Consider the following 519,580-nt stretch of genomic DNA (forward strand, 5'->3'; position numbering starts at 1 on the left):
TTTTTTAATTTATTATTTCTAGGAGAGAGAGAGAGAGACAGCGTGAGCAGGGGAGGGTCAGAGAGAGAGGGAGTCACAGACTGAAACAGGCTCCAGGCTCCGAGCTGGCAGTCAGCACAGAGCCCGATGCGGGGCTCGAACCCACGAATGTGAGATCATGACCTAAGCAAAAGTCGGACGCTTAACCGACTAAGCCACCCAGGCGCCCCTATAAGATAGTATTGTAATGTTAGTTAGAGCTGATAAGAAATCATGCAAGATAAAAAGCTACTACAAATTCATGAATGCTTTTAAATGAGTATGGATTGTACTAATAACAACGGGTCCTATGTGGGTTTGCACAAGGACAGTACTATACTCACGTGTGTATCAGTCAACACCCATAATGTGTATACGGACGCACAGACTTCTTGCTCCCTGGGTTAGAGACACCACGCACCAAGTGAATGGCTCAAGATCTGCTCTCAGCCCACTTCCTTATCTGGCTGGGCACACTCGCCGCGGGGCACTCACGTCTAGGCACCAGGAGGACTATTCACTTGGGTCTAAACGCCTCCAGGGACCAAAGCGCTGCCTACTTACTCTTTCTCTGCCAAGCTCTCCTTGGACTCTGCTTCACCTCACCACCTACTGCTCTCAGCCCTGGACAGAATCAGCCCCTGTGCTCTCTCTTCTGCAAGTCAACGGATTATTACGAAATGCCTACCATCTGCCAGGCTCTATGGTAAGGTCTCGGGCGTGCCATGGTGAATACCACCACCCACAGGTTTCAGTTCTTAAGGAACTCCTGGTCTACAAGCGGAGAGGACTTTAAGAAAATAATTGCACAGAAACATGTCATTACAAAGTATGGCAAACACTGAAGAAAAAGCACATCAGAGTACAGCAGGGAGACCTAATTTAGATGGGGAGTATCAGCGCTTGTGTCTTTAGTGGGTATCTAGGTTTGTACAGAGACTTTTCTAGAACTTAATACAATCCACTGGAGTTGTCTGTTTACATGCTGTTTCTCTTACTTCTGCAACCCCCCACATCCGCTCCCCAACCCAACTTGGGAGCCTCCGGACAGCTGGGAATACATCATTTCTTTGTATTCTTTGTGCTTCGGCAGAACTTGTATGGACTGAGTTCTCAATAAATACAGACTGAATAGTCATTGAATTAAACTGAATGTGTCAAATTGTATTTCTTAAAATAGCAATCAGATAATTTTAAAACTACAAGGGCTGGTAGACCTCCCTAGTCAGTATCCAGGTTCATTTTAATATTTAAAAAGGGAAAGGGGACTGAGAAGTTAAGTGAATTAAGGCCACTGACTGGTAAAGCCAAGATTAGAAGCTTAATATTCTTTTTTTCTGTTAAAATTCCCAAGCTAAAGCCAGACCAAAGTATGAACACCTAAGGTGTGTCAGCAAAGTCCTATGTTCCTGTTTATGAAGATTTGCCTAACTAATCACAATTGTTTAGGGTCTGGACCCATTAGAAACATACAACCAGCATTAGTTTTTCAACATTCTTTAAGTTGCTATGCCTTGAGTTAAACAAACGCTAACAGCAGTTCACCACAATACACGGCTTTAATAATGTCAGTAAGCTGTAGCTGATTGATCATGTCTCTAACTGAAGCTATTACTTTTTCCAGTAAACATTTTTCAATGCCTGAAAACCTTAATCGTAAAAGTCTGTTTAATTACACCCCTGAGGGAAATAAGAAGTTAGCTATAACCTCATATTTATCCCCAGGGTGTGATCTTTGGTAATCATTCCTTTTTTTCTGCCTGATGGAAAATTCATCACAAGTGACTTAAACGCCTCAAGTCTAAGGATAACCTTTCGCCTCTCCACTGTAGCAGTAGGAGGGCTGGGAGAATTTACATCCTGTCCCCTTGGATGTCATCCGTATTCTGTGTGCCTGTGCAAGGAAGGACCTGGTAGAAGGTTAATGTGACAGCTGAAGTCCCCACACTTCAACAAGCTCAAAACGTATCTGGTAGATTACTTTCCCCTTTTCTAAATGATCAGTTATAGAATTATGATGAATGCAACCACTTTTAACTTAAACAATTATTGACGGGGTGAGCAAATCAAGTCCAGTCACAGAACTCCAGATAAATTATTGTGAATAATTTCTTATGCTACAAACACCGACAACTTGAGAACCCTGACATCTTCATTTCTTCCAAGACATCCAGCCTAAAATACCACACTGGTCCGAAGTCAACCATGTCGCTAGAATGAAATTTATAGTGATACAGCTCCTCAGGATCATAGTAATCATTAATGTCCCTATATATGTTATAATTTTATCCATTTTTTAGCCTATTACAAAACCATCCATGCACCAAAACTTTATGCATTTTTTAGCCCATTACAAAACCATCTATGCACCAAATACAAAAAAAATCTTTATGATGTATTAAGGATTTTTCATATTTTCATGCCTGATCCGAAAGTGTTATTTAGAACTCAATTTTATTTTATTGTTTTCAATTTTTTGTGTGTGTTTATTCACTTTTGAAAAAGAGGGAGAGACAGAGCACAGGTGAGGGAGGGGCAGAGAGAGAGGGAAACACAGAATCTAAAGCAGGCCCCAGGCTCTGAGCTGTCAGCACAGAGCCGGATGTGGGGCTCAAACCTATGAACCATGAGATCATGACCTGAGCCGAAGTTGGACACTTAACCGACTGAGCCATCCAGGCGCCCCTAGAACTCAATTTTCAAATATATGCATATAAAAGCAAAGTATTCAATGGTTAACCATTAAAAAAAAGTTCCCCTAAGATGGCATCTGTCTTTCACTTTATACAAAAAAATACATTATCCTAAAATTTTTAAGGAGCCAATCATCACCTTTCTATCCAGTAACATTTGGTATAATCAAAACAGTATAATCATCTTGTCAGTTTACTGTGTCAGAACTCTCTGGGAATAGTATAAATAAAAATTAAAGCTGAAATCTACAACTTCCAGATGTGGGAAAGTACAATTTTGACAAGTTACTATTAGAGCCTGAAATCATGGAATCAGCATAGGTTTGAGCCTGGAAGTGTGAAGCTCTGAGGATGTTCAGAAGCCATCAATCCACAGGCAGACTGGAGGCTTCTGGGGACGCAGCACCTGAGTAACACAACGTGGAACACAGCACAGACTCCAGCAATGAGTCTTCTGTATCAGTAAGTGCTGACAGGTCTAAAAATACATAAGGTGTTTCAATCCACCACAGTTATCCTTTCTGATGTTCAAACTGGCCATAGTTGGGCCAGTAGGAGTCAACTTCAGTTGGCCCCTGAGAACTTCTGGTAGAACTCTAGTTGCTAATGCTAACTTCCATGCCCAATAATTTCATTTCATCCTCACGTAGATTGTTTATTCAAGCTTTTACTATCCTCAGACGTCACTGTGTATTTCTGGGCTATAGATTTGACAATCTATTACTAAATGAATTAAGTTTTTATCCAATTATTTAATTGCAGTTTTGGGAAATAGTATAGTCTCTGAGTTTCCTTCCCATAATAACAGCATTCATTACAAGATGAATGCAAGAATACAAGAATTTGCATTCATTACAAGATGAATGCAAAAAATCACACAAGACAGAATTAAATGTAATCTTTCCAAAGCACTTTTAGTAAAATATCTACCCTTAACTGAAAGGCATATAAAAAACGTCCCCAAACTAAAACAAATGCATTAAGGGAAAAGGAAATTGATTATATTTTCAGATCAAATTTGGGTAAAAGAACTAAATAAATTTTTTTCTATAAAACTTGAAGTCACTAGTTTTTAGTAAAAATTATGTCTACATATATAATTAAATTGGTATTACTAAAAACTATAACAATAAGCTAATACTTACTGAATGGGCACTGTGGGCAGGGCACTATACCCACCGCCCTACGCGCACTGCCTCATTAATCCTTACAATCATCCTATAAAGAGTAGTGATTATTATTCCCATTTTACAGATAGAGACATTGAGGCTTAGAAAGTTGGTACACGCAAAAAGGCATGTAACCAAGATTTGAACTTAGCTCTTGGTCTTTGGAACCTTGACCTTAACTCTGCTTTCTCCTAATGAAATGGTAATTAATGTTTAAGTTCTATTTAAAAATATATTTATAGTCCAACTTTCAATAGTTATTTCATTAACCAAATGCATACATGCAAATATTTGTTTGCAAACAAATGGAATTATGGAATATGTTTTAAAAATTCTACTGTTCTGGAGCACCTCGGAAACTCAGTCAGTTAAGCATCCGACCTCGGCTCAGGTCATGCATGATCTTATGGTTCGTGAGTTCAAGCCCCGCATGGGGTACTCTGCTGTCAGCACAGACCCGCTTCAGATCCTCTGTAACCCCCCTTCCTGCCATTTCCCAACTCGTGTGCACATGCACTCTCTCTTTCAAAAAATAAATAAATATTTTTTAAGAATTACAAAACTAACCCCTACTGGTCATAGGAGATTGTGAAAGAGGCTCTGCCCCTGGGTCAAAGGTTGCGGGCACAGGGTATCCAAGCGTCTACAACCCCACCGATTACTCACGAACAGCAAAGGGGAAAAAGCAGTCCCATGACAGATGGACCTGTGACGCCCTGAGACTGGCCCAGCACCCCCTCAGCAGTGCTGTGACTAAACAGCTTTACCTGAATAGAATTATAAGAAATAATCACAGATTCAAATTAAGAGACATTTATGAGACACTGAAATCTTCAAAAATGTCAGGGCTGTGAAAACAGCAACAACAAAAAAAGCAAAGTTACAGTTCTAGATTGAACGATGCTTAAAAAAAACCCAGGGGCGCTGGGGTGGCTGGGTCGGTTAAGCATCCGACTCTTGGTTTCAGCTCAGGTTTGGGAGTCTGAGTCCCACATCGGGCTCTGTGGCTTTTAATTTTCTCCCTCTCTCTCTCTTTGCCCCTCCCCTGCTCACCCATGCACACACGTGGGTGTGCGTGCGCGCGCTCTCTCTCTCTCTCTAATAAATAAATAAAACTAAAAAAAAAAAAAACCCATAAAACTAAATGAAATCTAGAATCTTTAATAAGATCCCAGACTGAGGGAAAGAAAATAAAGAGTATTATTGGGACAACTGGGAAATGTGAATATTAATTTCACATCTGATTGTATTGTTGTAAGAATATTAAATTTCTTGAGCATGATCACAGCACATGGTTTGCTATAAGAGCATCGTCGTCCTTAGGAAACCCCTGCTGAAATGCTTAGGATTAATGTCATGATCTCGGAAACTAACTTTAACACAGCTTAGCAGAAAAATACACTCACAGGAAAAATTATATATGAATACATACAAAGAGATGAATGTGGTAAGATGTTGATCACTGGTGGCTCTAGGTAAAGGTGTATGGGTGTTTACTGTACTACTTATCTGTGCACACTCCCACAGTATTCTGTCCCTTTCTTTTAGAACCAGCCACATTTGATCATGCAGGCTCATTTTTGCAAGTGTTTATTCTATCAAAAAGCTCTGTGCAGAAGGGGCCTAGATCTACTTCATCAGGGTCAGCGGAGCGACTTACTCACTGAAGACCCTCAAAGCGTGTCTAGTAAACATAGGCTGAATTAAATACTTGTTGGATACTACCATGTGGGTGATGATACGTGGCTTTCTACAACATTAAAAACGACTCACAACAGAAGAATTTCATGACTGATAAATTACACTATATAATCCCTTAAACTTAGAATCATTTGAAAACATATATTTGAAAAGCTAAATTAAAAAAAAAGTACACAAAGGTAATCAACCACCACTGTTTAGTACATAAACCACTATGGAATAACTCGTGGTTATTATGTCATATAGTGTACTTTTAAAATTATACAGGTAAATTATGCAGAGATTTAAAAATCTGTACCCCAAGTTATGGCACCAGGGTAAATTCATCGTTGAACTTCATGTGGAAAACTGTCCTGACAACTGGGTTTTGTGATGACAGAAAACTGTCCTGACAACTGGGTTTTGTGATGACAGAATAGCTATCAGGTGCTAGATGATGAGGATGACATGATGTGCACTCAGATGTGTGCAGACTGGATGATCAGGGCCATAAAATAGAAGTAGGGTAGTGGCATACTGCAAAGTAGGGGTCAGCAAACTACAGCCATGGGCCCAAAGTGGCCTGCTGCTCATTTACATATGGCCACAACCTAAGAATGGTTTTCACATTTTTTAGTGGTTGAAAATAAATCAAAAGAAAAATACTACTTTATGACAGATGAAAATTATATGACATCTGACTTTCAGTGTCCATAAATTAAGTTTTACTAGAGCACAGCCATGCCCATTTGTTTACATATTTTTTATGGCTGCTTTTGCTACAAAGGCAGACCATCTGGCCTGTAAACCTAAAATATTTACTATCTGGCCCTTTACAGAATAAATGCCAAAGACAGAAGTTTCAATATCCAGTAGACTACGAGGACCCAGGAGTATGTTTATCTTGTGATACTCATGGAGTGCTACACTTTTGTGCCCTTTTCTATATATGTCATATGCCTTAACAAAAAGGCTTCTTAAAAAATTCTGTTGTAGTGAATTTAAGGGTGTAGGAAAGAGATAACATTCTCATTTTTCCAAAACTAAACATATAGTGACTTTCTAAAGGTGCTATCAGAACCAAGGTTTGATCTGCGACAGAGTCTGGACTAGGGAGGGCCAGAGATGGAAACTACAGAGACTGACCTGAGCAGGTCATTTAAAGACAGTTCCAGAAACTAAAAGCAACCTAGGCAAGGAGGCAGTAACAGCAGGACCCGACTCCGGGAAGAGACACACGGACACAGGCTGGGGTCTAACAGGGAGGCCCCAGGACCAGCAGGACTAGAAGAGGGAGGAGAATCAATACGGCTCCGATTTAACGCCAGCACGGCCGCCATGGGCGTGCACAAGCCCACGCCATACCCCGCTGCTCTCTAATCCTACGCATTCGCCCAGATCGAAGGCTTGTGACCTCTATGGCAATACTCACTGGTTACACCTATTTAATCAGTCTGCTTCAGTTTCTTCAACTATAGACAGTATAGAATAATTTACGGTAAAAGCCACCGCCCCGAAGTGAACAGGACTAGTGGAGGGTTAACTGCAAACGCCCTCACAGTGTGTATGGAGGGAAGTGCATATAAACGCGCATACCTTCAACGCCGTACTCCATACATCAGCCATTCTTTGACTTAGGACCAAGCGCTTTCTTTGGGGAGGCATCACTGTGACTTTCAGTTACTGGTTCTTTAAAATACAGTGAGAACTTAGGGGCTTAGGGAAGTGGAGAATCTTTTCAGATTTTTATGGATTTTTTCACAGGAAACACTTTTAGTTATCCACAACTAATCTGGCAGTACTTCTTTTTTTTAATCATTCATCATTGAATCTCTCTAAAGCACTCAAATTAAGCTTAATGCAAATAACTACTTTTTAAAACATCATTCATTGGCTTAATTAGCATTCAATTAAATCATATCATTACAATAACAAGTAAAATTGGCATAAAAAACTGATGAAAATAGACGTGTGTGTATACTGAAGTGTAGCACGCCAGCCATAAGCATTAGAGTGCCCCGGGGTTCACAGGGTAAGTTTTGCGGAGGGAATGGAAGGCATCAACAGATAAAACGAAAAACATAACTCACAGATTTAAGGCCCTGGGCAGGGAGAAGCAACAAGACAGAGACGAGGCTATTAAACCAGGGCACAACACGAAAAACAAACAACCCAGTGAAGAAATGGGCAGAAGACATGAACAGACACTTCTCCAAAGAGGACATCCAGATGGCCAACAGACACATGAAACGATGCTCAGCATCCCTCCTCATCAGGGAAATACAAATCAAAACCACACTGAGATACCACCTCACGCCAGTCAGAGTGGCTAAAATGAGCAAATCAGAGAACTCTAGATGCTGGCGAGGATGTGGAGAAACGGGCACCCTCCCGCACTGTTGGTGGGAATGTAAACTGGTACAGCCCCTCTGGAAAACAGTGTGGAGATTCCTCAAAAGTTAACAATAGAACTCCCCTATGACCCAGCAATAGCACTGCTAGGAATTTACCCAAGGGATACAGAAATGCTGAGGCATAGGAGCACATGTACCCCAATGTTCATAGCAGCACTCTCCACAATAGCTAAAACATGGAAAGAGCCTAAGTGTCCATCAACAGACGAATGGATCAAGAAGATGTGGTTTATCTATACCATGGAATACTACATGGCAATGAGAAACAATGAAATCTGGCCATGTGTAGCAACATGGATGGACCTTGAGGGTGTTATGCTGAGCGAAATAAGTCAGGCAGAGAAGGACAAATACCATATGTTTGCACGTATAGGAGGATTAGGAGGAACTTGACGGAGGACCAAGGGGGAGAAGAAGGGCGGAAATGGTGGGGGAAAGGGAGAGAGGCAAACCATGAGAGACTCTTGAATGCTGACAAAAACTGAGGACTGATGGATGTGGGGGGGAGGGGGGGATGGGCATGAAGGAGGGCACTTTGGGGATGAGCACTGAGTGTTATGTAGAAACTAATTTGACAATAAACTATTTGTAAAAAAAAAAAAAAAAAAAAAAAAATAAACCAGGGCACAACACTGTCTTAGACACACATGTTCTTAGGTTCGGTGGGCAGAGGGTGACAGTTGAAAAGGTGCATCTGTAGAGGCGCCTGGGTGTCTCAGTCAGTTAAGCAACTGACTTCGGCTCAGGTCATGATCTCACGGTTCGGGAGTTCGAGCCCCAGGTTGGGCTCGCACTGACTGCTCAGAGCCTGGAGCCCGTTTCGGATTCTGTGTCTCCCTCTCTTTCTGCCCTTCCCCTGCTCATGTTCTATCTCTCTTTCTTTCAAAAATAAACATTTTTAAAAAGTTAAAGAAAAGGTGCATCTGCAGGAAGATTCGGTGACCCTACTTAGGGGTTGAAAGGAACAAGTGGAACAAAGCCGGACAGAGCCCATGCCGCCCTGTAGATGCCTGAGAGGATATAGTTGAAGAAGGGAAAAAAGGAACAAAAATGGCAAAAGACAATTATCTATTTTCATATTGTTTGATGTGTTCCTCATTTTCCCTGCCAGACTGTTCTCCTAAGAGAAATAAATTTTAAAAGAGAACTTTTATTTGCCTTATTACAAAGAGGCTGACATCACTGAGCTATTCCATTTTCCTTATAATCATCTCGAGAACTTGCAGACTAAGGCCAGGAAGTACTGAAAGAACAAAAGCCACCTGTAGTGCTTGAACTTGAGATTAAAATAGCCGCCAGAGATCGGTACTACTGACTCCTAAAAGGTAGTACAAAATGTACTAAGTGCCTAAATAGACCCAGAGAATGGTGGGAATGGGAAGACTAACTTACAATAAGTCTCACAAAAAGAACTGACAGCAATCAAATCAAATACATTTTTAGTGTAAAAATTTAAGAAACAGAAAAGATTAAAACTGAAAATCAACTGGTTTATTTCTCCTGAAACAGCAAGTATCCTTTGTTAGATGCCTGTGTGTGTTTACAAATCTAATTTTAAGCAGCTTCTCGTATATGACATTCTTCTGCTCTTCACGGAGGAAAATTTCCCCAATGAAGAGACACACAATATGGGTGGATTCCTTACATTTAGCAGGGATGTGCAGAACAACTAATTCTGCAATGATGTCCCAAAAGGAAATACACAAAATGATGTCTGCTGTGCATTATTTATAACAAAAAAAGTGGGATGAACTTAAATGTACGCTCAGTAAATTATGGTCCATTATTATGACACTTGCAGTCACCTAAAATCAGGGGTATACAAAAGATTTAAGGAGAATGGGAAAATGCTCATGAAACAAGTGGGAAAAAGGTAGAAAAGAAAATGGTGTATATCATCTAACAATCATGGGGGAGAAAGCAAGCCTGCATACTTACTGAAGCCTGAGGACACACAGCAAAATGTCACCGGTGACTAGCTCTGGGTGAGAGGACCACAAGCAACTTTTATTTCTAATTCTCCCTTTCGTCTCTTTTCCACAAGAGGAATAATTTTTAAAATTAAAAAGAAAGAAAGAAAGGAAGGAAGGAAGGGAGGGAGGGAGGGAGGGAATAGAAAGGGGAAGGGCACACGGAAGGAAGCAGGAAGTAATCATTTCAAGCAAGGGGATTCTGGAACTGCACGAGCCGCTCCACTCAGTCACCTTTATAATCCTCACAGTGAGAACAAATGCCAACAGTTAAAGGAGAGTGGAGAGGTCCTCTCAGAAACATTTACATATTTTACCTGGGAAAGCATGTCTGGACTTCAAGCAAGTCCACAATATTAAATAAAATGCAGGAACCCCTCCACCTCTTGGAGCTGGTAATACAGATCATTTTCCCTTTCAAGAGGGAAATAGAAGACACACACATGCACACACACGTGCACACACACGCACACCCCAGCGGCCTACACTGATAGTGTTGAGAGGCTTCAGCTGGCCAAGCACACCGTCAAAAATAAGCATGAGGGGCGCCTGGGTGGCTCAGTCGGTTAAGCGCCCGACTTCAGCTCAGGTCATGATCTCACGGTTCGTGGGATCAAGCCCTGCGTCGGACTCTGTGCTGACAGCTAGCTCAGAGCCTGGAGCCTGTTTCAGAGTCTGTGTCTCCCTCTTCTCTCTGCCTCTCCCCTGCTCACACTGTCTCTCTCCCTCTCAGAAATAAAACATTAAAAAAAAACACAAAGTCTGCACACACAGGTATAGGACAACGACTACATCACCATCCGCTGTAAGACACACACCGAAGATTTTAAAATAAAAATGAGAAAAAAAATGCACATCTTAGGAGGGTTGAGATATGGTCTCAGAGGGCCTGTGACAACTCAGAGCACTTTCAACCCTACACGGAAGTCGTCACATTGGAAATGTGCTGCAAGGGCAGCAGCAGAGCACAGCAGGGCGTGGCTCTGGCCTGCGTGTACGCGCGTGAGTTCTCCGGCACTAACTAGCTGCCTGCCCGCGGGCCCTTCTGTGTCCCAGGCTTCTCGTCTGTAAGATGGTGGCACTGCTAACACCTGTGTCTTGGACTGTGTCTAGGAAGTACCTGTATGAGTAACTATATGGTACTTATTTATATAGGGGCGCCTGGGTGGCTCTGTCAGTCGAATGTCCAACTTCGGCTCAGATGGCTCAGATCATGATCTCACAGTTCGAGCCCCGCATCGGGCTTGCTGCTGTTCGTGCAGAGCCTGCTTCTGATCCTCCGTCTCTCTTTCTCTGCCCCTCCCTCACTTACATTCTCTCTTTCAAAAATAAATAAATTATTTAAAATAAAATTTTTTTAAATTAAATTTTTTTAAATAAATAAATTAATAAAAGTACTTAGAATCTCTCTAGATCCTTCTTTCCAGGATTGTATATCTAAAAATACGAAAAAAATGTATCATTCTCATGTTTCTCCCTTGTGAGCCAAGAGCAGTGCAACTACATGGTGCTAAACTAGAATACGGAACCTTGAATACAGAGAAGCCAGAAATTTCCCTTCTATGAGCCTAATTCCAAATTTTTAACTGAAATACGTAGCTACCATCTATGTGATGCCATCATAATGCCAGAGGCATACAAGCACCCAGGATGTCCTCTGTAAGTTTTCCTCAGTTCACCCAAAACTGATGGGAAGAAAATTAAAAGGGAAGAGAAAATCAATAAATGATAAGGAGGGGAAAAGGGGGGGCACCTGGGTGGCTGAGTCGGTTAAGCATCTGACTTTCGCTTAGGTCATGACCTTGTGGTTCGTGGGTTCGAGCCCCGCGTCGGGCTCTGTGTTGCCAGCTCAGAGCCTGGAGCCAATTTGAGTCTGTGTCTCCCTCTCTCTCTGGCCCTCCCCTGCTCACACTGTCTCTCTCTCTCTCCTAGAAATAAATAAAAAATATAAAAAAAAAAAGGGGGGGTAAAAGGGATCCATTATTTTGCAGAGCCTCCTTCTAATACTTCTGATTACCTGGCTTATCGAAGTGGTCGTGAGGTCCTTTAAAACTTTTTCCACCTCAAAATTTGAAGAAATGCAGCTGGTTAGTTTAAATGAGTTATACAGTTCTGATTTTCTTTATTTCAACTTATTATTTTGTTCCCTAGGAATATTACTGAAAAGCTTCGTTGGGGAATTAGTGAAAAAAGAAAATACACATTCTTTACTGTTTGATTTTTTCTATGCCAATGCCCTCTCCCTCACTTCAATCCTTCACTGTAAGTTGGTTTGAAAACCAAATTCAAAACTTTGCCTGGCTTGGCCATGCACACAGTAAGCGGCAATAAGTCACTGCTTTAATTAAGTTACACTTGGTAGTTCCAGGTTTTAAAGGCAACCATTACATAACCCAGGAAAAACTATAAATTCCTTAGTACCACCTCACTCTCAGTGTTCATAGAGTTCGGCCAGAAGAGTCAAGATGGCCCTCTGTCTCTGAGGGATAAAGGTCCTTTATCTTTTGTGACAGCAAAGATCTGTTTCGTCATTTTGTTTTTCAAGATCCTCTGGGGAAAAAATTCTCAAACTTAGTGATCTGTTTCAGTATTTTAAAACTTCAGATAATATAACATTCTTTACCATCTGCTGGCATTTGTCTTCAAGTCTTTTTTTTCTTCTTCTTCTTTTTTTTAATGTAGGATTTATCTCACTAGATACTACATCAAGCCCAGGCACTAAAGTGGTTAAATAACTACTCGTTTGAACGCCTCCTTCACAATCCTACAGACAACCTCTCGGAAACTGGATAAAATGTTTCTCTGATGGGAAAGATTAAAGACTATTCACGACATGGGTTTTATCTGGTCCTGTTTATACAGAATAATTTACCAGCTTTTCCTCATCTTATTCTCCATCTCAAACGTGGCTGGGCACATGGTTTCTGTGGACACGCCTGTTAGGTACCGGCCACAGCACTGAGCACCTAAGGAAATAGCACAGCTGTTGGCCTCTTGAAAGCATCTGTGCTGCTGGAAGACACGTTTATTAGTTTGGCACTTGGCCTTGAAGAAACAAAGACATTCGCTCAGGTGATCCAGTAAGTGGCTGGTACTAATGGTGGAGGGGGCACAACATTTCAGGGAGGCACCTAAGAAAACGAGGCAGAAATATTACACCTGTAGGGTCAGGCTCCAGACGATGCCAGGACCTCCAGGAAAAAGAGGAAATCCAGGCCAGACGAAGGCCTCACGGATAACATCGTAATTCAAGAACTGACAAGCAAGTCTAAAAAGAGGTTATCTATGTCCCCTCAGTGGCAGGAGGTCCCAGTCTGTATTTTCATCTGCTACTGGCCAACTCTGCTTCTGCTCCCCCTAATCTCACTGCCCTCTCATCTTGGTATCTGTTGATTCAAGATCCCTTTGAAAACCAGATGAAAGAAATCTCAGGACTCTATCCTCAACATAAATGTGCACGTAGACAAAAGTCTGCCCACAATCCAAACTTTAAGGACCCGTGTTTATGTAGCCTTAAACTCACTCTGAGCTTTTGTCTCGGTTTCTCTAGGTGGCGCTGTGTGTGCCTGCCCCTGCTAAGTACTGATCCCCCCCCCATAATCTCAATCCAAACTTCCTTCTAAGAGAGCATCTCATTGATTTGGTCTCCCACTACTCAGTGCGCAAAACTGTAATGCCAAGTCCTACATGATGCTAATCCACCCGAGACCAACCACCTCTGCGTCAGGCACCCACGCCCAGTCCAAAAGTGATTACGATGGTAGTGCTGAAGTCACTAGGCATAGCGGTCTAAACTCAAAAGCTGCATTTCTTTTGGTAGAGTCTATAGGAAAATCAAGTTCCCTCAGAAAAGGGGGATGGCCATAGCAGACATCTGAGTGCAATGGACTTCTCCATGCAGAACAAATGTGATAGGAAAAAAATGGAGGAGATTAAAGTGCAAACCACCACAGATTAAATTATAAAATTTAAGGTTATAAAATTAAAATTATAAAAATTACATGTACATATATATATATATATGTGACTAATGGCTGAAGGGACACCAAAAAAGAAAGGTTAAGGTGGTATAAGGCAGACACTGGAGTTTTACATTTACAATGTATTTTAAGAAAGAAGAGGAATGAGCTGGCAGGAAGAATGAAAGAAGCACACCCCGCTGGACAAAGATAGGTCTAAAGGCCAATGGTGAGGACTCAGGGAGAGAACCCCTGAAGCCCGAGCCAAGGAATCTGGATTTAAGAGACTGTGGGAGACACCACAGATTTTCTAGCAAAACAGACTCATGCGCAGTATAAACCATCTTCAACAGCTCTGTGGGGGACACTGGCACAGGGTGGAAGGGTGTGGAGCAGTCCACCAGGAGTGGACATGGAACTTCCTCTGCCAATAACTATGGTCATTTTATTTTTAACTTTTAAAAATGTTTATTTTTGAGAGAGATACAGACAGAGCCCAAGTTGGGGGATGGGCAGAGAGAGACACGGAATCCAAAGCAGGTGCCATGCTCTGAGCTGTCAACACAGAGCCTGACATGGGGCTTGAACTCATGAACTGCAAGATCATGACCTGGGCTGAAGTTGGATGCTTAACCAATTGAGCCACCCAGGCACCCCTCGGTGTGGTCATTTTCAATGCACTGTTCTATATCCAAGATAATTATGCTACTCAAACTTGCCTCCCTTTAGCTAATACACAAACTCAGACTGCAAGGCTTTTCAAAGTGTCACATATGAAAATCTTAGCAATGCCTTATTTTTACATATGAAGTCCTAAGAACCAAGAGAACACCTATAGGTACAAGAAGGAAAGAAGAGAGGCGCCTGGGTGGCTCAGTCAGTTAAGCGTCTGACTTCGGCTCAGGTCATGAGCTCATGGTTCGTGGATTCAAGCCCTGAATCAGGCTCTGGGTTGACCGCCTGGAGCCTGGAGCCTGCTTTGGATTCTGTGTTTCCCTTTCTCTCTGTCCCTCCGCTGCTCGCACTCTGTCTCTGTCTCTCAAAAATAAGTAAACACTTAAAAAATTTAAAAAGAAAAAAAAAAAAAGAAGGAAAGAAGATCTGTGCCATGATGTAGAGTCCTGGAAAGAGCGGAGGGGAACTGGTCTCATTCCAGCATCAACACCGAGACAGAATACTCAGCAAGATAAACAGCAGTTGAACACATAATACAGAAGTGCGTCTCTAAACCAGCTCAGTTCCAAACATGCTAGGCTGAAGCACATGAACACAGAATGTGCCAAACCTCTATCCCAGCAAAACTGAAAATGAGCACAGACTCCTATCTTAAAATGTATATGGCAACACTGTGCTCTCCACGCTAAAAAAGATGAACTGGACTTAGCTGCTAGGGTAAGTTCACTTGGCTATTACGCTATCAAGTTTTGTTTTTTTTTTTTTCTACAAAGCAAGGAAAACAGAATGATTTATAAATACTAAAGACAGACCCTACCATTCACATAAGAACTAGAAAAAGAAAGCATTGCACTTTGGAATTTTTGACCTTATTTGTTGTTGCTGTTGCTTCTTCTGAGAGACCTCAAGATTTGGCAGATACACCTCATTATACAAAAACATTAAATTACCTTTAAGATGACATGAAGACCACCCGTAAACTGCAGAGAAAATTTAAGACAGTCCTGGAGCCATCAGTGAGTATATGGCCACAGGGTTAGGAACTGGAGATAAGAAACTTCTCTCTGGTGTGTCACACAGAATAGTTTCAAGACCATTATGGTGGACCCCAAATTAATCCTTCTGACAGTTCCTTTTTGACAGCAATAGTCAAATTACCCGGGGTAATCTGGCAACAAGTGCTATATAGACTTTAATGGCAAGTGGGTGACCTTTACCCAGGGATTCCAAACCCTGGTGTGACTGACAATTCTTTGCTGCTAGAGGCTGTCATGTGTCCTGTAGAACGTGTCCCAGCATCCTGGGCATCCACCCGCTAGACGCCACTAGGACACACACCCCTCCCCCACTGTCCCAATCAAAAGGGCCTCTAGAGATGGGGCGGGGGTCGGTGCAAAACTGCTCAACAGAGAACCACTTTAAGGGTACAGGGCAACAGGGACTCCCGAGTGGGAAGCCCTTCACTGCCCCACTCTAGCTACTGTGTTAGGTCATGAAATGAATTAATGTGAGTTAAAAATAGTGATTAGACTATAAATTTACATAACACAATTATCAAGGCTAGGAAAGACTATACTGTATTATTTCAAGGGCGATACAATGAACTTTTTTCAATGAGATACATTTCTAAATCAACCTGTTTAAAAATAAACTTTTTATTTCAAATATAACCCATATATAATATTATACAGGACTATCATTTCAGAATTACAAATGTCACAAAGTATTTGCAATGCTTTTCCAATTTGAATATCCAACAGAAGAGTATCTTCACTGCTCAGCTGACAATTCAAACACAACTTTCTCATTACCTTAAAAGAAAATAATCTTTTAATAAACTTACCTTTAACAAGTATTGCTGAAATCATAAAGAGATCCTACAGAAAAGCCAAATGATACCACTTTACTTGGCCCAGATGTGCACTTTCCCTCTAACCAATAATCCAATTAGTCATTATTCTCACATTGCCATCTATCCATCTGTCCAAAGATTTACTGAACATTTACTATAAATCAGGGATTGCTGCTAAAACTGAATGATAAATGATCTTAAACTCCACCTCTTGAGACATAGAGTCTAAAGAAACAGACAGATGGGAAACCAGGGATTTACCATGCAGTCCAGCAAGGTTTCTGAGCAGAAGCAAACCTGAGATGAGTCTTGTAAGGTGAAAGGAGTAAAGAGAGGACATCACTGTTTTAATATGTTGGCACAGAGAAGGTCTTTCAAAAGCATGACACGGAAACCAGAATCATAGAGGAAAAGTATCAATACACTGGGTGACACAAAAAATATTAACTTCAGTATAATGAATTCTATGGTATAAGCAATGATATAAGGCAAATGACAAAATGGGATGTGACTGGCCAACGCTAAATATCTGAGAGAATAACTGCTAACACACAATGAACTTTTCATTGTGTTTTAATCATTCTAGTCACTGAATTTTCATAAAATATATCATCCTGTTTCAATGAAAGAGGTCCTCTGCATCTCCACACCTTTTATTTTTTAAGTTATTTGGAAGAAATGTACAAGAGTAAATAGCTTACTTTTTTCGCCTGTAGAAAAGGCCGGCCTGTATCACTCTACAGGGAGAAACCTAAAGTTAAATGAGGTATTTGCTCATTTAATGGAATCAAGGCTAAGTCTGAAAAAGGGAAAGCCGTCACATTTTATCACAATACAAATATAATGACACAGAAGTAATTTAACTGAATTACTTATTAAGCTGGTTGTGTGTAGGGCAGTGTCCTTAAGAAACTAAGAGTCATTGGGGCGCCTGGGTGGCTCAGTCGGTTAAACGCCCAACTTCGGCTCAGGTCATGATCTCGCGGTCCGTGGGTTCAAGCCCCACATCGAGCTCTGTGCTGACGCTAGCTCAGAGCCTGGAGCCTGTTTCAGATTCTGTGTCTCCCTCTCTCTCTGCCCCTCCCCAGCTCGTGCTCTGTCTCAAAAAAATAAATAGATGTTAAAAAACTTAAAACAAAACAAAAAACTAAGTCATTTATCCATCTGGGAGGAGAAAAATTCAGTCTTGACCCTTAGCACCACCATACACAAAAAATGTCAGATTAAAGTGTGAAAGGTAAAACTGATATTCTCAGAAGAAAAAACTTCCACGGCCACAGGGAAGGCAAAATTTTCTTGAACCCAACACAAAAGCCCTAAAGATAAACTGGACATTAAAATTAGCAATTTCTACTCATCAAAAGATACCATTAAGAGAAAAAAATAAAAAAGGCAAGCAGTGAGTGGAAGAAGGTATCTGTAAAACATGTATGCAACAAAGGATTTTCGTCTGGAATGCTGAAAGGACTTGTACAAATAAGAGACCGACAAGAGGTAAGTGGGCCAAAGACTTGAAGAGACAACTCACAAATGGCCAGGAGACACATGATAAGACATTCAATTTTGTCAGTCAATGTCAAAATGCAAATCAACACCGCGATGCTCCCCCTGCCGCCCACATTACACTATCAGGATGGCAAGCACCTGGAACTTTCCTCTGTTGTTAAGTAAGAGTGTAAATTAATAGAATCACTTAAATGATGGGCAGGAGATAAACCTATGATCTAGCAATTCCATACCTAGTCAATGCCCATCAAAAGTACATACACGTGTCCACTCAAAGACAGCTGTTCACAGTTGCACTTATGTAAGCCAAACCTAGGAACTGTCCATCCCTAGGAGAAAGGGTGTACAGGCAATGAGAATAAACCACCTACTGTTACACACAGTCGCATCAATAAATCTCTCAAATATACTGTTGAGTGGAACAAGTTAGTCACAGAATAAATACACTGGGTGATGCCATTTATGTAAAATATAAAAACAGGCAAGATGAACCTACTGTGGTTATCTGTGAGGTGGGACAATAATCAACAGAGGCATGTAAGAGGCTTGTGGGGGTCTGGAATATTCTGCTTCTTGATCTTGGTGCTGGGTGGAGACTGGAAATTTATCAAGCTGTGCAGTTAAAGAGTGCACATTTCTGTAGACACATCACATTTCCATAACCAGTTAAAAACGACGACGACCACAGAGAGGTGGCAGAAACCATCCTTGGACAATCTGAACTGGACCACTGAGATAGGACTTTACATCTCTCCTAAGCTCAGTGCTCCAACTAGAGGGTCTGTGAAGAAGCCAGTTCCCAGCATGCTTCAATGTACCGCTCTCCTTCACTTCCCAGTTACATTCCTTCAGACAGATGCCTGCCTTCCGCGTGCAATGCATGTCAATAAAGTCACTAAGCACCTTATCTGTGCCAATTACTGCGCTGGGCACTAAGGACAGCGACAGATCAGCCACGGTCTGCTCGAGGACCTGACAGGCACGAACCATGTCTGACCACCTTCCTCCTGCCTTGGCACCTGGCACCGTGTGTGTACAGAGCAGACCCTCCATGAACACCGACTGACCACGTGTACTGACAAGCACCGGAGCACGAGAGGGTACAGATAACACACTGAGAAACGCCACGAGCTCCCAGGACCCAGGACCCGGCCTCACTGAGCCCACGGGCAGGGGAGCGGAGGGGGCAGCCGGGAGGAGACCCGGGGAATGGCTTCCCTGAAGAAGTGGCGCAGGCATGTGGTCTGGAAAGGAAGCTCCAGTGGGCACCCACAGGGAGAAGTGCGGGAGGTGAGAGACAGAGAGACGAGAGACAGCACAGAGAGACGAGAGACAGCACAGAGAGACAGCACAAGGCATGGAGGGAGGGAGCCCCAGGGCATGGGAAGCAGTGGCAGCGCTGAGGAGCTGACTGCTGGGGAACGGGGTGTGGGAAGGAGAAAAGCAAACTTTCTTTTTCAGGAGGTCAGGGCGGAGCTCGGTGGTAGTATTTTCCCAAAGCTCCAAGGACAACTGCTGTTTTGCAGGGATTAGGAATCTCGCACTGTACCAAGCTTTCTATTGCACTGTGGACAGACAGGAAGAGGATGGGAAAAGACACACGATTATATGCGCTTTTATTCCCCAGTGAACATTTACTTTTAATTAGTATGTACGTATTTTAGGGTAACTTCAAAATTAAAAGTTGGAATTCATCATAAACCTGAGAAACAAATCCATTTATGAATTTCACTTCAAACTCCCCCTTATTTTGCTAAAATTAAAGTGTGAGGAGAGCCTGGCGGGCTCACTTGCTAGAGCATGTGACTCTCGGTCTCAGGGCTGTAAGCTGAAGGCCCACGCTGGATGCACAATTTACTTTAAAAGATAAATATTTTCTAAAAAACACACGAGTTAATTCAAACTCTGGGCAAGTTAAGCACACGGAGCTTCCATTTTCTCATTTGTAATGAGAAACTTAAAACAAATGACTCATAAGGAATCGCTTTTTGACTCCGACATGGCAAATTTCCACCTGTGACAATTTTAGGAACAAGAATTTGTGATGAGCATGTGAATTCTTTTACCTCCCACTGCCTGCAGGAGGCATCAAAAATCCCTTACTGAAAGCATTCTGTGGCTACTTTTTCTACTGACTATGTCTAATTCACTGGACATTTAACATCCAGAAAAAGAGATGCTGAGTCAAAAACCCCAGAGTTTTGCTCTGTGCTGTGGGTAACTGATGAGATCATCTGTATTTCTTTCAGACCAACAGTAGCAAAGTCACTACCATGTGTACCCAAACGCATCGTCCCTGGCTACAATGCTGTAGTAAAATAACACAAGCTAATTTGTCTGGTCAGGAAACTGAAAAGCATGGGAGCTTGAGGGAGCTTGTGGATTTCAACAGCCCGTTGATTCTGCAGATGCAGCTTTGTAAATAAACCCCAATTTTCTCCTATAGCACTTTTTATAACAGCAGTGCCAACTACCTTCCTTTGGCAAGCTCCTGCAGAATTCCAGAGGTGCTGTCTGACCACAATCAGGCTGAGGCACCGAGTTGAGGAACGATTAATCACAGATGAATTCGCTTTTTGTTTCTTTTCTGACATTTCCGAACCCTTTCTGATGTTTCAACTATCTGATGTCTGGCCATGTCACGCTACCAGAGCAGACTGCCTGAAGTCACTGTTTACTTTGGCCCACAGACAAGTCTGGATAAGAATTTAGTCAAAACGCCTCTTTGGGATCACAGAATGGTCTTACGGCAGCACTCCAAGAAACAACACGGAGAAGGAATTTTAAAACCTACACGTACCATCATTTCTATTTACTCCAATTTTTATTTTTAAGGAAATTAAACAGTTTTAAAACGTATGGGAAGGGGTCAAACTGGAAGAAGATAAACTAAGCTTTACATGTAAATATTAAACATTTTGGAAACACAGGAAAATTCATTTAAAAATACTTAGAAAACAAACCAGATTTAAACCAACAGCTCAATTTTGTAAAGTATATAAAATAATACTATATGGCTGTACACGTATATAAACCATATAGCATATGTATACAAACTACATAATGCATGCATAAAATACATAAACACAAAGCAGCAGCCCAGGCCCTAGTCGTTAGGCAGGAGGGAGAGAAAGCCTTCTCCCGCGTTCACCCTCTGCAAGGCCCTGTGCGCCAGGAAGCGACTCCTCCCATCTCCAAGCAGAGTTGCGCGCGGTCCCGTTCCCTGCCCCTCGCCAGTGGCGGGCAGGGGCACAGACAAGAGGCACGACCAACAAGCAGAGTGAGTGAGGTGAGCCCGGAGGTTTCCTGGTAAGAGATACAGACAACCTCACGCACGTCGGGAGCGCTACTGTCAAACAAAACCAGAAAGTAACAAGTGTGGGCGAGAATGTGGGGAAATCAGAACCTGTGTGCACAGTCACTATGGAAACCAGCATGGTGGGTCTTCAAAAAATCAAACATAAAATTACCATATCATCCAGCAATTCCACTTCTGGGAAGATACAGCAAAGAACTGAAAGCGGAAACCGACCAAATATTTGCACACTCGTGTTGCTAGCAGCATTACTCACAATTGCCAAAAGGTGGGAGTATCCCAGTGTCCGTCAGCAGACTGACGCGTGAACAAAACGTGGCGTATGTGTACACGGAATATTATTTGCCTTAAAAAGGAATGAAATTCTTACACTTGCTACAACATGGATGAACCCTGAGGACATGACGCTAAGTTACTAAGCCGGTCACGGAAAGATAGATACTGCATGACTCCAGTGACAGGAGGCACCTCGCAGAGTCAAATTCAGAGACAAAAGTAGCATGTGGTCACCAGGGGCGGGGGGCGGAGAGGGAGCCGGAGCTATTGTTTAAGAGACACAGAGTGTCTGTTTTGCAAGCTGAAAGTTCTGGAGATGGAACTGGGTAGTGGCTGCACAGCCATATGAACAGGTACTTCAAAGCCCTAAATCCTACCCTTCAGAATGGTTAAGATGGTCAATTTTGTTACATATATTTTACCACAATTAAAAATATTTGTGAAGAAAAAGAAAGGCACATGAGAGGACATTGCTCTTTTCTGATTCTAGCCACCGCTAACGGCCTGTGATGCCCAAAGGGGAAGCAGCTACCTTGGCACCTGGAAGACAAGCGTCACTGAGTTTGGCAGCCAGAAAGCTGCACCCTCCCCGCCCGCTGTGGCAGGAGAACTCCTCCAGGGAGACACTCTTCTAGGTTGAAAACAAAATTTCTATTTACATCAGCCAGCTCCTGAGTCCCCAAACTGGTACTAATTTATACTACAACTGTACCGAATCCCATGAACATGGCTGTGATTACAACAGTTTATATGAACAATAATAACATATCAAGAAATTTCCTTTCATTAATGACTATTTTCAGCTCTCATCCAATTCATCTGTGACTATCCTGTGCCTCACCTCTAAGACTACAGGCACAGACAAAATACATCCTACATGGGGCACCTGGGTGGCTCAGTTGGTTGAGTGCCCGACTTTGGCTCAGGTCACAATCTCGCGGTTCTGGAGTTCAAGCTGTGCATTGGGCTCACTGCTGTCAGCGCAGAGCCTGCTTCAGATCCTCTGTCCCCCTCTCTTTGCATTCCTTCCCCAGTTGTGCTGTCTCTCAAAAATAAATAAACATTAAAAAAAACCAAACAAACCCATATGGGAGCACCTGGGTGGCTCAGTCAGTTAAGCGTCATGATCTTGCAGTTTTTGAGTTGGAGCCCTGCGCTGGTCTCTGTGCTGACAGCTCGGAGCTTGGAGCCTGCTTCAGATTCTGTGTCTCCCACTCTCTCTGCCCCTCCCCTGGTCACACTCTGTCTCTCTATATCTCTCAAATAAACAGTAAAAAAAAAATTTTTTTAACATTATCTTACTATGGAATGTTTTTGTAAATCAATCTTTACACACCCACACAAATAGAAAATCAAAACAATTCATTAAAAATGCAATTTAGGGAATGTGATGCACAAAAATATAAGTGCCATAAACTAGCTAACCACGCACACTCTGAGAGGAGAACTTACGGCAATGTGTGCCATCTACATAACTATGAAGATACCACACGGTGATTTTCACCTTGCGGTGTTCAGTGCCAGCAGCACAAGCAAAATCAACACTCATCATCATGTCAAGAAATGCACTGTAGGCTTGAGTCGGGGTAGTAAGTGAAATGCCTTACAAAGATGACTTCTCCGAAGCCAACTGGGCACATCTCTAGGTATGACCACATATGGAAATGAAGTGACTTTGCAAAAACTCTCCCACACTGAGCCATCACAAACTTCTCAGATTAGTTCAGCTCAATTCAGCGTCAATTCTGAGTCTGCACAGCTCAACACAGAATGATTTCTATCTACATGGACATCCCCACCTCTATCTAAGTGATCTCCATCCTGTAACATGTGGTTCAGTCATCTGTTGCTGAGTAATAAACCATTCCAAATCTTAGAGGCTGAAAACCACATTACTTTATTATTCTCATGATCCTGTGAGTTGGCTTCAGCTCAGTTAGGTGGTTCTTCTGCCGAGATCTCTTAGGCTCAATCAGGGTGGCTGCATTCAGCCAGAAGCTCGGCTGGGGCTAAAACCCCCATGACGCCCCTGGCTGGCCTCTCTCTCTCTAGCAGCAGTTGGCCCTTTTACATGATGATGGCTGGCCCCCACAGCACAGGAAGGGGTAGCGGCCGGCCCTCTGAAGGCCTGGGCCAGAAGCTCTGGACAGTTAATGTTCCATGTACCCCGTTAGTTAGTGCACGTCACAAGGCCAGTCCAATCCAGGGAAACAGAATCTACTTCTGATGGACGGAACTGCACGCACACACCGGGTGAGGGGAGCTGATGATGACACCCTTGGAAACCATCTGCCGAGCTGTGGTCCTCCCTACACATGACGATAAACTCGTCACCTCAGCATGCCTTCGTGAAAACTCATTACTCAATAAAAAGGGAGCAGGTAAAGCCCACTCTTCTGTGTCTCCTGGACCTGCTGTTAAATGCTTGCATCTGTTCTACTTCATATACTAAGTGTACTGTATGGGAAAGGCTGTAACTGGACATGTCCAAATCGACACAAGAAAATCTAACTGAAACAGGACTCTGGTTTTAGGTACAGGGCAGTACCACTGGGCACCATGTCACATGCCATGCAATTATTATCTACCTGCCCCTTGGCTGTGACCTCCATCAGGGCAGAGGCATCCACACTGTTTCCAGCTGTATTCCCATTGTCTAGAGGATTCCAGGCATCTAAGACACTGCTCCTTCTCAGTTACTAAAAATATTCCTCTTTGAAAATATATTCCTTCTTTTTTAAAAAAAATGTTTATTTATTTTTGAGAAACAGAGAGATAGCATGTGCAGGGGAAGGGCAGAGAAAGGGGGAGACACAGAATCTGAAGCAGGCCCCAGGCTCTGAGCTGTCAGCACAGAGCCTGATGTGGGGCTTGAACCCACAAACCAGGAGATCATGGCCTGAGCTGAAGTCGGATGCTTAACTGACTGAGCCACCCAGGTGGCCTTCCTTCTTTCTTTAATACCAGATTGAAAAATCTACAGAAGCGTTTTCTATGTGGCAAAAACATGCCATTACTAATGCTTTAAACACTTAGCTATGGTCCAAGTAAGAAGATATACTTTTAACTATTATTGTAGTTAGATGCTAAATTTACCCTCACTAAATCTTGAAAACCAGAGACTGTGTTAATAGTGTGAAATTCATTTTCTGTGAATTATCTTTTGTTGGAGTCTAGTTCTGGACCTTCAAATTGCAACATGAAACATTCATGCCAGAGCCAACATCTACCTTCCAATTCTGAACAGCATGTTTCCAACTGAGAATTCCCACTTTTATAAGCAGCTGTGCTATTCCTTCATAACTGAGAGTTCTCATTTGCTGAAAATATAATAAAATATCCTCTGTGAAATGAAAATATCTATAAATGGAACAAAACAGCCCTGTTACTGTGCCCACAAACATCTGAGCTCAGACTTTTTCGGCACCAAATGGACAAGACCAAAACGAAGAGACACCCTGTGGCACAACACGGGATGGGCTCCTGAGACATGCACCGCTCTGTAGCACCAACCCCAACAGAGTTCAGTCCCACTTTCCTCCAGACCAAAGGCAAGTGTCCACAATTCTACAAATTTCCATAAAGGGAGGCAGAACTGGTATACACTAGCATAGGCCTCTGCTTTTCCCCAGCATCTGAACTAAACTAAGAAGTCTGGCTAATAGCGCAAGCAGGCCACTTAAAAATGTGGGTACCATTTATCAGCATATAAACACCCTTGACAGGTCTCAACCAAAGCACAGGTAATGATTTTGTGCATGCTACCCAACTGGGTAGGTGCTATCAGTGCGAGAAGCTTCTGTACTCAAGTTGGGATAAAAACACAATATATCTTGGGATGTCTGGCTAGCTGTTGGTAGAGCATACAACTCTTAATCTCAGAGTTGTGAGTTCAAGCCCCATATTGGGTTTAGAGCTTACTTAACAACAACAACATAGCTCATTTCTATATCATCCCATTTTATAGCTGCAAAAACCAAGGCCAGCTACAGTTAAGCAACTTCTCCAAAGTGTTACACACTCCTGTACCACCACCTCCCTTTGATATTAGAGTGCTTATCATTACTCCATGATATCCAGTCATATTCCATTAGAACTGCCTGGGTGTCTTTACTAAGATCCAACCTACCTGCAAAGCAGAAGCTGTCCTAGTCACACTCAGTAAATATTTGTTAAACAAATGAAGGAGCTTCTCACTATTCTACATGCTTCTTGACCCTCAGCACTAGTATTTCTTCTCATTAATTCAACAAATGTCTATTAAAAGTTAACCATCTCCTGTGTGGCAGGCACAATGCTACATACTAGGCATACACGATGAAAATAAACATCATGAGAGTCTCACAAACATACGCACATGAGATAGACAGGAATTTTTGGAAGAACTCCTCCCCATTTCTCCCCCACACTGGGGCATACACACACACACACACACACACACACACACACACACTCTCTCTCTCTCTCTCTCTCTCTCTCCTCTCAAAAAAAAAAAAGTTCCACAGGTAATCCTAAAATATAGCCAAGACGGATGACAACACCAACTCCAAAGCAAAGCAGCAGTGCACCTTGATCTGGCCTTGAAATGGTCCCTCATCTTGGCTGACTTCCTATCAATCAAATCTCAGCCTAAATATTACTCCTCAGAGTGGCTCTCCCTGACTCTACTCTAAAGGAGCCACACACACCTAGTATTTGCCGCATAACTCAGTGCTTATTCCTGACATTTGTCTTTTTAACCTGTTGTAGGTCTTCCAATAGAATGGAAGTTCCTTGAGACTAGGGATCTTGCTACATTTCCAGTAGGAACTCAGGTAAGTATTGTAAGAATGAACAAAAAAAGTAAGCCAGAGGACAGGTAAGCATGGGAGTATCTCTTATGGAAATGGAATTTTAAAACATAATATCCTGAAGCTGTAATTCTGACAAATTTCAGTTGGGTATGATTAAGCCAGACTGACTGAATGACCTAGAGAACAGTTTTTAATTCTTAACTAAAAACTAGATACAAGCCAGATGTCTATTTCCAAGCAGAGATCTACCTCAGAAGGAGAATGAAGAATACAGTATTTATTCTGGACTGGATTCAACAAAGGTGGGATTCAAAGTCTTCATGCAGAGGAAAGGGGGGGGGGGTGATGAAAATATGGTCACCATTTCCATAAATAACAAAACAACAAAAAACGAAATAGGTTAAAATATGGAGCAATTAAGATCTGAGCTCAGGCATAAAGGAATACTCGCTGAGGGAAATCCTGTGACACTAGAGTAGCCATTACAAATGAGAAGTCAAAGTGAAATTTCTGTAGGTTCCTAAGACTGGCATAAAAATACTTCTGTTTAGAAGGGTCATGCACAAGTACACAAAGGAAGATGACTATACAAGATGGCTAGAATTTTCTTCTGATTGTTATTATTGCACTACAATATCTACAGTAACTGAGTTTCCTACGCTGAGCTTATTTAGATCTGGACACAAAAATGAGCTAGAAGGAAAAGACACTAGTAAAAACAGTACCAAGTTAAGTATTTTTGGAAAGAGAAATATGTCTTTTCCTTCTTCATAGAATATATGCTTAGTGGTGCCTGGGTGGCTCAGTCAGTTAAACATCCAATTTCGACTCAGGTTATGATCTCAAGGTTCGTGGGTTAGAGCTCCGCGTCGGGCTCTGTGCTGATGGCTCAGAACCTGGAGCTGCTTCACATTCTGTATCTCCCCCTCTCTCTCTCTGTCCCTCCCCTGCTTGTGCTCTGTCTTTCCCTCTCATAAAATAGACATTACAAAAAAAATTTTTAAAGAATATATCAACTAAATTATATTTATTTACAAATTAAAAAAAATTTTAAAACAATGTATCAACTAAATTAATCATTGAGGCATAAAAGAAATACTTGAGTATTAAATTCACAAGTTACCTATGATGTACACTGAAATATGAGATGAAATGCCAGCAGGGTGCCTTGACCAGACTGCCTGGGCTGTCAGCATAAAACCAGCAAGGGAATGGGTATCACCCTCCTTTCAAAGCCAGTTCTACTTTTAGAAGCCACAGCTTCTAACAATGCAAGCATCCCTTCCCTGTACGTTCCATACTTAACCTCAACACTCTGGCACCACTTTTGTTCATTCCCACATATAGTTAATCACCAAGTTTTATAGAATATTCCTTTGTATAGGGGAAAAAAAAAAAGAAACAGAGGGAGGGGAAATTTACAGATTAAAAAGATTTAAGAGACCTATCAAGCAACTGAATGGGCTTTGTTTAGGTTCTAAGTCAAACTGCAAAAAATATGAGACAGTATCAGGAAATAGAACACCAACTAGATACAGAAAGGTACTTAGAAACATTGTTAATACTTTAGAGGTGTGATGATGAGACTGGGAGTATATTTTCAAAATGTTCTTGTCTTTTAGAAAGACACACCACACCATGAACAGATGAAATGATATTCTGGATTTGTTCCAAAATAATTCAAAAGATGATGGAGGTAGGAATGGGGATGAAAGAAGAGATGAAACAAGAGGCACTGATTGGCTGAAGCTGGATAATGGTACATAGGGGTTCAATTACACTTTTCAATTTGGTCCTTCAGCATCCTCTGGTTACCCTTTTTTAAATTTTTTTAATGGGCCTACCCCCCACACAAGCCCTTACTTACTTGCTCCTTCTCTTTGCTCTGTGCTTCCCATCAGGCCTACTCTACACCAGGCCACTTATTGAACCACTGGCCTGACCTGTTCTCATGTAAAATACTCCCAAACTTCATGTAGATTACAAATTTTAAGAGGAAGATTCATGTTTACATCTTTTTGCCTCTTCAGAGCTTAAAGCAGTGTTCTAAGTAGAGCAAAGGTGTTTGGTTACTGCTTTTAAGGTGGGCGGGATGTAGGCAGTTTGCTCCTTCACACTGTTCTGTGCTTCCCGGAGTTTTTATACACAGTGGGCTACTAATCTTTGGGAAACATCAAAGAGTTTCATTAAAGAGAATATAAAAGGTAAAACTATTTTAAAAGGGAAATTCTGAAATACAGTTAAATCTCGCAATAGTGCAATGAATTACAAACTCAGAGCAGTAATCGCCGTGGTTCTCCCTATAGAAAGCTTCATTTCTGAGGCAGCAAAGCATTATCCTTAATTAACCCATTTGTCTCCCATTCAAATTCTGTGCCCTGAGACAAAAATCGTATTAAAGACTCATTTTTCTACAGTGAAAACCTTATAAATATGTGCATTACTATTATTATTTTTAGCTGAAAACACCTCACTGCTTACATCGAGCTCCAATTTTTCTGGACTGTGACGGGGTCCAAAGGAAACAAAGCTAAAACAGCAGGGAGGGAAAAAATAAATGGAGGGTGGGGGAAGGGTTAGGATACACCCAGAAATGGTAGATTCCTAGTGGGCGTGCAGTGCTACCCCAAGTAGCAGGGCCCTGCTGAATGTTCCAGAAGAGCTGAGATTTTTATTATTTTGGTTATTTTCTACAGATTAACCTGTATTAGGCAAATATTAAGCACCTATGTGCCCAGCAGTGTTCTAAGTCTAAGCCATAAACAAGCTAGAGTCCGTGAAAAGTTCATGGAATAATTCATGACATACCTTAGAAATATACAACCAAGTTAACCTAAAATGAGGAGAAACCATGAAAGCACTCATTTTCATGAAATGTATCTATAGCAGACACACGTGAAAATCAGCCTTACCTTATATTTCATCTTGGGACATGAATGAATGTAGAAACCCATATAATAATAGCTGAGTTGAGATGTTTTCTGATGAAGCTGCCTCGTAAAAGCAATTTCTCTGCCAAAAGAAGAATAAAGAGGAAGGTACAGTTAAATCTAGTTCCTATACTCCAAGTACTATGTAATTTGATATCAAATATCTGATGAGATCTGAAATTCTGATACTAGGCTATTAAGAAACTCCAAGTGCTGAAAGAAAAACAATTTCAAAAATATTGTAAGATAACTTTTACTAAAGAAACATATAACAACACTAAATTAGTTGGAGCAAATGCATTTAAGTTCATGTTTTACACTTTACTGAGCATATTAATTGACCAAAAATTCAAACAGCATAAAAATAAATACATCTATTTAATACATTACTCATTATCCCTTGGAGTTCTCAAAAGACTGGGTTTATCAAGTTAAAAACAGTGTAACGAATTTTATAAAACTCAAAACTAACACATTTCCGGGAAAATGACACTGATTACAACCATTTACATGTACATCTTTGCAAGGGTGTCAGTTGTAGAACTCTCTCCTACATGTACATGCTACTCTCTAATATTTATTTTCCCTGAAACTAAAGAGTGGAAATAAACTATGCTAGCTCACCACTTCTGTTCTGCTGGCCTACGCAAGGATTAACTGAACAAAGAAGCTGTCAGCAGTGACCATGCTTGGAGTGGTTTTCATTTGCATCTGGGTAAATCTGGCCACAAAACTTCATCCTACTTGCCCAAGTGAATGACTGGCTGCACTTAAGAGTTTTAAGCAAAACTTCAGTACATTTCTGAACTAAGACAAAGTTGTTTGTTTTGTTTTTATGTTTGTTTCTTGAAGATTTTCTTTTCCTCCCTCCCCCTCTCTCTCCCTTCCTTCCTCTTTTGTAGCAATGAATGCTTGAAATTGAAGTGAATAGTCTGTGCATTTTGCAAGTTCAAATTCAAAGCACTGAAAGGTTGTGACCCTACAAATTCATCTACAAAATAAAAGTATTTCTAAATCCAAGCAGATGAAACAGTATTAGGCTACAACAGAATAAATCCTACCATTCCTAGAGCTATCCACTCCGAGGTTCAAAGTGAGGAAGAACGCACCGACGCGGCCACCGCAGGACCGCCGGTGCGGACAAGGACGGCCCAGCCACCACGGCATTCTGTCTGGTCCTGCGCTGCCCCTCCGCTCCCACAGCTGTTCAGGCCCAAACCTACAGCATCCTCAGCTGTTCTCTCACCCCCACGTCCGACCTCGACATCCAGCTGGCTCTGTCTCCAAAATGTACCGTTGAGTCTGACCGCTTCTCACGATGTCCACCTCAGCCGTGTGGTCCAAGCCAGCATTACAGCTCTGCTGGCTTGACTGCAAGAGTCTCCTGACTGGCTGACTTCCCTGGGTCCCCTTTCGCCCCCTATAAACCCCGCAGACTGGTTCAGGTCGTTTTTGTACAATATTCAGGTCAGGTAACCTCCCTGTATCTTACCCTCAGACTTTTGTACAGCTGTCACTTGACAGGTCTTTCCTGACCACCCTATTCAAAAATGACCTCACCCCAGCACTGTGACTATTTTTGTCACAGCATAACGGAGTACCTCAATTCATGTTGTTGCTATTCTAATTTATGGACTGCTTTGACAAAGCTGGAAACCCTGTCTTACTACTTCTATGACTCGTGCCCAGGACACATAGATTCTTCTCAAATAAATATGTTAAACAAATTAACTCATTTCTAAAATTCACCTTGCTAATAACAAAACATAAATTAATGCCACATTCGTGATCCCCAATCCAAACATGTTTTAAATCTACAGACCAGGTTATATAAAATCCATACTGATTATACATTAAAATACAAACACTATCACTGTAAATTGCCTTAAGAAATTGAAGGAATGGGAGGAAACTAAACGGGTTTCCCTGAAATACACTATAATCAATAATAGGATTGGCAATTTACAACCTACTCTCCCCAATTCTGCTTCGAAATGTCAATCTCCTGGCTGCCTTTCCTCTTCCATAAACTCAGCAACTCGCATTCCCCAGACCGCCACACACAAGCGACAAGGCTGTAATCCAGCGCCAACTTCCCCACTCTCCGGTGGCAGCAGTGCTCCTGCTCTCAGGCTCCCTCGCTTCCTCCTCAAAGTCTCCAGCTCTAGCACTTCTAGAGATCGACCAAACAGTAAACAGAACTCTTTACGAGGTTGCTGGGAACTGATTATTTACCATCTCGGATGCAGCAGGACTTCTGTATCTCCTAGTTTACTGGGGCATGAAATGATATTTCATACATAGGCTGGGATCACTATGTGGGAATAAATATTCATAATGTTTACCTGAGAAGTCTAAACAAATCCATAAGCTTCATGCTGTAAAGTGGTAGATACAAAAATAAAATAAGAAGGAAAATGGCAATGACTGTACAAAGCGTTGACTGATCTGGGTACAAGGAAAAAGTAGCTTTTCTGAAATAAATATACCCTTCTAAGGTTATAATATGTAAATGCTTTAAATTATCAATTTCAATTTCACTGATGCCATCAGGAGTCATAAATATTGTTAATTAGCCCATACAAAAATGCAATTAAATACATAAGAAAAATGAAGAAATATTACAGGGATCAGTTGTAAACACTGTATAATTGTGAATCTGCTATAACTTAGCATTAAGAGATGGATCAGGTTGAAAATACCAAGATGGAAATTTTTCTTTATATTATGGCCCACTGAAACACACAAAATCTATTATGGGCCAGATTTTTCATAAAAAACAAATAGTAATTAAAGAAAAATACCAACTCTTCCAATTATATAATTTAGAAAGAAGTACATACATAATTAATAAAAGAAATAATCTCAAAATGTATCTTCCCATGATGTGGGATTGTGACCATCAGATAAGAGACTGGGAAACGAGAAAATACTGACACAATGAGAAAGAGACTCAAGTTCCCACATAAGCAACAGAAAAATAATTTTCAATCCTCCTTCCCTTCTGTACCACACATACACACAGATAAAAAGGAATAAAAATAGAACAAGTATTTTCATGGAATAAGATCCCAATCTTTTTACCATTATGGTAATGCGAAATATCTGAGCTATGCTGCATGTATTTGGAGTCATGGACAGGCAAGGGAAATAATCTTTTGATGAGGGCCACAGAATTAAGTGGACAGTCAGGGACTTTCCAGTCCTGTTCTTTCTATAACTATATACTCTTTCCAACAGACTCACATTGTTTTAATTTAGATGAGGTTCATTTAACCTGTAATTATGAAAAAATATACATAATAATGATGACAAAAACATGTAAATACTATAATATTTAAGGGTCATTAAGTGGCTCTTGATAGGGAAGCTTAAATAAATACATAAACCAAAACAGCACCCCACGAATACAATGACTTCTTCCTTTTTTCTTTTTAACAAATAGTTTATTGTCAAATTAGTTTCCACATACAATGACTTCTCATACACTAGATGAGATGGATATCTTATAAAGCTAGGGAATTACCATCAGACACTGGCCTCAAATCTAAAAGTTGTTATTTCTAAATACTGATAAATGAGAGACTACTACAGCAACAAAACTGTTATGAACTATCAGACAGGATTTCTGCTGCTCTATGATGAAATATAATCAAATGAGGAATTATCTGAAGTTCCATGTGACTCATTAGAGCTGCCAAAAGTAATCTTACCGTAGTGCAGAGTAGACACCCAAAGACAGAAATGAATAGTCAGGATCGTAGTACAAATAGACAGACGACACACAGTACGGAAGGACATCAATCACGCCCACAGCAATGATTCTCCCGTCAAGCCAGTACTGCTGGTGAAAGGAGCCGTAACCACAATCTGGTCCGTTAGGGGGATTCTCTGCCTGTGAGAAAGCAGACATGCATGTGAACAGTTTCTCATCTTTTTCCTGTCTTTCATTTTTTTTAATTAAAAAATTTATAGTTTTTTAATTTATTTTTGAAACAGAGCATGAGTGGGGGAGGGGCAGAGAGAGGGAGACAGAATCTGAAATAGGCTCCAGGCTCTGAGCTGCCAGCACAGAACCCGATGAGGGGCTCGAACCTATGAACCGCGAGATCATGACCTTAGACGAAGTAGGAAACTTGACCTACTGAGCCACCCAGGTTCCCCTTTCCTGTATTTTAATATTTATTTATTTTGGGGAAAGTGCAAGCAAGGGAGGGGACAGAGGATCCAAAGTGGGCTCTGTGCTGACAGGCTGATAGCAGTGACCTCAACATAGGGCTGAAACTCACAAATCATGACCTGAGCCAAACTTGTAGACTCAACCAACTGAGCCACCTAGGTGCTCCTTTTTTTTTTTTTTTTTTTTTTTTTTAAAGATTTTATTTTTAACTAATCTCTACAATTAGGGCTCGAGCCCATAACCCAGGATCAAGAGTCACAAGCTCCACCGAATGAGCCAGCCAGGCGCCCCTGTCATCTTTTTCTTTATATTAAAATCTTAATAATTGTCCTATCATACTTTTATTTTACTTTGTAATTCCTAAAATTTCCTGCTGTCATCATCCTCTGCAGTCACACCCTGCAAAACTTTTTACTTGTAGAAACACTAACCAAACTTTAGAAAAAGAAATAAACTTAAGGGCTTTTTTTTTTTTTTTAAATATTTTTATTTCTAGGAGAGAGAGGGAGAGAGAGAGAGAGACAGCGTGAGCAGGGGAGGGTCAGAGAGAGAGGGAGATACAGACTCTGAAATAGGCTCCAGGCTCTGAGCTGGCAGTCAGCACACAGCCCGACGTGGGGCTTGAACCCATGAACCGCGAGATCATGACCTAAGTGAAAGTCGGATGCTTAACCGACTAAGCCACCCAGGCGTCCCAAGCGTGTTTTTTTCTTTACCTTGTTTAAAAATTTAACAGTAGGAAATATAAATTTTACAGGATAAGTAAATATTAAAGTATATTTTTCTGTTCCAACAAAAGCTGAGACAGAAATGATGCATGAGAGAAAGATGGAGAACATACAAGGACTGTCCCCATACTGAGGAGCAAGGTGGGAGAGAACAGGACTGTCCCCAGACTGCCAGCCAGGCCTCATCTGCGATGACCCCTGCACTGACAAGGCATATGATCCCATTATTTTTTTCTAGGTGACAGTTTCTGTGTAAATACAAAATGGCTGTGACACTTCCCTTTATTAGCCAAAGGAAAATAATTTCCTTACCATTATCCTAATGTAACTATAACCCCACAAAATAAATTTAGGGATTTCAGAGTATAACCTTTTATCTGTAAACGAGTGACATCTTTCACTTTGAAATTCAATTATTTTAAATGTTTATTTATTTTGAGAGAGCAAGCGAGCAAGGGAGGGACAGAGAAAGAGGGAGAGAGAGAGTGTCCCAAGCAGGCTCCATGCTATCAGCACTGAGCCCTATGTGGAGCTTGATCTCATGAACCATAAGATCACGACCGGAGCCAAAATCAAGAGTCAGACGCTTAACTGACTGACCCACTGAGGAGCCCCAAAATTCTATATGATTTTAAATATAACTGTTGCTAAATGAAAATTATGGTGCAACATAAAAAATGCTTTGGTAGAGACTAAATGGATGTTAGAGATTAACAATTTAAGTGAACAAATACGATAACATGTGTATATCATTTTCACAGAACTAAAACCACAGATAACATGTACGCATAAAAGCACCACAGATAACATGTACGCATAAAAGCAAGAAGGGGGTGGCTGGTGGCTCAGTGGGTTCAGCATCTGACTTTGGCTCAGGTCATGACCTCACTGTTTAAGAGTCTGAGCCCTGCATCTGGCTCTGTGCTGTCAGCATGGAGCCCACTTTGGATCCTGTCCCCTTCTCTCTGCCCTTCTCCTGCTTGTGTGCACACACTCTCTCATCTCTCTCAAAAATAAAAATAAACATTAAAAAAAAAGCTAGAAGAGAATGAAGAAAAATGAAAAAGTCAGTTTACTAATATTAAAACCAGAAAAAAAGGCATTACAAGATAGGAAATCTACAGATCAGTTACCTCTCATAACAGAGATGCAAAAATCCTCACCAAAATCTTAGCAAATAAAATCCAACAATGTATAAAGCGAATTACACACCATGACAAAGTGGGATTTATTCCAGGTATGGAAAGCTGGTTCAACATTTAAAAAGTAATTTGACAAAATCCAACATCAATTTATGACTAAAACTCAACAAACTAGGAAGAGAAAGGAACTTCATCAATGTGATAAACAGACAACAAATCTACAGCCAACACCATACTTAATGGTAAGAAATGGATGCTTTCCCCAGTAAGATTTCCCTATTCAACATCATACAGAAATCCTAGCTAGTGTAATAAAACAAGAAAAGGAAATAAAGGGTATTAAAATTGGGAAAGAAAAAAATAAAACTCTCTTTATTCACAAATGACATGATTTACAATATAGGAAATCTCAAAGAATCGATAACAAAAAATGGAAATAAGCCGTTATAGCAAGGTCACAGGATACAAAGCAAACAATAAAGTCATTTGCTTTACTACATACCAGCTATAACTGAAATAGGAAATTAACAACCCAATAAAGCCAAAAAAATTTACATGGCTAAATATAAATCAAACAAAATATGTATAGGGTATATATGCAGAAAACTCTGACAAAAGGAAACAAAGAGGTGGTAAATAAATGCAAAATATTTTATGTTAATAGACTGAGACTCAATATTGTTAAGATCTCCATTTCCCCAAGTTGGTTTGCAGATTTAATGCAATTCCAATCCAAATCTCAGCAAACTACTTTACAGATATCAACAAATTTGTTCTAATGTTTATATAAAAAGGCAGAAGACCTAGAATAGCTAACATAATACTGAAGAAACAAGTTGAATGTCTGACACTGCCTATATCCAGACTTACTCTGAAGCTACAATAATCAAGATAGGGTCATACTGGCCAAAGAAGAGAAGAGGAGAACAATGTAACAGAACCGAGAGCCCAGAAATAAGCCAACGTAAATATGGCGGACTGCCCTCTGACAAAGGAGCAAAGACAGTCCAACAGAGAATAGTCTAACATTTGCTGGAACAACCAGACATCCAAATGCAAGAAAGTCCCAATCTAGACAAAGACCTTAGACCTTTCAAAAAATAAATAAAAAGTTCAAAATGTATCACAGACCTAAATATAAAATGCAAAAACTATAAAACTTCTAGATGATAACACAGGAGAAAATCTGGGTGACCTTGGGTTTCACGATGAGTTTTTAGATGCAATGCCAGAAGCGCAAACCACGAAAGAAATAACTGATAAGCTGGACTTCATTAAATTTAAAAACTGCTCTCTTTACGAACACAGTTAGAAAAATAAAAAGTTAAACCACTGACTGGAGAAAATCACAACACATGTATGGGATAAAGGACTGGTATTCAAAAATAGAAAGACTTAAAATTCAACAGTAAGAAACCAAACAGCCCAATTAAAAACTGGGCAAAGTATCTGAGCAAACACCTCAGCAAAGAAGATGTACAGGTGGCAAATAAGCATATGAAAAGATGCTCATCATTTAATGAGGGAGCTGAAATTAAAAAAACAAAACAAAAAAATCCTTAACAGTGAGATAGTACTACTCAACTATTACAGTGACTGAAATCCAAAAACCTGAATATCAAAATGCTGGCAAGGATACTGAACAGCAGGAACTCTGATGACGATGGAATGTAAAATGATACAAATACTTCAGAGGACAGTTTGGGACTTTCTGATAAAGCAAAACATTGTGTGACCATATAAAACAGTAATCATGCTTCTAGGTACTTATCCAATTTGTCTGACAACTTAGGTCACACAAAAACCCAAAGGCCTGCATTTGTAAGTTTATTCATAAGTGCCCCAAACTGTAAGCAACCAATACATCCTTCAATAGGTGATAAATAAACCATGATCAAGGAATATTACTGATCACTCAAAATAAGTAAACTATCAAGCCACAAACACACAGAATGAAGCAACCTCACATGCATACTGCTAAGTGAAAGAAGCTAGTCTGAAAATACTCCAAACATACATTCCAAATACATTCAGTAAAAGACAAAAACTATAGAGACAGTGAAAAGATCAGCGGCTGCCAAGAATTTGGGGGATTTGGAGGCAGAGGACTTTTAGGATAAAACTATTCTCTATTGTTCTGTACTAGTGGATACATGACATTATACACTTAGCAAAACTCAGAACTTTACAACACAAAGTTGAGCCTTAATGGATGCAAACTAAAAGACAATCATTTAGGAAATTAAGAGACCCCAGGAAGGGCGGAGATAGGACAAGAGACAGGACAAGAGACTCTAACTGCATTACAAGGGTGACAAACAACCTCCCTGGAAGACGTTGGGAGAGGAAAGGTGCTGACCTCTGTAACCTTTGAAGTCTTTAAGAAGGAAGGCAAAAGGAAATCTGTACACCAGCACTCTATTCTACCTGATAAAGTTGTTTTCCATGAGACTATAGGTTGACAGTTCTGGCACTGATACACATGTCTACTGTAGATTCATGGAGGTGATAGGAACCAAGTTTCTCAGTGCTAGAGTGGTAATTTACAGATAAGCAAGGGGAAGAGGCTAGAATGATCCAAAGGGTAATGGATTAGAACTGGCGACAGGAGTAACAACTCATGTTTAGCTTCATACAGACAAGACTGTTACATACAAAAATAGTTATAGATCTATATATGTCATAGATATGTTCATACAAGGGTTAGTATGCACACATGCATTTCTTTACTCTGCCAGATGAGAAGGCCTACAGAAAGGACACCCAGGCACATCTAGCACCCAGATCTTGGTTTCTCCATTCTGTAAGAAAAAGGAACAAGGCTCTTTGGAAAAATGGCCAATTCCAGGACCGGGACAGGAAGAGCCTACTTTAAGATGAGTCTACTTCATCACGTAGTGCCAAAAAGTAAGAAAGTACTTGAAAAACAAAAAGAAACATGCACTGGTGGAGTTATATCAAAGAGGCACAGAAGTCGACTGAAAAAGCTCCCAATGGCCAAAGCCGGAACAATTAGGGCAAAAAAAAATAAAGTTAGTATCAGATTACAACCCAAAGTATAAAATTAATATCCCAAAGTCCATACTGATATATATTACTGAAAAAATTAGTACATAAGAGAAAGACAAATCTCCCGTGCAGAAGAATTCAAAAAGTTCAGGTAGATAGTCTGCCCTAAAGGTAGAGGAGCCTCAGTCCCTACTGAAGTGTGGGCTACACACAGGACATCTCTTCCAAAGTATGGTATGGGAAGGGGGGTTGAAAGAGTAATGGCACAGGTGAGCAAGTCTACAAGAGCAAATGAGACAGCTAAGGTGCTAGCACTCTCCATGATTTCTAAACCTTCCACTGCTATGGTTAAAATGTTGTTTGGATAATAAATACATCTTTAAACTTTAAAGAGCTTCCCCCAGTAATAATAATAAATGATGTCAAACCCCAATTTTAGTATTCACCATCACATATACCTTTACTCTTTAAAAAGACATTATTATTTCCCTGGAAATCGATCCAGCTTATAGAGTAGAACAGGCAACAAGCAGAAGCATTAAACAGAGAAGAAGGGGAAAAAAAAAAAAAAGGACGTTAACCCATTAAAACTACAACACCTGAACTGAACTGACACCCATATTCTCAACTGGTAATGGACTTGAAGTCAAATCACCTGTCTCAGAAGCTAGGCGGCTCCAAACATGTAATAAGAAATACACAAATTCCCATACAACACTGAATTTTATGAAAACCATCTTTTAGATGTAAGTCAGACCTGAGGCTCTTAGGAATGAAGCTCCTGGTCTTTAAAAATAATCGTGTAGGAGAACAACCCTGTAGCAATACGGTGACAGAGACAAGCTGTCAGTTCGTGGCACATGAGGCAGGGAGCTTGTCAAATGTCAGGAAGCCTCAAGTCAGAAGCTAATGGGATGACTTTGAAATGAACCTAAATTCTTCCATAATTTCAGTTTAGTGCATCACCCTAAATCATTAAATCCAATGTGTGCATTCATTCATTTAAAAATGTATTTATCACAGACATAATACGTATGGACTTCACAGGCATGTTCTCAGTAAGTAAAAAACCAAAAGACCATGTTAACCCTAAATATAAATCAGTCCTGCTTGTTGTACAAACTTGAAATCTTTTTCCAAACTGCAACTACTTTCTGAGTTTCCAATTTTAATCATTTCATTCATTCCTGGGACCTTCCATTTAGTAACTTGTTTCCATTTACTTAACTCATTTGTTCTCCTGAGTCCACTCATGATCAACGTGCCCTACCAGAGGCATTATTCCCATGCCTCAATGCACGTGAGTCACAAGTCTTCTCCCTCTGTAAAATCCCTATCTACTTATAGAGGTATGGACTGCCTTATAATTAGTGAGGAAAGAGTAAGTCATAGAACTACCTACTGTGACCCCCCAATACATCACAAACAAAGAAACAAGAAATCCAGGAGACAGTTAAGTAATAAAATGATTATGAAGCCACAGAGTTTTAAACTGACTCCCGTACTATCTTCCAATGATTATGAAGCCACAGAGTTTTAAACTGACTCCCGTACTATCTTCCTGGCCCCTAGGTCAATGATATTTTTATGCTATCATAAGAAAATCAGTGAATCATGTAATTAATCATTTAAATATCCTCACTTTCGAATCTCCCTAGGATACTCAAGTCAGTAAATAAGGCAGTAAAAAAAAAAAAAAACAAAGTATTTCAATGCACGGTTTTCAGCAACTTTTTAAAAACCTGTTTTGCTGCATTCTTTTTCTTTCCAACATGCTTTCTGACAATTAAAATATGAATGATTTCCTTTTCTCCCTTGTGGGAGCTTCACTGGCCTAATTTTGTTAAAAAAGCAGATTTGATAAATGGAAAACAACCTAAGTAAAGGCAGATAAGAAGCTATCTTCCAAAAAGTACATCTGGGCATTTCCACACTACTGATTAATAATGATTTACTATCCCCAAATGGTAACTCCATCAATACTTTCAAGTTTTTCAACAGGTTAAGTGGCAGCTGCAGAAAATGGGCTGATGGTGAACCTGAATTATTGACTCCCTTGGCCCTCCGTGGAGATGGGGCAGCTGGAACCCCTAGATCACTCACTTCTGGCTGGGAAATCTGGAAAAAATTCTGGGCCAGGCGCCTGGGTGGTTCAGTAGGTTAAGCATCTGGCTTCAGCTCAGGAGTCCCAGTTGGGTGAGCTCGAGCCCTGCTTCAGGTGAGCCTCTCTGTCTCCCTCTCCCTCTCTCTCTCTCTCTGTCCCTTGTGGGATTCTCTCTCTCCCTTCCTCTCTCTCCGTCCTTGCTCACGTGGGCCCTCTCTCAAAACAAAACAAAAACGAAAACCAACAACAACAACAAAATTCTGGGCCTACCATGTGTCCGGCACCATAAGCTGAACTGATGTGACTAAGCTTCTTCATGCCTGTCTTTGAACACAGACACATCTGCGGAATCAGTTTTATCCTTCCGCCTGACATAAAACCACCATAATAGGCTTCCCTCAAATGCGATCCCTTAGCTCAAATTATTTAACACTAAAATATGGGAAGAACACAGAAATTTGAGGGATAGAGTAAGGCGATAAAAACAGAAAGAACAAAGAGCAAATCTGTGAAATGAGAATCAGAACTCCTGGTTATGACTCCCCGGTCATCCAGCAACATCCTTGAAATCCAGAATCATGGGTTTATCATGCCCGCTGTTTCCATATGCTATGATTTGGATACCTGTTGGTTTTTATGAATAGCAACCAGAAATTATCTTTATTGCAAATGTATTTATTTTCAGCAAACGTAGACTTGTCACCGTCAGCCCGGCTAGGTCAGAAAGATCCACATCTTACAATGGCCCCTTCACTTAATTCTCCAAGGGGCTCAGTCCCTCAGCATCAGAGAGGCCTCTCCAAGTCCGTGACCATTCTCTGTTTTTACTTCCTTGAGAATCTCATTTCAATACTTGGGGACTGTCCCATTTCTTCAACCTCTTACTTAAAACCTATTAATTGTTAAAAGTCTTCAACTGCTATGTAAAAACACAGAAGGTGATACAATTACAGATTGTAATTATGACAGGAAAATACATGCTATTTGAGAAGGAACAGAGGTGCAATGACACGGGTATCACAAAATAAACAGCTCTCAAACTTCTTGGTCTCAAAAACGCTTGAGCTTACAAATCTTACTGAAGACCAGGAGATTCTGCTGACAGGAGATAAGGAGTTTAGGAGATATTTATTGTAGTAGATATTAAACCTGGTATTTTTAAAAATATGTATTTGTTATTGATTTTAAAATGCCAACAAATCTAGTACATGTTAACATTGTTTTTTAAACTACTGTATTTCCCCCCAAAACAAAATTTAGTGAGAAAAATGGCCCTGATTTACATTTCTGGAAATCTCTTTTAAAGTCTGGCTTGGCAGAGGAGAGCTGAATCTCATGTCTGCTTCTGCATTTGCTGTCATCACACAGCCTCTGGAAAACATCCCCATATACTCGTAAGAGATGGAGTAAATACAGAAGAGAACAATGCTAATAGAATAGAATTCTGACCTCAAGGATCCTTTGCTAAGGCTTCAGGGACTACCAGGGATTGTAGAACACTTCTGAGAAGCACTTACAGAAATGAATTCTTAAAATCTATAGGCAGCAGGGAAGGCTATAAACTCTAAGCTATAAACAGAAAGGGAGGAGGGTGGAGTGACTTGAGTCCGGGATTCAGAATCAAAGTATCTGGATTTGAGCCCTAACTCCACAGTACACTTTCTGGCTATTTTACCTTAGTAAGGCAATAACTACTTTTAAAAGTACCCATTTCTGCAATTGTTTTAAAGTAGGCTCATGCCCAACGTTGGCTTGAACTCACGACCCGGAGACCGAGAGTCGCATGTTCTACTACCTGAGCCAGCCAGGCGCCCCTGTTTCTGCATTTTAAAAACAGGAATCAAACTACTGCTCACCCTCAAAGGGCACTGTGAAAAACAAATGATAATGTAAAAATAAAAGCACCTTGCAGGCTGTGAGCAAACTTGGGTGGGTTTTGCTTTGAGTTTTAAGGCGTCTGAATGGCATGTCCTAAAAGATTATGTCTATGAAATTACATCAGTAGCTCATTTAACAGCAGTTACTTAAAACTAATAGCAGCAATCTTTAATTTTGTCATAAATAAGTCAGTGATGTGATTAACAATATTTCAGTTTATCTTTCTCATGCCTGCAGTTTGTGCAGTTCTGCATACGTGAAAGAATAAGCAGTTATTTTTCAGAAGTTCCTCCATTTCAAGGATTTAGCTGATAACAGGAAAAAATATAATAAAGCTCACCACTAGCTACAGAAAAGAAAAACCGTCTTAAACACTGGGGAAGAGTGGCAAGGTTTATGGATACATGAGCTATGCAGTATGATACCAAAGGCTCTATGTAGAAATGACATCAATATTAATAGGCCAATTCAGTCTTCTGGTTAAACTGCTCTCCAAATAGGTATATTTACTCTGATGAAGTACACCTGTCTCCTTACCCACCTGCCTCTACATCTCTCAGTTATGCTTTAAACAAACACCATTAAAACTCAAAGGAACAGACAAAGGGGGAGTCATTCATCAGGCACCAGAGGCAGCACGGCAGCACGGTTGGGGAGACTTAATGTCGGGTTCAAAGACAGTAACTGTGAGAGTGTTCACAGGCTTTAGGAGAGCAGCACCTGCACTGTCCTCCCATGGCACCCCCATGCACCTCTGCCAAATCACACCTGCTCACATAAAAATCTACAATTAGACAACATGTGTCCTGAATTTTTTTAAACAACAAGTTTATGGAGGCCCCTGAAGGTAATTATTTTAAGTATCTGATTAAAGTCTGCATTGTTTAAAAATTATTCTTCCAATTGCTTTTGCCTTTGTTAACTGTTTCTGAAACACTGCACTGAAGTTCAGATCCATTTTAAAAATAAAAACCCAAAGGCATGCTAAGCCATTATATCAGAATCTACCTGGTTTCTTGAAAAGAACACCTAAAACTAAATTTGAAAATCTGAAATATTATGCTCTATAATTAAGAAATGAAAATAAATGAATTTAAGTATGAAAATACATATAGGAATACTCTTGGTTACTATGTACCACACAGTTTTGTGTGAATTAAAAACCAAAAGTAACTGGGGAGCCTGGGTGGCTCAGTCAGTTGAGCATCTGACCTCAGCTCAGGTCATGATCTCGCAGTCTGTGAGTTCAAGTTCTGCGTCAGGCTCTATGCTGACAGCTCAGAGCCTGGAGCCTGCTTCAGATTCTGTGTGTCTCTCTCTGCCCCTCCCCTGTTTGCACGCGCTCTCTCTCAAAATAAATAAACATTTAAAAAAATTTTAAAACCAAACATAACCAATTCCTAATTTGCTGGCAATCAGTACACTAAAGATGGCCACTCAATTAAACATAATTATATTTATCACCACCTATATTCCAATTCCAATTGTCCAAAGACAATTACATTTAAATGATGCTAATAAAAAAGAGCATGTAAAAGTATTTTCTGTTATTCTATTTTCTTTTTTAATTTTTTAATGTTTATTTTTTAGAGAAAGAGAGAGAGAGAGACAGAGCAGGGGAGGGGCAGAGAGAGAGAGGTGGGGGGGGGGGACACAATCCGAAGCAGGCTCCAGGCTTTGAGCTGTCAGCATGAAGGAGCTGGGCCTTAACTCACGAAGCACTAGATCATGACCTGAGCTGAAGCTGGACACTTAAGGGACTGAGCTACCCAGGTGCCTCATTCTATTTTTGAGACAGAGAAAGTGAATATGAGAAGGGGAGAGGGACAAAGGGAGGAAGGGAGGAGAGGGACAGAGGGACAGAGAGAGCGAGCGAGCGAGAGAGCGCATCTCAAGCAGGCTCCATGCTCAGAACAGAACCTAATGTGGGGTTCAACCCCACCATCATGAGATCATGACCTGAGCCAAAATCAAGAGTTAGATGCGTAACTGACTGAGTCACCCAGGCTCCCCGTTATTCTGTTTTAAGCAACATTTTCTCTGCTCATAAAGAAAGCATATAAAAGTTAATTTTACTAAGTAATATAAATGACATAATTTTTATAGCCTTACACTGAGGAAGAATTCTTTTGATGTTCCTATTCACACAATTCTTTCAAGTTCTATACACTACTTTATATACTGGGTAATCCTCCAAATGCCTCAATTTCATCAGGATCCCTGAGTTAATAAAGATTATCTAGTCGTTAGAAAGGAACAAACTATACCAACTGCCTCAATTTCCGTTGATAATCTCAATAAACAACTAAATATGACTCTAACTTCAAAATTGTAATCAGCTCATACTGAATTAAGACCATGACACCGACACCATGACAACGCTGTTCACTTTCAAATTGGGAGAAAAAGCCAAATTAAGCAAAACTGTAAAATAAAAGAAGATAATTACAGTACATTCATATGAGGAACTACTAAGTAGTAGTTAAAAACTATTCTTACGGAGACTTTTTAGTAACATTATAAACAATTTCTCCAAGTAAAAACTTAATATAAAGCAGCAAGTATGATCCCAATCATATGAAAAACTTCCTTCTCTATACATGTACATATAACCCACACACAAACTTACAAAGATGGGAAAAAACATCGAGCGCTGTCACCACAGGGTTCAAGAAGGATACACTTCTTAGTCTTCTCCACTTTCCATATTTTTTAATGAAAATGCATTAATGTATAATCAAGAGTTTTAAAAACCAATGTTGAAGAACTACTAGTGTTTAAAAAAAAAAAAAACACAAAAAAACAGGTGGTGGCTGCAATGTGATAAAGGCCAAAGAAATTACTGGGCGTTCTTTAAGTGCAGCTCTGGGCTTGATTTTCTACTGATTGAGTTATTTTACAATCTGGTTGAGGCAGAGGTTAACTTACAGATTTCTGTCCAGTGGAACAAATAACCCAAAAGGTTACAGTTTAACGCCCTGTAAGTCAGTAATCAGTTGTTTTTATCTAATTTAGCAATCTCATCTCAATCTCTTATTAAATTGTGTACGTGTATATATGGTATATGTATATCAGCATTCATATTTTCACAAATGCTCCTTGCACTACTTTTAATACGCTACTGGTTCTTGCACTAATTAATGAGTCAAATAAAACATGTGTTCATGCTCTATTTGCATGAAGATCATGATTTTACCTTTCTGAAAATTTAGTTTAACAATTTTGGCGGTCAGCCACCAAAAAGCTCAAGTGAACTCACTTGGTAGAGATAAGAAATGCAGAAGGGCCCTCAGAGTCTGTGAGGCGTAGTCTTTTCTGGACACTCAAAAACATTACCACAAAGCAACAGAGCTTCAACTTTGCTGTGTTTCTCTTTTTTTCTCTCTCTCCAAAGTTTGTGCTTTTGTTTTTGTTTCTGGTTCTCCTACAACCAGTGAGCTACCCCCTTAGTGGCAGTAACAGTTGGATTTGATTTGGTTTATGGTCTGTTGGATGGATGATGTAGATCTATTCTCTGTTGAAGAAGAGGAGACAGAGACTCTGGTTTATTAGTGTCTGTGTATTCTGTGAGTTCAATCAACTAAGAACAGTTCTTTGAGATCTGACCCCATGAGTTTGTGCTGACTCATGGCCTGTAGCTCTCAAGCTGCAGAACTGAAGGTCAGAGCTCTACATGTTTGTGAATTTGTGATTCAGAAAAGTCTTCATTTCTCATTGTATATGAAATATTTTCCTACCTTCACAGGGTATTAATGCATCATACTACCACATCTCCTTATTAGAGGAGCTCTGTTAAATTGATTTATAGACAGAAGTAAACACTTACATAAATCAAATATTCTCCAAATTCACAGAAAATAAGCTCCTTACAGAAACTACTAGCTCAGAAACATTTTTAAGATAAATCTAACTGGGTTTAAGAAAGAAAAAAGGTAGGTCTTTTCTAAGATTTATTAAGTATAATACATGAATAGGGGCGCCTGGGTGGCTTAGTCGGTTAAGCGTCCGACTTTCGCTTAGGTCATGATCTCACGGTTCGTGGGTTCGAGCCCCGCGTCGGGCTCTGTGCTGACTGCCAGCTCGGAGGCTGGAGCCTGTTTCAGTCTGTGACTCCCTCTCTCTCTGACCCTCCCCTGCTCATGCTGTCTCTCTCTCTCTCCTAGAAATAAATAAAAAAAAAAAAAACATAAAAAAAAAAGTATAATACATGAATAGATTTTAAAATACTCTCCAGAGTTTGTTTTCTAATGAAGACAATAGTCTATAAACTTCCAAAACTACTCTCTGGTTTACTAATCAAAAAAGTTAACATCATTCCTACATAATGCTCATGACGTGAAGTTTTAAATTTGTGTTCAACTGAATTAAATTGTAATTCTGACATTGAAAAATTTTTAATTGTGGTAAAATACACATAACATTTACCATCATAACCATTTTTTAGCGTACAATTCAGTGGCACTGAGTGTACATTCACACTGCTGTACGGCCATCACCATCGTTGTCATCATCCCAAGCCGAAACTCCGCATCCACTAAGCAATAACACCGCCCCCATGCCCCCTCCCCAGCCCCTGGTAACCTCTGTTCTACTCTCGGTCTCTCTGAATGTGCCTACTCGGTACTTAAGATAAATGGAATCACATAGTATTTGCCTGTTTTTGAGAGGCTTACTTCACTTCGCATAATATCCTCAAGGCCCATCCATGTTGCAGCCTGTGTCAGAATCTCCTTTTCTAAGGCTGAATAGGGGTGCCTGGGGGGCTCAGTCGGTTAAACGTTTGACTTCAACTCAGGTCATGATCTCGCAGTTTGTGGGTTCAAGCTCCACACTGGGGTCTGTGCTGACAGTTCTGTGCTGGAGCCTGCTTTGGATTCTGTGTCCCCCCTTCTTAATGCCCCTCCCCTGCTCATGCTCTGTCTCTCTCTGTTTCTCAATCATAAATAAATGTTAAAAAAAAATTTAAGGCTGAATACTATTCCATGTTATGCACACACAACATTTTGTTTCTCTCTTCATCAGTCCTCAGACACATGGGTTGCTTCTACTTTCTGGCTACTATGAATAATGTCTCTATAAACACTGGTTTATAAAGTCTGTTTGAGTCCCTATTTTTAATTTTTTTGTGTATATACCTAGAAAAGAAAATTGCTGGAACGTGTGGTAAATAGATTTTTAATTTTTTAGGGAACTGTTTCTGGTTTCCCATAGAGGCTGCACCATATATGCCTACCAGGAGTGCACAAGGGTTTCAATTCTCCACATCCATGCCAACTTTTATTGTTTGCTGTATTTTTGGTAAGAGCAACCCTAATTGGTGTGAAGGTGGTTTCTTATTGTGGTTTTAATTTGCAGTTCCCTAATGATTAGTAATGTTGAGGAAATGACAAACATTCTTATGTGTTAGGTTTCGTGGTGGCTTAAACAGAACTTCTAAGATTCTTATAGAATTTTGTGGATTAATAAGGGCGCCTGGGTGGCTCAGTTGGTTAAATGTCTGACTTCGGCTCAGGTCACAGCCTCACAGTTCGTGAGTTTGAGCCCCACGCTGGGCTCTGTGCTGACAGCTCCGAGCCTAGAACCTGCTTCAGATTCTGTGTCTTCCTTTCTCTCTGTCCTCCCCCACTCATAAGCTGTTTCTCTCTCACACAAATTAGTAAAGTAAAAAACATTAAAATAATACTACTAATAGCCTACTAATGACAGGAAGCCTAACTGATAACAGAAACAATTATTTTGTGTTATACATACTAGATACTGTGTTCTTATAATAAAGCTAGAGAAAACAAAATGTTATGAATAAACCATAGTAAAGAGAAATACATTTGCAGTATTATACTGTAAAAAAAAAAAAAGGCCATGTATAAATGGATCCACACAGTTCAAACCTGTGTTGTTCAAGAGTTAACTGGGGGCGCCTGGGTGGCTCAGTCGGTTGAGCGTCCGACTTCAGCTCAGGTCATGATCTCACGGTTCGTGGGTTCGAGCCCCATGTTGGGCTGTGTGCTGACAGCTAGCTCAGAGCCTGGAGCCTGCTTCAGATTCTGTGTCTCCCTCTCTCTCTGACCCGTCCCTGCTCACACTGTCTCTGTCTGTCTCTCTCAGAAATAAATAAAACATTAAAAAAAAAAAGAGTTAGCTGTATAAAATATGTTAAAATGTTGGCTAAGTTCACTCAGTTTTGAAGGAGCTCCTTATTTGAGATACTCTTACTCTATAAATGAGAAAGTGAGGGTCGGGGTGATGAAGGGGCTTGTTCAAGGTCACAGGACCCATTTACAGGAACGAGAAGGATGGAAACCTGGAATTCTCAACTTTCAGTTTGGTGTTTTTCTGACTGGCCACTGCTTCTGTGGGAGCCCGTATCAAAACACAATCATATTTTAACATGTTCTGGTCAATGTAATAAATTATGGTATTTTCAGCAACTTTCTAAGCCAAAGGATGAATCAAGAAATATATTTCTCAATGACATAATTCTTAGGAAATGAAATGCTTCAAAGCAAGCAAAAAAGTTTACCCTAACATTTATAACCGAAAACTAGAAGTACTGTAATGACAAAAATTTGAACTTTACAGAGCTGAGGAATGATTGATGGTAAATGTGCTTAACAAGCGTGACAGGAATAAGAAAGGAATTTATTTTTGTGTTTTTTCCGCAGCACACATAAAAATTAAGATGTTAATATGTTAATAGTTTCCTTTCCCTTGACATTTCCTTATATTTTTAAATCCTAGCTATCCACCAAAAAGACTTAGTGAGACACCACAAAGCACTTACAAGGAAAAGTAATAGAACCCCAAACTTCACAATTCTACAAATGAGTCAGCATTTATTAAACTCCACAACGAACATCTTAGACTCGAGGGTCACCATCTTAATGAAGGGTCTTCCTCAACACCAGTTCAGTCTAAGACTCCTGCTTCTCCAGTCTTTCTCACAGAGGGGAAAGGCATCCCCCAGTGACAACCCAAACTGATATTTTTGTTTAGAAGTGAATGACTGCAAACATCAAACAAGACTGACATCCCCATGGAAACTAATCCACCCCAGGATTTTCCATTGAAACATTTTCTGAAGCATTCATGCGCACTTAATGGGTAACAAACACTGTCAAGGCAGGTGACCCTCATTTCGAACACAGTTGAGAGATCCCTGGAGTCATAACGAAAACCACTACTTGCTAAAGAAGACTGACCTGGCAAAACGATATCTTGAACGAACTTTGATTTTAAGATGCCTAAACTGATCTAAGTCCCATGCCAGAAAACTCTTCAACAAGGAAATGTATGGCATTTTTCTATTTAATGTCTGGTTTCCTATTCTGGTACGCTTTTATTCTCAGAATAGATTTTGATATATATATATTTTTTAATCATAGGAGATCGGTTTCCCTAAAAAGGCTTCTAGATAATATAATTTCACTATAAAATAATGTAAGGATGTAAGGTTTCAAATAACACTGGATCAACTATCATGTGATGTCCAGAAACAAGTCGGAAGTAAGTGTGTCTACTCCACAACATTTATTGAGTGCCCATGCAAGCCAGGGAACACTATTCTGACTGCCACACGGAAGATGTTCAAGCTCTACCTACTAAAGCCAACAGAGAGCAAGAAGGCAGGTCTTCAGTTCAACAGAGTCTTTGTCCGTGGCCTCAGAAGCAGTCCCGCCCCAGCCACAACTGCCCGATAGCCTCCTGACCTAACCCAATGGGAGGGCAATCAAATGATGACCCCAGTGAACGGGGGATCTGGCTCCAGAATTCTAACTGGTGCTTGTGCCCAACACCACTCAACCTGATACTACAGTATGCGGGACTCAGCCTGAAAACATGACTCACTCCCAACCCACAGAACTAGAAAAAAATAGCACTTGTATCTCACTTTTGGCCAGTGGATCAAGCCACAGCCTAGCTTTCCTTTTCTAATTATTCAGTACCAACAGCAGCCTGACAACCATTCTCCAAGATCTAGCCCCCATTCAGACACCTCAGCCTGCCCTGGTCCTGGCCCTTGAAACACAGCTGGTGCTCCCAGACACCACACCAGAGAGCAGGTGAAAGCTCCCCCCCAGGTCCCCAGCTCGACCCTCTTCCTAGCCCTCTCTCCACAGCTCTCCAGTTCAGGCCAGCTCTCTGGATATCTCAGCATCCCTCTTATTCAGTGAAATTGTTTTAACTCCCTCCCTAAGTTTAGGGGCTCAACCTTCTCCACCTCACCCTCCACTACTACCTCTGTAAGCTCCCTTCAATGCTAGAGTACGCAGTTTGGGAACAACCATTCCCTCTTCCAAAATCTGGCCACTGGAGAGATCCGAACATCTACCAGAGCCACCCTCAGCAATGATACTTCATTTGCTGACAGACTGAAGAGACAGTTAGGTTCTCTTGGTCTTTTATTTTCTTGACAGCAAAATGAATGCTACCAGCCAATAACTCTGGTAGATCCCCACCCCCCGGCTACCTACACCTTGCAATCAGTGCACACCCACTGTCCACATTATCCCAGTTTACCACAGAGCTCCAAGTGAGAAGGAAAGGAGCTCTCAGCTTCAAAAAAAAAAAAAAGCTTGGGGGTTGGGGGGGTGGGGCGCCTGGGTGGCCAAGTTGGTTAAGCGTCTGTCTTCGCCTCAGGTCACGATCTCACAGTTCGTGAGTTAGAGCCCAGAGCTGGGCTCTGTGCTGACAGCTCAGAGTGTGATGCCTGCTTCAGATTCTGTGTCTCCCTCCCTCCCTCCCTTTCTCTCTATCTGCCCCTCCCCCACTCGCACTTTGTGTGTATGTCTCTCTCAAAAATAAAAAGGAAAAAAAAAAAGCTTGGAAAGATGGTCTTATAAGCAATCAAAAAATACTAATGGCTAGCATTTAAAATTGAGAGTATTGACTACATAGTTAATATTTAAATATTACTTAAAACACACCTATTTCAATATAGAACACTATCTTGCTGAATACTGAAAGGGTGCACCCGTCTACGCCCCAACTAGGGGCACAGTAAAGAAGCAAGATGTTATGCTGAATCAGATCTTTTCTATACATTTCAGAAAACTAAAGGATAAAGAAATGATGTGTGCTTTTTTCCCCCCAGCTTTATTTACACATGACAAAACTCACCCATTTTAAGTTTAGAATTCTGTAGAATTTTTAGTAAATTTATAGAATTGTGAAACCATCACCACAATCCATCACCCTCCAAAACTCCTGTGAGCCCCCTTTGCAGCCAGTCCTCCCTCTAATCCCACTGATAAATGCTTTCTGATGCTCTAAATTTCCCTTTTCTAGGTAATTCATTTAAATGGAAACACATAATACGCAGCCTCCTGTGTCTGGCTTCTTCCACCTGGCACAAAGTTTTGAAGGTTCCCCCATGTTGTAGCCTGGATCAGAATTTGTGCCTGTTATTGCTGAAGAGTATTCTACTCGATTGCATGGACATTTATCCATTCACCATTTGATGGACATTTGAATTGTTTCTAGCTTTTGGCCATTATGAATAATGCTACTATGAACTTTCACATCCAAGTCTTTGTTTGGATATACATTTTCATTTTATTTGGGTATAGTCCTGTATTTTGGGGTCATATAGTATCTCCATCTTTAATATTTTGAGGAAATGTGAAACCACTGCTATACCATTTTAACAATCGCGCCACAATGTAGAAGGCTGCTAACTTATCCACATCTTGCTAACAACTGTTATGATTTCCTGATTGTAGCCATTGTAGTGGGTTTGTGGTGGTATCTCATTGTGGTTTTAATCTGCCTTTCCCTAATGGCTGGTGAGCATCTTTTCATATGCTTATTGTTTGTATGCTTTTTCTGGTGAAAGATATAATCAAGTCTTTTGCCTATTTTTTCAAATGTTTATTTGAGAGAGTGAGCGAGTGGGGGGAGAATCCCAAGCAGGCTCCACACTGCCAGCACGGACCTGATGTGGCACTCAATCCCACAAACAGTGAGATGAATACCTTAGCCAAAATCAAGAGTCCGATGCTTAACCAACTGAGCCACCTGGCACGCCTGCCCATTTTTTAACTACACTGTTTATCTTATTATTATTGAACTATGAGTTCTTTCTGTTACTGAATCTAAGTTAATTCCATTTTGTTAATTCCATTTCTTTAATGCTTATTTATTTTTGAGAGAGAGAAAGACGGAGCACGAGTGCAGGAAGAAGCAGAGTGAGGGTGACACAGATTCTGAAGCAGGCTCCAGGCTCTGAGCTGTCAGCACAGAGCCTGACGTGGGGCTTGAACCCATGAACCATGAGATCATGACCTGAGCCAAAGTTGGACGCATAACCGACTGAGCAACCCAGGTGCCCCAATTCCTTTTTGATCAGAGATGATTTCAATCCTTTTCAATTATTGAGATGCATATAATGATACAAATTTGTATAATGGTATGGATTATAATCCATAATATATAATCGTCTCATCTTAGTTCCCTGTGTATCTGAAAAAATTATGTAGCTAGTCATTCCTGGGTATAGTGTTCAACAGAGCTTCATACCTACATACAAGCCCTAGCTACATATGAGCTTTGGACAGTGCAGATACAGAACATGGGAATATAGTGGAGCTCTGGTTCAGATCATTTCTATTTAGAGTCATCAACAGGGCTTGGATTTAAGTGGACATCTTGCTATTTGTTTTCGGTTCATCTCACTTGTTCTTTGTTCACCTTTCCTTCTTTTTCTGCCTTTCATAAGACTGAAAACACGTTCTCATGGCAATTATCTCCACTATCGGCTTTTCAACTGTGTCCTGTTTTTAAGGCTGCTCTAAGGCAGCAGTCCTCAACAGGGAGCCAATTTACCCCTCTGGGACATTTGGCAAAGTCTGGAGACATTTTGTTTCAACTCAGGGGGAGGGTGCTACTGGCACCTACTGGGTAGAAGACAGAGATGTTGCTAAGCAGAACACAATGCACAAGACAGTGCCCACAAAAAAGATTTAACCCATCCAAAATGCCAATAGCGCCAAGCTTGAGAAATCATGCTCTTGGGTTTACAAAACACATCTCGAACTTATCACTGTCTTCTTTCAAATAGTATGTCACTTCAGGTGGTGTAAGAATCTTACAGCATTACCAGAGGAGAGGGGGCATGGGGGAAATAGGTGATGGGGACTGAGGACACTTGTCATGATGAACACTGGGTGATATATGAACTGTTGAATCACTACATTGTATGCCAGAAACTAATATGACACTGTACGTTAACAGATTGGAATTAAAATCAAACCTTTTTTAAAAAGAATATTAGGGCAGTATTATTCCATTTTCTCCTTTCTATCTTGTTACGGTTGCGACAACCAACAGCTGTGACGTTGGGCTCAACCAATCTACCTCTCTGGGCTCAATTTTCCCTAGAACAAAACTGGGAACATCTACATCACAGACACTCTGTGAGAATTAAACAGTGTAAGCCAAGAGCTTAGCATGGTAGCCCTACCCACTATCCGTACTAAGGTCTCGCTGAATTATGATGATATCTGTTGAATGAAGATCTTAACTGATGGGAAATTAAAGAACATAAGGACACACCTGAACATAAACCTACCCGCGCTACAGGCACACAGGGTGAAACGTCCCGTAGCTCCTCACCTCCAACAGGCCGACGAGACTGCACCCTACAGGCCTGGCGAGCAAACTCTGGTTCAGAAGAGAATTTCAAGAATCTTTCAGCCTCTGATATATAATCCCCTTTATTTACCTACATTTAATTGAAGACATCTGTAGGTGGTGCCACACAAAATGTAATTCAGACTTAGAAATGTCAATAAAAAGGTCTGTAAGGGAGCGGTCCGATGTAAACCTAGCAGGGGAGCACACATCGGGAGCCACAGAGCCACATGAAATTAGGAATATAATGGAAATATGTTGCCTGACTTGACGAGGTGATAAAAGCTCTTTTCCCATAAAGCTTAATGAGCTCTATTAGTCTTCAGCTTACAGGAATGTAAAAGGGTCAGCCCCACAGAGGGAAGTAACTGACTCCCCACACATGGCTCCATTCAAATGACAGCAGATCAAATTACTGATGTAATTACTATAACCTGACAATTTCGGTAGATTCATGTGGCAGTTAACTGTTTAGGACTTACAAAGGGACATGGTTCATTCACAGTAGTTCTGTGGACAAAGTGAAGTTTAATGTCTGCTTCATTTTCAACTTCAAGGCTCATGTGTTTTAGTCTCTCCCAGAATTATTTTTCTTTCAATCAAAATTATGGAAGGTGTTTAGGTATTTACCATACATGTAATTTGCCTTCTTCAGCTAAAACATAAGCTCAATGGCAAAAGTAAACACTGACTCCTAACACTCTCCTGCTTTGGCTTGCTGTGGCGCTGTGGCTCTGGGTAGTGGCAAAGGAACAGAATCCTGAGTTCAGTGCTATTGGGAATCTGGGGGTAGCAGCCACTAACTATGCCATTAGGCAGTCCCCGTGAAATTCCAGGCAGGAAAAATTTCAACAGAAAGCCCTCAAAGTATCTCCCAAACACTTCAAGCAAAGAAAAACACATTGGTCGCCTCTAATTTTGACTTTTCCCCCCTTTCCATTGTCCATAGGCTCAGGTAGAAATCAGATATTTAACCAAGTAAAATACAACTCCAGATAAATGGAAAAAGCAGATCAGCCAGAAAATGACAGAAACTACCACTAAAATTTCATCATACCTTCCCTCATTTTTCACAAAGATTAAAGCTTCCACACATAGGGATTCCCAACATTTAGCCAGATGTGACTCTAAAAAATATTTGGTACAACTCTAGGCATACAGTTGGTAAACTCCAAGCCCTATTTATCCCTGAGAGCATCCAATGATGGAAAAGACAAGGATCCTGATCTTAAGCAGCTACAATCTTGCCAGGAAGACCTTTCACCGTACTGAAACATAAATATTAGGCCTTGTATATTTTTAGCTGACTCCGGCCAAATTACAGATAAAAAGCCTGCTACTTGCGGCCTCAGCCCCACCTTGCTTATTCATTCATCCATCCATTCAACAAATTTTCATCCAGTGCCTCCGATGTACTGCTTACTATACTAAAATTAGAAACAGAAGGAAGCAAGAAAAACTGGGTCCTTTTTCTTTGGGCTTGCATTTGAGAGAAGTCTATAGGTGAGGTCCATTCAGAAGTCTCTTTGCCACTGTTTAGTAATATTGCCCCAATGCAGTGGACATCAAGCCCCAGCCTCCTTAGTCACTCCACGTCCAGGTAAAGCCAATCCAGCCTAAACACCTTCTGCTCAAAACCATTCTTCCCAATTACTCCTCGGAAGCTCTTGGTGAAATCAAGAGTCCAGCCTTAAACCTTACTGGCATTCTCTCTTCACCTGAGCTCCTGCAATTTCCTCACCCGCCTTTTCTCCCCCAAGACTAGACCCTGTATGCACATCGATCAGAGACTTCCCTGATGTACCTCTCAAACACTGACTACAAGAGCCACCACTAAAAACCTACCAAGGTATTTTTTTTTTTTTTTTATCCCACTGTGGCTCCTTCATGGAAAAGCAAAGGGTAAAACAATTTAACATGTTGTGTTTCTCCTTCCTAGCTAACTTCTGTATGCTTATTTTTCAATTGGAATCTGCATTATAATTTTGCATCCTACCTCTATCTCAACATAGCAAAAGTATCTTACGCTGTTTTGTTCATTAATATGTACTCATGAACATATATATGCATAATCCCATTTTAATAGCTGTAGAATGTTCTATCAATAATATAGCTGGCTGTATCACGGTTTACTTGACCTTCTCCTACTACTCCACATTTAGTCTGTTTATAGATTTTTCACCATAATGCTGTTTATTAATAAACACTGATACAAGTTTTGTCCCCATCTTTATTTCTCTGGCAGTGATTCTTAGACAAGAATCATTCAAGCACAACCACAAGGTATGAATTCACAGGTCGCCTGTGAATGTAGGTGACCACACTGATTTCTGTAAAGGGTAAAGTTTAAAAACATTCCATCTACTCACCAAACTACACTCCCGAAAAACAAACAACCCAGTGAAGAAATGGGCAGAAGATATAAACAAACACTTCTCAAAAGAGGACATCCAGATGGCCAACAGACACATGAAACGATGCTCAGAATCCCTCCTCATCAGGGAAATACAAATCAAAACCACACTGAGATACCACCTCACGCCAGTCAGAGTGGCTAAAATGAGCAAATCGGAGAACTCTAGATGCTGGCGAGGATGTGGAGAAACGGGCACCCTCCTACACTGTTGGTGGGAATGTAAACTGGTACAGCCCCTCTGGAAAACAGTGTGGAGGTTCCTCAGGAAACTAACAATAGAACTCCCCTATGACCCAGCAATAACACTGCTAGGAATTGACCCAAGGGATACAGAAATGCTGAGGCATAGGAGCACGTGTACCCCAATGTTCATAGCAGCACTCCCAACAATAGCTAAAACATGGAAAGAGCCTAAGTGTCCATCAACGGACGAATGGATCAAGAAGATGTGGTTTATCTATACCATGGAATACTACATGGCAATGAGAAACAATGAAATCTGGCCATGGGTAGCAACATGGATGGACCTTGCGGGTGTTATGCTGAGCGAAATAAGTCAGGCAGAGAAGGACAAATATCATATGTTTGCACGTATAGGAGGATTAGGAGGAACTTGACGGAGGAACAAGGGGGAGAAGAAGGGCGGAAATGGTGGGGGAAAGGGAGAGAGGCAAACCATGAGAGACTCTTGAATGCTGACAAAAACTGAGGACTGATGGATGTGGGGGGGAGAGGGAGGGGCATGGAGGAGGACACTTGTGGGGATGAGCACTGAGTGTTATGAGGAAGCTAATTTGACAATAAACTATTTGTAAAAAAAAAAACAAAAAAATAAAATAAAAACATTCCATCTCATTGCATCTTCACAAGTATTCATTAAAAAAAAAGAAGATATCTTGATAGGTAAAAAAACATTTATCACTGTTGTTTTAAACTACATTTCTTTGATTACTTACAAGGTTAAACTTTTAAAACATTCATTACCATCTGTATTTCACATAAGCTATCTCATAAAATCTAACCAAAAATGCAAAAGAAAATAGTACATTTATACTAAGTATAATAATCTTCTTACCACACTTTCCCCAAACTGCCTTTTAACTATACATGTTTTCATGAAGAAAATTAAGGATTTTTAACAGAAGCAAATCTTCTTTTACCATCCTTTCCTTTGTGATACTTCCCATTCTGCTAGGTTTAAAGAATGCTTCATCAACTAAAGAGTATATTATATAATTTATACTGTCTTCAAGTTTCTTATGGTTTGGCTTTTTAATTTTTGCACTAAATTTACTTAAAATTCTATGTGACAGGCATTGTGCCCAATGTTTGCCATACACTGTTTCATTTTAATATGCGTAAAGTCTTACTGTTTCCACTTTTAGATTAACCAAAACATGAAACAACTTGCTCATGGGCCAAACCAAGCCTCCATGGCTCCCAAGCCTAGGGTCTTTCCATACATAGCTTGGTTTCTTCCTTGATCCTGGATATTTAGAAAACATAACCACACCTGGATGGTACTCTCTGGCCTGGTCATTTTCCCCTGGCAATTACCAAACTGGTCTCCAAGGATAGTTATTGTGCCAGGCTGGGCCACACGCACATACCTACAATGTTCAGTAATCACACGCCCACAGGGCCACAGAAGTGGAAAAGGAAACAACTGCCTGCAGGGGGAGAGGTGCGGGAGGGACTGACGGTGGACAAGGCACCAAGGCTCAAGCTGAAGAGGGACAGGAACTGAACAAGCTGGGAATGGGGGAAGGGAATAGAAAGTGAAACAAACAACAGAAGCCAAAGGAAGGACAAGGGAAAAGGCAGAAAACAGAGTCTCCCTGTGTGGGCTGCAGTACAGCCCAAGAGGGAAATACCAAATACCACTAAGGTTTGAGGAGCACTTTCAAAACCGCTGCCATGTCCACTGCTTCACTGGAGAGGCAGGAATTATCACCTGCATTCGAAGATAAGGAAAGCCAGGCTCAGGGAAGTTGCGATTTGCCCAGCGTGGCTAGTAAGGGAAGGCAGGCTCTGAAATCGAGCTTTGGTTCTGAGTGCAAGCATTTCTCCACACTCTCCTCTGCTTTCTCTTTCCTCCTCCTTCCTTAAAGCCTCGCCCATCTTCTACAAGTTACCTGGATAACCGGATACGCGGTTGTCTGCGTCAACTCATAGGACAGCTGCTTCCCTGAATACCTTTATCTCACAAAGTTACTACCACTGCAGTCTCAGCGCCACACTACAGAATCAAGATTATGACTGAATGTGAAAGTGAGCAAAGCAATGAGAGGGAGAGGGAGGGGAGGGGCACAAAGAGCAGGGAGGGGAGGGAGAGGGAAAAGGGGGAAAACAGGGAGGAGGAGGAGGGAGAGAGGATGGAAAAAGCACACCTGTGTTTAAGAGAAGCTCAGTAAGTGCTTTACTCTCCCCTCATCAATTAGGTGGTTTGAAATAATGCTCTCAAACCAACAGACCTGACCACGGGCTCCCAACCATGACCCCTCTAGCTCTCTTTTAACGCCAGCACACTTAAGACAGAGTAAAGCCAGGGGCGCCTGGGGGGCTCAGTCGGTTAAACATATGACTTCAGCTCAGGTCATGATCTCACGGTTCATGAGTTCAAGCCCTATATCCAGCTCTGTGTTGACAGCTCAGAGCCTGGAGCCTGCTTCACATTCTGTGTCTCCCTCTCTCTCTGCCCCTCCCCAGCTCACAGTCTGTCTCTCTCTCTTAAAAATAAATAAACATTAAAAAAAAAAAACAGAGTAAGGCTAGTGTCTAACAGTGGTATCTGTGGAAGCAGATACCACAAGGCTCTTTACAATGAAAGACTGATTTCATTTTACTTAAAAAAAGAAAATGTAATTTCCTTTGCTTTGTAAAAAAGCAATGACCTGTTATAAAGGTGAATAATTCTGTAACTTATTAGAATCCTTATTTTAAAAAAGTCTGTATTCATCTCATTACTATTCTTGAAGAATATGTGTTAAAACAAAATGATCACCTCTAAATTATCAAATCAATGTCTAACAAAACATACCAATAGTGACATCCAATTAGTGATTCTAATAGAAAGGTCGGTGAATAAAGGCTTACCTCCAAAGGTGAGCTGCAAAGGAATCTTGTGAACTGCAGAGTCACATTTGAACAGAATCAGTTTCATCCAATAAATGGGCAGCAAGACAACAAAAAAAGGAAAAATTATTATTACATATTTTTTCAATAACAGCATCTAAAGTAAACCTTAAAGTCTATAAAATTAATGTTTTTGATACATTGTAGAAATTCATCCACAGGGAGAGAAAAGTTCAATCTAGCCCATAGTTGGTACCAAGCTATCTGTTTAGTTTAAATAAACATTTTATTTTTTAAGTTTTTTTAATTTTTAATAGTTTATTGTCAAGTTGGTTTCCATAACACCCAGTGCTCATCCCAACAAGTGCCCTCCTCCATGCCCATCACCCCCTTCCCCTGTACCCCACTCCCTAAATAAGCATGTTAAAAAAATTTGTACAAAAAAACAAATTAAAACACAACAAATTAATCCTAAAAGCTTTCATTTTTTAAAGTTTCATCTCACAGCCCTTCCAAAGGATGAGTAATCTTCCTGACCATGAAAGCCACTAGCAAACTTAAGTAAAGGCCAAGAGAAGGAAAAGACAGAAACTAAAGGGGAACCAAGAAGAGAAATAAAAACCCAAGACCAGGAGAGGAGGCTGGGTGAGTGAGAGTGAAAAGGGAGTCGCCCCCACCCAGGTGCCTGGCTGCAGCGACACCCCATTCCACCTTCCCTTCTCTGTGCAGCCTACGTGCACAGCTGTTCTCTCTGCTGTCTGACACACATGCAGGCTTACAGAACTTCAGCCCAAATGTTAAACATGCTAGGTGTTGTACATATGTGGTTCTCAGCATTTAAATGAAAAATCACAGGGGCGCCTGGGTGGCTCAGTGGGTTAGGCGTCCGACTTTGGCTCAGGTCATGATCTCACAGTTTGTGGGTTCAAGCCCTGTGTCAGGCTCTGTGCTGACAGCTCAGAGCCTGGAGCCTGCTTCAGATTCTGTGCTTCCCTCTCTCTCTGACCCTACCCTGCTCACGCTGTCTCTCTGTCTCTCTCTCAGAAATAAATAAAACATTAAAAAAATTTTAAATGAAGAAACATAAATTTTGAAGGGGCCGGGGGAACCATGGGCAGACCACAAAGCAAACTGCAGGTCAGCTCAGAAATGAAGACTGTCACATAATTTCATACATATTCATGATGATAATTCATAATGTTTTTTAGGTATCATTTATAAAATCAACATTTCAAATCCTTTGAGAGTTACTTGAGAGTTGCTGTAATAATAAAATGCCCAAGTAGTATAAACTCTTGATCTTTCTAAATGCAAAATAACCACAATAAAATGCAATAGCAGGCCTGTTTCCAAGCACTGTTGAACTGCCTCGCCACAACAAAGCTAGCTAGTACTCACAGGGAATACAGAGAATTTGATGCTCTTTTAGAGATACACACTGAAATATTTCTCAGTGAAATTACATGATGTCTGGGATTTCCTTCAGAATCACGCGGGTCAGGAGGGAACTGCTGTAGGGAAGTGTATAGATAGAACAAGACTGGCCGTTATATTAAACTGGCGAGGACAGCAGATGAATATATGCAGATTCATTATATGACTCCTACTTTGTAAATATTTCCATTTTTCTGCGATAAAGTTTAAAAAAGTATTATCAGACACTTCCTCTCCGCAACACTAAAGCAAATATATTTGTGAAATGTTACTAATGCACCCCAAAGCCATGTAATTAACTAGTATCATCTAGGCCCTAGGTGGCAGGGTGTACTTGAGTATTTTCTTAATTTAAACATCAATATGCAATTAGATTATATTAACTGTTAAGAGAACATTCTGAAAGTGCAAGATATACCAAAACTTTTTTTTTTTGAGTAAGCTCTATGCCCAATGTGGGGCTTGAACTCACAACCCCAAGATCAAAGTCACACACTCTACCAACTGAGCCACCTATGTGCCCCTAAGATATACCAAAACTCTCAGTTTTCATAATGTTGGTATGAAACAGTTTAATGCTTTTGAAATTTTAAATGCAACCTTGTGGTCTTGGAATCTTTTCACGGTCGCCCAACAAGAGACAACTGCTCCCACCCTGCCCCCCAGGAATAAAACGTGGGAACTGAAAGGCCAGCCAGCAGCAACAGTGGAGAAAAATGAGGTACCGAGAATCTGTATTTTAGAATGAGAAATGTGCTACTGCACGGTTTCTGTACTTTTCTCCACTATGTGCATGCTAACTATATTGCACACAATTAACTTCAGAACTTAGGAGTAGCTCTGGCTCAGAAGCAATTGATGTTTCAGTTAGAATGGAGGTTACTTTAAATAACAATAAAGAAGCATGTAAATTACTCTTCAGGAAAACTAAGGTCTCCTTGCAGCTCCAATAACATACATACACCCTTGTCGCAGGTGTATATAGTATTCCTGTCACAGCTTTTTCAAAACAGACCTAAAACTTCTCATCCTGTTTGAAGCTGCCAAAACATGACGTACTAATAAGTAAAAGTTCTCAATTCCCAAAGCCGTAAAAACAGGATAACAAATCACGAGGCGCACATTCACTCTCCTATCCAAAGTGACATGAGAAAGGTCCAAAAATGCTGCTTCTTCATCAGCACACCAGAAAACCCACTGCTAGTGCCCTTCATTTAATTAGTAAATTCTTTCATTGTGAAATTATACATTATATTCAATACAGATGGCAGTACTTTGGAAAAGAACTATAATAAAGCAAATATAACTGCAAAATCTGTTGCGTACATACACATACACTGTACCTGACAGTAGAAATAGATACGTATTATCTAGAAGTAGAGGCCTTCTAACAAAGAGCATCACAGTGTCTGATCAGTATCAAAACAGCTTAGTGTTACCTTTAAAACAACAGATTATGGCCACAGTCAGCAGCCCACATTAATATGACTTTTCTAACATAGTTACAATCATGTGGCTATTTTAGAAATATTACGTTACGGGCACAGTTAGCTAGTAAGTTTAAGGGAAAGATTTTATTTTAGATATTTAGGCAAAATGTTGAAAAACAAATAATATGTTTATAAAGTATCTTACTGATTTTACAGACGGGAATGTACTTCATCATTGCAGAAACAACTGAACGTACATATAGCCTTAGTCTTTATCTTTCTATTTTAAAGACTACTTCTAAGAAATGTCAACTTAATATCACTGAAAATAGAATAATCTGCCCGATACTTGGCTTGTCAAAAGCAAACAGGTAAGGTTTTCCATAACAATACTAATAACATTATTACTTGGGACTCACTTGCTAAAATTCACAAAAATGCTGTCAATTATTCTGTCTACTCTTGATTTTTTTTTTTTAAATAAGGATTATGTTCTATATTTAGCATCCTTGAATAAAGGGCATCAGTACCAGTTAAAAAATCTTCCAGGCCTCTAAAAAGGGGAAAAGGATAGACCGAGAACAGTTCTCATGTTCCACAGCTACTTAACTGACCTTGCTTCTCTTCTAAGCGTTCTTACTAACTTACCACTTCCAGCCATCTCGGTAGCCACGTCGTAACATGTCATTCCTTCCAGAGAAGCACTTAATGCTTACCAAAGTTTTCTCAACAGTTTTCCAAGCACACAAAATTGTAGTTCAGCTTCCTGTCAGTTATGATTAGCAAGTTCTTTCTTTTCCCAAGACTTGCTATTAACCCTGCCAGTTATGCTGGTGGAGGGGTGGGGGCAGGTCAGGCAACAAAAGGGAATGTCCACTACCGGTTTTGTCAAAATATCCCTGTAAAACTATAACCATCTATTCATCTTCATAGTATAGGACACTCAACACATACGTAATTTAAACTCCTATGTTCCTGAAATGCCTTTTCGGTTTAATCAGGAACCATGTTAAATTCCTATATGTTAACAAAAAAGGAACACTAAACAGCAATTTTTACAAGATAAGCCACAATTTTTTTCCTAAATCTAAGAACATCAGTGAGTTCTACCTATTTGTCAAAGTGCAATTCAAATCTTTCTCATAACTACTCATAAAGATTACTCAAAGTGTCCTTGCATTAATAAAATATTTCTGCCTGTTTTCCTGGCCTATCACCCTCACACAGGCTACTTACTATCTTACAGACTGTCAGGGGAGAAGTCTAACTATTTTAGGGTATAAGCTAATAAAACCTTTATTTAAAATCTAAATCAAACCTCAATGTAAAATACTAAGTTTTTCTATCATAAATTTGGAAGTTTTAGTTCCAAAACTAACTCTATTCAGTTAACACATTAACTATATTATATATTAACTACCTACCTATATTCAGTTAATATATTCAGTACACAAAGTGTTAGACTCCCTTCCCATTCTCCCACAGCTGCTGGTACATATCTGTACTATTGTAAGTGGACTATTTTAAGGCAGTGCAAAAACTACGTTTGATGTTAAGAATGTGTTTCTTGTAAATCTATAATTCTTAGAAATTAATTTGATTCCACAAAAAGTTTCATTATTTCATTTCACTGCCAGAAAACAAAACCTTCAAAAGCAGCCTATAGAGCTAATACCCATTTAAAAAGTCATCCAGGGAATGAAAATTAAATCTGTACTTAGCAGGGAGTCACAACACAGTTTGAGAGCCAAAAACCTGTTTACCCTAATTTTAGTGAGGAGTAAAAAGAACAGATTCGGGAAACCCTGAAATTCATTTCTATAGCCATTCTCTCTCTCCCACCTGTTAGCAGAGGGAGGGGGAGCAGAAAGGACTAACTACTTGCACTGCCTTGTTTCGTTAGACCTGAGTGAGACCTTTGGGACTAGTTACTGAGCTTCAACAAATCTTAAAAGATGACAAGGAAAATCATATTTACATCCTAACATTTAAACCTATGTCTTCTGAGCCACTAAATGAACTTTTTTTGCTGATGGGAAGAACAGTCGAAGAGCTGGTCTGGAACCCCACTGGGTCTACCTACTTGAGTGACTTTAGTTATCTGGGCTCCAGCTTTCTCTCTGTAAGATGATTTTCAGCCTAACCAGTTTCACCGGCTGCTACCCTGTGGCACACCAAGTTTCCATGGCCAAATAAGTTTGGGAAATGTTGCCTGTCACTGCTGTCTCACTGTCCCTTCCTCATCTTAGAGAATTATAAGGTATACTGTTAAATGAAAGGCTTTGAGAATTCCTGTCCTTAAAAATGATAAATTAGTTCTGGGGACTGAAGGCACAGCATTGTGATCATAGGGAACAACACTGTACTGGACACTGGAAAGTTGCTCAGAAAGTAGATGTTAAGTGTTTTCATTACAGAAGAGAAATGGTAACTCTGCGATATGCTAAAGGTATTAACTAGCACTATGATGGTCATCTCACTGTAATATACGTGTATCAAATCTATAGGTTGTATACCTTTAAGTTACACAATGCAACGTGTCAGTTATACTTCAATAAAGTTAGCAAAACAAAAACTCCTCAACTTCATTTAATCTGGTGGTTTCTGAAGTTCACGATCAGAAAATTTTGCTTCTTTTTGGTTTGTTTTAAATTTCATGTAACATTTATTAACATTCTACAGAACTAAGATTCTGCAAAACCCATTTTGGGAAACACTGCCAGCTAGGACTTATTTTACCCAACCTGTACTTAGTAAAAATGCTCAATGAAATACTCAGTGTGGCTGTTCACAGTATGAGAAAAATCTAACACAAACTTCATCAATGAATTAATGACCCCTTTTCCCCCTCTTTTAAGAGTCATGGTTCCTGCCCAAAATTTTCCCTACAGCACAAGATTCAGCACTTTAGACTGGTGAATGGCTAATACTCAAGCCAACACCAAGGAAGGAACAATAATAAAATGTCTCTTGAAAGATTCTAAGGTCTGCCCAGAATCACAAAAGCCCACAACACTAATACACAAAGCTATCAGATTTGCTGTGTTGAGTCCATTTGCTAATGCATGTCCCAATTAGTGGGCTACTACTTCAATACATACTAGCCACTCTCCAGTTTCTAAGAACAACAGAAATTTGGGGTATAACTAAGTCATTCATTACCGCCTAACTCATTGCATGTATTCACTACAATAACAGTTATAGGTCTTATAAACAGTGACTTTGTATCTATTACCACAAATAGTATATATTTGAACTTATTAAAAGTCCAGTCCAGCTCCACTAGCTTACATCCAGATGAACTGAGGTCCACAACATGTTACACTTGATAGTCAGCAGCAAAACTAGGGTTAGAACCTACAAGCCTTTCCAATCCATAGTTCCCTCCATTAAACCAAAGACTGAACACCACCATGAATCAGAACTTATCACGAAGGCAATAAAACCCAGAGCTACCAAATCTCAGTGTTACAAATTAATACTAAAATACAGTGATAAATAAACATTCAGGTAGCAAGGAAGGAAAGCAATTAAGTCTACAACAAAATGCATAATGTTTACAATAATGACAAATTCAGCCAACAAATGGCAAAAAGGGAGGATTTTAAAAATACATTCATGGGGCACGTGGGTTAAGCGTCCAACTTCAGCTCAGGTCATGATCTCGCAGTCCGTGGGTTCGAGCCCAGCGTCAGGCTCTGTGCTGACAGCTCAGAGCCTGGAGCCTACCTCAGATTCTGTGTCTCCCTCTCTGTCTGCCCTTCCCCTGATCGTGCTCTGTCTTTAAAAAATAAATAAATGTGAAAAAAAATTTTTTTAATAAAATTTTTAAAAAAGGTCCAACTCTTGATTTGGGTTCAGGTCCTGATATCAAGGTCACGGGATTGAGTCTCACGTCGGGCTCTGTGCTGACATCTGTAACCTGCTTGGGATTCTCTGTCTGCCTCTCTCTGCCCCTCCCCCACTTGTGCTCACTTTCTCTCTCTCAAAATAAACTTAAAAAAAAAAAAAAAAAAAGAAGGGGCGCCTAGTGGCTCAGTCAGTTAAGCGTCTGACTCTTGGTTTTGGCTCAGGTCATGATCTTACAGTACGTAAGTTCAAGCCCCACGTCAGGATCCGCGCTAACAGTGCAAAGCCTGCTTGGGATTCTGTCTCTTCCTCTGTCTGTCTCCCTTTCTCTCTGCCCCTCTGCAACTTACACTGCCTCTGTCTCTCTCAAAATAAAAAAAAAAAAAAAAAAAAACTTTAAAAAAGCGATGTTAAAAGAAAAAAGAAAAAAATACATTCGCAAGCAACATAAATGAGGAAGATGTCCCATGCTCTGTTCCCAGCCTCATCCCATGTCCCGGCCCCCGTGTGAGCATCTCCTGCCTCTCCCGCAGACTGAAACACACCTCCTGACAAAATACACAGGCACGTGCTCTTCACTCAGGTGTATGCAAGGGGCCTGTCTCCTCAGGGCCTCTTCCCAATGGCCTTAGGTGACTCCATCACCATCTGTATCCCTCCCCTCTTCTTCATGAACTGTTAGCACATATTGCCCTGACACTATCCTACATACTTTTTATCTTTCTCACTAGCATATAATCGGAGGGTAAGAAATTGTCTGTCTTTGCTCACTATGCTGCATCCCTACAGTCGAAAATAATGCCTGGCACAAAGCAGGAACTCAATATTTGCTGCTTAAATGCCGCCACGCATTCATTCGTTCACGACTTAATCAACTCATAAACGCATAAGTGAATATTCGTGGTCTTTCTTTTGCCCCTATGTTTCTTCACAGCCCCTGGATACTCTGTAGAATCAGATCATATCAGTCAAGGCGAGACGTCATAACCTGACAGCAGCAACCACCAGTGAGTGCCCAAGAACTTCTATCACTGTGGAAACTGCCTGCGCCCTTCTCGTTTGATCTTCTCAGGAGGACCAGTGTACTCCAGCAACACCTTTCATTTCCTGCAGGGAAACTTCCAGTAATGTTTTTTTAAAGTTTATTTATCTCGAGAGAGACAGAGAGAGTGCAAGCAGGGGAGGGGCAGAGGGAACAGAGAATCCCAAGCAGTCTCCCTGCCCAGCACAGAGCCCAACGTGGGGCTCAATCCCACGACCCTGGGATCATGACCTGAGCCAAAATCAAGAGCTGGACACTTAACAGACTGAGCCCCTCCAGTAAGTATTTTTCAGGGGCAACTACTCAAGAGACTGAGGGCAAAACCAGGTACCATTTTAAATGACACTAAGTTGGGTAAAAGATTCAAATTGACTTTGAAAACCTGGGGGTCTTCCAAGAAATCTGAATGACAAGAATTAGGGATAAGCAGAAAATACAAACAAATAAAAATTAGCAGGAAACAACAATCAAAACAAAATTTATTGGGGTGCCTGGGTGGCTCAGTCCATTGAGCATCCGACTTCGGCTCAGGTCACGATCGCACGATTCGTGGGTTAGAGCTCTGAGTTGTGCTCTGTGCTAACAGCTAGCTCAGGGCCTGGAGCCTGTTTCAGATTCTGTGTCTCCCTCTCTCTCTGACCCTCCCCTGCTCATGCTCATGCTCTCTCTCTCTCAGAAATAAATAAAGCATTAAAAAATATTTTTAAATTTATTTTAAAAGCCCTCTGGCCAGGGTTGCCTAGGTGGCTCAACTGGTTAAGTGTCGGGCTCTTGATATCAGCTCAGGGGATGGTCTCACGGTTCTTGGGATCGAGTCCCATGTCATGCTCTGTGCTGACAGCACCAGGCCTGCCTGGAATTCTCTCTCTCCCTCTCTTTCTCTCTGCATCCCCCGCCCCATGCAAGCATATGCACTCTCCCTCTCACTCTAAAAATAAATAAAAGTAGGGACACCTAGGTGGTTCTGCCGGTTAAGTGTCTGACTTCTGCTCAGGTCATGATCTCACAGTTCATGAGTTCAAGCCCCACATGAGGCTCTGTGCTGATGGCTCAGAGCCTGGACCTTGCTTCAGATTCTGTGTCTTCCTCTCTCTCTGCCCCTTTCCTGCTTGTGCTCTTTCTCTGTCACTCAAAAATAAACATTAAAAATTTTTAAAAATAAAAATAATAAAACTTTAAAATAATAAAATAAAAGCCCTCTGGTTAAAATACTAATAAAACATATTATCACTAATCATTTAAGTGTATACTTTTATTTGTAAGTATATTTATAAGTATTTAAGTATTATTTAAATATTATTAAAAGCTGGGGCGCCTAGGTGGCTCAGTCGGTTGGGCATCTGACTTTGGCTCAATCATGATCTCGCAGTCCGGGCTCTGTGCTGACAGCTCAGAGCCTGGAGCCTATTTCAGAGTCTCTCCCTCTCTCTCTGCCCCTCCCCAGCTTGTGCTCTATCTCTGTCTCAAAAATAAACATTAAAAAAAAATTTTTTAAAGCTAACACTTAACTTTATTAACATTAATAATGGTTATAGGGTACTACTTACACACTTATCAAATCAACTTATTTCATGCAAGATCAAATATCTCCACATCACACACCAGGTACATACATTTCCAACAATTTTTAATATTATTAGTATTTTAACACTTCAATATTAATGCAAACCTATGAAAAGGTGTTTTTTTAAAGTATTTTAAAATTCATCTTATTTGAGCTAAAATGAACAAAGGACCATGTCTTATTCACCTCTGCATCCCCAGAACCTGCCACAGTGACTAGAACACGGTAAGAATGAAATGTTTACATGATTGGTTGAAGAGAAAAATAACACTTCTCCACACTTCCTCCAAAGGAACATGGAGCCATGCTAAGTACAAAATTTTGACCAATTTCTAGAATGACTGTCATAAAAACATATATACACAAATATATAGAGACATACGCACATGCCAATGTTTACAGACCTATACAAATATATCCCCTATTTCCCTTAAAGGCAAAATTATGCTCTGCATAATCAGGTATATAAACCATACTTTTTACTTTTACAACTAACTACTGACTAAAATAAAATCAACTACTTTTTAATCATGCGAGCAGTTGCCTAAAATTATTTGGCATATCAAATGAATTACCACAGCAAAAACACACACCTTCATTGTTTAGACTACTTATCAATAGGCAGTATTGTTTGCTTGTTAAGTCATTACCAGGGGGTCATAAAACTTGAAGTTCCGCAGATTTAATGGAAAAAGCAGAGCTAACATACAAGAGGTAAAGACAAACTGTGCTCACGACAAGATGAGTCCTATCAGCTGAGCTTTACACTCAATAACACGTGCTTAACTCATCGTGGGTGAATTTCTCAGCACTCTGTCAGGAAATTCAAAACAGCTTTTACTTATTATAGAAGGACAACTGTCAAGAGCTTTTGACATCATCTCAATTCTCCATTTGCTTCACGTCACCAGTTCCTTTCTGAGTAGTTTTCCACGTGGCACCAAGTGCGCTCTCTCTCCAGCTGTTCCTTACAAACAGGCGGGGCAGCTGCTCGCGCGCGCGAGCTCCATGCCGGGCACTTGGCTGAGCATTGCGGGTTTCTTCCAGTTCCGGGACCAGATTTTTAGAAGCAGGCGCAACAACACAGAGGATGCTACGGATTACCATAGACTAATGAGCTAATTTTTCAAAAGGAGAGATATACTCTAAGAATGGGCAAGAAGCTCTATCACAAGAATAAAAAACCAAAAAACAACCCCCAGAAACATCCATAGCTCCTTTTTCTCCCACTGTAAGTAAAGCAATTAAATATATGTATAGGGGCACCTGGGTGGCTCAGTCGGTTAGGCGTCCGACTTCGGCTCAGATCATGATCTCATGGTTCCTGAGTTGGAGACCCGCATCGGGCTCTGCTGACAGCTCAGCCTGGAGCCTGCTTCGGATTCTGTGTCTCCCTCGCTCTCTCTGCCCCTCCCCCACTCGTACTTTGTCTCTCTTTCAAAAATAAACATTACCAAAAAAATTTTTTAAAGAAATATATGTATAAATCCTCACCAAGTAATACCACATAAAACTTATAAAAGGTATAACAGAATTTTAAAGACTAAAATTACATACTGATGAACCAAACTGGTTTTGAATATTACTTTTTTCCTTTGAAATAACTAATTCTAATATTAAAATTTCAAACACGTGATCTTTTAATTTGAACAAATACTTGAAATGCAATGGAAAAACAAAGAAAAATACAATTTCATTTGCAAATCCCAGTGGGATGGGCCAACTGTATTCCTTACTCGCCCTTGACCTCAGTATCTCTGATGAGTCCTAGCTGTTTATTATCTGCATTCTAGCAACTGAAGTGTAGTCAGTGATGATATGACCGAGCACCTTCACCTTTATTTAACCCTGATGAGAAACCCCACTGCACTATTTCCCCCCATGTTTACAAATGAGGAACCTGAAATGAATAAAGCTGAAATGAATGAACCTGAAATGAATAAATCAGAAAACTTGCCCAAAGCCACACAGACACAGTTAAGACTGAAAGCAGGAATGCAGTGTCAGGTTAATCAAGAATCAACGTCCATTGGATGCCAAACACTCGATCTGACACCAAACACTGCATTTCACTGTGGCCTCCCTCGGCTTTCAGGAAACAACGGAGGCATGCATATGTTACCTAGGATAGCTGTTATACTACTGTAATGGGCAGTTATCGAGCTACTCCAGAATTTCAGATACTAAATCTCAAGACAAAACCCCCAGAAGAGAGCAATAAAGGTCAAAATGAGGATGCCAAACAGCGTGCTTATGTCCATGACCCACAGAAAATCCCTCAAGTGCCATTTCCCATTTTCCTCTCGACAACTACCTGATTAACAGTACACCTGGCAATCTAGTTTCCAAGCCAATAAGTAATATTTCGACTCCTCCTTTACACCTGCTCTACTTCTCCCTAATGCTTCTCCCCTGCTAACCTACTAGATAATTGACTAATTGCTGATGCTTCCTGTTTAAGTGACCACTTCTGACCACCTTCTCCCACCCTGGACTGTGAGCTCTACAACAGCAAGGGATGTTCACCTTGTTCACTCATCTGTGAGGCTGTGCTGAGCGCCTCACGAAGAGTACATGGTGCACGGTTAAGTGCTCAATACATATTTTAAGGAAAACACTAATAAACCACAGATTAGAGAGGAAAAGAATGCTCTAACCAGACAAGCTGCGACAGTTAAGAACTGACAGCAAAAAAGGAAAAAAGATTAAAATAGAGAAACACTTTGGAGGAAAAAGCAGTCATCTGAGGGCATGTGTCACAGCAGAATCCAGCAAGAACAGAGCGCTCCTGAGGCACTAGGAGAGCCGTCAGCAGCAGACAAGTCCTGCACAGGGTGTGAGAAGACAGGGAACGACATACACTTGGGGAAAACGGTCATTTTAAATGAGTACATAAAGCCTAATGTTCCAATTATTGGAGAATCTGCTAAGGTTGATCATTTACTGATGTCAGTTATTCTGTGTTCATTATTTAGGCCCACTTCCACTTTTCCGTACTTGGGCACCATGGCCCAGCGGAAATAACATGGGAATATACAGACATCGCTCTGCCACTAACCATCACCTTATCTTGGACAACCTACTTTAACTCTCTAAGTAAGAAATGTGCACAATCGCTAAGGTCCTTTCATGTCTAATGTTGTAGAATGCTATGATCTTATGATCTGAGACAAGTTTTAGAAACTGTTGACAAAGGAAATTTTAAGGAAAAATGTTCGCATAGCTATAACTCCACCTCTCTGCATCTCCCCCCAAATTAACATTATGCTGGAGATATAATCGTGCCTCGGCTCTAATATATTTAGGTAAGTGATTCAAACACTTCAGTAATCAGAGTGCCTGGGGGGGCTCAGTCTGTTAAGCGTCCAATTTCGGCTCAGGTCATATCGCTCGGTTCGTGGGGTTCAAACCCCACATCCGGCTCTGTGCTGACAGCTCAGAGCCTGGAGCCTGCCTCGGATTCTATGCCTCCCTCTCTCTCCGCCCTTCCCCCGCACGCTTTCTCAAGAATAAACAAACATTAAGATATTTTTAAAAAGTTCTAGTAACTTAACTACTATTACTGACAAATGTCTCACAGCATACCTTAAGACATACTACAATACAAAAGTCCCTGGACTCAGGGGCTGTTCAGGAAAAGAGGCTTTTTCGACTGAAGTATACAACTAATTGTCAAAGCCCTCTACTCTAGTCAAGTAAGTTATCCCTAGCCTTAAAAATAAATAAAAAATATTTCAAAATGCTGAGAGCTTGCCATCATCATACAAGATGTTAGTTATATAACAGAGTTAGATGTTTATAAAATAGTACATGCCTACACACGACTGCCTGATTTCTCCACATGACTTAAGAAAAATGTCAGTCTAATACAATGAATACTTTTGTAAATATATGTTTTCTTCTCATATATGTAGAGTAAGATCATTAAGAAAACAATGAAGCTAAAGAACATAAGCTTCCTTAGGTTAAGTTCCCGAAAATATTTAAATCTTTAAGAAGCAAAGACTCATTTATAACGATCATATTCAATGCCTCAATGCAAACTGCCTCTAAGAAACAGCAGAAGAAAAGCATTTATCCAGACTTCACAGGCTGTGAACACACAACCTGCACACCAGGCTCAGGGGCAGAGCTGAGCCAGGGTGGAGGCGCGTCTGGTCTAGAGCTAGAGCACCACCTAGTGTCGGGAGTGAGAAAACAACCCAGAGGTCCACCACTTCCGGTCATAATGGACTCACAGGAACCTTCTCCCCTTTCCTTCACCATTCTGTCTGATCCTGTATGCCTGAATGTAAGAAAACTTTTCCCCCAAACAAGTATTCTTCAGAAGAGGAGGGCTCCTTACATTCAAGACTCTCTTCGGAAGTTTTCTGAATTTAGAAAACGATTTCCTAAAAAAGCACAGTAGTTCGAACTAACCTCAGTCACTGTAAGTTTTGAATTAATACAAGATCCAATGTAATCAGCAAACAAAGTATTTACAGGCAAAAGAGCATAGTTTCAGGGGCCTGTTTTTGGAAAACCCAAAAGACAAAACGCAGCAAGGGGAAATAAGGCTGCGCTGACAATGCTGAAGCTCCGAGATGGGCACAGCGGGGTGCACTATATGCTATCGTTAGTTAGCCTATGAATGCTTAAAACTTTCAACTGTACAGTTTTTTATTCTTTTTAATTATATTTATTTTGAGACAGAGAGCAAGTGGGGAAAGGAAAGAGAGAGGGACAGAGAGACTCCCAAGCAGGCTCCAGGCTGTCAGCACAGAGCCCGATGCAGGACTTGATCCCACGAAATGTGAGATCATGACCTAAGTGAAGATCCAAGTCGGTCACTTAACTGACTAAGCCACCCAGGTGCCCCATCATAAAGTCTTTTAAAAATTAAAAATATACTATTCAGATTTACTTCCTAATCCTAGGGGATAGGTCTTTCAAGTAATAGGTGAACTTCTTTCCAAAAGAAAAAAAAAAAATCTTTTAACCTAAAACTCCAAAAACAAAATAATAAAGTTTATTAATCTTTTTTAAGCCTTTTAAAGATTCCCTTAAGGGGCGTGCGGGTGGTTCAATTGGTTAAGCGTCCGATTTGGTTTCTGCTCAGGTCATGATCTCATGATTCATGGGATCAAGTCTCACGACTGGGCTCTGCACTGCCTGGGATTCTCTCTCCCACGCTCTCTGCCCCTCCCTCGCTTATGTGCAACTGTGCATGCTTTCATTCAAAATAAAGAGATAAACATTTTAAAATAAATACATTTAACAATAGATACTGTTTTCCTTAAAAAACAGTAAACGGTAACACTGCGAATATCATGTTACCTGAAGCCAAATAGGAAAAAACTCTCCTGATATTATTAAATCGAGTGCTTGTGGCCTAACATAACATCCATTAGTTTCCTCCATGGATTCAGAGGTCAACAATCTGGACAGAAGCGAAGATTATGTGCCGGGTGATCCATGCCGCAGGAGTGACTCTAGGTGCCACACCGACACCCAGCAGGGGTGAAGCTGTTTCCCTTCCACTGTGCCTTCCTGTGACTAATTTGTGAACATGCAACGTAGAAGGAAGGAGGGAAATGCGGGACACGGTGACCATGATGCCTGAGGACCTTATCTTGTTTAATCAGATAGAGAACGGCACACTCTAGCCTAACTATACCTCAGGTAAAAGACTCAACCTTACCAAAAAGAGGGAGGGATAGGAGTAGAGATTTCTCTTAAAATTTAAATAAAAATTCCCTTACTTCTGTAAAAATGCAACTATGAGATTATGTACATAACCACATACGCACAAAATCGCACATTCCTTCCACAGTGAGGGAAAAGGGACAAAGTTTATAAGCCTACCTGTTTAGTGCAAACAGAACATTTCTTACGGACCAGTTAGACTAGGTACTTCAATATTTTATTAAGGCAATAAGCTGGATTCAGTCACTAAATCTAACAGAGCAGGTTCATATTCTTACTGAGAAAAAAATGTTAGAGGAGTCATTCAAGATGCTATTTGTGAGCAAGACAGTTTTTCCACCTTACAGTTTCCATTGCTAAGAACACTCCTACTACTGCAGGGCAATGGCAGCGCCACCGTCTGTCACCCCCTCGACTGCTCACCCCCTTTCGTTTTCCTGTCACCCGTTGGCATCAGTCTGTCACTTGTTTCTCAAAGCGGTATAGAGCAAAAACACAAAACACGACTCTCTCTAAACATTTCAGCCTATGAGCATAGAAGTTAACCAAAATAAGACGCTTCCTCTAACATCTTCCTAAGAATTTAAAAATTAATCAGGGATAGGTTTCTCACCCGCTGTCAAAAACCCAAAAGTCCGCAACCACACTCTGCAGGAAAGGCTGTGGAGGAAGGCAGTCCCGCCCCCCGGAGGGCAAAAGGGACCATCTGGGAGGGGAACTGGGCGACAGCTAGCAACATTATGTGAGCTTCTGCCCTTTGATGCACCCTGTGAAATCAATCATAAAAGTATATACTTTTACACACACACACCCCCCCAACAACAAAACCGCCCTCCCTGCAGCACTACAAGATTAGAAATCACCCAAACGACGTGCCCTGGCAAGAGGCTGCTTCGATAAGCGACGGCACATCCTTTCAGGACACAGCATGGGGCTGAGTAACAAAGAGGCAGGGTTCTTGAGGATATGCTAGGGCTGTGACCGTGGGCATGTTTTTAGGGAAAAAAGAAAGGTGCCAAAAAGTGTACACAGGATGTTTCTCTTCATGAAAGGCAGAAAAATAAGATCATGCATTTGTATTTGTTCATTTTTGCAAAACCAAACAAAACACCAGAAGGACAGACACTAATCAAGAGGGTTATTACTGCAGGGCAGGGAGCAGCCAGAGAAGATGTGGAAAGACGACCCCTCTAAGTGGATCTCTTTGGTTGACTTTGGAATCACATAAATGTATCACCTATTAAAAAACTAAAATTAAGAAGCAAACCCTCAAATTCAAAACAAACTATAAATTAAAGTAAGTCAATCTGGTAACATAACCACATAAGAGAATAAAATTACTCCATGTGATTTCCGAACACTGTATTCTGATGAACATCTGATGTTCAAAAAAGAATCACAAAAGAATCGTAAACCTCACTTATCAGCTGTCATTAGTACAGTTACTGATACCATAACGTTGAATCTGTTTTATGTATATCATAATACAAAGCGGGTCCTGAAATATGCTAATGTAATCAAGAAACACAAAACAGAGAAACAAATATAAAATTAGAAAAGTTAAGACAATACCACATGTTAAATCTGAATTGGAACTATCAACATAAACTCGTTGGTACCCAATTCTTCCCGGTCTCTAAATTCAATCTCCATTAAAAAGAACCCCAGCTTCTTGGAAGACTGGTTATTCCCAAGACTGGGTTGGGAAATGTGTAAAATGAGCCGGGGGGATTTTTCTGTTCCAGAAAGCAGGAAGGCTCTCAATACTAAAAGGGGCCTATCAAAAGGACAGAGGAGATATTCTGATGGAGTGTCCTGTAAGCAAACTTTGGACAGGTTTAGCATCGAAAAGAATAATGACTGTGATTATAAAGTACTGAATAAAAAAATATCCAGGAGGTCTGCAATGAAAAAACAGGAGAGAAACTTCTGTCACCAGCTCCTTTCTCTAAAATTTGTAACTAAGGTGAAAGCATTTGGCATTTGCCTTGCCTTCTTAGGAGAAACTATAGGTTATCTTCTGTTGATTAGGAAAATCTCCTCAAGCCTTTTTAACAAAGAATGGCTACTAATACACGTATTAAACAAAGAAAAAGGAAAAACTGTTCTACCAAAAACAGAAAATCTCTTTTCCACCAACAACAGTGAAATGACTGATCCAAAGATCATCGAAGGACGTTACAGCCACTACATGAAAGGCTTTTGAGGAAAAAGTATCTATTCATCTGTGCTGAAATACTGCTCTCCAGGTTACTTGCTAATCTGTAACAAAGAGATCTGGAGGTCGCCGCTATAACGTGGTATTCAAAAGTAGCATCATCAACTCGGAGACCACCTATCATTATGTATCTTCTGACATAATATGAAGCACACAAAATCATCTAATGAAGTACATATGCCAAAATTGTTAAATGAGACCAAGAAGAAAGATTCAGATAAATACAGAACGTGGGACATTACGTAAGACAACGGGCTCGGACGTGTCATGTACCGCTGTGGGAATGAACATAACTGGCGCCCTGATTTAGGTACAAGAGTACGATTCTCCCCTAAAGAGAACTGGAGCTCCTTGGGAAAAAAGCAGATTCCAAATGTGGAAGGAAAAACTACAACATTGTTCTGGAACATCTTGTTGTCCCAGATAAAAAGGAAACTCTTGACTAATGGGGTCATAACAAAAGGTCATAGGAGTTTGCTTAAGGGGAATCCTAGTGGCCCAATTTGGGATGACTTAAGCATTAAAAAATGATAGCAAAGGATTATAATATTCCAAAAAATGTTTAAATCCATAAGGCCACAGTGATGTCAAAAGGAAAAAAGATGGTGGGTGGGGTGAATGGAGAATTCATGTTCTTCTTTGCAGTAACTATTCTGTGTCAGGTCATAAATGTGAGAGAAAGTAACACAATTTGATAAATCCCCGTTCTGCAGCCTGCACCACCTTCCCATAACTGACTCAGGCAAGGGAGATCAAAGGGCATTAAAACGACTGGCTAATACGCTGTTGGGAAAGAGGTTATTCAAAATATTTGAAAAACACCATCCCACAGATTACTCTAGGGTATAAGGTACATTGCAATGGAAAGATCTAATCGCAATGGAAAGATCTAATCACAATGGGGAAAACGGCACTCAACGATAGAGATCTGATGGCTTTCATCCAACCATGGGGGCAGACCTAGCATCACAAATAAGGGACAACCTGACATTGTGTGCTACCAGGTATAATGCAGCAGAGCAAAACCAGTGGCACAACCTCGAGAGAAAGCGGGCAGTATCTGGAAGGTGAGCTTCTGCAGAGCCCAGGACAGGGCAGCTCCGTTCTGGGTATACCCCCGACAGAAGCACTCCCCTGTTTACGAGATCATCCAGTTTACCAGGATGCCCGCGTACAGCACTGTTCACAGTAGCCCCAATCCGGGAACCACTCAAATTCCCATCAACAGCAGAAATGGTCAACTATGGTATATTCACCAGGAGGATGCTATCCAATGAGGCTGCACATCCTACAGCACACGGTAACACAGATGAATCGCACAAACAAAACGCTGAGTGCAAGAAACCATGAGCGAAGGAGTACACGTGTAGGACTCTACTGACATAAAGCACGAAACAGGCAAGCGACTCAGCAGTCTTGCAAGTCAAAAGAGTATGGATAGTGACCGCAAAAGGACGAAAGGGGACTGTGGAAGGGCTGGGAGTAGTCAATTTCTTGATCCGAGAACTGTTACACAAATAAGCTCAATTCACGAAAATTCATCTATCTGAACGCTTATGTGCTTTTTTCTCCATTTTACATTCTTCTCCACTAAACAAGGTTTTTTTCCAAGTACACATCACCTACACCTAAAAACACTTAAGCTAAATCCAATCACTAGAAAACACTCAAATCCTGAATACAGGACATTTTATAGCAATTAGGCTAAGCTCTTTAAAAATGTGTCACAAGAACGACAAAAATCGAAAGACTAAAGAAACAACAGCCACTTTATAAACATAGTACAGACATAAATGAGCCTTGACTGGATCCTGAATTACAAAAAAGAAGCTATAAAAGAGATTTTGGGTATAACTGGGAACACTTAAACATAGATTGTGATGCCACAAAATTTAAGAATGGTAAATATTACGGTTATGTAGGAGAACAGACTTATTCTCGGCAGGAGCATGTTTGGGATTTCCAGGCAAAGCGTTCTCATATCCACAGCTTTGCTCAGACAGTTCAGGTGAAAAAGGAAGAAGAAAGATAAAGCAAATCTGACAAAGTTATTAACAACCATGGGCCGTGGTGAACAGTATATGGGTGTTCACTGTACTCTTTCAACTGCTCTGTTCATAAATTTCAAAGTTTCAAAGTAAAAAGTTGGGCAAAGAAACAGCAATATTCCCCAAAATATTTAAAAGATAGCTGTTCTAGAATAAAAAAATTAATAAACTATAAAAACCTAATTTGGATGCTTACGTTAAAAAATGGGAAAATGTTGGGGCACCTGGGTGGCTCAGTCGGTTAAGCGTCCGACTTCAGCTCAGGTCATGATCTCACAGTTCGTGGGTTTGAGCCCCATGTCGGGCTCTGTGCAGACAGCTCAGAGCCTGGAGCCTCTTTCAGATTCTGTGTCTCCCTTTCTCTCTTATCCTCCCCTGCTCATGCTGTCTGTCTGTCTGTCTCTCTCTCTCTCAGAAATAAAACATTAAAAAAAGTTTTTTAATGGGAAAATGTAAATGAATACGAGATTAGATATTAGACGGCATTTGTAAAGAAGTCATTGTTAATTTTCTCATGAGTAATAATGAGGCTAAGTTTGAACAGCACACCTTATTTTTCAGAGATGCGCACTAAAGAACCTAGCAGTAAAATGTCATGGAACACGATGGAAGTTAAAACGATTCTCACACACACACAAAAGATGAAGCAAATGTGGAAAAAATAACTGTTGTTGAATCCAGGTGATGAGTTTATAGGTGGTCGGTATACATTCTTCCAATTTTCCTTTCTGTTTGAAAAGTCCGTAATGAAATTTAAAATTTAGTCAATATCTGAGTCAAAGACCACTGGGACAAAGAGTATAGTCTGTTTTTCAAACAGTTGAGAAGAGTTGAGATCAATTTCAATTATTTTAAGGAACCAGTGGGCCTTAATAAATAGTATTAGATAATGGTATTTTCGATAATACCATATCAACAGAATTCCAGCTAAGATCCCATGTTTATATGATATGGAATTAGTGGTATTCTGACAAACGATTCATAAATGCTGGTTGTGTATTGTATTATACAAAAAATAGGTCACAAATTACACCCATTTTATTTTATTTATATTCTATTATTCTCTCTCTCTACCTGAGGGATTGAAAACAGGAATGGAAGCAAAACTGCTGGAGTAATTCATCAAGTCCTTTACAATCTCACTATCTACAATTATGTGCTACTTCTCTAAGGATGTTTCTAAAAAGAGCTGCCTTGCTTTTTTAAATATCAAAGCAATCTATACTTACTTAACTTCTCAGCAAATCTCTGAAAACAATAATCTACTTTTCTGGGGTGACGAAATGATTATTTTACAGTTACCGACAGAGTTAAAATGGATTTTATGCACTGATACGGTTGCTCAAAGTCTCCAAGTTAGTAGGCTGACTTTTATTTACTTTAAATGCTTTACAACCATAAGGGCAAAAAACATCTTTTCTTGAAAGCAAGTAAATTAGTTTCACCTATTATATTAACGAAACCACACCAGAGAGCAGCTGCACAGAGGCCCTAGAGCAAGTCAGGAGGACACTTAAACTTTTCAGAGGAGAACTTTTTTGGCTTCTCTTCCTGCATCCCAGCACGGGAACGCGGGCCACGCAACCATGCAGGAAAGTAGTTGTGTAGGAGGGGAAAGGACTGCGCTCCAGAACCAGTGAAATGGGTTCCTTCAAAACGAAACGCCACTCTTCCAGACTGGGAAGAGAGTATACATCAATCAGTTTCTCGAAGCAGCCAACCTCCTGATAGAGTGTGCTTACACTAGATCCGTAAGCAAGGTGAGAATTTCTAGGATGACAACCCAGCAGGGTGAAGGACCTCATTTGCAGCAGCATCCCTTTCCTTAAAGGAAACCATCTCCCAGGCACTTCACAGCCTTGAAATTCCCAATTAATCATTGCCACAGTCAGTGATCTTACCTAGAGGAGACCAGAGATGCTGCTCCTGACCACTGCTCTGCTTCTAAAGCAGGGGTGTCACTCGAAGAGAAATGACCATTTTCACCCCCACTCCAGAGCAGTGGAGCAATGAGGCAGGGCACGAGAACAGAGAATGACTCACCAACTCCCAAGGGAAATAATTATATTTGGAACAGTACATGGGAAAGTTCGAGCTAAGGGCATTCTTAAAAGTTGAGATTTGGGGGATGAGCAAGGATGCTAGTAATTTCATGAGGGCAATAAGCTAAATCACAAGCTCAGATGATGTATCAGGGAGAAACAGGAAAAGAGACCACTAGGAAGAGCCCTCTTGGGGTCAGAGCAAACTGGAAAAGACTGCCTTCAAAACCTGCCCCAGCAAAGTGCCCAAATTTATGCCCGGGGGCACTGCGCAATCAGCCAGCAATCAGTGAGCCTAAGGGCTGGGTGTGATACCAAATGACACAAACACCTTAACAAAAAAAATCAAAAAAATCAAAAAATCAAAGTGATGGGGTGAGAGACAAAACAGAATACTGGGAAGACCACGGCCATCCCAGGGTGACTGCACTGCTCAAGGCTGAGCCCCCTATGGAGTGACATCAAGACTTCTCATATTTTATATAGATGTATATTCTCCTTTCTTCTACTGATGTTAGACCAATTGTATAAAAGCATAATTATGTTATTGGAACCATGACATAAAGGGAAGTAAGATATCTGACATCATATAGAAGGTGGATGGAACAAAGCTGTAACACAGTATGGAAATTATACTAGATGGTAACTCAAATCCACTCCTAGATCTATCCCAAAGTGAACTGAGTATGCCCACATAAAACAGTACATGAATGTACCGAATGTACCAAAATTTTCACAAAAGCCAAAAAATGAAAACCAACCAAATGTCCATCAACAGTATATCCATATAATGAAATATTATTCAGCCATAAAAAGAAGTACTGATACGTGCTAAAACATGGATGAACCCTGCAAACAACAGAGAGCACATACTGTATAATTCCACTTACAGGAAATGCCCAGATTAGGTAAATACAGAGACAGAAAATGGAACAGTCATTGCCTAGAGCTAGGGAGTTCAGGAAAAACTGAGGAGTGATTGCTGATAGGTATGCGGTTTCTTTCTGGGATGAGGGAAGGTTCTGATGTTAGTGATGACGGTTGCAGAACTGTGAACATACTAAAAAATCACTGAACTGTACAGTTTAAATGGGCAAATTATGATATGTGAATTGTATCTCAATAAAGCTATTAAAAAAAAACAAAACAAACTACGGTGCAGGGGCACCTGGGTGGCTCAGTTAAGCGTCCGACCCTTGATTTTGGTTCAGGTCATGATTTCACAGTTCATGAGATTGAGCCTTGCGTCACGCTCTGCACTGATAGCCTGGAGCCTGCTTGGGATTTTCTCTCTCCCTCTCTCTCTGCCCCTCCCCAGCTTGCTCACCCGCTCCCACTCACTCTCTCTCTCTCTCTCTCTCTCTCAAAATAAACAGATAAACATTTTTAAAAAGGCAAAAAAAAAACTTTTAAAAAAGTGCAGTACAAAGTCTTGACTTGCAACATATTATTTCATGTTATTCCTCAGCAACCGTTCTCAAAGAGATGACAGACAGATGAGCTCATAAGAAAAACACCACTTCATAGGTCTCTGAAAACTCTGTACGAATTCAGTTAGATCTCAGGTAAATAAAATGCTATGGATGATCTCAAAGTCAAAGGATTTATCAAACCCAATACAATACTTATCAAGCCATACTTGTGTGAAATCAAAAAGTACTATACTGTCAAAAACATTTTCCCCAGTACAAACTTGCTGTGAACATGTGACCTATAAAACATTTCACTAAGGCAAAACTATTTGGCCATAATAAAGAAATCCAGGGGCGCCTGGGTGGCTTAGTCGGTTAAGCGTCCAACTTTCGCTTAGGTCATGATCTCGCGGTTCGTGGGTTCGGGCCCCGCGTCAGGCTCTGTGCTGACTGCCAGCTCAGAGCCTGGAGCCTGTTTCAGAGTCTGTGACTCCCTCTCTCTCTGACCCTCCCCTGCTCACGCTGTCTCTCTCTCTCTTTCCTAGAAATAAATAAAACATTAAAAAAAAAGAAATCATTACATATTTGTTTAAACACAAGATCAAATCACATACCCAGAATTCAGTACTACTGATGGCAGTGAATGTAAACTAAAAATGTACAGAAACTGCGTACAAAAGGAAATACAGATCTGAATGACTCAAATTAAAATACACTATGAAAGGATTTTAAATGCCATGTTCATCTTTCTTAAATATACACCACTTTCAGAGTATGGGTTACTACCCTGTAATATGCATCATTTGCGTTATACGTTAGAACTATCCCATAATATGTAATAAAACTGAAAGAGTGTACCCTAGCACTCAAATTAGTACAAAGTCTTTTTCAAAAAGCCTCATTCACACCTTAAGTCTAAACACAGAACACCGCCCTGGAGCCTCTCCAGACAGGAAGTGACAGATGCTCCTTTCAGATTAGCATCTTGCCACAGTTAGCTGTCCCACAGGCCTCTCAAACTCACCCTAGCACTCATTTTCTGCCCCAAAGCCCACAAATTCTTCCTCCTCTTGTATTTCTGATCTCTGATAAGGTCACCACGATCTACCCAATCATGCAAGCCAGAAACCTGAAAGAGCAATCTAGATTTGTCCCTCTCCTCTACTTCCAACTCCTCAACATCCTTCAAGTCAAACGCCAAGTCCTCATCAACTCTCCCTCCGAAGCATCTGCCGTACCCTCACCATCCGCTTGCTAGACTGCACACTTCAAGCCCATCACCCCTCACTGGCTCTGCCTCTCGGACACAACTCCTGCATAAGCCTGCCACCAAAGGGGCTGTCAGTACCAGACAGGAATTCGTAACGTCCAACATTATTTTGGTTTACATTCCTTCACTCTTTTTTAAACATGTGGTTCAAATAAGGACCCTCCTCCATCTCAGCTCTTGGGTAACGGATGGCATGCATGTGATCCAGACATGACCACAATTCTCCGCCCCCCAGTCACAGTGACGGACTCAGGGATAAGGATGCATCTCAGGTTGAGCCAGTAAGCACCTTCCTCAAGACTTCTTACTGAAATAAGTTAAAAAACACACATTGTTGCTGAGATCACTCATTGTGAGAGTAACATACCTCACACTGGCAGTACTCATCTCTGCCACCATGTGCCTGCTTGAGATTCAACCCCTGCAGGGAAAGGGAGCAAGGAGACCACAAGCAGGAGACCTGATGGTATTTTCCCCAAACCTCTTTGTTACATAAGCAAATACAGTAAAACTTTGGATTTCCAGGAACTTGTTCTGCGAGTGTTCTGCAAGACAGGCAAACATTTCTGATAAATTGTAACTTGATAAACGAGTGATGTCTTGCAATATGAGTAGTACATGACGTTGAACATCACATGATCAATGGTTCTTCTCTCTCTCTCTCTCTCTCTCTCACTGTGAGCCAATGGTTCTTCTCTCTCTCACTGTGAGATTATGGGTGATCATCTCCCATGCTTGGAGCTCAGGTCTCAGGCTGCAATGTTTGGCAGAAATCAGTGATTTTTCAGAACATTGGAAGGTGCCCACAACTGGCACTAGTGTATTTTTTGTCACTTTAAAGCACCTACGGACAGTCCTTTGCTTTTCCAGACAAGAGTAAGCTTAGGAATGCTTTGTTTCATTCTAGGTCAGGCTGCCTGCAGATATATACCTTTCCTCTGCTGCCTTATTGCCAGTTACATTAAATACAGCATATGACAAATTTATCAATACTGTACTGGAGTCAACATCCACGCAAGCATATTCAACAGCCCCCACGCAAAAAAGATTCCATTGAACCAACAGATAGCAGTGATTCCGGTGGTGATAGTGAAAGTCGTCCTACATAATAACCCTCCTCTCTCTTGTCTCCCTCACACCAGCCACAAAGGTTTTCAAAAGGTTAAGTGCAGGTTAATTTGTTCATTTTTCTTTGTATTTCATATTTCATATTTTATTCTTTTGTATTCTACTGTAGTATTGTAATCACTTTTATAGGAATATTTTTGGGTTGTAGAATGAATCATCTGAGTTTCCATTACTTCTTATGGGGAAATTCACTTTGATATACAAATACTTTGGGTTACAAACATGTTTCCAGAACGAATTACGCTCACAAACCAAGGTTTTACTGTAAATCTCTTCTTTAAAAAAAAAAAATCAACTTTGGTTTTTGTTGCCTGTCAAGTCTTACCACTTTTCCTTTTTGTTTGTTTTTGGGGTTTTTTTTAATGTTTTATTTATTTCTGAGAGAGAGAGAGAGACAGTGTGAGCAGGGGAGGGTCAGAGAGAGAGGGAGACACAGATTCTGAAGCAGGCTCTAGGCTCTGAGCTAGCTGTCAGCACAGAGCCCAACACGGAGCTTGACTTCACGAACCGTGAGACCATGGCCTGAGCCGAAGTCGGACGCTCAACCGACAGAGCCACCCAGGCGCCCGCTACCACATTTCTTAACAACAAAATGGGAATTCTCTAGCTCCACTCTGTGTACGTACTGGTATGTTATAAAACCGTGAGTACAGAGATACATATGTATACACACACATCACGTATACAAGAAGGTCACACATATAGATACCACATATATATTTGCTTACATTTTCAAAAAGTATCAACAAAAAAAGCAAAATTAATTCTAAGATAAACAACCCTGTTTCATGGGACGCCGAGGTGGCTCAGTCGGTGAAGCATCCAACTTTGGCTCAGGTCATGATCTTACAGTTTGTGGGTTCGAGCTCCACGTCGGGCTGTGTGCTGGCAGTGCAGAGCCTGCTTGGGATTCTCTGTCTCCTTCTCTCTCTGCCCCTCCCCCACTTGCAAAACAGTACACTCTCTCTAAAAATAAATAAATAAACTTAAAAAAAAGAATAAAAAAATATATTTGTAAAATGCTATTAAAAACAAGAGGTGGACTTATTTTGAATTAAAAGACGTTAAGAGAGTTATCAACCAAACGTGACGTCTAGATCTTGCAAGGATCCTGATCCAACCACAGCAGCCACGCAGACATTTCTGAGACAACTGAAAAACAGTGAACATCTACTGGGGATTAGATGACCTGATTATTAATTTTGCTGGGTGATTACGGTATTAGTTATATATTTTAAAGCTTATAACTTTTAATCTAGAGATTTTCCTATTTTTTTTTTAAGTTTATTTATTTTGAGAGAGAGAAAGAGACACGAGAGACAGAGAGAGAAATCCCAAGCAGGCTCCATTCTGCCAGCACAGAGCCAAATATGAGGCTTGAACCCATGAACTGCAAGACCATGACCTGAGCTGAAGTCAAGAATTGGATGCTCAAACAACTTACCCAGGTGCCCCCTCCCTCTTTTGCTAAAACACTTTATTTATATATTTGTTTCGTAGAAGTACCCAGGTGTCCTTTTATCTCTTGTATTTTTTTATGTGTGTGACCTGGTTATTACCACTAGAAGCTCGTAATTCAGGGTCAGTATCTTTAGCAAGAATATCCCATAGGTGGCACTTTACACTTCTTACGTACAGTTCTGTTGCCGAGAGCGCCCTTCTCCCTTTTGGCCTGACACGCATTTACTTACCTTGTAAGACTTGGCTCAGACGTCACTTCCCTCAGGGAAACCTCTGTAACCCCCAGCCCCACACCAGGCTGGCTCTCCCGGCTGAGCCAAGAGCTAGCCCTGATGGCACCGGACCTGCTTCCGCGCCTGTTGCCCTACCCGGACTGTGAACACCTTTAACGGACTAGTCTGCAGGACTGGACTCCCCAGAGGCCTGAAGCCTAAGCGGGGGAAGTCCCAGGAAAGTAGTCTTCGGCAAGTGAACACATGGGACCACGTCCTGGTGTTACGGCCCAGCCACCCGTCCCTGGCAGGCAGGCAGGCAGGCACAAAGTCAGGATCCCCAGGGTAAGAGGAAGTCATGTTCACAAGACACCCTGAGAACATCAAAGGGAGCGTCCTGGCACCTGGCACACTCCTTCAGGCCTCGGCAGGGAACCACGCATGGCATCTGGAAGGTGCATACGAAGCACCCGGAGGCCGGATTCAAAATGCGGACTCTGATTCAGCAGGGCCACAGTGGGACCCAGATTCTGCCTTCCTCCCAGGGGGATGCTGTTGTCTGCAGACTCCACTTCAAAACTAAGGTGCCAGGAGACCTGGAAGCCAGCCCTCTCTGAGGGATCATACAGCATTAACCCCTGTCTTACTAATCATCTCTGTTAGGCTAACAGTCTACGCCATTAAAAAGCAAACGAAAATAAAAAAATCAAAACTTGAATTCTTCTGCATCTGTTGGCATCTTTCTTCCAATGTAACCACTTCCCTGCAACAATTACACAATCTCTCATTCATCTAAAGATCCCCAGCCTGGAAGCTTACAGGCCCTCAATAAATGCTTTAAATGGTGTTCCATATAATCTCAACATGTTTCACTGTTTCCCCCTGGCTTGTTTAGATAGGTGTGTCCACTGGCCCATCTTCCCCATTTGATTATTGACTCCTCAAAAGGCAGAGACTCTCCCCTTTGTGCCACGGCACCTGCTTGGGCACCGAACCGGCACTCAGTGATGTTTGCCGACTTAGCCTGAGGACTGAACACAGGAACACGCTACACCAGGTTCTCAGAGAGAATTTTCACAAAAGTTTAGTAACATACACTGAAAAGGATGAGTGGCTCTACTTAAATAAGAAAAGAGCCAAAGAAAGTTCTCTGTTATGCTTCTTCAGACAGCCTCATCAAGACAGGAAAAAATGTGTAACAAAAGGTACCTCAGTCTTCCCACACTCATCGGGCGGGTCCTGGTGTATGGCCATTTGATACTTGACATACAGAGAAAATGACCGGCTGAAGGACGACTTGAACTCTGGGTCCTCAAAGGAGACAGGTACTAACCTCACCTTCAGAGCAAGGAAGATACAAGCAAATGCTATTGAAACACCTCTACCTGATGACATGCTTCTGAAGGTGAGGCCAGAGTAAGATCTCCGCAAATCCACTTCCAAAGCTCAGTGCTGGGATTTTTCATGAAATGAATGAACCCTGGAACGTGCTGACTGGCACAGAGCCTCAAACGCTAACTTTATACTAGCACTTAGGAAATTTTTAACTCACAGGGACCAGGACAATTTATTTTTCTTTTACTATGTTTTTTACTCTTTCTACCTGTTGTCACAATGTTGATCATGGTAACGGTCACTACTTTTGTCCCCTCTACTCGCATTAAGTGTTTTAAGATTTTTCCCCTTCCAGATTTTTCTTGGGTAATATGATTTATAAAATTACAAGCATATGTGAACTTCTATTAAAATATTCCATGATCTCAAAAAAATTCTACTATCTTACTTTTCTAGTTCCACACTGTTCTGTATGGGTAGTACATCAACAAAGAATAATTTAACTGTTATGAACTCTGTCAATACATGACGTTTACATGGAGATAAAGCATATTAATGATGTTGTTCAAAGTACACCTATGATAAAAATGTAAAGGCTTTTTGCCTTTTTCCCCTCATATTTTATCTTAGAGTTCTATTTATTACTAGTTTTTAGATAAATACATCTAGACATCATTACTTGAAATAAAGATAACTCATTCTGTGTGTTACTCTCCACTCTGAAATTATACATGACTGGCACTTAACATGTGCTAGGTAAAATTTGCACTTTCAGAATGTCCTTTAATCCACGGTCCTATCATGTTGCAGATATGCTGCAAACTGAATATAAATCAAATGCACCACAAATAAACCAAGTTTTCATACAATGATATCAAATGGAGGGGGAAGTTCTATTTGCACAAAAAAATTACACTCGGCCTGCTGACCTGGCTCACAGTTGGTTTATCAGGTGGGTCCTTGTGAATAACCATCTGGTAACGTTTATAGACCTGGTAAGACTCCTGAAATGTGGCTTTGAACTGAGAACTTGCTGGAGATGATCTCACCACCCTCACCTTCAGAAGGAGTTAAAAAACAATGTTCATTAATTTATGTATTTATTCCACAGAATATGCATTAAAACAATCACTCCCACCCAAAAAAAAAAAATGTTTCCACACAAATATTAAAACATAAACCATGATAATATTTTAACATTAAGAATCAACCAGATAGTAAATCATTTGAAAAAGTTATTTCTACAACTTACAGATTCATTTAAAAGGCAGAGGATTCTGTCTAAGACTGAGACCTACGACTGAATTACAGAAGACAAGACTTTATGGCAAAATGGCAAAGTGCTTCTGGCATTCCAGGAACAACACAAATAAATACTCTTTTCGTTGCATGCAACCCACCTTCAGTGAATCAGTCAGAAAGACTAAAAATGTGAATATATGTTTTAGACACTCTTCATGCTTCACTGCTAACTCTAAACTTACAAGTTTCTTTTTTTTGTAAGTGTCAAAGGCAACCCTCACAAGTATGTGTACCTCATGGCAGTGTTAAGAATGAAGAGTCTAAAGTCAGATTTCTTTTACTCAAATTTTAACGTCACCGTCTTGGGTCAAGTAAATAAATTTATTCTCTGTGGCTTAGTTTCCTCATACGTAAAATTGAGGAGTGAAAAACCGTAATTACACAGTAAAGTTGATGTGTTTTTACATTGACTATTTACTAGCCAGTTAAAATGTGTTAGCAAAACAGAATAGTAAAACAGAAAATCGAGTACAATATAATAAAAAGGCTAAGTAGAAAATTTTCATGTGTGCCCTAAGAAGTAATTCTCCAAAAAGAGGGACATACAGTGGACATAAATTCTCTGCCCATCCTAGCTATCATTAAAAAAGTAAAGCTGCTTACTTACAACACACTAGATGGGGCTGGTGCCCTGACACACTATCACTTATGGTCACAAGATAACAGACGCCTCATAAAATACGTTAAGTAGTGGGTTCAATTCTTTTTAATTTGGGAAGGAGAAAGTGTCAATACCAAAATCAGAACAGCCTAAGGAATTATAACAAAGTTGTTACCACAAAAGTCTAATAACATATATCATCCTAAGGTTGAGACTGCATTAAAATTAATTTTTTAATAACAGGTCCTTAGTGATACTCTTAGACAAAATTTCAAAGGCTACCCAGTTACTAATGAGATATGAGCATAAAATCATTATCGTTAATGTTTTAAGGGGAAAAAATGTATAAATACCAAATACTAAAAAAATGTAGAATTAATTTGGAATGTAAATCAAAAATAACAGGAATACTCTAGAAGTATTCATAGTATGCCTACACTGGTTTGAGCAAATTACTGAGAAAGGACTGCAATAGGACAACTTCGTACTATTTAGTTCATTCCTAGTTGCTGTCTTGCGTATATAATACCATCTGTTGCCTTGGTCAAGTTCAGAATATTAGAATGGATAAAAAACAATTATTTGCCTACTGTGATCTTTTCTCCTGCACTATCTAACCAAAACTGCCAAAGATGAAATTTTAAATAGTATATTTTATCTCTTTCACTACTAAATATCAGTCAAGGGATACAAAAAGCCAGAGTCCCTTGCAGAGTAACATGCTAAAACTGGAATGGTTTTCACAACTTTCTGCCGAAAATATTTCCTTTAAATCTTAAAAAAGAAAAAGGGTTTTCTCAAGTAGCAATAAACTTAGTAAATACAAACGCTACTCCATCCCAATTCACTTTCATTTCCCGTAATCTAAACAACAAAACATCAACTGGTAGTATAACCTCAAATGAAAATAAAGTACCCAACAACAACAAAATAAAATAAAACGCCCTCCGAAGTACCTCCAGCTTATGTGAAGCATTCTCTGGTAAAGATTCAAAAATTAAATCTTCAAGTGATTTGGGCTGGTTGGATTTATTGGCCTTTGGTGGGAACAACGATGGTGATTCACCCTGAGCCTGGAAACCCTCAGGCTGTCCAGCAGGGTTCTGCTGCATGAGTTTTAACCTTTTCCTTTCTTTCCGGATTTCCTTTGCTTTTCGACAGGGAGGCTTACTCAAATCTGCTCCTTTGCCTAAAAACAATTTCAAAATATTAGACCACTTACATTTGACTCAAGAAATGTGGTCAAAAGTCTCAAAGAGTCTACAAAATTAGGTCCAAAGAATTCCAACAGTTAGGTTAGTTTTGTGGGTAGATACTTCAGAAGATTCTGATGTAGAGCTCTAAGTCAATCCTAAAATTCTATCTTAGGGACACCTGGGTGGCTCAGTCGGTTGAGTGTCCGACTTCGGCTCAGGTCATGATCTCACAGTTTGTGAGTTTGAGCCCTGTGTCAGGCTCCGTGCTGACAGCTCAGGGCCTGGAGCCTGTTTGGGATTCTGTAGCTCCCTCTCGCTCTGCCCCTTCCCTGCTCAAGCTATCTCTCTCTCACTCTCTCCCTCAAAACAAATAAACATTTAAAAAATTTTTTTAAAAATCTATCTTAGAAGCAGGAACTGTCAAAGAAAATAAATAGTCACAGAAACTTTTCAGGTAGCTTTTACTGGGGAAATTTAAAAAAACAAATTTTAATATTCATCCATTTCTCTGCCTTTATAAGTAGGAAAAAACATAATCAATTATCTTCTGCTTCAGGACATGAATGTTTCCAGCAGATTTCTGAGGGACATTTCTCTCAAATCATTTTTGACATCAATAAATGCTTAGGACCTGGACATACACGAATACTGATTCCAGGAAACACTCTGGCAGTTTTTTAATAAAAAAATACTTCTGCTTCATTGAAGATATCCGTGTCTCTCCATCTAACTAAAAGGCCTCATTAGTTCAGCTCAGTTAATGAGAGTTTTTGCTTGTATTAAAAGAGCAAATATCAAACTGAAAGGCCTTTAAGATACAAAAATTTTAACTACAATAGGGGCGGCTCAGTCAGCTAAGTATCTGACTCTTGATTTCGACTCAGGTCATGATCTCATGGTTTGTGAGTTCAAGCCCTGCATCAGGCTCTCTGATGTCCGTGCAGAGCCTCTGTCTCCATCTTTGCCCTTCCCCCACTTGCGCGCACACGCGTGCGCTCTCTCTCTCTCTCAAAAATGAATGTTTTTAAAAAAATGCAAACCAAAGCTTTCTGTGCATTAATAAGATTTAGACAAGAAAAACTATCACAGTAATAAAAATCTCTCCTTTGGATCATTTTGTATAAATAAATGTAAAAATAAATTAAGGAACTGAAACATAAACATCCAAATTGACATTTTATGAAATAATTTTTTTAAAAATCATACAGGGGTGTCTGGGAGGCTCAGTTGGTTAGGCATCTGACTCTTGATTTCGGCTCAGGTCATGATCTCACGGTTTGTGAGACTGAGCCCCACATAGGTCTCTGTACGGACAGTGCGGAACCGGCTTGGGATTCTCTCTCTTCCTCTCTCTGCCCCTCCCCCCGCCGAATAAATAAATAAATGAACACTTTAAAAAATAAACATTTTGAAAAGATAAAAGAAAAATTTTTAAATCATACAAACACATGCATGCACACACATATATATAACAAACCCATTTAAAATTAGATTTTTTTTTTTTTTTCTGAGACAGACAGTGTGAGCAGGGGAGGGTCAGAGAGAGAGGGAGACACAGAATCCAAAACAGGCTCCAGGCTCTGAACTAGCTGTCAGCACAGAGCCCGACATGGGGCTCGAACCCACAAACCGCAGACCATGACCTGAGCCCAAGTCGGAGGCTCAACTGACTGAGCCACCCAGGTGCCCCTAAAAATTGGATAAAATTTTAAAACCTAAGTATTTTAAAGAGAAAACATAGGAAAAAAATCTGACCTTATTAAATGTAATGAAATATCAAAATCTGGGAATTTTTAAACTAAAATTCATTAACATTACATAAAGAAATCTAATGACAAACTAAACTTTATAATGTCTGTACTTTGAACATAATAATATGAAATAAAACATAAAATTTACTTTGTCTCACTTCGCACCAAAAATAAAAATGTTTCACACCATATCCATACACAAATAAAAATGTGATTCTCAAACTCTAAGGTCCTAGGGTAGTAAGAAATGGCACTCTTTAAAAATATCTGTATTGGAGGATAATAAAACTATTATTTCAGGCTTTTTAAAAAATAGCAGTTTTTAAAAGATGTGATTTGTCCATCTAAATCTAGGCAATAATAAGTTGTACAAAACAGGGATTTTATAGACTTCACATAACTCCTGTTTTTAGCTGATGAGAGCGCCCAGGGGCGACAACATCTCAAGCACAAAGAAAATCACGAGGACTGTATAAAGGTCACAGAGTAAACTCGCACTACCTGGCTTAGGAACCGAGGGTACTTTCACTGGATGCGACGGCTCACCAGAGCCTAGCTTCTCCTCCATAGCTTGTGACTGAATTAATTCACTGGATTCTTCTTCCTTTGGGCTTTTTCCTTTCTTTTTTTCTTCACTCTCGAAGCGCTCTGTGAGGTCATCACTGAACGTTTTAAGGTCACACTGTATATCCAATTTATTTATTAATCCAAAGTCGCCAGCAACAGTGTCCTCCATGGTGGGCTCCATGGGCTCATCTACAAATCAGAAAAAATCAAAGTCCATCAGCCAGGCCATCTGATGCAACTACACACACATAGTTTAAAAAAAAAAAAAAAAAAGCACCTTTTCTCCAATGTGGTAGACTACTGTGTGTGCATCAGATCCATTCTCCCACCTTCCAAAGTAACAGAGCTGTAGTTAAAACTGTGGCACCCAAGCAGGGGAATGTGCCCCGGTCCCTCCACAAGTTGTGACCAAGCTCCTACCAGTGGATCAGAACCAAACGGATAGGTCCAATCTGGCCTCACTTGTTTTTATTTTTTTTTTTTTTAAATTTTTAATGTTTTATTTATTTCTAGGAGAGAGAGAGAGAGAGAGAGAGAGAGCAGGGGAGGGTCAGAGAGAGAGGGAGTCACAGACTGAAACAGGCTCCAGGCTCTGAGCAGGCAGTCAGCACAGAGCCCGACGCGGGGCTCGAACCCACAAACCACGAGATCATGACCCAAGCGAAAGCCGGACGCTTAACCGACTAAGCCACCCAGGCGCCCCTGGCCTCACTTGTTTTTAAAGGAAATTTGTAACCCTGAACTTTCACCCTCTCCCCTCCCCACTGACTGGATGAGTAAAAACCAGTGTGAGCTTGGAAATTACATGTTGAAGAGAATCCCAGAATGGCTGGGGTCAGAGCAGACCATAGGCTAACATGAAACCCCCACACTGGGCTGTCACACTAGGCAAGAAACAGACTTCTATCATTTGTTAGTCATTGCATGTTGGGGTCCTTTTCTCATAGCTATTTACCCTTCTACTTTAACAAGTATATCACTCCTATGAGTTAACTTGCAAAGATAAATAATTTATAAGTCTATAGCAAGTCAAACAAAGAACCAAATGGAAAAGCTACGCATAAAGACAGGCAATCATCAACGGAAGGCACCTCAACGCTCATCTGAATATTAAGTTTTGAAACTCGGAAAATGATTCCCAGCCACTGAAAAAAATTTTTGACCAACCAACAAAATGTATTTGGTCTTTAAGACTATGTGGACGATACTAATCAGAGTTGTACCAAAATTCTGATGTTCCCAATGCCCAATTGCCCCTGAACCTCTGGACCCCACAAGACATTCCAGGCTTGTTGGTGCCCACATCTCTGCCAAGTCTGTTCCATGATGTCCTGAATCCTAATCCTTTAAGGGCAGTGCCTGAGAGCAACGAAGTTACGTGGCCTGCTGGTCACTGTATCACCAGGGCTTAAAAGAGGGACTGGCACATTGTGGGCACTGAAAACATACTTGGGGAATGTATTAACTAGTTAAAGTGGATGGAAGGCTCCCAGGGTTGGGCACTTCCTAGGACAGATGTGAGAAAGAGCTCTAACAACACCTGGCATTCCCAATTATTATGCCCATGGATTAGACATGGCCTAGAGGAAAACTTTTAAAAAGAAAAGACACTGAAAAAACTGAAAAAGAAAGTACCTGTAAACCAAAGTTAATTACGGGTTACTAATTATCTTTTAGGAAACTGACTCACAATTCAAAATTTGTCACACAAGTGAGAAAATTTCAGGCAATATGATGATTTACTGAAGTAATGGCTTCCTCGAACAAAGAAAACCTGGGCTTCACTCAGCATTCAATGTGGTTGTATAATCTTGCGTAAGGTGCACCTAAACATCTGTTTCTCAGACATTCTACTACTTTCTATTTATTCCACATGGTGTTATAAGGACCAAGTAACAGTTGTCAAAATACTGTGAAAACTTAAGTTCCAATAAACTCCAGGAAATCACAAGAGCTGTAAAACTGTCCTACATTTTCCCTTTCCCTGACAGACATTCCCCATACCGTCGACCTTCGGGCCAGTGGCAACAGTACCAGCAACACTAACAGTAATCACCATCCTCAGATTAACAGAAGTGCCTGACTATAGCGAGGACCCTCTACACCTGCTTTAGAAATACCCAAAAATGAAAACCTTGGAAACCTAAAATCTACATCACGGTAAAAAGTTTTTAGGCCCAATCTCATCTTACCCTCATAATTTCCTTTGGAAATTTCCCCTTTGGCCAAAAATTTCAACATTTTCTTCAAAACTTTTTTGTGAGATTTCGATGGCTGAAACTGTAAAGGTCGGCACCTAGGAAAACAAAACAAATATTTAAAAAGTGAACTCAAACCATGAAGAAATAAAATGAGTTCTGGATAGTATCTAGTACAGTGAGGCAAACCTCATGCCTGGGATTTCTGGGTAAAGACAGGGCTTTACCTAGCTTCTAGTCTCATCCCAAATCTCACTAAAACTACATTAAAGAATTAGAAAAAAAAAAAAAAGAGAAAGACATGAATCACTGGGAAAAGGAGAATAAGAGAAATGTTGGAAGCTGGCTAGCACAGGTGTTAAGTGGTAACTTGACTTCACAGACCAAAGAATGCTGAATCCTAAACCAACACTGTTGAAAAGCCAGAGAGACAACCAATCTCTCTACATTAACTCTAAAAGTTTTAGGGACTGGTGATACCTGATACCTCAGGAGATAAGTGTGAAAGTGGGTCTAAAAGTAGAAACATATCTTGAAAGTCTGTTTTGGAAGCAGTTAGATGTCTGATGCCCTCCCCCACCACACACACACACACACACACACACACACACACACACACACGACTCCCTACACAACCCAGCAGAAAGCTACAAACTTAGGAAAGGGTTAAAAAAAAAAAAAAAGAGGGCCTCCTACATGAGGATACAGGCACAATGGAAAGCAATGGAACTGGACTAGAAAAAGGAAGCCTAAAGGTAAGTCTACATCCTGAATGTTGAGACTTTCAAACCATTTCTCCAACCTAGCCACAAAAACTGGCACTTTCTCTCCAGAATGTGATCAGACCCCAAGATACTGTCCTCAGGCATCTCCACTGGAAAGGGAGAATCACCAGATACTTGGGGGGAAGCTCTACAAAGCTAAGTTGCCAAAAACACTGGAGAATACAGAGTACAGAGGAACGAGAGAGCCTAAAAAAATACAAATAAAAATATCCTCAGAACACTTTTATTTCTCTTTGGCTACTACAGTCACACAAGATACAGTCACACAAGAATGAGAGGTTACCAAAAAAAAAAAAAGAGTGCAAAAAGAACTCTACCAGAAGAAAAAGTGTAACAGAATAAAAAAATTAAACAAAATTTTGAAAGTTGAGGAAATCTCCCAAAAGATAAAGCAAAGTGATGGAAAAATGAAGAGAAAAATAGAGGATCACCCTAATTTTTAATTAATTTTTAAGTTCAATAACTGAATAAAAACATTATAAGCAGTTATAATGGAATCGAAGAAAGAATCTGGAGGGAAGAAGACCAACAAAATAAAAAAAGATTTCCGTGAAGGATAATGGTGGGAGGAGGTCCCAGGTAAGAAGGACCACGTAAGTCCATATGCAATGGATGCAAAGACACCACCGAACAGAAAACTGGGGACAAAAAAAACTTCCCCAAAGAAAGAACAATCTGCACAAAGAAACAGGGATCAGAATACTACCTGACTTAATACCAGTAAGGCAATGGAGCAAAGCCTTCAAAATTCTAAAGCGAAAGTATTTCCAATCTACACTTCTATATCTCAGCCAAACAAGAAGTTTGAGTAAAGAATTAAATCCTTTTCGGAGCGCCAGGGTGGCTCAGTCGGTTAAGCGTCCGACTTTGGCTCAGGTCATGATCTCAAGGTTTGTGGGTTCAAGCCCTGCATCAGGCTCTGTGCTGACAGCCTGGAGCCTGCTTCAGAGTCTGTGTCTCCCTCTCTCTCCACCCCTCCCCTGCTTGCTCGCACTCAATCGCTCTCTCTCTCTCAAAAATAAATAATAAAAACATTTTCAATGTACAAAGTCTAAAAAGAACTTCTCAGGCACTCTTACTCAGAAAACTATTAAATGTGCTTCATGAAAATGAGGAAAAACTCCAAGAAAAAGAGGTCAGAGGAGACAGGAGACACGGATCTAACAAGAAATCCAAAGAAAATCCCCAGATAGCAGTAAAGAGCGATCTCAGAGTGACAGCGACGCAGGAGCCAGAAGACAATCTGCCCAGATGAGAGCAGGTCGGAAGAGGACACACAGGTACTCTACTCATCAGGAAGATGAAAGTGACAGAGTACCGGAAGTTGTCTCAAAGTACCAAGACAGGGGCACCTGGGTGGCTTAGTCAGTTAAGCGTCTGACTTTCGCTTAGGTCATGATCTCGTGGTTCATGGGTTCGAGCCCCGCATCGGGCTCTGTGCTGACTGCCAGCTCAGAGCCTGGAGCCTGTTTCAGTCTGTGACTCCCTCTCTCTCTGACCCTCCCCTGCTCACGCTGTCTCTCTCCTAGAAATAAATAAAACATTTAAAAAAAAAAAAAAAAAAAAAAAAGTACCAAGACAAAATGTACACTACTGTGGAAGTATTTCTAATTGGTGACGGGTACATAGGAGACAATTATCAATTCCGTGGAAGGCACAAACTTGTGCAGGAAAGAAAGATCAGAGGACTCTACGTGACTCAACTGTAAGGCATATTTATAGGTCACAATAAAGAGATTACACCTATTTAACATTACAATACTTCTAAGCTGGGAAGTTGACAATGAGGAAAAAATGGAGCTTAAATGTGACAAGGAAATAGGGATGCAATAAAGTTAAGTCCTTATCTTTTAGAGAGAGAAACCCAGAAATAGTAAGAAAAAATAAAGTTGAATCCATATCTTTCAAAGAGAGAAATACAGAGATAATGAGAAAAACCCAAAGATAATGATATATAATTATATGAGCATCTCACTTAAAGGTAGGAAAAAGGAAAAACAAAAGAATCCATTAAAAAAAACTGAGTGTCCTGGACTGGGAAACTGGGAAAGAGGAAACAAGAAGGTTCAGGGGACTGCAATTTTGCCCAATACATTTTATGGAATGTTTGATTTTTTTTAAATTATTAGCATAGAATTCTACATAAAAAATAAAAACCAAAAAAAAAAATCATAGTCAAGGAAGCTCATCCCCAGTTAAACTCACACACCAGGCAGCCCCTGAAATCTAACAGGAAGCTAGGTTGTAGCTTATAAGCACCTTGCCTTTACATTAGGTCTCATTATTACTGTAATAAAGTAAAAAAAACAAAAACAAAAAAACCCCAGCAGAGTAAGCATGCAAAATGACTCCACAGCATCAATACATATAATGAAGTTGTACAGAAGATAACTCAGGAAATGTCTGATTTCATGCAAAAAAATCACATTTTATAATTACTCTGTCTTGCAATGTTAGTTGAATCCCTTTTCATAAAAGCAATATACCTGGAACAGTGCTTTGCCTTGAGAGGCACCCAATAAATTATAGAAGCTTTGTCTTTTTTCTTTAACCCACTGGAATTGACGTTTTCTGATTAGACTCTCTGGGTTCAAGCCGATCAGCTCCAAACTTACTTAAACTGAATCCTGGCCATAATCCAATAATAAACTGCTATTTGTAGGAAAATGACTTCTGCCTTTGATGATGTCACTGCTTCATAACCACTAAAACTGAAAGAGGGTAGCACAATTCTGTCATTTTATTCCTTGTATGAGAAGTGAGGTGGTGTCAGCAAATCAGACGGCCATCTCTTTATTGTCCAAGTCCTAGGACCAGTTAGACAGAATGGATTCTTAACCACGAATCAGTGGAACTGATTCTATGGTCAGTTCCTAGGTCTAGGAGTCTATGGTCATCCTAAAATTCATCGGCAAAACGTGACATATTCTTGCCTAGAGGCTCCTCTCTCTCTTTTGTTTTGTTGCAGAGAGTGTCTACAACTTTTCATCAGATTGTCAAAACAGTCTTCAACCCCCAAAACAAATTAAGAGACGGGAGAGAGGTGTGAAGACCAGCCAAAACACGATGGATACAACCGTGTTTGTTTTACCTAGAGAATGTATTTACAGTGAAACTGTACTCAAGTGCTTAACAATGCTAACATCTTTCCCTATTTTCTACCAGAAGAGGAAGGCAAGGAAGACAACAAGAGAGAAGAGGAGGAGGACCTTTACAATCTGAGAAGGTTAAATCCTTCCACGTTAGGCTGGGGTTTGCTGGTTAAGCAATCACTTTGTAGGAAAATAGGCTTCTTAGCTGAAGTTTTGCAGTGAAGAAAAATGGACTCCGAATCCATGTGGCAGATTAAGTGTCAGCCCCGCCCCTCTCTACAGATCCTATCGTACCACGGGAATGTGAGCACTGTGTCTGGTTAACACACTAGAATGTGGAAACTCCTAAGCTAAATTCTATAAAAGTTTTGATGTCTAAAAAAATTTGAATACTTTCTGATATTTTCATAATATGTTAGAATATCACTGACTGGAATACTAAGTAGTATGCTTTTTTATATCATACTTACACCCAAACCATTACAGAGTATTATAAATAGCTATGAATGACATATAAATGTAGCATCACTATGTAAACAAGATACAATTTGCTTGCTTTTCTTTATAAAGGAGGTCTACCTAGAACAAAAGTTACCAGGTAAAAAAAAGCAACATGCCACTAAGAAATTAGATGACATCTTCACATTACAGAGATAGACCCTCTTTCTTACCTTATCGTGTACTGAGGACAACAGGTTTGATTCATGACAGGCTTGTACACATATTTTCCGCTTCTAAAATTGAAAAATGTTTTGTTAATATCTCATATGTTTCTCACAGGTGCCAAAGTAGACTAGTACATGGACACAAAATTAATTACGGGAAAAATCTAATCGATAACGTAAAGACATTTAGATTTAGCTATTCCTCATAACCCAAGCAATCTTGCAACACGGGCACAGCAAGCACAGAACCCAGCATTTTCTTTCCTAAACCCTGACATACTTTACCCCTAAACCCTGACATACTTTACCCCAGGCCTCTTCACCTCCGCTCCCCTCGGAGCATCACCTGCAGTTCCAGGCCTCAGCCCACCACCCATCCTCAATGCCATGAAAGCAAGAAGAGAAAACTGCCTGGCATGCGGGGAGGCTGATGTGTGCCACAGCCTACGCTATCCACACTCGAGGGCTCCATGTGCACGAGCACAACGAAGCCCAAAATTAACCTGATCCTTCCAGTGCTTTCTGGATCTCGGTTAATGGCAGAACCATGACATTACAGAATGAACTGTCCCCTCAGAATTCGCATTTCGAAGCCCGAGCCCCCACGACCTCAGAATGGGACTACTTTTGGAGAGGAGGCCTTTAAGGAGGGGATTAAGTTAAAATGACAGTTAACATGGGCCCTAACCCAATCTGCATGGTGTGCGTATAAGAAAAAGGAAGCGGGCATACAAAGAGATACCAGGCACAAGAACGATACATGCAAAGGGAAAGGACCCCATGAGGCCACAGCAAGAAGATAACAATGTACAAGCCAAGGAAGGGCCTTGAGAAAAAAAATACAGCTGAAAACACCTGGATTTTGGAAATTTCAACCTCCAGTACCGTGAGAATATAGACACAAGACACCCAGTCGGTGGCATTTAGTTATGGCCATCCAGGCAAACACACACGAGTTCAGTTCCCGAGCCAAACCTGGGAGTCATCTCAGACTCCTCCCTTTAAGGCACTTCTATATCCCATCAGTAAGCTTTCTACTTCTGAAATGTACCTTACATCCATCTGCTTTCATCTGTCTTCTAACCTATAGCCACTGATGACGACGGCATCGCCATGAGATGACTATTTCATATCTGGACCCTGCAGTGATCTTTGGAACGGGTCTTCCTGCCTTCAGAATCACCCCCCCCGCCCCGCCGCCCCAAACACAGCTCTACTATCTGAATGGTCCTTTCCAAAGCACAAATTCCATCACACTTCTGACATAAAGGCTTTCAAAGGCTCCCCCTCCACCTTTAAAAAAAAAAAAAAAGCTCCTCATCTTGGCATACAAAATCCTTCAACATCTGACCTTCTGATCATCCTTTTGGGTCTCATGGTTAAGTTTAAGGAAAGCTATGAAGTTTCATTTGTCGTGCTCAATCTCGTGTCTTTCGGGGAGTATTGGCACAAGGCACTTAAACACTGCTTACGTTTACATAAAGAACTTTATCTACTCTAAAATTATCAATATAAAAATAATTACCAAAAAAATCTTAGCCATCAAAGGCAATGTGTAAACCTTCAGGGAATCCTGGTTCAAATAAACCAACTATTAAAAAAGGACAATTTTGGGGCACCTGGGTGGCTCAGTCAACTTCGGCTCAGGTCATTATCTCATGGTTCGTGGGTTCGAGCCCCGTATCAGGCTCTGTGCTAACAGCTAGCTCAGAGCCTAGAGCCTGTCTTTGGATTCTGTATCTCCCTCTCTCTCTCTGACCCTCCACTGCTCACGCTGTCTCTCTCTCTCTCTCAGAAATAAATAAAACAGTAAAAAAAAAAAAAAAAAGGACAATTTTGAGACTAGCAAAAATCTCATCAAAACTAAGTAACAGATGACATCAAAGAATTATTTTGTAAAGTATAATGGTATTGTAGAGACTTAAAAAGGAAACAAGAATACTCTCTTAGAAACATGTATCTATTACAGATGTATTGACAGAACACCTAAAATTGTTTTAAATTATTTTGTGGGGGAGGGGGGGAGCATCTTCAAGCTGCTCTAATCATACGCCACAGATGGAGTTGCTTATAAACAACACAATGTATTCCTCATAGGTTCTGGAGGCTGGGAATTCCAAGATCAAGGTGCTGGCATATTTAGTGTCTGATGAAGACAAACTTCCTGATTCATATTTCTGTTGTAACCTCACGTGGCAGAAGGGGCAAGGGAACTCTCTGGGGTCTCTTTTACAAGGATACAAATCTTATTCATGAGAGTTTCACCCTCTGACCTAATCACCTCCCCAAGGCCCACTTCCCAATACTGTCATTGAGGGTTAGGATTGAAAATACGTACCTAGGGGTTGTGGGGGATGACACAGAAACCTACACACCCTTGCAGGAAGCAAGGAGAATTGATGAAACAAGATGGGCAAAATGTTAACAGCTGTCGAAGCCTGCTGTCACCTATATGAGGTTCATTATAAAGCAGTCTCTACACTTATGTAGGCTTGAAGTTCTCCTAATGAACATCTTTCTTTAATATTTATGGAGGGGGGAGAGAGAGAGGGAAAAGGAGAGAGGGCACATGCACAAGGGGGAGGGGTAGAGAGAGAGAGAGAATTCCAAGGAGGATCCTCACTGACAGTGCAAAGCCTGACACAGGGCTCAATCCCACAACCATACGATCATGACCAGAGCCTAAATCAAGAGTCTGATGCTTAACAGACTGAACCACCCAGGCGCCCCTCCTAATAAACACCTTTAAAAGGACAGAGGGGCGCCTGGGTGGCTTAGTCGGTTAAGCGTCCGACTTTCGCTTGGGTCATGATCTCGCGGTTTGTGGGTTCGAGCCCCGCGTTGGGCTCTGTGCTGACTGCCAGCTCAGAGCCTGGAGCCTGTTTCAGTCTGTGACTCCCTCTTTCTCTGACCCTCCCCTGCTCACGCTGTCTCTCTCTCTCTCCTAGAAATAAATAAAAAATATTTAAAAAAAATAAAAAAATAAAAAAAAAGGACAGAGAATGGAATCACTACATAATATAATGTAAAAGTGTCTTAAACCTTTTTCCAACAACAGGAAAACATTTCAAAGGCAAATAACATTTTGCCGCGGTAAGAAGAGCCTGAGCAGTAAGAGAAGCATTTTTGTATTAAGGAGCTTTACCTTCGCCATCCTCGGTCTATGAGATCCTGATAATCCTGTACTGTCATGGAATGTGCCCACATGCCTGAAAAAATAAGTGCAATGTCCCAAGTTAATTAGAGCAGGTTGAATTTTTTTTTTTTTTGACACTCAAAGCATTTTCTAAATGTGAAGACTGAAGCAAAAAAAAAAAAAAAAAAAAAAATAGCTCCCACTGGAGAAATTAAAGTTTGCACATACTTCCTACTTGTGTGACATGATACACAACACCAATGAAAAAGATATTTACCTTAATCTTAAAAATCAAACACATCAAAGTGGTTATATTTAATTCAGAATTACTCACTAGTCTCTTGGACATTGTAAATTTAAGGTCCTCAAGGACACATTTCACCTTTAACCATCATAATATCCCTAATAATTTAATAAGCTGGTCTCCTCAGAAAAACTGGAAAGCAAATGTTTTCTTATGCATTTAATTCTGATTTTTATGATTTTAGCATAGCCTTGGATATCGAAAATAGAACAAAAGTACAGCAATATTCCTTTTAAGTATAAAAACTGAAAGCAATTCAAAATGCCCAGGAATAGTCATTACAGAGATTAGGATGTTATCAATTATGATGAAATAATTAATTACGTAACCATGAAAAAAAACATGAAGACGATGAGAAAACATTAAAAGGTATATCTGAATTAATGTTAATTGGAAAATACATTTTCCTCTTGTAAACAGCAAACTGTATCAGAAGTATGTAAAGACAGAGGTAGGCTTGATAGCACAGGCTGTATTCGGAAACAGAAAAGTCCAGAAGCCTTGCAGGCGCTCGTTAACGCTGAATTACTTTACGAGCCTCCATTTCATCATCTGTAGAATAGGAAAAATAAAACCTACTTACTGAATAGGTGCTGTGCCCTGTAGTAAAGATTATCGTCAGAACTAAAATAAATATGATGGAAATTTACAGTTGTCTCTTTAGGTGAAAAGGTTGAAAACCGATTTCTTCCACAGAACTTTAAACAAAGGACATTTATATTAATTAATTTCCTCTTACTAAATTTAACGGGAAAATAATTCAGGATCTCGGACTATATTAATTTTAAACACACAATATAAAGTGCTTATTACACACATACTATAGTCACAATACCGATTTCTGAAAAAGGGCGGCCGGTCATCTCTGGTACCCTAAGGCAATCACTGCCACCATTTGCTGTGTTTCCCCTGGGTTTTTATCCTCCAAAGATCTGCCACTTGTGTTATTTGCATCCTGTTTTCCTCCGTGTAACCCTACACGCTCAACATTTTTTTGCTTAGCTCCTCTTCATAACCATCACTCCTAACGAGTGCATTATATTACATTCTATTCCCTCTTACCCACAAGCATCTATAAACAATTTTAACTAATGGGTAAATGGACACACCATAATCGTCTAAATCATTCCCCTGCTGTAGGACATTTACATATTTTTTAACTGCCTAAATTTATATCTTCATGGTTATCCCATTTTCCACAATGCTGGACAATTCCTTAAAATACAAGAGTCTATATCTGCCACTGCATGACACAGCAGGTAATATAAACACGATGCTTCGTTTACAAACAACAAATCTTCTAGAAGGAACCCGACCCAGGACGGGGCGGGGGGGGGGGGGGGAGGCGGAGAAAAAAAACAAAACAAAACTGTAAACTGGCTTTGTGGTCATTCTGGGGGCGGGCGGGGGAACGAGAAAGCATATAAATCAGGTAAAATGTTCCAACACATTAATAACAACCAGGCTCCCCTGCCAGCAGCGTCTACGGCGCGTCGCCAGCGTCTCGTATACTCTTCGAGAGACACTGTACCCCGATGCCCACGCCCACGTATGCACACGCGCCTCTCGGTACACGAACAGCCCACCGGACACGCCGCATTCTGCGCTTGAAACGGGGGACGACCCCACATCAGCATCAGCGCTCGGAGGCCCGCCCGGCGGAACTGACCACTGCGGGGCTGCCCGGCCCGCTGTCACATACTGAACCGGGTCCTACCGATGGAGGGCGGACCCCTGTTTCCACACTTCGGGCCACCGCGAGACCGTCGTTACCCCGCACTTCCGACCACCTGTGTGAAGAATAAGCCCCTAGACGCTTCCCTGACGAGTCCAGAGCCCAGGTCCGTTTTTAATTGTGACGGCTACGGCCCTCCCCGGCGAGCCGCGGTCCGCACACCCTCCTCGGGACAGGATCTGGCCGGGGGCTCCCGCCGTCGCGCGTCCCGGGGCCGGAGCGCCGAGACCCCCCCCCAACCCCCCGAGGACGCCGGCCGGCCGCGGAGCCCCCGACGCCCTCCCCCGCCCGCCGGCCCGCTCACCATTGGAGCGACTGCCCGACTCATTCTTGCAATAGCCGCAGCGGTAGGAGTCTTCGCCGTCGAAATACTCCACGATGCTGGGCGAAAGAGCTGCCCAGGAAGCCATGGCCCCGGCCCTCCGAGCGCGACGCCGCTCGGCCCAGCCCCGCCGCCGCCACCCCACAATGCCGTGCGCCGCCCGGGAGTCCCCGAGGCGCGCGCGAAGCTGCTCGGGCGCCCGCAGGCCGGGTTCCTCAGGAACCTCGCACGCTGACGCCGCCCGCGCCATCTTGACCGAGGGCAGCCGGCCGCTATTTCCGTTCCTTCTCCGAAACGGGACCGCCATCTTCGATGAGGGTGAGGAGAAGAGAGGAGCGCGAAGGGAAACAGTCTGGGAAGAAGCGAGCGGGAGAGGGATGCGGGAATTGGGGAGCCGGGCCTGTGCGCTCCTGGGCCCGGGGCTGGGGAGGGGCGCGGCGGGGATCGGGCGCCAGGCGGCCACGCCAGCCCGGTCCGTGGGGACACTCACCGCAGGACACCTTGCCCTCCTCGGCGTCGCAGTAGCCGCAGTGGTAGCCGGCCTTGAGCCCCTTGTACTCCACCACCGAGGCCATGGCCGCCTCCAGGGTCCGCCGGGGCCGGCCACGCCTCTCGGCGTCCCGGGGCCGACCTCTGCGGAGCGCGGGGGCCCGCGGCGGGGAGGAGTGGAGGAAGAGGTCTAGCGGGTGTGGCTCCGCGCCCCTGCCCCGCGCCCCTAGCGCCTCCTCGGGGTCCCGGTCCGTGTTGGGGCCGTGGCCTCCGGAGACGTTAGCGAGGCTAGCGGTCGTGCCCCTCGAGTCCCGAGTTAGGGCCGGACCTTTGCATAATTCCTCGCCCAACATTCCTACAACAGCGCATCTTCAGCTCCGTTTTACAGATGGGGAAACTGAGGCACGAACGTTGTGACTCAGTCATTTCCTGCAGGTCTCAGTTTAAAAGGTACTGTCTCGGACCGCCCTGACCACCATGTGGGTAGCCAATTCCAGTTCCTTCCAAAGCAGCACGTACTCACTTAAATGCCAGAATGCAGGTATATACGCAGGTGTTCTGTGAATAGCTGGCGTCGGTGATTTAAAGACCCTTAATGCTTTTAAAGCAACAGTTGTCAGAGCCAGTAGCTGCCTTGTGCTCAGCCTATTGCCACCACAGCCAGAACTTTTAAAGCGAAACTGAAAAATCTAAATTATTTTAACGTACAATTTTTAAATGTTATTTTAAAAGTTGTTTTTAACTGTGCAGGCCAAACAAAACATTTGTGTAGATTGAATTCAGCCCGTGGACTTCCAATTTGCAGCCCCTATTTTAAGAAGATGTTTTAAGAGAGTAACAGTCCGGGACAGAGTATAAAAATGAGTACCTCTAACAAGGTAACATTCCTTAATATTTATGTGCACAGATAATTTAAGCCTGCCTGTACATTTTTCCTAGTCAGCAGTAAAACTGTCTTTTTGTAGGGTTTTGGAAAGTGAAATCATGGGCACCTCGGTGGCTCAGTCGGCTAAGGGTTAAGTGTTGGACTTCCCTGCAGGTCATGATCTCCCGGTTCTTGACCTGTGAGCTGGACCCAAGTGATTGGAGGTGCCTCACCTCTTCTGCTTGGGTCTCACTTGCCTTTCACACCTCCAGAGGCTGCTGCAAGGATAGTGCCTTGAGATATACTTGACTGAACCCAATTCAAGCCTCTCTATAGAAACTCTTTAAGATTTGGTAGGTGGGTGTGTGGATCCATTCTTTTCACTGCTGCCCAAGACAAACCATATGTAAGTTCCCTTTGCTTATTAAAATATTTTTAACATTTACTTATTTTTGAGAGAGAGAGCGTGAGTCGGGGAGGGGCAGAGAGAGGAAGTCACAATCTGATGCAGGCTCCAGGCCTGAGCTGTCAGCACAAGGCCCAACACTGGGCTTGAACCCACAAACAATGAGATATTGACCTCAGCCAGAGTCAGAAGCTTAACCGACTTAGCCACCCAGGTACCCCACCCCCACCCCTTTGCTTATTAAAACTTCCGCCTGTCAACCTGGAACTGCCTACGTCTTCCTTTGGTCTCCCCCTGCCCTCCACATACACCCTCTTATGTATCTTATTAGTTGTGTGATCTTGAGCAGGCTATTTACCCTGGTCTCCATTTCCTATGTTGTGAAGTTACTGGAAGGATTAAGAGTTAACCCACGTGGGGCGCCTGGGTGGCTCAATCGGTTAACTGTCTGACTTCGGCTCAGTTCGTGATCTCATGGTTCGTGGGTTCGAACCCCACATTGGGCTGTGTGCTGACAGCTCAGAGCCTGGATCCTGTTTCAGATTCTGTGTCTCCTTCTCTCTCTGACCCTCTCCTGCTCACACTGTCTCTATCTCTCTCTCAAAAATAAAACATTAAAAAAAAATGTTTAAAAAATAAAAAAATAAAGGTGTGTGCCTAGGACATTGGTATTGTAGCTTGAGGCTGGCATTCCCTGCTGGGGATAAGGTTGGGACAAAGGGACAGAAGTCAATCGGTACAGGGCTAGAGAAGCCAAAAGCTTCCTAGCTTCCACTCTGAGCATGGCGTTCTGCTCCCTGTGTTGTCCACAGGCCTTTCCTTCAAAATGAGAGCCCAGCTGGGAATGGCCCAGGAATAGAGTCACATCTGCCATCATGGACAAAATGAATGAGGTCTGTCTTAATGGGTACTGATAGGTAGCAAGAGACCTTCAAGTTTAGGGAGTTGGAGGAACTAGAGAAAGCCAGAGGGGCTCTGAGAACCTCCTGCATGCTACACAGCTGTCCCTTAGGTTGTTCCCCTTTGTGTAGGCACAAGTGATGCTTAGTAATATAGCAGGTCACTGGGCTACCAAGAAACATCTTCACAAGCAGGTGCATATCCAGCACAGTGGACCTTAGGTTCAAGAATGCAGAAACTGACCTCCAAAGTTTACCTGTTTCTCCAAGCCATTCACTTTTTTTTTAATGTTTATTTATTTTTGAGAGAGAGAGAGAGATCGCAAGCAGAGGAGGGGCAGAGGGAGAGGGAGACCCAGAACCTGAAGCAATTCTGGGTTTTCAATGTCTTATCGATGACCTTCTGCAACAGTGGGAGGAAGGTGATAAAAATAAAATTGTGAGAAAGGGATCAGGAAAGACTGTAGGCAGTGGTTCCTGGATGTCTTTATTGTGCTGAAAGAGAAAATGGGTTTTCGCCTTTCAGGTCCAAGTGAGAAAAATAACACAAAGCTTCAGTTACACCCCCCCCCACCCATTTTTTTAATGTTTATTTTAAGAGAGAAAAAGCACGAGTGAGTGAGAGAGAGGGGCAGAGAGAGAACCCCAAGCAGGCTCCATGATGACAGCACAGAGCCCAACGAGGGGCTTCATCTCATGAATCGTGAGATCATGACCTGAGCTGAAATCAGGAGTTGGATGTTTAACAAATGAGCCACCCAGGCGCTCCCAGCTCCCCCTTTTTGTGGGGAGATATGGGAAGGAGACATTATTGGGATGTTCCTTCATTTATGAAATTGCAAGCAATAGATGGTTGTCTTTTAGTTTTCTTAATGGAATGAAATGCTGGCAACACTAGCATGTGTGGGCCCATTAATGTTTTTTATGTCACTGAGTCTGCAAAGTGGAAGCGGGAGGCTCAGTCCAAGGCCCTGATGATGTAAAGGAACCTGCATGGTTAGACCCAATTCATGTTTCTGGAATTGTGGAACACATTCCTCTTCTGAAAAAAGTGAGTTGATGGGGCCTAACTTAAGTCGGGGGAAGAAGAGTAAAATGCAGATAACCCGAGGCAGAGAAGAGAGGCCCTCTAGGAGCGGTGGCTCAGTGCTGGCGACGGTAGCCGCCTAGAAGATGCTTTCCTCTGTGGGCCACTCACTGCCAAGAGGCCTCAGATTGGACATTTCCCTCCACTGTAGCGACATGTGGCCTCTAATTTGGTGGTGTGAAAATTAATAAACTATTTAGAATAGGGTTGGGGGAGGGGTGCCTGGGTGCTCAGTCAGGTAAGCATCTGACTTTGGCTCAGGTCATGATCTTACTGTTCAGGAGTTTGAACCCTGCGTCGAGCTCTATGCTGACAGCTGGGCCTGGAGCCTGCTTCGGATTCTGTCTCCCTCTTTCTCTGTCTCTGTCTCAAAAATAAACTTGGGAAAAAAAAAATAAAAGAACAGGGTCGGGGAGCTCTGCGCCCTACTATTTATCATTAAATGCAGATCCAACAGGAAAATCTTGCAGGGTGGATACTACATCACTACCCAGCAGGAGGAAGAAAGTTCTTGCCCCTCCCCTGGCAATAGCCCAGCCAATGAAAAGCCACTAGACTTCAAAACTCTGGTGGACTTTGTGTTTATAACAGCCCTCCCAAGTTCGTCCTTTCCTCTATAAAAAAAAGTATTCCTCCCGTTTGTTTTCTGGACTGGCTTGTGGTTTTGCTGTAGCTGGCTTATTTATCACAGATTCAGTTCCCTGCTATCCTCAAATAAACCTGTTTTTGCTGGTAAAATGACTGTCAGTTTTCTTTTTAAGGTTAACAGTAGCTACTCGTCACTCATGGCCATTGAGCACCTAAAACGTGGCTAGTGCAGCAGGGGAACTGAACTTTTTACTTTATTTAAATTTATTTGAATTTTTAAATTATCCACTAGTCTGAATAAATGCCAAAAATCTACTTGTAAGCATAATCATATTCAAAATACAGAAAATTAGGGGCGCCTGGGTTCAGTTGGTTAAATGTCCTCCTTTAGCTCAGGTCATGATCTCACAGTTCGTGGGTTCGAGCCCTGCGTTGTGCTCTGTGCTGATGGCTCAGAGCCTGGAGTCTGCTTCTGATTCTGTCTCCCTCTCTCTCTGCTCCTCCCCCACTCACACACTCTTTCTCTCACTCTCAAAAATAAACAAACATAAAAAAAAAATTTTAATGCAGAAAATCAAAGACAAAACTCTCAAAAAAGCCAGAAGAAAGAAAACCTTTACTAATAGAGGAGCAAAAATAAGAATTACATCAGAATTTTATTTCGAATGCATGTAATGAGAAGAGAGGGAAGTGAAGTATTTAAAGTGTTGGCGGGGGGGGGGGGGGGGCGGGGAACACCAGCCGACAGTTCTATGTCCGGTGAAATTATTCTGCAAAAGTGAAAGAGAAATACAGGCATACCTTGGAGATATTGCAGTTCAGATCCAGACCACTGCAATAAAGCAAATATCGGGATAAAGCAAGCCAAATGGATGTTTTTGGCACATAAAAGTTAGTGTGCAATGCCATTGTGTCTAAAAAAAAGTACATATGTTAATTTAAAATATTTTTATTACTAAAAAAAGCTAACCATCATCTGAGCTCTCAGCCAGTCCATAACAAATATAATAATGAAAAATTTGAAACATCACAAGAATTACCAAAATGTGACACAGAGACATGAAGTAAGCAGTTTTTATTGGAAAAGTATTGCCAACAAATTTGCATTATGCAGGATTGCCACAAACCGTCAATGGGTAAAACACAGTATCAACAAAGCACAGTAAGGTGAAGCACAGTAAAATGAAATATTCCTGTAAAGGTTCTCAAACAAAAATGGAGGGTGTTTGTCACCAATAAACCTGATTTGCAAGAAATGTTAATTTCTTCTAAAAGAAGAAAAATAATGTAATTCAGAAACCAATCGACATTAATAAAAAAGGAAAAACGTTTAGAGAAGGAATAAATGGAGATAAGTAATGTTTCGTCTTTAAAAATTTAATTGCTCATGGGGCACCTGGGTGCCTCAGTTGGTTGAGCACCCGACTTTGGTTCAGGTCGTGATCTCACAGTTCATGGGTTCGAGCCCTGCATCCGGCACTGTGCTGACAGCTCAGAGCCTGGAGCCTGCTTTGGATTCTGTGTCTCCTTTTCTGCCCCTCCCCTTCTCACACTCTGTCAATCTCTCTCTCAAAAATAAACATTAAAAATTTTTTTATTTAATTAACAGATAATAGGCAGTTCAAAGTAATAATAGCAACTTGTATAGGGTGAGTTTATGAGTAAGTTGAGTGAATGACAGCAATGTTACAATGGATGGGAGGGAGGAATTAGAAATACTCGTATAAGATACTTGCAGTGCCTATGAAGTGGTGTGTTCTTTGAAAGAGAAGTTGGATTATTTGTCAATGTATAACGCAAACTCAAGGACAAACATTTAGGAAAGAAAAAAAGTGCTATGCTGAGAGAAGAGAAAAAAATAGAATCATGAAATGCATAATTTAAACAGAGAAGGCAGGAAAAGACTGGAAGACAAAAAAAAAAAAAAAAAAAGAAACCAAGAACAAGAGCAATGAATAGAAAACAATAACAAATATAGTAGATATTAATCCAGTTGTATTAATAATTACTTTAAATGTCAGTGGCCTAAATATACCACTTAAAAGACAGACTCTCAGCCTGGATAAAAAAATAAGATCCAACTATATGTTATCTACCCAAAACACCACTTTAAATGTAAAAACAAAGATAGATTAAAAGTAATGGGATGAATAAAGATATACTATTGTTAACACTAGTCAAAAAAAAACTGGAGTAGCTACATTAGTTTCATACAAAGTAAACTTCGGAGCAAGGAAAGTCAGGGATAAAGAGGGCCATTACACAATAATAAAGTGGGCAATTCTCCAAGAAGACAATTTTTGACATGTATACAGTTAGCACAGAGGGACAAACTATGTGAAGCAAAAACAGAATTGCAAGGAGAAATAGATGAATCCATTATGATAGAGACTTTAGCACCCTATATCGGTAATTGACAGATCTAACAGGCAGAAAATCAATAAGGACATGATTGAACTCAACACCACCATCAATTGACTGTATCTGACATCTATAGAATACTTAATCCAACAGCAGCAGAATACACACTCAAGCTCCCATGGAACATTCATGGAAATAGACCACCTGCTGTGCGATTAAAAAAACAAACACCTCAACAAATTTAAAAGAATAGAAATTGTACAAAATATGCTTTCAGGCCAAAATGGAATTAAACTAGAAATCAACAACAGAAAAGTAGTTGGCAAATTTCAAAATACTCAAAAGATTAAACAACACACTTCTAAACACTTGGGTAAAAAGAAGTTTGAAAAGAAATTTAGAAATATTTTGAACTGAATGAAAATACAATTGACTCTTGAACAATGCTGGGGTTAGGGGTGCCGAACCCCACACAGGCAGAAATCCACATATAAAGTTTGACTTCCCAAAAACATAGCTACTAATAGCCTACTCTTGACTTGAAGTCTTATCAGTAACATACAGCTGATTAACATATTTTTGGTGTTATATGTATTAATATACTATATTCTTATATATATATAGTTTATTTTTGAGACAGCATGAGTAGGGGAGGAGCAGAGAGAGAGGGAGACACAGAATCCGAAGCAGGCTCCAGGCTCTGAGCTATTAGCACAGAACCCGATGTTAGGCTTGAACCCATGAACTGTGAGATCATGACCTGAGCCAAAGTTGGATGCTTGACCGACTGAGTCACCCAGGTGCCCCTATTATATACTATATTCTTACAAATAAAGCAAGCCAGGGAAAGATACTATTAAGAGAGTCATAAGGAAGAGAAAATACATTTACAGCACATGTTTCTCAAAATCCACAAATAAGTGGACCTGTGTGTATTATTCAAGAATCAACTGTACAACTTACCAAATTTGTGAGATGCAGTAAAAGCAGTGCTTAGAGGATATTCATAGCATCGAATGCATATATTAGAAAAAGAAATCTAAAGCTTCTAGTTTCTCAGGGAACTAGAAAAAGAAGAGAAAATTAAATCCAAAATAATTAGAAAAACAAATAAAAAGCAAACATGAATGAGATTGAATACAAGAAATCAATAGAGAAATTCCAACAAAACCAAAAACTTAGTTCTTTGAAAAGGTTGGTAAAATGGATACACCTCTAGTAATAAGGAACAAAATGAGAATACAAGTTACCAATATCAAAATGAAAGAAGGACCATTGCTACTGATCCCATGGACTTTAAAAGTATTACAAAGGAATATTATGAACAACTCTATGTCCATATATATGATAAACTAGAGGAAATAAAAGATGCAATCTACTAAAACACAAAAATAGAAAATTTGATTAGGCCTATATCAAAAGAAATGGAATTAGTAATTTAAAACATTTGAAAATAGAAAACCTTAGGGTTGGGTTGGGTTCATTGGTGAGTTCTACCAAACATTTAAGGAAGAAATTATACCACCTCTCCATAGTCTCTTCTAGAAAATAGAAGCAAAGGGAATTTTCTAACTCATTCTGTGAGGCCAGCATTACCTTAATACCAAAACCAGACAAAGACATTACAAGAAAACTACAGACCAGGATCTCTAACAAACATAGATGTGAAAATCCTCAACAAAATATTAGTAAATCAAATTCAACTATATAAAGAAGTATAAACTCATACCTTTCAGAAGCAATGTAATCCATGTCATTAACATGTTAAAGAAGCAAAACGATATGATCATATCAATATTGCAGAAAAGGTGTCTGACAAAACCCAACATTATTCATGATAAAAATTCTAGCACTAGGAATAAAGAGAAACTTCCTCACCTTGATAAAGAACATCTACAAAAAACCCCATACAACTATATTTAATATTTCTATATTTCATGTTTAATAGTGAGAAACCTGATGCTTTCTCAATAAGATCAGGAACAAGGCAAAGATATCCCTACTCACTACAGGTATTCAACATCATGCTGGAAGTCCTAGCTAATGCAATAAGCAAGGAAAGGAATAAAAGGATGATGGGGAAGAAAGGAATAAAACTGTCTTTGTGCACAGATGATATGATTGGCCAAATGGAAAATTCCAACGAATCAACAACAACAAAAATCTCCTGGAACTAATAACCAATTATAGTAAGGTTGCAGGACACAGGATTAAGATACAAGAACCAATCACTTTTCTCTATATCAGAAAAGAACACTTGGAATTTGAAATTAAAAACAAAACACATAAATAAATTAATCGAGTGATTAACTAATTAATTAATTAGTTTTAAAAAGGGGCGCCTGGGTTTCTCAGTCATTTGATCATCCGACTTTAGATTTCAGCTCAGGTCACAATCCCAGGATCATGGGATTGAGCCTTGGGTTGGGTTCCATGCTGAGTGTGGAGCCTACTTGGGATTCTCTATCTCTCTCCCTCTGCCCTTCTCAACAGCTCACATGCTATCTTGCTTTCTCTCTCTAAAAAATAAATACACAATATGATTTATATTACATCAGAAAAAAAAGAAATACTTAGGTATAAATCTAAGACTTATAAGAGGAAAATTACAAACTTCAGACAGAACAAATCAAAGAGGATCTAAGTAAATGGAGAGATGATACATGTTGAACGACAGGAATATGAATATTGTTAAGATGTCATTTCTTCCCAGCTTGATCTTTAGGTTCAGTGTAATCCCAGTAAAAGTCCCAGGAAGTTATTTTGTGGTTATTGACCATCTGACTCCAAAATTCATATGCAGAGGCAAAGGACTCAGAATAACCCAAATAATGTTAGAGGAGAAAACAAAATCAGAGAACTGACTCTACCAGACTTCAAGACTTATTATAAAGCTACAGTAATCAAGACAGTGTGGTATTGGTGAAAGAACACACAAACTCTGATCAATAGAACAGAGTAGAAAGCCCAGAAATAGACCCACACAACTCCTGATCTTTGACAAATGAGCAAAGGCAACTCAGTGGAGAAAGGATACTCTTTTCAACAAATGGTGCTTGAACTGGGCATCCGCATGCAAAAATAAATAATCTAGACACAGACCTTATACTTTCAACAAAAATTAACTCAAAATGGATCCTAAGCCTAAATGTAAACTAAAAACCCCTAGGAAATAACATAGGAGAAAATCGAGGCAACCTTAATGTTAATAATGACTAGATAGGACACTAAAACATGGCCCATGAAAAAAAAGTTAAGTTGCACTTCATTAAAATTAAAAACTTGTACTCAGCAAAGGACACTGGTAAAAGAATGAAAAGACAAGGCATCTACTAGGAGAAAATCATAGTCTCTGCTCAAGAACTGGTATCTAAAACATGAAAAAAAAATCTTAAAATTCTCAGCAAGGAAACAACCCAATAAAAAATGGGCAAAAGATCTGAACAGACACCTCCCAAAGATGAACAGATGGCAACTAAGCTTATAGTAAGACACTCAGCATCATATTTTATCAGCAAATTGCAAATTAAAATCATAACAAGAGAGCATTCACACCTCCTAGAATGACTAAAATTCAGAACACTGACAACAACACACAACAGGAACTCCCATTCATTGCTGGTGGGGACACAGAATGTACAGCAACATTGGAACATGCCTTGGCAGTTTCTTATAAAACTAAACATACTCTTACTATATGATCCAGTAATCACAGGTATATAACTAAATGAATTGAGAGCTTCTACCCACACAAAAACCTGCACAGGGGGCGCCTGGGTGGCTCAGTCGTTAAGCAACCGACTTCGGCTCAGGTCATGATCTTGAGGTTCGTGGATTCGAGCTCCGCATCAGGTTCTGTGCTGGCAGCTCAGAGCCTGGAGCCTGTTTCAGATTTTGTGTCTCTCTCTTGCTCTCTGCCCCTCCCCCGCTCATGCTGTGTCTCTCTGTGTCTCAAAAATAAAAACTGTAAGAAATTTTTTTTAAAAACCTGCACATAAATGTTTATAGTAGCTTTATTCATAATTGTCAAAACCCTAAGCCAGCAAGATATCCTTGATTAGGTGAAGGATAAACCAACAATAGACTATTGTTCAGCAATAAGAAGAAATGGACTACTGGGGCGCCTGGGTGGCTCAGTCGGTTAAGTGTCCAACTTTGGCTCAGGTCATGATCTCATGGTTGGTGGGTTCGAGCCCCATATCGCGCTTTGTGCTACTTGCTTGCTCAGAGCCTGGAGCCTGCTTTAGATTCTGTGTCTCCCTCTCTCTCTGCCCCTCTCTCGTTCACACACTGTCTCTCTCTCAAAAATAAATAAATGTAAAAAAAAAATTAAAAGAAAAAAGAAACAGGCTATTGAGCCATGAAAAGACATGGAGGAAGATTAGAAGTATATTGCTAAGTGAAGTAAGCCAATCTGAAAAAGCCTTTTCAGCATGAAAAAGCCATACTGTATGATACCACCTATATAGCATTCTGGAAATGGGAACACGGTGAGACAGTACAAAGATCAGTGGTTGCTGATGAGAGGGAGGGCCAAATAGCTGGGAACATAAGGGATTTTTAGGGCAAGGATCCAGTTCTGTACAATGCAGTGATGATGGACACCTGTCATTGTACATTTGTTAAAATCCATGGAGCATACAACACAAAGAGTGAAACTCAGGGTAAGCTATGGACTTTAGCTACTAATAATGTGGCAATACTGGTCATCAGTTATAATAAGTGTACCACACTAATACAAAATATATATTATAGGGGGAACTTGAAGAGAGTACTTTTTAATCAGTATTTCTGTAAACCTATAGGTGCTCTTAAAAATTGTTTATTAATGAAAAACAGAACAGCAGTGTAAAAAATTTTTAATTGACATGTTGAGATGATAATATTTTGGATATCATGAGTTAAAATATATCACTAAAATTAATCTCAGTTGCTTCTTTTTTTTAACTTTTTAAATATTTTTTTAAAGTTTATTTTGAGAGAGAGAACAAGAGGGGAGGGGCAGAGAGAGAGGGAGACAAAGGATCTGAAGCAAGCTCTGTGCTGACAGCCTAGAGCTCGAAGCAGGGCTCGAATTCACAAACCGTGAGATCATGACCTGAGCCAAAGTCAGATGCTTAACCAACTGAGCCACCCAGGCGCCCCTCTTTTTACTTTTTTTGTTTTTAAACGTAGCTCCTACAAAAGTTTAAATTACATCTGTGACTCACATTCTATTTTTGTAGAACAATGCTGGTCTAGAACCAAGTTCTACTGGACTGGCCCAGTTCTCCACTTGTCTGCTTCTAGGCCCTATGGTTTTGGGATCTTTTCTCTGGTGCCACATCTTTTTAACCATCTTCTTCTTCTTTTTTTTTTTTTTAATGTTTTATTTATTTCTAGGAGAGAAGGAGAGAGAGAGAGTGTGAGCAGGGGAGGGTCAGAGAGAGAGGGAGTCACAGACTCTGAAACAGGCTCCAGGCTCTAAGCTGGCAATCAGCACAGAGCCCGATGCGGGGCTCGAACCCACGAACCGTGAGATCATGACCTAAGAGAAAGTCGGACGCTTAACCGACTAAGCCACCCAGGCGCCCCTTAATCATCTTCTTCTTAACCATATTTCATAGTTCTCTGTTTGGGGAAGTCATTGTAATTCCTCTACGCCATACTCCGGCTCCAGTGTGGCCTGCCCGTGCAACTTCCTCTAACATCTGCTGACAGAGTCACTCTTGATAGGTTGGTCTCAGGAGTGTCCCCCACATTTCTGCCATGCTCCCTTCCAGATGACCTGTATGCAGTCTCACTTCACATTAATGCCTCCTGCTCTGTGTTTTTGCTCCGCACGAATGCATCCCATTTGTACCGCTACACCATAGGTATGCACCTGTGTACATTTCTTGCCTCCCTCATTGGGTCGTGAGCTTCACAAAGGTGAGGGCCTCATTTACCACTCCTTCCATTTTCCAAGGTCAGATGGAGTAGGTGGAGCTTTGCTTGTACACATCCATGTTCAAGTTTCAGTCCCCCTCTGGGCAACTGTGTGGCCTCAAACACATCACATTTCCTCATACTGAACTTGGGCAGAATAATAACATTACGGAATAGGGTGGTTGGAGTATCAGTGTTATGTGTAGGTACTAGAAGGGGCACTTTTATTTTTTATTTGAGTCTCTTTTGAAATTCCTGAAAGATGAAGTCAGTGGGCGGGGTGCGGTTTCCGATGCCAGAAGTCAGTCTGTGGTGAAGTTTGTTTCAAGTTCAGGGTCATGAGAAGTGGTTAACAGTAATTTCAGGTCAGGAACCACTGTCACCCCAGCGAGGACTTCTCATTAACTATTCAAACACATTTCATGATTATTGACAAAAGATTAAAATTTAGGCATATGATAAAATACTCGTTAGTCCTTTCCTTTTTGTATTTCTCACAGAAAAGCCACAACTCAGGCTACCTTTTGTCTATGTCAGGGCCAAGGCTAGTGGTGCTGATAGTTTGTTCCAACCTGATTTGCTGTTTCAAAAAGGTTCTTTATCTCCCTGCTTTGTAGTCTTCACCCCATTTCTCTTATCAGGAAAGAGAAACAATTCACAACATAATACTTAAATGAAGAGTACTTTTAGGTCCACATGTTTGCTTTTATATGTTTTATTTTAATTAAGTGGATTCTGTAGTTAACAAGAGACTTATATTAGGAATTACATATTTTTCTTTTTCAGAAAGGAGGCTATATTCGGTTTTCGCAAAAGGGTAAATAAGGTATTACCTTTTAGCACTTCCCACAGAGTGGGGCTCACAGTGAATACGAGGAACTTGTGGAGGAGTCAAGGCTGTCAGGCACAGGCATGTACAAATTTTGGCTGAATTAATATCACATGAGTTTGACATCGGAGTGACATGCATGACATTTTATCAGTGTTAAGATGATATCTTTTGAATATTAAAATGCTGATTGACATTTAATCCAGGGTTTTGGCATGAAAAGAGAAATTACAGTCATGACTTGCTGTTGGAAATTCTTTTATTTTTTAAGCATTAAATACCTGCATTCACTTTCCTAAGTGTTTTATTTCTTTAAAAAAAAATTTTAGGCTTCCCTGGGGAATTCTACCAGACATTTAAAACAGAATTAATCCCAATTCTTCTCAAGCTATTCCAAAAAATAGAAATCGAAGGAAAACTCCCAGACTCATTTTATGAAGCCAGCATCACTCTGATTCCCAAGCCAGACAGAGATCCAGCAAAAAAAGAGAACTACAGGCCAACATCCTTGATGAATACGGATGCAAAAATCCTCAACAAGATCCTTGCAAATCGAATCCAGCAGCATATCAAAAGAATCATCCACCAAGATCAAGTGGGATTCATTCCTGGGTTACAGGGCTGGTTCAACATTCGCAAATCAATCAATGTGATACATCACATCAATAAAAGAAAAGATAAAAACCATATGATCCTGTCAATAGATGCAGAAAAAGCATTTGACAAAATACAGCATCCCTTCTTAATAAAGACTCTCGAGAAAGTTGGGATAGAAGGAACCTACTTAAACATCATCAAAGCCATCTATGAGAAGCCTTCAGCTAACATCATCCTCAACGGGGAAAAACTGAGAGCTTTCCCCCTGAGATCAGGAACACGACAGGGATGCCCACTCTCACCACTGTTGTTTAACATAGTGCTGGAAGTCCTAGCATCAGCCATCAGACAACAAAAGGAAATCAAAGGCATCAGAATTGGCAAAGAGGAAGTCAAACTTTCACTCTTCGCAGATGACATGATACTCTACATCGAAAACCCGACAGACTCCACCAGAAGCCTACTAGAACTGATCCAAGAATTCAGCCAAGTTGCAGGGTACAAAATCAACGTACAGAAATCGGTTGCATTTTTATACACCAACGATGAAGCAACAGAAAGAGAAATCAAGAAACTGATCCCATTCACAATTGCACAAAAAACCATAAAATACCTCGGAATAAACCTAACCAAGGATACAAGAGATCTGTATGATGAAAACTATAGAAAACTTATGAAGGAAATTGAAGAAGTCACAAAGAAATGGAAAAACATTCCATACTCATGGATAGGAAGAATATAGTTAAGATGTCATTACTACCTAAAGCACTCTACACATTCAATGCAATTCCCATCAAAATTGCACCAGCATACTTCTCAAAACTAGAACAAACTATCCAAAAATTTGTATGGAACCACAAAAGACCTGGAATAGCCAAAGTAATCCTGAAAAATAAAACCAAAACGGGAGGGATCACCATCCCAGACTTTAGCCTCTACTACAAAGCTGTCATCATCAAGACAGTATGGTATTGGCACAAAAACAGACACATAGACCAATGGAACAGAATTGAGAACTCAGAAGTGGACCCAAAAGTATACAGCCAACTGATCTTTGACAAAGCAGGAAAGAATATCCAATGGAAAAAAGACAGCCTTTTTAACAGATGGTGTTGGGAGAACTGGATAGCAACATGCAGAAGAATGAAACTAGATCATTTTCTCACACCATGCACAAAAATAAACTCAAAAGGGATAAAGGACCTGAACGTGAGACAGGAAACTATCAACACCCTAGAGGAGAAAGCAGGAAACAACCTCCTTGACCTCCACCGCAGCAACTTCTTACTTGACACATCCCCAAAAGCAAGGGAATCAAGAGCAAAAATAAATTGTTGGGACCTCATCAAGATTAAAAGCTTCTGCACAGCCAAGGAAACAACCCAGAAAATTAATAGGCAACCAACGGAATGGGAAAAGATAGTTGCAAATGACATATCAGATAAAGGGTTAATATCCAGAATCTATAAGGAACTCACCAAACTACACGCCCGAAAAACAAACAACCCAGTGAAGAAATGGGCAGAAGATATGAACAGACACTTCTCCAAAGAGGACATCCAGATGGCCAACAGACACATGAAACGATGCTCAGCATCGCTCCTCATCAGGGAAATACAAATCAAAACCACACTGAGATACCACCTCACGCCAGTCAGAGTGGCTAAAATGAGCAAATCAGAGAACTCTAGATGCTGGCGAGGATGTGGAGAAACGGGCACCCTCCTACACTGTTGGTGGGAATGTAAACTGGTACAGCCCCTCTGAAACAGTGTGGAGGTTCCTCAGGAAACTAACAATAGAACTCCCCTATGACCCAGCAATAGCACTGCTAGGAATTTACCCAAGGGATACAGAAATGTTGAGGCATAGGAGCACATGTACCCCAATGTTCATAGCAGCACTCTCCACAATAGCTAAAACATGGAAAGAGCCTAAGTGTCCATCAACAGATGAATGGATCAAGAAGATGTGGTTTATCTATACCATGGAATACTACATGGCAATGAGAAACAATGAAATCTGGCCATGTGTAGCTACATGGATGGACCTTGAGGGTGTTATGCTGAGCGAAATAAGTCAGGCAGAGAAGGACAAATATCATATGTGTGCACGTATAGGAGGACTAGGAGGAACTTAACAGAGGACCAATCGGGAGAAGAAGGGGGAAAATGGTGGGGGAAAGGGAGAGAGGCAAACCATGAGAGACTCTTGAATGCTGACAAAAACTGAGGACTGATGGATGTGGGGGGGAGGGGGGATGGGCATGGAGGAGGGCACTTGTGGGGATGAGCACTGGGTGTTATGTGGAAACTAATTTGACAATAAAGTATTTGTAAAAAAAAAATGTTAATGTTTATTTATTTTTGAGAGAGGGAGAGACAAAGTGCAAGCAGGGTTGGGGCAGAGAAACAGAGACACAGAATCCAAAGCAGGCTCCAGGCTCAGAGCTGTTAGCACAGAGCTTGATGAGGGGCTCAGACCCTACAAACCGTGAGATCGTGACCTGAGCCTAAGTCGGAAGAATAACTGACTAAGCCACCCAGACGCCCCATAACCATTTCATTTCTGAATGAGTTCAGGGCTGCAGTTTCAAGCACATCTCTATAAAGAGCACATTGGGGGAGGGATAGATTTTATTCTTAATAAGTCAGAAGCCAGGCTGTAATTAATCACTGTATTTTCTCCTTTCACATTTTAAGTAGAGACATCTCAATGGTAAAAGCATAAAAAATGGGGACTTTATTTGGACATCTGCAGCTTAAATATATGGTGAAGAGTATCTTGAAGTGAATATGCAGAATCATTGATTTTTATTTTAACATTTGTGTATCTCCTGACTACAAGTAGATTAAAGAGTAGTAGTGCCTGGGGCGCATGGGTGGCTCAGTCAGTTGAGTGTTGGTTCAATGTCTGGCTCAATGTTGGTTGAGCGTCTGACTCTGGATTTTGGCCCAGGTCATGATCCCAGGGTTGTGGGATCGACACCGCCCCCCCCCCCCCCCCCCCCCCCCCGGCATTGGGATCCATGCTGGGCGTGGAGCATGCTTAAGATCCTCTCTCTCTCTCTCTCTCTCTCTCTTTCTCCCCCCCCCCCGCCCGTACCCCCCATGGGTGCACCCTCTCTCTTAAAAAAAAAAAAAGGGTACGAGAACTCACAACCTCCACAGCAGCAGCAGCGTTTAGGCGAGTGACACACCTGCTAAGGGATGGTGAGACCACGTGACCAGGCCTCCCGCTCACTCCAGCCCCTGCCGCTCACCGTGTGCGAGGAGTGTCCGCCCCCGGCTCTCCGCAGACTCCACTTCCAGGGAGGATACCCAGTATACACTATCCCGCCGAAACACCAACCGAACAAAAATGACAAAGATGCTCCCGTGGTCTTAGAAGGTGCTTCCTCCAGCGGCGAGAAGGCCGCCCGTGTCTCTGAAACCCACGGCCCCTTCCCCTTTGCGGCCGTTCGGCCCAGCTCACACTGCAGCTCATTCCCTGCCGGCCAGCTGATGCCTCCACCTACCACCTCACAGTAGCCTCAATCTAGGCTGGTGATGACACACACAAAAGCCTGTGACCGCCTCTGGTTGCCCTAGAAATCCACCCCCGGCATCCTGAAGGATCAACAGTAAGGGGGCTGGAAGAGCTGGAAATCAGTACTTCGCAGACTGGAGAATGAGAGGTTGGAGACCAGCGCTGGGAAAAGCAGCCGCTGGGAGGAAGGGCGTGAAGGGCAAGCATGTTGTTTGTAAAGCTGGCGCTAGATCGGGCTCTGGCGAGAAGAAAGGACACGGGAGATAAACAGCACGAGGCTTCTGGAGTGGGGACCACAGGCGCCAGGCGAGGAGGGTCCCCGGGGAACGTAAGGGAGGACCAAGTGTCAGCGCAGACGGCACCCTCAGGCCCTCCTCTGGTGACAGACTCAGAATGGTTGGACCTGAGCGCAGAAGAACAGTAGGTATTCCTTCCTTCCACTTGGAGCACTGAGCTGGGAATGGTGTGACGCAGGAACGAAAGTGCTGCGCTCGGAGTTGTGCAGCCCTGCTTCCTGCCTCTGAAACTGACCTGGGACCTGGGACGAGTCACTGGACCCCCCTCGGCCTCAGTGGTCTTTGGGGTGAGATGTGATGAGTGCCTCCCACACATACCGTTTGGGAGGCAAAGTAAAAAGACCCATTTAAGGTCCCAGGACATCCCTATGTACAGTAAGCTCAGTAAAGGCTGCTTTGCACCTAATATGTGAGAACCTCTTAGGAAAGAAAAACACGAAGGCAGAAATAGGCAAACTTCTCGTTAAGAAGTTAACTTTACTTGCACAGTAATTACAGTTTTATTTTTTACCGGTCAATGTTATAAAATCCTTCTCTTTTGCTACAAAGAGAAATCAGAGAAACAGAATATTTACAACCTATTCATGAACTAAGCAGGGTAGGAAGTAAGAGTTCTCAGAGCACCTGGGTGGCTCAGTCGGTGAAGTGTCCAACTTTGGCTCAGGTCATGATCTCACAGTTCCTAAGTTCAAGCCCCCATCCGGCTCTGTGCTGACAGCTCAGAGCTTGGAGCCTGTTTCGAATTCTGTGTCTCCTTCTCTCTCTGCCCCTCCCCTGCCTCCTGTCTTTCTGTCTTTCTCAAAAATAAACATTTAAAAAAAAAAAAAGGAAATGAATTCTCCAGAATAAGCTGATGTCACTATGCAAATTTCTCAACTGTATTTTTCTTCAATTTTGTTTAACGTTTACTTATTTTTGAGTGAGAGAAAGCTAATGGGGGAGCGGCAGAGAGGGGAAGAGAGAGAGAAACCCCAAGTAGGCCCTGCACTGTCAGTGCAGAGCCTGATGCAGGGCTTGAACCCACAAACCGGGAAATCATGACCTGAGCCGAAATCAAGAGTTGGACACTCAACCAACCCTTAAGGCGCCCTGTCTCGGCTGTTAATTTTTCTGTAATTAAATTTAAAAACAAACTTTCTTACCATCAAACTGTTGTATTATCTACCTAAAATAAAACCCTTTGACAAGAATCCTGAACCATGTTTCAGCCAGCAGCTGTTGGAAATTAATGACAGCTTATAAATTATACCATTTATAGTTTTATGCATAACTGAAAAGGGACTTAAAGCTTTGAAAACTTATTTTCTGATCAAAGTTAAGTTCTTTGTCCTGCCAACAATTATACCAACAGCAGTTTGTGGAATTTGAAATCGCAACTCGGCCTCCCATCTTTAGTTATAAAGGTATTTCTGTTGGTCTCAACCTCAGACTCAGTATGGGTCTTTGTTCATACTTTTATCAGAGAGCATTCCTACCTTGCTTCAAGGAAAGACAAAAGTTAGCCACAGTCCTGCCTATCGGCACAGAGAAACAACTCGTGCTACATGTGAAAATTGAGTCCCAAATCACCTCCCTGCCTCAGTTCACACCTGGGCCGTGTTTCCTGAAGCCTTTCTCCAAATCCTAGTGCGATTTCTCTTTTTAATCTTCCAGATTGGCCTGGGCCAAAAACACTCAGGACCCTCGGATTGCAGTGGGTTCCCAGTCCCCACTAGAAAAGAAGATTAAGGTGAGGAAATACGTTTACCATGAACTTTGGAGTCGGTAATACCATCATAAAAAGTTTCTCTCCAAGGTAGAAAGGATCTGTTTCAAGCAAGAGTGCTTTGTTAGGTTCTATTCAGCACCCGCAGTGCTGGCTGGACACAGTGAACCAAACAAAGGTCGCTTGTGCCCTCCAGGGGCCTCAGCGAGTGAGGGACATGGACATTAAACAGAGAGTTAGACACAAATTGTGATAAGGGTCATGAAAGACAGGGTTTTATCTGGAGGAATATGTGCAGGGTTGAGGAAGTGACATTTAAGCTAAAACCTAAAAGTGATATATGTACGTAAGTACCGTGGTCAGAGCAGCTGTGTTGTGTGTTCGGGAGATTATGAGAATATATGAAAATACTCAGATAGCAAAGAGAATATGCCTTGAGGAACAGAAGCCAAGGCGGCTGTAACGAGCAAGCGAGCAGGCAGTCGAGCTAAGAGGCAGGCAGGAGCCAGATTATGAATAGGACTTTCTCCTAAAATCGATAGGACGCTATCCCAGGTTTCTGTGCAGGACAGTGGCGTGCTCAGATTTGTGTGACACAAAGATCAATCCGGTTGCTGTGTGAGTGATCTGGTGGGGCTGGGGGATTCAGGAACTCTCGTCAGGCTGATACCCGAGGGTGGGGGCATCTTGAAGCCAGTGGGGACAGGACGGGGAAGGGGGGAAATGAAGGAAGCACTTTGGAGTTAGAGCCAAGTGGAGGTGTTAAGTAGACAGTATCCAGGTCTGAAGTTGAGAGGCGAGTGCTGGGCCATGTCATGGGCGACTGGCCAGCATGGAGCAGTCCCTGGCCTGTGGCAGGTCACCTTGTTGAGTGATTGAGACTGTCCACGTCCAAGAAAGCCCAGATGAGACTATGCTCATCTTAAGTGATAATTTCTGTTGTATTTTCTTACACTACATTTAAAAGACAGAACCAGCAAAGCAGTGGAGGGCGCGGCCAGGAGGTAAGAAGAGAATTAAGGGCTATTCAGTCACCTGGGGATATTCAGCTAATGGCTGGAATACTCTAAGGGGTCTAGGGATAGCCTTGGTCACATGCCCTTGGCCACCGCCTGGAAGCCAGAGGAAAGTAAAGTATTTCACGGAGGAAAGAGCAGTCAACTCTAAAATGGTACTGAAGTCACATATGACCAGGACAGAGATGGGACCCCTGAATTTGTCACTGTGGAGATCCCTCATGACCTAGACAAGAGCAGTCTAGGTGGAGTGGGGAGATGGAAGCCCAAGTGAGAAGGGTCAAGGGCAAACTATGGGTTTGGGGCAGTGGGGAGGGGTGATAAGTTTCTGCTTCATGGCACACTACGAAGCGAAGCCAAGGGGGACATGTAGTAAAGGAAGAGCCTCCCCTTTCTGTTGAAAGATGATACAAATACTGGAACATATTTTTATGTGGACAGAGTGATCCCGTAAAGGGGAAATTTGGATGAAGCTGGAAAGGGAGTTTGGTAATTGCAAACTGAAGTTCTTGAAGCTTCACAAGGGCACGTGAAAGACTTGGCTTTTGAGAGACACGGGGGCAACGTTTCCATTATAAAAGCAGAATCCGGGATGGACACGTGGTAGTTGTGGGGGAATTGAAGAGGGTTTCTGACCGCCTGCTTCTGTTTTCTCAAGGACATCTAAGGCAAAATCTTCAACCAGGAGGCAACCCTGCTTGAGGGATGTGTGGGAGGTTTGGAGAGAAAGCCAGGGAACACAGCTAGGAGACCCCAACGGGGACACGGTGTCAGAGTGCCAGGCAGAGCTACTAGCCCCCTGTGCACTGTGTCATGGCCGGTAACCAAGGGCATCCGACTTAAGAAACTTCTAACGCTTCCCTCTGACAAGAGTCTAGGTGGCATCCATTCTTCCAAAGTGAGGACACTGCTGCTCCAAAAGGCTCAACAGGAGAACGAAACTCTTCGTCAACAAAAAGCTATGTCTTTTGACTTCCGGTTTGCCAAAGCAGAGGCATATTACTATCGACGACACCAAGAAATGATGCTGGGAGAAAGATGCTGGAAATGCAGAATGGTTCCAAGGTGGAAAATGAAAATACAGAGAGAGAGACCACATAGTGAAAAACCAGGAGATACTAAAAAATGGGACTATTTAGTGCCTGAGAGGGAGCTGGGCCAGATAGAGAGGCACATATACCGAGCCGAACAGGCCAGAGGCCTCAGAGACAGCAACTATCAGCTCCTCCCTCAAAAGACTCCCAGCGTAACGGTCTTCCCCAAAATATTAACCCCAGGGAAGGATGAAAAGATGGACGCTCTACAGAAAACACACAAAACGAAGACCAAAAAACACAGGGTGGCCTGGGCCAAGGAACAGATCAAGGAGCATCAAGACCGAATGACCCGGGGAAGAGAGCTCTCGGAGCAGAGAAGTAAGAGCCGAGGTCAAGGGCTCTCTGGCCCGGCTCCCCCCCTCCCCAGGCCTCGGGTGCACAAGGAAGAAATGAAAGAATTCGAGCGGGTCACAGCCTATCCGATCGCCCAGCCTTACCAGGAAACGCTCTTAGAAGTGACCATCCTCATGGAAAAGTCCAAAAAGGAGGAGGACGTCAAAAAGCCGCTCCAAAGAGAGCTCTTAAGTATGCCACCATTTTTGAGAAGTCAGCTAGAGAAAAGTAAAGTTTAAGTTATTTTCTGGATCATTGTATTTCTTTTTCAGGCTAGCACACTTTCATAGTTGTTAGTGCGATAAAATCCCATACCCCTGAACTTTGTTTCTACGTGCATCAAACTTGCGGGGGGTGAGGGAGGGTAGTTAGACCAAGCATTTCAGCTGTCTGCAGAAGTGTCCCCAAAATTTGTGACTTAAAACCCCACCATCTTATTATAGCTCCTAATTCTGTATCAGGAATTCAGGCAGAGCCTGGCAGGGCGATCTGTCCTACATGTCACCATTAGAGCAGCTTGGGGATATTCAGGTGACAGCTGGACTAGTCTGGAGGGCACAGACCGCACACCCTTGGGGACAGCTAAAAGGCTGGGCTTGTTGGTCTCGGTCCAGGTCGCCCTTCTCCCATATAGTTTCTGGCCACAGGATAGCTGGCCTTACTCCACGGTGACTCAGCTCCAGTGACTTATCAGACACCACAAGGTTTCTTTTAACCTAGCCTCCAAAGCCCCAGAACATCACTTCTGCCGTATGCTGTTGCTCAGACAAGTCACCAAGACCAGCCCAGATTCAAGGGGAGAAGAAACAGACTCTTCCTCTCTAAGGAATTTGCAAACATCTTTTAGTCTGCCACTCAAGGCTCTGAAAAGTCCATCACACACATCTGTTCTCCACTGTTCTTCCCATTATCTTTTATGTTAAGGCTCCTTATAAAAACGAAATAAGTAATCTTATACAGAGACGCCTATAACTGCACGGCTCCTGAGCTGATCCAGACTAGAGAGACCTGGTCTCTCTCTGCAGAAGTCACTGGAGACGGAGGGTTAAAAAGCCTGCCGTAGCTATTACGCAGACGACACGCTGGCTTGTATTCTCCAATGCACCTAAAATTTTTTTTTTTTTTTAATATTTTTATTTTATTTCTAGGAGAGAGAGAGAGAGACAGCGTGAGCAGGGGAGGGTCAGAGAGAGAGGGAGTCACAGACTCTGAAATGGGCTCCAGGCTCTGAGCTGGCAGTCAGCACAGAGCCCGACGCGGGGCTCGAACCCATGAACCGCGAGATCATGACCTAAGCGAAAGTCGGACGCTCAACCGACTAAGCCACCCAGGCGCCCCTCCAATGCACCTAAAATTTTGTGGGATGTCGGAAACCTAAGCCTAAGCCCCAGTCCTGCAAGAGACCCAACCAAGACTCTAGGATTTAGCCTAACGGGCTTACAATCTCTGCGGAGAGAACAGAAGTCAGAGCAGCGCACGCCCAGTTCTGTGTTAGGAAGCACTGTATGGAGAACGCGGACTACTGAGCAGGACAGCTTATGCGCAACGGGAACCCAAGAATATGCACCCTGGTGCGTGTATAGTCCTTGGGGGGCAGGGCAGTTAGGACCGCAAGGCCCTGACCCAACATTGGTGCCACCTTCTGCCTGCGCCGCCGTTAGCCCAGAAATAAGGCACAGCCGGGCCCCGGGGAGCCCCCATAAGCGCATACAACAACGGGACAAGCACAGACAGGGGACTGAGGAACAAACGAGGTGCTATTAGAACACAAAGCTCTGGAGGAAAAGAAAAGACTTTTGGGAATGTTACAGGTGTTAGATATTTAAATAAGAATATGGATTAGCATGTTACACGTGTTAAGATATTTAAATATACCATGTATATTTAAATGATAACATGTATTTCCCCATTCAGATTACAGGTTTTTTTTAAGTAGGCTCCATATCCAACATGGGGTTTGAACTCATGACCCCGAGATCGAGAGTCACATGGTCTCCCGACCGAGATAACCAGGTGCCCCTCCTCTTCAGGAGTTTAAAGAAGAAAAAAGTGGCCCATAATCTCCCTGTCCAGATAAATTCCATTGATACTTTTTAAAAATAATGAAAAAGTGCAGTTAGAAAACTCCAATAATTACAGGAAGGTTCAAAGTGACAGCATGGCCACTTTGGTTTATCAAAAGTAACCACGTTTATGTTTCTTACATGAGGAGAGTTTGAAGCAAGTAGAAGGCAGGCCAACAAGAGGGAAGGAGGAAGGCAACTCTAGCATGTGTGCTTGAAAAACTGTCATGTTAGGACCACATATGTGATTCCATTTATGTGAAGTGCCCAGAATAGGCAAATTTTGATGGAAAATAGGTTATCGGTTGGTGATAACCTCGGGGTGAGGAGGTGGCTGAGGAAGGGTGATGGCCACCGGGTATGGGGTTGGGGACAAGAGTGTTCTATATCAGACCGTGGTGATGGTTACAGAGCCCTGTGAAGAGACTGATGAATGTTTACCACGAATGAGTGAATAGCACAGAGTATGAAGTAAACCTCTGCAAAGCCGTTCAACAGAAATGGAAGAGAGAGCTGGAGTCTGGAGCAGGAGGTGAGCCGGGGTGTAGGCAAGGAGCCTGATCATGTGAGGCCTTGGACAGCTCTGAGAGCTCAGGTTTTTCAAGTGTCAGAGGCAGCAGGAAGTCACAGAGGCTGACAAGCGGTTCTGAAGATGTGCAGGAGATGTGAAGGGCGGACAGGAAGCGGGGGCCAGCAGACGGAGGCTTCTGTGGCGGAAACCTGGGCAGGATGGACACAATCAGGACACCAGATGGGGAAGCGTGACTGATTGAGGTAGAGGGAAAAGAGAAGAGAAACCCTGGGTTTCTTTTGAGGAAACAAAGTAGTAGAAGGACCAGTATAGGGAAGACAGATTTAGGTGCTAGTTTACATATATGTTTAAAACGGCCCCTATGCTGCCAGTAAGCCATTGCACATACAGCTAGAGCTTTTCAGAGCTGAAAATTACTCTTAATTCATGAGACCAAATGGGGACGGGGAAGCAGGGAAAGCACCAGAATTTTAAGTGCCAAATGTGCGTTTAACCCTGGGATCTATTTGGGAAGGAATCACCAGTTTGGTCTAAAACAGCCCCCTGGCGGATGCAGGGAAAGGAGGTGCCCTCCGTGCAGATCCGGGACAGCCAGGAGGGGAGAGTGGAAGAGATCCTTGTTTGAAGAGGAAACAGGACAGTAACTGAGGGTCCCGAGAGTGGTTTTAATTAAGGTGAGAGATAAGCAAGCACGGCTGAAGGGAAAGTGTGCTCAGTATTAGGAGAGGCTAACATGCCTGAGGACCAGGAAGGGCTGGGACCCAGAGCCTGCCAGAGAAGCAACACCCTACGCGGACACCAGACCGGAGGGAGGAGAGAGGGCGGATGTAGAAAGCTGTGGAACCGGAAAGGGAACCAACAAGGGTTCCTAGAAAACATCAAGGACAGGCCTGAAGGCCCAGCCAAGATCAGAGGCTCGGGAGTCGCACTCCTGCAGCCTGGAGGCCGTCTGTTTGTCCTCTGTGTGCACACAAGGGACCGCTGGTGGGCGCTGTGCGGACAGTCGTCCAGCCTGGCCTGGTGGAGGATGAAAAGTTTCTTGTGTGTAAATCACACGCTGAATCATAGAACATGGCTGATATTTGACCGTGTTTTACCTACAAAAAAAACAATTTCATACAGTTCGATCCAGTATTTGTTGATTTGACCGGCTAACTTTACATTTAGCTAAAGAGATATAAAAAGAACCATAATGATCTGTAGACCATTAACACCCTAACTAAAGCGTTTTTGGGGGGACAGGACTGGAGAAAGACCCAACTCTGGCATGATCAGAAAATAAAGAGTAACTACAAATATTTGTGAATATGGCAGTGAATTTCCTTTAATCAAAGACAACCATGACAAATTCATTAGCTATCAAAAGCTACATTTTACTAAAAACAATGTCTTTAAAAATGTTTAATCATACAATATATACAATACATGCTCCTTTCCTGTTTGAATGTCACTATCCAGTTGAGTCCTAAGAAAGAGGGGAAAAAAATAGCTGGTCAACAGTTTATAAATGATAAAATGAATCCAAAGTCCACTAGATATACATAAATAGAACCCAACAGCCAGTCCTTTCTTGGTGAGGAGGGCCCTGGTTCATCCATGTTATAGATCTTATATCTGCTCTCTTTCCCTTAGTTATCTTGGAACAAAAGCAGCAATAAGTATTCAAAGTTAATTTTAACTCTCAAAATTATAGAAAATTTGAGTTAGGAAAAAAAAAAAACCTTAACAATGATCTAATACAAAGTCTCCCCCCATTTTACAGATTGGATTTATAGACAAAATGAGGCTGAGTGAGAGGAAGTCATCTGCTCAGTGATTTTAAAGTAAGGGGCAGGGCCAAAAGAATCCAGGTCTCCCGAATCCCACCCACAGCCAATGCCCGATTGTCACTAAGATTTCCTTCTAGCATGTTCTCCTTCATAAAAAATGAAGAAGTATTGCACAGCATTACTCAGACTTAAGAAATGCCCATTTACAGACATCATCCTAAGGCAATTCTGTCCCAATCCTCCCTTCTCTACTTCATAGCTGTAAAATAACCAAGTCGAATTGGATAGTGAACACGACTGATGGGGGGGCTCAGTATTCCATTTATCTAGTTTATCAAACTATCGGGGGGGGGGGCAAGCCTCAAACAAGCTCCTGCTCCCCCCGCTTCAGAACCCCGAAGTAATCCAAAGAAGGGGACTTGCAGCCACTAGGCGGCGCGCTGCCTTTCTCATCAGGGCGCACAGTTCTAGGAATGCGGCACTAGAGGGAGGCAAATCCCGGTTTCACCAGAATGCAAAAAAGGAAGATGGTCTGGAATGCTAAGTAACATGTAATAACATGGGAAATGTTACCTTTGCTGGCGTCAAGCGCTTAGCCTCTGCTGGCTCTGGCCTGAGGCAATCACAGGCTCTGAGATCTCAAAGGTCTTCACAATCTCCTGGCAGAGAACAGAGAACATGTTGGGCACTGGGTTTCCAGCAAATGACACGGCAGACAAAACTACCCTCGGGCAAGGGGCAAGGTTTTACCTCCCAGTCACGGTAACTCAAAGCTATAATTCCTTGATTCCTAATTTGGGTGTTCTGGTCAATTCCCTCATTTTCTTCATTAATATTAACGGGCTCTGTTTGAAAGACAAAGTTTTCAGGGGTTATCGACTCTGAACGGAAACTGTTCAATCGGAATGAAACCTGTACCTAAATGACACTGATAATATGACATACTTATTAGAATTCCATGCATCATCGACTCGTTACAGTGTTACTACAGTAGCAAGTAATACATTTGCTTCCATTAAAAAAAACCCCACAAGGTAAAGTTACAAGTTGCAATCATTTGAAAACCTCTGCAGATCTATGGACTAATCACACTGCTGAGCCCTATTGAATCCAAAGAAATTGAGAACTTTTAAAGTAACAATAAAGGCAATGAAAGTACTTGATTCTCTGCAGGAGACCTTAAGATAGAAAGGACTCATGGAGACAGGTGAAATTATTTAACTAAGAAAGATTCTCCTAAACAGAGGAGGGAAGTGGCTTCAGGGAAAAATAGGAGGAAGGAAAGTACAACAGTAACTGCAATTACAAACATTCTAGATGAAAATTGGGAGGGACTTTCTTGTTAATCTTTATTTTTTCTTGTCAATCTTGAAGACAGTAAATGTTGAGTCAATGTTACAGATGAACCCACTGGCTTTAAACGATGGTGATATTTTCAGTATTTCGGTTAGTTGGGCAAGATACAGCAACATAAAAGCCTATTATCTAAAATGCAAACTCATTCATATTTAGAAAACTGCATTTCATGAACGCTGATAACACATATAGTTTCCCCAAAATGAATCTTTCTTAACATAGTATTGTTTACCTATTATTGGCAGTCGGTCTTGGTCAAGCTTTATTCTTGCAAAACCATCCTAAAACACAAACGTGATTTTAGATTTGGATTCAAAAACCAATTTAAAAAATTAGGTCCAAAACCTGTAACCACTGAATGAAAACCATTACCTAATTAGAAAACTCCATATCCCAGACAATCAAGATGTACCATAACGATTATGAGATTCTGTGGCCAAGACGTTACACGGGACTTCCCTCGGGTTTCTGATCAGCCCCCACCCTGAGGATCTCCTAAATAAAACTGAAACTGGCTTGGCTCTTTATCAGATTCATGCCTATTTCTGAACACTCCATATGTTATGAGAGTTAGCTCATCATTTACTGTTGGCAAAATATGCCTTTGTTATCATTTCTAGGAAGATGCTCTGTTTGATACAAGACTTTTGTTTAAGGTTAAAATCAAAGGGGCGCCTGGGTGGCTCAGTGGGTTAAGCGTCCGACTTCAGCTCAGGTCATGATCTCAGTTTGTGGGTTCAAGCCTCGTGTCGGGCTCTGTGCTGACAGCTCAGAGCCTGGAGCCTGTTTCAGATTCTGTGTCTCCCTCTCTCTCTCTGACCCACCCCTGCTCACGCTGTCTCTCAGAAATAAAACAATAAAAAATAATTTTTTTAAAAATCAAATTCATCTTAACATATGCAGCAGTGCAACCTGGTACAAGACTAAAGATAGGTCTGAAGTATACTTTTCTTCTAGTTCAGTATATTTCTCAGTAGGGTTTTTATTTTTGAACCTTCTATTTTGAAATAACTTCAAACTGAAAGAGCTACAAGGCTACTATAAAGATATTTGTATATGTATTTTTTAAATTTAGTTATTTTGAGAGAGAGAGAGAGAGCGCATGCGAGTGCACACCCACATATGCAAGCGGGGGAGGGGCAGAAAGTATCCCAAGCAGGTTCCACACTGCTCCATAATGTCACCCACGAACAGTGACATTATGACCTGAACTGAGATCAAGAGTGGATGCTTAACTGACAACCACCCAGGCACCCCTCCCCCCATGTATGCTTTTACCAAGCTTCATGAAGTTTTTCACTAAGTTTCTTCAAACTCCACTGTTCAAGATTTGCCACATGATTTCACTCTCTCTATATATGCATTAGTAATTTTTTTTGAAGAGAATGTCTTTTTGAGAAAGAGACAGGAAGTGGGGGAGGGGTAGAGAGAGAGAATGAAAGAGAATCCCAAGCAGGCTCCACACTGTAAGCATGGAGCCTGATGCAGAACCCATGAACCTTGAGATCATAACCTGAGCTGAAGTCGAACACTTAACTGACTGACCCCCACTGAGACACCACTGTACTAGTAGTTTAAAAAAAAATCTTTTTAATGTTAATTTACTTTTGATAGAGACAGAGCATGAGTGAGGGAGGGGCAGAGAGAGAGAGGGAGACACAGAATCCTTAGCAGGCTCCAGGCTCTGAGCTGTCAGCACAGAGCCCAATGTGGGGCTCGAACCCACGAACCGTGAGATCATGTGACCTGAGCTGAAGTTGGACGCTTAACCAACTGAGCCACCCAGGCGCCCCAATTTTTGTTAAGTTTATTTATTTTTGAGAAAGACAGAGACAGTGCAAGTGGGGGAGGGGCAGAGAGGGAGAGAGAGAATTCCAAGCAGGCTCCATGCCGCCAACATAGAGCCCGATACAGGGCTTGAACTCATGAAACCAGGAGGTCATGACCTGAGCCAAAACTAAGAGTCTGATGCTTAACCGGCTGGGCCACCCATGCACCCCTCCTGTATTAGGAAGTTTTATGAGATAACAAATGTAGACAACCTGCTCCCTTTCCTTAGTACTTTCAGGATATGGTTCTTGAGGAGAACAGGATATTTTCTTACATAAAATGACAACTATCAAATGTGGGAAATTTAAATTTTGGAAATTTAATATTTATACCACACTGTTCTCTAATGCATAGTTCCATACTCAACCTCTGCCAATTCTTTTTATAAACAATTTCTAAAATGTAAAAGCAAACTCACAATTTTAAGTTTAGGTATTATGTTGTGTAATCTCTGTACCCAACGTGGGGCTCGAAGTCATGACCCTGAGATCAAGAGTCATATGCACCACTGACTGAGCCGGCCAGGTGCCCCTCGCACACAAATTTTCAGCGGGTTTCTTCTGCCCGTGTGCCAGTGTTTTGCTACAATGCGCCCACCATACGTATTGGCTAGTACAAACACCTCTGCCCGCTCCCATCCATAGCTTTTGTTATATACCCTCTTAAAAGCTATAAAAGATAATAAAGAGAAATAATCTTAAATCTTACCCTTATAATGAAGGAAACATGAAAGATGTTCTCCACTGTTCGGGGAAAAGAATGTGGATCAACCACAAAGTCAAAGAAGGACATCGGAGTATCAGCTATAGACAAAAAGGAAAAAAAGAATTCTTCAAAACAGGAAAGATGAATTTTGCTAATCAGTAAGACCCATAGTCTCTCGTGTTCACAGAGAAAGGCACTGGGCCCTCAACCTGTTGTTGGGAGCATAAAGTGATACAGCCCGTCTGGAGCGCCTTTTGGCCTATCTGTTAAAAATATGGACACCCACTGATCTGGCAACCCCCTCTGGCCTAAAGAAATATCAGCAGGTGCGCGCAAAGCTGTGTACCATGATTCTCCGCTACAGCGGCTTTCCCAAGAGCCAAATGCTACAAAGAACTTACACTCGTCCACTCTCGGGGGGCTTGTTCAATGTATTTACGATACAGCCCTACAATGGGAATCACTGAAAAAAGGGGGGTCTACGTGCATCGACACAGAAGAATGTCCACATGGAAAACTTGGGTTGCAGAAGAATGTGTATATTATGATTAGCTTTAAAAAAAGCCAAACCAACAGATTCCCAACTTACTTATGTGCACAGTTGCATAACTGACACTAAGCTAAGGCGATCTGAGTACGCGAGGCACACTGTACATGTGGCTGCCTCTGGGAGACAGAAGAGATGGAACGGGTACTTGACTCTGATTTTAGAACAGAAAAAATACCCCATCTTTTAAAAACAAAAATGGAAAGTTACTTCCCCATCATTCTCACATGGGATTTAAAAAAAACTTTTTTTATGTTTTATTTATTTCTGAGAGAGAGAGACAGCATGAGCAGGGGGGAGTCAGAGAGAGGGGGAGACACAGAATCCGAAGCAGGCTCCAGGCTCTGAGCTGTCAGCACAGAGCCCGATGCTGGGCTCAAACCCATGAACCGTGAGATCATGACCTGAGCCGAAGTCAGACGCTTAACCGACTGAGCCACCCAGGCACCCCTCTCACATGGGATTTTAAAAGAGAGAAGTTGCGTTAACTATATGCCGTAAAACAATCAAAATGATCCAAATGTTGTACAGAACCAAAAATGCATTTCAAAAACTAACTTCTCATCGAAAGGGACACGTGTCTAATCGATAAATACACATTGCTGTACTTGAACTTGTTATCATACTTACGATCTTCTCGGAAATAGGTCTGCAATAATCCCAAAATTCTTTCCACTTCCTTTTCTGTTGCTTCCTGATGAGATTCTTCCATTTCACTTAACTGAAAATATAAAGTCGTCACCAGACTGACCTACTTGCCTGCCTATTAATTAATGTCTTCTGCCCTCTTCCGTATCCATACTTCTCTAAATGTCTTTTATTAGGGATTGCTAACAGTTTTGATCCCTGTCTTACAATTTATAGTTAAAAAAAAAAGACTTTCTTCTTTCAGTAACATTTTTATATTCTTTTTTTTATAGTTAAAAAAAAGACTTCTTCTTTCAGTAGCATTTTTATATTCATTTTTTTTAATAGAGGACTGATATCCACCATGTTCAGGGTGAACACAAATAGCACGAAACAAAAAGCACAGTTGAGAACTGGGATTCTCCCCTGGGGGTGATTTTTGCCTTTTGGGGACATGTGCCAATACCTGGAGATGTTTTTGGGTGTCATGACTGGGGGGGGGGGCGTTACTGGCATCCAGCGGGAAGAGGTCGAGGAAGCTCTAGAGCCCCCTGAATCCCACAGGACAGCCAATCACAACAGAGAATGCTCCTGCCCTGGATGCTGACTGAGCTGAGGCTGAGCCCCCTGAGCCCAGGATTAAAACTAAGCCAAGGGTTAATCCAGTAAAATGTTTAAAAGCTTAAATTCTTGAAGTGATTGTGTTAAGTAAGTGACCAAACCTGACTCCAGACCCTGAGGCTTGGGAAAGACGACCCCACAGCATGGTATGTTATATTCGTAGCTACACACCTGGTCCGGCATGGTCTTCTTCTCTTCTATCGAGGGCCCTTTTCTGGGACGATCGCTGCGTGGCTTTGGCACAGGGAACTCTCCTTGTATTGAACCCAACCTAATGAAAAATATGCTTTCATGTCCTTTTTGGTTTGTTTTCTGAACAAATTTCACTAACTGGAAGCAGCGCCCACGGAACGGTCGCATTCAGACCAGGCCTCAGTGACACGTGAGCCAACATGAGACAGAAACTCTGGTCCGGTCTGTCACATCCTTTTCTGCTCCCTGTGTGTTTCTCAACTCCTAGGGGCGTCCCTCAGTCACAGATACCCACTCAGGTACCTGCAGGTATTGCTCTCAACAGAAAACAGGTCAACAGGCCTGTGGTCTTCCCAACCAGCCTCCTGTGTGTTTGGCAAAGCCAACTTCAGATCAGAGAAGGAAGAACATGTGGGGAAGGGACAAAAACAGCTCCCCTTGGGGTTAAAAGCCTTTGGACTAGGGGTGCCAATGCCAAGGCTCCCAGCCTGGGACCACAGAACATACCTGCCTCAGGGTAACAGTTCAAACAGAAGCCATGGGATTCTTTTTCCCTCTGGACTCCCTGCACCCCCTAAAAAAAGCCCAAATGCAGACTGAAGCTACAGTAATAGATGTTCCACGCAGAGATCACGGCCTCGAGAACACAGACCCACGTGGTCCCTCTGCCTGAGGAGAACAAAGGGTGCAGTGTAGATGGACAGATCCAAGTCCACATGCACGTGTCCATTTCAACGTAGTGGCGTAGACCCCACAGCATCATGCTAGAGTAATACTCTGGTGCTGGCGGGGCGGGGGGGGGGCGCATGGGGGCAGAGGTCTACCCAGACATGGGAGTGACCCGGCTGTGATCTCTGATCTTGCCTTCGTGTCTGTCTGGAGAAGTTACTGGAGGCTTCCAAGTTAGGGTCTGGGACATCAGCAAACATTCCCAGGTGGAAAAGACGGGGAAAGACACCGTAGGCCAAAGAAACAGCCCATGCAAGGGCACAAGGCTGTAAACGATTCACTGTGGGTGCAAATTCGGCAGGATGACGAGACAAAGTTTAAGGCACGGCACCAAAGGCTCCCTTTAGCTCCTGGGATTTGGGACAGAGCCGAGAAAACCACAGCAAAAAAAACAGAGACTCGGACTTTATCCTGTAACGAAGGAATGTGACCTTCATGCTGTAATGGGTGCAGTGGTTCTGGTCACCTGCACTAACTTGAAAGCTTCTTACACATCGATGCGTCGCCCCACGTGTGTGCGTCGTCTGCAAAGCCTTCGCGCTGAGGGGCTACCACTCTCGGGAGCTTTGCGAGGGTGACTCAGAACGGACAACTGCCCACGAGCTATGGGGCACTTAAGGAAGAAACAGCTGACTGGTCACCCTACAGAAACACTCTGCTGGGGGACACAGCCAAAGCATTTGAAGGTGGTCTTCCAGAAGAACCCGGGAGCACCACTGTTAGTTTCTCCAAAAGGCCCGAACTAGGAAATGAAGACAGAAGCTACTCTGAGTCATAAAGAAAAACCTGCCAAAACCAGAGTTGTGGCCAAATAATCAACTGGGGAGTTTATGTGACCAAGGCTTAAGCAGCCTTCAAGTATACGTCAGTGGTCATCCGACAGGGAATGACAGTAAGTGGCACTTCACGTACGTTGGTAGAATGTTAAGATACTCTCCCTACGAGGTATCATCCTCCTACAGGGTAAGGACTCAAGATGACAAAACGAAGCCAGACATTTTGCCCCAGACCAGAAGTGTCACACAAAGGAGCCGGGAGGGCACCTAGTAGGAAGCTGCGGCCCACAGCCTTTCCTGATTAAATTAAGCAGGATAAGGATCCATCCACATCGAGATTTTATGGGGCTTTTCAATCAAAGTTTACAAAGTCCCCAAACAGTGGCCTCAAGACTGTCATCTGCACAATACCAAATGACGTTTGTTCCTATAGCGAAGAAACAACTTAAGGTTTACAAATGGCTGTTCTATCAGATTTTTAAAATAATCTTACAGAAAGTGGAATGTATGGGTTTTATTAAAGGTGTTTTCTGCTGTTTTGCCTGATATTTTCCAGGAGTCATAGACTATGAATTCAAAATCAGAACTATCTTCATCACGGATGAGTTCTTCAGCTTCTAGCGGATTTACACCCATATGTGTCAGCTACAAAAATGAAGGGAAACAAAAAACCCCAGTTAAGCCGCAAGCAATCATTCACTGCATCCAATAATCTGCATCACTAAACTTTAAGAGGCCAGAGGCAAAGCCTGTTTTCAGGGCCCTAACACGCTGGCTAAATTTCTCATTATACAGATAGTTTCATACATAAATCCCAACTTTCAAAGGCAGAAATACTAACATGAATGAATATTAGTCCGTCAAAGTATTAGGAAAGTGGTTCCGGCATACAAATCGGCAATCACATCGCAAATCAAAGCCTCCAACGCAGAACAGCCCGGTTTGGCTGCCTTTTGGATTTTCATTTTTAGCCAATCTCCTAGAGACCATTATTCAGCTTGCGTCTCGATATAACCAGAGAGCAGCAGCCTAGCGTCAGAGAATCATTCATCCTAAAACTGTCTTCCTGGGAAGAGTTGCCAGAAGTCTAATAATTATTCTCTTATCCCCAAGTATCTTACAGAGAATGAAAGCACTTTGATTGCATTAGGGAATTGTAAAATGCCTCCGAGTTATCAAATTAAAACAGTAATATCAAATATGAACAATCGAAACGCTCTCAAGGAGCGGACCCCTGTTAAAGGCAATCAAACCGTAAAGAAAAAGGCTGCAAGAACCCGACCAGAGACGGAAGCTCAGTGGGCCTCCGTCACACCCCCCCGCCCCCCTGCCACCTTGTCTCCCCACCACACGTGTGGCAGGACAGGTCCACTTCTGTCTGGTCAAGTCTACCCATCTTTTCTTTATAGAACCTAGATTTGATGGGCTCCGAAGGGTCTTCCCCACCCAGCGATCACACAGCTATTGATTTAGGGTTTTACTCTGAACGCCTTAAAGACTTCTGGAATTTATTTTGATTTGTTCAAATACACAGCTCACCTGGATAAATACCAGTAATTTTAAAAAAGATAACCCCGTATATGGTCACTTTATTTGTTTAGCTGTACGTTAGTGTACAGTTCCAAAATGCATGATGCCCCACAACAAAAAAAAAAAGTTAAAAGAGAGGATTTTTAGGGTTTTAAATGTAAGTTAAATTTTAATCTTAAACCACTTAAGGTTTTGAAAACAACAGAAGACTCATCCGCCTCCTGCCTCTACAGAAGGATTAATGTATCTGGTCCGATCTCACAGTACTAAATCATTTTAATGACCATCTGACAAACTTTCGGCCAGAAATGCTAGAACAGAGTGGGACCAAAAAAAAAAAAAAAAAAATCAACAACAGGGTAAAATGCAAGGTCAGCTTTACCATGGAAAAATTCTTAAATTTTAGGTAACAACCATTCAAAAGAAAGGTAAATAAAACAACAATGAAAAGACCCACAAAAAAAGCAAAACCCTAAGCATACTCATGTGGTTACCAGATATTCTCAAGACAGAGGAGAACCTGGCCCCTCTCCCCACATCGGGCCTAACTCCTTCCCAGCTGCGTTCTGCCACCTGTGGCATGGGTTTTGTCCAGCCAGCACAAAGGGTCCTGGGTCACTGAGAATGAGCTAGAATACTTATGAACTAAAAGTTTGGGGGAAAAAATGGCCATCTGTAAATAAACGTAGCACCCAGAGTCTTACTTAGAGTGCTAAGAGGTTTCTAAATCTCTAAGCTGCAGCCGGCCGGCCGTCTATTAACTTGGTGAGATGAGATCTCTTAGGAGGAATCTGAGACTCGCGCCCCACACCCCCAAAAAAGGAAGTGAAGCCATCTGCACACAGATCTAATCAAAGTAGATAATTAATCTGTGACATGGGAAACAGTTTTTGGTTAAGATTCTGTAGCTTTGAACTTACTAGAGTTTCAACATATCTCAACATATCAAACGAGTTCAGATCAGAACGCAGCTGCTTTGCCTTCTCTTTGCCCAAATCTGAAGCCAAAACCAGAAAATGGGCGTCCAGGACTGCTTCTCTTGCTCGGGACACTATTCAAAAAAGAAGGAAAATACATATTACTAAATACACATGATTCGCAGGGATTTCCCCGAAATTTCCACCTACTTACTTGACATTTCCCACTGGACCAACAACAACAAAGGGCAAACACATCCATCTCCCTCTAAAACCTGGCTCTCCGACCCAACCCACCAAAATCTGGAGTCAAAGCCGCTCTCCCTCCGGGGTCGTCGTCCTGTGAACTGAACCACTACCTCTTCATAGCTTGGGTTCAACAAACCCTCTCTCCTCTCTGACACCGGCTTCCTGCCGACCCCAGCAGCCCCTCCTCGTCCTGAGCAGAGATGAAGTCAAAAGGCAGGCCCGCTCCATGTAAGGTGCCTTGTTGAGCGGCCACGGTAAACGGTCAAGGGACATCAACAGAAATAACGGGGCCGCTGGGCAGTCAGCCTGAGACTCACGCCCCGAGTGCCAGCACAGGTCACCATGTGGACAGTGACATGCAGCAGGGCAGCCACCCTGAGGATGGAGGACTCCAAAAGTTTGACGGAGGACCCGGGATTTAGGACAAGCTATGTAGAGGGGCACCTGGGTGGCTCCGTCGGTTAAGCATCCGACTTCAGCTCAGGTCATGATCTCATGGCTCGGGAGTTCGAGCCCCGTGTCGGGCTCTATGCTGACAGCTCAGAGCCTGGAGCCTGTTTCGGATCCTGTGTCTCCCTCTTCTCTCTGCCCCTCCCCTACTAGCACTGTGTCTTTCCCTCCCAAAAATAAAATAAAAATAACAACAAAAAAGACAAGCTATATAGAGAAAAAGATTTAAACAGAAGGAGTCAAGAAGGGAATAGAGGAGGGGTGCCTGGGTGACTTAGTCGGTTAAGCGTCCGACTTTTGCTTAGGTCATGAACTCGCGGTTCGTGGGTTTGAGCCCCTCGTCGGGCTCTATGCTGACTGCCAGCTTGGAGCCTGGCGCCTGTTTCAGTCTGTGACTCCCTCTCTCTCTGGCCCTCCCCTGCTCATGCTGTCTCTTTCTCTCTCTCCTAGAAATAAATAAAACATAAAAAAATATAAAAAAAAAAAAAAAAAGAAGGGAATAGGGGATGAAGTGTGGAGAGGGACCGGCCCTTTGGAGGAGACAGTGGGGCTGACAGGGCGGGGAGGGTGAAGAGTGCCCTGGGAACACCTGGAAAGGCAAACCGGAAAGGGAGCCAAGAAGAGGCGAAGGCGGCAAAGTTCAAGTACAGAAACACCTGTCCCCGGCTTGCTCCTGGAGATGACGCGAGTGCCCCACTTCCTGAACACACCTCAGGTGGCTGAACTTGGCTGACTCCAGTGTTTGTTTATTTACATCATTTTCCCATTTTATTTCGGGGTACCACCGCAGAAGTGACCATGTGTGAGAGGGAAGCAGGGGCCGGGCTGGAGGCTGGCTCCTGGGCGGCTCCGGGTGCCCCGGCCCGCTGGCCTCATAGCACAGTCGGCAAGAAAAGCGCAGACTTCTCTGCCACAGCTGCCTTTGAGGCTTCCACCAAGGGAAAACCACGAATGCCAAGGATCTAGAATTCTGCGTTTGCTGAGGGACTCCCAGAGCCCAGCTGAGTGAATAACTCTGCCTTAAAGAGGTGACCCAGTCAGCACAGTGGCATCAGCCAAGAGGGAGGTGATGTGTGGCTCAAGAACTAGTAAGATGCACAGTAAAAAAGCAAGGGAGTGAATGAGTCAAGAGCACACAGCGCTAACCGGGGGTGGGAGGGTGGATTTAAGCAGGTGAAAGGGAAACGCTCAGTTCTGGAAGCTTCTAATGAAATTTAACAAATGCGGGAGACCAAGATGGGGAAGGGCATGGAAGCTGTGACCAGAGCTAGAAAGAAACTCATTTGAGAACATGCAGACAGGAATGTTAAAAAGCGAGCAACAGTTAAGCCATTAGTCATACTAGGAAATTACTAGAAATAAAGGTTCTGGTCCTCGAGGAACATGAAGAATTGTGGTGTCTGGGCAGGACCAGTTGACTCTTCCTTACCACCGATTTGTCTACATTCTGCCTTTCTGCTGCCACAGAACTGGTAGGGGCCTGGTGGGAACAATGGTCTGGGGTCTTGCTCTAGGGTCCTGGGACCCAGTGGCTATATCAGGGGGTGCCCAACCTGTCTTCTGTCTTTGAACAGACTGCTGCCGCCACAAACACTTTTAATTCAAACCCAGATTTTTTTTTTTTAATTATTTTCAGAGAGAGGGAGAGAGAGAGCACATGTGCGGTGCCCATCGGGGAGGGGCAGAAAGAGAATCCCCAGCAGGCTCCACGCTGCCAGTGAGGAGCCCTACACCGGGCTCGAACTCACCAAACTGAGACCATGACTTGAGTCGAAATCAAAGGTCGCATGTTTCACCGACTGAGCCATGCAGGCGCCCAAACCAAGACTGTTTTGTAAACTCCCCTCTCCCCATGGTCAGGACTCAGTGCTCTAAGATCTCTCTCCATCTCTCTCTCACCACCCCCTACTAGGGACCAGCAGCTCCCCTGGTGGATATGGCCACCCCTCCCAACCCCCCACTATAGGCAGACCAATAGCAAGGAGCTGGGAGGAGGGCAGGAAAAGAAATAGAATGTCAGAGCCCAGCTCAGTTCTTCTTGAATTCATCCATTCAACAAAACTATCCTGGGGATACAGCAGTCAAGACCACAGAAAGATAAAAGATAATACATGCAAAGTTCTCAACCTTGAACCACCTGGGGGGGTTGCTAAAACAGGCTGCTGGCGGGGGGCCCCCAGCATTTCACATAAAGCCTTCAGAACACCTTAGGGAACAGGTAAGCGCAATGAAAGCAATAGGAGAAAGCTTCCAAAACTAGCAAAGCACTATTATATTATGTGGGAATTGCTTGATGTCAATATCGCTCTTATATAAAACTAATTAAAATTATCCTAACACTTACAATAAAAAGCTCCCATATATAAAACAATGAATTACCTCCATTAAACAGAGTGTTGGCCTCTTCAAGGACCTCTGTTAATTTGTCACTGGCGTTCAGTATATCCTCTCGGTTTTCTATGTAAAGAAATACAAGGTTTGGCAAATGTGCTCATCATTCACTAATAAGTCCTTAACAGAGTGATCACCTGCGGTACTGAGAAGCCCTGGCCCTGCTCCCTGGGGAATTATTTCACACACCTCTATCTTTTTAACCAAAGTGTCTCCGAAAGAGAAAGGTGACTGTACCTTTAAGTAGCATGAACTTTGAAAGGAGCCAGGCTGCCTTTATCCTTCACCCAAAGGGTGAAGCGCTCCTCGCAGTGGTTCCCAAACTTTGCAAGCCACAGAGGCCCCTGGGGGGCCACCCGACAGACGGACGGGTCATCCCGAGTTTCGGGGCGGGTGGGTCCGGGTGCTGGCCATTTCTGACAGCTCCCTGGTGGCGCCGCCCGCGCCGGGCGGGCGACCACGCGCGGGACCCACCGACTTCCAGAAACGACACCCGGGGCCCGAGCACCGCCGCCGCCCCTTCCCGGGCTGTCTGGGCTCGGGCGGGGCCGTCCGGCCCCTCGGGGCCCGCGCGCCCCCGCCAAGGTCGCGCGGCTCGCTCCACGCGACGGCGCGGGGCCACCCGGCGAGCCAGTCGAGGCGCGGCCGGGCGGCGCGGGCGCCGATGACCAGCCGGGCCGCGCGGGCCTGCGTCCGCCACCTGTCCCCGCCAGCGCCCCGCCTTACGTTGGACCGAGTTGATGAGCGCCCGGTACTGATGGCGGATCTGGCGGCACAGGCCGTGGTCGGTCTCCGCCTCCAAGCTCGCGGGGTCCACCATCTCGTCTCCGGAATCCGACGGCTCTGCGTCCTCCAGGCTCGGGCGCTCCGGGGCCTCCCTGCGCTCGGGCGCGGCGCCGCGGCGGGACACGGGCGACAGCGGGGACCGCGAGCGGGAGCGGGAGCGGGTTCGATCCCGGTGCGGGTCGCGGCCCCGGCCCCGGCCCTCGGACCGGCGGCCGCTGCTGTCCCCGGACATCGCGCCAATTCGCCGTGCAACTTCGGAACGGCGGAAGTTCGCGCCAGAAACTGAAACCCCTGCTCGGAGCGAGCGCCCGCTCCCCGCGGAACGCGGCTCCCGGGCCGGCGCCAGCGCACAGCGACGCCTCTGGCGGGAGGCCGGCGGCGGGCGCGGCGCGGGGCGCTCCCGGGGCGCCGCGGGGCGCGGCCCCGGCCCCCCGCCCCCCGCTCCCTGGCCATGTGCCGCACCCGGGGCCCACTCACTCCACGCTGCGCCGGGGTTCCGGCCTCGGCTTGCCGGGCGCCCCAGCAGGCCTGCATCTTGCGGGTCTCTGGTTCCCCAGGACACAGGCACAGCCTGGCGACGTCAGGGCGCGCGGTGCCTGTGTGTCATGGAGGCCGCCGCGGTTGACGCTGGGCTTGGAGACAGAGATGTGGCCTCGTGACCTTAGTTTCTCTGAGCCATCGCGGGGCGGATGCACGGAGGTTCATGGGCAGCTGACAATCCCACTCCTTGTGAAGACAGGACAACAAATATTAACGGCGGAGACTGACTTTCTCCTAGTAAACTCTGTTAACCGGCCCTCCGGAGTATCCGCAGCATGGCAGCTTATGTTCACAATTGCTTCTCAAACTAAAATATTCCCAAATATCTTCAAAAACGGTCCAAGACAGATGGAATTATGTTCATAAAAAGTCTGAATTTCATGCTACGTATTTTGGATTGAATTGCAAATGTTCCTCAAAAGTTCTCTTTGGTGCTGAGAATACATTCTATTTTCTCACACAATAATGGAAGTTGAGTTTCTACTTAACTCTACAAAAATACCATTTTGTGCATCTTGTACAGTCAGCTGGAGTTATAAGCGTTGTTTGTTCCCGCACAAAAGCTGATAAAGCAGCCCAGCCCTACTTACCTGGGTTTCTGGGAAGATATACTCTGACACCTGCTTCATTGAATGAAGTATATTTGGCCTAAGTGAGCCGTGGCCATCTTAACCCTCCTTCCTCAATTACTGGACTAAGGACAGGCATGTGACCTAGTTCTGCCCAGTGATACATGAGAGGGCTTTCCATCTGGATGAAACACAAAGCCTCCAGAAAAGAGAGCCTTTATCCCCACACTCACTCCTTCTTCAAGATGCTGGTGTGATGACCTGGTACCTGGCATGATGGCAGCCACCTATTACTGATGAAATGACAAACATGAGGAAAGACCAGGATGCTTGGGACCGTGGGGAAGGAGGTACATAACAGAGTTGTTGAGTAACTGCCTACCTCCAGACTCCTCGTTAAGTGAGCTCTAAATATCCTGGGCTAATTGTTTTGCAGTTATCACTTGCAGCTAAGTGGGTTGGAACTGAAACAAGTAGTTAGCATTCCAAGCTCCAGATAGAAACACCTGGATGGATGCAATGGAGCATGTCATTCAATCCAACAAGCTTTTGGTGGGTGCTAATGAGTCAGACACCCTACAAACACAGTAGGTCACGAGGATGGCTCAGAGACTTGTCTTTGCCTTCCATGGTCTCACGAGGAGACAGACATGAAACTGATCCTAAAATTCATATGAAAATACAAGGGATCCAGGAGCCAAAACAATCTTGAAAACGAAGAACAACGTTGGCAGGATTAGCATTCCTCAATTCCAAGACTTACTACAGAGCCGTAGCCATCAAGCCTGTGTGGGGTTGGCATAGACAGAGAGATCAATGGGATAAAGTGAAAAGTCCAGAAATAAACCTTTTCATCCATGGTCGATTGATTTTTTTACAACGGTGCCAAGACAATTCAATGGGGACAGAACAGTCCTGGCTACAAATTGTGCCGGGACAATAGGATACCACCATGCAAAAGAATGAAGTTGGGCCTCTCCCTCTTGCTGTACATAAAAATTAATTCAAAATGGATTGGATCTACAAGTAAGAGTTAATATGATAAAAATCTTAGAAGAAAACATAGGTACAAATCTCTGTGACCTTGGATTAGGTGATGGTTTCTTAGATATACCCCCAAAACACAAGCAACCAAAGAAAAAATATATAAATAGGAGACCAGGTTAGTGGTCATTTGTTAAAGCAGTAAGAGGAAGCTAATACTGGTACCTAGGATGAGCACTAGTGGGAAGAAATTATTCTTCGGGGGCCTGAAGTGTCAGAGAGAAGAAGCAGTGGTACTGGAACACGGGAAGGGCTGAAGCCATGGAGGAGGAGCCACCAGACAGGAGCCGTGGTCCCAGAGGCTTGCAGATGTACCAAAAACAGAGGAGGTGCTAAGAAAAGAGGAAATGGGGGTGAAATACCTTGGTCTCTTCCTCGGAACATCTCTTCACATGATGTTACCTCCCATTGGCTGAGGCCAACATGAAGCCAGAGAGCAAGAGAACCTGTGTGGTACAGTCCACACATCAGTCTCTGGGCAGAGTGAGGCTAAGAAAGGTGGAGATTCATTTTTTAAAATATTTTTTAAGGCTTATTTATTGATTTTGAGAGAGATCACAAGCAGGAGAGGGGCAGAGAGAGAAGGAGAGATAGAGAATCCCAAGCAGGCACCACACCATCAGCATAAAGCCCGATGTGAGGCTCAAACTCACAAACCATGAGATCATGACCTAAGCCAAAGTCAGGAGTCAGACGCTTAACTGACCAAGCCACCCAGGTGCTCTAAGAAAGGTGGAGATTAATTTGAGATAAAGGTGGGGACAAATGGAGAATAACCCACATGATGGATAAAAAGTTTATCAGGGTTTATTTAGCTAGGTATAATAGAAACTCCACTACAAGACCTTGGCCAAAATTGTTACAATTTTCCTTGTGACACTAAAAATCTAGAAGTAGACAGTCCAGGATTAGTACGTTGGCTTAATTGCCTCAACCCAAATGGGTTCGTCTCACTGCAGCTCCCATCTGGTCACATGGCCTCAACCCAACTGCAGGGGAGGCTGGGAGACATGTCTTCTCTTTCTCTGTTTCCTTATCCCTTCTTCTTTACTGTCAAAGCCCACTTTCCAACATAGAAGCCAAACAAACAAACAAAACAAAAAACAAACAAGTAAAAAAAAAACCCAGATACCCTCCCAGCTTCCCTTGTACCTGTGGTGTGGAATGTGGTCATTCTTAACCAATGGAATTAAAGAGACGTCTGTGGAAGATCTACTCAGAAATGTTTTCTCCACAATAGAATAGACACTGCGAGGAAATGTTCCTCTTTAGCCAAACGTTGTCATGTCCACACGTATTGCTCAAAATGAGGCAGCCATCTTGTGACCACATGAGGACAGATTAACAAATTCACATTACCAGTCAGAGTCAGAGTCCTCGATGACACAATGAAGCTGCTGGACCAAAGCCATAACTGCCCTTCCCCTGGATATCTTGTTACCAGAGGTAATAAATGTCCTTGTTGCTTAAACCACTTTTTACCGATGTTCTGTTATTCGCACGCAAAACAGACCAAATGATGCATTTCTTCCTTAAGCCAATTTGGTTTAGATTTTCTAGCACCAAGATATAAAGAATCCTAATTTGTGCAACCAGATGCATCCAGAAAAGTAGGAACTGTGCCTGAAACAGGAAAGACTGATTAGCATGGTGGTCACACACAGTATCAGGAACAGAGCATTGCGAGATGATGGAGAAGAGACCAGTTGGCGGGGAGGGGACGACTGGGTGGACTCCCTCCTCCCTTCCTGGGAGATGAGCCTCTGGGTCACTCTCCTGATTAACATGACATGACAATGAAGAACTGGCAAGGAGTTACCCAGAGGGCGACATCTAGTAAGCAGGCCTTAATGAAGACCAGGCAGAGACGAGAGAGGCAGGAGGGTTAGGGGTGGGCTGGGGGGGGGCGCAGAGATAGAGGGAGTGAATCCCTTGGGGCACAGAGTCTCCATCAGGCTGTGGCTGGATACCAGCTATCTTGCAAATCAAGTGGGAAAACATGTACACTCTGGGGTGGAAAACAAAGTTTATAATAGTTTGGCACTGAGGAAGACAGCTGGCCACTGGGGGGTCCTTCTGATCAGATCTGACTTGGTGTTTGGGATGCTGGATGTGGGGTCTATATATGTCCAGCCAGGGCTGAGTTAGATCATCCACGATGCGTTTATGGTGGCTAGTGTCATACACACGTCACTTGGTGTAATTTTGATTCTCAGTATATTTCTTGGGGAGATCCTGGCACTCCTCATCAGCCAGGCAGCCAGGAGAAGGCAGTACTTAGTAAAAACTCAACACCCTAGTCCTCCGGTAGTTCCTGCTATGCTAGCAACTGCGTGAGTGTGTGATGAAAATCTGCCCCCTTTTCTGGGTGCTTCATTTATAAAATGCACGTGGGTCCACTATGTGCTAAGCCACAGGCTGGGTGCTGGAGATGCAATATTAAAGACCACAAACAAGTCCCCTCCCTCCTGGAGCTTACAGTCTTTGGAGAGAGACAGACATCAAATAAATGAAATAAACAAGGAATACCTGCTGTGTTAAATGCTTGGAAGGAAAGGATTTGGAGCCAGGCAAGAATTTCACCTGGATAGCAGAGTCAAGGCCATTAAGCTAAGATAAGAAGGAGCCCTGGATGGAAGTCGGGGTGCAGGCGGGGAGGAGAGCCGAGCATGAGGCAGCCGGGGCCATTAGTTGGTGTCTGGGAACTGCTTTGTTCCAAGGTGGAAAATCATCACAAATGCGTCAGACTCTTCAGACCCTCTGAAGAGTCTCCTGCAATAAGGCAACTCAATCCTGTATATGCCATAATTTGTATGGCACTCCTGGGCTCGTGGAAAAGAAAGGAAATTTCTACAGAAACACAAAGGCGAGCCCAGGACTCAAACAGTGGTGGGGGGAGGGGGGAAGGGGGCAGAGGGCCTGCGCATCAACAGGACTGCTATACACACTGTCCGGCTTAAGGGCATCATGTGCCCATTAGATGCCAGGTTCTGTGAGCAAGATAGACAAGATCGCTGCTCTCACAAGTGGAAGCCAGCTGTCTTATCAGGGAGAAAGACAACAAACAAGGAAGAGATAAGTAATTTCAGAGAGTGACAATATGAGGAAATCAAAAGGCAGCTTATTGTGGCAAGGAATTACCTACCAGGTGGTGAGGAGTGTGGGTGGGTTACTTTAGCTGGGGTGGTCTGGGAAGCCCCCGCTGAAAAGCTGACATTTCAGTTAAGAACAGGAGTCAGCCATGTAAATTTGGGAGGGGCACGCAGGTGTAGAACTTTCCAGATCTGGAGACTTCTTTTTCCCAAGTGTCTACCTTAAGTCTAGACACTGATCCAAAAGCTTCTGGGAGGAAATAAAGCCCAGGACTGGGACGTGCCTGCCTTCACAGTCAAGACCTCCGGGCCCAGTGCCCAAAGCACCCCAAGTGCGAGATGGAAGCATGTGTACAACCCCGAGCCCTTCTCACCTGGACACAGACAGGAGAGGAATCACCTGCGGTGAGGTTTGGCCAGAGAGCGAAGGGGCTGTTCGTAGTCAGATGTACAGCACGAAGCCAGAGAGAGAAAGGTGTACACACCGTGAATGACTGCTCCCCTGGGGTGGGAATGGGGCACAGAGAGAGCGGGACATTATTAAATCTGTGCTTTTTCAGCGAGGTGTTAATCGTACCATTTCCGAGAGAAATTTAATGTTAATTTTTAATTGGTATGGTCAAACAATGAGTGCAAATTCTCAATGAAAACATGCAAATAAATATTTTCCAGGCTCTCGAGGCTGAAAGGTCTAAATGATCTAGAAAGGATCATTCATCTCCCCACCACAGCCACCTCCCTCTTTTTATGCAAGAGACCCACAGCCGTAGTAGATGCCAGCAACGAATGGGTGAAACGTCTGTTCCTAGAGTAATTTCCAGCTGGCAAAACAAACAGCCGCTATTAGCTTGGGGACATTTCAGAACATGCTTAAGCCCTGTGTGTTCCTCATACCATCTTCCAAGACACTGCCTCCATTTGCTTTTCTTTCATTTTGTTAACATTAAATAGGACCAGTAAATTAAAAAATTTTTTCTAACCTCTCTCATGTCAATGAAATAGTGTCTTAATATGGCCACACCTGCTATGTATTTGTCATCCCCAAACTCGATTACATGGCCTCAGTAACTCTTTAGACCAGTGCTTCCCAAAGTTAGTGAGCATTTGAATCACTGGAGATGGTTATTAAAAACACAGATCCTGGGGGCACCTGGGTGGCTCAGTCGGTTGAGTGTTCAGCTCTTGATTACGCTCAGGTCATGATCCCAGGGTCATGAGACTGAGCCCCCCATCAGGCTCCATAATGAGCGTGGAGCCTGCTTAAGATTCTCTCTTCCCCTCTACCCCTCCCCGACCTACACTGCCCCTCTCTCATAAAGAAATGAATAAATAAATAAATAAAATTAATTTTAAAAATACAGATTCTGATATAGTAGGTTTGGGAGGGGGGCCTCTGATTGTCCATTTCTAATTCCCAGGCACTGTCCCTGCTGCTGATCAGGGATCATACTTAGACCCGCCAGGTGAATGGAGATGCAGAATGATTTACTCACCTCTGAAGGCCAGAGTGAGATGTTTTTTATTATTGAGATATAATTCGCCTACTGTAAAATTCACACTTTTTAAAGTATACGATCCAATGATTTTTATTATATTCACGAGAGTTGTGCAACCATCACCAGAATTAATTTTAGAACATTTTCATCACCTCAGGAAAAAAACAACAACAACCCATATCCATTGGCAGTTACTCTCCATTCTCCCAGCGCTCTCGCAGGCCCTAGTAAACACAAGCCTATTCTCTGTTTCCACAGATTTGTCTATTCTGGACCTTTCATATAAATGGAATCATGCAACACGTTGTCTTCTGTGTCTGGCTTCTTTCATTTAGCGTCATGTTTCAAGGTGTATCCGTGTGGGCACGTGGATCAGCATTTCGTTCCTTTCGTTGGCTGAATAATATTCCCTTGGATGGATATGTTTGTTCATCCGTTGGTGGACATTTGGATGGCTTTCACCATTTTGCTGTCATTTATGATACCTTGGGATTCTTCAGTCATTTGGATATTCTTTATTTTTTTAAATGTTTATTTATTTTTGAGACAGAGAGAGATAACATGAGCAGGGGAGGGACTGAGAGAAGGAGACACAGAATCCAAAGCAGGCTCCAGGCTCTGAGCTGTCAGCACAGAGACCGACACAGGGCTCAAAGCCACAAACTGTGAGATCATGACCTGAGCCGAAGTCGGACGCCCAACCGACTGAGCCACCCAAGCGCCCCGAATATTCTTTATTTTTAAGTTTATTTGAGAGATAGAGAGAGCATGAGCAGGGGAGGGGCAGAGAGAGAATCCCAAGCAGGCTCTACACTGTCAGCACAAAGCCCAACACGGGGTTCAATCTCACAAACTATGAGATCATGACCTGAGCCGAAGTTGGACTCTCAACCGACTGAGCCCCTCCAGGCACCCCAGTCATGTGAATATTAGTGTGTCACACTCTCTGGTTCAGCCAAGAGGAGTTACTGTTGTCCAGCCTAGAGTGTTTGCTTTCGGCAGAGCTGAGGGCTGTCGTGGGGCAAGGTGGTGGGGGGCTGAGAAGTGGTCCAGTGAAGCCATTAGACTTTAGGGGGTTTAGTACAGTTTGGTCAGGTGGTCAGAAAGCACAGTTCTCACCATTCGAAAAAAATAATTTATTTTGAAATTTCAAATTTATAGAAGCTGCACCAAGAACACGAAGACCTTGGGGCACCTGGGCGGCTCAGTTGGTTAAATGTCCGACTTCAGCTCAGGTCATGATCTCACAGTTCCTGAGTTCGAGCCTCACGTCTGGCTCCGTGCTGACAGCTCAGAGCCCGGAGCCTGCTTCGGATCCTGTGTCTCCCCTGCCTCGCCTCCCGCGTCTGCCCCTCTCCCACTTGCACTCTGTCTCTCTCTCAAAAATAAATAAACATTTAAAAAATTTTTAACAAAGAGAATACAAAGACCTCCCATATCCCCAGTCGTTATGCCCTCCTCCTCCTCTCCACGTGGGTACTCATTGTTACTATTCTTTATTTGGGGTCAAATTGTAGGCTTGACACCCCTCTTTCGTCGGTGTGACCCCTGCCACCCCATCAGGAAGTCAACACTTGCCAACACCGGCACCCATCATCACACCCCACACCGACATCTCCTTTTGTCCCAACGGGTCCTGACATTTCCTGTCCAAGATTCCATCCAGGGTCACACAATGTCTCTCCTTGTCACCTCCTGCAGGCTGGAGCAGCTCCCTGGTCTTTTGTTACTTTCATACTCTTGACAGGTCTGCCCGGTGTTTCCTCATGTCCAGGTTCAGGCCATGTCTCCTTGGCAGGCATACCACCAAAACGAAGTGATGTTCTCCGTGCTTCACCTCAGGGGCACGTGAGGTCTACCTGCCCCACTGGTGATGTGAATCTTGATCACGTGGTCATGCTAGTGCCCGCCAGGTTTCTTCACCATAAAGGAGTCCTTTCTCCTTCTGTAGCTGATAAATATTTTGTGGGGAGATAAGCCGGGACTACGGTAATATCTCCTGCTTTCATGTGCTGGTGGATCATGGCTTCTAGACCCCCTCAAGAAATACAGATAGGGGCACCTGGGTGGCTCAGTCAGTTAAGCACCTGACTTCAGTTCAGGTCATGACTTTGCGGTTTTTAGGTTCGAGCCCTGCATCAGGCTCTATGCAGACAGCTCAGAGCCTGGAGCCTGCTTCAGATTCTTTCTCTCCTTCTCCCTCTGCCCCTCCCCTGCTTGCACTCTGTCTCTCAAAAATAAATGTTGAAAAAAACAAAAGCATCCTCTTCATGAAATCTGTTCTGATCATTGAACTTGAAGGTGACCTCTAAAAAAATATATCAAACAGAGCTAGAAAATATATGTATGTATTTACCTGCTTATACATGATAAACACATCCTATTCATCTTTTATCTTTATCTATAGATAGACACATAAATAGATTTAAAATGTGTGTTCAAATAAAAAAGGAGGGGAAAAGTAAAACACGCATTCACACCAACCTCTAATTCCAATACAGCACCTCTGGGTTTTTTCCTAGGCTTCTCTGTCCACATTATAAATCACTTCTCAACAGTGGGAAACCTGGTGACCATTATCCTAAGTAAGCACATTTACTTATTTGCCTAGTTCTTCTGTTTTTAACCAAACTTCACATGTGTTGGCTGCATGCTTGGCCCTCTGGCCTTCACTTTAGCTCTCGCTGCTGGCGAATCCTTCTCCCCTATACGCTATCGTGTCCCCAAGTGCTCATGTTGGCCATGGCCTTATGGCCTCTACTCCTTTCATGTCACTAACACCTGATAATGCATTTCTTTCACTGAGGGACCATCTAAGCTCACCTCCAGCCGCAATTTTAACAACTGTACTGCCACTTGGCACCAGGGACAGTGTGCCACTTGCCACCCGTGATGGTGTCCTCCTTGCCAGCGAGGTAGCAGGTGAAACCACTCCCAAATCCTACCCTACTGTCCATTTTCTTGGACCACCCTGCTTCTGGCACCAGCGGTCACGGATTGGCCTGCAGGAATTTTTTTTTTAATGTTTTATTTATTTCTGAGAGAGAGAGAGAGAGCAGGGGAGGGTCAGAGAGAGAGGGAGACACAGAGTCTGAAACAGGCTCCAGGCTCTGAGCTGGCAGTCAGTACAGAGCCTGACGCGGGGCTCGAACCCACAAACTGTGAGATCATGACCTGAGCCGAAGTTGGACGCTTAAGCGACTAAGCCACCCAGGCGCCCCTGGCCTGCAGGAATTTTGCTAGGGGCACAGCCATGGAAGGGAAGGACGCAGGCCGGGCAGGAGGTGAAGCTGAGTTTCCTTTCACACATCTCTCTTCAGCCAACACCATCCACAAAAAGACAGAAAGCGAGGCCCATCTGGCCACAGACTTCCGGCAGCAGGGGTAATAAAGAATTTCTTTTTTTTTTTTTTTTTTTTTTTCTAGAGGGGGCTCTGGACAGCACAGCACAAGGTCAGCCACGAAATTGTCCAGGCTGTTCTGTAACATCAGTAGGCGCTTTGTGCTTTGTCTACAGGAGGATTCTCAAATCTGAAAATTAACGGACTTGTTTTTATTATTGGATTTCTGTGAATAGCATTTATTACAGAGCTAGAGATCAATAGGTTTACTGATTACATTTTCTTTCTTAAACTTTTGCTTTCCTCTGTAGTTTCTTGTTGCTTTGAGTGCACCTTTGAAGAAATACACTGTCCGCTGTTTCCAACTTCTTAACCCAGTCCACTATCTATTGAAATTCTCCTATTTTTTCTGGAGATCTCTGTCCCAGGGCCCTGTCTGCCCTCCTTGATATGGATGAGCTGTGAGCCCAGTCTTGATGGACATTTGTCCCCATGGGGCCTCCGTTTCCTGCTTTCTTCTGCTACATTCCATATTTAAAACCTTTCTTAGTTTAGGGGCGCCTGGGTGGCTTAGTTGGTTGAGCATCTGACTTTGGCTCAGGTCATGATCTCATGGTTCATGAGTTCCATTCCACATTGGGCTCGTTGATCTCAGCATGGGGTCCACTTCAGATCCTCTGTCCCCCTCTCTCTGCCCCTCCCCTCGTGCACTCTCTCTCTTTCTCTCAAAAATAAATAAACGTTAAAAAACAAAACCTTTCTTAGTTTATGTCCCGGTTTTACTGAGGCAAATTTTATGAATCTGAAAAATGTCTCATTCTAGTCTTCCATTTGCTTCATAATTTGCCTGGATATAGAATTTTGAATTGAAAATATATTTTTATCATCAGGAATTTGGAGATATTGTTTCCTTGTCTGCTTGAAATGGATTCTGATGAAACAACCTTTTGAGATCACTGGTCTTGGTGCTGGAGATAGAACATGGAATGTGACAAATTCCCTGCTCTTAGAGAACAGACCGATAATAAACAAAAGCAACACCAAAAAATAACATTTGGTAACGATTAGTGCTATGAAGAATTTAGCTAAGAGTATAAACGCTGATTGCGACTTATTTTCAATATGCTGGGTAAGCACATCTCAGAGGTGGCATTTGAAATGAGACTTGAATCGTGAGAAGTAATGAGTCACACAAAGATACAGAGAGATTGTATTCTGGTCAGAGGCAATGGCAAAGAGAAGTCTTTGAGGATTCAATGAGTCTGACATATTTGAAACGTCCGGAAGACACGTGTAGCTGGAGTGTGGTATCCAAGGGAGAGGGTTCTGGGAAATGAGTCTGGTTCTGATTCTCATTACTGGTAAGTGACCTATGTTGCTTTGTTTCTAGAAACATTTAAGATTGGTGGTGGATGGGAGATGGCCATGAAGCTCCTCCCACTGAGAGAGGGGATTTATGTCTTTCTCCCCTTTAACGTGGGCCCCACGACCGTCTGACCAAAGGATATAGAAATGACACGGTGCCTCTTTCTGGATCCGCGCCTTCAGAGACTGGCAGCTTCCACATTCTGTTTAGCGGGCCATTTACTCTTGGAACCTGTCCCCTGTACTGTGAGGAAGCCCAAGACACATGGAAAGGCCATGTGTAGGTGACAAAGCCTGTGACACCAGCCAGCTAGGTGAGTGACCCTTTTGGGTGTCCAACCGCCCTCCCCGCCCCCCACCCCGAGCCTTCAGTTGACTCTGATTCTAGCTCCTGTCTGACTATAGTTTCATGAGTTCCCTCCCTCAACACAAGAACCACCTGGCAGAGCCTAGGAAACACCCAGAACCACGAGACATGTAAGTTACTGTGCCAGGCACCTGCTGGGCCCTTTCTATCTGGAGATTCACCTCCTTCAACTGTGGGAAATGTTCTTCCATGAATTCCTTGATAATTGCTCCCTTCTACTTTTTTGTCCCACATCTGCCATCTCTGTTAATGAGATGCAGGACCTCATGGATTGATTCTCTAAGCCTGTAATATTTTTTCATATTTAAAATCTTTCTTTAATTCTAATCTTGACATCTTTTTTGTTTGCCTTCAGCCTGCTCTTCAATTTTTTATTTCAGACTATGTGGGAGGTTTGATTTCTGTTGGATTTTGCTTTTGGCTGGTCGACGGGCATCACAGGAGGGTAGGACACAGTGCAGAGATAGACTCCACTTATACCAATTTTTAATTTTCAAATTTTGAACCACAGTTTCCCCTCCTCCCCTCCCCCCTCCGTTCCTGGTGTTTCAGAGCCTCTCCTGGGTCTGCAGTGCAGACTGGGGTCTTGTTCGGGTCGAAACTCCACCACCCTCTCTTACCCCAACTCTAGGCGGTGGCCTGATACCTCCATTACCAGATGTCAATCCTCTTCCCAATGTCCACAAACACGGAGCAATCTCTTGGCCGATGTTCTGTCCCAGTTTGCTTTATTACAGTCCCAACAAACTTAAAAAAAAATTCCTTTGCTATCACTTCAATGAATTCTCAAAGGAGAGGAGCTCTGTCTGCTTCATTAATGAGAATTTCTTTTGCACTGTGTAGGGAGATAATGGGCCATAAACAGTATCTTCTTATTTTCATAAATCCACCTGTTTACTGTCATAACATAACTTTGAATTATTTTCCCCTCAGAATTTTAAATGAATCAGCAGCTCTAAGCATTGCCTGCAAAATGTTTTGTTCTTCTCGTGTTTTCTGCCATATGCCAGTAATTTTCAGCAAGGCTGCATTTATTTGAATTTGAATTGGGCAAGTTAGGAATATAGCAATAAAAATATTAATGAGGGGCGCCTGGGTGGCTCAGTCCGTTGAGCCTCCCACTTCACCTCAGGTCATGAACTCGCGGTTCATGGGTTCAAAGCCCGCATTGGGTTCTGTGCTGACAGCTCAGAGCCTGGAGCCTGCTTCGGATTCAGGGTCTCCAGCTCTCTCTACCCCTCCCCCACTCGCAGTCTGTCTGTCTGCCTCTCTTCCTCAAAACTGAATAAACATTTAAAAAAATTAATGAGACCTCGCTTTATGAGCAAATTTGAAAAGATTTCAAATCTCACCAAATTAAAACCATGTTTTGTCTTTGTTAACGAATTCTTGTTTTGGGTGAGTAACATTTCAAAGCTGACGGGTCCAAGGAATGGCAAATGCTGCACCCACATGTGGCCACACGGTGGCGCCACTTCAGCCGGCCCGCGGTTGTCTGCGGTTTCTCCTGGGATTGGGGGAGCCACCCTGTTCCTAGGCCCGGGGACTTTGACTTGTGATTTTAGTGCAATAAAAACAAAACAAACAAACAAAACTTTTTTACATCTCAAGGCATTTTCAACTAGGCATTATGCATTGGTACTAACGCAGGGACTAAAAAATGCTCCTGGTTTAATAAAGCGGGAACGGGAGGTGGACGTAGAAGAAAGCCCTGAACCGGCTGCTGGGACGCGCCAGGAGGTCGCGGACAGGAAGGCACCCCGCGCAGTGTCAGAAATTAAAAGCCGGCCTAAGGAGTGACGGTGGATACTGGCCCTCTGGAAGTATCCCCTTTTCCTTTAAGCTTGTTCTCAAGGGGGATTTGCCTTACATGATCTGGGTGTTGGATTCTGCAAGAACTTCAGAAAAATCTTACAAAATGTGATTGCTGTGAACGACTCTGTTCCTGAATAAAGGCTTTCTGTTTTCAGAGGCTTTTATGTACCTCGTCTTGTTGAGGTGCATAGAACTGCCCCCACGCTGGGCCCGTGGAGACGGCGGGCTATGGGGCTGCTTTACACAGGATGAGGGGCCAGGGCCCCTGCAATAAGTCATGGCTACAAGGAGATGAATCAGGGCCAGACGTCCAGCCCTCAGGCTCCTCGTTTGGAACTCATGGCTGGGTCCTGCGTATGCCAGGATTTTTGTTATTTCACGACTCTTTCTTGTTTCATTTGTTTTAATGTTTATTTTTGAGAGAGAGAGAGAGAGAGCATGGGCAAGAGAGGGACAGAGAGAGAGGGAGACACAGAATCCAAAGCTCCAGACTCAGAGCTCGACGCGGGGCTTGAACCCGCAGACCATGAGATCATGACTTGAGCCGAAGCTGGATGCTTAACCGACTAAGCCACCCAGGTGCCCCCCAAATTCTGTCTTTTTAAGGAATTTCTATTTCAACCTAATCAAAGAAGTTAAATATGTAAAAAAAAAAAAAAGGGGGGGGGGGGCGGAGGGGTTATTATGCTATGGTTAGTTGAACTCAGTGCCCTGAAGAGCAATTTTGAAAATTAAGTATTTCTAATGGAAATGAGATTACTTTGAAATTTTTCTTTGAAAAATGACTCTATACATGAGGTCACATTCCCAGGATAGGAAAAGAAATATGTGAAGAGACCATCTTGCCCTTTCCCTGTCCCCTAGTTCCTGCCCCTCACTGGTGACAACTGCTCAGTGTCGCGAGTCGCTTGTGTGAATTTTCAGAGTCATTAAATTTATATAAGAGTGTAGTGTTTTTTCAGAGCATAGAATTAATATACCACGTAAGCTTACATTTATACCTTCTTTTTTACACCAACGCTAGCATATTACACATACCATCCTGTGCCTTGTTTTTTCTCCCACTTACCTTCGTATCTTGGGGCATTCTCAGTTTTGGTACAAAAAGAACCCCACGTTCTTTCCAATGGTTGCTTTGTTTTCCGTTGTATGGTTGTGCATTTAATCCATGAAATAGTGACGGAACCTTAGACAGCCTTGGCATTTAGAAATGGCCTAAGACTGGTTGTTCATTCTCCCTTTCTCAAGGGAGCACAGTGACATTTCCAAAAACGACAACTTGATTTGATGAGGTCTGTTGGAACTGAGCCAGAAGCACTTCTAATTTTATAGGGTTGTTTTTGTTTTTGTTTTTGTTTTTGTTTTCTGTTTTGTTTTGTTTTTTATTAAGGCTGCTGTGTTTTGGAAAGTGGCTGGTTCCGGCCACAGTATAGAACTGACCCCAAATAAATTAAACTGCAACCCAAGGCAGTTGAGACAGGATTCGGATCCCAAGCAAACTCAGAGTGAGGAAAAGAGAGAGCTGCAGGCTCTCGGTACCTGCAAGCACCCTGGGCCCCGCTACCCTCCCTCAGGGCTGCATAGCCTTCTGGAAAGCTGCCGCCTAGCCTGGGTCAGATTGCTTCCACGCTGCTGCTTCCCAGGCCAGTGTTCCCAACCTTAAGCCAATGCACATTTATAGAACACTTCCATGTGATCCTGGGGGAAGACAGACCATGGGCAGAGGGCAGTGCCGAAAAGTCCTCACATCAGGAAGAGAGGGCCTGTTCCCAGCTCTCTGCTCCTCATGCTAAGAGGATCCTGGGTAAGTAAGTCTCAGACGGACGGCTTTATTCCTTTGAACGATGTGGGGCTTTAAACTGGTTTGGCTACTGAGATTAGAGGGATAGATGCATTTCTTTCTCTTCTTTCCTTATAAAGGGAAATTAAAGGCACATTTGTGCTTCCTATTTCCACGCCCCACCCCCACCCCCTTGTCTCCTAAGCTGCATGAACTGTATTCTCTTCTTTCTCGTAAGTTACTGTTTCCTTTTGGTAGGATAAGTCCCCATTGATCTTGGTCTCCTCATTCGTAAAGTAAGGGTTAGGCTGGATGAAATTTCATTCTTCTGGCCTCTGTTATGACTCTCCCCATTGCAAATTGGATTTTCAAGTATTTACAGTGCTGTGGAATGATGATTTAAGAGGCCCCCTGAGGCCGTAAAACACCACGACTTTATGGGGAAAAGTTATTTTAAAAGCCTTGATGGCGTGGACTCGGACACGTCTGCCAGTGTTCCTCTAGGCTCACACAAGCCCCTTTTCAGGCCGGTTTCGGTGCTCTGGCTGCCAACTCCGAGTTGCCGTGTGATTTCGACAAAAACTGTGTGTTTCAGAGCCTGACTTGGTGTCAGTTATAACTGAACCATCGGGCCACATTCAAGTAAGGCAGAGCGCTAAGCCTCATTCGAAAATCCTGCAGTTTAGTAAAACACAGGGGAGCGGGAGCGTGTATGTGCGCGTGTGGGTCCGGTTCATGGCGCGTTCCGTGAGAGGGACATGTGCGGACTTCCGTTCCTTAGCCCACTCACGCCATGTACACGCTAGCGCGTGAGGTGCACGTATGTGTGTGTAGAGGGGGCAGGACCCCTCCAGTGTTAGCTGCTGCTTCCGGACGGACCCACTGTCCTTCCCAGTGAGTGCCCGTCGGTGACCTGGGGACTGCCCTGCGCCGGGGTCCAGCCGCCAGCGCCCTGAGGCTTCCCTCCACATCCCCTGTGCAGACACCACCACCGGGTGGCTCTGGTGGCTGCTGGTGGCTGACGTTCGGGAGAAGTCTTCTTGTCCAGTTTGGTTTTAAAAGCCCCTAGGTTTCGGTTTTCCTGTCGTGCTGCTCTGTTTGTACAGGGAGATTTGGGAAGAGCCCAAAACCCTGCCGCCACCGTCATCTCAGGATGCCACTTGTCAGCTTTCTCATCGCAAGGAGGAGACCAGCTTGCTTCTGCAGTAGCTCTAATGGGTAGTGATGAGGGTCTGACCCAGAAGCAAATAGAATGGAGAGGAAAGGGGCCATGAAAGATACACTGGGAAGAATCCGGAGTTCTTGGTGAATGTGCACTGGGGTGACAAGAGGAATGAAAAAGAGGGAAAATTAAAACACAATCAATCATCCATTCATCCATTAGGTTCTTTCCGTAAACACTCACGTGACCCCACGTACGCGGTCCTGGGAATGAGGATATAGGTGTAGGCTACACTCGCATAACCACAGCGCCTGGGCTGGAGGTGGGGACGGGTACCAAGCACCAACCATGGTGCGGAATTACCACGAAGGTCCCAGGGAATGTGACTGAGAGAGCGTGGTCTTGTCGGTGGAAAAGTCCAGACAGAGGCTGGCCTGACAAAGATATAAATTTACATTTCAAGAGGCTGAGTGACTGTGAGTCATATAAGAAGAAACCTCCACCGGAGTTAAAAGCGAGGTGGGTACAGGAGGAAGTGAGCACCGGTGGCCTAGATTTGGAGCCTTCTGCCCGGACACAGCAAACGAAGTTACAGAAACCAATGGAATCTTCTGAGGACACCAGGCTGGAAGACCAAATTGTGGGTCTTATTTTTTTTCTTAATGTTTATTTAATTATTTTGAAAGAGAGAGAGAAAGAGTGGGGGAGGGGCAGAGAGAGAGGGGGGGAGAGAGAGAATCCCAAGCAGGCTCTGTACTGTCAGTGCACAGCCCGACATGGGGCTCGATCTCACAAGCCATGAGATCATGACCTGAGCCAAAACCAAGAGTCGGACGCTTAACCAACCGAGCCACCTGGGCACCCCAAATCCTGGATCTTATTAAATGTTTCCCTGAGGTGGGGGAGGGGCAAGTGGAGAAGGCCAAGGAACGCCGGATTTCGTGACACCTGCGTAAGTGGACAGAACCACTTGGGGAAAGCGGCGCGACAATGTCAGATGCTGCAGAGATACTAAAGCAGCAGGATGAGCCTTGCGGGGGGCGAGGGGGGGGGTCCTGGGCAACTTCCGAGTGTGGTGTCAATCAGGGAGCGTTGATTGACAGAAACAGAATCTCTCTGGCAAAGATTTCGGGGATCCGTTGAGAAGACGTAGCTGTGGGCTGTTGCAACTTCTTATCTCCCCGCTTCTCCGCCAGCACCTGCTTCCTTCTGGTCTAAGGGTGGGCGGGGGTCTGCTGGGCCCCTAAACTTGCTCCTCCCTCGGGTCATCAAGCACAGTCTCCGGGTCTGTCTTGCACCAATGCCAGCCTCCTTTCCTCATTGCCTTGTGACTTACGGTCCCCCCTTGACTGACTCCCAGGGCCCCTGTTACATATCAAGAGAGAAAATCTGCTTGGCCCACCTTAAGCCAGAATCGATCCCTAGTGCCATCAGCAGTGTCTAGGAGGTGGCTTTGTGTTGGGGGCAGGATGCTCCGTTGGTGGTGTGCGCATGGGAGGGGCAGAGACAGGGAGACACGGAATCTGAAGCAGGCTCCAGGCTGTCGGCCCACAACCCAATGCGGGGCCAGACCTCGCGAACTGTGAGATCATGACCTTAGCTGAAGTCAGAGGCTCAACCAACTAAGTACCCCAGGGGCCCCCATGGGAGTGGACGTTACTGCTGGTTGCGACGATGGGAGCCACCAACTGCATGCTAGAGTGCGTGCTGAATGGGCCCGGGGGGGCATGGGGCGCCGGGACAGATGCAATTCACCAGATTGCAGAGTATGGGCTAGTAGAGAACACAGTTCACTGTGATGCAACCCTGCTCCCTACCTCTGATTCCCGAGGTGGTCCATCCCCACACAAGAGGTGGGGCAGAGGGTGGGAGAGTCCGGACCACAAGACTACAGGGAAGTAGCCAACGCTGCCCAAGATACGAACACAGGAAGACGACGCTTTGCGGGCTCGTCTGACCACTTTGGGAGCCACCAGAGGGGACACAGCCTCGCTCCTACGGCTCTTGGTTCAGCTGTGCTTAGAAGAGGTGGACATCGATGTTCATAGCCCCAGCCTGCTGTGGCAGCTCCGTGCGCGTGCTTCATTCAGTCTTGTGAAATGGCTGTAGAGAGCAGGAGCCCCTTAAATGTGAAGGAGGGTGTTTAAAATTGACCCGGTGCAGAGCGGCGCTGGGACGAGAGAGTGCTCTGAGTTTGTGACCTAAAAAGGGGAAATTCTGCTCCACGCTCAAGTCCGGGAACAGCCTCAGCAGAGCCTTGTGCCAGAATTGGTGCCAAAGAATTATAAAGAGATTAAACCCAGCGACACAGGCCCATGTTGTTCTAGCGAAGGGGGCTAACTTTCCATAGTCAAAAGCTACTCCCGTCGTTCAGGTACGACTAAAGTCGGTTGTGGGTCGGAATTCCAGGGCCCCAGGGAAATTCCCTGCCCCCCACCAAAGGACCGCTTCTCCCCAGAGTAGTTGCCTTTCAGGCTTATCAAATCCGGGATGGCAGGGCTTCAACCATGGAAGATTCTCTCGTGCTCATTATGTGTGAAGGGACAGTAAAGCGTATGGATGTGGGTACGGCTGGAGTGATCTTTTTTAAAAAGTTTATTTATTTATTTTGAGAGAGAGAAAGTTGAGAAAGAGAAAGAGTAGGGGAGGGGTAGAGAGAGAGGGAGAGAGAGAATCCCAAGCAGGCTGTGTGCTGTCAACACAGGGCCCGATGCAGTGCTCGAACCCATGAACTCTGAGATCATGGTCTGAGCTGAAGTCAAAAGTCAGACACTTAATGGAGCCAAGCAGGCTACATGTTGTCAGCACAGAGCCCGATGCAGGGCTTGAACTCACAAACTGTGAGATCATGGTCTAAGTTGGAGTCAAGAGTCAGACGTTTAACATGCTGTGCCACCCAGGCACCTCTGGAGGGATCATTTTTAAGTGGGGCCAAGGTTTTCCATTTTGAGGGGACATAATTTTGTTGGTCATTCTGGAGGCTTACAAAGCATGGACTTGTGTTCACTTTGGGTGTTTAGAAAACAGCTCCTGTGTCTATGCTTCTGCCAGAAGCTGATGATGAGGCTCCAGTTGGGATCTGACAGAGTTATTTTTGCGTCTCATATTTCACAGCAAACAGATGAGATGACCAAGCCCTGAGTCCCGGTCAGTCACAAGACCATCCTCTCATGTGCTTCAGTTCTTTGAAGAACATTCAGTGATGTTATGGTCCGCATAACCTGGGGGAAGTTTTGCTCTCTGGCATTTGGTGGGTGTGTTTCCCTCACCCCCAGGGCCAGCCTGTCTTCCTGCTCTGGGACTGGTGATGCTTTTGCAAATGCCTCTCCCTCATTTAGCACAAACAAGGAGATTCAGGTTGGCTTGTCTTAGTTAACAGGTGGGGTGGGGTGGGGGGCAAGGAAATGACCTAGACATCAACCTTGGAGAAGCCACTAGATGGAGAAGGAACCATGGGCAGTCAGCCATTAGTACCAGACCTTCTTATCAGATGGGCAGAGCCTACTGGTGGGGAATTCAGGAAGTTATCTTTTTGGAGCTGTGTTCATACATGGCAAGATCCATCCTCAGGCGCATGTTCTAGAAGCCAGGTAGTGCTCAGACAGATAATTGTAGGAACCGAAGCAACAAGGGGGAGAGAGAGGGGCTGTGCTGGGGCTTGGTAAGCAATGCTTGGACTGAGGTCCACTGGACGGGCCCTCGCCTCCGAAGCTCAAAGAGGAAACTTAATCATTTTGATAATAGTTGTATATCAACCAAGGCTCCATTCATTAGCTTCCTTCTATCTTTTCTGCCATTTTTCATTTTCTTTTTTTTTCTTTTAAGTTTATTTATTTATTCTGAGAGAGAGAGAAAGTGAGAGAATCCCAAGCAGGTTCTGTGCTGTAAACACAGAGCCCAGCTCGGGGTTCTGAACTCACAAAACTGTGAGATCATGACCTGAGCCGAAATAGTCAGGCACTTGGGGCACCTGGGTGGCTCAGTCGGTTAAGCATCCGACTTCAGCTCAGGTCATGAGCTCACAGTTCATGAGTTCAAGCCCCGCATCAATCTCTGTGCTGACGGCTCAGAGCCTGGAGCCTGTTTTGGATTCTGTGTCTCCCCCTCTCTCTGCCCTTCCCCTGCTCATATTCTGTCTCTCTCTCAAACATAAATAAACATTAAAAAAAATTTTTTTAAAAGAGTCAGGCACTTAACTGACTGAGCCACCCAGGCACCCCAGTCACAGTTTTTCTACATAACAAGGTCTGCCCGTGCTTTCCACAAAGATTCATGGAGGGCGGAGGATGGGTGCATGAGAAATTGCGCTCGGGGTTGTCTGACTTTCCTCTTGTTATTCAGTTATTCTGAAGTGTGCTTATCTGTCTCTGTTTTTTTCCTGTCTTCAAGTGGGCCTGGTTGTTGCACACATTTACTTTCTCTCTCACTGCTTTATATCTTTTTGGGAGGAAATATTGGGAGGCAGGTCACTACTGCAAAAGGTAATTAAAAAAAAAACACAGGAAAATAGGATTAAGATGGCCCTTTTGTTCTTGCTGGAAAGAACTATGGTTTGAGCAAATGGGACTTAACAAAGCCTCATTTGCAAGGACTTTTAAATTATATAGCAATTATTATTTTGTTAAATTTTGAAGGTAAGTTTACAATAAACTTGTCTGAAGGACCAGAGATTGCCTGATGGTAGCTGAAACCCTCTCCAAGGCCCAGTAATTGCATTTGCAAAACTTTATTATGTCGTGTAGAAGGCAAACATCTTCAGCATGCTTTAGCTTTCCGATTCAACCAATGTCTGAACATTTGTGGGTTTCAACAGCTTGTTTCCATAAGAAATATGGTCTTGCTAATATCCAGTCTGCAAAGGACCATAAGCAGATTGTGAGGAGGGGGAACCTTGTATTTAAACGTGTCGTCAAATATCTGTTTTAGCAGGAAGGAAAGAGAAAGGGAAAAGACCTCTTACTGCAAACGGTATGTGGCTTCATGTTTCCATTTTAGGCCAAGGGGCCATGCAATGTTCATAATGTAGGGTGCTCAGAACATCGTCCTCAGAGAGCTCTAGTGCAGTGATGGTCTGGCAGAGGCCAAGATGACACTAGCGGCCACCAGTCAAGGGGCCGTGCTTGTAAATTGCCATTTTACCCCCGGAGAGGAATTTGATCCATCCAGCGGTCCTTTGTCACATGACATCCCCTGTGCTCCAGTGCACAGGTCTTCAGGGTGGACTGCCGCAGCTGGCTGTAGGCTGGCATGAAGGAAAGTTAAATGGACCCTCCGGGGGAAATCTCATCAGCTAGCTTTTGCCATGTAACAAATCACCCCAATATTTAGGGGTTTAAAATACTAGCTTTTTAGAATCTGATCCCATGGACTGGCATTTGGGCCGGGCTCAGCTGCTCCTCTGGGTTTTTCTCTTGGTCTCGGCTGGGATCCTTCAAGTGTTGGTGGCCAGTTGTGGGCTGGCTAGTTCTCAGCAACTACTTCTTGGCCATGAAGCTGAAAGTGTGCAGACTTGGGGTAGTTCCAGAAGAAACTAAATTTAGTTTGGCCCTTGAGGAAAGGCCTAGGGCCCTGTCTAAGATGGCGGTCCATAAGGTCACCCAGATTGTCCCTCTTTGTCCTCAGGCCTCACCACTGACCACTGTGCAGCCCAGGCCTAGTGCTGTCATGACTGTCCAGACCCCTGGGCTACTAGCTCGTGGAATCACAGGTGGGACCTAGATTATGGAGCAAAAGAAAAGACTTTCCAGTGATCCAGTGTAACTCTTTCCAGAGGCGATGCCTCAGGACATAGTGAGTTTCCCATCATTGGAGGTATGCAAGCACACCCAGAGTTTCCATGATTATTCCCATGTTCTGGTTTCGAAGTACAAAACTTAAGGGCTCCTGGGTGGTTCAGTTGGTTAAGCATCTGGCTTCTGCTAAGGTCGTGGTCTCATGGCTTGTGAGTTTGAGCCCCACATTGGGCTCTGTCTGTGCTGACAGCCTGGAGCCTGCTTTGGTTTTGTGTCTCCCTCTCTCCCTGCCCCTCCCTGGCCTATTCTCTCTCTCTCTCTCTCTCTCTCTCAAAAATAAACAAACATTTAAAAAAATTTAGAAGTGCAAAACTTAGGAAGCATCATCATGAAAAGTCCTGGCCTCTGTCTCTCAAAGAACCATATTCCAGCTGATGAGCTAGACCCTTCAAGACCTATATCAAATACCCTAGGACGTGATTGCCAGTGGAGACCCTGCGTGTCCCCGAAGCCTCTGGCCTTCCTTCTGGAAATGCCCTCCATCCCCTTTTGGTGGTAGCCCTTCCACGGCCTTCAGCCACACTGTGTCTTCCTCCCCGAGCCCTCTACCTGCTCCCCACCCGGACAGTCCTGACCTGCGTTTTCTGATCCTGCCAACCTGCTTGCGCTCCCAAGTCCAGCCCCCAGTCACAGTTCTCTCGTTTCAGTACCTTCCCACTTGATCTAACCTAGGGCAGGTCTAGGCTTGCCTCCGCCCCCCTCACCCTGCCTGCCGCCTCCTCGCCTCCCCGATCATCCTGGCAGAGACAGCTGTACAAAAGGAGTGTTTTTAAACAGCTATCACTTGGAAACAACATGGTATCCACTGCAGTTATTAAATCAGATGTTATAGGCACGAGGAAATATGTATGATAGGCCACTGTGAAATGGAAAATCAAAAGCAGTTTCAAAAAGAATACAAACAGGGGCGGGTGGCTGGCTCAGTTGCTAGAGCATGTGACTCTTGATCTCACGGTTGTAGGTTTGAGCCCCATGCTGGGTGTGGAGATTACTTTAAAAAAAAAATCTTAAAAACAACCACAAAAAAACAAAAAGAGTGCAAACAGTATACATGATCCCCAATTGGGGGGGGGGGTGAGGATTTTATTTAAGTTTATAAATCTATGCTCACCCAGATGTCGGTTGGTGTTTCCCAGGTAGACTCCAGCTCAAGGTGGTGCCTAATGGATCCCCAAGGTCCACCTCATGATATCTCTGAATCCCCAGGGGCGTATACACTTTGGTTTCCTCAGCTGTCAGGTTCCTACTGGATTATTGTATTGACCCAAATATGAATAAAAGACAGCTCCTTCTTCAAATCCCAGTCCCCCACCCCCAGCCCAAAGTAAAACAAAGCAGAACAAAGAGCTCCCAAAGCATTTGCGAACGTAGTGTGAAGATCTGGCGGGGAGAGGTGGGCTGTGCACTGAGATAAAAGGAAAGCAACATTGGGCTTGCTTCTTATTCTGATGTCATAGTCACCCATTGAAGAGAAGTTGCGAGACCCTCCTCTGTCGTCTCTATCTCACACCAATGCCCAGGTCCTTTCCCCACTCACCCCCAGTCCTTCCTCTGCCCCCTTCCTCCACCTTCACCTCGGGAACCAAGCCTCATTTTCTCTTCTTTCCCATGGAGAACCCCGTGCCCATCTGAGCTTCAGAACTTGCCAACCTTTGCCACCTACACAGACTGAATTCGGTTCTTTTCCCGAAGGGCGTTCCTTCCCAAGGGGAATTCTGGTGTCGAGCTGTGACTCAGCCGGGCGAGGCTGCTGCAGGGTGGAGGAGAGCTGAGGTTTAAATTCAGGCAAGCTACTGAAAGTCCCTGGCTTTGGTTTGTCATCTATAAAATGGGGCCATTAGATTAGGTCAGTGCTTCTCCACATAGACCAGGATGCACTGGTGTGCAGACAGGCCACAGCTGTGCCGGGATTCCAATCCCCTCAACTCTTAGCGTGGTCGGGTGGGGGCCGGGCAGTAGATGAGGCCCCAAGCAGCCTTGCCCATGTCCCCAAGTCAGGGGTTGTATACAGGTCTTCGTAGTACGTGACGTGAGCTAAGACGTGAAAGGTCAGGAAGCCCCGGGGTGACCTAGAGCTATAGTGGCCCCCGATTCTAATAGCTGGTGGTGGAGACTGATGGTTGGCATGACAAGAGGTCTAGGCTGTGATTGGGTGGGCATGGTTGCCAGGGCTGCTGGGGAATCCTCACCGCATCTTACTAAAGTCAGAACCGATGAATGGAGGGAACTCATCTTGTCGTTTGTTGAATGGAACACACGTTCATTGGGGTCCGAAGCAGGGAATCCTGAGCCGGGAGAAAGAAGGTCGGAGTTGGAATCCTAACTGCCAGCGGATCAGTCAGTCAAGTCAGGAGACAGGAACGTCCCCATTATTTTATCGGAGAGAATTCGACACAAAGGATGGTTATCTAAGTAAATGCCAAGGCAGAAAAGCAAGCTCTGAGTTCTGACAGAAGGTGGTGGACTCAGGAGGCACGTATCACACTTAGGGCTTGAGGGGCAGAAAGAAGCTGGAATTATTAAAATGTAGACGCTCGAAGGGAACCTCAGACCCCTGTGGAGGGAGGCCCCGCCGTGAGGCGAGCCCTGCGGGCATCAGGACAACGGCAGACTGGACCTGAGTGCTGCTCCCAGGATGGGAAACAGACGGAGACGGAGCATCTGTCTCCCCTTCCTCCTTCCATGCCTGGCCTCTGCCTCCCCTGCAGGGCCTCATAGGAGCTGCTGGTAAAGCAGATGTGGCTTTGCAGGGTCCCCACCACCGGGGTACAGTAGAGTTGAGGCTGGGAAGCCATGACTGAGTCCTGGCCCGGCCTCTCCCCAGGAGCAGGGCTGGGGACAGTGGGCTGTAGTCTCGGGGGCGTGAGAGATGCCTGAGTGCCTCCCGTTCTACGAGGCTGGACTTTCCCCAGCGAAATTTCTCGGTGGCCTCAGAGATGGGCGAGGGAAGAAGACAGGAGGCCAGGGGACAGCGGCAAGACAGAGCCCTCACATCCCTCAAACCCCGCAGAGCTGCCAGGTCCCAGCCAGAGCAGAAAGCAGGTGAGGTCTCTCGACAAATCCCCTTCCCAGGCTACGGCTGTTTGTTTGTGTTCAAACAGGAACATGATAACGGAGCTATAAGTAGCGCCACGCTCAGCTGTGCAACGTAGGGAGTCAGAGCAGCTGCCCGCAGCCACTGCGGGGGGAAGATGAGGTCCCCCGCCTGCTGGGGGCCGTCTGTGGGAACGAGCAGCTGGCTGAGGTCCCTGGGTGTGGCAAGCAGCCCAAGTCGCTGCCAGTCAGGGGCACCTGAGCTCACCTTCAAGAAGCAAACATAACCCAGACTCCTCCAGTCGATGCCTCCCACACCCTCAGCTGGCACAGCACCTGACAGGCTGGAGGCCGTTTGGTCAGAGGGCAATCAATGCCACAGCGGGAGGGTGGGTCTTTTCTGACCTTGCTGGTCTGGTCCGGACGTGACTGCAGAGCCCACAGAGGCCTGCTGAGGTGGGGGGTAGGGGGATCTGCCTGCTAGAAGCATGCCTATCCGAGTGTGGATCTGGCCCCCGCCCCTGCTTGCTGGGAGACAAGGGCAGATCATTTCCTACCCGTTCAGCCTCAGCTTTCCCATCTGTGAAATGGGTGTGGGTGGAGATGATCTCCAAGTTTCTTCTATCACTAACAACCCAACATGCTCCACACAAAAGGAAAATCAAAACTTCTTAAGCCTTTAAAACAGATACATTTCTATCACATACAAAAAGGAGTTTGGTCTTTTATTTATTTATTTATTTATTTATTTTTAATTTTTTTAATAGTTTATTTATTTTTGAGACAGAGAGAGACAGAGCACAAGCGGGGAAGGGGCAGAGAGAGAGAGGGAGACACAGAAGTCGAAGCAGGCTCCAGGCTCTGAGCAGTCAGCACAGAGCCCAATGCGGGGCTCGAACCCACGAACTGTGAGATCATGACTTGAGCTGAAGTCGGACGCTTAACCGACTGAGCCGCCCAGCGCCTCAGTTGTTGTTGTTTAAATAAGAGAATAAAAAACCCTGAATAGAAAATTTGGTACAACTGTCGGATGTATCAACAAATTCCAACAGGCTCTTCTCACAGGACGGTGGAGGTTAGTTGCAAAACCTCTCTGAGTCTCTGTGTCATCGTGGACGACACGGGGGTGGCATGATCTTGTCTCTGCTTTCCCAGCTCCCTGCAGCTCCCCACCCTGCACGCAGCATGTGAAACAGGGCATCAGCCCAACCTGGACGTCGCGATCCGGTTCTGAGCAGTGTCCTCCGCCCACATGCTGCTTCTGCACCCCTCAGCTGTGCCGGTTCTCACGTTTCCATCTCCCCTCCTCCACACTTGGCCCCAGCTCCATCTCCCCGCTTATGCTCTTGGCTCCTCTCAGCAACGCTCCGGCTACCCAGCCCTGCTAGGCTGTCTCAGCCACGGCACTAAGTCACCTTCCCAAACCTGGCCCTGTTCACAGATCAGTGAGGGCTGGTCCAATCAGCTGGGACCCACCCAACCGGCTCCAGTCGCCAACAGCTAAAAACTCCACGGTGCAGGAAAAGTAAATGATCAGAAAGAGACATGAGACAAAAAGGCTGTCAGTTACCTTTGAATTGCAGAGAGAAGTCTTCCAAGCTGGTAGCATCACATCCTTATGAACGCAGGGTCTGGGGCCAACCAGACTCCGTCCTTCCTCTTCCTCTGTGCTGCTCTTTGACCATGTGACTTGATCCCTCTGGGGTTCAGTTGTTCACCCATAAGAAAAGAAAATACCTACCCCATAGCTCCGCTGTGAGGATTAAAGAGAACGTGGACACCTCAGTGCTTGGTACACAAAACAGCTCTGTATTTATAGAATGTGTGGAGAAATGAATTAATGAATCAAAGGCGGTCCTATCTTATGTTTGGGGTCTGTGATGATGGGACACCAATATACCAGCTAAAAACCAAAAATCCTCCCAAACAATTATTTTTTAAAATGAATTTTATGGGGGGCCTGGGTGGCTCAGTTGGTTAAGCCTCCGATTTCAGCTCAGGTCACGATCTCACAGTTAGTGGGTCCAAGCCCAGCATTGGGCTCTGTGCTGACAGCTCAGAGCCTGGAGCCCGCTTTGGATTCTGTCTCCTTCTCTCTCTGCTCCTCCCCTGTTCATGCTCTCTCTGTCTCTCAAAAATAAATAAATGTTAAAAAAATTTTTTAAATAAATAAAATGAATTTTATATTTAATCTATAAGAGAATAAGTTGAAGGTTCGCTGGCTGCTTAGGCTCCACACAAAAACAAGGGGGTGGAAGAAACTTCATGGATTCGTTCACCTGAGGACATAGGATACTCTAGCTGAACTAACACCTGATACCCAGCAATGGCCACATAGAGGGGGACAGGATTGGAATGGTGTGTCATCAGCCAGAATACAATCCATTATAAATGGCTTATTTAGAGGATTTCTTTTTTTTTTTTAATTTGTTTAAATATTTATTTTCGAGAGAGACAGAGAGCAAGCAGGGGAGGGTCAGAGAGAGAGGGAGGGAGACAGAAATGGAAGCAGGCTCCAGGCTCTGAGCTGTCAGTAGAGCTTGACATAGAGCTCGAACTCACAGACTGGGAGATCATGACCTGAGCTGAAATCGATCGCTTAACCGACTGATCCACCCAGGCACCCCCATAAATGGCTTGTTTAAAAATTCTTGAAACCATTACTTTCTTCTCATTGAGCCTATGTCGTAAATGATCTTAGTCACCATTTGTTTCTTCTAGCGCACAAGTCAGTTTAGCCGAGCTTTTATTGTAGATGTACCGATTTCTAAGGAGAAGCACCCAAAGTCATGTTTTAGTGAAGGGATAAAAAAAAGGCAATATAAACCTCATGCCACTGAGGCATTTGCCTATTGAGACTCCACAGAAACCCACTGCCAATAAGAATACAAGAGGCAGCAGTTTAGTGCTTAATCTATTCTGAGAGCTTTGCTGAAATTAACTCATCACAGCCATGATGATGGTAGGTATTGTTATGATAGGTAGGTATTGTTATGATTCCCATTTTAGAGATGACAAAACTAAGGATACACAAGTTAAGTAACTCGCCAGTGTTTATACACCAAGTGAGTGGTCTGGCAGCAGGGTCTGGTTCATAATCCCAACCCCTGCCTCCAGAGGGAGATTATCCCGGAGATGGATGCCTGAACCTGCACACACCTGTGTTGAGCCATGTGTGCTGGGAAGTGGAAATCTGGTTGGGTCTGTTGCTTAGTGCCCTGCTCAGAAGAAGACAGCATAAGGAGGAAAGCTGATCTGATCAGCCATGGTCATGTGTAGACAGTGGCCAGTCAAGGAGACTGATACTGAGGTCCCAGTAGAGTACTGCCTTAGGGACACGTAGTCATGGCCAAGGAATGTGGACACTCTGCATTCCATAGTGCCTGACATCTAAACACGTCCTCTGTGCCTGGGCAATTTATTATAAGAGACAATTATAAGACGTTGTAAGAGCACCAGCTTCTGGGATGGAAGCTGAAATGTTGGTGTATTTATTTGCTCTCGTTCCCACTGATACTGGAAGCCTCTGGAGCCCAGAGGTGGCCAAGACAGCGGTGGGGGGACAGGGATCAGAGACGATGCCCAGTATCCAGCAGTCGTGATGGCGGTGGCCCAGGGACCAATGGTAGCAGCAGCAGTTACATCAGCAGCCACCCAGGAAGCTCCAGAGTTGACAGAAGTGATGGTTCATGGAGGGAATTTGCACTGCTGAATGTACACAAGTGAAAACTGAATACTGAACATGCCCCACCTTCAACCTGGGTTGGATGACTCCGCCATTTTGGTCGGCCATCCTCTCTTCTCCTCCTCCCCCTCTCCTCAGGAGTGTGTCCCCAGTTCTCTCCTCCCCCCTTTCACTATGTTTACCCCCCTGTTGAAGAGACTTCTCTTCATTTCCAATTAGTCCATCCAAGATATTACACTTAAAAAGATTCTCTTCCCTAGAGAAATTCTCCTGTGATTTGAGTGGGGATGGGGAAGGAGAAGGCAAACATTCTTGTTTCTCATCCCACCAATCCTTAATTGTACAGAAACCTGGTGTTAATAAACATAGAAATAACAGTTTTCAAATGCCGCCTCTCTCCAGGTGGAATTCTTTTTTCAAACAATAGTTTGTGCGGAACCCCAAGATGTGAAACACATATACTTTTAAAACATGAGGTGAGGGGCGTCTGGTGGCTTAGTCGGTTAAGCGTCCGACTTTCGCTTAGGTCATGATCTCGCGGTTCGTGGGTTTGAGCCCCGCGTCGGGCTCTGTGCTGACTGCCAGCTCAGAGCCTGGAGCCTGTTTCAGTCTGTGACTCCCTCTCTCTCTGACCCTCCCCTGCTCATGCTGTCTCTCTCTCTCCTAGAAATAAATAAAAAAACATTAAAAAAAAAAACATGAGGTGAAATTCGTATAAGGTAAAACTAACCATTTTAAAGTGAACTGTTGTGTTTCACACATTCACACTGCTGTGCAACCGCCTCTACTAAAAATATTTTCATCACACCAAAATAAAACCCTGAACCCATCAAGAAGTCACTCACCCTTCCCCCCAGCCCTTGCCAACCAGCCGTCTGCTTTCTGTCCCTCTGGATTTGGCTGTTCTGGACTTTTCATATCAATGGACTCACACAATAGGTGACCTTGTGTGTCCGACTTTTTTCACTTGGTAAATTTCTGAAGTTCATCTGAATTGTTATCTGTGTCAGAACTCCATTCCTTTTTATGGCTGATTAATATTCCGCTGTATGGACGTACCACAATTTGATTGTGCATTCATTTGTGGAAACACACACACTTCCGCTCTGTTTCAACCAGAGTCGGGAGATTCCCTGATCTCCCCCAACTTTCCCCTCGGGGAAGCTCCTGACACTCTTCTGAGCTTGGTAAGACACCTGGTCTCCAGGAGGCCTTTGAGGACATGCCAACTTGTTTCCCCGGAGGGGTTGCATCTTGTGACAGGCGTAAGGGGCTTCTGCAGAATGAAAGGTTTCGCTGCTAGAAAAAAAACAAAACCGAAACTGCATTCGTACAATAGAGTGGCCGCCTGGGGATAACTGGCGGGACCCTGGGAGGTGGGAGGCTGCTGGGCCAAAGGGTCCCTGGGCAACCGCCCATGCCCATCGGTCCCACCCAAGGGCCTCAGGCCTCTTCCGCCCTGATGGGCAGGTCTGCCTCTCAGGGACCCGGCCAAGCCTGCGGCCTTTTATGACTTCACTTGTTGAAAGTCAAGCCACGCCTCGGTAAGTACACTCTCCACACAACACACTATAAACCGGTGCCAGACTGCTGGCGTCATCGTTTTCCACAGTTTTCTTTGTGTTTCCACGTTATTTAGGGTGGAAAATCTCCAGGTGTAAACAGGAAGCCCTGTGAGCATTTTCCTCCGTTTTGGAATGAAAGGGTTGTCCCTGCCCCACTGCGTAAAGGGCGAGCGAGTGATCCGTGGCTCCCTGCTTGCCGGGCAGGCCAGTTCTGATCGCTTAGGTGCAGCCAATCAGGTCACAGGGCCAGTTTTAGTCTGGATAAGCCTTCTCTGAAAGGAGCCCAGCTACTGTAATAACGGGGAAAATCCTCTACGTGAAAGGCCGTGGCCTCGATGGGCTCAGAAACGCTGATTCCACGTTTGTGTGATCGCAGTGGCTCCGCTCGGCCGCCGCTCAGGTATGAGGCGCAGCTGGTTTGTGTCAGTGTCAGGGGTGGGGACGGGTTGTTTGTTCAACTGGATGAGGTGGGTCGATGCCTCGGCTTGGGCCTCACCTGCTTCTGAGTGGAGGAGGAGAAAGTCCAATTGCTGAACGGCAGACTTTCCGTGGGCCCGCGGCCTCCCAAGGCACACAGACCTTTCCCGAATGTAAGTAGATGGCGTAGCTGTACCCGCCTTCCTTTCTGGTCTTGGGGGCGCCCGAGGGGCTGGCGCTTCTACAGCTCAGGGAGGAGAGCGTTCCCGGAACAGCCAAACCCTCCCTCTGTGGTTTTGAAATGCACACTGAGCCAGAAGTAGTTCTGCCCTTGTCTTTGGTCTGTTTACCTGCATAAAAAGCTGGTTCGAGTGCTCTGATTTGTAATACAATGATTGAATTTGGTCCGCTGAATGAGTTTCAAAAATTCATATTACATTGAACCATATGAAATTCCAGCTGCATGTGTGTTACGCCGGTGGGCATAAGAAGCGATGGTAATAGATAAGGGCGTAATGATTGTAGCAGTCAGCACTGTTTGCGAATGAAGCATCATTTTCCAAATGAACACCCCAAAAAACCCTGAAGTGATCAATTTTAAATACATGACAATGTTTACATTGTATAAGTGAGCATATGGTTTATAAGACAGAGCCCTGTCTTATAAACAGTGAAGGTCAAGAAAGGGTTAAGGAATTGTATCCTTTTGGCTCAAGGGTTAGGAGGGATAGAATTGATCACTACAGTGATGTTACTCACAGTTTTCTTAGTTTGGGGACATTTTATTTGTGCTGCTCAAAATACTTAAATTTTCTTTTCCAGTGACTGATCAGTATGCATAGCATACGATAGCTACCCAATCAGTGTTGGTTGAATGGATAAGCAAATCAATGGACAAATTTCGGGGCGCCTGGGTGGCTTAGTCGGTTGAGCGTCCGACTTTCGCTTAGGTCATGATCTCGCGGTTCGTGGGTTCGAGCCCCGCGTCGGGCTCTGTGCTGACTGCCAGCTCAGAGCCTGGAGCCTGTTTCAGTCTGTGACTCCCTCTCTCTCTGACCCTCCCCTGCTCACGCTCTCTCTCTCTCTCTCTCTTTCCTAGAAATAAATAAAACATTAAAAAAATTTTTTTTAAAAATCAATGGACAAATTTTATTAGAAGCAAGTCAATCACTGAAGTTTTCTGAGCAAATACGATGATAGCACACTGCTGAGGAAGGAATCTTGAATTCGAAGGCAGGACACTGAGTTCTGTTTCCAGCTTTGACTTGTCCAAGCTGGGTCTTTGGCAAACCCCCTTGCCTTCTCCAGTTTCAGTACCTCCCTCCCCTCAAACGAATAGGCTGGTAATCTCTAAGGTTCCAGTTCTGAAAGTTTGATCATTTTTACAAGTTTTTAGTGGCTTAGTTTCTCCATCTAGAAAAAGCGAAGGTGACTCCCTGTCCTGCTGATGTTAGGGGGTCTCCTGGAACTCAGCCGATGTGGTGCTGTCCTGGGCTTCTCTGTGGGCCGTGTGGGAAGCATCCTCATGATGACGGTGATTAACAATGTCGCTAAGTGAGCCTGACGGAATGGATATAGAGTTGTCCTGTTAGCCCATCGCTTTACATGATTATTTATTCCTTGTCTGGGCTCTGTTCCCCGGTCTCCTCCCCAAGAAAACCATTCTGCCTTCATAAAACATGTGCAGAAGCAAAGCTGATTTGATGAAATAAGTGCTTTGAGTAAAAAGTGTAAAAACCACATGTTATTGGGGCGCCTGGGTGGCTCAGTCGATTAAGCGTCGGACTGCCGCTGGGTCCCGATCTCACACTTCGTGAGATCCATCCCCGAGCTGGGCTGCCTGCTGTCAGTGCAGAGCCCACTTTGGGTCCTCAGTCTGCCTCTCTCTGTCCTCCCCAAATCTCAAAAATAAATACTTAAAAATAAATAAATAAAAAACATATGTTATTGAATGAAGTGGATTTCGATGCCAGGCTCTGCGGGCACTTGATGGGGGAATCGTTGGTCTGGATTTCCAAAGCGAGCACAATTAGAGACAGGAAACACTCCGGCAGTGACACTCCTCAAGCCCTCTTTGGCAACTAGGCCCCTTCTGTCACTTCATTTGTAGATACACCTCTGTTTATACATTGGCGTTAAGTTGGAGACTCGGTAAAAACTTAAGTTTTCTGACGTATCTGCCAGCCGCAGGGGTGGGGAGTAAGAAGAGCAGCATGGAAGGGGAAAGACATCTGGGTGGTGTATCGCAAAAGAAAGCCCTTCAAAAGCAAGTTTCCGTGATGTGGCTGCAGAGATCAACATTTCCCATCATCTGGCTTTTGAGTTTGAGGTGACAGGCAGACCAAAAAAAGCCTCCCATCTTCAGTTTTATGGATGTGTGTACCTTTTTATTTCTTCCAGTTGTTTCTGGTAAAATCCAGAGGGACGCTGGCACCCTGAATCACCATGGGCAATGAGAACAGCACCTCGGAAAACCAGGTGGGTGTCAGGGAGCTGCCCCCTCAACCTACACAGATCCCTTGACTGACCTTGACTAGATTTCCTTTTTTTTCCCCCCGGCATCGCCTCTCCATCCAGGAAGGAGCAAGCTACAACATAGATTGGTGTACCTGGGTAGCTCTGTCGGTTAAGCATCCGACTTAACATTTCCCCCACCTGAAGGATTCCTCTCGCTTTCCTGAGATCCGCACCCCCTGCCCTCCTGTCCCCTACTTCCAATCCCTGGCAATTCCTAATGTGCTCTCTCTGTCTGTGTCTGGCTTTCTGAGAATGTTATATAAATGGAACTGAACGGTATGGGAGCCTTTGGGATTGGCTTTTTACACTCGGCACAATTTCCTTGAGATTCATCTGGACTGTTGCTTGTGTTGGTAGTTCACTCCTTTTGCTTGCTGAGTTGTGCTCCACGGTATGGAAATGTCTACTGTTGTTTCCAGTTTGGGTGATTAGGAACAAAGCTGCTAGAAATATTTGTATACGGGTTTTGTGTGTGTGTGAACATAAGCTTTCATCTCTCTGACACAATTGCCCAGAAGCACAATTGCTGGGTCATGTGTAGTTGCAAGTTTAGTTTCTGTTTCTGCTTTGGTTTTGTTTTGTTTTAAAGTTTATTTATTTATTTTGAGAGAGACAGAGACAACGCAAGTGGGGGAGGGGTAGAGAGAGAGGGAGAGAGAGAGAATCCCAAGTAGGCTCTCCACTGCCAGCACAGAGCCTGATGTGGGCCTCAAGCCTGCAAAGCCTTGAGATCATGACCTGAGCAGAAACCAAGAATCATATGCTTAAACAACTGAGCTACCCAAGTGCCCCATTTTTTTAAAAAAAATTAATATTTATTTTTATTTTTGAGAGAGGGACAGAGCACAAGCAGTAAGAAGGACAGAGAGCAAGGGAGACGCAGAATCTAAAGCAGACTCCAGGCTCCAAGCTGTCAGTGCAGAGCCCGATGCGAGGCTTGAACTCACGAGCTGTGAGATCAGGACCTGAGCCAAAGTTGGACACTGAACTGGCTGAGCCACCCTGCATGTTTAGTTTTATAAAGAACAGCCAAACAGTTAGATAGAATCTTTGTACCATTTTACATCTCCACCAGTGACGAGTAATATATGAGTGATCCAGTTTTTCCATACCCTGGCCATCATTTGGTGTCTGTGACACCATTCCAATATGTGTGCTGCGATATGTGGTTGATGTCACTATGTTTTAATTTGCATTTCCCTGGTAGTCGGCAACGCTGAACATCTTTTGTGAGCTTGTTGCTGTCCCTGGGTTCTCTTTGGTGAGATATGTGTTCATGTCTTCTATCCATTTCCTAATAGGATTTTTAAAAAACTGTTGAGCGTTGAGTCGTTGTATAGTCTAAAAACTAATCCTTTGTCAGATTGTGGTTTGCCAATAGTGTCTCCCACTCATAGCTTGTCTTTTCATCCCCTTAACAAGCTCTTTTACAGAACAAAAGTTTTTATGAAGTACAATCGATCAGTTTTTCCTTTTCCTTTTCTGCCAGATCGAGTGCTTTGTGTGTCAAATCTAACAATTCTTTTTCTACCCTGGCATCCTGAAGATGTTCTCCTATATTATCTTTTCCAAAACTGTTATAGTTTTACATTTTATATTCAAATCCATGATCTATTTTGCATCCATTTTTGTGTAAGTCCTGAGATTTAGGTTGAAGTTCATTTTCTGTTTTTGTTCTGTTTTGTTTTGCCCATGAATGTCCGTCTCTCCGGGACCATGTGTTGAAAACACTTTTTTTTGTCCATTAAACTGCTTTTGCAGCTTTGTCAAAAACCAGTTGGTTATATTTGTGGGGGTCTATTTCTGGGCCCTCTTTTCTATTCCATTGATCTCCATGTCTACTCTTCTGCTGATACTACACTGTCTTGATTACTGCTGCTATATAATAAGTCCTGTTCCACTTCACTATTTTTCAAGACTGTTTTAGCTATTCAAGCTCAAAGCTTTCCATATAAATTTTAGAATAAGGTTGTCTAGGTCTAAGAATACCTTACTGGGATTTTGATATGGATTACATTAAACCTATAGATATACTGGAGAAATTGATATCTTTACTCTGATGAATCTTCCAGTCTGTGAACACACACAGTGCTTCTCTATTTATATAGGGCCTTATTGATTTCTTTATCATCATTTCATAAATTTCAGCATATAGATCCTGTATATGTGTTCAGTTTATGCCTAAGTATTTTATTTTGTTTGCAGTGGTTATAAATAGTATTTTAATTTTGGTTTCCATGCTTTCATTGTCAGTGTATTGATCTTTTTGTGTGTTGATCTTGTATCCTGTGACTTTGCTGAATTCACTTATTATTTCCAAAAGGTTTTTCATAGAGTCCTTGGGATTTTCTATGTAGGCAATCATGGTATTTGCAAGTAGGGAAAGTTGCCTTTCTTCTTTTCAATTCTGTATGCTTTTTATTTCTTTTTCTTGACTTATTACTATGGCTCAGAATTCCAAAACTATGTTAACTGGAAATGGTCTGAGTGGACATTCTCACCTAATTCCCAATTGTAGGGGAAGGTATTTAATCTTTCCCTGTTAAGTAAGATATTAGCTGCAGGTTTTTATAAATTTTCTCATTTTAAAAAGCTTCATCTTTCTATCTACCTATCTACCCATCTATCTATTAAGTAAGCCCCAATGCAGGGTTTGAACTCAAGAATTGCATGCTCTACTGACTAAGTCAGCCAGGGCCCCCTATAAATTCTCTTTATCAAGTTAAGGAAGCTCCCTTCTATTCCGAATTTGCGGGGAAACTTCTGCTGGCTGGAGTTAGCTCACGTTCTACCTCTTTGTAGTCTCTAACTTAAAGAAATGTTCCATCTTGCATTTTATTTATTTATTTTTAGAATGTTTACTTATTTATTTTTGAGAGAGAGTGAGAGTGGGTGTGAAATTGGGGGAGGGGCAGAGAGAGAGAGGGAGAGAATCCTAAGCAGGCTCTGCACTGCCAGCTCAGGGCCTGATGTGGGGCTTGATCCCACAGACTGTGAGATCATGACTTGAGCTGAAATCAAGAGTCAGATGCTCAACTGAGGCATGCACCCAGGCGCCCCAAACCCCAGAACATTTGTCAATGTCTGAAGGCAGGTTTGGTATCTCATCTCCAGTGTGGAGGTGCTACTGTTATCTAGCAGAGGTCAGGGATGCTGCTAAATGCTCTCAATGCACAGGGACAGCCCCCACAACAGAGAATTATTCTTCTCAAAATGTCAAAGGTGCCAAGGTTGAGAAAACCTAGAATAGAAGAATATTTGTCTTACCTGCTTTAAGAGAAGTCCTTGGGGGGGAGGGGGAGCACCTGGGTGGCTCAGTCGGTTAAGCATCCGGCTTCAGCTCAGGCCATGATCTCACAGTTTGTGGGTTCGAGCCCCACATCAGGCTCTGTGCTGATGGCTCAGAGCCTGTTTCAGATTCTGTGTCTCCCTCTCTCTCTGCCCCTTCCCCACTCATTCTCTGTCTCTCAAAACTGAATAAATGCTAAAAGTTTTTTTTTTTTTAATATTTTTGTTTATTTCTAGGAGAGGGAGAGAGACAGCGTGAGCAGGGGAGGGTCAGAGAGAGAGGGAGACACAGACTCTGAAACAGGCTCCAAGCTCTGAGCTCGCAGTCAGCACAGAGCCCGATGCAGAGCTCGAACCCACGAACCGCAAGATCATGACCTAAGCGAAAGTCGGACGCTTAACCGACTAAGCCACCCAGGCGCCCCAATGCTAAAAGTTATTTTTAAAAAAATAAGAGAAGTCCTTGGGGCAGTGGCTGAACGTCTCTAATCCAAGATGCATTTCTACATGAATAGAGGCAAATTTGCCTTTACTAAACTACACTGTCCCGAATTGAAGGCTGGTTTACTGAGAATAGACTCATAGAAATGGAATTTCTCGGTCAAAAAAAGGGTGCTTTCAAAACTCTTGCTCTAGATCTGGATCTATCTATATCTATATCCAATATACTTTCCAGAAAGGTGATGCCAATTTATACTTTTCTCATCAGGCTATGAGGGGGTCTATCTCATTACATCCTTGCAAGTGATGAGTTTATTTCAGTGTTTCAGATCTTACCTCCTGCTAGCCCCAAACCCTGTTCTTCCTCCTCAGTTCCTTCCTGGGTCACATCTCCTACCTCAGCCACACATGACCCAGTGGGGGTGATGGAGTTGCCTTTAGGATTCCAGGGTCAGAACAAGGTTTGCTTTCCACAGAGAAACAAGTGGAAATAAAGTACAAGTGTATTTGGTTCCAGGAATGGGGGGGTCCCCCGTGGAGGTGGTGTTCCAGACTCATCTTTCCCCAGTCTCCTGGTGTCTGTCTCTGAGTGATCCATGGTCACCCCATGGTGACCTGAATTAAGTTCCCCCTCCCCGATCCTCTTCTCCTTCTGACTCCTCCCTCCTCGGGTACCATGACCTTCCCTACCATCCAAGACAGAAATCTGGGGGTCACCACTGACTCCACTCACCCTCCTTCTCCACATTTAATAAATCACTCTATGGTTAATAATTAATAAATCAATGGTCTGGCCATTTAGCCTTTTAAATTTCTGTCTAATGAGGACTTGTTTTGGTTGCGAGAGCCAGAAACCCATCTCCATCAGTGATAGGTGAAAAAGGATTATTTGGGGGCGCCTGGGTGGCTTAGTCGGTTAAGCGTCCGACTTTCGCTTAGGTCATGATCTCGCGGTTCGTGGGTTCGAGCCCCGCGTCGGGCTCTGTGCTGACAGCCAGCTTGGAGCCTGGAGCCTGTTTCAGTCTGTGACTCCCTCTCTCTCTGACCCTCCCCTGCTCACGCTGTCTCTCTCTCTCTCCTAGAAATAAATAAAACCATTAAAAAAAAAATTAAAAAAAAAAAAAAAAAGAAAAAGGATTATTTGGCTCATAGGATTAGGAAGTCCAGACAGGGGCTAGCTGCAGTAGTCACTGAGTCCAGAAATTCGAAAGAGGACGCTGGAGATCTCCCTTTTCTGGATCTTGCTCTGCTTTCCTCAGTGGTGCCCGAGTGCTTAGGGATGTCCCCTCAGCCTGCAGAAACAAAACAAAACAAAACAAAATGCGCCACTGGCTGCTCTAGGCATCCAGGCTTCTTCTTGTTAGTGGTCCAGCCTCTCGATCAGCACCAAGGACTGACGCTGATGGGGTCATGTGCCCTGTCTGGGATCAATCCGAACACCACCAAATATGGACGCTCTGATTAGCCAGCCTGAGCCATGCACCGCGCCCCTGCAGGGGAAAGGTGAGCCCAGGCTGAGGACGGATCCATCATTACCACTTAGAGCACTTCCTCAAAAGACAAAAACATACCACGTGTCCAAGATGTGCTTTTAGTTTTTCCCCTCCACCCCCACCATCATGCCCTATTACCTCACACCTGGATCAGTCCAGGCAGCTCCAGACTAGTTTCTCTGCCTCCACACTCCCCTCCTCCCCCCATCCCATCTGTGGCCCCAGGCCTCTCCCCGAGGCTCTTTCTCTGTGAAGATGCACTTCTGCTTACAAGTGACCTTTTAGAAGGAATGACCCGGGTCTGAAGGCATCTCCTGTTTTCCCAGATTAAAGACCTGGCGTTGAGGACCAGCCAAGTCACCAGGGCAAAGGATGAGAACAGGCCTGCCCAATCCTAACCCTTGCCTCCTCCCTACACCCTCAGGCTGCAGGTGCCTTTCCCTCTGTTGACGAATGTCCCTGGAGCCACTGGCACGGCCCGGGAATAGAGACCAGCCGCGAACGGCCCTGTGGTGCTGGGGGGGAGGGGGGGGTCTTGTTCCCTGTGGCCCATCCTAATGGCGGGACTCCTTTGCTTTCAGCAAGAGAACTCCGGCTTGAGTAACGTCATCCTGTGGCCGCCAAACCCGGAGCCCGCGCAGGTACCGGGAAGTGTGCTGTGCGTGGTCTGCTTCTCAGCCCCCTTCTGACGTCTAGGTGTTTGCAGACTTTGTGTGTGACGTGTTCCTTTACATTTTTAGCTTTTCTCCTCCTCCTCCTCCCATCGCTTCCTTTCATCTACCTCAAGTGGGTTGTAAAACACAGTAGAATCTGCAATACATGTTTAACTTTTTTTAAATGTTTATTTATTTTTGCAAAAGAGAGAAAGAATGAGTGGGGGAGGGGAGCGAGCAAGAGGGAGACAGAATCTGAAGCAGGCTCTAGCTGTCAGCACAGAGCCTGATGCAGGGCTCGAACCCACAACCCTCGAGATCATTCCCTGAGCTGACATCAGACGCTTAACTGACTAAGCCACCCGGGCGCCCCTGCAATATGTGTTTAGATATTTTAAATAGCAGTGTGGTGTGCTATGCCGTGAGATGCTGAATGAGGCTTCTGTTCCCCGCGTAGGGCAGATGCTGGGGGCCAACACTAGCCTTCCATGCTCATCGGCTTTGCGTTCCCTTGCCCTGGAGTGTGGCTTTTGTGGAGTGGTGGTCCCATTGTCGCCACCAGTGGGCAAAACTCATGTGTCGTAAAAAACAAGAAGGTTGCCTTCTGAATCAGTTGTCAGTGTCGTTGTGCATGTGGCTGAGTCTCAGAATTTTAGCCCCGGCTGAAGCGTTTGACATCCATGGGGGAAGCGGGCAAATTAGGGGCTCTGTGTCCGTGTCAAGGAGATTTTTCCTGGAGAGACTATCAGGCAAGGTTGGTGTGTGCCTGTGGGCGTGCTCAGGGTGAGGCAATAAAATGCCACCTGCTCTGAAATCCTATCACACGTAGGGAGGAGTGTCAGGCACGTAGGGGGCGGGTTCCTGGCTTTCAGAAAACAGCGGCTACGCCCCCACTCCCAAGGGAGGCTGGCAGTTAGGTGGGCGTGGTGGGCTTGCTCCCGTGTATGTCCCACCAAACAGGGATGCTGTTGTCACAAACCGACCTCTGTGCTCTGGAGCCGAAATATAACACGAAGACAGGGTTTGGGGATAAAAAGGAATGAAAGTTTTTATTGCTTTGTCAGGTAAAAGAGGCTGCTGCAAAGCTAATGCCTTCAAGACTGCAGACCCGCCCGGAATAAAGGGCTGAGAGGGTTTGTAGGAAAATAGAGGATCTGGAGAGTTTCGATAGGAATGTGGTACATACTGCCAGCCGCATTGGCCATGTCCTGGGGGGGACAGCGGCCACCCGAGTCTCATTACTGAGCATACACTGAGGTTGCCAGATGCCAACATGGATACCGAGTTCCTGGAACAAAGGATTCTACACAAAAACAAGCGAAGGAGATGGGAGGCTTCAAGAATGAGGAAGAGAAAGATTTGCTGGGTTTAAAGTCAAGTCCTGCTGGAGCACTACTGGCGTGTCCACCTTCATTTCCATTCATCTTTACGTTTCTATAGCAGTTTCAGTGTGACTGAGGTTGTGACATAACGTGACCGTTTGTGTAGAGCACGGTGGAGCCTTGCCCACGTGTGATTTCACCTGGTCTCATCCAAATCCCGTGAGGTGGGCGGCCCCAGGCTGCTCACTCTTGCTTTATGGACGAAGAAGCAGGCTCCAAGGTTAATCGTTGCAAGTCATCTGGGTGAGTGCAGAGCAGGGATTAGAACCCCGTTGGCCAGGGCATCACAAAGAACGGTGGATCAGAGGTTTTCGCACTGGGTTCTAATGTCCAGCTCGGGGCTTTCCACAGTACCTTGCTACCGAGCTCAAGATCCCAGGGACAGGCTCCCTGATGCGGACATGATTTTTCATTCACTCAGGGAAAAGTTTTGAACCCTCTGCTGGGTGGCAGGTACTGGTGTAGGTGCTGTGCATCAGAAAAACCACGCCCCTGCCTCCTGTGACTGACATCCAGACGGGAGTTAGAAAATAAGCAAGTGAGCAAACAGACAAGCCAACAAGTAAACAAAACTTGTTTTTTTTTTAAAAAGACTTTATCAAGTGCCTATTGTTTCCCAGGCACTATTCTAGCACTTGAGATCAGCAGTGAATATTCAGTCATAATGGATTCTGGTGCAGCTTCCTTTCCACAGGGAAAACCAGACAATGAGCCAGCAGGCAAATAAACTCCTAATAAATGTTCCAGTGGTAACGAGTCAGGAGCTAATTTTTTTTTTTTTTTTACTGTGGTCAAATATACATATATAAAATTTACCATCTCAATCATTTAAAATTTTTTTTTAACTAATTAAGTTTTTTAAGAAAGAGAGCAAGAGCATGAGCAGGGAGAGGGCAGAGGGAAAGAGAGAGAATCGTAAGCAGGCTCCATGGCCAGCACAGAGCCGGATGTGGGGCTTGAGCCCATGACCTTGGCATCATGACCTGAGCTGAAACCAAGAATAGGACACTGGACTGACTGAGCCACCCAAGGGGTCCATCCATCCCAACCATTGTGAAGTGGACAGCAGACAGTTCGGTGGTATTAAGCACATCACATTGCTGTGCAGCCATCCCCACCATCCATCTCCAGAAAGTTTTTATCTTTACAAACAGAAATTCTGTTAAACAAGAACTCCACATTCCCCTCCCCACTCCCAGCCCTTGGCAACCACCATTTTACTTTCTATCTCTATCAACTTGACTACACTCGGTACCTCATATAAGAGGAATCGTACAGTATCTGTCCTTTAATGACTGATTTATTTCACTGTATCACAATACCTTCAAGGTTCATCCACGTTGCAGCCTGTGTGAGAATTTCCTTTCTCTTTAGGGTCGAATAGTATTCCATTATATATATTCTACATTTTATTTATCCATATGTCTATTGATGGACGCTTGGATAATGCTGCTATAAACATGGGTGTACAAATGTGTTTGACTCCGTGTTTTCAATTCTTTGGGATATGTATCCAAAAGCTGAATTTTTGGATCGTATGCTATAGCTGTGTTTAATTTTTGGAAAACCACCAAACTTTGCCAGAGCGGCTGCACCATTTTACATTCCCACCAACAGTGCACGTGGACTCCAATTTCCCCACAGCCTTGCCACCTCTTGCTATTCTTTTTGGTTTTTGCTTTCACAGTGGCCACCCTAGTTGGCATGAGTGGTGTCTCATTGTGATTCGAGGCTCTTTTTGAAAAGTGGTCAGAGGAGCCCTCTCTGCAGAGTCCTGATGTGCCGAGAAGGAGGCAGCCACATAAAGTTCTGGAAAAAGAACATTCTGGAAAAGGGATAGCAATTACGACATGTCTGGGAGGGATGAGCCTGTTGTATTTTGAGGTCAGCAAAGAAGGTCCACGTGGCTGGAGGAGAGTGGGTGAGGTAAATCTCGTAGCTCGTTATCAGCTTTCTAACTGGGAGGCAAACCACCAGATTTCAACAGAGGAGTGACAGGACCTGATTTGAGATTTTAAAAAATGTTTGTTTATTTATTTTGAGAAAGAGAGAGAGAGAGAGAGTACGTGAGCACACATGGGGGGGGAGGGGCAGAAAGAGAGAGGGAGAGAGAGAATCCCAAGCAGGCTCCACCTTGCTAGCGTAGAGCCCAATGCGGGGCTCCGTCCCATGAACCATGAGATCATGACCTGAGCCAAAATCAAGAGTCAGACCCTTAACTGACTGAGCCACCCAGGCACCCCTGATCTGAGATTTAAAAAAGAGCTTTGTGGTTGCTATGGAGAGAATGGTCTTTCAAGGGGCAGAGGGCAGAAAAGGAGCTAGTTAGGAGGCCACTGGGGAAAGGGACTCAGGACTAATCCCCAAGATGTCCTTTAGTACTTAGATGTGAGCCCAAGGGGAAAAGGGAGGAGTCTGTGAAGGAATTGTAGCCAAAGACAGGACAATGAGGGGCCTGGGAGGCCATCAGATACTCCTGAGAAATCAAGGCGCAGACACCCGCCCACTGACCTGGCAATATGTGTCCACAGACGCGAGGGAAACCTCACATTGCCCTGAAGATCCTTGATAAGCACTTGCAGCGGAACGACGGGGATGCAGTTTGGGTGGGAGAGGGCTGAAGCGGGGACTGAAGACCAGGAAGAAGAGGAGGGGAGAGGGGCATACATAGTGCGGTCAGCTTTTCTAGCAAAGGGAGCAGAGAACTGGGATGGTAGCTTGTGGAGAGCATCGTACGAAGGTTGAAAGACTGAAGGTCCTAAATGGCTACATGCTGGTGGGCATGAGAGAGAGAGGCAGAGGCGGATGGAGGACAGGTGACAGGTGGGCGGACCAAAGGAAGTTTGACCTTGACTGTTGAGAGGCAATGGGATTGGAGCAGATGTGGGCTTACATCAGGGTTCCCTCCGCCATTGTGGATAGTGGGGAGGAGATGGAAGATGAGAATGTTAAGGATGGGGGAGGGGAGGGCAGGCGGCTCTCCTCTGATGGCCGATTGGTGTGCACACGCAGTGGAGGGTGGGGTCAGATGCGGCAGGGGGTGTTCTGAACTGCATGGGAGTTGGGGGCTGGCAGGTGCCTGGGGAGACCCGACCTTCGCGCTGTCACTGAGATAAGCAGTGATGTGAAGCATGAAAGGACCTCACTTCATAGTTCTTGGCAGTGGGCCAGCCGGTTATCTTAATGACTTTTGCTTTCGAAATTTTTTGGCAACAACTGATTGCTGAACTGGTTAGTGACCTTTTCATCTCAACTCAAGAAGTCAAGTTTCATAACATCACCATGTTCCTATATCTGGATCCCGCCGACCGGTCAGTTATTTCTTCTTTGATTCACACAAACCCTATTTAAACTCTGAAATTTAGGAATGTGGCCTGGGGATCCCCCACCCCCAAACCGTGGTCCCAAGAGAGGAGAAGCCATTGGTGGGGAAAGTTCACACACGCAGGCTGGACTGACTACCCATATATTGAAGGTTCCTCCTCATGAACCAAGGCCTCTCGGCTCCAGGCCAGGCCCTGGTGGCTGCCCGCTGCTGCCCGCCGGGTCCTAGTTGTCACTGCTGCTCTCTCCCTCCCGTGACTGCCTCACTGAGGCCTCGGGGCAGGCAGGTTGATCTCAGAAAGCACAGGGCAGCTGGGTCCCTAACATGCACAGCTGTGACCCACACCCAGACCCCAGGCCTCCCTTTCCCACAGAAGGGCTGGTTGGGAATAAAGAGAAACCACACATATAACCACAGCTATGGAGGGTGACTTGCATGGGGGTAGAGGGCACAGTCCAGCCAGAGGTCAGCAGAATGTCGAACACTGAGCCACGCCGAGCCACGCCGAGCCACACCGAGCCACGCCAAGCCTGCGCTGTCCCTGGGAGTGTCAGCGTCCTAGTTTGTGCGTCCCTCTTTGGGACAGAGGTGGAGATGGCACTGTGACAACAGTAGCTTTGCTGGCTTTCCTGCGTCAGGACCTGCATGGAGGGATTGACGGTGAAACTGGAATGTCTGTGGAAGGGGAGCCCCAGAGTCGTTCAGCATCTGCACTCAAGTGTTCGCTTCTGGGAGCCCCGCAGAAGACCTCTGAGCTCCGAGCGTGTGGGTTCCAGAGGGGAAGGGTGGCATTCAACCCCCCTGCATGACCACCTTTTGGATTCTTCTTGGGCTCATCATGATACCCGTTAATGGCCCTGACACTGAGAGGAGGGAGAGGAGAGCATGTAATTCTATTGTTGTAATGGTCTCGCTTAAAAATATATGATCATTTAAAAAACCCTTTCTGTTGAGAGAAACAGAAAGAGAGAGACAGAGAGAGAGTGGGGGAGGGGCAGAGAGAGAGGGACACAGAGAGAACCCCAAGCAGGCTCCTCACTGTCAGCACAGAACCTGATGTGTGGCTCAAACTCATGAACCATGAGACCGTGACCTGAGCCGAAGCCAAGAGTTGGACACTTAACTGACTGAACCTCTCAGGTGCCCCTAAAATACCCTTTCATTTTTTTTTAAGGTTTATTTATTTTTGAGAGAGAGAGCCTGAGCATGAGCACGAGCGGGGGAGGGGCAGAGACAGAGAGGGAGACACAATATGAAGCAGGCTCCAGGCCCCGAGCTGTGAGCGCAGAGCCTGACCCGGAGCTCGAACTCAGGAACAGTGAGATCATGACTTGAGCCGAAGTTGGATGCTTCACCGACTGAGCCACCCAGGCTCCCCAGACTAAGAAACACTTTTTTTAAAAAAATTTTTTAATATTTATTCACTTTTTGAGAGAGGGAGACGGAGCACAAGGGAGGGGAGCAGCAGAGAGGGAGGGAGACACAGAATCCGAAGCAGGCTCTGGGCTCTGAGTTGTCAGCACAGAGCCCGTCACGGGGCTCAAACCCACCAACTGAGAGATCCTGAACCAGGCTGAAGTCGGCCGCTTAACCGACAGAGCCACCCAGGCGCCTCAGCCTAAAAAACCCTTTTAAAGCAATTTCCCCATCTGGATGTCTCCAGAGTTTGAGTCCCAGAGAAAAATGATTTTCAACTATAGAAGCTGAGATCAATGTTATGAAGCAAGAAGACAGGTGCAGAGCCACCTGACCTGACCCTGGGCGTCAGGGGAGGTCTCCCCAGGGCGCTGCTGTTGGAGCTCAGAGCTGAAGGAGGAGCAGGAACTAGACAGGACTCAGAGGGCTCAGAGCGGGTCACTGCACGCCGCCCCCAGCCCAGGCCTCGCTGGGGCTCGTCCCCCCGATTCCTGGCTCAGTGAGCAAGAGGCAGCCCGGGCCTGAAGTTCAGTTGGCTCCTGAAGGAGACCTCGGCCCTGTGGCCTCGGTCCTGGAATTCCCCCATATCCAAGCGACAGAGGACCAGGAGGCCGGGAGACCCCGTGCTGCGTGAGCTGACCCTGGGGCCTGGGGCCACCCAGAAACGTGGCTGAGCATGTCCCTGCGGCCTGAGGTTAGCTGCGGCTCAGCCACTGTGTGATGATTGTTTTGCTTGATAGATAAATGACCCGTAAGGATGTGCATGTATTGTTTAAAGCGACAGATGCTTGGGGCCCCAAGTTTAACTTGGGGAAGTAGTTTCTCTCTCTCCTGCGGGAGCCCCAGGAACCCAACTTCCTGACAGCCTTAAATTAGCCCAAAAGAAACAGCATCCTCTGATAGTCTACAGGCAGCAGGTGGGCATCTGGGACAATTTCCCTGCATTAAACGAGAAAGAAGTGGAAGGAAGAGACAATGAACCAGGGTGAACTCAAGTTCATAACAACGGATTGCACCTCCACTGTGACTGTCTGCTGCTCCTGTCTCTTCTCCCAGGGACCTAATTCTAGGCTGGGGGCTAATTCTCGCTGCAGCCGTCATTGAAGTTTGTGAACGGCATGGGTCCAGGTTTGGGCCAGGTGCATCTTCTGAAGAATCGGATTAACTGCTTTAGCTCCAAGCTGCGATAGCCCCTGGGGCTCTTAGTTAATGAGATTTGAGTCAGTTTCTTCTTTGTAAAAATAATAACTAGCATCTATGAGTGTCTTCTATGGTCTAGCTTTATATAAAGTGCTTCTCGTGTATTATGCTATTTAACCTTGAAAACCTGGTAATTATGATCCCCATTTTCTAGATATGATACCAGAGGCATAGGGCCCAAAGGCTAACAGCTAAAGAAGCAGTAAAGCTTGGCTTTTAACCACTACGCATGGCTTTCTGAGCCCTTGGGTCCCCGACACACCCCACTCTTTGCATGCAGAGACTCTCCTCCATTTGTGCGGCTTTTTGTCATAGCAACAAAGTTCTCCCATAAGCCACTGTGGCAGGCAGGCCAGGGATCATGGTTGGTCCCCATTTTATAGGAGAAACAGACCCCAAGAGGGGCAATGGTTTGGGTTTTCTAAGCCGGTCTAGGCTTCTGTAAATTATATTGCTCCTAAAGTATTAAACCCACACAAGGCATCACTATTGTGCCGTGTTTTTGAAACCTCAAAGGTTTTTCTTTCTCCACAGACTAAAGATGTCAGAATATGTCAGCTCGAGCATCTTGGAGGCTCCTAGGGTGGTTTTCGCTTTTGCTTTCGTTTTTGTTTTTGTTTTAGGGTAGCTCTTACCATGTTGACCCAGTTGCTTGTTGCGTCAGGGAAGGGAAGATAGATATTGTTCACTGACTGTGTATCTCTCATTCGCTGTGTGGACAGGGGCCACGTGTTTTTTGTCTTCCTAATTCAACTTTTTATATGGGAATTTTTCAGGTCTACAGAAAAGTTGCAAAAGAGCGTACAGGATTCCCACTTACTCTTCCCCCGGCTTCCGCTAAAATTAACGTCCGGCACCATGTCGTGTTGTGATCTCCCGTGTCTACCCAGAACCTAGATCCAACCCTTCCGAGGCACGAAGCAGAGACAGCAAAATAGCGCTGCAAATGTGACCCTCGTTTCCCCCATCTTTTGTGGGAAGAGTGGGGGCTTCAAAGCCAGCCCTCTCAGACCCCAAAGCTTGTTCACGTTTTCTCTATCATGTTGGAAAACATGCCCCAAGGCCTCCCCCTTCTTGGCCTGACATAGACAGGTGCTAGGTGAGGCTCCAGGTCGGGGTTGTCCTTGGCTCCCAGGGCAGGTGGGCCACTTGAATCTTGCGTTTTTGCCCTGGAGGTGGAGAAGATGTTTGAGATGACCCAGCAGAACTGGCCAGAGCATTTGCCTTCCCTTGACAGGGCAGGCGGGTGGCAGCAGGCCCCAGCCCCGAACATGTGTCCTCCACATTTGGCCGACGGGCCATTGTTTCTGAAATCCGATCCCTAGTGCCATGGGGATGACCTTTGGTCTACTTCCCGGCATTCACCTGCAGTCACACTGCTCCCAAGAAGCTTGCTCCGAGAGTGGGCGAATTGGCACCACATTCGGGTCATGATCTAACCGTGTTAATTAAGCCTCCTTACTGGCACGGCCAGTAAACCCAGAAGGGAGAACATTTGAGAGGTAAGGTCAGGGGATTTTTTTTTTTTCTTTTTTTTAAATCGTCAGACACTTCATCTCTCGAAAAAGTGTAGTTTTGAGAACTGGAAAGTTGCTGCGCCTGCTCGGAGATTGCTTTAAAACAGACCCAGGGCTCTGGAATATTCTGGAGCCAAAGAAAGGCTGTTTGTTTATTCAAGCAGTGGCAGCGAAGGAAAGATTTGAAGAAGCAACTTGACAAGGCAGTTCGTCACGTGGAGGATTGCCAGCGTTCCTGTCCAGCCTGCTGTTTGGAAGTGTGAGGGAAACTTTAGACATGCATGCTGGTTTGCGGTGACGCCCGTTGACACAGCACACCCCGTGCAGCCCCGTAAGCAGCAGGACTTGGTGGTGTTGCCGGCAGCGCTGGAACGGGGGGCTCGAAGGCGCAGAAGGACATGTGGCAGAGGAGCGAGCTCCAAGGGCCGAGTGTGCCTCCCCCGGCTTGCAGATGTGCCTACCAAGCTAGACGGGAATCGTCTATTTTTCATACGTTCAACAAATATTTATGAAGTGCCTCTGTGGGCCAGGTGCTATTCTGGGCAATGAATCTCGGCTCCCGTACCACATTATTCATAAACGTCTCGTTGTTTTAACTGCTTGGTGAGAGGCAGGAAGTTGGCAGGGATCGTAGACAAATATTTCCACGTCGGGTGAGGCAACATAGGGTAGGGTTCGAGAGCACAGGCTGGGGCTGGGTCTTGGCTCCATCGCTTTCAAGCTGTGTGACCTTGTGCAAGTGGCTTATCCTCTCTGTGCTTGGTGTTCTTATCTGTAAAACAGGGTCGTTGTGAGGACTGAATGAGTTTAAATAGGTAAAGCGCTTAGAAGGACAGAACTTGGCACACAGAAGGTGTTTATAGTGATAAGTTCGCAGTTATTGTTATAGCAGAAAAAGGGCTATGTTGGTGTTGGGTGTTTCTGTTATTGTGGAAAGCGCATGGGACTTCAAGGAAGAAGTCCTGGCCAAGCCATTTAACAATCTGTTTGTCATCTGAGTAATGGGAAAGCTTGTTTTCCCTTCCTGTTTAGCTCACAGGGATTTTGTAAGAACCTGATGGATGTCGAAGCACTTTGAAAAGTGCAATATAAAAACAACAACAACAAGGACACCTCAGTGGCTCAGCTGGTTGAGCGTCCGACTTCAGCTCAGGTTATGACCTCCTGGTTCCTGGGTTCGAGCCCCGCGTCGGGCTCTGTGCTAACAGCTCAGAGCCTGGAGCCTGCTTCAGATTCTGTGTCTCCCTCTCTCTCTGCCCCTCCCCTGCTTGTGCTCTGTCTTTCTCCATCTCTCAAAAATAAATAAACGTTACAAAAATTTTTTTAAAGAAAAGTGCAATGTGCTGTTCCCATTGATAGTGCTGGTGCCTTTTATTTCAAATCCATCGAGATATGATTTGTTTGGAGAGAGATGGTAACCTCCTTGCAGATTAGCTTTCTATTAGGAAGAAGGATGGGGCTGAAAAATCAGAAAGACAGATCCTTTTTTTTCTGCTTTAAAGACGAATCTGAGCCCTTGTTATATTTCCTTAGCCTGGGGAAAGTTAACACGTGGTCCCTCATCCCCTCAGTTAGAGCAGAGATCTGTCCCCTTACACCATCTGTTGTTTGCATCTGTCTGGGCTGTTAGACATCAGTGTCTTTCCAGAATTACTTTAAAGTAACCTTGATCATGGAGTAAAGAGCAGGAGATTTATCTGTTAAATTAATTGCAGAATAAGTCACTGCAGATAATGTGGTGATTGAAAGGGAAGCCTGGCTGCAGAAAGTGTTTGGAGCTGAGGCCCACGTCACAGTCAGACAAGTAGGAATTGGGTTACAATTTTAAAAATTCAGGACTCAGATGGAAATGTCACTCCTTCTGTATTATTCTTGAGTTACCATGGTAAAAAAAAAAATTTAACTCCTGCATCCAAAGGTAGTGGTTTAGATAGATAAAGAACATTCTGGAAGGCTCAGGAACACTTTGGAGTCTGGATTTAAAGTTTGAACTGTCTTGATACTGTGCAGTAGGGATGACTGCCATCCTGGTTCACAGATCAGGAGACTGAGGCCTGTAGGACAGGATGGAGCTCTCATTTCAGGAAATGGTGTAGCTGGCCTATAAGTCAGGCCAGCAGGGGAGTCAGGAGCCCATTTTTTAGGCAAAGGATCCGCCCCAACCCTCTCTACTTCCTTCAACACTTCCCCACTACAGGGATAGAACAAAATGCCCTTTCCTGGCACTGGGGTCGGAGAGAAATGGGTCCATCTAGACTCCACTGCTGTGAGAGCTTGACCAAATACTTACCCTCTGCAAACCTTAGCTCTAGAACAAGGACATGAATAGCACTTTCTTCTTAAGGTTGTTGTAAAGATTCAATGACACGGTTCATGGAGACTACGGGCCCAGTACCTGGTACTCAGGAAGTGCTCAGTAAACAGGAGTGATTGTTATTGTTATTTCACCCCACATTTGGTCTCAGCAAAAGTGAATGGAGATTTCCTAATTGTAGTATCATGTTAGCACTAGAATGTGCCGCCCCTGAGAGTTGAGGCATCTTTTATATTTTACCTTTGGACACATTTGGGCGAACAAAGCAGCCAACAGCTAAGACACGTGCCTTAGTTGGGGGAAATAGAGCCAAAGCTGACTTGCTCTTCAGGCTGTGTATGAAGGTCAAAGACACCACCCACCCAACAGAAGATTCAGAGTCTCAAGAAGACCCCCAGGTTCAGACTGCACAGATGACGTGCACCCAAACGTCCCACGGAAGCTCCAAAACTGATTTACAACAAGCCCAGCCTGGAGGTTGGTAGAGGTCGTTGGGTGGAATCCTCCCTTTCTGGAAGGACCGGGTCTCCCCTTCGGACGGCCCAGTGTTTACACCTCGGGGGCTCAAGCACAGCATGGGGTCTGTCTCCCTAGACTGTGAGCAGCGCTAGGGAAGGGACGCAACCTCATTGGTCCTTGGAGCCCCTACTCCTAGCACTGCTTCCGGTGCACGGTAGGGTTTCGATGAACGTATCTTAGATAATTGAATGAATCAACAAATCGGTAAATACTTTCTGGAAGGTCTGGGTGAAAGGAGATATTTAACAAATGATTTGGCTGCCTCAGTGTCTGTAGTCACAATTGGCAAATTGGTGGCTTACGAGAGGACTTCTGTACTTCCACTTGCTCTCTTTGTTGAGCAGGTCTGGGCTGGGTCTCTGGGTCTCACCCCTGAGGGGCGAGAGAAGATTTCTAGTAGCAACGAGGAGCAGGCAGCCACAGGGAGCCCTGGAAAGTCCGGAGATGTCCTTCTTGCCTGCGTCCTGGTGCCTCACTTCCACCGCCTCCCTCAGGACAGGACCTGGGGCTCACAGAGCTCGGTTTCTCCCAAACACCCAACAAGCCATATGCCTAAGCCTGAGATCAACCGCTGGAGGAAAGGGAAGCTGTTTCGAATTCACATGAAGACGCTGTCTGCTCGCAGCCATGCACCTGCCCAGAGCAGTGCCGTCTTCCAATTGTCACGAAGGGGCTGCCCCGCCCTGTCGACTTGAATCATCTGCCAGATTTAAGCACAGTGAAAAGAAATGAGGTCTTGTGCTAACTGTTCTCAAAAGTGTGCTCCACGGAGTACTAGCTCTATGAGATGGTTTCAGGTGGCATATGAACAGAGGATTCTGTGGTCAAGAAACTCTGGGAAACTGAGTTAGAGTTTAATATATCATTTCACCGCAGAACTTCTTAGACCTTTCCATAGGTGCTTTTTTTTTTTTTTTTTTTTTTTTTTGAGAGAGAGCATGCTTGAGGGGAGGGTCAGAGAGAGAGGGAGAGAGAGAATCTCAAGCAAGCTCCATGCTGGGCATGAGGCCCAACTCAGGACTGGATCCCATGACCATGAGATCATGACTTGAGCCGAGCTCCAGAGTCAGAGGCTTAACCTAGTGAGGCTCCCAGGCGCCTTTGCACTGTGGATTTCTTTAAAAAAATTCTTTTTAGGGGCGCCCGGGTGGCTTAGTCGGTTAAGCATCCGACATTCGCTCAGGTCACGATCTCGCGGTTCGTGGGTTCGAGCCCCGCGTCGGGCTCTGTGCTGACTGCCAGCTCAGAGCCTGGAGCCTGTTTCAGTCTGTGACTCCCTCTCTCTGACCTTCCCCTGCTCACACTGTCTCTCTCTCTCTCTCCTATAAATTAAAAAAAAAATAAAAATAAAAATAAAAAAAATAAAAAAATAAAAAAATTCTTTTTAATGTTTATTTATTTTTTAGAGAGAGAGAGAGACAGAGCAGTGGGGAGAGGGACAGGGCAAGAGAGGAGACACAGAATCGGAAGCCGGCTCCAGGCTCTGAGCTGTCCGCACAGAGCCTGAGGCGGGCTGGAGCTCACGAACCGCAAGATCACGACCTAAGCCGGAGTCGGATACTTAACCGACTGAGCCCCCCAGGCAGTCCTGCACCGTGAATTTCTAAAAGACGGCTAAATAATGAGGCTTCTTAAACGTATCTGACACAGAACACTTTGTTTCCTTCAAAGCTGGTCCGATCACTTACGGAATGGACTTTTTTTGGTTGCAAGTGACAGAAACCCAACTTGTGCCAGTGAAGGCAAATGAGGACTCCAGATCTCGTGTAATCGTTGGTTGAAGAGGGCAGAGCGGGCTTGACCCCGGGACCAGCTGGAACCGAGGCCTCCATGACACCGGGACCCCTGTCCTGTGTCCCTCACCGGGCCTCTCTCTGCCAGCTGGCACTGGTCTCTCCTTACAGGCTGCCTCTCGCACAGCAGCTAGACACAGGCTGCCGGGAACCCCTGCATCATATTCTATAGAACCCACACCAGACTCCCCTCCCTCTGGTTCTGCGGGGGCGGGGGGAGGGTTCCTGCTGAGGACCTGGTGGACCCGAGTCTTGTGTGCACCCCAACATGCACGTGGGGCGTGGGGCCCTCCTGGGAAAATGAGCTGAAAGAGAACTGTTGCTTTGGGGAACACTGCTTGGGGTTTAAAAAAAACCTCTTTTTCCATTTCTGACATTTATGTTATACTTTAATGAACATTATTTAAATTGAATTAAAAAACATTTTTAATGCTTATTTTTGAGAGAGAGCGAGAGAGCAAGAGAGGGACAGAGAGAGAGACAAGGAGACACAGCATCTGAAGCAGGTTCCAGGCTCTGAGCTGTCAGCACAGAGGCCGATGTGCTTCAAACTCACCAGCTGTGAGGTCATGACCTGAGCCGAAGTTGGACGCTTAACCGACTGAGCCACCCAGGTGCCCCTAAATTGAGTTTTTGAGAACCTCGCATCTCTTTCTGTCCTGTGATTTGAAATTTGGACTGCCCTTTATTTTTTTGGATGTTGGTTTTAAAACTTGATTACCCAGCAGATGCGCTTATCGTAGAAGTGAAGGAAAAGCAATCACCTCTCAGACCGGTTAGAACCTCGGACGGGTGGCCCCAGGTTTCCAAGGGTCATCATTTTGTTGTTGTTGTTGTTCAGTGCTTTCCCCCAGGCTTCTGGCTGAATCCTGGTTCACAAAGCCAAGGGGAGGGCGAGGAGAAATATCTTCCATCTATGTGGTGCCACACACCAGGTAGGCACTTTAAGATCTTAGAGCAGACATCCTCACTTTCTCTAGGGGATCGAATGACCCCCAAAGCCTGGTACGTGTCCCCAGGCTTGGCTTCCTACTAACACGAGCATCCTGGGGTGCCTGGGTGGCTCAGTTGGTTAAGCGTCGACTCTTGATTTAGGCTCAGGTCATGATCCTGGTCACGTGGCTTCGTGAGGTGGAGCCCCACATTAGGCTTTGCGCTGACAGTACAGAGCCTGCTTGGGATTCCCTCTCTCTCTCTCTCTCTCTCTCTCTCTCGCCCTCTCTGCCCCTCCCCCACACATGCTGCCTCTTTCTCAGAGTCTCAAAATAAATGAATAAACTTAAAAAATAAGACAGTCATCCAACTCAGCTGGAATCTCGTGTGTAACCATGTCTTTCCACCCTCGGATGCGAGCAAGGGCTGTGTCTGCCGAGCCCACCATGTATCTCAGCATGTTGCTTGGTGCCAGCACGCAGGCATTGCTCAGCCAGACGATAAGGCAAAGGGACCACCTGGCACTCCAACATGCGGCCAGTGGCCAGCAGAGAAATGTGCCTGTGTCTTCAGAGACTCCTCTCTGACTTCTCCACTTTCTCTTTCTTCTGGCCCAGAAAACTCCATCAGCTCAGAGTCCAGGGTCTGTGCAACCCTCCGGGAACAATCAGAACACAGAAAGGGACGTGGAGGAGAAGTCTGGAAGCAGTGGCCGTGGAGGCTCCCACAGGTAGGAGCCAGGCTGTGGGACTGACCTGGCCCCTGCTGTGGCCAGCTCATTGCTTGCCTAGCATTTGCTTTGCTCCATTTGCTTTGGAAGATTTACCCTAAAACCCGTGACGTGGTCCTCAGTGGGGAGATGGTCAAAGCAGTGGCTCATAGACTGCTTTGTGATTGCCTTTGACCTGCATGGTTAGAGAATCAATACGTTTTTCTGCCCGATGAAACTAGCAATTATAGGCTTCCTTTCCAGCAAGACTCCAGGCTGCTTATCTTCCTCATCAGAATTTAAGAAGATCAAGGCTACAAAAGGCCTTATCAAGGATGTCCGATGTGTGGTGAGTGGGGTTCTCTATTCCAGCATGGTAGCCGGACGATGAGACAGGATTCAAAAACTAGTACTAAGATGGTCAGTACCCTCGTCCCAGGGAGGCTGGTGGATGAACTCCAGAAATTACGAAGGCCACACGGGAGCAGTGGAATGAGGCCAGTTCAGGCGTGGCCCATGGGTCAGTGGCTCTTCATTATGATCCAGAGTGGGTCCCGACTTCCCTGCCGGGGTTGATGGGAAGAAGCCCAATGGACTCTTCCCATGCAGCGTTTGTCACCCCCGGTTTTGGGAGCGTTCACAAGCAGAGGGCCAGCAGATGGGAACATTCAGTCTCCAGAAACGCCTTGGGACAGAAGCCTGGAGGCAGTTAATAACTGTCTGTGGTGGGTTCAGTGTGTGATCTGGCACAGTGCGTGACCCTCCTGAACAACTGGAGCCCAGCTTCCGGGAGGCTAGAATTACAGGTCTTGAAGCAATAAATCAACAGGAGCTCTAGCGGCCAAAATGAACAATTGAAAGGGAGACACCCCCTCTTCCCCATCAGAGGCAGCAGACAATGAAATCTGAGGTCATGAATGCTTTGCGGTATCTTTTTACCCAAGAGCTTGAGCTTTAAACTAGGGAGGGTTGTGGATGAGGAGGAGCGACCCCTGGTGGCAGGAATGTCCATGCCAGCCTGGAATTGCTTTTTGGGGGGCTCTCGCTGGGTATGGAGTTTCGAGAGGAGCCACTTCGCACCTCTTGTCCTGAACATTAGATTTCTTTAGGGAAATGGCGGGTCAGAATGTTCTTTTTTGCTAAGGGAATCACAGAATATGCCTTGAACAGCACCTCTGACGTTTTCTGCAAAAGGGTAGCCTCCTTTGCCTCCTTGATCACCATGGCTGTTCTGTTTTCACAAACTTAGTATCAGGATAACTGGACAGAGGTTTTAATATTTGGCTTTAACGAGACCAGATGACCTCTCTAAATCGGCTCTCGGTGATCGTGAAACTAACGGATAGATTCATCTTTTCCAGAATTCCACGCAAAGGAAATCCTGTAGACTGAGATCCAAGGTCCAGCTCTCCCCTCCCCTTCTTTGTGCGGTTCTGGGATCTCTCAAGAGGCTTGGGAAATATTTGGGGTCTAGGTCCCGGCAACAATGAAGAGTAACAGCAGCTCAAAGGGCTTTTATTTCTTGTTCCTCAGCTATAGTCATTTCTTATTTTTCCCTTAAAGAATTGTTTCTCACTGTCATGTGACTTGAGCATAAAAGAGGTGCCTTCTAAGAGCAAGCCCAAGGAAACCACTTCCTGTTCACAATTAGAAACATAGATTCTCCTCCATAAATGCATGATGTCTGTGGTGCAGGGCTCTGGGCTAACTAACCCACAAACCCTCAAGACGTGAGCGGGCTCCTGGAGTCATGTCATCTGTAGGGAGAGCCAGCCGCACGGGTACCGGTCCAGGGATGCACGCAGCCCTCCGCATCCACAGCGATGACAGTAATAGCATTTCGTGTTCATTTTGCAGACGGCAAAGGCTCTGTGCACACAGACAACTTTTATTTTCTTTAAATCCATTCATTTCCGGTTCTGAGTCCTCACTCTGCCAGGCTGGTGGGAATGCCCGCATCCGCCACCCTTGCAGGTCCCCTCTTCTGTCATCTGTCCCCTCACCACCCCATGGCCCGCCAGTCCAGGCCATGCCGTCCCTCAGGCCCAAGTGCTGTGCTGCTTGCATGACACTGTTGGCACCCGGGAATCCTTGATGAGGCTGGGAGCCCACCCCACCCCCCGGCCATTCCTGTTCCCGTCGGTGCTCCTCGAGCCTGAGGACACAGTCAGGGAGGGACTCGCAGACATTCGTCACTTTCTAAGACTTCCCTCTGCTCTCTTGTTTTCCTCAAATGCATTTATCTCTCCCTTTGCCACATTGGACAATCAGCATTTTCTCTTCAGAGGCGAGATGATAGGTTTTTACAAAAGACTGAAGAAGCCATTGGCCTCAGACTATGTTTTCTCATTGAAAAAAGGCCAGAGAGAAAACACAGAAAGGCCTGCAGCGGTCCCCTCTGGACCTGGAGACAAGGGAAGAATGTGGGGGAGGGGGGCATAGGTTAATAGTGCCTCACGTCCCTCTGCACGGCGTTCTCTCCACTCTACAGATGGGGAAACTGAGGCTTGGAGCCCTATGTCATCTAGGATTTAGTAACAGAAAATCCACTGTTTCTGCCTGGAGGGTCTTCTCCCCTCTGGTTTACCCAAGGATGCGGCTCATACATCCCCTAATGGTTAAGTTTTCCATCTGACTCACAGCAATTCAACTGCCTTGCTTCCCGTTGCCGCATGGTGTCGCTGTTGTCACTTCGCCCAGCGTTGGTCAAACCCCTGCAGAGGCTGGGAGGCACCTCCTGTGGGCCCCTCCCTGAGCAAGTCCCTGCCTCCTGAGGGAGGATGATCCCGTGCTCCCAGGACAAAGCCCGGTGCTCCCTCAGTCTCAGCAATGTCCACCCTCGAGCATGGCTGCCCTGGCTACCCGCGTCCAGCTCCAGCCCCACTGCCCACCATCTCACGAGCCACCCTTTCCCTCCTTGGGGACCTCCAGCCAGGGGTGGCAGCCCTTTCTTTTTAAACACTCAAACCACGATGAATCCTACCATACAGCTTTTCCCCAGGTGGTAGCGCTATGAGGTGGCACCAGAGGAAATGACTGCTTCGTAGGAAACTTGATGAGTAGGGGCGCTGTCCTATGCTCTGGCATCCCACCTGCCCATTCTTCCACGGAGGGTCACGGGCGCTAGTTCAGAGCTGACGGACTTTTCTCAGGCAGAGACCCTAAGTGAGTCCTAAGTGAGTTGCTGGCACCTTGGTCACTGACGAAGGGAGACTAGAAACTCAACAGCCTAGAGCCTTTACAAATTTTTTAAAAATTTTTATTTATTTTTGAGGGACAGAGAGAGACAGAGCACGAGCAAGGGAGAGGCAAAGAGAGAGGGAAACACAGAATCCAAAGCAGGCTCCAGGCTCCAAGCTGTGGGGCTGGAACTCACGGACCGTGAGATCATGACCTGAGCTGAAGTCAGACACTTAACCAACTGAGTCACCCTAGTTTTGTTTTTATTATTTTTTTTTTAAGTTTGTTCATTTATTTTCAGAGAGAGAGAGTGCAATTAGGGGAGGGGCGGTGAGAAGGAGAATCTGAAGCACGTTCTGCACAGTCAGCGCGGAGCCCAATGTGGGGTTCAAACTCACCAACCACGAGATCATGACCTAAGCTTAACCCACTGAGCCACGCAGGTGCCCCAGGAATCTGTGTGTTTAATAAGCATCGTAGGCAATTCTCATGAGTGGGGGAGTTTGTGAAATACTCATGTGGGTCCAACTTGGAAGTATTAAAAATACCCCATTTCCTGACCTCTCCCATGAAGAGTCTGATACGTTAGACTTGGGGATGAGACCTGAAAATCTGTTTTTAATAAGAAACCCATGCAACCTTTATGATAAAGTCTGCGCACGCTGCCCACGGTGCTACTCTCTGGCCAATAACAATGCCAACTTTCTTGTGCTTCTGTAAACTTTCAAGTTATGGCTCAGAATTTGGGGACAATTAGGATACATTAAGCCTGTGCTCTCTTCCCTCCTCTCTTCTATGTTTTTCCTTCCACCAACATCTCTTGGGGCACCATTCTGGGCCTGATGCTGTGCTGGGTGCTGGGGACACAGCTGTCAGCGGAGCCCAGGGGTCTCTCTGCCCTGGTGGGTAAGTAGGTTGCAATGAGGAAGTCAGACATTAAACAACCAAACAAAACGAAGACAGACACTTTCGGGTAATATCAGGGCTCCAAAAGACACCAAATGGGGCGCTGTGACAGACAGCAATAGACAAGGGAGTGGCTAGTTTAAATTCAATCGCGGTTCTCAAAGCAAGGTTCCAGATTGGCAGGTTCAACATACCCTACAGACTCGACAGAAAGGCGGTCCTGGGTCAGACTCTCGAGGTGAGTCCCAGTGGTCTGGGTTTACCAAAGCCCCCAGGTGATTCTGATGCACCCCAAAGTTTGATGCCACCTGACACTGAGAATCCTCACGTTTGAATCTCTGGATTCGATGGTCAGAGAAGGAGGTGATGAATGAACTGAGTCTGGAATGGCAGAAAGGAGGCAGGCATGGTGGGGGGCACCTGGGTGGCTCAGTCAGTTGAATGTCTGAGTCTTGATTTGGGCTCAGGTCATGATCTCTCGGTTCGTAGGACTGAGCCTGGTGGGGATTGAGCCAGGGCAGAGCCTGACAGTGAGGAGCCTGCTTGGGATTCCCTTTCTCCTCTCTGTCTCTCTCTGCCCCTCCCCCAATCACTGACACATGCATGGGCTCTCTCTCTCTCTCTCAAAAATAAATAAACTTAAAAAAAAAAGGAGGCAGGCATGGGAGGATCCAGGTCAAGGGACAGGCAGTGTAAAGGACATAAGGTGGGAATGAATCTGGTTTGTTAGAGACACAGAAGGAGGCTAATGAGGTAGGAAGAGGTGGGGAGGGGGGCAGGGTCCAGATTGGCCAGACTAGGGCCCTGAAGGCCATGGCAAGAAATCTAGATTTAGGTGACATGAACTGATTTATTTTTTTTTAATGTTTATTTATTTAATTTGAGGGAGAGAGGTTGGGGGAAGAGAGAGAGAGAATCCCAAGTAGGCTGCTGGGATTCATATTCATTAAGCTGTGCTGCGATCGATGCAGAGCCTGACACTGGGCTGGATCCGACAAACGGAGAGATGGTGACCTGAGCTGAAATCAAGAGTCAGACGCTTAACCACCTGAGCCACCCAGGCGCCCCTGATTTATGTTTTAACAGACCCTCTCTGATTGCTGTATGGAGAATGCAAGAGGGCAAGACTGGAGGCCAGGAGGTCCGAGAAGAAAGCACGTAGGACCCCGGCAGAATCCAGTGTGCCTCGAAGGAGGCAGGGATCACAATCTTACTATCCCCTCCCTCCTGCTACAGGAAGCTTCCTAGACAGCTTATTCCTACTCGCCCTCTCCTCCCCGAGAACTCTCCATACCATAGGTACACTGGATACGTATTGTGGTCTTTGGCTTACATACTGGACCAGCTAGGGCTCCGTAATTGCACTGTAATATCTGAGATGTTTTCGCCTCCCAAGGGTCAATTTTCACCCCCCTGGGGATGACACTGAGCCCACGGGGACTGAGGTGAGGAGTAAAGATGGAGAAACAAACTCAACTCTGATATTTTGGATATTCTGGAGCTGAGAGACCCCGGGACTTGTTAATGCGTTGGATTTGGAAGGAGGGAGAGAATAGCCAAGGAAGATTCCGGAAAATTTGGCTAGAGCAATTGGGTGGTGAAGACCCTTTGCTGAGAAGTGGGAAAAGTGGCCGATCGGGTATATTTGCTGAGTTCCACAGTCGCAGACCCAGTGTCAGGAGGGAATCCTCTTGGGACCAGGTGGAGCTGGCATGACAGTGAGCGGTCAAGGTCCCCGTCTCCCCGAGGCCACACGGGATAGACATCCATCTTCCAGAGCAAAGCAGGGCTCCCTTTTGTACTTCAGGGTTAGCTCACTTCCTGTTCCACACCCGCACCTGAAACACCTGAACAAACCTCCTGCTTTCGCGGGGAGGAGGAGCAGATTCCGTTTTCCATTTAGCAAATGTGGATCCGCAGCTCGCCACGGGCCAAGCTCTGAGCTGGAGGCCAGAGGCGAAAGAGACGAACAGGACATGTGGGTCCAGTCGAGAGAGAGGCATGTAAATAGATCATTCTAGAAAAGCTAAGTGCTACGGGCAGGCTCTGTGGGAGCACCAGAGCAGGAGACAGGGCCCAGCTCTGCTGAGGGAAGGGAGAGAATTCTCCAGAGGGAGCAACTTGGAAGCCGGGTCTTCAAAACCAGATAGAAGTAGGGATTTGTGGGGGAAAGAAGATGATTCCAGGCAGAGGGCACAGCTGTAATTACTATGGATCTATGGGAAACAGAATTTAGGAACGACTAGACTTACTGGGCTCTCTAAAAAGAATTTTTTTTCATGTTTATTTTTGAGAGAGAGAGAGAGACAGAGAGACAGAGTGCAAGCTGGAGAGAGGCAGAGAGAGAGGGAGAATCCAAAGCAGCCTCCAGGCTTCGAGCTGTCAGCACAGAGCCTGACGCAGGGCTGGAACTCACGAACTATGAGATCATGACCTGAGCTGAAGTCAGAAGCTTAACTGACTGAGCCACACAGGCGCCCCCGGACTGACTACGTTCTTAAATAGAGAATTCAAGACCTTTAAATCTAGAAAATAGGAGGCATGGCATGACTTTTTCAAATATAGACTCTTACTTAGAACAAAACTCCTTGGCGTTTGGGTGGCAGCAGCTTAGGGAGAGGTAGAAAGATGCTTTGAAACATGAAACATTGGACATGAAACGACAGACCAGACTGTCTCTTGTGCCGTGTCCACCAGTGAGTCGCCTGCACGCAGGGCAGGGCACCCGGGGCCCAAACACACACCTCACCCACCGCTCAGCGTGGACACATGCGGATGACCGGAAGGCCACGAGGAAACTGAGGCTCAGAGAGGTTGAGAAACTTGTGCCCACACAGACAAAATGCGGCACGGTGGGGGCCACAGTCCAGCTCGGAAGCCTGGGCTCACAGCCATTATTGCTGAGCTCTCCCGGGTGTCTGAAAACGTTTGTGTTGTGGTCTCCATAATTAGAAAGCAAACCCCGGCCTGTCCTTAAAATTTAATTTCTCTATAAACAAGGTCCATTCTTAGACCCAGAAAAAAGAAAAATGAAAAGGATCTGTTTTATAAGCAGGGGCTGGGGCCAGCTCTTAATGAACGGGCCCCGGGCTCCTTCCCAGTAGGAATCTATTCCTTCCAAACAAAGTGTTTCGAAGTCCCGGATCTACTCCAGCTCCCGCCAAGGCTGAGTGTGTCAGGCGGAGTCGGGGACAGACTCTGCCTCCCGCCCCCCACCCCCACCCCCACCCCCCAAGTCCCCAGTCCTGCTTCTGACTCATTATTTATCTCTGGCAGGAAGTAAATACAGAGAGGAGAGTCAGGGCGGGGAGCAAGCTCCCGACTTGTGATACAGGCTGGGAAAGAAGGTCACGCGCTGAATTAGGTGTGTGTCTGCTTTCTGCTCATCTGGCTTCAACAGAGCCTGCAAAAAGAGGAGAAGGAGGAGTATTTTTCCATCCTGAGATAATCTCCCATTTATTGTCACAGTCTGGAAAATAGAGAAAAGTGAAAAGTGAGGGGAAAAACTACCCATGCACTCACCATCGGTAGACAATTGCTCTTAAAACATTAGTGTTTCCCCCAAGCTTTTCATTTCATGAGTCCTTTATTGATTGTGGTTGCTGTGTGTGTATGTGCATATATATTTTTATGTATTTAATTTTAAGTATCTTTAAACAATGTATTTATTGATATAAATATTTATATATAAATCTTTAAACAATATATTGACATACATATTTACGTATGATATTTAAATATTTAAAAATAATAACAGGGGGGCCTGGGTGGCTCAGTAGGTTAAGCATCTGGCTTCGGCTAAGGTCTTGATTTCACGGTTCATGGGTTCGAGCCCCGCGTCCGGCTCTGTGCTGACAGCTCAGAGCCTGGAGCCTGTTTCAGATTCTGTGTCTCCCTCTCTCTCTGACCCTCCCCTGCTCATGCTGTCTCTCTCTCTCAAAAATAAATAAAACATTAAAAATAATAATAACATACACATTTATGTATAATATATTTAAATATTTAAACAATATATTAATATGGATATTTATAGAGTACATACTTAAATAACCAATAGACTACGTTTTAGACCAATTTTAGGTTTACAGAAAAATTGAGCAGTATAGAGATTTCTTATATACCCCCCCTTCCTTCTATACAGTTTGCCTTATTATTAACATTTTGCATTAGTGTGTTATATTTGTTACAGTTAATGAACTAATATTGATACGTTATTAACAAGATCTATAGTTTCTATCAAGTTCTACTCTTGTGTCATACAGCCTCTGAATTTGGCAAATCCATAATACAGTATCTTAGAGACATTGCAATCCATCGCCCTATCTTACAGAATAGTTTTACTGCCTTTAAAAATCTCCTGTCTTCCAAATATTCATTCTTCCCTCCCTCCCCCTCCCAACCCCTGGTAACCACTGACCATTTTACTGTCTCCATGGTTTTTAATTTTTTTTCCAATTACCTTTTTTTTTTTTTACTGGTATAAAACACATTCTGTAAGAGTATGAAGCTGAGAGCTTGATGAATGGTTACACGAATGTGCAATCAAGCCCACTCTAGATCTAAATCATTCCCATCATCCCAGAACACTCTCTCATGTCCCCTCCCAGTCAATACCCTGCCCAAGTATAACAACTATTCTGACTTCTGCCAGGTCTTGAACTTCATATAAAGGGGGATTAAACATCATATATACTTTGGTGTCTGGTTTCTTAAAAACAATATATATAGTTATATAACTATATATAGTTGTATATATATATAGTTATATATAAAGTTTACTTAATTATTTTGAGAGAGAGAGAGAGCATAAGGAGGGGCAGAGAGACAGGGACAGAGAGAATCCCATGTAGGCTCTATGCTGAGAATGCAGAGCCCAACGTGGGGCTCAGTCTCACAATTCTGAGATCATGACTTGAGCCGAAACCAAGAGTCAGATGTTTAACCAGCTGAGTCCCCCAGGTGCCTCTGGTATCTGGCTTCTTATATACACAGCTGCTTGTCGATTTTTTAAATTATTTTTATTGTGGTTAAAAAAAATACATTGCATAAAATTTAGCATCTTAACCAATTCTGAGTATAGCTCAGTGTTGTGCAAATATTTCCATAGTTTCTTGACGTAGAAACTGAGATCATTGATTTGAGAACTTTTTAAAAAAAAATATAGGTGCTTTAGTGGATTAAAAGTCTAAGTCCTGATTTAACTACATGTGACACATTTTGATATGTGTGTTCTCATTTTCATTTGGTTCAAATACTTTCTAATTTTCCTTTTAATTTCTTCCTTGACTCATGGGCTATTAGAAATGTATAATTTAATACCCAAATAGTTGGGGATTTTCCAGATATCTTTGTTATTACTTTATAATTTAATTCCACAGTAGCCAGATGATATACTTTGGATAATTTGAATCCTTTTAAATTTATTGAGATTGTTTAAAATGGGTAGAATATGGTCTATCTTGTAAATGTACCATTTTTACTTGAAAAGAATATAATTCTGCCACAAAAAGTGGCATAGTGGATAGTGTTTAATAAACAGCAATTGGGTCAAGTTGGTTGATAGTGTTGTTCCAGTCTTTTGAATCTATACTGATTTTCTATCTACTTGTTCAATCAATTATTTAAAAAAATTTTTTTAATGTTTTATTTTATATTTGAGAGAGAGAGCGAGCAGGGAAGGGGCAGAGAGACAGAGACAGAATATGAAGCAGGCTTCAGACTCTGGGCTGTTAGCACAGAACCCAATGCGGGGCTTGTGCAGTGAAATCATGATCTAAGCTGAAGTCAGACACTTAACCTACTGAGCCACCCAGGTGCCCCTTGTTCAATCAGTTATTGAGAAAGGGATATCATTTTATAATTGCGGATTTGGCCATTTCTTTTTTAAAAAAAATTTTTAATGCTTTTATTTATTATTGAGAGAGCAAGAGAGACAGAGTGTGAGCATGGGAAGGGAAGAGAAAGGGGGAGAAACAGAATCTGAAGGAGGCTCCAGATTCTGAGCTGCCAGGACAGAGCCTGATGAGGGGCTCAAACTTACAAACTGCGAGATAATGACTTGAGCTGAAGATGGATGCTTAACTGACTGAGCCACCAGGTGCCCCCCCTTTTTTTTAAATCAATTTTTGATTTATGTATTTTGAAACTCTGTTATTAAATAAACTTAAAAAATATTTATTTAGCAAGAAAGAGAGAATGTGGTGAGGGAGACAATGTGGTGGGGGATAAGTGAGAGAAAGGAAGAAAGAGAATCCCAAGCAGGCTCCACATGCTGCCAACGTAGAGCCTGTTATGGGCTTGATCTCACAAACCATGAGATCATGACCTGGGCTGAAATCAAGAGTCAGAGGCTTAATGGAGTGAGCCACCCAGGCACCCCTGTTATTAAATAACCTTTCAGAATGTTTATGTCCTATTGATGAATTGAACCTTTTATCATGTGATGATCTTCCTTATGCCTGGTAATATTTCTTGCTCCAAAATATGTTTTGTCAGATATAATACAGACACAGCAGCTTTCTTTTCATCATTAGCATTTTCACAGTATAGTTTTTTTCCCCTCATTCACTTACTTTTAATCTATTTATATTTTTAAGCAAAGTTTGAAATGCTTTTCTTGTAGATGGCATATAATTGGGTCTTCTTTTTGCCATCCATTCTAAGTAGTACTGCCTTTTAACTGAAGTGTTTATAACATTTACATTTAGTGTGATTATTAATATGGTTGGTTTAAATCTACAGTCTTGTTTGTTTTCTCCATCTTTTTACTGTTCCTTTTACCCTACTTTTTTGTCTTCTTTTGAAAAAAGTCATTATTTTAATGATTTTATTTTATTTCCCTTTTAACTTATTAGCCACCAGTATTTGTGTCACGTAGGTGGTTGCTTTAGGATCTATACTGTACAACTTTGATGTGATGCATTTCAAGTGATATTATACCATTTCATGTACATTTAGAAGAGTCTTACAACAGAATATTTCTATTTCTTCCCTTTGGGCCTTTGTGTTTTGTTGTCATACATATTATTTCTTCTATGTATGTTTCAAATACCATGATATATGTTATTTTTGCTTGACATAGCCAACTATCTCTTAAAGGAGATTTAAATAATGAAGAAAAAAGAATTTGTATTTACCTGCAGAGTCACCATTTCTGCTGTTATTTATTAGTTTGTGTAGATACTGATGGCATTCTGGTATTATTTTCTTTTGGTTTGTGGGACTTCAACATTTTTTGAAAGATAGATCTGCTGGTGCTTCATTCTCTTGACTTTTAAATTTCTGAAAAAATCTGCATTTCACCCATGTTTTCAGAAGCTGTTTTTGCTAGGCAAAGAGTTCTAGGTCGACAGTTCTTTTTACTTTTACTACTTGAACTTGATTGTCCCACTGCACTCTAGCATGCCTGGTTTCCAACAAAAATTTCTGCCACCCTTTTGTTCTTCTATGGCTGCTCTTAATATTTTTCATGTTTTTACTGGTTTTAAGCAATTTCGTTATGATATACTTTGGTATAAGTTCATTCTTGTTTCCTGTGCTTAGAGTTAGATTCTTGTATCTGTGGGTTTATAGTTTACATCATTTTTGGCAAGTTTTGCAGCCATTATTTCTTCAAATAGTTTTAAAAAATCTCCCTCCCTCCTCTAGGGGCTCTAATTACACGTATATTTGGCTGCTTGAATTGTCTCACAACTCACTGATGCTCTGTTTTTAAAATTTTTTGTTGTCTTTTTCTCTGCGTGTTTCACTTTGGAGTATTTCTATTGCTGTATCTTTGAGTTCACCAATCTTTTTATCTGTAAAGACTAATTTGTTACTAATCCTACCCGGTGTGTTTTTCATTTTAGATATTAGAGTTTTCATCTTGACACATTTGATGGGATTTTTTAAAAGATTTGATTTTTAAGTAATCCCTACATCTCACATGGGGCTCAAACTCACAACCCTGAGATCAAGAGTCACATGCTCCATTGACAGCCAGCCAGGTGCCTCTAATTGAGATCTTTTTTATATCTTCTATATCTGTACTTAACATGCTTCATTTTCCCTCTAGCCTTCTGAATATATGGAACACAGTAATAATACTTTTTAGAAAGTCCTTGTGTAAATAAACTTAAAAAAAATGTTTAAAGAGAGGGGCGCCTGGGTGTCTCAGTTGGTTAATCATCCGACTTCAGGTTAGGTCATGACCTCATGATTCCTGGGTTCAAGCCCCACTTCAGGCTCTATGCTGACAGTGTGGAGCCTGCTTGGAATTCCCTTTCTCTTCTCCTCTCTCTCTCTGTCCCTTCCTGACTTGTATTTTCTCTCTCTTTCTCAAAATAAATAAACTTAAAAAAATTTTTTTTGAAGTCTTTGTGTACTAATTCTATCATCTGCCTAATTTCTGGGTTGGTTTTGATCAATTGAGTTTTCTTTTCATTGTGGGTCATATTTTCCTGCTTCTTTGCATTCCAGAAACTGTGGGGCCTTATGCTTTTGGATTCTGGATTTTTTGTTGTTGTTGTTCTTATAAATATTCCTGAATTTTGCTCTGGGATGCAGTTAAGTTATTTGTAATGGCCTAATCCTTTTTGGGCTCCATTAGATGGGACCAGAGCACTGTTTAGCCCAGGATTCGTTTTTCCAACACTGAGGTAAGATACTTCTTAGTGTTCTAACTGATGTCCCAGGAATTATGGGGTTTTCCACTGTGGTTTTTCCCAGCCCTGTGTTGGCTTTAAGGATTCTTCCCTATAAACCTTTCTGATGGTCTGAACCTAGTGTCAGGTGCATATACATATACATGCTGATCAGTACCTGGATACCCCCAGATTTCTCTCTTTGTCCAGGTTTCTCTACTCTGGCACTCAATGCCCAGCTCCATCTCTTCAAGCCCAGGAGACTCCCTGTGCCACTTCCTCAGGCCTCAGCTGGGGCAAGAGGAGCACTTACTCTGGTGTGTCCCATCTCTGGGGATCACAGGCCTCTGCCTCCCATGTCTCTGATAGCAGCCAGCCCCCCATTAGCCCAACCCCCTGTTGTTGTTAATAATAATTCTTTATGTGACACCTTCCAACCCAAGCTGTGTGAAAAGACCAAAAAGCCCCGGTATCAAGTTTCTTTCTCTAGTTTTAAATGGAAGTGCAGCAAAACACCTGGCATTTATTTTGGGAGTGGTAGGGAGATGCTTCTAGAAAACAAAATAATATGAGAGAGGATACTATGGGCAAGAGTTGTTTTTCTTTCTTTTTCAAGAGCAGCTTATACTGCATACACTTGTAGTCTCTTTTCTGTTTGTGGCCTCAAATGCCAACCTTGACAAGAGTTAATCTTCCCAAATCATCACCGCAGCTGTGTTAATGTTGGGAAGGAGCCTGGAATGGTTTTCCTGTCTTCAACATGGAACTGGCTTCGCCCCTTCCCACACACATTTAGGCCGGTGGGATTAGAGAGAGGCAAATCTCACCAAAATAGGGTCCCAGTTGGTGACTGGGACTTGTTCTAGAAAGAAACCCTTCTTCACATTTCTTAGCACAGAACACGTGAGTTCACCCTCACATAGCTGACACTGGGGACATCTTTTTGTTCAGGGAATGCCCCATATTCTCTGAAAGATCTTTCAGTTATCAAGGGAAAATTCTTAAGCCTTGTACTTCTATTGTGTTGACAGAGGCAGGAAAATGATTTTAATACACATTAGAAGTCTTATCAGGAAGGAATGTAAGCAAAAACATGTTTAGCACTATTTGTTGTTTCTTGATGTCACAGCAAAGTAAAAATACCCCCATAATCCAAGCACACAAACAAAACTGTTGCTTGCATTTTCCCATGGATAATTAGTAGGATTTAAATTAAAATTAAGAAAATGGTCCTATTTAAGTAAATATTCCACCAAATTCCTTGATTTGGGCTTATTAAAGTTTCAAAGATTTTTTTAAATGTAGCCTGTTTTTATTGTTTTTAATGTCTATTTTATTATCTTTGAGAGAGAGAGAGAGTGCAAGCAGGGGAGGTGTGCAGAGAAAGAGTGAGACACAGAATCCGAAGCAGGCTCCAGGCTCCAGACTATCAGCACAGAGCCCGACATGGAGCTTGAACCCACAAACTGTGAGATCATGACCCGAGCTGCAGTCAGACGCTTAACCGACTAAGCCACCCAGGAGCCCCTCAAAGATCTTTCTTTATTATGAATTAAAAAAAGATGTCATCTCTAATGGGACAGTAGTTTTATTTTTGGTATTTGAACATTAGGAAATGTCTGAACAATCAGAAGTACTAATTATGTCAGAAATGCATTTTAGTGAATTGGTGTCTGGTCATGACTTATCTAGATGCATTAGAAGGACAATGATAGTTGTGAGTGACACACAGAGAGATGTGAGTTTGTGCTGGTGATGGGGAACTCGTGCGTGCAACAATCCGTCAGCCCCTTCCAGCAATCAGTCTGGGAAGCACAGAATTGGGCCATTCTGCAGTCTTTTGAATGCCACAAGAAAGACGCTGAAAAAATTGGATAGAAGATCATTTATGAATATTCCTTGGAATTTAGTTGCCTGTCTTCCTCCCTATGCTATGCTGGATAATGGATTCTCACAACCGGACTGACACTGACCGTGACCTTGAAGTCATGTAAAGGTTCATGTGGTAGAGTGCAGAGTGAATAAGAAGGAAACCATCCCCTCTCACACACACTCTTCTCCCTCACAACTCTTTAGAACCTACCAATATTTTCCTTCTGGCTATTGCATGGGCGGCTCAAGCCTCGTGGTCTTCGTTTTTCTTCTATCACTGAATGAGCATAGGAAAGAGTTAAAACTAGGTTAAAAATACAAAGCTGAGTCCGACAAGGCTGCTAAGGTCAGTGGGCTCATGGGCCTCTGTGCAGGAAGCACTGTTTGGACAAATTAAGCTTGTGTGGACCTAATCTGCTGGAATTGCAAAGAATTTTCTGAGGAGGTGCCTTTCTTTCTCCACGAAGTACCGTGTTTAGCTGTTTTTTGTCTGTTTGTTTTTTAAAGTTTACTTATTTGATTTGAGACAGAGAGTGCTTGCATGAGCAGCAAAGGGGCAGAGAGAGAGGGGGAGAGAGAGAGAAGCCCAAGTAGGCTCCATGCTGCCAGTGCAGAGCCTGATGCAAGGCTTGAACTCACGAACCTCTGAGATGATGACCTGCGCCGAAATCAAGAGTTGGATGCTTAACAGACTGAGCCACCCAGGCATTCCAGCCATGTTTAGTTGTTGCGATTAGGCAATTTCCCTCTCTTTATTAACCTGAGCATTCTTTCCTCTGTGCAGATCACTTAGAACATAAATCCTATTCCAAACTCCCTGGAATGGGCATACATCTCACAGTATAGGAGTTAACTCAAGTAAGCAGGTTTTTACATCAGTTTAAAATATTATTCCTCATTTATATATTCATGCCATCATTCATTCAGCAGAGTACGTATGAGTGCCAGACCGAGATATAAAAATAAATGAGATGAATTCCCTCTAGCCTCCAGGAGGTCATACACAGCAGGGAAATAAGTGAGCTAACAAATAGACAAGACAGTGTGTAGGTACTGAGAGAGAGTCTGCACACAGGCTTTAGGAGAATGGAGAAGGGAGCATACGCATCCCAGGAAGGGAGTCCCTCTGTGGAGGGAGGTGGGGAGGGGCGCTCCTACCACAGAGCCAGGTGAGGGCATTTGCACTGTTCAGGACAGTAAGGGGGTCTTACCATGGAGGAGGGAAAGCAAGGAAGCAAGTCAAAATGGGGCTCCTGATACTGCCCCCTGAACTAACCCTCCATACCCTCCCCAGAGCCATGAAGGCTGGGGAGGGCCAGCCCCAGCGAATTTGTCACATGACAGGCAGCTGGGGGAGGAGAAGGGACTGCACTTCCTTTCTCAGTGATCTTGAGCACCTTAATCCCCACCTGTGGGGAAACTGTACTTATAGGGGCTGCTTTCCCCATCTCACCAAGCAGAGGAGTCTCGCTTCCTCCGGAGGGATAATGCTGAGGGAGAAAAGGGCAGGAGAAGTGTCATGCTTCTCTGAGAGCTCAGCTGTGTCAGAAAAACCCCAAATCGGTGGACCAAGGCAGAAATGTGCACAGCTGAGCACCGCCCCCAGCCCCGAGCCCCCTCATCACCACCCCAGCTGCCACAGCTGGGGATGGCATATTAGGATTGGTGGTTCCCAGGGGCTGCAGACAAACTCATGGGATCTCTCTCTACTCCTTGCTTTTCTTTTCTGGAGAGAACATTGGAATGTGATGAGTAACAGTGATGATGTAATGTGGGCAAATTACACTAATTTATGAAAATAACAAATCATTCACAGACTTCTATACTTTGTAATTAGTAACAAATTTCTTGCAGTGCACCCCCTGGTTCATCAGACCCACCAGCGTGAGTAGGGCCTTAACCTCATTTCTTTGGAAGAAGCCAAAGTACATTGCCTTTTCTGAGCCTCATTTTCCTCTTCTGTAAAATGAAGTGTTTGGATTAAATAGGTTACTAGAATGCTAGGATTTCATGGAAGAAAAGAAAGTTCCTGACCTTCAAAGCAAACAACTGTGATTTGGGAGCATTTCTGCATATTTAGAATCCTTGTTTTGGGTTCATTTGTATCTGTCCATCCACCTGTCCATCTACCCAACCATCTACCCACTCAACCATCCATTCATTCATCCATCCATCCAACCATTTACCCAACCATCCATCCACCAATCATTCATCCATCCATCCATCCATCTGTCCATCCATTCAACTATCCATCCACCAATCACCCGTCCATCTACCCAACCATCTATCCACCCAATTATCCATCCACCCAACCATTCATCCACCTATCCATTCAACCACTCATCCATCTAATCATACATTCATATATTCAATATTTACTATACATTACACACTGAGGATACAGTGTTGAAAAGAGAAAAGCCTTGGGGCGCCTGGGTGGCTTAGTCGGTTAAGCATCCGACTTTCGCTCAGGTCATGATCTCACGGTTCGTGGGTTTGAGCCCCGCGTCGGGCTCTGTGCTGACTGCCAGCTCGGAGCCTGGAGCCTGTTTCAGTCTGTGACTCCCTCTCTCTCTGACCCTCCCCTGCTCGCACTGTCTCTCTCTCTCTCCTAGAAATAAATAAAATATTAAAAAAAAAAAAAGAAAAGAAAAGAGAAAAGCCTCAGTCTTCATTATCCTCCAGTGGAGGGAATGGTCATCAATCCATGCTGATGGTAACTGTGACAACGGCCATCACTAGGTGGGCCTGTGAAAGAAGATCTGATCCCACAGGCCAGGGAGGCTTTGTTGACACATGATGAGTGGAAATGAGACCTGCTGGGGAAGAGCAGGAGGGCTCTGGGCTCCAGGCAGATGCATGGATGGGGAGCTCCAAGGGGGATGAGACAGGAAAGGCAGGCTGGGGCCCCGGCTGATTGCAAAGTGAAGCCACTGGAGAGTCTTCCCACAAGGCTGATGGGATCAGGCTTTTATTTCTAAGCCATCGCTCTGGCTGCAGAATGGAAGACAGAGTCCTGCAGCCAGAGTGAACGGGAGAAGGGGCTACGGTGCCCATCCAGAAGAGGGGAGGCCAGAAGTACAGGGAAGAAGGAGGCAGGCCCTGGAGCCAGGCAGTGTGGGGCTTGATCTCGCTTTGCATCAGGAGCTCTGAGACCATAAGTCCAGTCCTAAACCTCTCTGGGAATATTTCTACACGTGGGCAATAAGGGCCATCCAGTCTGCAGGGCTACTGAGTGCATTCAACACGATCATAAAGGAAAAGTGCTTAGTGTGGGCCTGGCCTTAATAAATGCTCAGTCTGTGGCAACTCTCCATCGTGACGATTTTGCTTTATCATTTTCCTGGTTGCCTTCAAGCAGTTCAGGAGCCATGCTTGTTTTTCCTCAACTGGTCTCCTTCTCTGAACATTCCTGGGTGGCTCAAGTGTATGTCTTCAGAACCGGGTATTTATGATTGTCTCCAGCCAGGGCAGTGGGGACGGCCTTTGCTGCATCTCTGTTGTCTGCTCAGAACTTTGCTGCAGCCAATCACCTCTCCTCCCAGCTTGCCTTACCCCACACTCCACTCTTGGTTATGTTGGGGGCCTCTGGTCTGCACTAAGGGGACTGGTACAGCCTCACCCTGCAACATCATTTCAACGCCAGCACCCCCTTCAGGCAGAAAACCCTCCATGGAGACATATATGCTGCCCAGCCCACAAGAGCCCGCCTTAACATTCTGAGCTGAATCTCCATCCCACACATTTTGATACAATCTTGAAGCACAAAAGGACATTATGTAACTTTCAGTTAGTGCAGAGCCCTCACAGATCGCTTCTCAGAATTTTTCCTGCCCTTGGGCAAATCTGCTTCTGACAAGTGGCTTTAATCTGGTTTTAAAAATTGCTTCGGATGGAGAATCAAAGAAATTGCTGGTGCTCAGCTTATGCTAAATAAGCCAAGCAGGGCTCGTATTATGGGGCGAGTCATGTGCCCCACGCTCAGTGGAAATTTGCCCCCGTGGTTGTCTGATAAGACCCACAGGTTTTCAAGGTGCCCAAACTGAGGGAATCTATCATCTTGTCCATCAGTCCACATGATGGGAAGCCACACACTCCCTCTAAGGGGGCAGCTCCTGTCAGAGGCAGGTACCAGGAAGTGGTTTTATTTGTGTCATTACCCATGTGGAGGGGGCCGTGTTCTGTCCTTCTGGAGCGAGCAGCCCTGGGGAGGAGAGCTTCATTTCTGAATTACACACCACTGATCTTGTTAACTTCTAAATGGTGAGACCTCTAGTTAATGGGTGGGACCCAAAATGTAAAGCGCTCATTAAAAGGAAGGCAGCCAGATGCGGAGTGCAGAGTTGTTGATTCTAGAACAATCCATGAGCCAACGGCTCTGTGGCTTCCCGAGGTGGTTCCCCACATGGTAATCAGCGCTGGGCCAGGGCTTTCTGGGTGCAGCTGTTGAGTGGCCAGCTGAGGATTCCAGGGATTCATATAACTCACCCTCTGAGCATTCTCTTTTTGCCCTTACCAGCTCTGAAGGGGTCTGAAAATACGAATCTGGTTGAGACGGTAGCCAACTCTTTCTTGGGCCCATCTTAAATATTTTCAGTACATCATTCCTGCATCCTATGTGCAGGAACAGGCATGAAATAAGGGTTAGTGGTGTTGTGACACTGTGTACACATCCCCTTCGAAGAGGTTGAGCACATTTCATAGGTGAGGGGCCTGGAGGGGCTGGAATGGAGTCAGGGGAACAGACTAAGGGCACTAACAGCAGCTACTGGTCGATCACAGTTCCGGAGGCTGGACGTCCAACATGAAGGTGCCGGCAGATTCCATCTGGTGAGATCCTGCTTCCTGGCTCATAGACGGGTATCTTTTCACTGAGTCCTCGCAGGGCAGAATGGACAAGGGAGCTCTTTGGGGACTCATTTATAAGGCCACTAATCCTGCTCCTGGGAGCTCCATCTTCAGGACCAAGTGACTCCCAAATGCCCCACCTCCCAATGCCATCACCTTGGGGATCAGGTTTCAACATATGAAGTGGGGAGGGCGGGACACAAACATTCAGGTTCCCTTTGGGGAGGTTTTTATTCTCGGAGGCAGCATACATTGCTTCCCCAATCTCCTTTGGGAAAATTTGAAGCCTCAAAATGCTGCAAGGATGGCACAATAAACACCCATATTCCTGTTGTATCCGTCTGCTCACACTGCCATGGACTGCTCACACTGTAAGAGCAGAAATTTACTTTCTCACGGTTCTCCAAGCTGGGGTTCCAAGGTCAGGGGTGGTTTCTGAGGAGACCTGTCTTCTCGGCCTGCAGATGGTGGCTTTGTGGTGTGTCCACTCATGGCCGTTTCTCTGTGTGAGCACACTCCTGCTGTCTCTTCCTCTTCTGATAAGAACACCACTTACATTGGCTTAGGACTCAACTTGTCTGACTTTATTTAACCTGAATTACCTCCTTAAAGGCCCTATCTCCAAATACAGTCACACTGGGGGTTAGGGCTTCAATATATGGATTTTAGGAGGACAGGATTCAATTTCAAATTTTAACAGGAATGTCTCCCACCTTGCCCCTGTGTGCATCCCTGATGAGTGAGTGAATATTCCCTGCCTGCATTGGAAAGCTGGAATTCTGGAAGTGAACGTGTAGAGTAGAATCTTTCCTCCGGTCACATTCAGAGCACTGTGGGCGTGTGAGGGGTGCCTGGGTGGCTCAAAGCCTCTGACTTTGGCTGAGTTCATGATCTCACAGCTGATGAGTTCAAGCCCCATGTCAAGCTCTCCACTGTCAGCACAGAGCCTGCTTCAGATCCTCTTTCCTACTCTCTCTACTCCTCCTCTGCTTGGATACATGCGTGCTGTCTCTCTCTCTCTCTCTCTCAAAAATAAGATAAACAGTAAAAGAAAAAAAAAAGCACTGTGGATGTGTGAATACTTGAATATGTATGTATGTAAAACTTACAAGACCACTTCATAGATTTTTCTCCCTATAATAATTTTAAAGAGCGTGGGGAAAGTCCTAGAAAAACAATACTTCTATTAACCTTGTATTGAGCAATTTCTCTTGGCAGTGAAAGGTATATGATCATAAGAAGTATATAGAATCACAGCTATGTCAGAATAAGAAAATTGCATCCTTTAAAAGATCGTGTAGGAAGAAAAGGAAATTCACGAGAACACTTCAAGTATCAAGCATGTGGGTGACATTTTTCCTACTTTTTCAAATTTTTGTATTGGCCATGTATTATTTTAAAATTTTTTAAATGCACTTAATAAAAACCATGGAGACTTAAAAAGCTCAGTCCGGATATGGCATGTGATGAACTATTCTTCAGTAACTGGATACCTACAGCAAATCCATCATTCTGAGCCGCGTTCCCCCAAGTTGCCAGGTTTCATGGTTTTGCTTCCCATGCTGTCCAGCGAAGTAAGTTCAAGTTAGGGCAAACATGGGCATGAAGGTAATTCAGCTCCTGAGAATTTTACATATAGGTCACATGCAGGATTTCCAGACCTAAACAGACTTGAGTTTCAGATTATGCCACTCACAGTACCACATGTTGAATTTAAGAATCGAGTCAACTATTATCAAGAATAGCCCTTTATTTCTTTTTTAAAAAGTTTGTTTACTTATTTATTTAAAGAGAGTGCAAGTGGGGGAGAGGCAGAGAGAGAGGGAAGGAGAGAGAATCCCAAGCGGGCTCCGTGCCGTCAGCGTGGAGCCCGACTCAGGGCTTGATCTCACAGATCGTGAGATCGTGACCTGAGCCAAAATCAAGTCAGACGCTTAACCAACTGAGCCACTCAGGTGACCCAAGAATAGCTCTTTATTTCAAAGCGTGGCTTTGCCCTCTTGTGGCTTTTTTCTGAACATCTAAGGGTCCATGTATGTACTTAGGGCTTCCTTGTAAGTTACACGGAACTGGCTCAAACCCTCTATTATGGTTTATAACTATTGAAATCTTTCTCATTCTCCTGCATTTTGGACTATTGGGAATTTGTTTCCATATTTCTCTGTTCACAACCGAGCAACATGGAAAGCTCCAAGCTGAATTTGTGTGATACCCCTGCATTGATTTTTGGAGAAAGTAAAGGCTTGTGTGATGGTTATGGGAGGGGGGGATTTGGGGGGTGTGGTCTCTTCACAGAGAGGAATGAGCTGCATGGGGATGGTGTGTTTTGTGGTCTTAAGCAGGAGAAAAGGTGGGGGTGATTCTGCATGTGATGTGGCTCTGGCTTCACATTCATGAGAATGAATGAAACACCAAATGTTTTCATTGTTGGCAGTGCCGGGCACCGAGGCTCCCGCCCCACTTCTGAAGGCGCTGCCAGCCTGGATCCGTGCTTCGTGTTCCCAGAGGTGACAGAGCCGAGCAAATGCCCCCAGGAAGCCTGGGGCCCAGAAGCTTCGCCACTGCCCTGGCCACCAGTGTCCTGGGAGCACGGGTGCCCCCCAGCCTCCACGCCCTTTGCCGAGGGCCCCCCAGAAGGTTGCCTGGCAAGCCCCGGAGCAGCACCTGAAGACTGGCCCCCTATTCAACACCCCAGGAAGGAACCTTCCCCACATGCCCATGGGGATGCCCCAACAGCACGTGTCTCTGAAGGAGACAGTTCTACTCAATGCAACGTGGGTGCCATCGTCCCCAGTGCCCAGGAAAGAGGGGGAGACCTGAAGGAAGACGGACATAAATTGTCTTCCTCCAGTTGCACTGACCAGTTGCCAGCAATGTCACCAGCACCCCCTCAAGAGCTGATGAAGGGACAGCTGTGCGGAAAAGATGGCCAGCCTGGTGGCTTCGAGTCCCGAGGGAAAGAGGCAGGTGGCCTTCCCTTCATAGAGTGCAGGCAGGGGGCGGCTTCTGTACCAGTTGCCGCTCAGACAGACGAGGAGAGCTCAGCTGGCCTGGAGGAGCCCCCCACCAAACACGAGACCCTGACCCCAGAAGACCCAGCGCCCAGGGCCTTAGACAGAGAAATGTGCCAAGTGGAGGTAGGGCTTCAGACTTTAGCTGATGACTCAGGACTCCTCAGGGTCTGCCCTGCCACCGAAAGCAATTCAGGGGCTGCGCCCGAAGCTGGCACAGGTTCCCGGGAAAGCTGCCAGCAGCAAATGGGAGCACGTCTGGCACACACAGAGCTGCCCAGGGCTCCATCGAGTCCCGCCCTGGCTCCCGGACCCCAGGACTCTGGGAAGGAGGCCGTGGATGCCAGTGGCGCTCAGGGTCCCTTGCAGACAGAGGGCCAGGGAAGCAATCCCAGTAGAGGCAACCTGCTCTCAGGGGCTTCGCTTGTGAGCGCAGAGCCTTCCCCACCGGCCCCGACAGAAGAAGTACGTCCACCTTCAGGCTCCACTGGGCAGCCAGCTGCTGGGGCCGGTGCTGCTGCAGAAGAGCCCAGCTGGCCCACCAGAGAGGTGGTTTCCGGGGCTGCAATGCCAGTTCTTATGGGTCCGGCCAGAGGGCCGGCAGACATGGGGGTGGCAGGATGGGGGAAGCACGCAGCAGGTCTCAGAAATGAGGGAGAAGGTCTAGAAGGGAGCCCTGCAGAGGGTCTTGAACCTCGGCCCCAGGAAGACAGGGGAGAGCTTTCAATGAGGGACCATGAAGTCCAACAAGGGGTACCGCCCCCTGCCCCACCCTGTGCATCAGGTGAAAGTGCCAGAAGCTCACCGGGGCCAAAGGATGAAGCCATGACCCCTGAAAGCCCATCAGAAGCTGAGGAAGAGAGCAGACCACCTGGGGCCAAACCCAGGGGACAGAAAGAGGTCCCAGAGCCACTTGACAGCAGAGCTCCTGAGAGCTCACCGGGAGAGCCCCTCGGGGTCTTCAGCTACCAGTCTGACTCAGAGGCAGAAAAAGACGAGGTTTCCGAGCAGAGCCATGACACAGAGAGCACTGTGCATTCTGGCACGGACTCAGCACAGCCCCTCAAGAAGGAGGGTCCTGGTCCCACCGGCAGGCCTGGCTCTCCATCGAAAGAGGCAGCTTGGAGCTCGGCGGCCTGCGGGGTGATGGGGGAGGCCCGTGTGGCCTGGGCCTCTGGCTCACAGCACAAGCTCCCTGCGATGGGTCTCCTCCTGCCACCTGCGCCAGACGGAAGTGGTGAGCACATTCTTCCCGAAGAAGCCGTCCGGGAGGGGCCGGAGCTGCAGACTCAGTGTCCTGACACCCTTCAGGACACTGGGGGATTGGAAAGAATGGACCGTCTTCCTGCTTTAGAATCTGAGAGAGCAGATTTCCTGTCAGCTCATGCTGCAGAGGTCAGCCCCAAGGCCCAGGAGGCCGAGAACATATCAGAGACAGAGATGAGGCGCCCCCCGTCTGTGCCAGGGCCCGGCAGCTGTGACGGGGATGGCTTGCTGACATTGCCAGGCCAGCCTGGTGGGCTGGGGCATGAGGCGGCTGGTCAGGAAGTCCATGCTGATGGGGACTTGGGCAGTGGGGAGAATTTGGCCATGCACCCTGGGCTCCCGATGCTCAGCCTGGAGCAAGATCGGCAGGGAAAGCCGCCCTGCCTGGGGGACCACCGGGCACAGGGGGCTGCTTCTGAGAGGCCCTCAGCATCTTCTGAGAACCCTCTCCAGCCACTGCAGGCAGACCCAGAAGCGTCCATCGGGGACATGTCCCGGGAGAAGCCCCAGCACTGTGAACACGAGGAGGACACTTACCCAGGGGGTCTAGGCGTTACGAACACAGGCTCAGATGCTCCTCAAAGACCTGTGAGGCCTCTGGAGGATGCGTGCTTGCCCACTCAGGGCACAGAGGAGCAAGCTTCCAGAACAGGGCTTCAGGCTGCGCTCCCCAAAGACAGTCTGGCTGCTGCCCCAAGTTCAGCTCCCAAGGACACAGTTCCAGAACGTCCTGCCACCCAGCAGCCGGAGCCAACGGCCCCCGTAGGACCGGAGCTGCCAGCGCTGGGGCAGAATGAGCCAGAGGAAGCAGGCAGCGGCCCGCCCTCCGGGCCCCCCCTTCCCGCGGCAGACACCTCGAAGGACCCTCGCCCCGCAGATGTCTTGAGCGGATCGGAGACCTTCTGTGCCACGCAGGGGCCGAGCGAGTTCCGGCAGGAACCGGCAGGTGTGTCCAAAGCCAGCAGTCGGCGTGAAGAAGCTTGTCTCCGTGATGCAGGAGTTTCAGAAGCGGCCGACGCTCAGCCCCCGCTCCAGGGCTTGGGTAAGACGGAGAAGGCAAGTGGGAACACAGCGGGGACCCCACCTCGTGGGCCTGACTCAGGCGCTCTCCTGGACGCAGCTCACGGGACGCCGGCCCCAGCGCCCGCCAGCCTCGGGGTCACACCCACCCAGGATGCCCCAGACAGAGAGGCGTGGGGTGAAAGCCAGGGAGCCAGGCAGCGACCGGCGCCGGCCGCGCCGAAGGACATGGAGCAGCCCACGGCCCTGGATGCAGAGGCCCAGGGGCCTCTTGGAAGTTGCCCAGCGGCCCAGGGTCGAGGTGCTGATGAGGGCGCTGCTGAGGCCGGTGGGCACGCTGAGGAAGGAGACCTGGGGGAGCAGCGGGCACTGGAGGGGTCAGCGGGAGCTGCTGCGTGGGGCGGCTTCCTTCATTCTGAGCAGGGCGCCTCCCCCGGGAAGGAAGCTTCTACCTTTGCCCCCGGGGGGCCCTACCAAGCAGAGTTGTGTCTGGCCAGCTGCCAGGATGCGTTGCTACCGGCCAGAGAGCTGGGCTTGATTCCCAGCAGCAAGGTGGATACTTCTGCAGCACAGGCTGTCCCCAGCCCAAAGAGCCACCTACTACTGGGGCCACCAGAAGAGGCCTCCCCGGACACCCCCTACCTGGATCTTGCTGGTGCTGCTGGGAAAGGGGCAGACCCTTGTCTCATGGAAGAGCCTCTGCCTGCCCTGGAGCATGCTACCCCCATGAAGATTTCTGCCGGCTTGCTGGCCTCTCTCTCACCACCAGGAGCTGCCGGTGGGAAAATCTCTGTGGCACAAGCCAGCAGTGGAAGCTCCAAAGCTGGAAGCTTTGAGGGACCTGTGGGCTCTGTCCCCTACCTGGACAGGATGCCACTTCTGACCGAGAGTGAGCAGATGATAGGGGAGGAGGGGGCGAGAGCGCCCGGTGCAGGGACCCAGCCGGGGGAGATGCCAGCGTGCTCTGCCAGTGAGGGAAGCATGGCAGGTGATGATGCCCTAAGGGAGATGGAGGGCAGCGGGGAGAGGATGGTGGAACCTTCTAAGGATCCCAGGAGAGGCACCTCAGGTGGTGTGGATGCAAGCTCTAAGACGGGCATGGGCGTGATCGCTGGGCTCCCTGACTTCAGGGAGCACATCACCAAGATCTTTGAGAAGTCTGTGCTCAGAGCCGTGACTGCGGATCGGCCCCAGAGTGCAGCAGGGGAAAAGGGGGGGTCCGAGGGGAGTGTGCAGGGCAAGGACCTCGCGGGGTCCTCTCCAGACGAGACTCAAGGAGCAGCCATCGCCCCTCCCCCTGCCCTGCCCGCTGGACTTAGGATGGGCACAAGGGAAAAGATGCACGAGCTGTCTATGGAGGCTGAGATCCCTTGTCTGGCGCCCCAGGAGCCCGGCCCAGGAAAGCTGCCGGGTCTGGCGGCCCCAGTCGCAGCGCAGAACCTGCCAGGTGCCAGCGTGGGACAGGAAACGACTGGTGTCCTACGGATGGTGCAGGACAGTGAGAAGCCAGAGAGGGCTGCGGAGTTTGAGCCGGGGCCTGGGGGCCAGCCCCCCTCACAGCAGGGCGGGGGCCAGCGGGAATCAGCTTCGGGTCTCTCCTCTCCAGCAGCTGTATCGTGCACGCCCATGGGAAAAGCTGCTGACTTCCAGGTGGCTCCCCAGAGCCACGGAGAAGGGGCCTCAGCTCCAGAAGACAGAAATCCCCCTGGAATGTACCACCAGGAAGCCTCCACGGGCGACAGTCAACCCAGAGAGGATGACAGTGCCTGGGGCTGTGCTCACACAGGGGGTCCCAGTGCCATGCCAGTGTTCACCTGTGCCCTGGGAACACCTTCTCCCCGTGGGGCTGTTCCGCTTGTGGCTGCAGCCATCAGTGCACCCTGGACCCCCAACACACCTGGGGCTGAGCAGAGGCATGGAGGTGATGCTGGGATCTCGAGAAACTCCCCAGGCCAGGAGCGGGCCCCAGAGCCACAGGCTGGGGAAGTCGCAGCCACTCCCCTGGAGCCCAGCTCGGCGGCAGGAGCTGCTGGCGAGGCAGAGGGTGACGTCACTCTGAGCCCAGCTGAGACCAGGGCATGGGTGTCTGCTGACCCGCCTGAGACAGGTACTACAAGGATGTCCTCGGGTGCTGCTCCTGGGCCAGTGTGGCCAGGGATGGGCGGGGCCCCAGGCTGCTCTGATGGGGCCCCGGGCACGGAGGAGAGCCTGTCGGTGCACCAGCTGGCAGAGGAGCAGCCAGGCCCTGCGCCCCCTACTCCTGCCGGGGGTGGCAAGCTGCCAGTCTCATCACCTCCAGCGCCTGACGGACCTCAGGACCCACTGCTGCAAAACCTGGCCCCAGGAGCGCTCCACACCGAAAGGTATAGACCAGGCCAAACACCAAGGGGAACACGGGGCCAGCGTCACAAGTGATTCCCATCCTGGGTTTTTAAGAGTCAGTGAATTAGATGGGTTTTTTTTTTTTTTTTAAAAAGCTAAGTTGTCCGTACCTAACTGTTGAAATTGACCAGCTTGCCACCTCTGAGTGTGCAGAGTCTCAAAAATGTGAGCAAAATGCTGGAAGCGGCAAGCGGTTTGTTCGGCGTGTCCTTCCATTCGCTTAACGAAAACTGTCTGAAAAGCGTGGAGTGTTTACTGGTTGGCGGCACGCTCTTGGGTCAGATGTTAGAGTCAATCGTATGTTTTCCTGGTGCCCAGATACATTTGCTTTTGAATCTGGATTTATTTATACAGAGAGGCCCAAATAATCCAAAGGCATCTCAAAGCCGCTGACTGCCGGAAGGTGATTTTGTCTAGGGATTTGGGGGTGGTACCCATTTAAAGCTTTAACTGGGAAGTGGGCTTTTTTCAGTAGGATGCAGAGACAAATTCTTAGCTTCTTATCATCTGTTGCTTTCTTTATGTTATCCCAGAAAGAGCCCCGAGACTGATCCATCGACGTCGCCTTCAGTTCCTGAGAAGGATGCCGGAAATGTCCTGGGCAACGTCGTTTCAGACGAGGCCAAAAGTGTGGGAGGAGCAGAAAGGTCAGTAAAAAGGTATCGGCCTTTGGAGAACCATGAGGCCTTCCTCTGGCAGAGACACCCTGGGTGTTTTGCAGAAGAGAGTTCTGCTGACACACAAGTCCTTATATAAGAAAGAAGCAAACAGCCTTTCCCACTCGTCATACGGGTGAGGCAGCGCCCAAGATGACTGAGGGCTCCATTGTTATAAAGGGGATGGAGTGAATTTCACATCTGAGTTTATCACCTTAAAAAAACAACAACAGCTTTATTGAGATGTAATTCACATGACATAGAGTATGCTCATTTGAACTGTACAATGTGGTGGCTTTTAGTAAATTCACAGTTGTGCACCATCACTACAGTCCATCTTAGAACATTGTCATCCTCCTCAAGAAACCCTGCATCCCTGAGACATCACGCCCCAGCCCCCCCAAGCCCTAGACAACCACTAATCTGGCGCATTGCCTTCTGAGGCCAATGGGCTCAACACTGATTTAATCTCCGAAGCAGGAATGTCTACTCACCAACCCCAGTCACAGTCCATAGAGATCTCGAGATTAGGAAGCAAGTGACAGGTGTCACTGTGAATCCCGGACCCTCACACTTGTGAGACATGCGTCTGCCGCTTCTTTCCTCACTGAAGTACCACCTGTGGCTGTAGAAGAGCAGCTGCTCAGAAGTTTGACCTTCCTGGGGAAATGTGAACATCCCTGGACCTTTGGCTGTTCTGGTGCTGTGTGTGTATGTGTGTGTGTGTGCGCGCGCGTGTGCATGTGTGTGTGCACGTGCGTGTGTGTGTGCGCGTGTGTATGTGCGTGTGTGTGTGTGCACACATGTGTGTGTGTGTGTGTGTGTAGCAGGGTGGACTTTAAATTCGTACCTGTGGCAACCCAGTTGCCTACCAAACAGCTGCAGGCATTTCATAAATGATTTGATTCATATTTTGCACGTGTGGAAAGAATGCACAATCACCTGTTTTTCGAGTCTGAGCACTTCCACCGACACCCAGCTGCCTTTCCTGCCCTATAAGGGCACCTCTTAAAATGCTGCGCCAGCGAGAAGCAGGCACGTGCTGCCCTGGGCAGATGCAAGTGTAATGTGTGCACTGGACACTTGTCTTTGCTGCTGACTAGCATATAATCGCCGCCACCCCCAGCCCTTACCAGTGTGTGTTTTTTATACTCTCATTTAAAGTGCAGGAGTAATCTCTAGCTAGGAAAATCCTCTCCCTCCCCACAAATGACATATTAGCGCCCTTCTCAATGGCCCTGGAGTCTTTATCACATTCTTGGAGAACTCAGGGCCAGGCATATGGTAGCTCAATAAATATTTCATGGTTCATTGTGGTAATCATTTAAACATTTAAAATCATAATTTCTAAATTAATATTAGAAAAGTATAAAGAATAAGAGAAAACTCTACAACCACACCACCTAATGATTACTGTTACTTGTTATTTTGTGTATTTTTAAAAAATATTTATTTACTTTTGAGAGAGAGAATGAACAGGGGAGAGGCAGAGAGAGAGAGAGACAGACAGACAGACAGAATCTGAAGCAGCCTCCAGGCTCTGATGAGCTGTCAGCACAAAGCCCAAGGCAGGGCTTGAACTCGCAAACCGCAAGATGTTGACCTGAGCCAAAGTCGGACGCTTAACCGACTGAGCCCCCCAGGCGCCCCTTATTCTGTGTATTTTTATTCACTCTTTTTTTTCTATTTAAACATATGTAGAGTGTTTTGCCCCCTGCCGTCAAAACTCTGCAAACATGTCTTGGCTGAAGTGGTATGACTTGATCACAGTTTATTGAGCACTAACATTTACGTGATGAGTAGTATTTCTGTTCCCATTGCTCTGATGGAGGGTCTGCAGGGTGGTAGACTCTTAGAATCTCTTAGAGGTGTACCATCTGACTTGACAGCCGTTTGTCACATGTGCATGGTAATGCGCTGTGAGTGTAAAATACAGACTGGTGGAGCGCCTGGGTGGCTCAGTCGGTTAAGCGTCTGACTTCGGCTCAGGTCATGATCTCACGGTTCATGATTCGAGCCCCACATCAATCAAGCTCTGCATTGACAGCTCAGAGCCTGGAGCCTGCTTTGGATTCTGTGTCTCCCTCTTTCTCTCTGCCCCTTCCCTGCTTGTGCTCTGTCTCTCTCTCTCTCTCTCAAAAACAAATAAACGTTAAAAAAATTAAAATACATACCAGATGTTGAAGATTTCACATGAAAAAAACCCCACAAGATACATCGCTAATAATTTTTATGTTAATATCTGTTAAGATAATAATATTTTTGATATATTGGGTTAGAATATATTATTACATTTCATTTGAGTATTTTTTTTTCCTATTTCTAATGTGGCTACCAAAACTTTTAAAATTACACGTGTGGCTTTTGCATCCTTGGCTTGCATGGGTGGCTCACCGTCTATTTCTGTTTAGATCATTTGGCTCCAGAACCTGTCTTATCCTTGTCCTTGTCCTTGAAGGAAATGAGGAGGAGGGCTGGCTTTTCCTGTACTTTGGGTTCTTGGGGAAAAGGCCTATCCCAATCTCATTGGCTGAGGATTTCCAGAAAGAATTGTGAATGGACTCTCTCCTCCATCCTGCTGGGTAGGGTGAACTCTGGTTCCCCTCCCTCGAGGGGGACCCGGGGGCAGCAACCTCTGAGCAAATAGTTTACGACAGATTCCAGCTTACACTTGGCAGAACCATCAGAGATTTCCAGAAGATAGAGACCAGCTCTTTCCAGCAGAATTAGGACACAAGCCACAAATGTAATCTTAAAGTTTCTACTAGCCACAGTCAAAACTAAAAAGAAACAAGTACCATGAGTTTCAATAATATATTTTATTTAACCCAATATATCACAAATATTACCATTCTAACATGTGATTGATATAAAGATGATTAATTTGATATTCTGCATTTTTGTTTTCATACTAAGTCTTTGAGAGCTGGTGTGTATTTTATTGCCACTGCACTCAGTGTGGACCAGCCACATTCCAAGTGTCCAACAGCCACGTTGGGGGTGGGGGCTGACCTACTGGACACCACGGCCCCTCCCGGAGCTCTGACACCTGTCGACAGTGATCCAGAAGTCCACACCTTCCCATGGGGACCCCATATGCCCACATTTCTCTGCCCAGCAACCTCGTTCCTATGAGGTGTTTTTTTTAAAGGTTATTTATTTATTTTGAGAGAGTATAGGGGAAGGGCAGAGAGAGGGAGAGAGAATCCCAAGTAGACTCTGCAGCAGCATTGGGGCTCGAACCCACAAACCCCGAGATCATGACCTGAGCCAAAATCAAGAGTCAGACACTCAACCGACTGAGCCACCCCTCATTCCTGCAGTTTTAACACAAATGTTGGAAACACTTCTTTGCCTTGAGGAAGAGGCTCAGTACCTTTGGTGAATCCTTTTGCCACGTGGGAGCCGTGCTGTGGACCTGGGCAGGCCTCAGAGAAAATTCCGCGAAGGGGGCGCACAGACTGGGACTAGAAGGTGTGGCCCGTGAAAGTGACATGCAGCAGTAGTCTGGGGCAAGTGGGGTGGCCACACTACAGCAGATGCTACCAGGAGCTGGGGTGGTGATAAAGGTCAGAGCAGGGGCCCCAGATTCACAGCCCAGCTCTGCTCCTTAGTTATATACATAGCCTCAGTTTTCCCATCTGTAGAAGGGGACGACAACAGTGATTCGTGGAGTTGCTGTGAGGGCTGAAATCATAGATTCCAGTGAAATACTTGTACATTCTGCTGCTCGGTGGCTGTCAGGTTCCCTGTCACCTTTCTCTGTGGGGTGGCTTTTCCTCGTGCAGTGAACCGAATGGCCCTCATGTCTTCCCATGCAACTGTTCTCCTCAAGTTGACATTCCAACCTGGCTGCCTTTCTTTTCTAGACTGAATTCCTTGTCTGCTAAGATATCGTACTGGCTGAACAGAGTGAATTCTTTCTTACCCCTACTGTGTAGCCCACAGGGATCTGCTTCAACTTGGAAGTTTGTGAGATTGCATTTTATTCCCAAAGATACTTCTGAGTATCTGTCACCGGGTGCCATATTGTATCATATTCCAATTAAAAATCTAATGTTCTGAGTTGTGATGGCAAGAGGAAGGCATATCAAAGCCAGATTTTCTACTCTTGTTGGTTACCAAGTGCCGTGCTTCTGTTGAATTTATTGGGTTTTGGAGATTCTGTAGTCTTGAACAGAGCTGATACTACGATCAGGTTCAGTATCTTAGAAATGTGTCTTTTCTGCTTCGGTGACAGTATAGTTTGATAACCCAACCCCATACACATGTAGATGTCAGGAGCACAGGCATGATTATTGCTTTATTTCCCACATTTTGAAGCCAAATTGGTGCTGCTGGTGGACGTGTCTTGGGTATCCTGTGGCTTTGCCACCACCCCACACCTGAGGGGTCCGTGTGCCCCCAGTTCTGAGCCACAGGAGTTGATTTCTACACTGTGTGGTCTCTGCCTGTGGGAGAGTGTGGGGCCCTCAGGCGGCCTCCCCTTATCTTTAGATTCTTCTGCAGAAGGTGCTTGACTTTGATTTCAACTTTGTACACATATGACTCTCCTCCTTGTGGCTGGAAAATCCTGAATTTGGCATTTTGATGACACACCACTGATGGTCAGGTATGTAGTTTTGGAAAACTAAATCCAACTATATCCAACTTGGAAAACTAAATCCAAAAATATCTTGGATATCACCGAGCTTGCTTTTTGCTGAATATTTATTTACAGGGGTCTTTTTCTTTTCCATTTGGGGGAAACAGTTGGAAAGCTATCATTTCCAATTATTTTAGTGCATGTTGAGAGAATTTAATTATTCCCAGATGCTCAGGGTCCTAGAGTAGACCTAGGCTAACCCGTGAAGGGCAGTTGGGTTGAAAAGTTGAGGGAGGTCAGGAGGGAGAGGGGAGGGAGACAGCTGGCATAGTGCCGAGGAAGTCCTAGCTGGCCTTGACAGTGGGCTTTGGATCATTTTTACCCTTCCTCCCACGTTGGCTTCCCACTCAGTCTCCCTCTCTTCCTTCTCTCTCCTCCTCCTCCTTCTAAAATTACCAGCTGTGACACCGTGTTTTTGAGTTTAAGAATAAGGTTTTGAGGATGGCTACAGCTGTGTAAATTAAGAAAGAGAGAGCGAGAAAAAAAAAAAAGCATTCGAGCGTAGTTCTTTTAGGAGGTAAAGCCAGGACGACAGATCCCTCTTTCCACCAAGATCCTTCTGGGTTCAAGTTCATATTCTTTTGGTTCTATTATTTTAAACTCCCTTTGGAGAAGGGTTGGCCGTTACAGACCTCCTCTGGCACTCCTTTTACTTGGAGCTGCGTTCTTCCCAAACAGGAGAGGGCTGAGTGAGACACACCCGTTCACATCCCAGCGGCCTCTCACTGGCTGTGCGGCCTTGGATATGCTGCTCAACTTTTTGATCTCCTCATAACTATTAAATGGGGGGAAAACAACCCAAAAAACCACTTCTCTGTTAGGGTTGGAGTTAGGATAAAATTAGAATGTTTCTAAAGCGTCTGGTACGACGTCCGGTGTATGGTATTTAACCATATAATAAATAAATAATGATAGCAAAAATGGTAACTACTATTATAATTTTATATGTATTTATTCAAAAGCATCCTGGCAATTAAGCAAAAGGAAAATGTGGCCACAGTCTCTAAATGGGATAGTCACAGCCCCTGCAGGAACACGGAGTCTGACACTGGATCAGAGTCGTTTTCCGCTGCCCGGCCTGTCCGTGCCTCCATTGTCTATCATGTCTAAAGCTGCTCAGCTCCCGGAGAGCTTGTTACGTGGTTCAAAGGTGCGTAGGATCTGAGGACTCCACAAATGATATGGATTTATAGTATCATCCACAGCTTCAGTCATTGTGAGCCATCACATATAAAAGTCAAAGGACCTTTTATTTTTTTTATTTTTTTTTTAAATATTTTTATTTATTTCTAAGAGAGAGAGAGAGAGAGCCAGCGTGAGCAGGGGAGAGTCAGAGAGAGAGGGAGTCACAGACTGAAACAGGCTCCAGGCTCTGAGCTGGCAGTCAGCACAGAGCCCGACGCGGGGCTCGAACCCACAAACCGCGAGATCATGACCTAAGCGAAAGTCGGATGCTTAACCGACTAAGCCACCCAGGCGCCCCTCAAAGGACCTTTTAAAATGTAGCCTTTATGTTCTGAAGCCTTTGTGCTCCATAATTAAAATGAATTTTCCTGGAGGTGAAGCTGTCCCTTGGAAAAACGCCAGGTCTCATTGGAATGCTGGCTTCTGGGGCACCCACGTGAAGGCTGGCAGCCTCCTCGCCATGGTGGGCTGGATTTCCTGCCTTGGCCTCTGGCCCTTCTGGGTTTCCGAGCCCCTCTGCCCTGTGGCACCTGGAGCCAAGATGAGGAAGAGCCGCTTGCCGCCGCTTGAAAAACCAGGGTCAGGTTCAGGGCTGGGTGGTGATTTTCCCAATGAATGTGTCTGCACCGGCCTGGCTGCCCTTCCTGGGACCTCTCATTACTGTCAGGGGTGGAAGTCCCAGTGCTATGCAGCGGTGACCGAGAAATGGATATCTTATTTATTTTTTAAAGTTTATTTACTTATGGAGAGAGAGAGAGTGAGAGACTGTGGACAGGGAAGGGGCAGAGAGAGAGAGAGAGAGAGAGAGAGAATCCCAGGCATGCTCCGTGCTGTCAGTGCAGAGCTGACTCGGGGCTCGATTTCACAAACCGTGAGATCATGACCTGGGCCACAATCAAGGGTTGGACGCTTAACCGACTGGGCCACCCAGGCGGCCCAAGAAATGGACATTTTGGACTCTGGCTGGTTATTGCTAGAAGGGAACCCGAGGGCTCAGAACAGGGAAGGGAGAGGAAGTAACTGACAGAGAACTAGTATCAGATTCTGGGCCTTGATGGCCCCTGGTGGCACATTCTCCCCCACCCCCACCCCATCCCCGATGCCTGAACTGAGCCAGGGACGCTTCCCTAGGGGAGGGGGCTCTGCTTCCCAGCAATGCCAGGGCCCCAAGATCTGCTTCTGGGTTTTGGAGAGAAGAATTCTCTGTTCTAGCATGGCATAAGCACAGGCCTCAAAGTGGACAGACCTCAAGTTCCAGCTCAAGTTCTAGCTCTCTGACCTTGGGGGCATCATCTTCTGAACCTGTTCACTCACCTGTAAAACGGGAGCACATAGCCCTCCCAGCGTGGTTAGGATTACATGAGTTGCTCTGTCTGGAGGGTCTGACACAAAATAAGAAGTCAATATGAGTTTCCTTTCACTTATTCCTCCTTCTGGGCCAGAGTACCTTCGCATCCAGCATCTTCTTTCTCTGACACCTCAACCGTCAGTAGGTGCTGTTTGTAGACGCCTGTTGCAGAGGAGGAAGTGAGGCTCCAAAAGGTAGCATGACTTGTTCAAGGTCGGAGAGCTAATGAGACCTGGAGTCGGCACCAAAAAGGTTTCCACACATGAGCTTAGATCTCAACCCATTAACTTATTGGCAAGGTGGATACTTGGAGAAGTTCCTCTCCCCATTAGCGCCATCCACTAGAACTTTCTATCATGATAGGAATGTTCTCTGTCTCCACTGTCCAAGATGGCTGACCCCAGCTACCTGTGGCTACCGAGCACCTGAAATCAAGTCACTTGAAAACCGCGGATCAGTTTCAGGGCAACGTGGTTCAGGGCCACTGAGGAATTGAATGGTGAACTGTCCTGAGCTTTGATTATTTAAAATTGAAGTTGGGAAGAGCCAAGAGGAGCCAGGGGCTTCTGTGTGGGACAGCCCGACTCTCAGACATAGTTTCTTCCTGTGTACAGAAGAGATGAATTGTCACCATCAGAGCCGGTGGGGATTCCATGGGGTTCTGTGTGTGAAACCCTGCTTGGTGGCAGGTGCCTGGTGGAGGTGAGCGAGCATTAGTTTCCTTCTTGCTGCCCTGGGCTCTGAAGTGGGAAAGGCAGGTGGCTCTGTCTATGGAGCTGAGACCAGGCCATTGTCACAAAATAACTGCCCAGCAACACCGATCAGCAGAAGGCGTCTCAGTCCCGAAGCCAAGGAGGTTTGCCGCTGGGCCAGCCTTGGCTTAGCCAGTGTCACTTCACTCCCCAGCCTGGTGAGGGGGCCTCAGGTAACCCAGTCTAAACAGTGGCGCTTAATCTAGAAGCCTCCCTGCCCACGCATCCCCACTGGCCACACCTGCGAGGGAGCAGAAATGGGTTCAGAGCAGAGATGGGTCTTCCATTTGCATCTCTGCATCGTCCTTGGTCTGAGAAGCTGGTGGGGTGGGGGAGATTTCCCATGGGTGTGGGGGGTCAGCAGGGCCCCAGCCGACTGCAGCTCAGCCCCCCCTTTCTTCTCACGGCCTGCAAAGTCGCCCTGGCGTTAAATATTTTAGCAGCCTGCTGATTCACACACTGACTGTGAAAGTGTTTCTGTTTCCAGGGAAGCCGCTGGCACAGGTCTGGGTACTGATACTTTTAATGGCCTTTCCTTTTGCAAAGGACCACAGTGCACAGCAGACTCAGGTCAGGGGTGAGTTTTCAGGCCAGGAGCCCCTATCCTGGGCAAGCAGGAAAGTAGGGCACCCCCCAAGCTGCCCCAGACAAGCCAGGAGGGCCAGAGGAAGAGGGGCCGGAAGTGAGGCTGAAGATGAAATCAGACCAGAGGGTGGGGGCCCGTTAGGCCACCTGAATTCAAATACAGATCTTTACCGTCAGGGCCCAGATGGTTGGTCTTGTGACTGCGCCCAGCCTCTGCATCTTCACAGGTAAACAGGGCCACTGATGTCTCCTGGGACTTAAAGGGGCATTTAAATGGGGATTCCAGGAAGCAAGACACAGAGTCCTCTGCACAACGCCAGCTTTCAATAGCTGGTAGCTATGACTAGTATAGAGCTGGGGCCTGTGGGCTCTTAGAGACCCATGAACAAGGTCCCTGCAGTGCAGGGAACCCCACAGACAGCTCCATCCCCATGACTGGCTCACCCAGCAAACGTGCACCGAGGCCGGGTGCGTGGAAAGGAAGCCAAGATCTCTTGTGTCAGAGCAGAGCTGAGCGTGCAGGCAGGCTCTGCCGTTGGAAGGAGGGTTGGGGTAAATTGGTAGTTGGGTTGACCCGCTGCAGGTGAGCAATGCATGAGGTTTGCTGACTCCTAGCTCAGTGCTCACACGCCCTGGAGGGGTCTGGTTATTCACCAGCGCCTGTCTCCTCACTAGGGCTTCTCCAGGGGTCTCTCCCTCCTCCCCCCTCCTCCAGCACGGGATCAGGAGTTGGGTTATGATTCTGAATTCTCTGTGTAGGGGTGCTTTGCTTGGATACATGTCAGTGGTTGTCTCGGCGTGGCGGGGGGGTGGGTCTTGGCCTGTGGCCATGGGAATAAGTCACCATCTTGTTTCTTTGGGAACGTGAGCCTTGCAGACAAAGCTCTTGGTTATTCAGCACCTGATACTCTGCGTGGCATACAGTGGGAACTCCATAAGCACTTGCTGAATAATTCAACCCAACTGGCTATCAAGTGATTTGGAGGCTTCCTGTCCTAGAAGATTGGGTCAGGCAGGACTTAACAGCAGATGCTGGGTCTCAATTCGGGTTCTGCCATTAGCCTCAAAGCAATTTCCTTAGCCACTCTGAGCCTCAGTTTCCTTGCCTGTAAAGTGTGTATGATGCTAGGCTTTCTCACATGGAGCTATTATGGAGACTACATAAAAATTATATGTGTAAAGAGCTTAGCAGAGTTCCTGCCTGGCATGCAGTAAGCACTTAAATATCAGGGGTAATTGTTTTTATTAGTACTATCATTATTATTACCATCAGAATTTGAATGATTATAATACTATTATTTTTTTAATGTCTATTTTTAGGAGAGAGAGAGAGTGCGTACATGCGGGCATAGTGGAGGAGGGGCAGAGAGAGAGGGAGACACAGAACCCAAAGCAGGCTCTAGGCTCTGAGCTGTCAATGCAGAGCCCGACGCAGGGCTGGAACCCACGAACCCAAAAGATCATGACCTGAGCCTGAGTTGGACACTTAACAGACCAAGCCACCCAGGCACCCGATGATAATACTATTACTAAGGCAGGTTACTTGCAAACACTGGTGCATTGACACATGGACTAGCAGAAATTTGCTGAAGTTCATTTCCATCTGCCTTGGATTCCTTAGACTACATCACTACCCTCTAAAGATTCCTCCCCTCCTTCAGCCACCAGCCTCCCTACCCCGGTGGCTTCAATGTGGCAACATTATATTTGATGCAAGGTCAAGCCATTCGGCACACATGCGGAATGCATTCCTTGCGTGGGGAACTAGGGCTTTGGGGTTAACCTCTCTTGCCAAGAGTGGCTGCAAAGAGGTTGAAACCTAACATTTGCGGGAGGGAGGGAGCGCCTGTGTGGGTGAGCCCGGCCGGGGCTGCACCAGCTCCGAGCACGTCTTATGGGACAGATTGCCCGACCACTTTGGCAGGACGTTTTAGCTGCTGGCCCAGCCCAAACCTCCTAGAGGAAGGGGTGGGGCGGTCCGTCCTTGCCTAACTGCCAGACGCCGTAGCACAATGACTACAGGAGGAGACCCTTGCCGGCAAGCGACCGAGCACCTGGTATTTGAACATGCATGGCCGGAGTTGGCAGAAAGTGAGAATTCCAGGGAGGGGGGTGGGGGCGGGGGAAGGAGAGAGTACCCAGCCTGGGCGTGAGGTCTCAGCTCTAGGCCAGACGGCCTTTCCGGGCCACCTGTGAAGCCAGGTCCTCTGGTTTCTGAAGCATGGTGGCAGGCGTGCTCAGCCTTTGAGACGGGACCACCTCACGCCTGGCTCAGGGATTCATAGTCACGAAATATCACCACCAGAAGGACTGCAGGACCTTCAGCCTCCTCATTTTTTTTTTTTTAAATTTTTTTTTAATGTTTTATTTATTTCTAGGAGAGACAGAGAGAGACAGCGTGAGCAGGGGAGGGTCAGAGAGAGAGGAAGTCACAGACTGAAACAGGCTCCAGGCTCTGAGCTGGCAGTCAGCACAGAGCCTGACGCGGGGCTCGAACCCACGAACCGCGAGATCATGACCCAAGCGAAAGTCGGACGCCCAACTGACTAAGCCACCCAGGCGCCCCCAGCCTCCTCATTTTACAGTTGAGAAGCTTAATACCCAGAGAAGGTGTGTGATTTCCCTGAGGATGCACAGCTCGTCAGGGGGCCACTGGTCCAACTCGTATTGAATGCAGTTCCTCTGGCCTCAAGACCATGCTCTTTCCGACAAACCCCCTGGCACTGTGGTGAGTAGGCATCGCCTTTGCCGAGGGCGGCAAGCCACCCAGCTGAGCCTGGTACCAGCTGATGTTACAGACTGTTTTCTGCAAAGGGGTGGAAGTGGCTGAACGTGATCTTGTCCCCGGACCACGTCTGAGAAAAGAACATATGCCAGCTTACTCCTGCTTTTTCTCACAAAAATCAGCTGCAGCCTGTGTGTCATGCTGGCTCTGGCTTCCCTTTGCTTGTGGCCGGTGGCCTTTGCGGGAAGATTGCGGGAAACCCGCTGTGAAAAGCTAGTTGGAGGAATCCCCACAGATTCTCCAATTCGCTGCGATTGGGCAGTCTCGGACGAGAGCGCTAGAGAAAGTTCTGTTGAAACCTGAGTTTCGTCTCCTTCTGGCTGACTGTGTGAGCAGTTTACTAGAAAACCCTCAGAGTGGTTTCTCTACAAGTTTTCTTTACAAACAGTTGGGCCATGAGGTCTTGGGAGGTAAAACCCTCTTGATGATCATTGCAGGGTTTAGTTGTGTTTTTGCACAAAGAGGGGAAGCTTGTCCGTTAGAAACCACCAGGCTCCGTGTTGAATTGATGTTTATACCTCTTTTTTGGGTCATATTTTATCTTTGGCGGAGAGCAGTTATTTTGTAGAGATGGCCCCCCCCAAGGGAGCACGTTTTGCTTTGCGGGAACTCCCCTTGCATTCTGGGTTTGGCAGCTCTGACCGACCGGAGGGTGGGAGGTGGTGACACTTTCCCGCTCCTTCCCCCGCTCCTACGTCCAGGGAAGGGTATTCTCTGCCTTCTCTTCTAAATCTCTTTTCCTTTGACATAAAAATGTGGATAAAGGTGGAAATACAGAGGCAGACCCAGACTTTACAGGTTCGAGGCAGGAACTTGAGCGAGGCTGAGAGATACAGAGCGGAATCTCGATCCCTTGTCCTGTGCCAGGGTGACCTCTGCCTGCCTTGCCCCTCCCCCTCCTCGTCAGCCCCGTAGGGACCACCTTCTTGTTCAAGACCACAGAGGCTCAGGCAAATGTGATGCTTGTGAAGCTCTTTTAGCCCTCCCTCCTAGCCCCTCCCTCCCGCCTACCCAAGTATCAACAGTCTTTTCTGTAGTCTGACCACAATTTTAAGACAGAGACAAATGCATTACGGTTTGTCATATAGGATTTCATCCTTTACAGAAGGGCTTGGGTGTCTGAGCCGGACAGATCTGGGTTCAAATCTGTCACTTATTTACTTAGGGACTCAATCAGGTTGCATAATCATGTGAAACTTTAGTTTCTTCATCTACAAAATGGGTATAAGGCTAGTTCCCACCTCTCAAGGATTCAGTGGGATAGTGCGTGGGAAGGGCTTGCTCAAGGCTGGGACAGGCAAGCGCTCAAGGCATGTTTGTCGCCTTTTAAGGGCAAGCCCTCTGAGGACAGGGTGTGGACCTGATCTATTTTTTTAGCACAGTAGGCTGCGTATAGTAGGCCCTCAACAGATGTTTGTAGTTGATTGTATCGTGTCCAGCAGGTAGATGGTATGTCTGTTTGATACATCCCTTGAAAGCTATCTGGTGACCACAGTGGTCCCAAATCACTGTGGTGATACGCCATTCGCTCACTCATGTATTCCCTCCCTCCAGCCGAGGGCCTCCTGCCGAGAGGTCTTGTGCTAGGAGACAGAGCAGGGTTCTCATCCTCTGGCACCGTCGGCCCTGGGGCCTGGGTGGTTGCTGCCGAGGGCTGTCCCACACTCAGTAGGATGTTCAAGCAGGACTAGACACCGGTAACATCTTCCAAGTCATGACAATCGAAAATGTCCCCAGCTGCTTCCAAAGGTCCCCTGGTGGACAAGGCTGCCCCAGGAGAGCCACCACTCCAGGGCTGGGCCGTCCCCAATATGGCTTCCTGTACTCGTAGCCTCAGCATCACATGGGAGCCTGTTACACATGCAAAGCCTCTCAGGTCCTACCCCAGGTCTGCTGAGTCAGAATCAGCATCACAGAAGGCGCTGGGTGACTCGTCCACACATCAGAGTTCAAGACGCTGCTAAGTTCATGGACCACCGGGTGAGTGGCAAGGATCTAGGGCACTATCTTCAATCTTGGTTGTGCACGGAAATCTCCTAGTGAGCTGTAAGAAATATTGATGCTTGGCTGCGGCTCCCAGGGTTTCTGATGTAATCGATACAGGGGTGTGAGCTGGGTACAGGGCACTTTGAGAGTTCCCTGGGTGATTCTACTGTGTAGCAAAGTTCGAGAAGATTTGAGCTGGTCTAAGGAATATAGAGACACATCAGAGACTCGGGCTTCAGAAGCTGATTTTGTCTGGCGGGGACATGAGACATCTGGGTGATCATTACCATTGTGTAGACTGAACTGCACCCTGTAAATCACCCCCCTCCCCCAGCCCTCCGGACCCTCAGAACACTGCAGCTGTTCATCAAATATTTTATTTTTTTATTATTATTATTATTTTTTATTTATTTCTAGGAGAGAGAGAGAGACAGCGTGAGCAGGGGAGGGTCAGAGAGAGAAGGAGTCACAGACTCTGAAACAGGCTTCAGGCTCTGAGCTGGCAGTCAGCTTATTTTTGAGAGAGAGAGAGAGACAGAGAGAGACAGAGTGCGACCGGGCAAGTGACAGAGAGAGAGAAAGACACAGAAGCTGAAGCAGGTTCCAGGCTCTGAGCTGTCAGAACAGAGCCCGACGCGGGGCTCAAACCCACGAACTGCGAGATCATGACCCAAGCGAAAGTCGGACGCTTAACCGACTAAGCCACCCAGGCGCCCCTCAAATGTTTTATTTTTTAACCATTATGCTGAGGTCACACCAATACTGGGCTCTGACTCCTGCAGAAGATTATTTTTCTGCCCAGGAAGACAGTCCAGAAGGCCCAGCTCTCCTTCCCATTTAGGCAGTGACTTACATAAAATTAGGACAAAGCCAAGTTCAAATGCGGGTTGAGCTGAGCACACGTTCAGGCAGTCTGTGCACTCAAGGAAAATTCCAAGGCCCTGTCTAGAAATTCTGGATGAGGCCAAGGAGTCATGTGGAAAGTGGCCCCCATACATTTCCTGCATGTATTTTGAGTTCAGGCTGACATTTCATCATAGCACGGGCGGAGGTAACGGCCGAATTCTTTGAAGGCCTGAATTCCGCCTACAAATATTTCTCTCCGCCCATACAGCTAAGTTTTGATGGGTTGCAGTTCAGGAATGTACCTCGCCTCTTGGACAGCCCTTTGTGGAATGCGAGGACTTCTCTGAGGAGCCCAAGGTAGTGATTCCTTCTAGAAAAAACTAACAAATAACAACAACAACAACAACAACAACAGAACTTCTTCAGAGTTTACTAGTGAAGTACATCTTATTTTATTAGCATGAGGGCTAAACTCACAGGGTAGAGCCAGGCACTGGTCCTGGGTTCCTCAGGGCATATTTTCTGCTGACGGGTTCAGAGCATATACACGTAACTTAGTGGTGCCTGGCTGGGTGGCTCGGTTGGTTGAGCAGCTGATTTTGACTCAGGTCATGATCTCACGGTTCATGGGTTCGAGCCCCGCATGGGGCTCTGTGCTGACAGCTCAGAGCCTGGACCCTGCTTCAGCTTCTGTGTCTTTCTCTCTCTCTGTCTCTTGCCCGGTCGCACTCTGTCTCTCTCTGTCTCTCTCTCTCTCTCTCAAAAATAAATTAAAAAAAATAATAATAACTTGAAGCTTAGCTCTTTGTCAGTGTGGACTGGTTAGGGGTTTGGGTTTGCAGACACAGCCTGTGTGTGAACGTGGTTCTGCCGGGTGCCAGCTAGGGTAAGACACCCCCAGTCCATTTCCTCCTTTGTCCGCTAAGGACAACAGCCACACAAAGATCCATACGAGGATTAAGCGAGAGAAGAGACGAAAGCCACTTAGCAGAGTGCCAGCTGGGTAGCAAATGCTCACAAATGTTAGCTAATATTATAGTGGTCCTTTAAAAAAAGTTTCTCAGTTGCCTTTATGGTTTCCTTTATCTGATTGCTGAGTGGGGAAGGCGGAGGGCAAGCCTCCGTCATGTGGGGCATATTTAGCCACCTTTCCCAGCTGCCAGCTGACGGGATCACCCATTAGGTGAGCATGCTTTTTGGGTCAGGTCCTGGTGGTCAGGGGAAGCCTTGAGATCTGTCCTGCTGTGGAAAAAGGACCTTAAGGTGCAGTGAGGTCCTAGGTGGAAGGGCTGAGGGATGCTGGTCCCGGGGGAGGGGACTCTTCTGGCAGGAGAAGAGAAAGGTGTCAGGGATGAGCCCTGGGCTGACAGTCAGCACAGCAGGGACAGAGCCCGTGCCTGGCAGCACTGGGGGACACTATGTTTTCTGCCTGCAAGGAGACCACACTCTGGTCCAAGAGACAGCACACAGGCATTAGAAGATTAAAACAGCTCCAGGCTCTAATCGTCTTTGCCTTTCATTTGGTAATTGATGTAGGTGGTCCCCAGCCCATTCTCTGGGAGGCAGGGAATTTGTCATTTCTGTCCACACCTGTCTACCAGCACCTAGGAGGACCTAACCCATTGAAGGTGCTCAAGAAATCTTTATTGAGTGAGTTCCTCATAGACTTCGCTATCATAAAACGTTCCTAGGTAGACTCAAGAATAGATTTAATTCTCACTGCCTAGAACATTCTACGTCCCTTCTCCTGTCCACTTCCCTTCTTTTCTTAGCTCAACGTCTCAGCAATGTCACATAGTGGTGTGCCACCTTGAAGACCTTTACCTTATCTATAGACCCTTGTACCATTATCTACTTATTATTTCTCTTTCTACTACTTCATTTGTATTTCAGTGCACTACCTTGTTTGGTCCTGGGTAATGTCTGTGAAGTTATGGGTTTCGCGTGCTATTTATGTTTCTTTCGTAATATGCTTTATTTTTTTTAATGTTTTTTTTTTTAATTTATTTCTGAGAGAGAGAGAGAGTGTGTGAGCAGGGGAGGGTCAGAGAGAGAGGGAGACACAGAATCTGAAGCAGGCTCCAGACTCTGAGCTAGCTGTCAGCACAGAGCCCGACGTGGGGCTCGAACCCACGAACCGTGAGATCATGACCTGAGCCGAAGTTGGATGCTCAACCGACTGAGCCACCCAGGTGCCCCTTTCGTAATATGCTTTAAATGCATAGCTATTAAAATGTCCTAAGAGAAGAAATCTTAAAATGGTAACACCTTTTATACTCTACAGCTCACCTTAGGTATTCCTTCTTCTGGAAAATCTCCCTGTACCTCTTGCAGGGCTGATGAAATGTTCCCTTTTTGCCTCTACCATGTAGTAGCCATTCCCTAGTCTGACCTTAAGAGCACAGAGCCCATGAGGCACCTGCCTTTGCACAGGGCCCCAACATAGCAGAAACTCAAAAGTGATTTTGACAGACTGCACGAAACTCCTTGAGTGTATAAAAGCTTACACCGTCAGGGTGCCCTGACCAGAGGCCCTGTTATTCTATGAGGAAACATTCAGGGGCCCCGTGTTCCTGAACTTCCACTTGGGTGCCCATCAACAAGTCAGATACATGAACTTCCATTTAGACTTACACCCCCAGCAAAGAGCTAGTGCCTTCTTTGTGCAGGGAGATATCACGTTCTCCCCACCAGTTAACCAGCCAGCCCTGCATATTTCTAGCATCTGGCCTTATTTCCCAGATTTCTCCACGTATTCGACTGTGGCATTGGCTGTCCAGGGAGGGGCGCCTGGTCTGGTGGGGCAGAAGCAAGTCCTGGGATAGAATGGAGGTGCCTTTCAGTCTACTGAAATAACTGCAGTTACAGTTACTTAAGTAATCTCTCCACCCGACGTGGGGCTTGAGCTCATGACCCCGAGATCAAGAGTTGTATGCTCTTCCAACTGACCCAGCCAGATGCCCCTAAAAAAACACTTCTAATATACATACTGTACCATCTCGTTCTTCCGGCACAAATGCCAGCAGCACCCGGTGTCTGCTGGTACTCCTGGTTCTACACCCCTGCTTCTTGCCTCTCTAGCATGAGGCTGTCTTTCCAGGCAGGGTCCTGTCTTATACATTTTTATCTCCCATGGGCACTTGGGACAGTGATTGCAGATGCTCAGGGACCATTTTATTAGGTATTTTTGGGTCAGGCAAGTTTGGGCACAGGCTTCCAGCCTGGCCTCCCACATTCACGTGGCTCAGCCACAGCAAAATACCGTTGCCACGACAGAATATTAAAGGAAACTACAAACAGGTAGCAGACCCTTCTTTAGTGGACAGGGCTGGGGGCATGTCCCAGGCACTCATTTGCCTTTTGTAGTCCAGAGGCTCCCTTAGCAAGTGATCTTTCATTTGCTTTATGGGTTTTCATCCCTTTCTGCAGCCTTAGGTTTGGTATCTACTAAATGAGCACTTGTCAACATCACCGAGGTTGACAGTGTCTTCAGGAAGCTTCTGGCTGCAAGTAATGGATGGCCCAATACAAGCAACCCTCAACAGTAATAGGTCCATCCTCTCGCCTGCAGGTAATCCAGAAGCAAGGGCACGGTTAAGGTCGAGTAATTCATTAGTACATTTCATCTCCCCTCCTACCCACATGCGGCCTGTGGGCTGATGTCCTGGTCATTGTTCAAGCTGGCCGCGGCAATACCAAGCTTGGTGACTTCGAGACAATGTCGAGAGGCAGGGGGACGTCTGTACGGGAGATATGCCACCTTGTGTCTTCTCTAAAGACTGAGGACAATGTCTCCCTAAGCCCAGCTGACTTCCCTTTCTGTCTCACTGGCCGAGGGTGTGTCACATGACCACACCTACATGAATTACTTGAATGTAAGCAAGTAAGTAAATAAGGGAGAGGAGACAGCAGTTTTGGAGACAACCAGTGCTCCGTGCTGCAGAACTTTGCTTCAGAGTTTCTTGACATGTGGCTTGGAAAGTGTGTCCACCCAGAATATGCTTGCTAACATGCACATTCTTTTTTTTTTAATTTTTAAAAATGTTTTATATATTTCTGAGAGAGAGAGAGAGAGAGAGAGAGAGAGACAGCCTGAGCAGGGGAGGGTGAGAGAGAGAGACACAGATTCTGAAGACAGGCTCCAGGCTCTGAGCTGTCAGCACAGAGCCCGACGCAGAGCTCGAACCCTCGAACTGTGAGATCATGACCTGGGCCAAAGTCGGACGCTTAACGGACTGAGCCACCCAGGCACCCCTGTAAACATGCACATTCTTGAGCCCCCCTTTCGTGATCTGCTGAACCAGAGTCTCTGGGAGCATTTTAACCATCACTCAGTGAGTCTTATGGGCACTTGAGTCTTATGGGCACTGAGTTTCAGACGATAGGCTTGGTAGCAGTGGTGATCTCATTTACAGATTGTAGACGATCCCTTGGCAATGCTGATCCTTTTGCTGGGAGGCTGAGAGGGCAAAAGGAATCAAGAGTTAGGCTTCAAAAATTCTCTTCCCAGTCCTTGCCTTTTGGATATTCAAACCGAAATATTAAGTGACGCAATGTTGATATCTAGGATTTGGTTCAAAAATAATCTCGGTAGCAACGGGGAAGTGAGCATGTGAACAAAACAGAAATGGCCATCAATTGATAATATCGAAAGTGGGTTATATACAGAGGGTTCATTATACTGTCCTCTCTACTTACATTTAAAAAAAAAATCTCCTTTCAGATACCTGCCCTGTCACGGTGCAGCCTTTGACCTTGGGTGTGTCACTCTCCTTCTTAGAACTCAGGTTGGATGCCAGGATTCAATAGCAGTGTTCTTTTCTGTAAAGCAGTGTTTGCACATTGTGTCCACTCCCTCCCCAACTCCTCTCCGAATGAACCTTTTCTCTGAACAAAATCTTGTGTGGAACCCAAAGATATAACCGAGAAAAGTGGAACAGCTGTGGTTATAGGTGCTATGGGTGCCTCCTGGGCAGACGTTAAGGTAAGTCCAGAAACCCTAGGAGAAGACAGATTGACAGCTGTTGTACTACAGCAGCTGAAACCGTGCTGGAAACACTCACTCAGGCAGCATTTCTGCGGAGGCCTCGGCCTTGTACTCAGACCCAAGAAATCCTTAGGATGTAAAGATTCAGTCTCGGATGCAATTACTAAGGCACGTGCTTCCCGCATGGGATTCCCTCTTTTTCTATAGGTCCCAGGTATCCTAAGCCCAAAGGCACAAGCATGCATCTGTCCTCGGTACCAGCGGTGGGCAGGAGGAGACGGGCATTGCGCGTTCACTATAGCGTCAGCTTTAGGAGCTGGCCGGCATGTCTGGCTGTGGCTGGGACCAGAGCTGTGTGGGTTGGCTGAGAGTTTCCAGTGTGGATGTATCTCTGTCAGGTAGCGGGATTTGAATCTCAATCTCCTGTGATGTCGGGAGCTCTTGACTTAATCTTCTTCTTTTTTAAAATATGTATTTATTTATTTTGAGAGAGAGAGAGTGCAAGAGAGTGGAAGAGGGGCAAAGAGAGAAGGAGGGAGAGAGAGAGAGAGAGAAAGAGAGAGAGAGAGAATCCCAAGCAGGCTCCATGCTGTCAGTACCAAGCCTGACATGGGGCTCAAGCTCACGACCATGAGGTCATAGCCTGAGCTAAAATCAGGAGCCAGGTACTCAACCGACTGAGCCACCCAAGCGCTCCTTAACTTCATCTTCTAATGAGTCTGTCCTACACTGGACCATGGCTCTGGCTGCTGGCCGCCCAATACCATGGCACTGTTTGAGCGTGGAGATGCCTTGGAAAAGGGCTGGGGACAAGCCTTGCTCAGCCAGACTGATCTCCTGCAGTGAGTGATCTCAGACTCTAGAAACATTCCTAGCATCCAAGATACTTTCATAAAATCCTTCAACAAAGGGTAAATCACAGTAATAAGCAGATCCCTACTGATTCGGTTTCCTGTTGCCATTGTAATAAATTGCCACCAAATCAGTGGCTTAAGGCAATACAAGTTTATTTCCTTATACTTCTGCAGGTAAAACATCTGACATGGGTCTTACCAGACTCAGGTCACAGTGTCTGTAGGGGTGTTGTTCCTTTCTGGAAGTCCTAGGGAAAAATCCATTCCCTGGCTTCTCTGCAGCCACATTTGTTGGCTTGTGGTGCCCTTCAGAGCTAGCACGGCGTCTTCACGTGCTACCCCCTTTCCCTGACCTCTCTTCTCTCCCCTCCTTCACTTCCAAGGACTCTTGTGATTATTTGGGGTTCACCTGGATAATCTAGGATAATCTCCTCTATTTTAAGGTCAGCTGATTAGCAGCCTTAATTTCATCTACAATCTTAATTCCCCTTTGCCATGTAAAGTTATATATTCGTAGACCGTGGGAATTAAGATGTGGACATCCTCAGTGCGGGGACATCATCTGGCTGACCACACCAGTGGGTTTCGAAGCCCAGTGGTATCTTCCTTTGTCATGAAAGATCTGCATCCACTGGGTTTCATGTGGAAGGGATGGCACCTCAAATTCATTTTAGCTCTTTGCCTAGTTGGAATGCTTGAGCTTAACAAGGTAGAGAGTGGGGTTTTTTGTTTATTTGTTTTACCATAAATGGGTATGGCCTGGAATTAGGCCACAAGGACACAGAAGACTGGGCATTACAGTTCCCACTTTTCCAATAGTTGATGGTACATTTAAACAAATTAGCCTATTTTGGTCTCGGTTATCACATTTCTGAAATGGGTACATTAATACTCATTGTGAACAAGGAATCGATTTAAAATTTTGTTTGTTTATTTATTTTGAAAGAGAGAGTGTGAGCAGAGGAGCAGAGAGAGAGAGAGAGAGAGAGGGACAGAGAGGATCCCAAGCAGGCTCCGCACTGTCAGTCTAGAACCCCTCTAGGGGCTCATCCCACAAACTGTGAGATCATGACCTGAGCCAAAAACAAGAGTCAGGCACTGAACAGACTGAGTCACCTGGGCACCGGGAACAAGGAATCTATGTAAATTTTCATCAGAAATGTAGCTCTTAGGGGCGCCTGGCTGGCTCAGTCAGTTAAAGAGCAGATTTCGGCTCAGGTCATGATCTCACAGTCTACGAGTTCGAGCCCCACATCGGGTTCTGTGCTGACCGCTCAGAGCCTGGAGCCTGATTCAGATTCTGTGTCTCCTCTCTCTCTGCCCCTCCCCCACTCGCACTCAGTCTTTCTCTTAAAAATAAATAAACATTTTTTATAAAAGAAAGAAATGTAGCTCTTAGACACATGCTGTTTAAATTTTTTTTTTTTTTTTTTTTTTTGGTGGAAGGTAATAAAAGTGTATTTCTTTCTCCTACATGGAATTCTCATTTCGGGCCATCAAGCCTTGGGAGTCTGTTTCTTTAAGAGGAGGAAAGGGAGCATTGAGTCATTTGTGAGTCTCCTGCCCTTTGGTCCCTGCATATAAAATATAGCAATGCTTTCTTGAAACCAAACTTAAAATAGGAAGTCTGGCATCCACATATAGCCGCAGACGCTTCGTAGTTCTTTTGCTTCTTTCTGCCTCGCTGCAGAAATAGCCAGAAGGAAGCGCGATCCTTCAGGGTGGTACAGGCAGGTAAGCACCACTTCTGGATATGACGTCAATGTTAGCACAGCAGTTGATCTGAGGCCCGAGAAGGGAAAAAGTTACAACCAACAAGTCGCAAATAGAAACACACACTCCCTGGAAATATGGTATCAGGAAGCGGCTTGGGTTTGGTCTCTGCCTGCTTCAGAGGGCAACAGCCCAGGAGAAGGCACATCAAGTTTTGCAAACTGTAGAGCACAGTGCACTCTAAACATCTGCGGTCCAGCAGAGTTAGGTCTCCGCAGATGAAGAAAGAAAAGCCAGAATTTGGCTCCAAGGAACAAGAGAGGCACCATTTCACCCCCACCTTCTTTTTTCTGGGGCCTGCTCCCCGCTCCCAAGCTGTGTGCCGGTCGCAGAGCTGGGACACAGGCAGGGCCTGCCCTTGGCCTCAGGCACTTCGCACGGTGCCTTCCCCGCCTTGCCAGGCGTAGTGGAAAGCGCCGTGGAAAAACTCAGACCCGTAACAAGTGGTCATGACTCAAAGGCTCCTGGAAGTAGTCTGCGGTGCGCCCGGGAGCCGCGGCCCCGCCGCCTGCGCCCGTCCCCGGCGCGCTCTGCGGCCGCCCGGGCCCCGGGGCTCCTGGGCGCGCCGCCGCCGGCCCCGCGCATTCCTGGCCCGGGAGGAGAGCGCGGCGGGCGCCCTGCGCGAGCAGCTGGCCGCGCGCGGGCCGCTCGGAGCGCCGCGAGCTGGGGGAGGAGCCTGGCCCGGCCGCCGCCGCGCTCCCAGTCATTGGCCTTTTGTGCTGCAACTTTGCCCGACCCTCGGGGGGCCGCGCCGCCCCCGCGCCCGCCCCGCGCCGTTGCCCCGGGAAAGTTTGCGTCGCCGGACCCGGCCGTGAGGACTCCGCGCGCCGCCGCTCGGCTCGGGAAACTCAGCCGCTCGGGGCTCTTTGGCAGTCGCGTCCCCAAAGGCAGGCGACACTCCGCGCGAGCCATCCGCGATCGCCCCGGGGCGGGTAAGTGCGCCGCGGCCACGGGCGGGAGGGCGGCGGGCGCCCGGGGTCAGGGAGGAGACGGGCGTCCCCAGGACCTTGGCCGCCAGACAAAGGCGTGCTGGAAGTGCTGGCCGCAGCTCGCTCATCTTTTCCGCGAGAGGCACTGGCTGAGGGCAGGAAAGAGGCGAAGCACGCATTTGTGGCCCCTGCTGGCAGCGGAGTGTGTCTGCGGGGCGGCCGGCGGGTCCCGGGCGTGTGCCCGGGAGGCTCGCTCCGTCGCTGAGACCGCTCGGGGTGCGCGCCCGCGGCCGGGGTCCCCGCCCAGGGTCAAGGTCTCCGCCCGCGGTTGGAGTGCGCGCGCGTGGCCGGCTCCTCGCGCGAGCTGGGGGTCCCCGCCCGCTGCTGGGGTCCGTGCCCGGGGCCGCGGTCCCCGCCCATAGGTGGAGTCCCCGCTTGCAGCTGGGGTCCCGGACCCGGGTCAGCGCCCGCCGGGGGTGACCCGGCTCCGCGCTACCCCCGCGGGGGCTCCTCCAGAGTTCGAGCGGTGCCACCCGGTCGCGCGGGGTCACCCCGGCGGGCCACGGCGGCGCGTGGATTAGCCGTAAAACTGCACTGCATTTCCTCCGAGTTGGGGACTTTTAAATTCTCGAATAGTTACGTCAGCGGGGCCGAGCGCACTTCAGGGAGAGCACGTGACCCGCGGAGCTTTCCCTCCGGCGTCCTTGACTCCCAGGCCCCAGGTTGAGGCTTCCTTGGCCTCTGGACGTCCTGGAAGGAAAGGCGACTGTGAGAGCCCCGAATCCCTGCGCTGCGCTGCGCTGGCCGAGGGCGCTCAGGCCGTGTTTGGTGTACCCGTCAGTGGTGGTCTTTCCTTAAAATGGCATCATCATCGTCGTCGTCGTCAACCTCGGGGGATTATCATAGTTGTTCTTATCAACTGGCTCTGTCAGATGCTGGGACACGACCTTGTCGCAGTGGGTTAAATACAACTGAGGTAGTGCGAGAAAGTGTGTCTCCAGGTAAGGGTGGACTGGGGAGGTGGAAATGGGGGCGCAGAGTCCGGAAGGGCAGCCGGGGGCCTCAGCGCTGCGACACTGTGTGCAGGGGGACTTGCGGCTGACCCGAGCCCCCGCTAGCACGGTACTGGAGATCAAGGGCCCTGGTGCTGTTTTCTATGTGTTTTATGCCAGAAAAGGGCGGAGATTTGTTAGAAGGCAAAGAACTCTGTGTTCTTATTTCTCTGGGATTCGCCATGAGGCCACATTTCAAAAGCTGTTTTCATTGTAGTATTTGGAAGTGACTTTGGAAACGTCTGGGGCCATGTCCCGAGGCTGGGTTTCATCTGTGGTTTCGTCCATTCTGAATCACTTGCATGTTTCAAAGTCGAATCTTCACCATTGTTTTCAGGGGCCCTTTTGACATCCATGGAGCTGGAAGGAAGGGTTTGCTGGGGATTGGGGAGTGGGCCACTCCCCAGCCCCCAGCCGTGGGCTTTCCCATCAGGAGCTCAGGCTGTGAGGTCATGGAGAGAATAGGACCGGTTGTGCCGGGCAGGTGAGTCCCCCGGTGAGTCCCGTGGGGCTCCTTCTCACAGGCTCTGCCCTGGGCTCAGAGGAGAGCGGGAGCAAGAAATAGGTCAGGAACTGCCCTCCTTGTGTGGAGGCCACAGCCAGCTCTCAGCCACCGGTGCCTCTTCTTCGGCTGGTGCCTTGTTGCTGATCCCTCCTCAGAAGGTACTTGCCGAGCCTCGGGGAGGCCTGGCCGCGAGGAGCACAGCCCACCAAGGCATCAACTGTTTATGGACATCAACCCAGCAAATGCGCCCCTCTGGGACACCCCGGGTCCCCCTGTCCATCCTCTTTGGCTCTCAGTTTGAGCACTTAAAATATTTTAGCTGGAAGGAAATTCGAAGATCAACGTTGCGTTTTACAGATGCCAATAGGGAGGCTCGGAGAAGTCCAGAGTCACGTGCGAAGGTGGGACTCAAACCCAGGACCCCAGACACCTGGCGCGGTGTTCCTTCAGCCGAGTCCTGTGGCCTCTTTGGTCTCATCCCACTTTGTACTGTGGTTATTTATGTTTGTCATTTCTATGGAGACAGACACTGCTCGAGGGAGGACCTGCCTAGTTTGTGATACAGTCTGCAGGGGTGACACAGGCCTGGGGGCTCAGTGGTGGTGGAAGTGAGTAAGACACGGCCCCTGCTTTCAAGGAGCGGTGAGAGTGTGTGTGCGTGTGTGTGTGTGTGTGTGTGTTAGAGATACACCTGAACATACACCACTGGGCAGGCCTTCTGAGGGGGCTAGCGCCCAGTAGGGGATGTCTGGAAATGTACGAGGGTATTTTGCGTGTCACCATGACCAGAGAGGCCACCACTGACATCTCTCTGCCGAGGGTCCGGGATGCTAGGCATGGGATATTCCTTTTTTTTTTTTAAATATTTTTATTTATTTCTAGGAGAGAGACAGAGAGAGACAGCGTGAGCAGGGGAGGGTCAGAGAGAGAGGGAGTCACAGACTGAAACAGGCTCCAGGCTCTGAGCTGGCAGTCAGCACAGAGCCCGACGCGGGGCTCGAACCCACGAACCACGAGATCATGACCTAAGCGAAAGTCGGACGCTTAACCGACTAAGCCACCCAGGCGCCCCGGCATGGGATATTCCTATACAACCAAGAACTATCTCATCCACAATGCCGATAGCACCCCTTAGAGAGGACTTTGCAAGGGTTTGGGGAATTGGGAGAGACCAACTCTACTGGGAAGATGAATGATGGAGGTCTATGGGCTTTTGAGGCCTCAGGCTGCAGGTGTGGATGAGGCTGGGAGAGACCGAGGGCTGCGTTAAGAGTGTGCGCACGCGCGTATGTGTGCGTGTGTGTTCTATGGAGATTCAGTTCCACAGCCAAAAGCAAATGGTTCTTGGATAAACTGTGGGTTGGGTTTACAGACCCTGGTACCTTTTGCTCCATCAGGGAAGGTCTAGGAAGCTGGTGCTGGAGTTCTCTGACTCTCCCTGGGCAGAGGAGCAAATCGAAGAGGGAGGAGGCTGCAGAACTGGGTGCCCTGGTCTGGTCCGCTGTGACGCATGTGAAATCTGGTTTGGTGACTGGGTTTTGTCTGCCTCTCCCCCACCGAGGTCACAGTCCTTTGTCTATAACCTCAGTAATCATTTCCACAGCAACTCACTGGGATGACAAAACAGCCCAAGGATTATGGAACCGTTCAGAAGAAAGGAAAGACATGAAAAAAAATGACCTGGGGAAACAAAAGTTTGTAGGGACGTGGCTCTAAAAATAGAGAGCGCCGAAATTTGCCAGGGCCTCCAGAGCCATGATCTGTGGTGGAAGTTTCATCTCAGATATGCTGGGTATCAGCTGTGTCCCCCTTTCCTTCCTCTCTGATCCCCTCTGGTCTATGCTTTCAGCCTGTCACTAGGCACAGGTATTCAGCGCTGCCAATTCAGAGATAGCAAGGTTCCCAAGAAGGATTTTCCTTGGGACGGGAAAGGCAGTGTAGAGAAAGCTCCCAGTTTAGAGCCTGAGCTCCTATATTAGAGTCTCTGCCTCACCCTCGCCAGCTGTGTGCCCTTGGGCAGGTCACTAACCGTTTCTGAGTCCCGAGTTCCGTCTCGTAGCGGTGAGGACACATATCCCTGCCCACCTGGCTCATGGAACGGTGGGGGCAAGTGCCATCATGTGCCCACAAATACCTGGCAAACTGTGACGTGCCATGCCCACAGGGAGTCCTGGTTCTGTTTCTCACCTGGCTAGGATTCAGTCCATAATACCTCCAAGAGCTGATTTTTATTGGTATTATTTTTATTTATTTTTTTAAAGGTTTATTTGAGAAAGAGAGAGGAGAGAGAAAGAGAGCACAAGCGGTGGAGGGGCAGAGAGAGAGGGAGAGAAAATCCTAGGCAGGCTCTGTGACGTCAGTGCAGAGCCCAACGTGGGCCTTGAGCCCACGAATTGTGAGATTGTGACCTGAGCCGAAATCAAGAGGCAGGTGCTCAACCGACTGAGCCACCCAGACGGCCCTCCAAGAGCTTATTTTTATTGTCATGATTTTTAGATGGAACTGAGAAGGTGGCTAGTCAATACTGTTCTCTTATTTGGAAGCTGGTCGGCCAGCGTCCGGGTTTTGTCTGTCCCCCTGTTTAACTGGTCATTTATATTTCGCCCAGAAAACAAGGACAAATAACAGAATAGGGAACTCACTTCAGCTGTACTCACAGAGAGCCAATCTGGGGAGAAAAATGGAAAGAAAAATGGAGCAGCTCCACGGGCTCATATGCAGGTGTGACTGCTTCCGGTCCCCCTCATCCTTCTCCCTGTGCACTCAAGTCCACGTGGGGCCCCGCTGCAGTCTGTGTCATTTACAGCACGTGGCTTCGGGCCAGCAGTCCCGGCGTTAAGCTCTCAAGGGCCAGGGCTTGGTTCACATCAGGATGGTTCCCCCAACGGGGGCCCCGTTCCAAAGAGAAGAGGCGGGAAGAGGGCTCATGTCAATGTCAGGAGGTCTTTTCCCTCCTTCTTTCATCCCTCTGACCCTGGGCTTCCCATGGCTGCCTGCCCGCTAGCTGCCTCCTTCCCACTAAAAAAGGAAAAGGCCCGGGGCACCTGGGTGGCTTAGTTGGTTAAGCGTCTGACTTTCGCTTAGGTCATGATCTCATGGTTCGTGGGTTCGAGCCCCGTGTCGGGCTCTGTGCTGACTGCCAGCTCAGAGCCTGGAGCCTATTTCAGAATCTGTGTCTCCCTCTCTCTCTGGCCCTCCCCTGCTCACGCTGTCTCTCTCTCTCTCCTAGAAATAAATAAAAATTAAAAAAAAAAAGGGAAAGGCCCCATATAATCTTGCATCGTCTTCAATGAAGCTCGCTCACCTGTGAGTTACCTGGCCCAGGAACCTGCACCCAGGGACCAGCTCCTGGGGTGTCTGGCGGTCAGCTGTGTGCCAGGGTCTCTCTCCTCCTCAAGAGCTGATAAGACCCTGCCTCATGTCGCCTGCCCTCCCTGGGCTTAGAGTCGTGCTTGGCGAACCCACGTCCTGGCTTCCAGGGTCCGTGACCCTCTGCATCGGCTCCCCTCTCTGCCACTGTGGGGTAGATGCCTTTGTTCCTTGCACAAGGTCTAGGCTTCGTTGCAGTCTGTGTGTGTGTAGGGAGAGCTGTCCGGGGTATTTGTGCTACTTGTGTGGTTTTGGAGTTGGGGGGGGGGAAGAAATCTGTGACCCTCGGAAGAAACCGAGGATTCAGCAAGGTTTACGAAAACCAACAAGTAAACTTTGGCCTTGTCTGTGTCAAAACACTCAAGGCATTCGTTCAGACTCTGGCTTGCGAGCTGAGATGCCTGCTCTTAGCTCGAAAGAATTAGAGGAAGCGGCGCTGGTCTGAATTAAGTGGCAGCGAGGACACTCTGGTGGCGGCAGCTGTTAATATCTTTCTGTTGTTGCTTCTTTCCATGCGTCCATACCGCCAACAAATACTTACTGACGCCTGTGATGGGATCGACGCCATGCCTTACATAGGCTTTGTGCTCTTAGCCCTTTCAACAATGTCTTCAAGTTACGCAATTATGTCCCCATTTCACAGGGTCAGAAACTGAGGTTCCAAGAGATGAAGGAACTTGCCCGGGGCTAACATGGCTCGTCAATGGCAGAGCTGGACTCAGGCTCCCATCCGTCCTCTCCAGAGCCTGTGCCGTCTGGTACTTAGACTCGTGACCCACCCGCCCACCCCATGGATGGCTCAGTTTGATTTCTGTGCCGGTGTTCTGGTGGAGATGAGTCCCCTGTGGGGTTCATGCCCTTGGCCAGGATCTTGACCCCGGAAGCGCTGGCCCGTTTGGCCTTGTCCCTCTGATCGGGGACAGCTGCATCATCACTCCCCTGAGCGTGTGGCTTTTCCCAGCCCCTGGGTGGGATAGTTTCAGTGTCTCTTGAACACAACAGCGGGTCCTGCCTCCTTGCCTTGTCCTTCCGGAATGACTTTCCTCCCCTTTGAGCTTGTCATCAACCCCGGTTCTTGGGTTCATCCTCCCCAAGGGGTGTGGGACTGGCGGCCCAGTTGTAAGGCACGATTACGTTGCGTACGAGAAAAACATCTCCTTCCTCACCTCCTCCTTACCACCGGGTCTCCTGGGAGTTGGAGCCTCGGATCACCAGGTCACCCCCTCCCCCGTCCTTGAGTTCTAACCGGGAACCTGGTACCAATGGGGGGCACTACCCAGGGCCTCTCCCAAGCCCCCCTTTGCCAGCCGGGCCAGGGGCTGCGCCTCTAGAGCCTCGGGGTTTGCGGATCTGGAAACCACCGGGCCGGAAGGGAGGCGAGAAGACGAATGGTCCAAACCTCCTCTCGTGAAGAGGCGCCCAGAACCCCGGGGGGAAGCCTTCGCCCAGCTCGTTCGCGCTGGCTCACCTGTTGTCCTGGGTGGGGCTGACCCCACCAGGCCACTTTGCCTGTCACTATTTGTCGCCCATCCTTGAGAGAGAGGCCGCTTGAGGCATCCCGTTTGCCCGTGAGGCCTGGGGTCGAAGCAGCCAGGACGGTGCTCAGCTCAGTGTGGCTTTGGGTAGAGCGACTCCCCGCCCAGAAATGGGCTGTCCTGTTGCTTCAAGTGACAAGAAGCCTGCACGGCGCCCGGCATGTAGTAGATGCTCATAGACATCGGTTCCTTTTGCTGCCACCTGGATTCACTCCTGTCCCATGACTTGTGCTGCTGCTCACACAGAGCCTGGGGTTTGTGCGGCATGAAGGGGAAGCACCCACACCGGGGCCGGGGAGAGGGGCGTGTGGACCGTGTAGACGCGCCTCCCGCGTGTTCTGAGGGGAGGCCCCTGTCGTGTGTATGCACGATGCCATCCTTTGCAGAAAGCCTCCCCGCGGCCAGGGCCTTTGCCAGAGAAAAGTTCTATGACTGGACTCGACCCCCACCCACTCCCTGTTCAGACAGAGGCCAGCCACTGCCTGCTTTGACAGATGGGGAAACTGAGGCTCCAAGGAGGCTTCCCCCAAGGTCACACAGCTCTTTATTGCCGGAGTGGGTCCGGTTCCTGCTGTCTGGCCGACTCTGGCCTCCTGCTACCTCCCCCAGGGAAGGCGGGGAGGGACCTTATTCATCAGCAGAGGCCCAGAGCCTTCCTGACAGGGAGTGTGCCCAAAATGTTCGACACCTTAAAATTTTGGCCCCCAAATATGCAAAGCACAGCTCATAACGGAGACGGACAAATGTTCAATTGTAAGTGTCCATAAAATGTCGTGTAGTATGACCCACATTGTTGGATATCATTTACTCTCTGATGCCGCTGGCTTACCTCCCTGCGGGCCTGTCTCTAGCAGTTCATTCATCCCCGTGAGTGTTTTCCTTGCTGACTCCGGGCCAGGAAGCCAGCAGGGAACGAGGTAGAGGGTCCTTTCCCTGTTGATGGGGCCATGATCCACCTGCAGGCCTCCTGCCCCACACGAAAGCCATGGACGTCTACCAGAAGGCGTTAGACCTGGACTCCAACTGTAAGGAGGCAGCAGACGGCTACCAGCGCTGCATGATGGCTCAGTACAATCGGCATGACAGCCCTGAGGACGTGAAGCGACGGGCTGTGGCCGACCCCGAGGTGCAGCAGATCATGAGTGATCCCGCCATGCGGCTCATCCTGGAGCAGATGCAGAAGGACCCCCAGGCACTCAGCGAACACTTAAAGAATCCTGTAATAGCACAGAAGATCCAGAAGCTGATGGACGTGGGTCTGATCGCGATTCGGTGATGACTTGCTCGTCATCCCCTTCCCTTCGCCCTCCTGTGGAAAGAGGAGCTGGGACCGCTGCGAGCCACGTGGAGCAGAGGGGAGAGCAGGGGACCACGAACGGCCTCTCTATATTTATACAGACCCGTGTGGGGCACAGACCCGTCCCCCCGTTACTCGCACCGTCGCTGCCTTTGGGCACTCCCAGCACACGCATGGTCTCTTCCGCCGCCCTCGGGTTCCATGTCCCCTTCCCCGCCCTCAGTCGCTGTCTCAGCTGCTCTCCCATAGTTGGTTATTTTTTATTTGGGGCAGTGGGCATGTGTGGGGAGGGGAAGGTGCTCTTCCCGACCTCGGGTCCCAGCTGTCTCCACGTTGTTAACTTCCACGTGCCCTTCTCCAATAAAACAAGCCAGTCGGGCATGGTTAAAAAAAAAACCCCCTTCCTGCCCCACAGTGCCCCTCCCCACCCCAGCCCCCCACCCCGCTGGCCTTGCCGCCCCAGGGGCCTCCACCCCCTCCACATGCAGCTGATTGGTGGCGTGCCCACGGGAGGAAGGGCCTGGGACACAGCGTGGGTTCCTATCGTGGGGACAGGCTCAGTGGCAGAAGGCGTGCGTTCTTGCCACTGGTGTTTCTTTGCCAAGTTACTTAATTCCTTGGGCCTCCGTCTCCTTTTGTAGAAAATAAGCTTTCTGCCAGCTACATGGGGGTGATGGAGAATCACAAAACACAGCCTTGGGTGAAAGTCTCAGATACTATACAAGTATAAGTACCTGTGTATTTTTTAAAGTTATTTTTTAAATTTTTTAGTATTTTTTTTTTTAACCGAAGACTGAGTCTTTCAATCGCTGGGCTTTCATCTTGGGGAGTGGAAAATCTCTCTCCTCCCTGACGTGGGCTCTAGGGTTTCTCAGGCAGGTTGCTTTTCTCGGAGTCGTGTGGGAGATTCTGCATGTCCCTAGCTCGAGCCAGGCCCCCCACACCGTGGGGGGTGCCTGGATCCTGTGCCTTTGGACTTGGCTTCAAATTCTGACCCCTCCTCACCCCTTCCCAGGGCTGGACGGGCGAGCGTGTGCACAGCTCTCCCCTCCTGCCAGGCAGATAGAAGCCCTTAGCAACGCCAGCCTCTCTTATGATGATTTGTCATCATTATCAGCACTTTCATTGTCATTATTTAAATTTGCTACACCGTTTCGGACATGCTAAACCCCTATCACCGACAGGAGAAACAGTGCCCTTGAGACCTGGGTCAGGCCCCTCATCTGTCAGGGTCTCAGGCGCCTCCTCTGCTCCCGGGCGCGGCGGAACTCTCTGGTTTTAGGAATCCCATGGTCTGTCCAGCCCCGCTCTTGTCCCTGGCCTTCGGGATTGCCAGGTCATATCTTCCTCACTGCCTCGTCTGCCAGGTCAGAAAAAGGACAAGTTGTTCTCTCGAGTGACCGAAAAAGCAAGCATTGCCCATCCTGGGCATATGCCGGGGCCACAGTGCTGTGGGCCTGCTGAACACAGTGTCTCAAGCTGAAGCTGAAGCAGGTGTGTCCTGCTCCTCACGCCACAGGACCGAGGGCTCGGCTCCAAATGCCGAGGGGGAGACCCAACACGGATGCGTGTGTGTGCGCCCCGTATGTTATATGCCTCTGCTGTGGCCCCCAGCCTTCGCCAGCTGGGTCATGCCCGGCGCGTAACGGGCCAGCAGCTCGTGAAGATGTGAGATGTCAGAAGATTCCATTTGGCTGATTTATGGCAGGCTTTGCTTCTCTTTCTGAAACAGGAGTGAGCAGATGTGAGCCGCGCGGGGCTCTAGTTCAGCTGTGCCTGTGAGAGCTGCACCCATGTGTTCCGGGGTGTGGTGCACGGCTTCCGAGGGGCCTTGCCCTGACCTTGGGGGCCACCTGGTCATTTTAAGACCCATATGTTACTCTCTCTGTGTTAGAAAAAAGGAAAGGTAGCACATCAAAACCACAGACTCGCTGATGTTATGACTTAGCATGATGAATATTCTTTTATTTTTTAAAGCGCTTATTTATTTATTTTGAGAGAGAGAGAGAAAACGCAAACTGGGGAGGGGCAGAGAGAATCCCAAGCAGGCTCCGTGCTGTCGGCACAGACCCCGACGCAGGGCTCGACCTCACAAACCGTGAGAGCATGACCTGAGCAGAAATCAAGAGTCGGATGCCTCACTGACTGAGCCACCAGGTGCCCCAGAATATTTCCTTTCAAACTGAATGACTGACTTTGTTAGAAGCTGCGTCTTAAGTAACTAATAGTATAGAAGGTCTAAGGTATTATGTGCGAGGTGTGAAGTCAATAACGTGGTTTTCCAGCCAATTAGATACTCAGAATCCAGATCACTTTTGAGTTCTCCCTGCGGCGTTTCTCTGACTTACTCCCCACACTGGCACATAGCACCACCTCCCGAATATTCTGCTCCCCTGATCATAAATCTCGGATGCTCCTCATAACCCCCAGCCAGCAGATTCTTGGCCTGACTTTTGAGGCCTTCTCCAAGCTGGCCTGGGCCCCGGCTGCCCAGGTGTGCGTCCGCGGCTCCCCTCCTGGGCGGCCCCATCACATGCCACGCTGTGTCCTCTAACGCAAATGGAATTCTGGGGCACTGGGGTGTGGCTGTTTGCCCACATGCCTTTGTCCAAGAAGTTGCTGTTCCTGAAATAACTTCCAACTTACAGAAGAGCCACAGGGAGAGTAGCAAACTCCCATATCCCCTTTGTCCAGATGCCTCAACTGTTGAGACTTCACCGCATGTGCTTGGTCACCCTCCTGGATTATCCTCTGTCTTTTTCTGAATCATTTGAGAGCCGGTTGCAGACACGAAGCTGCCGGCCTCCAGAATTCAAACCAAAGCAGACACTGCACTGTTCACTTGCCCCAGAACGTGGGCGCTCCAGCAGGACACCATACAGCCATCCAACTGGGGCATCACCCAGGCATCAGGACCCAGTCGGACTCACCAGCTCGTCCCCTTTTCCCTCTGGTCCAGAAGTCAGTCCAAAAGCATGTGTCCTACTCGACGTAAGCTTGTGGACTCTTCAGTCTGGGAGAATTCCTCAGTCTCTCCTGGTCTTTCATGACCTTTAAGAGTGCAGGTCTTTCCTTCTGGAAAAATCCAACCTGCGTCTATCCATAGTTTTCTCATATTCTGATCAGTCATCCCACGGAAGTGATGCTCTGCTCTTCCCAGCGGGTCATGTCCCGGAGCACAGCCTGACGATCGTCCCTCCACTGGGGATGGTCAACCTCAGATTGACACCTGAGTGGATCCAAGACCACGCGATGTCCTTTACTTCTTTTAAAAAAATTGTTTTCCATTTATTTATTTTTGAGAGACAGGGAGAGACCAAGCACAAGCGGGGGAGGGGCAGAGAGAGAGGGAGACACAGAATCTGAAGCAGGCTCCAGGCTCTGAGCTGTCAGCACAGAGCCTGATGCGGGGCTCAAACTCACAAACCGTGAGATCATGACCTGAGCCAAAGTCGGACGCTCAACTGACTAAGCCGCCCTGGCGCCCCATGTCCTTTACTGCTTTTTTTTTTTTTTTTAATGTTTTTTATTTATTTCTAGGAGAGAGAGAGAGAGAGAGAGAGACGGCGTGAGCAGGGGAGGGCCAGAAAGAGAGGGAGACACAGACTCTGAAATAGGCTCCAGGCTCTGAGCTGGCAGTCAGCACAGAGCCCGACGCGGGGCTCGAACCCACGAACCACGAGATCATGACCTAAGTGAAAGTTGGACGCTTAACCGACTAAGCCACCCAGGCGCCCCATGTCCTTTACTGCTTTAAACCACCCACCCACCTCCAATGGCTGCCTGAATTGACCACCGCCCTCTGATGGCTCTGCAGCGGTGATTTTGCTTCCATCCTTCCTCCTGTGCTGATGACAAGTTGGCCTTGTCCTGGAAAGAGGGACTTTTCCTTCTCCCCCTTTCGTGCATTTGTTTATGCCTTTGCATCTGTGTGAACTTGTGGATTACTACTTTCCTGGATGGATTAGAACCCATTAGTATCTGAATTTGTTGTGCTCCAGTGCTCCCAGATTTGACCAGTGGCGGCCCCTTGGAGGTGATTCTTAATGTCCTTTTGACCTCTCTCGGCAGAGGGAGCTGGGAAGTAGAGGTATGTGAGCGTGTGCATGGACACACGTGCGCACACACACACACTCACTACTACACCCAGTTCTGTGTTTGTGTCATACCTCTGATTGCAACGCTGCTCAAGAGTGCTTTAGAGCCTAATCACCTGCTGTATACGTACATCCTCTGTGAGAACCTGGCTCCCATTACCCTTGACGTGGTTATTTTTCTGCCGCTCCCCCGTCCCTTGTCCTGTGACCTTCCTTGGCCTGTCCAAGACAAGGGAAGAGAAGCCTCATGGCTTTCCTTCCAAACCATCAGAAAGGGAGAAGAAGGAGAGGATTTTTTTAAATCTGGAAATCATCTTGCACTCCTCTGTCCGCTAAGCACGTTGCTTGCCCCGCCCCTCGGGGGACCTTTCCAGATTGCTCCACCTGAGAGAACCCTGTTTTTCAACGATGGTTTGCTCCTTTACCATCCTTCACGGTTCTCTTTATTTTAGACTTTGAACTTCCTGCGCTCTTGATCAGCCTGTCAGCTCCAGAGTGTGCAATCCCCCATTTCTTTTTGAAACCCCTTTATTGAGGTATGACTGACATGTAAAAAGCTGTCCATGTTGAATGTGTGTGACTCGCTGAGTTTGGGGATGAGTACACGGCTGGGAAGCCCTCATCACCATCAAGGCATAAACACGGCTATCACCTCCCGAAGTTTCCTTCCACTCCCATTATTAGTATTAGTTATCGTTATTATTTAGTGATTCCCCATCAGACTCAGCCTGGGGCCCTGCCTGGGGGAATAGGTGCCATGTGTGGAGCTGAGGTGCTGGCTTTTTAGACTAGAATGTGACTGTCTTCCTTTCTGAAGCAGAGTCCTCTCTGTCTCAGTGTCTAAAGGGCGGGTGACTCATGGCCCTTTGGAGGAGCCCTTGTTGATGCCAGGGCCCCTCCCTGACATTCCAGCAGGAAATCAACCCTTTGCTGGCCTGACCAAATTTACAGTGGGCTGGTCGTGGCAGCTGGTGACAGCAGCTGGTGGTTAAGATCACTGACAGATTTTTTTTTTCCCTCCGAAAAATATTTCTGTCACTCTCATCTCAGCGCCACCATGGGGAGAATTTAGAAGCCATTTATAGCCTCCTGCAGTGGGTCCAAGAAGGGCTCCTTCATGAGAACCCCTCCACTTACCCAGAAGTCAGCTCTCCCCCATTCTCAGCCATCCAGAACATAACTGGGCCACTAGGAAGTAAGACAGAAACGCCTTCAAGCTGATGGTGCAATGCGAATTTGACAAATGTTTTTTTAGTAATTTTGTGGGGTTCAAGCTAACGGATGTACGTGTGTATACACACACACTTTTATTTTAAAATTATTATAATTATGTTGTATGGGAGGTTTACAGACCTTTATCAGTGCTTATGAACTCTTGATTTACACACTGTTCTAATGCCCGGAGCCGTGTGTCTCAGTCTGCACAGGAGAAGCAAAGAACTGAAGACGTAGAGTTGAGAAGGGTCAGGTGGGTCAGCAGAGGTGCTGGCTGACAGCCTGCGAGTGAGGGGCAAGGCTGAGTTGGGAGCATCCGTGGTGGCCGTGCAGGCCATGGTGCCTTTGCTTTTACAGATGGAGCAGTCACCTGGCTGAGATCCCAAGGTGGGGCCAGTCCAGAATCCAGCCCTCTTGACTTCGTGTACGATTGTGCTCTTAGTGCCCCAGCATACTTCCTCACTGACATCATAGTGACTGAAGGTGCTGATTGTGTGTCACTGAGAAAACATTTCATTATGTTCAAGATTCTCTGTTCGGAAAAATCAGAGGAGTGTCCAATAGGCTTTGAAACATAATTCCTCCCAAAGAGAATAAAAATGCCATCCCACAGACTATGCAAACGGATATCTCTTCCCACCCCCCCCACCCCCACCCCGCCAATCTTCCACTGGGACCTTCATTTTCCCCGGTAGTGCCAGAGGAGCAAGGGGTGGCTGCGTTTGTGTCTTGGGTCAAGGCTAACAGGCCCGTGGAAAATGTCAATACGGAAGTGAAGACTTGACCCTGCGTGTCCCGTCTCATAAAACTCACTGAGCTACGTACAAACTGAAGCTGTTCCCTGGCACTTAAAACTGTCCTTAAACATGTTTTCTTATTTATTTTGCTTGTAAAAGCAGTGGGTGGTCAGCACAGAACTAGAAAACAGACATAAATTCAACAGGAAAAAACACTCCTGGGGCACCCGGCTGGATCCTTCAGTGGAGCAGGTCATTCTTGATCTCAGGGTTGTGAGTTCAAGCCTCACGCTGGGCGTAGAGATTACTTAAAACCTTAAAAAAAACACTCATAATTTTGCTACTGCAAGAGAATTAGTATTAACACCTTGGCACGTGTCCTTCTTCATTGCTGGGTGGTTGTTCACTGTGTGCTTCCTGCGTGTGTGTGTATACACGTGTGTACATATCTACATCTATACACATGGTATATAAACACCGATATCCACATGCACATGAAATCTGGGTAATGCTACCAACAGCTTTTTAAAAAAATATTTATTTATTGGGGCGCCTGGGTGGCTCAGTCGATTGAGTGTCCGACTTCGGCTCAGGTCATGACCTCACAGCTTGTGAGTTCGAGGCCCGCATCAGGCTCTGTGCTGACAGCTCAGAGCCTGGAGTCTGCTTCGGATTCTGTGTCTCCCTTTCTCTCCAGCCCTCCTCTACTCATGCTGTATCTCTGATTCTCTCTCAAGGAGAAATAAACGTTAAAAACTTTTTAAAAATTATTTATTTATTTTGAGAGTGAGCGAGCGGGGGAGGGGCAGTGAAAAAGAGAGATGAGGAGAGAGAGAATCTCAAGCAGGCTCTGCGATGTCAACACAGAGCCCGACGTGGGGCTCAATCCCACGAGGCATGAGATCATGACCTGAGCCAAAATCAAGAGTCAGATGCTCAACCAACTGAGCCACCCAGGTGCCCCCCCCACCCCCACCCCGTGCTACTGACAGTTTTAAAACATTTCCTTAGTTAATGATGGACGGACTTGCCTCTAGGTACGTGGAGATCTACCTTATTTTTTTAAACAGCTGCCAATAAGTCTGTTCTACAGCTGTGCCTTAATATGATTAACTGTCCCCAACTGTGGGACATTTTGGTTGTTTCTAGCTTTTTTGTTTTGCTTTGTTTTGTCTTGTTTTTGCTATTATGGTCTCAGATGCAGTCCACATCTTTGCTCACACCCTCAATCATCATAAAATAAATTCTTGGAAGTACCGTGGCTGGGTCGAAGGAAACAAAGTCTTTTCTGGCTTTCAGTGTGTGTCGCCAAAGCTCCTGGGTGATGTTTTTCCATTCAGGTTTTTTTTTTTAATGACTTTGGAAAGTCGCTAATGCCTGTAGTTTAGGATTCTCTGAAGAGTGGTCCAGAGTCCCTGCTGCCTCCCCGATGGCTCCTTCCTCTTCCCCTTGTACCCATTTCTCTGACTCCTCGGCCCAGTCACAGGCTCCGAGATCGAGTTCTGGGGGATTTGGAATGGTGGGTGGGAAACTTGGAAGAGGAAGGGAACATCACAAGGTCCGTGGGAGTAAACAGTCAGGTGTGGGCACAAGCATGTGCTGGTCTAATCATATTTACAACACAGCTTCAGGAAATTCGCCCTGGGCCTCCCTGCCTCTCATTCATTTCAATGCCAAGGGCCTCACTTTGTGGCAGAGCATTGGATAGGAGTTTAGGGCTGAATCTTTGACTTAGGATCTAGTTCCAGTCCCTTGACCTGGCCTTGGAATCTGGTTCCTGTCCACCTCTCCCCTTCCCGGTCTCTGTCATCCACACTCCCGCAGCACTGACCTCTTGCGATCATTGCTCCAGAATGCCAGACTCCTTCCTGGTTCAGCGCTTTCAGATAATGTGGCTTCCTGTCCTGCAGACACTCTGCCTTTCTCTTACTCTTCAACCTCTGGGACATGGCCTAGAGTGGTGGTTAAAACATGGCCCCTGGAATCAGGCTTGGGTTTGTATACTGGTTCTGCCCCTTACCGGCTGTGCAACCGAGGGCAAGTTACACAACCTCTCTGTGCCTTAGTTCTCATACCTCTAAAACGAGGGTCATGATGGCACCCACCTCCCAAGGCCGTCGTGAGGATCAGATGTGGTGATATCTATGAGCACTTAGACTAGCAGTCCCTGGGTGGCTCAGTCGGTTAAGTGTCCGACTTCGGCTCAGGTCATGATCTCATGGTTTGTGAGTTCGAGTCCCACATCAGGCTCTGTGCTGACAGCTCAGAGTCTGGAGCCTGCTTTGGATTCCGTGTCTCCCTCTCTCTCTGCCCCTCCCCTGCTCACACTCTGTCTCTCTCTCTCAAAAATAAATAAACATTAAAAAATTTTTAAAAGATAAATAAATGTCTGACTCTTGCCTAAGACTATAAACCCTATGAGGGCAGGATCCACCTTTTCCTTGGTCACAACATAAGAGTTGGTCTGAAATCAGGATCTGCCCTCAGAAGAAAAGTGAGTGTCCTGCTCCTCACTGCCCAGAGACAGGCGCATCAGGAAAAAAAACGCATGGACCTCCTTGATGAACTAGTAAGATGTACCTGATTATGGAAGGGGATTCCCAGCAGAGTGAGCTGTTGTGTGACAGTGTGTGACAATGACCTGTGTCCCTCTGCACTTTCAAAGCCAGCTGCTCTCGGAGGCTGTCTGGTGTCCACCTTCTCAGCAGATGAAGGGCCAGTGTGGTTTTTAAAAATTTCTAAGGCATATAGATCAAAACTTTAAAAAATACAATTAAATGAATTACTAGAAAATGAAAGGACGCAGGGCCAGGATTTCTCATTCCTGAGCACTATTGACACTCTGGGCCAGAAAATTCTTTGTGGTAAGGCTGTCCTGTGCATTGTAGGATGTTTAGCAGCGTCCTGACCTTTATTGTTAGAGTCAACAGACAAAATTACTTTATCAAGTCGCTCCGCAGGCTCCTAAACACTCAAGTCTCTGTGTTTTCTCCTCCTGGGCCAGCGCCACCTGTGGGCCACACTTGGAGTAGCAGCAGATCCTTCACTTCCTGAAAGGCCCTGCTAGGGCTCCAGATAAAATGTGCTGTTCAAACACGTTGGAAACTTTAAGGAACATTTCTGAGCCTTGGTTTTTTTTCCCTTCTCCTCTCCCCAGGTCACCTGTAGCAGATGACGTCATCCAGCCAGCTGCCCTCGAGGACTTGGAAAACCCACTGTTAGCTGCCTCTCCCCACCAGGGTGAAGCCATCAGCCAGGACGCCAGAGATCTGACAGCCCAGAGGTACGGTGGGGTCTGGGCCTGCGTCTGGCGGTGGGACCTGGGTCCCGGTCCCTGAGGCTGCCTCCCTCCTCTCCCCTCTTCTCCCCTGCACACCACCCCTACATATGTTTGCACGGCTCCTGTGCACAGGGCTGGGGCCTCTTCTTGGGGCCTTAGGGACACCAAGAAGTCCCTGCCCCAATAAGCAATATAGAGATTTGTTCCCTTGTGATCTTCAGGGGCCCCTGTTTAAAATAGAAGTCCTCTGGGAGAGAGGATGTGCTATTTATACATCTCCAAGGAATGACTCAGTTGGCTGCCTCTGACCTCCCAGGACACGAGCTGGGTTAGCTGCTTGCTTGGCCTTCTGGTGGTGGGGGGAGCAAAGGGGGTCCAGCAGCACCATGGGGAAAGGGACCCGGTCCTTGTGCCTTTGCTTGACTGACAGGTGTGGCCAGTGGGGGGGGGGGGTTCTTCCCTCACCTGCACTTGATGCCGCTGCACCCCCATAGCAACTGCACTGTGCATAACCCGCTGGCACTTTATTTAAAACAGGTTTGCTCAGAATCAGCCTCAAGACTTGGTTCAGATGCCAGTACACACACACACATGCACACACACACACACACACACACACTCCACACTCTCCTATCTTTTTCTGTATGCATGCTCCTCTCCGCCACCCCCTATATATATACATAGAGGTTTATTTAATACACACACACACACACACACACACACACACACACTCCTATCTTTCTCTGTATGCTTGCTCCTCTCCACCCCCCATATATATACATAGAGGTTTATTTAATACACACACACATTTTTCCATTTTTCTTGAGATTGAATTCACATATGACATTGCATAAGTTCAAGGTATTATGCACAGGTGTTTTAGTTTATGTTTGTATCAGTAAAGCAGCTCCTGTGTGCGATACCGCATGGCAACAGGGAGCAGGCTGGCCCCCGAGCTGGGGAGCTGGGGGGGCGCACCCACCCCCATTTTACAGGAGGGACTCAGAGGGACAAGGGGAACCACTGGATGTGGCTCTGTGGCTCCCAGAAGACTCACGTGTCATCAGGTCTTGTTAGTGTTTCTGAAGTGCCCTCCCAGCCCTGAGACTGTATTTTTTTTTAATTTTTATTTATTTTTTAATAATTTTTAATGTTTATTTAGAAAGAGAGAGAGAGACAGATTGAACACAAGCAGGGGTGTGGGGGGCAGAGAGACGGAGACAGAATCTGAAGGCTCTGGCTCTGAACTGTCAGCACAGAGCCTAAAGCGGGGCTCGAACCCAGGAACAGTGAGATCATGACTTGGGCAGAAGTCAGATGCTTAACTGCCTGAGCACCCCAGATGCCCCCCTGAGACTGCATTTTAAATGATTTGTCCCAGACCATACAACAGGCAGTGATAACTGCTCTTAAAGCTAGGGCTGAAGACCCCTCCTGTGCCCCAGGCACCGCCCTGAGTGTGTCGCATTGAGAGTCTCTGTAAATCCTCCAAATACCCCTCGGAGGTGGAGGTGACGGGTTCTGTTAGGAGCCCCTTAGCCATTTTACATATGAGCAGACTGAGGCTCCGTTTCGTTAGCATGCTCAAGGACACGTAACTAGAGAGTGGCCGAGCTGGGGTTCCAGGCAGGTCCAGCCTGCCTGCCACGCCTGTGTTCTGAACTTGACCAGCTGCAGGGGGAAGCAGGTTTCCTCCTCCCACAATGCATGGGGCTCCACCTACATCCCTGGCCTCTTTCAAGTCCAAGGAAGATGACGCATTGTAGAGCTGTGTCACCTCTGACCGTGACCAAGAGTGATCACAGGATGCAGGAAGGAACCAGTGGTTAAGTACAGATTTTATCTGTGCTGAGAACTTGGCCGGCTTTCTGGTTTTATGTCCCAGTAGAAAGATGCAGGTAGAGTTCAGTGAGCAACTTTGGCGCCTCGCCGATGTTATTGAACATTTGTCTGGAGTCGCGTTATCTCGGTTTTACTGGAAATCAGTAGAAAAGAGGCAGCGCTGATAGCAGCAGGGATCGGTCTGGCTTTGGTCGCCAACGGCTTCCACAGAATATTCATCATTCGCTGATTCTGTATTTGTGAACTTGCCTCTTTCTAAGATTTATTTGTAACCCCAAGATCAACACGCATTGCTTGTGGTCATTTGTGAACATGTGCGGAGCAGCAAAAAATCTGAGTCGCCTGGGACCCATGTTCCCAGCTGGGGTGGGGGAAGGCGCCCTGTCGTCGTCGTCTTCTTCTTCTTCTTCTTTTAATGTTTATTTATTCTTTGAGAGAGAGGGAGAGAGAGTGTGCTAGCAAGCATGAGCAGGGGAAGGGCAGAGAGAGGGAGATGCAGAATCCAAAGCAGGCTCCAGGCTCTGAGCTGTCAGCACAGAGTCCGACCTTGGGGCTCAAACTCAAGGACTGTGAGATCAAGACCTGAGCTGAAAAGTCTGACGCTTAAGCTACTGAGCCTCCCAAGCGCCCTGCCCTGTCTTCTTACTGCTGTTCTCATGCTGTAAACAGGTATCCACACGGTATACATAGGGCCATGGTTTTTTATAATTTTGTGCTTTTTGTTCATGATCTTTCTGCTTAAAATGGCCCCCAAGGGGGGGTGCCTGGGTGGCTCAGTTGGTTAAGTGTCTAACTTCAGCTCAAGTCGTGATCGCTCAGCCCATGAGTTATAGCCCTGCATCCGGCTCTGTGCTGACAGCTTGGAGCCTGGAGCCTGCTTCAGATTCTGTGTCTCCCTCTCTCTTTGCCCTTCCCCTGCTCACACTCTATCTGTCTGTCTCTCTCTCTCAAAATTAAAAAATAAAGATTAAAAAAATCTTTTAAAAATGACCCCCAAGGTAGTGCTGAAGATGCTGTGTAGTGTATTTAAGTGCATGAAGGCAGTGGTGTGCCTTCCATAGAAAATATTCATGTTAGATGAATATTTGGTGGTAAGTTATAATGCTATTGGCTCTAAATTCAATGTTAATGAATCAACGATATCTATTAAACAAGGTGTTCTCACACAGAAATGCACATAAAATAAGGTTACACAGTGATGGGTTGACAAAAATGTTGTAGTCCAAGGCTCAGAGGAACCTAATCCAGCTTAACCCGCTGGCAACATGGTTCAGAATTCCGCTCCCGTGACAACGTGATAGAATGTAATTACTGCGAGTAGCAAGTGTCAGCCGGACCTGACCTTGCAGATCCCAGGGAATAACCAGGAAGGGCATTCTGGGTGGGCCCTGGTGGCTTTTTAACCTCAGAAGTTGGCCCTGCCTCCCCACCCCACCTGTGTCACCTGCTGGGGCTGCTGTAGCAAAGGACCACAGGCCAAGGGCCTATAAACAGCAGACGTGTACTGTTCACGGTTCTGGAGGCTGAGTGTCCGTCAGGGTGGGGGCGTGAGGACCCCTTCCCTGCTGCAGACTTCTGGCCATGTTCTCATGTCGGGGTGGGTGCTGAGGAGCTCTGTGGGGTCTCTTTCAATTGATTAATTAATTATTTAGAGAGAGAGAGAGGATCTCAAGCAGTCTCTGCACTATCAGTGAGGAGACAGTCTCAGGGCCCGAATGCATCACCTGGCAGATCATGACCAGAGCTGAAATCAAGAGCTTGGTGCTCAACCAACTGAGCCACTCAGGCATCCCCTGTGGGGTCTCTTTTATAAGGGCACAAATCCCGTCTGTGGGGGCTTCAGGACCTAGTCACCTCCCCAAAGGCCCCACCTCCCACTTCCAGTGCATCAGCGGGTAGGATTCCAACATGTGAATTGAAGGGGACACACATATTCAAGCCACAGCACCACCCTCAGAGCCCCTTGCGTGTCCTGTGTAGGGTGGGGACTGGAGAGCAGAGAGGGAAGCGCACGGCTGAGGGAAGACTGAGACCGTGTGCTCTAGAGGTTTGCTCCCCCTAGGAGTAGGGTTGGTACTTTAAATTTAACAATTAAACTTAAATTTAAATTTAAAAAATATATTTTTTTTAACGTGGAACTGGAGGGTTTGCTCGAAGCCACCTTTCTCCCTCCCTCCCGCTGACCGATCCATTCTCTGGTGCCACATCCTTCCCTTACAAGAAGTCTTCTTTCTGACTTGGAAAAAAGAGGCACCCCCAGCTCTGAGGCGGCTCTCAAATACAATGAAAGGGTTCTGCGCGCACCCCCTCTCCATAGCGAAACTTGCTTCTTCCCCAGGGAAGAGCCTCGGAACCCGCTCGAACCTGGTTGGGCTTCAGACCTTTGAGAACATTCTGCAGATGACTGCGTTGTCCGTGGCCCATCTGTTCAGTATCTTCAAGACCGTTTTTAAAGCAGCAGGATTGTTTTTTAAATAAAACTTCCCAGCTGGACCACACTTAGTAAGCAGAGTAAAAACGGGGCACTCTGCTTACATCCTGGAAGTTCTGTGCTTTTCCTTTAGCCAGGAATCCCAGCAGAGAAGTCTCTTTAAACCTTGAGGGTTCCCTTGCACACAGCTGGAAGGCACTCACCTGACTCCCATCCATGGAGGTTAGACTCTCATGTGCATCCAAATTTACAGCACGCATGGCTGCCCTGCCCCTAGGGTCTCGGCCTCGGGAGCCCTGGGGGGAGCCTAAGACTCTGCATTCCTAAAAGACCCCAGGTGGCGGTGCTGCTGGTCTGGGGGCCACACCTGGAGAACGGCGAGGTGAGGCAGGGTCGTTGTCCTCACCTGTCTGGGCATCCGCAGCTCCTCCGGACCGGAAACATCTGCCCAGCTGCTCCTGGCCCGAGTTTCTGGTTTCCAACGTCGGACAGGAGAGCCAGGAGCGGGCGTGGCTCCAGCCGATGTTGTGGCCTCGCTAGAGAGTTACCACATTCAGAAACTTCGGAATTTTCTGAAGTTGAAAAGTACAGGGAATTCATGCCGACTTACAGCTTCTGTTTTTCCTCTTGCTCCAGAGTCACACGGTGTACTGTGATGGCAGCCGTTTGCACCGAAAGATTTTCCGCTGTGGGTATGCGTGCGTGGGCTCAGCTGCCACGCAGAGCTTAGCCAGGCCTTTATTTAAGTGAGCACCTTATTGTAAAAACTGCATGACAAAGTGAAAGCATTATTGCTTTTTTTTCTTTTATGTTTATTTTTGAGAGAGAGAGAGAGACAATGCGTGAGCAGGGGAAGGGGAAGAGAGAGAGAGGGAGACACAGAATCCAAAGCAGGAGCCAGGCTCTAAGCTGTCAGCACAGAGCCCGATGCAGGGCTCGAGTTCATGAGCCCTGACATCATGAGCTGAGCTCAAGTCAGACACTCACCCTACTGAGCCACCCAGGTGTCCCCTATTTTTTTTAAAATTTAGAACAGGGATCACCCAAAGATCTTCTCTAAATAACAGAATTCCAAAAAAATAAATAAATGAATAAAAATAAATAAATGACAGAATTCCTTTGTGCTGTTTGAAAGGTATGGGTTGGGGCACCTGGTGGCTAAGTCAGCTAAGCATCATCTGATTCTTGATTTGGGGTCAGGTCGTGATCCCAGGGTCGTGGGATCAGGCCCTGTGTTGGACTCCATGCTGAAGGTGGAGCCTGCTTAAGATTCTTCTCTCTCCTTCTGCCCGCTCCCCTGCTTGCACACTCGCACTCTCTCTCTCTTAAATAAATAAATACATAAATGGTATGTTAAAGGTACACGTTTACAGATCCAGTACCCAGTTGGCTGAGTAAATTGAGGAGCATCTATGTGCTTGGTCCGGGGCTTTGAGTTTCCGCACAACTTGCCGTGTTGGCAGTGTTCAAATATTGCCAATTTCGTATCTCAGATGAGCGCGTGATTGTGTTCTTGTCCTGGTTTTTCCTGGATCTTGAGCAACTTGACCTGTGTAGGTAGATCTTTCCCTTCTGAATAAATGGCTACATCTTGGCGATCTGAGACCAGTTTCCTTCTGTTCTCCGCGTGCCCCTCTCTGCCGTCTCTGTAACCATGGAGCCACTGGCGCCTGGTGGGAATTAATGACCCAGATCAAAGGCCCTCGGATAGCTCTGCGGTGGTGTTTACGACCTTTCCTCGAGTTTATTAACTAGACGAAGTTCTGCTTGGATCAAGCTTAGAAGTGATTTCCCTTCTCTGAGCATAGGCTTGCTTTGTGGAGGGAAACGGGGTAAGAATGTTCTGGAAAGGAACTGATAAGCCAGGTCAGCAGCGTTCACCATGTGGGGTCAGCCCACAGCTGAACGTGTGAGGGTCAGGATGTTTTGGGCCTGTTCATGCTCTTATGTGAGCTGGGTTTCACATGCTGGTTTATCTCGAGGGAAACTAGGAATAGCTTGAAGGGCCTGCCTTGGAGTTTCCAGCCGATTTGCAAGCCTGTCTGGGCACCTTCGGATTCAGGCTTTGCGGCAGCTGCTTCTCTGACGAGGGCATCTCCCACTGCTGAGACTGTCTTATTGAAGCGCAGGCCTCTGCTGGCCTGCCGTTCAGGACCCCGACCGGCCGAGCTTAGCTTCTCCAGGGCAACAGCGTCGAAGTACTTTCCTCCCCCGGCTTGCATCTGACTTTCCATCTGAGCTGAATCTTCGGCCTTAGCCCTCGCCCTCTTACGTGATCGTGTGCGCTTGGGGATTCAAAAAGGAAAAACCAAGAGCCTGCGAGGCAAGACTGTTGTGCTAATACCTTCCAGATGGCGATGTGAAATGGGAGATAAGATGCTGTCGCCCATCTGGCCCGACAGGACGTGGTGTGTTCTGCCTGGGATATTGTCACCCTCCGTGACAGCCAGGTCACTCCAGTGTCTGTCTTCGGACAGGGGCTTAACGTGGCAGCTGTGGCCAGCCTCTGAAATGCAGTTCACTATCAGGTCAGTGGGGATCTGCCAGGAAGTTCTCAAGAGCCCTGAACAGGCAATGGAAACGTAACGGTTACTGACAGCATCTCACGGGGGCTGGACTCACTGGATGGTCCGGCGGAATGCGAGCCCCGAATGGACATGGTCCATGCGTCTCAGGTCTTGCGTGGGTGGAAACTGCATCCAAATGGTTAGTGGGACCAGTTGTTGTCTGTGGGGACCTCGGGGAGGTACTGAGTCGGAGGCAGTGAACTCTGACCATTAGCCATGACCCCTTAGGGATCAGCACTAGGAAGGATTCTAAGGTCTCGTCCCCCTCTACCTAGCAGGAAGGAGTGCCGTGATCAAGAGTCCTGTCTGTCTGCTGGCAGGAAGTCTGGTGGCTTATGTGCCCTCTTTCTGTTAACTCCCCTCTTTAACAAAAAAGGCTTAAATTACATCAGCGTTTCCTTCATCTCCCAAAAATATAAACACACCGTGAATTTGAATTCAGGTTCTTTGTTATTTCGCTAAGGCTTGGAAAACACTAATTAATTCCTGACATGGGAAAAGGGATCTCAGAGTTTTAGTGAAAGGGCCTTGAGATGCCCTACCCCCGGCCCATTTCACAGGAGAAGAAATCAAGGCAGGAGAAAGCAAGCACCTCGAAGGAATGAAGTGTGAGGCCCGCATCTCCGAGTCCTGGCCTCCTCTGTGCTGTCTTGGTGGCCGTCCAGGAGCTCCCGCTGGGGGCTGGCAGGTGCTGGCCATCGCCAAGGGCCCGGCTCCCTGAGAGCAATGTCTAAGGACGACCCCTTGCTGGTCAGGGAGGCGGGGGCAGAGACAGGAGCTGGCACAGAGGGGCTGAACTGTCCCCACCATCTCTAGCAACACTGTCCCCCAGCGGCCCAGGCCTGGGGGTGGGGTGGGCGATGCAGGGGCCCCGTGTAAACTCCTGCTTGGGGTCGGGAACCAGGGCTGGCCCTGTGGCGTGCCACCCAGGCAGTCACCCAGGGCCCTGTGCTTATTTCAGTGCTGTGCTGTGTCCGTCCTGAGATTCTCCATCCTTCTGGCACGCGGGGCTCTGCATTTTCATTTTCCGTTTTGCCCTCGAATCAGGTTACTGGTCCTGCCTCAGACTGGGATTCCAAGATGGCACAGTTGTCCCCGCTGTCACTGGCCTATGTGTTGGGGACGCAGGGAAGGAGCTGTCCTGTGTTGAGCACTTTTCACATGCCAGGCTCTGTGCTGAGGGCCGGAGAGGCCCCAGTGGCCGAGACTTTAGTAGGGGAGCAGGACACCTTAGCCAAAATCGGGGTCCGGCCCAGCCTGGCCGTGCGGGGTGGCCCGTTACCCCCACCTGGGGAAGGGGTAGTTTGGTGTCACCTCAGGATGATTATGGGGTGAGCTGGGAGGGGGCAAGAGATGTAGGCATTCAGGGGCATGGTCTGCTTGAGCCAAGGCACAGAAGCAGCCCAGAGCCTCAGGGGGCCAGCTTGGTGGGGACCATCAGAGAGAGGGAGAGGACAAATCGGTGTGAGGGGACAGAGCGGGACGTACAGGACCCCTGCTCAGAGAGGTCGTAGCTGTCGTCACCAACGGGGGTGGCGAGGACAGAGAGGAGGTTCCGGAAGGAGAAGGAGGTGACTCAGCAGGAAGGGTGATGGAGAGGTGAGGGCAAGCCCAGCTTCTGGTGCTGGTCTGAGTCACCGAGCGTTTCCCTGTTGGGGCCTGACCCCCCCCCACCCCCCCGGCCCCTGGCGATGTGCCAGCAGCCGGCTGGAGGCCGGGAGGGAGGGGGGACTCTGTTCTTACGGGAGCAGTTGATTCATTTGTCTGGTACCTTTAGCTCAGAGAGCCTGGTGCAGGAAGGGTGTGGCCCTGGTGGTGGGACTGGCAAGAGGAAGGGTGAAGGACGCAGGCGCCGTGGCCTCCAGGCTGGAGCCGAGGGGACCCCAGTGTTCCCAGGGCAGGGGAGGACCTGTCAGCCATGGGCACGCTCCTCAGCGGAGTGTGACTGTCACTGTGCTTCGCCCCGTGGATTTGGCTTTGCTCTGAGGCCACAGATCCCAGGCAGTGTCTCCCATGCCCTTCGCCAGGGTTTTCAAAGACGGAAATCTTCCGCTGACCTTTGGTAGTATTTTCTGGAAGCCGCAGAAGACCGTCTATACCGCCTCCCTCCAGCTCGCATTAAATCAAATCAGATCCTCCTGGGGCTTGCCGAGGATGGGGCGCGGTTGCTGTCGCTCCTTTAGGAACTGAAATCGTGGACTAGTAAGTAGTGGGGATTTGTCAGCGGCCTGTTCGCGCCGAGGAATAGGAACACGTGGAGCCTTCCAACGTGTGACGGTGGCTCCCCAAGGAGCTTAAAAGCCCCAGTAGTTTGCATTATGCATTTTGAGTCATTTCTTTACAAAAATACATTCTTTCAGCCACCGTGCAGTTGTTCTAAGTAATAGTTTAACAGGCGAGGTGTCGCTCCATCTATAAGCCCACTTGGCACTTTTGCGTGTTCCGTCCAAGCGCGGGCTGTAATTTTTGTCCACGTGTGCATTGGCCTTGCTCCGGGCTCGCCCATGGTTGTTGCGCTCTGGCCTCTGTTTTTCTCCTCGTTTCTGCTGGGTTTGGTAAAGAAGGCATCACAGGCAAATGGTGACATTTGCCACAGAGGGCTGTTGTGAGGGTTATTTGAGCTCATATGTGTAAAATCCTTGGCACAGGACTAGGTACCTGGCACTGCGCGTGCCGGACCGGCCACCGACCATAAGGTCCCCGGGGCGGGGCGCACAGGACCGGGAACCCCGGACCGGGCTCCCAGTAGGGCTGAGCTTCTGCTGTTTCTGTGACTGTTGATCGGTAATGCCCAAGCCGAGGCGCGGAGGCCGAGGGATTGCTGGCCTGGAGAGTGGCAGCAGCCCAGGAGGGGGGCCGGCCTGGCGGGAGCAGAGCAGGCGAGGGCCAGGGCGGGGGTTGAGGTGGAGGCGGGGGCCTGCAGGGCTTGCTAAGCAGAGACAGGGAGTGGGGACGAGAGTACGGATTCTTCCAGCGCGTTGAGTGCGAGGGCACCGCCGGCCGCTGTCCTCCAGACCGGGAAGCCAACCACGTAGGTGGAGCTGTGGGAGATGGGTGGACGGGAGCAGAACATCCTTGACCCTGAAACCCAGGCGTCCTGCCTGTCTGCCGTCTGGGGGCTTCCTGCCGGGGTTCACACCCAGAGGGGAGAAATGAGTCCTGTCCCAGAGGCCCAGAAACCTCCGACCCTGGCTTCAGCCTCGGGCCTGGTTTCAGGCTCTCTCTGCTGAGTCACAAAATTCTAGCTGGGCCGCCTTGGGCTCTGCGAGCTTCCCTGTGGGCAGCAGAGTGGACAGCTGGGGAGAGGCCGGGAGGGCCAGCCCACCCTGAAAACCGTGCCCAGGCTTTCATCTGTAGATGGAACCGCGCGCCTTGCTTTTTGCCAAAGTTGAAAATCAAACCTGTTTTGAGCTCTTTGCTGGAGAGTGTGTTTGCAGGTGGTGGTCAGGGGCCCTGTCTCCGGGTATTTCCCTGGATGTCCAGCAGGGGGCACTCACCCACTGAATGTGGCATGTTGCTCTGCTGTAGCTCTCTGAGTGCCGCCCCCCACACCCTCCACCTCTCAAGGGGTCCCCACCGGACCCTGGTGCAGGGTCCTTGGTTACCTGTCAGCCTTTTGGCCTTGGCTTTTCTCAGCCTCAGGTTTTAGGGGTGTATCCCAGGGAGTTTGCAAAGCTGTACTGTAGCTCTCCATTCACAGAGTTCATTGCCTATAAAATACAGTTGGCAATGATCATACAAAAGTCCCCTCCTGAAAACAAGAATTACACAAGACAACTCGCAGAGTGTCCTGAGCACCCGCACTGCCTCCCTCAAAGAGATGCAGGAAGCTAACACACGTGGCATCCGAGCGTGGCCAGGGGCCTGCAGCGGAGGGGGCCTCCGCTGTGTCTTAGCAAAGGCCCCAGGGACCTGGGCCGGGAATTGAAGGAGGCCACGTGCTGGGTCTTTACACAGCCCATTCCATGTGTGTGGGGGGACTGGGTGGGGCGAGGGGGCCTGATGAATGCACCATTAAAGAGCCAAGTTCCACGGGGGAACTATTCTCCCTTTGTGCCCCCAGCCCCTCCCCAGCTGCTGCCCGTGCAGATCTCGCTCCCCGAGCCTCAGGACATGTGCCTTCTGCCCCAGCTGCTGACAGAGCAGAAGCTTCCGGTCTCTCCTGCCCGACTACGGCCAAGGACTTGAGCAGGTATCGTACAAAGCTTGCCCTCCACGGTTGCTGGAGAGGAGGGGGCCCTGGTGGTCTCTGCCTCCACAGGCTTTGGACTGAGCTGCACCGGGGATGGCATCAGCAAGGTGTTGACAGTTTGGTTCTGGGATGTCATGAACAGTCATTTGGGCTGCAGCTGATTTCAAGTTTAACCTTGCAGGCAGGTGTCTGTGTGACCGTGGGGATGCCCTGTGGGAGCGAGTGTATTATCAGCGCTCTCTGGGGACGCAGGCCCCATGGGATGTACATATACAGACAGACCGAGAAATTTATGTTAAGGACTGGGCTCATGTGAGTCTGGGACTGGCAAGTTTAAATTCTTCAGGGGAGGCCGGCAGGCTGGAGGTCCGGAAGAGCTGAGGCTGTAGCTCAAGTCTGAAGGCCATCTGCTGGCAGAGTCCCTCTCCCGTGGGGGCCCTCAGTTCCCATTTATTGATTTATTCACTCACTTACTTCTATCAATATGGACTCATGGTTTTCTATTTTAAACTTCGGGTTATAATAAAATAATACTTTACTCATTTTTTAAAAATTTTTTAATGTTTTATTTATTTCTGTGAGAGAGAAACAGAGAGGCAGCGTGAGCAGGGAAGGGTCAGAGAGAGAGGGAGATACAGAATCAGAAGCAGGCTCCAGGCTCTGAGCTGTCAGCACAGAGCCCTATGGAGGGCTCGAACCCACGAGCCGTGAGATCATGACTTGAGCCGAAGTCTGACGCTTAACTGACTGAGCCACCCAGGCACCCCTACTTTCCTCATTTTTTTGGCCCAAATTGTCTTAGCATTTTGGCCACTGGGCCATGGGCTCCCAGGGCTTTATGTTGAGGGCAGATAGAGATACAATCAGATTTGTGTTTTTATTTTTATTTTTTTAATGTTTATTTACTTTTGAGTGATAGAGTGTGAGTGGGGGAGGGGCAGAGAGAGAGAGAGAGAGAGAGGGAGACAGAGGATTTGAAGTGGGCTCGGTGCTGACAGCAGCAAGCTGGACGCGGGCCCAAACTCATGAATGGTGAGATCGTGACCTGAGCTGAAATCGGACACTCAAACTGACTGAGCCACCCAGGCGCCCCAAATTTGCATTTTTAAGAGATTTCTCTCTAGCTGCCTGGCAGGGCGAGACTCATTTCTGTGCTGACCTCAGCCCCTCGTCCTGAGGCTCTGTGTCCTGACCGGAGCCCAGGGCCAGAACGAGACCAGGCGCAGCAGTGGTTACGTTGCCTTAAGAACACCACCCGCTGCACCTGCAGACTGTCGCTAAAACCTCTCTCTCTCCTTGGCTGCTTTGAGCCACGGGGCTGTGGCCTAGATCCAGGGATCCAAATAAAACTTGTCTTTTCCCCTCTGGCGCGGGTCCCCGGAGGTTCTCAAGCTACGTTTGAAAAACGCACCGATGAAAATTTCATTTTGCTGCGGTGGAAGTTGTTGCTTCCCGGGCCTGGGCCGGGGACTCTGCGGTCCTCGTTGCTCTCACGGTTCGGAGATCCGTCCTTCATCTGTTCCCCTTTGCAGCCTGGCCTCTCCGGCTGGAGCCGGCACGCCTTCTTTGTGTTTTCTCCGAGCTCAGGCGTGGTACAGCCGCGCCCCCCACCCCTGTGGTTTTGTCGTCCCGTCTTTGGGCTTGGAGGGGAGCCAAGGGTCAGGGAGGCCCGCTGTCTTAACAAAGAAGGTCCGGGGCACATCTTATTACCGAACCGACAGATGTTCCCTTCCTGCAGGCGTGCTGGGTGACTTCCTGCTGCCTCGTCCCGCTTCTAGTGGCTGCTGTGGAAATGATGACACAGCCCCACATTTCCAGCGCAAATGGCTTTCCTCCGGGAGTTTTCACACCCCCTCCCTTCCCCCATCCCGGGTGGTAATCGTTAGGGCACAAGCCTTTGGGAGAACAGATGTGACTTTGAGAGAGGCCTTGGGGAGGAGAGAGCGCTACATGTGCAACCCCGCCTGAAGCTAAGGGCTCGTCCGGGGGCGGGGGTGGGGGGAAGACACTGTCCACTGCGGTGGCCGGGCTTCTGGCCTTCCCTTGGCCTCCAGCCCCGCCCTCTGCAGCCTCCACACTCAGCAGACCCCCGACCCACGAGAGCGATCTAGAGAGCACCGTGTCGTGGTGAATGGAGCTCTAGGAGGCTGCAGCCGGGCGGAGACTCATGCTAAAGAATGTCTAGCAATGCAAGTCCAAAGCCCTCACTGATGCCAAGGCAGCAGCAGCTGACCACGGGGTTTTGGAGCCTCCGGAGGCTTGTGGCAAAGAGCCTGGTGTGTCGGCACCTGGGCCAGGGGGTGTGAACCTAGCAAATAGCACCCTTGTTTGGAACTGACTGACCTGCTGGCCAGCTGGCTGAGGACAGCCGTCCCGCACGAATTGGTAACTTGGAAGCCTGGCCAAGGGGCTGCCTGGAAAGACCTGGAAGAAATGAGCTAGAGAAGCAGCTTCTTAGAAGTAGGAAGTGGTTCAGTGCTGATGCGGGAGATCCAGGGTGCGACATCCCTGAGAAATGCCGCCCCGAATTGTGGTCTAGGACTGGGGTTACAGGCAGGTGGCCTTGACTCACCGGGTTTCTGGTGAGATGCACCCTCCCCCCCCACCCAGGGCCCTGCCTGCACTGGGCAGCCCCAGATTGCTCCACACTTCTCCCAGCCCTGAGAGATTTTCCTGGCGGGAGATGGGCTGCATGCCTCCCTCCCCCCACCGTCGGTGGCAGCCTCTTCCCCTCCAGGTTAGAGACATGAGTCCCTTGCAACATGCTCTGCACCCGCACGCTTGGATCCAGCACATCTGCCCGCTCGCAGCCCAGTGCGTAATCCCGTAGCGGGCTTGGGACTGTCCTCTCTGTTTTGTTTTTGTTTTTTTTAATGTTTTATTTATTTCTAGGAGAGAGAGACAGCGTGAGCAGGGGAGGGTCAGAGAGAGAGGGAGATACAGACTCCGAAATAGGCTCCAGGCTCTGAGCTGGCAGTCAGCACAGAGCCCGACGCGGGGCTTGAACCCACAAACCGCGAGATCATGACCTAAGTGAAAGTCAGACGCTTAACCGACTAAGCCACCTGGGCGCCCCAGTCCTCTCTGTTTTAAGCATGTCGGGTTGCTGGGCTGGGCTGGGCTTCGCCGAGGGGACTCAGGTCTGATCCTGCTCGTTCCTTATTTACATAACCACCTGTCAGTACAGTCACTCTCCTGCCTGAAGGACCCATTTCTTACGGGGCAGACGGGGCACGGATATGCCGTGGAGGGTCCCCCTCCTGGCGGGACAAGCACAGGCCATCCGATGTGGGGCTTCGGGCTGCTGGTCCGTCCCATGATGGGAGCCGGCGTTTGGGCAGCCGGGCGGGCGTGTCCGGAAGCTGCACCTTGCTGGCTTCGGCCGAGGGGCGCAGTGGCGGAGGCTGCGGCTTCACCAGTGGAGTCCGTAGCAGGTGGCCGCCTCCGTGTGGGCAGAGCAGGTGGGGAGGGGTGGGGCCCAGGACCCCAGCCCCTCTTCTGGAAGGGAGGGTGGGCAGCCTGGTGCGGCTTGTCTGGACGCCCCGGGAGGGCCTGCAGAGCCTCAGCTTTGCGACCCCAGCTGGACGGGAGTCCCGGGACCCCTAGGGCAGCCTGGAAGGGAGTGCGACCTGACGTGGGATTCGGCGAGGAGCCAGTGAGGGCGTGGCTGGAGGTGCCCAGCCCAGCTTCCGGAGGGTGGGAGGTTTCTGGGAGCGCCCCTCCATCCCTGGTAACCCCTTGTTCCTATATGATGTGGGCTGCCATGTTACGGTTTTCGATTTTTGCACTTGAGACAAAATGCTGCTTTTCTTCCAAGACGAGCATATGCCTTAGGGCCTCCAGACCGAGCTGGAGGTGGGAAGAGGGGCATTGCCAGCAGCAGGCAAGGCAGAGAAATAAACCCGAAATCCACGGCACGGCCCCAGGGAGGTCGGGCGGGAGAAGGGCTTCTCACCAGCACTTGCCGGGCTCAGGGTCCTTTCCCGCCGGGCGTGGCTGCTGCCTGTGCTGCGAGTCAGGAGATGCCGTCACGGGCCTGATACTGCAGCTGCAGGAAGTGATGAGTGCTCTGAGTCTAAGTGGATCACATAGTGAGGTCCTCTGCTTTACTTACTCGTCGTCTGTCCATCTGTCCGTCCGTCTTTCCGTCCATCCATCCATCTGCCCGCTCCCTACCCCACGTGCGCTGTGGTGCAAGGGGAGGAACATAAAGTTGGAGCGACTTGCCCCGGGTCCATTCATGAGCTGTGTGACCTTAGACAAGTTCCTTGACCTCTCTGCGCCTTAGTTTGTCCGTCTTTAAAATGAGGCTGGTAGTACCCACATCTTGGAGGTCATTGTGAGGAGAAAATGGGAAGAATGGAGCTCAGCGCTTGGCAAATGGGAGGCATTTGATGAATGCAGGCTCTCCCCTGACGTCCAGCCATGCTGGGAGTGGGAGGGAGGGGCAGGGGGGTGGTACTGAGACAGACACAACAGTGATAACTCAGCACAGAGACTCTCTCCAACAGGATTGAGAACAGAAGAGCCCGAAGAGAGTGCCCCCTCTGCCTGGCGGAGTCGGGGAGGCTTCTGGGGGGGGGGGCGTGTTGTCATGGGGTTTCCAGGTGTTTGCTGAGAGTGAAGAAGGAAAAGGCCCCTCAGGGAGGGGGAGCTGTGTGCGCCGCGGCTCCGGGGGGAGGTGGGGGTGCTCAGCAGATTTAGGCAGCAGGTCAGGAGAGCCTGGCTGGACCGGAGGGGGCGACACAGGTGCCTGTGGGCTGAGCAGTGAGGTTAGCGGTAAGGGACGCAGGCATGGTGGGCGGTGGTCAGATTTGGGGGTGGGCCTGTAGCCAGGCCAAGGAGTTGGCTGGGACCCACAGTGTGAAAGAAAGCTTGTTTCCTCTTTTCTTTTTTTTAATTTTTTAAACGTTTATTAATTTTTGAGAGACAGAGACAGAGTGCAAGCAGAGGAGGGGCAGAGAGAGAGGGAGACACAGAATCCAAAGCAGGCTCCAGGCTCTGAGCTGTCAGCACAGAGCCCGACACGGGGCTCGAACCCACGGACCCTGAGATCATGACCTGAGCTGAAGTCGGACGCTCACCGACTGAGCCACCCAGGTTGTTTCCCCTTTAAAGCAGGGGAGAGTCAGGAGTTTGGTTGTGGGGAAAATCTCCAATGGCCAAGAGGAGCCTGGGTGGTGAGAAGAGGCTGGGTGGTGGGGCCAGTGGAGGTTGGTACTTTGGGCCAGGTGGCAGGTGATGGTGGCCTGAACCAGGGCAGCGGCTGTGGGGCCTGAGAGGCGCTGAGTCTGCCTTTGTGGCTTGCATCCCCCCTTCCTTCCTTTTATCTTTCCCTCCCTTTCTTCTCTCCTTCCCTCTTTCCTTCCTTCCATGTGTGTAGCGCTTCTGTGCAGGCATCGCAAGCTGTTGCTGGGGACACAGCAGTGACCCCGCAGACATGGGCCACACTTCTGAGGGGCTCTGCAGGGACAGCGGTTCCTGGGCTGGGCTGTGATTCCAGGCGGGGACTCGCAGGACAAGTCACCCAGGACCTTGGGTTCAGCACCGGCACTTCCTCGCCGTGCAGCCCACGGCTGGGGCTCGGGAGGGCAGGGGGGTAATTCCACATGTCTTTCCACCCAGTGTGCAGTCCTGGCCACGAAGCAGGGGACCGCCGGCTCTTTGGGGACGGCTTACCCACTCTGTGCCCCAAATAAGTGCCTCTTCCCCTGACTTTAAAAATCTATCTCTGAGCATCCTTGCCTGGTGGCTTTGTGAACCATAGGATCCTGTGGCCTTTCTCAGGTTTAGAAAAATGGGGCTCCCATTTTTATTGTCCATTTTAAAGATGGGAAAACTGAGGCCAAGAGTGGTCAGGACCTTGCCTGAGGTCACAAGCTCTGAGAGCAAAGCTGTGGTGGGAGCCGGTTGGGTTGGGTGTCCCAGGAGACTCCTCCTCCAGGAAGCCTGCCAGCTTCTAACTCCTCCTCCTGAGTGAGGAGCTCTGGGCTTGGTGTTCCCAGGATGCTGTGAGAGTTAGTGAGGCGGGGACACTGAGTCCTCCCCAGGACAGAGTGACTTCTCACTGTTCCGTGAAACAGCACAGCAGCAGCCGCAGCTGACATGTACTGAGCGCTTGCTGTATGAACATTTTGTAACTTATTTCATTTGAGCCTTGCAGTGTCCATGTTGGTGGGAAGGTTCTACTGATTTTTATTGCACAAATGAGGAAACTGAGGATCAGAGGGGTTCAGTAACTTCCTCGAGTCAGTTTAGAGAGTCAGGTAAATGAGACATTTCCCCTATTACCCATTAATCTTTCTGAATTAGGTGAGTGAGGAAGAGAGTTTAATTCAAACCTCATTCCTGGGCACTCAGCCTTCCCCTCCCCACCAAAATCACACACACAAAAAGCAACACTTGTTGATGGGGGGGAGGTGGTGTTGAGGTCAGGGAAGCTGGGGGGCTGGGGTGAGCGGGGACATGGCTCTGGGCTTTGCACATGACAGCGGTGGGAAAGACCTAGGATCATTTCCATGATTTTCTGTAAGCTCTGGCCTCAGTTGGAAAGAATTTCGGTTTTGGCCTCTCTCCTCTGTGCCCCTAATTACAGGTCTGTCCACCCGGATACCCACCCATCCCTATGTCCACATGGTGGTCAAGAGCCTCCCCCGTGCCCGGCTCTGGGCTGAGCATCGGGCATTCCGGGGGGCGTATGGGAGGTGTGGCCTCGCCCCTCCAGGAGCCCACCCTGCCCAACCTTGTTTCCTAAGGAGACACTGGACGCTAGGGATGCTGGGGGTGGCACCCTGGGAATGAAGAGGGGTCAGAACGGGCCCCTCTGCAGACAGACGCTGACCTCCCAGAAACAAAGGAGCCACACCGTGTGGGGGATCGGAGGCGTGTTCCCGGGCTGGGCGATCACTGCACCGTGGAAATGGTCACGCCAAGCAGGAACCTGCATCTCTTTCTGGATTAATAACCTAGAGATGCAAAACCAGGTAAATACACCAGGTGCCTATTCTGCATCAAAACTGAGGAAGTACCAGCCTCTGAGCGGCTAGGAAACCTGGTGGTACCTCTCACGTGCTTCCTTAAAGTCAGCGGGATGAAGCAGGAACTGGGTCAATCTGTTGTCATGGAAAGATTGTCTTCACGTGGACAGATGAGTTCCTGAAAATCTGAGTATTTCAGGCAAATAATCCCTTATCTTCAGACACGGTTATGGGCTAATTGCATCCAGTGACGACTAGACAGGGTGCAGGGTGCTGCAATTAGACAGGCCTGCTGGCAAGGTGATGGGAAGAGGGAAATATTTTTAGGGCTTGGTAACGCACGCACACACAGACACACATCTGTGCACACGCACGCACCCGCGCGCGCACACACACACTCTCTCCTCAGCCGTTATGCTAATTACGTGATCAGTAGGTGCTCACGATGCTATTTCTGGCCCAGCCGCTCTGGAATCTGTTCCGTCACGGAGCCTTGAGTCAGCAGTTCTGGGCCCCCACCTCCCCCTGGCGCCTGGCTCTCGCTGCGCCACTCACAATGGGGACAGCCCCATGTCAGGCTCTGTGTCGCTGCTGCTCGATCCTGGAGCAGACCAGCTGCCCTGTGCCCTGCCTAGTGAGGGGGCGCTGCTGGGGACGCCACGGGGACCCGCCCTCTGCTCATGGTGAGGGAAGCAGCAAGACACTTGGACCTTCTGACTGGGCCTGTTTGTGTTTTCATCTTGGAAGCACTTGCCCCAGACGGGCCTCTTTGGAGCCATGGGCGAGAGCCCTCTCCCGCCACAGATGATGGAGCCCAGCGTCCTCAACCTCTTTGTCATCCTGGCAGCTGGGAGACCCCATCTCCGTTTACAAGAGAATGTTTCCCTTTCTTTTTTTTTAAAAATTTTTTTAATGTTTATTTCTTATTGATACAGAGCAAAACAGAGCATGAGCGGGGCAGGGGCAGAGAGAGGGAGACACAGAATCTGAAGCAGGCTCCAGGCTCCGAGCTGTCAGCACAGACCCCGACGTGGGGCTTGAACCCACAAACCATGAGATCATAACCTGAGCCAAAGTCAGACACTTAACCGACTGAGCCACCCAGACGCCCCCGGAATGTTCTTCTTAAAAAGCCTCTTTTCTCTGGTACCAAGTAGCCTCTAAAACCAGGAAGCTTAAGCTGCAGAGGAACTCAGTGGATTAACATATCAACATGCAAGCCAAATACAGTATTAAATCTCTCTGAACAGGCACTGAAAAGTGCTTGTGGAATTTTCTGTTCTTGGAAAATATTTCCCCGAGAAGAAAGATGGGTAACCCTGGTGATGTTCTTGATCTCAAACAGAGGCAGTTAGCTCTGGTCCGGGCAAGTCTACCGCTTTTCTCTTCCCAGGTCTAAATGAAACTTGACTTTATTTCTAAGTACGGGCTTGAACTTTGGAGGTCAGAGTTTAATTGGGCCCAATGTCCACCACATTGGTCCATCCACCCTGTTTGTTTTTGCCTATGATCTTTTTAAAAAAATTTTTAAATTTATTTTTGAGAAAGAGAGAGAGACAGAGAGAGAGAGAGAGCGCGAGCACAAGCGGGGGAGGGGCAGCAAGAGGAGACAATCTGAAGCAGGCCTTGAGCTCTGAGCTGTCAGCACAGAGCCCGAAGTGAGGCTCGAACTCACCAACAGCGAGCTCATGACTTGAGCCGAAGTCAGACACTCAACCAACCTAGCTACCCAGGCGCCCCATGTTTTTGCCTATGCTCTTAAACCTATTGTATACCAGTAGTTATAGGAACAATCTGGATTATCTAAAGACAACTGTTATCTGAGAAAGGCCACTTAAAATGAATCTACTTCATAAGTCAAAGGTTTATGGGAATAGTGGGGAAAAGGTTTAATTGAGAGTTTGCCTGGAAAAAAAACATGAAAAATTATGAAAATGGTTTATTTTATTTTTAACAAGGTGTAGGCTTTAATGATAGCCATATATTAATACTTAGAAAAGGGACACCTGGATAGCTCGGTCAGTTAAGCATCCGACTTCGGCTCAGGTCATAATCTCATGGTTCATAGGTTCGAGCCCCACATCGGGCTCTGTGCTGACCGCTACTAGCTCAGAGCCTGGACCCTGCTTCAGATTCTGTGTCTCCCTCTCTCTCTGACCGTCCCCTGCTCACTCTGTCTCACTCTGTCTCTCAAAGATTAAAAAAAAAAAAATTAGAATGAAGAGAGTTCTGCCGGTATTATTCCGACAGATTTTCACGGCTGTGATTTGCTCACCTCACATCTGACTCTTGCAGCTCAAGCAGAGACCCTTCTCTGTAAATACACAGGGCCTTAAACGGTTTTCTGAAGGGCTTCTCTCAGCTCCTTGATCTTGACATTGCCTCTTGGCAGCCATCTTCTTCACCTTCCCGAGTGTCTCTTCTTCAGTTGTTCACAGAATGCCGTTTGTCACGGCTTCAGGTGGCCTTTGAGCACTTCCCACAGAATCAGCTTCGGTGACTTCACGGTGTCCTGCATGTTCTGCTAAGGTCACAGCTTCCTTTGCAGTTGGTGGCATCGTATTTGCCCCGACAGTCACTGAGGGACCACTGGCAGTCACAGAGACAGCCAGCAGGGCTCCCTTCCCTCTCTGAGGGAGGGCTGAGGCTCTAAGTCATTGCTTCGTTGCCAAACATCCCCCTAACGCTGACCTTCGCGTCCTTTTCCAGAACCCTGTTTCTAGGACAACATGGACGGTGGGGACCCTCTCCCAGGGACGGGGCAACTTGAAATACAGCCTCGGTGAACCTCTTCGCTTTCTGATTTTAGCGATTGCTGGGGCAGGTGGGGGAAGGGAGCGGAGTAGCTATTGCTTTGCTTGTGGAAGCTGCCTTTGAAATTGAATGTTGTATTGGTAGAAGGGATTCGTTGAAGGTGTGGGCCACCATATTCACGGGAATTATGTGAACCATGTAACTCATCATGATCGTTTCCCTTTTTGCTTTGGCTGGAGACTTAGGGCCAGACTTGCAGCTTATTCCACCAAGGGCTTCTGGAATAACCTTACCCTCTCTGGCTTTTATACACCTTTTCTACCCGAATTTCTTCTTCCTCCCTCCTTCCCTTTTCTTTCTTTCTTTCTTGAGTGTGGGTAGCAGGGGAGGGGCAGAGAGAGAGAGAGGAGGAGAGAATCCCAAGGAGGACGGAGCACTACGTGGGGCTCGAACCCACGAAATGGGAGTTCATGACATGACCTGAGTGGAAACCAAGAGTTGGGCATTTAACCAACCGAGCCACCCAGGTGCCCCACTTTTTTGCTCTCTTGAATTGAAAATCCTTTTTAAAATTAGGTAGGGTTGGGGCACCTGGGTGGGTCAGTTGGTGAAGCATCTGACTCTTGATTTCGGCTCAGGTCATGATCTCGTGGTTTGTGAGTTCAAGTCCTACATCTGGCCGGCTCTGTGCTAACGGTGCGGAGCCTGCTTGGGATCTTCTCTCTCTCCCTCTCTGTTCCTCCCTGCTGTGTTCTCCCTCTCTCTCAAAATAAATATATAAACTTTAAAAAAAAATTTAAAAACTAAGTAGAGTGTATTTTCTAAAAAGGTTATCTCAGGACTGTGTCTTACAACTTCCATCTCAAAAGCGCTGAATGAATATGATAAAGACAGATGTTGAGGCTCTTATTTTGTCTTCTTGGATGTGCGGTGTTTGTGTTAATGATTCCTTTCTCACATGACGAGAATAACTTAAGTTTTTCCTGGCCCCAGAGTTTTCTCCATCAGCCTGCCTTCCTTCTGGTAGGAATCAAAGATTAAAACTGTAACCTGCATTCTCCATTTAGAAAGAAAAGTGAGTCCTCTCTCCCTTTACTGATTTCTCGCACATTTTGGGTGCCTTTTTGGGTAGAACAGTAAAACCCTCAGCCTCCATTTTTCATCCGGACAGAATTGAGAGAATTGTCCCCAAGAAGAGTAGTCTTCGGAGCTGTCTTTGTTTCAAAGGAACCCTGGACGGTCTCACGTAGATACGGTAAAGATGGCAAGGAAGACATAGCATAGATGAGCCCTTGCCAAGAAGAAAGCGAGAGAACTTTCTGGAAGGGTTGGGATTTTACCTGAGCTTGCGCTTCAGCCCAAGAACACCACTCAGGCTCCTGAGGGTGAGCGTGTGAGGCTGACTGTTGGAGTCTAGAAGGTTGACAGAAAGAACCCATCAGTCTTCTCCCCTTTCTCTGTTCATCAGACGATTGAAGATGGCTGCCAGGACCTTTGCCCACGCCTTCTGAGGTGTCACACCGCGTGTGTTTGTGGAGCCTGGCTGTGCGTAGGGCACACCGTGTGGCTGGAGAGCAGAGTGCAGGTGTAGACACACGGATAAAGTGGGTGGGACAAGGATGCGCCAAAGCTCCCACCTGCCAGCCATCGAGAGAAGTCTGGGACTGACCCTGCCAGGAGCCGGCCCGGGACTGGGGCTTGGTACATGGGAGGCGTTGCGAGAGCCGGGGAAGGTGGGGAGGGCGCCTGCCTTCTCAGCAGCGAGGTCACAGGGAGGACCCGGCCCTGCTCAAGTACAGGGTGGAGCAAGTCACAGGATCAAGGCCAGGATATGGAATTGGGACTTCTTCCTGAAGTCAGCTTTTGTGGCAAGGTTCTGTGACATCCAAGCTGTGACTGCAGCATCCCTCGACCCCAGGGACGAGGATCCCAGACCTGTAAGACCCGGTGGAGAATGTGCCAGCTTGTGTCACTCATGCCCGCACCTGGTCCTGCGTGCCGGCCGGATCTGCTGGTCTCGGGCTCACGTTCACGTGTGGCCGCTGAACTTGGACCACACGCAAGGGCTGAAATGGAACAGCTCCCAGCAACTGGAACCTTAGCGGGGGCGGCAGTGAGCACAGAGTCGTGCGACATAGGCTGGACTTTGGGGGCCTCAGACGGAGAACAAGGTGCACGGCAGCGGTGAAGGTAACGGTCAGAGCTGGAGCCTGTCTACAGGCCAGCTCCCTAAAGGGAAGGTTTATGCAGTTTGGGGCAGCCCACCCCTCAGTCCCCCCCACCCCCCCATGGTGTACTGGGTGGTGGTAAAGGCCCGTGGCTTGAAGAAACAGGACCTGGGCCTTCTCTATCCGTGTTTACATTCTTGGTGCTCTCCAGGTAGAATTTTCTGTGATCTGACTTACTTTTCTTTAGCATGTGCGCTTGGGCTAATTAGCAGTGCAGGGGTCCACAGGTCCTGTTTGGAGAACATGGCTGCTATAGCAACTGGAGGCTTCTCCGAGGCCACAGTCAAACAGAGCAGCTCAAGTTTGTTTCTCTTGCAGTATTGGAGGTGGTTCAACTTGCTCGCCCATTGTGAGTGTGTCTCAGTCCCTCAGGACTCAGTGGGATGTAAAAGCCTTGGGGCACCTGGGTGGCTCAGTCGGTTAAGCATCCGACTTGGCTCAGGTCATGATCTCACAGTTTGTGGGTTCGAGCCCCATGTTGGACTGTGTGCTGACAGCTAGCTCAGAGCCTGGAGCCTGTCTTCAGATTCTGTATCTCCCTTTCTCTCTGACCCTCCCCTGCTCACGCTGTCTCTCTCAGAAATAAATAAAACATTAAAAAAATAAAATAAAATAAAATAAAAGTCTCTACCCCATAGTTTATCTCTTAGGTACAGGCATTTGGCAGGTGTGCTGATCTTTCTGGTAGATATCAGTAAGTAACGTGAGGATAAACTTGTCTTAGTCAACGTTTATAGGCCAGGTACATGGCAAGGGCATTAACGTGTATTGAATTGCTAATTGTTTTAGAAGTCATGGGTGCATCCCTTGATTTATCCAGGTTTCTAGGGTGTCTTGGGGACATCATTAGGAGGGTTGGCAGTTGGGCCTGTCTAAGCAGGCTTAGCCTGCCATCAGGGTACAGGAATATGTGTGCTATGATCCAGAGGCCCCAGGAGGGGCTGGCTGAGTTCAGGGTGTCCTTGCAGCCACTGTTGGGAGCTTCAGGGGCCCCTGGTTTGCTCTGGTGGGGACATGCTTTGCTTGGCGCAGGGACCCAGCTGGGAATGAATAGATGGGAAGGAAAGCAGCACCTCTTGGAAGAAATGTCAGGAGTAAGCAGAGGGGAACCATGAATGGCATCCATAGCCTCAGCTGCAGACAATAGCCTGGCCCAAGTGGGTGCTCAGTGCAGGTGTGGATAGCTGAGGGAGTGGATGCTTGAAGTGCCAACTACTTGCATTTTAGTAATTCCAGATGGAATGTGTGCTTTCTTGCTATATGAACCCATGATTTAACCTTTGCGGAAAGATTTTGGGTGAGATGGGGTGAGAGCAGGAGGGGGAGGCAGGAGAGGGGCGTAGGGGGTGGTGTCTGTGTTATATGCAGTTCTCTTGATAAACCACGACCCAGGGCTGGGTCTACAGAGCATTTATGGCAGGTCAGATGGCTCTGGACTGCTGTTGTTCTGAGTTTCCTTGGTCTGGCTTGAATGGTTTGTCTATCTTTTCATGTTTTTTTAAGTTTATTTATTTATGTATTCATTTTGAGAGAGGCAGAGAGAGCATGTGGGAGGGGCAGAGAAAAAGGGAGAGAGAGAATCCCAGGAAGGTTCTACACTGCCTGCACAGAGCCCAATGTGAGACTGGAACTCATGAACTGTAAAATGATGACCAGAACCAAAATCAAGAGTCGGGCGCTTAACCAACTGAGCCACCCAGATGCCCCATATCTTTTCACTCTGTTAGCTGTTCTTGGTCCTATCAGCATATGTTAAAGCAGCTCATCTTGGTCATCTTGGGCTGCTGGACCGGGTGGCTCTAACAAAAACATGCATTGCTCACAGTTCTGGAGGCTGGCAGGCTGCCAGCATGGCCGGGTTCTCCGGTAGAGCCGTCTTCCTGGTCCGCAGAGGGCAGCCTTCTTGCTGTGTTCTCACGGGGCAGAGACGGAGAAAGACAGGGAGAGAGAGGGAGAGAAGAGAGCGCAAGCACCTGACCTTGGGGCACACCTGCCACCCACAGCTGGCCCTTGTCCCCTGGAATCGCTCTCCCTCCCCCGCTTTTTTAGTTTTACATTTTCTGTCAGCTGAGTTACTACAGAACCAGATTTGTTTAATTATGTCCCAACTGAGCATCAAGAGGCCCTAGATGAGGGTGTGAGAAGTCCTTCTGGAAGCGCACTACACACACTCGTAATGCGTGCACCTCCGTAGCATCGACTTCACCGGTGCCCACGTTGTATTTGTTTTTCCCCTGGTTCTTGGTGGCATTTTTGGCATCACCGAGTCGGTGGCAGCCTACTAAAGGCAGCGTCATTGCGTCATGACATTTGAGTTGTTGGGATTTACATAAAGGCATTTCATTTTATTGTCTCCTTAGTTCCTTAAGGGCACTACCTTAGGGAAAGATGCTTCTCATCAAGAAGGAAAGAAAATTAACACTGCTTGGCACCGGTTAAGGGCCTGGCCCTGGGACCCTAATTTCCCAGTACCAGCTCAGGAAGCAAAGACTCAGGATGGCTAAGGGGTTGGCTCCAGGCTATACCGCAAATGAAGGACAAGTCAGGATTTGAATTCCGGTCTCATGTCAAAGGCCTCTCCTGGTATTGCCACAAACCCTCGGCAGGTGAAGACCTTTGGGTGGTGCTGTGCTTTTATGTGTTGAGAACCAAAACGGTGATGAGTTCTGGCTGTGGCTCTTCATTTTTGTCGTGCCGAGTTTGGCCATACCCTTGGTGCCCAGGGAAGGGGTCACTTTCCTCAAAATCTTAAGGCTAGCTTAGTGCCTATGAAATTTTCAGCTCAAAGCAGGAAGTAAGGTTGCTTGGCCTCCCCAGTGTACATGGGGCCCAAGAGATCCGCTTTCTGGCAGGAAACAAACCCTGATAGTGCCAGAGGCCAACAACTTCCGGCATCTTCGCCCCTAGATGACACCATGCGCCAACAGTGAGGGATGGCTGCCCAGCACGTGCTTTTCCAGAGCAAGCCTTATCAGGCCACCTGCACAGCGACCCAGCTGCAAGACTGACAAAGTCATTAACTGTCTTCATCGAAACGCAAAAGTAAACCTTCTCCCGGTTTCCTGGAAATTTCGTCGTGTTGTGTCCTGGGAAACAGTCTTGATTCTCTGGTGTTTGGTTTGACGCTAGTCTTAACCAGGCACAGAGGAAAGCCAGTCGGCCACGAAGTCTAGGACTGTCCTGACATTATGAGCGGCAACCTCAAAAGTCCCCGAACATCCTTGCCACAGTATTCAGAAAACACTCAGTGTGTTGGGAGGAAATTTCTAAATTTCGAGCAGTTCTGTGTTTGTTTTATTTTTCTTTAGGCCACAGTTTAGATGCCTTGTAAGCTTACTGTGCCATGGGGTGAAAACGTGCTGGAAAAGTATACAAGGGTGTTCAGTTTGCCATCAGGGGCTCGCTTCAATTAGGTTGCCAGCCTGTGTTGGGAGCGCACAGTGCCGTTGCGCTGAAAGTACAGCCTTGGCAAAGGGTCAGGCTCCCAGGAGTGCCCCGAAACTTCGAACCTGTGAGAGATGGAACCCTTCTCTAGTAGCTTTTGGTGAGAAGGCCCCGGACCCCAAGCCTTGAGCCTTTCTGAGCTAGCTGGAGCCTGGAGGGGGGCCTGGCTATTGTTGCCCTAGCCAGGGCGTGGGGGGCAGGGGGAGGGGCGCAGTGATGGGGTTTGTTGAGAATCACAGAGTTGGGTCCTTTGGTTGCAGGTCACAGCAAGCTGTCTTTTCCCTGGACAGCCTGTGGCTCTCGGGGCCTGACAGGGACTGTCAGCTTGCCCGGCCTCTGGTTAGGAGCACCTGCTCAGAGCTTCTCAGTGGACTCACCTGGTGGCCGAAGGTGGGGTTGCAGACCTGGCAGCAGGCCTGGGCTTCTCTCTCTCCACCTTGCCCCCCATCAATTGTGTGAGCGAATGGGAGGCCTGACCAGTTGGCTCTGAGCAGGGAGCCAGGCCCTGGAATCTCCCTAGTACAAGCGTCATCCGGTCCGGCCCGGCCACCGGCCTGAAGGAGACAGAAGGGGACAGTTGGAAACCGCACACATCTTGCACATTTCCCGCGGCAGCCTGTTTACCTGCCCTCTCTCCCCACGCGCACACACTGGTGTGGGAAAGTCCATTCCCTACCCTCTGGAGGGATGAGCTAGCCAGGGGGGGAGAACACCCCACTTCTCCCTGCGGTCAGCTCCGCGGCGACCACCACGCCCCTCCCTCCTTGGGGCCCCGCTCCCCAGCCCGCAGCGTATTTCCATTTCAAAGCCACACAATGCGGGCGGTCCGGGCGAGGGAGGGGGAGGCAGGAGGCGGCGGCGTGGATGCGGAGGGAGGGTCTTCGCCCTCCCTCCCCGGCCCGTTTCCGGAGCCTGCGCCGGAGCTTTGTGAAGATGCAGGCGTCGGGGCCGCTCGGCGATGATGACATCACCGTGTCACACACCGACGCCGGGCTGCCGGGGGGTTTAGGAGCAGTTCCACTCGGACCACACCGGCGCTCACACTCGCGCGCCCCGGGCCGAGCCGCGCGCGCCGGCCACACTCGCGCACACGCTTAGGCGCGCGCCGGCCACACTCGCGCGCACACTTCCGCGGCGCTCGCTCCCCGGGCTCCGGCTCGGGCCCGAAGCCGCAGCTCCCCGCCGCCGCCACGGATGCCAGCAGCTGCTCCCATCTGCAGTGCAGCAGCCCCGGCCGCCGGCCGGTCCGCCCCGGCTCCCGGCTGGAGGAATCGCGCCAGGACGCTGGCCCCGCTCGAGGCTAATCTGCTCGCCAGGGCGCAGCGAGGATGGGAGGGTCGCAGTCCCTGCAGCCAGTCCCAGCCAGCGACCCGAACCTGGAGGCTTCCGAGGCAATGTAAGTGCTCCGCGGGGCCGCCCGGAGGTCCCCCCCCTCCCCTCCGGGGAGGAGGAGAGGCTGCCTGGGCTTTGTTATTGTCGCCTCTATAGATGCCCGTGCAGCCTGGAGCCCGGGCTGGCCCAGGGTTCTCGGCAGCCTTGCAAGGCTTTGCCTCTCGTAGCTGCTCCTTTTAGCATTTGGTGCTCCCTCTGGAATGAGCATCCGACAGCCCCACATACAGCTCCCGCCTGCTCCACCCCCCCTACCCCCCCGCCCCGCAGAAATGACCCTCGGTCATTCGGTTCAGTTGTTCAGCCGCCCAGTGCATGTTCCGGGGCTCCTGCCATGAGCATCTTAACTCTGCACCCCCAGCACAGTGGTATTTCCTGCAACGGAACAGCCGGGCATCAACAAGGGCCTGTTGGGAAGAACCCTTGAGTGTAGCAGCTTGGTGCCCATGGAGACAGACCAGTTTAAGGGCAGCCAGTCGCGTAGCGGGGCAGATGGTGTGGCCGTGGCTGGTAGACATTCAGTCCTGTTAGCTTAAGCATCCGTATACTCACTCTGATGAGGCTGTGAGGACAAGGCTGCTTGCTATTATTAGGGAAGCCAGACAAAGTCTTGTCATTGGTCCATTGGTCGAGGCAGGGCTTGACTGCATTGATTCAGGAATCCAATCTTTTCTCCAAGCCACAGAGCTGGTGTGCTCGGAAGTAGCCTTTATCCTGTAATCCTTAGCGTTGCCATTTCTGTATGGTCGTATCCATTTCCTTCCCAGGCATGTCTTATTAAGGCTTATTGAGTAGACCTGGCCACTGGGGCATATTTCACCAGGTCAGGCTGGCATCCAAGGTGGGCTGCCACATCCCAGCCTTACCTGCTCTGCTTTCCCAAACAGGAGAATGTGTTTCAGGAAAGAGTATTTTCTGGGCACCTGGGGGTAGGGCAGTAGCAGAAGCGATCGCTTCCTGAGAGCCATTGATGTGTAGATTAAAAGATTAGCGAGGATTGGTCTGTGTGTTATAGTAGGCACGAGGTGCCATGTGGGGCTTGCTCACTGGTCCCCACGCCTGGGCTTCAATGAGAAGCTGGTTCATCGCGGTGATGTAATGCTAGGCTGAGCCTCATGGTTTTCTAAGGCTCCGTCTCTTTAGCAGCGAACCATACTTAGGAGCAGGTGTGCACCGATCATTTGTCTTCCTCCTTATAGCCTAGGAAAGCGTCGTCTTGCAACGGGAGGCACATCAAGCTGGGAACTTTTTTTTTTTTTTAATGCCGTGAGCCTTGTACTACACCTACCCTGTGTTTTGTCCCTGTGTAGTATTGTTAGGTGCTGGGAAATACATATCGCCATGAAAGACTCCAGCCTAGGCAGAAAGGAACAATTTCAACCTATTTTTTTTTTAAGTCTTTAAACTAGAGGTCAGTTCCTCAGTGCTCATCACCAGCTAGCTGGTATCAGGACTCAACGCCTGTCAAAGAGCTTAAGAGGCTTGGAAAAGACAATGTGACCGCGTGTTTGGGAAAATATGTGCCTCAGCCATTGGAAATTCAGCTCGCCCGTCCCCAGCATCCCCACCCTCTTTCCCCCGTTGAGTTAATAAGTGACCAGTATTCTGTTGGCTGAGGGCTGCATTTGGGGGAGATTCTGTTAGGTAGAGCCGCCTTTTGGATAAAGCCCCGAAGGTTCTGCCCTGTGGCGATAGTGGAGGTTCAGTAAAACTCCAGGCTGAGCGGCCGCATTGTGCTGAAATCTGCTTATCAATATTGCATGGTTCAGTTCGTGCCTGTGCGCCCGCCTGAGGCATCTCTCCCTGGACTGCTACTTCTGCAGGGTCACTAAATAGAGATCCTCAGGATAATGTGTTTACTCATTCACAGATGCCACGCTCCACCCCCTTACCTTTTTTTTGTTTCTAAAAATGGAGAGGGGGCCTAATGGGGGCCTGTACCATTCCCAGCGACTATTCTTCTCTAAACCTCCATCTCTGCTGTCTGAATAACGAGGGCCTCTTTGGCTACTACACAGTTGCTTGTTTCCAGTCTAGACGTTTAAAAAAATGTATTAAGTGAGCGCCCCTTTTCGGTACAGGCACAAGCCTCTCACGATAGTGTGTATTTCCATGCGCCTCAAGACGCATGCACGTGACAGCCTTGCTACCCCAGTGTGGCCCATGGCCCGTGGCAAAGAAGTCCCTCCCACTGTCGGGGTTGCCCGGGTGGGGGTGGTCCCAGGGGTGGACTCCTGCCCAGAGTCCGACCGGGACAACTGGAATCTAGAGGGACCGTTTCTCTTGTTTCCTCTGCTGAAAGATGGGCCTGAGTTGGGCCCACACGGAAGAGTGAAACCAAAAGACAGAGGAAGGTGGGATGATTTGGAAGTGCCTGCAGGAATTTTTTTTTTTTAGCTTCAGGATTTCTTTCCTTCTGATTGTGGAGGGGGAGGGAGAGGGTTGCTGGGCTTGGGGCAGATTTTGTAGCCCTGGCCGGTAGCTTCACTCTGTACAGAGTGCAGTAGGGTGTGGGGTGGGGGTGGGTTGGGTAAGATCCAGAGTCCTGGGTCTCCCACTTGTCTACTAGAAGTTGAAATGCTGGAGGGGCAGGAAGGGAGGGGGGCTGGGAGTTGGAGGGGTGGAGGCTCAAGCATTGACCCTTCCCCTTGCTCCTCCCGGGGTGGTCCCCATACTGCTGCATCAGCTTCTCCTAGGGGCTTGTTAACAACTACACAGCCTTGGGCCCCTCCTCAGGCTGGGAGAGTCAGACGCTCCATTCGAACCAGAGATTTGTAAAGATGCCCAGGGAGCCTGAGACAAGAAAGTTTGAGAAGCCCAGAGCTCGCGGAGTCTCTCCAACCTGGTCCCTGAGGAATTCTGGCCACTTATGGCTGCCGCTTTCCTGTGGCGGAAAGAAGTTCCAGTAGCCACAGAAGCCACTGTGTGCAGACAGAACAGGGGTGGCCGGGAGAGGAGAAATCCGCTGCAGAAAACACTCACTAACCAGTGCTCCACGCAGGGAAGTGCAGGGAAAGGACCGGAAGTGCTGGAGTAAGTGAGCTCCGGGCTATTGATCAGACTTACCGTTCCTGCCTATGCCTTCCTTCCGCAGCAGCCCCTTGCGGCTCTGCTTCTGCGAAATGAAGCGGCATGAAGTCCTTTATCTTACGAAATGAAGCGGCATGAAGTCCTTTATCTTACGAAATGAAGCGGCATGAAGTCCTTTATCTTACGTTTAATTGGAGCCTCCCCTCCCCCCTGCCGTTCGGGGGGCTCCCAATCAGCTAGGGGAACCCATGCCCCCATAGATGAAAGTAGAAAGGCCAGGCTGAGTGGAAAGACGTGATGAAGCAGGTGCCCCTGGTGGTTGGGGGGAGGGGAGATGGGGGGGAGGTTAAGGAAGGTGGCAGATTCACAGAAGGATGTGGCATTTGACAGGAGGAGAGAACTGGATGGGGAGCACGCTGGGGGAACGTTGATGGGCTCAGGCCGGGATTTGACAAGCAGGTGGGACAAGATTGGTAGTTGAGAGAATGGCCCGAGGCCAGAGAGTCGTCACGGGCGCCCCCACACGAGCGGGGCGAACCTCTGCACGCATCTGTGTCACAGGCGAGAAAGCAGCGGATATTTGGTCCCCTCCATTCTCCTGTGGCTCCTGATCCTCTCTTTCGGTCTGAGGGAGCTGGTGGGAGGGTGCTGTGACTCTGGTTCTGCCCCACCTCACCCCAGGTCAGGTGCCCCATCTGTAAAGGCTCAGAAGACAAAAGCACCGGCCTGCGGCAAAAGTGGGTATGCCGTGTGCCCGAAAATTGCCAGGATTTCAGTAGCCCAGAACGAAGGGCTGCTGATAGGCATCTGTTTTGCTTCAGGCCTCCCTGGATCTCCTTCAAAGCCTTGTTTCTTTCTTTTTTTTTTTTTTTTTAATATTTTTTAATTTATTTCTAGGAGAGAGAGAGAGAGAGAGAGACAGCGTGAGCAGGGGAGAGTCAGAGAGAGAGGGAGTCACAGACTGAAACAGGCTCCAGGCTCTGAGCTGGCAGTCAGCACAGAGCCCGACGCGGGGCTCGAACCCACGAACCGCGAGATCATGACCTAAGCGAAAGTCGGACGCTTAACCGACTAAGCCACCCAGGCGCCCCATCAAAGCCTTGTTTCTTGAGGCGACCCTTGGCTAAGTCATTACCTTACACGACAGCATCTCTGATGTGGGCTGCAGCCCGCTTCTCGGTTCCAGGAAGCAGATTTCACTTTGCATAGTATCATTGGACAGTAGTAGTGGAGTTCTGTGCCCCCTAAAATGGAGTAAGCGGCAAAGCCAGCTGCGCAGTGGGAGTTACCTGCGTCCTGAGGGGACCCCTGGGGTGCTGACTTGGCTCAGGCTGCTGTGGCAAAAATACCACAGATGGGGGCGCTGAAGCAACAGACATTTATTTCCAGACACTTCTGCAGGCTGCAAGTCCCACATCAGGGTGCTGACAGACTTGGTGTCTGGTGAGGACCCACGTCCAGGTTTAGGAATGGTTGTTTTCTCCCTGTGTCCCTGGCCATAGAAGAGAAAGCAAGGATCTGATCCTTTTGTGGTGGGGGAGAGGGAGGAGGAGGGGGAAGGGAGTATGGGGTGGGAGGGAGGAGAGAGTGAAAGATCTGTGTCTTCATTTTTTATTTTATTTTATTTTTTTAAATTTGCATTTATTTATTTTTGAGAGACAGAGAGAGATGGAGCATGAACAGAGGAGGGGCAGAGAGAGAAAGAGACACAACATCTGAAGCAGGCTCCAGGCTCTGAGCTGTCAGCACAGAGCCCGATGTGGAGCTAAAACCCATGAACCACGAGATCATGACCTGAGCCGAAGTCGGATGCTCAACTGACTGAGCCACCGAGGCGCCCCTGTGTCTTCATTTTTTAAAGAACAGTTCATTTATTTTGAGAGAGAGAGAGAGAGAAAGCACACACAAGTGGGGGCAGGGCAGAGAGAGAGAATCCCAAGCAGGCTCCACACTGTCAGTGCGGAGCCTGATGCGGGGCTTGAACTCACAAACCATGAGATCACGACCTGAGCCGAAATCAAGAGTCAGACGCTTAACTGACTAAGCCACCCAGATGCCCTTGTATCTTCTTTTAAGGGCACTGATCCCATTCACGGAGACTCCACCCTCATGACCTAATTAGCTCCCAGAGGCCCCACCTCCTGCTACCGCTGCACTGGGGAGTAGAGTTTCAACATACAGATTTTGGAGGGACACAAACATTGAGTGCGGAAGCAAGTGCTTTTCCTCCGCTGTCATTCCTAGGTATCCCCAGCATGGCCCCCGGGGCCGTTTACTGCTTTCTCTGTGGGACTTTCTTATAGGCTTTCACTAAGGTGAGCTGAAGGCGGGAAGGAACATTCCGAGGCCCTACATGTAGCAGGTGTCTGGGGAGTCATGCCGCCCCTTTCTGCTGGGGCACTGGGACTCCTAGAGCGCCCGCCCGTTCTAGGGTGAGCAGGCAGGACTGGCATAGTTATGGAGCGAGTGTGGGTAAGTGTTACATCTGGGTCGGTGGAGTGTGGGCCACTCTCTCCCCATAGACCCTCTGCCCCCCCCCCCCCCCGGTTCGTTCCACCATCTATGGCCTGTTTCTGTGGCTACATCTTCGGGGGCCTAGGACCTACCTGAGCCTGAGATACGATTGGCCGTTCTTGCCAGTTGGATTGCCTGAGCCAGGGCCACGTTCCTGGGTAAGCAGAGGATGCTGAATAATTCCATTCTTTCCCCTTAAGATTAATGATGAGGACTCAGGCATTGTAAACAGTTGCTGCGTGAAGACCAATGGGTCATGGACTTGTGCTTGTGTTTCAGATTGGACGGGAGTCTTGGGGGGTGTGGAGGGGTGGGGACCGGTTGGCCACAGAGAGCTGGCTTGGTCAGAGCTGCTCATACACACCCATCCTGCGTTGAAGCAGTCTCCCAGATGACGCTGATTCTGTTTACACATACAGATTCACTCAAGCCGTTGTTTCTGGGGAGCAGGTGTGTGCTGTTTGCATCGCCAAACACAGACACATCTGGATGCTGCAGTGTCAAAGCCAAGAGTGCAAAGCTCTGCATCCCTGCTAAGTAGACTAGATTTAGCAGAAACTTTTGTGTGCCGGATGTTTTCCATTGGAGAAGTAGGACATCCATTAATCCTGTGAGATGGGCCCTTCCACCCCCGTTATACAGGTGAGGAGACTGAGGCCTCTGGATGGCTTGCACCAAGGACTCAGCAAACATGTTATCTGTAAAGGGCTGGGTAGTAAGTATTTTAGACTTTGCAGGCCAGATGGACTTTGTCACAAGAACTCAGCTCTGCTGTTCAGTGTGAAAGCAGTCGTCATAGACAATTAGGAAAACCGGCGTTTCAGAAAAGCTTTATTTACAAAAACAGGGAGGTGGGTTGTAGCGTGCCGCCCCCCGCCCCCAGTCACACAGCTAGTCAGTACCTCGCTGGGATCCGAGTCCCCCACCTTCACGACTGTTGAAGAGCACAGGGGTCCTCAAGCCTTTGGCCTGGGCCACCTGCTTGGTCTCTCGATCTGTCTGCAACTGTCTTGGGACTTCGTGCTGTCACATACCGAGGACACCCTGGTTGATACTGTTCGGCTTTCTCCAGGCACCACGCTTGCCCGGCTGCTCACTTCGTCTCTCTCAGGTTTCTGACGGAGGGCCCAGGCTCAACGTGTCCAAAGCTGAACTGATGGCCTTCCTTCTCTCAAGTGCAAAAAAATCTACGTACGCACCAACCCACCCCCCAGCCCAGCTCCCCACATCAGCATGTGGCACCCCAGCCAGCCTGCCGCTCCACCCAAAAACCTGGTAGTGAAGTCTGGTTTCCTCTTCCTTAAACAGACCGATCAGGGCCCTTCTCCGTGTCTGCTTCCCACTGCTTTCCGTCTGAAGTCCCACCTTCCTGTGGGGGCCTGTGGGTCTAGCCTCCCTCCTCCCCTTGCCAGCTATTCTCTGGCCATACCGGTCACCTGTCAGCTCTTCGAACGTGCAGTGCTCAAGTGCCGCAGAGCCTTTGCACATGCTCTAGGTTGTCCAGAAAGCATTCTGTGCCCTGCCGGCCTGGTGGACTCCATCTCCAGCTTCAAATCTTGACCGCTTTTTCTGCCATTACTCTCCAGTGCTGTCCAATAGAAGCTTCTGGGATGGTGGAAAGTTCTATAATCTTCATGTCCCAATATGATAGCCACCTAGCCCATGTGACTATTTGAGCCCTTGAAATCTAGACAGTACACCCAAGAAATTGAATTTCATTTTATTTTAAATCTATTTTTTAAGCTTATTTGTTTATTTTGTGGAGGAGGGGCAGAGAGAGGGAGAGAGAGAGAGACCTAAGCAGACTCTGCGCTGTCCTCACAGAACTCAACTTGGGGCCTGATCTCATGAACTGTAAGATCATGGCCTGAGCTGAAATCAGGAGTCGGATAATTAACTGACTGAGCCACCCTAGGTGCCCCAAGAAATTGAATGTTACTTATTTATTTTTAATTTTTAAAGAATGTTTATTTATTTTTGAGACAGAGGAACAGAGAGACAGAGCATGAGCAGGGGAGGGTAGAGAGAGAGGGAGACATAGAAGCAGGCTCCAGGCTCCAAGCTATCAGCACAGAGCCCAATGCGGGGCTCACACTCATGAACCGTGAGATCATGACCTGAGCCAAAACCAAGAGTTGGACACTTAACCCACTGAGCCACCCATGTGCCCTTTGATTGATCTCTTTGAACTGTTCTCATCAGAATGGAAGCCACCTGAGCATTGTATTTGTTATACTTGTCCTCACTTTCTAGCACAGTGCTGAGTGCATAGTATGGACTCAGTAAGTAGTTTGTTGAATGAATAAATGCATGAAGAAATGGGTGAGTCTTACTGGCGGAAACAGTCACAGTCCATCTGCTCCATGCTGAGCTGCACCGAGGGGCCCTGCGGCCGGGGACCTGGAAGGGCAGGGAGAGGCTTGGCTCGACCTTGGGTGTTGAGGTTCTGCGGGCCCCACATGAGCACCGGACCCACTGCAACGGGCACAGCCGTTCCGTACTCTGCCTGCCTGCAGCCACTACCTGACTCTGCCCTGACGCTCCTGCTTGGAGCGTCCGAGGAAAGTGCACTGCAGGCTGCAGCTGATGGTGGGTCACCTGGTGACGGGTCGCGACCCTGCTGTCTCCCCCTGTCTCCCCTGTCTTCCCCTCCCTCCGCCTGGATGGTTTGCTCTTCTTAGAGGACCATGCCCTCTGCTCGCCATGTCCCTTGGCCATCATCACTTGGCTGGTGTCTCTTGCCTGCCTTCATCTCCTTCCACCTGAGGACACTGCTCCTCTCGGTGGGGGTGGGGGTGGGGGGTCGGGGTGGCTGCTGCCCGAGCTGCAGAGGCTTATAAAGAGGCTGGGGGAGCAGCAGCGCATCACCTTTGCTTCTGCCCTTGCAAAGGAGAGCAGCTGCTGGGCCGGGAAGGTGCATGCCCCCCACCCCCCGCCGCTGGGCAGTGAAGGGCCTGCTGGGGCCGTGGGCTTCCCAGCACATTTTGCACCTGCCTGTGCTCCTTGCTCAGAACGGTTGTTTCTGGGTTGGCCACTTCCACGGGTTCCTGTGCTGTGTCCTTAAATGGAAGCAGCAGCAGACTCCAGCTCTGGGCAGAGCATTGGGAGCTGGGGGTGGGGGCAGGGTTGGGCACCCTTCCCCCCCGCTCCCCCCTCCCCACCCTCCCGGTTTGCTCTGTATCCTTATGCGGCTGAGCTGAGCTGATGACTCAGGCCAACCGTTGGGTCCAGTTTGCTGTCGGCATCTGGGCATCAATTACTCCAGCACATTTGTGGAGACCAGAGTCTGAGAACTTCAGAGCCAAAACATCAAGATCTTAGAAGTCACCAGAGGCTCATTCTTAATGGAACCTTGTCTCAAATCCCACAAGCACATCATTTGTGAAACACCACTCAGGCCTTTCCTGCTGCTGGTCTTTTTTTTTTTTTTTTTTTGAGAGAGAGAGATTGAGTGCCAAGTGTATGTCCACACTGGGGAGGGGCAGAGAGACAGAGAGAGGAGAGAGAGAGAGATGGTGCCTGTCTCGGGGCTCCACCTCCCAAATCATGAGATCATGACCTTCACTGAAATTAAGAGTCAGATGCTTAACTGACTGAGCCACCCAGGTGCCCCTCCTGCTGGCCTTTATTGAGAGTGACTCAGATAGTCGTTTTAATCTCTTCCTGTTAACTTCCAATTTGCCAAAAAGTATTTTTGTTTTTATTATTATTATTATTATTAATGTTTATTTTTGAGAGAGAGAGACAGAGCGTGAGGGGGGGAGGGGCAGACAGAGAGGGAGAAAGAATTCAAAGCAGGCTCCAAGCTCTGAGCTGTCAGCACAGAGCCCGATGTGGGGCTCAAACCTATGAACTGTGAGATATGACCTGAGCCGAAGTCGGACACTCAACCGACTGAGCCACTCAAGCGCCCCTAAAAAATGTATTTTTAGATGAACTGTGTCATTCGATAAGCATGGTCGGGGCTTCCTCCCAGGGCAGGGAAGTAGCTTCGATGGCAAATTCTCCCTCCTTTAAGGAACACGGTGGATAGTTTCTTTGGGAATAAAAGTGACGGACAGTCAGCCGGAGTCTTGGCCTTCCCTTGAGTCTTAGCTTGGGTCTTTGCTCTAAACGGTCATTTTTCTCTGATGCCTTCCATCTCCTCAGGGATGTTCGAAAGCTCCGTTTCCAAGAAAGGTGGCTGTTTACTGTGTTCATCCTGAGTGGGAAGTGGTTGAAGATATAGCCTTTGCCGAGGTTGAGGCTCAGGCTAGGTCTGCTCTTTGCCGGGGCTGGGGGAGGGCATCCAGTGGAAGAGAATGTTGCAGTGAGACCTGCCACCCGGTGTGCGGTGGCTCGCCACGTCTCCTGTGTCTCCCGTGGCTTTCCCGTGCAAGCACCCTCTTTAATGGGGATCAGGCCTGGGTTCCCCGACCTTCAGGAGCAGTCTGAACAAGGGGTCCCCAGCTGCCGAGAGTTACGCCTCTTTGCCATTCGTCAGGGCCCTGGTGGAAGTTGCTGACTGCTCACTGTTGTACTTAGCATGCTCTGTGACTATTTTCCAGGAAGAAGGCTGGAGAGGCTGGCCTGACCTTAGGGAAAACATCTGTCCACTTGTAAGTCATGCGTGGAGTTTCCTGGCCCAGCCTCGTGCAGAAGGTCCCAGGGCTGTGCTCATTTCCCTTAATGCTCCAGGGGAGAAAGAGTGGCCCCAGGACACTGAAGGGCTGGGCTGCGGGGAAGAGGTCATCACAGCATCAATGCCCAAGAGACTGTGCTCTTGGGGAAGGAGGAAGAGTGTGTGTGAGGCCACAGGGCGAGAGTGCAATGCCAGCCTGGCCCCTGTGGCCCTACGGCCTGAGCCTAGTGGGCCTCAAGTTGTGATTCCTCTGAAACTAGTGACTGGCAAAGTTTGTAAGTCTGAACGGAAAGTTTTAGGACCAGGAGCCCGGGGTCTGAGGGGCTGTCCCTGCGCAGAGGTGCACCTAGAATGTTCCTTTCTCAGAAGGGCTTTGCCTGTGGACTTGGCCAGGCACCTTTGGTTGAAGGCACAAAAACAGACCATTCAAAGTAACTTAAAGATGAGAGAACGTATGTCTCATGACTGACAGGTAGGATTCTTCCAGCAGTAATTATCAGGATGGCTTTGGAAAAAAGGACTCCTCTTCTCTATGAAAACAAACAAACTGGGGGAAAAAACCAAGAATAACCTAGAGCAATAGAGTTGGTGACCTTCAGAATCACTTTCTTTGATGTACGACAGGGGACCTCTACCTGGGGCTGGGCCTCCCTCTCTGACCTGACGCTTCCGCTGCTGGGGGACCTAGAGCCACGTCAGGGAGGCGAAGAGGCTGGGGAGCACTGGGGGGCTTGGCTGGCCTCTGACCTGCACTTGAACCGCTCAGCTCGTGTCTCCTGCCCTCACTGGGGCATCACAGGAGGCGGGCTGCTCCTGGGACAACTCTTAGGTGTTTTGATGCCTATAGTGAACATCTTTAGTTACCAGGCTGGAGATAAGTGACCGGAAGCAGAGGGAAGGGGCAAGGGAAGGGACAGGGGAGGGCAGTCACGCCTGGCTGGAAGCTTCCGGCAATGTTCCCCCGGGATTTTTGCTGCTGATGGTATCTGATGGTAGACAGAAGTGGGGTCTGTGGGAAAGGGCTCCAGGTGAGAAGGGACAAGGCGTGCCTTGGTGGAAGGTGGTGCCTGGAGGTGCTGCCTATGAGGATGAGGGAATGGACTTCAGAAGTGGAGAGGTGTTTGTTTCTGGCATCTGTCATGTCCATTTGTTCTAGTAACAGATGAGGGAAAAGTGTGTTGGGCCAACCCCTCTCTGGGGGGTAGCTCTTAGCACCCAGCCTGACTGCACGGTCCTGGGGCTGCTCCCAGACTCCAGAGCCACCTCGAGGTCGAGCCAGGGCCCTGTGGTCACCAGCCACCTGGCCCCATGCACAGGACGGTGGGCGGGGGGCTGAGCGGAGGCTGGAGCCAGCAGCGTTCTTTGGCCTCTTCCTCCCTCACGTAGGCCCTGAACCCTGGCCCTTCACGTGACCTCAGTGGCCGAGAGGAGGGTTCTGTCTCCTTCCTGGAAGGCTGTGCGGCTGTGGGTCTGTGCCTGCGAACAGCATATTTTAGATGCACCAGAGAGCTGGGTGGCATTGGACTGACGGGGGTGCCCGATGAACTGACCTACTGCTCCCAAGAAAAAGTGGGGAGAGCATTTCAGGTCACCACTAACCAGCCCAGCCCCACTGTTAGCAACAGTACAAAGTTCGACAAATAAAGGTCCACCTTTAAAAAGCTGGTGGACCATGGCCCTGGCTCTGTGCAGAGCTGTCCTAGGTTCTTGGGCACGTGGCATTGCGTGCTCACGTGGTGCACTTGGAGCCTCAGTTACGACATCCGTGAAATGGGGCTGATAGCCCATCCCCCTCTGTGTTGCTGACAGATAGATACTGAGGATAAAAAAGAGGGCATGTGCTCATGTTGGGGCCTCTGGAGAAGAAATGACAAGTAAAATGTTTAAGTTCTGTGCTTGTGGCATTTAGCTTTTGTTTTTAAATATAGCATCATTCCTAGTGAAGTTTGGTGAAGAAACCCTGAAATGTTGCTACTTTGTGCCAAAGGACGCATTAGGGTCACTCTTCAAGGAAACCCCTTAGTGCCTGTGAAGTGGAAGAGGTGCTATACCTCAGAAACCAGCCTGCTCAGATGGGCTTTCTCGAATAATGCCACCTTTCCGCCCTGTGTGTTCATTCCCCTGGCTTTACGCTGTGCATTTCCCAATTAATGCTCGAAACATATATTATATCATAGTATATCGTATTGTATTTATATTATATTATATCATCCTGTGCTACACTATGTTGTGTTATATTCGTAATCTCCTGAATACTGTTTTTCTCCAATCTCTGCAAATGTACCCACCTCTACTAAAACTCAGGGCTTAAATTCCTGACACGGTGTGTGGGAATGGGCATGACTGGGTACAGGCTTTCCTAGACACGGTATAAATTGCCTCACTCTCAGGGCCCCTGGGAAGTACTTCCCTTATATTCAGAGGTAATAGTTCATTGGTAAAAATATATTGGATGAAATTGGATCAGTCAAGTTGTAAGATTAGAAAAAGCCAGAGAGGCAGAATGATGGCTGGGTCCTTTGTAGCCTGCAGGCCACTCTGAGGTACAGAGCTCATGGTCTGCTGGGGGGGAGGCCTGTGTTGTACACCCCAAACATGCACGTGAGTATTGTAGGCCCTGGGGTGGACACTTCAGTGTTCGGTGGGGATAAAATCATGGAGGGCTGCGTGGAGGAGGGGACACTTCTGCTGAGCCTTTCTGAGCAGGTGTCTGCTGGGCAGGAAAGAGCAGCAAGAGAAAGCACAGAGGAGCTGGAAAGGCCTGGAAGACTGGTGGAGGGCAGGGAGTGGGGTTTGGCTTGAGTACACAGAGCAAGAACAGGAGACGGGGATCGGAGGGAAATGTCAGCGGCCAAGCCTTGGAAGGCCCCGTGAGTCGCGCTAAGGAATCTGGACAGCCTTTGAAGGAGTTAAGAGGGGAGTCATGTGACCAGATTTGGGTTTATGTTCAAGGAGAAGAGGCGAACACGGCCCACCTTTGTTTCTTTATTTGCTCTGTGTCACACAAGTGACTAGAATTCTGAGTTTCCAGATTTGGGCCACCTCTGTATGGGTCCTTCTTCTTAGAATTAAGAGCCTGCCTTCTTTGGGGCGCCGACTTTCGCTTAGGTCATGATCTCATGGTTCGTGGGTTCGAGCCCCGCGTCGGGCTCTGTGCTGACTGCCAGCTCGGAGCCTGGAGCCTGTTTCAGAGTCTGTGACTCCCTCTCTCTCTGACCCTCCCCTGCTCATGCTGTCTCCTCTCTCTCCTAGAAATAAATTTTAAAAATTAAAAAAAAAAAAAAAAAGAGCCTGCCTTCTTCAGGATTCTCTGGACACTGGCTTTCCTGAAATTCTCCCCTGAGGCCCTTCCTACTTAATAAAGAATTCTCTAGTCTTATGCCCCCGTTAGGGGTGGTTTGGTGCCTCAGAGGCTTGCCCACCGGGGTGTGGGGGGGGGTGTTTGGAAGAGGCGAGGCTGTTCTTCAGGATCAAGAGGATGTGTGCCCAGTGCCCGAAATTCTTCCTAAGTGGAATATAATGGCGTCATTTGACTTGCATCTCATTGTATGTGTAGACAGAAATAGTTTTGTTTGTTTATTCATTTTTTGTGTGTTGCGCCTCTTTCCTGAAAAATATATGGCCTCCTAGCCCGCCATGCAGATTAGAGCTGCTGACAGGGAGGTCTGACCCTAGGAGGCCAGAAAGTGTATGCAGTTAGGTGGGGCCAGTTAGCTAACAAGGAAGGCAGTAGGAACCTAAGGATTTTATTTTTTACATTTTATTATTATATTTTTAATGTTTATTTAGTTTTGAGAGAAAGAGACAGAGCATGAGTGGAGGAGGGGCAGAGAGAGAGGGACACAGAATCTGAAGTAGGCTCCCAGCTCTGAGCTGTCAGCGCAGGAGCTCCAATGTGGGGCTCAAACTCGTGAACTGTGACATCGTGACCTGAGCCGAATTTGGAACCTTAACCAAACTGAGCCACACAGGCGCCCCTGTTTTTTTTTTTTTTAATGTTTGCTTATTTTTGAGAGTGGGGGGAGGGGCAGAGAGAGATGGAGACAGAGGATCCTAAGTGGGCTCTGCACTGTCAGCACAGAGCCTGATGCAGGACTTGAACTCATGGACTGTGAGATCATGACCTGAGTGAGAGCCTGATGCAGGACTTGAACTCATGGACTGTGAGATCATGACCTGAGTGAGAGCCTGATGCAGGACTTGAACTTATGGACTGTGAGATCATGACCTGAGCAGAAGTTGGAATCTCAACGGACTAAGCCAAGCAGGCGCCCCAGGAACCGAAGGATTTCAGAAGGAGCAGCATGTCGGGAGGCTGGAAGGGAGAGAGAGGCAGCTCTCAGAGGTGATGCGGGGGCTGTGTGCAGGACTTCTCCAAAACTAGAAAGGGAGGTTTCTCCCAGGTGAGGTTTTCTATGCAGGCAGGTCAATGAAACAGGGAAGGGATAAGGCCCAGGCCTGGCGGGCCATGACCAAGCCAATGGCATTATTCTGAAGCAGGAAGAGGGGATTTGGGGGGCAGTGTGGAGCTGGGGGTGTCCAGGTGCCAGGTTCCCATGGGAACTCCAGACCTGACTGCACACTCAGAATTCTCCGAGGGAATGAAGGAGCATCATCTCAGGCTTTGAGAGGCCCCCAAGCCCTGAGTTTCCCTGGGGCATATTTGGCAGGAACTGCCTGCATTTTCTCTTGTCTGGGACCTGGAAAGAGCTAAGCTGGAAAAGTTGATGCTCGGTGGTAGGAGGGGTCGGCTTACCTCTGGACGTCCGCAGATAAGCACCCGCTGCCTGCTGAGAGTGCACTGTGTGTGCCCACGGAGTCCCTTGCTCTGAGTGATGCAGGTACTCTCCTAGTCTTTCTCTTTCCCTCTCTTTCTGAGGCATTGCTTCCACTTCCCAGGGTGAAAACTGGAGTCTAAGCGAGAAAACCGAGGATTTGTGGGGCCTCCATCTTAAAATGCCACCTAGGGAGTGGCTGGTTATTTTTCTGTATCTGAGTATTTTTGCATTGGCAGAAATGCTGGTTTTCTATCACTGATGTCTTTGCTGTGGATTTTGTATTTACTTACGTTTAGAGGCTGTGGAATGATGATTTGATCGATGGATTTCCATCATCGAGTCTGATCGTGAGCTGGACAACCCATTCAATGGTTGTGCTGAACTTTACCACCTGAGCCAAGCAAATGAACCGCCCGCCCCCCCCCTCCCCCACCGCCCCACCACCCCTCTGATGTTGGCTTTTGAAGGAAGTGTGATGTGGAAATGTCAAGAGTCAGAGCTTTTCCAGCTTAATTTTGGACAAAAATTGACAGTTTCTCCATTCGCATAGAGCACTTGTGCTCACCAACGTCACCTCCTCCCCAAAACTGAGGTGAAATCCTTGATTCCTTCCTTTTCTTCTAAGGCTTGATCTGTCAACATGACCTGTGACAAATAAAGAGATAAGCCCCTGATTATTTAAGTCAACTTTCATTAAGATTCCAACTGAAACCAGAAGCATGACTTTTAAAATAGTAGGAACCTTGAGATAATGGAAAACTTTGAGCCTTTGATGCAAGAGATTCAAGAAAACAAAGCACAAAGCTGCCCTTGTCCTAAAAATGAGAGAGAAGGCTGGTGCTGGTTTAGAAGTCAGAGGCTCGAAGGCCTGAGGAATAGAAATAGTCAGGTGCCATTGTCCGATTTATACCTATTCTCCTCCTTCTGTCGTCACATTGAGTAGTATAGTGGCAGTAAGGTCAGCTCTGAGAGTCTGTTTCAACTCAGTTGGGTTATTGTCACAAAGCCCTTAACCTTGAAACAGTTTGCCTGTTGGATGTGGGAAATTGTATCCGTCCGTTGGGGCATCGTCATATGTAATTGAAATCTGAGGTTCCTTATCAACCTTGTCATATTTAAGCCACTGGTTATGGCTTCGATACTTTCGTTATTGAATCGACCCGTGTAAGCGATGATTTGAGGACTCTTGGAGTCCAGAAAAACGATCTTCTTTCTTGCATCCATAATACTGGCGGTAAAAGCAAATGCTTATTATTTAGCCAAAACTTTTTGAAAGCACATTCGGGATCCCAGCTTTTTCCTTCACCTTCCACGTGCGTCCCCAGGCTGACCACTCCTCACCTTGACTGCCGCTGCTGGTCTAGTGCACGGCCCCACCTTCTGTCTCTAGACTCGGGTGCCCTCGCTGATCTGATGGGCTGTGCCCCAGGCCCCCACTGCTGCCCTAATGCTGATTGTCAGAGCAGTCACGGTGGCCCTTGAGGACCAGACATCTGGGGGAGTCCTTCCCTAAGTGAAGCCGCCCGCTGGCTGTGCAGCTCCTGGGTCTCTCCTCCCCTGGGGGCCGTAACAAGCTTACTGCGTGCACCTGTCAAGTTCCTTCCCGCCTCAGAGCCCTTCATCTCGTGGTTCCCTCTGCCTGGAACCTTCTTTCTCCAGCTCTGTGATGACCGGCTCCTCCTTCCTTCTTCATGTCTGTCTTCCTTTCACGGAGCACACGAGAGAGAAACTCCAAGTGCACCGCAGAGCCCAGAACAAACCAAGTCAGCACGCCATCCACTTTGCTGATTACACTTTCTGCCAGAGTGGCTGTGAATTAATTCGGTAAATACTCAAGTGATATTTATTGCTTGATTTTACAATTCCTTGCCCACAGCCATTTTAGCAGTGTGTGTGTGTGTGTGTGTATGTGTGTGTGTGTGTGTGTGAGCTGGGGGAGGGGGAGGTGTTGGGTGTGTGGGAAGAGCCAGAAAATCACAATGTTTTCTCCTTGCTCTGTAAACTCATGAATCCTTGATATAGCTGTCCCTGACTACAGGGGACTTTAAAGAAAATAGGGCTCTGCTTTACGTTTCTCTGGTTCTGTTCAGATGAAGGATACAGTCATCTTGGTTATAGTTTTAACAGTTTTAACAGGTTAAGGACTGGAGAGAGTGAATGCCTTCTAGATGCCTGGCGTTGTATGAGTATAGACTCCCTTATAGTGACCTCATGTGGCCGGTGGTACTTCCATTGCATGGAGGGGGAATGGGCCCACGGTCAAGGTTGTGTGAAGCAACCTGTCCGAAGTTGCCCACCTCACTGGTGGCAGAGCATGAAGTTTGGAGCCAGACCTGTAAATGCTGATTTTTATAGTTTGCAAACACTGTGCTGTTTCCTACTACAAAATTATCGGAATCAGATAATTCAGATATTATACACGAAGAGCATGCTTTACTTCAGACTTTATCTGTTCAAGATTTCTTTAATAAGCATGTCAAAGACTGAGCATTGTCACTGCATTACGTGTGAGAGAATGGTGTGTGTGAGGCATTGGACAATACTTATTCTCTGCAGCTGGCATGCTATTTGCAAGCCATTCTTTTCCCTTTGGTTCTGTAAACTGATTGAAAGGGAAGGGACAAAAGATTTAAGTGCTCCTTCTTTACTGTACAAAAGCACTGTTTGCAGACATTGGTAGGAAAAGAGCTTTTAAGACTTTCTAAATGTCAGGAGTTTTTACTAAAGTACTGTGGCCATCCCAAGTCCAGGTTCGCACATTTTGTTTCTAGCTGCGACATGGGGTTTGAGACACACAGTGGACTACAGGTTGCCATTTATTTAGCAGAGACGGGAAAGAATTTTTCAGGAGAGTTTGTCTTTGTATTTAGCGGAGAGAGGCTGTGGGGGGTATTGGTTGAGCATCACCTCCGGGCAGGGCCCAGAGAATTACTGGTTTTTAGATAAATGAAATCCCACAATAACTAAACCCTCTCTGGGTTTAGTTCTCTTAGTTAGCAAAGCTTCAGGGCCTCTGAAGTCAGCGGTCTCAGCAGGAGGGTGTGATGCTGTGATTTATACTCCCAGCTGCCTGGAGCTCACAAGGAGCTCACACGGCTCTCTGGGCTGCTCTGGGTTTAGAAAAGGGGTTGAAGTCTACCTGTAAGGTGTGTACAGTTGATCCTAGGGCAACACGGGCTTGTGCTGCGTGGCTCCACATCCATATGGGTTTTTGGTTTTTGTTTGTTTGTTTTTGGATGTGGTTCTGTACTATAAATATATTTCCTCCTCTTTATGATTTTCTTAATGTTTTCTTTCCTCTGGTCTACTTTCCTGTAAGAGTGTGGTATGTAATACATAAAACGTACAAAACATGTGATAACTGACTGTTACCAGGAAGCCTCCCGGTCAATAGTAGGCTATTAGCGGGGCACCTGGGGGGCTCAGTTGGTTAAGCAGCTGACTTAGGCTCATGTCATGATCTCACAATTCATGGGTTCAAGCCCCGTGTTGGGCTCTATGCTGACAGTTTAGAGCCTGGAGCCTGCTTCAGATTCTGTGTCTCCTCTCTGTCTGCCCCTCCGCTGCTCACGCTCTGTCTCTCTGTCTCTCAAAAATAAATAAATGTTAAAAAAATTTTTTTAATAAAAAAACAGTAGTAGGCTATTAGTGGTCAAGTTTTTGGAGAGTCGAAAGTTATACTTGGATTTTGACTGCACGTAGGGGGTCAGTGCCCCTAACACCTGCATTGTTCCAGGGTCAACTGTATATATTTGTTAAAAGCAATGACCTTGGTGTAACTCAGTAATGAATTTATGCTGAAACATTAGGAAGAGATGACTATAGGGATGTTCATGTCCAATGTAGCAAAAGCCCTCAAATCCTTTCTCCATTGCTATTATTTATTTTTTTAAAAGAAGCATCATGCTTTTTTTTTAAGCTTTTTTTTTTGAGGTGGGGGGAGAAGGGGGAAAGAAGCAAGGAGAGAAGGCGAGAGAGAATCCCAAGCAGACTCTGCACATACAGTGAGGAACCTGATGTGGGCTTAAGCCCACGAACTACAAGATCATGACCTGAGCCAAAAGCAAGAGTCAGATACTAACCGATTGAGCCACCCAGGCACCCCTCGATTGCTATCATTAGGAATTTGTGAGGCTTTTAAAAAATTTTTTTTAATTTTTATTTTTGATGTTTATTCATTTTTTGAGAGAGACAGAGCCTGAGTGGGGGAGGGGCAGAGAGAGATGGAGACACAGAATCCGAAGCAGGTTCCAGGCTCCGAGCTGTCAGCACAGAGACTGATGCGGGGCTCGAACTCACAAACTAGGAGATCATGACCTGGCTGAAGTTGGACGCTTAACTGACTGAGCCACCCAGGCACCCCCGCAAGGTTTTAAGTGACCACTCTAAAGGCAAAATTTTAAGTGATGAATTATAAAGTCAAGACACATAAGCTTTAATTATTGATAGAAAAAACACGATTCAGATTAGCGGGAGAGCCTCCAAATACGCTTAACCTCCTTTTGACTAGAAACGGGGAGGGAGATGGAGAAGTAAGAGGTGGGGGCGTGTGCACACGCGCATGTGCACACACACATGCACACAACCACACACTCACACAGGGGGAGGGGAGGGCAGAGGAGAGGGAGGCAAATACTGAGACACAGACTCCAGAACGGATGGAGGCCCAGCCTGCTGCAGAGTCTGAGACAGAGGCACACAGACATAGACATAGAGACAGACAGACAGAGGCTTAGGTGAAGCCGCTTTAGACGTGAAGAACTTGGGAGCCGGGAATGCTAAGGCCAGAGCGCCCTTGCTCTGCTGAGTGGAAATCCAGGGCCTATTGAAAGACTCTGCTTTGAGCTTAGTCAGCACTTGAGTCTCCCTTGACCCCATGGTGACATTGCCTTTGGTCCAAGATGTGAATCAGTGAGGGTAGCAGAATTCAGCTGCTGACCCAACCTCCCCTGCAGAGGGCATGTGGCCGACCCCAGGGGTCTGGGTGGCCCCCAACCTCCCCGTCACCCAAGGTAGATTGCAGGGACCTCACACAGTTATAGTCAGGAGGGCAGGACTGGGGCCCCTTGGACGCGCACTCGGTGGTTGAATGAGGGGACAGGTTAAGGTGTGGCTGAGGAACAGGGGGCCAGGAGTGAAGAGGACAGGGGGCAGGAGACCAAGGCTGGCCTGGCTGGCTGCCCCCACGGGGCGGTCACAAGTCTAGATGCAGAGGCCCGGAGCCGAGGATGCCCTGGAAACCGACAGCCCCCAAATGTACTGGACCCCGATTTGCAGACCAGCCTGCCAACCTCCAGGAGCCACTGGGACGCAGAAGAAGCCACTTGGTTCGGGACAAGGGGCACAAGACACATGCTCCCATCCTGGCTCTGCCTCTGCAGGGCTCTGAGTCCCCCCCTCGAGTCACTGGGCCCTTTAGGCTCCGGATTGTCTTCCTCGGGACCCAGAAGGATGTGAGCATCTTGTGAGCAGGGAACTGGTGTGGCGGACCCGGCTGCCCGGGTGCTCGGCCCGCGATAAGTGACAAGCCCTGCTGAAATTGTTCTAGAGTGGTGTCCACCTGCCTCACCTGTTGTGAGGGTCAGATGGGGTAGGGGTGAGGAAGCTGAGGGACCGACTGTAAAACTGGCTGCGGTGGGCAGCCCCTGGTCGAGGCTCCCCATCGTGGTGCCCAGGTGCTGCCTGGGGAGCTGCCCTGAAATCAGAAGGATGCTTGTGGCGTGGGGGAGGTGAGCCGGGGATGCAGACTGGGTGCTCCTCGCCGGCTGTGGGAGCACCTGAAGGGGCAGGTCCCGGGTGGGTGCGTCTGCCCTGGGCTGTGCAGGGAGGAAGGCTGTATTCCCACTGCCGCGCTGTTTCCAAACTCCTTCTTGGCTCCTTCCCTTACACCGCGTCTCCCTGGACATAGTCCAGCTGATCAGGTCCCCACTCCGTTGCGTTCTTTGCATCCTGGACCTAGATGGGCTTGGGGAGATCATGCTGAAGGGATCTGGGAAGGCCCCTGGGGTCCCCGGCCCCGCGGTTGGACTCTGCTTTCCTCAGGCCGACATCCTCCCCTCTACCAGGGCAAACACAGACCTGTGCCAAGATACCTTTTTCTGAATCCGAAAACAACATATCTGTTGCCTCTATGTGCATATATTTCTGTCTCTACACAGGTATATATGTGTTATGTAAATGTACCTCTGTGTTTGTGTATATTTCTTTATATTTATATGTAACTGTTATATCCCAAAGCAGCTCCTCCTGAATATAATTCCTGAATTTGCTGTTTTTCCTATTTATTACTCAGCTTGGGGCTCTCCTGACTGTACATGTGAGCTCTCTGTGCCCAGATCAACAGTGAGTGGTGCTGAGGGAGGGGCCGTTACCTGCCAGGTGCTGGGGAAACCGTTCCTAGGGGTTGGCTGAACTTTCCTGTTCCTTCTGAGTTCTTGCATCTTCTCTGCGCCTTCTGACTTCCTTTAGTTTCAGAAACTAGGTACCAGACTGTCTTAGTCTGTTTAGGCTGATAAAACAAAAGTGCCTCAGATGAGGGGGCTTTTAAGCAGCACACATTTCTTCCCCACAGTTCCGGAGGCTGGGAAAGCCACGGTCAAGGACCCCACAGGTAGGGTGTCTGGTGAGAGCCTGATTCCTTGTTCACAGATGGTCGTGCTCTGGGTCCTCACACGGCCAGAGGGGGCAAGGCAGTTCTCTGCGGTTTCCTATCACAAGAGCACTCTTACCCTTCACAAGGGCCCTACTCATGTTCTAATCCCCTCCATCAGCTCGGGAATTAGGTTTCCACATGAATTTGGGGACACACACACACACACACACACACACACTGAGTCATAGCGCAAACCTGTTAGGATAATATATAAAAGAAAGACAAGTATATAAAAGAAGTCAGGACCAGAAGAGCTTTCCACGGAGTATCACATAGTATCTTCAGCGCGCTCAGTTGAACAGATATTTTCGTGTTTAGTTGGATGCTAATTGTGTCTCACCCAGGTGAGATACTGTTTGCTTGTTAACGGTCTCACCAGATAGGATGGCCTGGACTTGTCCCTAGAGAAAAGAGAAGGACTCTTAGTGATGGTCTATTAGAAGCTCCTTTTTTTAATTACTGTTTTTTGAGAGAGAGAGAGAGAGAGCAAGCAGGGGAGGAGCAGATAGAGACGACGAGAGACGATCCCAAGCAGGCTCTGCACTGTCTACACAGAGCCCGATGTGGGGGTCAAACCCACGAACCGTGAGACCATGACCTGAACTGAAGTCAAGAGTTGGACACTTAACCGACTGAGCCACCCAGGCACCCCTCAGAGGCCCCCTCAATTCCACATGTTCTATTCTTTTCTAGCTAGCCTCCATAAATATCTTATTTCCAGTTAGATTTTTCAGAATTTGAGTTTAAAGGTTCCAACTTAAGTTACCCAAGCAAAGAGTTCAGCTACAAAGATGAGATTTCAGGGATATCATTGCAGAAGGCAAGGGAATTAAAGGGCAATCGAGTCCCTTCTTTCTTTATTTCTTCTGAGACTTGATTGGCATTCTGGCATAGCTCCAGGACCCATTTACAAACAGGTAGACTCCTGAGCCCAGGGCTGCTGACTCAGCCTTGACTCTACACTGCCTGCCGTAAGGCACTCAGCCACAGGAGAGCCTCATTTGCTAAGCGCCTGGTGTTGTTGCAGGTAAGTCAGTTTCAAAACTAAGTGTGTGGGGATGGGATGTTTCATTGGGCACATGTGTATGCATCCACACACACACAATATGACACTGAGCCTCCTCCATTCTGGAAACACTCCCCTGACCCTGGAGTTTATGGCCCTGACCTCGAGGGAAGGAGAAAGTCAAGATCGGTGTGCATGTGAGTCCCTGCATCCTCCGGGACACACTTGTGTTTGCAGATGGTCTGGCAGGACAGGCCTCCCACGTCGTGTGGGAGCCCCAGATTCCCCTTCTTGCCCAAATCAGTAGTTGTGATGAAATAAAAGAGAAGACTTAGTTGGCTAACAAATTACATTTCCGCAAAAATTTTTTTAATGTTTATTTATTTTTGAGAGAGAGAAGGAGACATAGAGAGTGTGCAGGGGAGGGGCAGAGAGAGAGGGAGACAGAATCCCAGGCAGGTTCCTTGCCATCAGCACAGAGCCTGATGCACGGCTCGAACCCACAAACTGTGAGGTCATGACCTGAGCCGAAAACAAGAGTTGGAGGCTTAACCGACTGAGCCACCCAGGCGCCCCCATTTTCCCAAATTTCTAATGGCTGGAGGCCAAGGGCAGAATTGGAGTCATAAGGGGAGGGAACTATACAGTTATTTTTCCCACTAATGGGACAGAAGGTCCAAGGGCCCAGGCAGTCAAGTGACCTGCTTATGTTCGCCCAGTTACAGTGAGTGCTGTAGCTGGAAAGAATTCTATGGTAGACGTTCGTTGCTTGTGGACCGTCCATCCTATCTTCTGATCGCCTTTTGGGGGATTCTGTCTCCCCTGTTTATTCCATTGGATCTGGGTGAGTAGCTTATTTATGTGTGCTTTTATGTCTTCACCGTGCCACTCTGTCACTGGGGATGCCATCTGACCTTGAAACAGCCAGTGTGTCATTTGCCAATGTCCGTTGAGCCCTGATGACATCTCCAAGTAGCCAAGTGACAGCTACTTGAATCTGAAAACGGGAGCTGCCTTGTAAACCCGACAGATGCTACATGCTGGGGATCTTGGGGAGAGTGTGGTGTCGCCTGCTTTGATTTTCCCTGGAGTGTAAGCCTGGAAAACTCTGGCAGCAGCCTGACTCACAGGAACTAGCTCTGTGTTCGTGGAGGATGGCGTGTGGACATGGCCTCCTCAGTCACCTGACAGTCCAAGAAGGGTCTTAGCTCTTGGTCATGTTGAGATCATGTTCTCCCTTGACTTAAATGTTAAGGAGCGATATTGCAGAACAAATTCCTTTCCTTTCTTCCTTTTTTAAATATGTATTTATATTTGAGGGAGAGAGAGACGGAGAGACAGAGTGCAAGCAGGGGAGGAGCAGAGAGAGAGGGAGACAGAGAATCCTTAGCAGGTTCCAGGCTCTGAGCTGTGAGCACAGAGCCCAGCGTGGCCCGAACTCAAGAAACGCAAGTTCGTGACCTGAGCTGAAGCTGGATGCTTAACCAACTGAGCCACTCAGGCGCCCCACAAATTCCTTTTCTGTGCACATGATGGGCACATTAAAGTGAAAGGCCCTTTTCAATCAGACCCAAAAAATCACCAGTCAAGTTGTTTTAGGCAGGAGGGAAGCGTGTGTGTATGTGTGTGTGTATGTGTGTGTGTGTGAGAGAGAGAGAATGCGCACGTATTCTTGCAAGGACCGAATTTCTTGACAAGCCTGTCTAAAGTGGAATGTCTTGATGAATAGAATTTAGTGCAGAGCAGTTTCACAAACACCCTTTCACAAACCCTTCAAACTCTTAGATGCAGAGGTGAAGGAGATGATCTGATCTGCCGAGAGCTCTGGTTTTGTTTCTGGAAGGTCTCCCTCCCGTCAGGGTTAGCAGGTGGTCTTTGGGTCTGGAGGGTGTGAGCCTCCTCTGGATGCAGGGCTTGGGGCTGGCACTGTGGCCTCACCCGGGGTTTGGTCCAGGGGAGGGAGGCCGGGGGGCACATGCACCACTGGCTCAGGTGGGGCCCCCCAGGACCTGAGAGGGTGGGGCTTATGTCCCAGGAAGCCCCCACCTCTAGGGTACTGGCACTGGGACCCTTCACTCTTGCTGGCTGGTCGCAAAATCCTCTGTCCCCACGCTCACTTTCACTAGAATCCTGAGAAATTGCCGTAGAAATAGATAACTTTCTAGAAAGAGAACTTTCCTTTAGCAGTACTTAAGAATGAACTGTTTCTTGGGTTGCCTGGGTGGCTCAGCTGGTTAAGCGTCCGACTTCAGCTCAGGTCATGATCTCGTGGTTTGTGGGTTCGAGCCCCACATCGGGCTCTGTGCTGACAGCTTGGGGCCTGGAGCCTGCTTCAGATTCTGTGTTTCCCTCTCTCTCTGCCCCTTCTCCACTATGCTCTGTCTCTCTCTCTCTCTCTCTCTCAAAAATAAATAAACATTAAAAAAACATGAACTGTTTCTTGATAATCAGATAACATGGAAGTATAGGTAACTTTAGATTTCCAGGTGGGGGATGGGCACTGTGATTAGGACGGAGGCTCTTATTTGGAGGCTCTGTTTACTGAAAACAGGCTCATTCTATGGAATGTCCTTTCTGGAAAGGGCTGGTTACTTTGAGCTGCGGCTCTCCTGGCCTCAGTTTCCTTGCCTGTTTATTTTATTTTATTTTTTAAAGTTTATTTTTTATACAGCGTGCATGCAAGTGGGGGAGGGGAGGGCAGAGAGAGCAAGAGACAGAGAATCCCAAGCAGGCTCTGCATTGTCAGCACAGAGCCTGATGTGGGCCTCAAACTCACAAACCATGAGATCATGACCTGAGCTGAAATCAAGAGTCAGATGCCACCCAAGCGCCCCTCCTCACCTCTTTCGAAGGACGTGATAAGCGTGTTGGAATGGGAAATTTTCTTCCATCTTGAGTTGGAAGATTCTGTCTGTGGTATTTGAGATTTATTCCCCCAAACCCTAGAAGTACCTCCAGTAAAACTTGAACAAAACGTAACTACTTAATAAGCTGAAAAACTATATCAGTAGCACCTCTTTATTAAGAGAGACCCATGTTTTATTTATATGCATACACAGTCACACATACTTTCGTGCATAGGTGTATGTATGTGTTATATTATACTAACTTCATTACATATTGTGCTCATCTATATTATGTTAACGAATTTGTGTGTGGGTGCTGATCTTTTTTACTATTTTGTTGTTATAGTTCATAGAAGTAAAACATGAAAATATTTAAAGTAAAAAGAGAGGTCAGCAAGCCCTGGGCTTCTACATTTGCCAGCTGTCCTGCTTTGGGGGCAGTTTCCTTAAGTGCTCTGTTTTAACTCCGTGTGTCATTTGTGGAAGGACTGATTTCTTCATTGCGTGGAGTAGAGATTTCCCTACTCTGCTCCGTGGGACTTTGGAACTATACAGACATTCTCTGAAATCTAAGAAAATGTTTGAAAAACTACTTTAAAACTTCACTAACACACACCTGGAGAGCGTGACAGCTTTAGTTTGGGCGGCTCGCAAGGTCTCTCTGTACTTGGGATTATGTGTTTGTATCTTTCCTTCTCTTCTGTGCAGCCCACACGGCGTGGCATTGGTGACCGCCAGCATATTGCCTTATACTGATGGATTCGTTTAGTTTCGCTCTTAGGTAGCTCGTCTGCCCTGTCTGCCTTAATAAAGAACCCTGGATCACCGGGCAAGCTGTTAAAAAAACAGGTGCTGTTTGTAATCACTCAGCGGTTTGCATCGGGACTTTTTCTGGTAATGTGCAACCAGGGGTATATCAGCAGATCTGACCCTGCAATTAGCATCCCCAACCCTGGGTGTCAAATGTTCAGGCTTGTCAAATAGCTTTGTTGTTCCCAACGATAGATAATGTAGTGAGACTATGATATAAATTGAGCTCATAAGATAAACACTACTCTTCTCTGTGCATAGGATTCATTTGGAAGAATAGTTGTGCTGTTGAAAATATTTGGAAGCCACTGAGACAGTGAAAAGAGCACAGATTTTATAGGCAGTCAGTTCTAGGTTTGAGCCCAACTTCCATAGCTTACTGGTGAGATGACCAAGGGCAAAGTAATTTGGTTCCCAGAGTAATGCCATCTGTAAATTGGGCCTGCTCACTACCAGGCAGGATATTTTTGATGATTACAGAGAAATGTAAAAATGGACCTAACCCAGGGCCCGATGCATAACAAAAAGTTCAGCGAATGATACCCATTATAAAGCTTTTCATGCTGGAAATTAAAGTCCCCATATTTCTTGCCTGGCCATTAAGAGCTACCTTTTTACACTATGGAAAGACATCTCTCCAGTTTATTTGCATGTATTTGCGTATTTGCTTAGATGGTGAACATATGCGTATACATAGTGTGTACATATCCTGGTAAATGCATTTTCATATAATTTAGAGATGTTTTAGCAGACTGGAGTGGCACGTTCTTTCCGATGCATTAAGTTAATTTCCTTTTCTTTCATTTTCAAAGCGTGTGGAACCTTAACAGAAGAATTTATTGTACTTTAGTTTTTCCTAGTAGGGAAAAAAAGAATCAAACAGCCGATGGGAACTGCTTTTATGCATTGGGGCTCCAAAGTGCCGCTTTATTTTTATGTACAGGCTCTTTGTGGGTGGACTGCAGAAATCCCTGCTCTTGGAAATGTTTCTGAGCCCTCTGGGAAACTGAACAGGGAAAAAAGAACTAATTAAAAAAGCTGCCATCCGCCTCCTCTAATTAACTTGCTCTCTGCTCCTGGGAGAGGGTGCGGAAATGTGAAAATAACACAGGCATCCCCGGAAGTGAATGCCATTCTTGTGGTGCACGGTCGCCCCGTGGTGTTTTGATGCAGAAATGATTTGTGGCAGACAAGCAGGGAAGCACAAAGGGGCTCCGTGTGCCCTCTGCCTCTCTCACGGGGCAGTGGCGAATGGTGGTTCCTTCTGAGCAGGTGTGCCGGCCGGCCGGCCAGCCAGGCAGCTGCAAGCAGAGGAGACCTCATTGGAATTCAGCAGCTCAAGCCCAAGAGCATCCGGCCCTCCCTGTTGCTTGCTTGTGCTGTTAGGAAAGAGCAGGGGCCCTTTGCGCTCTAAAGCCACACATCGTCACGACCCAGGGCTGCAGAAGCCAGGGGAAGAGCTCGCAGCCTCTCGCCCTGTGTCTCCACTGCACTCTGGGGAAGTTCACGGCATCCTTGGCTGGCGGTGCTGCTAACTTCTTCCTGGCATCTGGCATTTTGGACAGATTTAGATCCCCAAGACAAGGGCAAGGGAATCAAGGGTGGTTTTGGGGAGCGGAGGCTGTCCTTCAGCAGAGATGGCTTTTGCCCCCTGGCGGCTGTGGCCCCTGGTGGAATGGGCCCAGTGGATGTGGACAGCAGTGGCGAGCAGCGGCGATGCCAGTCTGATGCCCCTCCAAGAAAGTTCCGGAAAGAGGCAAGTTGGCTTTGTGTGTCTTGTCATGTTGCCCCTGACACATTCTGTGCTGGGGGACAGGGTGACTTCCAGCACCCACCAGGGTGATCCAAACTCTTACTCCTCTTTGATGTTCCGTTGTGTAACTTCCTTGTGTTTTTCATGCCAGTTAACAGACTCAGCAAAACTCAGGTACTTCGATCTGCTGTTGTCCGAGTGTGTATCTTCACTTCGCTAGACAAAAGCAAAGGCCTTTAAATATTAATATTCACATTTGTGCTCCCGTTTGCATGGAGCGAGTCTTTACTCAGGAAACCTGATAGGGTGCGGGCTTTAAGCGGCTCATCGGATCTCATCAAAAGCAGATCTGATATTTCTGTTCGTCTCTTCGGGTCCCCCGAGGGCTTTGTGGCTTGCTGGAGGGGCTGGGGTTCTTGGGGATGGGGGACAGGGTCTTTGGCACTGATAAAATGAGTCACTAACGGGTTGTAAAAACAATCAATGTAGAGTTTTCTCTGAAGGGGAACTCACCAGAGGCTCTTCTTTCCTGTGCCGGCTGACTGTGGAGGGACTGGCTGGGTTCCTGGCTCTCTCTGCCGGCTGGCAGATGGTCTTCGGAAGACGCTGCCCTCTACCAAGGTCACTGGTCCTCTGACCCTGGCGAGGGCTCAGCAGTGTGAGCACCTTGTGCTCCGGTGCTCACCTGGTCTGTCACCCTCTGATTCTAGACGTCTTCACCCAGATTTGCCCGCTGGGCCACTGTGTCAGCCCGGAACTAAGTAGCCGCCCTCTTGATCATTACCTTTCTTGTTGGAAGTGAGTATGTGGCCTTTTAGGTCCTGAGATGCTAAGGGGCACCCCAGGGAATGCTGTTGCTTCTTGCGCTCTGGCATCCTCACAGTGAGCTTGGGCCAGGCCCGGGGACCACTGGGCATCTGGAGCCAGGGAGGAGCTGTCCCCCAGCTTCAGGTCACACGCCCAGCTCCAAGATCTGCAGAGGCCTCATTCTTTCTGGCTTAAAATTGAGCCCCCTGGAGAAGGAGGGTGATGCAGAAGGGCCGTCCGCTCAGGGTTTTCTGGAGCCCAGGACAAGGCTTTAGTTAACTGAGCGGCCTCCCCCTTGTTACTGGGAGGGGCGTCGTCTGGGTGGAATTTGGGGCCAGTTCTCTGGGTGAAGAATCTTCTCCAGGGCAGAGGGCAGACCCTCCTACAGGGCAATGAGGGTCATTATCATATCATTGGGGTCAGCAAGCTGTGTTTTGTGTCTAGGTCTGGCACATCCTCCAGTGAGCTAGCTAGCTTTCTTTCCTTCTTTTCTCTCTTTCTCTCTCTCTTTCTTTCCTTCTTCCTTCCTTCCTCTCTCCCTTTCTCCTTCCTTCCTTCCTTCCTTCCTTTCTTTCTTTCTTTCTTTCTTTCTTTCTTTCTTTCTTTCTTTCCTTCTCCCTCCCCCCTTTCTTCCTTTCTTTCTCTTTTTCTCTCTTTCTTTCCTTGCTGCCTGCCTTCCTCCCTTCCTCCTTCCCTCCTTTCTTTCTTTTCTTTTCTTTCTTTTTCTTTCTTTCTTTCTTTCTTTCTTTCTTTCTTTCTTTCTTTCTTTTTTCCTTCTGTCCTTCCTTCTTACCTTTTCTCTTTCTTCCATCCTTCCTCGTTTCCTCCTTTCTTTCTCTCTTCCTTCCTCCTTCCCTCCTTTCTTTTCTCTCTTTCTTTCTTTCTTTCTTTCTTTCTTTCTTTCTTTCTTTCTTTCATTCAACAGCTGTTTATTCACTGCCTTTTGGTTCAGGCTCAGATGCTGTGATAAGCAAGACTGGCTGCCATCATGGCCTTGAAGCTCAGTTGATAAGAGAGATAATTAACATAATCCGAAGGTGAATAAGTCTATAATGAATTATGAGGAGCTGTGGGAAGGAAGGACAGTGGGAGAGAACGACCGGGTGGGGAGAGGCCATATGAGACTTGGTTTCCTGCAGTGGGGATCCTGTGGTGTGTTGGAATCATGGCGGCAAAACGTGTTCCTGGGAATATCAATTTGGCTGAATTGACACCAGGTTGATCAAAAGATTCCCGTCTTTGTATTTGCCGCTAAGGCCAGAAATACGAATTTTTCTTAGAGCTAAATTCAAAGCCTATATCCTGTGGGCACAAAGCTGGCGATAATGAGATTCCGTCTTGGGAATCATGCTGGGAAATGACTTTCCTCATGTCTGTCTTCAAACAGTCACATTGGGCAAGCCTGATTCTAGTGGTCCCGGTGGGGGGGGGGGTGTTGTCAAAGTGCTCAGCAGCACTGGCCCCCGGCCCCTCGGAGCAGACTCGGCCCCGGCTGCCGCCTAACCTTGCGTTTCTCCCCTCCTCTTTCCACCAGGAGTTCTGACTCTGAAGAAGCTTTCGAGACCCCCGAGTCGACGACTCCTGTCAAAGCTCCACCAGCCCCACCTCCGCCGCCCCCCGAGGTCACTCCAGAACCTGAGATCAGCGCACAGCCTCCCCTGGAAGAGCCAGGTACCCAAGGTCAGGTGCTCCCTGGGGGAGTTTGGAGGCAGCCCTGGGCTGGGGCGGCTGGAGAGGGGCACCCACTCCCGGGGACCATCGCTGGCGCTTCTTAGGCACTCCCCAGGCTCTGCTGCCTCCGCTGTGGCCTGTGTTTTGTGAATGAAAACCAAGAGTGAGCAGATAGAGTGGATTATTCTGTTTGCTTTGAAGATGTCTGGGGGAAGCCTGTGGAGAAACCCCTCGGCATCCAGAATTGAGTTCGAGGGGGCAAGTGGATCTGGGAGGTTTCTGTTTGGGACTCTATCTTGGATTCTAGCATTTGACCCTTGGGTCCCATAAGAACACCGGTTCTTTCTGGACAGCCCACAAGAAACTGCATTTGTATTTAAGACCGTAGGCCCCGTGGGCTTGGGAATGGAGACATGTGGTAAATGGGAAAGAAGAGAAAGCCGTGGATAGCCAAAAGCACACATGGTTGGTTCATTATTCCTCATTAACCACAAGTTACCTGACTTCATATCACTTTCTCCCCTAGTGGGAATTAAATCACAGACCTTTCCTTTCAGATGTGGTGCTTCCTGGAGGTGGTGGAGGGAGGCGTGGGACAGGGCTCGTTCCCTGCCTGCCCACCCGATGGTGCTCCCTGCATGCATCTTCCAGTTACACCCGCGGGGCTGGGACCACCTCTGGCCTGAAGGTTTAACGTGAGACCAGGAGGGAAGGAGATAGGGACTGCCAGTAATGGCCCCACAGGCCGGTCAGGGGCCACATGGTCCCAGAAATGATTCTTCAGGCTGGTCAGGAGTCAGATGGTTCCAGAAATGGCCCAGCAGGCTGGTCAGCGGGCCAGATGGTACCATCCTTAAACCTGGACTACCCACCTGCTTTGGCCCCTGTAGTTTAGAGGGCCCCACTCTGCCTTCCTCCAGCCACAGCCCTGGCTGCAGTGCAGTCTCCTCTTAGACCCCTCTCGGGCCCATCTTCCCAGGGCTGACCGTACCCATGTTTATACCTCTCGGCCAAGGAGGAGCCAAGGATGGGCCTGGGCCCTACAGGTGGGGTGTCCACACACTTGTGCTCAGGGCCACTCCAGGTGAGGGATGGGGCTTGGGTGAGTGGAGAAGGAACAGGCTGACGGCCGGGCCCCCATTCACATTCTTGCCCCGGCCGGGAGCCAGGTGAACTGTAAAATGCAATAACATTTTGATCTTTTGATCTTGATGTTGGTTTTACAAAGAAATGGCTAGTGTTCTTTTTACCTGCCCTGGGTTCAAACAGACCCTTACTTTAAAAAGTGTTAGATACTCCAAGGCTAACCCAGGAAATACACTCCCCTGCCCTTAGGGGAAAGGGTTAGGACCATTTTTAGGGAGGGCAGATGGCCTTGCTGGCATCTGACAAGTGCAGATTTCAGATTCCCCCATCTTACACAGCTCATCAGCTAGTACCATCTGATTCTGCATGGCCAGTCTGGGTGCTGGGCCCCAGGGAGGGGAATTCTGGCATTTTATTTGATTTTGAGGTGGAGAAGGAGCCAGAAGTCCTGCTGAGAGTCTTTAGCCTTACCATGGTTTTTTTCCTATTATAAAACACATAAAAATTCTTTTCCTATAATATCGCAAAAAAAAAAAAAAATCACCCTTAGGTTTAATGGAAAGTGAATGACAGATGATTGTAATTCCTAGGTCAAACATGTGAATCGGAATAAACTATCCTTTTTGGGTGGGTACAAGTTCATGCCCACAAATGGGTGGGGTACTTTAGGAAAGAGTTTGGAAGAAGATGATGGTGTATTATGGTGTCCAGTCCATCCCCAGGCACCAAGGAGTGACTGGGGAAGGCCATTGCTGTGAGCAACCGTGTACCCTCTAGGGCTTCCGGCCACGTGTCCTGACTGCCTCTGGGGATGGTTTGGCGCTTCTGTTCTTTCTGCGGCCGGCCCTTGTTCCTTCTGCCTGACTTGCTTTCCAACAAAGCAAAGAACAGTCTCCATTCTTAAAACCAAGCCCGCACGCGGCACCCTCCTCTTTCTTAGACGGCAGTGTCTGAAAGGAGCATTGTGGGGGATTAAGAGATAACTGCCACCCAGAAGGGGTTGGAGCTGGTGATTGCCGTGAGTCACAGCCCCACGGAACTTCTGATCACACCCGTTGGAGTCTTTGAACAGGGACTTTATGCTTCTCCATCCCAGAAAACTCCAAAGAAGCTAAATATATGTGGATCACACAATGCGGACTCTTATGGTTGGGATTGTGACTGCTGAACGCCCCCCTGGCTTCAGCCGTACAGATTTCCTTTTGATTTGCTGCACTTGTTAGAAACGTCTGCTCATCCATTCTGCAGACAGCATGGGGCACAGCAGAGGCCCGGGGGGACAGGTGTGCCTGCTTTCAGAGGGGGTTAGAGGGGAAGAAAGGTTCCCTCCGAGAACCACAGGAAAGAAAGGGCAAAGGGCGGGTGTCTATTGTTTGGTTTTCATCTGCAGAATGCCTGGGATGTTGCTCAAGGGGCCAGAAGAGCCACACGAAATAACAGACTAGACCCTCGGCTCTGAATAAAGACATGATTTGCCCTTCTGGAAACCCACGTTGTACAGGACAATCAGCTTCTGTACCCGGGTCCTGCCAGCTGTTTGTGCCCCGCCCCGGGACTGGAGGATGAGCTGCTCTCTGCTCACCTGGCCCTCATCGGGGCCGTGCCTGGATGCAGCCTGTCTCAGCCCAGTGTTCTTGTCTGTAAAATGAAGAGGGCAACCTACCAGTCCTCCGAGTCTCTGACCTTCCCTGGTTCTGAGATTGCAGTGCATGGCTGCTGTATGTTGGCCTTGTTATTAGAGCTCAAAGCCGGTCAACGAGGCACATAAGTCAGTGTCACTTAATTAAGTAATAGCTCCGGCTTCAGTGTCCCCCGTGTGCCGGGCCGACGCTGGGTTCTTTGTGCGTTTCATCTCCAACTCAGCCGAGAGCCATCGCCTGTGCTCACAGCACCCCTGCGCGTCCGACAGTATCACCTGCTTCCCCAGCGAGATGCGGGCCTTCCCGACCGCGCCCTCCATCACACCGCACGCAGGGGGCTCTGGGAGCGGAACCCAGACCCCTTGACTCCCTTCCGTTTGGGAACAGGGCTGCTGTCTGCGGGTGGAGTGAGCTGGTGCCCCTAAGTACCCGAGGCGGGGGATGGGCAGGCAGTCGTCCCGTGGGCAGCAGGCAGATGGCCCACGAAGGAGACTCTTCCGTGATGCCAGAGTAGATTCTTTCCATGGTTGTCCTCCCTCTGGGGACACTGCACCCCCCTAGGGTGAAGCCTGTTCTCACCCTCGCCAGGAGACTGCCCAGTGCCAGGAAGGCCTCAGAGGTGACTGGAGACGCTGTGCCCTGGGTGCCCTGGACCCCTTCTCTCTGCCCCATGGAAAGGGTGGCCTTTGCTGAGGCACTGCTTGTGTTCCACGTGGTGGTTCGTGGCCACGGTCTTCAGATTGACTCAGAGAGGAGCTCGGCACACCTCGTGGCTTATGTGCCCAGTCGGACCATGTCTCCATACTCATTGTCATTCCTCTCCCCCAAGGTTGCTGTGCAGGGGTGTCCCCGCAGAGAGACAGGGAGGCAGCTGGGAGCCCAGCCTGCGGCGGGGGCACGGGGTGGGTGGCGCTGCGGGCCATGCAGGAGCTGGGGGCCCCGGCTGCCCCGTGCAGGTGCTGCTAGGCCCCCTGCTGGTGCATCTGGGGATCTCCCTTTTCATCCTCCCAAGAACGCCCGCCTTACCGCTGAGGCTCGGAGGAGTCACAGATGGGAGGAGGGTGGGTGCGCGGAGAACCTGGAGGGGCCCTGAGGCTCCAGACGTACACTGACCTCCCTTAATGACCTCATCAGAGGACCTGGCTGCACTCTGCCCAGCTCAGTGGCCCGACGGCCCGGTGAGTCACAAGAATATGTTCATGGACCCCACACACCCAGGCAGGTGGCTCCCTCTCTACTGGGGCAGGGTATAAACTGGGCTCCATATATGTTTTCCTGTTATAGATCCCTTTTTTAAAATATGTATTTATTTTTTTATTTAAAAAAAATTTTTTTTCATGTTTTATTTATTTCTAGGAGAGAGAGAGAGACAGCGTGAGCAGGGGAGGGTCAGAGAGAGAGGGAGTCACAGACTGAAACAGGCTCCAGGCTCAGAGCTGGCAGTAAGCACAGAGCCAGACAAGGGGCAAGAACCCACGAACCGAGAGATCAAGACCAAAGCGAAAGTCGGACGCTTAACCGACTAAGCCACCCAGGCGCCCCGATATGTATTTATTTTTGAGGGGAGGGAGGGGCAGAGGGAGAGGGGGACAGAGGATCACCAAAGAGCTCTGTGCTGACAGAAGAGAACCCGATACGGAACTCGAACTCACAAACTGAGCAGAAGTTGGACCCTTAACCAGCTGAGCCACCCAGGCGCCCCTGTTACGGATGACTTTTGATAAGAATAGAACAAGGGCTCTTGGGTGGCTCAGCTGGTTAAGCATTCGACTCTTGATTTCAGCTCAGGTTATGATCTCACAGTTGTTTGTGAGATCGAGCCCCTTGTTGGGCTCCGTGTTGGTCATGGAGCCTGCTTAAGATATTCTCTCTCTCCCTTGCTCTCTCTCAAAAAAAAATAGAGAGAGAGCATAGAACAAGTAGCAATTGTGCGCCTTTTCTTTGCAGCAGGCACTGTTAAAAGCATGACCTAATTTCTGCAGCAGCTGGGAGGTGGATCTGGGGCCGATGACAGTGAGGCACAGCGGGATTAAGGGGCTTTGGCCAGGGTCACCCAGCCGATCAGCGGCAGAGCCAGGGTTCATGTAGCTGTGGACTCGCACCGACTCCTCTTGGTCAGACGGGGGGTGTGATGTCATCCTAGTGATGTATCTGGACATTATCTTCTTCAGCTTGTGTAGAGAGCACTTTTCTAGATCCGCTGGTCTCATCCCCACCATTACGCTTGAGGGAAGGAGGGAGGGAGGTCTGGGGACCCAGAGGCTAAAAGGAGCAGGAGTGACCACTGTCGGAGTCACAGCGAGGTTAGCTGTTAGCCGTTACTCCTGCCGAAGCCTCCGTCAGCCCCCCAGGAGTGAGAAGCAAGAAGTCTGTAAACCGGAACACACCTGCTGCTTCCCCGGGGGCCTGGCCGGGGCGGGGGGTGGTGGCGTGCCTGGCAGGCAGCCCTGTGGGGGGAGCCCCCGCGGGACAGCGCGGCAGGGGGAGAAGTGACATTTGGTGCATTCCAGGCGGAGCCGGGACTCAGCGCCAGGTGCATGAACCCCAGCTTTGCACACCACCCTCCAGGGGGACTGTCCCCCCACAGTGCCCCTGGGTGTCCGTGGGGTGATGTCACTTTTTGCTCCACCTAGCAAGGCTCTCCCATCCTGACTAGGGCCACGTCATTTAGCTGCTCACAAGGTGGGCTCTGGTGGGAATAAGCTGGTTACTTCTCGAAGTTCGGCTCTCAGGCAGCACTGCTCCCTCTTCAGCCTTTTGGCATTTGAAGAGAGCATGGACGTGCGGCGTCAGGGCAGACGACCAGGAAATAGTGGGCTCAGACCCGCTGGATTGGGGGGCGGGGGTGGTGGTGGTCCTCAGGACCCAGCAGGGTCTCCCTGAGAATCTGAAGACTCACTGGGTTTGGAAGAGAAGCTGACTCCGCGTGGGCCCCCTGCCGCTCTTGCTGGCCTGGTGCAGAGGGGCTGCCTCTGAGCGGCGGAACCCCCACAGGCGATCAGAGCTGGCCTCAGAGATCAATCCAAGCCAATCCAGGCTCCTCCTCCAAACCGTTTCTGTGGCCAAATACTCAGCTGTTGCCCCTGGAGGTTTTCAGAACCAGGATAGGTCCTGATAGACGCAGGTGAGGTGAGCCAGCCCGACCCCCAGACTTCCCTCTCACAGCTGCCTGTGGCACCCGTGGAAATGGGGGTTCAGAGCCCCCACCCGAGCTGTGCCAAACTTTCTTCAGGTTGGAGCCAGGAGGCTGGGGTTTTAACAGGTGTCTTGGGTGGGTCTTAAAGGGGTAGGCAGGTTTGGGAAGTGCCGAATTCATCCTGGAGTTGATTGGAGTGGCCCACAGCTACCACGTGAAGACCGATAATGCTCCATTTAGATCTCGTTAGCCTACTTAAAATAGAGACCTTTTCCAGAATAAACATTATTAATTGCAATAGATTATTATTTATACACCTAGAAGATGTAAGTCGATGCCCCCTGTGTGTGAGACCATTTACTTTGATCTGTTGATTTCCTGTGAGAGCATGTGAGCACCGGGGTGCCATGTGTGGACACATTTGGTCCTCTGGGCCCACGGATCCCAGTCCAGAGTTGGGGGGTGGGCAGCGGGAGGCGGAAGAGAGAGGGACCAGCACAGCTAGCGGTAAGCACCCCATTAGGAACAGTCCCGCCATCCGGGGCGCCTGGGTGGCTCAGTCAGTTAAGCGTCCGACTTTGGCTCAGCTCATGGTCTCTTAGCCTGTGGGTTCGAGCCCCGTGTCGGGCTCTGTGCTGACAGTTTAGAGCCTGAGCCTGGATCCTGCTTCAGATTCTGTGTCTCCCTCCCCTGCTCACACTCTCTCTCTCTCTCCTTCAAAACTAAGCATTAAAAAAAGAAAGAAACAGTCCTCGCAAGGCTGGGAAATGTGGCCCCTGAAGATGGCAGGGTGACATCAGTCATGTGACGTCAGCTGTCTCTTACTGGCTTTCTCTCTTTCCTTAGAAATTCCTCTGTTTCCAGACACATTTGTTGTTACCTTTGCTTGGGGATTTGACTGCCCTGCACCTGTGTTAAGGGATGACATGTATTGCCCCAAATCCATATGTTGAAACCCTAACCCCCACTGTGATATGACTTTTAAGGAGGTGATGAAAGTCAACAAGGTCATAAGGGTGGGACCCTAATCCACTGGAACCTGTGTCCATGTAAGAGGAAGAGGCGGGGGCCCTGGGAGTGAGCACATGCAGGTAAACGGCCGTGTGAGGACACAGAAGACGCACCTCTGCCATCGAGAGGTACTGTGGTACTTTGGTATGGTGGCCCGAGCTGAGTGACGCCCCTGGGACCTCCCAGCAAGCCTCCATACGATGAACTAGATTGATGAACCATACGACGAACTCCTTTTTCGTTGTTATCTGACTGATCCCAACCCTGGAGCCTGGGCAGGCGTTGCCCGGGTCTACACTGGTGGGGCGCACAGGGTGGAGGCCCGTTCCTGTGGATGGATCCACCGAGGTCTTGTCTTTCCTTGCCTCTGTGTCCACTGCACTCCTGCAGTGCTGACGTGTAGGAGGCACCCAGATCATTCATGGCGTTAATGAATGAATGAGTGGTCTCCATGCAGATAAGGCGAGTGGAATTTAGGAATCAGGTGGGAGCCTCTGGGAACCCGATTGGACCACACTGCATTGGAAAATCAGGGCCTGCACGTGGCAGTGACCTTTTCTCGGGTCCAGGATTCCTCTGAAGAGCACTTGGCAGCCCACCACCCCCCCACCCCCCAGCCCTGTAATGGGCCCTGTGGAGCGACCTGTTTGAACACCACGCAGTGGGCCAGCAGTTCTCACCCAGGGACTCTTGTGCCCCTCACAGGGCTGTTTGGCAATTTTGAGAAACATTTTTGGTTGTCACAACTGGGGTTGGCGTGCCAGTGGCATCTAGTGGGTAGAGGCCAAAGACGCCGCTACACACCCTGCAGCGAACAGGATGGCCCCTTCCCATAAGCCCCAGGGCCAAGGCCGAGAAACCCCCAGCAAGATTAGCTTTCTCCGGTCTGTGATGATTCAATTAGGGGATCTCGGTTCTAAAGAGGAAAGATTCGTGCTGAGCAGGCAGGGAGCTTTTCTTCTGGGTCAGACAGTGAGCAGATGGTTAAGCTGAATACCTGCTGCATGTTCCTTGATTCCGGGGGACTCCTGACATCGGGAGGACCTCAGAAGGCGCAAGGCAGCCTGAAGAAAGCAGAGGCTGGCGGTTGTGGGTTGTGCTTTGGCAACGATGGGATGGGCTGAGGCTCTACCTCCCTCCTGCAAGGCCCACTGGAAAGCACCTGTTCCGATGGGTGCCCTGGGCCTTGTGTGCCCTGTGTGCTGCGTGTCCGGGCAGGGGGTGGGGTGCTTGAGGGTGCCAGCCCTGGAGGAAATAGGAGGGAGTTGGTTTAAGAAAAGAACAGGGAAGGGGCCCCTGGGTGGCTTAGTCGGTTAAGCGTCCGACTTTCACTTAGGTCATGATCTCGCGGTTCGTGGGTTCGAGCCCCGCGTCGGGCTCTGTGCTGACTGCCAGCTCAGAGCCTGGAGCCTGTTTCAGTCTGTGACTCCCTCTCTCTCTGACCCTCCCCTGCTCACGCTGTCTTTCTCTCTCTCTTCTATAAATAAATAAAAACATTAAAAAAAATTTAAAAAAAAAAAGAAAAGAACAGGGAAAGAAAGGAAGGAAGAAAGGAAGGAAGGAAGAAGAAAAGAAAAGAAAGAAGGAAAGGACAGAACAATACAGAACAGGGGGCGCTATGTAGCTCAGTTGGTTCAGTGCCTGACTCTTGATTTCGGCTCAGGTCACAATCTCACAGTTCGAGCCCCCACGTCAGGCTCCAAGCTGAGAGCACAGAGCCTGCTTGGGATCTCTGCCCTCTCCCTCCTTCACTGCCCTCTCCCTCTTCTCAAAATAAGTAAACATTAAAAAAAAAAAAGAAGCAGGGAGGAATCTTCTTCTTTGGAGATGGGAAGGAAGCAGGAGTGTTTTGAGGCGAGGGAGGAATCTTTTGGTGGAAAGAGCTGTGAGGTTTCAAGGAAGTGCTCCGTCTTCCAGGACGTCTGCTCCAAGTAGGGCCTGGGTGGCCCTGGGCACTGAAGAGATGAAAAAGCTTTGAACCACGAATAGGTGTGCTTCCAGAAGGTGCTTTCAGTTCTAGAGATATTTTTTTTAATGTTTATTTTTGAGAAAGAGACAGACAGAGCATGAGCTGGGGAGGGGCAGAGAGAGAGGGAGACACAGAATCCGAAGCAGGCTCCAGGCTCTGAGCTTTAAGCACAGAGCCCAATGCAGGGCTGGAACCCACGAACCGTGAGATTGTGTCCTGAGCCCAAGTCAGACGCCTAACCAACTGAGCCACCCAGGCGCCCCTGGGTGTTTCTTTGAGCCTGCAAGAGAAAGTGGGACAAGTGCAGGGAGAGCAAAGATGACCAGACCAGTCCCTGAACTCCGGAGGCTCGGACTTCCCTTGTGATGTCATCCCACCCCCCCCACCCCCCAATGAGGGGCAGCGCTTCCTCTCCCAGGTGCTCCAAGAGAAAGGTCTGCTTGTGAGCAATGTTCCAGAAGCACCGTACAAAACACTCACGCCCTGGGCACTTGCAATAGTGACTGTGAGTTGCTCTGAGGAAATGTGCAGCAGGAGTCCAGCTCAGTTTTAGCAGAGCGTTTCCCAGACCTTGTTCGTTTGCTGGGATGAGGCAGAGGGGCTGCCAGATTCAGCAAATAAAACTACAGGGCACCCGGTTAAGCCTGTGTCCCAGACACACAAGGAATTACTGAGACATGTTTATAGTAAAAACCTCATTCAGCTATTGGAAGCTTGGGTTTAAGTGACACCCTGGAGTTTATGTGACAGCTGTCCCGGCGGGGGGGGGGGGCGGGGAGGCAGGGCTCCCATCAGTGAGACACGACTTTGAGGACGCCACCCCAGGCCATAGCAGCACCGACTCCCCGATCTCTTCTTCTGCAGACCTCTTTGCAACATTTTCCCTCCTTTGCCTGGTGATGTATGGTTAGTTTTCTCGCCTGCCGCGTTCCGGCCTCCTGACTGCCCAGGACAGCTGTGAGCCCGGAAATGCACAAAAGGCACCACCTGGCACGGGCAGAGGCCAGGCTGGCCAGATCCCCATGGAACGGTGGGGTCATGAGGTGATGGAGTGTCTCGTGGCCAACACGTGGAGTATGCCCGGGGACGCCTGGTGTAAGGACAGGTGGCAAGCAGGGCATCCTCAGTCCTGCTGCAGTGGCCTTGGGGGCCTCCACGGAAAAGCTCCCTGTTGCTCTTCAACTGGCTCTGAGTAGTTAAAAGTAGACCTGATGATGCTAATGACTGTCTTCCTGTCCCTTGCTTTAGTCACACTGGCCTCTAAGGCTTCTTTAACACGCTAGGTATGCTTCTACCCCGGGACCTTTGCACTTGCTGTTCCTTTTGTCTGTGATGCTCCCCTCATACACCCACCAGATATGCTTCTGGTTCACGTCTTTACCATGTTTCTCATCTTTGCTTAAGTGTTTCCTCCCTAGAGAGCTTTGCCAACTCCTTTATTTTAAAATTCCAGCACCCCTACCCTGGCTTTATTTTTCTCCATGGTACTTCTCACCATCTGGCAGTCTGTACATGTTGCTTGTTCATTTGTTTCTTTTTTTAAATATTTATTTATTTTTGTGAGAGAGAGTGTGTATGTGTGTAAGTGGGGGAGGGGCAGAGAGAGAAGGAGACAAACTCCAAAATAGGCTCCAAGCTCTGAGCTGTCAGCACAGAGCCCGACACGGGGCTCAAACCCATGCACTGTGAAATCATGACCTGAGCCAAAGTCAGACACTTGACCAACTTGTGTACTTGTTTCTTAACTGTCTTCTCCCTGAAGAATGTACCTTCCAGGAGGGCAAGGATCTTGTCTGTTTTGTTCACTGTGGAATCTCCAACCCCCACTGTTGGTAAACGTTTTTGGAATGACCGAATGATTTGAGCTATTCCCCAAATAGTCCACTTCACTCCTGTTTGACAGATGAGGGACTGGAGGGTAAGCCTGCCTGGGGTCTGGAGCCGGTGATAGGTGAGAGCAGGCTTGGTGCCCACCCAGTAGGGACCCAGGGGACCTCAGGACTCCGCTGACCAGGTGGTAGTCTAGCACGAGAGGAGAGCGGTCCTGTGTCCTGGGTCCTTCATCCTTTGGTGACACTTTGTCTCCTTTCCTCAGGATGCGGTTCTGAGCCAGCCTGTGTCCCTGATGGCCCACGCAGCAGCTCGGTGGAGGGGAGCCCCTTCCGCCCCCCATCACACTCCTTCTCTGCCGTCTTCGATGAAGACAAGCCTATAGCCAGCAGCGGGACTTACAACTTAGACTTTGACACCATCGAGCTGGTGGATGACTTCCAGACGTTGGAGCCCCGCTGCTCGGACTCTAAGAGTCAGGAGTGCAAAGTGAGCACGCGGAGGAAGTCCACGGATTGTGTCCCCGCCTCCAAGTCCACGCTCTCCCGATCCCTCAGCCTGCAAGCCAGTGACTTTGACGGTGCGTCCTGCTCAGGCAACGCCGAGGCCGTGGCCCCGGCCCCAGATGCGTACAGCGCGGGCTCAAGCAGTGCCTCCAGTACCCTTAAGCGAACTAAAAAACCGAGGCCGCCTTCCTTAAAAAAGAAGCAGGCCACCAAGAAGCCCACGGAAACCCCCCCGGTGAAAGAGACACAGCAAGAGCCGGTCGAAGAGAGTCCCGTCCCCACGGAGAACACAGCCATCGAGACGAAGACGGAAGCGGCCAGGACAGAACCTTCGACACCAGTGCTGTCAGAGGAAGCACCCCCGAAGCCTGTGCCCAAGGCCGCCTGCTCTCTGGACCCAGAGGGCACCGAAGGGGCCGTGCCCCCCGCTTCCGGAAGCGGCAGAGTGCAGAACTCGCCCCCCGTTGGAAGGAAAACGTTGCCTCTTGCCACGGCCCCGGAGGCCGTGGAGGTGACCCCGTCGGATAGCGGGGGGCAGGAGGACTCCCCGGTCAAAGGGCTCTCGGTGCGGCTGGAGTTCGACTATTCTGAGGACAAGGGTAGTTGGGACACCCAGCAGGAAAACCCCCCTCCCACCAAAAAGCTCGGCAAAAAGCCGGTTGCCAAAATGCCCCTAAGGAGGCCAAAGATGAAAAAAACGCCCGAGAAACTCGACAACGCTCCTGCCTCACCTACCCGGTCCCCCGATGAGCCCAATGACATCCCTATGGCGAAAGGTACCTACACCTTTGATATTGACAAGTGGGACGACCCCAATTTTAACCCTTTTTCTTCCACCTCAAAAATGCAAGAGTCCCCCAAACTGCCCCAGCAGCCCTACAGCTTCGACGCAGATGCCTGCGACGAATCCGTTGACCCCTTTAAGACGTCTTCTAAAACCCCAGCCTCGCCTTCTAAGTCCCCGGCCTCCTTTGAGATCCCAGCCAGTGCCATCGAAGCCAACGGAGTGGACGGGGACGGGCTCAACAAGCCCGCCAAGAAGAAGAAGACGCCCCTCAAGACGTAAGTTCAGGGGTGCGGGTGGTAAGCTCGGAGGGGGGGGCTGTGCCCCGGCTGTGAGCCCCGGGCGTGTGCCTGGATGAACGCGGCCGCCCTCGGCCGTAACGCCCCCAGGTTCGCAAGCCGATCCCTGTTTCCCTTCCTCTCTGCGCCCACCGTGGTGGCATTTCCCGTGCCCAGATCCCGCTGGGGGTAGCGTCTTTGATAGTTTGCCTCATTATGTCAGTGGTGTAAGGCTTTCCATTGAGCTGAGAGCCTGACATTTGACTCCAGGAGAGTGTGGGAGGTCTCGCAGAGAGGGAACTGTCTGCTGGGGACCTGCTCAGCCTCCCCTGGGTGACTCCGCCTTTCCCCTATTTGGTGCGGGGATTACTTACTCGGGTGGCCTAGGAGCTAGGAGATATACCCTTCAAATGTTGTTGGAATTGATAGTGTCTGTGTCCGCCCATTAATGTGTTTGCCAGGAAGCCGACCCAGGAGTCTCTGCGAGGCCTGTGCACGAGAGGCCTGGCCTGGGCCCTTCCCTGCACCCCAGCTGGCCTGTCAGAGCACTTGTCTTCATCCCTTTTTCTAGCCCTCTTTTGCAGACAAGAGTCCAAGGCCCTGTAGGTCCAGAAAGAGATCAGTGGACCTCAAAAGGGAGAAACAATCCCCGAAATCCCCGTGATCCCCAGGAGGCCATCAGTAATTGGCTCAGCCGTCCTCAAACACTTGCTAAGTAGACTGCCTTTAAATACCATGTGTCCGAGCCTCTGGAATTCATCCCCAGACGCAGCTGTCACCTGGATGGCTGCGGGTCTCTTTCCAGGACCCGGGTACCGGCGTAGGGGGAATGGTACTTAGAGCTTTTCTCCTGCCCTCATGCGAAGTACGCTCGGTAATTGAACATGGCCAGAGACACCAGGCTTCCGGCACCAACTCAGCAGAGCAGACCACAGCTGCTGGGCGCTCTGACTCTGCCTGGTGTGAATGGAGACACCAGGCAGAGTGCCTCCCATTCTGGGCTCCCCGAGGAGTTATTTTGAGAAGAACCTGGGGCTCCCTGAGAAGTTCTCTAAGCTGGTATGAGTCTTGGGAATCCAAGGCTCCCCACCCGGGAGCCTGGAGCTCAGCTTCCCACCCAGGCCCTTCCGAGAGACCGTCAAATCTGTGTTGGATGCTTTATTTTAAGCCTCAGACAGGATGCTGAAATGCTCAGCAACGAGACCACGTCCCCTCATTTTGGGGATGAGAGCTGACCTGAAGCCACCAGGCACCTCCCCCTTCCCCACAGATGACTTGGTTAGTCTGGCCTGTCATCAGGGCTAACAGGCCAGGGAGGCCAACCCACCTCTTGTTCTCACCTGTAGCGCAGATGGCTTGGAATCCACCACGATGTGACAAAGCTCTTTGGGCACCGGCAGTTTCCGGGGTGATTTGGAAGCCCGAGAGGAAGGTGTTCTCAGACAGCCCCTCTCCACAAAGCCGGGGTGTGGCCCGCCCTACCCGGCAGTCCCCTCAGTAGATGGCTCTGTGTCCCAGCCCGTTAGTAACCAGTTGTCTGCAGATGTATCTTTTTTGTCAGTTCCTTCTGTCTGTCTCTCTTTTTTCTTGTCTTCTCGTCTTAGGATGGTTGAAGATGTGATGTCTGTGTGTTCTCTGTTGTAAGTAAATTTAATGGAATCTGTCTCTTACACTAAATGTGCTTTTGTTTCCCTGCCTTTTGTTTTTGCTTTCAAGCTCTTTTTATTTCTTCTCCGAGGCTGCCGCTTACTTAGCTCTGTGTTGGGCCCGGGGCCGGGGAGGCGGGGCATGGGGCTCCCCCCGAGCAGAGGTTACTTTTCTGTTTAGTCCCAATTAGCGTAAGTGAAACTGCTTGGCTGTGAAAACATGATTACTCAGCATCTGCCTGCTTGTCAGGAATGGAACTGTCCCCCTTGCATATTGGATGTCTTCATCTGAAACCCATGCATTTTTTTTTTTTAAAGCTCTCACTCCATTCTTTCATTTCATATCGGACTAGTGAGCGATCGCTTGCAGAGTACCATGGCTTCACGTTGAAATCAGCATCCGGCCAACTGCAGGCGGCTGCTGAGGTCATTTGTCCCTGCTAACGTGGGAAGCAGAAATCTCTGGGCTGCTTCTCCTGGAGATCTGCGGGAGCCCCTAAAGTACAGGGTTGACCCGGAGTGGAGCACGCGGCGGTGAGAGCCACCGCCAGCCTGCTCTGGGCCTGCGTTCTTGCTCACCCAGGATGAGGCTGGGTGTCTGCATGCCATCTGTGCACCGGTCGCCCTGCTGGGCGTTGGTGCAGATGGAGCAGACCATCTCTGTGCCCACGCGGCTCTGCCCTCATGGCCCGGGGGAATGTTCTGGGCAGCCCCCAGGGGCCCAAGGACAGGGACCTTTCCTGCCTCCCTGTCTTCAGAAGGGAAGCTGGCCGGGTCCCAGGTATCCAGCAGCCCCAGGGTGGGGTGGACTCTCTCAGGCTTGCTTCTGGCCAAGGGATTTCTTTAGTGTTTTAGAGCCATTTGGCAACTCTAAAAGATACAGTTATATATTTATATGCATGAATAAATATATGCTTCAGTCTGTGACTGTATTGCTCATATGGCAAATGCTCTAAGTGCTGGAAATAACTGTTTCTAGTATTTTTTTTCATGACTGAATGCCATTATTGAAGAGAACACAGGGAAGGAACTCGAGTGCCAAATTGCTTTGTCTGTCCAGTTATTATTTATTTATTTATTGAGAGAGAGAGAGAGCGTGAATGGGGGAGAAGACGGGGGGGAGGGGGAGAGAGAGAGAGAGAGAGAGAGAGAGAGAGAGAGAATCCCAAGCAAGCTCCACACTCAGTACAGAGCCTGATGCAGGGCTTGATCTCACGACTCTGAGCCAAAATCAAGGGTTAGAAGCTTACCTAACTGAGCTTCCAGGCGCCCCCCTCAGGGTAATATTTAGAACAGGGAAAGGCAGTCGTGTCTCAGGTTAGGGAATGCCCTCCCCCGCCACAAAGCCCGCTCCTTTGGAGGCAGGACCATACCACAGAGGAGCCTAAGACCGGGGTGGGTCTGCAGGTGGGGAGGCTTCCATTCTGCCTGGGAAATGACACCCCCCCCCCCAGATGACTCTGTGGACTCAGTGGAACCCTGCATGCCAAAATTACTTTATTTCTGACCCCTTCGCACATCTGATCTGATGTTTCCTTTGCCTTTGGTGACCCGCGCCCACCCCCAGTAATTTATAAAAAGGAGAAAGAGAGAAAAAAGAGTTGTTAACCGTGGTTGGGAATACACGTTAGAGAAATCCCCTCATCCCTGGAAAGAGCTCTGGAGACTGGTTGTGCAATGTGAACATCCTCTACGCTACTGAACTTGAGTGTTCAAGATGATAAGTGGTGTGTTAGGGAGATTCTACCATAATTTTAAAAAGAATCGTCTCAACCCTGGGCCTGTCTGTGGTCAGAATGTCACCCGGTTCTGAGGTGCAGAGTTCCAGGGAGTGGGAAGGAATTCTCCCTGAAGACCCAGAACATTCCTTTGTGTTTCTGCCCAGCTCCTTCAGCCGTTCATTATGAGCTATGTCAGCTTGCCAGTCAGTAAACTGGTTCCTGTTAACTAGGGTCAGGAGCCTAGATCTCTGACCCCGCCTCATTTGGCTCAGACATTCTTGGATGAATCTGAATACATTATTTGCATCAAAATCTGCTTTTTAAAATAAGAACATCTGGCTAAATTTAGCTTCATTTTCTGGGCCAGCTCTCCAAAATGGCATCTCTCTAAAGATTTCCAGCTTGAGGACTCTTTCCCTCGGGGCCAGTGACAGTATCTGTTGTTAAGTCGGAATGAACAGTCGGCAGGGCCATCTTTCAGCCGCCATCTTTCAGCCAGTGGTGTGGGCTGGAGGGCGGGTCTGGGTGTGGGTCTGCTCTATGGAGTTCTAGATTTTTCTGTACCGCTGTCTGTTGTGTTGACATTTTCCATTTTATTTCCAGTGACACATTTAGGGTGAAAAGGTCGCCAAAACGGTCTCCTCTCTCTGATCCACCTTCTCAGGTACAACATTCCCTCGATAAAGTATGAGTTTACCACTCACCCAGGCAGTTAGAGCCCATGTGTTTTGATTCCCTACGAGTCCACAAAACTACCTCTTCTGTTCATCACGGGCACGTCTCCAACATCCCTCTTTTGCCTCCTACATGCAGGGGTGGAGGGTTAGGGGGATGGGATGTCCCTTGCTGTTTGCAAAACACTGTTTTGACCCCTTCCCTTTGGGAAAGGTCAGAGTGTGTCCCAAGAGTAGAAAGATGTTCAGCAGGTGTTTGGTGCGTTCTGTAGGAATCACGCCAATCCGTTCATCCATTCTGCCGGTTCATCTGCTGAGAACCTATATGAATATCAAAGTGAGAATGTCCATTGAGATGAATGAATATATGGTGAGAAGGAACGGAGTATATGTCAAGAGCACTGGATTATGTAACCAGTTCCAAGTAGGGGAGAGAAAGGAAATCATGCTCTAAAGAAGTGGAGGCTCGGGCCCTTCCTTCAGGTGTGCCCGTCTCGCTCTCACTAGCTCCTTTATGAGATCTGTACCATTACAGACCGAGGAAGGTTGGCCTCGGGTGTGCACGCAGGCCCCTATCTGAGCCAGTGAGGCCCGGCCGCAGACCCTACCCCAGTGGGGCTGCATGGAAAGGCGCCCGCCCCAGGAGAGGGGGCTGGGTCCCGGTCCCAGCTCTGTTCTAGCACTCTGGGCGCCCCCGCTGCCCTGCTCAGCTGCTCCCCCTCCATGGAAAAATCCTCCAACCACAGGTGTGTGGATCCTCAAGGGGTTATTAAGGCTATTGCTAAAGCCCTGTGTAGACAGAACTCGATAGTTGAGTAATAAAAGTGCCAATAGTAAATGTCCTTGTTTTTCTCACAGTGAGCGAGCGGGAATGTCTCAAAATAACTCAGACACAAAATCCTAGTTTGTTTTAAACCCTCCGCCACCCCCTGTAACAAGCCGTCAGGAAGGGAAAGTCACAGACGAAAGAATCTGTCTCCTCGGGATCATTTTGAGCAGAGTCTGAGGACCCAGAGGATTGTGACGGGGACGTGCCCTGGTTAGCAGGGCCCCAGACATGGCTGGGTGGGTGCAGCTGGGGACGCAGGGACCATACGAGAAGAGAGACCACTTCCCTTCTGCTCCCAGGACTCCACTCCGGCGGCTGCACCGGAAACGCCAGTGATCTCCGCCGTGGTCCATGCAACCGACGAGGAGAAGTTGGCGGTCACCAACCAGAAGTGGACGTGTGTGACGGTGGGTCTGGAGGCCGACAAGCAGGACTACCCGCAGCCCTCAGACCTGTCCACCTTCGTAAATGACACCAAATTCAACTCACCCACGGAGGGTAAGCAGCTTGGTGGCCAGCCGGACCCCTACCTGCCACGCCCCTAGGGAGCAAACAGCCAGGAAGGAAACTTCTAGGCCAGGTATCCACGCCTTCCCAGCTAAGTCTGCATTTTAAACCAGCCTAAGGCTTGAGCCCCGCTGCGCCCCCCACCCAGACACCAGCTGGGAGCCAGTCAGCTTAGCACAGCAGCCACCTAGTTCTCATCCTGAGCCGCTCCAGCTTGGCTCAGGTCTGTGGCTTCTGTGCCTGGGTGAACTTGAGACACACCCCTAGCTGCAGGCAGCACCATCCCTGCCCACGCCTGGGGTCCCTTGGTGCCACCGCTGATCATCGTCCCTACGGGATGGTCCACAGTGTGGCGGCACCATCTACCCACGCCCCAAACTGGTTCACTCCAGTCTTGCCAACGAGAAGACAGTTTTCCTGAACAGGCCCCCGGGCATATTGCTTTTCTCAATAATACCTTTCTTCCTCTTACACATATCAGCTTTGAGCTCTCTGCCTGATTCTTTGGCTTGAGAAATTCATGTATCGTAAGCCAGCGCGGCATCACTGGGTGTATCAAGATTCTTTCTTGTGAACTGCTTATTCTGCAAACACTGATTTTTCTCTGGATCTCTATATTGGCTCCCACACTTCCTTTCTCGTTAGGAAAGCTGTGGAGGCCTGAACCCACCTCCCCGTCTGGTAGTGCTCTGCCCCAGGCCCTGCATGCCTTTGCTGCACCTGCCCTGCTGTGAGCTTCCCTCCAGTGCTCCGGGGACTCGGGGACTGTTGTGATGGTGCTGAGGCTCCCTTTCCAAGGTCTCGATGTCCCACAAGTCAAAAAAAAGAAAAAATGGAGTAGAAATCAATTTGAGGACCGTCGCACGGGAAAATCTTATCTCCGCTTCTGTGCTGTTTATAGGGCGCCACGATGTCCATGAACCAGCCTCTTGCACCCCCTGGGGGAGGGGCGCTGGTGGACGTGAGGGGCAGGTAGTTTGGGACGGTAGCTGAGACTGCTTCTTCTGCAGGCTCTCCTGTGACCGGCTGCTCGGTGGCTGGCTTTGTGCCCGTAAGGTCTCTGAACGATACCAGTGAGGTCCGTTTCACTGAGGGCGGTGGCAGGAGAGTGGATTCTTCTCACTATGATGAGGTTTTTTTGGGGTGACAGTGGGATTCGTGGGGTCCAAAGCCGACGACCAAGAGAGAATTCTTGAAGACGTCTTGGGTGCAAAAAGGAGATTTTATTGAAGCACCGGAACAAGACCCAGGGTAGGAAGAGCTGCCCCGGGACCATGAGGAGAGACTGGGGGGAGGCAAAGTCCAAGGGAAGTTTCCGGTGAGATTTTCATATGCTAACGAAGACTCACTGGATACCAGAGACCTAGCTATTGTCAAGCTAAGGTTGTTTTTCCCTCTAGCAAAGATTAGCATGAAGGCAGTAGGGAGTTCCTGGAGAGATGTTTTGCTGTGTCTTCCTCAAGTATTGGTCAGTGGGCTGCAGGTTAGAAGGAAATTGAGTTCTAGCTGCCATTTCCTTCTGCCTTTCTTCCCCACCTCCCTATGGAGGGGTGATGTTGGGGCTCCAGAAAACGGAGTCTATAGTAAGTTTCTGGAGATGAGGCTATTGATAAGAGCGCCTTTTTCTTGTCGTTTACTAAGATATTTGTAAATAGATGGAGACTCAGGTGCTGCAGGACTGTGAGCTCTATCTGCTAACCATTTGTTTTCCCCCTTTGTCCTTGGGCAGCCGGGAGTGCCCGAGGAAGGTCACACATGTCCCCCCTGGGAGGAGGGGGGAGTGTTTGCAGCCTGTCTGCTTGCCTTAGGCTCCCTCATCATCTACACTGCCTCTTTACAGATCATCTAGATTATGTGAACTCGGATGTGTTGGCAGTGTGAGTTCTGCAGAAGAGACCCTTTTGGTTGGCTGTCTGGTTGGCCCTCAGGCTGCGGTTTGGGAGGCTTAATAGTGACCGTCTCCTCCCTGACCCCAGGACCCTGGGACCTGCCCTTTGACCCCTCTTCAGTCGTCTTATTCCTCTGCACACACACCTGGTCCATGAGCCACACTGGAAAAGACGGAACCACTTTTCCCGCATGGACGCCCCCACTCGGGTAGCTGCTATAGGCGAGAATGTTCCCTGCGCCCCCTGCTCACCTGCCCTTCCAGCCTTTCCCCGGACATCTCTGTGCTGTCTTCCCTCCATGCTTGGTGAGGGCCGCTCTGAGGTCACCCCATTCTGTCATGATGATGTAAATACATGCATTTATAGTAGAAAATCCAAAAGCCCTGAATAGTACCTGATAAGCTCACAGGTGCCCCGATCAACAGTAGCATCTGTTTCCTCATCGTTAACATTGAACCGAAACAGACAACTCAGTGACCCATTGGATCATTGCTTGTTTTCTGCAAAAATTCAACAAATAGGTAAACCTATACATTTGAAACAAAACCCTATCAAACCTGCCTCCTTAGAAAGTGATCGTGAAGATTTGGAATGTCCCAACCGTAATTACAGCTGCTGGGCAATCAGAAATCCATCATCTGTATGAACGCAGTACGTTGTGATCTCAGGGGGTGCTGACCCTGCGTTCACCTTTCTAATATAGTCGCTTCCCTCCAGCAGCTGGATGTAGAAACTGGATACGCAGCCCGCTATCGGGTTGTCCTTCCTGTTAACCTAATGGGGTCAAGTCCAGCCACACCAGACAGGCACCTGGGCTGCTGATGTCATCAGCCACAAAGAACCTGCCCAGAGCTGTAGTTGTGACTGAGACTCTGTTGTGCTGAAGTCACCAATCACAGGAAAACGAAATTTGGGGTTAGAAGTAATAATTACCACCTGAACAGGTATTTAGCACAGTGCCGATTCCCTAAGTGACAATAGTAAGGCAAACGTGATTCCATTTCATTCTCTCCATTCTAGAGAGTGGATTTCTGCTCTTTTCCACCTTGGAGCAAAGCGAGGAATCAGGGGCTTTGCGCTGTAACGACTTGCTGAGCATCATGGGGCTGACCCGGGTATGGCCACGGCTGTCTGACTCCTGAGGTGCCCACTACGCTCTTATATGTGAGCGCCGCACAGACTTCCTTTCGCTGTAGAAAGAGGGTGTTGAAATAATCAGTACCCCCCCTACCTGGGTCCACAAGAGCTCCAAGCTGTCTTAATGCTTCAAGAAACCTGGACGGAACTCGTTTAGAAAGATGCCCAGCTAATTAAAATGACCTGTTTGGGCCATAATTACATCAGCTCACTGATAATCTCCCACTGATTAAAAACTCAGGTTGGCAGTCACACATGTTTTTCTTTGAACACTTGCTTGGTAAATGGCCTCTTCTTGGTGCAATATTGGCAAAGCCTAGTTTGCGTAGCCTCTAGGGATGCGGAGATTAGGAAGAATTTGGCAACAGAGCCATCAAGACCTCTCCCAGCCCAGATCCAGGAGACCCTAAGAGAGCAGTGTTTTAGATTCACGAGTCTGCATGGGCCTTTGAGGGTCACCCAGCTCTCTCGTCTCCCTTAACACACAGCACGGCAGCCCCACCTTCTTGCTTTCGATAGAGGGGCAGCCGCTCGCCTCAGGAGCCCTACCTATTCTTCAGTGTTGGACACCATTGCTGTGACCCCTCAGGCATTGAGAAGAGTGACAGCGAGGACGTTGTCCCCTTCCTTTTTAAAAACAAAAAATTTTTTTTGCATTTATTTACTTTTGAGAGACAAAGTGAGACAGAGTGTGAGCCGAGGAGGGTTAGAGAGAGAGGGAGATACAGAACCCGAAGCAGGCTCCAGGCTCTGAGCAAACGTTCAGCACAGAGCCCAATACAGGGCTCGAACCCACGAACCATGAGATCATGACTTGAGTCGAAACCAGACGCTTAACCAACTGAGCCACCCAGGCATCCCACGTTGTCCCCTTCCTAATGGTCTTTCCTTCACTTATGTTAAAAGCTCCAGAAATATTAGCAGTGAGCAATCATATACCCCATCACAATCCCGTGCATTTGTAGATCCCATCGTATGGTTTTTCTCTGACATCATTTCATTTGCAAAATGTAGGCACTTTGAGCTCCATTTAAAAAAAAAAATTTTTTTTTTAATGTTTATTTTTGAGAGAGAGAGAGAAACAAAGTGCAAGCTGGGGAGGGGCAAAGAGAGACAGGGAGACAGAATCCGAAGCAGGCCCCAGACTCTAGGCTGTCAGCACAGAGCCCGACGTAGGGCTCGAATCCACGAACTGTGTGAGATCACGACATGAGCCAAAGTTGGACGCTTAACTGACTGAGCCACCGAGGCGCCCCTGAACTCCATTTTAAAGCCAAGGCAGTGGGCAGGGGACGTCAGCGAGTTGGCTTGCCAACCCTGGGAACGACTGCATCCTTCAACTACAGCCTTCTGGCTGCTGCCCGGGGCTCTTTGCCCTCCGGCCGAGCTCTGGCCATCAGAGACTCGGAAGAGAACGGCCGTCAGGAGGAGACTGGCCGTCGGGGCATCCGGTATGAAATAATTACCAGAAGGAGCCCTTGGATGTGACAGGGCCCATTAAAAATAACTCCGGGCCTCTGTACCTTGAAGCAGCACACGCTTTAGCGAGCAGCCTCTTCTCTTGAACGTGACGGTGTGACATCACCCTTCCTGGCCCTCCAGCTGCATGTGGCCTGAGCTGAAACCAGACAGGGCTCTTCCCACCCCACGCCTGCCCTTGGAGGCTTCGCACTCTAAGCAGAGGAGTGAGGCTTTGAAAAATGACATTCAGGAAGGTGTTCCCTCAAAATACAGGAGACAATATCGATATTGTTTTTGTTCACATCTTTTCCAGCCCGTTTGGTAAATTATACCTGAGAACCCCAAATGGCTGTAATTGCAAGCAGGTCCTGTTCCAAAGGAATGCCTCCAGGCTTCACCAGGGACAGAAGCTCCTGTGTAGGGGGTGGGCCTCCCATAACCACACACGCTAAGAAGCGGGCATTTCTCTGGGGAGTCAGACGACCCCTGCTGCTGTGCCGTCATCTGCTGGCTCTGAAGGAGGGATGGGGGCGCCGGGAGCTGGAAGGGAAGCCCCCTTGGCAGGTAGGAAAGAAGGCAGATGAATGAGCTCCGTGACCTGAAACTCACCCAGATCAGCGGCCAGGAGACGGGCTAAGATTCCAGGCGGGACGTTCCACTGAGCCAAGCTGGTGGCCAGGGCTGGGCACTGAGCCAGGCACACTGGTCCCTGGAAGATCTCTCAGTGCTGGCCTCATTTGGTGCATCCTGGGTGCTCTGCACCATTGTGGGGTGCGCTGGAGGGTTTCTGTTCAATAATTTAGGGGTAAATAATGCCCTGACAGTAATAATGATACCTTGGAGAAGGAGGCAGCTGATTCACTATTGTCTTCTCAATTTAAAACAGTCTTTAATAGGACAGTAAAATAATAGTCCTGAGGTCCCACATCTGGAAAGTGATAGATCTGGAGGAGGCACTAGAAATCACCTTGTATTTCACTGTCCCTAAGCTTGTCTCTCATTGATAAGATGAGGAACCTAGTAAGTCTTCATAAACAAACATTTCTGTGTCCTGAGTTGGGGCAGAGCCCGGGTCCGGGTTCCCATTACAGGCACAGATGCTGAATGCCGCCCAGCTGTGTGTGGTTGGCGTGAGGTCTGTGCTCTTCCCGAGTGACCCACAAATCAGGGCATAGGTCCTTCTGAATCTACAAAACCAGCTTCATTTCCCTGAGCAGGCCAAGCCTACGAGAAGAGTGCGTTGGCTTCCCCGGGGAGATTCAACGACTCCTGAAGAGTTGTCCCCATGGTCAAGTGCTTAAGTTGATACAGCCACAACCCCACACACTTGCAGATTTGGGGAAACTCTTCCAGGACATATCTCCTTTTTAAAGCTCCTATTAAGGAATCATTTTTTAAGTGATGCCTTCAATAATACATAGATGTGGAAGTGCTTTATTCCAGAACTGCTATTTGTATTTTGTGTAAAAAAAAAAATTCAGGGGGCTCCTATGTGGCTCAGTCAGTTGAGCATCCAACTTCGACTTCATGATCTCACAGTTTGTGGGTTCGAGCCCCAAACCGGGCTCTGTGCTGACAGCTCGGAGCCTGGAGCCTGCTTCAGATTCTGTGTCTCCCTTTCTCTCTCTGCCCCTCCCCCACTTGTACGCGCTCTCTCTCTCTCTCTCTCTCTCTCTCTCTCTCTCTAGCTCTCTCTCTCTCAAAAATAAATATTAAAAATTTTTAAAAACAAATTCAGGCATTCGGCTTCTGGGATTGCCGCTGATACACTTGTCCCACTGCCTTCTGAGCAGCTCACATGTCATCTCTTAGTTTTCTTTCCAAGTAAGAAAGAACCATCTGGTAGCCGTAGCTGTGGCTTCTGTGAGGACAGCGTCCTTTCCGGTCTGGTTCACCACCGCATCCACAGTGCCCAGCAGTTGAGGCACGTCATACGTGCTCAGAATCCACTTACCAGGCCGAGAATTCAGCTGAGGGTAAACCCGGCATCCCCATGGAGCTGCCCGGACCCCCGAGGGACTCAGGGGTTCTCGTCTCCAATGAAACCCTCTGGGCTTTTCTTTCCAGCCTGAGGTCTCCAGTCAATTTGAAATAGGTCATTTCTCCACCTCTTTGGACTTGAATCATCTTCGCATCTAAAAATCGATTTGGACCGACCCTGCAGGCCCTGACAGAATGTTCCAGGTGACTTGCAGAGCTTCTCTTCCAAGCAGCCATGAAGGAACCATGTATGTTCAGAGTACGGCTGGGGCTAAAATCTCAGTTCCGGAATGTCCTCAGGAGATGGGAACATTCTCCGTGTTGCACGGGACACTGACAGCGGAAAACAACATTTAAACCACACTCTTATGAAAACTCGGTGCTTCATGCAGAGACCTATTCGCGGCCAGATCTGTGCTGCTCTCGGTTAATTCCCTTGGGCTCTCTCGGGCTCCCAAACAGCAGAAGCCCCTTTGCAGCCAGAGGTCTACGAGCGGTCTGAAAATTGCTGAGCTGAGCCTTCCCCACCAGCCAAATTCAAAACCTCGTCAGTGGACAGGCTCAGAGATCAGCGTCTGGTTCCGGACCCCACCCTGCCTGGCCCAAACCTTTCTTTTTTTCTTTCTCCCTGATGCTAACTCTCCTTTTGTTCCTTTTGCAGAGTTGGATTACAGAAACTCCTATGAAATTGAATACATGGAGAAAATTGGCTCCTCCTTACCTGTAAGTTCTGCCTGAGGCCAGCAGGGGATGTGCTTGCTTTCCCTCCCTTTCTTGTGAAAAGGCGAGACTGGCCTTCTGAGCTCAGGGCCCAAAGCCAGGGTCCTCTGTGTGTAGCATCCTTCGGTGCACAGTAAGGGTGAGCTGGGCCTGGGGGTCTCAGGTGTGTGTTCAGTCCACTTGAGATGGTGTTTTCAGGGAGAAGAGGATCGAATACAGTTAGGCTTCCTGCAAAATTACTTCCCTGGGTGGGGAGGGGGCGCCTGGGTGCCTCAGTCCGTTGAGCGTCCGACTCTTGGTTTTGACTCAGGTCACCATCTCGCTGTGTGTGAGTTCGAGCCCCTAATCGGGCTCTGCACTTGCAGAACAGAGACTGCTTGATATTCTCCTCCCCTCTCTCAGTCCCTCCCCTGCTCATGCTCTCTCCCCGCCTCTCTCAAAATAAATATATTAATTAATTGATTGATTAATTAATTAACTAACTAACTAAAAAAATAAAAGAGTTGCTTCCCTGGACTGAGAAAGAACTAGTCAGAGGTTTCCCTAGAAAGGTGGAAGAAAGGTTTGGTTGTTTCTAAGGTGTACTGTTACCTGTGTTCTTCAAAAGAAATGCTTTATGTAAGTGAAGACTGACTCTTCTGACCATATGCCTCTCCCCTACGTCGCCATCCCTTTGTCATTTAAGTGGCTGTGATGGGCAGCTGTCTCCCCCTCCAGGGCACCTGGTTCCCAGCGCGACCTCTTACTCTGTGGTCTTGTCCAGTGATGCCATCAGAGGCCCACAGGTGCCGGCAGACCTTCCTGTGACACTGACGCGCCGGATACATTGCTCGGATCTTTATCTCTCTTTGCATCATTCGTGGATGCTGTGATCTCTGCTTCCAGCCTGCAGTTTGCTCTAAGTCAGCAGACCGTGATGGAGGAGCTCACCGCACCCGGCCACCATGCTCGCCCCCCGCATTCGGCTGTGGGTGGCACCCAGCCTGGGGGGGCTCTCCTACCCCTCTGTTTCTCCTCACCCCGAGAGGCTGGCCAGTAAATGCTGGGGGACCGAGCAGGCAGCGTGCAGCACCCCAACGCCTGACGATTTCTCCCCCCTCCACAGTGTTCCCAGCAGCACAGGCGCACGCTTCCTGTCTCCACCTTCCTCTTCCTCCTGTTCCCCTCTCCTCTCTCCTGGCCAGCACCTGCTGGCTCCTCCCTTCTGGGTGGCTCAAGAATGAAGGCTTTTCCCAGATGAGTTATTCTATTGAAGACAGCTCTGCATTTCTTTCTTATTTTTTTTTAAGGTTTATGTATTTTTGAGAGAGCATGAGTAGGGGAGGGGCAAGGAGAGAGGGAGACACAGAATCTGAAGCAGGCTCCAGGCTCAGACCCTGACATGGGGCTCAAACTCACAAGCCATGAGATCGTGACCTGAGCTGAAGTTGGATGCTTCACCGACTGAGCCACCCAGGCGCCCGGGAACCTCTGCATTTCAGTCTCTCTAGCCTGTTCAGGCCACCTGTAGCCGAGCTGACATGTGCCTTGGTCCCTGCAGCAGGACGATGACGCCCCGAAGAAGCAGGCCCTCTACCTTATGTTTGACACTTCTCAGGAGAGCCCGGTCAAGTCTCCCCCGGTCCGGACGTCAGAGTCCCCGACGCCATGTTCAGGGTATGACTTTCACGAGGGGAGAGTTATGGGTCTGGACAGCCGTCCCCAAGCCTCTGAGCCTCATGGCACTGCTGTCCTGGCTTGCTTTCATTCATGTGTGTTCCGGCGGCCCACATCTCGGTCTGAGTGTCCACATGGATGTGCGCGTGGGGCTGCGTTTCCAGCTGTCCTTTGTCCTAAAGAGAAATCTGTTAACAGCTGAATGCATGAGCCCCTTCGATCACCCCCGCCCCGCCCCCCAGGGCCCGTACAATTTTGTTTTGTGATTTGTCCTGTGGGGAGGCAGCGTGCCGCACACTCAGACCCTGAGTTACTGGCTGTGTGTGACCTGATGCGGGTTATGTGACCCTCCTGTGCTGCAGTCTCCTCGTGTGTAAAGTGAGGGTAATAACAAGACTGGCCCTGTAATTAAATGAGGCAGCCCCCCAAACTCTGTGTGGGGTAGGGGCTGACCCTCCTCCAGTGCCATTGGGAGCATTAAACCAACGTGCTAGAAGGAAAGCACGAGTCACAGGGCCGGCTTCCGTGTGACGCCTGGGACAGTTTACTGCTCATGTGCGTGTGAGTTCCCATCTGTCGGGGTCCCGCTCTGAGCTGTGTGACGCTGGATGGGGGAAGGGTGGCACCACTCTGTGCTCAGGACCCTCCTACCCCCACTTACTTGCCCCTTCTCTGAGCAGGACTGAAAGCTCTTGCTTTGCTTTCCCAAACTTACTCCATGATGATGGCGACGTTATTACAGCAACGGTACTGGTGATGAGCTCTGGGTCAAGTGCTCTCTGTACGCAGGTAGCATCTCATTTTGGTCGCCACAGGGCGCCATCTTGTCTCCTGTCCTACAGAGAAGGAAAGTGAGATACAGTCCCCATCTCTTCCCCAAGAATGCACAGCCAAGGGACAGGCGGTCTGCTTACCTCCAGGGCTTGTGCTCTCAGCCAGTGGCATTTGTGCCTCTGACTCTCCCTCAGGAGCAGGACCACCCTTTCCCTCAGGCTGCGCAGCCTGTGGGCTCCAAGCCCACCCAGCATCCACCCCACTTCCCTCTGGGAATGCAGCCCTGGGAGTCCAGGATCCCTCGGGATGTTGACTGACTGAGGGCATCTTGGTCAATGTCAGTGGGATTTCCCATGAGGAAAGTAAAGAGGCTCTTCACTCCCTCAGGTCAAGTTTCGAGGAAACTGAAGCCCTTGTGAATGCCGGCGCAAAGATCCAGCACCCCGTCACACGAGGGCTGGCTACCAACCAAGAGCCACACTTGCAGGTGCCAGAGAAACCATCCCAGAAGGAGCTGGAGGCCATGACCTTGGGCACCACTTCAGACGCAATTGAAATTGTAAGTGGGGCCCGAGATCACGGTGGGTGAGGCCTGGGCCAGCTGAGTCCCATCACCAAGGGATCCAGGCCTTCAGAGCAATGCTCCCCTGGGACCAGGCATGGGGCCCCACGCAATCCCTGGACCACAGAAGCCAGCCTAGGAGACCCCTCCCCCGTAGCCACGAGAGAGCTATGGCTCTTCATTCTCACCAGTGTGGTTTTGCAATTCTCACCTCAGTGTTTTATTTGCCTTCGGGGTTATTGGTTTTCCGTGTTAGTCCCTTGGGGCTCCACAGTTGCTTTGGAGCAGCTCTCAGTCTCTCCCCTGCTTCTCCATGCTCTGCGGCACAGGGCAGAGAATAGCGGGCAGGGGACACTCCTTTTAGGGAACAGTCAGTTTTCCTGGCCTTGGTGTTGGGAAATCCCTCCTGTGTAGCGACCAGGGCTGTACCTCTCTCCTCCCAGCCCCCATGGAGCCTTGCAGGGCAGGCAGATCCCCTGAACATCTAAAGTGGATCATCCTTATAGGTGAATTTTATGTTCATCTTTTTTACCTCCCTCTTACCAATCCCCAAGGGAATTTCAGATGGCTGATTTAGTTACTGTTAGTGTCAGTTTTGTTGTTCTATATGAGTAAACCATTCATTTATCTCCTGCATCAAACATTTATTGAGCACCTACTGTGTGGCCGTTAGATACTGGGAAAATATTAGCAAGCAGAGAGTAGATGGGATTCAAACAATTCTCAGCCAGACACTATGAAGGGATTCGCGCACGATTCCACTTCTACACAGTTGGCTTCTGACATTGAAGTCTTTCTGATCTACCGACAGCCACGTTTTCATTTGAAATCATCTTCCCTTTATATAGCAAATGACCTTTCCCCAAACCTTTGATGATATTTATACTTGGAGGTATTTTCTCGATGGCTTATATTATGGCTGGAAAACCCATCAACTGGCTTGTCTCACCCCGAGACTTTCAAGTAAATAAGTAAATGGTAATTTTTCTCCCACCGATTGGTCAGGGGGTGAGGGGGCTGTGGTGCAGGAGGGCACCTACGGCTGTGCTTCTGGGGAGGGGGTTTGGCCCATCAACCTCTAGATGCCCATTACCAGCATGGGGAAATCAGTCCCCAGATGAAAAGGAAAGTATTGGCACCTAACTAACATTCTGTTTAGCCTTAAGCCAGGAACGTGCAGCAAATAGGTGCGTGGTCCTTGCTTGGAATCGATATCACTCTGTCTCCTCTATTTTTCCTCTGTGTCCTCTTCTGCCGGCCTTCAGACTGCTCCTGAGGGCTCCTTTGCCTCTGCTGACGCCCTCCTCAGCAGGCTAGCTCATCCAGCCTCTCTCTGTGGTGCGCTTGACTATCTGGAACCCGACTTAGCAGAAAAGAACCCCCCAGTATTTGCTCAGAAACTTCAGGTTTGTAGCCACGTGTGACCTTGTGGGGAGTTTGTGAAAACCTCAGTAGAGAATGAACTCCGAAACCCAAGTGCAGTGAGGCAGGATTGAATGAGGTATTTCTGGAAACGCTCCACATAAAATCTGTTCCCCCGCCCAAAGACTGACGTATGGGTGTTCTTAATCCAAGACGCCAAGATGATATAAATTGTGTGATTACATACGGACAACACATTGTATTTCAATTTGGAAATTAGACCCAAACAGTCATTCTTCAGAAATTTTGATAGCCCCAAAAGCAGTTTCTGTGATTTATTCACCGAACCAAGGGTATTATTAGATTATTAGATCACCGTCAAGCCCCACTATTTATATATACGGGAGAACGGTCTCAGACTCCCGTTGAGATAACATCTGGACTCGGCCTTACATCTGGAACCAAAACAATTAGCCACTCCATACCGTAAATTTGACAGCTTAATTTGATATCCGCTATACTAAGACCTGCAGAGCAAACCCAGAGAGATTGTGAGCAGTCGCTTGAGAATGCAAAATCTTTCATGGAAATTGCTGGCCAACTTTACGTTAAGCAAACGAAAGGAAAGAATCTGAAGGAAAGGGCGCAGTAAAAATTGTGACCCCCTTTAAAAAATCTTGTCCTATCTGACCACATGATACTTCCCAAGAGATATTCCAAAGGGCACTTAGGAAAAAAAAAATTAAACACTTATTTCATGATCTGCTGAGGTGTTAATTGTGAAAGAAAGCCAGAGCGTGTGTGTTTCCTGAGTACCTGTCATGACACATCACGTGGCACATTCATTTCTTGGATGTGGAAAACATTGACATCCTGTCTTGATGCATTTCCCCTGCGGTTTGCTCATCCCCGCTCTCGGGCAGGAGGAGTTAGAATTTGCCGTCATGCGGATAGAAGCCCTGAAGCTGGCCAGGCAGATTGCCCTGGCTTTCCGTGGCCGCCAGGAGACCGAGGTACGGGTTTGCTGCTGCCGTGCACTGCCTCTTGAGAATGCGGTGTGGTCCAGAAGTTTGTTTGCTAACCATTGGCTAAGCAGGCAATGCCGGTGTTCTACAGAGTTGTCTAAAATTTTCTAAAAAGCCAAAAGCCTAACTTGGATTCATAGACCCCGAGTTCACACCTAAGATCCAGTTAACTCTGTAATGAAGGAAGCAGCAGGGTGGTAAAGCCGGGTGAATGGAGGAAAATATGAGAATCTGGTGTAGAGTCGGTGGAATAAAGAAGTCTAGAACCTTCTTGCAATCTTATTTTACGGTTCGATATGAAACTGGTTAATACTGGCTAAACAAGAGACATACATGTAAACTTTGAGGTTTTGTTTTCTGTAAAAATCACTTGCGTCTCTACTGAACATAAATTGCAACTTTTCTATTTCCTTTAAGTTTCATTTATCTTTAGAGAGGGAGAGTGGGCGAAGGGTAGAGAGGGAAGGAGAGAGAGCATCCCAGGCAGGCTCTGCATGGTCAGCTCGGAGCCCCACACGGGGCTCTAACTCCCAAACCGTGAGATCATGACTGGAGCCAAAATCAAGAGGCAGACACTTAACAGACTGAGCCACCCAGGTGTCCCGCAGCTTTTCTATTTTCTACAAGTTACTACCTAACTGTAATGAGACTGGACCCTAATCAATAGTAAATAGTGGAATCAGGACCTTCCTGAGATATTGGATTGACCCATAGACCAGAGTCAATAGAAGTACAGAAAAGCAACCCTTTTCTGTAAAGGGCAGATGGTCAATCTTTTAGGCTCTGTGGGCCATCTGGTCCCTGTAACAACTACTCACCTCTGCCACTGTGGCTTAAGAGCAGCCACAGACAATACATAGATGAACAGGTAGAGTGGTGTTCCAATAAACCCTTTTTACAAAATGGGGCATTGGGCCGTTTAGCAGCACACCATAGTTGGCCATCCGTGCCAAGAGTAGAGTATGATACTCACCGAGCATGCAGAAATCTCTGGCTGGCTGGCTTCCAAGTTTGGAGTAGTTTTTCTTAACAATTTGAACGAGTCACTGAAGACATGCCAAACTCAGGCCCTGTGAGGGTCAGCCCCACCCTCAGGGCTGACAGTGAGCTGCGGTCTCTGAGGACCTGCTTCATGCTCACCCCCAACACCCCACCCTGAGTTGGGCAGCCCGGTGCGCTCTGTGGCCTTGAACGTGTTGGTGAACCTCTCTGGGGCTTTGTTTTTCCAGCTGTGAGATGAGGCTACTAACAGCAAGGTGGCAGGTTGCTGTACAGATGGGGGGAGGGGCAGCGCCATGCCTGGCACACAGTAGGTACACAATAAATGAAAGCTGCTCAGTTGCCTCCGATCAGATGCTCACAGCTTTTCTACTGTAGGGGGGTCTGGGGCCCATTTTACAGATGGGGAAGTGGGACCATGGAAATGGCCCAAGGCCTGACAGTGATTCACTGACCCAGCGGGAACGAGGACTCCAGTCTCCAAATGGAGACTGTCCATCTCAATTCACAGCTCACTTGGTTTTGCCTCAAAGTTCATGTGCTGCTCATGCCCACAGGGCCTCCCACGTGTGGTTTCCCTGGAGCAAAGGGGGTCGGGGGGAGCTCCCTCCCAGAGATATCACTCAGTGAAAGAAGGCGGTCACACTGTGGGTGTCCAGACTGGGAACACTGGGACCCAGGACAGGGGCGAGAATGTTAATACACATTGCTGACGTCCTTGTTCTCACGGTCAACCCAGAAGCTTGGGTTTAATTTCCACGAGAAAGATTTTTAAAAAGCATCAAGCGGTGATGAGTTTTTCCCCATTAGATTTATTTCTTGATACCCTTGGGCAGTGGCCTAGGGACAGAATGAATTGCTTCAAATTTGGCCACTGTGAATACAGTATATTGCTGTCCAGCAGCCAGAGGCAGAATTGAGCACATTCTAGTAAGAATTCAGACTGGGGGTGGAATGTTCTGGAATGTCTCGTGCCCCTGCCTCCTTCCTCCAAGGGCGCATCAGACTTGACACTTGACCCGTAACCGGTTGGCTGGCCATTGACTTCTTGTCAATTACAGCCTCTTCTCTCATGTGTCCCGATTTCGATATAGAAAATACTGTCACGTGACTCTGCTGCGTGTGGGTCGGAGAGACGGCCCCAGCCACCTCCTCATGCATTGCAGAAGAGGATGCTAAAAGAAACATTCCTGGGGGCAGAACTGTCTTGGAGCATAAGGAACATTTTTCTCTGCACTAGTAACTTGTACCGCTTTTTGGGTTTCTTTGGGTTTCTTGTTCATGTAGATGCTTGATTGCCCCTTTACTGCTTTGGAAATTGCTGATGTATAGAAAGAGAAACAGCAGCTGTGTATCCAATTTGCTCTTCTTTTCTGCCCATAAATTTCAGCTGCAGGTGACATAGCCCAGTCTTTTTGGCAGCATGGTCTTAAACTGTTGCTAACACAAAAATGAAATCACTCGGAAGGATGAAAAGCCACATGAAATATGGTGGCGGCGATTTCTGCTTGCTCCTTCGAGCAGCTTCACTTTACATTTCCCTTCAGACCGACAGCCAGCTGCGCTGACCTTCGAGGCTCTGCAGTGGGGTTTCCTGTCTCATTAGTCAGGAGATGTTAGAAATGAGGAAGACTCAGTGGGCCCGGGGTGTGGGGCTGCAGCTCCTTAGTGTTTTTCTTCCGCTCCCTTCAGGCCGAAGTGAATTCGATTGTAACCTCCTGGGGGATGGTCTGGCCAGGGTGGCCGGCTGCGTGGTACAGGAGCCCCGAATGTAACCAGAATAGATAGAGCATAAATGTCTTGTCTGTGTGGCTTTCACAAACAGGTACAGGGCATGCAGGGGGTGGATTTGTGCCCATAACAGATACCGGTTGTGATCTCTAAAGCTGTTGGCCTTTCCGGTCCAGGGGACCCCAATCTGAAGAACAAAGGGTGTGTCTGGGTAACGTAGGAATAAGAGTCATATAAACCACAAGCCTTAGGACCAGAGGAAGTCCTAGAAGCAGGCCCCTTAGTTAGGGAGGGAAAGGGTGCTAATCTCCCGTGCAGTGTTGGATTCCTCCACGAGTCCTGGCCGATAAAGGCAGACGCCTGGATTTCATGTCGGCAGGAGGAGGAGGTAGGTCTGGGGCAGCCTGTGTGGGCGAGTGGCCTGACATCACGGGCTCCTTCTCTCGTGCTTTGACCAGAAACCACCCACCACGCCCCACATTGACCAGCATGAGCCTGAAAGCCGCAGGAACAGCCTGAGAGCAGAGCGGTGACAGAGGGCCAGCGTGGGGCTTTCAGCTTATATTTGCCAGTTTGGGGAGTTTCCGGTCATGGCCCGCAGCCTGTGTGGAGAGGGACTGAGGACATGTCTTTCTTGACTCAGTCGGAAGGAGGGACCAGTCGCTGGCAGGTGGCGCCTCCCGTGGGAGTGGGTGAGGGCACACACCCAGTGTCATCCCGAGCTCCAGAGCTGCCTGCGGTCAAATTTGGATGCAGCAGCCCCAACAAGAGGCCCCACCTGACACCACATGGCCTGGACACCCCCCCAAGCGTCCCAACCTGTGCCCCCTCTCCATGACCTTGACCTAGCTTGCCACGGGCTCCCAGCCTGACCTACACTCCTGGCCCCCACCCTGTGCACGCCCCTCCCACAGCCTGGACAGGGAGATCCCACCTTGCTTCCCGTGAGGCCTGGAGACAGGGAACTGGCCATAAGGGGGGCTGTGAGCCTGGGGGTGTGGCAGACCTTGAGGCCAGAAGGGCCCCAGGCTCGAGCTCTGCTGGTCTGATGGTGGCAGTGCCCCAGAGGGTCCAATCAGGGACCAAGATCTGAGTGAGTGGCTTGAGGGCTTGGATGTTGGCTCCAAAGGCTCATTCATGCTTTTTCTTCTGAGTCGGGGCCATTTCACAGTTTTACCCTGTGATTCTCCTGGCTTTGGGGATTCTTCTCTAAAGCAGCAGTGAGTGGGGGCTTCGGTGAGACGAACAAAGCTTAATCTAAGCCTGATGTTAAAATATCAGCAAGAAACAAACCTATTTCAGTTAGAAATAATTCTTGGTTGTAAGAGAAAAACAGGGTGTGTACCTTGGATTTCATTAACATGCAGAGACTCCAGGCAGTAATTCAAATGGATTCTGAAGTCATCTGTTCCTTTATTGAAAACACCAGGTGGCCAGGATGAAAGGTGGCAGAGAATCACTGGATGTGGTGCTATTGTGTTTACTGAGAAAGCTCATTAATTTATTTATTTTTCATTCCCTTCCAAAGGACTCGGGCAGCTCTAAGAACATCACTTCCTGAAGTGGTCAGATTTCATTTCTGCCCCGTATGATAAAGTTAGTTTTAAGTTCATTTCCCCTCACACTTCAGAGAGCTGGCTTATTTCGAGTCAGAACTGAATCTCATTCTGGAAAACCTTTTGGCCAAATCACTTAGATCTGCCATTTTTTCATCTTCCAGAGGACCTGGATGAGTGGATGGTGTCTAGGATCCTTCCGTTTTGAAATTTTATTCTAGTTTTTTTTCTTTTCAAAGAACCCTTTTCCTTAAAAAGTGACAGAACAGTTGTTTTTTTTTTTTAATTCTGTTCAGAATCTTGTGTTGGTGAATTTTCTCCATAAATACAAACAGAGTCTCATTGTCTAGGTATAGCAGTCTATTTACTTCCTTTACTATTTACTTTACATATGAAAAGTTTCCCATATGGCAAGTAGAGCCTCGAAAACATTTCAAACAGCAGAGATCAACCCATACACAGGCAAGGCTCCGGAGCTCTGGTCTGGTGGCCCTCTGTCTTCTGAGAGATCAGCCTGCCAGCTCCTGGGTTTTGGTCCAGTGTCCTGCACTGGAGCTTCTTTAGGGACCTCAGGATGGAAAGATCGTGGCATCCCATTTGACACGAGAGTATATCTCCAGGGTCTGGTAGAACAGGGGACCGTGTGCTCCCCTCTCTGAGTGGAGTGATCATCCGGGGGTCCCACTGCAGAGGGAACCCAACTACTCAAGACCGGGCAGGGGTGGTGAAACCCAAGCCCACTTGTAGGACACCCAAAACCATGTCATTCACTGTGCATGCATACGACTAACAGGCCTTAACTCCGTCATCTCCAGTCCTATCCATTAAATTTCTGCTGGAGTTTTTCTAAGTTATTGTTCATTTTTTCTGATGCTCTAGTTGGGGGGGTAAGCATGCCTGTTCTTGGGATGGAAGATAGAGAACCTTCAGGTGCGCCCCCATGCCCCCCACCATTGAGTCTTTAACCTCATCCGCTTCCGCTTACAAGAGCAGCCCTCCCTGTACTTTCTGCACATCGCTCTCTACGGCACCAGGTGTTGTGTTTCCTGCCCACGTCTCATAAATTCCCCTAGGAACCGGCAGCCCCCCCCTCCCCCCGACTGGCATGCCACCATTACTCCACCTCAAATTGGACTCTAGTCACCAGGGGTGGCGGTCTGCCTGGACAGCCATGATAGTGCGGAGGCTAATGCATAGGACTGCGAGTGTGCTTGGTTTGGTCTCTCTGGCAGTAGAACTAGACCACCAGCCGGGCTGCGCTGGCTGGCTGACCACGCTCCTAACACCGCGTTTCAAGTGTGTTGGAAATGGCTGAGTTTTTTGTGCAAAGGGAGGAAGAGTCACCGGGGTCCTCTCCTCCCTCCCAGGAGGCTAGTGACTGCCCTGTCCAGTCGAGCCAGTGTCGGTTGCCGGAGAGGGCAGAGAATCCCAACCATCTGTTGAGGGTCTTACCAGGAAATGGGGGTGTTGTCATTGATCTGGTTTTCAGTTTTGCCATTGAAACGGCAGCCTTAAGGCGACATAACTGCAAAGTAACCCTTACCTTGGGGCGCCTAGAAACTGGCTGTCGAAGGTGACGTTGTTTCATAGCCACAGTCAGCCCTGAGCTTTGTGTGAGCATATCCTTCCAAACGGGGCTGAGCGAATGTTCCCCAAATTGGAATGCAGACAGTCTTACAAAACTGATCAGATCTGCAGTTATTCAAAACTAGGCGAACGGAGATTAGAATTCAACATCGTTCACCATCCGGCTTTTATTTTGGAAGCGGAGCCTGCTGGAGAACGGCCTTGGTTCTTAAGCTCGATGCCTAAATGCCTCTGCGTCTGATAAATGGCGGTGATAAGCAGGCTCCAGACGGGCCTGACTCCAGAAGCGGGGAGCTGGGGCAGCCTCTGGCATTAGCCCCTTTGTCTGCCTGTGCAGGTGCAAAATGATCGATCTCTGTAGATTGTATCCAGCCTGTCCCCACTCATCCATCTGAGCATTTTCTCATATTTTTGATGTTCTTTGTTCCAAAACCATTCATAAGAGAATGAATGCAAATCCTCTGTCATATGAGTAATATTAACTTTTTTTTTTTTTTAATTAAAAACCATTCCACAGAGAGAAGCTGGTCACCCAGCAGATGTCCCCATCTCTAAAACAGCCTTGTACTCCCGCATCGGGACGGCCGAGGTGGACAAGCCCGCAGGACTTTTATTCCAGCAGCCTGACCTGGACTCCGCGCTCCGGATCGCCAGAGCAGAGGTACGTGGCACGTGTGTGGCTCGGAGGAGGGTGGCTCTGCTTGCACCGGGAAAAGCTCTGGTTTCTGCCGCATGTAAATAAATATATTTACACCCGTGGTTCACAAAGCCAGCATCTTTGGACCCAGACTTTTTTCTGCAACCACCGTGGTCAGAGGCGGGTACCAGACCAGGCTTTGATCTTCCCGGACACTATTGTTTAATGAGCCTCTGTGGCCATGTTTGATTTATAACAAAAAGCACATGGCTTTTAGTTGCTCCCTGGTGGGCATTGCGGAAGTCTGATATCTGACGTATTTCTTCTGTCTCGCGCTCGGGGAAGTTCTCTGAATCCGATTATTGTTTGGTGTGGGAAGTTCTAATTCTGCATTTATTCAGCGTTTCCTTCTTGGTGTGCGAATCGCTCGGATCCGAATTCGCTCCTCCAGAGCTCACCGTTCTCTTTTCTCCCTGATGCCAGATCATAACCAAGGAGAGCGAGGTCTCGGAGTGGAAGGCTAAATACGAAGAAAGCAGGCGGGAGGTGATGGAAATGAGGTCAGTGGTGGTGCCCTCTGGCCCCTGGGGCATCGCCCACCTGCGGTCTCGTAGCAGCTGGAGCTGCCGTGGCCCACGAACCAGGTCCTCCCAAGACGTACCTGTTCTTTGTGACAAGGTTTATATTTTCACCAAAGTATTTCTAATAATGTTACTCTTATTGAAATATCATGCACCTGAGCTAAGTATTGCAGACAAATAAATACACGTGCAAATGAAAAGCAAATCTCCTTCCCACTCAGCCTCTAAGTCCACTCCCCTCAGGTCGCTGCTATCCACCACTTTTGGTATATCCTTCCAAGAATTTTCCATTTCTTTCTGTTTTTTTTTCCTGAAGTTTATTTATTTTGAGAGAGAGAGAGCATGAGCAGGGGAGGAGCGGGGTGCGGGGGTAGAATCTCAAGCAAGCTGTCAGCGCAGAGGACAACATAGGGCTCGATCGCACAAACTGTGAGATCATTACCTGAGGTGGAATCAAGAGTCAGGTGCTTAGCCAGCCGAGACACTCAGGCTCCCCTCTTTTTTTTTTTTTTTTTTTAATTTAGAGGGCGGGGGAGAGAAGGGCAGAGGGAGAGAGAATCCCCCAAAGCAGGGCTCCATCCCATGACCCTGGGATCATGATCTGAGCCAAAATCAAAAGTTGGACACTCAACCAACTGAGCCACCCAGGCGCCCCAAGAATTTTCCATTTCTTTTTTCTTTTAATTTTCTAATGTTTATTTATTTTTGAGAGAGAAAGAAACAGAGCACAAGCAGGGGAGGGGCAGAGAGAGAGGGAGATGCAGAATCAGAAGTGGGCTCCAGACTCTGAGCTGTCAGCACAGAGCCCTATGCGGGGCTCGAACTCCCAAACTGTGAGACCATGACCTGAGCCGAAGTCGGACGCTCAACTGACTAAGCCACCCAGGCGCCCCTAGGATTTTCCATGTCTGATTGCAAATGTGTGAATGTGTCTATACAGACTCTGTTTTTCCTCCAAAGCGGAGAGTGGAACTGTACATTAGCCTATATTCTGTTTTAACTTTGTAAATCTTGGACAGATTTTTATACAACTTGACCTTATCGTTTAACAGGTTTAATGGTCCATGTATGGTTCTAACAAAGTGAACTTCCCCAGTCTCAGTGGATAAGCAGTTGGGTTATCTCCAGAATTTTGTCTTGAGTGATTTATCTCTCCATTTGCTGCGTTTGTATTAGAAGTATAACAGCCACCACATCTTAAGTGCCTCCCATGGGCCATGAGCTGTGTTTTTGGCCAGAGGCACACAGTCTCTGTTTCTCCCCACGGCCCTCAAGAAGTGATCGTCCGCTCCATCTGACAGTGGAAGGCTCAGAGAGGCTAGGTGACTTGCCCAAGGTCCTGGAGCTTCTGGGCAGAAGGACGTGAATTTGATTCTACCTTTCTGATTGCAAAACCCCAACTCTTTCCATGGTACCCAGGGGCCTGCCTCTCTTACTGTCATGTCTGATGCACCTTTTTGCCCTTCATTTTTCTTCATGATTCATCATCATCTTAGACACTAAGAAACCACCTCTTGGGGTAGAACTTGCCCTTGGGATATGATCTTAAAAATTGTATCGCCAAGTGGCGTTTTTAAGAAACTTGGGCCCACACCATGGCCCCGGGCTTCCTAGGTTAGTGAGCTCTGTACTGGGGGGGGTGACCCCCCCCCCCGCCCCCGCTCCTGGGCCTGAGAACCGCTCCTGGGGGCAGAGTTCACCTTTCCACACCCCTGCCTTTCTTCAGGACAAGCTGAACTTGACACATGTGTTTTCCAGTTGCAAGGGAAGAGATGAATTCAAGCACGATCATTTTTAACAAGACAGAAGATCTGGTGCTATGTTGAAACTCCTTAACAGGCTTGCTTCATTTTCAAGTCTCAAAGTTCAGGAGTCAGGGAATAGATGAATTTTTAAAAATTGGTTCAAGAATTAGTTCATTTATAGTGCACATGATTTGCAATAGCAGCTGCTGGTTAATTATCAGAATCGGCTACGTTCCTGGCTACTGTTTTGTTTTTTTTTAATTTTTCTAACGTTTATTTATTCTTGAGAGACAGAGCATGAGTGGGGGAGGGGCAGAGAGAGGGAGACACAGAATCTGAAGCAGGCTCCAGGCTCTGAGCTGTCAGCACAGAGCCCAATGCGGGGCTCAAACTCATGGACCACGAGATCATGACCTGAGCTCAAGTCGGACGCTTAACCGACTGAGCCACCCAGGTAGCCCCTGGCTACTGTTTAAGTAGCAAGTTATTTAGGTAATCGTATCCCCTATTTTCTAGGTCAAATAGTATCTTCCGGAAAATTCTCCTGGTACTTCCTTCTTCCTACTGATGCTTTCTGTGACCACTTCTGGAGGTTAATCCTAGTGTGCTGTTTCACAGGCTCACACTGAGGCCCTGTGGTGGTGTCATTTGAAAATTTCTTTCTCTCTCTCTCTCTTTTTCAATAGGGGAATAGAGGAGGGGACAGCATGGCTTTCATTTTTTGCCTGCCCTGAAAATGAAAGCAGGGCATGCTGGGAAGGTTAGAAGCCCCATCCCTGATTTGTTTTGCATCCCAGGGAGAAGCTGTTCCTCTGGGTTCGGCAGGGAGTGCTGTTTACCAACCAGTGTGGCAGGATTTGAGTCGCCCGCTGGTGCAGCTGCTCTCGTGTTTGAAGGCCCAAATGTCCACCCTCTGGAACCAGACCAGACCAGGGGAAGCTCACACTCTGCTTCCTAGCTGCTCTGGGGTCTGTTCCTGAACTCTCTAGGCTGACTTTCCTCGTCTGTGATAAAGGGAGAACCACAGCACCTCGAGGCAGCAAGGCATAAAGGCTCCAGAGTCCGACGTCTGAATTCGAATCCAAGCTCTGCCACTTGATAGCCCTGGGATTCCGGGAAAGTTCCTGCCTGGCCCTGTGCCCTCAGTAGCCCCATCAGCACTTCAGGGGACAATCAGGGCACCGCTCCTTGAGGTCACTGTGAGGAGGAGACACAAATATAGCAGCACCGAAGCAGCTTCGGGCCCCTGGTGTCCCTGCACCTCTGGAAGAACGCATCCCCCACCTGCTGTGGTCCAGTGATGGGTCCCGGTCAGGCAGCCTCATGGGTCCATCTTGGTTTTATGATTCAGGGGTACAAGGAGGTATTGTTTAATTACAGAAAATGTAGAGTGCTTCTGAATCAGTAGGATTCAGAAAGAACCCAAGTGGGCTCATGTCGTGGTCGCCTTTATTTGCTGCGGGTTGGCTTTGGTTGAGGCACTGTCCTTGCGGCCAAGGTCAAGAATCCAGGGACAGACACCCAGCAGGTGTGACGCCTTTAGACTTTGCAGAATGCCTTCTGCTTTCACTGGTCTTTTGACCTCATTCAGTTCTCCCACGGCCCTGAAAGTCAGGGTGCAGGATAATCCTCACCATAGCAGGGAGTCAGCTGAGCCCCCACTGTCTGTGACCGACTTGTGTGAGTCACACAGCTGGGAGAGGCGGGGCCAGCTGTGATCAGGGGTCCTGGATCTGGTAGCGGTTGGCGCCTCTTGGGTCCCTTGTGGAGAAGAACTATTGGATAATGTAGGTGAAACTCTCAAGTCTTCTTCCAGAAGGTTGACTTTGAAGAGAGGGCGTCTTCACTCCTGGGTCCTTCCCGTTGGGGGTAGCAGTGAGGCCATCTTACAAGCAGGGGATCTTCGTGCTTTTGTATAGCTAAGGTTTGTTGAGGCCCTCTAAGAAGTGCTACATCCCTCATTCCCCCACCCCATCGTCCGTGACCAAGTAGTGGCCCCTGGGCCTTGAGGAGCTTCTGCTGATGTACTGTGATGCCAGATGTGTGAGATGTTTTGGAAGATTCAGATAAAATGTCGTGACGTTCAGGGGAGAAATCAGGGAAAGCTTCCTGGAGGACATAGCACTTGAATTGGACCTTGAGAAGCAGAGAAGACTATGAGAGGTGGAAATAGAGAGGGGAGGTGAACAACACAGGCAGGGTCATGGTGGTGAGAAATCCCAGACCAGCAAAAACTCACGTGTTCTTATTGAACCACCATGGCGGGGAAGGAGGTAAGATTGATGAAAGGGATCAGGCTCAGGTTATGGAAGGCTTTGATTGTCAGGCTGAAGGGTTGGCCTTAACTTTTTTTCTCAGTGTGCAGTAGGGATACTTCAAAGGTTTTGCCCAGGGGCATGGTGCGTTCAGAGTCATGCCCTAGGAAAACGAACCTATTTAGGTATGTAGGAAGAGGGGCGAGGTTGGAGGTGAGCCGAGAGGTGTGACCCAACTCTGACAAATAAGACTTGTCCTCTAGGGGGCGCCTGGGTGGCTCTGTCTGTTAAGTATCTGACTCTCAGTTTCAGCTCAGGTCGGGGTCTCACAGGTTCGTGAGTTCTAGCCCCGCATTGGGCTCTACACTAAGAATGCAGCACCTTCTTGGGACTCTGCCTCTCTCTGCCCCTACCTCACTTGCACTCTCTCTCTCTCTCCTTCTTGCTCTCAAAATAAGTAAATAAACTTTAAGGAAAAAAACTAAGACTTGGTCAGGCTTCCATCTAGCTCATGGACCCTAGTGTCAATTAGAAACCATTCAGTTATCATGATTGCAGCATGTTTTTACTTCTCTTACAGGAAAATAGTGGCTGAGTATGAGAAGACCATCGCTCAGATGATAGGTAGGTGTCTTGACTGGTGGGCTCAAGCCTCCCTGGGGCTTCTGAACCATGGGGAGGGCTTTGAAGTTAGATGCTCAAGAGTGTGTTCACCTTTGGCCCCTCTTAGAGCATGAAGTCCTTCAGGGAGGACCGATTTTAGTCTGTGTGCTGCGGAAGTGAGCACTCTTCACCGAGGCACCGGAGCATCCCAGAATGTGAGCCTGGGGGCTTCCTGGAAACACCTGCTAGAATGTTCCTTAGAATCATTCAGGCCTGTGAGAAGCCGTGGCAGTTACATCAACGGCCACCATTAGTCCAGGACTTGTTCACTTCATGCGGAGAGAGATTTGGGCTGGTTCCTAGGGTGTTTGGGGGATTTGTTTGCTCACGAGAGAGACTAAGAATCAAATCCCTCAACTCTAACCTAGACTCGAGGGACAAAATACTCAGCCTTTACACAGGGTTCTAGGGCAAGGATGGTGGCATGTATTGCGGTCCAGCCACCTGTCCCCCTCCCCACTCTCCCCTGCACATTACCTGATCTCACTGAGATGGCCATTGACTCAGAATCCACCTTAGCACAGCGTCCCTGGCGGCCAGTCCTGACACTGCTTTGGCCTCCAAAGCGCTGAGCTCTAGACCACCTGGCTCTTATAAAAAAAAAAAAATAAGAATAAGAATAATGAGAAAGGATTTTGCAGAAGTGCTAAGCCCGTTTTTACACTAATGGTCACTATTCAAAAATGAGGTTATGACTTGGCAGGGGTGGGGGGTGGAGATTTTTGTGTATCTATTTATTTTATTTGCTTAGGTCCATGATACCGGTTTAAAAAAAAATCTTTTACTCCTAAGGACAGATGGAGTAAAAGCCCCAGCTCACCACACACCAGTTTCTGTATTGAAGCTGGACACTGGGTTAACAGATGATGCCTCTCTCTCAAACGTTTGGATCTGAGTTACACCACCACACCTCTAGCCTGTCGCAAAGATAAATAAGAGAGCAGCCTTGGGAATGGTGAAGAGGCCGACAATTGAGTGCTTTCTATTTGAAGGAGCTTTAATCTTGATTTATTAGAATAGAGGCCATTTCTCCCAGATCACGGGGAAAGTCTATTTAAGTGTTTCTAAGGATCAGCTCATGGCATATGCTTTCTATCAAACGAACCTCTTTATTAAATAGGTATAAGAGTTTATGAATACATATGGATGAGATAAAAAAAAAAAAAACCCAAAACTCTTGGACCTAAAGCTGCCTGTAAAAGTGGTCAGGAAGGATTTATGTCTTCCAATATGTGATGTTTGGCACGCTGAGCACAGCCTTTTGGCCTCCTGGAATCTTAGGTTGTGAAAATGTCACTCAGACCTACCGTGGCGCATCTGGAAATATCCTTCTGCATCTCAGAGTCCTATATTTTGGCTCTTGGCGATGATGCTTGGGCCCATGTTGAAATGGGGGTAAAAGGCCACGAGCCTCTGCCCCTGAGAGAAGGCTGCCCAGAGCCGTTTGCTAGCACTCAGCTGCCTATTTTTGATATAAGTAGACATTCATTCCCTCTTAAAAACTGAAGAGTAAGGATCTCTCTCCCTGACATAAGTGGCCCGTCCCTGCTGGACAGAAAGATTATTCAGCCCTGATTTCCTTGCAGCTTATTTGCCGGTGAGAGTAGTTCAAAGAACATTTCAATTCTAGGCAAGTTGAGTGGGTGGAGCTCAGTCTGCAGGGGTTAAGGCTACGCACCCCCTCCCCCGGGGACACCTGGTATGTTTGGCCAGAGGGTCCCTCTCTTCAAGAGCTGTGATCTCACCCCTCTGAGCATTTTCCTGTTTGGGGCTGTTTGAGCGCTGCCAGCGGCTGGCTCCGTGAGCCCTCTCCAGCGTTTCTAGCTGCAGGCTGCACTGTCACCCAGGGCTGTTGTGACAGTGCGTGTCCCCTCCTGGTGCCCCGTCCTCGGGCACCAGCCTTGTTCATCAGCTGGCACGTCTGTGGCTGTCACCGGTCAGTCACTACTGCAGGGCATTGGTGAGGGCCACTGCAGATTTCCAGGTCCTGTGTCCTTGTAGACGGCGGCGTGGGGCTAAGGCACAGCCGGGACCCACCTTCGCTGCGGGTGGGACCTGCCTCCTTTCTGGGCAGGCTGCGAGTCCCCGTATGAGGAAACATACCAGCCTCCCATCTCTCTTCTTCTCCTTTGCATCCATGTAACCTGCGTCCCTGGTGGGAGGGAAAACTCAAGCTCCAAGAGCTTGGCAGTTCGGGACAGAAGGAACATTAGTAGGGACAGAAGGAACATTTGAAGTCAAAACTTCACCCCCGCTACGCTAGCCCCTCCTGGCGGCAGCCCGGCTCTCTGGCTTCCGTGTCCCCTCGCAAATGTTCCACGCCAGCGTGACATCTGTCCTGCCGTCATCGTCCGTTCTCGTCCCGTGTTTCTAGAGAGAATACACTCTCGAGTTCAGATACTGAATATTTAGGATTCAGAACAAAAAGAGACCTCTGTGCTTTCTGCATTCAGGTTGTTGCAATTGATTTTTTTTTCTGCTTTCCTAACAACTGCCCTGATTATCTGTTTTGCTTCCATTTTCTGTTGCTTCTTGCCCTTTGCTTGCAAAACAAACAGGCAAGCCTGGTAAGTAAATGCTTCTTCACCTAATTTGACACCTGCCCATTGCAACTTGTGTTTGTTTGTTTGTTTCTGTTTTTGTTACTTTTGCTCTTGTGTGTTTGCCGCATTCCCCTGCCCCCCCACCCACCCAAAAAACATGGTTTAACAATGTTTTGCCTGGAAAAAAAAAACAACAACAACAGAAAAATCTCCAGGGGCATTGTTTTGTTGTCGAGTCTAGAGCCTTTTGAGTTTGGGGCTGATTTCCTGACGTGAAGAACCGGACTGCATTTGTAATTTACAAAAAGATTTGTGATGCATTCTCACCTCCTCCGTCTCCTGGGAACCGGGAAATTTCTATTTTTACAAGCATTTATGGGGAGGGCAGGAAACCTGAGGCAAGCTAAGTCTCAGATCCAGGAAATCAAATGGATTCTGTTTGATAAATGGCTTCTTACAAGCCGAGTGAAATGCATACGTGGCCTCAGAGCCGCCCAGAATGTGCATTGTACCGTGTGCTGAGGGCTAAGGAAGCGGCTTAAACATAGTAAAAACAAGCGTTTGGTTACTGGTGAAACCGTGAAGCATCTGTTTTTTGAGGAGTCTGGGTGTAGCAAGATTGCTAGCGGTTCTTTCCTCGCTGTATGTTAGAAGCTGCCCCTTCGTGAGTGATAGATGCGCCATCATGCCAGTTTGGGGGTGCCCATGATGCTGTTGGGGATGAGTCACTGATCCTGGGTTCTTCCTACGAGTCAAAGGCTTTATATACATTTTCATTTATTCTTCCCCCAAATGCCGTGAGTTAAGTACTATGAGCCCCTCTTTCAGCTCAGAAGGCTGAGACTCCCAGAGGTTAAAAACCCTGCCCAAGGTGAAGGAGAGAGCCAGAGTCTGGTGAGAGTCAGAGCCAGGACGGAACCTGGGCAGTCACAGCCTGGCACCTGGGTCCTTCCTCTCTGCCCCGGCAACTGGGGGGTCTCTGGAGGCAGGGGTGGAGGTACATCAGACATCTTCGGGCCTGTGGCTCTCCAAGCGTGGCCCCTGGACTGGCCGCCTCAGCATCATCAGGGAACTTGTCACAGATGCAGACTCTCGGCCCCACCTCCCAGATCAGAACTCCCTGGGTGGGGTGCCGCCGTCTGTGTTTAAACAAGCCTCCGCTGATTCAGGCGCATGTTCGCGTGTGACAACCCTTCATTTTGGAAACGAGGCCCTGAGCTCCAGAGAGTCGGGATGTTTGAGCACGTTTATATCACAGCTGAAGCTGAAACCCAGGATGCGTGCACCCGCCCCGGTTCTGGGCTCTTTCCTCCACGGCACACGGCCACAATGTGCCTAACTTCAGGAGATAGGACGATGCCCATCCGTCAGGAACCTAAGGGAAAAAACCTGAAGCAGCACCCTTCTGCTTTTTTTTTTTTTTTTTTTTAGTTTTTACTTAAATTCCAGTTAGTTAAATACAGTGCAATCAATATTAGCTTCAGGTGTGCAAACACTTGCGCACAGCACCTTCGCTCATTACAAGTGCACTCCTGAATCCCAGCACCCCCTGCTTTTAAGGGAGCTTCCTCCTTCCAGGTCTGTTGCTAACAGGCCGGTGGAGAGAGATGGTTATGAGCTTGGCTTGAGGTTTGGATTGCCAGGTTCTACTCATTCATTCACAGCGTGGAGGTGTTGAGGCACCCGGAGAACCAGGCTCTGTGCTAGGCACTGGGATAAATATGTGGATAAAACAAGACTCAAGAGCCTGCCCTCGGGCAGCGTGCACTCTAGGCAACAGACAGCTGGCGTACACCCGTGTGCGTGCACGTCTGACTGCTGCTGGGAAGAGAATGGACTGGAAAGGAGGGAGAAGGCGTTTCCCGCAGGTGCTCAGGAAGGCGCCTCTGGGGAGGTGGCCTGTGTGAAGGACCCGAGTGAGTGGGGAGTCCTGGAGTGTCTGGGGCCATGGCTCTGGGACAGGACCGCCTGGGGTGTGCCGGCCACTGCAGCTGGAGCAGAGGGGACAGAGTTTGGATTTTACTCCCGGTGTTCAGGGGGTCCCTGTGGGCCTCCGAGCTGGAGCTGAGTGACCCGGTTTTTTACTTAAGGAAGTTTAGTCTGGCGCCTGGGTGCTGGCTTAGGAGCATTAAGTGAATCACACAGTCAGCACAGCACCTGATGTGTGGAGTGCCTCAGTGGGCACTAGCTGCTGTCTTGTGTCCTCATTTCCAGAGCGATCTGCCTGTGGGGGCAGTCCTGGGCAGCTCGTGACCTGGGGCTGACGGGAGGTCGGGCCAGCACGGCTCCTTCCCCCAGGAGCTGTGAGAGGGGGTTTCTCTTCCCCCGGCCGTCTGCTGTCACCAGAGGTCCAAACAGATGGCAGCGAATGGTTCGTCGCCTACCCAGCCCCATGATGTGTTGGCACATGAAAGATGGTGCCGTGCGGGCAAGAGGCTTTCATGTCGAGTGGTCAGAGAAAGCCATTCCCATAAATATGAGATGATTTGCGAGATGTTCGGGGTAGAGCTGGTGGTGGGGTCGGAGGATAGTGCAGGTGCTTTCACTAGGCTCGGCCGCTCTGAACTGGGCCAGAATTCATCCTCATGTACATAACTGGGAAACTCGCATTGACAGAAAGAGCTCCAATCTGTTGGAGTTCAGGAAATTTGCTGTATCAAAGGAAATGTCCGTTTCTGTGCGAAGCAGAATTGCCGGGCTGATGGGTTTTGTGGGCTTTGGTTCCTGGGATGTTTTAAGGATGAAGAAACCTTTTTCTTTTGCAATAACCATGTCTTTGTGGCGATAATACGTAGAAAGACCTGTTCGTCAGAGCCCAGACTACTGTTCCTTTTTATCTGGCTCAACACAAAATTCAGGAGTGATTTTTTTTCCCCCACTTTATGGATCTGTTTGCCGTCAAGCACCACATAGAATCACCGAGGCCTTGAATGTCGATTTTTAGGGGTCTGCAGTGATCAGGCTAAAGAGCAGTGGCTGGTTTCCATCCCATCTAACACTGCAAAGGCCCAGGCCTGCGGTGCTGAGGCTGTGCGTTTTATTCCTTTAGAGGCAGTGTCTGGCCGGGCTCGGGAAGCGGGTCCGTCCCAAGTCTGGGGCGCCCAGTGCTTAGACTGAGTTGCGACCTGAGGCCCCGGCGGCCCCTGAGACCAGGCTGGGAGCCTTCGGTCCCACTGTCTGTCCTTGGTGTCTCTTGTCAGAGGATGAGCAGAGGGAGAAGTCAGTCTCCCACCAGACCATCCAGCAGCTGGTCCTGGAGAAGGAGCAGGCCCTGGCTGACCTGAACTCCGTGGAGAAGTCTCTGGCCGATCTCTTCAGGAGATACGAGAAGATGAAGGAGGTCCTTGAAGGCTTCCGCAAGGTGTGTGTGTGTCGGGGCAGAGCAGGGGGCTGGGCCTGTGGGGCGGGAGCAGGTGGAACGGGTTGGGAGAGATCACAGGGAGCTGGGCTTGGCAGTCCAGGCTTACGCCAGCATCGGGGAATTCCTGGGGCTCCCAACACCCAGGGCATTTCTTCCGTGGGTGCGACCTCTGTCCTCTGTCCTGTCAGAATGAAGAGGTGCTGAAGAAATGTGCGCAGGAGTATCTGTCCCGAGTGAAGAAGGAAGAGCAGAGGTACCAGGCCCTGAAGGTGCACGCGGAGGAGAAGCTGGACAGGTAGCGCAGCCTCGGGTCCACCCCACGGCCTCTCGGCACCCCTGCCAAGGCGGGCTGGGAGCCCCAGTGACCTCGGCTTAGGAAGAGCCGATGATCCGTCTGTGTTTTTTCAGTGTGGCTTGTGATAACAGTGCACTCTCAGCGTTTTGAGAAGTGAAGGATGCATGTTGTCATTTCCAGAGCGCCCACTCAAAGCGCTTTGGCCTCATGGGAATGGGGGTTGGGGCCGGAGATGGGGGGGCGCTCCTGGGCTCCTAAACCAGGCCCCCGGGTGGTGGACCCTGGAGCCAGAAGGTTCCCACGTCCGCAGCTGGGAGGAGGATGGCGGGAAGGGTGATTCTTTCNGTGGCAAGGAGAGGGGCAACTGCAAAGGCATGGGAGGTTGTTTGGGAGGTTCTTAAGAGGATGGAAGACATTGTTTAAAAAAAGAAAAAAAAAACCCAAGCACCCGGGAAACTTACTTAATTCCTCTCTAATGTTGTTGGAAAATTGAATTTTTTTTTTAAATGTTTTATTTATTTTTAGGAGAGAGAGAGACAGCGTGAGCAGGGGAGGGTCAGAGAGAGAGGGAGTCACAGACTGAAATAGGCTCCAGGCTCTGAGCTGGCAGTCGGCACAGAGCCCGACGCAGGGCCCGAACCCACGAACCGCGAGATCATGACCTAAGCGAAAGTCGGACGCTTAACCGACTAAGCCCCCCAGGCTCCCCAGGGTGATTCCTTCTGAGCACCCGCCGCCTTGTGTCCGCAGGGCCAACGCCGAGATCGCGCAGGTGCGAGGCAAGGCGCAGCAGGAGCAGGCCGCCTACCAGGCCAGCCTGCGGAAGGAGCAGCTCCGCGTGGACGCTCTGGAGAGGACGCTGGAGCAGAAGGTAACGGCCGACGGCCCGCGGGGCCGGTCAGACCCTCGGCTCGGCAGGGCCTGGGCTTCCCTGCGGCCTCTGCTGCCCCCGGGACGGTGTAGGCCTCACGAGCGCACGCTTGCTCTCCTTCCAGAAGAGCCAGTGTAAGGCCAGCCCCCCCCCCACCCCCGCCCCCGTCCTTTCTGCTCTTCCTAGAATTGCTACCTGCTTGGATGTTCGTTGTGGTTTTAACTCCTTTTCGGCATTCATTCACTCATTCATCACGCATCTCCTAAATCTGCGGTGTGCCAGGCATAGTACTTCACCCCGCATCCAGACGCTTACTGGCGAGGGAGTCGGGTACCCACCGGAGACCAGGGGCTGATGCAGAAAACGGGCCACATTGGGGTCAAAAGGGCCCTCAGATGTCCTCCCACATCCACGGATGGGGGGAACCCTCCTGAGGTCCCCTACCTTGTCCTGATTTCCGGTCTAGCCCTCAGTCCACTGTACACACCCTCTCCCGGGTGTCCAAATGAGAAACCCCTTCTGCATAGGAGAGCTGTGGGAATCTGAATCTGGAGAAGTGTGGGCCGAGGGGTCCCCCTTCTGAGTGTGTTTCCAGACCAGACCCGTGGCGGTTGGTCTACTGAGCCTTTGGAGTCCGCTGTGGCCTGGGGTGGCATCACTTCCCATGCATGTGGGACTTAACAGGTGGTCATGGTTGGGGTGGGGACATCCAGCATGGGCAGATGGCACTAGAAGTCCAGCGTGTCTCCCAGATGGCCTCTGTTAATCCAGAAGCACCCACAGGCCTCTGATTGGCCCCCTTCTGTGTTCATACCCAGCCAGGTTCCCGTGGGGCTGGCTGTGTTCCCAAGGTGGGTCTAGGCCAAGCAGTGGGTGCATACGACCTCTCACATCAGCTAAGTGATGTTAAGGAAAGAGCCCTGGGACCCAGGAGACACAGGTCCTTCCCCCACCACGGCACCAGCCACCTGCCATCCATTATGACCCTGGGCAAGCCTCACATTTCACCTCAGGTTGTAGGTTTCCAGTGTCAGAGGTCGAAACCCAAAGATCTGGAAGAATCTCTCCAGCCGTGAGAATGACACGACTCTAGTGGTCAAGTGAATTTCCCTGACGCGGTGCTGGGTCCACAGCGTGTCCCTGGCTGACCAGAACTCAACAACTAGAAACCTCACATTCCCAGATCATTTTTGTTCTTTACCTTTTCCTTTGGGCATGAAGATGATAAATGGCCACGAGACAGGATTGTATTTTTTTTTTTAAAAAGAAGGAAAAAGTCTGGATGGTGCCAAATATGCCAAATTTGTTCAACTGTCTCAAGGCTCTGATCCTTGTTCCCAGCAGTAAGCACAGAGTCAGGACCAGCATTTACTCATTCTGTCAATATTTATTGAGTGGCACTGCATTGTTAGTGTTAAGGGGGTGTTTATTTTTAGGATTTTTTCTTTTTTTTATGTTTGTTTATTTTTGAAAGACAGAGCATGAGCAGGGGAGGGGCAGAGAGAGAGGGAGACACAGAATCCGAAGCAGGCTCCAGGCTCTGAGCTGTCAGCGCAGAGCCCAACGCAGGGCTCGAACCCACAAACCACGAGATCATGACCCGAACTGAAGTCGGACGCTTCACCAACTGAGCCACCCAGGCGCCCCAGGCGGGTGTCTATTTTTATTCCTTGAATGTTGATAATCCATGTGTGGCGTATTGGGTGACCCTTGAAAAGTGGAATACTCCTTTAAGTTAAAGAGCACATTCCCCCAGCATTTGGGTCATTGAGGCAGTTGGGTATCAAATGTTTCTAGGTGGAAAATGGAGCGATATGTTTGGTTGCTCCTGTTTGCATCAGGATTTGATGGTGTTTGGACCACCTTGTGGCATTAGCTAAAACATTAGGTTTTCTAGGTAACCTAGCCTGTTCAGACTCTTCCATTGCCAGATGAAGGTAATGCTGAATATTCTGGCAAACTGGAAGACACGGAAGAAGGCGAGGCGGGGTGCACCATTTGGGAGAACGGGAAAGATACAAACAGATCTGCAAACATAATTTGTCTTAAACTAAAACAGAAGAGGCACGGATTAATCCTGTGAGTTCTTCCCTAAGGGACTCTAAGTGATCCGGAGAGGACGTTCTCTGTTTTAAAAAGATTCAGAAGCATTATCCTCCACCCCTGCGCTCCCCCACCCCCACCCCCCGCCACCAGGCAGGTCTGAAGTGAAGGCGCTGGGCATTTTGCCCAGTCAGTGCTGGACAGACTGGTGCCCAGTGAGCTGAGCTGTTTGCTGGGCGAAGATGGAGCTTGGAGAAGCTCCGGGAATCCAGAGCTAGTGGGTCCACCAGCGCCTCTCACCCATCAATCAGTCACCGGACATTATGTTAAATGAGTAAGATAGCAAAGCCGTCTAGGGGGCAGGCCAGCCTGCATTTGTGTTACAGGCTTGCCGCCTCTGACTGGCTGTGTGACCTTCCATTAAGCACAGTGCTTAGCCTCTCTGAGCCTCTGTTCCGTGACTGAAAAGTGGAAATAACAGCGGCTCCCACGAAGGGACTGTTGTGGGAACCGAGTGGGGCCGGCGCCCGGGTGTGTTTAGCACGGTGTCCGGCCCACAGGAAGCGCTCTGATAAGATGAAAAGTCATCCTGAGCGGCCCCAGCAGTGGCAAGAATAGTCATCTCAGGGTTAGCGGCCCGTGCTGCACTGCTGCACAGCCCCCATCTTCCCTCACTCCCTCTCGGAATGGAGCGCTCAGGGCTGTGAGTTCGAGCACGGGGAAAGCCAAGGTGAAGTTCGGGGGCGGGGGCGGGGGCGGGGGGCGCTCTCCCGGCCGGGGCTGGTGGCTGAACTGCAGTGAGGACTGAATTTCTCTTCCACTGAGGAGGCCCAACTCTTCCCTCCCAAGTACTGACAGTCGCGGGTGGCACCCGGAACCCATTCCAGAAACAAGGGACATGTGGCTCTGCGTGGACCCTGCTTCAGGACGTTCTGAGGTTTCCAAAGAACGGCCTCGGTTTAGCCTCAGGGGAGAGGCTCCCCTTCCATGGGGACCTCAAAAAAGTGGCTGCGGTATGTTCCTGGGATTCTGGAAAGATCTAGCCCCCCTGGAGAGGGCCATTCGAGATTAGCTGCTGAAGCAGGTCAGCATCAGAGCAAAGCCACACCTACCTTTGAATGGACTCGTCCCGTTGGATCCCGGTGCACAGAGCACGGACGGTGCTGTCAGATCGCGGGTGCGAGATGAGTGTGCGGTTGGCTTCCCCCACTTCAGCGCACAGGCCGGGCGTGGGTGGCGGGAAGACCATCCGAAGCCATCTCGCATCTGCCCCTGCCTCTGTCCCCAACCCCTCGTATCCACAGCACCCCCTCGTTTCGCCTCCTCTAAATGCTAGCGACCCTATCCAAGTAGAATTGCTTTACCCTTCCTGGTGATGTTTCTCAAAAAAGCCACCAGAGAGCTCACCCTGGACCATCTTTTCATGTCTGTAGTCCTTCAGAAGCCAATAAAAGAAAGAGAACCGATATTTAGTTAAGGCTCTGCTGCGTGCTGCCCACTATGCTAGGGAGCTTTGCATTCTGACTTCCTGCCTTTCTCAGAGAAATGTTACCATCCACATTTTAGAGATAGGGACGCCAGGGCTCAGAAAGGTTGTGTAACTTGCTCAAGGTCACAGCTAAAGCTTAGATGTGTACTTAGACTCGTTTCTCTTACCGCTTTAGAGAATTGCAGGGGGCACCAAGAAAGCCCAAAGACCATTCTGATGGGTGTGATTTCAAACAGCCAGGAGATTTCAGCAACCTTTTCTTTTTTCTTTCTTTTTGTGTGTGTGTGTGTGTGTGTGTGTGTGTGTGTCTTCGCTTTCAGAATAAAGAGATAGAAGAACTCACCAAGATTTGTGATGAACTGATTGCCAAAATGGGGAAGAGCTAACTTTGAACCAAATGTTTGGACTTGACCATTGCGTGCAATATGACCGTCGGCACACTGCTGTCCTTCCGTACCGTGGGCAGGTTCTGTCTTCACTTTTTCGTATGCACTACTGTATTTCCTTTCTAAATAATGTTGATTTGATTGTATGCAGTTCTAAGGAGGCTATCAGAATTTCTTGCTATTGGTTTGCATTTTCTTAGTATAAATTCATAGCAAGTTGACCTCAGAGTTCCTGTATCAGGGAGATTGTCCGATTCGCTAATAAAAGACAAATCGCTGACCTTGGCCTTGCCCTTTGTACATGAGTTCCCAGGGTGAGCGGCTTTTGGATTTAATATGAACTTGTATAGCTTTCACAGGGACTCTTGCCTTAAGGAGTGTAAACTTGATCTGCATTTGCTGATTTGTTTTAAAAAAAAATGCATGTTTCAAATAAAATTCTCTATTGTAAATAAATTTTTTTCCTTGGATCTTGGCAATAAGCGTGGCTATGAGTTCTTTTCTGGGAAGGGTTGAGTCTTTTCTCGCCTTTGTTAAAATCATATCAGATCTGGCCCTTCCCCCGTCTCTGTCTGGCTCACTTCTTTGTCCATAGATTTAAATAACATTTCCTTCATTATCGTGGCTGTTTGTAGGATGGAAGCTAAGGAGAGGTATCGACTTGCTAGTTTTTAAATGCTTCTGTGTGTGTATTGAATTAGCTTGGCTTTTGTTTTTACACACGCTCTCTGAGTTTGGGCGGGAAAGTCTGTTTTCCTTTACTGGCTCAAGGAAGTAGTAGACTGTCCCTCTTCCTGTGCATTCTCTTAGCATGTGACCGTCGACCCTGAAAAGCCACCCAGCTGCCTCTAAAGGACCAGCCCTGGCGAGCGGTTACCCGCTGAACACAGGTAGTGAGGCCACTTTGGAGGTGAAATAGGGATGTGCCCGCCTTAGCTTCCTTAGCTGCTCCTGACTTTCTTGGGGACCCCAGCTTGAAAGTGCGCGGTGAGAGGGCGTGGAGGTATCTTAGTTTCCTAAAATTGCCGCAACGTCACATTATGTAGCAGCTTAAAACAATAGAAATGTGTTCTCTCACCATTCTGGAGGCCAGAAGTCCCAAGTCTGAGTGTCGGTGGGGTTTTTTCCCTCCGGGGCTCTGAGGCAGCCTGTCCCTTGTCTCTCGAAGCTTCTGGATAGTGGCCGGCAATCCCTGGTGTCCCTTGGCTGGTGGCTGTGTCACTCAGTCTCCGCCTCTTTCTTCATGAGCTTTCTCCTCTGTGTCTCAGCTCCGTCTCCTCTCTCTTGTAAAGACACCACTCATTGGATTCTGCCCCCTACCCCCAATCCAAGATGATCTCTCAAGATTCCAGTTATATCTGCAAAGACCCTGTTTCCGAACAAGGGCACCCTCACAGCTGTGGTGTTAGGCCACGCAGGCAGGTTGTGGGGGCCCGAGTGAGATGTGGGATGTGCAGTGTGCAGAGTGAGCTTGGAAAGCGGCCCCGAGGCCCTGGTGACCCTCAGCTCAAGTGCCCCTCATCCTGCTCAGACACAGTGGCCTCGGGCCGTTCCCCTCACATAGGACCACTCAACCCCGCACAGGACAGACACCCCAGGCAGCACGAGGAAAGAAAGACACAGCCCGCCTCTCTGGAAGAGACTCCCAGCCTCTAGCCCCACCTCAACCCCACCTGATGGGAAGGACCCTACAGCAGGGCAGCGGTCTGCCTCTTCCCACAGCCCAGCCACCTCTGCTGGCTCCCGTCTCCCCCAGCCTCCCTCCTCACGGCTCAGCCGTGCCCCCCGGGGCCCCCATGCTCACCTGTCCAGACCAAACCCCTCCTCCACCCTCACCCCAGATTCTGATCTCGGCTGTGTTCTCAGAACAGCCCAGCCCCTTGCTCTTGAAAGTTTCTATTTTTCTTAGTATTGAAGCAAAACATTTCCATTACTAAAAAAGTCTAGAAATGCAGGTAAGGAAAAAAAAAACATGGTCCCTAAACCAAGAAATGATAACTGTTAATGTTTTTGTATTTATTTTTCTATGCTTTTTTTCTCAGTGTATGAAATATTTATTAATTTATCTTTATAAAAGCGGGATTGTTTGGAGTTCTGCAGCACCCCTGCGTACCGTTTTGTAAACTTTTTTTGTCATGTGATACTACAATGTAACCATCATGTTATGCAAACTTTTATATCAATAAATACAGCTTTTTGTCATCATTTTGAATGACTGTGTCTTTCATGATGCCAAAATGTATGTAACCAGCTGCTGCCCACTGATGGACATTTATATCGTGTCCATGGTTTTGCTGTCATTACGCACACACATTGCATTGAGTTTCCTTATGCATATACATTTGTGAACAGGACTTTTCCTTAGGCTGAATTTTTTTTTTTAGGCTGAATTTTTAAAGTGGATAACCTGGGTGAAAGTTTTCACTACTCCGCCAAAGGCCACGCTGGCTTTACGGCTCGTTGCAGTGAGAGAGGACAGCCACCAGGGGGAGCTGTAGGGCCCCATAGTAAGGGAGTCTTGGGAGGCAGTTAGTATAGGATTTGGACTTGGGTCTGCTGCTTCTGGGGAAGACCCCAGGAAGCCCGGCTTTGCTCCATATTGGATGCTCTCAGGGCAAAGACAGTTCTCAGGCTGGGTATCTCAACTCTTAGCCAGACTAAGGCCAAGTTGTAATTGGTAAGCTTTGCCTTAGTTGCTCGTATGTCCTAGCCAGGATGGAAGGATATTTGGTGCTTTTTGTGGTTTGAGGAATGTTCACGTCTATTCAGACAGATTCTGGGTGGTTCTTGTGTTCTCGTGACCCGTCACAGGATGGCTAGTCTGACACTGATTTTCTGCAAGATTGTTTGTGTTCAACAGGAGCACAGCAAGGTGCCAGAGGACCAGGCCAGCTCCCAGATATCACCAGCTGTTTTTCTCCGTCTTGGAGATCGTACACATTTTTAAAGTTTGGCAAACCCATTGCCTAATAGGCTTCCACTGAGGTTGTAGTAAAATATACCCCCCATGAGGCACCTGGGTGGCTCAGCCGGGTAAGCGTCCGACTTCAGCTCAGGTCATGATCTCCTGGTTCTTGAGTTTGAGCCCCATGTCAGGCTCTGTGCTGACAGCTCGGAACCTGGAGCCTGCTTCAGATTCTAGGTCTCCCTCTCTCTGACCCTCCCCCCTCACTCTCTGTCTCTCTCTCTCTTAAAAATAAATCTTAAAAAAAATTTTTATACGCCCCACAACACACACCCCCAACACACACACATATTCAGTATATACCCTTTGAGGCATACAGCTACTACTAGGCTACTCTGTCTCCTGTCAGCCTGGCCCCGCTTGGGAAGCCCTGGCCCTGCCGTGGCCTCAGGCTCACCTGCGTGCTAGGCTGCCTCACTGGACCTACCCACGGGGCCACCGTGCAGAGTGCTGGCCTCGGGAACCCTATGGGTTGAGATCAGCTGCTTTGGGTCCTGTGCCCACTTTATATAATGCACACATGCTAGCAAAGCTTCGCCCACGTGACGGCTGCTAAGGCTACTTAAATTATTTTGCCGTGCTGAGTGAGCAGCGAGACCACGAGAAGCCGGCACCTGACTGGCCATCCACAGCTCCGCCAGCAACCAACATTATAACCTTTGAGATGTTCAGCACCTTGTAGAATTTCGGTTTGCCACGTCAGTTGAAATCCTGAGCTTTGAACATCATTTTCTTTTTGTTTCTGGGTCAGCATTTCCTTAGGGCTTTCAAGGTAAAGGTGATGTGCCTGGGGTACTAAGATTAACCATGAAGACAGAGAGGGGGAAGGGGGAGGGAAATAGGCGACAGTTGGTCACTGATGACTGACATGGGGGTGCCTTCAGAGTGGGGGGAGGTTCTTCTTCTTTCAAGTTTGGGGCCCCGCCCCTTACGTGTGAGATCTGAGGGGCCCAGAGCACCCTGCCCCCATTCCAGGCAGGGAGGCAGGGAGAGAGGTGATCAGCATTGGCGTGGAGCAGGTGAAAGGTGACAGGCCCGAGGGGGAGCTCAGGTTCTCTAACTGCTTCTTTCCCTGACTTGTCGGCGTTGATAGGATGCTCACATTTTTTAGCAAAGCCTCTCTACTTTCCAGGACGTTCCACTCAAAACATTGAACGAAGCGGGGTGGGTGTTCCGATGAAGGCAGGGTGGAGGTGTGTGCCCAGGCAGGGAAGGGCTGGCAGGAGGAAACATCTGGGTCCCACAGGGTTCCCTCGGGGCTTGCACTCCCTCGCCCTGAAAGAATCGGGTGAATGGGAGCTATTTTTTATTTCCCTTTTACAAGGAGGAAACAGAGGCTCAGAGGGGTTAGAAACCTGGGGATTTGACTGAGCAGCTCAGCCAGGAGAAGGGCCAGCCAGGACTGGGTCTCAGCCCTCCAATGACTGCAAGTTCCTTTGCATTCCTCAGGCTGACAGCTTCCTTTATAAGACGTCCGTCAGAAAGTGGTATGTAGAGGGGCGCCTGGGTGGCTCAGTCAGTTAAGTGTCCAACTTTGGCTCAGGTCATGATCTGGCAGTATGTGGGTTCGAGTCCCACGTGAGGCTCTGTGCTGACAGCTCAGAGCTTGGAGCCTGCTTCAGATTTGGTGTCTCCCTCTCTCTGCCCCTCCACCCCTCATTCTCTCTCTCTCTCTCTCTCTCTCTCACACACACACACACACACACACATACACACACACACAAGTGAATAAACATTAAGGACAATTTTATTAAAATAAAAAGGAAAGTAGTGTGGAGAGAAGGCACCGGGAAGGGGTTGTGCCTTCTGGCTGATAGTGGTGCTCACATCCATCCTGTAATTAGACCAATTGGTGGCCCTGCCTTGGGTCTGGGCTGGCTCTGCTACTGTTTTTATGGACTATGAAATCCCCACTCTTTGTTCAGTAGGTGGGAATGGCTGCAAGGCTCCCCCCCCACCTCCCCGGTGTGCAGCGCTAGGCTGGCTCTGCTCCACCTGGTCTTCACATGGTCCCGTCTACAGTCGGTGGACCCATGACACCCCCCCAGGCAGGTGGCACCTGCCTGGGCTTCTCAGGTACCTAGGCTGGAACAGCAAGGGCAGAATACAGACAATTCACAAATCTGTCTTTTGGGTTTATTTGGAGCTGGGAAACACACCTTGGAGATCAAAGGGGTGGGACTAGACAAAGCCCCGCCCCCCTTCCCACCCTACAGTGCAATCAGACTGTATGTCATTCCTTCCGAGGCTCCTGACCCCTCTGCCGGGGACACCCACCCCCGCCCATCAGCTGGTCTCCTGGCCAATACCCACTCCCTTAAGGCTCATTATTATTTTTTTTAATGTTTGTTCATTTTTGAGAGAGACAGAGCATGAGCAGGGGAGGGGCAGAGAGAGGGAGACAGACAGAAACCAAAGCCGACTCCAGGCTCCAAGCTGTCAGCACAGAACCTGACGCGAGGCTCGAACTCACAAACCGCGAGATCATGACCTGAGCCGAAGTTGGACACTTAGCTGACTGAGCCACCCAGGTGCCCCCTGAAGGCCCATTATTGATGTCACATCCTCCAAGGAACCCTCCCTGAACCCTCAGGCCTGGGTCAGTGTTTTCAAATGCAGGTTTTATAATTGTTCAAGCATCATGAAGCCATCAGATCGGAAGACAAGTGGCACTGAAGACATAGTTTCTTACCTTCAGTTCTCAAGAGGAGAGGGCAGGCCCTGCCACGTCGGACCACGGAGCGAGGTATCCGGGTTGGTCAGGAGGGAGGGGAACAGAGGGAAGTTGTGGACAAGAATGTTTGCTGTGGTTCCCAAGGGAAGGAACAGGTGAGGGGGGTAAATAGGCTTACGATCGGCTCGTCTGGATCATTCAGGAGGCTCTGGGCCACTGGGGCTCTCTCTGTACAAGTTTAGTATCTGGCCCTGGGATGATTCCGGTAGGTGGACAGTGGCCCTGAGTGCGAAAGCCCAGTAAAGGGAGTGATGGGGATATGGGCTCTGGGCTGGCTGGTTTGCAGGTGAAAATGTCACTCATAAACAAGTGCTTTACTGTCTCCAGAAACTGACTAACCCTGAGAGGGTCAGTCCCTCCTGGCTCAGTCAGCAGGACCTCAAGATATCAAAGCATCAGAATAAAAAGCCAAGTTTCATGTAGTTGGTTGCCCCTCCCATGAAGCTCACCAAGCTTGACCCTTGATTTGTCCATCACACCGTATTTTCATAAGGGCAGACGTAAACCTCCCAAAGCAAAGCGCTTGCACACAAAAGATGGTTTTAGGGGGCAGATCACGAAAAATTCTTTGAAATAGTTATGTAGTTAATTTAATGTGTATTAGAAATAAATGGGCATACCTATATGCTATTTCATCGATAAAATAAATTTAGAGAAGATTACTAAGTAAAGAACATTCCAGGTGGTGTGAGGATTTGAAAGCACACAGGTGGTCCTTATCTTCTACTTGGCTCCCCTTTCATCCCCAACCCCCAGCACAAACGTGACGCTCTATTTAAGTGTGTGAATGGGGCAAGCTCCAGGCCAGCACAGTTTGTCATCACCCCCACCCTCCCGGAAGTCTGGGAAAAATAGGATGGGCAGGGAGGGAGCCGAGGGGTTGTTTTGTCTCAGCTTTGCTGAGCCGATGTGAAAGCTGGAGCCCAGAGCAGAGAGAAGGCTTCCCTGAGGTCCCACAGCAAGTCAGTGGCCAGGGTCCTGCCTAGTCCAGGGCCCCTCACTCAGCACTGGGACCACCCCACTCCGGCCATACAGGACTCCGTTCAAGGGCAGGACCCACCCTCTGCTTCTTGATGGAAGCCCCTGCCTGTCTTCTGGCTCCTGCGCTGCCTCAGCCAAGGCCTGGCCCACAGGCTGCACCCCACCCCCAGCAGCCTGGACCCTGGTGCACAGCCCCCCCACCCCCACCCCGGAGAGCCAGGAAATCCTGATCTGGGCACTCACAGGAGCCTCCCACTGCACACATACACAGTGTCCTCGGTCCTGAATCTTCTAGAATGAGATTCCTTAGAGCCAGCCTTTAGGCTCTGAGGCCAAGACACTCCAAACTGCCTGGACCCCAAGCCTCTGGGTATACTTTCCACTTAGGGGGGTTAAGGTCATGTCCAGGGTCACCACAGCTAGTGTCAGAACCAGGGTTGGAATTGTATGTTCTTTCCTGGGTACTCCACTTCCCCCCACCATGGGTGACTGGATGGAGTGGGCTGAAATGGGCTCCCTGGGAAGCTAGGGAGAAACTTATCCCTGGGGTGTTTGAGAAGATGGCTATCCCACCGGAATCCCCCTGCAACGGGCATGCAAGATTTTGGCACAAGGTGGTTCTAGCTGAGAGCTGTGCTCTTTGGGGTTTGATGTCTGAGCCACCAAAGGCCTTTGCTCTTGGGATGTCCGGCTTGGCTGGGCCCATGGGGCATATGCCCCAGCACACTGGGCACCAGCAGCAAGAGCCCTTCAGGGAAACTTGCTAGGAGCCATTTCCATTTATTTGTATTAGTTGTCTTTGACTTTGGCTAATAGCTCAGCTTGCCACAGCTCTATGGGGTTGTATGTTCAGAGGGCTTTGAGGGTGAGCTGAAAGCCTTGGATCACTGAGGTCAGACCCTGTAGGGAGTGACAGACACAACCAAAGCCAGCGTGCTGTCTAGGGACCCTGGGGAGTATGGCGCCCTGGGACACTTCCCTAGAGTGGCCGCTAGAAATCGCCCAAGGGCCAGCTCCCAGCTATGCCGCAGAGGTGCCTGGAGGGTGTTCCTGCACTGGCCCATGATGGGCCAGATGGGCCAGGACAAGGTATTTCAAACTCTTTAACTGAAACCTTACACGAGACCTACATTCCAGGGACAAGGAGCTGAGAAAAGTTTGGGGTGGAGGGAAGGAAGCAGCAAAGGAGGAATCTGTGCATTTGTGCACAGCTATCTGCTGAGATGAGATCGTGACCCACACAGAAACAGACACACGCATGCATACATGAACACCTATGTACACACACACACACACACACGCACAGTGCTCATCCATGCACAAAAGCAGGACAGTAGGTAGGGACGGGTACATCCATTTACCAAGTCAAGAGATGTCTTCTGATCACTTCCTACGGGCTGAGTTTGGTTGTTGGGTCCTTGGGGATGCAGGGTGGGCTGGCCACCAGAGAACACCCCCCACAGAAGCCACAGAAACCGACTACTCTTCCGAGTAGAATGTGGGTGTCAAGGGAGGTAGACTCACAGACCTGAGGGTGAGGAGGGAGGGAGCTTTAGAGGTGCCTCCTATTAAGGGAGAGTTTTATATGCTTCTAGAACTCTGTGACAAGTAGGCAGATCAGTTGCTTTCCTGCTTCATTTTATAGTTTGCATGACTCATGAAGGTCCGCACACAAAGACCCTGGAGGAAACCTATCTTGGCCCTTGGGAGCCACACTGGCTCTGAGCTGCTCTTACTGGAGCCGGGATTTCTGTGAGCCCTGGGGTGGAGGTCCAGGGCTTTGAGGGACCAAGGTTCTTGGGCGTGATGGATGACGCCCCATCACCCAACCTCCCAGCTTCGGGCCTGGGCTTTGCAGACAAGGTCAGAGTGAGCTGCAGGATTCTGCCATGGCCCCTGGAATGAAAGCTCTTGACCGTGTCCCTGACTTTTAGGCACTTCTTATTTCCTGGAAAGAGCTGATTAAGTATCATATAGGGGTGCCCGGGTGGCTCAGTCAGTTAAGCGTCCAACTTCGGCTCAGGTTGTGATCTCATGGTTTGTGGGTTCGAGCCCCGCATCGGGCTCTGTGCTGACAGCTCAGAGCCTGTTTCAGATTCTGTGTCTCCCTCTCTCTCTGCCCCTCCCCTGCTCATGCTCTGTCTCTCTCTGTATCAAAAATAAATAAACATTAAAACAAATTTTAATAAAAAATAAATAAGTATCATCTACCAAGAGGGGCACCTGGGTGGCTCAGTTGGTTGAGCGTCCAACTTCGGCTCAGGTCATGATCTCACGATTCATGAGAAGGAGTTCAAGCCCTGCATTGGGCTCCCTACTGTCAGCATGGAACCCACTTCAGATCCTCTGTCCCCTTCTCTCTCTGCCCCTTTTTCTCCCTCTCTCAAAAATAAATAAAACATTAAAAAAATCATCAACAAATCATCACAGTTTTGATAATGTAAAACTCTCCAATTTTTAAAATTTGTTTTGAGAGAGAGAATATGTGCGTGTGCAAGGGGAGGAGGGGCAGAGAGAGGGAGAGAGAATCCCAAGCAGGCTCCATACGGTCAGCATGGAGCCTGACTTGGGGCTGGAACCCACGCACCGCGAGATCGTGACCTGAGTCAGAAAGGAGTCAGACGTTCAACTGACTGAGCCCACCCAGGTGCCCCCAAACTCTCCAATTTTTATTTAAATTATTTTTGTAAAAATATTTCTGGACACCTGAGCTAGAAAATAGATCACCCCAGAATGCGGAATCTGGGAGGGATCTGAGAAGCTTCCAGCGCAATCTTCTCCTTTGACAGGTGAGGTTTGAGGACTTGGAGGCGGACTCTCACCGAGGCCCGTTTACAGGATCCTCCACATTACCCCCAGCTGCTGTAGGAAACGTGGAAACAAGGATGGCTCTGGTCCCCTGAGGAGCGTGGCCTGCGAGTTGCCACCCTTCCCGTGGCCCCTGGGTGAGCACCTCCCCCACGGCCCCCAGCTGTGCTGAACCAGGCCTGGAACAGGAAGTGCTCAGAACCTTCCCTGACGTTGCCATGGTCCCCACTACCTGGAAACCAAGGGCAAGTTCTCCCGCCAAAGCACCTTGGCCGCTAAGAAGAAAAGGGTGAGCCCCAGATGTCATGAGCGCTCTCAGGCTTCAGAGTCAGAAGGTGAACGGCCCGCAGCAAGTCTGTAATCCAGAGACCAGTGCGAGGAGAAGGCCCCTGTTCCACAGGCTTCTGTAAACACACCCGTGGCGGCGAGCGGGCTTCGGCGCAGTGAGTGTGGCCATTGCTTTCCATCCCCATTAGAGAAAGAGGGTGTCTCTAGTGACGGGCACTGCCCGGACTTGGTAGGGAGGGGCTCTGGGGGCTCCGGGCTGGGACGCAGGAGGCCTGGAAGCCGAGGGGCCATCCCACGTAGCAAACTCTGTGACCAGCCGCCTTTGGCTCCTATCCCTTAGTAAAGGGTGAAGAACTGTGGGTTCCCTCCTGTTTGGCTTTATCGGAGCCACATTCCAGCACTACAGAACTTTGTCAGTCTCCTGATGGGCTTTAAAAAGTCCAAGGTTCTGTGGGGCGCCCGGATGGCTCGGTCAGTTCTGTGTTCGACTTTGACTCAGGTCATGATCTCCCAGTTTGTGGGCTCGAGCCCCGTCTCGGGCTCTATGCTGACAGCTCAGAGCCTGGAGCCTGCTTCCGATTCTGTGTCTCCCTCTCTCTCTGCCCCACTTGTGCTCTGCCTCTTTCTCTCTCTCTCTGAAAAATAAATAAGTGTAAAAAAATAAATAAAAAGTCTGAGATTATCTTGATTTGATGAATAACCCATCCTCCAAATTTACTCATTATTAATTTTTGTGGCAAAATACAGAATCTTCAGGCTAATCTCCTGTTTAGAAAAGACCCTTTGGAGAGGTTTTTTTTTTTTTTAATGTCTTATTTGTTTTTGAGAGAGAGATAGAGATAGTATGAGCAGGGGAGGGGCAGAGAGAGGGGGAGGCACAGAATCTGAAGCAGCTCCAGGCTCTGAGCTGTCAGCACAGAGCCCAGCGTGGGGCTTGAACCCATGAACCATGAGATTATGACCTGAGCCGAAGTCAGACTCTTAACCGACTGAGCCACCCAGGTGCCCCTGGAGAGTTTTTAAAATGTAAACGCTTTTATCTTCCAGGTGTTTCTTCCCCCTCCCCTGATTGTAATCGCCACTACCGCTCATGAAAATGCTGAATCTGGTGAGTAGACGAGTTTCACAAGGGGGCAGGCGGTGAGGAGCAGAAGCACCTGCTCACGGTGGTGCTGCCACGTTTCCGCAGGGGATGGGGCGCGCCCCACCGAGGACCCCCGCGTTACTGGCTGACCCCGGCCGCTGTCAGAGCAGCCCCACTGCCTAGGACGGCCACTTGTCCCGTGTCACACTACACAGGACTGCATCTAAAGTCCCGGTCCACACCTTGCCGTCCCCCACCATTTCCAGGCACTAAAACGTACTTCTCAGTCTTCATCTTTCCATGTTAACATCATCACCGTCACCATCACCACCACCATCATCACACGAAGACCCAGAGACCCCAAAGGTGAAATGACTTGCCTAAGGCCATACAACTCCTTAGTGGCATTAACAAGATTGGACCTTAAACTCTCCACCCCATGGCCCCTGGGCTCCCCACCACCCTGCTGGTGACTGGCAATGGCCTAGGAACACCTGCACCCATTCCTACGGGGCCCACATAGTACACTTTCCCTGGGGAGGTTTCTTTGAGCCAACACATCTGAGGTTTACGTTCTGAATATTCTGCTCCTTTAAGGAAACTGCTGAAGGGGCATTTGAGTGGCTCAGTCGGTTGAGCGTCCTACTTCAGTTCAGGTCATGATCTCACCGTTCATGGGTTCAAGCCCCGCATCAGGTTCTGTGCTGACAGCTCACAGCCTGAGCCTGCTTCCGATTCTGTGCCTCCCTCTCTCTCTGCCCCTCCCCTGTTCACGCTCTGTCTCTCTATCTCTCAAACATAAATAAACATTAAAAATAAAATAAAGGAAACTGCTGAAGCCCTAGGACCTCAAGAGAATGTCTAAGTAAAAGGCTCTGCCCAGAGGCCCAGCTGTCCATTCCCGAGAAGATACCCAAAAGAATTGAAAACAGGTGTTCAGATAGACATTTGTGCACAAATGTTCACAACAGCCTCATTCACAGTCGCCAAAAGGTGGAAACAACTCAAGTGTCCATCGAGTGATGAATGGATAAACACAATGCAGTCTCCGCATACAATGGAATATTATTCAGCCGTAGAAGGGAGTGAAAGTCTGAAACCTTCTACAACAGAATGAACACTGAAAACATCATGAAAGAAGCCAAGCCCGCATAGTATATGATTCCATTTATGTAAATATTCAGAATAGCAAATCCACAGAAGCAGAAAGCAGATGAACGGTTGCCAGGAGCTGGGGGAGGGGAAGTAGGCGTGATGGCTTAATGGGTATAAGATTTCCTTTTGGGGGGACGAAAATGTTCTCAACTGGATAGTTGCGAGGGCTGCATGGCTTCCTAAATGTACCAAATGCCACTAAGGTGCATGCTGTAAAATGGTGAATGTTATGCTTTGCGTATTTTGCCACAATAAAAAACACTTCCTACCTGGGATCCCCTCAGCTTGGCATCTCTCAGAATCCCGTGTGAGGATGCGCATATAAAGAAGTTTCTCGAAACATTATCCTGTCCCTGCTTGTAGGTTCTTCAGAACTACCTGCAGAGAACCCATCTTTCTCCCTGAGCTGTGGCCTCTGGCATCTTCTGTCCTAGATTCGAAATTCCGAATCACTTTGTGCCTTGAACTCTTCTGTCTCCTGAATACGATATTTGCCTTGAGGGGAGGGCTCCTGGCCATGTCTGAAAAATAACCAGCGTTTTCACATGTGTCTTGATTTTCTTCCTGCCGCGCGATTTGGAAAACCTGGCACGTGGGTGAGGTTTTAAAACGGATTCTCTCCCTTCCTTTGCCTCCCAAAGCAGGACAGAGCTCGGCTGGAACGCCGGATAGTTGGCTCAACAAACCGGTGGCGTTCTCCCACAAAGCTTTTCTCTGGAGACCTGCTGGGACTTTCCCAGAGGTGCAAGGCTTTGAACGTGGACTTTGATAAGGCTCTGAAGAACCCAGACAGGTAGGGAGATCACAGGCCCATGGCCAGGAATGCCCTACAGGGAAACTGCATTTCTGAAGAAGCGCCCATGGTTGGGCCACTCTACTTGGGCCCATGGGTTCTCTGGGCTGCTGTGGGGACCATCCTTCAGGGACAGACAGCCTCAGTGTGGCTCCTTCCTCAGAGGAGGTCCGTCGGTGGGATGAAAGTATAGAGACTGACCTTTTTTTAACCTAGGTTTTTCCTTTATGTTGGGAACTTTGGACCCTAATGGGATTCTCTTGTGTTTATCAACTGACTTGTTGACAAAGAAAACTTAGGTAGTCTTGGCTGAGGGTCTGACCTATGTCACAAATATGCGTTTCCACCCGGTCTTGGCTCCCCATGTGTGAGAAGGTGGCTCCTCCCTCGTTCCCAAGGTGCTCTGACAGCAGGCTCAGAGCGTTACTACTCCATGTGACCAGTTCTTTCTGGCTGTACCTGGGACACGGAGCTGGACCCTCCTTCAGAGGGAATACATCACTTCCCTGACACTTTGGACATAACTTAATGCCACTACCCTCCCTGGGAAGGACAGTATCTGCCTAATGAGCACACAGTCGAATCCACCTGAGCTTGGCTTGTTCCCCTGGGCAGCACTCAGCACAGAACAGCTGTTTGCCCCAAGTTCAATGAGCGAGTAGCCAAATCCTCCTTTCTAGACCCACCGGCCAGCCCTGCTCCAGGACCCCACCCCCTCACAGGTGACCGTACATTACGCACATTTGGGTAAATCCAATCCATCTGTGTTTGGTGCCTGACTTCTCGGATGACCCCAGCTTGAAAGAATTGAGTGCTGGGTGTTGCTGTGTTCGGCATTAGCCTTAAACTGTCTCAAATTTATTTTGTATTTATTTTACATTTCGTTTGGATAGGGCCTTGAAGACATGTTCGGGTTAAAAGTGCGTGTGTTCCTCGGTGGAGGGCTGGGCTGGGGAGGCAGGCTGGGGAGCTGGGCCTGGGGACATAAGCAAATTGATCCAGAAGACTGATGAGGGCGGCTGGGCAGCGGGAGCAGAAATCTCCAGGACCTGGTCTGTGTGATCGCTGAGCTGAGCTGCAGGTGGTGGCCCGAGAGGCCGGGCACAGAAACCTGAGGGTGACGGCAGTGGCTGCTGGGTTTTAGGGCTATGAAAATCCACCCAGCAGACAGGGTTAGAATCCCTTCTCCTCCGTGTCCTAGCTCTGTGACCTTCGGCCAGTGGCTTAACCTCTCTGAGCCTATTTCCTCCTCTGGGAAATGGTGATAACCGCGTCTTTCTTGAGAGGGTATCTTGAGTATTAAATCAGGCAGTACACTGAAAATGCCTCATACTGTTCTAGCAAATAGTAGATGATCTACAAATGGAGTTTTATCTTTGTAGTCCCAACAACCGTTTTAGTTACTGGTACTGGTGATGTCATTTTGGGGTGTGTCGGGCCTGTGCTCTGCCAGCCAACAACCACACTTTTCATTCTGCTTGTTACCATCTCCTCCAAAGCAAGGCACCCTCACTACAACACACAAGCCACCCAGTGGGCCTCTCTCCTTGGTGATGCTAGGAAGCTGGGTCCAGAGACCAGCTGGGGCAAGCAGGCACTCTGGGAAGGCTGATCACTCATGTGCCTGGCGGTCAGCTGATCCAGGCTCAGCTCAGATGGGCGGTTGAGCCCTTGGCCATGAGCCTCTTGACCTCCTTTGGAGACAATGGACTTACCCAGGCACATTCTTGTGCTGGTGACAACAGAGGACAGGAGGCAATCTCGGGTGCACGAGTGCTTTCCAGACCTTCAGCCACATCACGTCCACTAACATCAAGGCAAGACACGTGGCCAAGCTCAAAGTCAAGGGGCAGGAAATCAAATTGGAGTTTTGCAAGTATTAAGCCGAAAGCCCTTTGAATGGTTTGCTGCAGGGAGTCCTTATGTCCATATGATACATAGAGAATGCCTCCCTTTCCCCTCTTGTTTCTCCATCATGGGTCACGACCCAGGGAGCTGAGTCCCCAGCCTAACGGCACAGCTCTAGTATTCCCACATGCTGCTTCATCCCAGGCTGTCTAGTTCCAAAGAGTAAAGAGGACAACTCACAGATACCATTTATTCCACTAACTTTCCAACGGTCCTCAAATCACCCTGGCCCTTGGAATCCGTGGAGCCCACATGATAACTGGCATATCCTGGCAAGTACCCACGTCAACAGGCAAAGGCATTGTGGTGACTTCTGTCGTCTGGCTCAGCCGACAACAGTGATGTTTGTGAGGTTAGTTGAGCTCATGGGCATTGCCCACAGTTTCCAAAGTTCATTGCTCCATTTTGAGATCACAGTCTGAACCTCTGACCTTGACCAGCTCTTCCCAGACGTGTGACCAAAGCCACCGAAGGATTGAGGCTGGTTTGGGTCAGGTCCACTACTCTTGATGGATAAATACCTCAAGCTCTCACTGCCGTCCTGGGGCTGAGTCACCCACCAGTAGCCACCTTCCCCACACAGAAAGGGCCACATGTGGTCAATATTATTCTGGACACAGGAGCCCCCACCCAAGCCCCCTCCATGAACCCTGGCCCATGAGGGTTCTTGGAACCATTGGAAAACAGCCTGGGAAAAGTGACACTCCTCATATGTGGTCATCAAGTGTCCTTTGGTTGGGTTTCTTGGGATGACTGTCTTCAAGCTGTGAATATGTGACTCAAACTTTGTTTCATGTCCTTGCTTGACGGGATGACTAGGGTTCATGAAAAGATATCCCATCTTTGTCATCAATCACTGAATGGATATTTATTGAGCACTTGCATGATGGCCAGGCTAGGCTTCCAGCAGCACAGAAATGCCAAATCTATCTTTGTAGAGAGCAGAGCCGAGGGCACGTGAATAAAGAGACGACCACAAGACACTGTAGAAGGAGTTCTGATGGGGGCAATTCCAGGGTGGTCAGTGGAAGGGCCACTTACTCAGTCTCCCTAGAGGAAGCAAAAACTAAGCTTATATAGGAGGATGAGTAGGAGCTCAAGTGAGGAGATGAGGAGGAGAGTACTCTGGCGAACAGTGTGGGCATCCAAGAGCATGGAAGCCAGTGATGGTGGGTTCAGGCTGCTGAGAAGGGCTGGACCAGGGAGTGTAGAGGGTCGAGCCATACTGAGGGGTGTGGGCTTTCCCTGAGAGCACTGGGGAGACACTGAAGGATTCTCAGTAGGAGAGAGGCAAGAGCAGATGTACGTTTCACCTGGTTCTCAGGCTGCAGCATCAGATGCACACCCAAGGGGAGCTCCCCAGTGACTGCAGGGCGATAATCACGGCATGGACGAAGCTCACAGCAATAAGGGGAAAGGGAGAGTGGTGAATTCACAAGATCTCTGTCAGATCTAGGCAAGCGATCAGGTGGGACAACGTGCAGTAGGCTGGCTGGGACAGCTGGAGGCTGGCGGTGCCATTTGCTGGAGAAGGAGCAGGGCTGGTTTGGGGTAAAATCCAAGTTTAGTTTTTGGACACATTGAGACTGGGGCAGGCATGACCCCTAAACAGAAGTATTGGTGAGTCACTTACCAGAAACGCCCAGAACCCTCTCTCCCTTTCTCTAGCAGATATTTACTGAGTACCTACTCTATGCTACTAGACCTTACTTTAGACACTCACCAAAGGAGGAATCATTTGGGCAACCATATATAACCTCAAATACCTTCGTGGTAAAACTTCCCCACAAACTGAAAACAGGAATCGAAATTTGGAGCCAGCCATCGAAACAAGCTTATAGTTTATCAAACCGGCAGATGAGTCATGACCTACGGAAATGCTCAAGGGGCAAGATATAAGATAGGTGAATGGAAGTTTTAGGGACACTAGAATGATACTTGTTGCCCCTGGAGAAACCTGTCAGTATTAACTCCAGAATCTTCTGTTTGTGTTTTCCCTTGAGGCTATGTGTTTCACAAATTCAGAAACTTTTCTCTAAGACCTCGAAGAACAAGACTATCCAGAGCAGGGAGGCCGGTGAGTTCATGTCGCCAGTGGATTCCATCAGAACGTGGCTGCACTCAGGGTCAGGGGTGGTTTCTACGGAACGAAGCCCGCTCATAGGACAGGCTCCTGGCCTGTACGTTTCGGTTTCTGCCCTTTGCACGTTGTCTAACATGAAATAGGCTCTGTAAATATTTGTCAGATGCACCGTGAAATGATGCATGAAATCAGGCTCTGCAAACACAGTTTCGTATGCTAATTGGTCACAGTCGATAGACCGACATGCCCATGCCGATGTAAATAAATAGGCTGTGGATTCGTAGACTAAACAGAAACTCCGTCAAGGACAGGCAGCTCTTCTCTGTCCCTTTTAGCGCCAACCAGTCATGACTTGGATGTCACTTTTGTACGTGTCCAAGATGACTTTTTCCGATGTAGAATCAAGAACCAGGCCAGCTCTGTCCAGCTGGGAAAAGGCTCATTGAGCCTCACCAGGCCTGGACAGGTCAGGTCCTTAAAGGAAACTTTTTTTTTTAAGATAAGGTCCACCGCACAGTAAAGCTGCATGAGGTCAGAGCCAGCCGCCTTCCCCAGGGCAGGCCAGCCGATTTCTTCTCGCCCCTTGGTTCTGGTTGACTAGAGGTCCTGAGAAGCAGTCTGGGGCCAGCTCCTGGCTCAGGGAGGAGAGTTCTGGGATCAGGTGTGATGCCTGCCACACACGTGTGTCATCATGAAAGCAAAAGTGGGTGTCCGGTGAGGGCACACGCTTTATCCACAGGTCTGCTCCTGCCTAAAATCACCCTACATGGGGTAGGATTCTTTCTAGCTGAGCACAACTAGACCATTTCCTGAGGTGACCCAAGATTTGAGATGCAAGTCCACATTCCAAAGCGCAGCACAAAACAATATCATAAAGTTGGTGAGTAGCAATGTTAATAACAGAAGAGGAAATAGGTGCCCCAGCTCCTGCAGTCAAAATAATGGCAAGGCCAAGGGGCTCGTGATGCTCCAGGTCCTGCCTAGAGCTGAGGGTAAGGGTTCTTGGGATGACCAAGCACCACCCTCTTCTACCAGCTCTGTGCTAACAGGAGTCCAGCCTGCAGAGCCTCCTGTCCACAGCCTCCCATGCCTCACCTGGCCCGGGATCCTTGGATCTTCCATCTGCCCCCTCCTCAAAGTCTCTCTCTTTTTAATCACCTATGCTATCCAAGCATGAGATAAAGCCCCTCGCATAAACCCCCTTACGGTTTGCAAAAAGCCTCCTTTACGTTATAATCTTGTTCCACACCTGTTTTTTCTGGTGGTCTCCATTCCAAGGGAGGCTCATGAGAATTCCGCCTCCTGGCACTGGGCCTTTGAGCTGCACTTTGCTGTCACCTTTCAGGTGGGTGAGAATTAAGCACCAACGCCCAGTAGCTTCGACAGGGGACTGGGTAGTGAGATCACTTCCTAAGGGATATTTGCCAATGTCTGGAGACATTTTGGGTTGTCACAACTTGGGGGGGGAGGGTGCTACCGGCCCCCAGTGGGTAGAAACCAGGGACGTTAAATAACCTTCAAGGAACCAGGCAGCCCCGACCCCCCCCCGCCCCAACAGAGAATTATCTGGCCCCAAATATGATCATTGCCCGCTGTAATCAGAAGGCATGGTGAGGCCCCCAAGAATGTCCCCGCCAGTTTCCCTTCCCCATGAAGCCTTCCCAATTCCTCAAATGGAGGAAAGCTTATGTCCCTCTGGAGTCCTACAGATGTTGATCAGCTGCTCTTAGATGCTTATCTCTTTCTATGTCACCTTGTAATTTTGCTTATTGTCTCCCCTGGGAGCCAGTAAGTGCCCTGAGACCCACCCTGTCTTTTTGCTTTTTTCCTGGAAGGCCCAGCAAAGCAGCCACCCATCTGCTCAGTGACTGTGACTGAATGGAAGGTGGGGTGATTGACACGTGCCTCAGGGACGTGTGGTGGCATTTACTCAACACTGTGTTCTCTCCTCAGACGTGATTCTCGAATGTCTAGGCTCCAAATGGGAACTCCATCAGCCCCAGCTTTTCCAGTCTGAGACCTTAAGCAAGCTCTACCTGATGGCGCTGGCCCAGGGCACCAAGAGCCCCACAAAGGAACTGGAGAATCTTCTGCGAGGTAGATTCCCAGCACTGAGCCCCAAATGCCCTCATCTCTTTGGAGACCAAGGTCACTGGCAGATAAGAACAAGGCCCATGGTATGACCTCATCACAGGATTTTACCTCCGCCTCTGGCTATAAAATGGGAATAATAGTTCTCACTATGCTCCTTTGAAGCCTAGAGAAGAAGGTAATGCTTGTGCAGTTCTAGAACAATCCCTGGCATATACCCGGATACTCAGTGAATGTCAGTTATTTTTCTCATAACAACCCAGTCCTGTCCAGTCGAGGTGGAAACTCTACCTGCTTCTTTGAGAAGAGCAAACAGTGGTGTTGAGTCTCCTGATGAGCTTTCTGGAAGGAAGGTAGAGTTGTGACATTTGGCCCAATATACTGGTTAGAGGTTTACGTGTTATATGTCGATGCTATGTTTCCTTTGCTTTCTCTTTTCTTAACTTCACGTCATTCCATAAAGTATTTAGGCCATTTCTTTCTTCCTGTTTCTCCTTTTCAAACCTAATAATCTCCAGGCTCCCCTTCTGTATCCCCTAAGTTCTTCTCCAGATGCACCGCCTTCTTTGGGCGATATAGATTGGCACCGCTTCAGGACGACTCATAAGTAGGGACCATGGAAAATTCAAGGTCTCCAAAGGCAGCCAGCATGCCAGTCAGGACAGGACTGCATTTCCAGGATGTGGCGGCAAAGTTCTGTTATTCTAGAGCCAGACAGGCTGGCTGAGCCCCCAGGTGCTGCCCCACCCCGAGCCCAGAGAGAGGGCCCGGCCACGAGGCCTCTGACTCAGCCCTTCCCCGCAGCGCTGGGAGCTGAGAGCGGGCTGCCGTGTTCCCCCGGCCCGCTGATGCTCCCTCTCAGTCTTCTTTGCTCTTCCCAAGTGTCTGTCTCCATGACTTTGAGAGTGAGACTGAGTAGGACTGAGTGTCCCCTGCTCCCCAGTCAGAACACGCATGAGGCACCCAGGGAAAGACGATGGAGCTCCAGACATGAGTGCGTTGAAAAGCAAGAGAATGTGGGCGCCTGGGTGGCTCCATCGGTTAAGCATCCGACTTCCACTCAGGTCATGATCTCACGGTTTGTGAGTTCAAATCCTGCGTGGGGCTCTGCTCTGACAATGTGGAGCCTGCTTGGGATTCTCTCTCTGTGTCTGTCTGTTCCTCCCCTGCTAATGCTCTCTCTCAAAATAAATAAACTTTAAAAAAAAAAAAAAGAAAGAAAGAAAAGCAATAGAATTGGAAAAGAAAATGGAATTACTATTAATGCTGGGGTCTTTGGCATGTCTAGAATGGCCTCACTGGAAAGACTGGGCCCTACTAAGAGAAGCTGCCTGCTAGAGGCTGGGCCCGACTGGGGGGCGTCAGGGTAGGGGCAGAGATAAACGCCCACTGCCCAGGCTGTCACAACGTTCCGGGGTCTCTCCCCAGGGACCAGCACTTGCACTAGGCCCTGGGGACCATGTCCATATGACATTCAGGGGACACAGCTACTGGCCTTTGTACACCTGGGAAAGCAGAACATATCTCACAGTCCAGTTTGGCTAGTCTCCTACCTCCTGCTTCGTGTTCCTGAGAATGCCCACACTGTGGTCCTGGAGAAGTGGGCTCTGTGGAGGGGCGGGCCCCATGAGCACCTGTGTCCTGGCCACACTGGGCTGTCCCAGCTGCTCACTTTTTAAAACATTTGAGAGAGAGTGAGAGAGAGCATGTGAGTGCAAGAGCCTGATGTGGGGCTCAATCTCACAAAGCACGAGATCATGGCCTGAGCCAAAATCAAGAGTTGTACGCTTAACCCATGCACCCCCAGCTGCCCATTTTTGTGCCACCCAGAGCCCAGGATTCGCTGGCAGGACATGCTAATTCTTTAGGAAGAACCACAAAGAAGAAACAGTGCTCTTTTACTGAAAAGGAACCCCCTTAGTCTCAGAGAACCTCAGAAGCACATGATCAAACTATTATTTTCCTATTCGATGTTGAGGTTCTACATAAAACAGAGGGAATGTTGGAGTTTTTGTCTTCCACTTACTCTGACCTAGCCGATGATACTCGTCTCTTCCTTCTACAAATGTCGAGTGCTTGACTTCTCCTAAGCATTGTGCTAGGAACTCTGTGTCAGGGGGCTGGGGGACGGACAAGCCAACCCAAGATGATGATAAACCACGATAAGTAGCATGGCCCATGATGACACGATCTATCACCTCCGGAGTGCCTCGCTGGTGCCTGGCACTCACACACGCCAGCCCAGTGGGTGCCCCCAGCAGGGATGGACAGAATGCAGTGTGCAGGCCAGAGGCGGTGCCGAAATCCTAGAGAGAAATGATTCAGAGCAGAGAACAAGCTCAATAAGTATTTGCCAAATGAGAGTCTGAGCAGAGCCAGGTGCCATGAGCATGGTGAGGGGCCTCGCCTGCCTGAGGAAAATGGATCTTTATTCTCCCTTTCTCTCTGCTGTCTTTGTAGTTGTGCGGGGTGACCTCCTTTTTTGGATCCTGACTCATGTCATTTTTCATATCTACAACCTTGAACTCACGAGGCTTGGGATTCTGGGGATGGAATCCACTCATTCCATTCATCCAGCCGACATTCACTGGAGACCAGTGTGGGCAATACCGTGTCAGCTCCTAGGGATGGAGTGGTGAATAAGCCATTCGGTGTGCCTGCCACATGGGTGAAAACCAGCATACATATGACGTCATCGCAGGTGGTAGTACTAGCGAGTCTAGGAGGAAAAGTAAAGCCAGTTTGGGGGAAGGTGGAGGTGGGGTGCTACCTTACATACAGGGTCAGGTGGGTCCCTGGTGGGGAACAGATGGAGCCCCACGACTCTTCTGTGGAACAAGCCACAGAGAGGCAGGTTTGGGGTCCAGTGAGCCAGAGACTAGTGGCCTTGGGGCCACTGGAAGGGCTTTAGCTTTGCACCCAGGGCATGGGACACCGCTGGGGACCTGAAAGCCCAGTGTATTGTAACTTACATGTTAGAATAAGTCTGAGTGGTTGGGGGAGGCTTGCAGTGAATCAGGCTGCTCCTTCCCTGCCTCCTGGAAGCCTTGGGTGGCAGGGGTCCTCTGGACATCTGAAGGGCAAAGTTTCAACAGCCACTAGGTGGATGCCTGCTTCCCATGCTCGCTCTTTAGCAGGAGGTCATTATGGTCTCGTCTTGTGCCAGCTCTGGGCTGGGTGCTCTGGTGCAGAGATGACAGAGGCCCACCCCTTGCCCTCAAAGTGCTCACAGACTAAAGAGAGAAAGGGAGGAGGCAGGGAGGGAGAGCGAGTGGGGGAGGAGCTATTACCAAATAACTTGTGCAGTGAGAGCATCAGTTTCCCGGTTTTGACCATCATAGTGGCTGTGTAGGATTAGGGGGAAAGGTAGGGGAGGCGTGCACGGGAACTCTGATCTAGCTTTCCAGCTTCTTATGCATCTTCAACCATTTCTAAATAAATAATCACTTCAAAACTGCATCTTCTAGGGATACCTGGGTGGCTCACTCAGTGAAGCGTCTGACTTCGGCTCAGGTCATGATCTCATGACTAGTGGGTTCGAGCCCAGCATCGGGCTCTGTGCTGACAGCTAGCTCAGAGCCTAGAGCCTGTTTCAGATTCTGTGTCTCCCTCTCTCTCTGACCCTCCCCTGCTCACGCTGTCTCTCCCTCTCTCAGAAATAAATAAAACATTTAAAAAAATTTTTTTTAAAACTGCATCTTCTAAACAAGCAAACACAAACAGAACCTGGTGTGGTAAATGCCAGGATCAAGGCTGTAGAAGGGCCATGGGAACTCACGCTGTACCCAGAGCAATTTACTGCAGCTGTCAGGTCCCTACATCCCTATTCTTTGTCCTTTACCAGCTCAGCGGTCTGGGAAGATCAAGGCAAGACCACCCATAAAGAAGATGTTCATTTTCTTGAAGATCAATGACCCCATAGTCACTAAAGTTGGTAATGTACCCCTGTCTCCTTATGCTAAGAATACCATTGAGCAAACGGCCCTCCCAGCTTTAAAAGCAAACAACAGAACAGCAGATAAGTGGCACCCCGTGTTCAGTACTCCATTATTAAAAATAGCTGAGCAGAGACAGGGAGGCTCAGGTCCGCCTTCCCTCGGGGAGCACTTTGTGCGCCCCTTCCCACCACGGCCCGTCACCGGCTGGCTGCCAGCAGCAGGGAGCTCACCCTCTCCCCCGCCCCCCCCCCCCCCCCCCCCCCCCCCCCCCCGCACCCTGGCCACCTGGAAACGGACCTCTGTCTTAATGAAGCGTGTGTGCTCTCACATGCTGTCTCGGTCTGTGAGCGTGCAGGTGGGGAAGCCTCCCGCAGAAGCCCTGGGTAGACCAGTTGTCCTCAGAGTGCCTTGGCTTGCACTGCAGCACTAGTTGGGATCAGGGAGAATTTGGAATCAGCCAAGTCCCTCTGCTCCCTGGTCCCCTGAGCTTTAGTTCTTAGATATGAAATTATCCGGGCTCTTGCCAGGCATCCTTAACTTTTTGGAAGACCCCAGATTCAGAGGACAAGATTTTCCTGAGAAAATAGCACATGCACACAGCATTCTGTACATATTTGGGCAGGCGCCTCCCCGCAAAGGCCATGGAGCCCAGGTTAGCAGAGAACCCCTGAGGCACAGACCCCAGGAGGGGTTTAGAAAGCATTCTTTCAGCAGGAGCTCACTTTGCTTTGGCTTCATCTCCTCGGTGGAGGCTGGAAGCCCGGGCTGTATCTGCGCTCAGGTCAGAATCAGGTGCATTTCCTCTAAGGGCATCTCTGCCCACCCAGCCAGGCACCCTCGAACATCCAGCCAGGAGGGCATCTGCAAGGGAGGGACGGGACGCAGGGTCCAGAGCCCCAGGCTGACGGCTTTCTCTCTTGGATGCTGCCTCCCCAGCCTTCGCCATGGCCCTGAAGAACCTCTACCTGAGGGAGGTGGAGATAAACATAGACGATGTGATGGGCGTGCTCGCCTCGGCTCATATCCTCCAGTTCAGCAGCCTGTTTCAAAGGTAAGGAAATGTAGCAAGTCCTGGGCCAGGCCCAGCCCTGGGCAAGATAGAGGGGGCCCTCCTGGCCCATTCACGGAATGGTCCTTGCCCGTGGGCTAGGACAGCCGGGTTTCTTTGCACAGAGTACAGCTGCGAGTCCACAGAGGAACTGGGCACTGATTCACACGTCACAGGCCCACAGTCGAGCCACCGCTCCAGCAACATACTGCTTCTGGCCAGTCCTTCTTGCCTCACAGGCATACAAGGCAAATGGGGGTGTCTGTGCCTGGGAGCTACTCTACCGGTGTGCACAGTGACTTCCCAGTGGCGTGCAAACCCTGCTTGCTTACCAGTTCTACCTGTGTTCATTTGGCTAAAAAGCCTCTCATTTAGTGAACATGTACAATCAGCTGGTCGTTTGAAGACAAGATGACTTTTCACTGTCAGGACTTGTTTTTCCCACTTGTTTTTCTTTGCATTAATACATTTTTAAAAAATTTTTAATGTTTATTTTTGAGAGAAAGAGGCAGAGTTTGAGTGGGGGAGGGGCAAAGAGAGAGAGAGAGAGAGAGAGGGAGACACAGAATCGGAAGCAGGCTGTCAGCTGTCAGCACAGAGCCCGACACAGAGCTTGAAATCACAAGCCATGAGATCATGACCTGAGCCAAAGTCAGACGCTTAACTGACTGAGCCACCAAGGCGCCCCTGTAATATTTTTATTCTTAGAAATGTTACACACGGTCCCTGTAGATCTTTCAGAAGAGGGAAAAATGCAAAGATCAAAGTCAATTGTCCACCAGCTGCCCACTGGGGACACAGCCTTTCTCCTGGGTATTCAGAGCCCACTGACCCCTGGGCTGCCTGTCAGGGGGGCCGAGCCGGGGGAAAAGGAGGTGATCACAGTGGATGGACATCGAATATGAAAGCTCGCTCATCCTGCCAAGGGGCGCCTGGGTTCATGGGCAGCGAGAGAACATGTGGGTGCTGGAAGCAGAAGGGTGCAATGCCGCCTCGGAGGCTGAGATTCAAAGGCTCCCAGTTCTCATTAGACTTTTTCGGCAAAGCCCCGCACAGCCTAGGACGGGAGCAGCAGGTCTGTGCCGAGCCCTGCTCTTAGCCGCTCTGTGGCTTCCCTGTGCCTCAGCGGTCTCAGTTGTGAAATGGGGCTCATGACTTTCATCCTGACTCCTTCACAGGACTTTGTTCTGGGTGAGGGGATGTTGGCAAGAAGGGCTTTAAGGTGGGGCCTTTGCCGGGACCAGACACTGTTCTCAGCTCTTGGCGAGGGTGACCTCACTTTATCCTCCTGCGGGGAGGTGGTGTATTATGATGTCCACTTCACAGACAAGAAAACTGAGGCCTCACGAGGTGAGTAACTTGCTCAAGGCCACAGTAGAACAGCCAGAACTTGCAGGAGGTAGAGGGGTCCCAGAACCTGCAGCCCTAACGCTGTCTTTTTCTGCTTTTCTTGGGTGAGGTGGTGGTGGTGCTGGCTCATTCAGGGCTCACTAACCTTCAGTGGCGTTTGGTGAGGTGAGGTTTGCTTGGGGCCAGTTTACCCCCTCACCTCAATCACTCATCTGTTCCTTTAAGAAGGATGCCTTGGGCGCCCCAGGATGCAGGGGACCAGAGGGCAGGGGCCCCGCCCTCGAGAGCTTCCTGCCCTACGGTCTCCAGGACACAGGAAATGAGTAAAGTGGATTGAAGGATGGGGATTCCTAAATGGAACGTTTTGTGTAAAGCATGATTAATTTCAAGTAAACGGGTCCCTGTGATTAACGAGAACAGTTCTTCCAACTCCCCTTTCTCTGCGTCCCGTAATACTGTTCCATTCCAGTAGCAGTTAGGAAAGGGTAAGTGAGCCGAATGGAAAATCATTGATGAGACTCACTTTTCTAGACTATTTTCTCCCTTCCCTTGGGCTTTTGCAGGGATGTGAACCTCCTGCAGTCACGTCCCAAACACTGGGGTGATTTCTTACAGCTCTTTGGTTTCCCAATACCTGCCGTGATTCAATGTAGAGAGGGGATTTGGGGCAGGGACGGTCCACCAACCTTGCTCCACTCTACACCTCAGTATCTCTTTTTGAGGAAATGAATGGATGAATGAATGAATGAACTACCCACCCAGGTCAAGAGAGGACGTCAGCTGCTCTGCAGAGGGCAAGGCCAGGATCTCTCCCAAGGATCTCGCAGGTGGCAATTCCCTTTTCGTAGGGGCCACACAGCCAGATTCAACCCCAAAGACATTTTTGAGCCAGCGTCTCATTCCTGGGGCACCTGAAATGACTCAGGCCAGACGCTCGATCAGAAGCACCAAGAAGCCTTATCAGGGATGCAGATGCCCTGTGAACTGAGGGACAGGCTCCCAGAGACCTGGATGTGACAACTGAGGGCACATCGAGAGGATCAGAGTCTTGGAAAAGCGCTCCAGCGTGTCGGCATGGCCTGACCTGAGGGAGGTGGGAGAGACCAGCAGGTATAGGTGGAGCCGGATTGTGCAGTGTCTGGGGCTAAGGAATCCGGCCTAGACTGCAGTCAATGACTGATTGTCTGGGTTTTGCTGACATTTCCCATCCCCCTGTATTGTCTACGCCACCCATCGTCAGCTCCATACAGCCTTCGTAATAACTGCTAAATCCCAGCTTCCTTAGGACGCTTCCGAGCAGCTCTTTCCTGGTGCTCTGCTATCTCTGGTCCGAAAGCTGGAAGGCCAGCCTCCCTCTCGGACGGACAGCGTCTGTCAGCCTTGGCTGCCCTATCGCAAGCCTAGCCTCGAAGCTCCATCTTACCCTTGGGACCTTAGCCCTAGCCATTTGGGGCTGAGCTAAGAACAACAGGCTCTTCATTTCCCTTCCTCCACCCCAGCTTAGTTTAAAGGTCAGAGCAGCAAGGGCTTTGGGGATAGTGAGCCAGACCCGTCATTGCACTGGGGCATGTAGACCTTGCTCAAGATTCTCCAGATAGCTACGGCCGGGTCTTACAGGTCAGATCCTGGTGGGCCCGGCACACAGCCGGGCTGGCTGTCACCTGCCTTCGAGAAGCAGATGGTACGGCGGGCAGGGGTGCGGTATCGCAAGCTCAGTGTATGTGTGTATGTGTGTGTGAGTGTGTGTGCGTGGTACATGGGTGGGTGTGGGTGTGTTTGTATAGTGGGACAGAAATGTCATGGGTCACTCTGATAGCATCACAAATCCAGGTGCTGGACAAGATCCCAAAGGTCATCTTGGCTGAGCTCCCAGCCGAGTGCAGAATCACCCAGACGGCTGCTCAGGTCTGAGTCACATGCAGCAGGGGCCATCCATCTTCGGGGGATGCGGCGTACGCATGCAGGTTCTGTCTGGTGTCGTTCCGTGGTTTCGTGCATCACATAGGTGCGCCGGCCCAGCCATGCTCGCGGCTCTTACATGCCCGCGTGTGTGGGCACGTTTCAGGCTTGCTTCGTGCCCCCTGGTCTGGGGAAGCCTGGCCATCCCAGTCCAGCCTGGCCAATGAGTCTGACAGTGAGAAAGGGGGAGCACGAGTGAGGCTGTCACTTCTTGGATCACTAATTTCTGTGCCCCAGCCGCAAACACGGCTAATTCCGCTCAAGAGCCAACGCCTAAAGAACACCGTGCCTGGTGGCCAGCAGGACAGGGGGCTCCCACCACCGTCCTGGGGCTGAATCAAAACCTCCGGGGCTGCCCCCTCTCTGAAAGGGGAAGGTTCCTAGGGACCCCCAAGAACAGCATTTCTCTCTCTGCAGGTGTGTGGACATAATGACGAAGGGACTCACGCCAAGCACCATTAAGAGCTTTTACCTGGCCGGCTGCAAGGTGAGAACTGGACAGAGCACGAGGCACCTGGGGACCTTGAGGAGGACCCCGGCCTCCGGGATTTTACCCACCACGCCCAGCTCCCAACAACTACTAAAAATCCTTTTATTTTAAAAGGACATTTTAGGGGGCGCCTGGGTGGCTCAGTTAGTTAAGCATCCGACTTTGGCTCAGGTCGTGATCTCATGGTATGTGAGTTCAAGCCTGACTTCAGGTGAGCTGGAGCCCTGCTTCAGGCTCTGAATTCTCTCTCCCATTCTCTGCCCATTGTGTGACTCTCTCTCTCTCTCTGCCCCTTGCTCATTCTCTCAAAATGTAAATAAATAAATAAATAAATAGTTTAAAAAGTTAAATAAAACGGCATTTTAAAGCCAAAAATTAAATAATAATAATAAATTTTTTAAAAAGTTAAAAACTAAAGGGGAAAAATAAGAGCGCAGCCTTTCTCACCAAAATAGCAGACATCTTCCAGGATATTCTCTTTGGAGTCAAGTGAAATTGTGTCCCACCTCCACATCCCCCACCCTGGAGCTAGTCACTACCATTATTGGGAATAAATGGTGTAATCTTACAGTCTCATTATCAGAGGGGAACACCATCTGATCCAGCCTAATCAGGGTGACAGCTTCTGGGTGGCAGTGCTGGGCTCTGCCCGGATGGCCCCAGGCCATCTGATCCCCGCCTTCCCCTGTGAGGTCACCATTGCCCTGGGTGGACACTCACCCCGTGAAACGCACATCTGACCGTAGCATCTGCTTCACTCACAGTCAGCTTGCCCCAGTGCCTTATAACGGCAGCTAAAACTGTGCAAAGTGCCTATTTTGTTAAAGACAATGCCATGTCCCCCACTGTCCATCAGTAACCAGGAAGTCCCTCTGTGGGCAGTGTCTTTGCATTCTGGTCAACATTTTCCGGCCACTCTTGGCCTGGGAAGGACCGTAGCCCCGAGAACACACAAGATGGACTAAGATCCCGCCAAGGCCCCTGGATCCGGGAGAACGTTCCCACTTCCTTTGGACTTTGATGTTAGCATACGTGCCCCCTACCAGCCTCAGAACTCCATCTGGGTACACCCTGCAGGCCCTTCCGTGATCCGTGGCTGACTTTAGCCCAGAGATCTCAGCGTGCAAGCCCTGTGGTCAGACCACCACGTTTTGCTCCCCGTCTGCCACTCACTAGCGTGTATGACTGCTGGCAAGAACAGCAGTCTTGGTGCCTCAGTTTCTCCATCAGTAAAATAGGGATAATAAACCAACCATAAAGGATTGTGGTAAGGATTAATTTGAATCAACCTACTGTAGGGCCCTGAGCATAGCAAACACTCTAAATACGTTATCTGCTGCCGTTTATGTGTTTTGAAGAAAGGGTTTGAGCATGTGTGCAGCACGACCCGCCAGAGTGCACGCTTGTAGCATCGTCATAGCCCAGCAGAGGGCGCTAAGAGTTCGGGAATCTCTTTATCTATTGGCTTTCCTTGCCTTCTCAGTACAAGGAAGAGCAGCTCACCACTGCCTGTGAGAAGTGGCTGGAAATGAACTTGGTCCCTCTGTTAGGGACACAGATCCACCTCCGGAAAATCCCACAGGACCTGCTCCACAGAGTGCTGCGGTCCCCCAGGTCAGAGGGGTCCCCAGGGGTGCTGTGGGGGGTGGGGGGGGTGGTCCTGGGGCCGGTGTGTTCCAGTGAGGTGCACCCACACCCCTGCTGGCCATGCCGGCTGTCCAGCACATCCTCCATCCCAAACTTCCCACCATCCTGAACAGCGGGGGGTGATGGGGGAGGGAAGATAGTGTGAGTGGGGGTGGGGACAGGTTCCCTTCACGCTCCTTCATCGGGTGCCCCTTGTCCTATGACCCACATGGTAATTAATTCAGTAATTGCCTACATAATTTTAAAAGATCCTGACAACATTAATATACATCCACTGTGGAAAATGGAGAATAGGGAAAAGCAGAAAACAGAAAATAAAACTTCTCGTCCTAAATCGATTCCTACCTTTAGCTCAGAGCCCTCTCCGGAACAGATCTGACCCAGACACCTGACTATCTGAGCTGACACTCAAACTAAAACCCAACTCTTGGGGCCCCACCCTGTGTTCCTCTAGCAGCTGATCAAGCTGGAATCTTGGGGATCCTTCTGGACGTGGCCCTCACCCCCGAATGCACCGGTAACATTCCCAGACCCAGCCCACCGCTAAGGGCTTCTCTCCACAGGCACCAGCCAGTGGCCAATCTCCATCATCTGTTGTTTGGACCACTGCAGGGACCTCTCACTCAAGGTCTTGTGTCAGCTCTTGACCCCCTCCAAGAGCATCTCTAGCCAAAGAGCCTTTGGCATGCCCACCTTCTCCCACCATCTCACCAGCCAGGAGGCACCCACGGGGCTACCTTAGACCCCAGCCCTGCTGAGCTCCTTGGCTCCCACTAGTGTGCTCCCCTCCAACCCGAAGTGCCTGGCTCCTTCTTGTCCTTCAAGTAATTCATGGAAACGTCCCCAATTCTTGAGGTTATTCTTTTAGATCACTTCCAGTGTTTTACCAATATAAAAATAGCACCTTGATGACCTCCTTCAATGTACATCTCTCTTCATCCCAGATAATTTTCCCACATGAAATTTCTAGAAGTGACATTATTAAGTCAACAGGACTTTCTGGTTTTGTCACAGGTAGAAAGTATTTTAAAAAATATTCTATTTGAAAATAATTTCCAACAAATAAAAATTGTGGGAATAGTACAAAGAATATTTCTATACCCTTTGCCCCATTTTGTTCAGTTTCTGCTGTTTGTTTGATCATCAGCATCTGTGTGTGTAACTATGTACCCACGTATTTTTTCCTGAACCCTCTGCAAAAGCAAGTTGCACACATCACGTACCCTCTCTCCTGAATGCTTCAGTATTTATTTCCTAATAAAAAAGAACTTTTTAATGTAATCAAAATGCAGTTATCAACTTCAGGGAATTTAGCCTTGATGTTATTACCTTACCATGATTAGCCCAGTGCTGTCCCTTATTACATTTCTTCCTCCGATGTAGGATCTGGTTTAGGAGCACATATTGCATTTACTCACCATGACTCTCTGAGACTCTTTAAAAGGTTCTTGATACCCACTGCCAAATTCCCAAGATTGTATTCCCTTTGGGTAGATTTTAGAAGCGAGAAGTAAATTCTACTCAACATTTTGGCCATATATTAGAAATTGAGTGTTCACTTGTGCTCATGTGGTGGAAAGCATCTGATATCAGAAATTAGATCTAGAAAGATTCATTCCACTATTGGTTTGAATTTAGTGAGTGGCTTTCCCTTACAGAGAAATGCAGTTGGTAGAACTCTGTTCTACCATATTATCAGGAGACCATATTATCAGGAAGACCTCAGGAACCCCAGCCCAGAAACACCTCCAGGGCCCTGGGTGGGGGGTTTGGGGGGTGCTCCTGGTGTCTTTCTGCCCTACTCCCTGATGCTTTTCCCTGCCCTCCAGCAGAGGAGAGGTTACACAACCGTGGAGGAAAAGATAAACAAGGCATCCCTTAGACTTTTTGCAACACTGTCCCTCCCTTGGAAAGACTGAGCTGTCGCACCCTGCTAGCATTTAAACAAGAAAGGGAAAAGCTGTCTGACCACAGCCAGAAGCTTGGTGATGGAACGGGCCTTACAAAATGTCCCCTAGGGAGGAAAAGAGGTCAAGCACCTTCCATGTCACGCGTCTAGACTCACAAGCTTGGGGAGACATGACGGAGCTGGGAACTGGGTCCTGCTCCTCCGGCCCCTCCCCGGGAGCTGTCTACACAAGCCCAGAGCCACCCCGGCAGCTGGAGGGGAGACCCTGCGTGGCCTCGAGCATGTCCTGGGCCCATGGAGGGCCAGGCTAACAGCTCCCAGACTCATGTTCCCCGAGCCATATTCTCCTTGCCCGCCCTATTGATGTCCAGTGGCCGCCTGCTTTAAAGCTGGAGGGAGGTGGGGGAGCAGAGGGTGCTGGAAGGGAGGGCCTGGCCACACCTGTGCCCGGTGGGATTGTTAGAAATTTACCCAGTCTCCGGTTCCTCATCTGGGCGCACTTGTTGGCTGGTGGATATGGCACCTTAGACCGCAGCTAATTAGGAACAAACCTTTGGATGAGTTCACTGTTATCAAGCACATTGGGGTATGTGCTGTGTTCTGTGCACTGTCCCTTTCAGCCGCCACAACCCTGTGCGATAGGTAGTTATCGCCCCTAAGATAAGAGGGACAATAAAAGGCACAGCTGGGCTCCAACCTGGGACTCAGGCTCCAAGGTCCAGGCTCCCACCCTCCATGCTACCCCATCTTTTCATTCGTCATGGAGACCAGGCTTCCCAGGGACCTTCCACCAGATCTGGGGCATCTGGCAAGTCACATGACCCCAGAGCGGCTGTGTAGCAACGCCAACCCTTGAGGTCGGGGATGGTGCATCCCCGGGGGCCCATAAAGGTACATGGTGGCCCATCCCCAGGTGTTTGGGTCTCTAAGCATCACAGGAAAAACATTCATCTCAGCAGGTGCTTCCACTTCTGGGCTGTTCACCATCCCTTTCTGAAGTCCCTTTGACCTCAGCTAGCTTTGGTTTTGCTCCCCATTTTATAAATGACCTTGCACAAAATACACACAGTGTTCCTTACCTCCAGGGCCTCTGGTTTTCATTTCTTTGCCTGGACCTTGGGTTTTCACTTTATTTTTCTCTTTAGAGGTCTCCACCAGGTTACCCTGTTCCACTAACTCTAATATTATGAAAACTTCATCCCGAGTTTTCTGGAAGCCAAGCTCCTTGTAGACTTAGGAACATGGAAAACTTGGCGAGCTGTCTGGTTCCTATCAGCGCAGAAGGCCGCCCTATAGCCCTTGCAACTGGGAGGGGGGTGGATACTTCTCCCTGGCGTCCTGTCGATGACACCACAAGTCTTGAGGGCTCAGGGATTCCCAAGGAAAGCCACCTCAGTCCTCCATGGCAGGCCTGTCCAACAGCTTTCCCGCCAGCATCTGGAACGCCACGGGGCATGGCTCTCAGACATAATAGTTCCCGGGGCACCTGGGCGGCTCAGTCAGTTAAGTATCTGACTTCGGCTCAGGTCATGATCTCACGGTTCATGGGTTCAAGCCCCACATTGGACTCTGTGCTGTCAGCTCAGAGCCTGGAGCCTGCTTCAGGTTCTATGTCTCCCTCTCTCTCTCTGCCCCTTCGTCACTCCCACTCTGTCACTCTGTCTCTCAAAAAAATAAAATAAAACATTAAAAAAAATGTAATAGTTCTTGAAGCTGATGCTTCTCTGGCTAATCACAATGATACCTACCAACTTTTGAGCACTTGTTGTATACAGAGCACTCTGCATGGGTTATCAGCCTAAATTCTATAGCCACCCAGTGAGGTGGGCACTGTTACCTGCTTTTTCACCTGTGGGATAGAGATTACGGGAAATGAAAAGATTGGCCCAAGCTCCTTCTGTGCAGCCTGAGAATTGGGATTTGGATGCAGGTTTGGAGGCTTCGAAACCCCAAGTCATTACCAACCTGGCCCACTGCTGTGCTCTGCATGAGGACTCATTTCCCCTTATTGATAATCAACATCAATAAGGATTGATGGGTATATTTTTCATTGTAGAAAATTCTTTAAATGCAGGAAGATAATAGAAAACACAATGGCACCCACTTCCCAAAATGAACAGTGACATTTTGTCATAAGAAAGAAAACATTACTGATAAAGCAGGACTCATCTATGCCCCCTCCCCAGCCTTACGCTTCCATCCTCTCTACCTCTCTCCCCCGCTAAGGACCATCAGACCATCGTCGTGGGCTCGCATGAACTTATCCATGTGATTATATTCTTACCACATATATGTGTGTCCATAAATAACGTGTAATATTGTTTTGCAAAGGCTTAAACTTCAAATAAATGTTCTCATAGTGACTGTAGTGCTCTGCAGCTTACTTTACTCACTAACATAATGTGATGTGTTCTCTCCATGTGGATACTTATGTATCTGATTAGCATCTTAAATTAGGTGTTGTACAGGGTTCCATAGAATGAATAGATAGCAGTTTCTCATTCCCTTAATAATGGCCTTTTGTTTTGATTTGCTTCATTTTTTGTTGTGGCAATCAATGCTACCGTGGGTACCCTTGTTCGTGGTTTCTTGTTTACGTTGATACGGCGTTCTCTATACTCAATATTCAAAGGGGGGGCCTGTATTACATACAGTTTTCTCCAAAAAATGACAAACAGTGCCTTGTTAGAAGCATTTTTCTCTTCAGTTACCTCCCAGTGGCTACCAGTGAACACCAGTAAACACGGGTAGAACAGCCTAGATGTTCCCTTAGGTTGGAGGGAAGTTTAGGAACTCCGTGAGTTCTGTTTTGGTTGAGGCTGTCAGGGCTCTTATGTAAATGAAAATACGTCTGAGTGTTCTCAGAAGGAGCCAATACTTTAGGGTACTGGTGCTTGGCCTAAAGACAGAAGGCTTTATTTCAACAAGTACCCTTCATAAGAAAAGTAAAACCAAAACCCTGATTCATGGAGCCCCGATTACTCCTTTTGTGTTGTTGCCTGTTTCTCTTTGGTGACAACCCAAAAAGCCTTCGGGGCTTAGGAACCTCAGGCTTGGATTCTGCACCAGGAGTCACGTAGCTCCCCAGCCCAGAGGTGATTGCTGTTCTTGTGGAGTTCTATGTGGACACATCATACCACATGGCTCTATGACATCCCCCCCCCTCCCCGCCTCACCATCATGGGTCAGACAGTGACAAATTTGGTCCTGTCTGGCCAGAGTCAAAGTCCATGCATCTGTAGATGACCTGAAAAACAAGTAAGAGCAAAGAGACATTCTACTGTGGTCAGAAATAGTGTCAGAGGTGAGTGGGTGACATTTCCACTGCCCTTTAGAGTCACTACGTGGCTTGGGTCCCACCCACCAAGACCACTCAAAGTGGTGGGTGCAGAGGCTGACAGGTTTCGAAGCCATCACGCCATCCCAGTGGTCAAGATGGGAAACATCAAGGGGGTTAAGAAACACTGAAATGGCTTCCTAGATAATCGAGTGGTTGGAGGCTTTTAGAGAAGCTCTTTGGGAAACATCCTTACTTTACAGAGCTGACATGGTAGTGACACTCGGTCCTTCTCACCACTTGTTTCTTGTTAAGAAGTCTCATGCCACTGCAGGCAAAGTGTGGGTTCTGCAGCGAGGACCCAGCCCCATCACTTATGAGTCACAGCGGCCGCTCACTAGCACGCTCCTATGTGCCAGGTGCTGCGCTGAGCTATCTGTGCATGTGTGGTCAGCTCGATGCTGTCGGCATCCCAACCCCCAGAGCCTGTGACTATGTGAGGCTGCAAGGGGAAAAACATTGCGGATGGATGACCTTGAGCTGGGGAGGGTGGTCTGGATTACCCAGGTGGGCTCAGTATAATCACAATATTCCTTCCACATGGAACAGGGAGGCAGGGGAATCAGAATCAGAGGAGAGTGATTGGAAGGCACTTTGCGGTTGGCCTGAGGACGGAGGAAAGGGCCACAGGCCACAGTGAGTGGCCTTTGGAAGCTGGAAAAAGCAAAGAAATGATTTTCCATAGAGCCTCCAGAAAGAATGTGGTCCACCCCTTGATCGTAGCTCAGTGAGATCCATTTTTGTTCTTCTGACCTCCATAACTGTAAGATAACAAATGTGTGCTGTTTTAAGCCACTTGGTTCATGGTGCTTTGTTACCACAGTGGCAGGAAACTCCGCGTGTCACTCCGGCTGTCACCACTGTCTGCAAATGAGGGCGTAGCAGCTGCAGGGCGCTGAACAGACCCACACTGGGTCTGACCCCAGAACCCTGTGACCTTGGATAAGCTATTTAGCCCTCCATCAGGGCTGGGATGAGTGAGGCACTAACCTCAGGTGCAAAATTGAAGAGAACACCAAAAAACCTCAGTCTTCAGATAAAGTATATTGGTGGTGCGATACTTTAAAATCAATATTAATGCAAAAAACCCCAATGAATGAATGAGGCGCCTGGGTGGCTCTGTCGGTTAAGCGTCCGACTGTTGATTTCAGCTCAGGTTATGGTCGCACGGCCTGTGGGATGGATCCTCGAGTTGGCCTCCATGCTGGGCACGCAGCCTGCTTGAGATTCTCTCTCTCCCTTTCCCTCTGCCCCTCCCCCCCACAAAAAAAAACCCCACAATGAACAAAATATTAAAGTTTTTAAACATAGGGCCAGTCTGAATTTATAGATCTATAAAAGTAAGGGATATTTCGCAACTGCGCAGGATTGCTGCATGGAATTAAATGAAGGAACATCCGAAAACATGTCATGCACACCTGTCTGTGGTAAGGGCTCATTAAATGCTGGGTGTGACTTTGGCAGCACAGCAGTGGGTGTCAGGCTGCTGAGGGTCCCATCCCAGCTCTGCCACTCACCGTTCCAGTGACCCTGAGAAAGTCACTTGATAGCTCTCGGTCTGAAGGGACCGACAGACCCAGGGGTGGTATTGTCTCCGACCTTAACTCACTTTTAACCTTCTGTTTTCTTACAAATTGTGTGAGACTTTTCTATTCCTGAAATTTCTTCTCTTGTTTTGGCCAGGTTGTTCACTTTTAATGAGTTTCATCTTCTGAAAACACTACTTTTGTGGGTCTTCTTGCAATTGAACCCCCAAGTTCAGTTGGTTCCTGCACAGGAAACAGTGCTGGCATTTTTTACCAGGTAACGTAATGTCGTGTCGATTGATGAAACACGCATGCGCTGGGTTTCTGTGCTCCTAATACCATGGAGGAAAAGCATCAGTGATAGGATTTTTCATAGCACCATCTACAGTACACAGAATGCAAATTTCTTTACGGGGCCTAAGATTATGAGATATCTCTGGATTATTTGAAAACGTGAATAACATGTACATGTTATAATAGGAGATAATCATGTGCTTCTGAACATGCTCTGTCCAGTGAAAGACATGATATACAAGGGACTTCCTTCATTTAGAAAAATGTATCACCAAACCACACTGACCTTAAAAACATCATATCTTAAATGTACCTAGGGGCGCGTGGGTGGTTCCGTTAGTTAAGGGGCTGACTCTTGATTTCCACTCAGGTCATGATCTCGTGGGTTTTGGGTTTGAGCCCTGCATTGAGCTCTGCGCTGACAGTGTGGGGCCTGTTTAGGATTCTCTCTCACTCCCTCTCTCCCTGCCCCTTCTCCACTTGCCCTTTTTCTCTCTCTTTCTATGAATAAACTTTTAAAAAAAGGTACCTAAATTAGACCAGATTATCCTCACTTATATTTCATAATAGCATATAAAATTCTGAATTTTCTGAACAAATGAAAAGCATTTGAATGTACAAAAGTTTCATAGAATTAACTCAGTTTCTTATATTCTCTAAATTCATAAATTCTAATAATTATGTAACTCAAATTTTCAGTAATAAATAATTATAGTTTAATGGGCAGCATTTAATTATGCTTACTAATTCTGATTAGCACTTTCTTTTTTAAATATTTATTTATTTTTGTGTGAGAGAGACTGACAGACAGACAGAGCACGAGCAGAGAAGGGGCAGAGAAAGAGGGAGACACAGAATCGATTCAAAGCAGGCTCCAGGCTCCGAGCTGTCAGCACAGAGCTCAGTGCAGGGCTTGAACCCACGAATCGCGAGATCATGACCTGAGCCAAAGTCAAACGCTTAACTGACTGAGCCACTCAGGTGCCCCGACGACAGAACTTTCTATCTGTAGTCTCATTTCATCTGTATAAGACTCCAGGGCTTGTTTTATTATTCCCATTTTGCAGATGAGTAAACTGAGGTGGAAATGAACTGTATTGTCAGAGATCACCATACAAGCTATAAGAGACGGGGCCTAACTAGCACTCGGGCCTGTAGAAATTCCAACACACTTTGCTGCCCATTCTTAGAATGTCCGATTGGATTCCTCTCTTGTGTCCACTTAGCTGGTTCAGTAATAGGTCCCTGGGCACTGTGTTCAGAAAGATCCCGAGGCTGCCTCTAGGTTCAGTGTCGTTGTGAGCAGGGGAATTGGTGTGCATCTTCCCCTCCCTGTGCTGACCTCGGCTGTGAGTGTTTTCTGCCTGTTCAATCAAGAGTGTCCCCATTAGCAAAGGCAGCAACGGCAGCCTCGGAGCAGGGGCGAGGGGTGGGGGGCAGGGTGGTCGTTTACAGGCTCCTTGTCAGGCCTCTGGTAGCTTCACTTAAAACTTTGTATGTAGAAGCAGCACTCTCCACAATAGCTAAAACATGGAAAGAGCCTAAGTGTCCATCAACAGACGAATGGATCAAGAAGATGTGGTTTATCTATACCATGGAATACTACATGGCAATGAGAAACAATGAAATCTGGCCATGTGTAGCAACATGGATGGACCTTGAGGGTGTTATGCTGAGCGAAATAAGTCAGGCAGAGAAGGACAAATACCATATGTTTGCACGTATAGGAGGATTAGGAGGAACTTGACGGAGGACCAAGGGGGAGAAGAAGGGCGGAAATGGTGGGGGAAAGGGAGAGAGGCAAACCATGAGAGACTCTTGAATGCTGACAAAAACTGAGGACTGATGGATGTGGGGGGGAGGGGGAGATGGGCATGAAGGAGGGCACTTTGGGGATGAGCACTGAGTGTTATGTAGAAACTAATTTGACAATAAACTATTTGTAAAAAAAAAAAAAAAAAAAAAAACTTTGTATGTAGAGGTACCTGAGTGGCTCAGTTGGTTAAGCGTCCGACTTTGACTCAGGTCATGATCTCACAGGTCATGGGTTTGAGCCCCGTGTCGGGCTCTGTGCTGACAGCTAGCCTGGAGCCTGTTTCCGATTTTGTCTCCCTCTCTCTCTGACCCTCCCCTGCTCACGCTCACGCTCTCTCTCTCTCTCTCAGAACTAAAAACATTTAAAAAATTTAAAAAAAACAACAACTTTGTATGTATGTTCACATCATGCAAGCTGGCTGTGGAGTGCGGTGCCCTGTAGCTGAAGACAGTCCCCGGGTGGTCCACAGGAGGTCTGCCTGGAGGAAGTAACTGATGGCATTACTTTCATTGTCAGGTTTATGCCTCGGCTCCCCACCTCAGTGGGAATGGGGCTCCCAGGCACCCTAAGGTGTGTTCAAGGCAACCATGAGGCTCCGTTTTATTTGTACACCTGAGTTTAGCAGATAAACACATCTTCCACACGCTCCTCGGTGGCTTGACCTGTTTAAGCCAAGTTCCACTTTGCATTGTTCTGAAGCATTTAATCCTTTTCCGGAACATCTGTGCACCATGTTAAACTCAAGAGCCCATTTTTCCTGTCTCACTATTTGGGGAAAGCGGTATTCAGTGCCAGGATGATATGTACTTTGCTTAGTTTCTATATAATTTGGTTGGAGCGCAAATGTTTTACGAACCACCCCCCACTCTTTTAATAGCCCAAGAGACACTTTTTCCTATGAGTCATGCACACCAGGAACACTTGCTCTTTGGCTCTAGGTTAGCATTCATGCTGGGAACGTCTTAGAACCGGGAGGTAGGAAATGAACCTGAGTGTGGAAACGGTGTTTTTAATGCGGGAGAAACAGTGGGAATGAGGCTCTCAGGCTGGCGGCCCCCTCTGCTGAAAGTAGGGTGTCCTTGGTCTTCCTGAGCTGGGGTTCCAGGGCTCCCCCTCACTATCATTAGCCTTTCCGTTCCTCTTGAACCTATGCTAGTTGTCTTTCAACAGCACACCTCCCCTCCCTGGCATTTCCCAAGCCCCTGATGCCACACTGTTTCTTGCTGGAAACCATTTGTGAGTTTCCCTTTGGTCTCAGTACCGTCTCCTGGGGCCCCTTCGTTCTCCGACTACAGCACAGTGGTACCTCCAGCAGCCTGTGCCCTGCGCTCCCTCCCGCTTCCCCGCCAGCAAGCGTCGCACCCCACCCCCACCCCTGCCCAGGGAGGACAGGTGATGCTCTGGGCCTGGGTGCTCTTCCCCAGCGGCTGTCCAGGCCCGCCCCCAGCTTTGAGGACCATGCGCCCATTCTTAGGATTGCGGGTGATTCTCCTCCCTGCCCAGACTCGGCCTAGGGACCAGCACTTGCTGCTGCTGCTAATGTAACCCCCACCGGCTCTGCCTCCTCTTCCAGGCTGTCCACAGTGAGGGCTCCCCCGAGAGCCTCTCTGACCAGCCCCTGACGGCCACTTGGTGTGTACATGTGTCCTGCCTCCCCAGGGACAATGAGCAGCTTCAAGGAAGGGTCTGTGGGCCTTTATCTCACCCCTAGCTTAGCTGGCACCCTCCTGTGCACTCAAGAACTTCCTGAAAGATGACTTTCCGGCAATCATTTTTGTGTAGCTTGGTTCCCATCACAGAACTGGGTCATAATATGTGGATGCAAATTCAGAGAATACTTTGTCCGTAATGGGGTTTGTAGACAGATGACAGATGGCTGGTGCCCGTGTGGGGTTCTAGACCAGAAAGGGCTCCAAGGCTTTCTCCAGTATCAGGGAGAAATGACATCTCGGTAGGTTAGTGATGTCTACCCCGGACATGGCAGTGGACAGTGGGAGCCCTTGTTCTGTGTTTGCCATCCCTTCCTGACGATTCCCGGGGCTTCCTCTGAAGCAGCGCGGGGCCTTGGGGCTGCTGGCCTGGAAAGGAGGGGGTGGGTGGCCTGAAGATTCGAGCTGCGAGAAGGCACCTCTGCTTTTAGTGGAAGAGGGAATCTTCCTGGAGTCCCAGCCGGCGTGGGCCAGAGTTGGGTCCCCGGGGGAGCTGAGCTTCACGGCTCAGCGATGCCAAGGGGAACAGCTGGTCAGGTCTCTGTGGCCACTGACAGGGACGTGCTAGGGGCGTTAAAAGATGAGGCGGAGGAGCAGAGCCCTGGGAGACAGTATATAGGCTTTGGAATGAGAATCGAGGAAGCTGACTCTTTGGCCCAATGTTCAAAGTTGTGTCTTTTGATACAAGAATGTAAATGACCGAGTGATTCATGAGGGAACTCCTGGGAGTCAGAGTGGACATCCTGAGGCCACCGCAATATGGGAACCTCCCAAATGGGACCGTACTTTTGTAACGTGCAGCGGTGGGACAAGCGGCCCAAACACAAGCTAGTGGGGCCACGTGAGCCACGGGTGACAAGGCCACACTGCAGCCGTGCCCGTGGCCTTGGCTGGCCCTGGGCCCCTTGGACGGTTTGGAGCAGTAATTGAATAAAAACAGGGCCTCCTGGGCGGCTCATTCGGTTAAGCGTCCAGCTCTTGATTTCAGCTCAGGTCATGATCTCATAGTTTCGTGAGCTTGAGTCCCGCATCAGGCTCTGCACCCAGAGCATGGAGCCCGCTTGGGATTCTCCCTCTCTCTCTGCCCCTCCCTTGCTTGCTCGCTTGCTCTCTCTCTCAAAATAAAGAGATGAACTTAAAAAAATTTTTTAAAAATAGACCAGATGCCCCTTTTCTTTTCTGTCTTAGCGAGGTCTGTAAGGCAAGCTAGGAGTGAAGGCATTTGAGTCGTTGACCCTTCCAGTACCAGCAATGCCTGCCAATCAAGACACATGTCCAAGCCTTTTTCATTCTCCCAGTTTCTTTCATTCTTTGATTTTTTTCAAGTTTTTATTCATTCTACAGATAGTTATTGAGCATGTACCCTATGCCTGAGACACTAATGGAAAGCTGAAGGGGGAGTTTCTCTACCTAGACGGACATGTCCGAATGCTTCACAACTTACTTTCATGGCTGAGTATAATGGTATAGGAGGGGAGCACTCATACACACACACACACACACACACACACACACACACACACATACACACAGGCGCGCACGCACACGCCCCTTGGCGGTCTGTTTCCTGGCAATGGTTAATTTAGAAAAACAAATAGACCAGCCAGAATTAAATTTAACATTTCCTTGTAGGAAAAACAAAAAATGTAAGCAAAGCTGCTGTGCCCATCCACAGAGGAGAAGTCACCATTTTTTTCCAGTTAGCGGTCTGAGAAGTCCAGGAAAACTGTAAAAACTCACCAACTGGAGTAGAGCCAGAGGCAGGCAAATTTGTCATTCTTTTAAAAGTGCACTTTTCAAGTTTATGTATTTATTTTGAGAGAGAAGGTGGGGGGAGCAGAGAGAGAGAGGGGGAGACAGCAAGTTTCCAGCTGTCAGCACGGAGCCTGAGGTGGAGCTGAATCCCATGAACTGTGAAATCATGACCCCTGAAATCAAGAGTCAGACACTTAACCGACTGAGCCACCCAGGTGCCCCAAAAGTACATTTTTAAAAATTTTTTAAATGTTTTATTTATTTCTGAGAGAGAGAGAGAGACAGCATGATCAGGGGAGGGTCAGAGAGAGAGGGAGGCAGAATCTGAAACAGGCTCCAGGCTCTGAGCTGTCAGCACAGAGCCCGACATGGGGCTCAAATCCACTGACGGTTAGATCATGACCTGAGCCGAAGTCGGACACTTAACTGACTGAGCCACCAAGGCACCCCCCAAGAGTACATTTTTAATCAGAGTATAAAACATGTACAGAAAAGTGCACAAACCTTAAGTGGATTTCCACAAAGCACACACATCTATGTAAGCAGTGCCCAGACTGAGGGACAGACTCGACCAGTCACCTAAAGTGTCTTATCTCAGCCTCCACCTTTCCCAGAAAAAGCCAGACAACATCCTGGCTTCCTTGACTTTCAAGATGTCTTGACTGCTTTTGAACTTTGTATAAACAGAATCTTACAGTATACACTTCTTAGTATCTGCCTTCCCTTTCACTCAATAGCGTGTCTATAAAATCCATCCAGGGATGGACGGCCAGGGAAGGCAAGGGGCTTGCTCAGGGTCCTTCTGCAACGTGGCGGCGAAGAAGGGGCTGACCTGGGTCTTCTGGATCTTTTGACACATGCTTTCATTTTTTTTTTTTAAGTTCATTGATTTATTTTGAGAGAGACAGAGACAGCATGAGTGGGGGAGGGGAAGAAGAGAGGAAGAGAGAGAAAATCTCAAACAGGCTCCACGCCGCCAGCTCAGAGCTCAACACAGGGCTTGAACGTGAAACTGGGAGATCATGACCTGAACTGAAACCCAGAGATGGACACTTAACCAACCAAGCCACCCAGGCATACCCCACATCCTTTTATTTTAAGATTCTCCAGGTTGAGGGTAAGTCATGAACAGATTGTAATTCTGGCCCCTAACTGATTTGTTACTCACTAAATGGGTCCTTCTTAGACACAAGGGTGGGTCCCAGCAATGGGCTTACAACCTTCCCTGAAGGAGGTCACTGAAAATAGTCAGTGAAGCCAGTTTCCATGTGATCCCAACTCCTAGATTTCCCTGACCGCTGCTGCCGACTCTCCCCTCCTTCCTGAGGCCTATCTGAGTCTGATCCAATCTTGACAGCACTAGCCAAGGACTCCTCCAGGAAGCCTTCCCAGATCTCACTCTCACACTGGATAGATTCCTCCTCTGAGCTTCTCTCTGCAGAGGGAACAAGAGCATGTGCTAACTGTATGGGTGGGCACTGAACTGGCAAACCCAGCACCACGTTCCCCCCGGACCCTGTGAGGGGAGCCTAGGAGGAGAGCCACCAGCCCACAGCCTGCACCTCTGACCCCTGAGCCTGCTGAAGTCTCCAGAGAAACACTTCAGGATACTATGTGCTGGGGCATCCAGAAGCCATGGATCTACTGTGATTAATGAGTGACATTTGCAGATGCGGCAACAGAGTCAACACGAAACTGGGCATCCCTGGTATGACAACTCTCATCTCTTAACCGGAACCTTCATTTTGAAATATCCCATGAGTCACAAACATGAGAGCCCTTAAACTGTTTGGTATCAGATTCACCAAGCCCTATAAAGGGAGCTAGATGTATCAGGGGACAAAAGGGGTTTTTTAATTTGTTCTCTTGCTCTGACCAAGGTGCCCCTGTTCCCCTAGAATCTGGCTTTCTGGAAGCTGGGTCTCCTTTCTTCTCAAGGCCCCTAAATCTCATCCCTATTCCTTACTAACCTTTCGCTTTGGTCACGTGTCTTCTTGACTTCCCACCCAAACTGGGCAGACCCAACGTGTCATCTTCAATGAGAGCAGAGACGTGGAAGGAGCCCAAGAAGTATAGAGCATCCGATGCAGGAAGTCCTTACAGAGGGCAGATAAGGTCATCATTACACAGAATTTCTAGACCCAATTCTGCCGTTGGGCAAAGGTCGGAGCCGACTTTCTTGTCAAGATGACATCGAACTGGGTCTCAGTGAATGTCTAGTGGGACCTGGCCTGGGAAATAAGTGTGGCAACAGCAGGGGAGGGCCCATGGCACAGGAAAAGCAGCCTGGAACAGCCTGGCCTGTATGCACACGTGTGTGTGTGCGCGCGCGTGCACGCGCGCACTCACATGCAGATGCTGGGGCAGGACGGCTCACATCCCCAGGAGAGACACTGTGGGTGCATGGACGGAGGGATGGCAGGGCTGAGGCTGCTGAGTTGGCGGGATCAGCTCCTCATCCAATTCATTCACTCAACACATTGCAAGCCGGCTGGGCGCCAGGCCCCGCGAGAGGCGCCAAGAGAACAAGAGCAAACAAAACGGATGCCAAGCCCCATCTTCGCGGCGTTTACAACCTCGGAAGCAGAGACAGACAATACGTCCAGTAAATAAGGTGCGTGTTAGCAGACGGCGGCCCTGAGTCTGGGTCCCGGTCCTGCCACGAACCGGCTGGAAGACCTTGGGCAAGAACCTCACCTTCCTGCAGGGACATGAGCAAGACCCACATCTTAGGACTCGTGCAAGTTCGTTGCAAGTTCGTTCAGACTTGAAGAAAAGGACCTTGGTGGGAGGTGCTGAAGGGCGGTGACCTCTGGTGGTGGGAGCTGCAGTCAGAAGTGTTTCATTTTGGGGCGCCTGGGGGGCTCAGTCGGTTGAGCGTCCGGCTTTAGCTCAGGTCATGATCTCACGGTTCGTGGATTCGAGCCCCGTGTAGGGCTCTGTGCTGACAGCTCAGAGTCTGGAGCCTGCTTCGGATTCTGTGTCTCCTTCTCTCTCTGACCCTCCCCTGCTCATGCTGCCTCTCTCTCTCAAAAATAAATTAAAAAACATTCAAGAAAAGAAATGTTTCATTTACCGCACTGTGGGGTTAGGAGGCCAGAGGACCAGGTTTTGGTTCCTGGCTTTCTGAAGACACCCGGGTCTACACTGAGTTACATTTTGAAAACAACCATGTGCCCCTCTCATTATGAGGGATTGCCCCAAAGAGTGCAGGTTTCTTTTTCCAGCTTCACCTTAAAATTTAAACTATTATTTCAAATATTTTTCACAGAAACGAAGTAATGTTTTAATCCTAATTCTTTTCTTATTATAGTAAAATATTAAGATAAAATTGGCCATTTTAGGGACACCTGGGGGGCTCAGTCAGTTAAGCGGCCAACTTTGGCTCAGGTCATGATCTCACAGTTCATGAGTTCAAGCTCCACATCGGGCTCTGTGCTGACAGCTCAGAGCCTGGAGCTGCTTCGGATTCTGTGTCTCCCTCTCTCTCTCTCTCCCTGCTCGCTTGCATTCTGTTTCTCTCTCAAAAAAAAAAAAAATTAAAAAATTAAATTAAAAAAAGATAAAATTTGCCATTTTAACTAATTTTATGTGTATCATTGAGTGGCAATTAAGTACATTCAAGCCGTGGTGCAATCATCATCCCCTCCTTCCATCTGCAGCATGTGTTTTCTTATCTTTCCAAACTGCAATTCCCTATCCATATAACAATTAACGGATCTCCATTCCACTGTCCCCCTGCCCAGCAACTCCTTCTGCCTCTGTGAACTCCACCACTCCAGGAACCTCATGTAAGTGGAATCGCACAGAATTTGTTCTTTCACATTGGGCTTATTTCACTGAGCATAAAGTCCTCAAGGCTCATCCATGGAATATCATGTGTCGGAATTCCAAAGTGGATATTTTAAGGCTAAAATTTGAGGTGCTGGGGTCATAGGGCTCTGAGTCAGACACTCACAGGAAGGGTAAATGACTCCAACGGATGACAGGATGGGGGAAGTGAGAAGGTTGTGGCTAACAGCAGCTCTAAAATTACAAGCGGTGCCAGTCAGAGAGACACTTGTCCCGGGCATTGCCTTTCAGGAAGTCTGTGAGAGATTTGTCCTTGAGCCCTTGAAAGCAAGACCCAGAGCCAACCTGGGTGTGTCTTTCAGTCTCAAGGACCTATGAACTATTCATCCCAATGGGGTCATGCCCCAAGGGTTTCTTGAAGAACTGTACGAGGCAGACACCATGGCCTGACGTTTGTTCCAGAAAAGTCAGTCCTAAACCCAAAGTGCTAAACCCAATGTACAGATGGCATTGAGTGCCAGGAGAAGCCACGCCAGCATTTGATCCCACCAACAGAGCCATGCAAGGAAGACCCCCAGCTTCGTGTCGGCTTTTTCTGACGTTACGTGAAGTCAGGTGAATGTGCCCATCATTACCAGAACCAGAGAGAAGCGGATGCCTGTGCCTTCAGACAGTGGAGAGGAGGCCTAGGTAGAGTCCTGGGTCTGCTGCAATCCACCTCACCAGTCTCCATGGACAGAGCTGTATGCATTGGTTCAAGGTGTTGAACAACATCCCTCTGATGCTTTCAGATTTTAGAAAATCAATAGCTGAAGCCGCCATTTTCTTCCTCTGAGATGGTCCATGTTTTGGGCAATTCAGAGGTTGGCAGTGATAATGAATGTCACCAAGAACAACTCCATGCGCTTGGCCAGCTTGAGTCCAGGTCACTTTCCCGGGGACGAGAGGACAGTGGTGGTCCTCATGAGGTATGGAGTCCTCCCTGAGCACCAGCAGCTGGGCCCAGCACCGTCACCTTTGCTTTTTCTTGCTACCCACGGAGGCACATGTGGCTGTCGCCCCCACTTGACAGAGAAGGAGATTGGAGCTCAGGGAGGCTCTGTCACGTGACTGATGGCCAGCCGGCCCAGGACTGGAACCTAGTCTGTCTGACTCCAGCCCAAGCTCACAGAAGCATGATCAGACAATGGATGAGCAGACTCGTGACCTCGTAAGTCAGCCGCCGTCAGTGCCATTTTCCTGTGACCCAAAGGGATCTTAAAGTCCAATCGCCTGTCTCATCAAAGCTCTTTCTCGAATCCTCTGGGCGAGGGGGTCTGTCGGGAGACCTCCAGATCTGAGCGCCACTCCCAGGAGACTCAGGGTCTTGGCTTCCTTTCTCTCCCAGCAGCTGTCCCACAAAGCTGCAGAGTCAGTGCCTGGGGGCTTCTGGGTCACAGGGGATGTGCTGTCCTCTAACTGTCCAGCTTTCTGGGCTGAAACTGTCTGACCTGCAACTCTAGCAACTGCTCCCTTCTTGGGGCAGCAGGAGGCTGTAGGGGCCCTTGCTGGGGGCGCAGGCTTATTCCCCAGGGCACTTAGCTTGGCTGGGGGGACTGTGCCAGCTTGGCCCCTTCTTCCCTCTGTGATACCTGCACCCAGTAGGATGTCACCTAGCTTGTTCCTCCGTTACATGGTGAGAGAGAGGCAAGGAAGGAAGCAAGTGAGTGTTATTTGTTCAGCTAAGATAGCATGTTCTCTGGGCACGGACCTGGCCCACACTAGCCCCGCTGCACGTGCGCTGGCTAACGGAGGGCTGGTTCTGGGATCAGTAGAGCTGCACTGTCCCTGAAAGTATCAGCCTTCCTTTATTTATGCCTGATCTGTCTACCACCAGAGACTGGCACCCAGTGGAGTCTTAATAAATAATCACTGAATTGAATCAACTCATTTGTCTTCATGCCCCTCTCCCACCCCATGTGCCTCAACATCCCTAAACTATCTCCTGGGACCACGGACATGGGAGTCCCAGGAATTCCTAGGACTTCTGGAAGCGAATGGTCCTCAGCAGGCTGGCGGATGCCTCCCGCAGAGGCAGGACACGGGGCCAATGGTGCCTTCAGTCTGGCTGAGACAGGGTGTGATTTGGAATCCACTCTTGATTCATGGAAAAATAATCTGCAAGCGTCTCATACGCATCTGCCTTGAGGGAATGACTTTGCATTTCCAAAGGGACTCAGAAAATCACCCCCATTGTCCCCATTGGTGAAAAGTGACCCTTTTATGAAACAAGTTGTTGCAAAACAAGAGTGGTAGATGTGTGCCTGTGTGTACGCGTGTTTGCAAAGGGAAATCTGGTCTCAACCCAGCCCTGACCTTCAGCAATGGGTGGAAATTAACTGGAGTTTAGTACGGACAGTAAACGCGGAAGAACAGCTCCTGAAACTCGTCACCCGCTTTCCTTCTTTTTAACCTGACCAGAAGGCACCTTTGAAGGGCCTAAATTGGCCACCATTGAAAGGGCAACATGTGTAGAGGAGGAATACAAAGTCCTGGGCTCAAGTCCTAATTGAGGCTTTGTTTTTTCCATCTGTAAAATGGGGCTGATGATACCTGCCCTGTCTGGCCCACAAGATGCTTGTGAGACTCAAGTGAGAAAATGTATCTTGAAATCCTCCCGAAAGTAACACAGTGTTACCGCCAGTCACTTACTTTCTAAGTATGCGTTGTGCACCTGCAATGTGCGTAGCTCAGCCATGGCCAGAAGGGGTCTAGGACCAGTGTCTCATTATAACCTGTGGGGTCAGCCTTCACCCAGGCTGTCCCAGCTGCCCCCTGCATCCACACACCTCACCCATCCAGAGAGAACCCAGCACCATCTACCCCTGACTGGCAAAACCCCCAGTCTCTTTGACATGACTTTCATGAGCCCTCGCCAATTCCAGAAAAGAGTTTTATGACAGTCTCTGGTTCCTCTTTGTACCTCTGCTCAGCTTCTCCAGGAACTATTCCTTTCTGGATCAGGATACGGGACAGAGCTTGGTGCCACTCTTCCTTTGCCTGCGCCTGCACAGCATCGTCAAAGGTAAGCCCTGCCAGAGTGAGTACAGTCTGGGGAGGCTCTTGGGGACCTGTCCCCCACTCCACCCGCCCCCAGCAGCTCCCAGGAAAGACTCAGCAGGCATTTCTGAAGGAATCAGCTGAGATATGGCATTGTCACTTCCAAGTTGTGTGACTTTGGGAAAGTCATGTAACCGCCTGGTCTCAGTGTCCCTGTCTGTAAAATGGGGAGTAGTCACAACTTCGGCCAAATATGATATTGGACGAAGGGAATTATGGATTGTGAAAGAGCTGCCAAGGGCTGTGTTATTGTTATCTAGCCATGTGCCCTGCATCTTAGAGCAGTGTCCCCTCCGGATCACATGCCCCACAGTTGGGGAGAAGACTCTGGGTCCATGCCCCGGGTCTGGCTTTCTCAGCCTCCTTCACTGGGCCTGGGGGAAGGTATCTGTGACTTGGAAGGAGGAGAAAGCCCCCTGCGGAGTGTGTTTTGGGGCAGCCAGGGTGGTGGCCCCCCAGGGAGACCTTTGCGAATGAAAGCACATTTGGGACCGTTTTCAAAGCCATTTCCAATTATCCAGATGAAACGCATAGTTTTAAAACCCAGGGATGGTTGAGGGACCCCAAGTCATTTTGTCCCAAGCTGCTTCTGGACCCTGCAAAGACACAGACCATCTGAACTCAGCCCTCCCATCCTGGGCAGGATCTCCGCCAGGGGACCCGTGAGCACTTCAGTGGGGAAGGTGCTCTGTGCCTTTCCATCCAGGCTCTGCGCATCTTATGATCCCCCGGGGGCCCTGGCCAGGCCCTCCAGTCCTCAACCCTTGACTTCCTCCTTGTTCTCTCTGCAAATCAGCCTGTTATGAATAAATCTATAAAAATGTTCTCTTTGTGTTTCTTCCAAGGCAAAAACCTGGAGTTGCTAAGGCACATTAACTTCTTCCCGGAGTCCTGGCTGATCCGGGTTACAGCCAACCATTACCACGCAGTAAGTTGCCAGCTCAGCAAGGAAACAATTATTGAAATTTATTGCTTTTCTGACTTGGCTTTCTCTGGAGATGTGTTTTGCATTTGAAACCTCAGAGCCTTTGAGGTCGGGATGTTTCTGATTCCTCCTCCAAGGGGAGCCGGGAGATTCAAGCCTGGAGGGGTGGAGGGAGGAAGCTCAGGCTCAGCGGAGCCAGGTGTTTCGGGCTTGCACACTGTTGCACTGTAGACCTGGGGAGTGAGCCGCGTAGGGACCACTGGCTGTCCCGCCCTCCTGACCCAGCCCCCTGTCAGACACACAGGTAACACGTGCGTGTTATTGAAACTTTTTTTAATGCAGAGAAACTGAAAGAAAGAAAGAAAAGACATAGCCCTGAGACCCAGCACCCAAAGACAACCACTACTAAGATCTCATTGTGTCTTACTGGCTGCGAGCTCTTCCACCTGCTCTGCTATAAACAGTGCTACTTTGCCTGTCCTTTGGTGCAGAAAACTTGCAGGACTCCTAATTGTTAACTGTTAGAGGTGGCTGTAGGATGAATATATTTGCACGTGATGGTTTATTTTACTATACTTAGAATTATTTTCTTATAGGAGATTCTCAAGAAGAGAAAATACTGGCCCAAAAAGGAATGTTCATTTTTGTTCTTGATACTATTCAGTCTGGGACCAAACTGCGAATGAGCTTTACTTCACTTTGTACGTGCTCAGCCCATATAGGGCGTTTTTATCTCAGATCCCTTTTGTCTATTGAGAGGCAAACAATGAAATCTCATTTCTCAATATGCATCCCTTTATTACTAGTAAATATGAATATTTTTCCATGTGGCATTTCCCCCTTTGTGAATTGTCTACACGCACTGTTGGACTTCTCGTGTTTCCAAGCATGCGTTTTTAGCGATGAAGTAGGGCAGTGTTTGAGTTCCCAAGATTTATGAGTCACTAGTTAAAATTCAATTCAGCCCAACAAATACCTATTGTAATGTGCAAACCACAGTACCCAGTGCCCCTGCACAGCAGATAACAACTCCATGGAATGGAGCCTCTCTGGGACGTAACTCAGAACTATGCTCTAACAGAGCAGGGTGGAGGCGGGAGACAGTCCTTGGGGCTGGACGCCTCAGGAAGTTCCTCCCACTTCCCCTCCCCCCACACACACCCTCTTCATGGTCTTCTGACCCTGCCTACCTCTTTCCCTTTGCCCCTTGTGGGAGCCTGCCATGTCATGGAGCCCACCATGTGGGGTCATGACTTTATGGGCGTGATCATTCTCTGCATCATGATCAGGCTATTTATGTAGACATTTTCTTTCCCCGGGGAAAATTCTCAGAAATGTTTCTTGTGCTCATCTCTTGTTCTCTGAAAGCATTAAGCACAGTACCCGACACATAGTAGGCTTCAACAAGTACTGTAGACTGGATCAATGGCCAAGTCTGAGATCCAGAGACAGAGCTCTATCAAGCATGGTGGGGGTGTGGGGTCGATGAACCGCCGCAGAGATGGGGACAGATGCTCGTGTCCAGGGTCAGATCTCCAATGAGCTGTGTGCACTTCTCTTTCAGCTGGAGAATGGGGGTGACATGGCCCACGTGAAAGATCTTACCACCCAGGCTGTGAGATTCGGGCTACTCTTTAGGCAGGTACAGACCCCCTGGGCCCAATCAAGGGGAAGGACCATCCTCTCCCACGCTTGGGGAAGGACCTTTGTATAATTGCTTCTTACCTCTGGTAGGAAGGCCAGGGCAGAAAAGAAAACAGCTGTGTCTCTTCCGCATGTTCCCACCACATCCTAAGAAATAAAATTCACAAGACAGGAGCCCGGGGAAGGCCATTCATTTATCTGATGTGCATATCCAAAATTTCTCCTTGAGTGAACCAACCAACCGTCCTTGTTTTTCAGGAAAGGAGGAGCTTCCCTGGGATGCAGGACTTACAGTTCTGAAACCAGGAAAGGCCTGGGCAAACTGGGATGAATTGGTCATTCTCTTCCCCACAAATATCAAGACTTGCCAACGGTTCAGGGATAGATTCCACTCCAAGCCTGAGTTTGCAGTTGCCAAGGGGAAGCCATTTTGGGCAGATATTTTCATGAGCCTTCCCCCCCCCACACACAAATCAAAGCAAAGTGGGTCAGGGAGCTTGGCTGCAAGGCATCTGGGCTCTCAGACACCAGGGGCGGATGCAGGCCTAGTGGCTGCATTCTGTCTTGGGTTCCCTGTGATCAGTTTCCCTGAAACTGCCGTACTCAGACTCGTTTAAAGCCACTCCCGTAGCAATCTCAAAAGAATCTATGATTCGGGGGCTCTGGGCTCTGAATCTTTCATCAGAGACTCCCCTCTGGGTCAGGCCTGGATAGGCTGGGCCTCCCCCCTTGCTTGCGGAGACCTGCCTCAGTGGACAGACCACAGACCACAGGGGCCAGGACACCTCGCAATACCATGAATATGGGGTATCTTCGAGGCCCATCCAAATTGGAGCAAATGCTTTGTTTCATAGGTCTGTGGGCCACAGATTATCTAAGAGCATGCCTAACTCATCCCTTTCCCCACTAGAGGATATGCAAAGCAGTTAATATCATCAATGAGTATTAACCCATGGGGTTTGTGAAGTCATACAGTTTGGCCCTTCCTAAGCTAAAATCGCTGTTGTGTTTTAATTAGTCACTTTTGTGTGTCAAATTAGCCACTTTTGGTTCAGCTAGAATTTGTTTTTTCTATGTCTTCTTGCCTTTGAATACGGAAGATTTTTTCCCATCACTTTGTTGTTTGTTTATCCTTCCCAATTTAGGAGTATACAACTCATTCAGAAATGATTGCCATATATGGATTCTTCTTTGAAATAAAGGGAATCAAACATGATACTACCTCTTACAGCTTTTACATGCAGGTAAGAAGGACAGCGCACAGGAAAGGCGTGTCTCTGAAATGGCCTTTTAGATTCAGAGTCAATTCATACACAATTAAGAAGAATTGATCAATCACTAGTTAATGATTAATCTGGAATGTGTTATAAGCCTGCTGCTAGTCATGCTCAGACATGTGATGCCATTTGATTTTTAGAAACTTGGGAGGTTTGAGTGTCTTTGGGTCCATATGGCCTCTATTGGTAAAGTCGGGGCTAAATTCTAGACTCTGACTCTACATTTGGGGCTCAGTTCATCTTCTGTTTTCACGTGATGGGTGGTGCTTTACAGATGGTCATTCTGCAGTGAAGGGAAGAGGGAACGGTTGCATTTATAGAGGCAAAGCAGGGAGATGGACAGGACACCAGATTCAGGAGGGCAGTGACCTTTGACCCAGTGTCCTGCTGTAGACTTTTGGAAGAGTGCTAGAAGAGTGCTGTGTTTAAGAGCAGAGAGTTGGAGTCAAGCTTACATGGCCTCGGCAAGCCCATGAACCTCCCCATGTCCAGCTTCCTGAGCTTTAAAATCGGAAAGGTATAGGACCTACCTGACTTGGTTGTGGGCAGTATTACTGCATTAATTTGTGCAAAGCATGAGGAACAGGGCCTGACGCAGAAGGCACTATATGATGATGATGATGATGACAATGACAGTGACAACTATAATCAGGGACCGCTATGTTCCCCTTAGGATTTGCCTTGGAAGTCTCTGAGGCATCAAGCTCCTTAAGAAACCATATCTCATTAGTCTTTTTGTTATCGCCACTAATCACAGTACCCGGAACACAGGGAAGGTATGTTTGTATCGTGAGCGGGTAAATGGATAAATGCATGTGTAAGGAAACCTACCCCAGCTTCGCCACTACCTCCTTACGTGCCCTTGAGTGGGTCACATCTCTTCCTTGGGTCAGTGCTTGGTCTTCAATGACTCAGGCATTTTCCTACATCATGGAGTTGACTGGATGCAAGAGGTGAATTATTATGTAATAACGCCCATCCAAATGCTCACGTGAACCCTGTTGGTTTTTAAATCCTGGCAAAGCGATGGTGAAGACCTTCCGATTCAGTACAGCCTCACTTAGTGGCATTTTTCTGGGCTCGCCAAACCCCAGTCCGTCTGTCCGCCAGTGATGCTATAGGTGAGGGGCTCAAGTCCCAGCTGACTCAGCAGCAGCAGATGCTGTCAGGAGGTGGGGCTGCGGGGAACACCCCCTTGCTCTCCGCACACCTTCTACAGGAGAGTCAACAAGCCAAGGTTTGCTAACTCGGGGTCACCCCAGCTTCAGTTCCACCTAAGGTGGATCGCCCTCCTTGCAGAGAGTGAGACACAGTGACTGCGAGCACGGCCCCATCAGCCTGCGGGCGGAGCGCCTGGTGAAGTACGAGATCAGAGCCCAGACCCTGGTGGACGGCAAGTGGCAGGAGTTCAGGACCAACCAGATCACCCAGAAGTTTGGGTTCTCCAAGCCATCCTGCAAAAGCCACGTGAGTGTTTGTCGGACTTTTCTCTTCTCTTTCATGTCCTTTTTGCACTTTCTCTCCACCACCCCTTTTCAGGGGATCACTGGCTTTCCATCTCCAGTGATCTACAGAGGAAGCTTGCTCACTCTCTAAATTATGATCCCAGTCCCACGCCACGCTAAAGAGAAACCTAGAATAAAAAGCTGAGGATGTGGAAAAACTATCGCTATGATGCCAGATGCAGTTTATAAATGTCAAAGGTCATTTTTTTTGGAGGAGGGGAGGTTTGGCAGCATGTGTCTGCCACTATCACCTTGCGTTGTTGCCTGGACATCACCTGTGATGTGCACCAACATCTGTGCCCTGGCCCATCGGCCTCAGAGGCCGCACCAGCATCCAAGCGGATTCTGTACCTGGCCTGGCTCCTGACTGCCGGAGAGCCTATCTGTAGTCCTAGAAGGAATTCTGGGCCGTGAGCTTCAGGAGGGCCAGGGGCCTCCCTGGCTGCCCTGCAGGGAGTGGGACTCAGCTTTAAGGCAGGGAGGCCTTCCCTGTCCTGGCTGCATATCAGAGCACTCGGCTCTTTGCAAGGTCTGCAGGCCGGAGCACCACCCAGCACATGAGACCAGATAATCCTCAGCGGGGCCCGAGTATCCGTGTTGTTTAAAGCTTCCCAAGTTATTCTCTGTGATGTCAGAAATCAGAATGGCAATTTCCCCTCATGGAGGTGGGTTCGGGGAGGGGAGCCAGGATATCCACCAGGAGGGAATGTGAAGATTTTGGAGGTGCCTGAAACGTTCTCTGTGGCGATTGGCGTGGCGATCATGAAAACCCACCGAGCCAAGCCCTTGAGATGCATGCACTTTATTGTATCTAAGCGATACTTAAATGTCTTAAAGTTTGTTTTACAGACCTTCCCTGGGCCGTTCTAATGTGCAGCCAGAGTTGAGAGTGACTGCCTTAGCCCCCTGTTAAGGCCTCCCCCCGCCTCCCCAAGAGGGCAATCGTGTCTATCCTAAAAGCCCCGTTTGCTTTGTTCTGGTTCACCTTCTAGGCCTTGAAAATCCACACTGTGGGCATTCCAATCTATGCAAGTTTTTCATTCATCTTCCCAATGTCTTGACAGTTTCCAGAAGAACCTGTGGGATTTTTCTTTCTTTCGCCAGTGTCTGTGTAAAAGAAAATAAAATGGCATGAAAGAGACTGCTCAAGCATTCAGATGGCTTTCTTAGTTGGCAGCGACCTCAGCAGAACTTTGACCCACTGTCAGGCTGCTGTGACAGAGAAGCACAGGCTGGGGGGCTCATAAATGCAGACATTTACTGCGCACAGTTCTGCTGGGTGTCCAACATCAAGATACCGGCACATTCAGGGTGGGGGCTGGTGACGACTCACTTCCCAGTTCACAGACGGCCATCTCCTCACTGAGCCCTCACATGGTGAAAGGGGCGAGGGGGCCTTCTGGGGTCACTTTTTTTTTAAGTTTACTTATTTATTTGGGGGGAGGGGGCAGGGAGAGGACAGAGAATCCCAAGCAGACTCTGCACTGTCAGCACAGAGCCCCATGTGGGACTTGAACCCACAAACCGTGAGATCTTGACCTGAGCCAGAACCAAGAGCCAGATGTTTAACTGACTGAGCCACCTAGGCGCCCCATGGGGCCACTTTATAAGGGTTAGTGTGGGGCCATCATGAGCTAATCACTTTCCAAATACCCGTCACTTTTGGGGGTTAAGATTCAACACAGGAGTTCTGGGAAAACATTCAAACCAGAGCACCATGGTTCTATCATTTGTGGATGGAAGGTACCAGATGTGAGTCCAGTCACCATCCTTGACCTCGGAGCACCCAGAAGTCAGCCCTACCTTGCTGCTTGTGCAGGAGCACTGTGATGGGAGCATTGGCAGTGACAACACACTCCAGCTGGGAGCACTTGATACATCTCTGTCTGCTGCACAGGACAAGGCCACACCAGGCCACTGTCCCTGCAGTTTTGGCTCAGCCAGAACAGGAGGCAGAAAGGGACGGGAACAATTACAAGGTACCGAGTGACTTATTTCCCATCTGCCTTTTCAAATGGTTCTCAGTGGTTTGGAGAAAGTGAGGTAGAGAGCCTTCTCACTTTGTGGATTCGTTTTCTATTGCAGTGTAACAAAGGACCATGAATTCAGTGGCTAAAAACAACACACATTCATTGTTTCACAATAATGTTTCACTGCTGTGGGTCAGGAGCCCAGGCAGCCTTGCCGGGGCCCCGGCTCAGGGTCTCACAAGTCTGCAGTCTGGTGGCAGCTGGGCTGTGTTCTCATCTGAAGACATGACTGGGGAGAACCCATGTCCAAGTTCATGAAGTTGTTGGCAGATTCATTTCTTGTAGCCGTGTAACTGGGGGCCTGGCGGCTTACTGGCTGTTGGGAGAAGGTCGCCCAGCCCTGGCGCCCCTCTCCCCCCACTGCGGTCCCCTGCTGGGAGTCTTTCTCTCTAGACATTTCAAAGCCTGGCTGCTTGTCCTTCAAGGCCAACAGGAGAGTCTTGCTTGGACTCGTCTTTTAAGACAGAGTCTTAGATAGTGTAAGGTAATCTTGGGAGTGACATCCCACCACCTTACCCATGTGTCTGGACTAGAAGTGAGTTACATGTTCCACCCATACTCAGGGGAAAGGGTCAAGACAAAGGGTCATCTGAGGTGTGCCCACTGTAGCATGTTATCTGGCATCTTTGGAAAAGTGATGGAGCATCCTTGATGCTATGCAGATACTAAGGTAGGTAAATTTAGTCTAATGATCACCCTAGAATCAGACATAGGCCAAAGGGACCTCCTTCCCAGCAGAGAGCCAAAACCCCATGCAGGGTGACTTGGGAGGGAGGGAGGTTGCTGGGAAGGTGGGAGATTTGAAGCAGAGGAACTGGAGGTTGGATCCATTTTTCCAGGTGCATCCCTGCCCCCTTTCCGAAAGTCCTGGCCCATCTCCCTCACCAGCTTGCTTCTGGCCGGGTCCCACCCGTGGAAAATAGTGACAGGAGACAGAGAAGCCAGGAATTTTCCAGCAGCGGCTGTGTCTCCTTCATGGCTTCTGCCTGCCTCCTATGTCCCAGCATCCACCAAATGGCCCTGCTTCTGGTTCTGTGTCGCTTCAGGCCAAGGGGCAGTGCAGGCTTCCTTCTGCTGTGAGTCTCTGGGTTACCACATCTTCCTGTTTGCCTTCTTAGTTCTTCCTTCCTCCCCATAATCAGGTCTCCGTATCATGTTTATTTGGTCTGAAATCCCTGGAATACTGTGTGCTTTCCAGACATGCCCATGCTAGGAAGGGATTTGATAAGTTGGTAAGTGTGGCCCAATGGGGTAGATTGTTGGAAAATGCCCTGTGGAACTTCTTCCCATCCCGACAGGGCTGGGGCAAGGGTGAGGCTCGCCTTGCATCCAAATACTCAGTAATTCAGATAAATAATATTTTAACGTGATATTAAAAAAAAAAAGAAAAGCAATGCTGAAGATCTACGATGCAGCTTGATGAATTACCATAAGGTGAGCACGCACATGTAACCGGCTCCCAGGCTGAAAACTGAAAGCGTGTCATCCACACCCCAGACACCCTCTCCTGCTCACTTCCCACCCAGTCACTATGCCTCGAAAGTAAATACTATCCCAACTTTCACCATTAATTAGCTTGGCCATTTAGCTGGAATATTTAATCAGCAGTATCACATAGCATACCCTCTCCCATGCCTGCGTTCTTGTGTTCAATACGGGGTTTAAGGGATTCACTTATGTTTTCATGGGGAGGTATGGTGTATTTTCAAATAAGCGTGACAGGTTCAGTTTTTATTTTTTAGAACAGGAAATGTTATTTTTTTTAAATGTTTTATTTATTTCTAGGAGAGAGAGAAAGAGACAGCGTGAGCAGGGGAGGGTCAGAGAGAGAGGGAGTCACAGACTCTGAAATAGGCTCCAGGCTCTGAGCTGGCAGTCAGCACAGGGCCCAACGTGGGGCTCGAACCCACGAACTGCGAGATCATGACCTAAGCGAAAGTCGGACGCTTAACTGACTAAGCCACCCAGGCACCCCAGGAAATGTTATTTCTAATAATATCGGCTTGTCAAAGAAAAAAGAAGAAAATCCAAAGAAGAAAATAAAATCCACTGGGATTTTATTACTTTTATTATAAAACTATTAATCTGTTTATTATAAAATTGCATTTATTATAAAATTATTATCATAAATTCTTACTATTATATGTATTATAATTATGCCCATCACTCACAAGTCTGGCAGGTAAACCTTTCAGAATCATTTTAGGGACACTGATAGTTTTTTTTTCTCCATGCAAGATGGGACGATGCAGCTGATTTTTTTAGAACCTGATTTTTTTCTCAAAGATTAAACAGAATGGTTTCTTTAGCCAAGGAGCACAGTATTTGGGGAAGAAGACAATGAATGATGTTATTTATGTCACCTCCGAACTAACTATGCCAAGTCAGAAAAGTCCCCTGCTCATTCCTCTCGTCACCACGAGCCTGCACCGCTGCTGCGTGTGACAGCCAGTCTGGGGCCCGTCCCTGTGCAGCTGTGTGGGGGCTTGAGGACACTGGCTCTAGAGAAAGAACAGCCTCCTGGTGGTTTTCCGCAGTCCTGGGGGACCACAGAGAGCGTCAGAACTAAAACCTTCAGAAAAGTGAGTGTGAGTCTGCAGATGTCCAAGAGGGAAGGGGCTGTTTAGAAGCACTGCTGAGGCAGGGATGATCGCCCACCAGCTAAACGAAGCAAGGTCCCGGCTTAGCCCTTTGGAATATGCAAACTCGTGACCCCAGACATCACAGGAGTTCGAGAAACTTACAAAGCAGCGAAGCCAAAAACGGTCCCCCTGAGGTGATGACCAAGCCGCGAGGGTCCAAAAGCCAGGGATGTAGGAGGAAGGCAAGGGTAGGTATCTTTTGTCTCCAGAACGGCAACAGAAAGGCACTTCACTGTCAACCAGAGGGACCCTTGGACGTTACTTCTACCTGCTCGTTTTACAGTGGGGGAAACTGAGGCCCACTGAGGTTGGAAGATGCTTACTAAGCACCTCTGACCCATGAGGCACTTGACATCCACCTTCTCAGTGAATTCTTGTAACCCTCCATGAGTTCAGTGTATCTTCCATATCCGGTGAGAGAGGGAGCTGAGCCCCAGAGAGTAAGGCATTTAGGGTCCAAGTCTCCGCAGAGTGGCGGGTCTGGGGCCCACTCAGGGCTGGCCTCGGGGCCGATGTGCTTCCGTTTCCCTCCACGACCAACGAGAAGAGGTGAAACACTTTAGGATGCTTAATTCAAGTATTTAATGAACACCTACCTTGCTAGCAACGAACTGGGCCCTGCACATCCGGGCCATGCCAGGCCATGCCGCGTAGGGTGGCGTCCCATGTGAAACGGCGTGTGATTCTGACCGGGGCGATGGGACCTGGTGAGGCTGATCTCACCGAGAAGGTAGCACATAAGTGGGCCTTGGAGGGCGAACAGCGTCCTTGCGGGTGGAGGACGGGTGGGGAGCGGGACGCTGGTGGCAGCGGGCGGGTCTCCTGGTCCAAGGCTCTTGGACGGAAGCCTCACCGGAATCCCCTGGGAGCCGGTGCAAGAGCAGGCGCCCAGGACCCAGCCGCAGAGGCTGACGTCGCAGTCTAGGGGACTCCCAGGCTTCCTGGGAGGTCCTGATGCGGCACCTCTGCCCCTCCCCCCTTCCCGCTCCCAGAGACTCCATCCCGAGGATGCCCTTCCCACCACAGGGTTCCCCGCGGCACCACACACACAACCGACGGCCTTCCATACCCGGTGGGAAAAATCCGACAGCACCCACAGACCTGTGAATCGCTTTCACCCCCACTGACTTTAGTTTTACAGCCAAATTTCCTCTTCCTACGAAAGAAAGAACTTTCAGGAGGCACCCAGGTGCGGGTGAACCGCCCGCTGCAATCCAGAACCCACCCCTTTCCACTAGGGGGCGAGGTCTGCCTCAAAAAGGGGAACCGAATAAAAACATATAATTAAAAAAATAAATAAAATAAATTTTAAAATTTAAATTAATTAAAAATTAAAAAAAATTAAAATTAAAAAATTTAAATTTTTAAAAAATGAGAACCGGAATTTTAGAGGTGGAGTCTTCCTCGCTTAGTGGTTGAAAGTGAACTTTGTACATCCTGGGTGAGGCTCAGGTCCTTTGAACATCTACAGTGTTCACATCATAAAAATCTCTGAGCTCGGGAAGGGTGAGTCTTGAGACAAAAAAAATTTTTTTTAAGATGATCTTACAGACTCTTCTCTTCATGAGCTACTTAGACTCGAATTTAAAAACTCACAGTCCCAATGCCCACAGCAGCGGCTGTGAGTACTGGTCAACATAACGTGCTGTGTGCCACGGCCATGACCACCCCTCTGCCTCTGTCATCACCCACCCCCTCCCCCACCCCCAATGGCTCACCTTTCCAGACTCTGGCCTCCAAAAAGGATGGACAGGAGTCGCTCTGCATGCAACAACTCCTTGAAGTCTTAAAGTCAAGAGTTGGGTCCTAGCTCTGCCCTTTACTTCCAGTGTAGCCTTAGGCAAGCCACCTAATCTCTCTGAGCCTTCGAGCCTAATCTGAAATTGGCAACTAAGCCCATGGTAAGAGTTAAATAAATGGATGTGCGATTTATCGCATAACAGGAGCTTAATACAATTTATTTTTGCTTTTCCCTCATTGCTTGAAGTCTTTTTGTACTTGTTGAAGGTTAAGACGGACACTGTGTGATCTTGGGCAAGTTGTGTTCCTTCTCTGGGCCTGCTTTCCCTTGTACAAAATGACAAGGTTAAACTAGGTGCCCTTGGTGGACCTTTCCAGATGCAATCTTTCGGTCCTCTGATTCCCCGAGTGGAGGAGAACCAAAGTGGATGGACAAGCCAAGCCTAGGAACTAGGTGAAGGAGGGCCTGGGGAGGAAATGAACTGCCTTACCCGGCTATAGGCTCATCTGATGGAGAACCGGTTAGAAAGAGTAAGAGGTACTTTTTTCCTGTCTCCTCATTGGAGGGTTTTGCATCCCAGAGACTGGTGTGTCTGTGGGAGCAGAGAAGAGAGAGGAAGTTTTTGCTCTTCCACGCGTAGACTGGGGAGGGGTAGTGCTGGGGGCTGCTGAGCTGCAGGGAGCGGGTGGGCTTCTCAGGGGCTGGGTGGGGAAGCCCCAAGCTGCATTTGCACACAGGGTGTTGGCATAGGATGTGGTGGAGGCTGGCCCACAGACGAGGGGCCCTGCAGAGTCAGGGCAGGGAGGGCAGATTCTCTTCAAGGAGACGGAGAGGGAGAAACCTCTGTGAGGGAGTCCTCGGAGCAGTGCTGTCCACGGAACTTTCTGCTGTGATGGAAGTGTCCTATATCCACCCTGTCCAATATGGTAGCCACTAGCCATGTGTGGCCACTGAGGACTTGAAATATGGTTAGTGGAACTGAGAAATTGAGTTTTTAATTGTATGTCATTTTAATGTAAATGGCCAGAAGTGCAAATAGGAGCGGAGTCACAGTAGTAGCCACCAGGGAGCAGGGAGACACCGCGCCCACCCCCCCCCCCCCCCAGGATCCTTCCTGATTCTGGAAACCCTCCAAGGTACTGAGCTTCTTGGCCTCTCCCCAGGGCCCCAGGAGTGTAACTTCAGCCTGCGGCCCCCCCCAAACATTTACAGACTGCTGGGTGAAGGCTACCTTCCCGGGTGGGGGGTGGGGGGCACAAGAAGAAGACATACTGGGGAAAAAGAAAGGTTCTAATGCCAGGAAAGCAAATCCAGCTCTGTATGGCGGGTACACACAAGGATGGTACCCCCACTTCTTCTACCAGCACTGATGGTCATTTAAATTTAAATATGTTAAGATGAAATAAAATTAACAAGTGAATTTCTCCATCCAGCTGGCCACATTCCAAGCTCTCAGGGGCCACACATGGCTAGGAGCCACCCTCCTGGGCAGGGAGGATACAGGACACAAGGCTCCTTTGGCCCCACTTGGTGACCTTGAATGAATCGTGTGCTCTTTGTGCTTTCATTCCCTGACTCATTCATTCATTCCACAGACTGCAAGTGGCTGCTGCCGTGGGTCAGGCTTGGGTTAGGGTTTCAAAGGTGAACAGCACAGGCGCTACCCTCATGGAGCCTACAAGGTGGGGAGAGCCGGAAAGGGCTGGATGCCTGAGCACCCTGAGGAGAGGGAGCCCAGTCCTCTGAAAGCACAAAGCAGAGAAAGCTGCCCAGACCTGAGGAGGGGGATCGAGACCCATGAAGGACCCCCCCCAGGGGAAGTGACACTTGGGCTGAGAACAGACGTAGGAGTGGAGTTAAAACAGGTTTGGCAGAGACATCAGAACAGAGACAGAAAGTAAATTAGTGGGTGCTTAGGGCTGGGCGGGGAGAGGAGGTTGGGGAGATGGGAGGAGACTACTAAGGGGCACAGATTTCTTCAATTTTTTTTTATTAAAAAATGCCTTTAATGTTTATTTTTGAGAGAGGGGGAGTGAGAGAGAGAGAGAGAGATAAAGTGAGGGGCAGGGAGGGGCAGGGAGACAGGGAGACACAGAATCTGAAGCAGGCTCCAGGCTTTGACCTGTCAGCCCAGGGCCCGACATGAGGTTCAAACTCACGAACTGTGGGATCATGACCTGAGCTGAAGTCGGAAGCTTAACCAACTGAGCCACCCGGGGGGCCCCAGGGGCCCAGGATTTCTATCTGGGGTGATAAATATGTTCTAAAATGGACTGTTGATGCACATTGCACAGCTCGGTGAATATGCCATGAATCACTGAATACTACACATACCTGGGTGGACTGGGTGACACACGATTTATCTCAGTAAAGCTGTTAAGAATGCAAAGAAAGAGGGGCGCCTGGATGGCTCAGTCAGTTAAGCGTCCAGCTTTGGCTCAGGTCATGATCTCATGGTTCGTGGGTTCAAGCCCCACGATGGGCTCTGTGCTGACAGCTAGCTCAGAGCCTGGAGCCTGCTTCGGATTCTGTGTCTCCCTCTCTCTCTGACCCTCCCCTGCTCACGCTGTCTCTCTGTCTCTCTCTCTCAGAAATAAATAAAAAATTAAAAAAAAAAAAAAAGAATGCAAAGAGGAGGAGCTGGGGGTTCTGGAGAAGTCTCAAGCCCAGATGGCAATATGTTCAGGGGCCTGGCTCCTCCAGAAGACACAGAGCCAGCCAAGCAGCAGCGGTGGCTGGAGCCCGGGGTGAGTTGGACCTGGAGACCACGTGAGGGACTTTGGTCTTTTTCCAGACAGCAGCCAGGCGCACTGAAGAGTTTTTAAGGCTGGGGCTGACCTGATGAAATTTGCATTTGGAAGAGAAAATCATTCTGGATGATGTATGGCAAAAGGAGCGGAGGTGGGGACAGAGCAAGAACGAGTACATGTAAGAGGCTTTGGTGGTGACCCGAGGAGAGGTGAGGTGAGGTGGGCAGAGGTGACAGCCGTGGAGATGGTGCCAAAGGACAGGCTGGGAGAGAGGTGGAGCTCACCCCTGCTCTGTGCAAAAGGAATGACCATCCCTTAACTGTCCACCGTGTGCCAGATCCCTGGCACCACCCAGGGGGGCGTGAATGTGGCCACTTAGGGCAGATATGGTGTGCGCTCTTTTAGAAGTGGGTGCAAAGGTGCAGCAGTTTTGTTTAAAAATAAATATTCCCACAGGACACTGTAGGCTGGCACTATAAACTGGTACTGCCTTCCTGAAGACAGCTTGGCAGCACGTTAGAAAAGGCCTAGGAGGGTGGCGACTGGGTGGCTCAGTCGGTTTTGCATCCATCTTCGGCTCAGATCATGATCTCACAGTTTGTGAGTTCAAGCCCCATGTCAGGCTCTGCGCTGACAGCTCAGAGCCTGGAGCCTGCTTCGGGTTCTGTGTCTCCCTCTCTCTCTGCCCCTCCCCTCTCTCTGCCCCTCCCCCACTCATGCTCTGTCTCTCTCAGAAAATAAACATAGGAAGAAAGAAAGAGAGAGAGAGAATGAAAGAAGGAAGGAAGGAAGGAAGGAAGGAAAGAAGGAAAGAAGGAAAGAAAGAAAAGGCGTAGGATGTAAACTGCTGTGACAGATCATCATAATAGTGGTCCCAGTAAATCCCACTTCCCCATCTTCTTGCCTCTTGGCCTTGCTGCTCTATCCATCGAGAGATGGTGCCTATTTCTCCACCCTCTTGGCTCTGATCTGGCCTCGGGGCTTTCTTTGGCCAACAGAATATGGCAGAAGGAACACCGCGTGTGTTCGGAAGTCTGGATGCAAGGGGCCAGGCAGCTTCCACTCTTGCCCCGTGGGAGCCCTGAGCCCAGGCCGGCCTGCTGGAGGCTGAGAGACCAAGTGGAAAAGAATCGAGGGCCTCAGCCCACTGCCAGCATCAGGTGCCAGATATGTGAACCTCCCAGCCCAGTGGACTCTCCAATCAGTGACCTCCGCGGGGGATGCCTCTGCAAAGGATTTCTCCAGCCAACGCCCAGAATCACAAGAAATAGTTCATTGTTGTTTTAAGCCACTACGTTTTGGGGCGCTTTCTAACCTCACAATAGATATACTGAAATACACACCCTTTTGTTGAAATAAATCCACTTTAGGTATTTATACGAGTAAAAACAAAATCAGAAAAATAGCCAATGGTTTGGCTACAGAGGTGTTCCTTAAAGCATTGTTTATGATACAAAACTTCGGCATGATCTTAGATTATCCGAAAGCAGGCATTAGATAGAATGCGGTATGTCTGTCTGTTATGCAGTCATTAAAAAGTTATTGTTGAGGTAGGCTAGCGACAAGATTTCCAGAATTACAGCTAGTTGGAAAAACAAGACAATTAGAATATGCATATATTTTTTAAATTTTTTAATTTAATGTTTATTTTGAGAGAGAGAGACAGAGCGCAAGCAGGGGAAGGACAGAGAGACAGGGAGACACAGAATTTGAAGCAGACTCCAGGCTCTGAAGTGTCAGCACAGGGCCCGACGCGGGGCTCAAACTCATGAGCTGTGAGATCATGACCTGAGTGGAAGTCAGATGTTCAACCAACTGAGCCACCCAGGCGCCCGAAGAATATGCCTATTTTAATTATATTTTAAAGTGAAATTGATAGGTCCAAAGGCAAGTGCTACTTCAATTTGATATTGTGAATATCAATGGACATCACTATTTATCTTCCCACCAGCAGTGATGAGCCTTTTTGCTTCCCCATGTCCGAGTCACATCCCCCCTTGCCACCTGCTGACACATTTGTGAGGCAGGTCAATCCACTCTAGGAGCTGATGTGAGTTACAGCAAAGGTAACTTCAACCTTTATGTCACTGAACAGGATTTCCTGGTTTCTTGGCCTCCCAGAGATACATTCCTCTGACCCATTTCTCACCTGAACAAAGGGGTCTGATTTACTTCTGGACTCCCTTCAGGTGCATGATGAAAACCCAGCAGGAAGCCAGGCATCGCGCCTGGTCGGACGGACTGCGGCTGGCAGCAGGGCAATTGTCATGTGTCAGCCCCGCGCACCAGAAAAGGCTCAGTGAGTCTCAAACACGGTGATTAACTTCTCTTTAATCTTTGCATCACTGAACAGCACGGCCTACTGCTCACTTCCCCAGGGAGCTCTCTATGAGTCACCACGGTCTTACTGAGGCTGTCCGACGGGGGCCTCCTCAGCATGTTTCATTTCACGCAGGTGTGACTGGCCCTTGATGTGCCCTTGAGATGCCCAGGGACTGAATAATGCCTGCCCTTCCCCTCCGACCCTAACTAGGAACCGAACCCACAATGCCTCATTTAAAACAAAATAATATTGCTCTAGAGTCTTTGTTCTGCTCCATTTCTTTCCTTTTTTTCCTGACTGTTGAACCAAGGCTGAAAGTCCTTGGGATATGGGACATCTCTTTAAGTAATAGGAAGTTTATTGACTCACGGGTTAATTGAGAAAATCATTTACCAAACCATATGTGGGCATGCTGTGCCAGCAACCCTTGAACTGCCATAAAGACGGGGACCCAGCTGTGGCCTGCTTAGCTCTTTCTTCTAATGTGGGTCACTCCTTGAACTAGGACAGTCTGCAGGTGTTCCCTTTGTGCTCAGATAGAGACTCAACTCTTAACCCTTGAAAGAAAGAAGCAGGAAGAAAGGCCTGCCTGGGCATGTCCAGGCACAGAAATCGGGGAGAGAAAAGCAGAACCTTTTACACATTGCTGATGCCTTGTACTCCTCTTGACGTCATTACATAAACTGTTCAATTCAATTAGACTCACAGGAAAAACCCCCTTCCCTACAGCTTTCTTGCTGTGTGACTTTCAGTGAATCACCCAACCTTTCTGAGCCTGTTTCTCGTGCTCACTTCGGCAGCACATATACTGAGCCTATTTCTCAACCTCACGGAGTCACTGTAAAGATGAAACGGGGATATGGTTGGGGATGTGTGCTAGGCAGAATAATGGCCCCAGTCCCCAGAACCTGTGAATGTCACTTTACATGGCACAAGGGACTTCGCAGGTGTGAGTAAGAATTTTGAGTTGGGGGAATGTTTATAGCCGCGCTATTGACAATAGCCAAGTATGGTAAGAGCCCAAATGTCCATCGACGGATGAGTGGGTAAAGAAGCTGTGGTGTATATAGACAATGGAGTATTACTCGGCAATCAAAAAGAATGAGATCTTGCCATTTGCAACTACGTGGATGGAACTAGAGGGTGTCATGCTAAGTGAAATTAGTCAGAGAAAGACAAATATCATATGACGTCACTCTTATGAGGACTTTAAGACACAGAACAGTTGAACTTAAGGGAAGGGAAGCAAAAATAATATAAAGACAGGGAGAGGGACAAAACATAAGAGACTCTTAAATATGGAGAAAAAACAGAGGGTTGCTGGAGAGGGTGTGGGAGGGGGGACGGGCAAGGGGCATTAAGGAATCTACTCCTGAAATCATTGTTGCACCATATGCTAACTAAGTTGGACGTAGATTTTTAAAAAGTAATACAAATAAAAAATAAAAATAAAATAAAAATACAGGGAAATGGCTACTGAGCTTTAGAAAGTTCAAATTAGCATTAACAGTGTAACTTTTCAATTCCATTATGAAATTTTTATTTCATTTCTGGTATTATTCTAAAAAAAAAGAATTTTCAGTTGGGGGGATTATCCTGGATTCTCTGAATGGGCCCAGGATAATCACAGGGATCCTTATAACAGGGAGGCAGCAGGTCAGAAAGGCAGAGGGATGAGCCCATACAAGCAGAGACTGGGGCGATATGGCCATGAGCCGGAGAATGCCAGCAGTCTCTAGAAGCTACGGGATGCAAGGGACAGATTCTCTGCCCATGGCTCCCAGGAGGCATCAGTCCTGCCGATACCTTGAATCTAGCCCAGGGAGACCAGTTTCAGACTCCTGGCTTCCAGAACTGTAAGAGGATAAATGGGTGTTTTAGGCCACTCCGTTCGTGGTAATGTGTTACAGCAGCCACAGGAAACTAATATGGGATGATCTGGAAATACAAAATCCTGCACAAGGGGGGAGATTTGCTGTGACGTAGCCAGAGCCAGGCGAGGCTGGGTGCGGTGGGTGGGCCTACGGGGCCAGCAAGGGGTCAGCCTGCGGGTGTCTATTTGCATGAGCTTATCTGCAGGGAGGGAAAGTGCCTCTCCAAGGGCCATGAGTGGCTGTGTGGCAGGAGTGACGTCTGCCCTCTAACCCTACCCAGTCACCCAGATGTAAGCCCCAGTCCAGGGGGAGGGGCTTTGGACAGAGCTGGAGGGACTGTGACAAAGCAAGACATAGCAGGGAGCAGGGAGCATTTGCCCCATATCTTCACTGCCTGGCCTGGTCTGGCCCCCAACACTGCATCTCAAGACCATTGGCTGACCTCAGCCTTGACCTGGGAGAATAGAGAAACACCACTTGGGACTTTGCAGGCAGCAAGTGTCGCCAAGAGATTTGAGCCAAAGACCTAAAGTTTCCCCCTGAAACTCACCCAAAGAAATAATGCAATGAGCCGCTGGGGGTGGGGGTGGGGATAAACATCAGCCACTGGTACTGGGACTAACGTGTGATGGTGCCCACCTGCTGATGAGGCCTTGGGACGCCCAGGCCTCCACAGGGCCTGCCTGTGGGCATCCATCATCATTCCTGTCGAGGACAGCTGCTCCCTCGATGACCCGCTGAGCTGTTTCACAGCTGCACCTCCACTGCACACACAGTGTGGCCACACCTCACCTATGGGAATGTGGCCTGTTCACTGGCACTCAGGTATGGTCCTCTGAGAATTCCTCTTCCCCTGTGTCACATATATTCCAAGTCCACCTGCAGAGCCATCAACCCAATGGCCCAGCAAGATGTTGGATGTCACAGCGTTTCTCGCACTGCAGGTGTCTTAGAGAGTTTTGTTAACCCGGCAGCTCTACAGAGCCAGGCAAGGGTGCCTGTGACCTGGGGGCTGGACCAACGAGTGGGATCCCCTCTGCCTGAGGATGCCGTCGTTAGATCCTGAGCGGATGGGCCTCTGGCCTCATTGATCGCGAGTGAGCATTCTCCTGTGTGGCTGGGCCCCTCGGCCACCAGCCTGGCACATGACTTCTCTCCCTTCTGATCTGCGGCAGTTCTAACTCTCCTGCCACACTACCGCCCACCATCTACACGGCAGGCCAACCCACCCAGACAGGGAACAAATCACACCAGACCACCCCTCCATTGCTTTATTATTTTTTAATAGTTTATTGTCAAGTTGGTTTCCATATAACACCCAGTGTTCATCCCCACAAGTGCCCTCCTCCATACCCCTCCATTGCTTTCAAATCTTCAACCGCATCCCAAATAGGACTTGGAAATAGTTAAATTTAGCAACAAAAATACGAGGTGCCCAGTTAAATTTGAATTCCAGATAAACCAGGCATAATTCTGTTAGTATAAACGTGTCCCCGAAACTATCTGAAAGTCAGGTTGAACTGGACATCCTGTCTTTTATGCGGCAACCCTAACTGAATATGATGAATTTAATCTCAACTCCTTGCCATGATGGACAGGGTCCTGGGAGCCCCACTTTCATCTATCTCGTAGACCTCAGATTACGCCCTCAACTTCTCCACATTAGGCTTGTTGCTGCCTCAACTTCTCCACGTTAGGCATGTTGTCCACTCACAGTTCGTGAGTTTGAGCCCCTCATCCAGCTCACTGCTGTCAGTGCAGAGCCCAATTTGGAGCTTCTGTTCCCAGCCCTCTCCCCCCACCCACCCCACTCTCTGCAGCTTCCCCACTTGCACTCTCTCTCTCAAAAATAAATAAATCCTTATACATTCTCTTCCCCTGCAATGTCCTCCCCAGATCCTCATGCAGAAGGCCTCTGCGGATCACTCAGGCGTCAGCTCCCGGCCACCCGCTCGGGGTGGCTTTCCTTGAGCCTGTCCAGGCACTCTCTCGCCTCACATGTTCTTCCTGCCATACATCTCAGTTCAGTGCTCACTGGCCTGGAAAATCTCAGAAGCTAGCCGAGTGGAAAAGGCACAGGAAGCCCACGAAGTGATTTTCCATCAGGATGGACTGAGTGAGGGTCAGTGGAAAGCTCCGGAAGTCGACCTGGGTGTCCCGCTACATTTCCATCTACTCTCCTCGGAGGGTGCTGGAGAGACACGGGTGGGAGGGGGAGGAAAAGGCCAGAGCTGCTTCACCTCTTGTGGGGGGGGGGTGTCGTTCGCCCCCCTGCCTTCTCCTCCCTGGTCCTGTGTTGTAGCATTGTTAACAGACTGCATCCTTCTGCCTTCGCCTCTGCCCAGCCTGTGTTCCCTTCTCCAGCTTGGTACCTCTGGCCAAGTGTCAAGGAGTCTTAGGAAAGTTCCTCCTGGTCACCTGGGGTTCAGGAAAAATCTCACAAAAGCTTCTTAGCATTGCTGTAAGCCTGTCCCCGGACACCTCTCTCAGAGCAGGATGTCCTGGGTCATTCTAGGGGGAGGGAGCCAGAGAAATTCTTTGTTTAAGCAGGGTCCTCTCCTTCTGGAAGTCAACAGCCAGTCCTCAAAATCCCAAATGCCCTTGATCTCCGAGTCTCTCCAGGGCCTTCAGAGGCAATGCTTGCCTGTGGTGGAATCAGTTTTATTTTTGTGCCCCCATCCACCTTAGACTGTCGTTTCTATAAAATACACTAAAAAAATGAAGCACTAGGAAAACAAAGGCTTACAAAATGCAGCCTCCCTGACTCTGCATTTGTGTATTGCAGTGTCAAAATGCTACATGCGCTTCTAAATGCTGAGTCTTGCTTTGGCACGTAACCCACTGAGGGCAGATAATAAACGTTTGAGCGCTGTACCAGTCCGTGGAGCACGCTCAGAGTACGCAGTTCCGAGACTGAGGCTGGGCAATGTCCTGGAAGGGAAGGGAAGCTGGCTGGGAGAAAGGAGTCTTCAAGCCACGTTTGCTCTAAGGCTCGGTCTGGATGAATGCTGCCACCATGACTTCAAAGTCATGACCGCTCTTATAAGAAAAGCGAGAGGGCGTAAACATTAATTTACGGAATGGTGATTGATAGTTAGGATGGCTCATGTGTTTACTCTGTGGCAGGCACAGTGCGGAGAGCTCTTAAGAGCTTATCCCCGTTACCCTATTGGGTTCCTTCCATTGTCATAGTGATCACTTTACAGATCAAGAATCTGGCTTCAAGGAGCCAGAGTGCCCTGTCCAGGAGGCACAGCTGGTCAATAGCAGAGCTGGGATTTGAACACCAATCTTCTGGTTTCAAAGCGCCCTTACCCACTGCACCATGTCAACTTCCAGATCCATTAAAGGGGCTATTTAGGACTTTGGGGGAAAAGATTTCCTGGCATAGGGCTCCCCAGAGTCAAAGGTAACTTCTTTCTGTGCCTGACACTGCAATGTTAGAAGAACAGAGTTCCACAGACAACCTCCTTTTGAGCAGTGCCTTTTTGAGCAGTGGTTCTCAAACTGGAGTGTGCTCCCACCAGATTCACCTGGAGGGTTCCCTCTAAAACAGGCTGCTGGGGCGGGACTCAATCAATGGGTAGGGTGAGAACGAGAGAATCTCCGTCTCTAACAAGCGTCAGGCGATGCTGAGGTTCACCCGCACTCTGAGAACCACTGGCCGGCTGAGAGGCAGGTAGGGCTGAGCACTAAGATGTTTTCTGAATCGGGGAGTTGCCCCCTGGGTGAGGCAGACCGGAGAGTTGGGAGGGTGGTGATATCTCTCTGTCCACTCTAGGGGGCCTCCTCCACCCCTTTCTTCTTGAGGACTTTCGGTTTGTTCTAACGCACCAGGCATTCTAATTCAGCACAGTCCTAACGGTGAGCTGGGGGCACCATGGCTGTAGAACGGGTGGTCCCATACCTCCTCTGACCGTGGCTCCGGGCCCAGGGACTGTGGCACCCCGCTCAGGTGTTCACGAAAACCCAGGTAGATTCTCCCCAATTAACTACTCCTGTGAATTCCAGCTTATTGCCTGGTGATACTTTTCCCCACTCCCTGTTTAAAGATCTTCAGGATTAGAGATGGACTGACCTGGCCCAGAAATGACAAGGTGAGGAGATCAGAAAATGAGATTCCAGGGGCACCTTGGTGGCTCAGTCAGTTAAGCCCCCAACTTCAGCTCAGGTCATGGTCTCACGGTTGGTGAGTTTAAGCCCCGCAATGCGCTCTGTGCTGACAGTGGGGAGCCTGTTTTGGATTCTCTGTTCCCCTCCTTTCCCTTCCCCTCCCCCCCTCACTCGTGTGTGTGTGTGTGTGTGTGTGTGTGTGTGTGTGTGTGTGTGTGTGTGTTTGTGTGTGTGTGTAGAAACAGTCAGCGTGCTGGAATCAGTTCTGTACCATTTTGTCCAACTCGGGCAAGCCCAAGATGAGACTTGCTTTTGTGGGATGATGTCAACACGAGGGGCAGATGGGCAGCACTATTTTAAGACCATGTTGGGCCCAATCTCGTTTTCAGAGGCTCTGCCCCCAGTCACATCACACATACAAAAACTCAGCCCCATTCCACGTTCAAGAGAATCCATTTTGCTTTACATTTTGAAGGGCTTTTGTAAGTTTGCCCTGCAAATTACTTGGCTATATGAAAGATTTAATGTATAATAATTATCCATAATTTCTTAGTCGTCGTGTATATCCGGAAACTTTTTGTGAAATTTCAGCGTCATGAAGTTCCAACTCTCAATTTCACGACTGCGGAGGTTGACAAAATGTTTCATTTCATGTGGCCATTTGATTAAACGTTAATAATAATAGGATCGTTTTCTTATTTTAGAGACAACAGTTTTTTGATTTCCTTTTTCCTGGTTTTGATGGTTTTCAAACACTCTTGAGTCCAGGTGCTTCTTTTTAGCACCTACAGGGTCAAATATGCCATCGCGCAGGCACCTGGGAGGCCCTGCCCTCAAGCAACCCCGCCCGGGTGCCTCTTCTGCACAGCTATTCACCGGCCTGCTCCAAGTGCACGCACACGTCACCTTCTCCCTGAGACCAGCCCCGGCCACACCCTCCCCTCCTTGGCATCACTAATCCCTTTTCCTTGGCGTGACTTTGTCATCTTCAAATGTACCGTATAATTTACTCAGTCATTAAGTCTATTGTTTATTATCTGTCCCTCCCACCCACCTCCACCTACTCCACCTAGATGGGACATAAACTTTAGAAGGACCAGAACTGGATCTTTGAGTTGTTGGTGCTGGTGTTGTTTTTATTGATGTATCCCAGGTATCTAGAAGAGTGCCTGGCACTCCGTAAGTACTTGTTGAATAGAAGAATGCTACAAATGTAGCTGTAAAGATGATGAGTAGGGGCTTTTTGTTTTAAGACTGGAAGCCAGGAAGGGGACAAGACCTCCCTTTGCATTATAATGCCTAGGAGGTCGGCTTGCCTAAGCTTCACTTCCAGGGCTGGAAAGCTGACTGTTAAGTTCCCCACCGGGAGTGCAGGTCTTTGTGAGGGCCCCTCCCCCACATGCCCTGCACCCCAGAATCCAACAAAACCGAGAGTGACTGGAGACAGGACCATGGAGGGGGAGAGAGGGTGAAAAGGAGGCCAAGAAACTCTGGAGAGGAGACAAGAAGAGAACACAGGAGAGAGGAGAGGGCCTCTGCCAGTCAGGAGTGGCGACCAAGGCCCTGTGGTTAAGGACAGAGGTTAAGAGGAGTTGCATATGCTAGAGAATCCCTCGCAAAGCTGGCACCTGTGAATCCTATGTCCTAGAGCCTGAGGTCAAGGGCAGGTTGGACACCTTCCAGGACTCCTATGAGTTTGTTTGACACAGTGACACTCAGATCCCACGGCTGTGGACTTACCTACCTACCTCCTCCATCATGAGGAGCTGCCAGAACTGTGGACACCAGACTGTGACAGGAGCTCAGCCGGGCCCCAGATACCGCCACAGGGTAGCCAGTGGAGGCTGCTTAGGCCTCCAGGAAGGGAGAGATGGATGCATGTCCCGACAGGAGAAGGGAGGGTAGCCTCATCTTCCTCCTTTCTATGCACGCTCCTCACCTGACTATTTGTATACAAACATCTACAACTGTCCAAGGATATGTGCAGCATCTCATTTGATCAAGGTGGGACCTTGAGGCTCCAATGTGTGCCTCTCAGACAAGACGCCTGCGTCATTTCCCCGGAGTCCCTTGAGGATTATGGAACAGGGCTTCCTGTTATGCTCCAGCTTCCTGGGCTCAAGGGTTCCAAGGGGAAGGGTAAAGGGGTTTGGAAACTCAAACCTGTGAGTCAAAGTTAAAGGGACAAGGGATTGTCAGTCTTGGGAAAGTGGGCCGAGGGGGGTGGGTGCCTCTCAATACTAGATTTTTTTTTTTTTTTGTGCGTGAAAGGTGTTAGTTTGGGAGATCAATTATCTTCCATTTCTGCTTAGGACCCAGCAGACTTCCTGGAGTTTAAAGCCCAGTAAGAGGGCTCTGAATTAGAAGCAGGAATATACTCCTTTCTGTTGTTGATCAACAGAGAATGCTGCTGCAAGCCATAGCAAAAAGAAAAATTCAAAAATAACCGTGGTTAACTCCATCCCCAAAGGTGCATAGAATTATGTGTTTGAAAATCCTTTTCACATGATATGTAGCTCACATTTTGAAAACTAGGCTGTGCTTATCAGTAAGACCCTACAATCGTATGAGTATGGGAAACTGATGTTTGATCTAGGATCCCACGGAGTGGGGGTATTCCCAATTGGTATTCAGGTACTAAGGAAAAGCATGCGGAGAACCCTCTCTTTCTCATAAAGAAGAGGAGGTCCTCTTCTTTATGAGAAGGCCCAGACATGGACATTTTATAGATATAGAAAGTCTCTGCACCTGCAGTCTTATCTGCAGCCTGCTTGGTTTTTCCCTTGAATGTCTCCATCTAGAGCAAAGCAGCTGTGGAGCCCAGCCACCCCTGTGCATTTCAGGTTCAAGGTCATCCCAGGTGATTCACAAACCCACCCAGCAGGTACATACACCTGAACCAGGTTGCCGTGAGGAGCAAGGGGGCCTTGAAGAGGAGAAGGGGGCTTGGAAGGGGGAAAGAGGTAACTACAGGGTTAACATGATCTTCAGAGGCAGTGGGAAAGGAAGACCCAGAGGAAGATATGGACCCTTTGGGCCTAGTGTCAATTCAAAACCTTTCTAATTTTTTTTACCTTTTGGCTGGTATTCCACCATGTACAATTTATTAATAGGATAAAGTACACAAAGATATGTAAATAGGACTTTTCAGCACAGGATTATTTATTAGGAAAAGCTGTGAAATAATCAAATTGTCCATTCATAAGGGATTGCACAAGCAAATTACAGCGCATCCATTCAACAGAACCTGATGAGGTAGGTCTGCACTTACCAACGTGGGAAAAGAGGAACAGGTCCTATTGCTGAGTTTAAAAAAAAAAAAAGAGGACATAGACACGATTCTCTGTTTCCCTCTCACTAAGCACAGAGAAAATCCTGAATATTATATACAAAATAAACATGAGAAGACTTTGTACAGCAGAGAGAAGACAAACCAGGCTAGAGTAGAGACCCAGGAGCCCAGAAATAACGTAGTCGTGAGTTCCCTCGTTTTGTTTTATTATTATTATTATTATTATTATTATTATACTTTAAATGTTTTAAAAATTATTTTTAGGGGCGCCTGGGTGGCTTAGTCAGTTAAGCGTCTGGCTTTCGCTTAGGTCATGATCTCGCGGTTCGTGGGTTCGAGCCCCACGTCGGGCTCTGTGCTGACTGCCAGCCCAGAGCCTGGAGCCTGTTTCAGTCTGTGACTCCCTCTCTCTCTGACCCTCCCCTGCTCACGCTCTCTCTCTCTCTCTCTCTCCTAGAAATAAATAAAACATTAAAAAAAATTATTTTTAGTGAGAGCAAGAATCCCAGGCAGGCTCTGCACTGTCAGCACAGAGCCCGATGCAAGATTCGAGCCCATGAACCATGAGACCATGACCTGAGCCGCAGTTGCTTAACCAACTGAGCCATCCAAGGTGCCCCTATTATTTTTTTAAAGGTTTTATTTTTAAATAATCTTTACACCCAACATGGGGCTCGAACTTACAACCTCACGATGGAGAGTCGCATGTTCTACTGACTGAGCCATCCAGGAGCCCCTGTTTTATTTTTTTGTTTTTGTTTTTTGCCTCCCATAGTCCAGTCTGCATACCAGAGAAGCTGGCAACTCAGAAACACAGATGGGTGTGGACAAAAAAAGACCTATGAGAAGCTTGTGCTGTGCACCCAAAGAACCAGGAGAGGGGGACAGGCTGGCAAAACGGAAACCTCATGGACAGTGACTGCTCAGTGGATGTGGGGGCTAGACACATATTGTACCAATGTCAATTTCCTGGTTTGGATATTGTACCTATTTGTGTGAATGTACCCATTGGGGAAAACTGGATAAAGGTTATAGGGGACCTCCTCAAGTATCCTTGCAACTCCTCAAGAACCTAGAAGTATGTCAAAATAAACATGTTTTTGAAAAAAAAGTATGTTGAGCATAATGTCATCTTATAAAATTGTTTAGGTTTATCTATGGGGGAAGTATCTGTGTAGAAAGGTAACTGGAAGGATGTTCACCAAATTTGTGAGTGGCTCTTACTTGAAAGGTGGCATTTGGAGGTGATTTTCACTTTCTTCTTTCTATTCTACATATTATATGACTTATTTCTATTTTTTTTAATTTTTAAATATTTATTTTTCAGAGACAGAGCATGAGTGGGGGAGGGGCAGAGAGAGAGGGAGACACAGAATCCGAAGCAGGCTCCAGGCTCTGAGCTGTCAGCACAGAGCCCGACGCGGGGGTTTGAACTCACGAACCATGAGATCATGACCTGAGCCGAAGTCAGACACTTAACCAACTGAGCCACCCAGGTGCCCCTGTGTGACTTATTTTTAATTTAAAGTCTAAAATAAAGTGCACTGATGGGTGCTGGAAAGAGAAAGGGAAAATAGAAAGGTCACACCCATTTGGCCTTGGCAATGAGTGGATGTGGTAGCAAGTCCTGGGGCTACTCGATGGATCTGTGGCCCAGGGCTTTAGCAGCAGGAGGGTACTGGCCACCTTTCTTGTCGAGGCAGCCCCTCTGAGGAGCTCAATACGCAGCAATTGCCTCTCTGATCACAAATTGGAGGCCTGGACAATCCCCCTACCTCGCTCTCCACCCCCGTCTCCACCATGCCTTTGAGAATGCTTTTAACTCAGTTCATTTCAAATTCCCACTTAAACTGGACCTTTCTAAATTTCATTTTAACTTCAAGTAGAAAACATACCATAGAGCTCTTGCTATTTCTATGGACTGGTACATATTAAATATTGAAACGAGGGGCACCTGGGTGGCTGTCGGTTGAGTGACTTAGGCTCAGGTCATAATCTCGCAGTTTGTGGGTTTGAGCCCCAAGTTGGGCTCTGTGCTGACAGCTAAGAGCCTGGAGCCTGCTTCAGATTCTGTGTGTGTGTCTCTCTCTCTTCCCCTTCTCCACTCGCATTCTGTCTCTCTCTCTCTCTCAAAAATAAATAAAAATTTAAAAAAAATATTGAAACCAGTAACAACAATGGTGATACAACAGTCATTTTTTGAGCCCCAGTGTGCAAAGGAATGATATCACTGACTCTTTTTTTTTTAAATTATTTATTTTTAGAGAGGGGTGGTGGGGGAGGAGCAGATGGAGAGAGAGAAAAACAGAATCTCAAGTAGGCTCCATGCCCAGTGCTGAGCCTGATGCAGGGCTTGATCCTATGACCCTGGGATCATGACCTGAGCCAAAATCAAGAGTCAGACGCTGAACCAAGTGAGACACCCAGGCGCCCTGTCAATTCTTAATATATCCTAGAAGGTCCTGTTCCATGCAGGTGATTTAGATAAACACCTGCAGATTCCATGACATTTTTCTTGGTTTTGATGAGCAAAGATTGGTTTTGGTCTTTCCATCGGGGAGTGTGTGCGTGCATGACAGGAAAACGAACCGGAGTGTGAGGGTTCCCATGAAGCTCAGCACTCTTGTGTGTCTATTAAAACAGACATGGTTCGTGTGGCTAGAACCACAAGCCGTTGGGCCCTGGCTTGTCTACCTCCTAGGCACATGCGCAAGAATGTAAAACGTGGGTAAACAGGGTAATGTGCATAAAACGGGGTCTGGCCCACATGGTTGTTCACGGTGGCCCACTTACCTATGTGTCCGTTAGCAAAAGACGGGATTACAAGCCTATGGCTTTTTCATTGCCTTAAAGAAATGGTAAGAGGCTACACCCCAAAAGGTCTTGAGGGGGGAATCAGGCAATAGGTAGACGGCCAGCTGGCAGACCTGACTGAGTTCTGCAAGATGCTAATGAGACTTTTATTTGAACTGAAAGTGGGTCTTGGATTTATACCCAGAGGCCTATAGAGAAAGGTGCGGAGCATCAAGAGACTGGGCTTTTTCATGCTCTGCTTTATGCTCTTCCCATCATGCCCTGGGCAAGACTCTTTCCCTATCTGGGCCTCTTTATCTGTAACCAGTTGACAGAGTCAAGCACTGCCTGGCTGCCACGGAGCCTGGTTGCAAGAAAGAGGCCAGCATGTGAATGGTTCCTCAGTCAGGGGCCTTTGCAGATGCATCTTTGTTCCTTGCTCTGAGGGTGATGCAGTGGCTGACGGAGCCAGCTCCTGACACACAGGCTCACTATCGACAGGGTAGGGGCCCTGCCCCACCTCCCTCCAGATCCCTTCTTTCTAGGATTCTAACCCACTTCCCTAGCTTGATGCCAGTTGCACCTTCTCCAGTGAGGCAAACTGTGTTGCCCTTCAGAGGCAGGTTAGAGATTGCAGAGGACACAGCCCCACACCATGCTGGGAGAGCACCTGGCCTGAGCTTGCCCACTGGCTGCTCAGGGTGGGTACTTTCTCTGGTCCGTGGAGTCCCAGATGCATTCATCCTTGTCACCAAGATAAGCCCAGATGCACTTTCCCAGGAACCAAATGCTGCTCCTCTTCTTTAGGAACCTGGTTGCCCTGGTTACTTGGCAGAGGCCACTGACAGAGGGTTTTGAAAGTAACCGGTGCTTTGCTCATACCACAGAGGTCGGGGGGAAGAGGTGGGCCTCTGGGCCAAAGGAGAGCCGTTATTTATTGCCATATCCTTCATCACTCACTCAGTGATTTGTTTACTCCATTCATTGTTCATTTGTTCAGGTATTCATTTGACTTTATTCTCTTATCAGTTTGGTCATTCACTCATTGATTCATTTGTTCCGATTTGCATCTGTCCATCAATCCACTCATCTATCCACCCACCTACCCATCTACCTATCCATCCCTCCACTCACCCACCTACCTACCCATCCACCCCTTTATTTGGTGGGTCAGTAATTAAATTGGCCAAGCAATCAATAGACACGTATGTACTCCCACGTCCAAACTACTGTTGTACTTTGGCCGAGCATTAGCATCCAGTGCCCGGCTACTATGTGCTAGGCACAGTGCCAGTTTCTTAACATTCTTGATCTTCACATTAATCCCAGACACAGGTACGAAGCTTCCCACATGCGGAAGAGGAGAGTAGGCCCAAAGAGACGGGGTGATCTGTCTAGAAACAATCAATAAATAGGAGACAGACCTCAAGTCCCACCCTGGGTCTTCCAGTCTTTGCAGCCCATATCTTTTTTGTTTGGCATCACTGTTTACAGTGTTTTTTACATTCCCTTGATACTTATCACAATCCAGGGAGATACATCATGCTGCCCCATTGTACAAATTGCAAAGTGTGGCTCAGAGGAGTTGAGTGAGATGCTAAAGACAACAAGTTGCTAAGGACAGAATCTGATCTTGAACTTGGGTTTTCTGACTGCAAGTTTCTGTTGTTTCTACATGTGTCCTCCAATAATTAGCCACATGGGGCAGCAAGTTCTGAGTGGCTCTGGCCACTGGGTATTTAGGAAAGAACCCTGGGTTCTGGGAAGGGAGCAGGGAACTTGTGTTGGGGGGCAGAGAAGGATTTCTGGACGAGGAATAATCAAGCCAGGCCTTGAGGAATAGTGAAATGTTTTCAGGTGCAGAGCACTCCAATGCGACAAAGGTGCAGAGTCTGTTTAAGAGTTTGGCTAGAGCAGAAAATTTGTGATGGGCAAAGGAAGGAGATGAGGCTGGAATATAGGATTGGGGGTCTTCCTTTCCAGAAAGAACCCTCAAAAAGTCCAGAGAGATTTTTCTAACCCACAAAACTGATTGTGCCCTCTCTCATTTGAAAGCCTTCAAGGCCCGTTCTCCATTTCCCCCATGATCAAGCCTACACCTTATGCTTGGCTTAAAAGCCTTCTGTCCCCCAGCACTCTGCCTGTGTACCCACCGTACCACCGAGCAGCCCTGCTCACAGGGCATCTTACCTCTGACATGCCTGTGTGGGTGCTTGGATTTGCTAGCTTCTCCCAGCAATGACTCAGGGAGCAACTTTTGTCTCAGGGAACCGCATGGGCAGGCCTGCCACGCCCTGGCTGGCCTCCTACATCCAAAACAAACAGTCTGGGCAGCGTGTGGGCACCAGAATGAAGTGGGGGAGGGCATTTCAGGATAACCAGGAGAGCTTCCAGAGAAAAGCCTGTTTGTTGTTAGAAAATAAAGATGATGAATCCTGGAACAGGGCTGGGGGTGGGGGCGCACGTGTACCTTCTCCAATGGCCCAGGAGACGCTATTATGATAATTACTACTGAGCAGCTACTATGATGCACTAAGGCCCATCCTCACAATCTCTATGCAGCAGAGGGATCACTTAGCCAATGAGGAAACTGAAGCTCAGAACACTTGAGTGAATGGCTCAAAGTTACCTAGCCAGCAAGCAGTAGATTTGAACTCAGACCCATCTGGCATCAATAGCGTCCCCTTGCTATGGATGGCATCATGGGTTAAAAAGCTTAAATCACAGAGATGTGATCAATTGGGTATTTGTGAAAGCAGCATTTGTAAACAATGCTGCTCATCTCTTTATGACAAAGGGCCTGAACTGATGCAGAGATTGAGCTGAGGAGTGCTGTTGGTTTGCCATGCTGAATGCAGAACTATATTGATTGGCATTTGATTGATTTGCGTGAAGAAGAAATCAGAGAAAAGGAATTCTGCTGCGGGAAATACAGTAAATACTGCTGGCCTCCTCTGACTGGCTTCCTGTACCGATCCAAGTGCCCCACTGGAAAGAGGGTGACGACCCTGAGGGACCGGGGCCCTGCAGCAGTACTTGAGATGGTGTTCTAGGCTGTACCATAGATTCTCATAGCTGCGCCCACTGATACCCGGCCTAATGGCTCCATTCTCCCAGATTCCTGAGCTCATCTCCAAGGGTGCTGTGTTGGGCTCAGCATCCGGAGCTAAGCCTGGGAGCTTGGAATTAAGTCACTAGGAGCTGCTACCAGGACCGAGTCCTGGACAGTTGCACACCATGCTCGTGCCCTACCTGTCCCCACTGGACTTCCCATCAGGCTATCCTCCTTCATGGTCTCAAGGCCCTTTCCAGGTCCGGAATCTGCCTACTTTCTGCTGCTCTCCCTTCCCAAAGCCCCCAGGCATACCTGCCCTCCCTGGAAGGGGGCTTGCCTTCCAGAAACAAGCCAGTCTTTCTTGACCCTCCTTTCTCTAGGGGCCGAGACTACAGGGACCCAGCCCCTGCCCTGAGGAAATCATGGTCTCCTGGGACAGACACCCCTGTAATTTAAGGGAGTAATGGGGTCACAGAGGAGAGGAGGTCACTCCTCTCTGCAAGTCCAGAAAGATTCCAAGAGGTGATGAGTTTCGAAAGCTTGCCTCTCCGGGTAGGTGGGTTTTATCTGTGGCAGATTAGGGGGTGGGATGGGGCTGAAGGGAAAAGCCATTCTGGGCAGAGGAAACAACAGAAGCAAAGAAAGAGAAGGGGAAGAAACCAGAATGTCTATCAACAGGAGAAGAGATAAACCGTGTTTTATTCATAAAACAAAATATTACACGGCGAGAAAAAGAACTATTACAGCACTCAACGACATAGATACAATCCCACAGATGCAATGTTAAGCAAAAGAAGTTAGACGCCAAAGAGCACATGACAGAGTGTGTAATTACAATTATGTGAAGTACAAAAGCAGGGCAAACTAACCTATGATGGTGGAAATCAGACTAGTGCTGATCTCTGGCTGCTAGAAGAAGCCTTTTGGGGTGTTCCAAATGGATCTTGATCTGGGTGGTGGTTACACTGCTTATTAAACTTTAAATTTCAGCGTTGTAGATTTGGGGGTGCTTGGGTGGCTCAGTCAGTTGACTGTCCAACTCTTGATTTTGGCTTGGGTCATGATCTCGAGGTTCGTGGGTTTAAGTCCCACATTGGGCTCTGTGCTGACAGTGTGGAGTTTGCTTGGAATTCTCTCTCTCCCTCTCTCTCTCCCCCTTCCCTGCTTGAGTGCTCTCTCTATCAACAGAAATAAACACTAAAATAAATTTCCTAAAAAAAAAGTTGTAGATTTTGCTATGTGTATTAGTCAGTTTGGGCTGCTTTAACAAAATACCACAGATGGACTGGCTTAAATAGAAGTGTATTTCTCACAGTTGTGGAGGCTTGGGAAGTCCAATTTCTCAGACAAGGAAATGTGATTCAGTCCCTGGTGAAGGTTCTCTTCCGGGCTTGCAGATGGCTGCCTGCTCCAGAGTCCTCACATTACTGGGAGGAGTGGAACTGTGAGTGAGCTCTCTGGTGTCTCTTCGTCCAGGGACATTAAATCCTATTGGGTCAGCCCCATCCCACCCATTAATTGTAAGAACCTCCATAAAGGCCTTATCTCCAAATACAGTCACGTGGGGGACGGGGCTTCACTATATTAATTTAGGAAGGGAGGCAAATCAGTCCATAACTCCATCTTTAATTTATACTTCAAAACAAAAAAAAAACAGAAAAAAACCAAACAGTAATACCAATGTCCATTCCACATTGCCAGAGATCCTCATTTCAACTGGTCGGGCGTGGGGTCTTGTCCTAAGAATTTTTTTAAAGCGCTCCCAATGATCGTACCATGCTGCAGGGCTTGGGACTCGCTGCAGTCCCTCTTAAAGACCCGTCCCCACCGTTCTAGGACTTGAACCTGGCAGGAGAAGCCAGCCGCTGGGCTTATCTGGAACGCACAGACTGCTGTGCCGGCTAAGGAAATCAGCGCAAAACCCTCTTTTATCTGCAGGAAGTCGTGCGTGAAGTGCGGGTGCAGAGGTGGCTGTTGAGGTCTCCAGCCTCGGGGCAGGCTGGCGGGTCGCGGGCCACGGCGCAGGCTTCCCCGCGCCAGCCACCGAGCGCACACCTGCACCGGCTGCCCTTGGCGGGGGGCCCAGGCTTAGCATCCCTTTTCAGCCCCTCCGCAGCCCCGCTGAGGAGGCAGGAAAGCCGTGATTGGAATAAGCCGCCGAGGGAACTAGGTGAATAATTGTGAATGGAATTCGGGCTGGAGACTTCTGGTTCTCACAGCTGCAGGGGAGGGGGCGTGGGGGAAGGGACCACCATGGGAATTCTGAGTATTGTTCAGCGCTGGCTGCACCTTCCATTGTTGGGCTCTAATTACAGCTTTTGTTTCAGCATAAAGTACAGTTATTAAATGCTGGCCGGAACAAAGATGTATTTACGCGCCAGGGGGTGGGGGTGGGGGTGCGGTGAAGGCTCGCTATTTTTAGAGCTACTGCTGTTAGTCTGCGATGGGGGAGGGGCTGGAGTGGGGGTAGTTTCCAGCTTTTAGGTGGAAGCGGAATGTTTCTGGGGGCCTTGAGGGCGGGATGGAAAATGATGAAGGAGCCATCGCTGCCCTGCTCTAGTCTGCCTAAGTCTATTTATTTACTTTTGTAGCCAGAAGGGGTGTGGGGTACACTTGGGAAAGGAAACTGAAGACCCTCTGAATGATTAGCCAAGGTTTTCTAGAGGAACAGACTAATTAGGACATAGATAAAGAAAGATATAGAGAGATGGACATAAAGATATAAAGATATAGATGAATGAGAAAGGAGACTTATTATAGTTTCCTTGGCCTGTGGAGGCGAGAAGTCCCACAGTTTGCTGCCTGCAAGTTGGAGAGCCAGGAAAGCTGGTGGCATCATGGGGTTTGAGTCCAGGAGTGCTGACGTCTGAGGGCAGAAGATGTTTGTCTCCTCAGCTCAGGCAGCCATGAATTCCCCTACCTCTGCCTTCTTGCTCTATTCAGGCCCTAAATGGATCCAATGATGCCCACCCACGCTGGGGAGGGAGATCTGCCCTCAATCTACCAATTCAATTTTTTTTTTTAATGTTTTGTTTATTTCTGAGAGAGAGAGAGAGAGAGAGAGAGAGAGACAGTGTGAGCAGGGGAGGGTCAGAGAGAGAGGGAGATACAGACTCTGAAACAGGCTCCAGGCTCTGAGCTAGCTGTCAGCACAGAGCTCGATGCTGGGCTCGAACCCACAAGCCATGAGATCATGACCTGAGCCGCAGTCGGCACTTAACCGACTGAGCCACCCAGGCGCCCCCAGTCTACCAATTCAAATGTTCATCTCTTCCGGAGACCCCCTCACAGACGCATGCGGAAGTCATGTTTTACCAGCTATTTGAACCTCAGTCAAATGGACACATAAAATTAGTCATGACATCCCCCTTAGGCTGGCATCCTGGGTCCTTCTGCGGCACCCCTCCCCCTTCACCAGCACCGTATCCACACAGCCCTGCTTTCCAGCGGTACCAAACTCCCCAAGAACCTAGACCACAGTAAGTACTTCCATAGCAGGCACCCCAGGTGGGTGTGAGGTTCACAGTCATCAAAGTAATTCTAGAACCTACCCACTGTCATCCATCCTGGTCAGGCAAGCTCAGGAATCAGGCTAAACTGAATAATATAATCATGGATATTAGTGGAGCCATTAATATGTGCCCAACGCTTTGCTAAGAGTATGTATTCACTAATATGCATTATTTCCTTTAAGACTCATGGTGAGGGGCACCTGGGTGGCTCAGTCGGTTAAGCGTCTGACTTTGGCTCAGATCACGATCTCACGGTTTGTGGGTTTGAGCCCTGCATCGGGCTCTGTGCTGACAGCTCAGAGCCTGGAGGCTGCTTCGGATCGTGTGCCTCTCTCTCTCTCTGACCCTCCCCTGCTCACGCTGTCTCTTTCTCTCAGAAATAAATAAAACATTAAAAAAAAAGACTTATGATGAGCTGTAAAGTGGGAATTACTATCAACTCCATTTTACAGATGAGGAAATGTTGAGGCTCAGAGAAATAAAGTAATGAGCTCAAGATCATAGTAGTCAGGGCAGATGGACTTCAGAACCCTGGCTCCTTGCTATCCTATCTCTTCCTGGGGTGGGACCATGATGTCCACGGGGCTTCTGGTGGAAGCTGTGACTTCGGCTTGTCCTCCTCTGGGGGTCAGAGCATGGCAGCCCTCCCAAACACCAGACACACTGGTTCCTGTTGTTGAATGCACGTACACTCTTCTGACAAATGACAAGAATGATGAGAGACACCAGTGGCCTTTAACTCAAGGAGGAGCTCGGCCAGAGTGGGGCAGGTGAATTGCAGGGTCTGAGGAGGAATTCCCACAGGCTGAGGGTTGTGTGGGGCCCAAGCTGGATTCATTCCCAGACCCTCTCCTAGCTCTGTCTGGGAGAAAGAGCTCTTTACTTTCTAGAATGTTCCTCCACTTAGCTACCCAGCTGTGGTCCTGGACACACACTTTGGCTTCAGAAAATCTTCCTTTTCACATTTTCATGCCACACTGGAGCAAGATTCCACGTTTGGATGATAGCAGGCATTCTGTGCTCCATGACTTTACCAGCATCGCAGCCCGGCCACATGTGGTCAGTATCATTCAAGTATGACCTATCCAGGGAGTGTGATGGGGCTGGAGCCTTAGCAGACCACAGAGATCACAGTGGGGGCAGAGGACTTTTAGGGGTCCTGTGAAATTAGGCAGTAAGTACTCAGCGTCAGTTTCCATTCTGTATCGCCTAATGATTCCAAGGCAGAACATACCCAGTTCTGCTCCCTAAACATCTTGGAGGCAATTATCTCTCCTGATCCCCATTTTTTTTTTTTCTTGTTGAGCCTGGAGTTTGGGTGGGTTGCTTACGCAACCCAAACTATTCCAAAATCTTGTTCTCACATCTCCACGAGCATGACTTGGTCAACAGTCCTTCCCAGCTCCTCCCTGATTGCCCTCCAGCCTTGGGACGCTAGAACGGGCTCCAGAAGGAGCATCCAGTCACCTGATCTGAGTTCTGGGCAGGTCACTTAATCCTCCCCACCCTGGGTAATTACTGACACTCATTCTTCCTATCACTTGGCTGAGGCCCAGCACTCAGCCTCCTCAGCCAGCCTTCTGCCTCCTCAACCGGAACAGCAACCCCACTGACGGCTGCAGGTTTCATTTATATTTAATTTTTTTATACTTAAAAAATGTTGGGGCGTCTGGGGGGCTCAGTTGATTAAGCGTCCAACTTCGGCTCAGGTCATGATCTCACAGCTTGTGGGTTCGAGCCCCGCGTCGGGCTCTGTGCTGACAGCTCAGAGCCTGGAGCCTGCTTCTGATTCTGTGTCTCCCTCTCTCTCTGACCCTCCCCTGNGTCTGACTTTGACTCAGGTCATGATCTCAAGGTTGGTGGGTTCGAGTCCCTGTCGGGCTCTGTGCTGACAGCTCAGAGCCTGGAGCCTGCTTCTGATTCTGTGTCTCCCTCTCTCTCTGACCCTCCCCTGCTCATGCTGTCTTTCTCTCTCTCTCTCTCAGAAATAAATAAAACGTTAGAAAAAAATTTTTTAATGTTTATTTTTGAGAGAGAGACAGAGACAGAGAGACAGAGACAGAGACTGAGCACAGAGAGCAGGGGAAGGGCAGAGTGAGGGGGACAGAGGATCCAAAGCAAGATCCACGATGTCAGCACAGAGCCCGATGTGGGGCTTAAACTCACAGAACTGTGAGATCATGACCTGAACTGAAGTTGGACGCTTGACCGACTGAGCCGCCCAGGCACCGCGCAGCTTTCATTTTTAAACTGAAAATTAGGGAGGAGCTGTTTTTCACCCTCTGCTGCTCAGTTCCTGGAAGAGACCTGACAAGAACAAAGCTGGATTCCCAGAGCATTTGGTTCGTGTTTAATTCTTGTACCATATTCTTTCTGATTTATAGTGAGAAAAAGGATTTACTTCCGGAGTTGCCTCTTCTGTTAACTTCTGATTCTCACCGGCTGTGAGGCTGGCTGGTAGCCTTCACCATGGAGCAAATATTTCTGTTCTAGGCACTGAAGACACAGTGATGAACAAAACAGCTAAAATCCTGATGAACCAAACAAATAAAAATCATACCCTAGTAGACATGCAGAAAGTGCCCAAGACAAGCAAGTAGAATATATAATGTGTAGGAAAATGATCATTGTTAAGGAGAAAAATATAAAGCAAGGAAGGGAGGGGCACCTGGGTAGCTCAAGCATCTGACTTCGGCTCAGGTCACGATCTCATGGTTTGTAAGTTCAAGTCCCACATTGGGCTCTCTGCTGCTGACAGCTCAGAGCCTGGAGCCTGCTTCGGATTCTGGGTCTCCCTCTCTCTCTGCCCCTCCCTAGCTCATGCTCTGTCTCTGTCTCTCTCAAAAATAAACACTAAAAAAAAAAAATTAAAAATCTATAAAGCAAGGAAGGGAGACATGAGGTGTCCATGAGGGGACAGGAGGCCCAATATTTCAGACTTGACAAGTGGTCAGTAATTTTCCGTGTGATTTTGGATCAGTCATGTGACTTGTCTACACTGCTCTTCTTTGTGTTGTTGAAGGGGTTAATTCTATGTGGAGGATGCAGTGTCCTGCACGTAAGCATATGGAAGGGACTTGATAAATATTTTTGAATGGAATATCTAATGCTTTACACACTCAAGGCATAAAGAAGAGGAGAGTGATGTTTTAAAGGTAAATTGCAGATTCTTGAATTCAGACTCCTCCTCTCCCTTTTCTTCAGATGACAAGTAGCCATGGAATATTCCAGCATTCCTCAGCGCTGTCTGTGGGTCCTGAATGTTCTTGGTTTGTTCTCAGACTATAATTTCAACAAGGGAATATTCCACATACCTTCTTCTTCTTTTTTTTAAAATAACACCGAGAGCACTGTTATGTAATAACCTCTCTATCCAAAAAAAGGCTGGAGGAAAAGGAAAGGGAAGAGTAGTAGTATGGTTGTTGCTATTATTATTTTGGTCACTGCACTTATTGGCTGATCCTGAGCCTTCCATACAGAAGGGTGTTAACAGGCTATGGTTACACTCAAAACTCAAAGTAACCCTGGGATTACTTGGCTGTGTGTCTTTAGGTAAATGAGTCACTTCTCTGGCTCTCCTCACTGTCTAATACATGTGGCTCTCAATATCAAACAACCTTTGGGACTTGTTAGGCAAAAAGTACAAGGGAATAATTTAAAATCACTCAGTCAATAATGCCAAGTGGTAATAACAATAAAGAGAAAGTTTCCCTCTGCGTCCTGTCCAGAGTTGAGTGAGAAGCTCTCTGCCTCAGTGGTCTGATCTCTGGGCTAGGGTTTCCAGGTCAAATACATGCTAAATTTGAATCTGAATTTCAAATAAACAAGATTTTGTTTTATTTTGTTTTGTTTAAGTATGTTCCAAATATCCCACTTAGAATCTTCTAAGATTCCAGAGCTTAGAGACTCCCTCCAGACCATCTGGCCAGGGAAGGCAAGCTCAAATGTCTAGAGGAATCAGAAAGGTGATTTCTGGATTTTTATGTGAAATCTTCCTATTTTTATTTATTTTTTATTAAAAAATTTTTAATGTTTATTTATTTTAAGAGAGAGACTCACACACAGACTTGCAGAGCAGGAGTGGGGGAGGGGCAGAGAGACAGGGAAATACAGAATCTGAAGCAGCTCCAGGCTCTGAGCTGTCAGCACATAGTCTGACATGGGGCTTGAACCCACAAACCGTGAGGGCATGACCTGAGCCGAAGTTGGATGCTCAACTGAACCACCCAGGCGCACTGAAATCTTCCTATTTTTAAATGTTCGCCACACATTCAGTTAAAAAAGCAAAAACAAAAACCCACTGTGTGAACCAAAGGAAATAGTGCTCTGGCCAGTTTATAAACTATGATGATGCCAAAACCTTTCAACCATTATACAGATTAGGAAGTAAAGCCTCAAGAAGACAGGGGTCAGCGAAGCTACACAGCTAAGATTTCTCAAAAAATAACAGAACAATTATCTTGGGAATGGTGAAGAAAGAGCCAGGACTGGAGCATTCTATGGAAGGTGTAGTCACTTCTGTCAGCTTATGGGTCTTTGAGAATATTCTTCAAGTTTAGCAGTTGAAATCACAGAGACTCAAGAAAGACAAAAGTGTCACCCTCTGCCTAAAGCACACAGGTAGGTCTCCACAGGTGAGTTGAGGGCTGTGTTTCACTTCTGCTTTGATTTACATGATAGACTCCCCAAACTCCCTTTAGGATCCTAGTTAAGATAAACTCCAAATCCAGTTTTCTGCCTCATAATCAGAATGGAGACAGGAGGCCAGGCTGAGTGCCCAGACTTTTAACTCTGTGCCCACAAATACAGAAGGGGTGTACATCTTCACATGGGAAGGATGTTCTAAAAGGCGTGGACAAAGGTTTTGAAGGGATAAGGATGGGATCTAAAGCTGTGCATCGGGAAGGAAAGGAAGGGCAGAGACATAACAAATATTTATCGAGAGCCTAGTGCGTGCCATGCACTGCGAGCGTGTGGCATAGAACTCTTTCCCAGCTCTTGGCAGGTCTGAATATAATTCTCATTTTTCAGGTTTCAGCTCAAACATCACTTCCTCGGAGAGTACCCCTCCATCTCTTTAACTTGCTCCGTTTCTCCATTTAATTAAAATATAAAATTATGTTGCTTAAGGGCTAGCTCCCTTCACAGATTGTAGGCTCCCTGAGGACAGGCCAGTGTCTGTCTCCCTCTCAGATGTATGCTTAGGGCCGATCACGGGACTTGGCACATAGTAGGTGCTCAACAAATATGTTAAACATTTATGAATAGTCATGAGAATAATATTTATGCTACAAGTTTCCCCAAAGAATTTCAATTAATCCTCCAAGTTCCTCTAAACCCCCTGTCCGATAAAGTAGGAGGTGGAGCTAACAGCTCTAGGGAGAAACGGTTATGAGCAAAGAATTGGCGGGGAGAACTGTAAGGCGTTTTTCACCAGGTCACACAGCAGCCTGTGAATTTATGCTTCCTGGACCGATCATGGAACAGCTTGCAAACAAATTACTCGCAAACGAGCGAAGCCTATTTTTAAAGATCCCCATGCCGCGAAGCTCTAGGCGATGACATCAGAGAACCCCGGGTTTCCGCCCCGCCCACTCCGAGCCAAGCCCCTGCTCCTCGAAAACTACCAATCCCAGGAGGCACCGCCGCTCAGCGGACCAGGGCTCCACGCGCGGCCCGCCCCGACGCGCCGAGGCCGCCTCCTCTGGAATTAGGAAGACGCCCGAAGCCCGGCCCGCCACGCCGCCGGGACCCGCGCGGGGCCTGCCGGGACTTGTAGTCTCGGCGGGCTGGGAGCGCCGGCTTCGGAATCTCGGCCGCCGTCTGGGGGCTGAGGCGGCGCGGGCACGCGTGCGCAGTGTGCGGACGGGCCGTCGCGGGCGCCGCTCCGGCAGCTCGGTGGCTGTGGGAAGCCGGGGCCGCCGCGGCGCGGGTGCTGCGGGCCGAGGGCCGACGTGAAGTTGGGCGTGAGGAGCGCGGCCGCCGCGGGGCGCGGTGGGCGGGGCCGGGCTCTGGCAGCGCCGCGCCGGCTGAGGCGATCGGGGAGGCGGCCGCGCGTCCGCCGAGGAGCCGGCGGGCGCTGGTGAGTGCGGGGCGGCGGGCGGCGGGCGGCGCAGGGTCCCGGGCCGCCGCGCCGCCCCCGTGCGCGAGTGTCCGCCCCGCGCGGCCGCACCTGGGCGAGGCCGCGGCGCAGGCTCACCTGCGCGCGGGCTCCGGGGCGGCGGGAGGGGGCGGCGTCCTCCTCCCGCGACTCCTGTATTGTTTTCCTGACCTCAGTCCTCGGCGGCGGCCGGCGGCGGAGGGCGGGGAGGCCGGCGGCGGTCGCGGTGGCCGACGAGCTGGTCGCGGGGCTGCGCTGGGAAGGGCGGTCGCGCGCCGCTCCCGGACGCCCTGCGCCGGCCAGCTGTCCGGGGATTCCCGGCGGGCGACGCCGGTCGGGGTGGCGCGACTCCAGGACTGTGCCCACGGGGGCTCAGCCGCCCGGGGCATCGTTTTCTGCAGTCTTCACGCGCTTTCACTTTAGGGCTCCCCGAGTCAGCAGTGGACTCCGCCCTGGGCCACAGAATCACGCTTTCCCTTCGCACCTTCACGGTGCAGATGCCCGGTGCGCGAGGTGGAAGTGACTTGTCCAAGGTCACGCAGGTAGGACCCGGGAGGCGACCAGAGCCCAGGTCTTTAAACCTGGAGGCCAGGTGACAGCCGCAGCGCTTTGGGGAGGTCCTGAGCGGTTTTGTGGTTTATTTCAGATGCTTTCTAATGACCCTCCTGGATAGATCATCCGAGGGGAAAGTGTTGTCATAGTGAAAACGGTCTTGTTATTTATAGTGTTTACTGCCTTTGTTGAATTCTAGTTATGCTGAGTCCCCCGGCTGGGCACCTGCCCCGGGCTGGGCGCTCGATCGCTCTGTCGGGGGGCGAAGGGGGGTGGGGGTCTGCAGATCCAGATGGAGGTTTAAGGAAGAAATGTGCACGCAGGTTGTGCCCTTTTCCTCTTCTGGTTCACCTTCCAATCCTGTGACACTTCTTTTCTTACCTTGCGCTGGGCCGTTGTCAGTTTCAGCAAGACTTTCTTTGCTTTGATGAAGTCATCGCCCTTTGTGAATTAGTTTTCTAACTAGAAAATCTTATTTCCTGTGTGTTTAATGACTGGAACAAGCAGCGCAGTATGAGGTTTGTAACTATTGTCTCTTATCTTAGAAGTACTGATCAGGTCCGCTTTATTGCCCCGTCCCCCAAGCGCTGCGCTTACATACTTTCTGTGTTGGTTCAATGCTGTTGAAACGCTTTTGACAGCGAAATTTGGCTAAGCTTTAATAGGATTCAGAGAAAAACGGGAAAAAAAATCATTTAGTAAACCTCCATTTTCCTTCCCAATGTGAAAAATCTGAAGAACTGTTATTTCAAAAATAGTTAAGACTCATTCTTCCTAAAATGCCTATTGCTTCTCGTACTCCCAGTTTTTCATATTAATACACTTGTGGCAAAAAAAGATTTCGCCAAACATAGTAGGTTTAAATAGTCCTTATCTTGGCCAAATCTTCCCAAGGAAAATTACATGCTAGAATAATTATGTATTTAAACAAGAATGTTTAAGTTTAGCAGAATTTGGGTTAATGGTTAATTTATTTTATAGCGCCATAAACCCTAGAATGTTTCCATTGATGAATTTCTCTTGAATAGAGAGCCATATAGCAAAGGATATGGCTGTGAATTTGCTGTTTGTGGTAAGTAGTGGGTAACTTTTGTGACATTGAGAAGATGTGATTCACGTGTTGAAACTGCTCCCTATGGTACTTTGTCTTGCTAATTAGTAGTTTTATGGTTGCTTTGGGGAGGAGGGAAGTAGCAGGTTTGTATCTCTTTTATTCCCCAGTTTTAGCAATGTAGCAAAATAGGAAGGAGAGGTGATGTGTAAATTTGAGTTTGTCATAGACCAGGAGAGACAGTGAAACAGGATAAGTATACAATTGTTAGGAAACTGCCATGAGTTCATAAGCCGGAAGGACCTTTTTAGCAATGTGTAAGGACATTAAGAATAGCATTGGGTATTTTCTCTGAAGAGTCGCTGTGGGCAGCTCTCCCATGTTTGCTGTTAACATATAGGATATGACGATGTTGAAGACTCCTGGAAAAGTATCTGGAAACGATGGGAACATTTAATATTTTTATAGCGGCCTTTTTTCTAAAAATGTCTAATGCAGCTTAAAAAAAAAAAAAAAAAAAACAACCCCAGACTTAAAGCCTGAAAGTTCTTATGGTCATACTCTAAAACTTACGGTTATTTTGACTGATATTTTGTAACTCAGAATGAAATGTGTGAGATAACTTATTAGCAAATTTAAGTTAGACTTTGATTTTGAAATACTGCTTGATGTTAAGTAGTTTCCTTGTTTAAATCTGGCATTTAAGAATGGGAGAGATAAATCATTTTATGAATAGAGTATAGTAATTATTCAGATGTGGTAACAGTTAACCCTCTGCTTTTATGGGATCAAAAACTCCAAGTATCCTAGCAGTAACTGTCTCAGCCTTCAGCTTGAGCCATAGTAGTAGACGAGTATTCTCCACACGCTTGAGCATTTTACTTTTGTTAATATTAAATTTTGATTTTAAATTTCAAGTCGATTCTCTCATTTCTGACCTCCAGTAATATAGTAAAATGGCTTCAGTAGGAAATAAATATTAAAATTGAGTATTAAAGGTTTTGACCATTGTAAGTACACAGCATTTAGAAAGATACTGATATGATACCAGAAAAAGAATTCTTAGGGCAGAAACTTGGTGGTTTTCAATGCTTGCTTAGTTATTTTTAGAAACATAGAAATATGGGATGTTTTATTTAAAAATAAAAATTCCTGTTGCTCCTTATTTTGCAGTAGGACTCTTATGCTTAATGAGTAACATGAAACCATTGAGCTCTAAGTAATATTTTTCCTAATAGCCACTGTGTAATAAAGAATATGTGAGTTTATAATTCTAGAAGATGTTTAAGCAAACGTATTTGCTATTTATTTTGATAAACCTTTTTATTAGTTGAATTGCTTTGATTCAGGGAGATAGTGTTTTGGAGATTTTTATATCATAAGTTTTCTTTGAATTGGAAGTCTCTGTTGACCGTAAAAGAAAATTAGTGTCATGTAGGATGTTTTTTAGCATTTAAATAAGTCTGAAGGTCTTAAATATTTTTTCCTACCTAGAAACCTTACCATTGTCAGTGTGATAGTTTTATTTTCCAAAAAGTTGTGGTTTTATCCTTCCACACAGCCTAGCCTTTTCTAGTTTAACCATTGAACTCTGGATTCTGTATTCAGTGTAGCCTCTTCCTGAAGAAAGGACAATCACAGGCACTTAGAACTGGAAGCAGTCTCGAAGGACTTCTAATGTAGCATCTTACCCAGGACAGTAAATCCCCCGTGGGAATATTCGTGTCAGGTGTTTCCTTTCATTACTGAGGGCGGTAATGCTGTTCCATATGTTGTCGGGTTATTGAGCAGTCTGAACTTGGTGAAAACAAACAGATGACAGTTTTATTTTTCACTGTTTACTGCTTTCAGCTGTGATTTGTAGGATCTTCCTTTTCCAAACCCTCTCTCTCCACCTCATACTATGAACAGATGATAGTTTTTCCATCATTTACAGCCATTAAAACTCATCTGTCTGCTTCAGCAGTTTAAACCTTCAGTCTCCTGTTAATTTCAAGTCCCTCTCCTGTCTTACCCCAGCATCAGGCCACTTTGCGTGAAGTACTGGAAGTGGAGAGGGATTGTGGTATGCTCCCAAAATTCCTTTCTCTTTCCTCCTCTGGGATATTATTCCAAGTCAGGGACTTGTAAGAAGAAAAATGGAAAAAGACAAGTCTTCCCGGGTGCTGTTAAAGCCCTCTTTTGATTAACAGTGGCAGGCCATTCGGATCCGCTGGTAGAGGCATCCACACTGGAACTTCCGTGAGGTCGCACAGAGAGACTCCCCGCTGCATGTAGTTCCTGGATAAGACATTTGCTGTGGGCTCACCTTTTCCAGCCTACACACCACCCCCTGGTTCCTAGAAGTGTGTGGGGGTGAGGTGGGCTGGGGATCTCTTTTCTCTACAGCCAGACTTTTTGATAACAGCAAGACAGCTCGAGTCTAACCACCTTCTGCAGTTTTCATTTAATCCACTGGAAACTCACTTCCTTGTGAGGCCAAATGGTGCTGTGCCAGTTGCAAAAACCTGCCCCCTTTCCCTTTAGTGCCCTTCCATTTCTGTCTTTTTTCTTTTTCTTTCTTTCTTTCTTTCTTTCTTTCTTTCTTTCTTTCTTTCTGTCTGTCTTTCTGTCTTTCTCTCTTTCTCTCTTTCTCTCTTTCTCTCTTTCTCTCTTTCTCTCTTTCTGTCTGTCTGTCTTTCTCTCTCTCTTTCTTCCTTTCCCCTGCTTAAAGAGGTGCAGAGTCAGTCACGCAGTCTATTTGATAAGTAGGCATTGAACTGGAGAATGGGACGCCGGTTTCTCCTTGTAGGCACCTCTTGGTGAATGATTCTCTTAGAGGGCCCTTCCCCTGTTTCGGGGTGAATACCCTCTTCCTTTCCCCGTGTCCTCCCTAAAGACTTGGAAGGCTTCTAATTATCTCCCTCTCTGGTATCCCAACCACTTGCACTGAGTGATGCTAAGGTTAGGGTGTTGATTAGGGTGCCTGAGCCGCCCCTGTGTGTGTGTGGGGTGGGGAGAAGGGTGTCAGTGTTGGGCTCCCCAGGTGTTGACATCTTTGTATCCTCAGCCTTGTGTTTGTTAGCAAATTTGGGACAACAAAGTTAGTGTCACTCAACACCAGTTAACAAAAAATTGTGAAGCCCTGTGGGCCTGATGAGGTCTCACTGCAGAATTTAATTTTTTCTTTTCTTTCCTTTTTTCTTTTCTTTTTTTTTTTTTCTTTCTTTCTTTCTTCACTCCTCTCTCTGATTTTTCTCGTTTTTACTTTTTGGCTTACTTCCTGGTTCTTGACTGATAAAGTTTTTTTTTTTTTTTAAGTATTTTTATTTATTTCTAGGAGAGAGAGAGAGAGACAGCGTGAGCAGGGGAGGGTCAGAGAGAGAGGGAGACACAGACTCTGAAACAGGCTCCAGGCTCCGAGCTGGCAGTCAGCACAGAGCCCGAAGCAGGGCTCGAACCCACGAACCGTGAGATCATGACCTAAGCGAAAGTCGGACGCTTAACCGACTAAGCCACCCAGGCGCCCCTTGACTGATAAAGTATTAACTGTGAATATGTTTGTGACTGATTATATGGTCAAACTATACCTTAGACTGAAGGATACATTTGGGGGGGCAGGTTTTAATACAAGTTTCTCTGTTCTTGCCTCGTTCTAGCTTTACTAAAGATATAAATACAAATAGAAATACAGAATTTGAACCTTTTTCTTTCCATCATCTAAGCAGACAAGTCATTTAAATCTACTGATTTCTTGTTAAATGAGGAAAAACCAGCTTTCTATCCAGAAACTTAAATGTTAATATTCATTGCAACAACATGGATCTAGAGGGTGTTATGCTAAGTAAAACAAGTCAGAGAAAGACAGATACCATGTGATTTCACTCATTTGTGGAATTTAAGATACAAAATAAATGAACAAAGAAAAAGAGACAAACACCCCTCCCCCCCAAGGCTCTTGACTTTAGAGAATAAACTGGTGGTTACCAGGTGGGAGGTGGGTGGGGGATGGGTGAAATAGGTGAAGGGGATAAAAGTGCTCTTATGGAGATGAGCTCTAGGTAATGTATGGAACCATTGAATCACTATAAACCTGGAACTAATGCATCACTGTATGTTAATCGTATGTGAATAAAACAATTGTGAAGGAAAAGAATATTGAAGTAATTATGGGCTAGTCAACAAATGGTTATTGAGTACCTTCCGTGTGTCAGGCACTGTGTTAGACATTGAGGAAACAATAGTAAATACGAAAAAAAAAACCCTCCAAAAATCAGTGCTCCTCTGGGGCTTTTCCGGGATGGGGAAACAGACAAGAAACAGGTAAATAAGTAGATGATATTGTTAGCAGCAAATGCTAAGGAGAAGAATGAAGTAGGAAAGGGAGGTAGGAAGTGGCAGTACAGCTCCCAGCATTTGCAGCTTTAGATAGTGTTGAAATAGGGTGTCACTTTTTCTTTTGGAGAGGGACATTGGAGTTCAAAGGCCAAGCGGGGAGCTCGTCTGATACAGTAGGGAGTCCAGTGGCCAGATGAGTGATGGCGGGTGGGGCTTGGGATCGAGTGAGAGGCGTGTGTAGGTGAGGCCTGTGTGTGTGTAAGGGCTTTGGTTTCTACTTTGAGATGAGATTGCATTGAAACACTTTTTTTTAGTTGTTGTTTATATTTTGAGAGAGAGAGAGAGAGCAAGTCTGGGAGAGGCAGGGAGAGAGAGTTCCCAAGCAGACTCTGAGCCATACCAACTGAGCCAACCAGGTGCCCTGGCTGAACACTGACATCATCTGGGGAGGTTTTATAAAATGTACTGATGTTGGGGCGCCTGAGTGGCTCAGTTGGCTGAGTGTCTGACTCTAGATTTAGGCTCAGGTCATGATCCCAGGGTCATGGGATTGAGCCCTGCATTGGGCTCCACACTGAGCATGGAGCCTGCTTGGGATTCTCTGTCTGTCTCTGTCTCTCTCTAAAAAAAAATTTAAAAAGTAATGATGTCTATATCCTATCTCCAGAGTTTTGTTTTGTTGTTATTGTTTTGTTTTTAAGCTTTATTTACTTAAGTAATCCTACACCCAACATGGAGCTCAAACTTAGAACTTTCACAATCAGGAGTCACATGTTCTTCCGACGGAGCCAGCCAGGTGACCTCCATCTCCAGAGTTTCAGATTTAATTGGCTAGGGGAGTGGGGCCATCCTTGGCATCGGGATTTTTAACAGATCTTAGGGAATTCTAATAAGCAAAGTTGGGAGACTTTTGAGCAGGGTGACTTTATATGGTATTGTGTTACAGAGCCTGGGCTCCAGAGCCGGACTCCCCTAGCTGCGCCACTTCCAAAACCTAAGACCATGGACAAGTTATTTAAAAAATCCTCCATGCTTTTGTTTCTTCATCTGTCAAATTGTTGTTATAAGGATTAAATAAACTAATGTTTAAGTATCTGGAACAGTGCTAGGCATGTAGTAATACGTGTTTATTGAATAAACGCTTCTGAGTGTATGTTTTAATGGGATCATTCTGTGTTGAGAACAAAGTGAATGGGCAAGAGCAGAAGCCAGGAGGCCCTTGCAGTCACCCAGACGAGACACACCACAGTGTTGGGGGGGTCAGTGATGAGGCGTAGTGGGATTCTGGAAATACTTAACAAGAGCCAGCAGGCTTTGCTGATGTTCTGGACGTGTAATGAGAGAGAAAGAAGGTTCATTCGAGTCTGATTTCAGGATGTTTTGCCTGAACAGCTGGAAGAAGGGAGTGGTTTTTTGAGATGAGGAAGACAGGAACAGGTTTCTAAGGGGAATATCTGGAGTGGTTTGGTAAGTTTGAGATGTCTGTTAGATAAATAGGTAGATCTATAGAGAAGGCAGCTGTATACATGAGTCTGGAGTTCAGCTGAATGTCCAGGGCTGGAGGTAGGTGCTGGAAGTCATCGATAAGTAGACCTGTATGAGAAACTGAGCTCACCAAGGGACTGTGTGTATACAGAGGAGAGGTCCATGGGCCGCCTCCTGGGTCATTCTTAGTTTAGAGTTCGGGGAGATGGAATGTTTCTTAGAGATTCTGGTGTGCTCTAGAATAAAAGGCAGTTATAATTATTTCCTTTTTTAAATAAAAATGTCTAATGTTTATTTTCGAGAGAGACAGACACAGAGCGCAAGCAGGGGAGGAACAGAAAGAGAAGGAGAAATAGAATCCGAAATAGGTTCCAGGCGCTGAGCTATCAGCACAGGGCCTGACGTGGGGCTCAAATTCATGAACCACAATTCATGAACCACAAGATCATGACCCCTAAGCCTAAGTCACATGCTTAACTGACCGAGCCACTTAGGCGCCGCATCCTAGTTTTTAAAAAAGGCTTTATTGGGATATAATTCACCCATTTAAAGTGTACGATTCAGTGGAGTTTAATATATTCATAGAGTCGTGTAACTGTTACCACAGTCAATTTTAGAATATTATTATGCTAAAAAGAAACCCTGTTCCCTCCCATCCCCAGGTGACCCCTCATTTCCCTCATCGCTTCTGTCCCCAGGCAAGTGCTTAACCTATTTCTGTCTTTATGGGTTTGCCCGTAAGGAGTGCCCATCATTGAAATCCTGTAATATGTGGTCTATTTAGAGAGAGGTGGTATTCATTAGTACCTAGCATCTAGATTCATTAGATAATCATTTGGTAAAGATGGGGGTTATAAGACCTCTCCTCGTAGAGATAAGTTTTTCTCTTTGTAATTAGTAAGAAAACTGTGGGGTAGGTATTTTGAGGCTGCATGAATATTCTGTCCTCTAACAACATATTATGTAATGGTTTTAGTGTTCATTGAAGATCCTTGCTTCAATCCATGATTATAGTGGGAGTGCCAAGAGATTTTCTGTTACTATCATACTTTCAATGACCATAAGTTTATAATATCTCTAATTCAGATGTATTACGTAGAGTTTTGCCTTTTATTTACATCTTTTCTCTTAATATGAAAATCAAGGTTCCTAATAACAAGTAAATAAATGTTTTATTACTTTATATTATGAATTATCATGTTATATTTCTATACGTTAGTAAAAGTTATCTAAGATAAACCTTAGTGTCAATGTGTATATGTTATTCTATAATACACATAAAATACTATCATATAAAATAGTTTCAGAATTATAACACCAAGTGGAATTACTGGGTTATAGAATAAATGTATATGTGATTTTCTTAAATAGTTCCATATTCACTTCAATAGGGTTGCACCATTGTGCATTTTCACGAGCGATGTAAGAGAGTCCCTATTTTCTTATAGCCTCGTCAGTATAGTGTGTTGTCAAGCTTTTGACTTTTTGCCAGTCTGATAGGTGAGCAATGGTATCTCTCTGTAAAACAGTTTTTCGATTTTGAAGAGTTGTGAACATCCACAAAAGTAGACAGAATTGTATAACCACAGTACCCATCGCTTAGCTTCAACAGCTGTCCACCCAGGCCATGCCTCCTTCAGTCCCTCCCCACTGAATTTGCAGGTAACGTTTTATCTCCGTGTCAGTAAATAAAAGGATTCATTTTCTTGGTAACATAATCACAGGGACATTATCACACTGAAAATAAAGATCTATTTCCTTAATACCATTAGGCAATATTCAAATATCTAATTTTCCTAAATATGTCAGTGTTTTTTTTACTTTCTTTTTTAAAAAATTTCTTTAATATTTATTCATTCTTGAGAGGAAGTGGGTTTGAGGGGTCAGAGAGAGAGGGAGACACGGAATCTAAAGCAGCTCTAGGCTCTGAGATGTCAGCACAGAGCTTGACAAGGGGCTCGAACTCATGAACCACGAGATCATGACCTGAGCCAAAGTCAGACACTTAACCATCTGAGCCACCCCAGGCGCCCCGGTATTGTTTTTTAAACAGAATTTATATAAGGTTCCTATGTTGTGATTATGTCCTTTAAAAAACATTTTTTAAAATGTTTATTTACTTTTGAGAGAGAGAGGATAAGCTGGAGAGGACAGAGAGGGGGAGACACAGAATCTGAAGCAGGCTCCAGGCCCTGAGCTGTCCACACAGAGCCTGACACGGGGCTCAGACTCACGAACCATGAGATCGTGAGCTGAATTCAGACGCTGAACCAACTGAGCCACCCAAGTGCCCCTGATTGTGTATTTTTTTTAAGTCTTTCAACTTACAGCTGCTTCTTCCTGTTCCCGTTCCATTCCCTCTGCTCCCTGGAATTTGTTTTTGAAGGAACCATGTTATTTGTCCTGAGAAATTTCTTACAGTTTGGATTTTGCTATTTGAATCCCTGTGGTATGGTTTTAACATGTTTTTCCTCTGTTTTCTGTATTATCAATTGGTAGTTAGATCTAGAGGCTTGGTGAGATTCAGGCATTTTTATTATTTTTTTCAAGTGTGTCTCATAGATGTATCATGGTGTGTCATGCTCTTAGACAAGTAGGTACATGCAATCCGCTTGCCTTTTTCTGTGCTGTCAGTGGCAGTGCTTACTTTATACGTTAGTTTGGGATTCTTACTATGATTAAAATTGAGCATCTCTTCATATGTTTAAGGGACATTTTTATATCTTTTTCTATAGAATGTTGGTTCATGCCTTTTGCCCATTTTTCTAAACTTTTGATAGATTTCCCTTGACGTGTTTTTGTAAGCTCTTTAAGTGTTAGGGAGATTAGCCGTTTGTGATGCTAGACGTCGTAAATATTTTCTATTGGTTTTGACTTTGCTTATCAGGTTTTGCCATGCAAAAACTTAAAAAAAATTTTTTTAAATGTTTATATATTTTTGGGAGAGAAAGAGAGTGAGCCGGGGAGGGGCAGACAGAGAGAGACACAGAATCTGAAGCAGGCTCCAGGCTTCAAGCTGTCGGCCGATGCGGGGCTCAAAGTCCTGAAGCATGAGATCATGACCTGAGCTGAAGTTGGATCCTTAACCGACTGAGCCACCCAGGCACCCCACTGTGCAAAAACTTATTTATTATTATTATTATTTTAAATGTTTTATTTATTTCTAGGAAAGAGAAAGAGAGAGAGAGAGAGAGAGCGTGAACAGGGGAGGGTCAGAGAGAGAGGGAGTCACAGACTGAAACAGGCTCCAGGCCCTGAGCTGGCAGTCAGCACAGAGCCCGAAGAGGAAAACGAACCCACGAACCGCGAGATCATGACCTAAGCGAAAGTCGGACGCTTAACCGACTAAGCCACCCAGGCGCCCCGGTTATTATTATTTTTGAAAAGTCTTTACAATTTATCTTGAGAGAGCGTGTGTGCATGTGCGTGTGCGAATGGGGGAGGGGCAGAGAGAGAAATGGAGAGAGGGGATCCCAGGAGGGCTCTGTGCTGTCAGCACAGACATGGGACTTGAACTCATGAACTATGAGATCATGACCTGTGCTGAAATCAGAAGTCAAACGCTCAACCAACTGAGCCATCAGGCAGGATGGAAAAGCTTTTTTATAAAGTTATGGGTGGTGGTCAATTTTATCAGTGAATATTTTATTGCTACAGGATATTTTTTATTAATTTTTTAGAGCTTTAAGCTACATACAATACACTGTATCCATTTCAAGTTTATAGTTTGATGACTTTTGGCTATATTGTGGCATGTTTCCCTGTGGAGTGCTATTCCACTGTATAGACAAATTACATTTTATTTACCTCTTCATGTTTGACAGACATTTAGGTTGTTTCTAGTTTGGGCCTATAAGGAAAACAGCTGCTATAAATATTTGTGAATTAGTCTTTACATGCATATATGTTTTCATTTTCTTGAGTAAATACCTAGGCATGGAATGACTGGGCCATGGATTAGGTGTGTGTTTGGTTTTATCGCCAGAACTTTTCCCAGAGTGGTGGTGTCATTTTACATTCCCCTCAACAGTGCAGAAATTCTGGATGTACCACATCTTTGACAACATTTTTTGTTGTCAGTCTGCTTACTTTTAGCCATCTGGTGAGTGTGTATGGCATCTTTTCAATTTCAGGATTATTGCTGTGTAACTTACATACAGTAAATTTTCCTCATTTTAGGGTCCAGTTCTGTAAGTTTTGACACATGCGTAAAATTGTGTAAGTTCCACCACAATCAAGATATACAGCAGTTATGTCATCAGAAACATTTGCCTTCTGTTCCTTTGTAGTCATTCCTTTTCCTTATCCTAAGCCCTAGCGATTCCGATCTGTTTTCTGTCGATGTTTTGTTTTATTTTGTTTTTAACTTGCAAGCAGTAAAGTTTACTCTGTGGCGTATGGGCCTGAGTTGAGGGAAGCGTGTTGCGGTGTGCCCCACCACAGTCAAGATGCAGAACACTTCCGTCACTACGAAAATTACGCTTTGAAACCAGCCCCTCGCTTCGCACCTGATTGTCCCGTCTCCATAGCCTTTTTGGTCTGTCTTCTTCCACTTGGCAAAATAGATTTGAGGTTTATCTATGTTGCGTGTATCAGTGGTTTGTTCCTTTGTATTGCCAAGTAGTACTCCGTTGTAGTAGATGTATCAGGGTTTATTCATTTATTGGTCAAAGGACATTTGGCTGTTTTTGCTTTTTAGCCAGTTATAAATAATGTTGCTTTAAACATTCATATACAGATTATTTTGCAAGCACAGCTTTCACTTCACTTAGATAAATACCTAGCCGTGGGACTGCTGGGTCGTATCATAAGGCTATGTTTTACTTTATAAGAAATTGCCACGCTGTTCTTCCAGATTACCGTACCGTTTGCATTCCCACCAGCAGAGTATGAATGGGGTTCACCTGTTCCACATGCTTGTCAGCGTTTGGTATTGCCAGGGGTTTTTGTGGTGGTTTTCTGTGTTGGTTTTTTTTTTTTTTTAAGCCATTCTAATAGGTATGCTGTGGTTTCTCTTTCTGACTAATGATGGTGAGCCTCTTTCTATGTGCTCATTTACTATTTAAATGTCTTCTTTGTTGACTTGTCCAGATTTTTTGCCCATTTTCCTATTTGGTTGTTTGTCTTATTAAATTGTAATAATTTCCTGCCTGTTCTTGGATATCACTTATTTGACAGACATCTATGTATGGAATATTTTTCCCATTCCGTGGCTTGTCTTTTGATTTCTTAACTGTTTTTCAAACAGCAGTTTTTAGTTTTGATAAAGTTCAATATAACAACTTCTATATGGCTCGTGCTCTTTGTGTCTTAATTACGAAATCTTTGTGTAACCCCAGAGTCATGAACACTTTCTCCTATCTATTTTTTTTAGAAGCTTTCTTGTTGTGGCTTTCAAATTAGGTCTGTGATTAATTTTGTTGCATTGTTTTCCCACATGGATAGCTAATTGTTCTAGCACCATTTGTTGAGAAGACTATCCTTTCCCTATGGAATTGCCTTGGGAACATCTTTGTTGAAAATCAGTTGACAGTATACGTAAGAGTCCGCTTCTGGATGCTACTCTATTCCATTGATTTATTATATCTTTTTTTTAAATCAACCCTACCTTGTCTTTATTGCTGTAGTTTTATTGCAACTCTTAAAATCAAAGAGTGTAAATCATCCTACTTTATTCTTTGGGAATTATATTTGGCTTTTCTAGATCATTTGTATTTTTGTGTATATCAAGGAATATATATCCTAGTCTCAATTTTTATAAAATATCCTGCCGGGATTTTGAAATATCAATATTTCATTTTTTAAATGTTTATTTTGAGAGAGAAAAAGCATATGCCCTGTGTGAATGGGGGAGGGGGAGAGAGAGAGAGAGACTCCCAGATAGGCTCCATGGTGTCAGTGCAGGGCTCCATCCCACGAATGGTGAGATCATGACCTGAGTTCAATGCTTAACTGACTGAGCCGCCCAAGCGCCCCTCAGTACTTCATTCTTTTCTGTGTCTGTGTAATATGCCATTGTGGTGGGAGAGATCACATGTTTTTTAACCATTCACCTGGTGATGAACAAATAGGTTTCTAATTTTTCACTATTGTGAATAGTGTTGCTACAAATATTTATGTATACACTAGTAACTGTTTTCACTTCTTTTTGGTATATATCTAGGAGTGGAAATGCCGAGTCATATGGTAATTCTGTGTTTAACTTTAGGAGAATTACTAAACTGTTTTACCCAGCTGTTGTACTGTTTTACGGTGTTGGAGGGTTCCAATTTTTCTACATCTTTGCCAACACTTGTTATTTTCCTTTCTTTTAATTATTGCCATCCTAGTGGATATGAAGTGGTGTCTCACTGTGATTTTGATTTACATTTCCCTAGTTAGTAATGATACCGAGCATCTTTTTGTGCTCTGTTGGCCAGAACATCTTTTGTGTTCTGTTGTATATCTTCTTTGGGAGAAATGTCTTTTCATGTCCTTGCCTGTGTTTTATTTGGATTGCTTGTTAGTGAGTTGGAAGAGCTGATTATACTGGATACTAGACCCTTGTTAGGTATGTAATTTGCAAATATTTCCTTTCATTCTGTAGGTTCTCTTTTCATATATATATGAAAGCTTTTTTGATATAAAAAAGCTTCTAGTTTTTATGAAGTCCAATTTAGCCTATTTTTTTCTTTTGGTGTTCATGCTTTCGGTGTCATATCTAAGAATTCATTGTCAAATCCAAGGTCATGAATATCAGTTACTATCTTTTCTTAAAGTTTTAGAGTTTTAGCTATTTTATATTTAGATTGTTAATCCATTTTGAGTTAATTTTCATATATAGCATGAAGAGGGGTCCAGTTTCATTCTTTAGCCTGTGGATATCCAGTTGTCCCAGTGCCGTATTTTGAAGAGGCTAGATCTTTCCCCATTTGCATGATGTTGGCACCTTTGTTGAAAATTAGTTGACCATAGGTGTATGGGTTTATCTGGGCTTTCAATTTTATTCCTTTATGGGGCACCTGGGTGGCGCAGTTGGTTAAGTGTCCAACTCTTGAGCTTGGTTCAGGTCATAGATCTCACAGTTTGGGAGTTCGAGCCCCATGTCGGGTTCTGCACTGCTGGCATGGAGCCTGCTTGGGATTCTGTCTCTTTTTTCCCTTGCCCTTCCCCAGCTTGTGCGCTCTCTCTCTCTCTCTCTCAAAATGAATAAATAAGAACTTTAAAAAATGTTTATTCCTTTGGTGTATGTCTGCCCTCATGGCAGTCCCACACAAATGGATAGTTTTTATCTGTGGGATACAGGCACACCTAGGAGGTATTGTGGGTTAGGCTCCAGACTACCATGATAAAGCAAATATCGCAGTAAAGCAAATCCAATGAAAATTTTGGTTTTCCAGTGATATGAAAGTTATGTTCACACTATACTGCAGTCTCTTAAGTGTGTAATAGTATTACATCTAAAAAAACAACATATATACCCTAATTTAAAAAACACTTTATTGCTAAGAAAATGCTAGCCATCATCTGAGCTTTTAGTGCACTATAATCACTCATCACCATGACAAATATAATAATAATGAAATAGTTTGAAACACCGTGAGAATCACCCAGATGTGACACAGAGACAACGTGAATAGATGTTGGAAAAAGTGATGCCAGTAGACTTGCTTGATGTACGGTTTGCCACGAACCTTCAGTGTGTACAAAAACACAATATGGAGTGCAGTACGGGGAAGCACAGTGAAATGAGGTATGCCTCTACGTTAGTATAGTATGTTAATATTTCAAGTTTCGATTACTTTTAAGAAATTTTTAAAATGTTGGATAAGTTCATTGAAGAAATTACCTCCTGTAAGTGCCAGATTTATAACAACACACATATGCAAACTTGGTAATTTTGTTTAAAAAGTTTTGGGGTGTCTTCCCATTTCTCTGGCTGCGTACAGAATAATGATTTAGATATGCAGTCTATCAGGATGTGTTCTAATTGAATTTTCACTGTGGGTTAAACTTGCCTTGAGCCTCTACATGAAGGGCTAGTTATGTAAATAAATTCAAGCTGCCAGAAGGAGTTGGTGCTGGCTAGAGAAGAATTAGAATAGGAACAGTCTGCAGATTTGCATCCATCAGGAAAGGGAGTCATAACTATGGTTTCTAGAGGAAAAAAAATGACTGGCAACTCATGTGTTGTTTTTTTTTTAATGTTTTATTTATTTCTGAGAGAGAGAGACAGCATGAGCAGAGGAGGGTCAGAGAGAGGGGGAGATATAGAATCTGAAACAGGCTCCAGGCTTTGAGCTAGCTGTCAGCACAGAGTCCGGCACGGGGCTCGAACCCACGGACCGTGAGATCATGACTTGAGCCGAAGTGGGACGCTTAACCGACGGAGCCACCCAGATGCCCCTTAAGTCATGGTTTTTAACTTTAATCCCAAAACCAAAACTTTAGTACTTTTTTTTTTAAATGTTTTATTTATTTCTAGGAGAGAGAGACAGCGTGAGCAGGGGAGGGTCAGAGAGAGAGTCACAGACTGAAACAGGCTCCAGGCTCTGAGCTGGCAGTCAGCACAGAGCCCGACACGGGGCTTGAACCCACGAACCGTGAGATCATGACCTAAGCAAAAGTCGGACGCTTAACCTTAAGACTAAGCCACCCAGGCGCCCCAGTACTTTAAGAATCAGAATATGAGATGCCTCTGAAGTCTCTTTTAATCTATAACTTCTTTCTTCTCTTTTTCCCCCATAGTAACTTATTTACTAGAGAAACTGGCAGTTCTGTTGTTTCCCACAGTCTGGCTTTTGCTGATTGAATCTCTGTGGGCAGGCAGTTGAATGCGTCCCTCCACAGTCTTTATTTCCTGCAAACTGGTAGTTTGACATGATAAAAGCTTTTTTGTTACATGTTCACTTCATAGGTGATGTTTGTGGCTTCCACCAGGAAGTACCTAAATAAAGACCTGCTTATCTCTCTTTTCACGATAGTAACTAATTTTACTTGGCTTCATTTTAGTTTTAGCAATTTGAAGAGGCAGGGTGGTGTAGATGTTTAGATTTAAGCTCTAGGGGTGCCTGGGTGGCTCAGTCGGTTGGGTGTACGACAACTTCGGCTCAGGTTATGATCTCACAGTCCGTAGGTTCGAGCCCCACGTCAGGCTCTGTGCTGACAGTTCAGAGCTTGGAGCCTGCTTCAGATTCTGTCTCCCTTTCTCACTGCCCCTCCCCCGCTCACTCTCTGTCTCTGTCTCTGTCTCTGTCTCTTAAAGACATAAAAAAAAAAGATTTAAGCTCTAGAGCTCAAGAACCTGGGTTCCTGTTTTGATTTATTATCTACTGGTTCTCTAATCTTGGATCGTCACTTTCTCTTATGAGCATCAAGTTTCATATCTGTGAAATGGGGATGATGATGCCTGTTTAAGTGGTCGTTTTGAGGATTCAGTGAGAAAATGCATGGAAAAGAACCTTGCACAGAGCCTAGCATATAGTCCGTGGCCAATAAATGTACCTATTGTTCTGTGAATTTAAAAATATTCTAAAATAATCTGAAAAGTAGGTCATATCAATTTATAAATGAGGAAATTAAGTTTGGGGGTTTTTGGAGGGCTCACTTGTGTTCATTAGGGGAAAAAAGGAAGTCAGTTATTCAGCTGAGGTGAATAGCTCTCCTTTGCTCCCATCAATGTGTGTAGTTGAGTTTAGTAACCACTCCTAATAAGCTTAACTTCAAAAGTGATTTTTGCCCATGCTTCCTAAGTATTCACATTACCCAGCCCTCACCTAGTTTTGGGAAGTGGGCTCTTTCTTGAAGAGACTGTACCATAGCACGTTTTGTGCATGAAGTCCACCGAGAAATACTTACTGTTAATGTTTTTATTTTGCAGTGTAATGTTCAGGCTCAGAAATGCCTTATGTGGATCGTCAGAATCGCATTTGTGGTTTTCTGGACATTGAGGAAAATGAAAACAGTGGGAAATTTCTTCGAAGGTACTTCATACTGGATACCAGAGAAGATAGTTTTGTGTGGTACATGGATAATCCACAGGTTTGTAAAATCCAAATGGTTACCTTTTTTCCAAAGCACACAAGGATTTTAATTATTCAAGTATTTAACATTCTATACGGGTGTGAGGATTTGTCCTAATAAACAGTATATGTTTAGATTTAGTTCTATTGCCGGCGTTCTTTGTCTGCACCCTCAACTCCTAGCTGTCTTCTTTGAATTTTAGAAGTTGCAACTAAGTTTATTTAATAAGAATTTATGCATGCATATTTGTTTTTTTCCCCCCTTGGGAGAGAAATGCTGTCTCTGGTAGAAAATACTTAAATCATTTAAATTTAAGATACTGTCCCTAGAGACTGCTGTCTTTTGTTTCTTTGGTAAAGAACTACTTCAGCTAGTTGACACTCTTGCGCATGGGTAGTCCTTTCATCCTGCAGGGTCAGATTTGCGAGTCAGCCAGTGTAATGCTGTTCATGAGTTGATTTTATTGTTGCCTTTCAAATCATTGGGGAAATGTCATAAATTAAAAATTAGGATCCCCATGTTGAGATCTGTGAAAGACCTTGGATTGGAGATTATCTGTCGAGTAGTTTTTAATTTTTTCTCCTTGTAAAACTCTCCCTTCACATTGGGATGGTTGTTGCAAGGATGAGTCCCGAGCAAACGTCTAAGCTGATCTGGTCTAGTGGGCGAGGGACTCTTAGAGTCAAAGGAGAAGCGGGACTGGTTGGGGGTGCCCTTCTGTTCCGCGGAGAAGGAGCTGGATCTCCTGACGACCAGTCTGGTATTCGTTACCGGCCTGTACTTACTTTAGGTTAGACAAAGTACGTATACACTAGTGCCTTTATTTGTAGTTGTTTCTGTGGAATTCAAGTTTTAAGAGATCTTAGTATAAATTTAACCTCCTCTTTAATGCCAGAAACCTGTCATTCCCTGGTCTTCACTTTAGCTGTTGTTCATATTACACATTATTAAAAAGTACTTGCTGTATTTGAGACGCTTCAATTATTATTTGCTCTCTGAGCCAGAATCTGTTTCCTTGTATTTGCTAGCCATTAATCCAACTCTGTCCTCTGATTCTCTATAAAGTTTAGTCCTTTTATCCAGACACAGCCTTTCAGAAATTAGAGGGTAATTTGTGTTTTAATTCAGTGTAGATTATTTGAGTGCTGACCCTCAGACTTTTCCTCCTAGGAGTGGTCTATGCTCTCTCCTTATCCTTAATAGAGCTTATTGACACTGTTTTACTCCCTTATCTCTGGGTGTGACCACCTTTCCTGGGTGATAGTAACCTGGCTATTCAACTGTATGATTAATACCTTTATTTACTTGTCCAGAGTCAGTGGGAGAAGAAACAGGTCAGCAGAAATCAGAAGTTCATATTTGCCTTTTTTTTTTTTTTTACATCAGATTTCTCCCCTTTATCACCCCATCTTTTTATCTGTGGCACACCCTCCCAAACTCTCTTTCACAAAGTGGAAAGTAACTTTGTTCCCCTTGACTCCCTCTAATTACTAGTTAGCAGATCCCAGTTTCTGGTTCTCTCGCTTACGAGCTGTTGCGCAGTCTGCCCGTGCCCTTCCTGGTTCGTCTCTCTTCGCAAGATCTGGCGGGCCGGTACATGTGCTTTCTCCTGAATTGTATTTATTTATTTATTAAAAAAAAGATTTTTTTTTTTTTTTTAACAGAGAGAGACAGAGCATGAGCAGGGAAGGGGCAGAGAGAGAGGGAGACACAGGATCTGAAGCAGGCTCCAGGCTCTGGGCTGTCAGCACAGAGCCCAATGCGGGGCTCGAACCCACAGACTGGGAGAGCATGACCTGAGCTGAAGTCGGACGCCCAACTGACTGAGCCACCCAGGCGCCCCTCCTGAATTGTATTTAAAGCTCCTTGATTATTTTTCTTTCTTCACATATAATAGATTCTCCTCCTCAGAATTCCTCCTTTTATCGGCACTTCCCACTTAGAGCCAGAGGAAGGTGGGCACCCCTGGGGCTCTGTTCGTTACACTGAAGGAAAAGAACTTGGAATTCAGAGTTAAGATCTTCATGGAAGTAGTAGCATTTGGAATTGACCCAGAAGGGTGGGTACGATTTTGGCCAAGAGACGGAGAAGTGGGTATTGCAGTGCTCTGAGAATAGCATGGGCAAAGAAATCCAACAAGGAAGCCCATGGTGTATGTGGAGAATAGGTCACTTTGGCCATAGCAGGCAGGGTGTATGTTGAAGTTTGCCCTCAGCCAGGTCTTTTTTACATGAACTCTTTTTTTTTTTTTTTAAAGTTTGTTTGTTTGTTTGTTTAAGTAATATCTACACCCAGCGTGGGCTGGAGTTCACAGCCCTGAGATCAAGATCTGCATGCTCTTCTGATTGAGCCAGCTAGGCACTCCACATGAACTCTTTTAAAGCCAATTTTCCATGATGTAATTAGCACATTGTTTTTTATCGAATGTAGTACAGAATTTTAAATCTATTTTGTATTCTGTCTTAATAATTTTAACTCTTCATTCTGATGAGAATCTTTTACAGTCTTTTAAAATTTCTTAAAAATATTTATGTTGAGAGAGAGAGACAGTGCAAGTCGCGGAGGGACAGAGAGAGAGGAGATTCCAGGCAGGCTCCATGCTGTCAGGCTATCAGCACAGTGTCTGATGTGGGGCTTGAACTCAAGAAACTGTGAGATCACCACCTGAGTGGAGGTCAAGAGTCGGACACTTAACTGACTGAGCCACCCAAGCGCCCCCCACTTAAAAAACATTTTTTTTTTTAATGGAATCTTCTACAATCTTGACTCTGACACCATGGATTAGCCATCAACATAGCAGCTTGGTGTCATTTTTAAATGTATTAATAATGTATCTCCTCATGAAAACTTCAGTAAAATGTCCAATATGCCACTATTTTGATCTAATAAAAAATGACATTTGATCTATTAAAAACTGTAGTTTCTTATGTTAAGGTGCTGTGGGTGAGAATGATCATAATAACCCTGATAATGAAAGAAAATCCGTTTGACTCACCATTCTTCCTCCATTTTCCTTTCTTTGCCACTAACCATTGGTTTAAAAATCCATTCTGTGTATCACTAGGAATCATTTTGGAGCTTTCTGTGTTTTGTCGAGGGTGTGGGTATGGTGGAGAATTAAATAATTGAGTAGCTGTATCAGGAAGTGGGTTTGAAGACTGGAAAAAAGTATTTTGGCAAAAGGAGTGTAAGAACTCACAAGGAAAAAATGGCTTATTTTCCTTTTTATCTTCAATGTCCTGAGTTGATTATTTCTTGTTCACTGTCAAGTGACAGATTTTAAAACCTACTTTTATTGTAGTTGAACTTGTCAGTAATCATACCGATCCATAGAAACTAGGTATTTTGAATATTCATTATCTCTCAGCTACTTATATTTCCCTGTACTGTGCCACTATTCAGTCTATGATCCTTTATGTCATGCAGCCATGACGTAGGTCTCATTTCTCTTCCTCATACAAAAGCTTAGAACTGTATTCAGTTACTTAAAATAATAAATTTTTGGAGGACTTAAAAAAAAATAACAATTTTGAATGAAGGGTAGCAGTGTTTGAAAAAAATCACTTTGATAGTAGTTAGGAGGTCTTTTTAAAAAAATTTTTTTTAATGTCTTTATTTTATTTTGAGAGACAGAGACAGAGAGCAAGAGAGGGAGGGGCAGAGAGAGAGGGAGACATAGAATCTGAAGCAGGCTCCAGGCTCTGAGCTGTCAGCACAGAGCCCGCCGTGGGGCTCGAACCCATGGACTGTGAGATCATGACCTGAGCCGAAGTCGGACACCCAACTGACTGAGCCATCCAGGTGCCCCAGTAGTTAGGAGGTCTTTAAGGACATTTTAACATTTAATTTCCTTATCCAAAATTAGAAAAAAAAACAGAGAGCAACCTCTAAACTTAAAACATTTTGTGTAAGAACACAACCATTTAAAGTTACACCTTATTATTTTATATACATATTTATTTATGGTTTATACTTAGAAGCTTGAATGTAGTCTACAGTTTAAAGCAAAACATATTGCAGTTTACATAGGAGTGAACACTTGAGAAGACCGGTCCCTGGTCAGCAATAACCAGTTTATATTTGGGAGTCTTGAGGCTTTTGTAGAATTGTTTCCAGTGAGCTTATAAAGAGGTCCGAGAGAAGTACCTCGTAATCATTCATGGGAACAAAGCCGAAGGTTTTCTTTTACTGACATTATCATAAAGTCAGTAAAGAAGCTGGTCTTGGTTAATCTACAGTGGAGGAAACTTTCAAAGTTAAGACTGTTTTACTGCTAAAATCTATTAGAGTTTTCCTTTATATATTCTTTATTCATTTTTTCCAGATTCTTTTCCCTGGTGTTCCGCCTCCATCTTCCCCCTCTTTAATCCATTCCCTTTATACAGCACAAACTACAACCCTGTATGGCCCCATATTACATGTAGCTTTTGGCCACCCTCATCTGTTTGCTGTAGCTCCTCTCCTTTCTCTGCCTGGAATATTCTCTCTTCTGCTGATTGCGATTCAGATTTTTCCTTTAGAGACCAACTTAAATGCTGTTCGTTTTTCCACAGAGATATTCCTGCTAGTCTTTGCCAGAAATGACTCTTCTTCATTCTTTACCTGTAGCTCTTCTAAGACCCAAACCCTGCCTCTAAATTGTTTAGGGAAGAACAAAAATATTTTAGTGAACATGTCAGTATATACATTTCCCTACATACAGCTTAAAGAGTTTCAGTTAATAATTATTTTACAAAATGGAATCAATATACGTAAAGTATAGTGTAATAAATACTAATATATTTAAATGGAAGAAAATCATTTTTTAGGGATATACTTGATTAAAAAAATTTTTTTTTTTTAAATGTTTTATTTATTTCTAGGAGAGAGAGAGAGAGACAGCGTGAGCAGGGGAGGGTTAGAGAGAGAGGGAGTCACAGACTGAAACAGGCTCCAGGCTCTGAGCTGGCAGTCAGCACAGAGCCCGACGCGGGGCTCGAACCCACGAACCGCGAGATCATGACCCGAGCGAAAGTCGGACGCTTAACCAACTACGCCACCCGGGCGCCCCTGATTAAAAATTTTTAATAGAACAAAGTAATATGTATAGCCTTGAAATCTCTTAAAATTGCATTTCTGTCTCAAGTATTTCTTTTCCCATTGCCTTCAGGATTGATTTTGTTTATGGCTTTTAAAGCTCATGAAAAAGGAAGTAATGATAAAACTAGCCTTTTAGTTATGGAATGCCTTACGGTGGAACTGAATAGAATTTGGTTTGGTTATCCATGCTGTCAACTTGATTTGTAAATACTTGAAGTGAAAAAGTTGATTTGTAAAGTATAATATTAAAAACATCTAATTTCTTAACTGGTTTTAGTATGTGTAGAACATTATAATATAAATTAATGTTGGATATTAATGTTGAGTATTAATTATATATTAATGATTTGTTTCCAGAACTTACCTTCTGGATCATCACGTGTGGGAGCCATTAAACTTACCTACATTTCAAAGGTAGTTTTTCGATATTGGTTCACAGTCATGCATGAATTAGCATTGCTCGGGATAAGAGTGTGACTAAGGGGTGGTTTTCCTTTTGTGTCATTTAGTGATGACGTTCAGGGTCACATCATGCTTAAGATGGTACCGCCACAATGTGTAGGAATGTCATTGATAGAATTAGGAAGAATATAGAGTTAATTGTAAGATGTGGCAAATTGCAAAAGTTAACATTAGCTTTTATGATTAGGTATATGAATACCAGAAAGAGGAAAAGCAGTTAGCAATTAAGTTCTGTCTTTGGGAAATCTGAGATCATGATCCGAGCCAAAGTCAGGCGCTTAACCAACTGAGCCACCCAGGCACCCCTGGAGAAGATTTTTTTCTAAGTCTGTCTTATATGAACCGTTTTCCAGCTTTTAATCCCATTACCTTTGAATTTTTGTTTCTTTATGTTTTATTTTGAAGAAAGTAAGAATCATCTTCATGATAAAAGAAGGATTTTTCCCTCATTTCACTTCATCTCTACTAATTTCTGTTACCTTGTTTGTTGATTTTTCTGGAATTTTTGCAATACTGTTTTCCTTTCCAAAAATTTAGATTGGGTATTTTCGGATATTTTTTCCCTTTATTATATTGGTGTGGGAACTGAGATAGAGATGTCGAAGAGCTAGGCCTGCGGGGTTTTTATACAAAGTAATGTGTGTTGATGGCTTAAGATATAAGATGTGAAAAGTAGCATTAAGTAACATGCGTGTGTATATTATTATGCACATATTGAGATTTGTTAGCAAAGTCCAGAGAAGACCAGTTTACAAGTGTGCTTGTAAAGACAGACACTCATAGAAAGAGTACTTTGTTATCAGTATCACAGTAGAGCTGTTCATTCTCACTGACAAAACAAAAAACAAAAAAAGAAACACACGTCAGCCCTTGGATGACAAAGATTACATATTTAAAGGGAAACATATTATTATTATGTATTTAATTAAAACTATATTATTTAATTTGTAGAAGACACATAATGTGTACATATACCTTAAGTGTTCCTGTAAATCAAGACATTTAAAAAGTGCTTCAGGGTCACTCGCAGGTTCAGTTCTATAGCGCTTCTTGTTAGGAAGCATAGGATTCCTTTGTAACGTAAGAGCCGGAGCCCCCACATGCTGGCCTGCAGCGTGCGTGTACTGTGATGTGAACACGCTGCCAAGCCTTCTTGTCTGTGCAGTGATGAGGAGTAGGCCGTTGAGGGAGAGATTGCCCATATGCTCCTGTCTTTTCAATCATTTGCTGTTGCCTGGTCTTTTTAAAAATAAAGTACTAACTAAGCAAATGGCCCCAACTGACCGGCTGCTTCCTAAATCTTCCTCTGCTCCTCTTTTAAAATAAAACCCTTTCTGGGCCGTTCTGTTGACTTTCATCTCTGCCCCGAAGTTTCAATTGTACAGTTTGTACTCTACTTCAGACATGCCACTTTTTTCCCAGAATTTATTCTTGGAACAGATTCCAGTGTGACTCAGAGCTGTGAATTTGTAGTTGAGATCAGTCAGGAACCCCAGACTAAGAATTCCTTTTGAAGGCACAAAACAGATGCTACAATGATATGTTCTGACACTGGGCAGTCAGGTGGTAATAGCCATGAATAGGCTTCCAGGAGAGCTACTTTATTTGAAGGAATCACAGTTACCAGGTCCTAGCTGCTTTCCTTCTGAAAGGAACTATGTGCTGCCTTTAGCAAAGGAACCCCACGATCCCAGGATATTCTACTGTGCGAGAGGGGATCCAGTGCCGTTTTGGGTTCCTCATTGCAGATTAATGCCTTTTGGATTTTTGGACTTTATTAAATACATAATCTCCCCCTTACCCACCATCATTTTCTCTTAAGGTTCACAGCTCATTTAGAAATAGGCAATCTGGGAAGAATTCAGAGTTTCTGTGGTTTATTACGAGGGTGTTTTAAAAATTACATTAAACTACAAGATGTTCTATGTGTTACATAAAACTTAATGGTTTACTTTCAACTTCTTCACATTTCCTTCAAATAAATGGAAGTTTGTTCAAAGACAGCATGGAAGTGTCATTTGTTTTGAACGTCTTACAGTTGGGGCCCATATTCTATGTTCAATTTGCAGTTCTTTTCCAGTAGCCTTTTAAGTTTAATTTTAGGCCTGAGTGCTAAATGCGTGGGATTACTGGGAAATCGTACTTGTGGAAGTTGACGCAGCGTTTAAGGTTGGTTACAGCCGTGTATGAGGAAATGAGTGACTCGTCTCTCTTTTTTGTTAGGTTAGCGATGCAACCAAGCTAAGGCCAAAGGCTGAGTTCTGCTTTGGTAAGTAGCCATATTTTATATGTTAATTCATGTAAGTTTGGCTAACATAATTACATCATGTTGTGAAAGAAAACCGTCCTGGGAAGCCACACAACACAAACCTATGGGCGAATGGGTTTATTCTAAGGCAAATTCCCCTGACGCCACCGTCCAGGTGAAGAAAGAAAACTTCTCCCCTGAAGCCTCTCTCCTGTGTCTCTCCCAGTGCCAGCCGCCTCCCTCTGCTCAAATGTAGGCACTGTCTAGGCGTTTATAGTGATGAGCGCCAGTGAGATTTCACGTAATTTCTCACTTTCTACCTTGTGTTATTCTATATTAAATGCATAAATAACAGGAAGGATTTGGTTTTCAGCTTGTGGGTAACGAGAACTTTAGTTTGAGGGGAGAGGTAGTTGAGGGTGTCTGATTCACTTGTTCAGCAAACATTTAGGGATTAATGTCTTGGCACTGGGCTGTGAGAGTTCTAAGAAGCAGTTGCTGCCCTTAAGAACCTCACAGGCTGGTTGCCTCCCAGACAGACACCCCACCTGGTGCGATCCTTGCATTTCTTACAGTCAACAGATGATGGTGTGTACAGTTTATTAAAGAAGCACAAAGGACGAGCTTCAGATCCTTACTGGGGATCTTGGGAATCGGGAAGCCACACTGGGTGAGGAGACACTTGAGTTGGTGGCCAGCTAAACCTTGGTCATCCTCTGTCATTGGGAAGAGAAGGGAGAGGGATCACAGGGCCAGAGGCACGCAGGGGAGAAGAGTGTGGTGTGTGCAGCCAGCTGAAATCCTCGGTGAGGCTGGCGGGAATGGTGAGAGACCGGAAAGTGAGAGGCCAGGCGGAAGTCCGGGCATAACATGTTGACAAGGGGTGTGTGTGTGGGGGGGGGTGGGTGTGTGTGTGTGTGTGTGTGGAAACGAGAGGTGAGAAATTAGAGAGCATCTAGAAAGCTGACATAGGTGAAGGATGTTTTTTGTGTGGATAGGAGAGTTTTGATACAGGTAGATTAGTTCAGTGGCTTCCGAACGACCATCCTTATCTACGGGCCTGAATCTGGGCGGTGGCGGGGGGAGAGAGAGGAAGACAAACAATACTGGGAGGAAACGTGCAGGGACTCGGTGACAGGATATGTGGGAAGAGAAAGTTATCAGGTGGGTGTGCTTCAAGTAAGGGAATGAGGACTCGAGAGCTGGGTTGGGTAAGGCATTTGGTGAGGAATTTGAAGTGGTGGGGAAACATCCAAATGGACATGTTCCAGTGGCGGCAACTGAGGATGGATGGAGCCTGAAGATCAAGAATGGAGAAATTTGGAGCTGGTCAAAATAGTGGGTGGTAGTTGAAGCCTGGAGAGTTGATGTGCTCTCAGAGTCGGTGAATGGACACTAGTGCTAGAAGGGACAAAATTCAGAGTGGCCAACTGGCATCAAAAAGGACCATTAATGTAAAATACTTCTTGAGGTAGAAATGACATCAGAGTTCTTTGTTCTCTTTTGCTTGAAAAGCGGAGCCTGCTTCTTGAGGCATTGTGTTAGGGATAAGATCTGGTGGCGGTCACATACATCCAGTAGGAGACTAGGGTATGAGCAGGATGTAATAGCTGTTCAGAGAATCCTCTATAAGGCTTCTATCGCCACTAAGAAACCAAAAGAAACATTTATGTGCTTACTAGAAACTTATAAATAGGAAAATGCCTCAGTGCCTTGTGAGTGAAAAGCTAGTGGGAGCAAGTCAAGTAACAGAGAACTTTGTTTTGGAATGTATAACACATATTCTCTTGACAAGTCTTTTTTTTTTTTTCCTTTTTTAATAGTTTATTGTCAAGTTGGTTTTCGTATAATACCCAGTGGTCATTCCCACAAGTGCCCTCCTCCACGCCCATCACCCCCCTTCCCCTCCCCCCACCCCCATCAGTCCTTAGTTTGTTCTCAACATTCAACCCTCATGGTTTGCCTCCCTCCCTCTGGACAAGTCTTTTTAATGTAAAACCTTTAACCTACAGCTTGAGGGAATAATACTATATAGTAATATATGTAACATTCAGTTATTGGAGTATTTAGAATGGGTGATTTTAGTTGGAGTCGAAGATTAAGATTATTTGTTGGTCTGCCAATAGTTTGTTGGTCCATACCATAGGGGCAATAGAGAAGAGATTCATAAAATGCTTGTCTTCAGAGAGGACGGCCCAGCTTCCTAAAATGGAACCACAGCTTCCATTCAGAATGGCAGTATAAAGTTTCTTCCACCTTTATTTCATCTCCGATTGTTCAAAAACAAGTGAGAACAAGAAACACTCAAACCATCTTTGGTGAAACTGGCAGGCGTCTAACCCACAGTGTACACAGATGGGAAGTGGATGGAGGAATTCCATTCTGGAATAACCATTCCAGTAGAGAAGAGGCCAGTGAGGAGCTGCCGCCACCCCACCTTCAGAGAGACTTAGGTTCTGGGCACTGCTGTCTGGGGATGCAGTGGAGAGGAGGGCCAAAACCAGAGACTACATTTGGATGTCTGTGTCAGGGACCGCCTCTTAGTCCCTGCTGCCATCCAGCTTAGCCAGGCAGCTGCCCTTCCACCACCCCCACAAGAAATGGCATGTGTGCTACCTTCAGAAATAGAATCAGTGAGGGGCTCCTGGCTGGCTCAGCTGGAGGAGCATGTGACTCTGGATCTCGGGGTCGTGAGCTTGATCGAGCTCCATGATGGGTGGAGAGATTACTTAAATAAAAACTTAAAAAAAAAAAAATCAGTGTGACTCTGTGCTTGAAAAGGGGAGAGACGAGGCATGAAACTGAAAGTAAGTGGACTAAGTGAAAATCTGTGCATGGAATGCACCTCTTCTCCTGTGTCCAGTCCCAGAGCACGAGGCAGCCAGCTGTATTGGGGTGGGTGTGCATCCCCTAGAGAAGAGAGCCAGAGGTGCTGACATCTGGGCATTTCCACTAGAAGAGCTTGCCATGCAGGGAAGTCCAGCAGTTAGTAACCCTACATACCTTTCAGAGAGCTTCCAGTTAGTTTTTTTAGTACCTTGTTTTTAAATACGAATAGACAGGCCGGGATTACATGACATTTGAGGAGTGAGCCCCATCAGTTAGGAAAAGGAACACAAGACAATGCAAAACTCAGAAGAAAAAGTCAAAAACTCTAAAAGCCAAACAAAGACAAAGACAGATGAGAGGAGAGAAATAAGAAAATTAAAGGTTCCTTGAAGAAAGTCTGCCATCTGCTTAAGAGAAGGAGAGGATGGAGAAAGAATAGAGGGAATAGAGAAAACTGGCCAATAAGGTAAGAAAGTGTCTCGTGACCATTTGTTCCATATTCGAGCCATAACCAGTTGATTGTAGGTGTGAGATGATTTTTGTTTGCAGCCAAGCTAATGTTTGTGCTTCAGCCTTTATGATGGTAAAGATTTGAAGTGAAGTAGAAAAGTACTCAACCTGGAAAGGTAGGAGAACATAAGCCTCCCGTGGGTGGAGTCATCCTGTCATGTGGAACACTGGATTCAAAAGCATGGCAACTGGCAGGTTTTGTACACTTTATTTTTCTTCAAAGATTTTTCCATACTTTCTCTGTCCCCCCCGCCCCCCTCCCCCCCGCAACATTGATTGTTACTGTGTGCTTCTCAGTAATTTGCCCTACGTTTTCCATACTGTTTCCTTACTGGAAGTCTCCAGATGATGAAGATGACGTTGTCTGTTCTGTCCCAGGCACTGTGCTTCTTCCTTTACATATATCACCTCCAACCCTTTGAGGAGTGGATGGGTTGCATCCATTTCCTTGATGAAGAAAATGGGGCTCATAGAGATTACAAACGTTTTGCAGGATATTATTGCTAGTTAATGGCATGGGCTGGTCAGGTCTGAGTGACTCCAGGCTCTGATTCCAACCTCCCACTTCCCCCCCCCCCCATCATATCATTATGCCTCTTCCTGCCATGAAATAATACAGCACATGAGTTTTTATTTGGCCTGCAATTTCTGCTGAGAACCTTTTTAGAGGTTATTTGCCTCTTTTCTTTTTTTTTAAAAAAAAAAGTCCTTATATAAATTTTATTCATTCAAAACTAGATGTATTAAGCACTTACTTTGTATCAGGTGTAGTGTAGTACTAAGTGCTTCGATTCTCAGACTCTTCAGATGGTCTCCACAGATGCCCAGAACAGCATTGAGGGGAGAAACCATTGGGAGGGGGCCCAGCCTCAGCCGGAGGTGGAACAAGGTTGTGAAAAGAGTCTCGGCCGATTGTTAGAAATTAAAAATAAAAGCCACGTGTTGATGTATGTAGTATTGTGCTACTCTTTATCTTAATTTATGCTTATGGCATTGATAATTTCTCTAGTCTCTAGTAAGATATAAAAGAACTGATTGACAGTGTTTTAAGTTTCTTTAGTTTCCAGACTAGTTGTCTGACAGCATTTCACAAGGTGCTCTTTGACTTTCTTGCTCAGATCCTCATCTCCATTCAAGGAAGCTCTGCTTTAGTGTCATGGTCTCAGGTCCAACTTCAAAGTCCTGTGCATTTGAGAAATAACGTTTTTCCTTGAGGGTTTTCATTTCCCCCTTTCCTTAGTCATATCCAACTGAGTGCTGGTAGGTCATTTGATATATATATTTTTAAGTTTGTTTATTTTGAGAGAGAGAGAGGGAGAGAGTAGGAAAGAGAGAGTGGGAAGGAGGGAGAGAGGGGGAGAGAGAGAGAGCGAGAGAGAGCGAGCGAGCGAGAGTGCGCGCAGGGAAGGGGCAGAGAGAGAGTATCCCAAGCAGGCTCCACGCCCAAAGTGGGATCTCTTGAACCGTGAGGTTGTGACCTCAGCCAGAATCAGGAGTTGGATGCTCAACCGACTGAGCCACCCAGGGACCTCTAAAGGTGTTTATTTTTATAATCTTGAGTTGGGGAGATTTTCTAAATTTGTGAAAGCTCAAATCATTATAGGAAAAGGAAAAGATAGAATATTTTTCTGTTTGATAAAAGATACCATGGACAAAGTGATGAGGTAAATGACAGGCTGGGAAAAATACTTGAAATAAAACAGAAATGATTAATATGAAAGCTCTTAGAAGATAATACAAAATAAATGAACACTGAAGAGAAATATAGATAAAACTCACAAAATAAATTCTATTGGCCAAGAAACATAGAAACTAATTTGTCTCAATAATGAGATAAATTCACATTTAAACAAGATATAATCATTCACCATTTGGGAGGTCAGAGATTACTGTATCTGTCGGGGTCCAGTCGGGAAGACACTCTGCACTAGGTATTTCAAACCTGAGGTATTTGTTGCAGGGGATTGCCTACCCAAGTGTTGGAAGGCTGAAAGTGCAAAGGGAATGCTGAGGAAACCCAGAAATTAGAAACGCCCAAAGCAGTTACCACCTACACGCTGCAGAGACGAAAGGGGAAGAGGTAGTATTACCAGAAGCCAGGACGTTGGAGGACTGGAAGAGGGGCCCCGATGGCACTGGTGCTGGGTATCTGAGGAGACCGCACGGCTGGTCGGGAGTGGCCGCATAGCCTGGAGCAGTAGTCGCTGGTGCTGTGCTTCTGCGGGACAGGGAGGTGGGCAGTCGTGGGAACCTGCAGGAGCGTGCTCCCAGTCTCTCATCCGTACCTCCCTTAGCAGAACAGAACATGGCCCGAGCTGGCAAGGGGCTCTAGGGAGCATTGTTTGCAGACTCAGGCTCCCGTGTCACAGAGCTGCCTCTATCGAGCACAGGAGCTGAGAACCAGGAAGGGTGCCGAGCACTGGGTAAAACAGGTCTTCACTGTTGATAGGAATGTAAATGGGTTCAACATTATAGGGAGACAAGTTGCCAATATCTGTAAACATTTCATTTAATTTTAATTTTTTTATTTTGAGCAACACGCACAAGTTTATTAAAGTATAAGATTAGAAAGGAAGAATAGTAGGGAAACTATATTTACAGAGCAGGGACCTTCGAAAGTGAACGCCTCTGTATCTGTAAAAATTTTAAAGGTGAATTCCCGTTGACCCAACACATTTATCCTATAAAACTGGTAGCCCAAGTATGGAGAGAGATATGTACATGATATTTCATTGGGATATTTTATGTAATTTCAAAAATTGGAAATAGCCTGAATGCTCATCATTAGGGGATTAGCTAAATGTATTGTGATATTTCCATTTAATGAAAAACATGGCCATTAAAAATAAGAGTTTTACCTTTGTTATAGAGTGATAAAAGCTTTATTACATATGATCTAGCATTTTGAAAATCCGAGAGTCACAGTATTGAACCTAGTGTGGTTTTTCAGAAGGTGGCTGCAAACATAAATTTAGATGTAATAAGTGCAAAATTTCATGTATGTTATTTTTTTCTCTCAACAGTTATGAATGCAGGGATGAGGAAGTATTTCCTACAAGCTAATGATCAGCAGGACCTAGTAGAATGGGTAAATGTGTTGAACAAAGCTATAAAAATCACAGTAAGTATTTGTTTTGTTTTACCTTTGAAAATATACCTGCTGAGTCTCCAGTTTACCAACAGGTTGCATCCTCAAAGGTTATTTAAAAGGGATGTGTTCATAATGTGAATACATTTTTTTGTGCAAGGTGGTTATCAGCCCTTAAAACCAGCCTGTAAGTGCCATTTTAACCCATTATGTACCTAATGGGGTATATATTAGTGTGGCTTTTAACCACTGCACCAGAATGTTTCTAGGGGAAAATGCACGTTGAGGATGTTTTCTCTTCCCGAGTAGGATAAGGGGCTTCCTGCCACCAACCCCGCTACTAGGCGTCGGCCTTCCTGTCTTCCAGGCCCTGACTGGGCTCGACACTGGGTAGGGTAGAATTTGACGCTAGGAGCAGGAAGCGGAGGTGAGGCCGTGGAAGTGAGGCACAGGGAGGGGTAGGGAGTGGATCTGAAGAGCCTGGGCAGCCAGAGGGTCCTGGCCACACGGCCCCTCGGGAGCTTGTCTCACCCACTTTTCTCCTTGAGTTCAGGGCTGGCTCCCCTTGCAACTGCGTCTCTGGGGCTACAGCTTCCTGCTTGCAACCTGGGTTTCTTTTTCTGGCTTTCTGTCCCTGAAGGTTTTACCTAAATCATCTGGAACAGTGAGCTTAGAAGGATTGAGTAACTTTTACCGGTTTCATCGCTGATAAGCTGTGGAGCCGTGAGCCAGACCCAGGCTGCTTGACTCTGGAGCTCGACCCTGGAGCACAGGGCCCTGAAAAAAGAGCCCTGTCCTACTCTTTTGTTCGTAAAGCAAAAACCAGACTTTTCTGAGAAAGATTACTACTGAGGACGATAAGCAGGTAGATAGCTTCTGCGCCCTGATTCTACCTCTCCTTGCTTTTCCCCTCCTTACACGTACAGAAACACACAGAGAGGCGTACATGGAAAGGCTCTGAAGGAGTTCCTGTGTGAGGTTGGTTTGAGTCGAAGTGTGTTTTTACTAAAGTATGGTTACCAGTTTACTGACCCTAAACGACTTACTCTCGAAAACCATATGCTCTGAAAGTCAGCATATGTTATAGTCACTTGTTAGTTTCCATCTAAAATGAATGAGTCCATATTTATATCACAACACAGTAAAGAGTTAATATAACTAAAGCTGCTCTCGGAGTTAAGTCGGATTTTTTGTCTTGCACCAGACAGCTTGTTGCCACATGACAGAAAACACCCACGCGCTGCTTCTGATCTGTACACGAAGCAGAAGTTAATTTTAGGTCCGTGCAGTTTCAGGAAAGCAATTTTTTGAACTGATTCAGAAGTACATGTTCTTAAAAAGGTCTTAATTAATAGCTTTTAACTCTTAATATATATATTTCTGAGGTGAAATTTTCTTTAGAAAGACAGTATCTAGTCACTTTACTAAATTAGTTCATTTCTTACAATTTACAGTAATTCCCAGCACCGGATTCTGAGTGCTTCTAGAGAAAAAGTAGTGAATAGTCTCAGGGTTTTTTACCATTTTTGGGGGCTCTTGAATCAATGTCTCTAGCTGATTAATGGTGTGAAACCATCTTAACGCAGATGACACTGTTAAGCTTATTCAAATGCAAGAGAAGCTGATTAGGGCTGGATAATGTTCCAAAGTATAAAGGCATTTGTGGTCTTGCAGTTTTATTTTACACGTTGAAATTTTTAGGTTTTAAGCTAAATCAGTTGGTATTCATGCTTTTATAATTCTTCTTTTGTAATTCATATTTAGAAAATATGAATCCATAGAAAATCTAGAAATCCTTAGTTTGTCAACAGATTGAATATAACTATAGGAAAGTGAATGTAGACTTGATAGCACTTACTAAAAATCAATTTTATATAAGCATTTAACTTCTAGGATAGCAATGAAAGAATTTCCCATGCTTACATAAGATTTATTTTTTTTTCTTTAAAGAGTCTTGTCAGTTTTAATATCTTTTGCGTGTTACACATGTAAATGTATTTGGGTGTGGAATCTCTAATTTGTCATACATTCCTGTGGAAATTGCTGATGTTTAATGTAGATTTCTTTATAGAATTAAAGTTTACATTTTAGTGTATGTGTTGTTTACGTTTCTGTAGAATTTCTCCAAATGGCATTTTGGTCAGCTGTGTAATTTAGTGGTCTGCTGAATACAACGTGATATATAAATTTTTAGAAATTCATAATTAGGGATTGGAAGCACATGGCTTCAGAATAGGGGGTGGTTAGGGAATAGTGGTAAGGGAATGGTGATTATTTAACTGTTTCCTAATTATAGTACCTCATCTCAATGGACTATCCTCTGACACCGTGGTCTGTGGCTTTTAGAACTTTCCTCACATCTATGTGAATATTTATTGGTGGCAGCTTTTTAAACAAATTTTCCCCCTTATTTGAAAACAAAAAGAGAGTTGGTAATGGAGGAACCAACCCTGAAGGGAGTATCAGTGAATAGAGTTGGGAAAATCAAATTTTAAAGTATACTTTCAACTGACCATTTATAATAAGTAATAACAGTACAAGTATGGTGGCCTCTGGTCCCTTGTTGTTGAAGGAGTGTCCAGGATGTGTATGGTGAGTTCCTAAACAGAAACCCACTATCTTTTAAAATAGTGTCTTTTCCCCACCATAGATTGTACTTTAAAAATCAATACTAGAGTTTAATTTAAAATTAGTGTTTTTGAAAGTGGCCAGAACTCCACTTTTTTTTTTGGACAGCTGGGAGCAAGGAGAATAAGCTGAGTATAGGACTTAGGTCCTAGCAAAATGATAAATTTGCCGCAAAGTGCAAGGCTTTCTACTTTATCCTAGTGGTTTGCAGCTGGCAGGTCATGTATAGAGCCCTGAGAAGGCTCTAAGTACCCAGGAGTTTGTGTTTAAATGTTTTAGGTTCTAGTCAGCAAGCCCTGTTTTTTTTCCTCCATTTTGTTCGTCTCTTCTTTCTCTGACTGCCTTTTCTTTTCTACTGTTAGGAACACAGGCAAACGCCTCCTAAAAATACATGCAGATTCCTCACAGAATACAGCCACTATATGAAGGATAGAAAGCAAGAGAGAGCAGGGAAAAGTCAGGGGCAAGGAAACCAAGCACATTTAGTGTCTTTGACACTTGCTGCCTGCCTAGTGAGATCATTTTTCTGATTCTCATTAAATCGTTGGCTGATTTTTTTTTTTTTGGTCTTGAAAGTATGTTTATTCTAATGGCTGGATTTAGACTAACTTTCATTCAAAATTTTTAAGAGAGTTACTGTATTCATGGGTATTTTGCTTGTACTTTTCTTGTTCTTGGGGAATGATTACAGTTTAGATTATTTTTTTAATTGATAAAATGTTATATTAGTTTCAGGTGTATAACATATTGAAAATTCTACACATAACAGAGTTCTCACCACACAATTTAGATAATTTTTATTGTAAAGGGCAATTCTAAGTTAATTATTGAACTCTAACATTAAAATTATGCCATATTTAGCATTTTATTTTATTATAAGGACAAATTAGAAGCAGCTTAATAGCAGAGAGAAGGATTTTTTTATTTAATGTTTTTATTTATTTCTGAGAGAGACAGCATGAGCAGGGGAGGGTCAGAAAGAGAGGGAGACACAGAATCTGAAGCAGGCTCCAGGCTCTGTGCTGACTGACAGCACAGAGCCCGACATGGGGCTCAAACCCACGAACCGCGAGATCATGACCTGAGCCAAAGTCAGATGTTCAACTGACTGAGCCACCCAGGCGCACCAGAGAAAGATTTTTAATATACTATCATTTCTGGAAGAAAAATGGAAAAAGTATAAATATCACTGTATTTTTGGGTGATATTAAAGATTTTTCTTAGGAGATGCCCATGTGTGATTGACTAAACTGTCAACTCCTTAAAAGAAGGACTCACTTCATGTGGGTCACCTCTTTGTACATTTCAGCTAACACAGTTGAACAGGTAATTTTCTCTCTGGTTTAAAATTCTCTCATTGCTGTTTTCTGTTCTTAATGGGATAACTTGGCCCCGTTCCCTCAGTCATAAGTAAAATGCACGCTGCTGAGCATCATGGACTTGCTGTAGACTGTTTCTGGGTAGTGTCCCCTGTAGTCCTTTCACCATCTTGACCGGTCATTGGGTGGATCCTGTCAAGCAAAATTCTAGCTAGTCCCTGTTGCCTTTAAAAAGCTCTGCAAAAAGTGCAGCCTCTTAGATTTCGGGGCGCATTCCTTAGCAGGATTCATTTCTCTCCCTTTCCTGTTTTCCTCACTTTTGTTTCTGACCTGCATTGTAGTGTAAATATGGAGGAGAGGGCCCGAAGCCTGGACAGGAAGCCCTGTGGGGACGCTCTCCTGGGGAGAGAGGGAGGGAGGGGTGGGGGGGAGTTGCTGAAAGTCACCCAGGAGACACCTCGTGTATGTCCTAAGTTATGTGGGCGGGGATCTGCTACAGCCCAGCTTAGACTCACATGGACCGCAGGTGCCCACTTTTCATAAAGCCTCGTTCGCAGACGCCCCTGCCTCCCTGCTTCTCCCGGACCTGGTGGGAGAGGGCAGGCCGGCAGCAGGGCCCCCAGGGTGGCTTCTGCAGCAGCTGCCTCAGAAACCACTGGTGTTCCTGCCGACCGTGTGGCCGTGTGCACAGCACTGCGGCTTGAGCAAGTCTGCGTTTCTGGGGGTGCGGCCTGGGCATCTGAAGGTTTTAATGTTCCTGCCTGATGCTTCATGAATGTTAAAGCCTGAGAAAGCACACTGCTTTGGAATCGTATCAGTACATGGTTTGGGTCTTTGACTGCAGGGTGAATGGTGTCCCCTGGAGCTGTGCCCCTTCCTGTTAACGTGGACTAACTGTGAGGCAGGCAAGTTAGTTGATTTTAAATGTGTTTACACCACCACTGCGGTGCTGGTTGGAAGTACTTGTAATGTTTCTGAAACACTGCAGGATCCCCAAATGCCCTTTCAAATCATTGGAGAGAGATTAACTGTCATGCCCAACATTACATCAGTGCTGAGCATATTTTATTACATTTTATCCAAAGTCAAAAAAGTGTGTAATTCAAAGACAGGCTACCTGCAACAGTCTATGGACAGAAATGCTGTGGCCCCAAGTACCTTGTTTCCTGATTAGGCCACATTAGAAAAGCTAAAATGTATGTTAAACATTTGTGGTACCTTTGATTCTTTGATTCCATGTTAGTGATGTATTTGTGAGTGATTTATCATTGACACAAGTGTTGGAATTTCTTGGGGCACCTGGGTGGCTCAGTCGATTGGACGTCCGACTTCGGCTTAGGTCATGATCTTGTGGTTCTTGGGTTCGAGCCCCACATCGGGCTTTGTGCTGACAGCTCAGAGCCTGGAGCCTGTTTCAAATTCCATGTCTCCTTCTCTCTCTGACCCTCCCCTGCTCACGCTGTCTCTCTCTCTCTCTCTCTCTCTCTCTCTCTCTCAGAAATAAATTAAAAAAAAAATTTTTTTTTTTAAAAACAAGTGTTGGAATTTCTTATCAAAATTTCTAATTTTTTTTTAATGTTTTATTTATTTCTAGGAGAGAGAGAGACAGCATGAGCAGGGGAGGGTCAGAGAGAGGGAATCACAGACTGAAACAGGCTCCAGGCTCTGAGCTGGCAGTCAGCACAGAGCCCGAAGCAGGGCAAGAACCCACGAACCGCAAGATCATGACCTAAGCGAAAGTCGGACGCTTAACCGACTAAGCCACCCAGGCGCCCCATTTCTTATCAAAATTTCTAATAAGCTTTAAATTATTTTGAACATTTTGATTTTTAATTTCTGTTGAGTATCATGTTCTTTTTTTCCTGCTGATTTTGGAATCATCCACTGAGTCAGTCTTTGAACATTTACTGAATACTGTTTTCAGTGGTAGACTGTCCTGGCACCAGTCGTGATGCATTTGCCGCGATCTCTGTCCTCAGGGGTCCCGCAGAATCACAGGTGGCAGTGGAGGACTGGGAGTGAGAACGGCTCGGAGCTATGGTGTGGTGTCAAATGCTCTAATAAATGGAGAACACAGTAGAGTGGCTGTGTGTAGGAGAGAGTTTCAGACTTCAGTAGAACATAGTACAATCAGACCCTAAACCTATGTTTCTAAACCTGTGTTTCTCTGAGCCTCGGTTTTTTTCTCACTGCTACCATGGAGGCGCAGGCCCTGTGCCTGGGGTTGATCAGAGGATGAAGTGGGAAAATGTATGAAATAGAACCTGCCCAAGTAGACCCTCAGGAAACAATGGCTGTATTATCAAGTATTACTGTATCAGAAGAGTGAGTGTGAGAACTTAAAGGGGCATACACCTGTTATACATAATTTTTATAAATGTCAATTTATAAAATTATAAATTTTATAAGTGTCAATTATATATAAGCAGAAATTAGTTGGATATTCTGTGATAAAAGAGGGTCTCCTATAAAATGCTGGTTGCGAAATGATTCATTTACATATCATTTTAGGTACCAAAGCAGTCAGACTCACAGCCTCATTCAGATAACCTAAGTCGCCAGAGTGAATGTGGGAAGAAGCAAGTGTCTTACAGAACGGACATCGTTGGGGGCGTGCCCATCATTACCCCAACTCAGGTGATACATCAGTTATTCTGTGTGTGGTGGTTTACCTACTGCGTAGTGATTTTTATGTTGTTCGTCTTTACTGAATTAATATAGCAGTCAGTTAATTAAAAAAACTTCGTATCTGTTTATTTCAAAAGTATGTGTGGATCAAAACATTTGGCAATCACATACAACACTTAACACTTTTCATGTTTTCTTTGAGCCTTCTTTTTTTTGTTTTTTAATTTTTTTTAGTGTTTTTATTTATTTTTGAGAGAGACAGAGACAGAGATGGAGACAGAGTGCCAACAGGGGAGGGGCAGAGAAAGAGGGAGACACAAAATCCAAAGCAGGCTACAGGCTCTGAGCTGTCAGCACAGAGCCTGACACAGGGTTCGAACTCACAAACAGGGAGATTGTGACCTGAGCTGAAGTCGGACGTTTAACCGAGTGAGCCACCCAGGCACCCCTCTCTGAGCCTTTCTTCTGTGTACTTTTGTCTCCAGAAATGGAGATCCTTTGTAAATAACTTTTTTCACCTACATCTCAAGCATTTTCTAAGACATTAAGAATTGTTCTACATCAATTTTAATCACTGGGTAGTCATTTTGCCTTGAATTTACAATAGTTTACAAATGGGCTGTTTTTGGGCAGAGTTCCTTTTCCTTTTGTAAACAACATGAGTGGGAAAAACCCACGCTTCCTCTCACACGCCTGCCACAGTCACAATGCTGCTGACACCAGAGGTGTGGTTCCCCCCCACACCAAGCAGTTCTGTGACACTGGCTTCGTGGCCTGCAGTTTAACTGAATTCTGACAGTCAGCCTGGATCTCACAGGTTATGGGCCTCATACCCTCCCCATCCTTCCAGACGCAAGTCAGAAGTCCAGGTTGTTACCTCTGCTTCTGACTGATGGGCTGTAAATGGAAGGTTTTATGACCTTATCTCCAGATTTGATTGATTTTTGAGAGCAGCTCGCAGAACAGGGGCAAACAGGTTATTTACTGTTTACCAGCTTATTATAAAAGGAGATGATAAAGGATGTGGATGAGCATCCTGACGGAAGAGATAGGAAGGGCGTGAACCTTCTGGGACTCTCCCAGCACCTCCATGTGTTCAGCAGCCCAGAAGCTCTGTGAACCCTGAACTTCTGGGATTGTTTTTACAGGTGTATTTAGTTTGAGAGAGAGACAAGAGAGAGCACATGAGAATGGAGGAGTGACAGAGAGAGGAGAGAGAGAATCCCATCAGGCTTTGCATTGTTAGTGGGATGCTTAGCCAGGTGCCCCTCTGGCTGCTTTCATTTTGTGCAGAATTAAGATTTGGTTGTGTTTTAATTTTAGTGCAGATTATTCAGTAGGTTGTAAGATCCCATAGCAGCTGCCATATTAAAAAGATCCCAAAGAATTTTTTTTTACTTTGTCATTTTGTAATGTAGCTTTTTAAATTATAAAGAAGTATTTACTCATGAGAAAAGCATTTAATTGCTATATTATGAAGAAAATGACCAATCTCACTTGGTTGATTAGTTTATTCAGTATTGCGTTAGCAGCAGTTAAGTGCTGGAATTACAGACTTTAAGTACATAATCAGTGTTCTTGACCTGTCTAAATGTCTGATGGATTGAAAATTCCTCAAGATAAGACTTGACTATTAGTTTTTCTCTTGAAAATTAGGAGTTCTTGAAAAACAAATAACACATTTGGTTGATTAATGGGATTCTAGATTATAACATGTCACACATTATAAATAAACAGGAAGCCAGTGCTTTGGGGAGCACGAAAACATGAGTATAGTTAGATCATTTTTTAAAAGCCTGGACTTGGCCCGTGAAAAAACAAAGAACAAAACCCTGCAGAATTTTTAGATTCTAAGCAAGGAGAAAATCTTCTGGCAAAAGAGTTTTTAGACTTGCAGTCCATAAAAGGAAAAACTGATAAATTGATCCATATTGAAATTGAAAATGCTTGCTCCGTGAAAGACCCTGGTCAGAGGATGCAGGGGAGAGCTGCGCACAGGGAAGCGGTATCTGCAAACCACATAGCCGACAGGGACTTGTGCCCAGGACATGCAGACAAAGAACTATCAGAACTCAGCAGTGGAAAAATAACCCAATTAGCAAAGGGGCAGAATTCACGAACAGAGACTTCACCAAAAGATAGAAGATACACAGGTGGCAAAGAAGCACTAGAAGGGCTGCTCACTGTCATCTCATTGTCACTTGGCAAGAAATGCAAAGATTGCAGTGAGATGTCCCCGCACACCTGTCAGAATGACTCTGATAATTAATAACACACGCGTTGGCAAGGCCGAGGAGAAACTGCATCACTCGTACATTGCTGCCGGGAATGCAAAACAGTACAGCCCCTCTGAAAACCGGTGTTTTGTTGAAGTGCACTCATGATTACCGTCCAGCCCTGCACGAGCGCTCCTGGGCTGGGCTCCTGGAGAGCTGCGGCCTTACATGTACACAGGTCTGTATGGGAACGTTCAGAGCAGGTTTATTCTGAACGGCCCACAACTGGGAATGACTCACATGCCCTTTAACAGGTGAAGAGTTAAATAGCCGATGGTACATCTAGACCTTATGTGGTACTCAGGGATGGGCCAGTGACAACAGGGAGTGGCCTGCATGAGCCTCCACAGAATGAGGCAGAGTGTAAAAAACCTGATCTCAAAAGGTCACCTGCTATAGGATCCATTTCTATTATACTGTCTAAGTGTCAAAGTAATGAGGACGAAGAACCAGTTAGGGGCTGCCAAGAGATTGGGCATAGGGACTCTAAAAGGGTAGCCCAGGGGCAGCTGGGTGGCTCAATTGGTTGGGATGCCGACTTCGGCTCAGGTCATGATCTCATGGTTCGTGGGTTTGAGCCCTGCATCAGGCTCTGTTCTGACAGCTAGCTCAGAGCCTGGAGCCTGTTTCAGATTCTGTGTCTTCCTCTCTTTCTGACCCTCCCCTTCTCACGCTGTCTCTCTCTCTCAGAAATAAATAAAACGTTAAAAAAAATTTTTTTTTTAATAAAATAAAAGGGTAGCCCAAGGGAGCCTCACAACGGTGCTGTGTGTTGTGGTTTTACACAATGCTGCATGGGACAGGAATGCACAGAATGACCCACACATGAAGACAAATGAGTGTGTGTAAAATGGGGAACATCTGAATATGGCTTGTAGGATGTTCCCATGTCAGGTTTTTTTTTTAAATGTTTTTATTTTATTTCTAGGAGAGAGAGAGAGACAGTGTGAGCAGGGGAGGGTCAGAGAGAGAGGGAGACACAGACTCTGAAACAGGCTCCAGGCTCTGAGCTGGCAGTCAGCACAGAGCCCGACGCGGGGCCCGAACCCACGAACCGTGAGATCATGACCTAAGCGAAAGTCGGATGCCTAACCAACTAAGCCACCCAGGCGCCCCAATTTTGTCTCAGTTTTATCAGTGGTCAAATAGCTAGAGGCCATTTCTCCTCTCTTTCCCAAGGATATAATGAAAAGCAAATAAGAGCTAGATTGGAAATAATACCTCAGGGCAATTTAGACTTTAGTTTTTAATTTTTTTTTTTTTTGCCTCTTCAGCTGTATAACTGGNACAGGCTCCAGGCTCTGAGCTGGCAGTCAGCACAGAGCCCGACTCGGGGCTCGAACCCATGAACCGCGAGATCATGACCTAAGCGAAAGTCGGACGCTTAACCGACTAAGCCACCCAGGCGCCCCCCCATGTCAGTTTTGAAATGTGCTCTGGTTACTATAGTTATACAGTTTCCCTGTTGGGGGAACTGGTTGAAAGGGACATAGGAAGGACTTCCTGCACATTTTTCTTTTACAACTTCCTGTATATTATTATAATTACTTCAAAATAAGTTAACCCCCCCATTCCCCCCCACCCAAGCCCTGGTGGCAAAACAAGAGAAATAGAAATCTATGGTTTTATCAGTGATGTGACTGCTTCTGATTAAGTATCTCAAATTATTTAGAAAACTCTTCACTTCAAAATCTGTGTTCCTAACTGAACTAAGATTAGATTTTAAGGCTTTCTACCAGAATTACAACATGAAATACAACTGTGCTTTGTAGCTAAACAAGCAAGAAAAGAATTTCTTTATTTGCTTCATTCTAGAAAGAAGAAGTAAATGAATGTGGTGAAAGTATTGACAGAAATCATTTGAAACGGTCACAAAGCCATCTTCCCTACTTTACCCCTAAGCCACCTCCAGACAGCGCAGTCATCAAGGCTGGGTATTGTGTAAAGCAGGGAGCCGTGGTGAGTACCTTAAGAGAGTGTGTGCAGTAATGAAAATGTGAGTGTCTCTTAGCAAACTCTTAGCACACGAATCATTTGCTTTGTTTTTCAAAAGACCCAAAGTGAGCTGTGAGCGTGCAGAGGAGTCAGGAGGTAGAATAGGGGTGACTCTATATTCATAACTCAGTGCTGTTACTTCTTGGTCTGTGGGTAGCTGGGTAAGTTAGTGCTTATTACCACTGACCTTCAGTTTTAAATGAACTTTCCTAACAATTTAAATTTATTCCAGAAGGCTTTCCTCTTGATTACTTTATCCCTTGGGAGTGGGTCAGAGAATGAGAGCTCTAGCAGGGAGATGTCAGGAAGAGGTGGTAAGGGAGTGGGGTGTGGAAGGCTTGCTTCCTCCATTTGGTGTTGGGCTGACCTCCCTTGAATTCTCTGTGACCTTGGGCTTCTTACTTACCCTGTCAGGCTCTCAGTTTCTTTTTAAGGAAATTAGATGATAAAACCTACCACTTGGAGATATTTTGAAAGATGTAAATGAAGATAAGAGAGATCTTAGCACAGCACGTGGTCCTTAGAGCTGTTAAGGGTTAGCCAGATATTCTCATCCAGCCGGAGCCATGACGGGAAATTGTAGGAAGAGCACGTGCACTTACCGGTATTTCTAAGCTCCTAAAGTACCTTTCTAAAATTTGTCACTCTTTGTGTGAACCAAATTGTTAGAATTTTGCGAGAAAATAAACTTTAAAGTTTGGAAATAAAAGTAAAAAACGTTTCTGTGCGTAGGGAAATATTTAAAACTCTGCGGGCAGTTCAGTTTGACTTCATGTCCCTTTCTGGCAACGCTAATTAGTGTAGGTCAGCTGTGGACAGGTTCTTTTATCTGTAAGCTCCTGACCTTTAAGCCGAGGGAAGTGAAGGGGAGGCTGAGACTACATCCCACAGTAGCAGGTCTGCAGGGAAAGTCAGAAGTTCCTCAGGTCACGGCTTGCTTGTGTTAATGAGGGCTTATAGGGAGACCTTTCTTTCCTTCTGTTTCATTCCCAAGTCCGAGATAGCAACCCTTGGAGATACTGAAGTGCTTTCACAAAAACCATATTTCAGTAACAAGAACACAATATTTGTACAAAGCAGGTTCATTTTATTAAATATTTGTTGCTTTACTACTAAGTATAAAGTACCTGCAGAGAGATTCTTACGTTTTACAGATTTTACAGAACTTAATGTGGTTTAATAACATTTCCTGTGCTTGCTCTTGAACTCTTGATGGCATTTACTTTGTGGGGTTGGGGGACGGGGAAGTGCTTTTTTTTTTTTTCCTTTAACTTTTAGAGCATTAAAAATATGAAACCATATTCTAAAATTAAATGATGCAAACTGAAAACCAGCCACCAATGTTGAATTAGAAGTTTAAGGCCTGAGTAGTGAGAGATGAAGTTTCATGAATTTCCTCACTAAGGGAGGTTAATGAGATTTCTTAGGGCTTGACATTTCTGATTATGAGTTCATATCAGAATATTTAAGTGGCTGTTAACATTTGACATTCTTAGAAACAGAAGTCTTATGTCTGTGTTTGTCTCTTGTAGATGAAAAACTGGAAGAGAAGGTATTTTCAATTGGATGAAAACACGATAGGCTACTTCAAATCTGAACTGGTATGTTGCTGTGTCATAAATGTTGCTTTAAAATGTTTGAGAAGTATTACTCTGGGGAGTGTGTGTGTGTGTGTGTGTGTGTGTGTGTGTAGTTTCTTGTCCTGTTTTCTATTTTTAAAATAATTCTGGTTTTGAGAGGTATATACAGTTCAGTTTTTTTGGTTGTAATGTTTTAATGGTAATGCTCTCTTGATACTTTTTTTTTTTCCTATTGCAGATTGACTTTTCAGGTTTTTTCATAAAAAAGACCATTTTGCCTTGTGGGGTAGAATCAAGACTGAAATTCTCTCTTTCACTTGTTTGAGTAACATCCTTATTGAAAGTATTCTGAGTTCTGCAGCAGATTGCTGGATAATTTGAATGCTTTTTTATACCTTACGTGTCTGTCCTGCCTCCTTTTGTTTTATGGGACCGTTGAGTGGGGATCATATTCTTTATTTGAATGAAGACACCAGAATAGCACTCTCTGGTGGAACTTTCTACACTGATGGAAATGACCCATACCTTCATTGGCCAGGTTCACTGGCTACATGGGCTGTTGAGTGCTGGAAATATGGCTAGTATGACTGAGGAACCTGACTTTATTTCATTTTCAAATTAAAACTGATTGTTTTTTTTTAATATTTTTTAATTTAAATAGTTCTACCTAGGGGCGCCTGGGTGGCTTAGTCGGTTAAGCGTCCGACTTTCGCTTAGGTCATGATCTCGTGGTTCGTGGGTTCGAGCCCCGCATCGGGCTCTGTGCTGACTGCCAGCTCAGAGCCTGGAGCCTGTTTCAGCCTGTGACTCCCTCTCTCTCTGACCCTCCCCTGCTCATGCTGTCTCTCTCTCTCCTAAAAATAAATAAAACATTAAAAAAAAAAAAAATAAATAAATAAATAAATAAATAGTTCTACCTAGCTATTGATACTATATTGGACAGCAGAGTACTTAGAGAATAAGGAAAGGAATATTTTGATATTCATCTCAGGTATCTGTTCTTCTGGGAAGCTTTTGGACTCTGTTTAAGGGCCTTCTCCTTACACACCATGGTTCCCGATGCCCACTTCTATTATAACACTTCCTGCTGTGTTTAGTCACTGTATGCATACTTGTCTTTAGCAGTTGACTGTATGAGCTTCTTGAGAACAAAGATCTCTTTTATACCCTTTTATGAACACAGCACCTGATACTTAGTAGATAATCAAGAAGTGTTTTTGAATGAATGAAAAATGGCACAGCACAGCAAGAAGAGCCATTTTAGCATGGGAGCCTTTCTCAGATGTCAAATTCCAGGAGCCTCAACTGGAAGTAGTAGTTACTTGGCTCAAAAAGTATCAGACGTGGTGTAGCAGAAGGCTGCACGTTTGCTTGGTTAGTAGGTTGATTCATTGCTTTTAATTAAGGCCAGTGGTCTTGGGAAGAGTCATTAATGCCACAGACATCCGTTGATCCCTGCGTGGCCCTGGCGCAGTGTTCTGGGACCTGGGAATAAAGAGAACAGTCAGCGGTGTTCTGGCCTTTTTCAGGAGTTCAGTTGCGCCAGAGAAGTTGACGTGTCCCCCATCACCCGCAGTCATTATAAGACAAGAACTGTGATGGAAATATTTGCTATATTTTGAAAACCTGCATGTAGACGTTATGCTGTAAAAATTTGAGATGGGAGAAAACTGAACTAACAAAGGAGGTAGGGAAATCATGCCATGTGTATTTAGGAATGTGTTAAGCATTTAGAAAACTCAGATAAAGCTGGAATCTTTAAATGTATTATAATTATGTACCTTCATTAATAATTCAGGTGTACATTTCCCCCCAACATGTAACATTTCTGGAAGGGTGTCTTAGCTGCAGGGGAGGGGCAGTCAGGCAGCAGCTGCGGGGTAGCTGTCCTTGCTCGCATATGCACAGCACCCCTGGGTAAGATCTGGAAAACACCAGCACCAAAACCTGCCAAAGAGGGTGCTGTCAGCTTGGAAGAAAATCTCAGAGACACGGTGGAACATTCTTAAGACTTGCTGCATCCCCTACACTCTTTTTGACAAAGAGAATGGTATGGAGTGGAAAAACATCGACATTGATGGCTCTGGGTCAAAAAGTGATTCAGAAGAGCTGGAATCTGAATGTGAAGTTTTAAAAAACCTTAGTCACTTTACTTTTGCTTATGTACCTACATAAGCTCCAGAACGATAAGTGATAAAAGTTGATGTTTAGAGTATAAACGGCTCTTTTATGAAACGTTTTGATCATGTAGAAGTTTAAACATACAGTAGATAGAATAATATTCTGGACCCCTCTTATCAACACATGGCTAATTTTGTTTCTTAGTTACCACCACCCACTTCCCCTTTATATTTTGAAGTAAATCCTAGACATATTATTTCATCTGTAATTATTTTAGTATGTTTTTCTAAGAGATAAGGAGTTGAAAACTTTTTCAGTAGGTATGAAGGATTTAAGTACACACCTGGAAACCTGGAGAAAGTATTTGTAATATATATCAAGGATAAAACACTAATATCCCTAAAGAATCTTTAAAACCGAGGGATTCTTCCTTACCCTCTGCCCTCTTACCTCCCAAACATAAGACCTAAAATTTTTAGGGGAGGCGGATCAGTGTAGGCGTTCATGTGGTGGGGCAGGGGCGGAAGGAGCTAGAGTAGCCTGGTGTGGGCAGTCAGAACCCAAGAAGGACCCTCTTGGGTTAGCCCAACAGGGAGCAGGGGGAAGAGCGTATTCAGATTGGGAAGAGGGTGGGCGCAGAGATGGGAGGGTGTTGACATATATAGTTGATAAAATAAGTAAATGTATTAAGGATAATAGAAGCCAAGTTTCTCACTGTCCAAAAAGGGAGTACCAGATAAGGAAAAGGAGAAGGAAGATTGGAATTGAACGTATCGATGTGAGCATGTAACGTATACAGGTGGATGTAGAATTAAACAGAGATGTAAACGTATTCATGTGCTTACATATGTGTGCATATGATATACTTCCTAGCTCTGTGCAACTGGAAGAAAACTGCACCATTTTCCACTGAAAGAAACCTGGACTCTTGGAGAAATGACAAGATTCCAAGGCTGAGACAGGAGAAATAAAAAATAAGCCTGAAATGTCTTGTATCAGAAAACAAAGTGCTCCCAGAATGTTAGGGACATGACCATAGGACTCAGAATCCAACTTGAAAACATCCCTGTTGCCAAATTTGGAGGATTATTTTGAGTATCAGAATAAGTAATGATAGTAACAGATTATTGCTCTTTGAATAAAGTAGAAACCTACAAACCTACACAGATATAAATGGGTGGATGCATGAGTGTACACGTGTATGTATGAGGAGGAACCAGAGATCACATAGTTTCAAAGTCCCTGTCTACATAATACACGTTAAGTACAAAAAGGGAAATAGTAACTTTAGAGTAATAAAGATACCACTGGCAGATACCACTCTAATCAAGTGATCAAATGACTAGAGGGAACTTCATCAGTGGTGAGATGAATTAAAATTATTTACCATCTGATGAGATAGCTTGAGAAAGTTCCTGCCAAAGATGCCTAACCTGAATTTCATCCTGCTGAAGGACCAGACACACCCAAGTCAGGGGCATTGTTCAGAATGACTGCCTTGGAGCCTTCAGTAGAGTCAAGATGGGGAGTCAGGGACAGAATGACTGAAGGAAAGAAAGATATAACAAGGACATGCAGTCGGCGATTCTGAACTGAATTATTTTGCTTTAATAAAAGGACATCTGGAGGACACTTCCCTAATTTTGATGGTTGTATTGTGATAACAGAAAAGGATGTCTTTGCGGGAAATACATACTAAAGTAAAGGGTATCAGGGGCCAGGTCAGCAACTCGCTCTGAAATGGTTCAGGAAACTCAGGCCTTTGTGCTCTGTTTTCAGCCTTAGTCTAGTTTGTGGTTGGTTCAGAATTGACAGAGAGAGAAAACCAAGGGGAAAGTATCTGGTAGAAAAATGAGGAAAACACATAAATAGATAGTTCCTCTAGAAAGAAATTAAAATGGTCTTTAAACATATTTAGTATCACTCGCAACTAGAGAAGCACACGTTAAAACCTCACAGGAGTATTACTTCTCCTCTATCGTAAGAAAGCCATGGTGGAGTGAAGAGATGAGTGGTCTTCTGCCCCAAAAGCAAGTATAAATGCTATTCTTAAACAACAGGAACCTGGAACATTGGCGAGATGGCTGAAATCAGATGGGTCAGGGACAGGAAGATCTTCTCCCCAGAAGATCCAGTTGTGACAGAGAATAAGGAAGTGACTCAGAGAATGATGGGGATGTGACAAAAGGACACAGAACCAGTGTGAAGCGGCTCCCAGTACCGCAAACTCGTACACTTTGAGCACCAAAATAAAAAATGATAGTAATGGATTACAACCCAGAGAATGAAACAAGCCAAAGAAATAAATGGAGACAGAAATGCATTTCTACAGAGTAAAATTGCAGCTACTACATGGATGGGATTAGAGAAGAATCACCATTTGGCAGCTACTACAGTCATGATGGTTTCAGGCGAGAATTTTCAAAGCTTGGTAAAATAGGTGAGCAAAATGATGGGAAACTGGGTATTCCATAGGCTTCAAGTATCTTCTCACAAGATACTTAATAATGGCAAAGGACAAACGGGTAACTTTCTAGTTACTGGAAACATGACCTTAAGAGGTGAGGTGTAACCCCCTAGTAAGGGGACACACTGCTTTCATGGGCTCCTTGAGAACGATGCACCAAGAAGAACGAAGTGTGCCTGTAGTTTCCCACCAAACTGAATCGAAGCATGATTCACATCATACAGACCCAAACTAAGGGACGTTCTACAAAGTAACTGGCCTGGACTCTTGAAAACTGTAAAGGTTGTGAAAGAGGGGGAAAAAAAAAGACTGCAGAACTATTCAGTGATAAAGGACACGAAGAGATAGAACCACTAAATACACGGTCTGATTCCAGATTGAACCCTGGAGCAGAAAATCCATAGTTCTCCTTTTATGTCAAGGATACTGCTGGGCAATTAACGAGATCTGAATATGGTTTGTAGATTAGATAACAGTATTGCATCAATGTGGAGTTTTTGGGTTTTGTGATTGTACTGTAAACGTCCTTGTTTTAGGAAATAACCACTAAAGCACTTAGTAGTAAAGCACATATCTATGATTTGCCTTCAGACATTTTAGGAAAACTATATACGCACATACCGTAGTCACATACATGAACACAGCAAACAGAATGATTTAGCAAACGTGAAATTTTAACATCTTGGAAAATGGGTGCAAGGTATACAGAAATTCTTTGTACTATTTTTGTAAGTCTTTTATAGTCTGAAATTATTCAAAAAAAAATTTTTTTTAATCTTGAGAGAGAGAAACAGAGCATGAGCAGGGGAGGGGCAGAGAGCGGGAGACACAGAATCTGAAGTAGGCTCCAGGCTCTGAGCTGTCAGCACAGGCCCAAGTCAGACGCTGAGCCAGCCGAGCCACCCAGGCACCCCTATAGTCTGAAATTATTTTAAAATGAACTATTTTGGAAAACTGAAAAGAAAGATTTGTGATTTTTTAAAGGGTCCAGCCATGCTTTAAGTTTTTCTTAGTGCTACATCAAATAATGGTGCTTCTAAATCTTATGGTGTGATATTCAGTGAACTACGGCCTATAGTATTTCATGGCACGCATAGTATGAACGGGCTATTGGGAACTAGTTGTGTCTTGTGTCTAGTTTTGTGACCTTACATGAGATACTTAACATGTGAGCTCCGTTTCCTCAGGTGGATAGGAGTGCATGTATTGTGGGGTTGTGGAAAATTGAAGTGAGGTAACATGTTTAAAAGTTAGCAGATGTCCTGGACTTAGTAAGAGTTCAATAATTGTGCTTGTTAAAATAGTGTATTCAGGGACGCCTGGGTGGCTTAGTCGGTTAAGCGTCCGACTTTTGCTTAGGTCATGATCTCGCGGTTCGTGGGTTTGAGCCCTGCGTCGGGCTCTGTGCTGATTGCCAGCTCAGAGCCTGGAGCCTGTTTCAGTCTGTGACTCCCTCTCTCTCTGACCCTCCCCTGCTCATGCTGTCTCTCTCTCTCCTAGAAATAAATAAAACATAAAAAAAAAAATTAAAAAAATAAAAATAAAAAATAAAATAGTGTATTCATATGAAAGTGATACTCTTAAAATAACAAATTTAACTCAGAGAAGCTGAGTATATGCTACGCTGGTGCCTTCTACATCAAAATAACATTCCGGAAGAAGAAGTCTGCTACTTACAGGGTCCAGAGGGGTCCACTGGGGAAAAGTCTGATGATTTGATGGCTTTTACTAAGCTACACTGTCATTAAGGCCAGAAATCATATGAATAAGGATTATATGTCAGTTTCCTTGTTTCAAACCACAGTGTGTATAAGGTTCTTCAGTATTTGAGCTGTTCTGGTGCCGGATGGTTCAGGAAGGTAGATTTATGTCTCAGATGTGCTCTATAGAGATCTCCCAGTAAGACAACTAATCCTTAAAAGGATTTTAAGAATATCCATTATGTGTCTGTGTGCTTTTTTTGCCAGGAAAAGGAACCTCTTCGTGTAATACCGCTTAAAGAGGTTCATAAAGTCCAGGAATGTAAGCAGAGGTAAGTAAGCCCCCGCTGTCACTTAGAGCCTGCCATGGCATACTAGTCCTCAGCAGTGCTGGTGCTCCGCAGTACTCAACAGTACTGGTGCTCCGCGGTGCTGGTGCTCCGCAGTACTCTACGGTACTGGTGCTCCGCGGTGCTGGTGCTCCGCAGTACTGTACGGTACTGGTGCTCCGCGGTG

General features: G+C 47.1%; 7 protein-coding genes across 28 annotated transcripts in view; 4 read left to right on the plus strand and 3 right to left on the minus strand.

The window, feature by feature from the left end:
• Positions 1-106,004, minus strand: part of ATE1 (arginyltransferase 1) — a 149,978-nt gene extending 43,974 nt beyond the window's left edge. The window contains exons 1-11 of one of the 7 annotated variants that reach the window (XM_039250453.1): positions 105,686-106,004; positions 102,844-102,907; positions 99,705-99,767; positions 95,151-95,254; positions 92,893-93,147; positions 90,401-90,633; positions 88,471-88,599; positions 87,416-87,544; positions 59,433-59,465; positions 32,965-33,146; positions 29,234-29,333 (exon numbers count right to left, since the gene is read on the minus strand). In XM_039250453.1, the coding sequence (XP_039106384.1) occupies positions 29,234-29,333; positions 32,965-33,146; positions 59,433-59,465; positions 87,416-87,544; positions 88,471-88,599; positions 90,401-90,633; positions 92,893-93,147; positions 95,151-95,254; positions 99,705-99,767; positions 102,844-102,907; positions 105,686-105,770 (1,377 nt within the window). In that variant the 5' untranslated portion in view covers positions 105,771-106,004. Of the gene's footprint in view, positions 1-29,233; positions 29,334-32,964; positions 33,147-59,432; positions 59,466-87,415; positions 87,545-88,470; positions 88,600-90,400; positions 90,634-92,892; positions 93,148-95,150; positions 95,255-99,704; positions 99,768-102,843; positions 102,908-104,855; positions 104,940-105,177 lie in introns of those variants that run through there. The other 6 variants (XM_039250450.1, XM_039250454.1, XM_039250456.1 and 3 more) reach the window with 6 other exon arrangements.
• A 16,364-nt stretch (positions 106,005-122,368) lies between these two features.
• On the plus strand, positions 122,369-127,448 carry LOC120244108 (putative uncharacterized protein ZNRD1-AS1). Of its 2 annotated transcripts, none has more exons than XM_039250447.1 (3): positions 122,369-123,171; positions 124,701-124,776; positions 126,427-127,448. In XM_039250447.1, the coding sequence occupies exons 1-3, from the start codon at positions 122,957-122,959 to the stop codon at positions 126,433-126,435; spliced, it is 300 nt and encodes a 99-aa protein (XP_039106378.1). In that variant the 5' UTR covers positions 122,369-122,956; the 3' UTR covers positions 126,436-127,448. The 2 variants fall into 2 exon arrangements, with proteins under 2 accessions (XP_039106378.1, XP_039106377.1); XM_039250446.1 differs by having other exon boundaries at positions 126,640-127,448.
• Positions 127,449-131,091: 3,643 nt separating this feature from the next.
• On the minus strand, positions 131,092-145,802 carry NSMCE4A (NSE4 homolog A, SMC5-SMC6 complex component). Its single transcript, XM_039250445.1, has 11 exons — positions 145,209-145,802; positions 144,471-144,548; positions 141,396-141,526; positions 139,439-139,590; positions 137,420-137,519; positions 136,631-136,721; positions 135,457-135,551; positions 133,151-133,199; positions 132,313-132,407; positions 132,136-132,221; positions 131,092-131,258 (listed from the first exon to the last, which is right to left on the minus strand). Exons 1-10 carry the CDS (start codon positions 145,498-145,500, stop codon positions 132,147-132,149), a joined length of 1,158 nt encoding a protein of 385 aa, XP_039106376.1. The 5' UTR covers positions 145,501-145,802; the 3' UTR covers positions 131,092-131,258; positions 132,136-132,146.
• Positions 145,803-176,097: 30,295 nt separating this feature from the next.
• On the plus strand, positions 176,098-379,048 carry TACC2 (transforming acidic coiled-coil containing protein 2). 8 transcript variants are annotated; one of them, XM_039250488.1, is made up of 23 exons: positions 176,098-176,314; positions 178,732-178,809; positions 199,740-199,852; positions 221,693-226,918; positions 227,471-227,584; positions 267,233-267,358; positions 278,259-278,387; positions 325,531-325,667; positions 336,605-337,907; positions 341,878-341,938; positions 343,077-343,275; positions 350,413-350,474; positions 352,012-352,127; positions 353,289-353,460; positions 354,729-354,869; positions 355,749-355,838; positions 362,241-362,384; positions 362,844-362,920; positions 367,522-367,565; positions 373,348-373,508; positions 373,697-373,803; positions 374,554-374,674; positions 378,527-379,048. In XM_039250488.1, the coding sequence occupies exons 2-23, from the start codon at positions 178,777-178,779 to the stop codon at positions 378,590-378,592; spliced, it is 8,742 nt and encodes a 2,913-aa protein (XP_039106419.1). In that variant the 5' UTR covers positions 176,098-176,314; positions 178,732-178,776; the 3' UTR covers positions 378,593-379,048. The 8 variants fall into 8 exon arrangements, with proteins under 8 accessions (XP_039106419.1, XP_039106414.1, XP_039106412.1 ...); XM_039250483.1 differs by lacking the exons at positions 354,729-354,869; positions 355,749-355,838 and having other exon boundaries at positions 176,099-176,314; positions 325,531-325,676; positions 352,015-352,127; XM_039250481.1 differs by lacking the exons at positions 354,729-354,869; positions 355,749-355,838 and having other exon boundaries at positions 176,100-176,314; positions 325,531-325,676.
• A 9,272-nt stretch (positions 379,049-388,320) lies between these two features.
• On the plus strand, positions 388,321-433,627 carry BTBD16 (BTB domain containing 16). 3 transcript variants are annotated; one of them, XM_039250477.1, is made up of 16 exons: positions 388,321-388,523; positions 389,416-389,476; positions 391,249-391,400; positions 395,312-395,385; positions 397,345-397,488; positions 401,327-401,416; positions 402,357-402,471; positions 406,195-406,264; positions 407,751-407,881; positions 414,844-414,963; positions 427,025-427,116; positions 427,997-428,079; positions 429,641-429,718; positions 430,866-430,964; positions 432,297-432,464; positions 433,495-433,627. In XM_039250477.1, the coding sequence occupies exons 2-16, from the start codon at positions 389,459-389,461 to the stop codon at positions 433,561-433,563; spliced, it is 1,503 nt and encodes a 500-aa protein (XP_039106408.1). In that variant the 5' UTR covers positions 388,321-388,523; positions 389,416-389,458; the 3' UTR covers positions 433,564-433,627. The 3 variants fall into 3 exon arrangements, with proteins under 3 accessions (XP_039106408.1, XP_039106409.1, XP_039106410.1); XM_039250478.1 differs by having other exon boundaries at positions 391,252-391,400; XM_039250479.1 differs by lacking the exon at positions 429,641-429,718.
• Positions 433,628-468,276: 34,649 nt separating this feature from the next.
• On the minus strand, positions 468,277-469,116 carry LOC120244103 (atherin-like). Its single transcript, XM_039250442.1, has 2 exons — positions 468,899-469,116; positions 468,277-468,799 (listed from the first exon to the last, which is right to left on the minus strand). The coding sequence occupies exons 1-2, from the start codon at positions 469,114-469,116 to the stop codon at positions 468,277-468,279; spliced, it is 741 nt and encodes a 246-aa protein (XP_039106373.1).
• PLEKHA1 (pleckstrin homology domain containing A1) overlaps positions 468,438-519,580 on the plus strand; it is a 59,147-nt gene continuing 8,004 nt past the window's right edge. For 2 of the 6 annotated variants that reach the window (XR_005531467.1, XM_039250463.1), the window contains exons 1-9: positions 468,438-468,709; positions 485,992-486,152; positions 491,571-491,627; positions 493,899-493,944; positions 500,286-500,383; positions 506,809-506,934; positions 511,017-511,160; positions 512,729-512,797; positions 519,332-519,396. Coding sequence is in view for 5 of the 6 variants with exons in the window: in XM_039250463.1 (XP_039106394.1) it covers positions 486,012-486,152; positions 491,571-491,627; positions 493,899-493,944; positions 500,286-500,383; positions 506,809-506,934; positions 511,017-511,160; positions 512,729-512,797; positions 519,332-519,396 (746 nt within the window). In the remaining variant the exon portion in view is untranslated. Of the gene's footprint in view, positions 468,710-468,925; positions 469,270-485,991; positions 486,153-491,570; positions 491,628-493,898; positions 493,945-500,285; positions 500,384-506,808; positions 506,935-511,016; positions 511,161-512,728; positions 512,798-519,331; positions 519,397-519,580 lie in introns of those variants that run through there. The other 4 variants (XM_039250462.1, XM_039250460.1, XM_039250461.1 and 1 more) reach the window with 4 other exon arrangements.

This window comes from Hyaena hyaena, unplaced genomic scaffold (assembly GCF_003009895.1).
Source record: "Hyaena hyaena isolate Hyena2069 unplaced genomic scaffold, ASM300989v1 scaffold_367, whole genome shotgun sequence".
In the NCBI taxonomy this organism is placed as follows: Eukaryota; Metazoa; Chordata; class Mammalia; order Carnivora; family Hyaenidae; genus Hyaena; species Hyaena hyaena.

Coding starts and splice junctions, on each gene's coding strand:
- BTBD16 (XM_039250477.1), top strand. Junction 397,489..401,326: donor ACTGGAGAATCTTCTGCGAG/GTAGATTCCCAG, acceptor GTCCTTTACCAG/CTCAGCGGTCTGGGAAGATC. Junction 401,417..402,356: donor CCCCATAGTCACTAAAGTTG/GTAATGTACCCC, acceptor CTGCCTCCCCAG/CCTTCGCCATGGCCCTGAAG.
- LOC120244108 (XM_039250446.1), top strand. CDS start 122,957: ATGTTGTTTGTAAAGCTGGCGCTAGATCGGGCTCTGGCGAGAAGAAAG. Junction 123,172..124,700: donor GACCTGAGCGCAGAAGAACA/GTAGGTATTCCT, acceptor TTAATCTTCCAG/ATTGGCCTGGGCCAAAAACA. Junction 124,777..126,639: donor CACTAGAAAAGAAGATTAAG/GTGAGGAAATAC, acceptor CCCTCTGACAAG/AGTCTAGGTGGCATCCATTC.
- LOC120244103 (XM_039250442.1), bottom strand. CDS start 469,116: ATGCCCCGGGCGGCTGAGCCCCCGTGGGCACAGTCCTGGAGTCGCGCC. Junction 468,800..468,898: donor GGCCGCCGCCGAGGACTGAG/GTCAGGAAAACA, acceptor GGCCTCGCCCAG/GTGCGGCCGCGCGGGGCGGA.
- TACC2 (XM_039250488.1), top strand. CDS start 178,777: ATGGGCAATGAGAACAGCACCTCGGAAAACCAG. Junction 341,939..343,076: donor TCTCTGATCCACCTTCTCAG/GTACAACATTCC, acceptor TTCTGCTCCCAG/GACTCCACTCCGGCGGCTGC. Junction 362,385..362,843: donor TCCGGATCGCCAGAGCAGAG/GTACGTGGCACG, acceptor CCCTGATGCCAG/ATCATAACCAAGGAGAGCGA.
- NSMCE4A (XM_039250445.1), bottom strand. CDS start 145,500: ATGTCCGGGGACAGCAGCGGCCGCCGGTCCGAGGGCCGGGGCCGGGGC. Junction 136,722..137,419: donor AGAAGACCATGCCGGACCAG/GTGTGTAGCTAC, acceptor TTATATTTTCAG/TTAAGTGAAATGGAAGAATC. Junction 133,200..135,456: donor ATGTTTCCTTCATTATAAGG/GTAAGATTTAAG, acceptor TTTGTGTTTTAG/GATGGTTTTGCAAGAATAAA.